At 43.1% G+C, this 561,270-nt stretch overlaps 3 protein-coding genes across 6 annotated transcripts; 1 reads left to right on the forward strand and 2 right to left on the reverse strand.

Moving 5' to 3' along the window:
- Positions 1-102,433: 102,433 nt before the first annotated feature.
- Positions 102,434-170,401, reverse strand: LOC142019748 (protein FAM169B-like). 3 transcript variants are annotated; one of them, XM_075006988.1, is made up of 11 exons: positions 170,322-170,339; positions 151,027-151,119; positions 150,670-150,744; positions 146,991-147,124; positions 144,595-144,694; positions 140,103-140,188; positions 134,413-134,587; positions 121,333-121,515; positions 116,077-116,205; positions 109,637-109,734; positions 107,632-108,531 (listed from the first exon to the last, which is right to left on the reverse strand). In XM_075006988.1, exons 4-11 carry the CDS (start codon positions 147,042-147,044, stop codon positions 108,304-108,306), a joined length of 1,053 nt encoding a protein of 350 aa, XP_074863089.1. In that variant the 5' UTR covers positions 147,045-147,124; positions 150,670-150,744; positions 151,027-151,119; positions 170,322-170,339; the 3' UTR covers positions 107,632-108,303. The 3 variants fall into 3 exon arrangements, with proteins under 3 accessions (XP_074863088.1, XP_074863089.1, XP_074863087.1); XM_075006987.1 differs by lacking the exons at positions 150,670-150,744; positions 151,027-151,119 and adding an exon at positions 102,434-102,498 and having other exon boundaries at positions 108,405-108,531; positions 170,322-170,401; XM_075006986.1 differs by lacking the exons at positions 150,670-150,744; positions 151,027-151,119 and having other exon boundaries at positions 170,322-170,401.
- PGPEP1L (pyroglutamyl-peptidase I like) lies at positions 152,612-200,556 on the forward strand. Of its 2 annotated transcripts, XM_075006991.1 has the most exons (6): positions 152,612-152,666; positions 173,611-173,770; positions 182,526-182,578; positions 195,153-195,269; positions 197,476-197,702; positions 198,551-200,556. In XM_075006991.1, exons 2-6 carry the CDS (start codon positions 173,674-173,676, stop codon positions 198,717-198,719), a joined length of 663 nt encoding a protein of 220 aa, XP_074863092.1. In that variant the 5' UTR covers positions 152,612-152,666; positions 173,611-173,673; the 3' UTR covers positions 198,720-200,556. The 2 variants fall into 2 exon arrangements, with proteins under 2 accessions (XP_074863092.1, XP_074863090.1); XM_075006989.1 differs by lacking the exon at positions 152,612-152,666 and having other exon boundaries at positions 173,474-173,770.
- A 2,982-nt stretch (positions 200,557-203,538) lies between these two features.
- Positions 203,539-478,245, reverse strand: IGF1R (insulin like growth factor 1 receptor). The gene is made up of 21 exons (XM_075006985.1): positions 478,029-478,245; positions 439,703-440,248; positions 277,007-277,319; positions 273,108-273,253; positions 271,425-271,569; positions 262,198-262,412; positions 259,238-259,364; positions 254,960-255,198; positions 252,614-252,781; positions 252,202-252,406; positions 246,625-246,911; positions 244,292-244,428; positions 242,956-243,115; positions 241,732-241,837; positions 240,436-240,506; positions 234,236-234,465; positions 233,759-233,869; positions 230,830-230,989; positions 228,682-228,811; positions 217,219-217,353; positions 203,539-207,618 (listed from the first exon to the last, which is right to left on the reverse strand). The coding sequence occupies exons 1-21, from the start codon at positions 478,111-478,113 to the stop codon at positions 207,252-207,254; spliced, it is 4,083 nt and encodes a 1,360-aa protein (XP_074863086.1). The 5' UTR covers positions 478,114-478,245; the 3' UTR covers positions 203,539-207,251.
- Between the last annotated feature and the right edge of the window lie 83,025 nt (positions 478,246-561,270).

A 561,270-nucleotide genomic window follows, 5' to 3' on the forward strand; every position in this document is an offset into this window, starting at 1 on the left:
AGGCTACAGACATGTGAAAAGGCCCTCAGGGTTCTCATGTCTGTATCTTACCCAAGCCCAGATGCAGTTTTTAAACATTTCACATCGAATGCACTAAAATTAACCAAACCTAACCGATCAGAAGCCCCTCTCTACCAACAGTGCTTGGCATCGCCATCACAAACTGGTTGGCAGACTGAGCATTTGAGAACCTGCTCATGCAGCCAGATCATCATCAGGTAACCTTGGATGGGCAGCAAGATGATACAACACTGGTCTCCAAAGCTTTCTGATGCCTAAGGAAACTGATGCCAATTTCTTGAAAATGAAATGTTTTGAGGAGACAGGTACAATGATATTGCCAGCTCCCAGGTTATATCTCGTCAGCAGGCCAGACTTCGAGGGTCCACAGCTTCAAAGCCACCCACCAAGTGGACAGCTCTGAACCACAACTGCATGCTTTTTCCTGAAAAATTTTGGAATTTGGTGGGGTGGGAGGAGTGCCTCCAAATCAGAACAAAACCAAAGTCCAGAATATCAGAATCTTTCACGAAACAGAATTACCTATCTGTGCTCAGCTTCAGTTCTGTCCCCAGCTCTTCCACTAGCCTGCTTGCTGACCTTGAGCAAGGTCACTTCCCCTTCTCCGTGTCAGTTTCCTCATCTGTAAAATGAGGATTATGATGCTGATCTCAGCGATAAAGCACTTTGAGATCTACTGATGGGGAAAAGATATATGAGAGCTAGGCATTCATGCTGATACCCACTCCCTGGATCATCACCTTGTCATGGTGAGTGGGCTTGTGTGTTCCAATGAACCAGAGACCGATGCCATATGGAGTCTCTTACTCCCGGCAGGGTCACACATAGCATTGAGGTCAAGGGGGAAGGTCCACACAAACAATCCTAAAAGGCAGAACAGGAGGAGGATAGGAAAGGTAATGCTACAAAGGCTGTGAAGGCAGATGAAGGCTGCAAAGGACAGGAGACTCCCAACACTGTGGATCCCATGCCATTGGACATGGGCCTTCTATCCACCCAGGAACATGAGGTGGCTGCAGTGCAACAGTCCCCCCATGTGCCTTCCTGTGCATTATGAGGATGATGATCACCCCCAGCCTACAGACAGGGAATGAGAAGCCCCAGAAAGGACAACTGTTAGAAAGCTTTTCTCTTCTCTCCAAACCAAAAGATGAAATTAAACCCGGGAAAAGGCTTCACATTGCAACCTCTATAAACTGTGCTTCATTTAGGTTCTTTTACTAATTCTTAATTTTATACAACTCACGGGTTAGCTGTCAGGGTTCTTGTCTGAAAACAAATCCCTTTTAAATGTTCTCTGAAACTTCTAATTCATTGTCAATATCAATAAAATATAACAATTCCATTGATGCTGGCAGCTGGACTATATGCCGTTCTTATTGCCAAAGACTTTACTATAGCCAGTACCTGAAACTCCATTGCAAATAATATCATCCGTAAGGAGGGAACTAATGAATCCGTCATTAGTCACAAGTTACATGTTTGGACCTGTTCCCTCCTTTAGCTTAGAGTGGAAGTTATTTTTGAATTTGTCTGAAGGTGAATGTAGTCCTACTAAAGGTACTTGGGCACATGGTTAACTTTAAAGAAAAGACTATAGGATGAGGTGAGCAAATTTTGGTGCATGGGCTGAATCCAGCCCACCAAGCCACCGGATCTGGCCCATGCTCCAGCACAAGCCTCAGCCAGGCTCCCTGCCTGCCCCACCTCCACCAGCTGCTCAGAGCAGCCAGCTACAGGGGCCATGTGCTTCTCTGAACACCGCAAGCCTGCGGGGAGGGGTTGGTCAGGGAGAGGCTTTGTGTGTTTCTTGCCCCAAGTATGATCTCACAGCTCTCTCCAGCCACAAACCAGCCAATGGGAGCTGCCTGTTTGCAGCACAAGCAGCACATGAAGTGCCCCTCCACCCTTCCCCATGCTTGCAGTGTTCAGAGCAGCACATGGCCCCTGCAGGCAGTTGCTCTGAGCAGCATGTGGGCACGTGGAAGGCAAGGAGTCAGGCTAAGGAACCTTCTTCATGAAACGTAATACAAAAGCTTTGAGCCAAATGTATATAGGCAGGAATAAAACCTTACAGAAAATTGTCCTCTTACCTAGTTCAGGGCTAATGCAGAATTTCATTCCATTGGGTTAAGAACTTCACAGGATGCTGCTTCTTTCTTTAGCATTTCTAAACCATTTTTGGTTACTTTCTCTTCTCTATCACTCACTGTAATTGCAAGCAGAGTTAAAAAACAGCATAAATTGTGAGTGACATTATACTTTAATCAACTGTTAGGCTTTTGCTTCCCCCAAAGCAATTATGGGTCAGGTAAGTATCCCTGTATGTGAGCAAAGGAAATTTTGCCTAAGTTTGGATGATAAATTAAATTTTTAAAAAATGATAAACTGTCATTTTGCCACTAAAGAGTTGCAGAAAGAAGTGCCTACTTCAGCAAGGAAAGCCAGGACATGCACCGGTAGCTCACACAATGGCTTTTCTAGACAAAATGAAGACATGAGCCAGTAGGGCATGATCTAATGTTGGCAATCTTGTAGGCCATGTTTCTCACTTATTGAGTTACCAATGCACAGAGCCGACTAAATGGAGCAGTGCATCAGACTGGATGGGATGCCATTGGTTGGAGAAGGAAGACTAAGCCCTGCTATTCAAAACCCACTTCCTTCCTGATTTATGAATCACAAATGTTGCTAGAGGAACCCTCTAAAGACATGATGCTCCTTTAATATGCATGTAAGTGGAATGGGGGGATCCAACAGAAGAAGAGTTAAGGAAATGGCTACTCAGAATACAATACATTTTTGTTTGGAACAAAGCTTTTAGAGACTCCAATACCTGTGGAAATGTCTAATGCTATTTCCATTTTATTCAGTGGACAGTGGATTGGACTTTTAATATGTGGTGAACCAGACAGACTCATCTTCAGCTTTTCTCCAGTGGTGATACACCAAGAATGAGTTTGGCTTACTATCATTCAGTTCTTTGAGAGTTAACTAAATATTGCAAAGAGAAGCCAGTGTTGATTACAGTTGAAACTCAGTGCTGAAAAGTGAAAGGTAATGCACACTGGAAGGAATAACAAACTACGCAGATATGCTGGGTCCTACATGAGGTTCAACCACTCCAGGAAAGAGACAGAGATGTCATTATGGAAAAACTTCTATGGAAAAAAAAATGAGTAGGGTCAAGGAAAGCCCACAAGCAAAACTCAGGTACCAACTAAAAAGACAGATATTACCTGGTCTGGCAACATCTAGAAGTTCATCCAACTAAGAGAAGTACAAAAATCTAGTCATTAGAACTCAGTCCAGAGAGTGATTTTGTGAAAAATATATTCCACTGATTGCTAGACACTTCACTTATTCATGATTACGTGAGACAGAAAAGGCTGGTATAGTTAAATACACCACCACACAATTTAGGCCCTGTTTATCAGCCACTTAATATTGTTATTGAAATCACATATTTTAGTGGTTAATTTGGACAATTGACTCCTATAATGTTTGCCACTGGCAGCCCCGTACAAAATATTAGAACTGGTTTAAAACCTGAAGGCTTTTCTGGAAATATTTTAAAATACTATTTTCCCTCTTTTTTTGCCAAAATTTCATTTCATCTGGAATTTTCTGACCAGCTTGGGACAGTAGATGTCAACATAGTTTAACAGTTGTAAGAGAATGATTAGGACTCACAGCTTAGTGGACAAAACCAAGATGCATGTACCTCCACCCCTTTTCTAAAGTTCCTGAGGATGGATCAAAGAAGAACTAGAAATGCGATTTTTCAGGCAATACTTTTTTTCAGCAAAAAAAAAAATGCAGATTCAGCTTGACAAAACATTTTGTCAAATTCAAGTCAAAACCACCATTTTGACATTTCAAAGCAAAAAGCTTCAGTGTCTCAGTTCAAAACAACTTTTCCTTCCAAAGTTTAGTTCAATTTATTTAAAAAAATAACATTAAATATATAGGTTTGGGTCAAACAAAATATTCCCTTCAATCGCAAACTTAATATTTGATACCTTTGTTCAGTTTTAAAAATATTTTGAATTACTGGGTTTCAGTTTGACATGAATGTATTTATTATTATTTTCCAGTTAAACCACCAAACCAAAACAATCAGTTACTCATGAAGCTCTGCTTAGCATTACTCCAAACCTGGCTTGGGGTGTGGTTTTAGTAGAGTATAAGGCTTTGAAACACTAAAACCTCTAGTGTTGACCATACTGTTTCTAATTCTTAAAGCAACATGGGGAAGTGGGTAAAGAGGAGCTGGGAAAAGTCAGCATCAGGGAAGACATTTTTAAAAGGTTCCTGTCATTAATAAAAAGGGGCTGGTCCATTATGCAAGATTCTACGCCTTCTACATTTTGTGGAAACTGCTGCAACACCATGGCGTCCCATCCAGAATTATTAACCCTGATCTGTTCAATGGACAAACCTTCCATATGCCAAGTTGTTCATAATGGGGTCTTGACAGAATCCTTCAGCATACTGTCAGGAGTGTGACAAGGGTGCCTGTTGTCACCTTTCCTGTTCTTGATCGCAACGGACTGGAGTATGACCAGGACAACAGATGGCCATCAATGGGGCATTCAGCAGACACTTTTCAAACAGCTAAAGGACATTGATTTTGCTGATGATGTTGCCCTCCTTTCACACCAATGTGAAAGCATAGAAGAAAAGGTCACAACATGAGACAAAACTGCCTCAGTGACTGGACTGAGCATTAAGAAGGGAAAGACTAAGATAGAGAGGATCAATCAGTCCAACAACACACAATCACACTGGGAGGGGATGACCTGGAAGATGGGGAGTCTTATGGGCAGAGACAGAGAAACAGATTAGGATATCAGTGCCAGGATAGGGAAAACAACAGCTATATTCAAAACTCTTGATCCCATATGGAATTCACAAATAATATCTGCAAAGACGAAACTGTGACTCTTCAGCACAAGTGTGAAGAGTATGTTTTTGTATGGATGTGAAACCTGGCATACTAAAAGGCTTCAAATCACAAGCTGACAGACACTCAAACAGATGCCTGAGGTACATCCTTTGCATCAAATGGCAAGAGTTGGTCACAAATGAGGAGCTTTGGAACAGAGCAGGCCAAGAACCACTTGACGGTTAAATCAAGAGAAGAAAGTGGAGATGGCTAGGCCACACTCAGAAAACCATCATCCAGCATAGCCCATCAAACACTCACATGGAACCAGCACTGAAAATGCAGAAATGGAAGATGTTGGACAATGTGGAGAAGATCTACCTAGACTGAAAGACAACAACTGGGGTACTCCTGGAGTCAGCTAGAAGTTTTGTCTCGAGAAAGAGTGAAGTGGAGACTTGAAGACGACCTAGACTCCACTTGGAGTACAAGAGTTTAAGTCAAGTAAGTCAAGTCACGTCTTCTAATAAATGGATTGGAGAAAAAGAATTCAGAGTTATTCAGAACTGAAATTGAGCATCAGATCCAGATTTGGAAAATGGTGCCTCTTTTGAACCAGAAGCCCAGACTGGAGTAGCTCCAAACTTTGACGAGGCTGAAATCTGATTCCAACTTTTGCAGCTTGAGACACTAATTATCAATGTAGTCTTCCATCCAAAACACTACAGACTTTTTTTTGTGAACATGAAAAATTCTGAATAGATCAGGATGCTGCCTACATTTGTCACAAATGGTGGTCTTGAATAGTCTGTCACATTGTTTTATACCATATCAAAGTACCTCGCTGTGATTTTGGTGAGAGACAGATGTGCTGGAGAAATCTAAAGGTCAGTGGTTACTAGCTACGGTTTATGCTAACAAAAATTTAAAACAAGAACAAGCAACTCATTCTGCTTTGATTAGATAAAGCATTGCTCAGACATCACATAAGCAGGTAGGACAGCAAAACTGAAGCACCTCCCCGCTTTGTCTTCATTAACTTGTACTTTGGGCTGCATAATCCCAGAGCTGTGCTGTGAAGAGGAATGTGCAAGCTTGAAAGGGCTCAGCTGGAACTGCAACCCACTTCTGCCATGAAATGGCTCAATTTGCTTTAAATAAAATAAACCCTTCCCTGCTGCAAGGACTGAGTGATCTGCCGTTTTCCCTGCCTCCAGGTTCATATAGCAAAGTTGGCACAATGATAGAACGCTTAGCAGGATTTGAGGACGTGTTGAATTCAAGTAGGTCTTCGTGCCTCATGCTGTAGACTGCCTTTTGGTTAGCACAAGAGGGTCCTAGAATATAGCCAGGGAAGACAGCAAAATGATAGAAAACTAATAATAAAACCCTTTACACATATGTCTGGGAGACAGTAGAGGGCCTACGAACCCAGAAATGTCTGCAGATTAGAGAGTGCTGCAAGTCACACACTTCAAATCAGAATCCGGATTTTGAAGACTCTCAACAATTTGGAAGTTCCAGAGTCAGTTCATTACAGAAATAGGGGGACAGCATCAAAACATTGAGCCAGACAGTGGTTCAGATTACAAAGCCACCTAAAGTTCAAAGATGCCAAGATTGTGTGTCTGTTTCTAGTATGGATTTCTGTGATGCAAAACACACAGATGCAAGATTTCAGAAGTGCAAGCAAGCGCAACATGTCAAGCAGTTCCTTTGTTACACTTAATTAGTAGCACCTGGTGAGTAAATCTTAGAGAATAATTGGTCTGATGAATTTCACCTCTTTTGTGTGTGTGTGTGAAGTGTCTATGAACACCCTGTGATTTTCTTAATTTATTTTAAAATTTTGCTGAATAATTTCCACAAATGATTATTGTACATGAGCCATTAGTTCTGAGTATTTGACATTCAGAATTTGAGCTGTGCTGGATGGTTTTATTAGGCTCATGGGTCATCTCTTTGACTGGATGAATGTAGCTTGTAGAATCAGGTTCCTGGGAATGACAATATTTCTCGTTTCTCCAAACTCTACAGCCAATAAGCTTATTCATTAGAAAATCCACAAGTACAGAAAACTTGTTTTACATTTCAAAATCATGTTTTCAGAAACATTTTTGAAGTGTCATGTTCATCCTGCCACAGTTCTTAGTTAAATACTTTGCAAGAAGAACATGTATGCATTGGCTCATATTCAACACCTCCTGATTTGGGGGTGCTCCAGGGGCTGAAATGCCCTCTTGCATAACTCAGAGAGCCCACAGGGCAGCTCTAATTAATGGCATTCTCCCTAGTGCTGCATATGACTGCTTACACCTCTCAAGTATCTCCTTTATGGTAGAGCTGGCCCAATGCATTTCCTGTGCCAGGGGAATTTCTTCTCCAACTCTTTGAAAGCTGTTTACAGCCTCTATGCACCCCTGGGGGAACAAATATGAACTGGAGCAGGCAACAATAAACCTTTCACTGATAAAAATCCCTTCCTGGAGTGTGGCTTTCTTGGTAAATATAAATACAAATAATACCCTTACAAAGTTCATCTTAAACTTTTTCCCTACATGTGACTACTCCTAAAGTTTCCCTGCAGGATTTCTCTGTTCCAGACTTTTGTTCTAAACCATCTTATACTCTTGTTGGACCTAACTGGCTCCACCTGCTTATAAGACTCATCAGTAATTGCTGTACATGCAGAGTTCAAGCACTTGCAGCGTAATCCAGCCAGAGAAGTCCACATCCCTAGGCAGGATCAATGAATCTGCAATCCTGTAAGAGTATAGACTCGGCCTTTTCAGCTTAGAAAAGAGAAGACTAAGGGGGGATATGAGAGAGGCCTACAGAATCATGACTGGGGTTGAGAAAATAAATAAGGAAAAATTATTTACTTGGTTCCATACACAAGAACTAAGGGTCAGCAAAAGAAATTAATAGGTAGCAGATTAAAAACGAATAGAAGGAACCTGCGGAACTCCTGGCCAGAGGATGATGTGAAGCTCAGGACTTTACCAGTCTTCAAAAAAAGTTAGATGAATTCATGGAGGATAGCTCCATCACTGGCTATTGGGCAGGAATGGTGCTTCTAGCCTCTCCTTGCCAGAGACTGGGAATGGATGACAGGGGAGGGATCACTTGATGATTACCTGTTCGGTTCATTCCTTTTGGACACCTGGCATTGGCCACAGTTGGAAGACAGGATACTGGGCTAGATGGACCTTTGGTCTAACCCAGTCTGGCCATTCTTATGTTCCTATGCACAGCAAAATAACTGCAAGGAAAGGAAGCTTTACTGTCCAGTGTCGGCCACTTCAGCCTGGATGAGATGAGTCTTTCATATCAACAGCTTCAGCATCTTGTTATAGCGCCTGGACTACAGCAGAAGGATTCTGGGGCACTTTGTGGGAATAAATGTGCTAGCACCTCAGCAGAAACAGGCCCATCCTTTTGAAAGGAAAATATGAGGCAAGCAGAGCCCAGGCTGGGAGCTGGATTCACACCTTTAATTCCATGCTGTTGAAAATGAAAACTAATGGGGAGCTCAGAGATTATAAATCCTCCCTAACTGTTTCATGAAATATTTTGAGCCAGTCTTGTTTAGTTAAATTGAAACTTGCCCACTCATCCTTGTGGGCAAACATCTTCCTTCCCCTGCCCTTCTTTCAATTTACTTTTAAAGGCATCACCTAAAGGGGGAGAGGCAGGAGGGGATCAAAGTCAAAACACTTGCTGAATTGAGAGAGGGACAAAGGGGTATCATCAGCAAGCCAGATTCACATTTATTGATGGGGGCAGGGGCAGGTAAGCCACACCCCCTGAACCAACCTACCCACTGTGCTCTCCCCACTCCCACCCCATCGCACCTGCATTGAGAAGGTGTTCACTCCATAAGGCAACACCTTGCCACTCTTTCTTGGTATTCCAAGCTCAGTGCCCTAGCCCCGGTCTTCCCTCTCTAGTACTGGCTGTACTGGCCTCCTTATGATATGATGCCAAGAATAGCTACTTTAGCCCTGAGCTGAATCTAGCCTGTTTGGTGGCCTGAGCGTTGGCCCAAGAACATAGAACTGAAGAATCATAATCAGCCCTTCTTCCTGTTCTAAGATGTTAGCTATGACATGTAAGTGATCTGTGCCTCAGTTTCCCCATCTGGACAGTTGGAATGATTTTACTTACCTTCCTGTCTAGGGCAGGGAAGTGGGGTTCTGAGATTACTTAATGTCTGTGTGATCATTCAAACATTAAAAGCATTAAGCTACAGAATTAAGAGCAAATAGTTTCACAACAGAAAAAGGGGGTGCTGTTAGATCTAACCACAGCTTTTCTTTATTGCACACCAATTTCAGTTGTCTGTTTATCCCTGTAAGGGGTTTTTTAGTATGTAAGCATACAACTGGCTGGGTAATTCAGAGAACAAATTATACCTGATCCCCATCGAGACAGAAGACATCCCTAGGAGGGATTTGGGTTACATAATCAATTCATACTGAGAGTATATACATGCAAAAATAATGCTGCTATGGAACCCTACAGCCATTACTAATATGAAGGCAAGCATTCGGTCTGCGTTATTTCTGAAATTTCTCAAGTTCTCCTGCGCTCCTGTGTTGAATTATTTAACACCAGCATGAAGAAGTGAGGTTGTGATTTAAAGTGGGGGGGGGGGAGAAACATTACCTGTAGCTGAGCAAATCAGATTTTGTTTCATACTCAATTGCTCACAAGGAAAGTTTATAACCCTGGATTGACCTTACCCAGAGCTGCAATTTTCCATCTCACCGGGTGACAAAACTAAGTTGAAACATACATCTGAATACACTGACAGCAGTTTGACCCAGGCTTTAGTTAAACTGATTTTTATATCTGAAGACAACAATCATTTTTTATGTCGTCAGTGGTAATGCAGGGGGACAACTGCGAGAGAAATGTCACAACATGGGGTGCTATGGACTGGAAAGAGCAGTGCCTGGATGGGGTCCTCAGGTTTCTGCTGTGCCCCTGGTAAAACAATCTAAGTGATTCTGGACCACTGCCACTAGTCGCCTTCTCTGCTGTAATGTGCAGGGAAATGTGTTTCAGCATTATGATCATGTCCCTGGCTCTGTTAACCGTACAGAGCAAAAACGTCACTCATTTTAAATGTAGTGGGTAGGAGACTGCATAATTCCTTTAATGATTAAGCATAAGTGAGCCATCCTCGGTTACCCAAAGCCAGTTTAAACCAGACTGGGCCCTTCCTGCTGCTGCTTGCCATTTGATGCCGCATACATTTTTGTTTTTTCTCTTTCCCTTTCTTTCTCTGTATTCTTTTTCCTGGCGTTCCAAGCCGTCCCACTGTAGTAATGGTAAACAGCTAGAATGCAACATGACTGGAACTGACAGCTACCATCCCGAACTGTTTACTCTTCAGTCCACACCAAGCCCTGGTTGCAATAATGCCTAATCATCCTCTTGTACTCAAGCACCCACCAGAGATCAGTTTGTTAAGCTTTTTGCACCTTAGATCAGAGCTGAGTGCCTGCAATGCGCCATTCAAGAGAGGAAGAACAACCAGACGATGGGGAGCTGCCCGTAGATAGTGGACAAGAACCAGTCATTAGGAATGTATTAGATCATTCAGGAAATAAATACTGTCAATCACTTGAAGAACACTTACTCCAGTTACACCGCAAACAGATGCACAGGGGGCATTTGCTTCTGCAAGACATTCATTAAGCCTGCAATGATACAGAGAAGATTGTCCAGGGACAGCAAACAACCTGATTTAAAATTTTTGACTATAGCTGAAAGACGTTTCTATAAAAATCTGGTCAAGTACTATGATGAAAGAAAACACATTTCAAATGGAGGAGAGATTTGGAAGGAACGGGAAACCGAAATTAGAATATATAGGCGGGTTTGAACCCTGACATTCAGATAGAATTGCACCTAAATTTACCCACAGCTCAGGAGTATTCAGGCCATTGGGCCTGGGGCCAGAATTAAGTCTGCAGTAGTGCTGGGTGAAATATTTTCACTGAAACTCTTTCTAGTGAAAAATACAGATTCAGAGATGCGAAAACACTGCATGAATTCATGCTGATGTCATTGAACTGTTTCTGTCAACAAAAATTCAGAATAAATCAAAATGTTTCAATTTGACCTTTTCTAAATGTTTCAGTGTTTCGGCTCAACATGAATTCTTGTTTCAAATTAGACTTTAAATTCCACTAAAAAATTTTAAAAACTTTTTTTAAAAAATTCCTTGAAATCTAAACAAACAAAACATCTGTTTCAGTCTGCTGGTTACTTTTGGATTTGCTCAAAATTTCCAAAAACTTCATTTTGGAACCCAAAATACGTTATTTTATTTTTCAGACTTGCTTGTGGGGCAGAGGACAGGCATGGAGATCTCTAGGCAAAGGGAAAGTTTCGGCAGGGCGGGGGAAAGTGGATGTAAAAAGGGAGCTCATCCTGCCCTTCCCCCACAATAGCCATTCCTGTTCCCCCTCCTCCAATCAGCCACAGCATCTCATGACGTGCTCCTCCCCATGCAGAGAAGCTCTTCTTCGGTAACTCCCTACCCACTCACTTCCTGGCCCTAACCCCCATAGCATCATAATGGGAGGCATGCATGTGTTTCAAACAATGCCCTCCACTCTGCCCCTGGCATCACTGGGAATGGAGCTTCTCCAGCTGCCAAATTGGGCATGCACTCAGGGTGGCTCAGCCAAAACTGGTGAGCTAGTAGATAACTTGGAGGGCTTAAGCCCCTCTGCAGCCTATACCTCTTGCTACAATCTCCAACAAAGCAAAAATTCATCCAGCCATCGCTTGAAACTCTGAGCTACATAAATATGTTATTGTTGTCTTTTGCATCTGTGTTCTGTGTAGTACCTAGAAACCCCCATCAAAGAATGGGACACTGACTTGATAGTCAATATTTACATCTTTGAGCCTTTCCAAAGGGGACGTGTACCGAAGCAGAGTGGATACTTTGCTGCATGCCTTCATCAGCGCTACCCAGAACACTAGTAAAAACAATACTTACTATAAGCAGAATCTAGTCACATTTCAGTTAAAATTACCCAGATAACAGCAATCCTGCTTCCCTTTCCTGGGCAAATACAAACGGTGGGTAAATATCAGATCCAGCTCTTCAGATCTGTCTCATCACTGACAAATCTCCAGCCCTTTGCCAAGCCTTTAGCCTGTGGATCTGGCTGGAAATGGAGACACAACAGCAGTAGGTTCCATTCTAAGTCCCCCATACGCTGCGTAGCTGTGTGGCTGCCCATTAAACTCTCGGCAGGGCTGCAGTGGGGAGAGATCTCTCTCTGAAGCCCTGAAGTTGCCAGGGATGGCAGAGAGGAGTCCCTCCCCACCAGCCCCGGCACAGAGTTGCCTCAGACAGAAGAGCAAAGCTCCTACCTGCTGGCCCCAGCATGGAGCACCCACATAAGATCCAGCCCCAAACCTTTAAACTCCCCTGCCAGCCCTGAGCATCCTCCTGCACCCCAAAGCCCTCATTCCTGGCCCCACACCAAAGCCTACAACCCAGCCCAGAGCCTCTATCCCTCTTGTACCAAACCCTCTGTCCCAGCCCTGAACCCCTCAACCTCAGCCACACCCTACAACACACACGCTCACTCAGAGCGCTCGCACTGTGGCACCCCCAACTCTCTGCCCCAGGCCTGAGCCCTCTCTCACACACAAACCCCCATGGCCACACTTGTGCCACATGAATTTCGTTACGTGCACCAATAGGAAGGCGACGTGTGTGTCGCACAGCACCCCCCACGTAAGAAAATTAAATCTGCTCCAGGTGGAAAAAGTTAGAGGGAAAACTAGTTCCATCCACTCAAGTGTCTCTCATGCTAAGGGCCATCGCTCACTGTAGCCCCAGAGTTCTCTGTGTTCCACACCAGCCAGTGGGGCTCCCCGCACTCTTGTGGTGGACATTATTTCACAAACTCTGTGTGGCTACTCCAAAGACATGACACACACAGACTCTTCCCCAGCCTGCAGCCGACACCAGACCTGACAGGAACGCCACATCTTAATTTATGCTGAATTCACCACATGACAGGGAAATTTTACTTTAAGCGAGCTCTCTGTCACTTACAGCCCTCCTGCCCAATGCCCAGATCCCTCCTGTCTTTCTCATTCCCATCGTCCCTCCTTCTAGCCCAATCTTTTTACCTCTTCTTCCTCTGCATCCACCCTATTGCCAGCCTACACCGCTGGCCATTTCCTCTGGGTAAGGGTTCATCTTTCTGCACCTTTGAGCCACCAGGTGGCACTAAAGCAACAGTCATTTGCTCCCACCAGTTCCATTTGGTGTCACCAGAACAAGACCTGTAGCTGCCCACACGTTGACCTCTTCACAGGCTTCTTGTACCCAGGCCTGCCCTTTAGATGCCCAGGCTTTGGATTCACACTTTTTGCTGCCTCCATTTCAGCCCTTTCATCCAGGCCTGACAGATCTCAGGACAAAGCCGGAAGAGGCTCGGCAAGTGCTGCTGGGGAATCCTGAGGACATGAAGGGGAGAACTTCTGCCATACATAACATAGAAGGCCCAGTTTAGAAAAGAAATAACCAGAGACATCAGCTGCTACCATGACGCAGTGCTGCAAGGAAGACTGTTTGCTACTTCGTGGTATGTTTGCGATTGCATAGTTTCCATTAGGGTTAAAGGCCTGATCTTGAATGCCTGGTGTATATTTTTATGGCACATACACTAAATTAAACCAATGGGCAGAAGATTAACATTAGTCTGCACAAGATTCCTGTTAACTAAAATAGTAAATAAGGGCACTTAGCACCTGGCACCATTGTTCCTTGTAAGCTGAGCTCTTGCGCTCTCACCCAGGAGAGATTCAATTGCTCCTCAGCTGATGGCCCACGGCTGCCCACTGGCGACAGTATGCATTTGTATTGATGGTGCACATTTGTACATGCCTCAAGGCACATAACAAAATTTATTCCATGCATGGATGGAAAAAATTAGAGGGAACATTGCCTTGGGTGGTCAGCCCTGGGATCATAGCTTGGCAGAGTTCTCTTAGCAGAGCTCCTCAGTTCTGGCTTAGCACAAAGGGGAAGAGAAGAGATTAGACCCATGGTGGGCGGCCTGCAAGCCTTGTTCCATGTGCACCCTGCACACCTGCCTTCTGCCCCTTTCCGCTACACCTGTCATGCACGGGGGGGGCTTTACACTTACCTACTGCCCCCACCCTCCCACTCCTTCTGGAACACCATGAATCAGCTGATTCACACACCATCCCCATGCCTCCCACTCCCTCTCAGACCTTGAACACCTGCAAATCAGCTGATTCATGGCGTTCAAGCTCTCGGGGGGAGGGGGGAAGACCAGGCCTGGGGCTGGGTTGTGCTTGGGAAAGAAAGCAGGAAAGAGACCAGGCAGGGATCTGATACTGCTAAGTAAGTGTAAATATTTCTTTTTATTATTTGACGTTGATGACAGGTCTATTAATTATGAATGATTAAAGCATTTCTACTTGGCTTGACATATTCAGCATGCCATGTATTAATGTATTTAATCTTATTCTTGGGGTCATAATTAGCTCACATGACTGATTTCAATCTAGCATTCCACTGAGATAAAGAAGGCACACTCTAGCCATGGGTGACCATCATTGGCTGAGGCCAAGGTGACTCCATTTTTATGTTCCTGGCACCAAACTGATCTCTGGCACAACTCAGAGAGGTGGCGAGGCTGCTGTAAATTATATCCTGCTCTGTTCCAAGGTAACGAGATCATTTTCCTAACTGGTAGTATTGATGGATCTTGCAATGAGACTAGAACTTGGGATTCAAGCATTTGTATTGTGATGTGGTGTGGTGAGATAATAAAAGAGCAGAGTGCAGCAGAGGCTACAATAGTTTCCACTTGAGAGGTGCATTGATGAATATCAATAGTGAATGATAGATACTATTCTTCCAGTGTGGATGTAAAGTGAAAGTAAAGCAGAAGTGCAATGTTCTCTGCTTCCTGTACGTTGATGCTACTAACAAAGCATTTCAGAGCAAATAATGGCCTCACTTAAATCTGCAAGCTCCCCTTGTCTACTAATCATGTTTGCAGCTATACCTATGTAACTCAATTGTCTCCTGATTATATCCTGTGATACACCTGCTCAGACTTCCTGAATGATAGCAAGGTTGCCCAGGACATGCGTGGAAAGCATCTCACTCACTATAAAACAAATAGTAAACCATAATAATGACAGCAGTGATAACTTAGAGCCTGAATCAGCCTGCAGATCAACCCATGCATGAAAAACAAGGAACCCAGATAGTCTTCAGATGGTACAAAGGCTTGCAAGGCTGTCAATTGCCTTTTTACTACATTTTAACAGTGAGTTATTAAGAAATAAGAATCATGGGGGTTCAACCATATTTACAGCCCTCTTTGAAATCAGAGCTGCACACCAAACTATTCCTTTGTATTTCTTATCCCTAGCACACCTGTCTTTTATTGATCTACAGCATGGATGGAAGGAAGCCGACATACTCACAGTGCAATCCCACAAGTGTAGCATGATGCTCCATCGGACCTTGACTACCTACCCATTGTCATGTACCCTGTATTTGTCACTTGCCAAATCAATCCCATGCTGTTCAGCACATTTAGGAAGCCAGACTAATAAATCATTTAAGTGCCTCTCACTTCCCCGATGGTAAGTGCAGTTCAATGCAGGTAATTATAAAAAAATTACTTTTGGAGCAAAAAAATCAAAACATGGGAATATCCATCTAATAGAAAAGCCCTGCAAAGAGATTTGGGAGTTCTAATAATTCTGAGGAGCAGGTGAAAGGTCTGAGTGCCTGACAGTGGATTTTCCTTCTGATTGACTGAATCGATCCTCTCCTTGCGTAACTGCTCTGGGCCCCATATCTAGTGATTTCAGACCTCAGATGCTGCACCATGGGGAAGCAGTGCACAGAGCCTACTTTTTTGCCTGTAATGTGTTTGCAGAAAAACAGAGTGCGTTACTGAGAGCATCAAGAGACAGAAACGTGCAGGGGTAAAAGCAGGGTTAGGTAGAAAGCAAAGTGAAAGACAGGCCTGGAAAAATTATTGGTTTCAAGTGGATGTGCAAAGGTCCCCAGCACCCTAACCCCCTCATACGCATTTTCTTTTTCACCTAGATTTTAACATAAAGATTTATTAATTCCACAAAAGAAAGACCATTAAAATGACCTGAAGCTCCATATCACTCAGGAAAGATGTATTCAGGCTGAAACAGGTGCAGAAAAGAGGCACTGGAGGATCCTATGAGAGCTTGACTTGTTTAGCTTCGACCAAATGAAGGCTAAAAGGAGATCTGATTGCTCTCTGAAGTTATAATAGGAGGGTGAACGATGAAGAGAAAGAAGAACAAAGAGGTAGAAATTGGCCATGAATATATACAGAGGCTGGTAATTAGAATGTTTCCAACCATCAGAGGATGGAGATCCTGGAACCAAGACCATCCTGAGGAATGTAAGTGTGGGCCCTGAGTCAATTCCTCTGCTGCCATGCCACAGGCCATGCCCTTCTCCAGCCCCACCTCTGCTCCACCCCCTCTCCAAAAAACCCTGCCATGGGCATTACAGTGCCTGGCACACAGCAGCAGAGGTCACTGCCCCCACCCCCACAACTCACCACACAGGTGGTGGGCGGGAGGCCGAGTAGCCCACTGCACTGCCCTCCTGACCCACTGTGTCCCACTCCTCTGTAGTGGCAGGAAGTGGGGTGCCAGGTCACTCTGCTTCCTTTCACCATGGAGAAATGGGACACAGTGTGCTAGGAGGGCAGCATGGCAGAGTCGAACAGGCTGCTAAGCTCCTACCACTCATGTGGTGAGTGGGCACAGTAACCCCTGTTGCTGCCACACCAGGCCCCACATACTCTCCCTGTCCTTCCTGTCCATAGGATGGTTGGGGCAGCCACCATGTGGCCCCTAAAAGCACGGGGCCTGGGGTGGCCACCCCACTTTATCTTATGGATGAGACAGCTCTGCCCAGAACAGCCTCACAGAACAAGAAATGGAGGCAAATCACCTCACCAGTTGTTATGAGGACTGTTGGTAAGTTTATGAACAGGTTCCAATGGACCAGATCGCCTGTGATAGCCGGGGACTGGACTCAGTGACTCAGGAGGCCCCATCCATTTCTATGACTACATCCACACTACCCAGGAGATCAACTTAGTCAGGATCGATCCCCCGAGTTTTGATTTCATGCACCTGGAGGGACACACAAAATCAAACTATCACAGATCAACAGTCGACCCCTGCACTCCTCATTCTCATGAAGAGTAAGGGAGGTCAACAGGAGAGTGTTTCTCATCAACCTCCCTCAATGAGGACAGCCAGGTAAGTCAAGCATAGATAAGTCAATTCCAGACACACAGTTGCAGAGCTGGAACTGCGTATCTACGATCGACTTTAATGTCTAGTGTGGACCTGGCCTCAGTCTCTCCCCATCTACTTGTAATCCACATCAACCTTCCCAAAACTCTTATTGCCCACATCCCAGTATCTAACTTGTTGTGTTACTGGAATTTATGCTACATCAGGGCTACGTCTACACGTGCAGCCAACATCGAAATAGTCTATTTCGATGAATAACGTCTACACGTCCTCCAGGGCCAGCAACGTCGATGTTCAACTTCGACGTTGCTTAGCCCAACATCGAAATAGGCGCAGCGAGGGAACGTCTACACGTCAAAGTAGCACACATCGAAATAGGGATGCCAGGCACAGCTGCAGACAGGGTCACAGGGCGGACTCAACAGCAAGCCGCTCCCTTAAAGGGCCCCTCCCAGACACAGTTGCACTAAACAACACAAGATACACAGAGCTGACAACTGGTTGCAGACCCTGTGCCTGCAGCATAGATCCCCAGCTGCCGCAGAAGCAGCCAGAAGCCCTGGGCTAAGGGCTGCTGCCCACGGTGACCATAGAGCCCCGCAGGGGCTGGAGAGAGAGCATCTCTCAACCCCCCAGCTGATGGCCGCCATGGAGGACCCAGCAATTTCGACGTTGCGGGACGCGGATCGTCTACACGGTCCCTACTTCGACGTTGAACGTCGAAGTAGGGCGCTATTCCTATCTCCTCATGAGGTTAGCGACTTCGACGTCTCGCCGCCTAACGTCGAAGTTAACTTCGAAATAGCGCCCGACGCGTGTAGACGCAACGGGCGCTATTTCGAAGTTGGTGCCGCTACTTCGAAGTAGCGTGCACGTGTAGACGCAGCTCAGAAGTGATACATCTCCCCATTGATGTCTGTGGAAGATGCACTTGCACAGGCCAAACTTTCTGCCATCCTCAGCTATAGCAGGCACTAAACATTATGAAACCCCCAGAGACGGAGGCTGACAGGATGCACTCTTCTTGTCCACTCTGGAATTCTGACCCCCTGGGCTAGCAAGGATCAAATGTAGAAGGAAGTGCACAGGGGCTACATGGCTGCAACTGCATCCCATACAGGACCAATCAAAGGGGGGACCAGGAGGGCCATTTGGCCTTTGCCTCAAGCTCAGAAAGGGCCTCAAATTTAGACACTTGCTATTTTTTTTATATTTGATAAGGTTCAAAACGTTTTTATGCATATCCCTCAATCACAGATGTGCGTTTGCACAGAAAGAGGCTAGAAAAGCATTTGTTAAATTAAAAAAAACACAAAGTATGTTTTACTCTTTTTTTGGTGCCTTGCTTTGTGTTTGTGTCCTCATTTTTTATTTTTATTTTGGCTAGAGGGGCTGAAAAGCTGGAAATGGCTGGGGCCTCTCTGTATTTCTCAGAAAGCCTGATCCTGTGGGCATAACAGAGGCAGAAAAACAAGGGTGTCCAGAAACTCAGCGTTAAACCACCAGTTCCTCATATATAAAGTGCACAAGGCCATTTGTTTGGTCTTTGCATGGGGAAACATCATTCTTTACCAAATACAGAGAAAAAGGGGCATAGTCCTTTCCCACTTCCTAACCAAGACGTATTCTCTTAATTACGCATGCGGATAACAATACAGACACCTCTCACTTAAACACATCTACCTAGTCAGTATTTAGAAATCATTCCATCATGAATAATGAGGCATATTTAGGCATGGTTTCCAAACACTCATCTTTGTCCTTTTCACAAGTATGCTGCCAAAAGTTACTTTATTTCATATGCTGATTGTTGCAAAACAAGGTTTATTTCCCAAATATTATTGAAACATAGCAATAAATCCTGAGATACTTGCATTTTACTCAATGTACTACTATTATAAAATTGACCCCTGTAACATAAGAACTAACTTGAGAATTCATCCAGAGACAAAATGCAGATCAAAGATCTGGAGAAGTCTGATTACTATTTTTCTTCATTAGCCAATCAAGCAGTAGTAGTTGGTGCAACTTGCTAAGTAGATCCCAAATTTTAGTTTCCAAAGCCTGCCTGTTTTCACGTGGAGACACTTCACCACTTGGCTTCCATAAGCATTCAGAATTTTTGTGCTTATCTGAACCAGACCTCTTACAATTTAGAAGACTGGCATCAATATCTTGACCCAGTGGCATCATTTTAAATTATCAGTGGTATTGATTTGTTTGTGCAAGCTTCTAGGTAAATAAAAGGACCTGTGTCTCATTGTAAAAAGCTTTGAGAGTAAAGAAGATATTGTTGAGTGAAAGTGTAAGTCAAACCAGATATGAGCACATTCCTAGGTAACCTTAGGTTGTAACATAAGGTACAGACAAAAAGGCCCAGTAATAAATCCACAGCTTGGAAAGATCTTAGGAAACTACATATATAGACAAAACAAAGAGGTATTTGAAGTAGTACATCTGTAGTAGTAGTAGGCATCCTTCAGTCTGCATAGACTATGGATCACGCCCTTTAAAGTTTCAATTGAGGACTTCATTTACAGCATCTATTGTGACTATGAAGACCCACACAAGAGTGACAGTCCTTGCTGCATCTCTTGTAGATGTAGTGGGTGTCTGGCAAGTCCTTATTGTGCTTTCTGTGCGCTCGCTTCTCCTCTGCTAGCTGTCTGATCTTCATCTCGCCCTTCTGAAGGCCCTTGTGTAACCCCTGCCTCCATCTGCTGCGGTCATCTGCTAGTTCTTCCCAGTTGTCCAGCTCGATGTCTACATCTCCGAGGTCTCTCTTGCAGACATCTTTTCAGCGCAGCTGGGGGCGTCCAGGAGGTCTTTTGCCAGAGGCTAGCTCACCATACAGGATGTCTTTTGGAATCCTTCCATCATTCATCCTGTGGACGTGGCCAAGCCAGCGGAGTCAACGCTGCCTGAGGAGGGTGTGCATGGTTGGGATTCCAGCTTGCTCGAGGACAGTGGTGTTGGTCACTCTGTCCTTCCATGATATTCCAAGGATGCGCCTGAGGCAGCGCAAGTGGAAGACGTTCAGCCTCTTTTCCTGGTGGGCATACAGGGTCCAAGTCTCGCTGCCATAAAGGAGGGTGCTGAGGATGCAGGCTCTGTAGACTTGCATTTTGGTGTGAGTGTACAGCTTGTTGTTATTCCACACTCTCTTGCTGAGTCTGGACAGAGTTGTGGCTGCTTTTCCAATCCTCCTATTTAGCTCAGTGTCCAACGACAGGGTGTCAGTGATGGTGGACCCGAGGTAAACGAACTCGTGGACGACCTCTAACGTATAGTTGTCAATGCTGATTGATGGGGATTCAGCAACATCCTGACCGAGTACGCTTGTCTTCTTTAGGCTGATGGTAAGCCCAAAGTCCTTGCACGCTTTGGAGAACTGATCCTGTAGTTTTTGAAGCTGGTCTTCTGTGTGAGACACTACAGCAGCATCGTCTGCGAACAGCGTGTCTCTGATGAGGACTTCTCGCACCTTAGACTTAGCTTTCAGCCTTGCAAGGTTAAACAGTTTCCCATCAGATCTTGTGTGCAGCAAGATGCCCTCTGTTGAAGATCCAAAGGCATGCTTCAGGAGGAGTGCGAAGAAGATCCCGAACAATGTCGGAGCAAGCACGCATCTGTGGGCCATTGGAATTGCAGTGGGATCTCACTGATGGCCAGCCAGAAAAACTACCTTATAGTGAGGAGTTCTCATGTCAGCCTAGTCATATTGTGCGTGGCAGAAGACAGAAAAAGAGAAGAGTGGGTGTACTGATGAAATTTCTGACTTAACTAGAAGCAGGAAATGCAATCTATCCCACAAAGGACCTTGCAATGAGTAGCTTTCAGCATACTTTTGTAGAGACAGGAGATTTTTCCTAACAGTCATTCCAGCTTTCGAGTAAGCAAACAAACAGAATCACTAAACCTTTGGCAAGCCACCCACAATGGTTTAGCATAAAGTTTTGAGCTTTCGTAAGTGCCTAAAAGTCTTCCATTTAGTTTCGCTAAAGTCATCAAATAAACCAGTGTGTCAGCTAGCTAACCCTGAACTCTCACTCCCTCTCTTCCTTTGACAGCAACTTCAATTTAATTAGACCCTTATCATGCTGAGACATCTCAAGGCACTTTATGAAAGATGTACAGTCATACCGTCTGCAGGGCCAAGGTAACAAATGAAACTAGGCAAGGTAAAACAAGAAAAGCCTCAGTTTAGATTTATAGAGCAAACGAGCAGCAAAGGACAAAAGGGACCATACCCTCTGCCAGTGCAAATCAAGGGCTGGCTTCAGTGAAGTTCTCTGATTTCTACCAGATAGGATTTGTCCCCGTAGCTTGAGATGACATTTTTCATTCGTATTTTCACTAGACAGACATTGAAATACACAGCCAAGGGAGGGATCTGAAAAAAGAGTTTTTATATCATTGTTTTGTAAGACATAGCTTCCTGTCCTCCATTTAAAACTCAGATCAGGAGACAGTCAGTAAGGGAAAGCTGGATGTGTGCAGTAGAAATAATGTAAAAGTCTTTTAATGACTTTTATTGAACGTCTCACTTGTGGGTCAAAAAGTAGCACAGATTAAGCCCCACAGCAGGAGATGGGATTGTACTCAGGACTACGTCATGTTAGTGGGGCTGTCATCAGAGGGATCGTCCTTTAGATGAGTATTAATCAGGGGTCCGGAAGACTTCTCTCATGACTGTTCAGGTGAATGTTAAAGGTCCCATGACACTCTTCAAGAAGTGCAAGGGATAACTCCACTGTATTTGCCAGCATTCCCCTACTCAATAAAACATGTCCAAGAACAAAATAGCTGCTGGGTTTCATGAACGCATCATTAAGAAGATGCACTTTCAGATAAATCCTGAAGGCCTTACTCAGCTTTTACTTATTCAAAACACCCAGGCTGGGTCTACATGAGCCCCTTCCTTTCGAAAGGGGCATGTTAATAAGCAGGTTTGAAAGATGCTAATGAGGTGCAGTAATGAATATGCAGTGCCTTGTTAGCATAATAGCAGCCATGGCAATTCGAAAGTGTGGCTTTTAGAATCGCATGCCACCCATGGAGACAGGACCTATCTGGTGCTAGGAAGAAGGGCTTTTGAAAACTGTGGGGGGTCTTTTCGGAAGGTCCCATCTCCATGGGCGGCGCACGATTCGAAAAACCGCACTTTCGAATCACTGTGGCTGCCATTATGCTAATGAGGTGCTGCATATTCATTACAGCGCCTTATTAGCATCTTTCCAACCTGCTCATTAACATGCCCCTTTTGAAAGGAAGGGGCACGTGTAGACACAGGGCCACTGAAGTCAAAAGGAAAGACCTTTCTTTACCAGAACCTGAGGATAACATCCCCATTTCAAAACACATCCCTATTTAGAACAGTGTTGAGAACATGTTTTTCATGACACACTGATAGCTATGGGAAGTACATTTAAGTAATGTAATGGGACTTAGGTGCAAAAATTGAAAGTTAAAAATGGTCAGAAGTGCTTTCCTAAACTGGAGCTTTCAGATACCTTTGGCAGTCAGAGAGCTAGATACACATTCTGTTTTATTTTTCAAACCCCACAGAGAAAAAGGAATTGAGAGCTCAGGTATCCTCCCCATTCACTACAATGAATCAAGTAAATTTGTTCTTGCATCCATGCTGGGTCCCAGATATGAAACCACAAAGTAGGTGAGCCAGTATTTTTTATTGGATCTATTTCTACTGGTGAAAGGTAAAATTATCCAGCTGCACAGACCAGGTTTGAGGAAGGAGAAGAGGAGCTCAGCGTGGTTCAAAAGCTTGTACTGTGCCCTGACAGAAGTTGGTCCAATAAAAGCTATTATCTCACCTGTTTCATTGTTCTCAAATAAATTATACATTTGAAAAACCTGACAGGAATGAGCGTGCAGCTTAGAACAGAGTTGACCAAGGGGAGATATGACAGAGATCTATAAAACCATAAGTGGTATGGAAAAAATAAAAAGAAAGTATTTACATAACACAAAAAGTAGATGTTACCCCATAAAATGAACAGACAGCAGGTTTAAAACAAAGGAAGGAAGTGCTCCTTTGCTAGGTGCACTGCCAATCCATGGAAATTGTTGCCATGGGATGTTCTGAAGGTGAAAAGTAAACTGGCTTCAAAAAAAGAGTTAGGTAAGTTCATGGAGGGTTGGTCCATCAATGGCTATTAGTCAAGATGCTCAGGGATGTAACTTGGTTCTCCAGGTGCTGCTCAACCTCTGACTGCCAGAAAGTGGGACTGGACAATGTGAGATGGGTCATTTGAAACTGTCCTGTTTTGTTCCTCCCCTCTGACACATCTGGCACAGGCTACAGTTGAAAGACAGGATACCAGGCTAAACGGACCATTGGCCTAACCAATTATGGCCATCCTTAAGGAGGATAGGGAAAGTGGTTTGAGCATTGGCCTACTAACCGCAGGGTTGTGAGCTCAATCCCTGAAAAGGTCATTTAGGAATCTGAGGCAAATAGATTAGAAAAAGGGATAGCGCTTGGTCCTCCCAAGAGAGCAGGGGATTGGCCATGATGACCTCCTGACATCCCTTGCAGCTGTATGAGAGGTGTGCATGTAAAGGAAATGAATTTAATTTGGTTTCTTGTGAGCCATGCAGAGGCAGATAGCACGGAGTACTGGGTAAGCTTCCAAGGCAAACAGCAACTAATACACTGTAAAAGGAACCTGTTTAGCTATATGTAATGCAAAGGACCTGCATTGTTGGTAGAAAGGATTGAACCTGTGACTGTGGGGGCTAAAGCCCTGTGCTCTACCACATGAGCTAAAGGCCAGCTGTAAGGTTAACAGCCCCAGGTTGTCAACAGAAGGGACTGAACCTGTGATCCTGTTGTCGCAGGTTCAATCCCTTCTGCCAACAAGCTGGGTCTGCTGGCATTACACATATATATTTGTTATAAATAAAATTGAAATCTACTATTTGTCCAAAATAAGTTGTATTTTTGCCTAACCTTCATTGTTCATAGGTCTACTTTGAAGACCAGATTTCTCACTCTGAAAAGCATTCACAGCTTCTGATGAGATGCAAAAGCTCTTAGTGTGGTGATGCACAGAAATTTAACTCATGAACACAATTTCACATTCTTTCTTTACTTCCATGTTGGATGATATCTTTTGTTGCCATGATGCAATACGTCCCTAAACCTAGCATGAATTTTAGATCAGAAAACTTTACTGACTTGTCAACTTTCAAAACTATTAATCAAGCCTTTTTGTAATATGTAGGATAAACATGGGGGGAGCCAAATTTGAAGGACTTGTCAAAATCCATAATAAATTATAAAGTGAACAGAAAGTGCCTTTGACAATAAGACAGATATTTTGTGCCATGTATCGTGAACTAAATGCTATAAACCAAATTGGAACTCCAAAATTCCTCACAGCATCTTATCCAGAGATCCTGGAGCAATTCACCACACCCTTCTGCACCTCATTTGCCTTCTCTGTAAAATGAAATTATTGACACTTCCCCACCACCTTTGTGATCTGTGAATGGAACGGTCTGAACAAATGCTAAGTATCACCACTGTTTTTATCCTCCACTGACTATTATGCCAACCATTAAAATTCTTTCTAGATTATTTGTATTAATGCAGCACATAAATGTACCAACTATGATTGGACCTCCAATGTGCTGAGCACCATACAGGCACATAACAACAGACACGAGCTTGCAAAACCCTAAGGTAGCTACAATCAAAACGGACAGTGGAGGCATTATTTTCTCCATTTTGTAGATAAGGAGCTGAAGACACTGGAAGTGTGTGGTAAAGCCAGGAACTGAAGTCTAAGCACTGTTACATTCCGATGCCCTAACCAGAACCCCTTCAAACCAAGATTAAAACAGACCCCTTGACATAATGGGAAAGTTTCACTGATCCCAGCAACAAGCAAAAGAAATAGGCTGGTTGAAAGTTCTCTGCTGAAGCTGTTTTTTGACAAAAAATTGGATTTTCCACTGGCAGCTCTCATGAAAACTACCTTCTTTCACCTGAACATTTCCAGAGTGCATTGAAAAAATAGTATTTTTCAGGAAAAAGCAAAGCACTTAGCTTCTTGACCAAAAATATTTAAAGTTTTGATCACTTAGGGAAGAGTGTGGCAGGGTGAGGCCAAGGGAGGAAATATGAGAGTCAAAGCAGGGCAGATTTGGAGCTGCCAATCAGACAGAGTGACAGCAGAAGAGGAAAAGGCTGCCCTAAATCAATTAGGGCCAGCTGATCCCACTCAAGGCTACCTTTATAGCCCCACCCCTTTCCCACACAGGGTAAGTGGGGAGTGTGAGAGGTGATTGAGGAGAGTGTAGGAGGTAAGGGAAGATGATTCAGAGGAACAGCAGAGACAGTAGAGGAGGAGAAGAGCCTCAGCAACAAGGGACTGGGCTGCCACGGGTCTGGTGAACCCTGAGACCCTACCAGAGACTGAGGAGAACTGGTCAGCCGGTGGAGCCAATCAAGGAAGGGGACTTGCTGCTCCTGCCACTTCTATCCGAGTTCCGCCCCCCCCCGACCACCCCTCTGCCCAGCAATGGTAACGGGGTTCCTATGGTGGGGCCAGTGGACTGAACAGGGGGCCTGGGGCTCAGGAACAAGACTGGCCCTGTCACCAGGGTCATAATTTTTCATGCAAAATTTCAATGCAAAGGCAGAAATTTCATTTGTCAAAATTTTCCACTGAAACAAGTCCCCAGTTTCTGACCAGGACTATCAAATATCAGATATCTAATGGGAAAACGAGCCCATCCCTGTAGGGTCAGTACAAGATTTTCACAATTCATTTCCCACAGCTTTGTCCACTCAAGTCTTAAATGAGCCAAGTGGTGGATCTTCCTAGCAAGAGATTACACCACATTCTAAAATCTCTGTTCAAAAAATGTCCTCAGCTTAATTTTATAGCTTTACTCTTTATAGTCCATCACTACATTTCCTGGTTTTTGTAAAATCTTTCTCATGGCAGTGACTCCTGGACAGGCCTTTTAACATTATGTTTATCATCTTTGTAACAACAGCATGATTTGAAGCTCCTGAATTCTGCTGGCCACTGGTTTACCATTTTAGTAGCTAAGTGACTATCTTGGCCCCAGTTCAGGCTATAAGCTTTATGTGGTCAAAGACTGGAGAAAGAAGTTGGGAGTCAAAAATGGGATTCAGAATAAAGTGAAAGTAGAGCTAGCCAAGATGGAACAAGGTTGGAGCAGACTGAGGAAAGGTCTGCACTAGACCTGAAAGTCAATCCTAGATACAACAAGAAGTCCTGTGGCACCTTATAGACTAACAGATATTTTAGAGCATAAGCTTTCGTGGGCAAAGACCCACTTCATCAGATGCATGAGTGGGGTGGGGGTTGGTTTCAGAGAGGTATTTAAAGAGCGGGGTCCCAGTAAAAGGGAGGGCCAGAGCTGACAAGGTCTATTCAGCCATGGTGGAAAAGGCCCGTTATCAGTAGTATGTATGAATAGAGGAAAAAACAAGTCAGATAAGACGGGGGATATGGCCCACTGTCAGTCTAATGTGGAGATGTTAACACCAAAGGCAGAAAATCTTCCTTTGTAAGGTGCAAGCCACTCCCACTCTCTGTTTAATCCTTGGTTAAGGGAGTTAAATTTGCAAATACATTGCAGCTCAGAGATTTCTCTCTCCATTTGATTTTTGAAATTTCTTTGTTTTAGGACTGCTACTTTTAAATCTGTTACTGAGTGTCCAGGGAGATTGAAGTGCTCTCCCACAGGCTTCTGTACATTACCATACCTAATGTCTGATTTAAGTCCATTTATTCTTTTACGTAGAGACTGTTCAGTTTGGCCAATGTAAATTATAGTGGGGCATTGCTGGCACATGATGGCATATATTATATTAGTAGATGTCCGGGTAAAGGAGCCCTGATGGTATGATTGATGTTAGGTCCTGTGATGATATCACTGGTGTAGATATGTGAGCAGAGTTGGCAGTGATGTTTGTTGCAGGGATTGGTTCCAGGCTTAGAGTCACTGGTTTGTGATGTGTAGTGGCTGGTGAGGATTTGTTGAAGGTAGGCAGGCTGTCTGTAGGCGAGGACAGGCCTGCCTCCCAAGGTCTGTGAGAGTGAAAGATCATTGTTCAGGATAGGCTGCAGATCACTGATGATGCGTTGGAGAGGCCTTAGGTGCGGGCTATATGTGATGGTCAGTGGTGTTCTCTTGTTTTCCTTGCGAGGCCTGTCTTGTAGCAGGTGGCTTCTGGGTACCCGTCTGGCTTTGTTGATCTGGTTCCTCACTTCCTTAGGTGGGTATTGTCGTTTGAGGAAAGCTCGGTAAAGATCTTGTAGACGTCTCTCTCTGTCTGATGGATCAGAGCAAATACAGCTGTACGTTAGTGCCTGGCTCTATACACAATGGATCGTGTAGTGTGCCCTGGATGGAAGCTGGAGGCATGTAGATAAGCATAGCAGTCTGTGGATTTTCAGTATAGGGTGGTATTTATGTGGCCATCACTTATCTGCACAGTAGTGTCCAGGAAGTGAAGAATCTCTTGTGTAACCACTCTTTAAATACCCCTCTGAAACCACCACCCTCCCACCCCCCAGTCATGCATCTGATGAAGCAGGTCTTTGCCCATGAAAGCTTATGCTCCAAAATATCTGTTAGTCTATAAGGTGCCACAGGACTTCTTGTTGTTCTCAAAGATACAGACTAACACGGCCACCTCTCTAATCCTAGATATGCAATTCCAGCTATGATAATTGCATAGCTGAAATTGATGTTCCTAGGATCAAGTTATCTAGCCATCATCACAGAGGGAGGTGAACAGGAAAACTCTCACATCACCCTCCCTTACTCCTTGCGTTAAGGAGGACTACAGAGGTTGACTGTCAACCCCTGCTAGTTCAATTTCGTGCATCCCCACTAGGTGCACAAAATTGAACCTGGAAGATCAACCACAACTGGGTCAATCTCATGGTTAGTATAGACATAATCTAAGGCCTGTGGAATCTGTCAGGCAAGGGAGAGCTCCAAGCCATGAAGTGACACTGGGTAGATCCAGCTGCGGTTTCTTCTTTAAGGCTTTTGTACTTGCTCTGAGAGTCACCAAATCAGATCCTGGCATGTGGAATGGCTTGAGTCTAGCCCAGGAATGGCTTGTCACTGTGTGTGACTTCATCAGGTTCTAGCTCAAGGATAATGCATCACCTCACAGTGAGTCGATATTAAAGGCAAATGGCTCATGGACAAAGTGTACTCATTTCCACCTTCATACAGTGAGTGTGAATGTGTTTAAAACTATACCAGACTGTGTCCATATGGCAGGTCTTACCACCAAATGCCAGACTGCTGGAGACAAGCAGGTTTAAGATGTGAAGTACCAAGTAGATTCACTGTAAGACTGTGAGCCCAAAGCAAGGTGAAGGTATAGTATATCAGCTGGTGAGCACTCTTCTGTTGGCATAGCTGTTCCACCACCACAAGTGGCAGGAGCAATTTCGGCAATGTGGCCAGCACTTAGGTCACTGTAACTTGCATTGCTCATAGGGGTGTCTTTTTCACACTCCTGAGTGACACAAGTTACAGCAACTTAAGCAGTACAGGTTGAACCTCTCTAGTCCGCCACCTTCGGGACCTGACTGGTGCTGACCCAGATAATTTGCTGCACCACTCGGGAGGTCAATTTTGTCAAGCATATTACCAACACTTCCACTGCTTACTGGGCTCTTAGAAGACATTTAGGGGTAAATTACAGCTAAATAACAGCACAGAACCCTGAGAGCCAGGACTGGTGGCACTAAACAAACTTTATGGGATCACCAGAAACTTAGCCACACCCATAATAAGTGGTCATCCAGCTAACTAAAATCATGGTGGACCACGGATGTTGCCAGAGCAGAGAATCCCAGACTAAAGAGGTTCAACCTGTAGTGTAGACCTGCCCTGATTAATCTCTTTCATTCAGCAAGTGAAGTTTATTACTGTATTGACTCCTTGACATATTTAGTCCCTATTACCACCCTTCATCAGTTAAGCAGGTCAAAGTACTCCAGGATAAAAGACTTCTTATGGAGTCCAGCACTGAGTCTAACATTCAGCTCCTACTAGTAAAGCTTAAGTGATTTAATTACCTCTAAAAATTTTGGAGAGCTTGGACCAGTTTTAATTTATTAACACTACCCAAGGCTGCTCCATTGTTTGCACAGTTTTGAAAATTCAACACTTGATTTTTTCCTTTTCAGTGTTCCAAGGTTCAACATTTAAATAGAGTTTGAATCATTTTTGGATGGTTTTGTGCATTTGTCAGCCCAAGGTCAGAGTTTGGATGAATGCCTTATTAGCTTAAGGGTTTCTAACAAGCAGCATTGAAGCTGGGGATTCCATTAGCAGCAGACAAGCCAGAGAATCCTTTAATAGTTAAGACATTACTTGAGATCAAATCATATTTGGTTGCCATGGAATGAACACTCCCACAGGAAAATTAAACTAGGGCACTTCATCCACATTCTGGGGATGCACTGGCAGCAAAAAATAACTTTGTGCCAGTCACAGGCTTTAGTCTTTTACAACATTTAGCATGCAGAGGGTTGGAACTGCGAGAAATGTTTGAAAAAGGATTTAAAAAAAAGTTTCACCGAGACTTCAAAACTTAGTAAGATTAGCCCAGCAACTAGTACAAGTAGGCTGCAGGTATTTGGTTATCAGGCCTATCATAAAAACGTAAGAAAACCCCTGTTGGGTCAGACCAAAGGTCCATCTAGCCCAGTATCTTGTCTTCCAAAAGTGGCCAATGCCAGGTCTTCCAGAGGAATGAAAAGAACAGGTAATCATCAAGTGATCCTGCCCCATCACCCATTCCCAGCTTCTGATGAACAGAAGCTTGGGGCATCATTTGTACCCATCCTAGCTAATAGCTATTGAGGGATGTATCCTCCATGAATTTATCTAGCTCTTTTTTGAACCCTGTTAAGATCCTGGTTTTCACAAAATCCTCTGGCAAGGAGTTCCTCCTGTTCTTGCAGGTAGGAACCACTTAGAAAGGGATAGATTCACTCCCTGGAGTGCAGTTTTAAAGAGTGTCATTTGTTTTAACAAATACTATTCTATTTGTCCACCTTGATTACTATTTTTGGTTTCTGTGCCTTAAACATTGAGTCTGTTCTGGTCTGGCTATGGTCTGAAGAAGTGGGTCTGTCCCACAAAAGCTCACCTAATAAATTATTTTGTTAGTCTTTCAAGTGCTACTAGACTGCTTTTTTGTTTTTTATCATGTAATGGTATTTCATCAGGACATCTCAGAGTCCACAGCCACCAAGCGGAAGGATCATACAAAGAGGATCCCTCTCCTCTTCCACCATGTAACCTCAAGGAAGGCCACTTGTAATATTTGGCAAAGTCACACACCATAGCAGAAATCACAAGATCCCAACATGGATTTCAGTAAACAAAGGAGGGATATTGAGTGCTCAGGAGAGAGAAGGGAGACATCCAACCTGGGCTGACAGAGGGAGAAAAGTCCAATAACTTGAATTGCATCTAGTTACTGTGGACTGGCTGGAAACTATGGCAAGCCCAACCCAAATTCCATTAGAAGAGATGAGGGATGGGCACTCATCAGACAATTAAAATGTGTAGCTGGAGGAGAAAAGAATGCAGAAATCCCATTAGTTCCACTTCACCCACCTCCTTCCAAAAAGTTCCCATTCACGCTCCACTTTCAGAAAGAGAATGCAACTGAAATAATGAGTAGGTGGACTTTTACGTAAAAATTGCAGAAATTGGGCATTTTCTCTACATAGGTACAGAAGACAGCAACCAAGGGTCAGGCTTACCCATGCTTCCATCACTGACTCTCTCCCTCTCTAACATATACTGTATTTTCATGTAAGAGAGCAGAGGGCTCATGGGACAAAGAATATTACTGTACATTGCTTATAGAGTCAAGTCAGGTTATCCAAGGCTTTCTATGGTTATTTAAAAAACAGGGACTGTACCAAGCCTGGAGCTAAACTCTGTTGAGGTCATGGGAGGATAACTTGTAGCCTCTATCACAACCATTCAGTGAACTTCAGACACAAGTCACATGAGCTGCAGAGATGTGTTAAATTATTCAAAATTTGTACAGGTTCCTGAACACAACAAAGGTTTGAGAATTCCAAATATAAATGTTGTAGGCACATTTTAATGGTGGGATAGGAGGAATGAGATTATTATTCACATAACTCCCATTCATGGCAACAGCAAGAAGATGCGTGCACCCAACTATGTATGTAGTCTTCCGTGAATGTGTGCCTTTGAGCAGACAGCTGTGTACTCCATGGAATAGTGACACAGCGGTATAGTATGTGAAGAGGAAAGCTATGGGAACAACACAGAGCACTATTAAGTATGGAGGAGTGGCACAGAACACAGGATTTTCATACTGACACCAAACTTGCAGTCCACAAAGCCTGCCTCAAGCTTCAGAACAAGGCAAAAAAAGAAATAACCATAATGCATCCAGCCACCTGCGGAGTGCCACACAGGAGATTCCCAGGGAAAATTCTTCAGTGATCAGTTTGAGAGACTAAGAAGCTAACAAACAAAGCGGAAACACTTCTGAAGTTCAGGAGTCTCTGCGGCAGGTTAGTTTAGCCCAGTATAGAAGAACGGGCTAAAATTTGGACCCAGACTCAAATTTCCCCAAGTATCGGAGAAAAGAGAAGGTTAAGGCATAGAGACTTTTGGCCCATGACTCTGTCCCTAGCCCCTGAAGTCATGTCTCATCTTCTGAAATTCTGTTTTCCTTTAAAAAAAGAATGATATCTCTACCCCTCATGGTTTTGAACAAATGATTAAAACATGGCATAATTGTAATCAAACTGTATTTTCTGCCAGTATCTGAAGAAAGATTGAAATAATAGTTATAAGAAGATTGATCTACCCCATCATCAGCATGAATCATTAATGCTGATAACCACTACTGTGGAAAGAGCTCTATTGCTGCTGCCCTACCTTGGAAGACTCTGTTGTCATCCTATCACAACTCAGATAGCATGGTGTGAGCAGGGGCCTACACACATAGAGATCTTCAGATGGGTGGGGCCTCCTTCTCCTGGCTAGACCCCAAACACCTAAAGACAGAGCGCCTGTCATGCACCTGTGCCCCCGCATTTATCAATTCCTTATGGAAGATATGGAAAAGAGGTGGAACAGATGTGGAGCAGGGCAGGAAGGTGTGGGGAGGGACATGGAGTAGCGTTGTGGGGGTCGAACACCCTCCCCAGCAAAATGAGAAGTTGGCACCTATGGGTGACCACCTTTTGTAATGAAAAAACCCAGAGAGATATAGGAGCCCTGGCTCCTGTTCCTCCTCTGGCAGCTGAGGTCCTGCCCCCGGCCAGGACAAATTTCAGAGCCAGGACATAGTAAAAGCCACCCATGGAGACTAAGCCACTGTGGAGAGCTCCAAACTTTCCACCTGCCCTGGGGGAAGCAGGGCAAGACTCCCACCACCACAAACAAGCTGGTGCCATTCCTGAGCCTTGGGTATGCATGCACAAGGCAGTGTTACATTTCAGGACCATCCCACCCAATTGGAAATGGGTGGTCACTCTACCTCAGCTGCAGGAGATCTAAATGAAAGTGTGCTTGAGTCCTGGATAACCTTATTCTGGCTCTGACTTGAGGCCCAGCGCTTGGCACAGGCCCACTTCCACTCATCTCAAACCTGACACTGCATGAATAAGGAGACCATATTTCCCTAGGCCAAATACAGGACACCGTGAGTAGAGGGAGCCCCCCAGCTGCAGGTGCCAAGCAAGTGCTGCTCCCCGGAACAGGGCTGCCAAACCATGGGGGAGCTCCCCTGTTGCAGAGGCAGCTGTCCTGTGGAAGTGGGGGTGCTTGCTGGGCACCGGGAATGTGGATGTTGCCCTGCAGGTGAGGCTCCTGGCTTCTCCCCACACCTCAGGGAGCTGGACTGCAAACCCACCAGTGAACCTCCTGGCTTCCCCAAATGGTGGGGAGCCATGAATGGGGTGGCAGCCCCACCAGTGTAGCTCCCGGCTTCCCCCACACTGCAGGGAGCCCCAGGGCGGCAGCCATGCCAGTGAGGCCCCCCAGCTCTCCCAAGCCACAGGAAGCCAGGAATGGGGCAGCATGAGGTTTATTCCTGCTTTCCCACCTGTGACTTTTGCCTGAGTAGCTCAAGTTGATGGATAGGGAAAGTTAACTAAGCTGGCACAATGATCGCAGAAGCTGTGCCTCAGGAGAGAGGCCTTCCTGCGCTTGCACTGTCCAGCCCAGTCACACGTAGCTTTGTGGTCCTCCAGTACAGCTCTAGCACATGAAGCATGAGCCATTCCTGTTAAATCAGAATCACTGGCTCGGGTTGATGTTTTGGCATGTTTTATTCTTCTTGGAGCTAAATCAGGATTTCAGCAGGCTTCAAGGAATGAGCAAGTGCTCTTAGATCACATAGGCCATCTTTAGCATGTTATCAATAATACCATTGGCAATCACTTCCAGCCAAGACTTAGCATGGTTTGTGATGGCACATAAACAGCTGGCACCATTGTCTGATACGACCAGTAGATCCAGGGATCTGAGACTTGGGGGTGAGGCGTGCTGCAAATTTGGTGTCACAGCTGGTGTCTGGCAGCTTCTAAGAAGTTTGATGCTCCTCAATGTGACACCCCTGGAATGCAATGTTCTTTTCAATAGGTTCTCCTCATAGAAAGGGGAGCCATGAATTTTGCATCCCCTCCTGGAGGGGGGTGAGGTAGTCCTGCAGCCAGTAATATAATCCCTCATTGGTGTTATGCTGTTTTCATTTTCTTTCAAGTGGATTTAACGTCCTGAGAAATAAAGAACCAAAGAACTGTCGAGTTGTCTGATTATTAGAAATCAGAAAGGACTGTAAGAGGCAGGATACAAGGACTCATGGGAAAAAATGGTGTCAGAAAAAGAGTTGCAGGAGTGTTGCCACCCACTAGGTTTTGCCTCCTGACGATAGAACATGCAAGTGTTGCATTCTGTGTTGGGGGAACCAACATTTTGGATGGTTGTTAGCCAAGGGCCAGGGCTGGCAACAGACTTCATGAGGCCCTGGGCAATGTGTTGTGGGGGAGTCAGCTCCAGGCTCCCCAGAAGAGACAAGGCCTTGGGTGGAAAGGCAGGGTTGGAGCAGTCAGCCCTCAGTGCTGCCCATAACACAATGCACCTCCATCAGCCAGCCCTCCCACCACCTGGATTGCACTGCACTGCACCACCTGGATTGGACTGGTGATTTAAAGGTCCTGGGGCTGTGCTGTGACTGTGTTTTAGATTACTGGGACCTTGGGCAACTACCCCACTTGTCCTTCCATCAGCAGCCCTGCTGGGGGAGGTGGCACGGGAGTAGTCCGCAAACTTTACAAAATACACAAAAGTTTGATTGTTTAGTCTCAGTTTATCTTCATATGTTCGAGAAATCCTGAAAGGTGCTTAGATGTCATGCTGATGAGCATCCCTTCTCTCCTTTAGTCTTTAATGCCTCACCTCCACTATCAGCACATACCACATTTTGCAAAACAATGTATTAAGTGAACACTAATTGCCTTGATTCCAATTGTTTCTGGGCCTGGAATTAACACAGACATATTTCCATTTATTAATTAGCAACTAAAAGAGTAACCACAGCTAGTTTGTTACACAAGTTTTAACCACAAAGCAAAAAACAATTAAAATCCAACTGACTCCACGCCCTCATTTATCACGTCCATCTGAAAATCTGCCCCGGATTTCACATCATTCACACTGCCGCTGGAGATCAGTTCCCAAAGTTTAGAAAGAAGAGATGAGCACAAGGTGTTACATTTGCCCTGCAGGTGTCCAGCTGAGCTGAAATCTGTTCCTGTCCATCTGCCCAGTGCTGTTTGCTATATATGACAGTCAAGGTTGAAAGATTAAGGATCAGTTTATCCTTTTTATGGTAGGTAATTCTGGTTGAGATCATCTGGAGTGAAAGTATCGAGGTTTTGGAAACCTATGCCATCAACACAAACCTATAAGCAAGACTCCCCCATCTCACCTTTCCCCCTACCAGGAGGCTTCATAAGGAGAACAGCAAAATAGCAAAACAATTCTGCAATTGGCCTTGTCATTCATGACTCAGAAGGAGTCTCGGATTGTGAGGTTAATTCTGCTTCAAGTGTCAAAGCAGCATTAGAATTAGTAATAGGTGAAGCCTAAAGGTTCAGAGGTGCGCTTCAGTTCATACAGGTATCAAAATGGTGGACTGTGTGGCTAACTTTTTGAGTGTCTTCTCTGCCACACGCCAGTTCTTCCCATCCCCATGGTACCACTCCCCTAATTAAATCCCAGCTCTTCCCACCTTTGGGTCTATGTTGGCAGTAGGTTTGTCCGTTGGCAGTAGGTTTGCCATAGCTCTCTCTGCTCCATCCAGCAACTCCTCCTGAGGAGCTACATCCTGCAGCTGGTGAAATTCCAGTTGAGAGGAAGTTACATGCCCCATTGTCTCATCTCAAGGTAGTTTGTTGACTGCAGACACAGCTCACTAGAAACAGCAGCTGAACCTGGTAACAGTAGCCACCAGACCCTTTCTTGAGCCCACTTCTGCTGCTCAACTTAAGCCTCGCACTGTTCTGTGGCGATTCTTTTGAATGAATCCCTGCATGCTATATGCACCTCAGAGGCAAGGTCAATCTGTCAAGGCTCTCCTTCAGATCAAGGGGACCTCCCAAATCCTGCCCTGATCAGAATATAGTGCAAAATAAGCCTCTTTATTTAGGTTTTCCCTCCATAATGAAATGCCATAAAACCCAACTTATGGCCCTTACCTGTTCCCCGTGACCTGAGTACCTGACAATTTTTATTCCACACAACATCCTGACAAAGCAGGGAAATATTATGGTCACCATTTTAAGTATGAAGAGCCAAAGCACAGCAAGGCTAAGTGGCTTGCTGAATTTTACACAGCAAGTGTATGATAACAGCAACAAAGTGAACTCAGGCCTCCCAAACTGCAGTCCCTTAGCCTCTGGCCTATCCTTCTTCTCGACGGACTGTGCTCTCCATAGAAGAGAATCCAAGGGCTACAAAACAAGTGCAAATGGAAGAGTTCAAGTTCCTGTGTGGACACAAGTCGTCATGAACCTTAGTTTTGCGAATAACGTTTTATGTTCTGTGACTAGAAGCCTCACTTCAGTAATTTTTGCCTGTTTTCCTCCTCTGGTTGAGGGGCATTCGACCACATTGAATTAAGGTCAAGCACAACATATGCAAGAGAAACTTCAGTTTGAGAAAAACCCAGTCCCTTCCAGGTGACTCACAAGGAGATGACCTTGCAGGTCACTTGGTATAGCTGCTATGGGCTACGAGGGACTTTATGTTAGCTCTAGTGACATGATAGTCTCTTTCTCCCATGTAACTCCTCTAAGTTAACAAGTATGCTGTCTTAGTACCTGGCCGTTTGTTAGCAGCCGCAATACTTGAAGCTTAGTCAATAGTCAGCCATGCTGTACAGGTTGCAGCTCCTAAAACCGGCAATCTTTGGTGCAGCAACATCTTCATCCAGCAGAACCAGAGATGCTCCTGGACCCAAAAGCCAGGGCAGGAGGGCAAGCCAAGTTGGCCTCCCAGCAGCTCTGCAGGAAGCAGCAGGGCTGGGGCCCACAGCAGTGTCTCCTGGCCACCCTGTAGGGTCTGGGGCCAGGGCCAGGGCCAGACTTCCAGCATTCTCAGGAAGCCACATGGGGCCAGGGTCAAAGCACTGGCATCCCCCAGTAGCTGCATGGGGCTGGGGCCAGAATGCTAGTGTCCCCTGGTAGCCATGTGGGGCTGGGGCTGGTGTACCGGTATTCCTCAGCAGCTGTGCAGGGCTGGGGAGCCAGCTGTGGTAGTAAGCCTTGGCTAGAGGGCCTGGGAGACGTGTCTGGAGGGCCAGCAGGGGTGGCTATAAACCAGGGCGCATTTACCTCTCCTGGTCTGGTAAAATCCCAAGGGTGCTGTACAAGGGAGGTGCAACCTGGATCAGATTACTGCTTGGAGAAGGTGGTTTCAAGAAAACATATATGCATCGTCTAATGAACTAAAGACCAAATTTTCAAAGCAGCCTCTAAATTTGCACAAGCAAAACTGCAAGTCCAAATATTTGTCAAGAAATTTTGCATGCCCAAATCATATTAAAAATTGCCCTAAACTTGAACAGAACCATAATATAGTAATTAATGCAGAAGTATGGATGAGCAGCAGCCCAACAAATCACAGCATCTCTATAGCTCTCTTTAGCTAATGATTAACAGACTGATGCTGCGAAGTCACAAAAGCACAACTCAGTTTTCTATAAGCACCTGCGTGTCTGAAGGTGCCAAACTCAGAATTTAAAGGTAGGAGCCAGATACAGAGATTGGTTAAGCAAGACAAACCTTCAAAGTATATTTAATGACATTTTTAAAAAGGGAACAGCCACAGTAAAACTAGGATTCTATTCCCATATTCTGTCCACATATATAACCTCTGGCTTTTTTACTTACTGCTTGAAAAGACAGTGCACGCCACGTTTACCTTAATCCGGTTATATTCATCCCCTTTGTACAATATTTATTCTAAAACCTCCATCTTAGAATAAACCGACTATGATGATTTTATTTCTCCCTGCTTTAGTTGTGATGCCTTTTCGAAACTTCACCAAACCCACTTTATTGTAACACAAAGACCCACTGCTCAAGCGAAAAGGATGGGGCTGGGGGTCATCCCTGACCCACTTTGTCAACAGTTGAAGGTGAAACAGAGCAATAGAGTAATAGCAACAAAACTGACATGCAAAGTTGTTGTGTACCGCTCCCCAAACAAACACGGGCAAATGAAGTATATTAAAGAGGAGGAAGGAATCATTGTCTATGCTAACACAACCACCTTTGCCATTATTTCTCTAACTAGCTCCATCCCTAGACTTACCAAATGGAATGCAATGCCAACTGAAAGTACGACGTAGCCTTTCAGTGATGTGAAACACATAAGCTCTAAGACATACAGTTTGGCTGGAGACTCCAGCTGGCACTGGTAGCATTATTGCACTGTGAAAAGCATGAAAGTCCTCAGATGCCCTGCTGATTGTGGAATCTGAGAAACGTTCCTGTACCATTTGACAGGCATTTACATCGGAAATTAACACAGGACCTTTCCACCCCCACTTCCCTAAAGCCTAATGAGAAATATATCCAGGTACTTTTGTCAAATTGCTAAAAACTCTGATGCCAAATCCATCAACTTTCACTTGAAGGTGATGGCAGCACACATAATGCCCATTAAGGGCAATGTTTGTCTTCCTAACTTTGCACATTTGTTGTCCCTTTTGCCATTTAATTGGTCTTGAAGGGTAAGGAGGGATAACACAGGAAACTGAACTCCCCGTTTAGGGCTCCTCACCTATTGAGCCTCATTTAAAGGCATGCTGCACTGTGCGTGGAGGCTGGATGGTTTGAACAACCAAAACCATTAATCCCCACTCACATTTGATTCTCTGGAAGATTTGGACCACTGCATACAGTGCAGTTAAACATGCATCTTGGGCAATTAAAAAGGTTACAGATTAATATTATTTGGTCAAAATTAAAAAAGCTTGTATGGAATTTCTGAGATAGGTACCTGGAGAATTGCTGCTTATCTGGGCACTGTAGCAAGAAACTGCTAATTATAACACCTACCTGGCTCTCCTTGAATTGGACCCTGGGGATCTGCTGTCTTGTCTATAGAAGCTGGCTAAAGTCTGTGGTTCTTAATCCACATCCATGGCCATAAATGAGAACAGAACCACAGACCATGAGGCATTTGAAAATTTGCTTAAGAAATAGTATGGTGTAGTTTAAAAGTGCAGGGTTTAGCTCCAAGCTGAAAACAATCTCTGTGTAGAGCACAGCCTTTTAAAGAAGTCTTTATACTTCAAGTTCAAAGTGCTGTGAAGTTGTCATTCATGAGCTGATCCATTTCAGTGGAGTCCGTTCAGGTAACAATGAATGCTGCATCCATTAAATAATAATGAAACTAGGTGCAGGTTTATCTCAATGGCTACGTCTACACTTGCCCCAAACTTCGAAATGGCCACGCAAATGGCCATTTCGAAGTTTACTAACGAAGCGCTGAAATGCATATTCAGCGCTTCATTAGCATGCGGGCGGCCACGGCACTTCGAAATTGACGCGCCTCGCTGCTGCGCGACTCGTACCGACAGGGCTCCTTTTTGAAAGGACCCCGCCTACTTCGAAGTCCCCTTATTCCTATGAGCTGATGGGAATAAGCTCTTGAGCTGATGGGAATAAGGGGACTTCGAAGTAGGCGGGGTCCTTTAGAAAAGGAGGCCCGTTGGGACAAGCCGCACGGCGTCGAGGCGCGTCAATTTTGAAGTGCCACGGCTGCCCGCATGCTAATGACGCGCTGAATATGCATTTCAGTGGTTCATTAGTAAACTTCGAAATGGCCATTTGCGTGGCCATTTCGAAGTTTGGGGCTAGTGTAGACACGGCCTTAGTTGCTGATCATAATCTTCTAAGTGACATGGGTGGACCAAACACAAAGCAAAGCTGGGAAGGTCTCTTACCTGTAGCACTTATAAAACACTACTCCCCATATCAAAGTGACCCTGAAGAAAAGTATTAGTCATGTAAATTCAGAACCCTGGAACAGTGGCCCACATCACGGATAACGTCAACACCACTTTGAATGCAACAGCTATTGTCCTAGCCTCAGAAGTTAAGCTCTTGTTCTATTGATAGAACCACATCCCAGTTCCATTCCTGCTCCCATGTTCAAGACTTTTCAGCAATTCTGAGTGATACAAAGTTAAAAATAATAATCTTAAACTTGTGTATGACACCCTTTCTAGGATAAAGATGGGCAAACTGAGGTACGAGTGACATGCCGCAGCAGCAGGGCCAAGAAGAGAATTCAGATCTTCTGAGTCCTTGGCCAGTATCCGCATCTCGTTGACTGGACCAAATTTATTTGGTGTGGTATGGTGCAACCACTGCCTCAGTCTTCTTTGTGACTGGATTTGTGATTCCCAGAAGCCACAGATGAACAATGCATTTTTTCAAATCTGAAATGATTGCAAAAATACCGTATTTTGTTGTCACAGTGTCCCAGATAAAAAAATCTCTTCGAAACATGTTTGTAGAGCCAGTAACACATTATTCACTCCTAAAAAACCCTTAACTTTACCCTCACTATTATTATTGGTATTGCTGTAGCTGTTAGGAGCTCCAGGCAGGGGGCAGTGTGCTAGATGCAGTACAAATACAGAACAAGAAGTTCTCTCCCATCCTCAGCCTCAGTTTCTTTACTGGGGTGACCAGACATTCCAATAGTATTGGGCCCATCCAGATATTAGGGGCTTTATCTTACATGCCCAACTAGGGTTGCCAACTTTCTACTTCGAACCAAATATCCTTGCCCCCACCCCTCCTTCAAGGCCCTGTCCAGGCCCCACTCCTTCTCCTAGCCCCTGCCCCTGCTCAGTCCATTCCCCAGGGTAGGATGGAGCAGGACAGGCTTGGGCAAGGTTGCTCACTGCTACTGACACCAGGCTCTCCACTAAGCCCCAAAGCTGCCCTGCACCCTTTGTCCCCCTGAAGCACACAGCCCCACAAAGTGCAGGTTCCTGGGGGTTGCCCAATCCATCCTGTGGGTGGGATGGTGCTGAAAATATAAGCCCAAAAATTCGCTGATCTGGGCCCATGTTTCTGAATATTGGTGGCGCACGGGCACCACGGGCCCGTATAGCTCGACACCTATGGATGAGGGCTCTGGCTGGGGAGCCAGACTCTGTGGGGTAGTTGGGGTACAAGAGGTTGCTCCTGGCTAGAACCGAAGGGATTCAGAGGGCAGGAGGGGGACATGGCTGGGACAGGAGGTGGGGCCCATGACAGAGTCAGGAGTGCAGGTTATGGGTGTTGTTTACCTAAAGCAGCTCCAGGAAGCAGCGACAAGACCTCCCCACCAGCTTCTACGTGGAGGCACTACGAGGCAATTCTATACACATCCCCATGTACATGCGCCGCCCCTGCTGCTGCCATTGGCCTCAGTTTCCAGCCAATGGGAGCTGCGGGGGGCAGTGCTATAGGCAGGGGGATCACACAGAGCCTTCGGCTGCACCCACATTTTTGAGCTCATGGGGGGACATGCTGCTGCTTCCAGGACCAGTGTGGTGTGGTGGCTAGTAGGGAGCAGAGCTGAGCAGGGCTGAGCAAAGACACCAGTATCCCCTTCCAACGGGGAGTTCTGGTGGAAAACCAGCTACCTGGTACTCTGTTAACACAACTGTCACCCTCCCTCCCACCTGAGAAAGCAACCTAATTTTTCACTCTTGCTACCTGGTCACCTTATTCTCTAACCACTTCAGCCCCCTTCCACCCTCCCTCCAATACCACCCAGAAAAGAAACATTTGCCCCATAGATTGTCAAGCCCATTACTCCCGCTCTCTCGCCTCACACTGAAGTGAGATTGAAATGGGCTGCTGCCACTCACTCTTGCAATAGGTGCATGAAAAGCAGAAGAGGGGAGGCCCACACCAAATCCAGCATTAGGCTCATGAAGTAGCAGTGGTGAGGGAGAGAATGGTGCACCCAGGAATACAAAAAGTAGTTTTTGTGCCAGGCCCATCAGTGTGGCAGGGTAATAAGGTCAATGAGAAAACAACTGGAAGGCACATTCCCCAGTAAACATGCGCTGAGTGAAAACGGCCCGACCTTATGTTGTAGAATCCAAACCCATTGAGTCAATTGCCAGAAAACATGACATGACCTTTCAGATTCAGTGAGCATCAGTTCCGAGAGCAGGCTGCCGTGCTCTTTTCCATTTCACTGCTGCCCCCTGAGGGCCTCAAGTCACCGGAAATAATAGCTCAGGCTCAAAATCTGCACTCCTTTAATGAAAAAAAAATACACATGGCATCCAGTTTGACCCGGGTGGCAGATTTTTTATATGCTTAGCTCCATTTTGTTCAACTTAACAACCTGGCTTTTCATACAGTGTGTTTTATTTTTTTTACTTTTCTTAAAAATCTTCCTAGAGATCACATTTTTCCCACTGAAAAAAAAATTTTGATCAAGATACGTCAAAACCAGAAGCATCCTGTATTTGTGAATGGGAAGCGGGGGAGGGGGGTGAGTTAATAACTAATCAGACTCTTAAACCAAGCAAAGCACCTTGATCAGGATTTCCACATATTTAATGTCCTTTCCTAGCCTGAAAAATACAGATGGGAACATTTTAGGCACTGATCTTGCAAACTCTCAAGACTCCTACCCAGTTGATTAGCCCTACCGTGTTCCATGTGGCCATTGCTATGACTAAATTTATGCATGTGCGTAAGTGACTGCAGGATTGGCCCTTAGATGTTACCCATAATTCACAATTTATTTTCTCTCCCGTTCTATTCCCTGTCCCCCTTTAAATCCTCTTTTAAAAATTCTCTCTCTCTTTTATTACCTCCGTAACATATTTATGGCTCTGATTTGTAGTCATTGTAGGCTGGATAGTGTCATGTGAGCAAAACGTTTATTTGGGGGTTGACCTGGAGGTTGACTTCTTTTACACTGTACAGATTTCCCCCGCCCTGGTCAAAAACTAAGAAGTGGAGGCAAGGAGCTGAGCAGTCTGGAAATGGTATTTATTTTGACTAGAGCTGTGCCAACCTGCAGTATACAAAACTGTTTGCCATCTGTGTTTATTGTGGAAGAACAGCAACAGCCAATGGCCAGTTAAATGCAGGTTAATTGCAGGCGTGTACTGAATTCCCTAGACAGCCAAGTACACAGTTAGCTCCCCTGGAGTAATCTGGTTCTGTTACATGGAGGAAATCAGAAAGAAAAAGAACAACAATACCAACTCACAGAAGAGTTGGATGCCTTAAGCATGGAGTGGGTATTTGCAGGGAACAATAGCAGTCTTTCACTGGCACTGCAGAGGTACAGTGAACATAAATTAATCAGATACAAGAGATGGGCAAAGTTCAGCTCATCTCTGGTGCAAGCCTATTGAAATCTATGGAGTTGTATGAGGGATATGTTTGACCCAATGATCTTTAAATGGCTGCATATTTGAAAGTGGCTTGTTGAAAAATTGTGCTTTTTTTTTTCTTTGTTTACAAAAGAAAGAAACATTACTCAATTTATGCCATCTTTCACTAACCCAAGCAGACATTTTCTCACAATATTGATGTATAGCATTTTATTTCTTCAAATCTGCACAAATATCAGGCCAAGATTTCCAAAAGCACCTTGGTATTTTGAGTGTCTCAATGCTCAGTGCTCGGTGAGACTTTAAGAAGAGCTGATTGTGGGCACATGGCCAGGACTTTCTGAAAACCCTGAGGAGTCTGCATGTGGGCACCCAAAGGGGAAGCACCCAAAGACTTTGCTCACTATAGATAAACCTTGGGTTCCTTCCTCACCTGCCCATCCTATCCCATTAGTTAAAGTGCACAAAATGGAGTACAGTAACCCCTCGATTTAACAGACTAATAGGTGGGAAAGGGGTGTCCATTTATGCAGAAAGTCCATTATATCTGAATGTTTATACTGTATGATGATGCATTGACCTTCCCAGCACATCACTCATTCGTGTCCTCTGCCCCCTCCCACCCTTCCCTTCCCTACTCCTGTCCCATTCTTCCCTTCACACCTCCATCTCCCTCTCCCTATTACCAGGATTGGAGCTGAATGCCAGCTTGGCTCCTTCCACCTCCTGCAGCTCTCAGGACTGCGGCTGCTCCAGTCCCCGGCTCTGAGCCCCCCACATGGAGGTAGAGGGTGGCTGCCCCCAGCCTGCCAGCAGGCAGCAGCTTCCAACACCATGGCTGCTGCTCAGCACCATCGCAGGCAGTGGTGGCTGGGTACCAACATGCTCCAAGCACATGGGGCTGGGGGAGGAGAGCTCCTGTGCTCTGCTGCAGTCCCCCCTCCCCCAGCTCCTCTGACCCCAGTGGCTTCACCAACCCCAGCTGTTCCAGCAGCTCTTCCAAACCCAGGGGCGTCCCTGGTGAGTCTCTGGCATTTATTTGGGGACAGGGGGCCTGGCAGACAGTGTCCGTTATTTCCAAAGTCTGTTATATCACAGCCCGTTAAATTGAGGGTTGACCGTACTGCCCATAAATATCCCCTCCACTGCTCTTCATCACCTCCCCCTCACCCCCGCCGCTGCATCCAAAACCTGTGATTTGTCTTGTACCAGGAAGGTGAACAAACTGGGACTCTGGCAGACCAAGCAGAGGAGGGGAGTAAGTTCCAAAATAGTTTCTTCTCAAACGACTGCCCATCTGGCATTCGGCTCAAGGGGGCTCGCCAGCAGCATCACGTGGGAAGACAGTTAGTCTCTCAGAGAAGCAAATCCCACAGCGTTTAGGGCAGGCACAGGCAACATAGGACGCGAGGGCCAAATCCAGCCCCACAAAGCTTTTAATCTGGCCCATGGAAGGTCCACAGAATTGCAGAGGAAGTGGAGTTTCAAGTGATGCCCCAGCCCACTCAGGAAGTTCTTTCAGCACCTATTGGCTGGAAATCAGCCAATAGGAGCTGAGAAACTGAGCTGTGCTGCCCCACACCCCCCAGCAAAATCTCTCAGTTCCTATTGGCTGGACACACAAAACTGACGACGGGGAGATGAGAAATTTTGCTAATGGTAGGGAAAATGCAGCACCACTTCTCAGCTCCCATTAGTAGGTTTCTGGACAATAGGAGCTGAGACATTTACTGGGGGTAGGAGCAGGAAGCCCTACCCCCAGCACAGAGAGCCACATGGAACAGCCTTTGAGCTGGGGCTGCTGGCAGTGACGGAGGCCTACCTGAGAGTGCTGCTGGCCAAGGGCTGCTTCTAGCCAGATTCTACTTCTGGCTCCACACCCCAACCCCTTCCCAGACCTCAAACTCCCCATGCCACTCCCCCAGCCCAGAATCTGCCCTTGCACCCATACCCCTTCCTGGACCCCCAATACCCTGCCCCAGGTCATAAACCCCTCCTTCATCCAAACTCCCGCTCAAACCTCCCACTGTCTCCTATGCCCCAGTTCTCAATCCCAAGCTCCCCTCTGCACCCCAACCTTCGTCCCAGACCCTGCACATGCTCTGTTAAAAAAAAGTGTGGTCCTTGATCACTCACCAAAATCTTGGTGTGCCCCCACCCATCAAAAATTACTGCCCCCCCCGCCCCCCCCGTTCAGAGCTTTAAAACAAACACAGACACACAGACTTACTAACTGAGAATTACACTGAGCTTTAGGCAGAGTGTCAGCTAAGGGTAGGGTGACCATATCTCCCTGTCCCAAATATGGAGTCCCAGGGAAGCCACAGCTTCTGGCAATCTCCTGGAGCCCCGGGGAAGTGGCAGCCGCCCACGCTCCCCCTGCTTCTCTGAGGCTGCAGGGGTGGGGCAAATATGGGACAATTAGTACCTTTAAAAAAAAATCAGGATGCCTTTTTGGCATCCCAGATACAGGACCATCCCACCCAATATGGGACAAATGGTCACCTTAGCTAAGGGCTACCAGTAAGCTGCAGTGCCTCAGGTCTACTTCATAGTAGAAGGATGATTCAGACCGCCATTAGACCACCTAGGGCATCCATTTTGTACAGGAAGAAGTATCTTACTGATGCCATGATGAAGATGCAGCTTACTCCTTCCTGCTACCTACCCATCTAACTCCACCAGACTAGCCCAGGGGTCAGCTAACCCCGGGACAGGTGCCAACAGTAGCACGCGAGCTGATTTTCATCAGTACCTGAGGTGGGAGCTCAGACACAACCATTCTTCCCCATGCATCTGGGAGCTTGCTGAAAGCCAGGCCACCTGTGGATTACCAAAAGACCAGCGAATGCTACCAACCAGCACCTAAACAGTACAGCTCTGTGTCTTATTTTATTGGGGAATGTTTGTCAGACGCCTTCGGACAGTGGCAATAAGTGGTTTCAGCAACCAAAGGCTTCCCATAAATAACGACTTTTTATACCTAAGCCACCTTTCTCCATTGGAGCATGGTGACACAGATTTTATTAACATTTCTGACGTATAAACCACTGGTCTTCAGTTTTGACCATGCTCCAGTTCCCTCCTTGGAGGTGTCTATGGGCAACCTAGTTTTCTGCTTACTGTTATGTCATTCTTGAGGTCTCTAATTAAGCCTTCTGTTTTTCAGATTCTTAATTACAATTTCATGCATGTTCAATGGACTGTTTTGCACAGTAGAGCTGGCTCAGGTTGCTGATTTCAGCAGATTTCTCCACATAATTTACCAGTCGAGGAAATATTTTTACACCCTCCTTGTTTGTAGAGGCAAACATGTTTGGTGATAGCCTTCTCCTTACCATAAACTACCTGTATCCCTTGCTATATTTTTACTTTCTGCTACGTATTGTATTTCCATTACACGGTAACAAATTGATTATACAGAGTATAATGCAAAAGACCCACCATGCTCTTGGGTTTTCCAGTGATGGAATCTACTGCAGAAACACAAGTTTAAAAATAAGGTTTTCTTCAGGGCAGGGGATTGACAGAACTGTAGGCTACACTGCTGCTTAAACTGCGATGTCAATGATCTGAGTATTTCACCCCAAGGCTGACACCAATTGGCTGAGTGCATAGGACACTCATTAACCTGATTAATTAAAATAGAGCTAGTCATCAACATATTTCCTATTGCCCTCTGCACACAGTGCCTCACAGAAGGCTGCAGAAACTCATCATTAATGCAGACAACTCCAAGCAGCAAGTTCCACAAGCACAGAGCAAGGTGCTAAAAGTCTGAGCTCTCACAGTGGATGACATTACAATATGCAAGGGACATTTAAGCAAGCTGATCCCCAGATGACTATGAAAAGTAGGCATGCTCAGCATGTGCAGAGTGAAAAGCAACCTTCAGTAGATGCCGGCCAGGCATATTGTGCTAGCAGTCCCCTTCAGCCGTCTTCCATCAGAAGTCAGCAAAAACTTATATAAGAACTGCAAAAAAAGACCCTGAGTTAAAGCATTTGGCTGAACACTGTGTCATATGGGGACAAGCTCATTAAAAATGCAAGACGATTTTCTCAAGGCAAAATGCAGACATGCACCGCCCCATGTAAAGCAAGAGCTTACTGAATTATAAGAACTGATTACAATTGGGATTTCAAGCTTAGTTATGCTGAACTGATGGAACTGTCCAAGAGCAGTTAACAACTGGAGTGAGAAGACAAGGCTCAAACAGACCACCACTGAGTCCAGTGGTGTAACTCCTGGCTGTGAGAGAAAAGCTATATTGGAATTGGGTCCTTTGAATCATAGAATATTAGAGCTGGAAGGGATGTCGAGTCCAGTCCCCTACCCTCATGGCAGGACAAAGCACTGTCTATATCATCCCCATTAGATATTTATCCAATCTGTCCTTAAATATCTCCATTGATGAAGATTCCAAAACCTCCCTAGGCAACTTATCTCAGTACTCAACCACCCTGAGACCCTAATGTCCAACTTAAACCTCCCTTGCTGCAATTTAAGTCCATTGCTTCTTGTCCTATGCTCAAGGCTAAGGAAAACAATGTTTCTCTCTCCCCCCTTGTAACACCCTGTTAGGTACAGTACTTGAAATCTGCTATCATGCCCCCTCTCAGCCTTCTCTTCTCCAAACTAAACAAACCCAGTTCTTTTAATCCTCTGTGTGGGTCATATTTTCTAGATCTTCAATCATTTTTGTTGCTCTTCTCTGGACCCTCTCTAATTTCTTCATATGTTTCCTAAAATGTGGTGCTCAGAACTGGACAAGTACTCCAGTTGAGGCCTAATCAGTGCAGAGTAGAGCAGAAGAATTATGTCTCATGTCTTCCTCACAACACTCTAGGAATCCACAGCGTTTTCTCCAACAAACAACCTTTAGGATGGTTATAGCTCCAGATGACCTCCTTCTAGTAACATGCCACACTATGTCCCACTCTCATTCACCTCACAAAATAATTAGATCTCCTCCCTCACAGACTAAAATACCTCCTGATTAGTTTTTAAAAACCTCATTAGACCTCATCCCCTACAAAAAGAGAGAGCTTGGTAGCCTTGGGTGCAACATCTTCAGGGCTCTGCACTCCAATTGACGACAGCATCCACGCCCACTGGCTGGGCCGTGCGGTCACCGTGCGACCTTGGGTCCCTCCCACTGCCCAGCATCCAATGGGCCAGCTCTGCCCATGTAGGTGGATGTAGTGAGAGAGAGAGCCCAGGAGTGTCAGCAGACAGATTAACAAAACATGGTTTACGTATTTTTTGATTCTTAAAGCTTGATTTCCCACTGTCCTGTATCTTCCATGGTCATTCACAGCTGTAGCAAAGTAAGCTTCAGGTCAGCACAGACCACTTCCAAATCCAAATGGTGGCACGTTACACCCACTCGGAACAGAGGTAAATGCTTACACAAGGTGCAGGGTGCTAGGGAAATCAGGTCCTGGAGACTTGGGTCTTCCCTTAGCCCTGCTGCACATATTGTAGCTTTGCTTGTAGTTTGTTTGAAAGCCCTTCTTTTGTTCCTCCTCCCCAAACTTCCCACAAGACTCACTTAAAATGGATCCTGATCCAACTGATGGTCTTTCATGACCAAAAAATAAAAAAATCAGAAAAAAAGTCTGGACATGAATTTGGCAAAATCAAGACACAACCCTCATGGTGGATCAGCTTGTGTATTGAGCAGCATGGCAGTGCTTTCTCAGTTTGACAGCAAAGCAAGAGTCCTTTCTTCTGGAGTTTCTTAAGAAACTTGACACCTAGCATGGAGGAAAGATTCAAGAGGTGGCTGTTTCTCCATACGGCTAAGACGGGGTAGAGAAAGGAACAGAAAGAAGGGAGGCAGGGGTAGATTAAGAATGGGTGGGGCCCTGGGACAACACAGTCATAAGTCCCCCCCATATTAATATACTAATATAACAATATTATTTATTCCTTTAAATCTTTTCATGCTTATTATTACTCATGATGCATAATAAATTTACACTTAATTTTAAAATAAATATGACATGACACATTTCTTTTGTCCCACTAAAATGAATTGTTTAAACAAAATGGAATTATGGAGCCTTGGAATCCCTCATGCCTGAGGGCCCTGGGGCAACTGCACTTTTAATCGTTACAATAATCCACCACTGGAGGGAGGCAGGAACTGGCCCAGAAAAGTAAATAATATGTATTAACTTCTCCAACCTGAAAACTTTTCGCTCACAAAACACACATACACAAACACACACACAGAGCCCTCAGGCATCTGTAATGTGCATAACTAGCACCTACTCAGCACAGCGCTGGAGACCTACCACATCCTGGCAGCTTGGCAAAGGTCATGTTTTCACATGAATGAAGCATACGTCAGCAATCTCACCAATGTGTTCAGTACCAGGATGTGCTTCCTTGTCATCAGTTGGCTCCCTCTTCCCAACTGACTGTTTTCTTTCCTTCCTCAGAATGTATAACATGACAGGGGAAACCTCATGCAGCATTGCTGACTGGAGTCCCCATTTTCCTTATGTCACAGTGGCTGAGAGGTTTTAGCTCTAGTGAATTCTGTGCTGGAAGAATTGAATGAAACATTGAAATTATTAGAATGCTTAGTTTAGAAAGGGCATCGAGTCAACAATCTCCCCTCAAAGATGGTCACTTATATGTCAGCCAGATATTGTCTCCTGAGTACAAACAGGCAAGGAAAACAAAGTGGTTGCCTTGGGCCACACACCTTCACGACCCTGCGCCCCAATTGAATATAGCTTCCACTGCCCACTGTGCTGCGTTGGGACCTGCCCATTGGCTGGGCCCCACTGGGCCAACTTTGAGTATAAGTCCACTGAATCTTCAACATAAGAGGAAGTGCAAGGAAAAGCTCCTGTTCCACCACCAAGTCTATTTATGGGTGCACACATAAATTATAGTGCCAAGAGTTATGTGGAGGCTTTGGCATGCTTTACCCTTCAGGCATTCAATTCACTAGGATTTATCTTCACATTCGGAAGTGAGTTCTCACAATCTCCAAGGGCAACAGCAGAGGACCTGGAGCTTTTCTAGGATTAGGAAAATTATCAAATAGTCCCTCCTGACTGTAGCACCCTGGCATTCAGTTTAGTTCAAAAGCTTGCTGGAGTTGTACTAATTTTTCATTTTTTACTATTTTTCAACTAATATCCCCAAGTGGTGAAACTGAGATGCACAGAAGTCGAGTGACCTGGCTAAGGCCACAGAAGGAGGTAGCAGACATAGGTCTATGAAATCTTGTCTGATGTGGAGAAAGTGAATAGGGACCAGTTATTAATTTGTTGTCATAACACAAGAACTAGGGGGTCACCAAATGAAATTAATAGGTAGCAGGTTTAAAATAAACAAAAGGAAGTATTTTGTCATGTAGTGCACAGTCAACCAGTGGAATGCCTTACCAGAGGAAGTTATGAAGACCAGGACTTTAACAGGGTTCAAAAAAAACTAGATAAATTAATGGAGGATAGGCCCCTCAATGGCTTTTAGCCAGGATGGGTAGGAATGATGTCCCTAACCTCTGTTTGTCAGAAGCTGGAAATGAGGGATCACTTTATGTTTATCTGTTCTGTTCATTCCCTCTAACACACCCAGCTTTGGCTACTGTCAGAAAACAGGATACTGGGCTAGATGGACCTTTGGTCTGTTCCCAATATGGCTGTTCTTATTTTCTTAGTAGCTGAGCTGCATATACAACCCAAACTTCCTGATTTCCAGTCTTGTGCTCTAAACACTAGATAATGTTTCCTTCCCTGCTTTCCATTCTTCATTGATTATCAATTTCTTGGATGCACATTACTAACTTGTGACTATAAGCTTTAATCTCATTCAAGTGGTACTACACTAAATTGAGCCACAAAAATTATCTAGAATGCATTCAGCACAGCTCATGTAGGAATGATTCACCTACTGTATTATTCACTAAAGTGAAACTACATTATCCTTATCTCAACTCTGTATGGTTCAGAGAGAGAGAGAGAGAGAGAGAGAGATTTTTAAAAGAAAGAACCAGATACACAATCTATTTCCATGTTTTTATTAAGTAGCATTGAACAAGCAAGGCAACACACATGCACAATTGAAGCTACCTGCTAGCTTATTTATTGTGGCCAAAAACTCTTTGTTTATCCTGACTTGAACTGGAAGGTCTTTGAGAAGCAGATATATGGAAAAAACCTGAAGCTCTTGCATCTTGCATACAAGCACACTGAAAAGACAAGATGCAGATGACAGAATGCGAGATGGCAGGGAAAGCTATCCTAACAATGGAAATCAGTTCTCTAGGCTCCTTTCATCTGAAAAGTAAAGCAGATTCCCACAGTGCACTAACAATTATCGGGAACCTGTCTATCAAGTGCTTCCTGGAGTCCTTCATGCAGTTAGAATAGAAATCAAATTTGGTTGCCCTGCTCAATAAAAGTGGGGGTTTAATCTGATTTTTAAAGCCAACTATTGCAATACCAAGGTCGCGCTAGGCCTGGAGCAAATGGAAGTAAAAGTCCATAGACCAGGCTGGAGAGAGGCTGTTCACAGTGGTCATGGATGGCAGAACACGGAACAATGGTCTCAAGCTGTGGTTGGAAAGGTCCAGGTTGAACATTAGGAAAAACTTTTTCACTAGGAGAGTAGTGAAGCACCGGAATGGTCTACCCAGGGAAGTAGTGGAGTCTCCATCCCTGGAGGTGTTTAAGTCTCGCCTCGACAAAGCCCTGGCGGGGCTGATCTGATGGGTTTGGTCCTGCTTAGAGCAGGGGGCTGGACTTGATGGCTTTTTTAGGTCTCTTCCAGCTCTACTGTTCTATGATTCTCTGATTCTGAGAGCACAGCAGAGGCAAAAACACAGACAGTTCCCTATTTGATTCCAAAAAGTCCTAGCTTTAAGAGTTAAGTCTGCAGATCACAACATAAGAGTTGGAAGATCAATAAGGTCTTTCAAACCCAGTCCATTAAATGTATTAGATATCAAGACCAACATTTTCAATTGTACTTTTATCAGCACCAAGTTGCAGTATAATGTCATTTATTCTATTATCTTGTCAACTGGTGGCTAAACTTGCATTCAGGTGGGAAGAGATGTCCATTGTATTGTATTTTGGACTTTGACGATGAAAGATAATTTCTGTACAAGAGCAAAAGCACTTCTGGATGGTTTTTAACACATCAGAAGTTTGGGTATCTGGCTTTTTTATCTAGCTTATTCATTCTCCAGGGCTACAGTTACATTGTGGTTTCTATTTTGGGGTACATTTGTGCAGCTAAGCACCACACTTGAAATAGCAGTGCTATTTTGAGGGTGCTATTTTGTTGCTGCTACCCCTCCCCATGTGAGGGGTAACAGAGCATTTGAAATAGGCACTTATTTTGAACCTCAGCGCCGTAAGTTATTTTGAGATGTGGCCACAGTGTAGCCCGAGCGCAAGAGTTTTGAATTGGGAAGGTGGCAGATTGTTTTGTTTTTCTTCTTTCCTTCATCAGATCTGTCACTTTCTTTTAGCTTTTTTTTTTTTTTTTTAACTGCGAGGAAAAGGGATGCGTGTAATGGGAATGAAAGTGGAAGAGGAGAGGAGGGGATCACAACTTTCACTCCACCCCACACACACTCTCCCTCCTACCTCCCTCTGAACTATATTGTGTGGGGAAATGGAACTGAAAGTGGAATTTTCCCCACTACTTTGAAATGAAATTTTATTTGACATTTCAAAGAATTTAATTTTTAAATACTTTTAATTCAAAAACAGTATTAAACTTTTAGCTCAAAAATGCCTTTTTTGTGAAGAGAATCGTTTTTGATTCAACACATACTGCGGCAAATGATCGATTTCCAATATGCAATTCTAGCTATGGCAATTGCTAAACTATAATCGATGTATTGAAAATTGACTTTGTAACTGCCTCGACTAAGGTATGTAGACAGGAGCGTTTTTCCCATCATCCTCCCTTACTCCTCACGATAGCGAGAAGTATAGAGATCAACTGCCGACCCTAGACAGATGGATTGCACATGTTTCTACCAGATGCACAAAATCGAACTTTGGAAGATTGACCCTGACCAGGGTAATCTTCACAGAAGTGTAGACAAGCCCTCAGACTTTCTGTTTGCAAGTGGGGAAGCATCGGCTGTCAGAGGTGCCTGGTGGTGTGTATGAGTTTCCCACGTAACTGGGTGGGGGGCTTGAGCCAGTTCTGTGTTGAATGGATGGAGAGGAACCCCTAGATATTGAACCCGGCCCTAACTGCTGCTGGCTACACCTGGCAGAAGGGTTACACAAACACAGAACAGAGACAATATCCCCAGAATGGCTTTCAGCCTGAAGACACAAACCAGGGAAAGAGACTTAGACACAATGTATGTGCAAAGCATACGGTGGAGCCCTGGCACAGATTTGTTACACGTATTGTAGTCCCTGGCTAGTGTGTGTGTTTTAATAACTGGGGTTATGGATAGGGAGGAAAGGAATAGGAAAAGGAAACAAGTACTAAGTAATTTACAGCATTAGCAAAACTAACGCAACTCAGCTTCCAAAGCTTTATGGGGACACCGAACAAGTGGGAAAGTGCTATGCCTCATCAAGTTATATGGCCTGCTGCTGTACCATCCACTGAGTCTAAATGATGACTCGCAGGCACCTTTTTCTGCAAATAAAATGTTGCTGCTGAGCGAGGCATCTTTCACTCTTTCATCTCATGAAAATCATCCTCTATTTTAATCCACTATTTCTGCTGATCCCTAGATAAAATTCGTCTTGATAGGCTGTATTGAAGCACACTGTTAATAATCAGAGGGGAAGGCCAAAAGCAGTAGTTTTGGAAGAAAAGTCTTCTCCCTTTCACCTATTCAATCTAAGGGAACCTGTCACCCGGAGATTTGCAGAGAACAAGACAACATTATCCCCAGGGAGTTAATTCACTGCTGTAAGTGTTCCAATGGCTTAGCACGAAAGCCAGAGGAAATGCAAATGGTTAGTCCCTGGCTTGCAATGCCCACTGTTGTGTATTTCCGCTAACTGCATCACCAATCCTGGAGGCAACGTTTTTGCTGACCAGAAAAAGTGAAACAAACCAACTCACTCACTCGTCTTAAAGAATGAACCTCACAAACTTTCCTAAATATCCAGAGTTCCTAAATGGTCTTTTAAAAAGAGAGACACCAGCAGTTTCAACTCCACCAGACGAAAAGGGACTGAGAGTTCCTGGATAACAGGCAGTCGTGTGAGTGCTTGTCTGAATTAGGGACTTCTGAGAAAACTGAGAGCGGCGCTGGCATGTCCATATGCACGACCTTTCATGGTGGGAATTAGATGAGCATTCTCCATCTCCCATCATGAGGGCTAATAGCAACTCTGCTACCCATTCCACATGGTCCCTTAATCAATCAGCACCACCTCCATCTTATCTGCTCTGATTTTCAAGAACTCGACATCACAAAAGCTAAAAAGCATTTGTATCATGCTGTGCTTTTTCTCTTCCTGCTATTGACTAAGCAGTGAATGCTCTTCTCACCTGCATTTCAGAGCAGAGGAGACCTGAACCTCTGATTGTCTTGAAGTCATTAAGTCATCGTTGCTGTCAAGCCATCCTCTAAGAACAACTCTGAGACCAGCGCTTGGCAGAGCACTGTGGGTATGTCTGGCTTCCCACTCCGAGAATGCTGCCCATGCATGGCAGAGTTATTTTCCTATATTGTTGGCATTGATACATGTACTGTGTATAATTGAAGGGCTGGCTCTTCATGAACCTTTTCTACTATATACCCAGGAGTCTGTTATTTTCAAATCAAGGCTTAATAAACCTTGTCTATTATTCTGTTCATCCCCTGCCATTAGTATGCTGATCTTCTGTGTACAGCAGCTCTTATTTACAACCGAGTCATGAATCAAACAACTTAAAAGCTGTTTTCTGGCTTATCCTTCAGCTCCCTGCTGACAATCTTGGCAAAAGAAGAAATTAGCCACTGTTACGGTGGTTGTTCCCAGCCGCCTTTCAGCAGCTACACTGAACACTGGACTGAGGGATGGGGTCTGTGAGTAATAAAATGTTTCCTCTTGGTCTAAGACAGGGTAGTAGTGGTCAGGAACTGTCCAGCTCATGGGACAGTTAGAGGAGAATTATTAGGTCATATGACAGCTCTTTCCAGCTTTTTTCAGATGTCTGAAGTGACTTTGACCTTAATTTTACGGAAGACCTTTTTGTCTATGAGTCGCTCTCTGAGCTATCCCGAGTGTCACATGGCTGTTTAAGTAGAAGGGATCATGAACATTTCTAGAGATAAGACAAAAGGGGTGGCCGGGGGGAAATCACATTTCTCCAAGCTCGAAGCACTGAAAAATTCTCAGGCCTGTGGTTCAGGCCAAACCTCGTCATGGAGGATCTAGATTTTCAGCCTGTTGATCAAACTCATTTTTACAAGCTTCACTCTGGGAGGCTTTCTATGGTTCAAGGCCTGCCTCTTGCCTTATGTAATATCCCAGCAGCTAACCCTACAGAGGCATTTCTGCTTCTACCTCTAGATCCAGAAGCAGAGGTACTGCAGATACAAGTCTTTCAGCATCATTACATAGCGGTGTAACCTAGATTAGCTTTGAAGCTGCTCTAACATCCAGAGGGAGCCAAACTGACTCCAGCTGCCCCAGAAATTGGGGAGGAAAGAGATGGCATGCAGTTGCCTTTGCTCTCCTTCATCAAGTTCTGTGCTGAGCAGAGCTGAGCAAGATCAAAAGACTGTCCCTGTATATGGAGCAGGGGGCAAAGTGTCCTTCGTTAGCATTGGTTTTCACTAATATGCTTTCTATTGCTAACACAGACGAAAAACCGATTACACTTTTGATATGACCAGTCTCTACAAGTTGTGGTTCTTGTATGGCACGTCCAAGACTGCACTGCTCAGTCCTCCTCTCTCCTCTGAATGATACAAGTGTCACAGTAATCATAAATGCCCTCTGCCATTCTGCCAAAAGGAGCAAGAGCACCACTCTGGCAGAAGGACCGAGCGTGGTCAATCGTCCTTCACCACAAAGGTTAACATTAGGAAACAAGAAAGCTGCAAGGCATTCCAAACAGTGTTTAAGATTCTGGTAGCTCTTTGGTGGCAGACAGCAAAGAGGGACTAAAACCACAAAGGAGCTAACCAAATAATTGAACAGATAAAAAGGCTAAAGACTTTTCTACCTTAGTCCCAGAAATTGTCACAGAAGCTTTAAGAATATGATATTAATGCTTGCAAAGGAGTTAGACATTTTCCTTCCTTGCTCTCTCCTGACAAAGTGATTGAAGTGTTAGCCTCATGCAACTGGAAGAGAAAGGAAGCACAGATGATATATAATTGCAATATTTTCTACAACAATGCCTGCCTGCTTTTTGTATACTGGCACATTAGTTAGTTTCTTCCAGAAAACTGAGAGGTACGGTTTGCAGCATGGGTGTAAATGAAGTAGACTGGAGTAGCAAGTTCAAAAGAAACAGGGAGGAAAAAATCCAAGATCTCAACTAAGAAGCTGTCTGGAAAAGTCAAAGTGAAGCTCTAAATACTGTAGGTGGGTGATGCACTAATGAATGGAAGGCTCATGTTGACAGCTTGGGCCGCTGTCCAAGCTAATTTGTTTCCAAGCCTTCAGTTTGCCAACTGAAGTGGCTGAGAAATAATAGGATCCCTCCAAAAATATTTCGAAGGAAACACAATGCCCATTATCACTGAAGGAAAAAGTAGCTGCACATTTCAGAGAGGAAAAAGAAATCTGAGAGCTGCCAATTTTGGCCAGTCCCAAACGACACAGAACAGGGCCGTTAAAATTCAGGACAAGAAAAGAACCAGAGCATTGTTAAAGAAATTCAAAACATAAACCATCATTAAATAAATCAATACGTGATAAGTGAAAGATGTTTCTTGCACAGAGAGATGATTTGATGGTTGAGTCTGCTACAGACTCAGCCTATGATAAGAGAAGGAGTTGGGGTGGAAATAGCACATGAAAAGCAAGTGAGATAACGAGAAGTAATGCACAAAAGGGGAACACAAATAAATAAAATGATGAACAGCTAATCGATCTCTCATTAACCTTCTAATATTGACAAAGCCATCAACTAAACTAATTCAGGTATTTCATACAATATTTAGGGATCTAAGTGTAGTCACCCCACCTCCACCCATTTATGCCTGTGAAACTTCACTGAAATCAAGGTAAACCAGAAAGCTCTTCTGGTTGTAACCGTGGACTGGGACCCAGGAAACTTGGGTCCAGGTTTCCATCTTCGCCACAGCCTGCCTTCCTCACCTTGAGTGAGTCACTTAGACCGAGGTCCACGATACCTTTGAGATTCTAACCAGGCCTTAGTCTCTCTCTGCTTGTTCCCCTCCTTTTTATTGTATGTGGTATTTCACTCTCCTAAACTTGTCTAGTTGTAAGCTCTTCAGGGCACTAATTGCCTCTCACTCAATTGATATAAATAGTATCTAGCACAATGGTATTTTGCTGCTGGGTCGGGGGCTCCAGGTGCTACTGTATTACAAATTAATAAGGGATAAAGAAATAAGGAATTGTCCAGCTCTAATGCAAGGCAGAAGTTTTGTCCTCAGGTTCTGAAGGATATTTTGGGTTACTGTCTTTATTTATGGACATGCACACATAAAAAGGCAGCTGTCATTTGTGGAGATGTTTCCTGGTTATAAAACCCTTCCCCAGCAGATAGCACTATGAGTTGTTTCAAAAGTAAATCCCAGTTTGCTTTTGTCAGTATCTTAACTAGCTTGGAGTCTTATTCAGGAAAATATTGGGTTCACAAGGCTATTGCCCCCTTGGGTTTCACTGTCATTTAGGAGCTGGGGTTGCTGCTTCCTCAGCCATGGCAAGCCAGCACTGAGCATGATTTCTCCTCCATCCCTTATAGTGACACATAATGATGGGGTCTACATGGCGCTCTGCCCAGTGCCGCTGCTGGCAGACCTATGCAAAATGAGCTTCTCAGGATTGAAAATGGCGTGCTATTTGCATACTCCCAAAGCTCATTACCATAGCCCTGCGAGAGTTCAGAGTCAACGGAAGAGGGTGCCAGCACTGCAGAGGTCGTATGGATGTGCCTCTGCTGGCTAAACCCTCCGCCCCCCCCGCCCCCCATCTCCAGTCCCTTAAACCTCAAACGTTTGAGGCAAAAGGGACTGGCAACAGAGGGGGGTTAAGCTGGTAGAGGCACCCCCCGCACAGCCTCTGCAGTGCCTTCACCCGCTTCTGCCAATGCAGAACTCTTGCAGGGCTATGGTAATGAGCTTTGGGAGTATCCTGAGAAGCTCATTTTGCATAGCTCTGCCTGCAGCGGCACTGGGCAGAGCGCCATGTAGACATAGCCAATGAGTACTACTATTCTACAAGCAATTTGCAGCGCTATTGTTGTATGCAGCAGAGGGTGCTACTGGGGCTCAATCCCAGCACTAAAGGGCCAACATACACAAGCAGCAAGACGCATTTTCCCAGATCTGCTGCTGCACAAGAGGAAACTGCCTACCCCCAAAAACTCTGGAACAGGATTTGGGGAGGATGCAAGAAATGGGCCACCTTGCCACCTTCAGAAGGTTGGGTTGGGGCATGGGACCAGCTATCCTCCCAGTACTAAGGTCCCTCTCAGAGACCTTAGGACACAGGCCACCTATTGACAGCCCCCAAGTCTGAAACAGCTACTAACCTGCAACTACGCACAAGACAAGAGAAATACTACCGCAGGAACCAATCCCCGCAACAAAACCCATTGCCAGCTCTGTACACACATCTACCCTAATGACACCATCACAGGACCTAATCACATCAGACATACCATCAAGGGCTCGTTCACCTGCACGTCTGCTGATGTGATATATGCCATCATGTGCCAGCAATGCCCCTCTGCCATGGACTTTGGACACACTGGACTGTCTCTATGCAAAAGAATAAATAGACACAGATCAGACTGAAAATGGTAACATACAAAAAAACTAGTAGGAGACCACTTTTCTCTCCCTGGACACGTTGGAAGAGATTTGAAAGTTGTAATCTTTGAGCAAAAACAGACTACAGAGCAGTGCAACTGCTGAGCTGGAATTCATATGCAATGGGTCTGAATAGGGACTGTGAATACCTAGCTCATTACAATAAATACTTTTTCATTGTAGGTATTCTCACTTTCTTACCAACTGTTGGAAGTGGGACACATCTACCCTTACTGAATTAGCCTCCTTAGCACTCATGTAACACTCCCCTCTCTATATGGATGTATAAATTTGCATCAAATTAAAATGAGAACCTTATATTAATGGGTTTTACACACTGCTTTTTTCTGGGGAAAAAAAAGGTGCCAGAACCCCCAGGCAGTCCCAAACTACCCCCAGGCTCAACCACCTGCAGCCGAAACTGCCCCCAGGCTTAACCCCTTCTCAGCCCGAAACCATCCCCAGGATTAAACCCTTACATCCCCATACTGCCCCCCGCCCCAACCCAGGACTCACTTACTTACCCAGGAGCTCTGCATGCTGCCAGCCACCATCTCCTCTTCACGGCAACAGCGTGGCTCTGCCCAGCCCTCCAGCTTCCCCCATGTACAGTGTGGCAGAGCAGCTCCCAGCACCCTACCATGTTGAAAGAGTAGGACTCAATTTATTTGGTTTAATGGCCAGATCCCCCCTCCCGGCTGTTAAACCAGTTAAAACAAGTCCTGCTCTTTCAACGCAGCAGGCAGGGAGCCAGAGGAGTGAGCAGCAGCAGCAGCAAGAGCCACAAATGGCTCCTTAAAGATCCACATGTGGTTTGGAGTCACCCAGCCAGCTTCTAAAATGGTGGTGCCAGGAAAAAAGGTGTTGTAAATTCACCCCAATGCATTCCACCAGAAAAAAAAGCCCTGGTTTTACAGATTCCTGCTGCCTAAATTTCTACTGACTAAAGAGTTGAGCAACAAATGTAATAGTTTCTATGTCTAATATTTTTATACACACACAACACAAACTTTACATATATGTATAAAAAGTATATTACTAGCCAACTTAAATGCTTGAGCATTGCCTCAAAGGCAATGCATTTGAATGGAGAGTTCAGTCCCCTAAGAAGTAGCCTTAATGACGTGTATGATTGCTTTCTGATCCCCTCTACGTGTTTGCATATCACTTGTCATCTTGGATTTTAAACTCCTCAGGACAGAGATTTTTTTTTAACAGTACCAACATAATTTTGCCCTAACTAAGATACTACTGAAGTAGAAATGTTTCTGGGAACACGAATTCCACAGGCTGCATCATACATGATATTCCATTACTTAAAAACTGAAAAGTACTTTAAGACATTGACGTGTCTGAAGAACCCTGATAAGGCAGGAGGTTGAGCTGATAGATGAGCATTAACCTGACTCATTTAAACAGCTTAATATTTGTGAATATTGACATAATTAGTGATTTCCTCAACAGATTTAAAGTCTACATTTGTCTTCACATTAATCCAGTTTCATGCCTAGAACAGAACAAGAACAACAGAATGTCTTTTGTAACCTTCTGATATCATTAATTATTGCTACATTGGGAGTTACTGCACGGAACAAACATGTTTTTAAATAGAAATCATTTGTCTCTCAGCAGGGAGACTCAACACTTTTATTTCCTTCAACTCAAAGCCATAGTCAAATAATCTCGTTTCACGGTGATCTTCCCTTGATGACCCTCAAGTCAATGATGAAATCCCATCTGTTTTGTCTGTGGATTGGTCCAATTTGCCACCTGTAGTGGGAGGTGTCTACTTCCCCTCCTAACTGTGGAGGAATGATTTTCAACATGTTACGGCCTTTTTTTCCCCTCAAGCTCTGGGCATTTGGTCAGGCTTCCTGGTGATTTTCTGCAATAGGAAATCCCCTAACTCATTTTAAAAAATAGATTAATTGACCGGTTCAGAAACAAGCTGCCCCAGGACCCAATAAACTTTACAAAGGGCACATTCCAATTACAACTGGGCTCAGCATGATCCTGATAAGTAAACCAGCATTCCCAGCATTAAGGATTTTTTTTCAGCTTTTCTCCCCTTTAACTTAACACTTTCCCATCAGTTCTGGATTGGCTAGCACTTGATGTTTTCCATTCCACTCCCCTTACCATTGATCCAATGGCTTAAATAAAGCTGACCAAAGCTCTACAACATTTTCCAACCCCTGGCTTGGCTCTGGCACAGGAGTTAGCCACACTGTCCCTTCTAGACACCCAGCCCAGGGTCATAAAATAGAAGCCAGATCTCAGGCTGGGAAAGTGAAACATCTGCTGGAGCAGTTTGCTGGCAGAGTGCAGCTGCAGGTCCCTTCACTAGGTGAGAGGGTCAGAGGGATGCCGGAGTCCTTGGGTAACAAGCATAATTGCAAAAGCAGAAGAAAATATAAGGCAAATATCAACCAAGGGGGACAAAGAGAAAAGCTTTTGGCTAGCACCAAGACTAACATTATTTATTATTTGTATTGCTCTAGGGCCCCGTTGTGGTATGCACTGTACGAACGCCTAACAAAGAGACTGTTGCAGCTCTACACCATTTGTGATATAAGAGTAAATATCCACTATGCCAAGGATCCTGTCTAGACCACTGTTCCAAGCACCGCACTGCATAGACCAGGGATAGGCAATAATTTCTGACGGGGGGACACTCCAATAATTTGGCAAGTGAGCAAGGGCCACACTCTTCCATGATATTAATAGAGAAGGTACAGGGTTGGGGATGGAGGTTGGGCATAGAAGAGAAGTTGGAGTAAGGGCCTGGGGTGCAGAAGCAGGCGTGGGATCAGGGAGGGAGTTTAGGTGGATGTGACCTGGAGCAGGAGTCTGATGTGCAGAAGTGGGTCCAGGGTCCAGGAGGGAGTATAGGTGTAGGAGAGGATTCCGACCTGAAGGATGGTGTAGAATGAGGTGCAGGGTCTGGGAGGGCTTGTGACCTGAAGAAAAGGCACAGGGGATTGGGGTGCAGGGTCTGGGAGGAGGTAGTGGGACAGAGGGGAGGGAGGAGCCAGGGTGCTAGAGGCAGGCTCTAGCTGAGAGACATTTACCTGGTTAGCTCCTGGCCAGCAGCCCAGCAGGTCCCTAGGGCAAGCTCCCTGCCTGCCCCACTCTCACACATGCTCACGTCCAGCTGAAGGGGCCAAGTGTGCTGCTCTGAGCACTGTGAGCCTAGGGAGGGGTACTTCATGCATGGTTTGTGCAGCAAACAGGCAGCTCCCATTAGCCAGAAACTGCAAAATTGTGCTGGAGGCAGGGGCAGCATGCACATCCTCCCCCGCCCCCCCGCCACCTCCAGGCTTGCAGCATTCAGAGAGCTGCAGTGTGTGGGGTGGGGCAGGTAGGGACACTGACTGAGGCTACTGCTGTGCCATGAGCCAGATCTGATGGCTTGGCAGGCCGGATCTGGCCCCCAGGCCATATTTTGCCCACCCTTGGTATACATCATTGCCTTGAAAGATTCTTACTGAATGTCGGAATGTGTTTCATAAATTAGGGTTTGCTTTTATGCCAGCCAAACTGTCATGGCATAACCTTACACATGCCTGTTCTTAGGCAGGCTTGTTTGTCTGAAAACGTTAAATGTGTGAATAAATACTTACACTAGGTTTAAGAAAGATTCCCTGCTGGCCATCATAGCAGTTGTGCAGACTAGTCAGCTGACTGGTCTATCAAGTGCATTTTCACACCCATCATGCAATTGCTGCAACTGTACAGGCACATGCCTTTGGAGGGAGTATATTCTTGATGACGTACACCTAGATCTACTTCCACCAAGACTTACGATGTTGTTTTGATACACGCATTACACCCAGCCTGCACTACATTTCTTAGAGGGACAGGGGACAAGAGTAGCTGTAATTATGGTTGTCCATCAAAGCGTACCTCTAAACAGCTTGGGCTTTGATGTTCCAAGAACTCATTTTTACCTGTGGCAAATGTCTTCAACAAACAGCAGAGCCTAATTTGTACTTTGCTTCCCTTGTCATTTTCTGAGTCATCTTGTTGGAATGCTGAGAGGTAAACGATTATTTTGTGGAAGGGAGGTTTCACCTTCATTTTGTTTCCATGTCAGGGCCGTTGAGAAGTTTGGCGTGACATTTAGTTTGAATAATAAAAGTTATCCCCCGCCCCCAGTTGCATTGTTTCTCAGTTTCAATACCACAGGTATATCCAAGGCACATTGCAGGTACCTGAGGCAAAATGAGATTCAAGGTTTTCAATACAAAGAGAATAGATGATCTACTGTTCCAAACACAGTCCTCTGTGCAAGCAGGGGCAGCTGTTACTGATGTCATCACACGCGCTATTGCTTACGCCTGTGCTGAACTGATCCCTAAAAGAGTAAGTTCTTCACCAGCAATGGGGGCTTAAGTCTGATGATGCATACACTGGTGTAAATCACTGGTGTCAATCAGAAGTAATGCCAAGGACAACATGCTTGCTACCCAAGCCTGGCATTTCAAAGGGGCCTGGAGGTCCAGCAGCCACCACTGCTACTTGGCCCCTTAGAAACGCCTCAGAGTGCTGTGTTGCCACTCCACGTGCAGCTTTGACGGGTCCTGCCTCTTCAAGTGGCAGAGATCGGGGCCCTCCACACCTCGCCCGGAGGCCCATGGAGGCTGTCAGTGCCACTGCTGAGAACACTACAAAATCCAAAATAAGAATCAGCCTTCTGACTGGGAAAGCAGACGAGCCCCGAAAACCAGCATGATACACGGTTGATAAAATATGCAGATTTACAGGTAATGAAAGGGTTTTTTTTTTCCATCAGATTCTTAATCAGGTGCCACCAAAAGGTACAAAAGTAACTGGGGTAAGATATGGATGAAGAGGAGAAGAATATCAGAACCCCACTCTTACAATAAGACAGACCTTACTCTATAGTTGTCAGCAAACTGCTCCACTCTTCTGGTTGCATGACATTTGCTAAAGCAAAAGTCTCTTCCTAACTCTCTGTAGTACTATACAGCGTACTGCCATGTCTGGTCTTCAAAAGGCCATATTTATCCCCTGGGAAATATAGTTGTATTCATATGACATTTTGTCACAAATTAATCTTAAATTGGAGTAATATTTTTGACACAATGCTGCAACTGGCACTAACGGCAGTCCAGGTGGTTAAATGAGCAATTTCCTGTTGCACACTAGACTTCCCCCTGGATAATACTGTGCTGTGGGAGGATTACCAATGTATGAGAAGGCCCACACAAAAATATTTGACATACAGGTTTCCTTGGTCTCCCAGTCCTACATTGTTCTCATTTGCATGATGATATTGTCCAGGGACCTGAACTGAGATCAGGATGCCATTGTGGAAAATGCTGTACAAACAATAACAGGACAACCCTGCTTCAAAAAGTTTATAAATTAAATGGACAAGACAGACAATTGATGCCTCAGGTCCTGTGATGTTACATTCAGTACCGGAACCTAGATAGATCATTTGGTCTATGTCGACAAACTAAATTTTCCTTCAGCATTATGGAACAAAAGCCATATTTTTTTTAAATTCAAGTACCAATGGACAAACCCAAGAGTGACTAAAGCAATTCCTACTCTTACTCCTTCCAGTTCTGCTGTGGAAGTTACATTCACTATGCACACTCATGATTGCCACACAAAGTAAGACAACACTATCTTTCCATGTGCACCATTTCCCAACCTATTTGCACCCATCATGTAATTTATGTTGTCATTTACATCTCTGGTGAATTTATACCGGGGTGAATTTAGCCTACTCTGTCCCTTTCATCCCTGCAGATTGCACAGATCTGATACTCTCCCGATGTAACTGGCAGTAGAGCCCAAGAAAAATGTTATTGGCCCCTGTCACATGAGCCTCAACTCTTCTTCATCATTTTTGTATGTCCTGATTGGTTTTGCTCTACTTTTACTTGTTTCAGTCACTACTACGCTTTTCTAATCTCTATCTGCTGACAATACTATATTCCCTTCCGAATCTAGAATTCAGGCTGCAACCCCAATCATCAGCTATAAGGTGACGTATGTATGCAAGACTGAAATGTGTAAGCCTCTGATCCGATTAATATCCCTCTTCTGGATGTGCAGTGTACCTGTGGTCCAGCCAATTGTGATCATTAAAGATCTCATGGCACTTTTTGCAAGAAGTGTGGGTATTATTAATTCGAGGATCCTGGCCAAATTCCAGTTTGGGTAATTACATTCTGCCTCACTAAATTCCCCCGTCATTTCAACTGGTGAACTTATATTCTTGACTTCCTCTTCTAACAACTGGGCCGTAGTGTTGCTGGTGCTGAATTGCCAACACATTACATCCCAGAGGTGGCTTTATTTCAGGAGTGGGAGCCTGTATGTATACATTCTATAAAATGTCTTGGGACCCATTAGACAGAGGTGCACAACATGTGACCTGCACAGCAATAAAACATGGTCCCAACCTCAATGTAAAAACTGCAGACCAAGAGCAATGCGGATCAGCTGCAGGATTTTATTTTCTGGCAAATGCAGCCAAGGTGAAATTTCTATTAATCTGTCAAGGAAGAATTAAATATTGCTGCTGCACCTAACCCCATACACTGGACAATTTGGTTTTGTGAGTGAAAATTTTATCCCCTGCTCAAGCAGGTGTTAGAATACACTAACTGTGAGCATGAAAGTATTAAAGGGAAACTACGTATGTACATCGGAGTGAATGTATGGCTATGTCTACATTGCGTGGAAGATCGACCAGGGCACGGTCGATCTTCTGCAGTTTGATTTCACATGCCTGGTAAGGATGCACGAAATTAAACTATCTGGGGTCAGCAGTCAACCCCTATACTCCTCAACATTGCAAGGAGTAAGAGAGATCAATGGGAGTTTCTACTTTCGACCTCCCTCTGTGAAGATGTCAAGTAAGTCAATTACAGGTAAGTTGATTCTAGCTATGCAATTGCCAAAGCTAGAATTGCTTATCTACAGTTGACTTTAATGTCTACTGTAGACCTGGCCTATGTCTTTAGAGTGCATAGTAACCAAGTGATCTGCTCAGAGGAAGCTGGATCTGAAAATCAGATATTTATATTTCTTTATACGTCTGACTGATTCTTCCATTGGACATCAACTGTTGCTCGCTTGTGTGTCAGGCAGAATCTCCTGGAAATGGATGGGTTTATACAAGTGCCTCTAACTATAACCCAACAAAAGAAGAAGAACTGAAAACACTGGAAAATACTGAGTGCTTTCCTTTTTGTGGAGCATAATTGTTTGACTAAATAATGAGTTAAATGTTCATTTACGCGGCTGAGAAGGCTGCTCCTCCTACACACTGAGGATTTTTGTCTAGAATAAGAAAATAGCTGGGAATGAAATGAGTCGGTTGACAAATCACAATAAAATTACATAATAATGGTGCTCAGCCTGGAGATGAAGCCATCTCTTTGCATCCACAGGCCTTATGCTTTTGGATCCTACAATGAATGGACAGACACCCACCACACTACTATAGCAGCTTTACTTGAGCCATGATCTGAGAGTTACTGGACTAAATAGCCTGAAACACTGTATCTGAATTTTCTCTCATTTACAGTAATAAGAAAGAAGATACACTGTAAAATGTGTTACTCGAGGCAATTATGGAGGAGTCTATTTAAGCTCAGTTGATTAGAACTGCTGGTTTTTGATTCAATAATGTTTGGGTCAAATCCCATTATCAGAATATTCCTCACAATCTCTAGGAATACCTTTTAAGGGAAAAGCCTTAAGCTTGTATTTTAGAAGTTATTACAAAAACATACAAAACAAGGAACCTGTTGCTTTGCTGCCACTTTATTACTCTCTTCTCTTTGCACCAACCATCACATAAACTGCAAAGTTGGACACAAGATATCAGCCTCCCGTTTATGTATCACTTCCTATCTCAAAGGCTCCTGCTGCATTTCGAGGTAGATGCCTCCAGCCATCACCTGACCATGAAGTGAGAAATATCCCTATGTCCAAATGAGGCTGCAAAAGGGCATTTATCTTTAGACAGACAGAACTCACAGAATTGCATCAAGACTCTGAGGCTAACCCCTCCATTGTTTAACACATCTAGTGCAAAAGGTATGCAAACGGAATGGAGCCTGGTAGGACAGACGTTTAAGCTACATCATATCTATCTATAACTATTTAGACTTTTGTCTAGTTAATGGCACAAAAATATGGAGTCTGCCACCGAGGAACATGAAAGAACCACCTAAATAGGAACAACAGGTTTCCATGCATGGGAGAGAAGCCCTGGAGTTCTCATTCCAGCAAAACCTCTGAACAGAGTCTACCATTAGAAACATAGAAGGAGCTGTACAAAACCTGTATATTCCTTTATGAGTCAGTGCCACAAAAATGCTTTTCCAGAGTAAGTTAATGATGGTTCAATGCCTCTCTCATTAATATCAATACATGCATTAAAATGTATCTTAATATTGGTTTAAGATAATTGTTTAAAAAGAAATCTAAATTCCCCTGTGCCCTGCTTTGGTAGCTTAAAGCTTGTGGGAGGTCAAAAAATATAGGTCAATGAAAATAATAGTGCAACAAGAAATTAATTGCCAAGAATGTTTAATATGACAGGGGACTACATAAAACCCTATTATATTTCTTCACTACTCTACTCAGTAGTCAGTACTATTGCTATATTCAAAGGCCAGGGCAATCTCCCAGGGTAAATTGCTACATTAGTTTGACATTTCTGGCTTCAATTAACCTTACATTTGAGCTATTTTAGGAGGATTTTTTTTTCCTTTTTAATTGTGATAAGGTTATGTTTTTCTATTAGAATTTCAACTGCTTATATATTCTGGCCCATTATAGATGTAGATCCCTATTTAAAAACATCGCAGGTAACAAAATTCAGTCCTGTGGCTTACCCAGTTGTAACCAAAAGGTATAGGGAGGACTTTGACAAGCATTTAGAAGGACTTACACCAACTTAGAAGATACTGAGCCAGACTGAGCTATTAGCTGAGACCCACATCTTGTTGAGCTGGTGTAAACTGGCACAGCTCATCTTAAGCTAACAGAGCTCAACTGAGGGCATGACTTCACTGTGTGGAAGATGGACCCAGTCAAGGTCAATCATTTGGGGTTCAATTTCATGCACCTAGTGGGGGTGCACAAAATCAAACTATTTTGAAAATCAACAGTTGGCCCCTGTACTCCTCAATCTTGTGGGGAGTAAGGGAGGTCTACAGGAGCGTTTCTCCCATCAACCTCCCTCAGTGAGGACAGCCAGATAAGTCAATTGTAGATACATCGATTCCAGCTATGTGATTGTCATACCTGGAATTACATATCTGCAATCAGCTTTAAGGTCTGGCCTGAGACTATGGCCCAGTTAGCTGTGTATAGGAATAGGATCTTTTGAGCCTATGCACATCAGCCCTGTGACGATGCAGGCCATATCTAGCCAAAAAAAGGTGACCAGGACCTGACTCCAGGCTGGCAGTCACACTGCATTTGGGAGGTTCTCCCAGACAAACAAGGGGTTGTGTCACTGCCTGTCCTGTAATCCTGATTGCCTTTAGACTCTGAGGTTAGGCTCAGGACTCTGACACCAACAGCTTACCCACAAGACAAAGATGTCTCACCCTGAGCTTCCACCAGCCCAGTTGCTCCTTGCAGGGCAACCCAACAACCCATCTAGTCCCAAGTCTCCCCAAAACCGTTTTCCCTTTAGGGCTCTCTTGAGAGGCCACAAACTTGGTAAGATGAAAGTCAGTGCATGCAGCAGCTTGTTGGCGCAGGTGGGGTACATACAGTGTTGCCAATCCTCCAAGAGTATCCTAGAGTTTCCAGGAATGAAAGATTAATTGTTAATTAACGGTTATGTCATGTGATGAAACCTCCCATTTGGTACACCCAACCAAAATCAGCAGTGCTAAATATATGTATTCCACCTTGACATGCAGCACTGAGTAGGTTTGTCATAAAAATAAAATCGATGAAGAACCTACACCTACATGATTTAAAGCAGCAATGAAAGAATTGCAAAAGGATTAGAATAAAACAAAAACTTCATTCTAGCAAACTATAGCTTCACCTGACATCCTTTCTTACTGATACCAAGTAGGAAGCATTCTCCAGCCTGTTTAGCAGGAGGGCTGATCTTTCACAGATACAAAGAGCTGGCTTCTTTGTTCTCTCAGGTGGTGGCGCCCACAAAGTCCTTCGGCCATTCCACATATCCCTAAAGTTTACTTTTGTCTTCAAAGTCAGGAAGTCCCCTATGGAGCTCAGCTTTCTGTGTCCACCAAGGAGCCATGTTAATTCTGCATTCTCCTGCTAATGATCTTCCTGCTATCTCTGAGGCAAATAAATACCTTATTGGCTCCAACACCGGCCATACCTAGCTCAGTTTGCAATCTGCCTTTTTTCTCTGTCTATAAAACACTGTTTTGCCTCCTTTGCCTGTTGACAGACTCCAAGACATAATATTGGAGAATAATTATAATTACTCATATATCATTGTTACGTACATTCTACAGTGAGAGTGACAACTAGGGTATCATTAGTTTTCAGATCACTTCTTATGTAACTCTTCTGCCACTAGCAGTTGACAATAAGGGACAGTTTCAGTATCTAGAGAGTTCTTTCAATAATACAACCAAACTGGCTTGAGTCCTCCCCCAGTCACTTGGGAAAATTTCAGACTATCCACTGGGTACCTTAAGAGGCAATTCTTCCCTTCTCTCAAGCACAGTCTGAGAAGAAAGCGTCTGTTGAATAACAGTAACCTAGCGTTATTCTAAAAAACATGTGCAGTAGCCCTAAACGGAGGATAAAACCCCTATCAGCAAGGCACCTTTCGCTGATAACTTTGCTTCAAGTTCTTGAGCCTATCACCCCAACTCATATTGTGCACCTTCCCCCCACTTCAACATCCCTCTCTGAGCACAGACCAAGAGTTCGTATGTATATCAGCATGAAGTCTCCCCAAATGTGCATGGGGTGGGGGGAGAAGGAGATGAGGCAATGCTACTACACTCCCTACTCCCACCAGCCATCCACCTTCTTGTGGTGGATTTGGCTCTAGGCAAAAAAACAGTGATTTCTGCTTTCAGTGATTTCATCCTTAAAATACAGTCCAGCCACAAGAAATTTCAGCATCCACTGAAGCAAAAAATAATAATAATGAAATAGATGCCTTAAGGAGCCTATTTTAGCTCCATTCTTAAAACGCTGGGGAGAAACCAGTTGAACCAGTCTTACAGCCAACATCTTGAGAGCATGTAGCCTGTTTAACCTCACAGAAGTCTGCCAGTGAAGCCCTGGTCCATCTGAGGTTCTTTAAAGTAACAGTTTCTTCCTCCTTTGAAACAGGTTAAGAACAGTCTGTCTTTTCTGTATTCCCACAATAATTACAATCATGGTGATCATATTTCACAATTCTTGCATTTAGTATTAACACAGTTTGTGACTCCACAACTACCAAGTTGACTACAATCACGAAAACACCACTCCACTGGTTGAATATTATTTAATAAACCTAGGGAAAGCAGGAGTGAACTGCATTTACAGTGACACACCCAGGGTCTCTTCCCACTTCCAACTAGCTGTAAGGGAAGTATCCCTTCAGATCCTGCTTGCTCTTACACAACACTTTTTATATCAATATCGTGACAGCCATGTGCAAGATGCGCAGAGCTGGTCAGATCAGTTGAGACTTATGGTTACATACCCCTTGCTATCGCACACTGGTATGCTTTTAGGGTCATACATGACAGCCGCAAGGTGAGGAGGATTTCTCTCCTATTAGAGATTACATCAACAATGCTCACAGGCCTTCTGACTAGAAGAAAACAGGACCAAGTCCTCCCCTGAGGACAGCAGGCAGGAACATGGCTCATCCAAACATCAGACCAACATGAACAGGTTGTATTCCTGAGTCACAGACACCCAAAGGGAAAGAAGCCTACCAATGGCATAAGCTCCAGTAAACCATGTCCACAACTGTTCAACTAAGCAGGTCAGTGTCAACCCAAAACCATGAGGAAGGCTTTATGATTTCATTCAGGAAAGTCATCTCCATGTCTGCTGAGCTGTATAACTTGTAGTGAACAGTGTTGTCAATGAAATGCATCTTCTTCCTGTTTGTAAGTTGCCCACAAGTAACCTGTGTGTTTCTCTAATATATCCATGGTTTGAGTTGACCTTATTCACCAAGCAATTTCTGAGAACAATTCTTAGTCAATTACTTGCAACAAGCTGCTCATGAGCAAGTACAAAACATTCAGAAATGGAAATTGAAGTTACCGTTACCTTTGCTGGGAAAGACACAAAATTGTATCCTTCTGTTCCCCTATTAACTGACAATAACTCATTTTAATCAAGTTCCTGGAACAAATGCTCACATTTATTAATTCATTTTCTATGAATATTTGCTAAAAATAAATAAATAAATAAATCTGCTTCCATAAACATTCCTGCCATCAAGCCTTTTCAGTAGAATATTCACTGAAAGCAAACACAGATTTATCTTCAATTTATTTATTTACTAATTTTAAAAGACAAATATTTGCAGTATTCACCCATCTCTAATATAAAGGGAATAAAATTACCGCAACATGAAGCAATAAAAAATGCAGTGTAAACACCAGGGGCCAAGACAGGGTTGGCAAGAAAATTACAATTTAGCTTATCCTGGATTTTCACTCCAGTTGGAATTCTGCAACAGCACTGAGTCCAAGTACAACCATTGCAGAAATCCAAGAGGGGTAACTTTTCCACACATAAAATCTCCACTGTACCATAGGGAAGGGTTGTACTCTCCTCTCCTCTCACTGAAGTCAGTGATCATTTCAGTGACTTCAATGAGAGCAAAATCGTGAAAATACTTATTAAGAACCAAAAAATCTATTAGCCCAAGTACTACTTTGACATACTAAAAATTCCCTGATGCATCAAATTTAAATCAATGGCAAAATGCCCAGTGTCTCCAGTGGGGCCTGGTTGTGGAAATGGATCCTTTGGATGGCAGTTGTATTTTTTATAAGTATACGAAGGAGTGATGAAACATACTGAGTCAGCAATTCATCCCTCTGTTTGAAGGAAATGGTTTTGGATGTCTATAGCAGGAATAGAAAATGTTATAGCAATGATTTTCAAAAAATTGGTTTTTAAAATTAGCTCATTTAACAAGTGGCCTGGTTGCAAAAGTGATGACCACTAAGCAGCACCCACTGAAATAAATGGGAGCCTTTGGGTGCTCAGCATTGTTTAAAATCAGGCTACTTTGTTCAGTGGCTTAAAAGAATTGTAGCTTTATGTTGTCATGTTTTAAGAAAAAAATCTTTAAGGTATTACTAACAAACAACAAAAATCACTATATGTGTGTCTTTCATCCCCATGCTGAGTTCCTGGTTGGTGCCTGATTGTAGAATCAAGTAATGTTTCTGAACAAGAGAAAACCCTGATGTTTGAAACTTAGGCTATGGCTACACTACAGCAAAAAGTTAACTTCAGTTATACAACTCCAGCTATGTGAATAATGTAGCTGGAGTTGAAGTGTATTATCTCAAATTACTGTGAGATCTACTCCATGGGGAGTTGATGCGAAAAATTCCCATCAACTTCCCTTACTCTTCTCATCTGGGGTAGAGTAACAGGGTCGATGGGAGAATGATCTGCAGTCAATGTGGCAGGTCTTCACTTGACCCACTAAATCAATCGCATTGATCAGGCTGTAGCCTAAATGTAGCCTTGGTGTCTATGCAAGTTTGACAAAGTGTCTTTGATGAGATGTGCAGACTTACAACAGAATGGAAGGAATTTCAGCTCAAGTTATTTATAGGAATGGACTCTTGCTCACTTGCTTGATCTCAAGTTTTGTAGGATTAAGGGAATGTCAAAGTGTGGTGCTTATTTTGAAGCTGCCCACATCTACACTGTCAATCTGCAATTTGAAGTCTGCACTTCAAAATTCATGCAGCTGCCATTATGCTAAGGAGGTGCTGACTATACATATTAGCACCTCATTAGCCTGCTCTGAATTGGCTCATTACCATGCCACCTCCAACAGGAAAGAACAAGTTTAGAAGCAGCCTAAACCACAGGATGAAAAAATTCAACTTCGGAACAGGTAAGTTGTTTTGGAAAAGCAGTCCCATAATTTAATTACAAAGCTGATTATATAAGGTGTGTTTGGCCTCACCAAACAAAGTATTTTAGACTGAAGATGCTCCTAGGGCCAAACCTAAAGGAAATCCTTCACTGTGCATAGCCCACTGTACACTCCAACTGACCTCTTATCATAAAGTATCATACCTACCAACACATGGATAAGTTTTGAGGGAAGTTAAATGACAGATTAACTTCAACATACTCTGTACACCTGTTCATCATGATCCTAGCCCAACAGCATCCTGACCATTAATGTAATCTTGCAGCTGTTTACATTGTATGCGCTTTTTTTCCCATCCACCTGGAGATTGCAGCATATCATTTATTTATCGAGCTGTCTAAAAATTACCTTTGGAAATATAAATGCTAATTTGACTGTAAAAAGATTGTGTCAATGCATAGCTTTAGATGTGGGGTTTTCTACATTAATGCAAAATAAACTGTTCTTTTTTTCAGTAGCTAAGGATCAAGGATTACCTTTCCCCTAATTAAATCTCTGAAATTTTTAATATCATCTTCCCTGCACAGGATTCAGAAACCAGGAAACACCTCTCTGAGCATTAATTGCCCACAATAATATAGCTGTCTGTCTGTATGATCTATGAAACCTTTGATGTTTAAATTGATACCAGTATACTGGAGAGAGCTTCTGCAGAACTGATTTCCTTGCCTTTATTTTAGCTCGGTTCATTCAGAGGGCAAAATATCGAAGCGTTCAGCTTTTGACCCTACTAGCAAATATTTAATGTATGAATTAAACTGGACAGGGCTTTGCCAGAAGCTCTCTTCATGTTTTATTTCTGAAGCTATTTTTACCAACATTTAATCGTTTAAATGCAAGGAGATAAAGACATCTCTGACAAACTGTGTTTATTGAGCTAAATGCCATCAAGGAAAGCCCTTTTATTTTTTTATAATGGATTCAGTGCCCTTTGTAGCTCTGGCTGTATTCTGAAAAGCAATGTTACAGTCTGAGAGGATGATACAGGAGCTAATATCACCACTAAATAAATGCCTACGTGGACAGAAACAAGAGGCAAATCAACAGAGACAGATGGGTAAGTCAAAAACGGCCTTTAATAGCCTCACAGGAAATAATACAGTGGTAAGCATCTACATTTGGTCTCCTGGCCTTTGTGTACATATTTACAAGGGACGATCTTGTGCAAACCAGCACCAGGCGAACAACAGCCAAGCACTTGCTTAAAGGTCAGACAAGCAGCAGCAAAGCAAAAATTAAAAGGGATGCACCTATTTTCACTCCCTTACTCACCTTCCCAGAGGAGATATTAATGAGGGAGTCAGCTGTCTTAAATATCTTGCAGGGTAATGAGGACCTGTAGGCAGGACAGCAGGAGGGGGCTAAGAGCAAAGAGTCAAGCAATGGAGGGAGCACAGATAGAAGGGAGAATAAGAGGAGTAGGCCACGGAGAGGCAAAAAGGGCATTTGGAGGTGGTGCAACCATGTAATTACCCAGTGGAAAAAAGCCAAAACTCAAAGGTCAGGGATAAATGCTGTTAGGAGGACAGCAGAAATGTATTACCAGCCCAATTCCTTGTCAACAATATACCCACAGAGGTCAGGATAAATTCTGCAGAGCAAGCTGCTGGATCCTCCAGAACCTTTTCCTCAGCTCTGCAAACTGCAGTATCTGCTCGTGTAATGGATCACAATGCTTAGTATACATTCCATGACACTCACTTCTTTTTGAAAGAGAAAGTAGGAGGAAAGGTGCTCATCACGTTGCTAAAAAGTGCTAGCCCAACACATGAACAATGGGCAGAAATATGCTAAGGGCACCTAGGCATCTCTAATGTTATTTCCAGATTATTTGCTAATATTTCATCTAAACACACATCCCGAACCAATCCTATTGGGTCCAAAGCCTCTGCCTCACACTGAGTATGCCAAGGTATGACCCAATGTGAATAACATAAGTAGATCGGGCTCATAGACCTAATAAGCAGTAACCTAGAGGTAAAACACTTTGTCACTCAGTGCCTTTTCCTCCATGGTTTAATAGACTGGTTGAGATTTCACAACTGTCCTTCAAGATTACCCAAAGGGATATGAACATCTCAAAGAGAATTAAAAATGCTAAAAGTCAACAAGGTTATCATTGGTGACCCAGAGCATCTGGGCTCAGCAGGATTGGGCAAAAATTAATCTGTGAGGTGCTAAGAGTCAGATTCACATATGAGTCCAACTCCATTGACTACATCCAGCCTAGTACATAAGCCTCAGTGAACTGGTCAGGTTCCTTCCAACCATACAGTTTATTAAAGACCTTGCACACAATTATTACTTACTATCAGTCCTTTTTCTGTGTGCCCATACTTGCCGGTAACAAGTACCAGCCCCCTAAGCTGCTCCAGCCATGGGATTGGCTGGTGGGGGAGAAGGTGGAGCTGGCTGAGTACTGACTCCTCTCTCTCTTTTTTTTTTTTTTTGAACAAAAAAGCACTGCTTACTATTATTACAATAATAGCTATTCAGAGTGTGCCAGGTGCCTCTCAATGCAAATGAAAGACAAGGTCTCTTCTTCAGGAATCGGAGGGGTAGCCACAAAGACAGTGAGAAGTCCTGTGTCTACTTAGTAGACTAACAGATTTTTGGAGTGTGGGTTTTTGTGGGCAAAGACCCATTTCATCTGATGCATGTAGTCTATGCATCTGATAAAGTGCGTCTTTGCCTACAAAAGCTTACAGTCCAAAAAAACCTGTTAGTCCATAAAGTGCCACAGGACTTCTAATTGTCTTCCTCAGGGAGTTTCCAAGCCAATGTCAAACATGACACAACAAGAAGGCCACAAGACAACAGGAGAAGGTAGAAAAGGAAAGACAGTCAATAAGATGATGAAACTCAGTGGTGATCAGTGAACAGAAGTCTTGATGAAAAGATGGTCTGGTTCCTGCCTAGTTAAAGACTTTTCAACAAGCAACTAAATAGACAAATGCTGTCCACCGTCAACTCTTTGCATACAGTGACAACCGCACTATTATCAAACCCAAGCTCTTGTCAGAAGTCTATTGCCAGGATCTAGTTATAAGAATCAGAGGTTGTGGGCACGGACCTGGGGGGGGAGGGGTAGGAAAAAAGCCATCCAGGTGTATGTAATTACTTGAGAAGATTTGTACTTGAGGTTTAAATGGAAATGGCTCCACAGTGGATGGTATTGCTATAAAACCATGTTTTATTTTAAAGGAAGGAGGAGATTGGTACGCCAAATCTGCACCCCATTTGAGAGGTTGCACAATCTAATGGCTAAAGTTCAGGATTAAGCATCAGGGCCCTTGGGCTTTAATGTTCTTGGCACTTCCTTTGGGTACACTTGGGCAAATCACTGAATCTCTCTCTGTGCCTCAGCTGCCTTTGTCTGTAAAGTGGGGCTAGAAATCTGTCTCTATGTCTCAGTGGCCTTGTGAGGCTTGACTAACATTTGCACAGCAGATTGGGATCCCTGGATGGAGGACTCTATAGAAGTGTTAAGTATCACTGCAGGATGAGGAAAGTGGGAAAAATTGTACCAACAGCTGGGGGTCTTCAGCCGTTTAATTTGGGCTTCCTAACATGGCAGCACTTGAGCCTTTGGGACCCGTTTAATTTAACTCCATTCTATAATGTACTGCCAAAGTCTCATCCAGCCTACAAGCCAGTCCCCTGGAGCAGCTGGTTCTGAACAATCTTACTCTATAACCACATCTTTTCATATACATTGCAAAGGTGAGCAATATTTATTGGTTCAACCAAGGCCAGTGGCTGGCATTAAGCAAATTTCAAGGGTCATTTAAAGTTAATTGAGTTTAATCATGTAGTGGTTTTATAATTAGCCACAGTGTTCCCACTCTTGTGCTGAGAAAATCACACTTCGAGTGGAAAAAAAAAAGTAAGGGAATTTACCTGCTGGTTTATGTTAGACGGAACAAACTACATGAGTGGCTGTGGATGGGGGAGGGCTAGAAAGGAGTGGGTTGTATGCTGGCTAACTGCACTAACTGTTTTAGAGCACTGAACTTCTACCTTCCAGTGCAGTGAACTAGAGTCCCAATAGGGACTTGCACTAAGAGTAAGATCAGCAATAAGTTTCTGAATTTTAGTCATGCTGACTTGGTGGTATTTCTCACAGGCAATGAGATGGCCGGTTACCCCTGAGGAAAGGAAACTTCGGAGTTTTTCCAAATCAGTGAAGCCAGGTGCACTTAGCTGATTAAAAAGTGAGCAAAGGCCAATGAATACATATATGTATCCCGACATACAGAACTTTCCTCATGCCAGAGGCTACAGTAGCCATGGGTTTACCATGGTAACTCCTGATAGCTAAAAGGATAGCAGGACCACTGCTTGGAACTTGATTCTGATACTTAGTTTAAAATAAAAAATCTCCCATGAAATAAATGGGATCCAGATAAAGTCAGGCAGATTCATACCATGTAGATGGAACCCCTTTGACTTCAACGTAGTTACACCAGAGAGGTAACTGTTAGTCTGCGTCTTCACAAAGCGAAAAAAGCAGTCCTGTGGCACCTTAAAGACGAACAATATTATTTATTAGGTGCTGAGCTTTCATGGGACAGGGCCACTTCTTCAGATCTGGATGATAACTGAGAGAAAAAGAACTGATAGAAAAAAAACTGATAGAAAAAAATTAGAAAAAAACCTTATGAATCAGCTAGATGGGGGGGAAGAATCGGAGGGGGTAGAGGGAGAAAAAAAAAACTTCTGCAGGTGACTATTAAGTTAAGCAGGATGCCTGCCATCGCTGTGAATATCAAAGGTGGGGAAATTGTCCTTGAGATCTTTGATCTGTCCATAGTGAGAGGTATCAAACTTGAAAATGAATTCAGATGTCTCCCTTTGTAATCTGGTGTTAAAATCTCTTTGTTTCTAAAACATACATCAGTAAATCATCAACAGTGCATCCGGCCAAGTTGAAATGCTCAGTTACCGGTTTATGCGTATTCAAATTCCTAATGTCTGTCTCTGTTGACAAAACATATTTTGTGTGTAGAGTCTTCACGGGTTTTGTTGACAAAACCACAGTTTTGTCTACAAAACCCTCTAGTGTAGACATAGCCATTGTGATGTGTGAGGAGTCTGTGCCCTTCCTCCTTCCTGCTCCATGTTACTAGAGAGACAAAGATGTTTCCAGCACAGACTACAACTAATATCAAACTCTCTATAAACCCTAAGAGAGGGCATGTACCCCCCATTGTTATGTGTACTTGAGCCATGGCACACACTGCTGTCACAGCTGAGAACTGTGAGGTGCCCCCACGCAGAACCCCTCAGCCTCATGACCTACAGCCATGAGTTTATCAGTGGAGAACACTCACTTCTGGAATTCTCTCGCACAATTGGGCTTACAGAGCCCCAGAGTCTGCTGACCTTGGGTTATGTATCTACTTAGACCTTCCTAATTTAACAGTTTAGGCTTCAGTCCCACAAAGACAAATAAAAACATAATTTTAAACACAACCAAAGCTGTATAAAAAACAATGAGATTATTCACATGTGCATGAGTCTTTGCAAGAATCGAGGGCTTAATTGGCAGAGCAGGAGCTCATGTGTTTTCACACTGTTCCCTGACTTGAAGTCTGACAATTCTTTGGCCACTTGTCACTATGATCCACACTGCGGCCATTCAAAGCTTCATGACTGCGGTGAGCCTCCAGCTGCAACACGACAGTTACAGGCCGTTTCATAGGAGAACCTCCTAAGAGTTAACAGTATAGGCTTATGAGACATAGGTGAGTTCCCGTTCCTTCCACTAGATGGGATGAGCATATATAGTCCATGTACACTAACCAGTGTAATCAAATATCTATAATACCTTGACAGCTAATTCTCTTAATAGTCCAAAGGGCGTTATCTCATTGAGCCTTCCCAAAGCTAGGGGCCTGGACTTGTGAAAGTTACTCTTAAATGACAAGTCCATGAATGTAGGCAGCCTTTGGATTTTTTTCACTGTTAAGCACAGCTGTATCTATTGTATTCTTGTCCTGTCCCGACAGTCATAAATAATACCAGCTCAATACATAATGATTACTTATTTATTATTTATTTGATGATTTATGTAGAGCCTATGGCCTTCACAACTATAATGATAACTACTCTAAAAGCAGATACAACATGAAAAAGAGCTACATAAATAATTAAAAGTATCCCTCCCTTTCTGAAAGAGTTGAGGAGCAGAATGTTTTTCTTTCTTCAGGTCTCCTCCAAGTGGAAGGGCAAAGTGACCGTGGTTAAATCTAGGTTTAGCAAGGGGATGCTGATAAATAAAATAAATCATCTTCATAATTACAGTAGCTGCAATGTAGGATTTTAAAGGGGGCATCTCAAAGAACTGGAAAGAGCACAGTTCAAAATACAGAGGGGGAACTGAGGCACAAAGAAGGGGGAGAAGCTTGCCCAAGACAACCTACAGAGAGGCGGGGGCCAAGTGGGGAATAACACCCAAGTTTCCTGAGCCCCAGGTCCAGTGATCTATCCATTAGGCAACACTGCCTCTCCTTGCTGTCCACTGTACAATACCCAGCCTGGAAAGAGTATATGTAGCTGGACTAGAAGTTCCCTCATGGCAGCAGTTGGGGGATGCAGACTGATTCTGGGTTTGCTTGCTTTTTGTTTGTTTGTTTGTCTCCTTTTAGGCTATGCCTACACAGCAGCATTATTTTGGAATAAGCTATTCCTGAAGAGCTGTTCTGGAACAACTTATTTCGAAATAATGCTGCTATACACAAAGGCCCTGTCTACCCATGCCCCTCCCTTTCGGAAGGGGCATGTTAATGAGGCACTTTGGAACAGGTTAATGAGGTGCTGACATGCATATTCAGTGTATTAGCATAACGGCAGCCAGTCACGCTTCAAAAGTGCTGCTTTTGAAATGCAGACTGGCTGTATAGATGCAGGCACTTCAAAATAAACCAAAGACTTTGAAATTCCCTTATTCCCAATTCGTTGTGGGAATCAGGGAATTCCAAAGTGTGGCGCTTATATTGAAGTGCCTGCGTCTATACAGCCAGTCTGCTTTTCGAAAGCAGCACTTTCAAAGTGCAAGTGGCCACCATTATGATAATGAGGCACTGAATATGCATATCAGCACCTCATTAACCTGTTCCAAAGTGCCTCCTTAACATGCCCCTTCCGAAAAGGAGGGGCATGTGTAGACATGGCAAAAGGCTATGTTTACTCTTGCATTTCTCTTTTGAAAAAGAAATGCACATGAGGGAAATTGAAAATGCAAATGAAGTGTTGATTTGCATATTTTGTGCTTCATTTGCATAATCTCTTTTCAGAAGAGATTCTTTTGAAAGAGAAAAAAGCAGAGTAGATGTGGTTCTTTTGAAAATAAACCCCATCTTCAAAAGAACCCTTCTTATTTTGTTTCAGGAAGACAGGTTCTTTTGAAGGTGATGGTTACTTTTGAAAGAGCCCCATGTACACTGCTTTTTTGCTTTTGAAAGAATCTCTTCCGAAAAGAGATTATGCAAATACAGCATGAGATATGTAAATCAGTACCTCATATGCATTTTTGATTTCCCCTGTTTGCATTCCTCTTTTGAAAGGGGAATGCAAGTGTAGACATAGCCAAAATGAGTATCAAAATAGTGCATCCACATGCAAAAGAGGTTTTTTAGATTAGAGCCCTTGGATGCACTGTGGCTTATTTCAAATTAACCCCTATTTCCTGTCTACTTTGGAATAGGCACCATTCCTCATATAATGAGATTTACCAATTTCTAAATAAGCTGGCTGCCATATCACAATTATTTTGAAATAGCAGCTGCTCACAAAGTTATTTCAGAATAGCAGCTGTAGGAGTGAGCACCCAGTAGGCCAGAGGGGACAGTATACATCCACAATTAGTTTTTCCCAAAATACGCAGCAAGCAGGCAAAGGATTGAGCCTCCATGACGTTCCCTCATGCCCCTCGTCTCCCAAAGAGCTGGTTGTCAGAGTTGTGCTCCATAACAATATGTGATGCATCAGGGGAGAGTTGTAGGAATGAGGTTTTTGCTGTCCAAGCAGAGAACCATCCTACATTAGTCATGGGCCTGTGTTCATCAGGTAGTTACCTGGCCCCGCTTTTGCTTTTGAGCTCCATGTACCAAAGTCAGCCCTTCCTGAAACCTGACTTTCTTTCTTCAGTCCTGTTCATCATTCTGCAAGCTAACGGAGTTGCTGAGGGTAGGGCCCCACCAAAAACACACACACAGACAGTTGGGTGCCAAAGCAGAGCAGATTCAGAGATGGGCTATCATTTGTCACCTCCTTCCCATTGCAAGTTAGGCTCCCACCAACTTCCCAGCTCCCTCATAGGCTCACCTTTCAACTGGCAGAAGAAATGGGGCTGGCCCTGCCCTCTCCTCATTTCTGAGTACACAGGGCTGAATCCCAATCTGAGTGAACTGGATTTGGGCCTGTGTGAGTAGAGCCCGGGGCCTGCCTATTAGTGATGTACTACCATCCCCTACTTCAGCAAAAAAAGGAGATTGGAGTCTGAAACCCGATCAAGGTCAGATTCCAGGAGAAATTTACTCCTTCCTGTTCACAGGCTGGTAACACATGCAACGGGAGACAAGCAAACCTAAATTTTATAGCTCATGTATCAGAGAGGTAGCCATGTTAGCCCGTAGCTTCGAGAACAACAAGTCTTGTGGCACCTTACAGACTAACATATTTTGGAGCATAAGCTTTCGTGGGCAAAGACCCGCTTCATCAGATGCATGAGTTGTGGGGCGGGGGCGTTCAGAGGGGTATTTAAAGAGTGGGGTCCCAGTAAGAGGGAGGGCCAGAGCTGAAAAGGTCTATTCAGCAAGGTGGAAATGGCCCAGTATCAACAGTACTTATCAAAAGAGTAAAAAACAAGTCAGATCAGACAGGGAGATGTGAGCCTTTGTCAGAGTCTAATGGGGAGATATTAACACCCCTCTGGCATTAGTACTGTTAAGTACTGATACTTATTGTTGACACTGAGCCATTTCTACCTTGCTGAATAGACCTTGTCAGCTCTGGCCCTCCCTCTTACTGGGACCTCACTCTTTAAATACCCTTCTGAACCAGCCCCCCCCCCCCCCCCCCACTCATGCAACTGATGAAACAGGTCTTTGCCCACTAAAGCTTATGTTCCAAAATATCTGTCCGTAAAGTGCCACAAGATTTCCTATATAGCTCATGGATTTCCTGAGACTGTCAGTTTCCTCTCTCTTCTTTCCATTTGCTATTCCTGGCGCTGCCCCCTTTTTTTTTTTTTTAAGCTTAAATCTTGGTGCATCTTTTAGTCACATACTGTAACTGCCTTTTCCTCTCAGCTTCATTTCACACCCTCTACCTTCTCCCTCTGCTCCTTCTCCCTTTCCAGATTTCCCCTCTTCCTTTCCCCTCACCACCAGTCCCTCTGTTCCCCTCTCCTGTCCAGTTCCCTCACACCTGGTCTCCACTCCTTGCTCCTGTCCCCCCATAGCTCCAACTTCCTATCTCAAGTTCCCAGCTGGCTCCTGAAGGTCTTCCCACCTCTCCCATTTAATTAGCAATTTTCCAAACCAATTTTGGCCTCTGCAACTAGACAAATACTTGGAAATTGTTGGAGTTACACTCAATATCAGTGGGTAATTGAGCACTTAAATAACTGATGTTTATGAGATACAAAAATCTCATGGCAAGAAGAGTGTGTCCCAGGATGTATTATGATTCAAACACAATAAAGACAGTGGGAAACATTTTCATATTTTGATTTTAAAAGCTGAAACAGATACAAACTTTCTAAAGGTAAAGCAGAAGCAGATTCCCCAGTGGCACTTAAAATCTCAGTCTCCAAATATTTCCATGTGCATATGAAGTGGAAAATAAATAAATCAAGACACCTAGATTAATTTAAAAAGAATAGCTGGGGCAGTGGGAAAAAAAAACCCTAAAGATGATCTGGACCATTCGTAAGACCCACAAAAACAAACAGAAGTGCTTCAGAATCAATACTGGTTGAAGGAATTACCGTACTGGACTGACACAAAGCAGATGATGACATCCAGTAAGCATTCTGACAGCTGCATTTCTGAATGGTCCACTTGTGAACACACGTTACAAGATTTTCACAGAAAAGCAATACTGAACACATGGTCTTTGGTGGGAATTTCTGAAGCATTCATATGAACTGCCATATCGGCTCAGACCCACCGTCCATCTAAATAAGTATCTTATCTGTGGTAGCAGTCAGTGTTGTTCTAACTCTTCTCCCTTTGATTTCAGTTGAAACAAACACAGACCACTGTTTGCACATTTGAAAATCTCACCCTATGTCGTCACGGCACTGGACAGACTCTGGAGATCTAGGTTCAGTTTCCAGTTCCATCCTGTGGCCTTGCACAATTCATTTAGCCTCCATCTGCTCAGTTTCACATCTGCAGAAATGCGGATAGAATCATATTCCTCTTCCCCACCCTTGGTTTATTTTTTAGGCTGTAAGATATTCAAGAAGGGACTGCCTCTTGCTATGGATTTGTAGAGTAGCTAGCACAACGAGCACCTAAAGAAGACAAAGACAAAGAAAAAACAGCCAGATTCTAGATTGTTAAACTCAATCAATCGGGAAGGATAAACCTACAAGTGAATCTAAGCATCCAAGCAAACCAGCCTGAATAATTTCAAAAATCCATTGAAATTTCAACTTTTAATTCATTTAAAAAAGGAAGAAAAAAACCCTCACATCAAAATCTGCAAGCAAGAATTAGTGGCAGAACATAACTGGGGAATGAGTCCCAAAAAACAATCAGTATGAGGAAGCCTGTTCAGAAATATACTGAGAACTCAAAAAGATGTGAAAAGATGTGAAATTGAACTGAAATACAAGCCTGTCTCTGCACTCATGCAAATGCAGACTAAATGGAACAACACACAGCTGAGGATAATTACAGGTGAGAGCAGGATTGGTGGTGGGAGGGTGTAGAGTGATAGACAAGGTGTGTGAAGGAGCAGCGCCCCCCTTGCTGAAGGGGGTTGGGCACAATGATTTCCTGTGGTAAACCAAAATCTGGCACCTGATTAAATATTAATAAGCTGTCAGGGTCAAAATCATTGGCTTTTCCAGACTCCTCCGGCTCCTCCTCCATTGAATCTCTGTGTAGCATTCAATTGGAAATATTCTTTCCTGTCTCCCCCATACCTTCGGACAGGTAGATCAAATATGGTCAGTGACACCCTCCCACCAGCATTTGTTAGCCAAATGTTATTTTTCTTTCTGCCACTGTAACTTGTACACATTCTTACTATTTTTAGTGATCGATATGACTAGCAGGGAAGAAAAAGAACAACTGGGAAAGTGCAGTGGGTTAGCAAGCCTCAGCCATGTTTTCTGTAGGTTAGTGTTATTGATTACTGACACCTAAGGGCCTGACATATAATCAATAGACCTGATGACCCACATATGTGACATGGCCTGTAGGGGCTTCAGAAACAAGAACGAAACATGGCAGCTCCAACTGAAGTTTTTCGTACAATTTTTTTTTTTTAAAGGTAAAGCCATTTCTACTCAAATGACTGTCGGGCTGCAAACTGGTATCAGAGGAGTTTGTTCATTTTTTCCTCCTGCAACTGAAGACCGGAGCATCAATAATAATTGTCAGTGAAAAACCTTGAGGGGGAAAAACTTGCTGTGCACCAGCATCGAGGAGCTGTGAAACCCAGGGGCCAGCCGCTCAACAGGAGACCTCAATCAGCCAAAGGAAAAAGATACGGAATTTGCAATTCTAATTAGAGAAAGCTGATAGCTGGATTTCACTAACTTACTATCAGTTGTCTGAGACAATGCTACTGATCTAACCCATTAGCCCAGGAAGTTGTAAAACTCTTTCAGGCTCTTTACTCAAGGCTTCAGCATTATTTGTTCCACACAAAATTAGTACAATATAGCCATCACCTCATCTCCTTAAGTTGGGGGTCTTCTGAAGATGGGTCCAGGAGCCAGGTCCACAGGGGCCAGCCTGCTTCCTGAACCTCTCCCCCATGGCCCAGCAACTCCCTGCTCCTGGCAGTGCTCTACCCCAAGGGAGCTCCTTACTGGCTTTTAGTATCACCTCTTCGGCCTCAGCTGAGAGATAGCTGATGATCCCTCATAGATGAGGCTAGGCCCAGCTTTCCTTAAAGGGTGAAGCAGCCCGTGACACCCCATTTTCTTGTGGTATGACAGCACAGAAGGAATCAATCCCTAAAATGGAAGATTGGTCTCAGCAAAGTGGAGTGGTCTTTCTCATGTGTCTGAGAAAGCCCTCCCTGTTAACTCACTGAACACAGAATTACTTCCTCTCCACAGTGTGTGAATTACCAATGTCTCAGGCTTCTCCCAAGAAAAAGCCTTGAGAACTCATTGCTTCAGCATCGTGAAGCTCCTGTACGTATTGATTATTAGGTAAGATTAACTGTTCTCAAGTGTGCTACTTCCCTGGAGATCAGCATCCTTTTTTTGCTTGCATCAGTGCCACCTTTCCTTCTTGCAGTTCACCCTCTTGTCTTTTCCCCAGGTTTCCCTCAGCTTTGTTAATATCTAGGTCTGAGGAATCTCAGCCTTGCATGGTTAGAAGTTGGCTCTTTCTTCTCTGATATTGCAGGTGGCCTTCGAGGCAAGACTAAACTCCAAGGTTCTCTCTCAATTTTCACACACTGTTTCATTTCCACTCCCATTTTTTCCAGTCTTCCTTAAAGGATGGAACCAATTGCCAATAATTGTTAATGCACTACAGAAGTTATTGATAGATAATTCACGGCCTTCAAGCTCTGGGAGGGAGGGGGAAGAACAGGGACAAAGCACAGATCAGTGGATTCATGGTGCTCCAAAAGTGCTGGGAGGGAGGGAGAACTGTAGGAAGTGCAGGGCTGTGGTGACCCAGTGCACGAGAGGCATGTAGTGGAGGGGACAGACAGGGACCCACAGGTTGCCCACCGCTGCTCTACGGGCTTTTGTTGTTCATTCTAAATCACAAAGAGCAAACCAGGCATTTAATGCGGAACCAAAGAATCACCAGAGATAGCAGATACCCCATGTCTAAGTACCTATTGTCCCCAAGTCCATGCAGCAATTCATTGTTGAATTATTATGCCCAATGCTAGGACCTAATCTTGAGATAGCAGTCAGCGGAAGACAACTCAGAGGCTGTTGACAAAGCTCTCCAAAGTCATGGTCTCAATCTAGCTTTTATGGAATGCTGGAAATATTTGAGTTCAAATAAAATCTAAAGTTATCAGGTCAGTGACGCATGCATTAGTCTATGTCTGTGTTTTCTAATTGGTGTTCCACAGAATCCCGAGGTTCCACGAATTGAAAGTAAGGGTTCCGCGGTCAAGTGTTGGAAACCTGGGGCTCTGGAGCTTAATCAGTTAATTGCAGCTCCAGACGCTGTCACTGCTGACTCCTCTGTGGTCCCCTGTGGCTTCCTGCCCTGTCATTACCGGAAGGGGAGTCAGATGGGTCCTGTGTCATCCTGCATCAGGCCCTCAGGACTAGAGTCGGAGGAGCAGAGGTAGGTTCATCTGCCATATTGGGTGAGGTACTGGACAGGTTTGGGGCTGAGAGGGGTTAAGCCTGGGGATAGGGTGGCAGGTTTGGGGCTGAGAGGGGTTAAGACTATGGATGGGGGCGGGGCAGATTGGAGCTGAGAGGAGTTAAAGAATTATTAGGTGTTCCACAAAATTCTTTAAAAGGGTTCCGTGGCCAAACACAATTGGGAAACACTGGTATACGTAAAGCACTGCAGTATGTGTTGTGGTGGAGTGAAAGCAGTTGAACATAGAGCTTGAAATTAAGCACAGACTTTCAAAAACCTGATCTGGTGACCCTTGAGTTATACCACAAGTGCCCATCGTAACTCCTGCATTGGTAGTTGAAGCACTTTTAGCACTTTTCAGAAGACAAGGGATGCTAAGTCCTTCTATGCTGCCAAAGATGAATCTGGTCACTTTGTCCATCAAAAAATTTCCCAGAACTTTTAACTGAGTACTGTTTACTTCCGCATTACTTGTCTAAAATTACTGTATAGTGCTTCTATGAGCTGTTGCACAGCTGCCGTTTCACCCCAAGAGATGGCTGCATTTTAATGATGGAGACAAATCCACTATTCTTGGCTTGTAAAGCCCTTGGAATCCTTAAGGATGCAACACATCAGACACACACGTACCTGTCAAAGGGCCACCTCGCTCCGACTGCCCTCCTGTGGCATGACAGTCATGCCTGCCCACTCCATTCAGTCTATGTCAGCCTCTCTTGTCTCAATGTCATCCCTTCTTGGGCTGGTTTATTACAACAACAAAGTCAAAATAGTCCACAGCCAAAATTCCAAATATTAATCCAGCTCTCACCCCACACAAGTAGACATTAAAACTCAGAATCCCCCATCCCTGGATACTTCACATACCATACACTCGGACCTTTGATCATTCTGTGACTGTCTGTCCTCTCCTGTCCTTGCACTAGGACAGCCACTGTAGCTCTTCCAGATGAAATGCAACCCTGCTCTCTGCTGGAAACTCTCTTACCAGGGGAATGTCCCTCACTCCCCTTCTCAGTCCAGCTCCTCCAGCCCAAGAGCAGTCAGCAGATAAGCTCTTTTACATTAAGTAAACTTCCTAACTGTCAGGGTGGTTGAGCACTGGAATAAATTGCTTAGGGTGGTTGCGGAATCTTCATCATTGGAGATATTTAAGAGTAGGTTGAACAGGCATCTGTTGGAGATGATCCAGATGGCAGCTGGCCCTGCCATGAGGGCAGGGAACTGTACTTGATGACCTCTTGAGATCCCTTCCAGTTCTAGTGTTCTATGATTCTACTTTCTGCTTACTTTCTCCATCAGTAGCTCCAGGTGCACAATGTGGGAGAAGGTAGAAGGGGAAGTAGGGCCCCCCTCTTTACTCCTGACAGGATGTCAGACATCCACTTGGGCCAAATTTAAAGGAGTGGTTGAGACTGTGTGTGCCAGGATGCAATGCCAACTGTTATCCTGGATGTCCCCATGATGACCAAGGCCCACCCATGCCAAATTTGACTGGCATTATGACCTGGCCCACAGAGTCACAGCCCTGCTCAAATTGGGATGTCCAGGCAGGAAACTTGGGCACCCTTCCTGGCAAAACTCTGGATGCATCATGGGGCAGCTCTCGCCTGCTCTGTTTCAACCAGTGTGCTCTGACCCACAGGGGCTTCCTTTCAGTTGGTCATTCCCTGAGCCTTCATAGTCCTCAGGTGCTGCCTGGCCTCTTAATTTGCCCAACAGAAGCATCTGCTCTGGCACATCAAAGCTGGACCTACTTCATTTACTGGGGCCAGCTGACCTGTGATAATATGATATAAAGATATATTTATTACACTCCCATGCCTGCATTCATACACACAACCTCCCTCCAATGTTTGGCTATTTTACCATCTGCCCTTACAGGCAAGTTTCTTGGGAAAGACCATTCCTTCCTAAATCAGTCCTGGGCTCTAAATGCAACAATTGCAAAACTCCCCCAGGACTACTAAGTGACGAGACAATGCCTTGTGCATTGTGGGTACTACCATAAACATTTTTTTTAAAAGAGCAATACTTTCAAGCATTGAGATATATCTTACCAGCACTGCTCAATTCAGAGATATCTAGCAATGCAAGTCTTCTGCACCAGGGCTGGCTTGCTGCTGTCATGTCGTTGGTGGAACAGCTGTTCTCCATTCCAGCTGGAGAAAATTCTGCATTATCTGTTTTCTGCTTCACCAAGTTTTGCCACTTGGGGCAGCACAAGCTGGATGAAGTAGTGGGGCATGGAATAATCTTCCTGCTATCTATTTAATGCCCCCAGGAACTTTCCTGCAGCCAGCGAAGCTATTAAAAATCACCATGGCACTTTCTATGAACAAGCACAGGGCCTGAACAGACAGTAGCTATTTATAGATGTCAGCCAGCATTTGTGGTATAGCACCCTTCTATGTTCTCTTCTGCTTTCCAGAATCACTGTACAAACTATTCCACTGCATAGGGCGGAGCTCTGGGACACCACCCTTAGTGCCAGGCAAAAATTTGGAGATACATAGCATATACCTGCAAGAGCAGGTAAGTTTGGACAGGTAGGTAGGTAGGTTCATTTTGTTCGGGTCACACAGCCAGCTGCCACCATATACCAAATTGTCATACAATTGCTGGCCCTAGATGTCAGCTTCATTATGAAATCCTTGTCTACCTACTGAACCTTATAGCGCCTCACACACCGTAGCACACCTCAGACCTTCTCATCACGTGATCAGTCGCCACCATTTGTAAAGCATTTCTTGCCATGCTGTTTATCCTTCCCCTCTCCCCAACAGGACCTGTCTTGAGGCAGCAGTGTGAAGGAAGAGGACATGCTAATGGTGAACCCTATGGAGAGCGCCAGTCAGAAATGCATCCATTATGTGAGGAACCAAACAGAAGGACAGAGCTGGCCAGAAAACTGTCCCAAATTAGGGTAAAAACCCAAATTTTCAAAAGTCAGGTCAGCCAAAACACTTAATTTGGATTTCAAGCCTTATTAAGTTTTGCTATAAATCAATTTTCTTTAAAAAAATCAAAACTTTTCATTCAGAAAATGTTAAAATTGGATGTTAGGACTTTTTTCAATTTTTTTTTCTTCTGAACACATAAATTTTCACTCACTGATGATATAATCAATGGGGAAAAAACACAGAGAAATCATAACTGAAGACAAATTAGTGATCTTCCTTCCAGGACCTGTGTGCTACCTTATTGATGCTGTAGAAGTTACACTGGATTCAGTCCATATTTCTGGATGCTACAATATTACCAGTCGAATGCTCATTTCATAGGCATGGTTGCAACAGTAGGCCATGAAGTTTGGTTGCCTGGGTTTGCAAACCTGGCTCCTCGTTCCAGTCATCAAAGCAGCTTCAGATTCAAAATGTAATTTCAAATTATTTTGCTTCTGGAATTTTTAATACACCATGTTAGTGAAAAATACTCTTGGAAGCTGAGGGGAAAATTTCATGGCCCCTTTTTCTAAGGTGAAGATTCATTAAGAGAAGGAACACAGGAGCAAAGTGCAATACTGCCATCTGCTGCTTAGGCAGCAAAATGCTGGTTTTTCATCTCGCACATTTAACTGCAGATGAGATCAATGTTTCAGGACAAGGAATCTTTTAATCATAATGAAAATGTGATCTTGACTGAGCTGAGGTCACATTACATTAATACAGTCTTCAAAGCTTTTTTAATAATACAATTAAGGATTGCTGCCACACCATTAAGAGAATTAAAGACGAAAATGCTTAAGGGGTATTGACCTATTCAGTATCAGTTTTAAAAATAACCTCAAAGCAGCATCGACTCCCCCCTACAGTTCTTAAACTCCCAGACACATAATTCTTAGATGTGTTGTTCTGCTTGTGCGAATGAATACTACAGTTTTACTAAAGATTCAAATAAGCCATCTGTGGGGATCTTCTTTGTAATTAGCTTCCCCTTTTCTCTTGTGAACTGGCAGTCAGGCTAGGACAACTTACACTTTAATAAGGAGACCGCAGCATTAATTAGGAAAATCCCATCACAATTTGCAAGCACAGGTGCTTACTTTCATTCTTATGCCTCACAGAAGCACAGTGGCCCAGTATTCTGCCACCCTGGATTTCCCTTATCCCAGTGTCTCATTCTTTTCCTTACTTGACTTAGGGCTTGTCTATGTTTAATGGGAGATTGACTGGTCATAGAATCATACAACACTAGAACCGGAAAGGACATTGAGAGGTCATTGAGTCCAGTCTCCTGCCCCCACAGCAGGACCAGGCACAGTCTAGACCATCCCTGATGTCTATCTAATCTGTTCTTAAAAGTCTCCAATGTGGAGATTCGACAACCTTCCTAGGTAATTTATACCAGTATTTAACCACCTTGGTTGATCTTCCAGAGTTCGATTTCACATGTCTGGTAAAGACATGTAAAATCTATCCCTCTGGGGTCAGCAGTTGGCCCACTGTACTTCTCTTCTTGTGAGGAATAAGGGAGGGAAATGCTCCTGTTGACCTCCCTCAATGAGGGCAGACCTTACAGTCAGCTACAGATATGTTGATTCTAGCTACACAATTGCCATAGCTAGAATTGCGTATCTGCAGTCAACCAGTAGATCAAGCCTTACTTGACTTAAACCCTTGCACTCTGGGTGGAGCATAGGTCATCTTATCCACAAGTCTCCTCCACTTCACTCTGTTTCAGGACAAAACTTCTAGCTGACCCTAGAAGTACCCCAGTTGCTGCCCTTCCATCTCAATAGATCATCTCCATGTTATCCAAGGGCTTCTGCTTTTGTGTTTTCTTTGTGTGTTCCATTTCAGACCTTGATGGACGTTCTGGACGATGGTTTTCTGAGAGTGTGACCTAGCCATCCCCATTCTCCTCTCTTGATTTGACTATTAAATGGTTCTTGGTCTGCTCTGTTCCAAAGCTCCTCATTTGTAACCAGGTCTTGCCATTTAACATGACAGGTGCTGAGGCATCTGTTTATGAATGTCTGTAGCTTGTGTTCTGAAGACTTTTTAGTGTGCCAGGTCTTGCATCCGTTCCTCAATCTACTCTCTATTTGAAGGTTTGCAGCCTGTTTGCAAATAACTGGAAATCTTAACGAACTTAAATAAATTCTGGGACATTTCTTGTTTTCAGCAGTCTTGCTCTCTCTGTTCAAGTGAGCCAGCCATTGATCCTAAATAGCATTCGTTAATGCAGGGGAGTGGACAGTCCAAAGTGGCACTAGGCCTTACTACACTCAACTTTCATCCCTTGAAAACCTGGGGTCATGCCAATTTTTCACCCCAAGAGTGAGGAGTGTGGTGGGTGCTCCTTGTCATCCTGCTGTCCCCCACCATCTCTATACAACATGGCCCCATTTACAGCTATATGCAGGAGGAGAAGATTTTCAGACCTGACATACATTGGAAAGGCTGGGGGTGTCACAGCATGACATCTATTTGTGGTGCAGCCAGTTTTACCCAGTGTAAGTCCCAACTAAAATCTTCTATTTTTAGGAGGACTGGCATTTTTCCCCATGAAGCTTTATACCAGACTTTTGATGCATTATTGTAGAGACTGGCAGCCCTGGAATCCAGGGTAAGTAATTTTGAATCGATGGCAGACATTGGCAGGGCTTCGTGTGGGAAAGCAGAGATGGCTCAGGCTCACGACTGCTCCTGGATTTGACTCTGAATGCAGTACAAGAAGGATGAAGCAGAAGCATGTGTGAGAAAGACAGTTGAAACCAAGGGACCATGAAAAATCTATACCAGCTATAAAAACAAGCCCCAGCTCATGTCCTCACCAAATCACCTTATTGTCCTGGGTTTGAAGCCATCTTTAGGAATATGGCAAAGTTGTTTGTTTTTTATCTGAGTCCACACATCAACTTCTCTGTGTCTCTACTCTGCTATTAAACACACGGAACAAGTGTTTGTTTTACAATGGCACTGTGGAGGCCCTGAGTCCCTGAACACTGGCTTCCTCTATGCATTTCCAGGAACAGTGCCTTTCTGCCTTGGCCAGGATAGGACTTCCAGGTTTCCCCTGGTGTCTAATAGCATGAGAACACGAGGTGAGAAATAAAGTCAGACATCTAGATTGTAAGTTCTTAGGGGCGGGCATTAACTTTTTTTCTTCTATGTTTGTTCCATGCCTAGTAAAATGGGGTCCCAGTCCATAATTACAGCCACTAAGTGCTAAATAAATTACAATTAAGTCCCCTTCAGGCCCCGCTGTGGAGAAAGAAGAGTGGGAAAAAGACTGGCCAAGTTTCCCCGTGGCTACTTCAGCACAAACCTGTGTACGGGCAAAATCATGGAAGCTCAAGAGAACATTGCATTCCTCATGCCTAATTGTTGGCCTTTCTTTGGTACAACCCCGTTTTCCCATATATCAACATTCTCCTCCTGGGCTGAAATATCACCCCATGACCCCCTGTTGGTAAACACAGACTAGGGGAGCCAGGAACCAGGAGGCAGCTGCATGGGTGGGATCCTGGCTCCCCACGCCCCAGAAAGTTAAGAAGGGGGCAGCAGCCACTGGTGCTCCTCCTGGCTTCCCCTAGGCACAGGGAGCCAGGAGCTCGATGGCAGCCACTCCTCCCTGCAAAAACAGGGCAATTAGCCCCATTTTGAAAAATAAATCGGGACACTTTCCTAGCATCCAAAATAGGGAGCTGTCCCAGCAGAAATGGGACGGACGGTCACCCTAACACAGAGCCTCACTTGGAAAGAGCAGCAGAATCCTACTGGAGGCCAAAAGCTCTTGCCTCCAATCTGCCTTCCACAGTCAGCATGGCAGCACTGTATAATGCAAACCATTAGATTTTCTCAAGAGTATTTCCTACCTGTAGGTACTAATGTCATTGATAACTTAACTGCTCAGGCAGGACATGCTAAATATCATCTTTTATAGCTGCTTCTGATGTCTACTGGGAGCAGGATTCCTTCCTGACCTTTTCTCTTGCTATTTTGATAGCTTTGTTCGATGTTTCTCAGAGCTGCTCCTCACCATTCTGTACACACAAAGGAGGTCAAACAAGCAGAAGTGGCTTGTGCCAAAGGCTTCAGCCTCCTCCAAGCAAAGCATGAAAATGAAGATATTTGTGCCTCTGGCATGCAGCAAAGAGAGACAATATAAGCCTTTCACTCCAATTGATTTACCCACCAGCCATCTAAGCAAGCTAGGATAAAAGAACCATTTCAGCCTGTATTACAGCAGATAGGCTCTGCAGGCAGCACCAGAGAAAGAGCTTTAACAGCAACTGAACCAGCCCCAGAATCTGAGAGGCAGAAGGGAAGTGGGGTTTGGAAGAGGGAGGCTATTTCGTATTGTGCAGTGTGGAGACAAGAGTTTGCTTTAGACTTCTCTGAGTTAAGATAGTCATAAGAAGAGACAACCCAGGAAAAAAAAATTAGATGTAGTAACTTAGAAAACTAGCCATTCTAAGGAATTGGTTGGAGGATGTATTTCTCCCCTCCTTCCCCCATAGCTCCATGCAGTGAGGTTTAAGACATCTGTAGTCTCCAAAAGCAGCAAATTCTGTTCGGTGGAGGTCAATCCAACTGACCAGAGGCTGTGTATGCTGATGAGGCGTGCTCAGTCTCTCCAGGTCACTGAACTTGAACATAGCATGACACAAAGGGATTGATCTATTAACTTTCAAATCAAAGGCCACTGGCAATATATTTGTTTACTGCAAAATATATGTACAATATCAAAAGTTATGATCGCATCACATACAACATTTCTCAGTCACGGTGATCCATTCAGCAGGACAAAAGAAGTTAAACTTTAGCAAGAGTAACGAGGAGGGGAGAAAAAAATCATTCTGGATGGAGATTATTGATCTCCTAACAATGATCCCTTTGTGCTAAACTAACACCAGAAGAGATGGTTTAAAAATAAGCTCAGAACACAAAAACTCAATAGAATAATCACAGTGGCAAAGGGTATGTCTACACTAGAAAATTAGGTCAAATTTGTTAAGGCCAATTTTTGTAGCACCCTGCGTTGTAAAGTCGAGGTTGCATGTCCACACTAGCACATGAAGTTGATGGACTGGGTCCCCCTTAACATCACCCACTTCAGTGTTGTCAGCAATGCACTGCAGGCAACTTTCTCACTGTTCATGCTGCCCTGTTTCATTGTAGGTTTTTGTCCCAGCATCAGCTGGAACAAGAAAGAACCGCAGGTGCTTCTGGTGTGGGGGGAGCAGGGCACCAGCAGCAGCCCACAGTGCACTTGTCTCCTCCCTCTCCCTTTGGAAAGCAATGGCAAAAAGTGTGTTTGTGCCCCTATTTTGTATCTGTGCAGACACCATTGCAAGGCTAGCAAGGACCTCTACCGCTTCAAGCTGTTGTGGCAAGTACTGTGAGTACCTCACCCATCAAGCAGTGGTACATGCAGAGCCTAAGCAGCCACCAGACTGAGTGCAGAGTGGTTGTAGAATGTGCATTTGGCCATTTGAAAGCTGGGTTCAGGAGCCTCCTGACTCAGAAACTCAGTGAAACCAACATTCCCCTTTGTGCTCCATGAGTTACGTGAGAGCAAGGGGGGAAATTTCATGCCAGGCTGGAGGGCTGAGGCATATCACTTGGCCAATAATTATGAGCAGCCAGACTCCCAGGCAATAAGCAGAGCACAGCGAGGGGCGCTGCAAATCAGGAGGCTTTGAAAAACGGTTTTATGAATGACCAGACAGCAACATGAGAGTCACGTCTGTTGCTGTTAAGGAGGTACACCCTGTAAGATGCGTGCTGGCCTGTAAATCCTGTCAGCACCCCCTGCCCATGCATTACAAGCAATAAAGACTGTTTTTGTGAGCTTTATCATTTTTATTCAGGAGACAGTAAAGGAATTTATGGCAGGGGCTCCAGGGGTGGCTAAGCAAAAGCAAGAGGCATTTTACCATCACAGGTGGGAAAACGTCGATGTTCTGCTCTCAGAAGCATTCCTGGGAGTAGAATGCAAGGCTGCCCTTGACTCCTCCCAGCCCAAATTCTGGGGTGCTCATGGAGGGAGGTGAGGGAACATGGTGAGGAGGGCATGTGATTCACCAGGGCCAGCAGTAGAGCTTCGTGCTCCTGTACTAGGCATCCCACGGGCGCAGTTTGCTGCACCATCAGCTTCAACAGCTCCTCCTGGGTCTGGACTTCCCACTGAGCGCTCTCCTTTCTTCCAGCATGGTTCTCCTTCATGCATTTAACTGTGCCCTGTCTGTGTGGGCAGCGTCCACGTACCTATGACGATACCTTCCTATGTTCACTTTCTCCTTCGGACCGGTGCCAGTCTAACAGCTGGAGAGAGGGTGAGCTAGGGTCAATAAGCCCACTGTTGCACACATTGTAACAAAACGTAAGTGAAGGACACACATTAAGGACATAAACTTACCTCATCTACAGCAAATGTAACAACACACAAAGCACTTTCATGAAAGAATCTCTGTTGTATACAATAGGGATGTATTCTGTGCAAGGACAAATTTTGGTTTTTAAGCATTCTCTGTACAGCAGGTACTTTTTGTTTCCATTCATGGTAAGCCACAGATTGGGGCATGCATTTAAGCCTGTGATTGCAAAAGCAGTTTCTTCAGCTGTGCATGCTGCAAGTGGATGGGGGGCGGGGGCTAGGGGCTGTGGCAGCGGAGGTTATCAGGTGCTTCTCCTCCCTGCTTTGCTGGAGCATTAAGCCTTTCTCCCCCCGTACCCCCCCGGGCCTGGAAAAAGGAAGGGAGGTGGAGGGGGGCAGGCATGGCAGAGCAGCTTGTGCCATCGGAGCTCCGTGTCTCTCGCAGTCAGAGTTTGCTTCTACTCCCAGCTCTGCTGGGACAGCGAAAGTTTCCCCTCTTCCAGGAGCCTGGGGAAGTGAGTGAAGGAGGGAGGTTTAGACATGGCACAGCAGCTTGCGCTATTATAGCTTAATGCTCCTTTCCCTGTTTCCTCTAGGTAGCAAAAAGAAATATTGCTGTTTTCTAATTTTGCCAGCACAGCTTCATCGCCCACTCCCCAGCAATGAGGTCCTGAATCTCCTGCACACTCTTGGATGCTGGCTGCTCATCTGCAATCGTAGGAATTCATGGCCAAATGTGTTGCTGAGGTGCGGTGTCTGCTCCACTCTCCACACTGGCCAAACAGAAATGAAATTCAAATTTTCCTGGGCTGTTTGCTGCACACCTGAAGAGAAGCAGAGCAGAAAGTGGTAGCCAGAGTGGTCACAGTGGGGCATTGTGGGACACATCCAGGAGGCCAAGAACATTTAGTTTCACAATGCTCCAACTGTACTATCCTAAGGTCAAATTTGGTGTTACTATTTGTGAAAAGCAAGAGTACAAAAGTCAGCCTTAGGAGCCCTTAAAGTCAACAGAACAGACCCTGTAATGAGGACTGATTGCTTAGCAAATTGACCCAAGTTTCCTAAATTTTACCTAATCTCTAGTGTACACTAAGCCTCAGGCAAACAGTGGTAAATAAACTGGCACTTCAGCATCAAGTGAGAAAACAGATGAAAACTAACAAAAGCGTTCATAATGCAATTGTAGTTTTGTCTTCAGTCCATTTAAAGTATGTTGCATAATTTAAAACATAAGGGAAAACAGGGCCATAACAAACAGAAAATTTTAGCCAGTATCATTCTTATATGAGCAGTTCACTGTCTGGTTTGCAGAAAATAGATTTTCTACTTGGAAATATTTATTCCTTCTCTAACCACAGCATTATGAATATGTAAATCTCAGCAGCGATCACGTTAGGAACAAAGCCTGAAACTCTTTTTCTTCCTCCATAGCAAAAGTCACCAAAAGACATGATTTAATGGCTTTATATTTTCATATTTAAAACCTTCCATTTTGGTTATTGAGCTAAATGATCTATCTGGTTTTCTTCTGGAACACACCTTACCAAGGAAATGGCTTAGCACCAATCGATCATAAATAAGGCAGACACTCTGTGCTGGGTACAACACTGCACCTTTTTATTGGGCAGGAGCATAAGCTAAAGGTGGAATGCTATTTTCTAGTCCAGATACAACTAATTCACCATGTGACATTGGGCATGCCATCTCTCCAAGTCAACTAACCCATATGAAGAATGAGAAAAAGCATTTGCTGATCTCATAGGAGCTCAGTCCATGCTTCTAAATCTGTAAGCTCCTTATGAGACCAATGCAGTAAGAGCACAAAGAGTGATTCACTTTGGCATGTGTGCCTTAAAGATTTGAAGATGGTCAGAGAGCAGTGAAATAAGTAACAGATGCATCCAGCAGAACAGTCAAATGACACAAAGGAGGTTTAGCTGCACAGTTACAAAGTGTTATCAAAAAGCCCATATGACCCATCTTTGCTTTCTAACACAGAGTTCAGATTTGCAGCATAGTCAGGTATTTAATATATTAAATAAAATGAAACAACATTATTTTCATGACTTCCAAGGCTAAGGTTGCAGAGAGCAGAAAAAGATCAGAAACAGCTGTAATTGCATTTGTGAACCATATTAGGCTACTGATCAGCTGAGAACTTTAGAGAAAGTAGACTTGAGGCTCCAATGTATATTTTGCACCTCTTAATGTCATCCATTGAGAGGCCCAGAGAAAAATGAAGGGAGCAGTAAAAAAAGCTTCAAGCCAAGCTTCCTTCCATAGGGCACAGTCCCACTATATTTTGTAGTCAAGCTGATGCAGCGATTTTACCATAGGTTCATAGACCCTGGAAGGCTAAGTCTGTTCCCTGTCAAAAGACAAACTTAACAGCTGTAACATAAACAGATTACTAAATACGGGAAAAGCCTCTTTTGTACCCTATTCATTCCTCCCGTTCCAGTAACGCTGCTAAAAAGGTAGGTAAAACAAAGTCTTACTTGCATTATTGTCATATGCAGGACAGGCTAGACGTTGATGAGTATTTAAGCTGTACAAGGGTGCCATCTTGTGGTAATATTATATAAAACACTGGTGCCAAACCAAATTTTAATATGTACTAACCATGACCATTCTGGCTATTGAAGCATGGGAAATGGTTTCATAGCTCAAATTTCCTGGCATCCGGTTCAAACTTTACACTGCACACTCATTATGGGAACAAGTGGAGACTGGTGTTATAAAAATGCTGTGGGTATCACTGCTTAGCTCATGCTATCCCTGACAGGATGGAGGACTGTGTCCTGGAAAGCAGTGACTCTGAAAAGGATGTGGGAATCCTGAACATGAGCTCATAAACAAGTGACCATCAAAGAGGAGTGGTATAGTCGTAGTCTATAGCATTAGCATGACCATTTCTGGAACATCTTGTCCATTGCTAGTGTTTACACTTTGAAAAGGGTATTGAGAAATGGCAAAGGGTTCTGAAAAGAGCTACAAGAGCGATTCGAAGCCTGGAAAATCTGCCTTCCATTGACAAGTCAAACAGGCTCCATTTATTTTGTTTATCAAAGAGAAAGTAAAAAGATAACTTGATCACAGGCTGTGAGTACCTACACTTGGAGAGCTTTCTGACAGGCTAAGGTTCGAATCTAGCCAAAAAGGCATCACAAGATCCATCACTGGAAGATGAGACTAGATCAATTCAAACTGGAAATAAGATGTGTGTTGTCAAAAATGATGGTAATTAACCTTTAGAGCAATTTACCATGCAATGTGGTGCATTCTCCATTACATTAGGTTTTAAATCAAGGCGGGATGTATTTCTAAAATACATGCTCTAGTTCATGGGTGAGCAAACTTTTTATGCCGTGCCTCCCTTTTTGACCTTGCAATTTGCGACCTCTGCCCCCCCACCAACCTGTGGGAGGACCACAGGAAGGGATGTGGATGGGAGCATGCGCTGGCCAGGGGCTCAGGCGCTGGGTAAGCAGCGGCTCCTCCCAGGGGCAGGGGAAGCGCAATGGGGTCAGGCCAGCTGCAGTTGCATGGGGGAAGGCTGAGTGCCATGCTGGGACACCTCCAGGCAGCCTGGCCCCTGCTGCTGGGAAGCAGCTGCCTCAGCTCAGCAGCAGGCCAGGTGCCACAGGTGTGCCCACCCCCTCTCCCAGACTGGCCCAACGTGATTGGCTCCCATCCCTCACCAGCTTCCACTGTGTCACCAGCCCTCTGACTCAGCAGCAGAGGGCTCACTACGCAGCAGAAGCTGCAGAAGAAGAGGAGGGGGCCAGTCGCTCTGCACCTGTCCCTTTACAAAGCGTCAGCGTGCCCCCCAGTTTGCGCACCCCTCGTAGTTCATCCACAAGTTATGGGCTCTATGCAGAAATCTGGCCTGTGTTATGCATGATTTCAGACTAGGTGATCATAGTGGTCTTCTTTGGCCTTAGAATCCATGACACTCCATTTGAGACCCTTGATTCTGCTGTCATCTGTCATGGGTTTCTAGATAGGTGACTCTACTAACGCATATTTCAGAGGTGAAGTATTTTATTTTTGGATGAATTTGTAATCCAACATTCATTAGGATTGGTAGGAGGCAAATCTTGCTTCTGAACTGTCAGCAGTCCCGCCGTCACACACAAAGCCCTTTCTCTCCTCTCTCCCATAAGCAGAAGCATTAATTGTGTTGTGATGATGGAGATGCGAATACCATTAGTGGGGTAATCCAGTGGCCAAGATGAAGGTTTGGATGCTTAAACCAAAATGCTTATTCAAACATCCAACCACTCCCAACGTATTCTCTCTACATGCCATTTTGGTCTTCCTCACACAAAATGTTTTATTCCCAAGTGAAAGGTAAGATTGGTGCTCCATGTTGTGGGAGGAAAATGCTGTTGGCTTAAAGGCATTGAGATGGAACTCCAGAGATGCAGGTTCTGGTTCTATCACAGAAGGCATGCGTGACTTCACATAGCCTCCCTGCCACAGTTCAATAACTGTGAAATAAAGATACTATTCCCCTACCTTACTGAACTGTTGTGAGGATAACGCCATTACTGCATAAGATGTGCTCAGATGCTGCAGTAATGAGAACCACACAAAACCTATAAACAGTGGGGCCAACAGACTTGCTGGGCCCCTGACCAAGTTGTGGGGGGTGCTCTGTACCCCAGATAGGGCAGAGCCTCAGGCAAAAGGGGCGTGGCTGGAGCTAGCTTTCCCCAGGCAGCCTCAGCAACACTGGGAGTGCACCAAACCTTCCCTAGGCAGCCCTCAATGCTGCCTGGTGTGTGGCTGCACGGGACTCCAGAGTTCTGGTCACTGCTGCTGTGGCAGTAGCAGCCGCCAAATGCTCCAACCCCTGTTGAATCACTGGGACCCAGAGCAATTGCCCTTTTCCCCTCTGAATCCTATCAATAGACTAGCATATAAATAAACAAAAATCAATTCAGTGCCACTAGTTGAGATTAGCAAAGTCTTTGCATTTGCGATTGACAACAGAGCTGAACAAATGGGTGCAAAAATGAAAGATTGGCACATTAACCAAATGCAGCACCTGTGTCTCCTATACAAAAACAGTTAAGGCTAGGCAAGAACCAGCTACAGGTCTGAGCATCTAAATGAATTGCTCAGAGAAGATCGGTAGTCAGACTGGGGCACTCTTTACATCAGATGTTCTAAAGAGTGTCCTTTTTATGGAAGCAACGAAGGGTCCTGTGGCACCTTCTAGACTAACAGAAAAGTTTTGAGCATGAGCTTTCGTGAGCACAGGCTCACTTCATCAGATGCTGGTCATGGAAATCTGATGCTGAAAGCTCATGCTCAAAACTTTTCTGTTAGTCTGTAATGTGCCACAGGACCCTTTGTTGCTGTTACAGACCCAGACTAACACGGCTATCCCTCCGATACTTTTATAGAAGGTTGTATATCTCTTGTAACGGATTTATTTTATTTTGCGTGTGTGTGTGAGAGAGAGAGAGAGAGAGACAGAGCGCGCACATGTATGATGTCAGGTGGGAAGAGAATGGGTAGCAGTCTACTTCCTTATACCCTTGAATGTCCACACTCTGAGTGTGTCCATGGTGCAGGGAACACAAAGGGTACAGATCCCGGCAGGGGGAAGAGGATGTAGCTGTGCACTGCAACTCCCACCCACCCATCCCCCTCCCAGCTGGGGGAAAGTCAGTGCAGTGACACTTCTCTGGAAGCTCGTCCTCACCACTGCCATAGGGACAAGGGCAAGGTTCCTGGGAGCAGAAGGATGCACAGAGCCATGTGTGTTCTCAGGAGTGGAGCACACCCCCATCCCTCTCTCATAGCCTCTCACCATTCATGGTCAGAAAAATTCATTAATCCAACATACCGTGTTTCTCAGGGTTGCTTGATCAAAGAGGTTCAAGTGTATAGCATTTGTCATTGAGACAAATGCCACCCACAGCCTGGCTGCTTTGGTTCTGCTAACCTAGAACACCCAATCTGTGATGCTCTATTGGGTGTAAACAATGGGCTGGTTTCCATCTTCTTTTATTTCCAATATTTGTGTTTGGTCTCCTTCATTGGATGGAAAGGGCAGGTGAGCCAAAAATATGAGCTCCTTAAATCATATGATCAGGAGGGGAATTGTTAACGGTAATTAGCTGGCCTTTTGTCTATGGCTAGAGAAACTACGTTGAGTTTGCTAGTTTTGGGGCAGTTGCTCATCTTTCAACCTACAGAGAACTCTGTCCCATCAGAGCTGAACCTTGGCTCATCTTTAGAAAATTCCCATTGTCTTGTTTCTCCTGAAAGGCGTGTTACCTGGAAAATAAGGGGCTCAATCAGCAAAAGCAGAGGAAGAAAATCCCTTCATGGTAGAAAAGAAACATCAAGGTACAACAGTTAGGAAACCAGTATGTGGATCATTGGGCACCAAAGAGAGAACTTAATGTTAAGCTGGATATACTGACAACTTCATGTTTCCTGTTTGACTACAAGAGCCCCTAGGTATGGAATTAATTTAATAACATTCTCTGTCCTTATTTCACGTGTACTATATTGTCCAACCCTTCTAGTCTAACTTGACAAGTTCAAACATAGCTTACCTGACTTTAATTAAATACCTTAAGTTGAAATATATAATTAAGATGAATCTTGGACTTTTCTCCCACTTGATGGTGCTGGAACAACTCTGATTTGTGACAATGAGATTTAGCCTATGTCTATACTACAAGGTAATATCAATTTTAAGTAATTGAGCCTGCTTTTTCCAAGTGCCTGTCTTCACTGTAAATTCCATTAGCTCGACTTATGGTGCACAAAAATCAACATAATATTGATATCATCGTATTGTAGTAACCTGACGGGTGTAGCATTCAGCTCAAATTTAAAATTCCAAATGAAGGGTAGTGAGGAAGTGCCATGCCTTTAAATCAAATTCATTAGCCACCAGACATGTCCTGTATGTGCCCCACTCAAATCTGGACTCTTCCATCTACACTGCTCTCAGGTGCGGAGGAAATTAGGCAGCAGGAAGACTGTTTCAATTGGGCTCCTGGAAGCCCATGGCTGTAGCATCATGAGAGGCTGAAAAATCATCTCTTTTTGTTCGCTGGTAGCATGGCTGTGGCGTCTGTGGTTCTGTGTATACTCCTGCTAGCTGCCTTTTTTTCCTCTGAGCTGCCTGGCACCAGCTGCTGCCCCATGCACCATGTGGCAGCGAGGCTGTGGGTGGGGGTCATGCTTGTCTGATAGGACAAGAAACTTCTTTTCAAATGTTTACATGTTGTCCTGCCCCCCACATCCTCTGCCTTCCCTCCCTGAGAGGTGCCACGCATTCTGGAACTTTCTTTCACCCACATCACGTGGCAGCTAGTCTGTGGGTGGGGGGGTTGTGCTTTGACAAGAAACTTCTTTTCAGCTGCTTACATTTTGTCCCGACCTTTACCTCTCCTGCCTTCCCTCCTGCTGGAGGCGTCACACACTCTGGAACATTCCTGCACCCAGCCACATCACATGGCTTGACCCTGAACCAATAAAAGGATGTGATGCACAAGGTGCCAGGCAGCTTGAGCGCAGTGAGCGTCTTGTAGCCGGCCAGGGGAAGTCTCCCTGGCCAGTCACAATTTTGGGGCAATAGAAGCAAACACTTTGTCACTAGCATGGTTGTCCTCTCAGAGGAAATTTTTGTATGGGTTTTATTCAAAGGACTAGGGGCTGGCTATAGCCAGGGCCCTTTTAGCCGCCCAGGGGACATCTCCCTCAGTGGTCAAGATTTTTGGGTGCTGGCTGTAGCCAGGGGTCTTTTAGTTGCCCCAAGCCATAACCCTTTCAATGAAGGCAATGCAGTAGCTATACAATCACCACGGTTCTCGAAGTAAGGCTTGCAGTGATGAACATTATTGTTCTGTGGGTCTTCTTGTCAAGTCAAAACCTGTATCCAAGCCTGGGCACACTGGTAATAGGGGCACATGGGCAATCTCCCTGTGCAGTCATGATTTTTGGGTGCTGGCTGCAGCAGGGTGTCTTTTAGTCACCCTGAGATGTAACTGTTTCAACGATTCATTGCTGTTTCAATGTAGTGACTGTGTCTACTTAAACAAATTCTTGTTCTGAGGGTCTTCTTTGCCAGGAGGTCTATATCCAGATGTAGTTGGTGGGTCCTGCCCTGGAGTGTTGGCCAGCTTCCAGGGCACAGAGTTAGCACTGCTGAACCTCCTTCACCTTCACCAGGACTTCCTCCATGCTGCAGCAGGGGGTGGCGACCAACTGGCATAGGCTTGGGCATTATGGAGTTTCACCTTGGGGACTTGGAGCAGATCCTCCTCACCCCACAGGGTCCCGGAGGGTCTGAACCTTTTGCCCAATCCAGAAGGGACCCACCTCTTGGTGCCCCAGGTTGGCTCCTGGGCCTTTGAGACAAAACTATTGATCTGAGGATCTTCTTTCCCAGGAGGTCTAAATCCAGATCCAAGCCTGCAAAGATCCAGTGCTTTTGCATCCCATTTTCAAAAATCTGTCGCTTGGGAAATCAGAAATCTTGTTGTCTAACCATTCCTAAGCACTTTACTACCCTCCTCCTCCCCTCAATTAGAAAAAGCACATTTCTTATACAAGAAAGCCAGACGCTGCCTGGAAAAAGGGACATTCGTTTAACATGGCAAGGGAATGAGAGATACGAAATGTAGGAAATGAAATGTGGGAAGACATCATCAGATACCCACATCAACTTTCGGGGCATTTTTTCCCATGCTGAACCAGTGATAATAGCCAGAATGCTATGGGGCTCAGGGAACTGTGGGATAGGTTCCCACAATGCGCTGCTGCAGCAGGAGATTTAAACTACTTGTGAGTGGCAGCAATAAGTTGATTTTGTGCGAAGCACATGGGAATGTGAAAATGCTCAAAATCAAATTGATAAAAAAACAGCATTAATAAATTGATTTTAATAAAATCAATTTTAGCCCGTAGTGTGGACGCAGCCTTAGAATACAGACTACCACATGGAAATATAGCTGCCAGAATGGACTAAAATGAAATATGGGATCAGCTGTCACAAAGATTACCTCTGCCTTTATTTTCTGTTATGCCTTGGGCCAGTTATCAGCAAATAACTGATACAATGTTTAATAAAAGATGCCAGACATACCCTTACCTAGGCAGAGTGAGACTAAAATGTCACAGACAAGCGCATTGTTTCCTAAACAAATCCCCATTTCTTACATTCATTGCATTATGTCACCCTATCCTCTACAGATTAGCCACGTATGCATGGTCAATCTTACTCTCTGAGATAGGTGAGCTTTGTCAGAGGTTGCTAATCGCTTCCGCACTGGAATTATGGCTGGTTCTGTGATCACCTCTCATGGCAAAATTAGCTTCATTACATATTACAGCACAAGTAGGTAACTCCCTTTTTTTGTACGAGATGCCTACAAAAGATGATTTCAATGATACTGAAGCACATTGTTGAACAGGGATCAATTTAAATACATGATTATGTGATATGTTAAACTAGAGTCTATGGGTGAAATCCACTCTTCCCTACACAAAACCAATGATGTGTTTTGTGTGGGGACCCAAGAAGGGTGTAAAAGGGAAAGAATTCACCCCAGTAATCTGTGGGCATGGTACTGTGCAGCTTCTCTATGAATCACTTTAAATGTCTGACCATAGGTGGGTTAACACCCAACGGGGCAGGGCCCTACCATCTCCCAGGAGATTGTGTGGCCCAATTCTCTGCATCTGGCTGGAGGGCCGGGCCATGGCCCAGTCCTTCCTGAAGGACCGTGCTACCATGCTGTGCCTCCAACCTTCCCACCGGGCTAGAGCATGAGCAGTCCTTCTCTAACCTATGTTACCCAACACCCATGTGTCCAATCTTTAATGCAGCTGTGACAGGGCCTTTCATATTCCTTCTGAGAATGCGCTTATGACAATGAATATGACATAGATGAAACATGCTTTATTTGAGACACCTCATATGAGATATCATTGGAAAGGTTATGATTTCCTACGTTCATCCTATTTGTATGCATGTATCATTTCTGTGCCTGAAATCAAGAATACTGACTGTAGATTATCAATGTGTTTATGCTGGAAAAAGCCCATCAGGTACAACAATGAAGAAGCCAGACACAGAGCTAATGGCCCATTAGTAAAAGACAATGAACTGTGTGACAACATGGTTTTCTTGTGAGCTGAAGAATAAACCTGTAAGAAATACTACTGGCTCTGCAATGACCTTTGACTATTTCACCTGTTGCTGTAATCCATCTTGGCTTCTGTACTTTTCCACAAGGTGGGTGGAAGAGGGGGAGAATCAGGTCTGGTAGACAAAGGATTCCCACCTTAGGCAAATCCTACTTAAGGGAAGGAAGTGACCTAATCTTGGTTATCAGTTCTCCCCTGGGACAGCATGCAAGATGGCTGCTGCTAATTCAGTGTGAACTGGTGAAAATGAACAGGGCCCAGGCTGGAAGAATGTCTGGTCTGTGAAAATGATTACTACAACTTTCAACATGAGATATTGCATGTTACTAATTTCTTTAGTGTATTAATCTTAGGATATGTCTGCACAGCAGCATTATCTCAAAATAAACTATTCCAGAAGAGATATTCTAGAATAATTTTTATTTAAGTAACATTGCTATGCACAAAATGAATTTCAAAATAGCCCTCAGCTATTTTGAAATACAGCGTTTAAGCACAATAGAGTCTATTTTGAAAAAGAGCCATTGGACACACCATGGCTTATGTCAAAATAGGCACTATTCCCTGTCTGCATGGCCCCTATTTCAAAATAGCTATTTTGAAAAAGGTGCTATTCCTTGTGGTACGAGGTTTACCTATTTCAAAATACTGGTTGCATGTGTTGACACTAGCAAAGTTATTTTGAAATAATGACTGTTATTTTGAAAAAACTTTGCAGTGTAAACATACCCCTAGTTTGCATGTTCTATTTTATGTTACTTAGTAACCTCCTTTGTTCTGTGTTCTCCCTTATGAGCGCTTTGTCCATGCTGAAGCAGGCTGGAGAGCTAGGATCAGCAAGAAAGAGATACAGGGAGCTCAGGCTGTCAAGGAAAGCAGGCTCAGTGGCATCTCAGCATGTCAGGTGACAATGCCAACAGGATCCCAATCCATCACAGCAACACCCTCTGTGGTGACATGGAACCTGGTGCATCCATTTGGTGCTGCAGTGGATGCTGGTTGTAAGGGTAGAATCAAGTTCTGCAATGATTCATGTGTTATAAATAAAGCATTCCTGATACATCAGTAAGTCAAGCTCAGATAGTACCACACTCACTTTACCTTGCAAGGTAAGGCCTGAAAGTTGAGAAAGGACTGTTTTTAACCACACTGTAACATGTGCAAGCTGGAGAGACACATTACCTTTGAATATATTTTATTTTACTGTAAAGCATTAGGGACACCATGGTCCTCACCAAATGCAATACATGAGATAAACAATCCATACAAAGGTCCTGCATCTGTGCCTCAAATTATATACACCACCTGATCTCAGTGTCTAAACATAAAGGCAATTTATGTCCTGTAGCTTTCTCTCTTTACCAAACTCCTGCATTAATGTAGGCCTTGGGGCTGGGGGTGGGGAGTGGGGAGAGATTGCCCTGCCCCTCCCGCATCCACTTTATTGCTTAAGGCAGATTTTTCTGCTGGAAAAGCTCAGCTGAAAGAATTTCCAGATCAATTGTTCTTTTTTGAAAAGGAGCTTACATAGCTATCATTCTGATACCAACCTGTACTACAGTACCTCCCTTGAATAATACAAGATGTTGTTTCTGTAGAAATATCTTCTTACATCAGCATCTACAAGTCACCTAATTACTTCTTTCTAGACAACTCACGTGGTCTATTAAAATCTTTTCAGAGGATAGAAATAACTAGATGTGACTACTAGTTAATTTCTTGGAAGGAAGCAAAAGGAAAGAACAGCTAGAACAGCAGTTTATTTTTTTTAGAAAGCACCCAAGATTCAGAGTATTTGCTTACCAAACAACTAATCTGGGGAAATCTCAGTGTGGTTAAGGATTATGATTATTTTAGTCTATTATTTTAGACTTCTATGACTGCACAGTGGATTCCGCTCCTAGAGTGAGGCAATTAAGGCACCATTCGGAGATGCTTAACATCCTGGTCTTCAAGTAGAACCACAGTGCTTGTTCTTTTCCTAGCTCCCTTACATTGCTGTGCATCTACTGTACCTGCTGTACTCAAGTCCTCCTCCTTAGGAACTTGCAGGAGTAATGTCCTTGCCTCTTCTGATGTGTCATCTTTATTATCTCTGGCTTCTTGTTCTACTTTCCTAATGTCCGGAATGCAGTCACCTCCCTGAAATGAGAACCAAAACACAAGGATCACCCTGACTGTATGAAAGGTACACAGATACAGTGTAGAAACAGTGATGTGATCCTAATCTGAGATGCCCTTAGAAACAACAGGGACCCCAAAACATACCGATTTTGTTGGTATACAGGAGATTCCTGATACAGGGCATAAAAATTCAGAACTGTCTGCATTAAGGGGAAAAAAAAAAACTTAGTTCAAGTAACTGTTGGGTAGCAACCTAAAGGAGGTGGAGAAAACACAATAACCATGGGTCCTAAATTGTAGTGTTTTGTTTCTGCTCCTTGCTTTATTAACTATTTGAAGAATTTTGTTATTTTGATTTGTTTCGTTGGGTATACTTTATTGTGTTTACAGAGAATTGGTCCATTCACGTTGCCAAGATCATTTTAGGCCATGATCCGGTAAGGGGCTGTGTTGTGGGCAGATTCCCAGTTTAAGTGAATAAAAATAAGGAGTTATAATTGCAAAGTGCCAAGTAACCACAATACAGGCATATTGAACGTAAGTATCTCTCTCCAGGTCAGCTCAGAAAGTGACCACAGACCTACTATTAGACTGGTGTGCGTTCCAACTCTGTTATAATCACGCTGTAACAAGTGCAAACTGGTGAGGCACCTTATCTGTCAATATATTTTCTTTTAGTGTAGAGCATTAGGGATTGGTGCTCACACACCTCAGTGAGTAGTAAAGCAAAAACTTTTCATCACCTAGCCCCCACATCAATTATGGATTAGCCATATACAGGCCTCCCACCCTTTCCCCCACCATCAGCGGGCCTATATATGGCTAATCTGTAAATGCTATGTGCAGCTATGTTGGGGGGCGGAGTGGCAGCACCATGGTCCAGGCAGTGCTGAGCTCTGAATGCTCTTGACCCCGACTCTTCCAGGGCACAGAGCCAGGTCCCCCTCCCACCTTGCTCCAGGGCCTGCAGCAGCTGTCGGCCCCACTGGCCATATATATCAAGAGCCCAGAGATAGACGAGCGTCCCTGGTTATTTGCGTCACTCCATAGGCTCCCAACCCACTACGCAGGGAAAACATGATTATGACAAAGTGTCTCATAAATGACATATTAATCACAGCACCTCGTTCATCTGAGCTGCCTCAAAGCATCTGGGTTCATCATCCTGAGCTACAGGACAGCTCCCCTCTTCCTCTGAAGCAGTCTGACGAGCTGTTTTTTCTGAGGACAAGAACATAATGAAAGAATTTTGGCAAATGTTCATAGTAAGAGTTGATCCAAGAAAAACCCCCATAAGATGCTGTCCTAATACAATTTCACTCACTCTCCCCTAATTTTGACAATTAACCTGGCCCAGTAAGAAAAAAGAACCTGCTACAATGGGTAACAATGCCACGAAAAATAAATGCTTAGGTTTGGTCTCAGGAAGAGTCCCACTTTTTGAATAGCTGCCTGCACCTGAAATATTTACAGGCCCATCCATCTGAAGGTGGTAAAACCCTGCATCTGGCATTTTCACACACAAAATTTTCTGTATGTAAATATTGCATCATCTACCTGCAAACAGATGAAACTGCTATGGCTGTTGAGGCAACCACAACCATTAGCACTCAGATTCTAGATCTGCAGTTCTTGTGAGGTATAATTACATCTGAGAAATGGCTTAATTATACTGTGCTTGACATTTCTGAGCTTCCACTATCTTGACATATAGGGTCCTCCTATGCAACAACAGCATGTGAGGTTAATTTTCTAGAGACTGTACAATTCCTTTCTGATTATTGCAGAAGAAATGCGGTGGTTGAGACTGAAGCATGGTGTCTAATATTTCCAGTGTCCAAGAAATTAGCTCTGATTGAATCTAGTTTCCTGACTATTAATTTGAGTAAAATGAGCGCAGAGAGACTAGAAAAATAAATTATTAAGCTGTCATTACTCCCAGATCATGTTAAAAATCGCAGAACATTCCTCCATTGTCATGTGAATGGTAAAACTAAAATGTCATTGTAAACGTTTCTAGCTTTAGGTTGAAAGTTTGTTCCACTAAATGGAATCCATTCCTCAGAGCGTTTACTCTTTCATAAGTGCCTTTTTAGACAATAGGCTTTTCATGACCCCCCTAATGCCTGGAAAGCAGCTATTTCACACTGAAATTAGTGTAAGAATAGTTTGCTTATCTTTTACCAAGTAGTACTTCTGTAGCCTTATTGGTCTCAGTATATTAGAGAGACAAGGTAAGGCAGGTTCTGTCTTTTATTGGACTCACTTCTTTTGGCGAGAGAGACAAGCCTTAGAGCTCACACAGAGCTCTTCATCAGGACCTTCACCAATAAAAGACAGTACTTTCCCACCTCATCTTTTCGTGTTCACTTTACATTTATAGGTCTTAATTACTCTAGAACTGCTCGTTTCAGAGCTGACTAGTTCAGCATGTAGGAGTAGTGTCCTCTGAGAGATGAGCACCTGGGCGGCTGCCCGGGAGAGAATTAGGTGTCATCCAGCTGATTAGCAAAGTACCCACAGCCATCCACAGTGGACAGTACGTGTTTCTATTGGGGGTGCACATAACAAAATTTATTCTGCCCATGGGAATGTTGCCTAGGAGCCTGGATGCATATTTAAATTATTTTCACATATGAAACAGCCTTCTTAGACAAGTGCTGCTGCTTCTCTGTTACCGCAACTATTTGATGTAAATTAACCTTGGCTGATTTTCTAAGAAAAATTAAGCCAAAAGTGAATATTTTACATTTCCATGTACTGATATACTGAAGAGCTTTCTTTTTATTGTTATTCATTGTGTGACAGACCGCTGGGGGCCTCATTAACTAGTAGCCACAGTCAGCAGTCATTGGCTAGCTGGGGCCCTGCACTCCCTATAAAAGGTTCCCCCTAGCTGGTTGCAGGGGGAAGGTTTTGGAAGGTGCACGCAAAAGCAAGAGCAAGAGCAAGAGCAAACACAGGGAAGCAGTGGGCGAAGTGGCCCGGGGTAGGTTCCTACACTGGGGCAGGGGAGAAGGCCCTGCCAGCAGCCACCTGACCTTGTAGGGACCCTGGGCCGGAGTCCAGGGTAGAGGGCGGGTCTGGACTCCCCCCACCCTTCCCCAGAAGGTTACTACATTAGAACAGGCACGGGCCTGCAATGGGACTGGCCCTGTCCTCCCCAGTTGGGACTTGCCTATGATGAGGATGGCTCACTAAGCGGAGACTCCGACCTCTGGAAAGGCCTGGGCAGGCAAGGGGTCTCCGTGAGTCTCTGCGGCACAACAGAGGAAGCTGCCAGGAAGCGCAGGAACCCACAGGGGCTGATAGGGGACTTTGCCACAATTGATAAAAATTCAACAAACATATTGAAATGAACATAACCATCTACAGATATATCTCCCTCACACATATCTACAGATATGTGAATACCCAAACCTATGCACCATTTCTGGTGTGCAGACTTGTGTAGTTCATCTGTGCTGCCACTAGATGCAGCTCCAGATGCTTGCAAAAAATACAGTTCTGATCTCAGATTTGTGGGAACCTTTTTGGAACACATATTGCTGTAAAAGCCCTACAATATTCTATGACAAGAATTTGTTCACAACACTCTGAAAAACAACTCTGTATGCAGCCAAAAAGTTACACTGTTATAGCTATTAAATAGCTTCCTTCTACCATGCATAGTGCTTTGTAAAGATGGCAGCAGGGTGGTTCAAATAGATCAGAACAGGACGGGGAGCTCTTTAATCTTGCTGGCTGTTGTCACATGTTCCAGCATTACTTGATGAGACTGAACTGCATTGCCTTGCGCTGGTGGGTCATAGAAAGGTGGAAAGGAACACCGAAGATATACATCGGAAACTCATTCATGTCCTCAAATAAGGCTATAGAGATCCAAGCAAACATCCATGTGCAGGTTAAATAAGGTCACACCTCAGGAGCTCCATTCTATTACATAACCTTCACTTCTCTTTTCTCCTGCAAAAGCATGATACTGGTAACACAAGCTCCAACTCCAGTCTCCTTTAGCAGGGATGGGGGTGGGATTTCCAGCTTTATAATAAATTAAAAACTGAACACTACAGCAGGAGTGGTGGAACGACTTGCCCACTGAGGTCTCACCTCTTTCCCCCAGTGTCCCACATTCTATTCACTCCCCTTCCTTCCACCTTATTGCTTTCTGGTTTTCCCTTCCCCCTCCTGTGTTGGGAGGGACTCACCTGTGGAGTTGCGGCTGGGAGCTGCAGGTGTCCAATACAGGTAAGAGGCAGCCCCAGCAGAGTAGGAACTGGTGTGGGTGCTGACCTCATGCCTTCCTGACTTTCCCACCCACATTAACAGGACATTGGGTGTATGTCTTCACAGCAGCCGTATTCCAAAATAGCTTATTTCTAATGACACTGCTACACACAAAAATGCATTTAATAATAGCACTTAGCTATTTCAAAATGCAGCATCTACACACTTAGGTTATGTCTAGACTACAGGGATTTGTTGGAAGAAGTTTGTGTCAGAAGATACCTTGCGACAAAACTTCAGTCAACAGATCATGTCCAGACCGCAGTGTGGATTGAAACCAGAGCAGACAGTGTTGCACAGTGTCCAGGAGGCATCTTCTGTCAACAGAATATCCAGACTGGCGTTTTATTGACAGATCTCTGTTGACAGCGGTGTTCTTCCTTGTGGCAAGTGGGCTGTGGCTGTCAACAGAATGCACTTGGCTATTTGGATGCTCCATGGGTTTTGTCAACACAATGGCCATTTTGTCGACAAAACCCTGTGGTCTAGACATACCCATACAGCCTATTTTGAAACAGAGCCATGGGACTCACTATGGTTTATTTCAAAATAGACTCTATTCCCTGTCTTAATGGCAGCTATTTTGAAATAGGTACTATTCCTCGTGAAATGAGGTTTACCCATTTCAAAATAAGTCAACCACTATTTCAAATTTATTTTGAAATAGTGGTTGAAATAGTGGTTGTGTCATGTAGGTGCTAAGTTAGTTATTTTGAAATAATGGCTGTTATTTTGAAGTAACTGCTATATAGACCTACACTGGGTTTGCATGTCCAGTCAACAGATCTGACCAGACACTGTCAAGTCCCCCTTTTCAACCAGATTTTTCCGATTAAAAACTGGACACCTGGCAACCCCACACGGGGAACCACCTGGTGAGGGAGGAGGACAGATCTTCTTGAAGAAAGATGGATAAGGTGCACATGAGCTGGGAGGAGCTGATGCTTTTCCTACTACCACCAGAAAGTAGGGTTAAATATAAAATCCTTCTGCTGCTATCTCACCAGCCAAGAGAGGGAGTGCTGGGGGATCAGCACTTCTTCCAAGCTCCATGAGAGTTGGGAAAGCTGTCCCTCTTCTCTTAGAATATACTCTGTCTCATTCTCCCCTCTACGTTAGCTACATGTTTATATTACAAACACCTTATTGTTTTCAGCACTCCATTTCTAAAATAGTTTGAAGTTCCTCTGAAGATCGTAAAGTTACAGCCAACTCAGCACATTTGTTTTGTAGGAAAGGGATTGCTGATATGATGATAAAATGCATAAATCATATTTTACTAACTATTTATCACCAAATTAACTTGCTTCTACCATTTTCCACTATGGTGATCATATTACAGCGCACAGACTATAGCAGAGGGACGCACAAATGTTTTATACTGCTTCTTTGCTCCCTCCACAAACAAAAGTGCCTAAGGCAGCTCTTGGTTCTTATTTGGATTTTTACTCACTTGCTTTTTAATGGAATATCATTTGAACAGCTTTGTAAAAAGCTTGTGAAGTCCAAAACAAAAAAAAGAAGAGAGGAAGTGATTCATCCTCCCATAACTCACTATCAGTCTGCTGACCTGAAACTAGCCTCACTTAGTTGCCATAAGCAAACAGAACTGTGAATGACTGATTCCTGGAAAAAGCAACACCAATTCTTGTTGGTTTAAACTTTAAATAAAAGAGGACCATGGAAGATCATGTACCTGTGGTGGTCTTACAGGACAAAATCCAGTAACACCAAAATCCTGGCCAAGCTCTCCTATGAGGTCTGGTGATGAGAAGAAATGCAATGGCTAGGATAGAGTCCCCAAGCCATCCTGCTCGTACAGGGCAAGGTACATCAGGGAAGGCATAAGGGAAATCTGCTCTGCACTCTCCGCTATTCCTCCAGAAAGGCAGAAGCCCTTCCTTAGTACCTGCTTCTGGCTGTAGCATAAGTGTACAGACAGACTATGGGCCTGCTGCACCCACAAGCCATCCAAGCAGATAACCTTAGTTAGGTCTGTGGAACATCAATTGGTGCATTATAGCAAAATCCTGCTATGATCTTGTAAAAAAAAAAAAAAAAAACCATCATGAGTGTTTCCCACTCTGTTGTTGCCTGGATGTGATTGCAGGGAGGGAAAGAGAAGAGGTTCTGGCAAAACAGGATTTTGCGCTTTATGAGGAACTCTGAATGCTATAACTCTGCAGCCCAAAGGAGTGGATGTCTATGTGCTCCAAGGATTGGATTAGTATAAAAGAGTGACGCTGACAGCAGATTTTAAGGAAGAAACGCTTACCGTCCTTAAGTCCTACAGGTTCCTTTTCTTATTATACAAACCAACCCACCTATATCTGTGATTCTAATATGACGCTCTGTGATCTAACTTCACTGAGCTAATTACTGCCTTGCGTAATGCAGTACATTGGGAGTTCCATCCTCTTATTCCAATTCCGCATTTTGTCAGTAGCCCTCAGAGTCTCTGTAGTTTGATTTTATTACCTCAGAATCTCCAGTTCTGGTTCTGTTCACTGGACATTTTGGTCCTCTCTTGTGGATCACCAAGTCCTGCACTGTAAGGTAAAGAACACAGATTCTGCTCCCCAACCCCCAGCGAACACAGAAGGAGGCAGAACCTTAAAGTGTGTGTCATGAAATGGCACAAAAATTATCTCTGAGTGGAGAATTCAGAACTCACACAGCCCTAGAAATGTTTTCTATTTGCCTTTAAATGCAACTGTGCATTTTTTTAACATACTAGAGCTAGGGATACCTACTTCAAGATCTAATCATCGACCCTTTGCACACAAACCATCCACCCAAATAGTTCAGAGGTACCTGTCATTTCTGAGTCAGACAAAACCACATACTTAGCAATTTCTTCACGTGCTGTAAATGAGAGGATGTTGCATTTTGTCATCATTCAGGAAACGTCTACGCTACTGGAAAATGTTGACCTAAGATAGGCAACTCCAGCTCTGAGACCAGCATAGCTGGAGTCAACATACCTTAGGTCAAATTTCTGTGGCATCCTCACAGCAGGAGGTCGATGGGAGAATCTCTCCCAGGGACTTCCCTTACTCCTTGCGACCAACCGGAGTACCAGGATAGACAGTGATGCCAAGAGCAGTCAATTTAATGAGTCCTTACTAGATCCATTAAATTGAATCCCACAAGATAGATCTCTGGAGCCGCAATCTCTGAGTAAGTGAAGACAAGCCCAAAGTAAGCTTAGCTTTCAACTGTGAAGTTTAAATAACCGAACATGACAAGAAGGAATCCGTACCATTTTTAACTCACTTTCTAAAAGGGTTGGTTCCAGCTGCATCTTTAACCAGATACTAACACGCTGGCTCCAGTCCCCTGGTGCTTCCACCTCCCACAGTCGATTCTGCTCCTCTGGGTGGATCTTCAAGAATTTCTGGCAAACTGAACAGGAAAACCAAGTGCACAGAGATTAGGTTTGGTGGAAGAGGATGAGAGAAATTGAAGCGCTAGTGAGTTGTCTGGTGGCACCAAACAGTAGTCCTCAGGATGTTATCTTAGGCTATGTCTACACTATAGAGTTATTCTGGGACAGCTACTGTTATTTCTAAATAACTTTGCTAGCATCTACACTATGCATGTGCTATTTCAAAATAAATTTGAAACAACGGGTGCGTTATTTTGTAATCAGTAACTCTCTTTCCAGGCAAAATAATGCCTATTTTGAAATAGATATTTCAAAAAGACACTATTATGACACGGAATAGTGCTATTTTGAAATAAGCCATAATGACACCCAATGGCACTATTTTGAAATAGCGCTGTGAGTGGAAACGTTATTTAGAAATAGCTGGGTGCTATTTCAAAATGCATTTTGCGTGTAGCTGTGATATTTCAAAATATCTTATTTCGCAATACCTCTGTAATGTAGCCGTAGCCTTAGAGACGTATTTTCTCTTGCAGGTGTTCTATTTGGGTATTTTCTCTCTCTTCCAACCATTCATTCTCTCTCTGTCTCTGCTGAGTCTTTTGCAGAGCACCAATTACCATGGGGTCTGAGTACCCATAGCTAGCTGGAAGAACCCAGTATGGTGAACATCTATTCAAGGCAACTGAAGTTTCTTAACCAACAATGGGAGGATATTAAGTACCTAACCAGAGCTACCCACAAAAAAAGATGCAGTCTGAATTAAGTCTCCAGCTCCTTTCTTGCCCTATTGTGCCTAAATAGTGCAGAAGCTTTTTTAAAACACTGGCTAACTGGTAACAGCATGGGGGTTTATAATGGGAATCCATGTTATCACATTCATAACCACATTGTATCTTCTCATTGACAATGGATAAAGAGTTTTTTCTCAATATGCCTTGCAAAAAGAGATTACTTTAAGAGGCAGAGGAAGGCAAGCATTTATTAATAGGCATGAAATACCTCCCTTTTGGAAATGCATTGCTTCGCAGAGTATTAACAAAACTTATCCCTCTCTGAAAAATTATCATCAAATCAGACCATTGCAAACAATAACTCATTCAACCAACAAAATTAGTGCTTGAACCTCACTTGTTATATATTGCATAGTGTGCGTCTACACTAGGAACTAACTTCGAAGTTAGGCACTTCTGCGAAGTAGCCTGCAGAGAGTCGACACACGTTTTCCCTTACTTCGAAGTTAACTTCAAAGTAGGAAGCCCAACTTTGAAGTCCTTACTCCATTCCCAGGAATGGAGTAGTGTCCTACTTCAAAGTTTAACTTTGAAGTAGGGTGTGTATAGACACTCACCTTCAAAGTCTGTAAGCAACTTTGAAGTTATTTTTGTAGCGTAAACACAGCCATATTATATCTGTTTGGTGTCAAGACTACAGGCTCTTATGGTCAGAGACCATGTCTCTAAAAGTATTCAGCACATAACTGGAGGCATACAAATAAATAGCAGTATCTACACCAGAATCACAGTGTGCATTAATTAGCAGGACATGTCTGGAAAGAAATTAATGATAGCTCTTTCCTGCTTAATGTGAGACTACATTCTGGTGAGCACTCAGCTGTCTTTCACTTCTTGTGGTGAGTACGAAAGCCTGAAACAGGAGGAACTGAGAGTGATAACAGATGTAGCTGAGGTAAAGGCAAAACTCTCCTGAGAAACCTTGGTCCTATTAGTATTCCAGCTGCATTCTGTAGACTCAGAACACACACACAATTTGCAAAAGTATGTCAATTTAGGGCTGTTTATTCATATCAAACCCAAACTTGTCTCCTTTGGACATTTTCCTCTCTGCTAGTTCAAGAGCAAAAGTATGGAAACCGCCAACAGAATTTAAGCTGTTAGCGTATCCCTTCAGGGGCAACAAAGTGTTGCATTTCTAACTGTTCATTAAATTCAACAGGGATTAAACTTCTGCCAACCACCTTTCCACCAGGTCCTAGTCATGTCTCTTGACTCAAGTTAAGTTTAAAGACAATAACATGCAATCTCTCCACTACACAGTCTGTCCCTGCACCCCCTACTTAGTTCATCATACTGTGGAGATTGGAAAGCTCATTTATCTTTAACTGGATTTCATAGTTTTAATTTTTATTTAGTCATGTCATTCTTGTCAGAAAACATCTGCCTCATAATAATAAGCACATTATTGTTATTAATTTTACTTCAGGAAAAAAGCCAAAGTGATTTCTTCAGCAAGAAGTTCCAGGAGCGGTAAGTACAGTGACAGCAAAATATTCAATACATGACTATATTGCTCCTTTTTTGACCTGTGCAGCACAGAGAGGGGCTATTATATAAGAAATGCGAGTGAGATCTGCTTACATTTAATGGAAGAGCGCACTTGTTTGCAGTCCTCATTGTAATGTAGCAGAGCTTCCACTTATTTCACTAAGGTCAGGATTTCACCGCTGGTATTTAATATTTATGTTTACACTGAGAGACAGAAATCCCAATCAGGATCAGGAACCAGTTGTGCTAGGCACTCTCAACCACAAGTAAAGACAGGTTCAGGGCTTGGATCATTAGTTCCAAACCTACCAGAGGTGAAAAACTAACTCTTACCACATACCACTAGTTTACAAACAAATCTCAAAATGCAGCATGACCAAATCATGACATCAGGAAACTGTTTTTTGTTGAATGAAGGAAAACAATGGTGCCTGTATTACTTCTTCCCATACTAAGAGGACACAGTGCTCTAGTCAGAACTGGGGGTGGAGGGAGAGATGAGAAAGTACAATGTGCATGGCTATCTATGATTTGTTGTGCATGGTGTCAGCATTTCAGACAGACAGAAGAGTGTACTTCAGAAAGGGGTGGTCATGTGCCTCTCTATCTTTATATGCATATGCGTTGAGGACCAGAGAGAAACTTGGGTAGATAAAATTTTTAGTGGCATTCAATAGGGATGATGGCAAAGCCATGAGTGGATAACACAGACATCCCAAACAAGTTGCAGTTAGAGTCCCACATCACACCCCATCAGGTATTTGATTTATGCCACATACTGTATTTAACAAAGAAGAATGTTATACATGTTTGAAACATTTTTAAAAATCATTTTATTATGAGGTCTCTTTTATGTAAATTTACACCTGAAACTCCAGGTGTCAGGCCCCCAATGGGAGGCAGTGGATGGGTGGATGAGCAAAGGGGGCAGCTGCCTCAAGGCCAAGCGATTTGAAAGGACTCAGGGCTCCCAGCTGCTGATGCTGCCACAGCACAAACAGCAGTGGCTGGAGCGCCTTTAAATCCCTGCCAGAGCTCTGGACAGTGCATGCCAAATAGCACTTAAAGGCTACGTCTACACGTGAAGCCAACATCGAAATAGGCTATTTCGATGAATAACGTCTACACGTCCTCCAGGGCTGGCAACGTCGACGTTCAACTTCGACGTTGCGCGGCACCACATCGAAATAGGCGCTGCGAGGGTATGTCTACACGCCAAAGTAGCACACATCGAAATAAGGGTGCCAGGCACAGCTCCAGACAGGGTCACAGGGCGGACTCAACAGCAAGCCGCTCCCTTAAAGGGCCCCTCCCAGACACAGTTGCACTAAACAACACAAGATACACAGAGCCGACAACTGGTTGCAGACCCTGTGCCTTCAGCATGGATCCCCAGCTGCCGCAGCAGCAGCCAGAAGCCCTGGGCTAAGGGCTGCTGCACACGGTGACCATAGAGCCCCGCAGGGGCTGGAGAGAGAGCATCTCTCAACCCCCCAGCTGATGGCCGCCATGGAGGACCCAGCAATTTCGACGTTGCAGGATGCAGATCGTCTACACGGTCCCTACTTCGACGTTGAACGTCGAAGTAGGGCACTATTCCGATCCCCTCATGAGGTTAGCGACTTTGACGTCTCGCTGCCTAACGTCGAAGTTAACTTCGAAATAGCGCCCGATGCGTGTAGCCGCGACGGGCGCTATTTCGAAGTTAGTGCCGCTACTTCGAAGTAGCGTGCACGTGTAGACACAGCTAAAGACTGCCTGAGGGAGGCTAGCCCCCAGCCTCGCCCCTTCTGCCCCATGGCCTGCCCCCCCCGCCCCTCCATACACATTGTCCAGGACACGACAAAGTCTGCCAGCCATCCTGCCAGGCATGCTAGAGTTACCACACAGCCAACAGTACAGGTCACTGAGTGAAAATAGTAACTCATTTTTAAAAAAATATTGTGGCTGTTCAAAAGCCACTCACAGATTTGGAATGTAAGTAGCAGCACTGTCAAGTTGAATTAGGGGTCAGAGTTCAGGTGCGATGCCAAATAAAGGCAATTTATCACAAAAATATCAGGTCCATAGATGAGGCATGTTTGTGCATATGGACTGCCACAAAATGTCTGCTTTTTCTTTCCTGTCAAACAGCAAGCAAATAATTTATTTTTTTGATTCCAAAGCCATTATTCCATTTCTTGGAGATAGCTATAAATAAAATTCACAGAAAGGTAGCTGTGTTAGTCTGTATCTTCACAAAATTAAAAAGCGGCCCTGTAGGACAGTTTCCCCATCTTTGATATTCGTAGTACCCTCAGGCAACTCACTTCATAGACACTTTCAATATGTAATTTTCTTCCCCTCTTTCCCTGCCCTACTTAGCTCCCCCTTCTTCTGCCCTATGTAGCTGGTTCATCAGTTTTGATTTAATTTTTTTCTATCTGTCTGTCCCACTACAGGTCATTTTCTAACAAATCATTTTGTTAGTCTTTAAGGTGCTATGGGACTGCTTTTTAGTTTTCTAAATAAAATTGTTAGTCTTTAAGGTTCTACAGAACTGCTTGGGGATTTTTTTGTTTGTTTGTTTTGTGAAGCTACAGACTAACACAGCTACCCCTCAGAATACTGTATGAGAATGTAAATACCAACCTACCATTCTAAATTTCAGTCACTCACGATCTTATAAAAACACCTGCATTTCCTTCCCACAGGAACCTCCATGTGTCCTCAGAAAGACCACACACCAAGGACAGTATATTTGTGTTCATGCCAATGTACTGAACTCTCCCTCTGCCAAGAAGTTTCTTTCATTGTTTCAATGAAAAGCATAAATTATGCAAGACCCTTTACCTCATGTTTCCACATCCGATGTTTTACCTTGGTACATGTCAGCAGAAATAGGGCAGCTGATCCCCAAGGCATGTTCGGTCACAAAAGACTGACAGAAATCATGCAGCATTTTCATCCCTAAGCCACACCTTCTGGACTTTCTCCGGACAAACACAGTATCCAGAACTGGGAGCAGGTAGCACTGGCTGGTGTTAACATCACAAAGGCTTCCTGGGAATACAAAGTTATAGAGCCCACTTTTACAACCAATATATTAAAAGATAAACCACAATCCAAGACCATAAACTGTAACAACTGTGGTGCAGGGAGAGGAGGCCTCTTTAACTATTTTACATAGACAGAAAGTGAATGTGATCCTCTGTAGGAAAGAAGTTTGAACTCAGACTAAGGAAGTCTTGGATAGAACCCTAAGGACTACTAGATTCAGGGAAAAATTTTAGACTCAGGTTTATTTTATGTCTCGTTGCCAGCAAAGACATACTCTAGTATAAAGATGGATTGAAGACAAACAAAGGTTAAACCTTTCTAGTCCGGAACTCTCTTGGCCAGCAACATCCATAATTTGGCATGATTTCAGTTAGCCAAATGACCACATATCATAGGTGTGACCAAGTTTCCTGTGGTACCATAAAGTTTGTTTACAGCCATAAGTCCTGGCTTTCAGTGTTCTGTGATGTTATTTAGCTGCAATTTACCCCTAAATATCTTCTAAGAGCCCAGTAAGCAGTGGAAGTGTTGGTAATTTGCTAGACCAGTGGTCTGCAACCTGTAGATACAGAGCCACATTCAGCCCTTTAAGGACTTCTTTGTGGCTCCCAATGCTAAAACTGCAAAGCAAAATACCCCTCCTGATTATTTTCAATAAACAGTGAACATCTAAAAGCCCAACAATGAACAACTCATATCTAAATAGTAAACAATATGTAATATCGAAACACTGGATAACTCCCCCTTTAATTTGTGCAGTGCATTGTGAGATATGTGTTTTCAGTGATTTTTTTCCTAGAAAAAAAGGTGCTGGAACTCAAGCCCCCAACCCCCCTAACCCCCACCTGGAGGCTTAAACCCCCAATCCAAAACCACCCACAGGCTTAAAAGGTGCGCAGCCCCAAAATGCGCCCAGGCTTAACTCCCATGCATGGCTCCAAACTGCTCCCACGCTTAACCCCCTGCATTGCCCCAAACCACCCACTCCGGCGGTAATTCCCCACGAAGACCCCAAACTGCCCCCTGGGCTTAACCCCCCATGCATCCCCAAAGAGCACTCCCTAAACTCAGGATTTCCCCACCCCCTCCAATACTGAATGCCCTCCCCTTCCCCAGAGCCAGGTACCCAAGTCCTCCCCAACTTCTCCCAAGTGAATTCTGTCAACTTACCAACATGCCACTGCATGGGCCGCGCCAACTAGAGCCACGCCAGGTTGCCGGAGCTGCACAAGCACCACACCAGGCTTCTAGAACCAGGCCAGGACAGCAGGAGCCACGCAGCTCCCAGGTGGACCCACAGGAGCCATGTTTGCAGGAGCCACACTGGGACTAAAGGAGCCGCTCCCAGCTGGAGCCATGCATGCATGCATGCATGGAGCTGGGGGGAGGGGCGCTCCATGTGTGTGTGGCTCTACTGTGCTGCATTTCGCCACTCTCTGCTGGCAGAGTGTGTATTGGACAAGCCACATGCGACTCAGAGCTGCCTGGCCGCCTTCCAAAATGGCGGCACCAGGAAAAAGGTGCTGGAACGCTATTCTGTGGTGCTCTGACAGGAGAAAAAGCCCTGTGTGTTTTGATTGTGTTGCTAACAAAGTCTTGATTTTGAAAAGGAAAAGGAAGCTTGCAGTATTCCTGCTGTGAAGGGCAATGCACATTTTAAGAAAGAAAACCGCAATTAAATGTGAAGCAAAATTGGCAAAATTAAAGTAGGTTTGGGAGTGAAAGTCAAGATGACAGTGGTACAAACACACACACAAAGCGTGAGGAAATAGAATACGTAAAAAGCTTCTGAGCATCCTGCAGTAAACATGTATCGCATTACAAATCATTATGCGTGTGCTGTACTTAAAATAAGGGTTACAAAACGTATGGTTTGATGAGATTTATTAAGGGCCATCTCATATTCATGTGTATTGCAGCTCTTGATTTATTGAATTTTTTACCGAATTTGAAAACATTGGTCTTCATGCTATTCTGGTTGCCAGCCCCTGTGCTAGACAATATTGGCGTCCTGTGGTTCAGAAAATTCTCTCATTTGGCACTGGTCAGGTCCCAAGGGCGCCAGACTAGAGAGGTTCTGCCTCTACTAATTAAGGACCTGTATGCTGTTGACACCAAAACAGTGACTCACAGCTAATATCCCACCTATGAGACCAAATCACTTCTCAGTAAAACTGTCAGAAAGTACCGGCACTTGCTCCAGTACTGTAAGTCTCTACTCTGGAGTTATCACCCAGATTAAACTCCCTCTGCAGTCAAAAAATGATATGGTTGAGTAGACATGCAGAGTCCAAAATTCCAATTTTTCATACCAGTTAACTAAGGACCTCACTCTGTAAGAATTACAAGGGTAACTCTTTGTATATTATGTATGTAAATTCAAAATGCCATAAAAAAAGAAACCCAAAAAGAATAAGAAAACATAAGCATTCAATCAGGAAATAATTTATCCTGAGATCAATCTGTTATCTAGCTACTTTGTAGGATACAAGCACTGCATATGTCTCCTTCTGATCAATTTGTGTTTAATCATTTATGAAATGGCCACTGCTGGTGTATTGGGCTCATACAGATAAAATGCAACTGGAAATCCATAGAACACTACAACCTAGAAAGCATTTAGTAGGTCTGCTTGACAACTTTCCATCAAACCTTTCTTCCTGCCAGCGCTAAGTTTTTTTTTTACCAAATGAACATTTTCACAACAGCATCCATCTGCTTTCTCTATTTTTTTTCAGAAAATTGATGTTTTTATTTCTGATAAAGTCAAACTATTGTGTTGAAAGACTGTGAAAACCACACATTTTCATCTCAATTTTGCATGAGAGGTGAAAAAAAAAATTTCTGACCTGCTTCACTTGTTAGGATCCTTTCAGGTCACACTCATCGTCAATTTGCTCTTGGCTACATGTTTACCAATGTAAAGTCTCAGAGGGACAGCCATGACAGTCTTTACATGTAAAAGCAACAGAGGAGTTCTGGACATGAAGTTGGTTTTACCCACAAAAGCTTATGCCCTAAGAAGTCTCTAAGGTGCCACAGGACTCCTTGTTGTTTTCACCAGTGTGACAGCAATCTTGTTTCAAATGTCTCAACGTGACTCTTCTCCCACTTCTCTTGGGAAGCTATTTCCACAGCAAATGAGAATAAAGTTTTGGGAGGCTCTACCTGATACTCAAATTAAGTTTCCCTTCTTTCCCTTTTCTTCTTGTCCTGTCCCACTTGTTCTCTCAAATAAAGTGCCTGCTTCTGCTGCTGTTGATTTCAACTAGAGTTTTACCACTAACTTCAGCAGAAGTAGGATCTGACCTTAATTCCTCTCCTTCCTCAGTCTCCAAAGTCAGCAAAACCCATATGAACGTGCTTAAATCACAATAAAGTCAGTGAGACTTGGGAATGCGCTTAACTCCTAAAATGCCTTATTGAATACAGCCTGTTTGTTTTGACGTTTACAAGTATTTGTAATATGTCCCTGGTCATTATGCTTTCTTCACAAGCCAATCCCCAACTTCCCTGAACGGTTTTGTTGCTGTTCTGTGAAGTTTGTTAAATTTGTTCCATTGAGTTAATCAACATCTTTCTGGGAACGAAGTCCCCAGAAATTAACACAATTATTCACATGCAGTTGTACATTAAATCAAACTGACCGCTAAAGGATGTGTAAACATCTCTTCTTCCTGCACTACCACAACCAGCCATAAATAATCCAGCAATGGATTAAAACCAAAAGACAACCAGTGATGTATATCTCAGATCACACCCTGAACAGTGGCAGTTTCAGCAAGACAAAAACTCACTTTAATGCTGCCATAGTGAGAGTTTTCTTTTTAAGGGTGAGCTTGCTCTCTGTAATGTACATGCATCCATGGGTCAACACTTCAGACTTACTCAGGTACACGTGATTATGTCAGCCCTGCACAGCAATCAGTAAATAAATGCCAGAAGAAGCAGTTGCAGAGGTACACAAAGCAGGGCCAGCAGCATTGTTAGGGACAGAGGGAGATGGGGTCCTGCTTGGGCAACGCCTCTTCTCTGGAGCTGGAACTGTGCAGGAGAGGGAGAAACATACACACAGAGAAACGTGGCATAAGGAAAAGCTGCAGAGGAACAACCCAGACACTCCAGCCAGTCAGCACTGCTGCAGAAGCATTCAGAGACTTTCTATAACTTTCTCTATCCTGTGAGGATCTGCTGTTTGCAGGGCCAGCCTGAAAGAAAATGGCACCTTGGGCAAACTTGCATTACAGTGCTACTGGCCCTTTTGGGCATGGTGCTCCTCCCTTTGCCCCAGGCACTGCCTTGGCTCCCCACCCTCCCTGCCCCCCTAGCCCCTGCACTGTGCCACCTTCACCCATAATCACTGCACCTCTCTCCTGCACCCCAACACCTGCATTGTGCCACCTTCACCTCTTTCCCAACTTTGCACTCCCCTCTTGTACTCCTACCCCAGTCATCCCTATTCTGCACACAGATGGGGAAAGCAACCTGGATGCACAACACATTACTGCTTTGTTGCCCCACTACATGAATGCAGCTCCACCCCCAGAACCCTGGGGGCCCTGTGGGGAGGGCAGTCAGGAATGGTGTTGGGGCTTCCTGCATCCAGGACACTTTCCCTGCCTGGGCTGTGTGAAGAGAGGGCAGGAAAGCAACAGCTGATGATCACAGGATAATAGAACTGAAAGGAACCTTGAGAGGGCAACAAGTCCAGTCCCCTGCACTCATGGCAGGACCAAGCACCAGACAGACTGGGGTGGGGAACCTGTGGCTCATAGCTTGCCTTAATCCAGTCCACAAGGCTGAGGGATGCCCTTCCCTGCAGGGGCATGAGCTTGTGCTCCAGCCAGATGCGGGTGAGGGGTGCTGGCTTGCACCCTTGTGGGAGACAGGGAACCCCAGGCCTCACAGGTCCAACCCAGAGAGGCCAGGGCTGGATCGAGCTTGCAGGTTCTGCCTCGCAGGTGGGAAGAAGCAGTTCCTATGCACTGCAGGGAACCACCACTCAAAGGGAGCAGTGGGGGATGGTTCCCTGCAGTGCACAGAGCTGTGTGGAGCCACAAGGCCCCTCCCTGAAGCTGTACCAGGTGGTCACTCCCACACACGCCCCATACCCACCCCCTGCTGCTGCACCCCCTCCAGACTCCACACCCCCACACCAGCCCTCTCCTGCACCCAAGCCCCCATCCCCTCTCACACCTGCACCCTCCCACTTCCCCAGACCTCTCATTCCTACACCAGCACATTCCTGCAGGACCCTACACCCCAGCCACATCCTGCACAGACATCCCACCCCTCTGGCTTCTCCTGCACCCTACCTCCCACCCAGACCCCACAACCTCCAGCCAGCTCCTGCATGCCATGTCCAGCTCAGACCTCACAGCTTCACTCTCAGCACACTCCTGCATCCTACCTCCTGCCCAGGCCCCACATCCCCACCTCAGCTCGCTTCCTGGCAGCTCCCTCCCATTCACTGAACCCCTCAGTTTTGGTCCAACCCCAGAATCTAGGAAGGCCCCATAATATCTCTAAGCCACAGTCCTCCTAGGCTCTAGGTTGGAACTTGAGGATGGCGAGGTGAACGTCTTTTTCTATGAGGCTTTTAGGGTTTTTTTAACTCATCACTTGGGTCAAAACAACACTCCTGTTAAGACATCCCAGAATATTTGCTTTTTTTGCAACAGTGTCACATGGCTGACGCATTTTTAACTCATAATTTGGGGTCTACTATGACCCCTAAGTCCCTTTCTGCAGTACTGCCTAGATAGTCATTTGCCATTTTGTATGTGTGAAATTAAGTGGAGTATTTTGACTTTGTCCTTATTGAATTTCATTCTATTTGTCTCATATGATTTCTCCATCTTGTCACGATAATTTAGAATTAAAATCCTACCCTCCAAAGCACTCGTTCCCCCTTCCAGATTGGTATAATCTGGCAACTTTATGAGTGTACGCTCCCTGCCATTAACTAAATTCTTGAAGAAGATATTGAACAGGAACAGTCCAAAACTGATCCCTGTAGAATCCTATGCATGCCATTCAACCATGACTGCTGTGAACCATTTATAAGTACTCTCTGAGAATGGCAAGCCAACCAGTTGTGTGGTGATGCACATCTGTATGCCCAGTCAGTACAGTGGGTGAACAGGTACACAGGTTGGGGAAAGAGAATACCCCAATATCAGACTCACCCCTGCACAGGAGGCAGGAGAAAGCTCCCAGTCAGGAGTGGCTGGGGGAGGGAGGCTCTGGGAAACAACAGGCACAGAAGGGACACGAACATCAGCGGCTGCACACCTGGGGCAAGAGGAAGCAGAAGAATTCCATGCTCCAGTGGAATCACCTGGCTTGGCTGGCTGGCTGGCTGGCTGGCTGTCCAGCTGCTGTAGCAGTGTAGGATCCGTTTCAGGGCCTTCAACCCTGATGCTGATTCTGAACAATTTACAGGAACTGTTTGACCTATTTCTGTGCTCTTAATTTTGTGTCACAGACAGACAGACATTGTAACATCTCAGGTTATCAAAAACAGACTAATCATAAAGCCACCCTCTCTCCCTTTACCTACCCTGGACCAAACACATGAGAAGAAGCCATCACCCAGAGACTTTGGGGTGAAGTGAATTTTGCCTCTGGAATCTATTTTCCTAACGGAGCAGGTTCCTAATACTCTGTTGACTCTGTTGGTGGCCTTGAGTAGAGCTTTCAGTGCGCTGCTGGCTTGGACCTTTTCCATTGCTCAACGATATAAAAAGGCTGAGTTTTGGGGTGAGGGAAGAGACAAAGGAAATTAGGGCATTAGCAGAGGAACTGGAAGTATTTATGCAGTCTGTCCTTTCAGAGCTTTTGATCTGTTTGGTTAGTTCATGAGTGCCAGATGACCAACTTGTGAGCCAGCACAATGGTAAACAGCAATTACAAGGGCAGGAAAGCAGACAGCCATTAACATTCTCAAACATCCACAAACCAGGAAAAACCCCACCCTGACCCCACATCTAAAGGACCCAAACAAAACAAAGTTGTATATACTGACTCCATCCCTGCTGAACGTGTCGGCTTTGCACATACAAGTTCAGACAGACCTTCTTCAGTGTTGATGCTTGTATAAAGGGTGGGAAATATTTCTGCTGAACAGAACCCAATGTCAACCCATTGTGTGATATGAAAAGGGGAGCAAAGTTTCTGGCTTCAATAAAATTAAATGAACACATGTCTTGGCTGGTATGTGTTCATTTAATTTTATTGAAGCCAAAACTTTCAAACTAGCTCAAAAATGCACATTAAAATATTATTATTAAAAGGTGGGGGAAGGAGGGGAAAAGGAACAATTATCGAAAACCAAACTTTTTGCTAGGTGTCAAGAAGGTTAACATTCCATTCTGATCTCATTTGATGTACCCCAACTGTATGTGATCAATGGATAATGTATACAGAAACCAACACTTTAGGGATTTAATTCAAGGGGAAAATACCTTAAACACCCTGGAACTGCAAGTCTAAAAAGGCTTGTGGGAAAAAAAAGTTTGAAATGGACTTCATCGTGTCAGGTGGGCAAGAACGTCTAGTGTGTGACTTACATTAAATAAAGCCTACCATTCTCTCTAAAGCAGTTCCGTAAAATACTACGACGACTAAGCACTTTTACCATTTCTAGAAATATTAACTAATCAGTCCTCATAACAGCCAATGAAGCTGCCATTAGGTCAATTTCCATAAAAGTAGAGCCCTACCAAATGCACAACCATGAAAGACACATCACAGACCATAAAATCTGGTGTTTTCTGTGTTTTTATCATATATTCTACACAAGGCCATCAAGTGGGGTGGGAAAGCAAAAGGGGTAGCTGCCCTAGGGCCCAGTGATTTAAAAGGGCCCAGGGCTCCCCCCTGCTATCACTACCACAACAGCAGCCAAAGTCCCAGACCCATTAAATCACTGCTGGAGCCCCACGCAGCATGGGACAGGCAGCTCTGAAGGGCTGGCTGGGGCAGGATAGCTCCCAGCTCCATCCCTTCCACCAAATCCCCATTCCTTCCGTCACAGATTTCGCAGGGAGAGATCAGTGTTTCTCACACTGGGGGTCCTGACCCAAAAGGAATCTGCATGGGGGCTGCAAGGTTATTTTAGGGGGAAAGGGAGTTGCAGTACTGCCATTCTTCCACACTGCCTTCCAGGTCAGGAGCCAGAGAGTGGAGGCTGTTGGCCCGGCACCCACCTCTGAATGCAGTGCCCCGCCAACAGCAGTACAGAAGGGTGGTAATATTACACCATGACATTCTTACTTCTGTGCTGCTGCTGGACACTGCTCTACAGCTGCCAACCTCTGAAGGCAGGGCTGCCACCAGAAGCAGCGAAAAGGAATCTGCAATCTCTCCTGCAATAACCTTACAAACCCTCCTTTGCCTCACAACTCCTTCTTAGGTCAGAACTCCTATATCAAGACTTCATTAACTTTTGGATTTCAGGAGGTGAAATAATAAAGTTTATGATCTTTTGAACTCTGACAACCACGAAATTGACTAAAATGGACTGTGAATCTATTAGGATCCTACTAATGGGAAAACTGGGGCAGAAAAGAACCCACATTGCCAATTTTATCTATTCTCAATGGTTTACAAAATACGGTTCCCAGAGCTCTTGCTGGAGTTCTTTGGGAAGCCAGTGAGAATACTATTGAGTCAACTCCATATTTCATATTTCAAAGCTCTCTCTCATCCACAATATTATATACAATTGATTGCATAGCTAAATTGCTAATGCTGCCCTCCTCAAACCTTACACCATGGGTGTCCGAAAAGAAGAATAAAGATACTTAGGATTATAAACTCTTTAGTTCAGGGACCATCTTTTTATTTTGCACTTGCAAATGGGATCCTTAATCCGTGACTGGGATTCCAAGGTGTTACCACAATACAAATAATAAATAACAACAACAAAAGCTAAAGGTAATTCTCTGCTTATTATTATTAACCCTATGACACTTTCCTTTCATAGTGTCCTAGAGCTTTCTGCAAAAATTCTTCTTCATGCTAAATAATAATAACATAATCATAAATTATATAACTACTTCATTAGCTGATTTGAAAGCACTTTACAAATGAAATCAGTACACTTAATCCTATTTTACATGTGGGGAAACTAAGGCATAGCAAAGTGATGTGACTTGCCCTGCCCAACATGACATAGAAAGATAGTGGCAGAGCTCAAGGGAGAATCTAGGTCTCCTGAAGCCCACTTGAATGCTCTATCTACTAGGCAATACTGCCTCCTCATAAATCTTTAATATTTTCCCAGTTATTTTGCACTCAAGCAAAGACAGTAAGGGCAATAATTACTAAGTCCAATCAAACTGACAAAATTTCATGGAATTATATGATCAAATATCAGGGCCAAACATTGTCATCATTAAACCATTTAAAAAAAAAAAAGGTGGAGGCTGGAGAACATTTCATGAAAGTCCTGAAAGAAAAATTACAAAGAAACAAAAACCAGTTCCCTGCACCAAAGCGGCTCCAAGGGAAGATGATTGCTTTGTCTCCTTTAAAATATTGCAGCTGTTACTCATTGCTGTCTGCAAAATAGGGTGTGCACGCAAACTAATGCACAGCAGTTTCAGTGACAGAATTTAGAGGACAGGTAAACAATTTTCTTTTCGCTATCTCTCTTTCCTTTTTTCTTTTCTTTTTTTTTTTAAAGTAGGGTTTAAACGGTTAAACTTTTTGTTAAACTGCCATCACAGAGAGCAGAAATTGAAAGTCATTGACACAAATACATTAGGGTGTTCGTCTTGGCACACAGCAAAGTGTGTCATGAACGTATATTACTGCCCTATTATATCCCATCAATTGCCAGAGGACCCAGTGATAAATGCCAAATGCCCCCTACTGAACAGAAACCAGCACATACTGTAGAGGTTAGGCTGGTGAGATGTGCATTTGTGAATATAGAAAGTCTCATGCTCATGAAAGATAATAGGTCTTGGAGAATAAAGTCTTGCATTTATCCATTCAACAGGTGCAGCATGGTCAGTATCAGGAGACATTTCCCCACATTGCCTTGACAATGTGTCTCAAACCTGACTTGAAGGAACTGTCTCTAGGAGCAACATAAGCGTGCAGTTTCTCTTCACCTCCTCAGGAGGTTGTCAAAAGAGATCCCAGTAACTGTGATGTGCATGCAGATCTGTAGAGAAAAAGACTACAACCAAACCCAGGCCACCTAGCAGTTGATGAACAGGAAGGAATTTTAGACTTCGCTAAACTTGAGTCACTGACTTCCATGTGAAAACGTGACTTGGACAAAACCAATGCTGGAAGCTAGCAGCAAAATCAGAGACTCATCCCATCTACCCATATACCCAGCCACACTGACCTGTGCTTTTGACAGTCCATGCCCTACAAAGGTAGCTCTGCCTTTTTTAGCTCCACTGAACCATGGTTTCTGAATTTGTCGTATTGTGTCTAATAGAAGGTTCACAGCTGAGACACACAGAAAGATGAATACAGAATGAGTAAGAAAGTCTAAATTACTTAGTGGAAGCCAACGAACAGTGGATAAGAGCCAAGTTGGAGAGAGTGGAAATGCAGTTGGAAAAACACCTCACAAGAGCCCAAAAACAAGTTGCCAGTTCTTCACGGGGCCAGGAGCTATGGAAGGAGAACTGGCATTATGGTATTTCTTATATCCAGAATACCTGATATATTAAGTACACTACTCAAGATAGCAACAGAAGAAACTACCTGGTCTTGCTTTGGGCATAATAAATCCAGAGTCCTGTCCCTTCCTAGGTGGCTCTGTAATAGAGTACCAGATCAACAAAAGTATGTTTAGTAAGTCACAGTCTCAGAACCTCAGACAAGAGTATTTTCACAATACACACAGCATGTGAGCTTTACATAATAAGCAAAGAAAGAAGTGAACAGCAGTTTCAAGCTTCCCCAAAGTACCTTGGAAAATTATTGTGGTAATTGACACCTGCTCATTAACTGTTGGGAATGGGCCACATCCACCCTTGAATTGACCTCATTAGCACTAGTTTTCTGCACAGTAATGGCTGAGGAATTTAGAGGACAGAAACATGACCTTCTTTGCATGTGTGTGTATGTATGTATATATATATATATATATATATATATATATATATACACACATACACACACACACCAAGATTCCAATTCATACATCAGACAATAAAGCTGCCACAGGACTCCCTGGCTGTTGTTGTTTTAAATTTTTTTTTCCTGAAGCAAACATGGCTACTCCTCTGAAACTTGTAGTAATTTATGACACAGACAAAACAAAACAAAACAAAAAAAACCCACACGCTGCTGCCCAGAGAGGCAAACACTGGAACCAAGAGCCAGATGTTGACAAGTCTGAACTTCAATCATTTGTATTTAATGTAAACCTAGTTTAAAATCAAACCAGTTTACCCAGAAACACATTCAGGATGTCTGATATTCCACCCACAACAGACTACTCTGAAAACTTATTTTACTGAAGCAGGAATCATTACAAACCAAATGCGTCTCTCCAAAAGCTTTGCTCCAAAACATTTAAAGACTTAAAAAGGAAATGTACAGTTGTAACTGAAGTGTTTGCAAATTATGAAACAACTCAACACAGGGTATTCATACACATATCCAGGATTCCTCAATCATCTATTGCCATGTGATTCATCACTGACACCATACAGGAGTGCCAATTACACCTGAATGTGGGGAAAAAGTTCAGCACTGCAGAGGGCAGAACTTCTCCTAATGCTCCAGCCCTTAGCGTATGTCTACACTTGGGAATAAAGTTGAATTTATTAAAATCAAATTCTTAAAACTAGGTTTTATAAAGTTGAAGTTGAGTGTCCACACTTGCTCACAATGTCGACTTAGTGCATCCCCATTAAATTACCTACGTTTGACTGTGGCAGCCATGCATTAAGTTTCTCACTGTACAGCATTTTTCCCCTGCCTTTGAATCATTTTTGTAGCTCTTTTTTCCTCATTCACAACAAGGGACTTAGGTTAAATAAAAGGAAAAATGTTCTCATTCTAAGGATAGTTAAGTTTTGGAACAGACTTCCAAGAGAGGCTGTCTAATCCCTGGCACTGCAGGTTTTATGATCAGAATAGACAAACACCAGTCAAGCACAGTCTGGACTTACTGGTCCAGCCTCAGAGCAGAGGGCTAGCCTCAATGACTTCTTGAAGTCCCTTCCAGCCCTATATTTCTCCAATTCTGTTTACAGCTTTCTTTTTTAGCATATGAACACCAGAACTAGCTAACGTAGTCTGTCCTCCCTACTGGGGATCTCCATCTCTTCAGGGAAGCTCTGATAGGCAACAGCCTCTCTCAGCACTGTAACAGAGTGAAGCCCCTTAAGGACTTGGACGGCCTGGGGTTAGCCAGCCCTGATTACTAAATAGGCACACCTGAGGATTGGATCAGTAATTCCTTAGAAAGGACAGCAAGTGGTTTCAGTGAAGGGTGAAACTCAGTAGATTTCAGGATGTAAGAAAACCCTGATATAAAGGGGTGTGACAAAGTCAGAAAGCTGAGGCTCCAGCCATTTAGGACTTGGTTGTGGTCTGCCAAAGCCAGAAACCTAGAAGGAAGGATGAATTGGAGGCTTCTGGAATTCAAATGGGTGACACTTTACAAGCAGTCCAGATCACACAGACAGCGTGACCTAGAATAGAATTTGGATCCATTGTGTTTCAATAGAAGGAATATGAGTAGCTTCCAAATTCAAAGAGGCTTAGTTCCTCTGATTCATTCTCTATAATAGTATTCAGGAGATTTCTACATAAGAATTTAAAAGGGGAACATAAAATTATTTACATGGAAGAGGGAAAAACCTACATTTTTGGCAATATGGGACTGATGGGCATGTTTCTTTGAAATAACCTTACCTTTCATTTTGACTGTGTAAAAGGCAACAGCATGTCCATTCCTCCAGAATATTTTGGCAGACTCATTGGCAGAATGAGATACAAAGAATGTATCATTAGCTGAACTCCTTTCTAACATTCCAAAAATAATGTAGTTGAGAACAAAGAGGACAATCCTTTCTCCAAATGTTTGGACCTTAGGGGGGAAAACAGACAAAAAAAAAGATGAAGAGACTTAAGGGATTTTGCCTTCCAAAGAAAGTTGTTTTTCTTTTTTGTTTTGTTTTTTTGTAAGAGGATGGTGAATGCATCCCACTCATTTGGGCCAAAAATGCCCTGTAAACAAGTGTAAATAATAGAAAGGAAGGTCTCGATGGGACCTCAAGAAGTCATCAAGTCCACCTCCTTGCTGAGGCAGTACCAAGTATATCTGCAGCATCTCTGACAGGTGTTTGTCTAAACTTGTTCTTAAAAATCTCCAATGATGGTGGTTCCACAACCTCCCTCGGAAACATATCCCATAGCTTAACTACCCTTTCCCCCATTACCTAACTAACACTCTCTTGCTTCAGACTAAGTCCATTTGTGGTCATGGAGAGTAACTGATCATTATGCTTCTCATAACAGCCCTTAACATATCTGAAGAGTGTTATTAGGTTCCCTCCTGCCTTCTTTTCTCAAACCTAAACATACCATAAGAAGAAATAATCATAGAATCTTAGACTCATAGAATTGGAAGGGATTTCAAGAGGTCATCAAGTCCAGTCTGTTGCCCTCATGGCAGGACCAAGGACCATCTATATCACCCACATTAGATATTTATCCAATCTGTTCTTCAATATCTCCAGTGATGGAGAGTCCACAAAACACCCTAGGCAATTTATTCCAGTACTTTACCACTCTGACAGTTAGGAAATTTTTCCTAATGTCCAATTGAAACCAACTTTGCTGCAATTTAATCACATTGCTTCTTGTCCTAAGATCAGAGGCTAAATAAAATAATTTTCTCCCTCTAACTTGTAACACCCTTTCAGGCACTTGAAAGCTGCTATCATGTCCCCTCTCAGCCTTCTCACTTCCAAATTCAACAAACTCAATTCTTTTAATCTTCTCTTATAGGTCATGTTTTCTAGGCATTTTAGTTGCTCTTCTCTGGACCCTCTCCAATTGCTCCATATCTTTCCTAAAACGTGGTGCCCAGAACTGAACACAGTTCTCCAGCTTAGGCCTAATGAGTGCCGAGCGGAGTGGAAGAATTACTTCTCATGTCTTGCTCACAACACTCTTGTTAATAAATCCCAGAATCATGTTTGCTTTTTTTGCAATATCGTCACACTGTTGACTCAAACTCAATTTGTGGTCCACCATGACCCATGGATCCCTTTCCGCAGTACTCATTCCTAGGGAGTCTCTTCCTATTTTGTATGTTTGAAACTGATTGTTCCTTCCTAAGTGGAGTACTTGCATTTGTCCTTATTGAACTTCATTCTATTTTCCTCAGACCATTTCTCCAGTTTGTTCAGATCATTTTGAATTTTGACCCTATCCTCCAAAGCACTTGTAACCCCTCCCAGCTTAGTATCATCTGCACACTTGATAAGCATACATTCAATGCCATTGTCTAAATCATTGGTGAAGATATTGAAAAGACCTGGCCCTAAAACTGACCCCTGTGAAACCCCACTTGTTATTTACTTCTCACGTGACTGTGAACCATTAATAACTATTCCCTGTGAACAATTATCCAACCAGTTATGCATCCACATGACAGTAGCCTCATCTAGTTTATCTAGGCCTCATCTCATTTTCCTAGTTTACTGATACGATCATGCAATACTATTTCGAATAACTTACTAAAATTCAGATATACCATATCCACCACTTCCCCTCTATCTACAAGGCTTGTTATCCTACCAAAGAAAGCTGTCAGATTGGTTTGACATGATTTGTTCTTGACAAATCCATGCTGTTACCTATCATCTTATTTTCTTCCAGATGTTTGCAGATGGATTCCTTAATTATTGGTTCCATCATCTTTCCTGCAACTGACGTTAAGCTGACTGGTCTGTCATTTCCTGCATTGTCCTTATTTCCATTTTCATGGATGGGCACTATATTTGCCCTTTCCCAGTCTTCTAGAATCTCTCTCGACTTCCATGATTTTTTCAAAGATGATAACTAGTGGCTTGGATACCATCTCTATCAGCTCCTTAAGCATTCTAGGATGCAATTCATCAGGCCTTGATGACTTAAAAACATCTAACTTTTCTAAGTAATTTCTAACTTTTTGCTTTTCTATTTTAATTTTTTGCCTACTTTATTTTCACTCACTGTCACTATGTTAGACATCCAGTCTCCACCAGCCTTCTTGAAAAAGACTGAAACACAGAAATCATCAAGTATGTCTGCCATTTCAACATTTTCTGTTATTATTTCTCCTCCTTCACTGAGCAATGGGCCTATCCAGTCCTTGGTCTTGCTCTTGCTTCTAATATACTTGTAGAATATTTTCATGTTTCCCATTATGTGTTGAGCTAGAATGAGCTTGTTTTCTGCTTTTGCCGTTCTCATTTTGCCCCTACATTCCTATTTATTTGTTTATATTCCTCTTTTGTACTTTGACCTAGTTTCCACTTTCTGTACAATTCTTTTTTTGATTTTTAGGTCATTCAAGATCTTCTGATTAAGCCAAGCTGGTCTCTTGCCACACTTCCTAGCTTTCCCATGCAGAGGAATGGTTTGCTCTTGCACCCTCAGTAATGACCCTTTGAAAAATTGCCTGCTGTTTTCAACTGTTTTTCCTCTTAATCTTGCTTTGCATGGGATCTTACTGACCATCTCTTCGGCTGTGGCCACACTACCCATCCCTTTTGGAAAGGTCATGTAAGTGACAGGTATCGGAACTGTTTAATGATGCACTGACATGAATATTCAGTGCTTCATTAGCATAATGGCGGCCAGTCGCACTTCAAAAGTGCTGCTTTCAAAATGCAGATTGGCTGTATAGACACAGACAGTTCAAAATAAACCCCAGACATCAAAATTCCCTTATTCCAAACTCATGAAGCAGTTCGGATCCCTATCATTTACATGTCCCTTCTGAAAAGGAGACATAGTGTGGCCACAGTCTTTAAATTTACTAAAGTCTGCCTTCCTGAAATCCACTGTCTTTATTTTGCTGTTCTTCCTTCTGCCAGTCCTTAGAATCATGAACTCTATCATTTCATGATCACTTTCACCCAAGCTGCCTGCCACTTTCAAATTCTCAATGAGATCCTCCCTGTTAACATCAAATCTAAAACAGCTTCCGTCCCTACCCCAGTAACTTTCTTCACCTTCTGAAATAAAAAAATGGTCTCCAATGCATTCCAGGAACTTATTGAATAATCTGTGCCTTGCTGTGTTCTCTTCCCAACAGATGTCTGGATAGTTGAAGTCTCCCATCACCACCAAATTCTGTACTTTGGATGATTTTGTTAGCTGTTTTAAAAAAGCTTCATCCACTTCTTCTTGGTTAGTTGGTCTGTAGTAGACCCCTACCAAAAAATCTTCCCTGCTTTTTACCCCTTTAACCTACCGAGAGACTCGTGCACTCTGAGCTGGAGCACCCTCACCCCATCTCACACTCCACCCTTCTGGCCCCGCCTGGAGCACACCCTCCCATATTCTGAGCCCCTGTTTTTTGTGCTCACTCCAGATCCTAGGAGTCCCCACAAAATCTAACAGCCCTGGTCTCTGGAAGAGTTAACTCAGCCCTAACAGCCCTCCTCCATGATTCACCTTCTTTATCCCCTTCTTCCTGTCTCGGCTCCCTCCTAAGTCCTGTCCCCCTCCCTTCATGGGACTCCTCTAAACCCATGATCCCCCATCTAACCACTGGCCTGGGCCCAGCTGCCCTTTACTCCAGAGACTTGCCTGTTTGTGGTGCCTGTGGGCTACCAACCTAAGTGCAACCTCCTAGCAGCTGTTCCCTCTGTTCCCTGCCCCAGGTCCTTGCCCTCTCTATCCCAATCCTACTACCTGCCAGTAATGTGTGTCGGAGGGAGAACTGAGACACAGCCTCCTCTGTCTTTCCCAGGCAGTGTGAGCAGAATGCACAGCAGTCATACAGCCTGGCTCTGCCCCTCCTCCACCTCCTCCCACACCTCCCATCATCTCTGGGGCTGCTGGTAACAGCACGTTTAAACAATCTGCTCAAAGAACCTACATACCTCCTGCAGATGGCTCCTTAAACAGACAGCCCTTGCTGCTTAAGGAGCTGTCTCTTTAAAATTCACATCCCTGATTTGCAACATACTGAACAATTGGCCTGTTTTTCACAAAAAAGTCAGGACTCTCTCCAGGGTGCTAAAAGAAGGAACAGTCCCTGCTAAAATGGGACAGATGGTCACCAAAACCAAAGGGTCAGAAGACTGCAGCCAATGGTCAATTAAGTAGTACTAATGTGTAGGGTTATTGCTAACGCAATATTTCAATTAGTCAGCGTTCTTCTTTACATGCTGCAGGAGGAAACTTTGAAATAAATGGTGAGAGAGAAACCAACAGATTAATCATGAATAGGACATGGAAAATTACTATTTATTCAAGAGGAGGGGGCGATGCTGCAGTAGAGGGATCAAGCTAAGGGTCTGTAACCTGTGACTCTGGAGACACATGCAGCTCTTTAAAGACTTCTTTGTGGTTCCCAATGCTATACAGTATGGTCTCAGAGTACATGACCCAGCTCCTACACGCCCGACCCCCGATTCTTACTGTATACAGTAAACCCTTGAGATATGCCGCAGTGCCGGGGGGAGGAGATCCCCCAGTCAAAGGGGAACAGTGTTGGCAGCCAGCTCTTTCCCTGAGTGCTGCCGGGGGTGGGGACAGCCCTCCAGCCTCTGTCACAGCTCCCTGGCTCCAGCCTCTGCCGCACACCCCGGCTCCAACCCCCAACCTATCGCTCAAGCCCCCAACTTACATGGCATTTCTGTAATGCCAAGTTCAAAGAAACCCTCTTGATTATTTTTGATAAATGGTGAACATCTAAAAGCACAATAATGAACAACTATCTAAATAGAAATGATATGTGATCTCGAAACATTAGATAACTCCCCTTTAATATGTGCAGTGCATTGTAGGATACGATACTGTATCTGAGTTTTGATCATGTTGCTAATAAAGTCTTTTGATTTGAAAAGGAAAAGGAAGCTTGCAGCATTCTGCTGTGAAGAACAATATACATTTTAAGAAAGAAATCTGAAATTGAATGTGAAGTAAAATTGACATAATTAAAGCAGGTCTGGGAGTCAAAGTCAGGAAGATAGTGGCACAAGCACATACGTAAAGTGTAAGAAAATAGAATATATAAAAAGTTTGTGAATGTCCTGCAGTAAACACGTGTCACATTACAAATCATTGTCTGTGTGCTGTCCTTAAAATAGGGGTTACAAAAAGTATGGTTTGACATTATCTATTGAGGACCGTCTCATAGTCCCACATATTGCAGCTCTTGAATTACAGATTTTTTTACCAAATTGGAAAAAAAATGGCTCTTCTTCCTATTGTGATTGCTGGCCCCTGGGCCAGGCCTATTTCAGAAGGTTTATATATATTATATAACTTTTGTTTGTGCTTTATATTATGTAATGTGAAGAAAGACAAATCAAAACACAGAACACTATATGGTCATCACAGCTAGAAGACTTCACAATAAAGGCAACTGCCTGTACCTGTATAAGTCCTTCCCTAGAGGAATTAGCAGTTTTCACTATATCTTCAATGGGCCACCAGGTCTGGTTAAGGTAAACTGCCAAAACTAAAAGAAGAAACAGGGACACATCAACGCAAAATAGTTGCTCCAAAGACCACTAACAAATTCACTGGCAAGGAAAAGAAGGAGAAGAAGAACAAGAACAAGAACAAGATCAGAATTAAGATCAACATTTAGAAAGCTAATTGACTGAAGTTAGCTACCTACATGAAAGGGACCTGATTTTGCAGAAGCAAACTGCAGGTTTCAAGTCCCAAAGCTATCACCATTACCAGTGGATCATCGTTTCCCACTCTAAACCATCCCACCAGGAACAAGCACCATCCACACAGCCAAGGACAAATTTACAAACAAGAGAAAAGGCTTTAAGGTGAGTGTCCGCATTTACCTGTTTAGCCCCAGGTTATACAAATGTTTCTAATGTGCATAGGTTAGTTTCTCCTTTTGCTTCAAATTTCAATAATTCACGGTGAGCATTAGGTCCAGGATTATTGCTTAGCTAACATATATGTTGAATAAATTTTAAAGGTACATGCCAAAATGTGTTACACTTTGTGCACTGATCTTAACAACAAACAGCTGCACATGCCTGTTTATACTACCAGAGTCTATTAATTAAATATTATGCACTTATGGGCAGGGGGGTTTCATGTATTTTCTGTGATAGATTCAGTCAGTTCATTTGATCCCTTTACCCTGCTTTTCAGTGCAAGCAGCCACTGCTCTATTACATAGCCATGAATCATGGAGTTATCAAAGAAAGCAGTCAGACAAAGGGATGCAAAGGGCCAAACACCCTCTTCACAGGGGGCTGTATGTGGTTAATTCCAAGATGGATTTGGCACAAAACCTGCATCACCACCCTCACCCTTCACACATAATATGCACAGTCTGATGATCAGAAAAGTTTGGAAAAACTTTGATGAAAATAGGGAGATACACAAATACATTCTGAAGAACTACTTGACTTTTATGGAACATTTACTGTGCTATTCAAGAACTTAAAGGAATGGGGAGATTCATGAGTTGACATAGCAACCGTCACATCATATTACTTCAGCTAATCTGTCTACACAGGCACCTTCCTTAAAAAAATACTTCCCCAAATTCCACGACAGTCCAGTAATAAGGGTGCCAATACCCAAAATAATAGGGCATCTGGGGTTTCCAGGTTTGATTTTGGGGAGTAATAGAACAATCCAGGGCAGGGCTTAGATGGCGTGTCTGAGCAAATAAGGTCCCGAGTAGAAGCAGGTAGTTCCTTAAGTAGATGGTGTAGTTTCTTTGGGAATTCCAAAGTTGAATTCCAGTTACGTAGACTCCCTCCACAAACACTATGCCACCAACACTCCTGGCTATCTCCAAGATACCACTGACTTCCTGAGGAAATTACAAAACATCAGAAAACTTCCTGACAACACCATCCTTGCCACCATGGATGTAGAGGCTCTCTACACTAATATTCCACATGAAGATGGACAACAAGCAATCAGGAATATCATCCCTGCTGTTACCACAGCTAATCTGGTGTCTGACCTCCGTAAATTTGTTCTCACCCACAATTATTTCCGATTTGGGGACAACTTATACCTCCAGTATGGCCCCACAATATGCTAATATATTTACAGCTGACTTGGAACAATGATTCCTCAGCTCTCATCCCCTATTACTCCTCCTTTACTTACGATACATCGATGACATCTTTATCATTTGGACCCATGGTAAAGACACTCTAGAAGAATTCCACAGACTTTAACAATCTGCAACCCTACCATCAACATATGCCTTGACCATGCCACACGAGAGATACATTTCCTGAACACTACAGTACAAATCACTGATGGTCTGATCAATACCACTCTCCACCAGAAACCCATTGACCGCTAAACTTACCTACATGCTTCCATCCTGCACACACAACACAATCCATCATTTACAGTCAAGCCCCGAGATACAATCATACCTGCTCTGATTCTACTGACAGAAACTGCAAACTACATGATCTCTACCAAATATTCATTAATCTGAATTACCCACCGGGAGAAGTAAAAAAACAAATTGACAGGGCCAGATGAATACCCAAAAACCAACTACTCCAAGATAGACCCAAAAAAGCCAATAACAGAACACCACTTGTCTTTACCTACAGCCCGCAACTCAAACCACTGCAACACATCATTAAAGACCTACAACCTATCTTAAATCATAATGTCATACTCCTAGGTGACAGGTCTGTTCTTTCCTATAGACAACTTCCCAACCTCATGAGGATTCTCTCTAGCAACCACAGGCTATACCACAATAATACTAATCCTGGAACTTTTCCTTGCAACAAACCCCTTTGCCAACTTTGTCCACATATCTATTCTGGAGATACACTCACTGGACCTAACCACATTAATTACAGAATCACAGACACATTCTCCTGTTCCTTAACTAACATCATGTTTGCCATCATGTGCCAACAATGCCCACACACCGTTTATACAGGACTGACTGCAAACACTCTTCGACAAAGAATAAATGGACATAGAACAGACATCAAAAAACTCCAAAACTCCTGTCAGCCAGCACTTTACTAGAGTGGGCCATTTTGTTAAAAATCTGAAAGTTTGTGTTCTACCGAAAAAGGACTTTAACAATCATCTACAGAGAGAATGCTCAGAACTCAAATTCATATGCAAATTCGACATATTAACACGTGGTTTGAACAGGGACAGCAATTACCTGATCCATTATAAGGATTCTTTTACATACTTTGATGTTTTATCTAACTCTTAAATCCCCCCCCTGCCCCCCCCCACACCGCTGTCCTTCTGCTCTTCTGATCTTGCCAACCTTGATAACAATTTTTCCTATTTGTCAACCTTGATAACAATTTTTGGACCTCTGTGCTTTTATATGTTGAGTCGGTTCTGTTAAGGCTATCTGAAGAAGTGAGTCTGTCCCACAGAAGCTCATCACCTAATAAATTATTTTGTTAGTCTTTAAAGTGCTACATGACTGCTTTTTTGTTTTGACAAAATACAGACTAACACAGCTATCTCTCTGCCACTATTCTACATCAAAGACAGTGATACTAGCAATGGGGACCTCATAACTACAAAGAATAAATTCTCTGTAACCAAACTACATTTCCCACTACAATTAAATTTTCCAGAGATTATTTGCAACTATCCTATGATAAGTGTTCAGTGGCACGTGGCAGTTACTAGAAATCATGCTCACTGAACAATAAATATTTCCAGCACAGACAGCCCATGAAGTATTTAGAAATATACACAACATTGTATACTTGTTCATTTAGGATTGTAAAGATATTGATCACCCATACCATGCTCTAGAAGCCCTAGCCTACGCACTTTAGAAACACTGACCACACAGTTTATTGACTGATGGAGTTAAACAGAAATAAATCAAGATGTGTGCAGGAACATACACACATTGTAGAGCAGTAATCACTGATGGATGGATAAAAAACCCTAAAACATAATCGTAATCCAAATCTCTAGGATGTGGTGACAACCTAGCCAATGGCCTGTGAAGTAGAAATGCCAGTAAGCACACATTTCTTCAATTAATAACTGCAGTGTGTCCAATTCCATTTAAGAACACCACATGGCTGTAACAAGAAAAACCTCTAGCATTACTAGTAGTAAGCAGTCCTGTAGCACCTTAAAGAATAACAATTGTATTTATTAAGTAACGAGCTTTCATAAAACCCTTGGAAGCTCATTACCTAATAAATAAAATTGTTAGCCTTTAAGGTGTTACAGAACTGCTTGTTTTTTGTGAAGCTACAGACTAACACGGCTACCTGTCTGAGACTAATTACCAGTAGTAAACAGAGCGTTAGCTGGCAAAGAGTATAAAGCAAACAGATCTGCCAATAAAATTAGTTTAATTCAACTCCTGAATGCATGTCTATATTTACTTCTCACAAGATAGTCCCTGAACATGGGGCAATTAAACCAAGAATTGAGGAGGTAATCATCACAGAGGAAAAACACAAAACACAACCTATCATAACATATTAGCATCTTTTGCGCTCTTATAATGCCTATCTCTCAAGAATCTCAAAGTTCAATGCAAACATTAATTAAGTTTCACAACATCCCTATGAGGTAGTAAAGTGTGATAATCTCCATGGTACAAATGCAGAGATAAGACGAGGGATTTACCTAAACTTAGCCTTCTCATCAGTAGCAGAACTAGGAAAAGAACCCAAAAGGCCTGACTGCCAGTCCCCAACTCTAGCCACTAAATTGCCTCCACGCATTGTCTTTTAAGACACTTTCTTTGCATATGAGCTGTATGTATTCATATTCAAAACACAGCATAGAATTAGAGTACTGTCATTCTAGAAATTTGTTTACATCCACAGGGCATCATTAAAGTAAAACAGCAAGTACAATTATTCCATTTTCAAAACATATTGACATTAATCTAACCTCTTTCTTTATCCTGTGGAGATGTTAATACCAACATTTTATATTTCGGGTCTTCTCGGTAGACAGGAAGGAAACATACACTAGAATCTTCAACTCTAACCTAAAAAAACAGACGTTTAGCTGTTTTATGCCATACAGCTAGTAAAAAGCACATACTGTAGGTCTTACTACACGTAAGCAAGGTGGACTATTTAGGGAAACAACTTGCACCTGGAAACAATGTTCACCAATTCATCAATGTCGGAACACTAGGAACAAGTATGTTTGTTCCTCTATTGAGCTACTGAGGAAATGTAACTCTGCACAGTGCCCGTGACTATCCTGAGAAATCTTGGTATCTTCTGTTGATTCGATCTCTTTCTTTGCTTGCTGCAAGTACATCATCGCAGATATCACAGCGACATCTGCCAGCACTTCCTGAAATGAAAGCCAGGTGCTGTTTTCATCACAAATCCTACCAACATCACTTTGATTTGTGAGTTAATTTTGTGTTCCTGAAAGTGAGAAACAAGCAGCACTAGTGTGACTCTGGCATAGCTTGACTAGCTTTCCCTGCATTGAACTCTGCCAATGCACTTCCACCCTCGCCTGCAATAATCCTCTTGAGCAAAGAATGCCAACCATGACATGGTGTACAGTGGTTTCAGTAAATGGGATGATAATCTGATATGCATTAAAGAGCAAGGTGGCCCATTGGTCCCATAATCTGAGACAGGTTTTAACCTAGGTCTATAGAACCAAAAAGCTCAGGGACTTGTCAAACTAGCTAGGGAATAGGCCTCATCCCTAAATTTTTAGGTGTACATTACCCCAGAGTAGGACTAATAGAAGTCGTTAGCTCCTGTACCTACCTTCTTCTTGGAGAGAGATTAAGTTCAGTTTATTTTTGATATACAAAATATCAGAGGTCATTGAAGCATTTATTACAGTTTATAGGACATAAAGAAACAGCTAGAAAATTCTTACTATGTATGCCCTTTGTTAATTGTATTGTTCCACATGTGCAGATTAGACAACAAAATTAAACATAAATGAAATCTGAAGTGATATTCAATCTCTCACTACTTGCCCCAAAACCAAGATCCTTCAGCCTTGAAGCCCAAATGTCATGCTTCAGCTCTAGCTATTATGTAGATGCAGCACTGCTTAGTGTTCTAAGGTCCCTACTCCCCGAACAGAACACCAGATGGGCTGGTAGCACGGCATCCTTGCATGACCGGTTGAGCTAAGAACAAAATAAGAGTCTTAACACTGCAGGTCTTTTTATATAACCTTACGGACAGTTATGACCTTTGTCCACTAGAGGGCATTAAAAGAATACTGTAAGAGAATCACCCCTACTTCTCAGACGGTATGAAAGTTATCCCACCCACATGAACTGGGTTTTTCTAGAAATTACTCCAAAATATTTTCAAAAACTGTTTAGAAGCCACCATGTTCCACATAAGCTATTGTTCCAGCTAAGTGGTATTGCTTCAGCACTGTGCAATGACATTAACACAGCTGGTCCTACAGAAACTTTCATTGGTAGAAATGAGCCAACATACTGAAAGTTTCACACAATGATTGAAGTTAAAAATGAAAAAGACCTATCTAATCATGTCCTGCCTATCTCTCACCCAATGCTGGATTGGTCCCTGCTGCTTTATCACGAAAGAGTTTTTATTCAATCTGCCAAGTATTTCTAATCAGAGCTCACATGAAAGCGCACATTATAAAACATCATTGTGTTTATTGCTGACTTATAATAGAAAGAAAAAAATTTCAACAAAAGTGAGAAAGTTCATAACTTTATTTAAACTTGACTCACCAGCACAAGAGGGCCAAAAGCTGTAGATTTTGGATCCAGTCCAAGGCCAGGTCCACACAAGACCTTCAAGTTGATCGTAGATATGCAATTCCAGCTAGAGCAATTGCATAGCTGGAATCATCTCATTTATGGTCGACGTACCTGGCCATCCTCACTGAGGAAGGTCAACAGGAGAAACTCTCCCCTTGACCTCTCTTACTGTCCACGAGATTGAGGAGTACAGGGGTTGAATGTCAATCAAATCCCAGAAAATTGACCCTGACCAGGTCGATCTACAAGGTATTGTAGATATACTTGTAGACAGCCTCCAAATTCAGTTTTGGTTCAATTCCAAGGTAGAGTCCAAACACAAAAATTTGATTTGAACTTCAAATTTTGGTGGTTTCCAGATATAGCGTTTTGGTTTAAGTTTACCTCTAATCACGAACAGCAAAATACTTACAATCTGATTGAATCTGAAACTTTAAGTAACTTTTATCCTTTCACACTAACCTAGTTATATTCAAACAGATTCTGGCCACCAGCACTTAAAACTGCCTTTCACCAATATCCAAATACACTTTCTACCCGGGAAACGTAACATTACCTTCTCTCCGCAAGGACTGGAAAAAAACTCAGGAGAAGATGAAGCTTGCTGCATAAGCTTTTGGTAGTAGGTTTCAGCTGCTTCTTGGAGAACCTCGGGATTCCCTGCTAAAATATCTACTGGATAAAGATGTCCTATGGATAAAACAAGTCACAAGATCATTTATTTGTTAATGAAAGTAGCAACTGACATTACAAAACCCTGAACTTGAAAAAGGTTCTGAGTGGGTGGACCATTATTCACCCCATCCATTTATAGAACCATGGCCTAAAATAGTAACAGAGAGATTAATTACTTAATTAGTCTTTAAAGTACTACATGACTGCTTTTTTGTTTTGATATGGCCTAAAATAGTAAGAGAGTAAAACTGCATGGTTATTTAAGCTCATTTTTGCAGAACACAACCATGGCAGTATCAGCTCACATTTGTAGACTTTCAGCTCAACAGACAATTCAGCATCCTGTTCAGGTTGCAGTGGAAGAGCATAGATTAAAGTGATTTTCTTAAAAATGCATCCCCAGTTGTTAATATTTACTCAAAAACCTCCCCAATGCTCTTACAAGTCAGTCCGTGATCTGCTGTGTACAATATCACCCTATCACTTTTCATAGTAATGTTTACAGGTCATATTCAAAATACTTTGGGATCCTGTTGATCAGAAGTTATCTTCCTGTTCACATACTGATGTGCAGCTAAAAGTGACCCATTTGCAATTGCAGAGCCCTGGAACCTTGTACCCTTCTCAATATTACAGCGGACATGCCTCATGCATCTGCACGGACCCATGGATTCCCCTGAGATATGGATTGGTTGGTTCAGTCCTGCCTTAAGAGCAGCCACTGGAATCCAAGCAACACAAACATGTAGCAAAGCAAATCATGGGGGGAATCACTCCCAGAATAAGCTTAAATGCCACAACAAAGAAAACGGGCTGGGTTTGACCAAAGATCCATCTAATCTAGCATCTTTCTTCCAACAGTGGCCAATGCCAATGAACTTAGGATGAACATCCATCCCATTTTAGCCAGGACCGTCCCATTTTTAGCTCCCTGGAGAGTGTCCCAACTTTAAAAAACAAAAAAAGAGGCTAATTGTCTCATACGTTGCAAAGCAGGGACCTGAATTTTTAAGAGACAGCTCCTTAAGCAGCAGGGGCTGTCTGTTTAAAGAGCTATCTGCAGGAGGTATGTAGGCTCTTTAAGCAGATTGTTTAAACATACTGTTACCAACAGCTTTTGAGGTGATGGTGGGGAGGGGGAGAGGGAAGAGGGGCAAAGCCAGGCTGTATGGCTGCTGTGCACTCTGCTCACGCTGCCTGGGAAAGACTGTGTCTCAGAGAGTTCTGCCCCCAACACACATTGCTAGCAGGTAGTAGGATTGGGATAGAGAGGACAGGGACCTGGGCCAGGGAATAGAGGGAACAGCAGCTAAGAGGTTGCACTTAGGTTGGTAGCCCACAGGCACACAAATAGGCAAGGCTCTAGAATAAAGGGCAGCTGGGCCCAGGCCAGGAGTTAGATGGGGGATCATGGGTTTGGAGGAGTCCCATGAAGGGCGGGGGACAGGACTCAGGAGGAAGCAGAGATAGGAAGAAGGGGATAAAGAAGGTGAATCATGGAGGAGGGCTGGTAGGGCTGAATTAACTCTTCCAGAGACCAGGGCTGTTAGATTTTGTGGGGACTCCTAGGATCTGGAGTGAGCACAAAAAACAGGGGTTCAGAATATGGGAGGGTTTGCTCTAGGTGGGGCCAGAAGGGTAGGGTGTGAGATGAGGTGAGGGTGCTCCAGCTCAGAGTGCATGCTCTGAGTTAGAGCCAGGGACAAACAGTTTGGGGTGCAGCGGGAGGGAGCTCCAGGCTGGGGCCCATGGGTTTGGAGTGTGGGAGGGGTCCCAGCCTGGCCCACTGACGAAGGGGTGACGATAAAGGGGTGAGTGCTCAGAACCCAAAGCAATTTAAATGGCCTGGAAGCCTCAGTCCCTTTTAAATTGCTCAGACAGGTGTAGCAGCTAACCTTCCCCTGTCCCTATGACCCCTCCAGTCTTTCTGCCTGTGCTTTCCCTCAAAGACCAGAGCCACAGCTCCCACACCCTCTGACAGGATGCGGAAAAAAGGTGAGGTGATGGGAGAAATAGGGTGGGCTAGGGATTTTGGCTGCCCACTTTGCACAGGTGTTAATGGTGTAGAATGGAAAGAATTCTTTTTACAACATAACTTTTTAGGAGCTTTGTAGCGATCTGAAACTGATCAATTTTTTTTTCAAATATCCTGTGTTACTTAATTATTTGGTGCATGGTAAATTAAAAATTGGAATAACTTTATCATAGATCCTGTTAATTTGACTTCTCAATTAGAGTTGGTTTTTAATATATGTGATTTCCATCAGGTTTTAGCATTTGTTTGGGGAAGGGTATTTGAACCTTTAGGATGCAGCCCTTATCTTAATCGGGCCTTGCCCTGGGAAATGAAAGTGCTAGCTAGGCCAGGACGGCAGAGGCGTGGAGAATCTCAGAGAGGTAGCCATGTTAGTCTAGATCTTCACAAAACAAAAAAGCACTCCTGTAGCATCTTAAAGACTAACAATATCATTTCTTAGTTTATGAGCTTTTGTGGGACAACCCACTGGTTGGAAGAGGTGGCCCACAGGCAGCAACTAGGAAACAAACAGGCACCATGTGGCCTGGACCTCTCTGGAGTGGAGAGGGGCAGCTGGGCCTAGTGGTTAGATAGGAGTTCAAGTCACTGTTTGGGAGAGAGAAACCCATGATGAGGGATTTCAGCACGAGATGGTGGGAGGCAGCATCAGGGCAGGGGGTGAGGATTTCCAAGCCTTTCAGTGCTGTACCTGTCATGGGGACTTACAAGTTACAAGCTCTGAAAATCCTGTGTACAGAGTGGGGTATGAAAATGTAGGTCTGTTGTATGTAGACTGGTGGCAGGTTGAAATGTTTGGCAATGGGCTTGGCATAGAGTGCATGGATATTTGAAGGTATGCTGTGGCATACTGAATACCTTGAGGAATTGAAAGGTATTAGGTATGGAATAGTATATTGTTTTTCTATTGTATATCCATGGACTCCAGTGAAATTAAATGGGTGGGACAGGGGGCTAATTTGCCTCACAGATTTTGTTCTCTTTTTATATTGCTGCAACATATCAAACGGCTTACATTGGTCCAGCATACAGCCCCATGGCTCCTCCCCACTTCCAGCCTCCTATCATGACTCCTGCCCTCCTGCATACACACAGCCCTGCTTTCCAGCAGCTCAGTCACATACCCCTTCTTCCCCCAGCCTCTTGCACCTCCCTCTCTCTCTCTCATGCTACCAGCCCACACTCTGCAGGACAGCAAGATTAGGACAAGGCAGGCACTTTTATATAGTATAACCGCTCAATTGTAGGTATATATTTTTAATTTTTACCTACTGTTGTTAAAACAATGCAGCATATCTTTGAAATGGGGCCTCAGTCAACAATGTTATTTTGAATGTTTGTACTGCATAGTTATCCTGGATTGCCATTGAACTCACTTAACTCCAGGCAATTTAGCAGGTGTCCCATATTTCACATAGGGAAACATGGTCACCCCCTAACGAACAGATCAGGAACTCACCAAACCTTGCCCATCTTGGCTAGTATCCCCCATGAATTTATCTAGTTCTTTTTTTAACCTTATTACCTTTTGGCCTTTACAACATCCTCTGGTAAGGAGTTCCAAAGGTTGACGCGGCACTATATGGCCTCAGGTCCCCTTCTGCAAACATGAGGATAATCCTGTCATACCAGGAGGCAATAAAATAACACCCTGATGGGGATTATAGAAGTAAAAATAATGTTTTCCCTACAAAAATGAGAACACTGGATCTGATGTCCAGGATCAAACCACTAGTCCAAGTGGAGTCTCCTGACTCTGGCAGTGTTCAATTCCCAATTCCTTAAAAAGAATGTAAGAAACCAAAACCCATCATTCATCACTGTTCATTGCTATTCATGGGGGTTAAAACTCACTCCTAGCACTTGCAACTGATCAGCTTACATCCTGAATTTTGATAGCAGCACTGTGTAGTCAGAATGCTGAACAGTAAATCTGTAAACGTGGATATGCAAATGTTTTTTGCCATGCTTGTATCTGAGAAAATGAGAAAAAAAGAAGCATTGCAACATTGTCAAATCAATTCATATTGTGAAATCCTAACCAGCACTTTGCAGAAAGACAGCTTGCTATAGTGGACTCCCCCACATGTAACTTAGCAAAAACAATCCATATAAGGGAAACAGGACATGTCGTATGTTAAAAACAAAATGCAGGATTATTATTAAAATGCTCTGGTAAGTTATTTTTAAATACAGGAACATCCCGTATGGTTGTTTTCATTTTTTTTTTTAAATCTGTACATAAGGATTTAATTTTCCTGGATGTATGCTCAAACATACAGCAAAATATTGAGACTTCTGAAATATGCAACCGATGAGCACAGCACTCACAATGTTATATCCTACTATTTAAGGAATAAACATAATGTTGCCAGAGAAAACACACAGTACCTTTAAGTCACACTAGATTTTCCAGTACCTAATAGGTCTGTACTGTAAGTTAAAAGTGATCGATTCGGAGAGTTATGTCATCAAACAAAGATGTTAATGAAACGAGCCAAAAATTGAAGCCTCAAGTACAAATGCAGGTCCACATCTTATCTGTACAGCTATCTAGACTGAAGGAATCACTTTTTTCTCCTCAAATAAATGAATTTTTTTCAGTTAGTTTTTTCAACTCCCTCTTTGTTTTAGTTTGCGATTTTCAAAGGCACCAAGGGGAATCAGGAACACATGTTCCTTTGAAAGTCAACAAGACTTGTGCTCCTAACTCACTTAGGCACTTCTGAGAATCTCACTTTTAAAAGACCCAAAGTCTAGCTGCCAAATGCACATAAAGGGGAAGCCATCAGGTTAGTCTGGGTTTTCATTTTTACCGCTGTGCACCTCAATCTTTCCCTGTGCATATGGGGGAGGGGAAGGAATCACACTTCTCCTCTATAAAGTATTTTCAAATGTACAAATGTGAAAGAGCTGCATAAGTCCTAAGTAGGAGGAACACTATGCATTGTATTCACAGCAAATAATTACTGCTGGCTAAAGTAAGAGGAAGTGATAAAGATTTTAGAACATTTAATCGCCAGTTTCGGAAGAGTTTAGCTTTTCTGCTTTCCTTTTAAAGCAATGTTTTCCTGTGGATGCCTTGGGCTGGAGGCCCCTTTCAGCAGCTCACAACACCAAGATCTTTAATTTCCAAGGGCAGCTTTATAAAACCAATTTAAATTACAGGATTTCATTACAGAGTTTGATCCTATGCAGCAGCAACAACAAAAGAGCACATTGTACCAGCCAAAACTGAGTGTTTTTCAAACGCACGACGCACACAAAGGGTTACCAGGCAAAGGGGAAAAAGAGAGTCATAAAAAGGGGGCCTCTCGCTGCAGCCACAGAGGAGGTACCATATAACCATAAGGAGAGTAAATTTAGAATGGGAGGCCTACTGCATTAGAGGGATTCCAGACATTCCAGCCTTAGCAATGCTGCAGATCTGAAAGGGGCTGCCATCTTAAATAGCCAAAGCTGGTAAACAAGGTCATGACATCACATAGATTCTACAGCAACAGTATCAACAACAGCTTACAGGTAGGTATCAGCCTGGAGCTTTTACGTGGCAACTGTACTTTAAAAAAAAGGGGTGGGCAAGCGGATAGATAGATAATCTTTTCATTACAGATATATAAAGCTACTTTGGCATTCAGATTTCTGTTTTGAGCATGCAGCGTTACTTTGGAAACTCAGACTAAGCTACATTTTAAACTAAAAATAAAAAAGTGGTAATTTCATTTTGTTGCATATTTTGTTCTCATAAAAAATTCTGAGCCAGCTCCTCAACTGGTGTAAATCAGTGTATCTCGACTTCCATTGATGAAGAGTCACTGATTCACACCAGGTGAGGATTTGATCATTAAAATGAAGAGTAATAGTTAGAAACAACTATAAAGCAAGCAGGCGCTGCATAAGGTTCTCACATACCTCTGTGGCAATGCTCCTTAAAACCTGACATGCAGGTTTGTTAGTCCTGCCTGGAATCCCACATAGTTCTGCCAAATAACCCCAACTACCCTGTTTCAGTCTTGAACCCCAAATGCTCCTCAGTTCTTTCCTGTAGCACCTCCCCTCTCAAAACACACCCCTACTCTTCCAGCCCTAGCTTTTTCCAGAATAGAAATAGTTAACTCTCTTCACCTGGCATCTAAGACAGGTCATATAACATAGGATTCTAGATTAGAAATAACATGCCTAAGATCTATTTTTAAAGACATATTTGTACGCTCTTGTAGGATGGAAGATTATTTTCCATCTTGAACTAAAACTGTGATATTGTATACATTAGACAGCAAACTTTTCACTACAAAACCAGAAGAATTTCCCTATACCTTTTGAAGTAAGCAACAAATAGTTTTCCATAGGTAAAATAATTTATTCTTAGCTCAACAAAAAACACATGGTGCACCCTCTTATATGTGAAATTCCACAAATAAAACTGTATGTTATAATACTGAAGGTAAACCAAACCCTCCAAATCAACACAAATATTTTCAATATTCAGTCTAACTTGCACAATTTGAAAGAAAGTGATGGTAACATTTTGCAGATTAATCCTGTTTCCTACCACAGATAATTTAAATAGTAATTTTATATTATTTATAATCTCATTACATAAAGATAATGTTTCAGAATCATTGAACGGCCACTACTCTTTTCAAGAGCTCTTTAATTACTCAAGTTTATTCAGTTTACTGGATCTCATGTTTTTATACACTAATTTTGTTAATTTGTCACTACATACTGAGAAAATTACAGATTAATTCTGTCAATTAGCTGGATCTTTTTATTACAAAAATTCAAGTGTTTTAAAACTGGTGCTTGTTTAATTTAAAAGTTAGTAAATACTGTCAATGTCAGCCTTTTCAGCTTGACCATTAATCCAATATATCCTCTTATAACTATCATGCAAAATAGACCTGCTTATCTTCAGTTACAGCAATCTATTATTTTATCCATAAAAGCTACATCGATGTGATTTCCTTATACAAGTTGGTTACCGAACGGTTTCAGCTTCAGACCTATCGAAGAAGTAATTAAGTTACTTAAATATTGATCTCACATCAGGAAGGCTTTATTTGTCAAACAAATTATTTCCAGGATTATGGTGGTTCGATGTAGCAGTATTGCAGAAGCCTGGTTGCTCCAGTACCATTACAAAGCAAAACACAACAGTCTTAGTATAAATAAAGCATTAAAAGTCAGAGTGTACTGTACTAAGTAATTAATCATGTCCCCTATGATTGCTATTACTTATTCTGCAAACAGGTTGTAGAAACTATACTCTATTAGATTATTCAGAACTGCACAATTAAAAAGTGCTCTTAGAATATGTTTACATATGTGTGTGTGTGTGTGTGTGTGTGTGTGTGTGTAGATATATGGAGATGGAGGGGGGAGGGAGGGAGAGGGAGAGAGAGAGAGAGAGACTATAAATACATTTACACTATTGAGCATAAGAAATATCAACATGCACGTGAACCTAGGCACCCCTCCTACATACACATATCTTTCATTTTACTCATAAATGAACATGAAAGAGAGAAGCATAAACATGTGAATCCTAACTCTCAGAAATAAAAAGTAAACAAAAAGAAGTCACAATGTATTATTTTAAAAAATTTATGATTTAAGCCATTATTATTTTGGGGGACCCGAACTAATTTTTAAACACTTGGAATACAGTAGAACCTCAGAATTATGAACACCAGAAGTTGTTAACTGAGCAGTCAAGCACACAACTCATTTTGAACAGAAGTATGTGACCAGTAGCAGAGGCAAATAAAAAAAGGACATACAGTACTGTGTTAAATGTAAATGACTTAAAAAGGAAAGTTTTCTTTTTTTAAAGATTTGATAAACTAAGGTAACTGTGTGCTTATTTCATTTAAATGAAAATAGTTAAAAGCAGCATTTTTCTTAAGTAAATTTTCAAAGCTGTATAACACTCACATTCAGTTGCAAACTTCTGAAAGAACAACCATAATGTTTTCTTCGAAGTTACAAACAACTTCCCTCCATTCCTGAGGTGCTCATAAATCTGAAGTTCTACTGTATTGCATTAAAAAAAAGAAAAATTCTTATTTTGTGCTGATCCTACTAACAGTCATCAGCGTGAGATATATGCAGAAATCCACAATATGCAGGAGATTTAAGTTTTCCTGTCAGTATCAATATATTTCCCATCACTATATCCAAGTCTTGGGTATAATAGCATTTTACACTTATTTTTAACTTTCCAGCTTCACTCCCTTTTCTCATAAATGAAACATTTGTACTAATATCGGTAATTGTCAAATAGGCACATAAATTTAGGTGAATGAACATAAAAAACATTATGTATATCCTATTAATAGTTAGGCAGGAATAGTCCTGTGATTAGACTGATTAGAGCAGGGAACCGGGAATCAGGACATTGGGGTTCTATTCCTGACACTGTCTGCATGTGTGATCTCAGCAAATTGTTTATATTCCTATTGCCTCTTGTTTAAATGCATGGAATACCTACCTCATTACAAGCTTAATCTGTTACTGTCTATAGCAGTGCTCCTCAACTGGTGTGCAGCATAGTGGCGCTTACTGTACTGTCAAATGTTGAGAAAAAAAATTTAAAATTAATTGAATAAATCCGGAGTGATGAACCTGTGGCTCTTTGAGCCATTAAATGCAGCTCCTCCTCAGAGCTGCGCACCAGGTGTGCTGTCCACCGCTCTGTTCACGTGCCTCACCACTTGGTGGGAGAAGCACGTGGTGGCAGCAGCAGCGGCGGCGGTGTCTCTGGGGCAGTGACAGCTCTGGTGAGTTGCCAGCATTGAGTTAGAGTAGGGGGACGGGGAGGCTGGGGGTGCCTGGCTCTGGGGAATGAGGGGGGATTGGGTTAGAGTGCGGAGCTGGGGGTGTCTAGTTCTGGAGGAAGGGAGGGGGATTAGGTTAGAGTCGGGAGCTGGAGGTGCTTGGCTATGGGGGAAGGGATTGGGTTATATATATTGGGCATGCCATGAAATTATAACGAGTGCTGAAGTGTGCTATGAGGTCATAAAGGCTGCTGAGCACTGGTCTATAGAACACTTGCAGATCTTTGGATGAAAGATCAGTCTGGGAGTAATTCTGCAATTTTACTACAACTCCAAATGCAACAATTGCAGAAATCCCCCAGGGCTAACAGATTCTACTGATAAATCCACAGGAATGGTACAATATACCTATGTAATATAAAGATGCCTCTTCCCTGACCCTCCATAGATACCAGTGCTATATGCAGTGTTGTTGTAGCCACTGACTTGTCTCTCTCTAATATCCACACTGTGGCTGCAGCAATGTGACCATTTCTAGGTTCTAGAGAGAGCTCTTCTAAACGATGCACAGGCGACTACTATGCTTTGCTGTTAACTTCTCACAGGAGCAGAAGCACTGTGTTTAAACAGCAGCACTCAGTACCAAGTCTTATTCATTACTTTAATTGAGCTTGAATAGTTCTAAGCATGTGGTTATCATTAGACTACCATATTTGTTTAACCTTTCAAAGGAAGGAAGAGGTCTTTGGCATGTTACGGGGAGTACATGCAGAACCTGACTCTTATATCCTGAATTTAACTGAGCAAGTACATGTCAAAAAAACAAGTTCTAGTGTAAGTGGAGCCTCCAGTAACAATGCGTGGTGGCAATAGAGCTGGTGGAGAAATACTGTGGTGTAATATCTGTCCAACATGGCACGGCAGTCCTTAACCACACGCTGTACATCATTAACAGGAACAGTGTTCTTTCACACTGCATTACTTTTCACCCATTTGTCACAGGATAACCTGGGAACTCACAGAAAAAAATGTTTATTGGTTTTAAAGGATTTTGATGTAATATCATCCCTGGACTATTTTCCATTAGCACTCTGACAATGAAGAGTCCTCCAGAAGAGCAAACAAAATGCGAGTTTCTGTCTAAAAGGTACAGCTCTGTGAAAGTCTGGATGTGAAAGTGAAAGTCCTCTGGCAGTCAATAATTCGAATACAATTCCTGATTTAAGTGGCAGGACAGTTTAAACAGATGAGTTCTGTTTAAGCAACAGTCCACATTCAATATATTGGTAAGAGTGAGCGCATTCAAGCTTCAGGATTTTGCGACTCGACAGCCTTAAACAGTTAAACTCAGCCGAGATGCCAATGGACAGAGGCAAAGAACGAATACACCTGATCCCACAAGGCGTTTTCTCATCCATTTCAGTGACATGCAAGTCCACTCAGTACCTCAGAGATTTTGTTTCTGAACGTCATGCACTTTGTCTTTCCTACAATTTAGGAGAGAGATCAAAAATTTGTGAAATAGAATTAAGCGTTAAATCAATTTTAATTCAAACTGTGTTTTCCTCCTTTGAAAGAAAAACGCCATCTACAACAACATATTTACTACTGAATTTCATAGTATTGCAAAATTTAAAAATTCAGCTCTTTCTTTGTACTCAGGGTATAAAATGATTAGATTAAGACAGCAGCTTATTCTGTCTCAAATAACTTGCACTGTCTCCACCCCTCCTGTAGGTTCTACCACAAAGATTCCAGCTGAGTCTGTTTTTCTTCAAACTTTTCTTTGAAGCACTGCAACATTTAAAAAGAAAAACATGAAAACCACGCCCAACTTGCTGCACAGACAATAGAAATCCATCCACATAAGCATGCTAACTGCTGTCCTAGTATACAAAACACAACATCTGGACTGACAAGCTTTGTATAAAGTTCCTATCTCAAGTAATTGAAAAAGGCTGAGATATTATGCCTCGAAAAGCAGGATTTATATATAAAGAAATGTTGACACAATCTTAAACTATGGAAATGCTACCAGGTACAGCTGTAGTGTAGCAGCCAAAAAAAAAAAGTGACTGAACATTTCACTATACAACAACAAGGAGTCCTGTAGCACCTTAAAGACTAGTGGATTTATTAAGGCATAAGCTTTCGTGGGTAAAACCCACTTCATCAGATGGACTGGAGTGGAAATACAAAGGCAGGTATATATGTAAGAAAATTATTGCAAATGAAAGAGTTACTATCCATTGTAAATTAGGTTGATCAGTGAGGGACATTCAATGTAGCTGATGAGGAGATGTGAATGCCTATAGAGGAGAAGTTGCTGCTACAGAGCAGTAACCAATGAAGATCTTTATTGACTTCTAATAGGTATAGTTTTGAATTTGCAAATAAGCTCCAATTCAGCTCTTTCTCCTTGTAATCAACTTTTGAAGGTTTTTGTAGAAGGATGGCTACTTTTAAATCCTTTACTGAATGTCCAGGGACATGAAAGTGTTTAAAAGAGTAGCAAATTTTGTGGATGAGGGGTTAGCAGTAGACATGGTTTAACTAGACTTTAGTAAAGTATCTGATAGAGTCTTGCATGATCTTATCAATAAACAAGGGAAATACAACATAGATGAGACTGCTATAAGACAGGTGGATAACTGTTCTCAGAGCTGCACTTACACGGCCCCTTCCTTTCGGAAGGAGCATACAAATGTGGCTGATGGGAAATGCAAATGAGGTGCGGACTTAAAAACCTTGTGTCTCATTTGCATATTCCCATCTGATCTGCCTTCCGGAAGAGTCATTTCCAGAAGCCAAAGCAGCCGTGTGGGCAGGGTTCCTTCAAAAGGAAACCTCCCTTTAGAAAGCACCCTTCTCTCTAATTTTTGTCAGGAGTAAGGGCGCTTTCAAAAGGGGGTGTTTCCTTTTGAAGGTAGTCCATCCACACAGCTGCTTTTGCTTCCGGAAATAGCTCTTCTGGACATCAGATCATGAAGAAATATGCAAATGAGGTGTGAGATATTTAAATCTGTGCCTCATTTGCATTTCCAATCAGCCAGATTTGAATGCCCCTTCCAAAAGAAGAGGTCGTGTAGGTGCAGCTCTGAGAATATAGTTATCCACCCGCCTTATAATAGTCCCATCTATGTTGTATTTCCCTAGTTTATTGATAAGGTCATGCAAGACTCTACCACATACTTTACTAAAGTCTAGTTAAAACATGTCTACTGCTAACCCCTTATCCACAAAATTTGCTACTCTTATAAACACTTTAACGTCCCTGGACATTCAGTAAAGGATTGAAAAGTAGCCATCCTTCTACAAAAACCTTCAAAAGTTGATTACAAGAAGAAACAGCTGAATTGGAGCTCATTTGCAAATTCAAAACTATACACATTAGGACTCAATTATACCCATTAGGACTCCATACAGACCCACCTAGAGAGCAGTTATCAATGGTTCACAGTCATTCAGGAAGGGCATAACAAAAAGTAGGGTTCTGGAGTGATCTGTTTTGGAATTGGTTCTGTTTAATACCTTCTTAATGACAATGATATAGAGAGTATGTTTATCTAATTTGTGAATGATACCAAGCTGGGAGGGAGTGCAAGTGCTTTGGAGAAAAGGGTTATAATGCAAAATGATCTGGACAAACTGGAGACATAGTCTGAGGTAAATACGATGAGGTTCAATAAGGATAAATGCAAAGTATTCCATTTTAGGAAAGAACAATGCGTTTCACAGATACAAAATGGAAAATGACTGACTAGGAAGGAATACTGCAGAAAGGGGTCTAGGAGTCATAGCGGACCACAAACTAAATATTAGTCAACAGTGTGACACTCTTGCAAAAAAAAAAAAAAAAAGTGCCGGGGGAGCCAAATAATCTGGGATGCATTAATAAGGGTGTCATTAGCAAGGCACGAGAAGTATTTCTTCTGCCCTACTGTGTGCTAACTAGGTCTCAACTGGACTACTGAGACCAGTTCTGGCCACATTTCAAGAAAGATGTGGAGAATTGGACAAGGTCCAGAGAAGAGCAACAAAAATGATTAAAAGTCTAGAAAACATGACCTGTGAGGAATAATTGAACAAAATAGGTTTGTTTAGCTTGGAAAAATGAAGACTGGAAGGGGACATAATGGCTTTCAAGTACCTAAAAAGTTGTAACAAGGAGGAAGGAGAAAAATTATTCTCGTTAACTTCTGGGGTCAGACAATAAGAAATAGGCTTAAATTACAGCAAGGGAGATTTAGGTTGAATATAAGGAAAAACTTCCTAACTGTCAGGGCCGTTAAACACTGGAATAAATTGCCTAGAGAGGTTGTGGAATCTACATCACTGGAGATATTTAAGAACAGGTTAAACAAACATTTTGCAGGGATGATCTGGATGGTGCTTGGTCCTGCGGTGAGCTCAGGGAACTAGTTTCGATGACCTCTCAAGATCCCTTCCAGTTCTAGTATTCTGTGATTCTATATACCCATATACAAGCATGGTAAGAACTGGGTCCTTAATATCCACTCCTTCCCAGAGCCTGGGAATGTGCAGAAAATTTTCTGGGCTGCACTCCACACTCATTCTACTGAAGTAAAGGGTGTCACTCCCATTATACAGCAGTGCTACTGATGTCTGATCCACAGAGTCCTTTAACATCACAGACAGAGAAAATAGATGGAAGAAAGAGAGGAGGTTGAATGACAAAAGCCACAAGTCCCTACGCCTGAACAAAGGCCACCAGCCAGAAATATTTTCCTAAAATCCCATATTTTAAAGCCACAGAGCATATAAAATTATTACAGTGCCACCCTTTCCTGCTTGCTAGCTCAGACTGGGGCTAGAAGTTAACATTACAGTCAATGAAGTTCCTCATTACTTAAAAAGTGCCATGAAATAATACAGGTGAGAAAGGTAATGAGCTGGATTTTCACTGATACCAAGCAATCTCCACTCCCCACTATTTTCAGCTGGAACGGTGGATACTTGGCACCTCTGAAAAATCAGGCTTAACACATCCTTGGTTCACAGAACTTAGTCTAATGCCTCAATCCTGGAAGGTACCGAGTTCCTTGTAGGAGGTGCTGAACACCTCCTCTTCCAAATTACTTGCAAGGATCAATCTTCAGACTAGAACAGCAACGAAGGGTCCTGTGGCACCTTATAGACTAACAGAAAAGTTTTGAGCATGAGCTTTCATGAGCACAGACTCACGTCATCAGATGCTGGTCTTGGAAATCTGCGGGGCCAGGTATAAATAAGCCAGAGCAAGGCTGGGGATAACAAGGTTAGCTCAGTCAGCAAGGGTGAGGCTTACTACCAGCAGTTGATCTGGAGGTGTGAACACCCAGGGAGGGGAAGCTGCTTCTGTATTTAGCCAGCCATTCACAGTCTTTGTTTAAGCCTGAGCTGAGGGCACCGAATTTGCAGATGAATTGTAGCTCAGAAATTTCTCTTTGGAGTCTGGTCCTGAAATTTCTTTGCAGTAGGATAGCTACTTTTAAGTCTGCTACTGTGTGGCCTGGGAGATTGAAGTGCTCTCCTACGGGTTTTTGTATATTGCCATTTCTGATATCTGATTTGTGTGCTTCAGACTAGAGTTTCTTTCAAAATCATAATGCATTTAATTTAAGTGAGAGCAGGAAGGAAAAGAAACATTCTTCCCCAAATGTTTTTCCATGCCTTACACAGACACTCACTCCAGGCAAACATTCTGATACTGCACAAAACAAAAAAGGAGTCATGTAGCAGTTTAAAAACTAAGAAAATAATTCACTAGGTGTTGAGCTTTCCTGGGGCTGACCACTTCTTCAGATCTGGAAATGGAGCTATTTCCAGATCTGAAAAAGTGGATTGTGACAATACAGACTAACACGGCTACCTCTCTGTGACTATTCTGATACTATTCTGATACTGCTAATTTTATTACGTGAAAGTGAATACCTGTACTACGTAGCACAGCTCTCTGAGCCTGTCCTGAATTTTTTGCTTCAATAAAGCTGCATGTAGTAGAAGGCATACATCTCTGTTGTTATTCTGTGGTTTTGTGTCAGCTTATCTACGTCTTTGACACTACTCCAAATCCGTTTAAAGGGGCTTGTGGGAATGGTTTAGCTCTGGTCTCTGTTCACTTGATATCAAATATAAGGTTCTTTAAATTTGACTTCCAGACTCATCTAAAAGGACCACTGCTAGTGGTTAAAATGCAAAACGTTTTGATTGTAGTTTTTTGACAAACAGCCAAAGATCTGACATGAGGGAAAAAACACATCAATATAGTTATGACCAGAATGGAAAAAAAACAAGGAAAAACACATGGCTTGATTTCAGAGCAGAAAATTGACTTAGGCTTTGCATAAATGACAGCATACCTCCAAGCTTGCTGATCTACAGTCTGCCTTGAAAAAGAGAAAATACAGTCTAAAAGCAGAGCCTATTAAAAGGCATAATGTTTCTAAACAGCATCTGTTATGTACTAATAAGCATTACTTAAAGGACACAAGCCTTAAATTGCTACCAAACGTGCACTTAGCTGAAAATGCTGCAAGGCAATCTTTACAAAAAAGATCACATGACACCAAAGGAATCTGTATGATACAAAAGGGAATTTTTATTTACAGTAATTTGGTTTGACAATGTAACATAGCAAAAAAACGAGGCATTCTCTGAGATTTTGTGAATCTGTTTGTGGAACTTCAGAGGAATGAATTACACGTAAGAATTACATCAGTGGGACTGTTTGCCATCTGCTGTCAGTAATACTGCAAAGATTAGCCACCAGATTTCAGTTTCAAAGGTTAAAAAATGCAACATTTTTAAGCATCTATTGACCTTGAATATGCGTGACTTTGCGTTGCATTGCATTGCACAGAAAAAGCTCAGAAATCTCTTAGTTTTGACACTGGTACCTGATGTGGAAAATTCATACTGACCTAGGCCCGCCAACGTGGGGAGGGGGGCAGAAGGGGACAATTGCCACTTGGTTTGGCATTTCAAAGGGGCCGGGAGTGCCAGCTTTCAGAGATTTAGGAAGTAGGGTTTTTTTGGACTATAGTAATTAAAATTTTAAAAATGTATTTTAGATCAAGATGGGCTAAAGCAGAATACTCAGATTGTGCATCTAAATATCTATGCAAGGATTTTTGAGATATGTGACTTTAAATATTTCACTGGTTTGTGGATGAAGTTCGTAAAGCTAATTTTAAACTCAGGTCCTGTAAACATAGTATATACAACTGTTTTTCTCAGTACATTCAGGGTTGATGTGCCTGTTAAATAGCTACATTACCCAGTTAATGGCTCTTTCACAGGTTCTATGTTATTTCAATTGTTCTGACAAACTGGAAGCCTTTTCACTTTTAATAGTAATAGAAAGGTGGTCATGTTAATCTGCACTCCAACAAAGATGCAGAAATGTAGCACTTTAAAGACAGACCCACATCATTAGATCATTCTCATTTCCAATACAGACTGACATTTTTAAGTAGAGGATCAAAAAAAAAAAACAAAAAACCCTGCAATAAAAATTGACAAATCAAATAGGATTGAAGAAGGGGGGTGAAGGGTGGGGAGATGTTACTTGTCCTGCCTGAGATAGTTAGGAGCATCAAGGGAAGAGAAGCAGTCCTTGTAACATGTGAGGTAATTGATGTCTCTGTTCATACCACATTTTAATGTGTCGAATTTGAATACGAACTCCAACTCACAAATTTCTCACGCTTATCTGTTTTTAAATTCTTTATGCTCTATGACACAAATTCTCAGGTCTTTAACAGAATGGCCAACTTCATTGCAGCGTTCACTGACCGGCTTACGTGTATTGAGTTTCTTGACGTCTGCTCTGTGTCCATTTATTCCTTGGCAAAGGTTTTGCCCAGTCTGTCCAATCTACATAGTGGCAGGGCATTGTGGGCACATAATAGCATATATAATGTTGCTGGAAGTGCATAAGGCAAAGTGTTTGTAAGACCTTTTCAGTTTGGTAGTGAACTATTAGTTTTCTTAGTCTCCATGTTTCAACTGTCTGATTGTTTGACAGATTCCTTGTAGCTTCTGAGACTTGTGTACCTTGCAGATATATTTGCAAAATTAAATGAAGTGAATCTGTCCCTGCAAGGAAAGAATGTGACCATTTTTACTACTATGGAGAAAAATTCATGATTTTCAAGACAACTGGAATTTTGGACCTCATCTGTAGAAGAAAAGAACTTTGACTGCTTTCCTATACTTATAGACTTTTTTTGATTGAAATGAATTCTAAAACAGTCGATGAGGATATTTGCAGTGCCACTGCACAACACCTACATGACTTGCGCTTTACTTTCCTTGAATATTTCTCTCTGACAAACAACGATAATGCTTGTATTCAAAATCAGTTTGCAATTACAGTCAAGCCAGTCGGCTCAGTAGCATAATATTATGAGCCTGAATTATTTGATTTCAGAATCTCAAACAAAACAGAACGGCTAAATGTAGTGCCTTGCATGTTGATTAGTAACAGAGAGGTAGCCATGTTATGAAACAAATTTTACCAAACTTCTACTACATAAATTTTGGAGCAATCTAATTACAGCATACCCAAATGTGGTGAAACATATAGCTTGAGTGCTCCTTCCCTTTGCTACAACGTACCTATGTGAAACTGGATTTTTGCATTATATTGCAATGAAAACAAAATACAGGAACAGACTTGATGCTGCACCTGATATGAAGATCCAACTCTCTAGCATTGTTCCTAATATTAAGTAGATTTGTGATCAAAAGATGCAAAAACACACTTCACATTAAGAAAAACTGTCAAATTTTACTTATTTTATTTTTCTGTAAAAATAACAATTTACAAAAACACAACATTTAAATATATTTTCCATAACTAAAGTGTTTTGCATTTCTTTTTCATTAAAATATTTTTTAAGCTTTAAGGAAGGAAAGAATTTTTTGAACATTGTCCTTTCTATTTTTATACAAAAGAGCAACACTAACCACCCTTCTTTCAATTGCCATATTGATGTTTTGCTTTGGATTTGTTGGTAATTTTTAATTTTCATATGTAATTATAAGAAGGACATTAGTTGTTCATTCAGAAGATTTTCTCTTTTTATTTTTTGTACTTTGTAAAATAAAAGGCATCTAAAAAACCAAACTCTTTGAAATCAACTTTTGAGCATTACATGTGGAAATTTTTCAGTGTGAAATCCTCCTCCCTCTTACCCCTGACCAGCAAGTATGTGTTCCATCAATATATTCCAAGCCCAAAAGTGTTCCAAGACAAAAGTAGTTTGGGAAATACTGTTTTAAGCTAAAAGTTGTGCAATCAAAGAAATAAAGTGGAACTGTGACAATAGCTAGAAACACTAAAACACTGTTTCAGAAAGGAGAAGGGGGAGCGGGATAGGGCAATATAAAATGAAGGGTGAGCGAATGTTTACAAAACCTGCTTGGTACCAAAAGGTTTCTCTGGAGTAGCAACATCAAGTTGCATTCATCCGGAAATATTTCATTTAAAAGCATCAGCAGAATAGTGAGTCATTCTAAAAAGCCAAAATCATTATTACACATTTGACTTTCGTAAGTGGCTGATGGGAGAAAAAAATAGGGCAATCTGACTTCAGCACATTTAGCCATAAGCAGCTAGAAGAACTAATGATCACCATCATTTTACTGAAGGGGCTGAAGTAGGTGCTTTAGATAAATGGCAGCAACTTAAAATGTGTTTCAGAAGATAAATTCACTTTCGCTTCATTTACCTGTTAGCTTGACAAATTAAGAAAGCGCAGTGCAAAGACAGCGCATGAGAGAAAGCAGTGCAAAAGTTAACCGAGGTGATGCAATCAGCTCTTATCCAAAAGACTGCATGAACAGAGATACTTGAAAAAGCTCCTAGTCAAATATAAACCACAAGCACTACTCTCTTAGAGATCAATGACTGAGCACACAAAAGCCCACCTGTCTCAAAGTCAGAGCCATTACTAAGCATCAAATGCTAAACTGACTAATGTTTCGGTTACAGCTATAGATCTAAATTAGCATCTATTTTAGAACAAAATAAACTTATTGTGCATCCTGGTGTGATTTTTTTTCCCCATTCTGTCAGTCTCTGCTAGGGAGATACACTCTTCCTGCTGCACAAAAGCAGTCAAGTAGCACTTTAAAGACTAACAAAATAATTTATTAGGTGAGCTTTCGTGGGACAGACCCACTTCTTCAGACCATAGTCATATGGTCTGAAGAAGTGGGTCTGTCCCACGAAAGCTCACCTAATAAATTATTTTGTTAGTCTTTGAAGTGCTACTTGACTGCTTTTTTGTTTTCATAGTATATAGACTAGCACGCCTTTTTCTCTGTTACTAATCTTTCTGCTAGAGTACTAGGAATATTTCTAAGTAATTTTTGCACATTTTTTTCAAATTTCCAAATATGCAAGTATTTCTGGTTTTTTTTTTCAGTTATTTGTCATTTCGTCCTCCAGCGATTAACAACTCAGCAGCAATATGGAGGAAAGACTCCTATCTATCTCCATTCCATAGCTTACTAACTGAGCTAGCTACTCTCTTGGGCCAAAAGACAAAAACATAGTTACTAGTCTGCACTCCATTACTTTTGTTTCCTTTACTTCCTCTTAAGACAAAAGCAAACTTTGGATTGGAGGCTTACAGCACTGCCTTTAGCATGAAACTCAAGCTTTGGATTTATGACTCAAAAATATTTGTTTTATACACTGTGTTCTGTTCCTCTTTACTGTTTCTTGTGTGTTCACTTACTAAGCCATAGTATCACAACTATATTAACTGATAACACTCAACTAGTAAAGGAACAGGTGTGTGAGAAGTGGTATCATTTTAACAGCATCATTTTTCTGATGTAACTCCTTTGTAATCCAAATCCCATCCAATAAAGGGGAGACTACTCATTTACTTCCAAGGGTTTTGGATCAGGCTATACGACCGGAAATACGACCACTTTGGGGCCTGGAAAAGGTCTCATGGGAACATTACAATAAAAGCCAAGGACACCCAGAGTCAGATTGTGCCTGCAAAGCAATTAAGTGAAATATCCCAAGCACATGTGCTACTGCGTGTTTCGTTAATGTACAGAAAACATGAAGTCAGGTCTTTAAATCTAGTTAGATGTTGCCAATCAAGGGGTCTACACTGAAACACACACACACTACTGAAAGACAGGATCTTGAATAAGCAGCAGGACGGGTGCAATAATTTATGCAGCGAGAAGCAGGCTGCTGCATAAGCAGCTGGTTAGCATGTTGCTGAGAACTAATGTTAGTCCTTCTGCTAACTGAGCCCAGAGTGGATTGTGATAGACAGAAACAAAGCACGAGTAGAGGGATTTGTTGAGGCTGGCGTGTAGAAGTTTAACATTGTTTCAGGGCCAGCCTAGTAGTATCATTAAAGCTCAGTCTAAGAGCCTGCCTGATAACAGAACAAGGGACCGCAGCGCCAGGGGGACAAGCTGAGGGGAAGTCTTGAGGCAACAGGTAAAGGGAGAGGGGAGCAGGGGTTGGGCGCCGGGAAAGAACTGCCATGCAGGGGACAGTGCCAGGGCTTGGAGGGCAGAAATGTGCAGGGGAGGAAGAAGGGCAGGACCACGCCAGGGGGGCCAGTGCAGTGCCAGAGCTGGAAGAAGAAGGCAGTCCTAATGAAGTAGGAAGGAGATGCAATGTCATGCGGAGGGGACAGTGCCACAGCTGAAGAAAGGGAGCAATGCCATGCAGGGAGGAAAGGCAGTGCCAGAGCTGGGGAAAGGGAGGCTGTAGCAGAGTGGGGGACAGTGCCAGAGCTGGGGGAAATGACCCATGCGTGGCAAGGTGCACAGGACAACAGAAAGCAAGATAGTGATGTGCAGGGGAGGCAGAGCCATTTGGGAGGGGGCAGCACCAGGGCTGGTGGAGGTGCTCTCCGGGGGAACAGGTGTGCAGGAATTGAGACAGTGATGTGGAGCCAGGCAAAGGGAGCACTACCAGGGCTAGGGGACAGTACAAAAAGCTGAAGGAGGTGGGCAGAGCCAGAGCTGGGGAAGAAGGGACAGAAGAGGGGCAGTGTCAGAGCGGGTGGGCAGGCCCAAGCAAGGGTGAAGGGGGCAGTACAAAAGCAGAGGGAAGGGAAACAGAACGGCTAGGGGGACAGTACCAGAGCTGGGGGAGCAGTGCGATTTGGGAGGAAGCACCAGAGCAGGAGGAGAAGCAGTGCCAGGGCTGGCAAGAGCAGTGTCAGGGAGAAGTGACAGTGCCAGAGCTGGGGAAAGCAGTGTGATGCAGGAGGCAGTGCTAGAGCAGGGGGGAAAAGGGGCAGTACCAGAGTTGCAGGGAAGCAGTGCAATTTGGGGGGCAGTACCAGAGCTGGGGGAGCAGAAGCAGTGCCAGGGCTGGGGGGAGCCATATGATTTGGGGGGCGGTGGGAGAATGGGATGAGGAGAAACTGTGATTTGGAGGGCAATGGCAGTACCAGGACTGGTGGGGAGCAGTGTGATTTGGGGCAATAGCAGAGCACAGGGAGGAGGAGCAGTGTTGATTTTGGGGGGGAGAGCAGTGGCAGAGCAGGGGGAGTCAGGGCAGTGCCAGAGCTGGGGGGAGCAGTGCAATTTGGGGGGCAGTGGCAGAGCAGGGGGAGGCGGGGCAGTGCCAGGGCTGGGGGGAGCAATAGCAGAGCGAGGGGAGGCAGGGCACTGTCAGGGCTGGGGGGAGCAGTGCGAACTCGGGGGGCAGTGGCAGAGCAGGGGGAGGCGGGGCAGTGCCAGGGCTGAGGGGAGCAGTGGCAGAGCGGGAGGGGGCGGGGCAGTGCCAGGGCTGGGGGGAGCAGTGGCAGAGCGGGGGGAGGCGGGGCAGTGCCAGGGTTGAGGGGAGCAGTGGCAGAGCGGGGGGAGGCGGGACAGTCTCAGGGCTGGGGGAGCAGTGACAGAGTGGGGGGAGGCGGGTCAGTGCCAGGGCTGAGGGGAGCAGTGGCAGAGCGGGAGGGGGCGGGGCAGTGCCAGGGCTGGGGGGAGCAGTGGCAGAGCGGGGGGAGGCGGGGCAGTGCCAGGGCTGAGGGGAGCAGTGGCAGAGCGGGAGGGGGCGGGGCAGTGCCAGGGCTGGGGGGAGCAGTGGCAGAGCGGGGGGGGCAGGGCAGTGCCAGGGCTGAGGGGAGCAGTGGCAGAGCGGGGGGAGGCGGGGCAGTGCCAGGGCTGGGGGGAGCAGTGGCAGAGCGGGGGGAGGCGGGGCAGTCTCAGGGCTGAGGGGAGCAGTGGCAGAGCGGGAGGGGGCGGGGCAGTGCCAGGGCTGAGGGGAGCAGTGGCAGAGCGGGAGGAGGCGGGGCAGTCTCAGGGCTGAGGGGAGCAGTGGCAGAGCGGGGGGGGGCGGGGCAGTGCCAGGGCTGGGGGGAGCAGTGGCAGTGCCAGGGCTGGGGGGAGCAGTGCCAGGGCTGGGGGAGGCGGGGCAGTGCCAGAGCGGGGGGGGGCGGGGCAGTGCCAGGGCTGGGGGGAGCAGTGCCAGAGCGGGGGGGGGCGGGGCAGTGCCAGGGCTGGGGGGAGCAGTGGCAGAGCGGGGGGAGGCGGGGCAGTGCCAGGGCTGGGGGGAGCAGTGGCAGAGCGGGAGGGGGCGGGGCAGTGCCAGGGCTGAGGGGGCAGTGGCAGAGCGGGAGGGGGCGGGGCAGTGCCAGGGCTGGGGGGAGCAGTGGCAGAGCGGGGGGAGGCGGGGCAGTGCCAGGGCTGGGGGGAGCAGTGGCAGAGCGGGAGGGGGCGGGGCAGTGCCAGGGCTGGGGGGAGCAGTGGCAGAGCGGGAGGGGGCGGGGCAGTGCCAGGGCTGGGGGGGAGCAGTGGCAGAGCGGGGGGGGGCGGGGCAGTGCCAGGGCTGGGGGGGAGCAGTGGCAGAGCGGGGGGGGGCGGGGCAGTGCCAGGGCTGAGGGGAGCAGTGGCAGAGCGGGGGGGGGCGGGGCAGTGCCAGGGCTGGGGGGAGCAGTGGCAGAGCGGGGGGGGGGCGGGGCAGTGCCAGGGCTGGGGGGAGCTGTGGCAGAGCGGGGGGGGGGCGGGGCAGTGCCAGGGCTTGGGGGAGCAGTGGCAGAGCGGGGGGGGGGCGGGGCAGTGCCAGGGCTGAGGGGAGCAGTGGCAGAGCGGGGGGGGGGGGCGGGGCAGTGCCAGGGCTGGGGGGAGCAGTGGCAGAGCGGGGGGGGGGCGGGGCAGTGCCAGGGCTTGGGGGAGCAGTGGCAGAGCGGGGGGGGGCGGGGCAGTGCCAGGGCTGAGGGGAGCAGTGGCAGAGCGGGGGGGGGGCGGGGCAGTGTGATTTGGGGGCAGCGCACAGCGGGGAGGGCGGCAGGCCGAGGCTGGCGTGACGGGGGCAGTATAAAGCGGAGGGAGGCGGGCTGGGTGCAGCGCGGCTCCGGGGACGGGCGGCCGACCCTGTCTCTCTCTCTCTCCTTCTTACCGACCGCGGCTCTTCCTGTTCCCTGAGCCTCCATCACTTCCTCCGAGCCGGTTCTCCGCCCCCTCGGGGCGGGCCCTGGACAGCACCGCCCCAGCGCAGCGCCCGAGCCGGCCTTGTCTCCTGCCGCTTCCCCCTTTGCGCTGCCTGGCGGCCCCACGGCCTCAGGCGGGGTCCGGGCTGCGCTGGCGCCAGGGCAGAGCGTGGGCCCTGCGGCAGAAGGGGGCCCGCCGCGTGCCGAACCCAGGGGTCAGAGAGAAACTACCCGCAGAAATGCCTCTCCGGGGGGAGTCTGCTCGGCCCACCCCCCTCTGCGCTGTGGCACAAGGCCCCGCCGAGCCCCGGGGCAGCTGCCGGGAAGGTGACTCGGAAGCAAAGCCAGGCTGCACCTGGACAAGGAGCGACAGGGACGCACCGGGCCTCAGGTGGCACCGCCTGCGCTCTGGCAGGAGCCGGGGTTGTTATTTATAATTGAAGATGTACATCTCCTAGAGCTAGAAGGGGCCTGGGGAGCCCCTCTAGTCCAGTCCCCTGCCCTCGTGGCAGCACCAAGCACCACCCTGACATCTGTTTGCCCCAATCCCTAAACGGCCTCCTCAAGGATTGAACTCACAACCCCAGGTTGAGCAGGCCCTTAAATGGGGATCCACAGAGACTTCATTCAACCAGCCAGAAGTGACAGGCAACCCCAGCCCGCCGACCTCCCAGCCACAGAGACCACACCCCAAACCTGGGTTTGGGGGTGCTTTTACCACTGCTGGAGAGTGCAAGCCCCAGCCCCACCCCTTCAGCAAGCTTTCTCCCTTGTCCCCCTACCCTGTCATAGGGCTGTGCCCCAGCTCACACTTCCTAGCTGTCTTTGGGGGCTGCTGCTGAGCCTTCCCAGGCAGCCAGGAAGCGTAGGCAGTACTGGAACGGCAGTTTCTTCCCTTGCCTCCTGTACCCATGGCTAATGACTTTTACACTATACAGATGTCATGGGGGGAAAACAACATTTCGCCTGTTAGAGATCCTGAATCAAATGTGTGTTTTTTGGGGAGGGCAGTGGGGATATAAGCACTTATTTCAGAGGGGTTGCAGTGTTGCCTCATGTTGCATTCAGAGCAGGAAAGCTGGAGAACAGTGGCTGTTTGGCAAAGTGGCCAGCTCTGAAGACTACAGCATAGAAGTGAGGGTTACACTATCCTACCCTCTCATCCTTACTCCTGCCCTGCTGCTGGCAGTGGCTCTACCTTCAGAACTGACATCTCAACCAGCAGCAACTGCTTTCCAGCTGCCTAGACCTGAAGGCAACCCCTGCACTACCGGCAGCACCAAAAGTAAGGAGAGTAGCACTGCAACAGCCACCCAGCTTTGTGCTCCCCCCAACTCTTTTTTGGGTGAGATCCCTCATAATTACACCACCATGAAATTTCAGATTTAAATATCTGAAATGAAATTTATTATTTTTAAAATCCCATGTCTGAGAAATTGACCAAAATGGATGGTGAATTTTGTAGAGCCCTAATTAAAGACACCATATTTGATGTTCACTGTAATATAGTAACACAAACAGAAAGAGTCATGACTAATACCACATATGTCTAGAAACAAAAGCTATCTGCTATAATGATCATTTCTGATATTTACATGGCAAAACATTTTTAAACTTGGTATAACTTCCTAAATAGTCATTGGGACTGCCCAGCCACGCTCTTGACAAAAAGACCAACTGGAAGCACAGCAGGCAGAACTGCCTAGTGTCCCAGAAACCCTGCTGGTTAACAGAGGGCCCCCCCCCAGAACATCTACACTGTCGACAGAGACATTATACTTCATGAGGAGTGGGATAAGACTCTTGACAAAAGTGCTGCATTCTGTCGATTTACTGTCGACAGAATGCCTTGGGAATCTGGATGCTCCCTGGGTTTTTTAGACAAAAAGCCAGTTTTGTTGACAAAACCCTCTAGTGTAGACATAGCCTTAGATGATACCTCACAATAGTTGATTCAGAAACACACTTGGAGTCTTGCATCTGCTTCCCCTTCTGTAGCATGACACTTCCCACTCTTGTACATGGGTATGATACAAAACAACTCCAATACAGGATTCAAACAAAAATGGCAATGCACACAACTATGGAAGTTGTATAAGAATATCTGAAAGTAAACAAGCACAACCAACTACAGACTTGTCTACACAACACTTATTTTGCTTATCCACTATTGCCAACACTGGTTCCACCTCACCAGTACCATCAGTTGTGAGACTGCTAATACAGAGAAGCCACTGACACTGTTAAGCACCATATCATATAAATATGCTCTGAGACGGGTTGGATGACATAACTCTTAAAATACTGGTATGATGCCTGGACCCCATCTATGTGGGCTTCTCACTGTCATTGTTGGGAGAGCTGAACTAGTGGAACCCACAGTGGGAAGTTCTCATAAAAATTTCCTAGCGTAAAGACAATGAAGTGGGAGGGTTTAGAAAACCAAATGTGAGCACTAAAGAGGAAAACCCTAGATCGTACTCAGATTGTTCGATGGGTGTTTTCCCCTTTCTGTGGGGTTTGCTGTGCAAAAGGGTCGGATCAAAAGTTTTGGGCTAGATTCCCAAGGGGACTTAAATACCATGCATATAACAGGAGGAAACAGTCGTGGTGGAATGCCCACCTTCTTGTACCCTATAGCCCCATGAAGGTACTTATCTGGGATATGGGTTCAAATCCCTAACATAAGAACTGGCAGTCTTTTAGTTTTAAAATATGTAAGAAACTCAAACACTCTGATGTCAAGCATGGTATCAAAATCAAGGTAGATTAGCTAGATAGCCAGATAATTACGTTGATACTATAGTGAGAAGAGGATAACTAAAAATATATATGGGTTTTTGCAAACAAAAATATACAATGAGAACGAAAATGTAAATGGAGTGGAAATAGATATGTAGTTGTAGTTAGTCACTCGCTAATTAAAGGGAGAAACGCTCAGTAGATTACAACTGTGCTATAAATAACTTGTCACAAGTATACAGACACAACAACTTAGTCCAATTAGTTTGTACATGAGCTTTTTTCCAATTTAAAACATAGCTGAACATTTTGTAAAAAGTTGTTCAGCCTCTTCTTTGTTCCTTAACCACCATTTTATAGGAGAAAAGAGAAAGCAAACTCCTGGTAGCACTGGTCAGACCTCTCTCAATCAGACATCATAATTTACACTTTGAAGAGTTATATGATTGCCAAATCATCTGCTACATGAATTCACACTTGTCTCAGTCTGACCAAGTCTTTTTCACTGTCCAATAGGAACCAGCATGATTCAAAATAGATTAAAAAAAAGGTTGTTCCAAAACAAGCTGATTACTACAGATGCAAGACTTTTTATACTGTTGTTTAGACCTGAAGGACGATTTCACATTCTGGAGCTGTTTCATGGGTGCAAATTCCAACACGGTGGTTGTGACTGGTAAGTATGGTTTTTGTTTTTGTTTTTTTTTTTTGGTTTAAATTGCTTCCTCTTTTAGCCAGACACGGAATGCACACATGCCTGATCTTTGTCATAGACAGTTCCCTGGAGGGGAATACAGTAGCAACTGGTCATAGTAACAGTTCCAAATGGAAAATAACTCTCTGCTGTGCCATCCTAAGAAAATCACATACAGAGCTCCCCAATTATTGCCATCTAGTTTGGCTCGCTCCCTCTCTCTTTTTTAAAGACATCTTTATTGATGTCCGTTCCTGCCCAACTTATTTAGACATAGGAAGTATAAATTTAATGGTAGATGGAGCTGACCCAAAAGCAGCATTTCTCAACCTTTTTTTTTAAATATAAAGTACCCCTTTTAAAAGAATGTACGTATGTGTGTGTATATATTATATATAAGTACCCCCAGTACTTACAATTTTCAGACAATTTTTTTTCTACCATTGCAACACATTTGTTTAAACAACTTAATCCTAACTGGTTTGTTGGAAGAAATTGATTATAGGCCAGGTAACCAAAATAGCAGGAAGAGTAACTTTTTCCAATTCAGTAAACTCAATTATTCAACAACTGCAATGCATGTGAATACAAGATGGTGCTTATCAATAATGTCAAACAGTACTATTTTAAGAACAGCATATGCACAATCATTTGTGATGTGATATATGTTTACTGAAGGATGTACACAAACTTTTTACATAGTCTGTATCTTCACACTTTATCTGCGTGTTTGTACCACTGTCTTCCTGACTTTCACTCCTCATCCTTCTCTTTCTTTGGAGGATAACATTTCAAGGTCACTTATCGTTTATTATTTAGATATGAGTTGTTCATTTTTGGGCTTTTGGACATTCACTGTTTATTAAATATAATCAGGAGGGGTTTTTTTTGTTTTTGTTTTTGTTTTTTTTTTAAAACTTTGCAATTATAGTGTTGGGAGCCACAAAAAAAGTCCTTAAGGAGCCGCATGCAGCTCCAGAGCTGCAGGTTACAGACCCCTGCTATAGGCAAACTTTCCATCATACTTATGATTGTGCAAAAAGAATAAATAAAAGAAATTAGATTAACATAAAGACAGACCAAATTTTTATTCATAAAAAAGGTTGGGAAACACTGAGTTAATATACCCTCTGGAAGAGTTCTGAGTACCCCTCGGGGTACACATACCACTGGTTGAGAACCTCTGCTCTGAAGCAATGAAACTAGTTGCACCATGATGCTGCATAATCAAGGTCCAGAATTAGAATAACACGTTGCAAATTTCAGGGTCTCACTTTCATGGCAAGGTAAGGGAAAAATCACAAAAGAAATAGCAGTTTTGTCACTGATTAGCTAGACCATTAAAATTCAATATACTAAATGAACATACGTGAACTTGAGTGTCAGGAGACCAGATTTAAAGATAAGGTAATGTTGTAGGTAATGCTGAATCACAACTTCAGGCTGATGGGCTGTGATGGAGTGGGGGGAGTGCATGTGTGAGTCAGGCTGTATGTCTGAGGCAAGCAGCAGCTCCCAGTGGCTAAGGATGACCCTGGGGCTACAACTGGCAGGTGACACCTCTGCCTGAACAAAGAGCAGGGAGGAGCTGAGGGGGGTTTTTGAATCGGGGGCGGCAGTTGAAGGGTAGGAAAAGGGAGAGCTGGAAGGCAGCCAGCCTGAGGACGGGGAAGCTACACCCCAGAGGGGCACCCCTCGGGGTCTTCTCCCCAGGACAGGTTGGAAGGACTGTCTCTGGCTGCTATGCTGTTGCTTCTGTGAGAAACTGGACATCTGTTGCCTAATAAACCTGCTGTTGTACCTGCTGAGTGAGAGTCACTCCTGCCAGCGGACGGGGTGCAGTGCAGGGGGACCCCTGAACCCCATCACACGGGCTAGAGAGGTTTTTGAGCTTTAAAAGGTTAAAACTCTTAAGGAATGCTGCTGCCTACTGTAGCTCTGGACATTTGAGTTGCTAGATAATTTTCCACTATAGGGCATCTGAGGACATAGTGATGAGGCTGAAGCTACATCAACATGTTTGAATGATGAGCAATTTATTACCTTTTCCCCTTACATAGTCATTTAACGTACAGACTCCACTTGTTCAAATAACTTTAGAACAAGATGACTGTTAGGTGCACAGGTGCACCTTAGCAGGATCATAGATCATTATCACAGAGTACCTCAATCATGTTTTCACCTGCTTGTAATATAAACTTGCTGCCACAGCTTGCAGTTTCATCATCAACTGTCTCGTAATATTTCAGCCAATTTGATTTCTATGTTGGCTTAACTCCTTCAGAACAGCAGTGGTTCCCAGCCTTTTGAGTAACACAGCATACTCCAATGAAGCAAATAATTCCACAGCACACCCTCTTTTTTCAGCTGAATCAATTGCTCATAGACCTCACAATAACTTATGTTTACTGTGGTTACAGTCTTACTAGAGAGGTTTGCAACATAGTGGGTACAAATGGCTAAAGAAGGATCAAATGCATTAATGTAGGAGTAGCCAACCCAGGGCTCTTGAGCTGCATGCCATTCTTTGCTTAATTAAATGCGGCTTCTGCTTGGAGCCATGTGCCCGGACTGCTCACCACTGGTCTGCACATGTGGCCCTGCTCATGGAGGAAGAAGCTATGGTGGTGGCTCCAGCGAGACCCAGACATTGGGCTAAAGGAGGGGGAGTGGTGGACTGCAGGGAGTGCCTGGCTCTGGAGAGGAGAGGGATTGGGTTAGAATGGGGAGAGGTAGGGTGGATGCACTGGCTTGGAGTGGGGGTGCTTGGCTGTGTGGGAGGAGGAGGACACTGGGTTACAGCAGAGAGATGCCTGGCTCTGGGGGAGGGTTGGAGGATTGGGGTAGAGCAGGGGGGCTGGTGGTGCATGGATCTGGGAGAGGGGGAGGGCCATGTATTATGTATTTATTTTTATCTAGATAGATAGATAATATGTGGCACTTTGCACTCTATCAACAGTTATTTTGGCTCTTGGCTCCTAACTCAGCCATGTCAAATTCACGGCCAGGGGGCCGTATATGGACCAACAGGTTTATTTGGCAGCCTGCAACTACATGTTAATAAAACATCTAAGTTCAGCCTGCCCAGTCACACCGCCTATTGGGCACACAGGAGCAGCAGGTGTGGGACAAACACCAGTCCTGTCTCCTTGGGCTGTCCATGTCTGGCGCATGCATATTAAAACCCCAGGGAGCCAAGGGGGTTTTAATACACATTTTCTGGACACAGACAGCCTGAGAAGCTGGGATTGGTGTTTGACTTGCCCCCTGCTGCTCCTGCATGCCAGAGAAGGCTGCGTGACTGCTCTAAGGAGATGGATGATGAAACCCAGGTTGGCCAAGGCAGAGAGGGGAGCCTGGGGCAGCGGCAGGTAGGGAGCCATGGAGGGTGGAGCAAGGTGCAGAGGAGCACAAGGAAGAGTTATATGTGGAGAGGATATGGGAGCGGTGCAGTGAAAGCCTCATTAGGCCTGGGGGTAGTGCTTTGGGGTAGCAGAACAAGCCTCAAGAGGCTTGTGGGTAGTGCAGTGGGGGCTGCTCTTCAGTGGGGGGAATACAAGCCCCAAAGAGTCTGAAAGTGGGGGGGAAACAGAGTTTGATGTGGAATTGTAGCATAAACCCCTGAATGTCTGAGAAGGAAATGCAGAGAAACTGGGGGAGCAGGAAGTGCAGTGTAAACTGGAGGGGAAGGGGTTTAAGAGGAGGAGGAACTGGTGGAACTGAAAGGAAATCTGTTTTTCAAACTTTGGATATTTGCCACAGAAGCTGTGAGATCCTGACTTGGTCTCTCTCCCCACCACCCTTTCCCCTACTTGGAGCAACCCAGTCCCACCCAGCTCCCCTTTCCTCTCTCCCTGCTTCCTCTATGCAGGAAAACGATGTTGGATTGTGATGTCTTCTAAGGTCCACTGAAAGGGGGTGAGAGAAAGGGGAATTTCTAACCTCTGTATAGGGAAAGAGGCTGCTCTTGGGGCAGGGGAGGGGTTTCATTGTGTTATACCCACTCTGTACAAACCTGAGAGGACAATACATAAAATCAGCGAAAGCTGGTCACAATGATTGAAAAAGCAAACCCTGAACAATGGAAATATTCCGACTTAAGTACACCTTTAGCAACATAACAGGGGCATTCCACCAGTGAGCTGGTGAACAGTTTCTCTCAGTCCTCATCTTCATTCTCTGAGTCTGTACAGCTCCATTCCCATCAGATACCGCTTCTTTAAATTAACTCTCGCTATTATTCCCTCCAGCCACAAATTTCAAAGCCCATTCATTTATTCATGTTGGAAACTCATGACTTACCTGCATGGTAGGTTATCCTCATTTTTAGAGATGATGAAACTGGCAGCACAGAGAGTACAAAGGTAGCCATACAACACAGGTGTCCTGACACCTGGCTTTGCATGTTCTCAGCAAAACCATCTGTCTCTTTTTTCTTCAAGATGTTTTGGCTTTTCTCCCTTGTCTGCTTTTATCATCAGTGGTTTCTCTCTCTTTCATCCTTCACTCCTAGGTATCTCTTTGCTCAAACTTTCTGAACTATTAATAAAATTATAAAACAATAAAATTCATAATACATATTAAATTCTCAATTAAAAGTATTGAAAATACTGAAAATAAATTATAAAATATACTTAAACATTATCTATACTAATAAATAATTACAGGTTTCCAATAGAAGTACACTTTTTGGTGCCCCTGAAAACTATCAGTTTTCATTTGTGCAGCCCTCTGTAGGCTTTGAATTTGACATGCCTGCTACAATTTGTTGGCCACCCCTGCATTAATGTATCAAATCCACCACAGAATACACCTTCTTAGACAGCCCAGACATTTTCAAAATCAGTGCAATGCTAGGGATGTTGAGTAATTGAGTAACCAGTGAAAGCAGGCTCCCCATTGGCATTTAAACTGTGTCCCAGCTCTAACAGGCCACAGCCAGGAGCGGGGGTGGGCTCTCTGCCAGCTCATACAGGCTGCAAAGTAGCATTTCGGCTGCATCCCACTGTGAACAGTGTCCTGTGGGGTCTGCATTTCCCATCACAATGGCGCTGCAAAGAGCCACCGCAGGGGAGAGTGGGGCTGATGAGCACTGCACCAGCTGGGACTCAGGCAGCCTTGCTGCTTGAACTCCAGCTGGTGCGGGTCATCAATTGCCCCACACCCCCATGGCTCTGCAAAGAGCCACAGTGAGGGGAAATTGACAGAATGTCACAGCACACTTGGACAGTTCTCATGGCACACTGGTTGAAAACCAGTGCAGTAAAGTAATCCCTCAATTTACACGGAGGCTGTGTCCTGGGCAACCTCCACATAAACTGAATTTTGCATGAATTGGGAGGGGTTGGGGAGATCCCCAGAATTCCCTTGGTTGGGGGAATGCACAGCTGGGGGAAGTGGGGAGGGGCAGCCATGTGGCCCCTGGCTTCTCCCAGCTGGGGAGTACACAGCTACTTTTGCTGCAGTATCTCCCAGCTGGGAGAAACCATGTCGCAAATAGCTGTGTGCCTGCCAGACTCCCCAGCTGGGAGAGCCAGGAAGTTTCAATTTGCACTTAACTCACGTTAATGCGAGTTAAGCGCAAATCGAAATCGCGCTTTGAGGGTTTACTGTACAGTAAGGCCTTCTTACAGGGATTTCTTTTCATAAAACAGCTTTATCGTAAGCAATACATATTTCTGACTACAGCTTTAATTACGTATTGCATTGTGAGTCAGTTTGGAATGTACACTTTACTACAAAGTTTCACTCTGATTTAACTCCACTGAAAATAAAGTGACACAAACATGTCACAATTTATATTTTCTTTTTAGCAAGAAAGAGAGTGCTTTATTTCCCTGCGCACATAATAGTGAAACCTGTGAAAAAATTGCCACAAGTTATCACTGAGACCAAAAAGCTTAGTAGACTTTTTAAACAATCATATATTAGTAGGACTGAAAGAAAAAAGAAAAACAAATACAGTCTTCCCCCGCCTTATGACGGTAATGCGTTCCTGAAAAACCCCTCTTTGGGCGAATTCTCCTAAGTCAAATACATACCATTAATTTCAATCTGAAAAAATTTTATGCGTTCCTGAGCCCCAAAATTGACACCCATTTATGCTAAAACACCACCAAATCCTATTAAAATGAACACAATTACTTCAATAATTAACATTAATTATCATAACACAACCTAACAAGGCACTTTCCCTTCATTAATTATTCTATAATATGGCTGTTTACCTGCTTCTGGGGGGCTGTCCCAGGTGCAGAGACAGGGCTGCGAGGGGAATGGAAATCAAAGAGTGCCTGGGAGGGGGGCGCAAAGCCAGGTAGCTTCCCATGGTTGCAGAAGTGGGGCCAATGCAAGGGGGTGAGCAGGGCAGAGCAGGGCACAGGGAGGCAGCCCGCCCTGAGTGCAACTTAGGTTAAGCGGGGAGGGGGCAGTGCCAGGGGCTGGCCATGCAGGAAGCTAGGCAGGCACAGGAGGCCCCTGGCTGGTGAGGGGTGATGCCTTGCTCGCACAGGGCTCTGCGGTGGAGAGGCCCCACCGGTGGCAGCTGAGGCGGCAGCAGCAGGCAAGCCAGATGCTAAATGGGATGGAACGCCGCGGGGGGCAAGCAGCGCCCAAGGCACAGCTGTGCAGGGCAGGCAGCAGCGGCCCCATAGCCGCTTGCGGGGGGGGTGAGTGGCAGCGGTGGGGCTGGGATGGGCTGCGCGCCCAGCACCCATGTCTCGCAGAGCAGCATGATCTACTGCTGGGACTTGGACAAGTCTACCTCCCCACACCGCACCGCTGCCCCCCTGCACGGCCTCTTCATCAAGACCGATGCGGCCGACTCCATCCCCTCGGTGCTTGCCTACCAGAGCTGCCAGTCTCCGCCTGGCCCCCGACCATGCTGCCAAGAGTGCTGGGAGCCTGCATCTGCTGTCCAGGCCAGGCGGGCTGGGCCAGGCCACGCTGCTGCTGCAGCAGTGAGGGGGAGACCCAGACCAGCCACAGTAGTGTCAAGGTAAAGGTGGGAGTGGGCCAAGATGCCAGGGCGGCGGCTCTGCGGATGGGTGCTGTCCCCTCCTCTCCTGGCTCTGGAGGTGGGCGCCTGCTGTGGCCGGCCGGGGGCTCCGGGAAACCACCGCCAGGTGCTGCAGAGAGATGCGCCAGGTGGGCAGCAGCTGCGGGCAGCCGTTGCCTAGAGCCGCGGCCTTTCTCCCGCTGCAAGGCAGCGGCGTCCTGCTGATGCGCGCAAAATCCAAATCAGTCCTCGTAAATGTGAAGAAATGCCTCATAAGCCGAAGTAGGGGTATTAAATGAAACTCCTTGTAAAGTCGAATTCTTGTAACCCAAATGGGTGTATCTCGGAGTATGACTGCATAAGCAATTTAAGGCAGGTGTAAAATGCAAGAGCCTGAAAAATATTTGAGCTTTTTAAGAGTATCATTGCAGCCTTTATACTATCGCTAAGGCTGTATATTTTCCATAGAAATACTTTTTTATGGACCAAAATGTCAAAATATATGTACTCCTGTAGATAATTTATTGTTGATACTTTTCTCATTGGGGTTTATTTTAAAAAATGATGCACTTTAAAAGATAGGGATTAAAATAACTTTACAGGCTCATCTGTATTAGTTGTTCTGACGTGATTTAGGATGAAAATGCAGAGAATGGAGTGAGTAGAGCTAGTACAGTAGTGGTGAATTTTCCAAATAAATGCTTTTCCTGATAAAATGTCTTTTCAACCAATATGAAGAGTAAAATTTTTCCAAATACAAAAATATTATCAAACAAGAAAGTGAATTAAAAAAAACTAAACTGTCCATTTATCTCAAAGGGCAGTTCCCTTCATTTTCTCTCACTCCATCTTTTGCAAATGGATGGAAAAAATTAGAGGCACTATGGAACCCTACCAGTACCTAGTAAATCAGTGTCAAGTGATTCAAAATACTCTAGTTTTTATAGGAAAAGGAAAAAAGATAAGCCAGAGAAAGTGTGAGGAGGTTTTGCCCACCAAAACAAAACACATTTTCCCAAAACATTTGAAAGAAAATCAAGCATTTTTATTTCTTTCAAAAATGAGCAGGAAATATAACTTTTTTCAATAAGCCCTAGAGATTCTGTCGTACATAGAACAGAAGACATTTTAATTTCAACACCTTTTCCTATAAAAACTACAGTATTTTGAATCACTTGACACTGATTTACTAGATACTGGTAGAGCTCCATAGTTCCTCTAATTTTTTCCATCCATTTGTGGAATAAATTTTTTTTTATGCACTGGAGGCATGTGCAGATGTGCCCCACCAGGAGAAATACATGCTGCCATCTACTGCCACCAGCTATGGGTGCTCCACTAGTCGGCTGGGCAGCATTTGAATCTCCTTTGGGCTAACCGAGCGCACAACTTACAGGGAACACTCGTAGGGCAGAGTCTCCCATCCTATTGTGTACGTTGTCGTATTGGCTCCAGCAAACATTCTGACTATAAGAACAGCAGCTACCTGAGAAAAATTACTTAGTAAGCACTGCAGGATCAGGCCCTAAGTAGACACACGTTTGTTCTTTGTAAAAAGAGAAACAATAGAATTCCCTTACATATTATAAAGGCTGCATCGATCCAGTTGACTCAGTCCACAACAAAGACTATCAAGGTCAAAAAGAACAAGCACATGAGTGTATATAGGTCAGGCATATAATCCAGCTCATGTCAACAGACACTCAAGCACAGTTTAAGAGCACTTGTTTTTGGTTTCAGGCTTTGGTCCCTTCCGACAACACCTTGTTAACTCAAGCTGGGAAGCAGTGAAGGTAGGAACTAAAGATATTTTCCCTGCGGGAAACAAGAATGGAATTCGAGTTTAACTTTCATTGTCAAACCATAGCCCAAAAGCTTTAATTGGCTTTATTGCCCTGATTGACTCCAGCAAACTCCTGCTAGTTCCTGATTAACCTCTATTAGTTTACCTGGGAACAGGGACCTATCTAATCAGAGGCTAATATATGTCCCTTGAACTCGTCTCCTGTAGTCCTCTGGCTTGACTGTCACAATACACAACCAGCTTAATTATAGAAATTGTAGAATAATCACCTTACTACAACAATCCCTAATAGGCTGTGGAGGATCCCCATCACCTACCATCCTGTTGGATATGAGCAAAGATTGTGCATTGTTCCTTAGTTCCCAGTGTGCCTCTGTGGCTCAGCTTTGCCTTTCCCACCTTCAGTTGTTACCCACCTCCACAGTTAATATTGAAAACCAAGATTATTCAGATATGGGTTTTCCCATTGTGGAACTCTAGGCATAGCAAAAAAAATCCCCAAATTCCACCTTGCGTGACAGCCAAAGATGAGGAGCTTTGGAAATTCCCTTTTGTTCCCCAGCCACATGGGAGATCTCAGCACGTGTCTAGGAGCCCCAGATTTGATCAGTTCATCAGTCTTCTGAAGGTGTTAAAAAGGATTAGACCAGTTAATACTTGGAAGAATCTGTATTTCCTGGTAAACACTAATAAATTATTTTGTTAGTCTTTAAAGTGCTACAGGACTGCTTTTTTGTTGTCCTCAAATAAGTTCAGGTAAATTTCTGATGATATTTCAGAGGCATAACTTAAAAGGCTCATGTGGTGGTAAAACAAGCCAAATTCAGGCAGGAGCCAGTGGTGCAAGTAAACAAAATATCTTACCAGTATGGGATGTGAAGGCCTTCAGCTAAGGGGGCCATGTGACCACCTCATGTGGTGACCCCCCCCCATGATTCCACCCTATCCCCAGCCTGGGGCCCTCATGCTCTTCCTCTTCATTCCCCATCCCATATTACTTGGGAGGAGAAGGCAATGTGGGCAATATGGCAGCCAGAGGAATTGCTTGCAGTTCTGTTGCTTTCCCCACTCCCCCTCCAAGCAGAGATAGGAGCAGAACTCCCAACCCTTGCCCCTTCGTGAGATACCATGCCTGTGTACAGGGCTCATAGATGAGGGGAAAAGCTGGGAGGTCTGCTCCTTTCCTTGCTGAGAGGGGCTGCAGGGAAAGGAATAAAACCACCAGTATCTCTGCATGCTCCCAGTCCCACCCTTTGCATCTCCCCAGACCCTGTACACAGAGACTTAGTAGCTCCATGGCATTGCTGGGGATGGCCAGCAGGGAGTCTTCCAAACACACTACACTGGCCCACTTGGACCGCTGGCAGGAGCTTACCTCACTACTTCTAATCTGATTTAGGGCTGTTGCACTATTAAGACATAAGAAGAGGCTGAACTTGACAAATTTCAGTGGCAGATGTGTGTCTAGAGCCACAGATTGAGGAGCCATTCGCCATTATCTTTGAAAACTTATGGCAATCAGATGGCGGGAGAAGTGGGGGGTGGGGACAGGGCGGTGAGAGGTTCCAGATGATTGGAAAAAGGCAAATGTAGTGCCCGTCTTTAACAAAGGGACAAAGGAGAATCTGAGGAACTGCAGACTGGTCAGCATCACCTCAGTCCCTGGAAAAATCATGGAGGGGCCCCTCAAGGAATACATTTTGATGTGCTTGGAAGAGAGGAAGGTGATCAGGACTAGTCAATATGGCTTCACCAACCTGATTGCTTTCTATGACAAGATAAATAGCTCTGTGAATATGGGAAGGCAGTGGATGCAATATACCTTGACTTCCACAAGGATTTTGATACGGTCTCTCACAGTATTCTTGCGTTCTAGTTAAAGTAGTATGGAATAGATAAATGGATTCTAAAGGTGGATTGAAAGCGGGATAGTTTGTCGCGCTCAGTAAGTAGCAATCAATGGCTCGATACCAGTAGGTAGTCAGTATCAAATGGAGCTCCCCAAGGGTCGGTTCTGGGGCTGTTTTTTTTCCCAACGCCTTTATTAATGACCTGGATGATGGGATGGATTGCACCCTCAGCAAGATTGCAGATGACACTAAGCTAAGGGGAAAGGTAAATATTTGGCAGTTAGGGATGGGGTTCAAAGTCACCTAAACAAAGTGAAGAATTAGGACAAAAGAATTCTGATGAGGTTCAGCAAGGACAAGTGCAGAGTCCTGTATATGGCATGGAAGAGTCCCAAGCACTGCTACAGGCTGGGAACCAGCTGACAAAGCATCAGTTGTACAGACCAGGGCCTGGGGATTACAGTGGATGAGAAACAATGAGTCAAGAGTACGTCCCTGTAGCCAAGGAGGCTAATAGCATATTGGGGTGCATTAGTAGGAGCATTGCCAGCAGATCTAGGGAAGTAATTATTCCCCTTTATCCAGCATTGTAGGGGACAACAGCTGGGGTACTGTGTCCAGTTCTGGGCCTTCCATGACAGAAGAGATGAGGATACACTGGACAGAGTACAGCGGAGGGCAACAAAAATAATTAGGGGGCTGGAAGCATGACTTATGAGGAGAGGCTGAGGGATTTGGGCTTATTTTGTCTACAGAATAAGAGAGGAATGAGGGGGGGATTTGATAGTGGCCTGAAGTGGGGGTTCCAAAGAAGATGGAGGAAGACCGTTCTCAGTGGTGACAAAACGAGGAACAATGGTCTTAAATTGCAGTGCTGAAGGTCTAGGTTTTATATTCAGATAAAGTATTTCATTAGGAGAGTGGTGAAGCACTGGAATGGGTTACTTAGGGACGTGGTGCAATTTCCATCCCTAGAGATTTTTAAATCCTGACTTGACAAAGCCCTGGCTGGGATAATTTAGTTGAGATTGGTCCTGGTTTTATCAGGGGGTTGGACTCGATGACCTCCTAAGGTATTTTTCAGCTCTATGATTCTTCAGTAGCTCTCTTAAAAATGTTAAAGGCTGCCAGATGTATTTCTGAATAGCAGGAGCAGTTACAGTTCTGCTGAATGTGTGTATGCCTAATCTCTCTTCAGTAAAATTTCCAGCAATTTGTGGGTGGTTAAATGGCTGCTGCAGGTTTCAACACACAATCTGACCCCAATCTCCATTTCTCTCCTTGGGTATTGATTTGTACAATTAATCTAAGAGAAAGTCTTTCACACAGCCTGTATCAATGTGCATTACTGAGTCACAAGGACTGACAGGATTGGGGGAAAAAAATGAAAATGAGATTTAGTGTGAGATAGACGATGGATGAAGGATGGATGAAGTAGAGAGATTGAGGGGGAATGATAGGTTCCAGATGATAACAGACAGTGCTATTTTTGGGGGGGCGGGGGCGGGGCTGGGGAGATAAGTCAGTTCTCAGCTGGCTTCACACCCCTCTCCCCAGCCAATCCCGTGGCTGGGGCCGCTGAGGTGCGCACACCCAGTATCCACATGTACCGACACAAACAAAGCACTGCTAATAGAAATGTTGAAAGATACAGAGAAAAATGGTGAAAATGCAGACTGAGAGCAGGGCTGAGAGGGGCCAAGGGAAAGATGGACAGAGGTGGAGGGTCAGGATCTGTTAGGCTGTCTGAAAGATGTCCATAAAAACAAGAAGAAAGATACAAAATGCACCAAGAAATACTTGAGGAGCCAATAGCAAAACAGCAGAAGTAAGATGTTAGTGCACCATAATACTTGGTGATGATCGAGTGTCCATGACTACAAGATTACATCCTTTATGCAAGTGCTAATGATAGCTATTGAAGATCTGACTTTAATTAAATTGAAATGCAATAAAGCCAACATTGTTGAGATAATCTCTGTTGGCAGGTTTTCCTCAGGATCAAGCTAGAAATCAATTCATCTAGGAATACAGTTGTCTTCAATGACTGTGTACAAGAGAGGGCAGTGACTAGAGACGCAGATCAGCACTGGAGAGGGACCTTAGCTTTTGGAAGAAGAAATCCATTAAGCACTCAGTGAAGCATTGCAGAGTAGGTAATCCAATCCCTGTAGGCTGCTAAAAGCAGAACAAACACTTACGTTGTACTTTCAGTCCACCAACCATATCAGGAGGCCTGTAAGTTATTCCAACCCTGGTTTGACGTTTGCCCCAAACCACAAATATTTATCACCTGACAATGTGCTTGCTCACCATCACCTGATTGCCATTGGTCCTCATTTTAGACACAGTGTCATCTTATCCTAGTTGAAAATAAAATACAGCCTTTATCCACAAGCAGAACAGCCTAAGGCCAGAACGCGCTGATAAAACAAGTTTTTGACACATCATGTCATGTGCCTTCTGTGCTAGGAAATTATGTAATGACAGCTAAAGCCTTCTATAATTAAAAATACCTAAGTCTCAGTATACAGAGACCAAATCCTCTTCCCTCAGCTCCGAATACCCTGTATGCATGATTAGTTTCTGCTTGTACTGAAGATATTGCCGAGGTTTCTCATTCTGTTGTGATGAGGAAGCAAAATTCAGATGACGGAGCAAACTATGCAGGAAAGCAGTCTGAAACTTTGATAGGCCACTAGGTTGTTCTGCCTGGCCTACACTCAAATAACAATCTGGAGCCAAATCCCACTGGCCTTGCCCAGACCGAGGCCTTGTTCTGATGAGGCCTGGGGTCTTCAGGAGGCCTACACACACAAGTGGAAGTCTTCACAATTTGGCATATAAATTTGGTTGGTTTCAGCTCCTGCTTCTCCTTCCACAATCCTTCACATTGCTTATGGGGCCCTCTCTAACCCCATCACCACCAAGGACTGACATTACATGCACTTTCCTGCTAGTCATGCAGAACTGGGCAAAATCCTGCTCTCTATTTACACTGAAAACCTGTTGAAAACATTGGGAATTTGACTGGAATAAGGCAGGATTTGGCCCTCATTGTGGAACTTAGCAGCAGCGATCCTCTGGTGACTGAAGTTCTAAGTGGCCCAAGGCAATCCTGTCAAACCAGAGGACCAGCCATTAACACCCCTGGGTTCAATATCAACAAGAACTGTGTAGTGGGGGAGGTCTAGTAGCAGTTTTGGCCTATGTCTACAGTGTCACAAAAAGTGGACTTAAAAGATATGCAGTGCTGGCTACGTGAACAACATAGCTGGAGTTGACATACCTTAGGTTTAGTCATCACAGGATCTACACAACGTGGGGCATTGATGGGAGAGTTACTCTATTCTTCTTGTCCTGGGCAGATTAACAGGGTCAAGGGGAATGCAGTCTGTGGTCAGTTTGGTGGGTTTTCACTACACCCACTAACAACTGCTGGGGGATCCATCCCATAGTGTTGATCTCCACTGTAGCGTAGATGTACAGTTACTGTCCACATCCATACAGTCTGGCTGCCTATCCAGAATTAGCTGTATCTCCCATAAGCACTGCCTCCCCATGAGGGCTTGTGTAAAAAGCCTAAATAACGTGACAGTCCCAGAAGGGTTGTTAGGGTTCAGATGGTGCCACTTGACACCCATTTGTAGATCAGAGGTTAGGCTCAATCCCTGGTTCCCACAGTAGTATGGCAGTGATCACAAAACTAGAAGGAATAGTTGCAGTTTTGTCCTCTATGCTTTTCAACTTGGAACATTATAGGCAGATTCCTCTCAGTGTAGAAGCAAAGAAGTTTCTCTCGGACCAAATTTTCCTCTTAAGGTCCTGCTTCGTTAAGAATGTCCAGCTGCCAGGCTCTCCCCCTTAGGCTGGCAGCTTCAGACCTCTCTCCTCAGGCAGTATCAGATACTTTGCTCCCCCACATATGATACATACCTCACAGAACTGGCAGTAACCTCAAGAAGTCATTAAGTCTTGATATGGCTGGGATATACTGCCCCATCTCAGCCTCATGGATCCATTGGGAGTAGTCTTTCCTTCTGGTATTTCAAAGCTCTAGTCAGGCATACCAGTGCAGGGAGGATCACTTGGCCGACAGTGCCTGTCTATTTTTGGTTACTGTGCTGAATTTCTCTTTTTGCCATCCTGAGGTGCCAGAACACAAGAATGACAGCCACTTTAGATCCACGACTGCTACCAGGCCCTGAACTCATTCATACAGTCCTGGAAATACACATTGTGATGGGATGGACCAGACCTTTGGAGGTCCCCTGCTCTTACCACACCCCACCTTAGGAAAGAATCAGTGAAGAAAAGTCTTCCAGTCTAGAAAGGCTGTAAAGAAATAGTCCATTCACACACCAGTCAACACAGTTAAAAGTTGCTGCAGGGCTTGAGCTACTCATTTCCAGGCTGGGGACCAGAGGAGTAAAGAGGAGTGCTCATTGCTTGCTACTGGACCTCAAGTTAGAACCAGAAAGTGAGTTCTGGTAGCATTGCCATTCAGTGAGGGAGAACAGGAGTTGAGAATATCAGCCCTGAGGTAAGGATGAAGAGGAAAGGGCTGTATGGGAACCAGCCAGGGATTGCAGCAGTAGCTATTAAAGAAAGCAGCATGTGATTGCTCTTTGGAAGGTCCCTGGAGTTGTGACCTGGAGTAATCAGCAAGCCAGGTACCTCCACCACCTTCTGGGGAAGCAACATAAGCCCCAAGGGGATAAGACTCAGTACTAAAGGTCTGAGAAAGGGTCTAGAATTTGAACAGGACACCAGAGAATTGCTGAGGACAAAGTTACTAGGGAGAAAGCACTAAGGAGGGCAATATCTATACAAGGGTCAGGATGGTCTTTAAAAGGTAGCCCAGAAAGGCTTGAGGACTGAGTCCAGAAACAGGACTAAAGATATTAAGAGCACACAGACATGACCTTTTACCCTGGAAGTGATTCATTCATCGGTTGAGCCATGGAAGATGTGTCTAACTAGAGGGACAGCCAAGAGGGGGACTAGGACCAGAGAGAGGGGGCAGGCTTGCACTCAGCTATCTGGAGGAACTCACAAGAGGTGAATACATGCTCTCACAGACATACAAAAGTATTTTGCTTTCCTTGTTGGTAAAACAATCAATTTGATTGCCTATTTTATTATACAAATACAGAAAGTGCATGCAGAATACATGCCAAGGTTCACACTAACATGAGCTCACATCTCAGCCTGAGAAGATTCACATGAAAGACATCCATCAACATTATTGGGAGTTGCATCCATATAGATGTCCCAGGCATGAGAAAATACACCACTTTAGTAGGTAGGGAAAAGGACAACTCAAAAGGAAGTGAAGATGTAAGTGATTCTGTTTTTACTAAACACACTGTCTGGCACAGTTGACTAGCATGAGCATGACTGAGCTTTCCTTTTAGAACCCTGCCTTTGTAAAGTCTTTCGTGGTTTTTATAACTCCAGTCACCTGAAATATCCTCTTCAAATATGCATGAAAGTGTAGCAACAACTTTCAATTCTTAAAACGTGGAACATAATTCTCACTGTGGAAAAGCAACATACAGGATGTATTCACCCCAGAGCAGCTAGCCAATTTGATTTTGTGCTTATATAGAGACAAGGTGAGTGAGAGACTCTCTTTTATTAGACCAGACCTGAAAAGCGACTCACAGAAAGCTCATCAAGCTTGTCTCTTTCATCAACTGAAGTTGTCCGATAAAAGATTACCTCACTCAACGTGTCTGTCTAATATCCTGGGACCAGCATAACTACAGCACCATTGCAAACAGTCAGTGATTATGATAGGTTGGCTACTCAGTGCCATTCACAGTTCCCTCAGAATCACAAATGCCTTACATTATTTACTTCAGACCCACCCCGTTCTCTCCGCCTGACCCTGTTTTCAAGTCTCCTCAAAATAAGGTCAGGTGTTTGCCATGTGGCAAAAGCCACTTAAGCAAAGCAGGACAATGCACTATCAACTTCCAGCTAGATAACAGAACTCAAACACAGTGAGCAGTCCTGTAGCACCTTAAAGACAAACAATTTTATTTATTAGGTAATGAGCCTTTGTGGTTAAGACACACTTGGTAAAACAACATCATTAGTCTCTGATAGCTATATTAAAGAGGAACCGGTCAAATACTTCCAGGAGCCAGTTTCCTCAGAAGAAGCAAAGACAAATCTCAGGCTCTGGTCTTTACTCTGCAATTTTAGGAAATTTGTCACTTAACAACAGGAGTGCTGTTTTGTCTGTCTCAGAGTGTTCTTATGGAACTTAATTAATCCTTTTAGAGGGCTTTGGAAACTTTCGGTGAATAGATAGAGAATTGCAAGCTGTTAAAGCAGTTTTAAAGATTCCTTTATTTGTAAATCATTCTGAGAAGAAAGGATATCTGCACCCCTTTAAAGACATCTTTTTACATTTATTTACATGTTTGGGAAAGATATATTTTAATTCCTTTTTATTATCCCCAACAGAACAGTGTTAGGACCATTAATAACCATAGCACGTGCAAAAATGCCAACATGATTGTGCTTAATTTGCAAGAACATTTATTTTAAAATGTGTGTGAAATCATGGTAATTACAGTTGTATATTTATCTAGGTATTTTTACCCCCTTTTGACCTGAGCAATATTTTGAGTCTTGCAGGTTCTTTCTATTAGGAAAAGCTGACAATGGTGTCCTGTTTTCTTAAACACAGTGACTACGTCTACACTAAGTAAAAACTTTGAAATGGCCATGCTAATGGCTAGATTGAAGAATACTAATGAGGCACTGAAATGCATATTCAGTGCCTCATTAGCAGGCTAGCAGCCACAGCACTTCAAAAGTGCCACCGTTCGCTCCTGCGCGGCTCATCTACATCAGGATCCTTTTTGAAAGTACCCCACCATCATCCAAATCCCCTTATCCATATGAGCTCATTAACCAGTTAGGGGCTGAAGGGAGATATTAGATCAACTCATAGGAATAAGGGGATTTCGATGTTGGCAGGGTCCTTTCGAGAAGGACCCCAGTGTAGACGAGCCGTGTGGGAGGGAACTGTGGAATGCCACCAGTATGCTAATGAGGTGCTGAATATGCATTTCAGCACCTCATTAGTATTCTTCAATCTGGCCATTAGCATGGCCATTTTGAAGTTTTTACTAAGTGTAGACATAGCCAGTAGGACTCACCCTTGAGGCAGGTTTTTGTTTATGGTTCCAAGTCTCTTTCTAGCCAGCCCTCTGCCCAAAAATCTCCTTTCAGCCCCTACCAGTTAACCTTAACTGGTAAGCCTCAGCTGTTTAGGGTGAAGTTTGCCAGTTAAATTTAACAGTCCTATAGCAAAGAAGGGAGTGGTCAGGAACCAGGAGCCTGGGGAAGCCTTCAGTGCTGAATTGCTACTAGTCAAGGAAAAATCAAGTTGGCATTGGAAACTGGGGCCATTGCTATGCAAGTGAGTAGAACCATTAATTGTCTTCTGCTGTGCACAAGTAAGACTTTCTGCAACGTGCAGTTCTTTGTGGACAGATTTGCACCTCTGGAGATCCCAAGCTTGGTGTGATGATTGAGGGTATGCATCTCCTATTTTGGCACCTGCCCAGGTTGCATAGACATCATCAACAGAAAGGGCTATTTTTGTACAGTTATGCAAGCAGATCACCGTGCTACTATGGGCTGGTCCACAGCTGAGCTCGCACAGCTTCCACTTACCATAGGCCCATAAAATCCAACACCTGTTATCCCCTCCTGGCAGGATTATGTGGTTCACTGTCCTGTGTAGTGGCACTTAGACCACTTAAAGAGAGAAAGACTGAGTCTGCTCTGCAATTTTAGCTGAGAGCCATCTGGTTTTGAGCTCAAAGTGTAGAGCAAGGGTCAGCAACCTTTCCAAGGTGGAGTGCCAAAATATGACCTTTTGACCTCTATGTATGGTCTGAGTGCCAGTGATACTTTTTACAGTCATTAATTATCCTATTTACAACAGCTTCATTAATAAATTAAGATGCAGCGCTTTACCATTTAGGTGATGGTTGGTAGCAGTAGCTGGTCTTTTGTTAATCCATAGGTGGCACGACTTTGAGCAAGCTCCCAGCTGCGTGGGGGAGGAGGGGCAGGGCTTAGCTTTCACCTTGCATGATGATGAAAATGGGCTCACATGCTACTCTGGGCAACTGTGCTGACCCGTTACTGACCCCTGCTATAGCAGCTTTAAGTTCCAAAGATCCTGGGTTTGAGTCTGCCTGTTAGCAGGTACACCAGCATGGTTGGTTGGAGGGTTGTACACTAAAAAGAAGAACTGTAATGCATGCTGGAGAGCTAGGAACAGATCCTAAAAACAGGAAGAGGGTCTGAAAAGGGGTATCTGTGTGTGCACATGCATGCCGTGGCTTCTCCATGACTCAAGAGCTGTGTTACAAGTGAAACCAAAGCAGTCAATGTGGCATTCTGGGATGGCTACTGGAGGACTATTAGGGTTGATACAGGTCATGCAGTATCTACACTAGCACTGCACTAACCTCCATAGGTTGACCATGGCTGTTTAAGGAGGCAGTTTTGCTGCATTGCCATGACAGGGCACACACATCATCTAGAGAAATTTTAGCACAGATACATACACAGTTAGGTTGACATAAGTCACGTTGCCTCTGTCTAAATCTATAGCGTAAATCAGCCTAAATGATAATAAAGCACTTAAATTTGGGATCTAATGGATATTCTTGCTTTCTGTCCTGGATACTGTCCTCAGCACTTTGCTGCTAACCAGAGTTCCTCCTGATCAACTATGGGCCAGATTTAATCCTGGGTATCTCACCAGTCATGTAAACTTCACAATACCAGGAATCAATCTGGCCTAGTCTGTTATAATTCAAACTAAGAGTTCAGGAGGTGAATGACAAAGCACCTCTAACATTTATTTTTGGACCTCTCATCTTACAGAGAAGTTGCTATCAGTCACGTTACCAAAGCCTTGCGGTTAAGAGAGGAAAAAATCTTATTAAATATTCAAATTAAATCCGTGTTAGAAAATAAAATGCTAATCACAAATTGGCATGAGTTTTACTTTTTTGGAAGCCGAGACACAGCACTGCATTCTTAAGCAGGATGAGGCAATGGCCTCTCAAAGACTGTCAGTGCCCAGAGGAAAAAAGGCTGGCAGTGTTCTCTAAATGTGTTTACTTCCCTACAGGCATTGTTTCCTTGCTCATGTCAGATAGTTGATTGAGCACAGCTAATCAATGTTTCCGCTAACAAGAAAATTGGAACAGTTTATTTAGGAAGCCAGTGTTCAAGGGCAAATTTCCCAGTCCACACAGTATAGATCTGGGCCCCATCCATGTGAACACTCCTAGTGAGAAACAGGTCTGCTTTCCTTTAAAGGCACACAGGGTTGTTCTCCCTCTGTGCCCCTTCCCCAATAAAAATCTAGTTTCCCACCGGACCCTTCCCGAACACAGACCTTATTCCTCTGCAGAGGCCTGTTTCCCACAGGAGACCCACCTCACAGGCTTACCAGCCGTTGTCCTGCTCCTTCACCCATAAGCCCTACACTTTTGGCCAGAAATTCTCTGATTCATCCATTAACCATTGGAACAACTTACCAACAATCAGGGTGGAATCTCCAACAGTGGAAATTTTTAAATCAAAATTGGATATTTTTCTAATACACACACTCCTGCTTCCAATGGGAATTAATTCAGGGAAGTCCTAGGACCTGCAGAGTACAAGTGGTCAGACTATAATTAGAATGGTCCCTTCTGCCTTTATAACCTATGAATCCTTACAGATCTTTTAGATGCCTCTTTCAATGACTGTTCCCCATTCTGTCTTCTGAGAGTGGCTGGCTGGCCCCACCCCCAGTATGAGTTTTTAGGCAGTGCCTTGATTTTTCCCACCCCAAACCAGAAACCAAATTCTTCAAGGTAAGGGTGGGGGGTCAGCTCAGTTATAGGCAAAACTTGAGAATGCCAGCCCCCAAAATGGCATTCCCCTATGTTGAGGAATACTGTACAGCAGCTAGACAGATGTTCCCCAGTACAGGTCGTCTTTGTCCGCTACCGCTTTGACTTTTTTGCACTGTTAGAATCAACAAGCCTGAAAGAATTAAACAACTATAGCCACCGCTAACAGCCTATTTGATTACAACTCTCTGCTGTTAATACAAAAAGAAACTGTATAGAAAACTGGGATAACTCCCCAGGGCTTGTGAACAGCACAGCAATTCCTCTTTGTCCAAAATACCCTAGAAAACAACATAAAGAAGAGTGCTCTCTTGGCAGAAGTTGGATAAGATACCCTCTTGGGAATTTTGCGTGACTTGGCAAGAGCACAAGTTTAGTTCTCAAGTCCTTTTAAGGGACAGTGTTGGTTACATCAAGGGTTATCAAATATTCTTCATAAGATGGACATCTTGAGATATATTGTCAGCTGGATAACTTCCCTCCCATTAATGATTGTATGGACCTTCTCCCTTCCCCAGTAATCAAACATCTCTTTGGCAAAAAAAACCTGCAAAAGTGACATGAGAAAAAGATGTAATACACTGTAGCCTCTTTTAATGTGATTTAGCTTGTGGAAACAAGCAGTGCTAACAAGACCATCTCTATGGACTCTTTAGGAACCACTGGGGTAGATAAGTTGCACTGTGATATACCCGCAGAGTTGGACAAAAGTGTGATTTACACTCAAATGCTTTAATAAACCTGCCTTGCTTCTTGCTATGTACAGGAGATGTCCAAGATTGGCCTTGGTGAAAACATACATCTACAAATCATGCAACTGCCAGTGGCTTATGGAAAAGCAAAGGAGCTGGTCCGCAAGATATGGGAGACCATTCAACCACTAGTGAGTGATTATATAGGTTGTTTGTTTGTTTTTGGCTTAAATTAAAATTGAACCAAATATTACTGTCTGTTCAGCTTGTTCATGACATATAACCAGGAAAAAAACAGGACAGAAAAATAGGGTGTAACACCCGAGCATATAGCAAGAGATAGAATAAATGAAACCCATTGGAGTGTTAAAACCCTCCCTCTCTTCAACATATGTAATATCTTTCAAGCACCTGAAGTGATAGTGAGCAATGGAATATAATTTTGTCCCTCTGAGATTAGCAAAACGGACATTCAGGACTTCGAAGTTCAACGTTGTGGGGATGTTTTCATAATACAAATCACCAAGAATGTGAGTGCCAGTGATTCTCTTTAGTTTCATTCTGTGAACCACTTCATCAGAGATAAAGCCCTTTCACTCTCACTTTTTTCTCTCAAACTTCCAGTGATAGAAACAGTATGAAAACTATTCTGTGAACTATCACCAAAGAGTTCCTGAGACACTGTTGATCTACGCTACTGGAAATAGTTATGCTGGCAACCAGTGTTTCCTCTAATTTGTTCCATTTAGATGCAGAATAAATTTTATGTGCACATAAATGTGTGGATGTGCACCACCAGTACAAACATGCTGCCAGCTGTGGACGCTCTGCAAATCAGCTGGGTGACAACTGAATCTCTTGTAGATGGTTATCCAAGTGTCCAGCATCAGGGAGCACTACTGGAGAGCAGGGTCTTTCCCCAAATAAGTCATTCAGTTGCTGAATGGCTCCTGCAAGCTCTTAACAAAGATCAGATGGAGAGGGGAGAGCAATTAGATCACAACCCAAAAGCAACCCTTAGCCAAAACACAAATAGATGCAATGCCTGTTTATTAGAATGAGCTGCAGGATGCATAGCTCAATGTGTGAACACAATCAGTGTAGCACTGGGCAAAGAATAAAAGAGGCACAGAGCTGAATTCTACACCACAAACTAAATTAAGCTCAAAAAACCCAAACACTGAAAAAACATGTGTAGCTGGGAATGCGCATCTGAAAAAACATGGGTGTGGGAGGAATATTTCTCTTCTGTAGCTAGTTTAGATGGAGTGGTGGAGGTACAGTTACAGAACTTATTTGGTTCCTTCACAAATGACAGGTGCAGAGAGCCCTTTAGGTGCTGAACAAACATCTTTTACAGTATATCATCTTCTAGGGTCTTAGATTATTTTAATCATCATGGCATTTGAGCATGTACCCCTGTAAGACAGGATCACTGCTATTACTACATATTGGTGTAAGAAATCCATCACGTTAAACATTTGAGACATGTAAAGGAACAGCTGTTGTTCAAGAAGTAAATGCACAATTTTAGGCAACTGTTTAATTTGATTTTTATGGGCTCCCCATAAAAACCCATCCTCTTATAAAAAGAAATACATAATCATACAATGTCAGCCTATGTTTTGTGGAATAAATTTCAATCAGATATATATGTATGCTTAGAAAATAGGACATGGCTGCATTTTAGGGTATGACATGGACGGATAAAGTTATAATTTTGTTATAGTTACGAAATGTGTATTTTACCACACAAAGGAATGTTCCTCTCAGTAGGCAAATGCTTTAAATCAGCAGCACCATTATTTAGTGGGATATTTCTCTGTGAACCAGTTTCACCTAATGAGAATTAGGAACAAAAGTTCTGCCTAATAGTGATGCATTTTATGCTTAACTAGGCATAAAACATTGATAACTAGGTACAAACATTGATAAATACAAATTTGGAGCCAAATCTTGCAATCCTTGTGCAGCCAAACCTTCCATTGAATGGCATTTAGAGCTTTCTTACATACCCCAAAAGACAAAACTGAAGTATACAAAGTCTCTCTTATTCCAGCGTTTTCATTCATTACAGCATTTTAAAATGAGACTTTAAAGAAAAGATCTCTTTTGTTTAACTGGGTTAAGTACTTGTGTTTGGAATAAGAAGCTAACTTTGATGGGTTGATTATCTAGATGCCGCATATACCCCTGTGCTGATGCCCTTTTCTGACTAGGGAAAACAACGCCTAATTATGTTGTGTAACTTTTCTGTAAAGAGGAGCTATAAGTAAGACACTCCACCTCAGAGCTGGTATTTCACAAACTGTTTGGCATTACTGCATTGGATAATTTTAAAAACAAGTTGTCATTTTCTCTTCCTGTTATTCACTCTGGTGTGGGTGCAAAGAACAGCTTGTTGTTCACATTGGACTTGCTTCATCCTCCAAAGCAATCATCCTTGAACAGTGTGGGAAGAACAAAGGCTACAAAGAGATGGATGTTTGCGGGTTTTGCCCAGAAGGTGGCTGTTGTCTCTTAGATGGCCCAGAAAGGATCGAGTCTACAATTAATATGAAAACTCTCCAGAAACACATTTCAGTGGAAGGGATTGATGTTGTCTTTTCAAGAGATGCAGGAAGGTAAACACATTACCAGTGGGAGAGGTAATTAAAGCAGCTCATTTGACCTTCAAGAATCATTAGAAGGACGTGCTCCTCCACCAATACAAATATCTGTCTAAAGTTAACAGTCACAGAAAAGAACATGAGGGACTGAATATGTAGGCTGAAGATTGCCACTGAAATTAAAGCAGACAGAAATGTTTCCTTGAATTTGTAAATTCCAGTAGAACTTATTTTTAAAACAAAATGACAGTGACCAAAATTTTTACCATTGTACAAGAGATTCTACTAGCTTCCGATTTGGATTCCTTCTTTCATTGTCCATATGAAGTGAAAGAAGTAGAAAAGGTGAATGAGCAGCCTCATGAAAAAACAAATTCATTTAAAACTTTCTAAGAAAAACTCATCTGTGGCAGCTAACAGGTTTTTTAACTTGTCTTTAAAACACCACTCTCCTGCCCCAGGATACTTGAAGGTCAAAATGACCTAAAATTTATTTTTGGAGTGTTTGGGTCTTGGATCTAAGAAAAAGGAAGACGATAAGATATTTGCTGAATGTATTTTTTAAAAAAGTGGTACTTTTATTTAGAGGGATGGAAAGTGTGGCTCTTGAGGATGGATGTATGGGTACAATTGCCAATGTAATTCAGCTTATGTGATCTCACAAAACAATGTATGTATGTATGTATTTTGTTTTTTCTGCTAAGTGGGTATTCTGTGAAATCAAACAAAAATTCATGCAATGTTTCTCAAACTGTTCCATTTTTCTAATACAAAGCACTAACTATATCTGGCTTAACATCTTAACTGTGTTTAATGAAACTGAAGTTTAGCTCTTCTTAATTCAGCTTTTTTTAATGTTGCAGGTACATCTGTGATTATACCTATTATACCTCTCTGTATTATGGTAATGGAAGAGCAGTTTTTATCCATGTGCCGCCTTTATCCAAATTGGTAACAGCAGACTTTCTAGGAAAAGCACTACAAATAATTATCTTAGAGATGTTAAAGCAATTTGGGGAAACGATAGAATAAAAAGGCTGGTTTATAGAAGATGCTCAGCTCTCTCAGAACATAATGAAATTTATTTACTTTCCTCTGAGGGAACCCTTAAGATTTTATTAAAAAAATATTACATAGCATTGGGAAGGGGGAATATCAAGTATGTTGTAAAATCCTACCATAACTATCAAATTTTTCATTACATAAGGAACTTGAAAGTAAAACAAAATACAAAAAAGTAAGAAATGTAAACAAATTTTAAGGAGAACACCAAAGACTGGTAATTTATCTTGCTAACAGCAACATAATGTTTGAGTTAGGGTACGAGGAACATTATCAAGAAAGTGGTATTAAAAACATAATCCTGCCCAATGCCTAAAAGACTTGTTAAAAATACGTTAAATGAAAGTGCTTTTAAATGCACTCAGTTTTTTCCTGTTGTTGGATCTACAAGTAGGCTTTGTGCAGCTTACATAAAAAAATGAAGTGAGGTACATGATTATGACCATACAAAATTAGAACTTCATGTACATGCAAGGGAGATTCCCCATCCCTGTCAGCAGAATGGATCAGCCATATGAAACATGCATATGAAAAGTTCTTATTTTTGCATGAAAATTACACTCAGTGCGCTCCCATTCTTGTGGGCCTTTAAATTACACTCCACCACCCCGCCTCACATCAAAAAATTTCCCTTTTATGTACCAAACTACTGTTCCCTCCTCAAAAAAACAGCTTTTCAGTGGTGACCTTTACACTTGCTTTCAGGATACATTAGGCGGAACAACCTTTTCAGTGTGTTTTTAGGGAGAGAACTCTCATTTTGCCCGAAAGGAGATAGTATCACTTCCTGCTGGAGTTGTGTGCCTGTGCATCGAAAGCAGACTGTAAACTTCTTCTTCTGAATTAGGGATTACAACTCTAATGGACTTTCACAATTTCCTAACAGTAATTCAGTTGAGATGGACTTTAATCTCTCTCTCTCTCTCTCTCTCTCTCACACACACCCCACCCCCCCACATTCTAGGTGTCTAGCCTGTCTGTGCAAAAGGCAATCCTTGTCTAGACCATCGACTGTGGGGGCCAGAAAGGGGATGCTTTCCCCTAGGTCTGTCATTTCAGAAGGGCTCAGAGCTCCACCCGTGTCTGCTGATATTTTGTTAGTGGTAGGGACTGCAGCTCTGGATCCCTTTGAATGGCTGTGGCAGTGCTGCTCTGGCTGTTCACAGCTGTGAGGGGTAGGGTGTGGTAGGAAAGCCCAGCACCACAATCCAGCTGGCCCTCGGAGCTGACTGCTGTTGGGCTCCCTTACTTCAAAGTTAACTTCGAAGTTAAATTTAATCCATCCAGCAATAACAAAAACTCGGGGGTAGAGAGGGGAGGAGGAATACCAGCTACAAGAGAGGTGGATCTCCTACTTTACCGGGACTATAATTTCTTTGCCCCAGTTGGGTTAGTGAATAAAAATCAGAAGTCAGACAAATTGCATACAGAATTTTTATTTAACTTAAATCATGTAGTACTGTAACTACTAGAAAAAAGCAGAGTAAGAGAAACTAAAGGAGCCTTAGCTTCAGCCATTCAAAATAGACAAAAGTTTTTTTTCCATAATGTAAAGAATCCAGAGTATATCGCAATAACAGGAATAAATTCTTACAACAGAATATACAAAAACATTTTGATTTTTTTTTATCATCTACTGATTCATTTTAATATAAACACAGGAATTTATTTAGGAATAATTTATACACAGCAAGTCTTTTTAATGTAATAAATTGGCCATGTTACTACTGTTTTAATTTTTTTTAAAAAAGCTTTTTTAAACAAGAAAACTTGGTAAATGTATTTGCAAATGCATCAGTTCCATAGCGCTTTCTAGTTTTGTTTTGTCCCAGAGGTAGACAAACTCTGGCCAATCCTTTCAACTCAAACCTCACTGGTTTAGAAAACAGAAGGATGATTCTCAAAGACATCTAAACCATCCATAACTTTCAAAAGATAGGAAAAGGGAAATGTTCAGTCTAATTTTGAAAAAAATAGGATCCTTGGTATTCTTATTTAAATAAAAATAAATAGGGACCGTTCTTTGTTTATCTCAGCAAAGCTCTAATGACATTCAGTATCTACATAAACTGTATAGGCTGCATAAAATCATTGTATTTGAACTGATAAATCTGTAAACATAGATTTTTTTTAAAATCAATGATAACTATGAAAACTGCCTTTCATCATGATGTCCATTATGCAGTCACATTCTCCTGGCAACAATGAGAAAGGATGATACTGAACAACAATAAAAACTGCTTAAGCAGCAATACCTATTCTGTTTCCATAACCAATGAGGTTCTTTCAATCCATTAAGTTGACTGCACTATACAGTAAAGTGAAATGACCAGTTAAGATGATCCCACCCGAACCAGAGGGTTCTGGAAGACCAGGATACTGAAGATACAGAACGTTTTTCCAACCTCTTCGTTTACTCATCCACTGTACACTGGGACAGAAACCTTGGGGTGGGAAAATGGATGAAGCTGGACAAGTTCATGATCCTTTTTTGGCATATTGTAAAGCTAGCTAGTAAACTAGTACCATCCAAAAAACAAACAAAACCACACACACCTGATCATTTACACATTCACACAGGAACATAGGAAAGTGCCTTTAAATTATTTTATAGGCATTTATAAACTACAAACATTTTACAAAGTTTTATTCTCTGTGTTATTTTATGTACTTACAAAATGCAATGAAACATTTAATTAGTTCTTGTAAACCAGATCTTTGTCAACTGACTACCCGTAATCTACTGGACTTAAAAGCCCTAATGAAAATGCTAATGGATTATTAATCAACATAATGCATACAAAAAAAGAACATGCGCACATGCACACATACTATTGTTAGTCATATGGTACTTGAAAAACAGACTGACCAGGAGCTAATGCATGCAATTCAGATTGACTAATGACCTCGGTAACCCTTCTGTTAACAAATTTATCTCCACAGCTGGAACATTAAGAGCTTTATTTACAAGTACCAAATGATTAAAATTATGATACCTGATCCTTGATGCTATCCCACAGACCAGGCTCTGGAACGATCATAAACTTCTACTAAACCCCATGTCTTTGTGAATATGCACTTCCATCCTTTGTTCTCTTCTCTCTACACTACCATTCTCAATTCCAGCTGACACAGTTGTAGTTCTTAAATGAACAAAAATTCATTTAAATGCCTTTACTCAGAACAACCAGTCTTCTGAATCAAGGCACCTACTGACCCGTCCTGACTACCCACAGTTCTGTATCTTCAGCACCTCTGGCAATTAATCTACTTGTCATCCTTTGTTTGTAAGTATTGTTTGCATCAACTACTTCAGAGTGGAGCTGCAATATCTGGTTTCACTGGTTGATAAGGAGTGGATCTCTTGCACTTCCCCCATTGTTGCTTAGCCCAGTGATTAAATACACTGTTGACAAAACAAAGTAACAGGAAAAAAAAGTGTTGTACTTCTGGAATGAAAAGGGTTTTTTAAATATATGAATACCAACAACAGGAGTGTCATTCATTTAGTTTTGTATTTTACTCAACAACCTCAGCACTTCCCAGAGGACTTAATAGCAGTTCCATCTGGTCACCAGTCATGCTGGGCAAACTGGGCTTTTTACGGACACCAACAGGAGCATCAGTGCAAATAAATCTAAAGTCATACATCACTTAGAACCAGCTTTGAGAATGGAGGCATCACACCGAGAAAGAGGCTTGATGGAACATCAAGTTTTTCGTCATACTCGGCTTCTGTGTCTAGTCTATTACCCCAACAAAAAGAACCTTATTTAATACCAAGCATGTGATACTTAATACAAGTCGCCTTCCTTTGCAACCAAACCACCTTCTGTACCATTAAAAGATTTAACAGCAGTGACAAAGTAGACAAGAATGACCCAAATACTTAAATCTAAGCTTTTTGCTCCCCTAGTGATGCCCATTTCTTACTGATATCTTGGTATCATTTGTCAGAATACTTGTTTTGCGATGTAAAGGAGGAGGGGCTTTTGTGGTTTTAAATCATGCTCAGAAATGGGATTACTACAGTTTCACTCAAACACAGCTGAAGTTCTAAATTCTCTATACCAGCAAGTCAGTGGTCTTCTAGGAAAAGACAACATTACAAGCCATTTTATGCCAATATTAAGCCATTAATTCTCCATTGTTCACATGCACAAACAACATTATTTACTGTCAAAGGGAGGTCTGCATGAAAAGCCCATACGGATAAAGCTATTCAGAATGCACAAAAAACAACCAAATGCTATAGAAACCAATATGGAATTAGGCTAGAATTGTGAGCGAAGAATACAATGGTATTGTTAAGGTGGTTTGGTCCAAGAGAGCTGACTGTAATCACATGCATACTTTGTTTAGTCACATGACTGCCTTTCATTTAAGTGCTGTTGCAATGTTTATAATGATGGGTACCACATTGTTAGTGTTTTCTCCTAATGTTTTCAACCACCTACATAACAATTTAAAAAAAACAACCATTAACTTGGACAGTTTTAACAAAACCCTCATAGCCAGCTGAAAGATCTGAGGATCTCCAGTTGTGGAAATCAGTATGTGCGAGGGAGAAGAGCAGTCTCTACACCAAAAGGTCACAGTCAAATAAGGGAAACTGGAGGGTGGGTGGGGGGAGAACCCACAACAACTCTGAACTGTTTTTTTTCCTAATGTTTGGGAGAAATACTCCCACCAAAGAAAAACTACTGTACTTAACCACAGGACTGTGTATTCAAGAGGCCATGTACATGTGAAAGTAGCCAAGTGCCACATTATTCAGATACCACAACTAACACCTGCATGAACAGCTGGCAGAATCAGAGGAAGAGAAACATTACACATCATGTTTAGGGCAGACTGGTGTTATGTTAGTATTCTACATTTGTAAACCAGATAAGCACTGTCAGAGGGAACTCACAATTTGACGGCTGGTCCAGAGTGACAAAGTATGCATAGAGAGGAGGATGGGAGGGACTGGATTTCTACTGGCACATCTGCATTCCCCATTTAATGTTAAGAAGAAATCAAGGCTCTCGCCAAACAGAAGAAGCAAGTGTAAAAAGTTCAAGTTGTAAACGCAGTGTAGTGTTATCTTCAGGTAGCCTGTGACAGTTTTGTCCTGTTTGATTTGGTCAAGAAATTAATGCTACTGCTGTATGCTCCACTTCATTTTTAGGTATTGAGTCAGTCAAATGTCCTTTTGGTTCCTGTGGCATCTGAGAAAAAAACTGGTTTCCATAATGAATTTGCTCAATAACATTCATGCAATACCCCATATAGCACTTAGCTATGTCCCAACTCAGCTGAACATACAGCATTTGGCTAACCTATGACTACAATGACAGGGGACTTCACAGCTTCTGGGGCTCCTTAAAGAATGGTGGTCTTCTGCCAAACAGTTCTCAGGTGCATTTCTTCCCTTCCCCCAGAAATAAATCTCAAAAATGATACTAAAGGGCAAACTGCTATAAAATCACACAAAATCAACCCTCTAAAGTGACCTTTTGGGAAAAATAGCAACTGCTTTTCTCCAAAACCTAGAGTATGTGGTTTGTAGTATGAACAAGAGGTTACCAGTATCAACGGAATTTCTGTCGGCTGCTGAGAAATGCGAGATGTACTTTTTATATATATATATATATATATATATATATATATATATATATATATATATATATATATACATACACACATATAAAAAATAAGAGTGAGGTAGATAAATGTTTGAAAAAAAATCAAAAACTGTCCCCCGTCATACTTGAAAACCCTTATCTCAGTATTTAAATTTATTATGGGGCATCTCTACAGTGATTTAAACTGATATCACAAAAATAAATAAAAAAATCCTACATAGAATACCTTCTTAATTAACTTTTTTTTGTCTTTTCATTAAAGGGAACAATTACTATGGGACAGAGGCAAGAGAAGATAGTGGGTTCTAAAACTACACAAGCAAAAAGCACTACAAACATTTTTTTCTTAAATCTCCAGTCACAACGAGCAATCCGTATATTTTTATTCTTTGTTCTTACTCAAAAAAAAATTTAACATATCCATCCCAGAACAACCTCTTGACTGCCATTCTTTGGTTGGATCAGTGCTGACCAAGAGGGGTAGATGCTAGAACTTAAGATGAGCAACTGTTATGGCTCCTTTATAGACTTGCATCATGTCCCCACACCTCTCCCTCCATATACCCTGCCTTCTCCCCACTACCTTCATAAGGCTTCCTTGGCTGAACAAGCAAATTACTATTTCTCTTTTGTGCTGAAGTTTGGTCTATGGTTTGAGCAACAAGCTTGTACTTTTTACAGGTTTCCAAAGCTGCCGCATTTAACTGTTTGCTAATAAATCTGGTGGCCCCGCTCACTGAAGAGCCCTCTGTTCCTCCCTGCCTGATCTCAAGAGCATGCCATGATCATGGCAAAACGGGGAAGGTTTTGAACCAGGTGCAGTCCAAAATGTGGCCTTTCAACATCTTCTAATGAGAAAGCCTAGCAGCTGGGGGGCTGCTAGATCAGAGCCTTTCCTGGCTGAACACAAAAATGCCTGACACTGACAGCTCAACCAACTTAGACTCAACATAGCTGTTGTTCATGGGATGGAAGGGTTAAAATATTCATTTTAAAAAATAGAGACCCAAAAGCCTGGTGTCTACTGTTGTTGTACCCAACAATTAAAAAAATATATATATGTGTGTGTGTCACAACCAAAACAAGAGGCAAGGGAAAGTGGGGGTCTGACTCTTGTACAACAATGAATATGAACACTGAACAAGAATGTACTCAATATGTAACCTTTTTTTCTGACCTGAGTTTGTATGGTGCCTTGCACTGTAACAGACTCGAATGCTGCATGGGCACAGGTCAGCAAGAGGGAGAGGAGGACAGGGTTAAAACCACCACAACACAGTACCACTAGAGGGCTACTGGTTGCATACCCCTTCTCCCCCAGCCCCTCAAGAGCCTTGTTACCCACACAGCCAATATGTTGTAAAACAGCTAATGGGGGGGGGGGGGGAATGGAGGAAATGTAATTATAAAAAGGCATTACCAGTTCATGGCAAATCATGTTACAGGGATCAGTTACTAGGAAGAAGGAAGTAAAAGTTACACACTATAGTACAAAGCATAAGAAAATTGTTGGGGGGGGGGGGCGGGAAGGGAAGGAGGGCAGACCTGAAGGTTGTCATAGATTAAATCCACAAAGATAAAGAACAAAAAAAATAGCAGCTTTTTTCTGTATAGACATATAGATGAGTATCTGAACCGTAAAAAAGTTATAAAAGTGACACAAAAGACAATGTGTATGCAAATGATCCATGGTCTAACATAGAACTGCAAGACCCTTTGAGAAGTCTGAATAACAGAGAAAAGGTCAACAAAGCGTCATATGCTTGAATCCGTTACCGCTTTTTGTGTTCTCCAATTTGTTTTGACGTGTGTTTTCCGGCTAGCCTGAGGAGGAGGGTAGGCTGCAACGATGGAGGTCCTTTCCGGTTCACTTCAGGCTGGTTTGCTGTTTTTGGCGTGCAGTCGACTTTTTGCACGAAACATATATAAGTGTACGAGTGTGTGTGATATTCAGCTCACCACTGCCAGTTTTGTCCAGAATTCTTGGTGGGGGGAGGGTGGACGGAGGCAGGGCTGTTTCTAAACCCCACCCTCCTTTTCCTCTCCATCATGAGAAAACATATCCCGTTTTGTCCAGTTTAAAAAACGATCTAGACAATCAGATTTTTGTAAAATACCAGTGTATGATTGAATGGAGTGTATTGGTCAGTATCTCTTAAATAGAGCAGTTGATTAGTGTGCTCCTTCCAAGCCTACAAAAACAAACAATGCCCCTCCCTGCCAAAAACCAAAACCACTACACCCCCCCGCCCCCTCCCAAAAAAAAGTTCAGGATTTTTTTTTGGCAAAATTTGGCAGCGTTGAAAATGGTAACAACCTTGGACGAATGATGGCCCTTTTTAAATTCTTTTACATGTTCCTAAAAAGGTTAGGAGTAACATTAAAAATCCAGTCTTTTTTAATTCTGTATTTATAAAGACCTACAGTGTTAAGCAGGTGCTTGCAAAGGCTAATAGGAGCCACCTGGCCTGCAATTTCTTTGATCTGATAAAAGTGCTGTACGGTTGAACTTGCACACAGATATGTTTCCCATTATGAAGCAGAAAGAGAGAGAGAGAGAGAGAGAGAGAGAGAAAGAAAGAGAAGAAAGACATCAGCTCTCAAGTTTTCTGTTGCTATTAAGTGTTAACAGAGTTTTAAAAGGCTGACTGTGTGCCCCACTGAACGGAGTCCTTTACTGAAAGAAACATCTGCTTGCATATTGAACAAAGAAAAAAACTAATGTGTTTACTGAAAAGAGGATTCTCCGGTGTGCAGCTATGGCAGTTCTGAAGATCCACTGAGGTACAGTAGGCTTTTGAATATATTTTCTTCTTTCTTTCTTTCTTTCTTTCCCCAACACGTGTGTTTGTACGACTCTGGGTTTTAAGGATCAGCAGGCCGAAGACTGGGGTAAAGGCAAGGCCCGTTCGTTCTTGCGTCCCCCGTTCATGTGCGCGTACGGCTGTCTCTCCTCAAAGCTGGCCCGCAGGACCACTACACCTGGGCCGTTCTCAGCTTTGTGTCCTGAGTGCTTGTCAGTGGGTTGGAGGGTGGAGGAGGGATCTAAAGGAATGCTCTCCATGTTTTCAGTCTCCAGATCGAGTTCCTCAGTGTCTGGAGGCTTGTTCTCCTCACTGAAGAAGAAGGAGACCTCTTTAAATGCTGGATCCAGCTCATCCTTAATGCTACCAATTATTTCCAGGAACGAAGGCCTCATCTTGGGGTTGTACTGCCAACACATCCGCATCAACTCAAACCTGGAATGAAAAATAAAAATACAAAACATGTTTATACAATCTGATACATACACAAATTTTGCCATTGCACAGGTCCCACTGCTTACTTGCATTGAGCAAAAAGTTAATACTATGAAATAAAATACTAAGTACAAGTCCCCTTAAAACATAAATACCCTTGGGGGAGTTAGAACCTGCTCCCTCCAGCTCCCACAGTTAAGACCAGAAGACAGTTATTTGTCTAATCTGGCCTCCTGAATGCCACTGACAGTTCACCCAGTAATTCCTGCACAGAACCCAAAGCGTTAGGATTGAAATTAGAGCATATATTTTAGAGAAACAAACATTCGATCTTGATTAAAGGATGAATGAGAAAGAAACTACCTAAAATGGACACACACAGTAAGCAGAGGTAGCTCTTTACGGCTTTCTCTGCAAGCTGGTTTCACAAACATGCACTCATTTTTCCAGTAATGATTTGAATTGTCTCCAATTTTTCAATTTTTTTGTACATTATGGACACCAGAACTGTACACTATTTTAGTAGCACTTTCATCAGTACCATATGTCACCTCTCTACCTCCACTCAACATTCTCCTCTTTCATTCAAAGACGATTAGTCCTCTTTTCCACATCACACGCAGCTCATGTTCAGTCAGTTAACTCTAACTAGTTAGTACTTTTCAAGGTCAATGCTTTCCCATATACAGTTCCCAGTCTTGTAAGTCTAGCCTTAAAAGAATGAAAGAAAGAAATCATACCATGTCAAACTTCCAGAAAGTAAAAAAGTGAGATAGGTTGCATATCTCTGGTCTGACAGCCTTAGGAGCTGACTGGTCCTGAACAAGGGAGTTTGCTGGACCCGGGGAGGTCAGGCATCTGGGCTGTAGTCAGTGGGGGCGGGGAGAGACTAGCTTCGCCACTGGGCTCCCCCTCAGTGGCCCTGCAGGCTCCTCTACCCTCAGCTCCACCCCTGCCAATGGGACTCTGTGGTCCAGCGACTCTGGTCTAGCAACATCTGTGGTCCTGCCGGACCAGAGTGTCCTGGATCACAGAGGTACTACCTGTAACAGTATTTTCTCATCACCCTAAATACCTTGTACACATTGGAATGTTGTGGCCCAGATTTTTTTAAGAGTCTCAGTTGATTTATATTATTAGCTGGCAATGCAATACTATTTTACAGATCACCTGTTTGAATACAGCAGTGGTTGTATCAGCCAGGACAGCATCCCACTGGCAAAACAAGACCACAAGAAGAGACAGTAACTGATGCAAAATGTTGCTTTCACTATGCATGACATTGCACGGTTGAATATTTCTCCCTGCTCTGTCTGCACTTTGAATACAACCCAAGTCAGTATCTCACCCCCTCAGGTGCAGGGATGCCTGTTGTTCCTATATACAAGCAGGTTAACAGTAGGAGAAAAGGAAAATAAATACACAAACTTGACATTAATAGACATGGCAAAAAAAGTCAGAAAAAACACGCAACTAGTCAAAGTTTAACTTCTACTATGCTGACATGAAGACTGCAGTTGGAATCAAATCTGAGTCTTTCAATCACGGCTGGACAGAGCATTAGAACACATCCTAGAAAATACACAGCAGAAAACAATTCCTAGAGCAGCTCCCAGAAAGGTGATCTGATAAACCATAAGATTTTTCCTTCTTTACAACAGTTGTCTTATGGACAAGGTATTAGATTGGGACTCTGGGTTCAGTTCTGACCAAGCTCTACTAGACTTGCCACCAGCCTCCCGCTGCAGACTTCATACCGCTTCAGGGCCAGCAGCCCCACAGGGAGACACTACAACCCCCTCCCTGCCCCCAGATCCCAGAGCTCTCAGCCCCCAACTCGCTCATGCCCTTGGTGGGAGGGGGGAAGGAGGGAGAGCCCTCCTGCCGCTTCCTATTTTCAGCAAGCAGCAAAGACAGCTTGCCCAGCTCTGTGCTGATGGACAGAGGGGAACAGAGCTGGCACAATGAGTGGTGGAGTCCTGCATGCAGCTGTAGGAGCAAGAAGGGTTAAGGGAGCCACTCAGTGTGCATGTTCACTTTGCAACCCTTCAGTCTTTATTAGTATATCTGTCATCCCTTTGTAGGTTTCTAGCTTAGTCTGTTACATTTTGAAATGTAGGAGGCAAAGCCTGTAGCCTGTACTAAGAAATGGAGGATATGGCCCTTTGTGATGATTCTTTGTTTTTAAAGTTGTTAACATGTTGGAAAATTAGTTTAGCAGCTGTCAAAATTAGTGCCACACCGGAAAGTAATAAAAATAAAATACAGAAGAAAGTTGACACCTCATAATAATATCCTGGGTAAAGGGGACAACATTCAATATGTGTTTTTTGCCTGATGCATCAGGTGCAGTAGGCATGAGTAAGGTATTTACGTTAAAGAGACACATGCTGTTCTGGCTCCAAAACCATACAATCTTGTACATCTGTGTGGTGTGGCAGGCAGAAAGGAGTGGACGTGTGCCTGTCATTTAGAAATCCATTGGCTGAAGATGACCATTCCTGGTGAACGGGACCTGCACGAAGCAGTGTCTCGGCTCATGCCACTCCCTGTTTGAATTACGCAGGCTGGGGCTGCTAACTGCAGAGATGGAAACAGGGGCCTGATGTAAAGAGTGTGCTCACCCCTGATTTAGAAAAGCCCCTAGATTTGATGAAATTATGCCAGGATGTTCTCCCTCCTCAGAGCAGCCCAGAATTGGAACAGTACAAAGGTGACTTGAAGCCCCTTTAATCCCCTGTACCTCAATAACACCAATTAACTCCCTGGAAGGGTTTTCAACATCCAAATTACTTTAAACTGTTTACTCTATTTTTTGCTATGTATTCTGCAGGCAAGGAAAACAGGCTCACTGGTTTCACTTTCTAGTTCTCATGCCCTCGTCACCAGGATTTTCTGCAATGTATTACCCTCACAGTCATGGGCATGCCCATCCAAAACAGAACAAAGCCAACACCCAATATATCTGCTTCTAGTCAGCAAGGAAGACAGAATTATTATTACTTCTTGTAGGAGGCACTGATAATATGGAGACAGGAAACAGATAAGATAGATAGTATGCTGCCATGTTTGGGTTGCAAATTGCTTGGGGGAACATTTAAATCCAAACAAATCTCTTCCCTGAAATGCTTCTTTTACTACACATGCACTTCTATTAATATTAGCTTGGGTACAACTTGATATCAGTAAGAATAAAAATCAACTATCTGATCTTATCCCTTTAACATGCAAAAACTAAAAGTAAACTAGCAAAACAATCTGTAGCACAGAAAAAAAAATTACCTGAACAGCTGGTCCCTGCATCCCAAATACACGTGTACACATATTAAAATGTTTATTAAAAAATTTATACTTAGATTTCAATCAACCTACAAAAATGCGTCCTCCCTTCTCACTTCCCCCCACAATGAGAAAGAAGAGAAAATCTATTACATATATTATATATAAAATCCATTTATGTTACTTCACTGCTGTTTCCTCTCCAGCTGACAGCCATGTCCCTGAATAGAAACATCAGCTAAGGCCAAGAACACTAGATATTCACTGGCTCATAGCCTTGCAGTTTAGAGGCAACACTAAGGATATACCACAAGCAGTGGAGTAATGCATGTGACATCAGCACAAAACAAGAACATGTGATTTTTCTTTTAAGCTATTCCAGAATCAAAAACCTTAAAGTACTTCCCATAAAAGAAAGGGGCTTTTCCACTCTGTAGGACTGGAGACTTTGTTTACAGTATCTCCACAAGAAAACTTTCCAGCAGACAACAGGAAGAATTTAAAGGATGGTACAAATCTAATTTTATTCTAAATATGCATGTTTCTGAAGGATGGCAAGTCAGGTCTGGGAAGCGATAGCAATTGCTAAGCAGTGGACTATTCAGTGTCTTGGAAATGAATTTTCTACTTTCTGCTTACACAGAAATGCAGCAAAGTCATTGTGCTTTCTGCACTTGGGCATTAAATAGATAAACTCCTCGAAAAGTTGCATTCCTTTTTAGTATTTTGAGAGGCTAATAGAGACAATAATAAATGAACTCAATGTATATTTGCAACGTGCATCAAACTTGATTCCTTATTACTGGGTCTGACAACAGTTAGGAAATTAGGAGGACAAGCAAGGGCTGTAACAATCCTGCTGCCCACTACATCCTCTATGACCTCTTATTAGTCTGACATGGAAGATGCTGGCTTTAAAATGAGCTATAACCACAGACAAAGCAAAAAATAAGAGATGTTTAAACTGGCTGTTAATCAAAGCTACATACAATCTTGCTTCCAACACAGAATTCTCCCTCCTGCTTCAAAAAGCTCACTTTTAAAATCCCAATGGGAACACACAATCTACGGACTTAAGCAGTAATAAAACTCGATGTACAGCCGAAATCTGATGCACAGTATGCGGCTGTTTCAACTGTAGTATATAAGATTCTATTTACGTGTCAAGAGGAGAAAAAAGCAGCAATGCATCTCTTAGGTGATTACTACTGTTTAACACCCATGCCGGTTAAATGTGCACATTATGCAAAATATTCCTGCACCCTCATACACAAACAACAAAATGTCCCTTCTTAGGCACTTAGATCCTTCTCAAATACCTTCCGCTCCTCTGAGTGCCTGTGCAACTGCCTAACACCACCCATCAAAGTCTGCCTTTGAAAGAGCACAAGGGTTAAAACCCCACTGCAAAACAAAATGTCATATTCTTTCGTCCTGATCCATCCAGAAGTAAATGACTCTGGTGCTAGAGGTTAGCATTGCACAGCTATATACAAGCATAACAGCCACCAAAGCCTCGTGTTGCTCTGCGTGTTCCTGTGAGGGGGTAGCAGCAAGAGAAGACCCAAGAAAAATTAATGCATTTGACAACAGCCCTGAGCATTTCAGTAACACACTGTACACATGAGCATTTAATGTAGCACTTTACCCCCTCCAACTTTTTGGGGGAACCTTCGTGCTCCAATTTACGCCACAGGGTCAGAATTAAGGCTGCTTCCTCAGACATCAGCCACTTTTATTTTTAGCTGCGTTCAAGACAAACAACTTTGGAGGAAGCTGCTCCATGGCTCTTGGGGTACGCGTCATGGTGTAGTTATACCACCTGATCGCCAGCTCCCCTTCCAGCCTTACCATACACACTACTGCTGAACACGAGCAGCACACTGACTTTTCTGCAGCAGGATGACTTAGCACCTTCCTGGGCATCTTGAACAGAATATTAAAATACCTTCAATCTACAGCCAGACGACATTAAAGGCTGATGCACCGCTGTGGTGGAGGCACTCTACAATTCCCAGGGGGACTGATGTGCCAGGGAACATAATGCTTTGAAAGAAAAACCTTACGGTCTTAAAGATCAAAGCCATAGAGAAAAAACAATACAGCACCTAACTCCTGCCACCAAAACAGAAATCCCTGCAACTGGTATGGGTCTTCACAGATCGCTTGCCAGAAATTGCCTACTGAAAACATAAGATATGCATTGAGACTGGCACAGATTTCCAGGAACATCTCTGCTCTAGTGCAACCCACAGAGATGCACTTTCAAGGGATTTTCTTCTTCCGGGCACACCCACAGATAACCACAAACAGGATATACAGGGCAGGGTAAAATGGGAGGAGACAAATCTCTGGATACTGACTGCTCCTCTGTACGTGCCCCTGGTGATACAGAAGGAAAGCTTATTAACTAGACTGACTGTGATCAGGCACGTTGAGAGAAATTTGGCTCACCATACATGAAATTCACTGGAACTGCACCCATTCCCGTGTCACTCTATTTACACAGATGTTATAAAAATCACAGAATTCTAAAACTGAAAGGGACCTCAGGAGGTCATGAAGTCCAGTCCTTTGTCCTCATGGCAGGACCAAGCACCATGTTTATCATGCCTGTTAGATACCTATCCAACCTCTTCTTAAATATCTCCATTTATAACATTAAGGGGAGGTCTACAACTGCATAGCTAGAACTGATGTACGGAAATCGACTTATTTGACTGTCTTCACTAAGGAAGATCAACAGGAGCATTTCTTTACCAGATGTGTGAAACTGAACTCCAGAAGATTGACCCTGACTGGGTGGATCTTCATGGAAATGTAGACAAGCCCTAAGGCAGCCCCTGGCATCAGGGTGGATGTACCATTGTCCTCTCTTTTCTCCCCATTCATCAGCCCAGGCTGTGGTCACTGGGACATTGCTGGTGATGCTACTTTACTGCAGTGTGGGGAATGGGGGACATGTCCAGAAATGGCTCAGCCAAGAATTGTCAGCACCAAAGAGAGCAAATGTCTCTGTGGGTGGGTGGGGGTAGGGTACATCTCAAGTGCTTTCATTTGGATTCAAGGGTCTGTTGAACGTAAAAACAAGACAAGCTGCAAGGGAGGGAGGGAGGGGCAAGTCACTGCAGTTGCTAAATGTGGAAGCACTTTCAATGTTCTGCATTTCAGAAAATGACGAGGCACTTTACACACAATCCCATCTACGAGGCATCACTCACCCATCCTTCCTGCCAGTGGAAGGGAGGGGGGGAGAACTGGCATATTGACGCTACTTCCCTCTCCCCCTGGAGAAGGAGGTGTCAGCGGAGATGGGGGACCTCGGGGAGCAGAACAGATTTCCCCAACACACCTAGCCATGACCCTGAAACAGTTCAGGAGAGGAGATTCAAACTCAGAAGCCACCTCTGTCGGGAGTATTCAGATTCAGAGTCCGGTGTAACCTGTGATAGATTCAGGAACTAGCTCCTGAAATTTTGAAGTGGATTCCTAATTGCCCACATTTGGGGTGTTAACTCTGGAGCTGTGGCGGGCAACCTGTGGGCCCTTGGCGCAGGGTGGGGCCCTCGGGGCTGGGTGGGGCCCTCAAGACATTTTTGTTTACTGTTGCCATTATGCAGGATTGACAGATCCTGCTGGTTTCTCTTGGCATGGTTTTTTTTTTTCTCCTAGCGGTATTACTTAAGTGACAGGCACATACAGCCAGGGCACCGGAAGTGAGGTGCGCGCTGACTGCGCACAACGAGTGAGCTGTGCATTTCCTTTGCATCCAATCAAAGTGCTGCTATGGGCCAATCAGCAGACCCCTATGGTACCCAAGCGCAGACCCTATCTTGGGAGACTGTCTTGGTTACAACAATCTTGCGGCCCACTGAGGTGATGGAGGGCCACCCACGTGGCCCACTCACTAGCCTGGGTTGTCCATCGCTGCTTCACTTGAGCCAGCAAATGACTGCCTCCCCTCCTCTCTCTCTGGTCACCATGAATTAGCCCTGCACTGCAGTACACTGACTCAGAAGCTAATTTTACTGCATAGTATGTAAATCCTCCCCTTCTTCAAGCTCGTGACCCTGAAAGTGGATACATGCAGCCAGGGATATCCCTGGGGGTGAGGGGCAGAAGGGATGAATACGTCAGCTCTGGGACCACTGTGCCAGCTAGTGCAATGGCTTGCGAGCCTCCCTCCCCCACCACCACGTGAAACACCCGGTGTGGTTGCCCCAATTCTCCCTGTCTAGAGACAGCCCTGCACAAGCAAAGCACTGACTGCAGGGGTGAAACTGGCAGATGGTCTTGGTATATTTAAGCCTGCCTCCTCATGCTGGGAGGTTGAGGGAACACACCTAGGGGCAGAAGCAGTGTTCCCTGCTAAGCTGAGCACTTGGGCAGCCACCCAGGAGAAATTCAGGTGCTGTCCAGCTGAGGAGCAGAATGCTCAGAGTGGCCACTGCCTGTGTTTCTAGTGGTGGTGAACATCTGCACAGGCCTTGCTGCACATAAAATTTATTCTGGCCATCGATGGAGAAAATTAGACAGAATAGCAGTTAGAACTGATGGCCTCTTATGGTACCTTCCAACCCTTCTGTGATTTTTATCCATATGTCAGATTAACGAGGAATTTCTAAAGCTAAATGCCTTGCCAAGTTCATTCCCATTGAACAACTTGCCTTCCGAGTGCTGTCTGAAACAAGATCACCTTACCCAGTCCCTCCAAGTGCCTTGTTCCTAATGTTTAACTCTCGTAATATCAAACATTAACTTCAAAGCCCCTGATTGCTAGAAATTCTCCACAGAATCACAGAAGGGAGAGGGGAGCGTCACATGGCAGTCAGACCTCCTCCTCCCACCGCCCACCGCCTGCCCACCTCCTCCAACAAAACCCCGGCTGTCATCTGAAACCAAAGCAAGTCCTCCAGCCAGAGGCTCTTTTCCGAAGAATCCCAAGCAGCTGAGGCCCTTAAGTGATTGCATCCCTTCTGTGGGCCTCCAACAAATTTCAATAACTCAAGACACGGCATTTCCTTCCAGAAAGCTAGTTTGGGAAGCATATCAAAGTAGTAAAAGTCTGAACAACTGAAACTACTGTACACAAAACCCTGCAGAAGTATTTTAACAATGTAATGTGAAGGGCTGAAGCCTGTTATAGCTGTAGACGATCTGCTGCAATTATTAAATGCTGGTAATAGGAATGAGTAAAGCTGTTTGGCAATTTCTCGCTCTTTACGCTTACAGGAAAGGGAGGAGAAAACACTGACCTCAATGCAATGAGGGCTATCAACTGTGGTAATGGGTCCAGCGCTTCTCTGGGCAGAAAAGAATTACTGCATTATTTTAGCTGCATGCTGAATTAGAAAGCTTGGATTCCCAAGGGTTAAGTCAAAATTTATTTCAGCTGTCCCAAACTCTCGCTGTTCTCTTTTGATCTCCAACAGCATAATTTTAAATCTAACAGAAAAGTTGAAGACTACTCTGATCAACTCCCCAAACAGAAATATTTCTTGCACACAATCTATATTTCCTTGGCAAAGAAAACAAAGAGTTTTAGCAGCTTAACTTAAGTTTAGTTAATGTGGGATTCTTGCTACTAGTAAAGTTGTTTTAAAGCACGTTTGGTTCACAGAGACAGTTCAAGTCGAATCTAGCACTGCTACAGCATTTTAACAACCCTGCATATTAACTTTTTATTTGCTTATTTGGATTTAGATGAGCGAAGAGAGAGGAGAAGAGAAGTTATATAGAAGGGACATGTTAAAAATACTTTGTTCAAAACAGATGTAGCACTGCAACATCATGAGACAGTGGAGGTGGTCAAAATGATGTTGCTCTCAGGAGCTCCCGCCCAGACCCCACATCGCCTCCAGCCCGCTGCCCCAGCAGCTGTCTGCTATACACTGAACCCCTAGTTTTTGGCTCCACATCAGAGCCTAAGGAGGCCCTGCAAAGTTGACTAGCCTCAGTCTAGGGCCACATTAGAGGGTTTTTTTTTTTTAAGCCTCTTAATTTTGCAGCCCGACTGATTTTTCTGTGGGTCAATGGCCCCCAACCCAAAAAAAGTTCCCTAACCCCACACAACCTCAATTACTTAAAAACAGTGCCATCATCTCACCAGCATATGGACATGTCTCCCAACTGCCAACAGACTCAAATCCATATTTATTTTATTTAACAATATTGTTAAAACATTATCTATATGTTGATGTTCCACTGTAGCAATAGCTAGATTTACCTCGGTAATTTAGCATTGAGAGTTAAAGACGACACCAGACAGAGGAGCACACCACAATCAAGCTCCAAGTGAAAAAGATGGCAGGCGATACTTACAACATATCAGGACAGTTGTCCGGCTTCTCCAACAAGCCTCCCTCCATCACAAAGCGGAGAACTTGTTCATTGGACATGCCTTGGTATGGCTGCTCTGCTAACGTTGCAATTTCCCAAAGGACAACCCCAAAGGACCTGGAAAACAATTACGAATTGAGAAACGTTAAGGAAACAAGCTAAGAGTTTGGGTTCGAATATGGTGTGATGTTTTCCCCATCAACCTGACTGCTCACAGTATTGGTAATAGGGTGAGAAAATATTTATTGCAAAGTCAACCACTATAAGTCTGAGCTGGTGATAGCCAAGAGTTATGGATGTTAGATAATGACTTGGTAATCCAAAGTTAATAAGTTTGGTGGGCTCCATAGATGTTTCATGTCACAAAAGCCATCACTGTTTTTGACTCTGAGGGTTTATCTACACACGCAGGGTTGGTTTTTTTCCTCCTTGAAAATACTTTTCCCCGCTCCAAAACATGGGGACCATGAAGGAAGAGTCAAGATAAAAGGTCTTTCCCCTGGCAACAACAACTCTAGCTCTGCAAATTACTTTCATCAACTCCCGACCCCCTTTAAGGTCGAAAATGAATGCATGTGAACAAAGCACAGCTATTATCAGTTATGTGTATGCTCCTTTTGCACTGTTGTGGCTGTGAACTATGGCTGTGAATGAGAATGCTCCGTTTCGCAATGCTGTGGCCATGTGAATGTGACTTTTTGACTTTACTTATTTTGACCTTGGGACATAGAAAAAGTGTTGTCAAAAAAACATGTAGTGTGGACACAACCCAGCTGACAACACAGTAACTTTCTCAGTAGGAGTGTTATGTGAGGAAATGGCAAGGAGAATGAACCCCACCCACAACTCCCCAGGAGCATTCTCCAAGTTCAGGAGTGAGGAGCATCAGTTTTAAAATCTTAGGCCCCTCCTTGCTTCCCAACAAAAGCTCTCACTAGTTACCTCATTCCTCAGCATTTAAAAATAGAAAAGCGAATTATCAAAATAAACCCCAGCCTCCTCAAATCTTCCAGAAACACATTTACAGTTTGCCATTTCACCTAACAACTTATAAATCTTGAGAGCAGACCATTTGCACTTTTCACATTTGGCTTCTAAAAACAGCCTCTAAGAGATCCTGATGTCACAATGTATTACCAGAAAGGCAGAAAAAAGCAGTCTCAGTATTGTCATTTTTTTAAAGTAAGGCAAACACCCCCAAAACTGCTGAGCAATGTTGCTTACATGAAACAGCTTCAAAACCTTGAACCCAGAAAACGTGCATCAAGTGCTTTTTCCGATATAAAAAGGTCTTTAATTTATAGCATCTGGTCTGCACTATACATTATTTAAAACAGGCTGCAATGGCTGTTTTACCCACAAACATAGCAAACAACAAGACACTTAGAAGCTCGTGATAATGGTAAGCTTGGCTTCAATATTTGTGAGGTGTGGCTTCACCTATTTCGAATTGAAGCGTTTTGGATAGACGTAATTGAATGGTAGGGTCTGAAATACACTCTGTCTATTGGAATGCATTGTATACAGGAGCACACTGTATTATTCCCCATATTCAACCATTCCCTCCTGTCGTGACTTGCACACCAGCAAAGGAAGGTTTAGAAAAATTTTTCAATTGTTCTACATCAGACATTGAATAATCCTAGAGGAAGTATTTCAGAAAGGCCACAGAACCATAGGACTGGATGTGTCCTCATGAGGTCATCGAGCCCAGCCCCCTGCACTCAGAGCAGAACTAAGTATTAGGAGCGGGGACCCTATGGGTCTGGATCCGGCCTGTGACTTGCCTGGATCGGGCACCCAAGACTCACAACTTCCCTCCCCAGCATCCAGCCCGTGTAGGGTAGGAGATCTAGAGCTGCAAGTCTTGCAGGCCAGAGACAAGCAAGCCAGGTTTGGATCCAGCCCAGGGACTCTGCCTGGTGGGAAAGGTTGGAGAGAAGGAAGCAGCTCCACCTGCGCCTGCTGCCGCTCTCTCCCCCCTGGCTGGGGGAACAGCAGTGCCCAGAACGTGGAGAAGCGCTGCCTGGAGAGGCGTCTCTCCCTGCCTGCCCGCCCCCACCCCCCCCGGCCCCACCAGCTCTGCTTGGCCAGAATTGCTGCCAAACAGAGCAGCAGGAGGGAGGTGGTGCCACCTGGGTGTGACAGGGGACACAGAGTCATGTCTGCCCCGGAAAGCTGCACCAGGTAAGCTCCTTTCCATCATCCAGACCCTGTATCACCAGCCTGCTCCTGCAACCCCCTCCCACTCAGCCACCCACCCCAAGCCTGTTCCTGCATCCCCCTCCTACCCAGGCCAACAGTCCCCCCTGCCCCGCTCCTGCACTTCCCTCCCACTCAGATAGCTCACCCTCAGCCTGCTCTAACATTCTCCTTCCTGTCCGGACATCACATCCCAAGCCTGCTTCCCACAGCCCCCTCCTACACTGAACCCCTCACTTTGGCCCCACCACAGAGCCCAGGGAGGCCCACAAAATCTACTAGCCGTGGCCCCTGTGGGCACTGCAGCTGGTCTGCAAGAAAAATGAGGGGAGGGACCCAAAAAAGGTTTTGTGCCCCCAATCTAGTCCACCCCGACCATCTAATTTGCTCTTAAAAATCTCCAGTGATGGAGATTCAACGGCTTCCCTTGGCAATTTATTTCAGTGCTTAAGTACCCTGACAGTTTGGAAGTTTTTCTTAAACCGTTCTTACTATGATTTAACCCAATGTCTTCTCATCCTATCCTCAGAGGTTAAAGAGACCAGACTTTTCCTCCATCCTCCTTATGACAATAATTTACACACTTGAAATCTGTCATGTGCCTTCTACAGTGAGTTACAGAAAAGTACATGAAGTTAGCTCCCAGAAATTCTTTCCAAAGAAGCAAAGCACACGTCTATTTCTCCATGCTTGTGGAACAAGAAGGGATACCCAATATATGCCCAATCACACGAGCAACATGCCTGAATACGTGTGACCTCTGAAGCTCTTTTAAGTGCCGTATGGTAACACGCAAATGAAAAGAAAAGTTACTCACCGTAGTAACGGTGGTTCTTCGAGATGTGTCCCCGTGGGTGCTCCACAATAGGTGTCAGGCTTGCCCGGCGCCGCAGATCGGATCTTCCAAGCAGTTTCTGCCGGACCGCGCATGCGCCAGCGCACGCCGCTACCTTGCGCGCTCCTGGCCATGTGCGCGATCCGGTCCCCGCCAGTTCCTCGACCAACCGCCTCGGGTGCCCCTGCAAAACACTAACAGAGATCCGAAGCGGGGAGGATGGGCGGGTAGTGGAGCACCCACGGGGACACATCTCGAAGAACCACCGTTACTATGGTGAGTAACTTTTCTTTCTTCTTCGAGTGTCCCCGTGGGTGCTCCACAATAGGTGACTACCCAGCAGTAACCCAAGATAGGAGGTGGGTAATCGGATTATGTGCAGCTTGTCCCCGAGAGGACCGCTGCAGAGAGACAGGTATCCTCTTGGAATACCCTGTGAAGGGCGCAATGTTTGGCGAAGGTGTCGTAGGATGACCAGGTCGCCGCTCTGCAAATGTCTTTTAACGCAACGCCCTTGAAAAAGGTTGTTGATGCCGCCACCGCCCTAGTGGAATGAGCCCTGGGAGTGGCCGATAAAGGAGCCTTTTTGAGCTCGTAGCACATTTTTATGCAGGATACAATGTGCTGTGAGATTCTCTGCGAGGAGAGACCTTCTCCTTTCGATTTGGGAGCGAGGGAGACTAGGAGTCTATCCGTTTTCCGGAAGGACGTGGTCCTGTCTACGTAGAAGGCTAGCGCCCTCCTCACGTCCAGGAGGTGTAGGCGCGCCTCTTCGTTGGAGTTATGAGGCTTTGGATAAAACGAGGGTAGAACAATAGGTTCGTTAATGTGAAACTCGGAAGAAACTTTGGGAACAAAGGCTGGATGCAGCCGTATGGTTACCGCCTCCTTGGAAAAACACAGTGCAGGGTGGCGTTGCCATGACTGCCGCGAGCTCGCTCACCCTACAAGCTGACGTAATTGCAAGAAGAACGGTCGTCTGTACTGTAAGAAGGCGGAGGGGAACCGTGGCCAAGGGCTCGAACAGTGGTCCCATTAGCGTGGTAAGCACCAGGTCCAAGTTCCACGAAGGTGGAATCGGTTTCCGAGGGGGGTATAGGTTTACCAACCCTTTGAGTAACCTGGTAACCATAGGGTGGGCGAACACCGTGTGCCCTTCCTCCTCATGTCTGAACGCCTAGATGGCGGCAAGGTGGACCTTCAATGAGGATAGCGAGAGTCCTCCTCTCTTGAGGTCCAGTAAATACTCTAGTATTGTAGGTATAGGCACCGAAAGGGGGGCCAGCTGTTTGGTAGAACACCAAGCCGTGAAGCGAGTCCATTTTTGCTTGTAGGTCTTCCTGGTGGAAGTCCTCCTGCTACTTTCTAGGACCTGCTGTACTTCCACTGTGCAAGTGCTCTCTAGGGAGCTGAGCCATGGATTAACCACGCTTGCAGTCGCAGGCCTTGGGGGTGCGGGTGCACTACGGACCCCTGGGCTAGCGTGAGCAGATCCGGCGCCACCGGAAGAGGCATCGGTGGACGGTCCGACATGCGCAGGAGTAGGGGGAACCAGTGTTGTCGATCCCACGTTGGGACTATCAGGATCATCCGGGCCCTTTCCCTCCTGGCTTTCTGCAAGACTTTGTGGATCAGCACTGTGGGAGGAAACGCATAAAGCAGGGGGCCCCTCCACGGGATCGCGAACGCGTCCCCCAGGGACCCCCATCCCAGTCCTGCCCTGGAGCAGAATCGTGGGCACTTCTTGTTGTGCTGAGTGGCAAACAGATCTATTTGGGGAAAACCCCATGCGTGGAAATATCGGCCGTAGCAGATCGGGACGGATCTGCCACTCGTGTGTGAGTGCAAAACGCCTGCTCAGCTGGTCTGCCTTCACATTGTGCGCACCCGGCAAGTATGAGGCTTTCAAGATTATATTGTTGGCGATGCACCAGTTCCATAAGCGGATTGCTTCCACGCATAAGGCACGGGATCGAGCTCCTCCTTGCCTGTTTATATAAAACATGGTGGAGGTATTGTCTGTACTGATCCCGACGACTTTGCCTTGTATGTGGTCTCGAAAGTGTCTGCAGGCGTTGAACACTGCTCTGAGCTCCAGTATATTTATGTGTAGTGACTGTTCCGCGGGTGACCACAGTCCTTGAGTCACCTCTTCGCCCATGTGCGCTCCCCACCCTATGAGGGAGGCATCTGTAGTGAGAAAAACCGATATTTGCGGCTGGTGGAAGGGTACCCCTGTTAGCAGGTTCCTGGGGTTTACCCACCATTGCAGGGATTTGCGCACCCCGGCTGTGGGCGACACCACCCTGTGAACGGTGTGTACTGCCGGTTTGTATACACTCGCCAGCCAGTGCTGCATGCTGCGCATGTGTAACCTGGAGTTCTGTACTACGAACGTCGCCGCTGCCATGTGGCCCAGCAGCTGCAAGCACGTCAAGACCGGCACCGTAGGGCTGAAGGTGATGACCTGCACGAGGGAACCGATGGCCCGAAAGCGAGCCTCTGGTAGATATACTCTCGCTGTAACCGAGTTTATACGAGCCCCTATGAACTGTATGTCCTGTGTGGGGTGTATTTTTGATTTTGCCAGATTGATAACCAGGCCGAGTGAAGAGAACGTGTTTGCTGTGACGCGTATCATGCGCAGAACCTCCCGCTTCGAGGCCCCTTTGAGCAGGCAGTCGTCCAGATACGGGAAAATAAATACCCCGTCTGTGCAGGTAGGCTGACACCACTGCCAAGGTCTTGGTGAAGACTCTGGGGGCCGAGGAGAGGCCAAACGGTAGGACCTTGTACTGCAAGTGTTCGTTGCCTACCATGAACCGGAGGAATCGCCGGTGAGCCGGATGGATAGTTATGTGGAAGTACGCGTCTTGTAAATCGAGGGCTGCGAACCAGTCTCCATTGTCCAGTGCTGTAAGGATGGAGGCGATTGTGGTCAAACTTGTGACCTTTGGCCCCGCCCCGAGGACGCACGGCTCTGTTGTGAATGTCGCCTGGGAGTTCTGTACTGCTGGTGCTGTTGATGTCGCCCTTGCTCGTAACCCCTGTGGTACTGGGGGCGCTGTTGCTGGTACTGGTACCGTCTTTGTTGAGGGTAGTACCTTTTCTTTGTGTATGGAGGGGTGTAAATCCCCAGGGTCCTGAGTGTGGCTCTTGAATTTTTACTGGAATGAAGGACCGAGTTAGTTGATTCAGCAAACAGCTTCTGCGAGTCGAAGGGATGATCAACTATCTTCGCCTGCAGATCCCTTGGTATACCCGAAGTCTGGAGCCAGGACTCCCTTCGCATCACCACTGCCATTGCTGTGGAACGTGCTGCTGTGTCCGCAACGTCCAGGGCGATCTGAACTCCCGTCCTCGAGGCCGCATAGCCTTCTTGCACTATGGCCTTGAGCACCGGCTTTTTGTCCTCTGGAAGCGAGTCCATGAGGGAGGTTAACCTGGAATAGTTGACAAAATTATGGTTCGCTAAGTGCGCTGCGTAATTTGCCATTCGCAACATTAGAGTGGAGGAGGAGTAGACCTTTCTGCTGAACAGCTCTAGCTTCTTGGCATCTTTGTCTGTTCCCCCTGTCCTGAATTGAGATGTCTTTGGTCTTTGTTGTGACGACTCCACCACCAAGGAATTTGGCTGTGGGTGGCTGAACAGGAACTCCATGCCCTTCGCTGGCACGAAGTATTTCTTATCCGCTCTGTTTTGGACAGGCGGAATAGTCGCAGGGGTCTGCCATATTGTAGTGGCGGACTCTAAGATCGCTTCATCAAGCGGTATTGCTACTCTGGAGGAGGCCGGAGGTCTCAAATTTTTGAGGAGCTTATGGTGTTTCTCTTGCACCTATGCTGTCTGGATGCCTTGCGTGAAGGCCACCCCCTTAAACAGCTCTTGAAACTGTTTGAGATCATCCGGAGGATGGACGTCCCCCGGGGCCGTAGCCTCGTCCGGGGAGGAGAGCGAGGAACCGCTGGGGTACGTCTCTCTGGACCCTTCCGGTTCCTGCTGGTGATGGTGCACCCTCTCGCTAGAGGTTTGCGAGGGAAAATCTCGGGGTTCCATAACCAGTCCCCCCTGAGATGCTTGAGTCTCTGTCCCCGGTCGCAATTGCCCTCGGGGGTACGAGATCGTCTGTGGGGATCTTCCCCTAGTAGATTGCCGATGGTGTCTATGCCCCGCGTGGTAGGGGCGACCATGGCAGTATAGGCACTGTTCTTGGGAAGGTGACCTAGACCACTCCCTTGGTGCATACCCTCTGCGTCTGGGGGAGGGAGATCGTCGAGACACTGGAGAGAGCGATTTTGCATAATAGTCCAGCGGTTCAAACCCCAGGAAGGGTGAAGGTGGCCCCAGCCAGGGTGAGGCTGGTTGCAAAAATGGAGAAGGGGGCTCCGGGTAGGCTAGGGGGGGACCCCTGCCTTCTGGTTGGAGTCTGCAACATAAGCGGAGGGCTGTGAGAAAGCAACTCCACAGCCCTGTCCGGAGAGGGGCTGCAATGCCTCCTCTTGTGTGCAGCCTTCCCCCTCCCTGGAGGAGGTAACTCCGCCCCCTGACGCACAGGGGATCCCGGCCCCGTCCGCACCGTGCTAGGCACGCTCGAAGGCGGTGCCGCACGTGCGGCGTCCTTCGGTGCCTGCAGGCTGCGTGCCTGCATGCTCTGCACCGCCGGTTCCCCGGGGGTCGGTGCCGCTGCCTGCGGTGCCGCCGGTACCGGCGCTTGTTTAGCCGCCGCCCTGCCTGCGGTGCGGGGCGGCTGGCTGATTATCGGAGGCTGAGCCGCTTCCACGTGGCTCTCCGTGCCGCCGCCAATCAGCTGTTGCTGCAGCTGGGGGCTGCTCGCTCCTCCCGTCCCGCTCGCTGTTGCTGCCGGCAGGGATCAGGCTGGGGAGGCTTTCCTCCGTTTTTGCGCTGATGGGGTGAGGGAGGCAGCTTTCCTTTTATGGGCCCCGGAGGGTCCCTCCTGCTGCGGCCGCTCCGGCACGTCTGGCTGGAGGGCCTTATGAAAAGCAGTTTTAAGCCGCTGCCCTGCCTGCAGTGCGGGGCGGCTGGCTGATTATCGGAGGCTGAGCCGCTTCCACGTGGCTCTCCGTGCCGCTGCCGATCAGCTGTTGCTGCGGCTGGGGGCTGCTCGCTCCTCCCGTCCCGCTCACTGTTGCTGCCGGCAGGGATCGGGCTGGGGAGGCTTTCCTCCGTTTTTGCGCTGATGGGGTGAGGGAGGCAGCTTTCCTTTTATGGGCCCCGGAGGGTCCCTCCTGGCCTCCGGCGCTTGTTACTGGGACTGGATTGAAGCTGTCCCGCTTGTAGTTTGTTGTTTTGTTTTGTTTTGTTTTGTTTTTTTGAAAAAGAACAACCGGCTAACTTGCAGTAGCCTAAGTACTTGAAAAACTTTAAAGAAAAACAGTTAAAGTCATTGAATATGCTACTTGGCCTTAGCCTAGTTCGGATTCCGTCTGCAGCCGACGGCGGTTAAGAGGAACTGGCGGGGACCGGATTGCGCACATGGCCAGGAGTGCGCAAGGGAGCGGCGCGCACCGGCGCATGCGCGGTCCGGCAGAAACTGCTTGGAAGATCCGATCTGCGGCGCCGGGCAAGCCCGACACCTATTGTGGAGCACCCACGGGGACACTCGAAGAAGAAATTTCTCTTTTTACAAGCAGAAGTCTTTTGCCAAAGAAACCATCTGTTTTAGGTGTGTGTTTTCCAGTTTGTATTTGGTGATTTGCTTTTTCCCCCGCTCCTTTCGCAGTCGCTGCTAAGGTACCAGTTTTGGGATTACATGGTTGTGCCACCGTCAAAGCGCAGTAACATTGGATTGAATAATGGATTACATAGTTCTATGCGGATGTGTATTCCCCCTTTGCTCCTTGCAATGTTACCCTGTGTAGAGTATCACACACTTGTTTTATGTCACTGATGTTTAAATGGCAGAAGTAGCTGTATTTTAAGTACAAGTTGGACCTCTGTAGTCTGGCACCCTCGGGACCTGATGGGTGCTGGATGAGAGGGAGAATTTGCTGGACCACAGGAGGCCAATATCGTCTACCAGCATTACGAATGCTTCCACTGTTTACTGGGCTCTTAGACGATGCTTAGGCGTAAATTACAGCTAAGCAACATCACAGAACACTGAGAGCCAGGACTAGTGGCTGTAAACAAACTTTATGGGAACACGGAAACCTGGCCACGCCCAAAAGTGGTCATCCAGCTAACTAAAATCTTTCTGGATTATGGGTGTTGCCAGGCAAGAGAGTGCCAGATTAGAGAGGCTCAACCTGTATGCCTCAACCACCACTGAGTATCAGCAAGTTGTTTTGGTATTAAGGTGCTTGAAAGCTCATAAAACTTTCAGAATTCTAAAGACACTGGTATGTGTCAAACAACACACCTCAGAGAAACCAACGTTTGTGTGTACTGGAGCACTAGTGTAGTTCAGCTCACAGGCACCCACTTGCTCTCTAGCTGTGTATGCCTGCGTGCACTCAACCCTGTACACCTCAAAGCCCCTACTCCTGCTCAACCCCACTATTTCAGGCCCCTGCTCCCACTCCACCCCCCTTTTCCCAAATCCCCAGCCCATCTCCATCCCTGCCATCCCAAGGCCCTGCCCCTCCTCCTCCATCCTCCCCTGTCCCTACTCCCCCCCCCCCCCCGAGCACTGCAAAACAGCTGTTCGCTGGCGAGCAGGAGGCACCGGACTGGAGGCAGAGGAGCTGCTCTGTTCTTCAGTGTAGACTAGTTCATATCATACATCTCACAGAACTGGAAGGGACCTCGAGAGGCCATTGAGTTAAGTCTCCTGCATTCACAGCATGACCTAGCACCATCCCTAACAGATTTTTTTTTTTTTAAACCTAACCTGCCCCAGACCCTTGAAAGGCCCCCCCAAGGGCCGAACTCACAACCCTGGTTAACAAGGCCAATGCTTTAACTAGTGAGCTGTCTTCCCCCTGCCCCCATTCAATTCAAGATGGTTGTGCGTGCTGAGGTTATTCAGATGGTATATTACACTGAAGTGCTTTCTTCTGTGAGACCTTCACTGGTCCCAAAATATGTTGGCAGGGAGGGAGGGGAGGGGGAAATGAATAAGAGTACGACTGCTTGCAATGCATTCCTTTGTCATGTTAACTGAATGTCACCCTCTATCCTGGGGGGGCTGTTTTCAGTGGTGCTGTTTGTGTACCTAAATTATAATGGAAGGTGCTGTAGGAATGCAACTATCACTGCATGTACAGTAACATCACGTGGCTAAAATGGAAAATTTAAGTTCCACAATGGCTGCTTTTCCATACAGTAGAGGATTCAGCCAGATTCAGTATTTCTGATACACAATTTCATAAGCTGACAAAGAAATTACAAACTATGCCACAAAAACCGTTGCTTTTCTTCAATTTTGAAATTTTCACTCATAGTTGAGGCTGTGAGGAACTACCAACCACCAACGGCAAAATAGCCACACTGCCTAAAAATCATAATCTTAAATAATTTTTCAACTGACTTCCAGACATTTGAAGGCAATCAACTGCCCATTCAGTAACCCACCAGCAGCAGTAAAGGCGCTTGCTAGGAAGACAGAGAAACCAAGGCAGACTTAAAAGGGTAGGTTTGCCTGTTCACATGGATCTTTTGCGAAGCCCTCCATTTACTTTCAGAGGCTGGATACCTATCCTCAAAGGTTTGAGGAGAAAGAAAAAAAAGCTTTTTCCAGAGGGTCCCCCCTCCCGAAAGGCATGTTTTGATATTTCCTGCACCGCCCTATTAACAACTTCATCGGAATGCCTATTATACAATATTTTCTTTAAAAGATTTTTTTTTAAGTATCAAAGAGAAAGTGTGCAAAACTGGGAGGTGGAGGTGGGAAACAATACAAAAAATAAAAGCCAATGCATTCTAGTTCTCTGTACTTCTTATGGAAGAAAACAGTTACATACACAGTAGAATTTTGTAAGCATCAGGTCGAAGGTATGAATCTGTGTATATTTGACCCCTTTCAATGCTTTTCTCAGAGGAAGAGGGCTGGAATGGCCAGCTGCTTTTCTGGATAAGTGTCACCAACAGGCCACAGATTTTTGCCACAAATGGTTGACACCTTATCCCTAAAAGAAGCACAAATCCTCTCCAAACTCTGATTTTAAACTTCCATCTCAAGCAGACACCTTTAGCCCCCAAAGGATGCTAATGGGAACCATGCATGCACCTGAGAATGGCATATGGCATATAAAGGATTTCTGACGAACAATCTGCAATAAAGTTGAGTGACTTACACTTCAGTAAAAGAGGAAAAACAAAAGCAGAGCCTTTGAAGACTTAGCAGATATTAGATATTCAGTTTTTAGCCATTAAAAAAAAAAAACACAACCACTGACAGAGGGCAAAAGAGTATCTAAACTGGTTTTAAAATCCCCCGTTTTGTTACCAGACGTCCGAATGCGTTGTGAAGACTCCATCCTTCAGTGACTCTGGGGACATCCAGCGCACAGGGAGTAAACCTTTCCCTCCCTTCCGATAGTAATCCGTCTCGTAGATATCTCTGGTCATGCCAAAATCTGAAAAGCGGGGAATAAAACGCATGTGTTCACATGATAGAGTAATTAACAGGTCCCAATGAACCTGCCCAACCAAAAATCCCTGTTTCAGCACTAAGTATTTCTGATTAAACAGCAATATGTTTTATTTTTATTTAGAAACATATTGAGCGTGCACGTGCAGGCTCGCACCCACTCCCCCACCCCTGGTCTTGCAGGGCTTGTTATTACTCTCACTGAAACCAATGGGAACCTTCCTGCTGACTTACCTGGTCACAGAACTGCATCAGTTCTCACCTAGTACAGAGATACTTGGGCCAGGGCCTTCAGTTTATTGCATTCGGCATTTTCACTTCAGTTAAAAATCAGCAAAATTATTTTTTTCAATAGCTCACACCACGAACTCAGCTACACAATGACAGGCTAAGCTCCTAGTGCTCTGAACTCTGATTCTTTTCCTCTAAAAATCTAAGAAGAAACATGTGCCTTTTACCACAATGCTTTGCTGTGGTACCTTATACCTCAAGATTTCAAATGGATTTAATTTTTGGAGGGAAATCCACCCCGCTTCTCTCCACCAAGTGAACTCCATTTCCTTTAATATCTTTCGTGTTAGATATCATGAAAGGTTATACTGCTCCTTCCCAGAAAGCACAAGTTGGTAAGGGTTGAATTTGGACCACATTCCTGACAACGAACACTCAGATGGACTTAACTATAAGCATGTTTAAGTGTTTGCACAACTCAGGCCTAACGCTGTCTTGTGCTCAACTGTGCCAAACACCGTTCCAGACAATATTTTGTTGTTTAGTAGTAGTAGGCATCCTTCAGTCTGCATGGACTATGGATCACGCCCTTTAAAGTTTCAATTGAGGACTTCATTTACAGCGTCTATTGTGACTATGAAGACCCACACGAGAGTGACAGTCCTTGCTGCATCTCTTGCAGATGTGGTGGGTGTCTGGCAAGTTCTTATTGTGCTTTTTGTGCACTCGCTTCTCCTCTGCTAGCTGTCTGATCTTCATCTCGCCCTTCTGAAGGCCCTTGTGTAACCCCTGCCTCCATCTGCTGCGGTCATCTGCTAGTTCTTCCCAGTTGTCCAGCTCGATGTCTACCTCTCTGAGGTCTCTCTTGCAGACATTTTGTAGCGCAACTGGGGGCATCCAGGAGGTCTTTTGTCAGAGGCTAGCTCACCATACAGGATGTAAGCTGTACATTATTAATCACCACATCCAAAAGGTTGGGCTCTTGGATAAACATATTTAACCCAATATATTTAGGAAACACACACACATGGTGCTTTTTTTTTTTGTGTTGGTAACCTGCCGGTACTGAGTATTGGCATTTCAGCAGCCCTAGCTGCAGGAACCCTGTCCAGGTGGCAAGGGATCCCACCAGCCCATGACAGGGACAAAGAGCCCTGCCAGCAGCCCCAGCTGTGGGAACCTCAACAGGGAGGAAGATGGAAGGGACGGGAAGGGACAGGACAGGGAGCCAGCTGAGTACCAGCTCTCTCTCTCTATCTTTGTTTTTTTAAAGTGAAGCAAGGACTGTATATTTTGGCTTGTGAGTTAATCCAGAATCAAATGATTTGATGGTCACTGAGCTATTACCACTAAACAGCAGCTCTCGCCCACTGAAATTGCAAGGCTAAGGTGCAATTCACTTTGCCAACATAAACTCAAAACCTCTGGGCTTAAATCAGAGCTACATGCACCCCAGGAAAGTGAGAATTTCTCATCCCTGAGCCACTCCCCTACTGCTACAGCAGTCTTGAGCTGGGAAGAGCGACTGCTGCTCCTTCGTGCCCCCTTGCACAGTCACAATGGACACAAAGGAAGTTGTTTCAATTCAAGGCAGAGCGTTCCTTAGACCTGAAACTACAGTGAGTCTTGAGAGAGAACATATTCACCCCACCAGAATTAAATACTCTGCTTACTACCAACGTAAGGAAACGCAGGTGTCCTTTTTCAATGCTGACTGCAGGATTATACGCCCATTTCCTGTGAGTTTAAGGAGGAAGAGGAAAGAAAACATACCTCCAATTTTCACAGTGAAGTCTTCAGCAACCATGCAATTCCTTGCAGCAAGATCCCTGTGCACAAATTTATTGGCATTGAGGTACGCCATGCCATCCGCGATCTCTCCTGCCATCTGAATCATCTTCTTCAGAGTTGGAGGTGCCTGGCCTGGGTTATTCTGAGCAAGATTAAGTAGGCAGAAATGTTAGGTAGGGGAAGAAATTGTTTCAACTTCAGAAACTGCAACCTGCTTTTCTTAATCAGATCATCTGAAGTCAGTCTGACAAAACACCAGGACCAGTCTGAACAAAAACTTATGATTACAAAGACCAGAGCATCTGGTTAGTGGGAAAATCATGTCTTTTCTCCCCACCCACATAATACTTGATTACAAACAGAAGCCTCAGTCAGCTCCAGGATAGCATCACGTTCTCTTTTGGAGAACATGAACAAGTTTTGCTATTAAAGTTTTCTTTTTTCCTAAAAGTTTGATGGAATCACTGTCTTCCCTTCCTTAAGAATTTTATATGGAATGTGCTACTATCAGCATAACCGAAGTTGATGTTAAACGATACAGTTAAATTATTTCTCCTACCACCCAGTGATGTGATGCCTCCTGAATTACTTATATACTCTTGTGAAAAGGAGAGAAAGAAAAAAAACTCTTCAGATAACTTTCATGAAACAGATCCAGTCAGGATCATCAACTAAAGGCACGTGCAACCATAGCAATTTGCTGTGCTGGAAGACAACATCTGACATGGCTGCATCTACCTCAGCACACCACACTGACTTAACATCTGCGGGTGCAAATCTGACCATGACTTATACCTCCAGCTACAAGATCAGCAGTGCTGCATAATGGGTTGAGCAGTAAGATCTCCTGAGCAGATCAATTCACTAAACTTTCACCGGAAGGTGAGGGAGGGAAGTGTCAAAGAGGTTATAATATTTTTCTACCGTTGGCGGTGTTTGGGTTTATGACATTTGTTCATCACTTTCAAAAATGCGTCACATGCTTAGGGAATCTTTCCACTCCTTCTCCAGAAACCTTTCCAAGTTCCCCAAATCCCAAAGGCAATGGAGCTCACAACTACAGACTCATAGGAATGGAGCTAAGGAAACCTGGGGAGATTCATCCGCCTGAAGGTCTGCAATCATTACACCCTATTGCCAGCAAGGAGCATGTAAGCTGGGACCCTTTGGAGAAGGTCCATAACTGTGTGCTGAAATCAACGATACAAGAACTTGTAGCATTCAGTCAGGAGCCAATCCACTGTATCTATCCAGAACAAGGATGTATGTATGAGAAGCACTGTCAGATACGAATCTTTAATAAATTTCACACAGTGCTTTACATGCCAAGGTTGAGCAGAAAGACAACCAGCTCTCAACTTTACATATTTTATAAACCACTTTCCAAGGAGGGGAGCCACAGGTCAGCAGGTGGAAGAGTAAAACAGACTAAGCAGCACTCCTTTTGGCAATTCTCTGGTTTAAAATGCACTGTTTCATGTCACCAAAATCAACTGAATTCTGTTACCTTTGCTCTCGGTAAGCTCCTCAACATAGCCAGTGACCTGCACACCTTTAGGAAAAAAAACCCTTGGCCTCCATGCTGAGATGTTAGCCCAGTCCTTGTATAGTCCATATTCCCATTAAACAGTGAGGGGGATAGAACAGCAGTGGTGCTCGTTTTACATGTAATTTTCATTCATACAAGCCAGGGGCTTACTCTCCATTGCTGTGAACTATTTAAATCACAAATGCTACATTGTGAAACTGAGAGCCATAGAAGAGCATTGTGCATATTTTATACATGCCCAACCGTAATTTCAGAAGGAAGTGACCTATAACATGCTTTCTAACTTTTAAGAGCCTGTAATGTACGTGAGTGATGTTATCTATTAAACTGACAGGTTTGAATATTAAACATGAAACATATGACTAAATATCAGTGTTTATTGCAAAATGATCATTCACAATTTATTTCAGAAACAAAGAGGTTGCACATAGGGCTTCAGCCAAGAGGAATTACCCTACTTGTGTGTTTTTTACACGATTACACTGTTTGCACCTTTATCAGAAGTCAAATTAGGTTAAAAAAAGATTAAATTCAAACCTGGAAAATAGGCACTGAGTTACTGCACACATTATTCCACTGTCCCTGTGAAAAAAACACTTTTGACGTAGGGACCAGCAGATCACACAACAGCTGGTGCTTTATTAACAAATCTCGAAGAGGGGGGAAAAAAACAATCGCCAAAAACAAAGACAAATTTCATTCTGTGTATGTATTTAACTCCTTAAACATACAGGACAGACACAGGTGCGTGAATGAGAAAGGGTAAGAACTCTCAGAAGGTTCTGTGGAGCCCTGGGTATGAATGTCCCTGAAAGGGTATCAATGAAGTGACAAAGCTCATGGCTCAGTAACTGGTCTCCAACTATACCTAGGAATGATGGTGAGCTCCTAACAGAGCACGTAAATTATGCACAATGTTTAGTTCATAGATCAGAAAGATAATTCAAAGAATAGAAGAAATTACATGACACAATGAAGATGCCTATTGGCTTTTACACGACGAGAAGTGAACTCGAGCTAGGTAATAGGTAACAAATAAATTTTGAGAAATAAATAATTGAACCAAGACAGGACACAGCCTTTAAAAGAAAGGGGATGGAGAAAATAAGATCTGACTAAAAAGAGACATACAAAGTGGTCTGCTGAAACCTGCTAACCTATGCACCAGAAAGCTGGGGGTACTGCATACTGATGCCCAGACCAGCGAGTTTCGGCACCCGTGATGAAGGAAGGTTTTCATCAGAAGCTGCTAACAAGGACAGCTGCTCCAAACGAGGCATGAAACTGACAAAGTCAAATTTGGTGCACTGAATTCAGAACCTCTTGCAAGTGGAAGGGAAAAAACCCAATCCCCATGCTCACCTCTGTGTCTGGCCGCAGAGACCTCAGATAACTCTTGAGATCCCCACGTGTCATGAGCTCCATGATCACCAGTGTTGGTTGGCCTTGTGAGACAACGCCAAGCAGTCGTACCTGGAAGGGGAAAGCTCAGATTTTACCCATCAGACATGGCTAATTATTTCTGGGGAAATTAACAACCCATTAGAAGCCCTGTGATTGACTAGGCATGACTCCAGTCGGGAACCAGCACTCACAAATCTTGGGAAGAGTTTGGAAAAGAGTTGGAGCCAAGCTCTGTGGCAGCAGCCCTCCCTAAGAATGCACTATCATGACACATGTCGTGGGAGCCACATGATGACCAAGCATTTTTCTTTAGCCTGATGCTTTAGGAGGTCTTGATTCTTGGTATCACAGAGTCTGTCAAGCCAGGCAATTGAAACCCTCATGCCAGTAACTACAGTTATGTGAAGGGAAACTGTTCCATTTCGAGCAACTCACCACATGATGACAATTGAACTCCTTCATGACGGAAGCCTCATTTAAGAATTCTATCCGTTCACGCATGCTTGCAGACTCATTGACAGTTTTGATGGCCACCCTAGTTTCTGGCTCGTCCTTCACCACGCCTTTAGCTATTCCCTCATAAACCATTCCGAAGGAGCCCTGCCCAAGCTCCCGGCACATAGTAATCTTCTCACGGGGCACTTCCCATTCGTCCGGAACGTACACTAGAGTCAGAGAGAACAGCCAATGACAGTCCACAGATACATATCCATGTAAATGGAAAGAAGACAAGAGAAAAAACTCTCAGGCTGCGTCTACACGTGCACGCTACTTCGAAGTAGCGGCAGTAACTTCGAAATAGCGCCTGTCACGTCTACACGTGTTGGGCGCTATTTCGAAGTTGAAATCGACGTTAGGCGGCGAGACGTCGAAGTCGCTAACCCCATGAGCGGATGGGAATAGCGCCCTACTTCGACGTTCAACATCGAAGTAGGGACGTGTAGACGATCCGCGTCCTGCAACATCGAAATAGGGGGGTCCTCCATGGCGGCCATCAGCTGGGGGGTTGAGAGATACTCTCTCTCCAGCCCTTGCGGGGCTCTGTGGTCACCGTGGGCAGCAGCCCTTAGCCCAGGGCTTCTGGCTGCTGCTGCTGCAGCTGGGGGTCCGTGCTGCATATACAGGGTCTGCAACTAGTTGTTGGCTCTGTGCATCTTGCACTGTTTAATGAAAGTGTGTCTGGGAGGGGCCCTTTAAGGGAGCGACTTGCTGTTGAGTCCGCCCCGTGACCCTGTCTGCAGCTGTGCCTGGCTCCCTTATTTCGATGTGTGCTACTTTGGCGTGTAGACGTTCCCTCGCTGTGCCTATTTCGATGTTGGGCTGAGCAACGTCGAAGTTGAACATCGACGTTGCCAGCCCTGGAGGGCGTGTAGACGTTATTCATCGAAATAGCCTATTTCGATGTCGCAACATCGAAATAAGCTATTTCGAAGTTGGGTGCACGTGTAGACGTAGCCTCAATGAGTTATGAGTAGCAAAAAGCCCAATGCATGAGAACATCAGCATCAACCTACCTAGGCAACTGTTTCCACAGTCTTTCCCTGTCTACCTACCTTATGTTTTTTCCTCCCTCTCTGCACAGATCCCAGCCTTCCCCATTAAAGGAAGAGCTACAATCCCAAACAATGTCAGTACAATGTGTTGCCAAAACGACTAGCAAGCTAGTCTGCCTCAGATGACCTTTATCAGAGGTTCTCAACTTCATGCCAGTTTCAATTCCATCTAGGGTTGCAATTACTTGATTGCTACCAGCCTAAGGCATACACAAATCTTAAAGGATGGTGACTGTGGCAGAGACAAGGAAGCATAATTATGGCACTTGGATAATGGAAAACAACTACGGAAGAGCTATGTTCAAACTCAGTATCAAACAGGAGTTGCAAAACCAACGCGGGTGCATGGAAGCACGGTTCATAGTAGGTTCTCCTAGCAGCCCTTGCCTTCAGATTCCTCCAGGCAGCAAACACCACGCATGTTAACACTGCATCCCAGGATGCATCCTCCAGGGACTGATTTTATAACCAGAGGGGAATGGACTCTAGTGTCTAAAAGGCTGCACGCATCACTTGTGATCACTTACACCCAAAGCCTCCTGCTTGCATAAAAACAGGACTTAGCAAGGAGTGACCAGGGTTCCCTCTCATTTATGTCCAGGTAAGGAATGACTTTCATTACATGCACCAATATGGAGATGTATCATGTAACAAAAGCCATTCTACACATGTACAGCATGTGGCAGGGGTGAGACTAAAGGGTTGGGCTGCAGGCGAAGCCTCCAGGGCAGAAGGTTGGAGCACAGGAGGCTGAGAGCTCCTGCTGAAGGTACTGGCTTGGGGGTGGGGATGAGGGGTTTGGGGCATAGGAGGGCGTTTAGGGCTGGGGTGGTGGCCCTGGCATGGGACTAAGGATGAAGGACTTGGGTGCAGGCTGCCCCAGGAGGAGAGGGACTACCTCCAACCCTCACTCACTGCAGCAACTTAGAACCAGGTGAGCGGTGAGTCTCTGCTCGGGCTGCCACTGCTTCAGGGCTTGGAGAGGCATCTTTTCCAACTGCAGCCCTGAGCAGAGCTTAATATGCGGCCAGCAGAATTTCTGTGCAGCTTAGTGGGAACTTCGGTAGGGTCCCTTTGATCAGAGCACACAGGAGACCTCACACGGGAAGGAGTTACTGCTACAGGCAATTGCCATCCTGTTCCTACCACTGCCTATCAATCAGAGAGGAAGGGTGCAGAACAGCCACCAGCTCCAGCTTGGTGCCCTCACTAAATGCTATCTGCCCTGGAACTACAATGGTGCTACCGTAACAAGCAGCAGAGAGGGGAGGTAGTTGCCTCTCTCTCAGACCTGTTAGTTTTTGAGAACTTTCAGTTTTTCTAGACAGACTAAAGCCAACTGTCTGGCTTGACCTTGAAGCAGGGAGCTAATATCTCAAGCAGATGCCTTTGAAGTCCTGCTCTCCTCCTCCCCTGCTAAAGAGAACTTTGTAAATGTTTAATCTGCACAGCACGAGCGAACACACATTACTTGGGTTGCAGGAAATCTGTCTAGATATTTTTTAACAGATAATTTCTGAGTCACTGGATAATCATTAAAGGCTTTCCTATCTGTGCAATACCCATGCAGGTGCTAAGAACAATGGTCTAGCCCCACTCACCCGAGGACTTATTGGAAGTGGAATCCTTAGCTGAGATCTGCTACAAATTTATTTTGTAATGTGCAATAAAAATCTGAGTAAGGCCTTTCACAGTCACATCATATACCACCTCCAAAGCGCTTTCATTTTCTATTCTTTACTTGCTGATGATTCTGAGTTCAGAAGTGCCTATGCACTCGTTACCCCAAATTAACGCTCCAGAAAGCTATAAACGTTAATCATCCAACCGTCAACTTAAGCCTCACGAGTCCTTTGACAGTATGCAACCTCATCAGTATTTCCCTATAAGGGATTTTTCAGGCTATTCCAAAGTATGGGGAAACACCAGGAAGTTTTCACAATCGTTTTCTCAGCTGAACAAGCTCATCTTCCCTCCCTAAATGTGAAATCAATCAGCCAGCAGGAAATCCAGTTCTTGCAGGAGGGTGTGCCCAAAACGCTGGTCAGCCGTAATAGCCTAGAGCTTCAGAAATCCTTCAGACTCCCCTCCCCAGCCCAACTAGGCACCTTTAACTTTGATGGGGTTTATGGGGGTGAGGACTGCACGACTTACAGCTGCAAACACTTCCCCTGAAGCAAACAGAACTTAAATCTGAAGCAAAACTGCCAAATTCATTCTAAAAGTCAGGAACAGCTGCCACTACGACGCCCCTTTGTCTAGGCTGGGGTGGGCAAATTCAGCCCCGGGGACCATATCCAGCCCGCCAAGCATTACTCTCTATCCCACCTAACCAATGAGCCGAGCAGGGATGCGTTCAGCTTCCCTTCCCCTCACTTTGTTCCATCTGCAATCGAGCTGCCGCTGGCATTCTCCTGCTAGCTGTGCAGAGGGGCGGGTGGAGAAGAGAAAGTAGTGCTGAAGTCAGGGTGTTCCCCTGCCCCTTTCCCCCCATCTCCGCAGAGCAGGGATCTGGGGAGGGCGACACAGCTGAGCTGCTCCAGTGTGAAGCACAGATGCTAAGTGACTCAGGAGCTCACAGCAGGGGAAGGGGGAGATGACAGCAGGACAGATGTCTCAAAGCAGTGGTGTCCAACACTAATTCAAGGATCGCCACACTTGCCCTTCCACATTCGCCACCACCCCCGCCTGCTCCAACTCAATGCCCTCACCACTCCCCCAGAGCCAGGCACCCCCAGGTCCCCTCTGCTCTAACTTTATGCCCTTCCCACTCCCCCAGAGCCAGGCAGCCCAGCACTCCTCCCCTGGCCCTACCGAATACGCCAGCAACTCACTGGAACCACTAGAGCAGGGGCCGCACGCTGGTCCCACCAAGCGGTGGGGCATGTGTGTGGAGTGGGCGGAGGGCACTCCACACATCTGCTCTGAGGAGCTGCATTTAAAGGCTCCAAGAGCCACATCAGGCTCCCCAGCCCAGAATCGCCACACTGCAACATCACGTTCACCACATGTGGCGAGTGGCAAATGTACTAGACACCGTGGCCTTAAAGAGACCAGAGGGCTACTTCTCTCAGAAACTTACTCAGCGCACACGCACGTTGTTGGCACTGTCACAAACAGTCTGTGCCACACACACACACAATCTGCGTGACCAAGTCCGTCTCACACACAAAGCATTTCTTTCACACACACTCTCTCACCAGCCCCCAGCCCCAACCCTTCTGTCCAAGGCTCTGCCCTGGGGGGTGCCCAGAGCTGACCCATGACCAGTACCACAATTTGTGGAGTGGCTTCTCTGCAAAAATTATTGCCCACTCCTGGTCTAACCTCTCCCTACACATAACAGGGGAGATTCTCCGCCCCCTGCCTGCAACCCTTATACACTACACAGAAGGGCAGAGTGGCATTAAAGAGGCCCTGAGAGCCCAGTACTGTAGTTGACTTCGGCCAGGGCTGTATCTCACTGTATGCTGGCACAGTGCTTAGCACAACAGGCCCTGACTTCACTTGGAGTTGTAGGTGCCACCTGAACACAAACATAGAGCTATGTCTCCCACCCCCCACAAGGTGAGTATTTGCAAACAAGTATATAAAATCAGTTGAAACTAGCACTAAAGAATTGTTTATTCAGCTTCTTCGTACTATAGGATACGAACACAAAGGGATATAGATTACAGTAAGGTCTCAGAGTACGCGAGGGTTCCTTTCCACACACCTTCGCATAACCTGGATTTCGCGTAAGTGGCTGTCTGGCTTCTTCTCCAGCAGAACACATGTTCTGCAGCCGGGGTAGCAGCTGAAAGGTAACTCCTGGGGTGGGGGGGGTGGGGTGGGCAGTTGGGGAGTGTTAAGCCTGGTGGTGGGTTGGAGCCCATGGGAGGTGGATGGGGGGGTTAAGGCTGGGGTGGATTAGGGCTACAAGGGGGAGAGGGATGGAGTTAAGCTGGAGCTGTGTGTGGGATGGTGAGTCAGAGCCCTTCTCAGGCAGTGAGCCAGGACACGGCTGGAGGTTGAACAGGAGCCAGAGCCAGGCACGGGTGGTGAGACAGCAGGGGGGTGAACGGGGGGTGCGGGGGTTGAACTGGAGCTGCGCGTGGGGGATTTAAACCAGGTCGGGAGTATGGAAACGGGGCCGCACGAGAGGGGTTTAAATTGGAGCAGCGTGTGGGGGATTTAAACCGAGTAGAGGGAGAACCGGAGCCACATGCAAGGGGTGGTGAGCCAGAGCCACGCATGGATGGTGAGCTGGCAGGGGGTGCTGAACGGGGACCAGGGAGGTTGACTGGGAGTCACGCCTGAGGGGTAGTGAGCTAGGGCCAGAGGCAGGGGCGGGGGGTGAGCAGGAGCTATGGGCGGGGGGTTAGCGGAGCTCGGGGGCAGCTGAGCCCAGGCCGTGCAGAGCCAATGGGGTTGAGCCAGGTCAGGCGGGAGAAAGTTAAGCAACTGGAAATCGCACCACAGGATTTACAAAAGGAATCAGGGTTAGCTGAGTAAGAGTGGGGTCGCGCACTCTGAGACCTTATGTATGTGAAAACCTGCTTGTTTCACAAAATTTCCACCTGTGGAGTACCTGGTGGCTCGCAGCATGGTCTGCCTACATCTTCAAATGTAGAAAGTCTTTTGGCTGCCTTATTGTTCTACAAATTAGAAGGGCCTACAGTTGAAAAAGGGGGTAATAATTCGTTTTAGTATTTAGTATTTCAGCACACCAGAAGCTTGTACAGCCCACCATCAAGGACAAGTTTTTGTGCACTTTTTAAATTTTCTTTCAGTGAAAACTACTGAACTAGTTGCAAAGACTGGACTGATGGTCGAAAATCCAAAAGTGAAAGTCCTCTGTCTGGTTTGACTGACGGAGCTGAGCAAATTGCATGACATAAAACTTAACAAAAATATTGTTTCAGTATATTAACTGTGATGGCATTAAACATTTCCACTGACAGGCTATCAGAAGGTGAAGCAAACTGAGTTTTAGGATGACTGTCCTATTACACATTTGCATCTTTCAACACAGAGCTTGACCTGAGCTCTCACAACAGACTATTACAGCAAAAAGCATTCGAAGCTTAAAACCACACTTACCATCAGAAGCACTGAAGTACTCAGGGTTCACAGAAGCATAAAGCACTCCATTGCCTAGCCTGTCACTGTTCCTGTTAAAAGACAAATTAGTTTTTTCCTCATCCTTAAACCACAACTCATTTCAATCCACATCTTCCAGGGCTTACCAGCTGTTTGCTCCACCACAGGTCCTGTTGCTTCTTACATGTGGAAGGGTTTAAGGACAAGATGAGAGGGGAACTGACTTAGCTGACCTAACAGAGTTCTTATTCTGCCAGCATGTGCCAACACTGGCCACACCACCACCTGAGAAAATGGCCTGAACTAGACTTCATGGGAGAACCTCCCACTTGCACATCTGCACAACATCTGCCCCAAAGAGGAATGAATAGGACACATTTTAATAGGCTAAGGTCTCAAGTTTCTTCGGACCACGTGCTTTAATATAAAGATTAGACGGGTTTGGGATAGTTTTGATTTTAGGAAACTTGCTACGTGCATCCAATCCAGTACTGGCAAATGAATAAATGATCAGCTAGGCTCTGCAACGGTGACCTAATGTTACATATCCTTGGCTGGAGCAGAGCAGCAAGGATGAATTGGGAGGGTTTGTACAAGACAGAGGTTGATTGAGACAGGGTGTCAATCAGCCAACCTACAAAACCAGAGTAACCAGTGCCAGTCAAAACTGTGTATCTGATACAGATACAGGTATCCACTAAATGCTATGTGTAAAGGGCATTTAAACAACAGTGAATAGGAGCATTTCCAGCAAGTATATCTGTCATAGGGAAAAAGAACTAATGTAAATCTCTACATGCCAAAAACTTGCAAAGCTCACTGAAAATTTGGTGCAAATCCTAAAATTTCCTGTTTCCCTTAGATAAAGTTGAGGAACTGTGAAGAGGCTACTGAGACACAAAATACCAAACACATTCATGTGGATTGACTACAATCAGTCCAGCAAATAAGGGGTTGTAGTTTCCAAAGTGATTCATATGGTTGGCCAAACCTCTGGTCTATAAGGTTCTAATTTTTCTCTCATTTGTCCCAGTGGAGATACACTCCCAAAAGATTCTCCGGCTTCTTCCCTGCAGCTTGGCAAGGTAGTCACAAGCCTCTTCTCAACTCCCTCAGCATTCAGATGTTCACTAGTTACTCAAAACCCTCTCTCCCTATAAAAGAAAATTTGCTTTATAATATCCTGTATGATCCCCTGAACACCACTTTGGTTTCAAATTCAAACCTTCGCAGTGTTCAAAAGGAACATTTCCTTTCCTGGTTTAGTCTCCCTCAAGAGTGCATGCAAAATCTTACCTCTTTTTGTTAAAGACGTACAGCATTATTAGTAACCCTCCAACGATCAGCAGTACTACAATGGGGAGCACAATTATCAAGTGCAGGAAATTCCCATAGTCTGCCGCTGAAATAGACAAGAAAGCAAAATTCTTAGGTTGCTACAGAATTTACCTTAACACATGAAATTTCAGTCTACACAATATATTGGCATACTGCAAAATCAGAGTGACATTCTTGTGTCTGAAGAAGTTTCTCCGTCTCAATTAGACTCCCTAACAATAAATTACTACAGAACCAGACATCTGTGAATGACAACAGCATTAATATTGTAAAACAGCAACATTCTATTTGATGGAATTTTGGTTTGACTAGGTGTGTTTAAAGTTTGGTGTTGATCTTTGAACAAAAAACATATACTTATCCTTTTAAATTTTCTATACCTATATAAATAAAGGAAGCATGCAAATAAACATTTGATTGCTCTAATTTCAGCTGAATATTCTATCAAAATGTTTTTGATTTTTTTTAATTACATATGGAAAGAGAGACCACATGGGTGCTATGCCTGAATATATCTAAAAAATGTACCTGCTTTGCAAATAGACAAAATATAGGACATGCAGATGTAGAAATAGTCAGGATGTCTACTGTAGCCATAAAAGCACTGTGGAACTTGTGTATGGCATTCATTACTTATTTTATTTGTACAATTCCATCATTTCTGTACCAATACCCCCCCTTGTATCAACAAACTGATCTTCTATCAAAATCTCTTAGTAGGGGAAAACAACAGGTAAAAATAACATTTTAACAAGCCTCCATGCACATAAATTTGGCTTCTTGTATTACATTAATGCATACAGTATTCCATATTATCACAAGTTCTAGATTCCAATTCATAATACTGCTGCATTCCTAGCAATACATTTTCACCAAGGTTAGTATTCCACATGAACATTTGATATTAATGTATTTCTCTCAACACACACGTACATGTGAACACACACACACACACACACACACACACACACCCCTCAAAAGATACTTTTCATTTGCAGGCTTTTTCCAATGAAGAAAATACAAGAGCTCTCCAAGAAATATGCTCAGCTAAGGATGTACATAGAGAACTTAGAAAAGAGGCGCAAAGTCCCAACCATGCATGCAAACAAGAAGAATAAGTGAGATGACAAGGAGTAAGCTAAGAACCATATATGGTTTGACAATCTATAAAACTCCTCTTACCTTTGGGCTGTACATAGAAAGATACTGGTTCAGTCCATGATCCATTTCCAGCCAGAGAGGTGGCCTGAACTCTGGCAGAATAGTTCCCAGGATTTAAATGAGTTAGTTTGGCTCCCCCAAACTTCCTGTACTCCTGTCTAGAAACACATTCCCGTTTCTCCTGAAAGAAGAAGAACAGCTTGTACTACATGTAAATATTTTTATACTTGTAATTGTCAGGAACCCAAAAAGGTCACATTCTGCTGGGTTTTTCACTGCATTCATGATTTAACCTTGTTTCTTCTACTAAAATCAGAACAGTTCTCCTTCTGTGCATTTTAAAGATATTTGGAATCCAACAAGGGAAGAATTGTAACATATTGGCTAGAAACAGAGACAGAGTCAGGATTCCTTGTTTCTATTTCAAGTGCCTTTGCAGCATGGTGGACAAGTCACTTAAATCTTCACCTGCCTGTAAACTGAGCGTAATACTTAGAATTTGTCTCATAAATAAGTTGGCAAGGCTTAATAGCTACAAATGCTCGGATAAAAGCTGCTGCTAAATGCCCTATTAAAATAAAGGAAAACTTGTGGCAATACAGTGACAAATCTGTTTATTTGGATTTAGCAAACAGCTAACAGCTACATTGATATTTGCAGTTCTTTATATTCTTCCTCAAAGAGAATATCATCATTACTGACTACTATGTTATATTTATACTCTTCAGCATTAAAGTCTTTTCATCAGTATATCAAAGTCTAAATAAAAAGAAAGACAACTTTATTTCATGCTTAAAGGGGGAAATCTGGGCAACCCTTGGAGGAACACAACATTTAGCTGTGTTTTAAGTTTTAAATCCTACAGGTACTTTTTATTTTCTTTAAAGTGAACGATCTTATCAACAAAGCATCTCTTAGGCACATGGCTCTCAAAGCACTCTATGAACCTTATACATCAAAAACCACCCTCTCACTTAGAAAGTGTTTCCTCACCTATAATGAAATCCTGTAATTTTTAACCAATGCATCCCAGTGTTTAATAATTCAGGAGAGTAATTCAGCTTGGACACTGGAGGGTAACACTGAGTTTTGTGAAAAGTAACACATATGCTTTGATAACCACAAATGCCCAGCACCTGAGCTTTCAGTCTCTGAGACTCTTCTATCATGCAGGTTAAGGACGAACACTATTTACAACCAGGGTTCTATCTCAGTGGGACTTCCATCCAAGCACTGACAACCTGACCCCTTTCTACTTTGCTGGGGCTGACCAGGGCAAAGGCAGGAAGGACAAATTATGTTAGCGCCAACAGACTCTCCCCATGCACCAACATACATCTGTTTGGTCAAGCCTCACCTCACCCTGCTGTCCGTATTTGATTTCATACATCAGTATCAATCCATTCGGGTTTACAGGTTCCGCCCACTTTAGATAGACAGCATTATCGTCTTTGCTTTCCCATGTTACTGTACCTGGAATGTTATCTGCTCCTTCTAAAAAACAGCAACAACAAAAATTAATATAGTGCCAACAGCGTTGCAGCCTGAACTTTTGAGACAATGGCTGAGCCAAGTGATGTAAAAGTTATTAAAAGCCAAAGTTTCCAACTATTCTATGGGAGCCACAACAGCACAACAAATATTGCTCAAATCCCTGGAGAGGAAGGGGTAAGCACTTGAAGACTTGCAGGGGAGATTAATATTGCCTGACCAATACTGCTATAATGCACAGGCATAAAATATCAGGACACAGCAAGTGATCCAGTACAAGCTACTGGCTGGAAAACATAGCACACTAGAACCTCCGCAATCTGTGTGTCCCTGGTCTGGGAACACCTATGGGTTCAGACCCTGACGGGCAGGAAGAAGAAACAGCTTTGCACCTTGCTGCGCCCCGCACCCGAGCTGGGGGAACAGAAGCACAGTAATGTATGTCCACAAAAGCTTTTCCCCTACCACTGCTAAAGGGGTGAGGGAGAGAGGGAGGAAGGGGGGGCGCAGTGCCTGAAGAAGTGGGGTGTGTGGTCATGTGCCCTCCCCTCAAAGCAGGCACCATATAGGAACCCCCTCCCCATTGAGCCCAGACTCCACAGCACCCTCCATGGTCCAGAAATGTCTGGAATCTAGCATACCCTGTTTCCCAGGGTTGCTGGATTAAAGAGGCTCAAGTGTATACTACTGAATGGTTCTTTCTCCAGACCTCCACCATTCTAGAAGGCCCAGAATAGCAGCAGCAGATGTTGCATTTCCATTGAGCTACTTCCAGAGGCTGGTCAGAAAAAAAGAGACAAGTTGGCGAATCATGGAGGCCCAAACTGGTTTCACTAGCGGTCTGGATTGTACAGACAGTACCTGCAGCGTGTCCAGTCACAGTTTGAGGCAAGACATCTGTGCTTTTTGCATTATCCCTAGTACTTTTGGTTTTGGGAAAACATTCATAGTTCCCTGGCCAGAACTGCTGAATAACGGTTCACTCTGGAAGCACATGCACTAGATTCAAAAATCTACATGATCACAAAGGCTTTCAATTCTGAGAATCCCAGGCTAAGAATCTGGGAAAGTTTGTTTCCTTCCCCCTGATGTCACCAATTTCCCTACTTACTTGAAATAAACAATATCTCTGTACTGTACAAACAATGGCTGGCTCTGCAATATGATAGCATTTCCTACCAGAAACAAAGCAAAACTATTACCATTGTGCATTAAAGAGAAACCAGACATCTGCTGGAGTTATGACTGTATATGGGTTTATGCTGAGATCAGGTCCGCTTTTCCCAGTAGATAAGCAAGTCGTATAAACTCAAGCCTTACTATAGGGATTACAAACAGCTGTGAGAGAATCCAGCATTCTGTATTTGGGACAGGCCAGTTGGTCCATGAGTGGTCAGAAAAGGTGACATAATCCTGTTTCCATTCCCAGATTAGAAGAGTGAACTAGCATTCTGTTGCGAAGGAAACATTTTGCTTTCATGGCAAACACTCGCAATTAATCATCACACACATGTAAACAGTCAAAAGTGCCTCATACACCAGGGTGCCTGAGGAGGGGAGGAAACCACTTCCACTCCTTCCCTGTACTGATACCCTGGGAGCTCTAAAGAGGATGAAGAGAGACTGTTCTCAGTGGCGACAGATGCCAGAAGAAGGAGCAGTGGTCTGAAGTTACAGAGGGGGAGATGTAGGTTGGATATTAGGGAAAACTGTCACCAGGAGATTGGAGAAGCACTGGAATGCATTACCGAGACAGGTGGTGGAATCTCCATCCCTTGAGGTTTTTAAGTCCTGGTTTGACATAGTCATGACTGGGATGATTTAGTTGGGGTTGATGCTGCTTTAGCAGGGGGCTGGACAAGATGACCTCCTGAGACCCCTTCCAGCCCTAGAATTTCATGATTCTGTTGACCTCTTTCTAGAGTTGGCCGACAATGGAGATTGTCTGCCTTCCTCTGCTACACTGAACAGTGCCATAAACTGGAAGGACTCTGGAGTTCATGGTCTGACACAATCTATGAAACTTTCACACTTACAAAATTATACTTTTTTTTGGGGGGGGGGGGGGGGAGGGTAGAGTCCTGGCAAACCCATAGTTTTATATTTGGCTTTTCTAGCTGTCTCCCCCTCAAAGTGCCTAAGATACATATTACCTCACAGAAAATGAAATGTAGAAGTTTAAAACTCTGGAGACCGTACCTGCAGGCATTGTTCTTGCAAAAACAAAGTTGGAAGCACTGCAGCCAAGTGTCTCCGCTTCATGGTTGCAGCTGTGAATATCAATACGGTAAAGAGTAAAAGGCTGGAGGTGGGAGATGAGCGTCCTCTCCCGACCCTCCACTTTGCTCTCATAAAATGGATATTCCATCTCACTCTCCTCCACATCAGACACATTGGCAAAGTGATCTGGCACAGTTGCATTCCTGCTCCGACTGGCTACAGTGGTGTTTGCAATTCGGAACACGTCCCTGCGCCTACGGTCCGGTCTGCAGAGAACAAAGGACAATACATGGAAACGTCACATTCCTGTATGAAATTTCTCAAATGATCATCAGGGAAGGCAAGAGAAAACAGTAAATCAGGAAATACAAATCTAGTCATTTTAAGAGATGACAGAATACACAAATATTCTTGATCTCAATCTACTTTATGTCCAGCACATCCCATTTCATACTGCTTTGGAAACAGACCCAAGCGACCTGAGGCCCAAGTTCTGCCCAAGATAAGAATCCACAACTACTGTGCAAGCCCCACTGAGGTCAAGGTCTTGAGGGGCAAAAATGGGCCACTGACTCCATATTTGAACGATGGTGATGCTGATGCCTGCTACAGAGCCTCAAAATAAAATCAGATGGTAGAGGTTAAAAAGCCCCTCCACCCTCTACCAACCCCAATCTGAAAGCCTATTGGGTATGAAATGTAGAACTCTGAGGTGCAATGTTTAATTTTCTGGTTATAACAAAATTATAGTACAGGTTGAACCTCTGACACAGAATTCTCTTGTCTGGCAACATCCATAACCAGTATGACCTTAGTTAGCTGGATGACCACTTATCCTGGGTGTGGCCAAGTTTCCCGTGGCTCCACAAAGTTTGTTTACAGACACCAGTCCTGGCTCTCAGTGTTCTGGGCTGTCATTTAGCTCTAATTTACCCCAATGTCTTCTAAAAGATTTGTGACAAACGGGAATGAGACAGAAAATAAAAATCAACCATGTTGTCAGGCATTAATGCAAGAATGCATGTTGGTGACCTCGAAGACAGCATGCCCTTACCAACCACCAACTTTCCAGGATGTGTCAAGATTTCCTCTTTGACAGTATCTGAAAAATTAAAAGCAGGGACCTACATGTACTTTCAAAAAGAGAATAAAAAGACAGAATATGTGGGTGAAAAAAATAGTCCCGTTAGGGAAAGAGAAAGATCCACATAATAACCACCAGGAAAACACAACTAAAATACCAAGAGATTTGACATCAATGACTTTGTGTCAAGCAGCTGCCATCTTTGCTGGAACACTCACATGGAGTTAAAAATTAGTACCCAAGAAAGTAATCAGTCAAAAATAAAGGAAGGTCCTGGAGGGACAGACATAAATCCATCTGTTCGGTGACACAGAAAAGAGGGGATAACAAACAATGAGAAAATAAAATCAACAGGGGACGGGGGATGAAGAAAAAAAAAGATCTTTAAAAGAAATGACTATGTCCATGAAAAAAATCTAATTACTTTTCTCAGGGTGTGTCTACACTACAGTCATTATAATAGCACAGCTACTACAGCTGTCGTGCATAATGCCATAGCTTATATAGGTGCTTCCTAAATCAACAAAAAGGGTTTTTCCATTGATATAGGTAATCCACCTCTCCAAGATGAAGGAGGCAGCTAGGTTACTGGAAAAGTTCTTCTGTTAATATGACCATGGCCCACGTATGTTGATATGGGTGTGAAATTTCTCACAGTCCTGATCACAGTAGCTCTGCTAATTTAATATTTAAACATAGACTAGGTCTCTGCCTATGTGCTAATTTCAAAGTTACAGCAACTCAGATGCTGAGTATTACTTGGTTACCACTAAAGAACAAAAGAAAAGCGGTGGAGTAATTGTTCTTCCACTGCTGTAAAAGCAGCTCCAACAGCAATAAAGAAAATTGTCTTGTCGCAGCCCTACCCTTCCTGCTGCAATGCTGTACACCAGACCCTTCAGAAATCACAGACAGACCAGGACAGGATGATGTAACAACACATGTGTGATGTTTTTTAAGCAGCCTGAAAACCTGATGGTCAGATTCTTTTATTTATGTGCTCCGATTCCTTCATAACATCCCAAAGACAGGCAAAACCCAGGTAGAAAGCTAGAAACATAATACACTTCTAATGAGGCTTGTGTTGACACATGAATTAACTTCCCCCTCAGGGGAGAAAAGGAAAAAAAGTAAGACATCTGCAAGTAAGAATTTGCTTGGATTTGTCCTATGAAGAAATCTCACCAGGTCATAATCTCACATTTCCCTGACATTCATATTTCTCAAAAGTCACTTAAACTCAGCTATTTACAAATCTTGTATCATATCTGATCCTGCTGTTAAATCACTGAAAAGAAAAATATACCATTATGAAAGCAAACGGGGGAAGTGGGGGGACAGGGATTGTAAAAATGTTCAAGACGTTCTTTCTGAATTGCTCCCATTTAAGTTTTAAAACAGCGTAAATCGATAGTCTGTAACAGATTGCTAGTCATTTTTCCTGCCTCTGTTCATGGTCTACATCTCTCTTTTTTAAAATCAGTCTGAGAAAATTTACCAACAGAAAAAATTAACATCATGTTTCAAATGGCTGAAATCTTTGGTTAAATGGAAAAATACTTTTCCTCTATAAGCCAATGTCTCTTCAGGCAATTTACAGTGCTGCATGTGGTTTCCAAACCTGTGGTATAAAGTCCAAATTTGTTTACATCATAAAGTGTTGCTCGGGATTAATACTACCACTGACGGGTGAGTTCAGGATCTGCTCTGTTAACTCATCAGTACATGCAAAATCGGAGTCAATCAACCGCAGAGCTCAGGACAGCTAGACACCTCTGCTGAGAAGCAGTATTATTTATTATTTGTACCGTGTTAGTGCACAGAGGTCTCAGACATGGTCATCAACCCACTGCAATAACTGCTATACAAATTCTGAGACGAACACTGCCCTTTTCCCATAGACCTTATACCAAAGACACTCAGACTGAGGCTTGTCTACACTGCCACTTTGTTGCTGTGTGTGTGAAAGAGCTCCAGTCTGAACACAGCAATTTACAGCACTGTAAAGTGCCACTGTAAACAGGCTCCCAGCACTGTCAGCTGCTCCCCTCCCGGAGGTGGCTTACCTAGATCACTGGGAGAGCTCTCTCCCAATGCTGGTGCCCTGACCACACCCCAGTGCTTTCAGCTTGGCAGTGTAGACAAACCCTGAGGCTCAGCAGCAGCAAGAAACTCCTTACTGGGTCTCCTGTAGCTCTTTGCAGCATATGATATTAGAACATTGTGTGATTTAACTATTAACCATCAGGATGTTTTTATTGTTATTCAACACACACAGAATACTTGGTCAGTCATTTTACTGTGAGATTATACACACAGGAGGAGAGGAGAAAAATTAAACATTGAATTCACACTACTGTGGAGCTTCTGAATAACGTTGATTGGTGATTTCGCTCCTGACATGCACAGGTCTGAGTTTCATGGCTTTATACTGTCTAACAGGGTCTTAAATAAGCTCTATACCAAGTTAAGTTTGTACTTAATTCTTCATGACTCAGTTTTATTCTGTTATAACCACCATACCTTAACACTCTCCTAAGCCCCATTTAACACCAACTCCACCTTACTCATCAGCAGCTAAGAGAAAATAAAACTATAAGCACAATCTAAAGCTGACTGCTTATACAGCAGTGTTAGAGCTACAAACAGCATGCTGGCCCCACAATGCTCCAATTATCTTCAGTAAAAATAGCTTACAAAAGAGGTAAATTAGAAACAATCACCACAACCACTGATGAATTCAGTAATACCTGCTCCATGATGCCATATAAAATGGAGCTAAATAGCTGTGTTTCAATTTAACATGTAAGCAGCAGCCTTTATCCTGATAAAGTGTGTGTACATTTAATTTGTGGTTACAAAGCCCAGGACACCAAAACATTCTCATTAATTAGTGCAGAGACATGAATTAGAAAAGACAACTGTTTCAAATTCTGCAAGGCCTCAGTATTTCTTTAATTTCTATACATCTGCAAGACGAGCTACCTATGCATTTAAAAGGCCATGAATAGATGAAACGTATTTGAAGCCAATTCTCAGTTTGTGGGTAGATTATCCTTGAAATCCTTACAGGTGACAAACTATTATATAATCTTAAAACCAAGGATGGGGCACCTAAAACATGTAGAGATTTATTTTAGGCATGATCTTAATGGGCAAAAACTAAAGTCGTTGTTTGCCCACAGAACCTTATGTGCAAATAAGTTGGTTAGAACAGGTCTATGAGAGACCTTAAAGTGGAACATAGATATGCAATTCCTGCAACAGCAATTTTGTAGCTGAAATCAACGCATCTACGATCGACTTATTTGGCTTTCCTCACTAAGGGAGGTCGACGAGAGAAACTCTCCAGTTGACCTCCCTTACTCCTTGTGATATTGAGGAGTACAGGGGTTGACTGTCGACCAGATAGCTCTATTTCACGCATCTCCACTAGATGTGCAAAATCATACCCAAAAAGATCAACCCTGACCAAGTTGATCTCTCGGGTATTGTAGATTTACCCTAAGTCTTTAAGGTGGCACAGGACTCTCTACTGTTTTTGTGGATACAGACTTACACATCTACCCCTTGGATACTTTAGAACATCCAGTTTCCAGAACAAAAAACTTCCACCCTCAGGATTTATTTATTTATTTATTTTTTAAAACTACCTCCCTTTACCATCCATCAAGAGCCAGCGTAGACTCTGCTGTTTGTTTTGTGGACAGAGCTGGCTCCCCCAATATCCCACAATGCCTGTTTTGATTGTTCTGCTCAGTGTTTTTATTATTATTATTATTATTATTATTATTGTCTGCCGCCCTGGAGGCACTCTCCCCTTTCAAAGCTCTGGTAAGTATCTGACAGCTGAGTGAGCTGCTCCTTTTAGGTAACAAAGAACAAACAATTGGAATGTATCTGTTCTGCCCTGCACTAGGAACAGAGCAACAGGCAGACTGCTGCTGTAGAAGGAGGGGGACAGGCTGCTGTGTGCTTCAACATCCCTCAGCACAGAGAGCTCACAGAGCTACTCATGATGCTGTTCCCAGTAGCTGAGGCAGCCGTGGGAGAACTTGGAGGGAATCCCAAGATGTGCAGGAATCAGCTCTGCCTTCCCATAACATTGCACTGTGGGATAGCTACCCAGAGTGCATCAGTCCCACTGTCCATAACGGTGCCTCCAATGTGAATATGATCTGTCAGAAGGATCAAATGAGAATACGCTCTGGTGACTTTTGTCAACTTTTGGGTGTCCCCGGTTCTGTCAACAAAGCTTGGTAGTATAGACATAGCTTCAAATAGGGAAAAACAGGTAAAAATCAGTAGAAGTACTGAAGTAGAAACTGTCCCTCTCCTTAGGTGAAGTAGTGCTTATGTGATTAAGGCTCCATGCAAAAAAATGCTTTCAAGTATAAATACCAACAGCCCCAGGAAAGGATATCACCATTAGTTCCCACCTACAAAGACATGAAAGATCCAACTTCTATTACCTGGGCACAAAGATTGAGTTGTGGAGAAAGTTTTCAAAGACCTTGCGGTACTCTGCCTCCTCCTTCTCAGCTTGCTTCTCTGCCTCTGTCTTGGGACAAGCACAGCAGGCTCCTTTCTCTCCTCCACTCCCCTCTGCTTTGGTGGGTTCAGTAGCTTCCTCTGTATCAATGGTCCCATCAGCGTATCTCCGAATTGGGACTTTATCTTTAAAGAGACAAGACATTGAGGTTTTCCCCTTACCACCAGTGAGTACTTTAATCAATGTTCACCTTTCCCCATACACTGGCTGTTATTCACAGAAACATCAGAGACTAGGTAGCTGCTGCTGCATGTTCCATGAATCTGAATAATGAGTACTGACAGCTATGAAGCTCAGGCATTTTAACAAGTAACTGCTTTCAGCTCCCTTACCTTTGGAGCAGTAGTTATGTCGGTAAAGATAACTGTCCTGAGGCTGCTGCTGCCACCGTACAATATAGTAGGACAGGTTGCCATTCGGGAGAGAGGGTGGATTCCATTTCACTATTAGCTGAGAGGAAGCATTAGATGCTGAAATAACATCCAACGGGATAGATGGCACTGCGGGGGGGGGAAAAAAAAAATTGGAATTTATTTATTTATTTATTTTTGTTACACAACAACTCACATTGCACTGTAAAAAGCTGAGAAACAAAGTCTCAATTAACTGGTTTGTCTATCACTTAGAAGAAACAGCTTGTCCCATCGCAAGGGAACAATGAAGGCTGCCGAGTCCCTTGGCTGGCAGATGTGAATGTTTTAAAAGCCGTCCCCTTGCAGTGATCTGATGTCTAAGGGCCAAGTTTTGAAATCTTTAAACCAACAAGTGCCCACTACTTTCCAAAGGGATCCTCCTTGAATAGTGAGCAAGAGCTTGGCCTGAAATCTGTAACCATGCCCTGGGGAAACAGTATTTTCATTTCCTTACTCCATGCAATTCAGAGAGGCTCGGTTAAGGAACTAGTCCTGTATCTTATGTCTTTGTTGCTGCTCTCTAAATAAAAGCAATTGTTTATGCAAGGAAAATCAAGAATGCCAGAAACTTGGAAATTACTAATGGTAGTTTGTGGAGAAATTTAGGATGGTGGAGTAAAAAACCCACAGTTACAAACCCTGCATCAAATCCGTGTGACAAATTTTCAGACAAAGTAACAATCAAAAACATAAGGACATTTCTTGAGAAGTCAGATGAGAGTGAGGTTCTAACCGGACTTCTCAACTCAAAATACAATGAATATTATACAGAGTTTATATAATCTTGGACAGGCAAATACCATTGGGCATATTTTTTTAAAAAAATATTTCTCTTCTTACTTGACTCACTTCCGGAAAATAGATACCTCTTATATTTTTGCAATTATACTGCATGAACAGTGATGGCTGCTCTCAACTAACAGTTATGCAGTATGTATTGGGGAGGGGGGGGAAGACCCCAGTATACATAGGGTGCCTTTTCTCCTGAATTCAAGCAAACAAATAGTTGAGTTGGGTCACTCAGCATTAGCAGACTTGTTGAATTTAAGCCTGAAAAATATATCAATGTTTCACGTTTTTCTCACCCTAACACACTTTAAGGGACACATGGTCAAAGAAGCATCTTATTGGTATTGCAAGGGCCCCTTGGAGAAATGCAGCCCCATCGTCCTGAGTCTCTCCCCCCTCTCTAATGCAAGGTCTCCAATGCTTGCTCGAAGGCAAAATGATATTGAAATGCACTAGAAAAACAGCAGCTTTAAAATTTAAAAAAGACACATCTGATTGTGTTAGAAGTATTTGACACACAACTCATATTAAAATATTAAGACGTTCAAGTCTCAATTAACTGCTCTGTATATTACTTGGAGAAACAGTTCATCTCACTGCAAGGGAATGAGGAACACTTCTGACTCCCCTTGGCTAATATTGACCTGATGTATTCAACAACTCTCCTTACTTTCTAAGGGCAAAGTTTTAAAAGCTGTCAGTCTTTTAAAATGCATGCAGGGTTCCACAAATGTGGAGCTGATCTTTAAGATATAACAATTAGAAAAACAGCCAAGATAAACAAACAGTTTTTTCAAGGTGAAGAAGGTGACCTGATGTTCAATGTCTTCCAAAATTAAAACATTTAAAAACAATTGCTGGTAGAGCTCAAAATTATGGTCCATTCAAAAAGCAGCAGACACAAAAGCAAAAGGCAGCTTTCATCTATTACCTATGTAGTTTTTTGTACCATGCACCTCACTGTAACATCTCGTAACTGAGCTTCCTCCATCTCTCATTTTAGAAATGACCATATCAAGCTTTTTTTTTTAAATTCACCTTTGCTGTCAGACTCTTTAAAAGCCCCATCTATGGTGGATATTTTTTGTAGTCAAAAAAAACAATGCAACGTGTGTTCGCTTGGTGGTGTGTTGTAGCAGTCAGTATTATGATTTGAAGGCAAGTACATAACTCTGCAAAACACACAACTTACTCTCCATTGCCATATAGCTGACAGACCTTTGCCTGACCTCACTGCAATGTTTTCTGGAAGGAATACCTTAACCGAGATTGCCATGTACTTGAAGTGCACTCTAATAGATTTCCTAAGTATTAAGCAAGTTTAAAGTTGTTCATGGTTTCCTATGCACTTAATTTCCCCCTACCCCCAATAGTCCAGAGCTATTAAAACACGTGCAGCTTTAAAGATCCATTTTACCTATGAGTAAAAACCAAGCCCGTGATACCTTTCCAGTAACATGCATCACACAGCCTTACCTGCAGCATTGGTGCGAATATAGACTATTTCGCTCTTTGCTCCATGGATGTGGTGATTCTCCATCATTGTCAGAGTTACAGCCTTGACATAAATGGCATATTGTGTCCAAGGTTTCAGTCCCTGCAGTAAAATCCCAGGGTTGTTCTCTTTGTTGGGAGGCAGATCAACGTCCACCATGTTCCAGCTATTAGAACCACAAGCATCTTGCCCATCATACTCTGTCACATTCTTGAATGGTCTGAAACATTAAAAGAAAATGGCACAGGTTGTACTTTTACTTCGTCTTAAAAATACTCAAACTTACATGGGGAAATTTCACCTCAACCCCTGTCCCATAAAACTAATAAAAAACATTTATTTGCTTTTTATACAAGAACAAAAAGGAATCCTGGACCCTAGCTCTGTCTTCATTTCCAATTGCTATAAAACTAGGAGTTCAGATTTAGCTGCAAGGTTTAGCCACTGTAGTTACTGAGAAGTCAGGAAACCGAGGCTCATAGGTATTCATGGCTTATTTTCCCTTCCTGCAAAAGGAAAGCTGTTACATAATTTATCAGTGTGAACAAACATATTTAATTCAGCCACTTCCTGCCACAGGAGAGACAATGTGTAACTGTTATCAGCAGAGAGAAGCAGATCAGCAGCCCATACGCCAATAAGCACTGAAGAGAACAAACCTGCTGGGGTATTTATTTAGAGAGCTTGGTAAGGACACCTAGCATTAAACAATGGGTAAACAAATAATACAAATAATCCCTGCCCCGTACAAAGTTCTTATTTCTCATATCAATGTATTAAAATTTCTCATTATATCAATGTAAGAATAAAGCAATAAAAATTGCTGGCTTGCTATTGTCTTACGGTAGGAGTGATGTACCCTAACAACCAATCACATTCACATGTAAATACAAAGATAACTCTATATACCAAGTATAAATGTACAGCTCTGTAACCAAACGTTTCTATTTAAACAAGACTTTTTCCAAGGACTTGTTCTCTGTCACCCTATCTTACTTCCAGAAGCAGACTGTGAAATGTTTCTGACTTTATATTCAGTTTATATGGACACAAATTAAACACAGTCCATTCAGAATAACAAGTGAGAGGGGTTTAATGTCCATCTCAAGAACCCAGATTTTGCTACATTTGGGCTGTGTCTACACTACCACCACCTTCCTTCGAAGGAAGGATGGTAATTAGGGTGTTGGGAGTTTACTAAAAAGTGCTGCTGTGCATAGGCAGCACTTCATTAAGCAAATTCTCTCCCCATGGCAACTTCAAAGTACTGGCATGCATCAAACCGCGGCTCACCTGCCAGTGCTTCAAAGATTTGAGGAGTAAGTGGACATTGAAGTTGCCCCGGCACTGCGAAGTACCGGCAGCTGCATCGTGGCTAGACGTGTGCTGGTACTTTGAAGTTTAAAGCTTTGAAGTTGCCTCAGGGGGGAATTTGCTTAATGAAGTGCTGCCTATGCACGGCAGCACTTCATTCGTAAACTCCCAATACCCTAATTACCATCCTGCCTTTGAAGGAAGGTGGTAGTGTAGACAAGCCCTGGGACTACCAGCTCCGAAGCCTACGGGCAGCTTTAGTTCTTGATGGTTAGACAAACTACCATACCAACCTGTAATTTGTACATCTGATTACAGGTTTAACCTCTGTAGTCTGGCACCCTTGGGACCTGGCCAGAGTTGAATGTGAGAATTTGCTGGATCATGGGAGGTCAATATGGTCTAGCACGGTGTTTCCCAAATGGTGTTCCATGAAACCCCAGGGCTCCCCCACAAAGTGAAAATGAGGGTTCTGCGAGAAAATTCCATTATATTTTATGATTAAGAAAATAATTCAACATTTATGAATTTTACTAAAAACAATTGTCATTTGTTTTTGCCGTAAGCGTCCCTGTATGATGCTAGCTTAGCCAGAGAGTGGGGACGATGATGTCACTCACTACTCAGCACTGCATGAGCAGTCAATCAGTGGTGCAACTGACTGTTATATAAACCACTGTAAAGCCCCGTAATCACTCTCGGGGATCATGACTCATGTGGGTGACGTAATACGAATATAGCATAGTTGTGCAGTTTCTTGTATTTAAAAATTTAACCATGACAAATATAAATTGACTAGGATTGGGTCCGCAATTTGCAGCTCTGTAAGGAGTCATTTGCAGCTCCAGATGCTGACTCCACTAATTTCTCTGCAGTTCCCTGCCCTACAGCTGCTACTGAAGCAGCAGAACTAAATTTAATTGCTTTAATGGCTGGCAGGAGGGATCCCGCCATTAAACCAACTGAATTTCGTTGAATTATTTCGGTGGCGGCAGGGCACGGAGCTGCAAAGAGCCATGCATGAAATAGGGGTGGAGCAAGGAGAGCCAATGGCTATCCAGAAGGGGAGCCAGATGGGTCCTGCCATGTCCTTGCCTTTCATTGGCTACAACAGGCCTCTCGCATTTCCACAGGGCGTTTAATGAAATTGGGCCCTTGGGACTAGCGTCAGAGGAGCAGTGATGGCTAATGTAGGTTCATCCACCATGCTGGGTGAGGTAACAGGAGGAGCTAACTCAGGTGGAGTTTGTTCAGGTCGGATTAGTCACTGGGGATGGGTGGGGGAAGTTTGGGGCTTACCATTTGTTTATTATCCATACTTATTTGTGGTCTACTTTCTTTCAGCTCCATGAAAAGACTGTTTTTAGGAGTTCTGCATAATTCCTTCAAGTTTAAAGGGTTCTGTGGCCAAATAAAACTGGGAAACACTGATCTGGGAGCATTACCAACACTTCCACTGCTTACTGGGCTTTTAGAAGACACCTCAGGGTAAATTACAGCTAAATAACAGCACAGAACAGTGAGAGCCAGGGACTGGTGGCTGTAAACAAACTTTATGGGATTGTAGGAAACTTGGCTACAGCCACATAAGTGATCATCCAGCTAACTAAAATTATGCTGGACCACAGATGTTGCCAGACAACATTGTGCCAGACTGGGAAAGTTCAACCTGTAATTTTAAATTGGATCATGGCATACAAAAAAGTATTACTTGTATTTAATGTCTATTCAGCATGGACGTTATCAAAACAGAAGGCATACCATGTTCAGACTTATTGTGCTGGGGAATAAACTTGTTTAAACAATATGGTGCTGTTATGAGGATGCCTGCTCCATTTGCTCACAACTCACCTCCAGGATATTAAAGCAAACTACCTGCTCACTGTGCTCTCTCTTTTCAAAGCAGATTCTCAATGCAGCTGACTGATTTAATAAGTTTCTCATTGCAAGTGTTTCTTGCTCACTCTAATTTTTACTTCTACAGAGACTGTGGAACAGCTCTGGACAGTAGAGAGAAAACCTTGTCTGAGATTAGAGACAAAGGACACAGGAAAGGACTACAAAAAGCTATAGTTAGTCCTTTCATGGGCAGTTGATGTACCAAGAATTGCTAGTTGGTATGGATGCTGGCAACCGCCCCTCTTTAGAAAAGCTGCTTAGTGGAAGATGAAATGAGAACACAGGTCAGAAAAATACTGCAATGTGGAGAAGAAAGAGAAATGGCACCTGGACACCATTTGGATCCAAACATTTCCTGAAGCACAGTGGAATAGAAAGATCATTTGGATTCAGACAGGCCCATCTCCAATTCAAAGGTGTGGGTATGTGTGCATGTGGCAGGCGTAACAACGGGTCTATTGGGATCCTAACAAAATCAGTTCACCTCTACATCTTACCCCTATCTCTCATCAGCAACCACTGCAGCAGACTGTCCAGCATAGAGACTCTAAATAACCCAGAACCCAATTAATTACAAGACTTCAAATTCTATCTCCAATTGATGCTGCTGCCCAGTCCATGTCATGGCTGGGAGAAGAAACAGCTAATTACATTCTTTGGCGATTTCAATAACTAGAAAAAACACCCAGAAATCAGACATGCATTTCATATCACTTGGGTGGTTTGTTTTGGTTTCTTTTTAAATATGAAAATATTTTCCTGAATTTGGGGGGGGGAGGAAGAGAGGGGGAGGACGACTAGATAACAGGTACTGAACACCTCTATGCTAGCACCCACTTTAGTATAACATAGTATCCAAACAGAAATGTGCAAGGAAGGAGCAGTGGAGAACCAAGTGAGTACGCTACACAGAATAAGAATTGCTCCAGGGACTTTGCTGACTCACTTTATTCAGCCAATAAACACAACGGTTAAGAGAGAAACCCTACCCAGTGTGCCTCTTATTTCCTGAATGACATCAGCAGCCTTTGAACACGCATACTCACGCCTCTTTGTAGTAAACAGTGAAGCTAATAAGATCTCTGTAATCTGGAGGGCGATACCGATCCCAGGTGAGCTTAATCCGGTTCTTCAGGGTGGTGTTGGAAACAAAATTCAGAATGTGGCTTTCGCCTAAAGCATAAATAAATGACAGTAAATAATCGTGGCAAAATGTGTTCATTTCTCATCATTATTGGGTTTTGTCACCTCTCTTAAAACTACCTGCCTCAGCATTATTTAGTTTACGGGCCTCCTTGACAGCACTCATCACCACTGCACTGCAGGAAACTACACTCATGGCTATGTACGTTCTATTTATTCTAAAGCACTTAGAGAGGGTTCAGTAACTGTAGGTTACATGGAAACACTTAAAATATTCTCATTTTATTAAATAAATTTAAGCGTGTGTTTTGAATACTGGCAAAAAGTGCTCAGGAGTCTCTGTGAATAGAAGACTGTTTAACTAGTATGGTTAACTCTACTAGCTTCTTTCATCTATTCAGCACTGAATTTAAGTGAACACTCTCTGGGCTAAAGGAGAGATCAGCCTCTATGGCCCATGTCATCTCTGGCAACTGAAATAGTGTTTCTTTGCACTTCTATTCATTAATCACTGGACTGAGAACTATTAAACTCATTTCATACACAGCAGAGCCATCTGATGGCAGCAGCTTCCAGTCACTACACTCCACTGGGCTGGACTGGAGCCAGAAACTTAGTCCAGAAACAAAACAGTGTTTTAAAAATGTTCATTCTTGGACCAAGAACTTGTGTGCTAAATGTCAACTGTAAGTGAGTTTTAACATCTTAGAATGATCTGAAAAATAAAGAGGTTTTCACCCCTATGTACGCTGGCACTAATGGTGCTGCTATCTTTTCAAAGGCAATTTAGCTTTTGTTAATTCTCTCCTGTTTTCCCTTTTGTGAGTCAGAAAGCTTTTTGTAATAGTTTTAAGGAACAGGCAGTGGCTGGCACTGGCCTCATGGTAGTAAAGACTAGCTGTGCATCTGTAACTCCTCCAGAACTGTCAGCACTCAGTCTATTGAATGTAAGCACACTCCTTCCTTTGCACAACAAGGATCACCATCTGCATTTATGCATCATGCCTGAAGAGACATTCAGCTGTGTATGTGTCCTAGTTTTGTAAACACCGTCCAGCACAAGGGGGTTTTACTTATAAACATGATATGCTTTAATTTACTCATTTCCAAGAACACCACAAACAACCTAACAGACAAAGCATGTCATCAGCTGTGGGGGCCTTGGGGCAAAGCCAGGCCTGTAAGCCCTCTTCTCCTTGAAATCCCTAAAGGACAGATGGACTTAAATTGATTTGTAAATCAAAGTGCCTGATCCAAACACCACTGAAACCAACAGGAGCCTTCCTGTTGATCTGAAAACGGTTTTGAATCTTGTCCTTCGTGAATATGCTTCTACAGAGTGACCCCCACACCCTCCCAGAGTCCATAACAATGTTTCCTCTTTTTTCTATCCCTGTGCAGAACAAATTTTGTTACGTGCACCAAGGTGTGTGTGGATGGCTGTGGACGCTCTGCTGATCAGCTGGGTGGCACCTGAATCTCACCTGAACACTCAGCTCACAGGAAACACTGGTCCCCAGTCTGCTGGTTACAGTTTACAAAGGCATTTTAACTCTGAATATTGTGGAACTAACCGGAAATATTTCTCTCGAGTTATTTGCTGCTAGACATAGAATAAATCCATTCGGATTTGTTTCCGATGATACCTAGCATCTGACAAGCAGCAGTGCACACCAGCAGAAGCTACACAGGAGGAAAATAAAGCCACCTGTTTGCACTAAACAAATAGGCTATGTCTATACATGCCCCGCCCTTTCTGAAGGTGCATGTAAATGAAGTGGGCTGAAAATGCTACTGAGGTGCTGATATAAATATTCAGCACCTCATTTGCATAACAGCCACCACCCATATCATCAAAATTGCTGCTTTCAAATGGCAAACTAGCCCTGTAGATGGGGTCCATTCGAAAGGGAACCCTGATTTTGAAAGCACCCTTCTTCCCCCAAAAAATTGGGCCACACAGCTAGTCTGCAATTCAAAAGCAGCATTTTCGACACTCCAGGTGGCCACTGTTATGCAGATGAGGTGCTGGCTATTCATATCAGCCCCTCATTAGCATTTTCAACCAGCTTCATTTAAATGCCCCGTCCGAAAAGGGAGGGGCATGTGTAGACGTACCCATACTGAAACAAAGTTGTACAATCTCCTCAGTATCAGATATTCCCATCTCCTTAATATTTATGATATTATGAATACGTCTTGTAAAGGAAGTGGTTGAAGCTCAAACACTGGAGATACTTAAAAACAGATTATACCACAAATAAGGGGGAAAAAAGATTTACATTGCGAAATATTGTGGTGTGGCGAAGAGACGGAATTGAATATTCTCAGACTCTTTTGTAATGGGGACATTTTAAATTGTGTTTCCATAGCTACCACAATCACTGTCAAAACTGCTATGAGGAAAACAATGCACTTTCTTCATCAATATAATTTATCAGCTGGAAATAGTCACCAGCACACCGTCGTCCCTGGACAAAGGTGGGGGGGCCCCTCTTCATGCCATTAAAGGGGAAGGGCCAAGGGCACAAAGTGCAGGGTCGAGGGCATTCAGCTTTCAGCCCCACCCCGACTGTGGCACTGCCCCTCCCCCGCCCTCCCACAGCTGCATGCAGCAATGCTACCATGGGAATTAAAAGGGCCCCGCGCTCCAGCCACCACCACTGCTACTTTGAAACTCAAGAGGGGTCTCTCCACATGTGACCAGTCAGTTCTGCAGAATACCAGTACACCACAGTTTGGGAAGTGCTGAATTTAAACGGACATCACATTCTCTATTTTTCAGTCAGATTGTCTGTCCTTACTTTTAAAGCTTGCATTAGGCCTCACACCTATTTAATTCATTCTCTGATCTTTAACTTACAGGAGGCTCTCTCCCCATTGTTCCTTGGATTTATATCTCCTTTGCTCTGCCGTCCCTTGGTTCCTGACACTTCCTCCATGCGGTAAATCTCAGACACACAGAGTTTGGGATTAAAGGCAAAGTACATCTTCCCCTCTTTGATCGTCAGGTTGTGGTGGTTCCAGTCCCACAGCTGTTGCAGGTTCTGGTTGTCGAGCACATAGAAAGAATAATTCCTACAAAGAGATTTTAAAAGCCAAGTTAGTTTTACCATCAGTTCCTGGGTAGTTCCTGTCCAAAGGAGCTGAACACAAGGACAACTCCTTTTTAAAATGAAATATCCTCCTACTGACATGAGCTGATAGTACCTGCTCTGCCTCTCAGCCTCCAAAGAGCAAAGCAAATGCTGCTGCCCTCTTGGAGGTGAGCGTCCCTGAATTTTTCCAAAGGTGAGAGGGGAAATGGCTGCAACGGGGGATTCCCAAATTGCGCCTTCGTGTTGACTTCCCTTACTCCAGCATGGAGTCGACAACGCAGCTTGTATGGAAGATGTTATACAAACACACCAGTACAGCATCCCAGTCCTAGACATACAACATTCAGTATATGTCCCTTTGAAAGAGATCTCCATGAAGTATCTTCTATGTTAACGGCTAATGAGATTTGACAGCCTTGCATATTGGATAGCCAAAAACACGTGCTGTACTTTAGGTCATCAAGATAAGATGGAAAGGTAGAGCATGCTGCATCCTTTCTTGTGTTACTGAATTGTGTTACAGGAGCTGGATGAAATGTTTTCTTTGCCTCAAAGACAGTGTTTTGTAATTTATCTGTTGGTCCAATAGAAAGTATCACATATGCTTTACCGAGCACTGTGCCTTTTGTACATTGCTGCCTGGTAATAAATGACCACGATTACGTGATTCCTGCTGTAAGTACAGCACAAACCTTTGCTGCACAATATGGCAACCTGCTGCCGCCACTCTATAATATACAATGGGTGTTTATTGGCTCAGAACACAGTGGAGTTACATATGCACCTTAAAGCTGATGAATGCCAATGCAAATTACTTATGTAAATTCCACACTGGGATGAAATGGTAATAGATGCAGACAAGACCATCTTCAAGTGTCCATAGCAGAAAAGAACCTACAGAAATGTTTTCCTTTTGAGGCTGGAGAAGGAAGGGACTGGGGAGGGAATTAAAGGCATATCTAAATTATTATTGTAGTATTAGGGAAATCTGCACCTGTTTTAACTATGCTGATGCAAAGCTCTAATACAAAGGCACTGCCCCATGTGATCTGTGCATGCCTTATTTTGCATGGGTGTGTCCCTCTCAATAGAGAATCTGTTTTTGTTTTTTTGCATTTTCTCCACACTCTGAACAACACTAACGAGTTTCTGCACAATAGTTACAGACTAACTATTTGACTGCAAGTCAACATGATCATTTATACTCTTCCCCCGCCCCCCCCCCCGCCCCGCCCTGCCCCCCCGCCCAGTATTGTTGGCTCCTGTGGTATGAAACAAGGGTATCTTAGGCTAACTACTCAGTGACTCTGCCAATACAATGGAATAGTTTGTTTATTGGGGCTGCAAGCTCTTCAGAACAGGACTGCAGTCCTCTCACTTGTGTGTTCTTAAGGCACTTACAGAGCAACACAAAAACAAGAACAGTCTGCTCCTCCTACATTCAAGTGTTCTCAGGTACACTGTACTTATTTCTAACAAAACAAACACACCTGGCACTGCTTTGGGTTGAGCAAAGTGAGTACACCTGCTTTTTGTTGATTGCTATGGTTGAAGATGGCACATACATGTGGATTAAACTCAAACTAAATATATTTTTGCTAAAAGAGAGGGTTTTTTTTACACCAAGCATTAACCAAATCTGCACTTGGAGTTCACCATGTGTACTGAGAGATAGTGGATGGTTCAGACACTTACCTCCCTGCAGTCAATGAGCAAAAACTATGCAAGTAACTCCCTCAGTACCTTTAATGACATGGAACAGGCATTCTTAACACCCATGTGAGTAAATAATAGCAAAAAAGACCCTAAAGGAGGACTCAGACGCAGCCAACGCAATAAAAGGTTTTCAAGGTTATTACAACAGGTTTTAATGTAGTAAGTTTAATTTAATGCTTCCTAGCCTGTCACTGACTCAGCAGCATCACCTGTTTGTAAAACCAGAGTTAAGTGTCTCAGACAGAGATCCATGTTAGTCTACAGCATCACAAAAAACAAGCAGTTCTGCAGCACCTTGAAGATGAACAAAAAAATTATTTATTAAGTAATGATCTTTCATGAGTAAGACCCACTTCTTCAGATTTAGAGCTAAATGTGGCATTTCTTATTTTAAAGAAGCATGGCTAAGTTTTCAAGACAATCAAGTGCCTGTACACTAAGCCAAGCACTCTCATTGGTACCTTAGGTTTTTGTGAACAAGTCAAGAAAGAGTGGGAATTTACTTTGGATAGTACATTAACACCATCTGAGTAACACATTATGGCAAACAAGTTCTATGGGCGTATATGTATGCTCCAAGTATAAATTAATGGAGTTACTCTACCACCACCTGAGGCACCAGTGAAACCACATTTGGAGTACTACGTGCCATTCCAATCATAAGCTAGGTAAACACCGCAGAAATGGAAAAGATGCTGCATAGGGTAAAAAACACGTTCGGGGTTATGGAGATACAACTTATAAGTAACTTTCAGATCAGACTTTGGCCTTTACAACTGTGTGTGTAGGGGGTGGGAGGGAGACGAATGAGAATGCCAAAAGAAGATAGCATGGAAAAAATAAAAGACTCTCAAAAGGAAAATAAACTTCTGCAAATCAGCTATTGAGAAAGAATGTAAGTGAAAGGAAGGGGGCTGTGGCCTGAAGGACAGAAGTCCAAACCTGTGAACCTTCAAGGCCCAGTTTTTGTGTCAGGACTCAAAGTACTTGAATGGAAGCACCCACACAGCAGTGTCATCACACAGCCGATGTACCACCTCAAATCACAGGACACACTGGTAACTGAGCAACTACTGGCTCAGTTTTTACAACACCCCAAACATTTTACACTTTTATGGAGCTCCTGCAGCCACAATGGGACTTGCACAGCACTAGATACACATGCAGTGAAATGTATAATGATCCCCAGAACAAAAATGCTGCAGCAAATTTGCTGATTATTATTGGAAATCTCTGGCCTTCATTTTTAGGGTGACCTGGAAGGAAAGGAGAAAGGCACAGTTCATTCTGGTAAAGGCAAGAACCCACAGCAGCCTATTGCTAAGGACTCGTCTAGGGGAAGAGCGACCCATTCAGGGTAATCAAACTATTTGGGGTAGACAGCTGATGCCTATACTCAAGAGAAGTACTGGAGGTCGACAGGAGAAATTCTCCAGCCACGTAAGTCGATTGCAGATCAGTTGATTCTAGCTATGCAACTGCAGTAGCTAGAATTGTGTATCTGCAATTACCTTACCTGCCTAGCACAGACCAAGCCTAAGAGAGGACAATGTACAAGCCAGAATGACCAGGAAAGGGAAGTGAGCTCCATTACATAGGAATAGGGATGGCAGACAAAGGGCCCAGGCAGTGAGTTTGAGCAGCAGTCAGGAGCTGACTGCAGAAGACAGACAAGGCAACAAAATCTGATGGGCACACAAAAGAGAGGTTCCTAGAGAAGAAGGTACTGCAACTACCAGGGCTAGGATAGATGGAAAACTCTTTAGTCTGCTAATCACAGTCAACGAGTAAGAGGAGGAAACAAGGCACAGGAGAAGCTTCACAGACCTCACACAGAGTGGGCCAATTACTTTACCCCTTGCAAAAAAAGAGTTGCTTGTAAACATTAGCATGAGAGCTGAGTGACTCCTAGAGCACTGTTTTACTTTAAAACAAATAAGAGCATTTTTGAAACATGAACAGTCTTTTAAAGTGACCCGAGAAAGCAAGACTGAGCACGGGGCACATCTCTCTGCATCCATACAACGGACTGGACACATTTGGACCTGCGTCCCTGACTAGGAGTTTTAGGCGCCTCCTACAAATTGGGGCATATCAAAGGAATGATCACAATACAGACACTTTTAACCCACTTTACCAATCATTCAAATTTAAAACAAACTCTCCCTTTATTTTAAAATATTTCCTCTAAGAAGCCACAGCACAATAAAGCTTGTGAAATTAGAACATAACCAATATTAAAGCGATTCTGGTACATTCATCTTTATTTCTACAGTGCCTGCCTGAGGGGACTTTAATACAGAAAAATGGGGTTTATAATGAAAGCATCAACAGATCCTTCAATATGCAGCATGACTGAGTTTGTGTACTGTAGATGGGCTAGAAGTAATTATTTGACAAACAACTGAGTTTCTGTTGAGAAACGCATGAGGGAAGAAATGACACATAGGGCTTTATTGTGTTTAATTGAAAGTGTGGGTGAGGATGCAATGGGCCATGACACCACTGTTCCCAGGGTGCAGTCTCTGGAGTCTTCTGCTCTCCCCTAACTGGCAGGGGAAATGGAGCATTTGAACCCATATGTAAATTCAACCTGTCACATCCCACTGCACAAGTTCTCTACCTCCCTTTTGAAGGGCCATTTATTGGTAGAAGTCTCTGAGAAAGTGTCAGAGTCTTCATAATGCCCCTTTAAATAAAAAGGAACAGTAGACACAATCCCTCTAGAAGCCATCATTTTTTTCTCTGCCACAGTTTCACCATGGACCTGTAAACAGTAGTGTGTTCTAGAGATACCACTTCTCCCATAACAAGAAGCCCTGTTGCACATTACAGACTAACAGATTTTGGAGCTTTCGTGGGCAAAGACAAATATCTCTTAGTTTATAAGGTGCCACAGGACTTCTTGTTTTTGAAGATACAGACTAACTTGGCTACCTCTCCGATACTCTTCTTCCATGGCATTAATGTATTTGGTTGCAGGGCAACAGGCCAGTGGTAAATGCAACTTTCACCTTTAGATGACCATGCCAGTTCAGCTAATCAAAAATAGGTTGACCTATTCTTAGGCTGCTTGTCAGTCTACGAAGAAAGGAATTGAGAGGGTCTCAGTCTCCATTTCTAAGTTGACAAGTCCACAAAGCACATACTACCATTCACAACTGGCCCCCTGGATTGCAGGTTTAGGGGGAAAAAAATTAGCGCCAACAACAAGAGACTGCACTGTGTCTCCCCATACCTACAAAGATAAACTGGACTGGTAGAAGGCAACAAGAAGTCCTGCGGCATCTCATAGACTAGCAGATTTTTTGGAACATAAGCTTTTGTTGGCAAAGACCCACTTCATCAGAGGCATGCATCTGACAAAGTGGGTCTTTGCCCATGAATGCTTAAGCTCCAATAGAATTTATTAGTCTAAAAAGGTGCCACACGACTTCTCGTCATTTTTTGCAGATAGACGAACACAGCTACCTCTCTGATACTGGTAGATGGAAGACACAGTGTGGCTCCCAGTAAGCATGCCAGGGACCAGGCTCCCTCTGAACTCAGCACATGTTCCTGGTAAGCCCATTCCCTACCACTAAGACAAGGTAGACCAATTTATGTAGTTGTCTTGCAGCTCAAAGCTAAAGGTTTAGGATTCAAACTCCCCCAAGGGAGGCACAGTAGGGGCGGTGTTATGGCTGCCCACAGAATTGATTTATACCTTCAAAATGAAACACAAAACTATCTTAACTGGCAAAGTCAAGCACTGAAAAGTTAGGAAATGATATTCTGTTGCCTGGGGAGCCTTCATTTGGCTCCCTTGGACATAAATAGTATCACACAGCCTTTAATGAAACGATCACACACAATTTTGTCCATTGGACCATGTCTCATTCAGAGCACATGCTTGATGATGCTAAAGGGATGAATCAGAGATGGGTCACAGAGATCATCTATAACACTTTTTCTTCTCTTGTTGCAAAATCTGTAGGGTGAATACCTACTGTTGTTTCAAGGTACAGCAAGTGTATGCCTACCTATAGCTAAATGAGGCAGCAGGAGGAGAGAATGGGAATGGGATACTGAAGTCAGGCACATTTAACTGCAGGAGGACAAAAATGGAGGGAGAAAAAGAAAAAGAAAAAAAAAAGATGGGTGTGAAAGTTGCAAGGTGAAAATCAGGTGACCAAATGGAGGCACTGAACAGGGCATTCCCAGATGTTATCCACTGCTCCTCAAGAGGCATCTAAAGAAGCAGTGGACACTGCCCAGAAACACTGCAAGAAGCATAAGTGAACAAGAAACAGAAATAGTCCTTGCTGTTGTACAGTTCCCCACATTCACCAAATCCACCTTCTTTAATTTTGGCATGACGGGTATCAGCTCCAGAAGGAAGATGAAGAGGTCCTGTGACTCTGCTGGGCTATGCCAATACCAAGAAGTGCAGGGAAAAGTGCACCCAGAACTTCAGTAAGAGGTTCTGGGAGAGCCATAAGAGAGACTGTAACCTGGTGCATTTTATCTTAATGCGTACCAGGTCTCCCTCTCACTGCAAAAGAGACGGGGTTGTACACACCTGTGCTGCTAGCTCCCTGATGGAACTGCCAACCAATACTCCCAGAAGGCCAGGAGACAAGAGTGGAATACAGACTATCCCACCAGCATTCCTTGTCCTCCTTTGCTGGTAACAGGCCCATGCACCTTGTGCAGGGATTGTCACAACGGCAAGGAAGTGGATGGTATGAAGCATAAGCACATGCAGACCTTTCCTGAGCATGGCTCAGAGGTGAACTTGGATGGCATTCAACTGTGTTAGGCTGCATGACATGGGTGGCCTAGGAGGTTCATACACAGGGGCACAACAGGTAGTTCTGGAGGACCAGGGATAAGAGGCAAACAGGGTGCACTAGGCCACAGGCCCCACCTCTGAAAGGTGTGCAGTAAACGTGGCTTAGGACAAAAGGGTGACCTGGAGAACTTGGTTCTAACAGTGCGCCAGCCTGCTCATTTCTACGTGACACTAAGCAACAAATTCACACTGCTAATTTAGACAGGCGGTCGCTAACCATGTATTCTTCAATTTCGAAATTCTGATATCAAATTCTGCCACTTTTTTTTCCCTTGTGGCAAATCTGCTTCCCCAGTTGTTATATTGGAATAATGTTTGAATCATGTAGAAGAGGAAAAACACTGTTTATGAGACACTCAGAAGCTAGGGCAATGGGAACCCTTAGCGGGAAAAAAAGATGAGGCAATGAGTAATTGCAAACTTTGTATGGCAAGGAGGAAAAATGGCAGGGTTTACAAATGGAATGACAACAATAAAAATTTGAACAGCTGCCTTTTTTGACAGCACCACCCACAGAATGAGGGAGGGTCCTATGGGGAAAAGAGGTTGTGGTTGTGTAATTAAAGACAGGATTATAATGCATTGTACCTCAGTGCAATGGGGCCAATTTAAGGTTGCAGAAGCAAACATGAAAGCAGAGAAGCAATTCAAGAGCTTCCCTTTGCAACCTTAACATTCTTTAAATATAGTTTTTTCTATGCATTACAGCAGAGCTGGTAGCAGCTGCTACAGGTATGGTGACCTCGCAGTTCCCATTTTAAGACCCTGTTTCTAGTTGTTTAGAATGTTGCCCAACTAGCTAATGGACTGAACTTTTCATGTGGAGTGTTTATCTTCGTCTGAACATTTTGAAAATTTATCTTGCAGATTGTGATGGTGCCCAAAACATTTAAGTACTTTCCAAACAGAGAAGACTGTAAGACTGTAGATTGTTGTTGACCCAAGAAGCACGCAACTACAGTGATTCTTTACCACAGATCCATTTTGCTTTCCCCATGCACCCCTATTTTATCTTTTTCTAAGTTTCACTGATTTTCCATTGTGGAATCAAGCAGACAGAATTAATAAAACCTGATTCATAACACTGCTGCTTCTTACCTATCAGTTAAGCTTGCTGACACATGAGATTCCATCAACATAATTATTACTGAATTTACTAAAAGAAAGTAAAAACAAATTTATAATTGGAGTATCTGCCGCAGGACGCCACATCATAAGTAGCTGAAAGAGCCTTGTTCTAGGCAAAGTGACAAGACTCTTGGATTTGCAATTAGAAACATGTTTTTTTCCAAAGAGCCAATGTTCTTATTGAAAAAGACAGTGTGCTTTTCAAGCACTGAATGAAGAGCTGCCCTCTAACTTGCTCGGTCACATGGTGGAATTTTAAGAATTTAAGACTGACCAAAAAGTAGCCTGAGAAAGAGAGGGAGGTTGTGAAGAATCTCTTCTGCTGTAACTTTACCCTGTCAGGGCAGATCAATCAGAGACATGCAACCTCTCTCATGACCTTCCCACCACCTTTTCCTAAATGATTTTCCAAAATACTTATTTCACTGGATCTTTCATTAACGAGGAAGAATTGTTCTTCTCCAGGGTGTTGTTTTGAACTGGAAAGTTATTTCATTTGAGGAGAGAAAGGAAACACAGAAATATCACAAAGGAACATCATCCCACGTAATCATCTCAAAAATGAGATTTTGCAGGAGCTAAACCTACCTTTGCTCCTTCAGCCCCCTACCTTCAGAGGTGGTATTTCAGACAACGGTTACGTGACACTATTAAAAAACATATTACGCCAAATATTCTAGAATTAGGACAAATGCAAAATATTTACCTGTGACCACTTCAGTGGATCAAGATGTATTCAGAGGCTTGTATTTTATTCTGTTTATCTCTCTCTAAATAAGGAGACCTTAGTTCCATGTTAGTATTTTGAGAATAAATCACTTATGTGCAGTTTCCTGCTACACAAGCTAGTTTCAGCCTCACTCCTTAATGTTGCAGTTGGTGACCTCTCATCTTCTTCCAAATGACAATCCATAGACCCCTCCCGTTAAGAATAGAACACTAATGAATTGCAATGCCAAAAGAGCAGTGACTTCTGTAGGTGTTCATTTCCAAATGCACTAGAGCATTAAAAAAAAGAACGTCTGATAGAACAGAAAATGATGCTTACAAATGTACCTCTCGCTACCAGAGTAAGCAGTTAGCAGGATTACCATAAACAGATTTTTAAAATCTTCACCCAACGACTTGCATGCTAAAGGATCAAATGAAGGACTGTACAATGGTTTGCAAATGGAGACAAATACTCTATTAGCTGAGATGAAGACTGTATCAAAATCACTACCAAAAGTATTCACGTTAAGATTTTTTCCCATGGTTTTCTGTTAAATCAGAGCCACTTCTATAAATAACAGTTCATTGTGTTTGAACACTTACCCATCCAACTGTTCCTCTCCCAAAATATATCGCAGATTTTTCAAGAAAGACAGGGAGACTAGTGCATGAGAATGGCGGATCTTCACATACCCAGTTACTGTTTCTATTAAACCCATAAAGTTCTCCAGCTCAGAAGCAATATTGTCTACATTAAAGGAAAGGAAATTCTAGTTAATACAACTTTAACTCAGCATTTTGCTCCATACAGGGTTAGCATAGCAGAATAAGTTATTACATTCACCACTTTTGCAAACAAAAATATAATTTCACCTTGCGGTAAACAGCACATACCATTACTTACCTATGCGGCAGACAGATCAAGAACAGAACGGGACACTCAGAACTACACTTATAACTCTCTTTTTGAATGAATAGTCCATACCAGGGCCAGTACCAAATTCTGAGCTTTCAACAGCCAGCCTTTTGGCAAGGCTGGAAAGATTTATTTGTGGTTGTAAATTTAGGCATCTGTGAAACTGCAACTGCTTTTAGTCTTGGTGACAGAGGTAAAGCTCATTAATTAGATCAGGCTGAAATGAACAACTGAGGAGTACAGCATCATTCTTGAACAGGAAAGATACGGCAAAGCACAGGACTTTTACTGGGCATTTAATATTACTGTCATTATAACCACACCATTGAAGCAGCCATTGCTCCTAGAATGCTAAAACCATGACGGTAAAAATCCTAACAACTTCATGGAATGAAGCTGGCTCAGAGGCAAGGTTTTCTCCAGCTTGGGTAATAGTTACATAGTAGTTGCGTATGAGGCACTCTCCAAAATGGGCAAGGACCTTGCAAGCTAGGTGTGCGCACTCTGTGTAGGATCCTAGAACTGAATGAAGTTGTATGCGCACAAGGTACAGCCTGGAGATCACAGGGCCAGTTATCACTGGAAAGAAGTTGGGAGGTGGTAGATCAGAAATAGTCTTAAGTTCTTCAAGATGGTATCTAAGTATTAAATTAGACCTAATGAATACAATCTGTTACTCCAAAGAGTAGGTGAGCTGAATGGGTTAACATCAATGAAAGTTCCTTCCGACCATCTCCCTCCACGAGTTAAGATCCTACTTCAACATGCAAAAAACACATAATTAAAACAATCCACATACAGCTGTTTCCAACCCACTGGGTTATTAGGAGCAAACCTGGTATTCATCGGCAATTCAATCCATCTAGCACAGGCACAAAAATGCAAGGCACTCCACCCCACATACTCCTTTGAATGCACAGGGAGGTATATTTCAAACAACCAAGTTCACAGTAGTTTTTCAAGACGAGCGTCCCCTGGAATTTTCCCAGCTGATGAATCACTACTCTGACAAATCGTATCCAGAGTTCATTTATGTTAGGACACGCACCAGATATAACCAACACAGTAATGCTGAGTGTTGGACACAGCAGCATTAGAATTTAAACATGGGTTTTCACAGTCTCACGCACAGGGAGGAAACCTTTGCCACTGGCTAAATACCTGGTCTCCAGACATGCTGGAGAGTGCCGCCACATCAAGGGTTCCAGCAGAAATCCTTAAGGCAGCTGGAGTGCCATTAAAAAAAGCGAAAACAATCTTCGCGAGGACACTGTTTAAAGTTTTGTTTTCATTATTATTGATAGACTCAGAGAGAAAACAGAAATAAAAGGACCTCATAGAAGACTCCACTCAGGAGTAACATTACTTACTCCCACGGCGGATGTTAATAAGCAGATTCCCCTTGAGGACGGTGCATCCCTGCAACATTTGTGCTGATGTGACAGAATCAATGGTCTTTGTTTTCTCTTCCTCACAGATTTTTGGGCAAGGCCCTTCGCAGGGGCTGCAGAACATGCTGTGGGAAGGAAGGGAGACCAGAAATAAACAAAAACACATGACTCTCAATCCACAACAGACTGCCGCTGCATTGTTTGGAAAGCAAGTAACTTCTCTATCTGCAATCTAATGAAATACAAATCCCTCAAACTGGGAGGAAAGTTGCCATTTTCCAGAAGAGGCCCAGCAGAAAAGTGACTCTCTCAGGCACATAGGACTACATGAGTTCCATGAGCAGAAGTGACCCTCATAACTTAAGTGCTCTAAGGAAAATGATTATTTGAGAAATCTCCTCATGAGCTTGTTGTCCTAATAAAACAATGTAAGGAATAACTTGGATTATAAAGGCAGTATACCGAAAGATTGGAAAAGTTGAAGTAAGGTACGACTGAGCACAACAAAAACGTTTTTCTCACCACCCTACCAGCTTCATAGAATATGCTATTCCTGAATCATTTCCTGTCCTAATCTGGTGTGTAGTGCTAATGTCTTTAAACCCCAAGGCTACCTGTTAAACTACTTCCATATCTCACTATCCTGGTAGCTGCAATGGATTCCTCCCCCTGCTTCTGCATGCACAGTATGTAAATCAGGTTATGAAATGCTGTGGGATCCCTCTGGATCAACTGCATTCTATGCTGCATCCCTACACTTACTATCGTGTACTCAGTGTTCCCTTCATTGTTTTTCCATGGGCAGAATAAATTTTGCTATGTGCACCACCAAAAGTAACACATGCTGCTGCTTGTGGGCACCGCGGCTGCTCTGCTTTTCAGCAGGGTAGCACCTCAATCTGTCCTGGGCGGCCACCCAAGCACTCAGCTTACAGGGAACCCTGTGTACAACTGAAGAAGAAATTATCAAGAGCACAGAACAAGTCACTGCCCTCACTCAGACATCAGTGGCCCTCTAGGAATTGGTCGACAGAACATCTTTGGTTCCAGCACTAGTCTGAAGTTTTCACAGGAGCCTGAAGTGGTAAACCTTCAACACCTGAATCCTTGAGGTATCTTTGAAAAACCCCAGCCTCAGGGCAAGTTTACACCAAAGGAGAAAGTCAACCTTTCATATGAAACTCCGGCTATAAGAATACCATAGTTGGAGTCAACATACCATAGGTCAACTCCACCACTGTCCTCATAGTGGAAGGTCAACAGGAAAAACTCTGCCATCAACTTCCCATACTCCCTGCAACTGTGATGAATATTGAGGTTGACAGGGATGCCCTTAATCAAACCCTGGAAGATCAATCACTGGAGAGTCCATCTTCCCGTAAGTACAGATGTGCTCTTAGCATGTATGTGTGCGCGCTAAAGAGACAGGTACAATTCCATGACAACCACCTAATCCAGCCTTGACCCGCTGAAATAGTTCAGTACTAAAACTAAGGCAAGGGGCCAGAATGCGAACAGTTACATGAAATTTCCCTCAGTCCTCCTCACTGAAGTTTTAAGCTGAAGCCTAGCAAAACATGAAACGAGGAGAGCTCTATGTTAAACGCTGTCTGCATACAACCTCAATATGCACTGATGGGACACCATCACTGTGACACTAAGGGATTCATCTTCCTTACAGGTCAAATACAACCCTATCATTCCTTGATTTATTTCACCACTTTTTCATTTTGCCTTTGTATTAGTGAAATATTTTTAGCCTGTATTCAACAGTACATTTTTCTAGGCGAGGGAAACAACCAAGGAAAAGAAAACCCCAGCTGTGAAAAAGATGGCCACTTGAGAGCCCACTGGTAAAAATGAACTTGCTATTTGTTAACTAAAGGATAACAACTCTTCTTCAGCTTGGAAAAACACGGGCACAGCTATAATAGAGGAAAGGAGCTTCCATTTCTTAGTCACAAGTTCCTATTTTTCAAATGCTACAGCATCATGCGCCTAAGAGCTGAAGACAGGCAAAAGGCATTCCACTATGTGCACAAAGAATGCTAAGAAACAGTTGCAAATGTGGTGTTTAGTTAACAGCAGCTCTGGGAAACTGGGGGACAAAATATTCCCTGGCCTTGAGTTATGCCTTTCAGCCTTTGCTGCTGAGCATAAGAATACAAAAGATAAGCTGTGGCTATACTGTTTTCTGAGAGTGTTTTCAAAGAGCTACTAATAGCAGCTTCAGCCAAAACAGCAGGGACACGTTTCTCAGGTGAACATCTTGGCTTCAAGCTAGCAAAGAGCAAAGCTATTTGCATCACAATGTGAACTGGAAATATTCCTAGGAAGACACATACTTGGATGATACTCTTTCATTCTCTCTCGCTTTATGCAGTGAATGGTGAATATTTCCCAATCTCCAACCTAACTAACTTGCACAAATAAAGATAAAACTATGGTACAGTCTGTTCATAGGGAGATATTTTTCTATGCAGTCCTACAGCTGAGAATTCCTAAACACTGCTAGGAAATAACAGTTATTAGTGCCATTGCTTTAGAGGGTAGGCAACTAAGATTGCTGCCTTGACCACTGGCAAAAGGAGCAAACCAAAACATAGCTCTCACTCCAAGTACTTTCAATTCCAGGAACATGACTGACAAAATCACAGTAATATTCCTGTAAGCAGCAGTTCCCTACAACAGCTAATACTGAACAGAGCCCTACCAAACTCATGATCATGAAAAACACATCATGGGCCATGAAATCAGATCTTCCCCATGAAATCTAGCTATTGGAGGGGAGGGGAAAGGGCAGGAATGGGGAGTGATGGAATTTCCTCTCCCCTTGCATGGTCATGTTTGTGGGGGGAGGGGAAGGAAGAGAAAGAGATGAGATCAAATGTGTCTCCAGGTGCCTCTCCCAGCTAGGAAAGCAGTGCAGGCACAGCACTTCCTGAAGCTAGAGATATCTGCATACAGAGGTGGCTCTGATCTACCCTGTGCGAGGGGGCTCCTAGCTGCTAGCTCTCACCAGGCTGGGGAGGGACATGACTACGTTTTCCCCTGCACAGCTGCTCTCAGGGGCAGCAGAGATCAGCTCTGATGGCAGTGCAAAAGGGAAGGTATCAATGCTGCAACCTTCGTTTCAGAGCTTTGCAATCCCCAGTGATTTCCCTTTTGGGTAGGGGACCCCCTCTCCCATTACTCCATCATAAAATTGCACATGTAAACAACTGAAAACGTGAAACTGACTAATTATAAAACCTTCTGGCCATGAAATTAACCGACATCAGCTGTGAATTCAGCAGAGTCCTAGACATAAAATAGCACAGCAGCTAATAGCATTATCACTCTGACTGAGGTAGCACTGACATTTGCTAGGGTGAACCAGAAATTGTACAAACCTAGACACTCCAACATGACTGTACATAACAGACCTAGAGGGGAGTCAGAATGCTAGTATTTGTCAGTAAACAGCCAATTAACATCAGAAACAAAACTACTTTATAATTGGCTCTGTGCGGCCATGTCCTCAGAGCAGTTGTGTGCTTCCATTGATTACTGGCATTTTCCCCCGTCTCCCCACTTTATTCCATTGCTTTTTCACTGTGCTACTGTCTCACTTCAAGGCCACATCCTCATGGTGTTGACTAGACTATGTCCACTGATAGCAGCAGCAGATGAAGATGCTCAGCACCACTTGGGATGAGGCCCTTTGACAGTTAAGGCCATGGAATTAGGGGATGATCTTTCTGAAATCACACGTGGAACGCTACAAACAATAACGCAAGCATGTGTCGCTCCCAGATCCACGTCCTTCACACTCAATACTACCATTTGCATCACAACATTTTGCCAGAATATAGACAAAAGGCGCCGGGCTGGCTTACCTTTGGCTCCCATTGCGTATGAATCCAGAAGGGCACTCTGCCATGCACTCGTCATTGTGGATCACAAACTTCTCATACTCGCTGATCTCTGGTGCAGGGACTTTAGAACAGAAATCTCTAGTGACGCAGCGCCAGCCCTCAAACTTGTAGGTGTTGGGTGGGCAGGTGGGTACGCAGATGCCTTCATAGTAGTAATTGCGGCAGGCCACACAAGCTGTGTTGTTGTCTGGAGCGGTGCAGCTCCCCAAGCACTCAGGATGGCAACATTCATTTTGGTCTGTGCAAGCCCGCTTGCCACAAGCACTGGGACACACTACAAAGACAAAGCAAGAGAAGAATAAATTATTCATCAAGCTTTAAAGTAACCAGGTGAACATACTGTGAACTCATCTGCCCTTGGATCCAGATCCACCCTTGACAACTTTGACACCTGTGAGTCTAGCAAACTAAATTCCATTTTCTCAGAATTTTCAAGTAACCTGAAGGGATATCTCTCAGATTTAAATTAAAATATGAGCCAGTAAAGTAATGACGAAAACTCCTGAAAGACATGACAACATCAGGATAACAGAAGCAACTGAGGACTGGAACCCATTTGATAGCCCTGATATTATGGTTACATTTTTGAGTGCTGATTTATTGTCTTGGAGAGGGTTTTTTGTCTTTCCAATTTGTATTTCAAATTGGTCTTTTATAGGCAACAAAACAAGCTCCCTTTGAACGACTTAATTACATTCATACAATAATGCATTGCTATACTGCAGCACACATGGTTAGGTTGACCCCACTGTAGCATCCTCATGTTGCTTACGTATACAAAACTGGATTTAATAAAGTACACATGCTACACAACAAATGCAGTGGAATCATAGGCTTACTATTTTACCCCTAAACAAAGTACACTTCCACCCTATCCACAAATATCTGACTTGTAGGACATAAATTTGTTTAAAAAAAGTGTATTTATTTAAAAACCAAATAAGGTGTAGGTGTGGGCACAGGGTATGGAAAAAAATGAATGGAAAGCAGGATCTTCAAGAGACAGTTTTACCATTGTAACATCAAAAGAAGGAGCAGCATTTATATTTATGTAACAACAACATTTTGATTACAATGTTTTATGGCCTTTTAGCCATGCTAGCTATATGCCAGAGGCTCTGTAAATAAACACAGATAGGAAATCTGGTTTTCATTAGGTAACTGTATTCCACTTTCTAACTTAACTAAAACACAGTATCAGTAACAGCAGCATAAGAAAAAAATTTCAGTAGTAGAACTACAGCAAAGCCCAAGCAAATCAACACCAAGAAACTTGAACCAAAACTCCATGACCAGAAAGCGTACAACCAGAAACACAGGTAACTTTGCAAGTGAAGAAGGATGCACCATACCCCCAATGATCGATATGGAGAAATTCCCAAAACAATACACCAGATTTTTCTCCACCCTGTGCATTTCTCTTTTTACCTCAAATCTGCTGCACATTCTGCCACAGTTTATTTAGAAAAAGAAAACTGCATTGAACCAGAACAGTTGAGAACTGAGTGTCCTGCATGCAATATGGTCTGTAAAAACAGACTTTTTTTTTTTTGGAGCATAAGCTTTCATGGGTAAAGAACTGCTTTGTCAGATTCATGCATTTTTTTTTTTAACAGATGCAGCAGATACAGACTAGCATGGCTACTCCGCTGAATATGGTCTGTGAAACCAACTGCAGATTTTCAGTGTAAAAATAAAGCTGTTTCACCATATTGAAACATGTCTGAATCCAAGAGGTGATCTCAATCTTTCATTGAATATACTTTGAGATAAGAGGCCATGTTTTCCTACATGTTTTTACAGAACCTACCACAAGAGAGCCCCAGTCACAACTGGATCTGCTGGGCAAAGCCATAGTATAAACAAACAAGAAAAAATAAAATTTTGTTTTCCAGTCCCTCCCATACTTCTGCATGAGTTGGTCACTGTACACCAAGTCTCGGTTATGAACGAGAATGTTTTGCCAGCTTTAATGCACAGTTCTACTCTGAAAAGTTTATTTGTAATAGTGGCATTGGGGGATCCCACGCTGATTCTCATAATAGTCTCTGCATCAAATACACTCAAGTTTGCAGTCCCTCCACTCTCCTCCTGAATTGCTAGATCTAAATATTTAGCCTATGACCCAACTACCAAGCTGACTTCTAGTACGTGAATTATCAACAATCATAATGATTCTTCAGCACCTTCTATCCCCCTTATTATTCCTGTAAACTCAATGCCCAAGTCATAATTAGCATAAGAAAGCTGACCATGTATCTCAGTGGAAGGTGGTCCTTACGGTGGTATTCCAATTTGGCTTAAATTATGCTGAGATTTTGCATGTGCAATATTTCTGACTCCAGACCAAAATATATCCGACAATAAATCACTTTTAAAAGAAAGGGAAGCAATGGAGATCATTATTAATAAACACCACAATAACTTTTTCATATACCCAAATATTTAATTTCTGCAGGAAAGATACATAAAATAATTACCCTCAGACTAAAAACAAGAAATGAAAACAACTACTTCTGATGTACACTGTATCTCAGCAATGAGCAACCAATCATAGGCTCAAACTTCAGTGGGCCAGAGCAACTCATGCCCCTACAAACTGTGGATCTCTTATCTGCACTCCTCCCCCAGTTGCCTTTTGCACCCCAGGACACCAGAGCTCTGCACTTGTCACACCTCCCCCTGCCTCCTAGCACTTCAAGAGAGCCACGAATCCATTAATTTGTGCTTGGCCACCCTTCTGCCCCTGCCTCCCAGGAGTGGAACACAGTGAATCAGCTGTTTGCAACATTCCAGTTCCAGGAGGAAGGGGACAAGCACAAACTGGCAGATCCACAGTGCTCTTAAAATGCTAGGAAGCAGAGAAGGAAGTGAGGGGCTCTGGTGAGCAAGAGACATGTGGGGGAAGGACATCCACAGCATCCACATGGAATCCTAGTAGACCACAGGTTGCCCACCACTACTGCAGAATGAAGGATAGACAGTAGAACTTTAGCATTACAAATCCCAAGGGAATGGAGGTTGCTCAAAATTCAAACATTCATAACTCAACAAAATTTTACCGTTGTCCTTTGCAAAATTTACAACTGAACACTGACTTAAAACCCGTTTGAAATTTTACCACGCAGAAGTAAAATGCTCGTTTCTTTTTTTTTTTTGGTAGTAGTAGCGGTTGAACACAGCACTTGTACAGTAGTTCCTCCAACCCCCATCTTTGCTGCTGCCTGATCGCACAGCGCCAATGAGGTGCATGGTTAACAGGTTAGTTTGTAACTGATCTTTATAACTGAGTTTCTACTCTAAGTGAACATGGACAAAGGTCTCAGGTTTCTTGAGTGGTATCAATGCAACAGGATGAGTATATTCAATGCTAGCCTTGTTAGAGACTACTGTAAACTTGTGCCTCAATTTAATGTATATAAATATTAAGAGTGCACAAGATTATTCAGAGTTCTTTAAAACCCTTAGCCATGTGGTTCATCAGCAGACGATTGCTGTTCTGCATGGGTGCCAAAGCTAAGATTTAGCGTGTTAAATAGATTTTCAGTTCACAAAGCAGCTAAGAAAAAAAATGCCTCCATGACCAAAGTTCATCACTAGATTTATCAAAGCAGAGCCACATGATTTTTGTTCTTAATTGGGCATTTACAAAACACAAATGCTGATGCATAAACAGTGCAGATAAATATAGCATAAAGAGGTCTAGATTATTTCACTCCAGGGGAATATCCTTTCAATTTCTCTACCATTCATGGACAAACAAGCATTGGGGAACAGAACTTTCACCCGCAACTGACAGTTTACATTTCAAACCTTACCAATGAAGGAGACAGCTGATCCACGCAAAACCGCACACATTTATATGACAAGGATGCAAAAAGTAACACGTGTAAATAAATGTGTGGTATTTTATTTTTAACCCGACAGTGGTCAACATGACTGGCATGGAAGGTACGAGAACGGACAGAAAAGTGTTAATTAAAACTGGAATTTTTTTTTTTTTTTTAAGACTAATATGTTAGATTGACAAAGCTACATCTCCATAACCAAGAAAATGACTTCGGCTAAAAGTCAACTCAAACTGACAAAAATAATTGCACTGATTAGGAAAAACAAAATACAATGATGGGGGAAAGAAGGAAAGGGATATACTATGCAATATAAACTCACAAGAATCTAAAGACATGGGGGAAAAAATCCATGCCTGCAGGATGAAGGACAATAAGAGTGTTTATTTTTTTAAAAATATTGGACAAACTGTAACAATGGTGTAAGACCACTAATATCTGGAGACAGCAAAATTGTTGACGATGCATAAAACACAGAAGTATTTCACTTGTTTTTGTATTTGGGGAAAAAATACAGAAGGAAATATTTTTTTCAAATGAGGATGAAGTACTTTTCAATCCATTAGTAACTAAGGAGGATTTAAACATCTGCCACAAATTAACACTAGTAAATCAGCAGTCTCAAGACTGTTAAATTCAGCGCACAAGATTACGAAAAGAGTTGGCTGAGGAGATATCTGACAAGCTGATGCTAGCTTGTAATAAATATTAGAACACCAGGGAAATGAAAAACAATGGGAAAAGGGCAGATGTTATGCCAATATATAAAAAGACAACCGCAAGGCTGGTTGAAATGAATAGCCTGAAACCAGTGATAGGCAAAATAATGTAAAAGCTGATACAGAGTTCAATTGATAAAGAATTGAAGAATACAAGTCAATATGATTTTATGGAAGCAAGGCTTGGCCAAACAAACCAACTTGACCTCATTCCTTGAGATCACTAATTGGTAAACGTTACAGTATACATGTAATACTGCGTGGCCAAACCACGGCTCTTGAGCCCATGTGGCTCTTTTGCAATGAAATACCTGTGTGCTGCGTGTGCTTACTGCTCCTCTGCGCATACATCCCTCCCTGGCGCTTGGAGGGAGAAGTGCTTGGTGGCAGTGGCCACTCCTGGTGTAACATATTCATAAAAATTTGGGGTGTTCCCTGTAAGGTGAGTGCTCGTATGGCCACCCAGAAAAAATTTAAGTGCTGCTCAGATGATTAACAGAGCGCTCACAGCTGGCAGATTGTATTTCTATTGGTGGTACACATCTTCACATGCCTCTGTGCACATAATAAAATTAATTCCACACACAGAGGGAAAAATTAAAGGGAACACTGGCAACAGTAGACAAATAAATGAACATGAACGCCAAGCATGGTGCTAAGGCAAAACAAGTTAGTGGCAGCGCTGATGTAGCAACAATGGTGATGAGTAGAAAGAGGTGATTTTATTTCTGTATATAGCACTGGAGAGGGACTGAGAGCAAACAATACTGATTACAGCTTTGGTGGCCAAATTTTAAAAGGAGAGGTAGAAAAATTTAAAAGGGTTCAGAGACTATAAAATATTATCTGAAGTCTGGAGAAAATGACTCAGGCAGCACTCAATCTCTGCTGATCTTATCAAAAAAGATGATGGAGAGATGATTTGATTACAGTGTATAACTGCCTTGAGGGGGAAGGAAAACACCAGGCATTAAACAGTTCTTTAATCTAGCAGAGAAAGACATAATATGAACTACTGATCTGGAAGCTACAGCCAGACAAAATCAGATTAGGAATATAAAGCACTAATTTTTAACAATGATTAACCCCTGAAACAAACTACCAAGGGAAGTGGTGGATTCTCTGTGTCTTAATGTCTTCTGATCAAAACTGGATGACTTTCTGAGAGACAGGCTGTAGCCAAACGCAAGTTACTAAGCAAAATGCAGAGGTAACTGGGTGAAATTTAATGGTCTGTGGTATACAAGAGGTCAGGCTAAACGTTCTGAAGTTCCCTTCAGGCCTCTGAAGTGTTGCATTAATTTCTTTTCAGCTACTTAATTGGGGTCCCTAGTGTCCAAATTCCTCCAATAGATTTTACTTTGTTTTATATCATACTACGTATTAACAGCCACCCACCCTGCTCCTTCAACTCTGAAAAACATTCTGCAACTAATGCACCCACGATGTGAATGGCTAAGCAGCCAGCACGCTTCCCAAACTTGGAAAGCTTTGGAAGGCAGCACCAATCTATACCCCAAAAAAGCCACTCCATACACAGCTTTGATGTAAGACAAACCAGAAATAATCACAGAAATTGTTTGCTTCTCCGAATGCACCGGTCTGCAACCAAAATAGCAAAAAGAGCCATTTTTTCAATTTCGGTTACAAAATCAACACGTCAAGAGCCACAATGCTCATGAATGCGAGACAGTCCTTAATAGTCAAACTGCACTTTTTGCCACCCCTATTTTAACAACAGTGCACACGCTTGTATCAGTTAGAAAGTTGTTACCCCCACCTCCAGGGTTTACCTGCCTCAAAACCCAAATCTGCCCCCCTTCCCCAAATTTTATCCCTCCATCCTGCAAACCTGTTCCTCCATCCCTTCATCCCCGCCAATTTACCTGTCTCAGATACTCTGTGCACTGGCCACCTCCCCCAGCTGCGGAGGTGCAAGGCAGCAGCCCAGACCCGGTGCCCACCCTGCCTCCCTTGCAGCACAGGCAGATGGTGCAGTCCGGGCAGTGGCAGTGCTAGCGCTGGGTGCTGCGGGTGGACATTTCCAAGTTGGTGGCAGCGGTGGCAGCACGGAAGCAGACACCTCTCTTTCTCCCTTTGGCTGCAACTCCCAGCTGCGGCTGGAGCAGAGCCACTCACGCTCTCCCTGGCTGCTACCATTGACCACAGCGCTCAGAGCAGGCTGCAGCAGCCAGAGGAAGATGAAGCCCTGCCAGCCAGGGAGCAGAGGAAGAGGCACTGGCCATGACCAGGGGTGAGCCAGCTGATTTCTTCCCCCATCTCCCTGGCCTGGTCGGGGGGCACCTGCCTACAGCTCCTGGAGGTGGCTGCTGGGTAGTGCAGTGCTGGGGAACCTGGGTTCCTGCTCTGCTCCTCCACTGCTGCTCCCCCACCTCCTGTTTCTTAGGGCTCCCTGCTGCTTCTGACTCCACATGCGGCTCTGAAGGCTGCTGCCCCTTAAACAAAAAAACCCTAAATTCCATTTTAACTGCAGACATTGTTTAAATGGCAGCAGCAGCGCTTGGAGCCGCAAGTGACTCCTTCAAGAGCTGCTCGCGTCTCCACAGCTGCAGATTGCCAAGCCCTGTCCTCATGTTTCCCTTTTCCTCAAAGGAATCTAATTCCAAGTTAACAAAATACATCAGGTCTTCTAAAATACTTGCTAAATATTCTAATCACTGTGTGTGCAACATGCAATTGACACCATTTCATTTAAAGGGGCTTGTTCAGTGAATAACTTACATGTACACCTATTGCCAGGTTGTTTTTAATAGAGTCATCTGGATTGGAGTAAGACTTGCTGGAGCCTGGGGCCAAAGCCTAAACCACGCTGCCCAGGTCCAGTAGTGAGGTCCTTGGCCTTCAGCTTTGGCCCCCGCTGCCCAAAGTGCTCAGGCTTGGGCCCCCTCCCCATACTAGGCAGTCGGGCTCAGATTTCAGTCGCCCAACCCCCCCAGGTCATTTTTGTTGTCAGATGGGGGTTGCGATGCAATGAAATTTGAGAACCTCTGTTTTACACACAAAAAAAAAAAAAAAAAAAAAAGTTATAAAACATTCTGGGCTGAGGACGTCCCACTCCCAATCAAAAACTGCCTGAAAAACAAACAGATAAAGCAAGATGAATGAAAGACTGGGAAACTCTCCTGACATTCATCTTAGCACACTACCCTGGGAAAAAAAAATAAGGCAGCTTCTTCTTGGACTGTTTAGCTTTTCTTTTTTAAAAGCAGCCGTGAGTTCTCTGACATCCAATATCTCAAGCTTCTCTTGAAGTGTTCCCGAAGCTAAAGGCTCTCAGAGATCACTTAGATTTCTGACATCATGGTTGTTTTACAGTTTGGACAGAATAAGTGTTCTTATCATTTCCAAGACGCCATGACTTCAGCACTGCTGAAACAGAGCAATCGGCTGAATAAACAGTCAGTCACAGGGAGTGAAAACGCAGCAAGTGGAGGAAGACTGCCTGGCAAATGCATGCACTAGCCTCTGCCAAGGCTGGCATCATGCCAGCTGCAAGCGGGACAGCAAAAGGTTGCCAAGCGTAGGATAAGTAATTTTTTTTTTTTTTTTAAGAAGGAGTCTCTCCTAGTAAAATAATATTCATTCCTTCCTCTCCTCCCCATTTAAAAAAATCCAAGTATTGTTGCATAAAGAACAAGAATGTAATTTTGAACAAGAACGTTTTATCCCAAGCAATCCTTGTAAAAATTGGTTGTCAAAATTTATCTATCAATACAGGCGAGTAGTTTTTGAATGTTAATTCCTTTAAATGACAGGGATTTTTTTAAACAGCATTAACTCTACAGAGTTTCAAAGACAATCTATTGTCTTTTAAATGAAGCATGGAGTGCACACAGGAGATATTCTTGCCTTTCACTTTGTAATGGGAGTTGTCAGAGACGACATCTAGAAGAGGGGCGAGCAAACTTTTTACATCAGAACCCACTTTTCCTCCCTCCAATTGGCAGCTCCCCCCACCCCAGGCTGTTTAATGTAATCCAAGCCAATGGAGATTTCAGTTATGCTTGTCTGGGGGGGAAAAAAGAAAAAAAAACACAATATTTTCAGCATGTGTAAGAAAATACGTATAATGTAAAAACTTTGTTAATCAGTATATAAATGTGAATACACAAGAGTAACCTATTTAAACATTTTAAATAAGCTGGATGAGCTTGAGATCCAGCAGCTGATCATGCTACACCCCACCAATGAAATTTCATGTCCCCCTGAGGGGCCCTGCCCCCCACTTTGCATTCCCCGAACCAGAAAACCCACTTCCAGCTATTCGCAATAAGCACTGAATCTCAAATTAAGCACGTAAATAATCAGGCATATTCATATACACACAACAATATATTCCAACATAAAAACACTGGTAATGGCCTCTCCAGAAGAGGCAATACTTTTGTTTTAAATAGCTGTGCAAGATCATCATCTAGCTACAGCACCAAAAGTGAACACTTTTTGCCTTGTAATTTTTTGCTTCTTTTCCGAAGTAACTAAACCAGACACTAGTCTCAGGTAAAATCCACAGAAAGGGAATTGTCACAAAACCAGGCACCCATATGCTGAACAGTTTCCTTTCCTGTAAGACAGACACAATGTGACACTTTCTGAAATTACCTGCCAATGTCTATTTAAAGGTTTGACTCTTGAAACTATGGTGTCACTATGAATTATGAATGAATTATCCTCCTTCCTCAATCACCAGTTTGCATACTACCATTTGTACTCTAAAACATTTGGAAAGGTCCACACGAACTCGAGGCCAAATAAAAAGATGAGGGCTTTCAGTCTACTGACTGTGAATTATATTTGACCAAACTTCATTTCACTAAGAGTCATTATGTTTACCTGTTTATGTCTCAGCTGTTACCAGCCTGATTTTATCCTACAAACCTTTCTAAGGACTGCCAACCTATTCCAAATTTGTTCCAGGCAGCACCTTCTTCTTCCCACACCCGTTCCATTTCAGTATAAATACATACCTGCTTCAAACAAAAAAACAAACAAACAAAAAACAGTCCAGTAGCACTTTAAAGACTTATAAAATAATTTATTAGGTGGTGAGCTTTGGGTCTATCACACAAAAGCTCACCACCTAATACATTATTTTGTTAGTCTTTAAAGTGCTACTGGACTGCTTTTTTGTTTTGATAGTATCTAGACTAACACTGCTATCTGTTACTCTTCATACATGCTTTGGTGCAAAGTTGTTTTGTCAGAGTTGTGTTGTGCCCTGTAACTTGAATAAAACATGCCTATGTATGGAATCTTCAAGAATCCACACAAATGATCACCTTGTGTGCAGAAGCAATCTGAAATAGTCACAGATTTCCTTTGACAGCAATATTATAAAAATACAATGGTCAATAATGGCATATATGCTGGAAAGTCAAACACCTTCTCTCCCTTTATGGTCATGTTAAAAATTCTTTGGGCTGCCCTGTGGCCTAGTGTCAGTACTCTGATTCACTTACAGATTCCAACCTCTCCCCCCATAGAAAGGAAGTCAAAGAGGAACTGGATGTAGAGTAAAAGAGAAAAATGTCCAGGGTCGCTCAACAGTACGATTTTTTTCTTTAGAAGGCCCTAGCTCTCCCTTTGACCACAACTATGGCACAGCCATGAATTGACGCCAATGGGAAAACACGTGCATTACCTGGAATTGCATTCCTTAGCATAAAGGCGATGTTGGAACACCTGTAGTGATACATGCACCACCCTATACAGCATCACCCATGTCACAGTTATCCTAAATGCTAACGTTTCCCTGTGCCCACCAAGGGCACTTCTGGGCCACAGGGCACAAATCCATGGGACTACTGCCCCTCCCCTGAGACCAGGGACACAAGCCCCTCCTCCCAAGCCCACAGAAATTCCAAGTGACCCCCCCCGCCACACCATCTTCCAGAAGAGCCTTCGGCCAGCCTAGCCATGTCCCCCCCAACATCTGCTGGGATGAGTCCCAGGACAGCCACACTATACCTCCCCCCTCTGCTACAGACCCAGTCTGTCTGCTTTGGGGAAAGCCACGCCACAGCAGGGCCTCTTGATTTGAAGATGCTTTTCGTGTGCCTTGTGCAGGTGCCAGGGCCCAGTAACCCTGCCCCTTCAATCAAAAGGAGCTTTTCTACAGAGCTACAGCACCACTGACTAGGGCTGTCTGGCCCTTTTAAATGGCCAGCCCCTGTCAGCAGGCCTGCATCTTCCCTTTCCCTCCTCAGAGAAATTTTTTGTAACACAATAACTTCAAAGGGGTGCAGTCATCAGATATTCATGCCTTTGAGTAATCGAATGCACTGGCCATGGCTCATAACCGCACCAAAGTACAAATGGCTCACTAAAACAATATCCTTCAGCTTGCCTAAAAATAAAGGACAGCTAGCTCTGTTGTTTTTTTTTAAATAAAGAAGCCACCAAGATTCTCTCAATTAAACACAGATTTCGACTAGTGGAATGAATGTGATGACTCTCTGTTTGCATGCTTTTCTAGCCGACGCTATAGTTCCTCACCACAAACCCACATCAAGCCTGCTACATGGGGAAAGCATCCAGCTTCCAAGCTACACTACAAAATGGCATGTGCCTGTTAAACCCATTTTATTCTGTCTGAGTGACCAGCGTGTTCAGGCACACTAGCTGCCATCATAAACCTACTGACCCTGGGGAATTCTGCCTTCAGAGTTGTCTCCAAGTTCCGGGAGCAGTAGGGCAACTCAGCTCCTATTTACAAATTGAAACAAACTGAAATGTAAGTGATGGAAACAGCTGTTACAGGGCCCTCAGAAGAAACCAGTTTGTAGCAGAGTTGCTCAATCTCCCCCCATATATGCTACATCTAATGACCTCACTGGTACAAACCAGACTTCTTAATGAAAACAGGCAGCATGTATGGCACTCTCTTTTAAAGGAACTGATAACGTTGCACTGTAAGGCTCACACAGTCACAGCTCCTGCTGGCTTTTGGGATGAGGAGGGGGGGAGAGAAATAGTTTACTTTGTGCTTCCCATGCCAGGACAAATCAGTACCTAAACAAAACAAACCCATCGCATGTACACAAACACACAGTGGGCTTCTCCACAATTCTGCCCTATCTACAACACAGGGAAGCAAGTTAGTTGCAAATGTTTTGTTGACTACTACACCACTCCATAAATGCTTCCTCTACAAGGAAGGACTGAAATTTCCTACTGAAAAGGTGGGCCAAGACAATAACTAAAACAACCGCATGGGTGAAAACACTGCTCTGTACAAAGGGGAAATAATACACTTAACTGCATGGGAAAGCTGCTCATAATTCCATTATTTAAAATCTGCAAACCCTAAAGAAACACATCTGACACTGAAGAAACGACTCAGAAAAATGTGGACTCAGAATGGGGGGGCTCATTCCCAGACACGCTGTATATATGCCCCAACATAACAAACTGGGGGGGGAAGACTCCTGTAAAACAGCTCTAAACTGAACGACATAAGCTGAGGGGTTAATGAGGGGGAAAAAAAAAGATATCATCCAGTCTAGTGGGACACAAGTTGCAAGCAATACTTGTTAGTGAGGTTCTGCTTTTCTGAAGTAAAATTTGTCTGACTTTCTTTCAAAAGCTGCAGGTGGCAAGAGGCACACTACTTCATGAATATATAGCAAGTGAACAGAATATCAATCAGTCACCAGCTGGCAAAATCCCAGCTGGAGGAAGGGTACCACTTACATTCCAGATTTATTTTGCAGGAGGAAGTGGGCTTTGATAACATTATCAAACTGGCCTAAATTATGTCATTCTTTTGATGATAGGAAGAAAACACCCCCACAAATGTAGAGAAAAGGTCACCAATTCTGAAATATTCTCTGCTGCTTTCATTTCAGGGTATTCACTGCACTCTTGAACAGAAGCAAGATACGCTAATGGACCTAATCTTCATGAAACTAAGCGACAGAAATGAAGTTTGATACAGTTTAGAAAGTGACAGATTTCCCCTGGGGGGAAAACCAGGAATAAAGCCAACTACTGCATGAATGAAAGAACTTTCAGTAAAACTACCAGTGTATGTACACCATGAGGGTATACACATTAAAGATTTTTATTGTCATGCAACTGTAATAGTCACATTGATAACGAATGTGGAAGGCAGTCCTGTTCATTTGCTGGGTAAAGATGAGTAAGGACAATAGAGAATACCAGAAAATATTGGTACCAAATTGTTTTAAATCCCACTGAAACAGCAACTTTTTAATCAGGTCACTGGTTTTACTACAGGTCAAACCCCTGTAAACCCAGGGCCTGTGGGACCTTGCTGTTGCTGGACAACAGCAAGTCAGTATTGTCTAGAAGCATTACCACCATTTTCACTGCTTTCTGGGTTCTCACAAGACATTTATGAGTAAATTACAGATGAACAGCAGCACAGAACACAGAGCCTGGACTGGTGACTGAAAATAAACTTTATGGAATCACAGGAAACTTGGCCACATCCATGATAAGTGATCATCCACCTAACTAAAAATCATGCCAGATTACCAATGTTTCTGGACAAGAGTGTTCCAGATTAGAGGGGTTCAACCTGTTGAGGAATGACTGGATAAATACAGGCTTCATATCTCAGAACTATCACATAAGTTGTCTTCAAAATGACATGCAAGTTGTGAGAGAGAGCAAGAATATCAGAAAGAGTACATGTTTGTTTTCCTAAATTTAATTATAAATTCCTACAGGTCTATAAAGGACAGAGAAATATTTTTCAGCTATAAATCATCCACGTGATCCACAAGTAATTGATGTAAAAACTCACATTAGTTTGCATAGCACTTAAGGAAAAAAGAATACACCGAGTGACATGGACATGTATAGAAGATATTTTCCCTTGACTGAAAAAAGTGGGAAGAAAAGTGACCTTATCCGACAGGAAATTTAAGGCTGGATTTTTGATATTCATAGAGAAGAACGTGACCGCGGTGATACTGGGTCAGCCTGCTGATCCATTTAACCCAGCATCCCATCTTCTGGCAGTGGCCAGTGACAGATGTTTCAGAGGGAATGAACAGAACCGATCAATTTTCAAACAATACATCCCCTTGTTATCCAGGCCCAGCTTCTGGCAGTCACAGGAAGATAGTGCTATTCCTTGAAGGAGTTTGGGATAATTCTGTTCCGAATCTTGCTTCCATTAGAAATACAAACAAAGAAGAAAACCAACCCCTGCTCACAAACCAGGTCCATCCCTAGTGGGGTGTGGGGCCCATCCCATCCATCCCACCTCTTCCTGCCACCTTCCTCCAAGCCCCCACCCTATCTTAATTCTGCGCCTTCCCCCATGCTCCCCTCCGTTTTTTCCCACCCCTCCCCCCAGCAGCGCTACCTGGAGGATTAGCAGGGGTGTCTGTCAGGAGAAGAGACAAGGGCAATTCCCATACCTGTGTTCACAAAGTACAGAGCGAACAGCTTCAAAGGTGTAAAGCAAAACTGACATACTTTCTTATGGCAGGGAACACAGACGTTGCCAGTGAGAGCAATACATGCCGCAATTCACAAGCGTTTCAGAGAGACTAAACAGTGAATACATTCTTAGAAGACTAATACCTAATTTGAAGAAAATTAACATAACATGTGAGCTGATTTGGTTTCCAGATACAAATTTGTTGGTTCTTAGCTAACACATATGGCCCAGGCCTGAGCTGGCACTGCATTTACCATGGTAAATCATGGAAGACTAGAAACGCTAGGCAGGATATGTGGTAAGGATCCAAGGTTGGCCACCACTTGACACAACTTAACCACAACATAACATTGCCTCAATCAGGCTGTATTTAGATAGCTGTATCTGTAGAAATAGCTCCTCTATAGAGGCTAAAAGCACTGCGTATCTTCTGCAATGCTGACTACATAAGTAAAAATAATGCAGAATAACGCCACCCTTTTCTATTGTCACCACCCAGAGCATGCAAATGTGTACGATATAGTCACACTAAAAGAATACACGTAATCATCATATGCATGCACATGCCTACACAAAAACCCCTTGGGGATAGACTGTATTTTACTACATAGTCTCACAAGTATATGCTTTTGACAAAATGAGAAAGGGGATTATTCTAATGTGATTCTAAAACCACATAATAGTTTTCGGCTTCCTAAATCTCTTCCTGTATTGAGAATTTGCCCTTAGATTAGGGAGAGTAACACAGAATTTTTGATGGCAAATGAAGGCTAATTGAGGTGTATCTACCCTGCAGTACAACTAAGAGCAATGCTGACTTGCTGCAGAGGTGGTGTTTAGAAAAGAAAAGAAGGGACTTTTATTTTGAAAGTTGGTACTTGCATTAAGAAAATACATTTTCCTCTTTGTTTTCAATCTAGAGCTTTATGACTCTTTTCCCCTTCCAGTACCTTTTTGGTAATATCAAGTCACGCTGACATGAATGTATAAAAATACAGACCCTTATACCATCCACAGCAGATACTTACATGGATGGTCTCAAAAAAGAATATTCTTTTCACATACTAAAAAAAATTATACAGAGTTATTTTAAATTGAGAACTGTTTGTATATTCCTTATAAGTTTATAAAACTCTCACTGTCCTTCCATGACTAACGAAAGTGGAATTGAGAGAGTAGTCTATATTTATAACTTGTCTGGTTGCTCATGCTTATGGCCCTATTTCCACTCTCTGTTACTGTACACAGAGCTATGTGAGGTATTGTGGGTTCCCAAACTTCACTGATTTCCTAACAAGGCAGGCCTGTGTCCCGGAGGAACAAACTGGGGGCTGTTTCGTCCAAGTGGAGTTCAAATTCAGAGGGAGAGGCCCTGAATTTTGTGGTTTTGGCAGCTCCTCTTAAAACTGGTATTAGAGACCATTTCTGGGCAATTACATGCCTAACTGGTGTTGGACTGTGTATCAATGCTACTGATACATCATCCACAGTAGAGACACATTTACAACCCAACACTGTACCGCTGTTGCTACACACTTCACCTTTTCATATTTATTTTAGCAGAGCAGTTTCATTGCTTCACCAAGCAGACTTCTCAGTGAGTGAACTTTAACAAATACCAAAGCGCTGGATAAAAGCAAAAGTCACTTTACAAGATTATGAAAGATTCACAGGTCTTTCGAAACAGCACAGAACCGACAGGGCCCTCATCAGCAGAGCATCTGGGCTCCTCACAGTTTTATGAATTTTTAATTCTCAACATACGCCTGTAAGGTAAGGAAGTATTACTCTCATTTTACAGATGAAAAACTAAGCCGGTAGATTAAGTGACTTGCCCAAAGTCACACAGGAAGCCTGTGGCTGAGCTGAGAATCACATACCAAGTCCCATCACACTGTTCAAAATATTAGCCCAGTGGTTCTCACTCTGTTTTTTTGGGGGGACCTCTATAAAATTTCAAATGGCAGTTCAGACCTGCTTGGCAATCTCTTGCCTGTATATATAGTTGAATTCTGGTTGGTCAGTTTTGAGTGCTAAATCTTTCCCAGACAGCTTAGACAATCCACAGACCACTGAGTTAGAACCACTGCATTAAACCACTTGCCTACTAGCTGAAAGCTAATGGAATTGAATAATTATCACTACTGTAGTAATTCCTTCTTCCTCACTCCAAGGGAAACTCTGTGCCACTTCCTGAATGCAGAATTAAATTTCCCCCTCCCCTCAGAATAATGGATTCTGATTGGGATGAAAGAAAGCTGAAATTACTTATTTTGCTCATCAAGGGATGATGTAGTGCTGAATAAAACTTATACAGTTATTTTAAATTCAGTACTATGTACACAGAAGGGAAGAGCGCACCTTCCCACCGGCTGGTGCAGCCACCAATGGAAAGGGAGTCCTAGATGAGGGGGGAGAGAATTTGGGGGACGGAAGGGGTGATTGATGGATGGGCACAGCTGGGACTGCATCACAGGCGCTAGTGGGAGAATGGAGTGGTGGTGCAGGGACACATGAAGACAGACGGGGCAGCTACTCCTGGCTGAATTGGAAGTGGGTGCAGACATACACAAGGAGAGGGAAAGATGTGCCTGACTGAATAAGAGCGAGTAGGGGTTAGACAGGGTCTGCAATGGAGGCTTCCCAACTCCCCCACAACACATTCCCCTGCCGAAAAAATCCTTTTCCATACTTCTCCCACCCACACCAAGCAGCCCTCCCGGGCAACTCCCAGGCTCCTTCTCAGCTCCTACTTCCCTCTACCTCAGCTCTCCCAGCACTCACCTACCCTGAGCCTTTGCTCCACATGAGGGGTGTAGAAAATGTGTTTCTGGTTTGTAGGTTAAATGCATTACCCAAATTGTATGTTAATATGCCTGGTAACGAATCTATTCCTTACCAGGCACATTAACATTTGTCTAAAACCAGTTGTTGAATCTTTTTGTCTGTATTATTACAAACATTCTGAGGAACTTTGAGATAAAATCAAATAATTGAAAGTGCCATGATTCTGTAACATTGTGACAAGAAAAACCATGCAGAACTTTCAAATATTGTGGGCAGAACATTCAGGCAGAGAATTTCCTCAGTAGTTGGTTTTTTTATTGTTTGTTTGTTTTTGTTTTTAAATTGCTGGCGCACTTGTATATGCAGAGAAACAAACAAAGATTCCAATATTGCTGCTTCTATCCACAAGTGACATTATATAACTCTTTACAATGGTTTAATCTTACAGTGGGATCCTACTGCAGACACTAAAATGAAATAAAATATCATCACTTATACCAAGGAGTAGCATTTCCCTTCTGCTGCAGTGACAAAACGAGCTGTTTACCAGGTTTCCAAGGCCAATATAAAGTCACAGCTTGGCTGTGCTGTCACATTGCGATGCAATGCAATCCAGTGACCACCACCCCAACACCAAATGGAAAACAAGGAGAGGAAGCTTAGCCAACCTTTTGCTTTTTCTAAACCGCAGTCTGGCACTCCTGCCTTGGCATAAGGACTAAGGCAATTTCCACAAAAAGCCCACAATGTAAAACAGTCCATTTGCATTCCAGTTCAAACTATTTTATTTAGGAGTCAACAAGTTTTACATATGAGGATGTTAAGTTTTTGGATGCTTAAAACAAAGAGTTTGAGTGCCCCTACCCAGTAACAGAAATGATGATGATAAAGAAAGAAGGATGTTAAAACAAGGAACACACTGTCTACACAAAACATGGACGAAGTTTCCATTCAGTAAATGCAAAATCTTCCTTTTGATGCCTTACGCCAAAGTCATTAACCATCTATGCTGAGCGTTTTAGAACTCTGTTCTAAAAATAAAATAAAAAATTGTAATAGAGGTGGGTTTGGATACTATGCAAAAGCAACTGCTGTCTTTAAAGTTCAGCAAAGCATACTAAAGCAGCACATTTGGTTTGTTTGTGTTTTACATGGAACAAGTACCAACAAGTGACAGAAACTACCTCATATTTTGCAAACAATTTTAACATCCTGAAACAAAGGGCGAGGACTGAAGTCATCATTTGTTAATTGCCACCATGATCATGCTCTGTAAATGCAATTCTCATCATGAAGATGCAAAAGGAAAACACCCAGCTCGTTTCTTTACATTTTACAATTAGGGTTACTGCTCCCCATATGCAGTCAGACTGCTGATTTTCTAAGTACACAGAAGCAGGATGTTTTACCATTTTTTCCAGTGTGTGCATTTGTGTTTTTAAAAGTGTGTTTTATTCAACAGCCATAAAACTGTCAAGGTAACAAGCATCTATCATGAGTCACATGCTCATAAGAAAAAATCACTCCTTTCCACAGTAAAGTTACTGGCTTAATTCTGCCTTCCATCGCTTCGGAAATGTTTGTATACAAGACCACCTTTTTAAAAGCTATTAAGGAAGCCCCTCTTCCCAATTTAACATGGAGAAAACCATAATAAAATTATCCCAGGTGACAAGAGTGCTATTCGCTTAGAGAGAACTAATAAAATATGTTCAAAAGTATTTTTCCTTCTACCCAAACAAGGAAGCAACTCTTTAAAAAGTTCCTTTGGGGGGTGGGGGGACAACGATGACAACCTCATGCTTCTGTCAGGGTTCCCTCTAATTTTTTCCATCCATGGACAGAATAAATTTTGTTATGTGCACTAAGGGAAGTGCAGGTGTGTGCCATCATAGAAACACATTGCTGGCTCTGAGTACTCTAGTAATCAGCTGGGTGGCACCTGAATCTCTGCTCTGGGGCCACCCAAGCACTCATCCTACAGGAAACACTGTTCACTAAATAATATGCAGAGCTTTTTTTGTGCTGCTACTTGCTGGTACTGAGCACTGGCACCTTGGAAGCTCCTGCTGTGGGATCCCTGTCTGTGGGTGTGGGTGTGCGTGTGGAGGGTGGGGAGGAATGACCCTCCAGCCGCAGCTGCAGGAACCCTGGTGAGGGGGATAGGAAATCAAGGAGCCAGCTGAGAACCAGCTCTCCCCCCGCCCTCCACTTTTTTTTTTTAAACAAAAAAGCACTTAAATGTTTGAACGATCTGTATTATAAAACTCCATGTTCTGCAATGCTTGTCCATACAAGCTCTCAATTTGACCTACACACTGCAAGGATTTTAATTTTTTTTTTTTAAAATCAACATTTTGGTAAACAGTTCACGGGTTTGGTGCAGGGAAAGGGTATCAGGGATGGGAGAAGAAGCAATACTCATCTTTTAGTTAAACTACACAGAAAGAGATCACCAAATCAGCCCAAGATGCATGCAAAAGATTTGCACACATGGTTTTGCTTGCCCTAGTTAATTCCTAAACCTACAAGAAACCAACAAGCAGCTACAAGGAGGAAACAGACAAGAAATGCAAATCTCATGCATTATCATTTTAGTCTCAATCTTAGGGCGGTAAATATTGTGAGAATTCAAATCCCTCCCAATCATGATTCACATTCAGCCAACAGATTAGATTGCAAATGCCCTTGGTTACCAGCGGTCAAGCTGTTAAAGGCATACTCCTCAATCTATGTAGTGCTCTTCCTACTAAAATATTCCGCCTCTTACATTCTCTGTTCATACGCTCACAGAATATATTCAGTATGCAAACCGGGTTAATACTTTCTACATAGTAAGAAATAAAGCAGATCCAAACTAAGCTGAGTCTAAACACTATATATTCTTGGCTATTAGAGATCTAGCAGTATTATTATCTTATGTATAGTTCTGGAGAGGAACAGGAAAATATACAGGTGAGACCTTTGTAAGAGAGCACCCGTCACCTTGATCCATGGGTCCATCTGTCTGGGGAAAAAAAAGTTAGGTGATTTGGTTACAGAAGCAGGTTCCTCTAGTACAGGCCTCACTAAGGCACAAGACAGTGTAATACCATTACACTGCACAAGAGATCTGGGGAGTTATTCTATTCTCACCATCAAATTACTACTTCACTTTCCAAGGCTCCTAACAAAGGTAAGATGCTCCTTGGTAACAAATTGAACCACGCGTTCCTACATTGACAGATACACCACACAGGCCGCATAATTAAACTGAATTAGTTCAAAAAACCAACTTAAAGCAGGACAAATTCCTTGGCTGGACAAATCCATTGGGGGGGTGGGTGGGGAGAGAAATCACACCACTGCCTAAGTATAAACATGCATGTAAACCAGGGCTGAACTCTAGTAGAAGAATAATGAAGAGAAATTGGTTGAATACTTTGGAGAGGCTCTTTGCTAGCAGAACCTCAAAGGGGGTGGGAGGGTGTCAGGAAAAGAAAAAGTCAATATTCCACGACCATCCCCCCTTTGGAAAAACAATACACACCCAAAGCTAAAAGCATTAAACTGGAGGGGAATAAGACAGCTGATTTTGCCTGTAGTCAAATATAGCAAAGTATCATTTAAATTGCAAATTACATAGCAACAGATTTCTGAACAAAGTTCAAGGGCTCTCTTTTTAAGCAGTTTGTTTTTATAAATTAGAGATGATATTTCAGGGGAGATGGGGTAATAGCTGCTATCCTCAACACATACTCAGCCTCAAATATCACCCAGATTACTTGGATCCATTTCACCTACCCACCAGAGAAAAGTGGACTTATTTAATGACCACCAACACCACCCAAAAAGAGACAAAATAACCTCAGCTTTTCTGAGAAGGTCCCCAGAAAAGTGGGGTGCACTGTTGTCTCCTCAGTGCAGAAGAATTAACTGTTCCAGAAGGATCTCAGAAGTGGATAATTGCTTCATCCTTCTATTCTTGTTCCCCACCAGCTCAACCCACTCCCCTCCTCCCCCTGCAAAAGGGAAACTTTTAACCCACTGACAGTTTTACTGTGAAGCTCCTTCAAAAAAAAAAATCTTTTAAACTAATGTTTCCTCCTTCAAAACTTCTGTTCCTTTCTGTCAGCATTTTAAGAACATGCTCTTGCTTGTATCAGTTGCTTACTATGACTCCTCCAAATTAAGCTTCATAGAGACTTAATGATGGGAAAATATACACTCTGTATTTACGCAATGTCTTTTAATCAGCAGTTCTCGAAACGCTTTGTACAGCTCTAAATCCAAACAACCGGCAATTTTTATGCCCAGTTTGAAATGGGGGAAAGGAAGGGAACTGAAGAGAGGATCTGTTACCCAAGGTTACCTGGAATCAGCAACAGAGCTGAGAACATAAGAGCTGAATTGTCTTGAAATTTAATCCCATTACCTGACATTCCTGCTTCTAAAATACATTCACTTGGGAAGAGTTCTGTGCCCTTGGTTCCAGTGCCATTGGCAGAAGCCTGGATGATTTGTCACTCTCTCAGACTCAGGGGCGGTGCCAGAGGTGTCAGTTTTCACTGCGACATCAGGCTTGCCCTGCACTAAGGCAGACAACAACCTGGTCTGCGAAAGCATGGATTTCTTAGTGGGAACAGCCACTGAAGAAGCAGCCCTGCATTTAAATTTGGGCTGCTCTGGTCCCTTCGGGTCTTGTCAGGAGAGGGTTGAAGGGCCTTATCAAACACCATCTTGAGGTGCAGCTCACGGTCACACTGTGCCCTAGCCATTAGTTTAGAGCAACGCTGGTACTTCTGAGAGATATGACCCTCTCCCAGGCAAGGAATGGACTCGAAGTGACCATTCGAGGCAGGCATGGCTTCGTGGCACCGTTCACATTTCTTAAAATCTTGTGAACTAGGCATGGTCAGTTGTATAAGTCAAACATTGAAGAGTGACTTAAATATAACTGTGGGCAACAGAGAACAACTTCTAACGGTAACAGATTTTTTTCTGGGGGGGGAAAAACAATGAAGAACTGAAAAAACAACTAGAACTATGGAGAAAAATAGAAGTTTTCTAAGTCTCATGACTTCAACGTGGAAAGGCAGTTAGCTCCGTCTACAGCATGGGGTAGTTGAGAAGGAACTGGCTTGAGCCAGTCTGCACATGTGATCAACAGAGCATGACTGGAGAGATGCAGCAGCAGTGCATGCACAGACTGGCTGGAAACAGCTGGAAGGGTCCCTGATCTGTGGCAATGGGATGAGCCCAGTACCTACAGTGGAGAATCCACAGGGACATCACTCGAAGAACTTCTTCAGCATCCCCAAGACAGGGATATATTGCCAATAGAGCCCTACAAAACAGTGGATATCCCCTTTTTATCTGCAGGTATCCATATCGGCAGATATCAATGCAGATATCTGTGACCCATTTTAGTGGATACAGATGCAGATACAAATATTAACCCTTCCCCAATGGTGTAAAAGACAGAGATGGAAAGATCAGGAAGACAAGAGAGTGCTCAGACTGTGTGAAATCCAGACCCAGAAGGAAAAGTTACAGCTGAGGAGGCAGCAAACAAAACTCCTCAGGTGCCTGGTACAGGAGCACTGAGCCTGGCAACAGCCTATGATGAACCACATGCTTCACTCACCATGTTCCCTAATCTCCTCCCATCAGCACCTCAGAAGGCACAGAGAGGGGAAGAGTTACACAGCAGAGATGTGGCAGAACTGGGAAAAAGAACTCTCACCTCTGGAGATTCAGAGGAAGGTCTCCCTTTCTCCCATGGGACAAGAAAAAGGACAAACTGGTTTTAAAATTGGTGCTTAGAAGGGCCAAGAAAAAGGACAAATTGGTTTTAAAATTGGTGCTTACAAAAAGAGCAGGTCACAACAGGACCAAATACTTTTGAAGAGGAGAAAACACTTTAAAAAGCAGCAGAGGCTCCTGGTGTAATGGGTAAGAAACTGAAAAGGGTCAACACAAGAAACACCCCGCAGTGACAGCTCAAGACTGAGTTTCTTTTAAACGTAGTAATTGAAAATAGGATCACCTACCACTTAACATGCTAAGGTTCAAAATTCACCTCCTCCCTCTCTCCCCATTCTCCAGACCCCGCACTGGCTCCTCATTCCACCCCTCACATCGAGTTCAAACTCTCTCTCATTTTCAGGACTCTCCTTTTCATGATACTACCTTGTACCAGTTCTACCTCTTTCCCCATCCCTTAATTCCTGCCTTCCCCCATCCTCATCCCAGGATCTTCTACTGGCTTGGATTTTATCCCTCCTGCAACTTCAAACCCTTCCTTCCCAGGAAGCTTCAAAATAAAGCTCTTCTAAATTATTTCCTGTAAACCGGGAGAGGAAGGTTGGGGGAGGGGGGAATTAAGGAATTAATGTGAGTATTCAGTCTTTTTAAAGTCCCACAATCTCTCAGTGCAAATCTTCACTGTTTGCTCTCCTTCCTCTACCTCATGCCCTCCATTAGCTCAATGTTCCCCAAACTTTTTGTGCCTCCCTTTAACCCACTGTGCCCCAACCTCCACCCTTGGAAACAGCAGTCAGGAGCAGGGCTGTGAGGTGAACAGGAGCAGGAGTTGGGAGCCCAGGCCATGGTTTGGGGTTGGGACTTGCGCTGCACTGCAGCCGGGGCCGGAGCTGGAGCCGTGGTTCGTGCTGGAGCCGGGGCTGAGCGCACAGCTGGTAGTGAAGCTGTGTCTAGAGTCAGTGGAGGAGGATGGGGCGGGGCAGGGCAGAGCAAGGCTGGGTGACACTTCCTCTTCCTCCTGTCCCCTCCTTCCCCCCCGCCCCCAAGTACTCCTCCATGTCCCCCGAGATGGGCGCACACCAGAGTCTGAGGATCACTGCTTTGGCTATACAATATAGTGTCCATTTACACAGCAACAATTGAGGACAGGGAGTGATTTTTTCTCCTGTTTTTGTGAAATGCCCAGAACAATTTGGGCAATTCATTCATATGATTTTTTTTATATATGACAGTAAGAACAAAGCATTGTTAAAACAATATTAAGAGCAGTCTGGATAAACAGCATAGATGAAAAATTCCAACAAGCTCTTCATTTGCTTCTTTACTTTTAGGTTGTGGTTAATTTGATAAAATAGCACTACTGACATTCAGCAACAGCTTCCAAAAAAACAACCCTCAAAATAGATTCCAATGGCTGAAGCAGCAATGAAGACAAAAGCAGTAAGCAAAAATTATGTCGCAGAAAGTAGGATCTCATGACCCTCTTACTGAGGAAACAGAGTAGGGGTTCTCATGGATGGCAATGCATTTAAATTTACAATGCGCACACAAGTAAATCAGCAGGCTCAACACAAGAGAATCTAGTAGTGATTTAACCTGAAACAAAATCCTTTCAGAATGTAATTGTTCAAATAAAAGGTAAATAGAGTGATAGAGCGAACTACCTGCCAGCCAGTGCAGTGGACTTCACTGGTTATAGTGTGAGAAACCGAACAGCAGATTTTCTATTAAAAGTCAGTCATCTTAATGTCTATTTGTTAAGTATCAAAAATGTGCAGAACGAATCACCTGAAATGCAAACTACCTACACTGTTCTTATCTGCATCAAAAAAAATTCGCTATCACACACAGAGCTAACACTGCTGACACTAACACTGCTATTTCATCCTGAACTGAAAATAACATGCTTTTTAATCAGCTCTATTCTGGGCCAAAACACGTAATGGTGCCCTCCCCCCCTGCCGGGTTTTACAGTATGAACAACACACAGAATGTGTTTAAGTTTAAAACCAAATGGAAAAACTTCAAAACGGAAATATAAGTGATACACTGTTACAGTCGCCCTTCACTCCTAAAGGCTAATAACATCAACTGATGGAAACTGACAGAAGTTCCAAAGGGATAATGTTGCTGCTTTCATACTCCTGGGCACTGCGCACTGAAGGTCTGAGAGACCACATGACAGTTGTTTATGAGTCTGGAGTGAAGTCACATGACATCTCCTCCTCCTCCTCCCCCCTTCCTACACACAGGATCATTGCCTAACCAACACAAACAGCACTGACCTGCTTACCACCTACAGGATAGGAGAGAGACTGTCTTGGCACATACTTCAGGGATTTTGAGAGACCAAACTGATATGTAGGGTACCAGATATTAACAGAAATCTCATTAAAATTCTGCACACAAACTACATTCTATTAAACATGTATAATTATAATTTTAAAAGGAAGCTTAGTCTGGCATTTTAAAACATGACCATCAATTTGGGATTTAATTTGTTTACACCTAAAATAGTAAGTATAATATGTTTTTGCCTATCCAAAATCACTCATTAAGATAAAGCAGACATACAGCCAATATGTTTTGAAAATTACATGTACATGCAGTTAAACAAGTAAGACCCAGATGATATCGTCAGCACTATTCCTTTTGTACAGATTTCCCTTTATAAAAATCCATAAAGGGCCACTGCAAGCTATTGAATTGCACTGTCCATCAATCCCGTACATCCGTAAACTCACCTATGAATGGGAAAGCTGCTATATTTATTGTAGCCTCATCCATCTTATGTTATCATATTAGGTTGCAAACTTTTTGGGATAGTTGACGTGACTTCCTGTGGGCCTGTACAAATCTTAATGTGTGGCGACATTAATTGGACACAACTACAGTTACAGGTAAAGTGACTTGATTTCTTAACACATTGGTTCTTTGCATGGAAACTTTAGAAACACACAAAATGCATGGAACAACTAGCAAGGTTATGAATAGCTCTACACTACAGACATCATACCAACATGTTGTTGCTGTGCCTGCATAAATCAGGAGTGCAGACACAGTCTAAACTGACAGACAGGTATTACATCAGCATGGGAACACCACCTCCACAAACAAAGGTAGCTGACAGAAGCATTCCTCCATCAAAGGAGCTGTGTCTACATGAGCATGAGGTCAACACAGCTACATCGGTGAGGGATATAGTTTTTTTTGACCAATGAAGATAAGCCAATATAATTTTGAAGTATATGTAACCCAGTTCTTAACAGGGTTAGTTCTAACCCCTTCTTTTCACATTTCTGTCAGTGAACTTACATATCCGTGCTTGTGTGTTATCATAGCTTAGTGTTTTTCTCCACAAGCGATAAAGTTAGTGTCCATAATATGAGCTCTCACACCAGTGCACATGTGGTAAAGCAGTAAGCGAAGAATAAAAATGTTCTGTTTCTGTTACAGACAAAGGAAAGGGTGTTGAATTAAACAACAGCAGAGGTCCAATTGTAAATCGTACTGAGCCAAGGGATTTTTACCACACGGGGCAGACACTTGATCTCAGCCATTTAGTGTATTTAAGAAAAAGGTGATGTAATGGATTTCTATTCAGAGTGCTCTAAATGAAAATCTGAGACACTCATTGAACACAGTTCTGATCTGTGAAAATAATTAAATTACAGTTATTGCTGGTTTTGGTCTCTGTTTTAATCAATATTCTGCAAAACAGAACAAACCCCTGAAGTATTCCATGCAAAGATAAATGCTTTTAGACTTTCACCTTCATAATTCATTCAACAGATACTCTGTTAACAATTTCAAAAGGTTACCCTCTAGCCAACATTTTTGTTCCATATTCATAACATTCTTGATAAGGGCATAGCAGCAAGCCATATAAACAACCTTGAACTGTCTGAAACACAGGAGGCAACCATAACAGAAGAATTCAATGGTTTTCTCTGTGTTTTCAACTATGCTACTGTCACAGGCATTTATCACAGTGCTTTCTTAATCCATCTGATTTTTGCCCCCTTATTTATTGTCAACACTGATCTTAGATGTCTAGTCGGAACAAAAAGATCCATTAGTTTGCCTCTGACATCCACAACAGCATATTCCTGTTACAACATGTTTGGTAGAAGCAAGCCTTGGGGAGAAGACACCGGGGTGGGGAGGCAAGAGTAGGGGGGCACGAAAAAGGTGCAGATCTGCAGTCATCTCAAGAAATGCTGCACTCAGGACAAAGGCAGGGTTCAGAAAATTGGTGGTTGGCTATTTTTTCTAACACTTGCCTATATTGAAACACAGCTGTTTAAGTTTAACGATCTCTGAGAACTTTTTTTAGTTAGCAATATGCTGTGTACCATTAGCAAGCATTCTAAATCATATTGTAGCAAGTTCATTTCCAGATTGGGAATGGATTTGACGTATGAGGGATTTTTTAAATATAACTGTGTGCATGTGCATGCATTCATAATATAAGCAACAGAAAACTAATCTAAGGCCAGGTCTACACTACCAGAGAAAGAGACGCAATTCCAGTTACAAGAATAACGTAGATGGAGTCAACATACCTCAGGTCAAATTTCTGTGGTTCCCCCACACTGGGAAATCTATGGGGGAAAGTTTGCCATCAACTCCTCATGACTCAGTGGAGCACCTAGGTTGATGGGGGCACCATCAATGGTCGACTTAGCAGTTCCTTATTAAATCCCTTAAATCAAACCCCAGGAGATGGATCTCCAGAAGGTTGGTCTCCAGTTAAGTTTAACAAGCCCTAAAACTCCTACTTTTATTGGCAGCAAGATGTGCATTTCCAGCAGCTCAAACAACTGACCTAGCTGCTGACATGCATCTAACAAAGTGGGTCTTTGCCCATGAAAACTTATGCTCCAAAAAATCTCTTAGTCTATAAGGTGCCACAAGATTTCATTGTTCTAGCTGCTGTAGTAGCTCGTGGAAAGAAAGTTTAAAAAAAATAACGAAGGCATTTTCAAATGATAAAGATGACAAAAACCAGAGCTGCAACAGATATTGTAATAGAAATGTGACAAATCCTCAGTCCTCACATGTCATGACCAGTTTTATCTTTGGTTTATTCCCTGCACTGAATGCAAACTATTAACCAGATACCACCAAACCACCTGTTTCCTGGCCCTGTCATTTGTTATGAAGCATTTTTGTTGCAGTCAGTGGATGTCAAATAAATAGACATTACAGCAAGTTGAGATCTGATCCTCTTTAAAATTAATAGCAATAAACACATCTAACTACGTAACAAACTGACGCTGACTTAAAATCTCTTATTAACGGTCTGAGCAGCCCATCCAGGAATCTAGGCATTCTAGCTATACTAAGGAACGCAAATACACAAGACTCATTCCTGCACTGCTCCCCCTGCCTCTTTTGTGCTAGAAAGCCAGAAAGCGACCGAGACGGAAGAGAATCCAGAGCCTAGGAAGACTGACTTTTGTTTCCTTTAGGTCGGCTCAGCTTCTCTATTGGGATTTGAGAACAAGCCTGGAGTTTTAGGGTAGTTACTCCTTCATAATGTGATGAAAAGGAGAGTGTGTGTGTTTCTTTTAAATGCAGGTAACATTCTGGATCTTTGTTAAGAGAGTATCTCTACAGAAGGGAGTATTTATATTTCCAAAATGAGAAGAGTCAGTTAATCTAACCTGAACTCTTAATTCTGGTTTCCAAAACCACAATCTGTTCCCTAAGAGAGAGGGACTGGAATCCTATTTGCAAACACTGCACCACAGAAAAAGGATCATGTATGTTTCCAGAGTGCAATGCCTTCAGCAGGCTATAGCAAATGGCTGAAGAGAAAATCCAGGCACTACGTAAGAGACTACGAAATTTGGCAGGGAAATAAATGTTTAGGTATATTTTCATACCAATGTAGGAAGAATGTACGATAGACTCAACTTTGCTGAGGAGGAGAAATGCTTATTTTTTAAAGTCTAAAGTTTTAAAAATCTGGTTTTCTTTACTAAAACCTTTATTTGTTAATGTGAACATCCCAATGGTGTTTTCTTAAGACAAAATGAAGCATACTAGCACATGAAAATGAGAAGGTGAAACTCACTATAAAAGGCAAGTCAGTCTATTAAATGTGGAGAAAATTAAAAACCAAACATGAATAATGAAAAATAAATTACATACCTATATTGTTAAATTGGTAGAAATGAGTACTACAAGTAAGGATTAAATTTTTTTTACAGTAATGTTTTTTTAAAAGGAAAAGAAGCTATTCTTTTCTCTATACTCTGCCCCACTTCCATAAGCAGTGTGTCTCCTTCCACAACCAATACACAACTATCTCAAGCTTCATCCAATATATACTCTGCACAACACATGACAATTACAATCACAGAACTAGAATGGACATCTAGAGTCATCAAGTCCAGTCCCCTGCACTTGTGGCAAGAGTAAGCACCATCTATTATCCATCACAGGTGCTTGTCTAATGAGGTCTTAATCTCCAGTGATGGAGATTCCACAACCTTCCCAGGCAAGTGCTTACTCCAGGTACTTAACCACCGCAACAGGAAGCTCTTTCTAATGTCCAACCTAAACCTCCCTCTCCACAATTTAAGCCCATGACTTCTCGTCCCATCCTCAAAGGCTAAGGAGAATAATTTTTCCTCCCTCCACTCTATAACAACCTTTTAGGTACTTGAAAGCTGCTATCAAATCCCCTCTCAGTCTTCTCTTTTCCAGACTAAACAAACCTGGTTCATATTTTCTAGGCCTTTAATAATTTTTGTTCCTCCTCTCCAGATCTCTAATTTGTTCACACTGCTCCCGAAATATGGCCCTCACAACTAGATGCTATACTACAGTTGATGTCTCATCAGCGTGGAGTAGAGTGGAAGCATCCCAGAATGAGGCTTGCATTTTTGGCAACACGATCACACTGTTAACTCATATTTAGCTTGTGGTCCACTATGACCCCTAGATCCCATTCCACAACACTCTTAGGCAGTCATTTCCCATTTTGCATGTGTGTAATCCTCCTCCTACACGGACAAGTACTCTGCATTTGTCCTTACCGAACTTCATTCTGTTTACCTCAGACCATTCTTCCAGTTTGTCCACATCATTTTGAATTTTAATCCTATCCTCCCCATCCAGCTTGGTATCATCTACCAACTTTATACGCATACTCTCTATGCCCTTATCTAAATCATGATGAGCATACTGAGCAGAACCGATCATTTAGCTCGTACAACATTAAGCTTTTCATCTTAGCTATACACCTAACTACATGACTGACTTTTTTTTTTAAAAAAAAAGCAATGAATGCGTTAAAAAAGCACTATAGGAGGGGTTATTTATTGCTAGGTCACCTGGCCTATCAATCTCTTCCCCAGGTGTTTTAAGAAAATTTCAAAAACACAGTACATAATCATTCCAAGGTGTAAACCACAAAATATCTCTTTGGCCCCTTCTTTCTAAAGTATTCTCTGTTTTGCTTCTTGTCACTTCACTGGCTTCAGAATCCAGCCAGTACAATTCACTTCTGACATAGAAAGTATTTCAGAATCATTAGTAAGCTGGCAGTCTGCACTATTCAAAGTATCCTTCTGCACTTTAATCCAGAAAATTAGCTAAACACATCTTATATCTGGTTCCAAAAGTAAGTGCGTTTGTGACAAGGTCTTTTTTGTTGCACTCTTTCCAACCAGAATATTTTGTTCTTTAAATACAATTTTGCTGCATTATCATTTACATGAAATGTTATTCCAGAAAAATAAGAGGTACAATGAAGAAGCCACAGTGACAAGTGAATGAGGGGAGCAAATACCAAGGCATGGTTTTACTAAATGACATTTTGTTTCTGTTTGCCTATCAAAAGGCCAATCATATGCTCATGGCTGGAACTTAGAAAGATCCCTATATTGGTAGTTACATCGTATCTGTAAATTTTTTCTGCCATTCCAAAGGACAGCATTATTTACATGTATACAAGGGATTTCAAGTAACTCTGGCTTTCGCTGCTTTTTTTCCTTCAGACAAAAGCATACCCTATGGTTCGGGAACAATGAAGTCTTCTTCAGTTAGTATTTTGAAAAACCTAACAAAACAGCACCAAAGCCTTACTGAATTTGTCTAAGCAACATACTTACATAACATTGGGGGTGGGGAGAGGTGGGCAAAATAAGGCCAATTACAACGAGAGATAGGTGCATTGTAAAAAAGATTAGCAATTCCAACTACTATTTCTATTTCACATAACGTAAAATAGCAGCAATTATAGTTTTCCCATAACTAACTTAAATTAGTTTCCTAGGTGTTTTTTGTTCCCAAAGCCTTTGGTACGTTATATGCCTTTGCTTTATCACAAAAGTGTCATTGGACTTGGATTTTCTCATCCAAACATTTTGCCTTATTCCTAATTCATAGCTGTCTGAATTGATCAGGGACATATTTGAAGAGCTGGAACAACTGACTTATGTCAGTGGCTTGCTCAGAAGCTGCTAAGGGATCCATAGTGATTGCTCCTAAATCACTGCACCAGCAAGCATGTCAGCTCAGCAAATCATCTCATCTGCCAAGTACACCGATCTCATCCAGTCCTTAAATCAAAATCGGACACATACAACGGCCAGACAGATCATCAGAAAAATACAGGTGGATTACAGAGCCATGCCCTACAGCAGTCTCTCAAACTTTTTGAAACCATGTAACACCGAATAATATTTTTATGTGGAACACCTATGAAAATTTTTGCCCAAAAAAAAAAAATCAGAACCTAAATAATCAAAACAAAATAAACAGCAACATGCACAGCAAAAACAAAATGAAGCAATTTAATCAGGTATCATAGCAATCAAGTAGTAATACTGTATCTGGATTAAATAACAGAAAAATATGAATCATCAGTGTATATTTCCAAATGCTCATGGCACATAGTTCGTGGAACACAGTTTAAGAAACACTGCCCTATAGCATTAATCACCAAATGCTCAAATTGTTTGCTTTTAATTACAAAGCTGACCTACTGATCAGTGACTCTTCACCTATAACAAAAGGAAGCGTATTTGTAAATTAACCAACCTGGCATGAAAATAAATATATCCATGCACAGAATTAGGGATCAACAGCAGCAGAAAAAGCATCATCTAAAAATATTTCTATCTGTGCAATGCACAATGTCACACCGGCTTTGCTTCCTACTTGGAGAGTTTTGCTGCAAACACACAAGCCTCCAATACTGCAGGGATTCCATTCCCTGTAAAACTCCACTCCATGTGTTCCAGGCAGCCTTGTCACAAATAATTCATGTCCACTACTTCTCTATCACACAGAATACAAGCACTTTGTGCTACTGGAAATGAGAAACCTGATTCGGGTCACTGCAAAAGGTAGAAAAATACTTATTTTCAACACAAAGTTGCCCTCATTTTCTCCCAGTGCTCCCCAGTCTCAAACCTATCACTTACAGGAGAAGAACTAAAGGCTTTGTCTCTAAAGGAAATAACATAAAATAACGCTTTCCCCTCCCACAGAGAGAAAAGCATTATGCACGTCAGAAGCCATGCCTGTCCCACCTCCTTTATTAATATCAAATTAGAACCATCATTTTCAAATGCTCCCCTTGTTTGAAAAATGTGAGATGAACAGATGATGGCACATACAAACTGTGTGCAATCGCCCGAGCCCTAGCAAAGCTGCACAAAGGACAACAAAAACAAGACCCTCCTTAACCTCCACCCAGTTCTTTGCCTTTAAGGAAAACCAATTACCCTGGTGTGCTTCCTTAAAGGGCAATTATGACAGCTCCGATATTAGCGAGGGCAAATCAGGTTTAAAAAAAAAAAATGCAGTGTTGTGAAAAATATGATTAAACATTCCATGTTACAGAAAGGGTTTCAACTGGTTAGTATTCTTAAAATTAAATGCTAGCACAGAACTCTTGATTTAACGGAGGGTACATTGCCTGCCTCCTTCCCCCGCCCCCTGACAGTTTTATCTATTTAACAGGATATCCCATCCTGTTTACAGGAAAGGATTACATCTCTACAGCCTGGTTAACAGTGGTGTTCCTCATACTACTACTGCATCTTTCTGGGATGCCCATTTGACTGACAAGCCCGTTAGCCAGTCATATAGCAAAACCAAGTGTAAAGGTGGAATTTAAAAAAGAACCAATAGGGTGACACGAAGGGAGGTTTCAGATGATTGGCATGTTATTCCGAGTAGAAAGTAGTAAACAACCTCTATGTTGGCTGAAGAATGAGGTAAATCCAAAAGTGGCATGTCCCTTTACTGTGCTCTGGGTGGGGCTTTGCAAGACAAACACAATGAGAAGCTTTCACAGCTGTGTAAAAAGAACAAAACAAATATAGCCCAAAATACACCTATATTTTTTAAAAATGCTGCTTATATAGCAAAGGTCTAAAAATACCAAAACCAGATAAAACCCTTCTAGTGGAACATAAGTCACTGTAAACAAAGCCATTTTGCAGCAGCTTTAAATTTTCTAGATTGAAAACATTTTCTGTCTTCTATGCATTTCAGTTTCTATTAAATCAGGATTTCCCCCTCATGCCCCACCTTCCTTTTTCAATGGATATTTGGGGGGGGAGGTGTTTCCACATCAATGTAAAAAGAGAGAAATGTTTGTCATGAATGGGAAGAAATTTAAGTGTACAGAAATCATCCAGTAACAAAGGGAAGTTTTATAGTAACAGAGATAACTGTGGTAGTCTGTATTCTAACAAAACAAAAACAGCAGTGATGTAGCACTTTAAAGACTAACAAAATGATTTATTAGGTGATGAGCTTTTGTGGGACAGACTCAATTCTTCAGATCTATAAAAGTTCCAGTCCAGACTCAGATACATAGTACAGAGGTCCAAAAAAAATTGCAATAAAAACTGATAAAGCAAATACATGAATTATAGATCTGAAGAAGTGGGTCGGTCCCACAAGAGCTCATCACCTAATAAATCACTTTGTTAGTCTTCAAAGGGGAAGTTTTGGTATTTATAGCTTGATAAATATGGCCAAAGAATGCAGGGAAAATTAGCTGACAATAATAGAGGATTAATTGTTGTTTAAAATAATGTTTCTGTTCAAATTATGTTGATGGTTGTGTAATGCCACATGAGCTGAGACACAAAAAATGTGGTGCTTATATTAAGATCTAGGGCAATACCAACCAGGATGGAAGCATTAGTTTTTCCTGCTTTCTAGAGAATAAATTACTGCTGAAGATGTTTACACAGTGTAGCTTCAGAGTCTCAAAGATTGCTTTCAGGAGGCCCTGTCCTGGATCTAAGGGCATGCAAGCAGAGACTGTGAGGGGAGACAACTAGGCAGGATATACTAAAACAGCAGCTCAATTTCATCTTCTCCTGTGTTTCAAATTCAGGTGACTATTTTTGGCAAGTACCAAGCTGTGTGTTTTTGCTGTAACTAGCTAGCTTTGAAAGCATTCAGACTATTCTAGGTACTATGGACTCCAGATTAAGTTTTAAAAGCGATTCATGCTACATGATAAATGTAAAAATGAGAAAGAAGGCAGCTACCCGGATCCACAGGGGAAATTCTGAAAAGCAAACCGGTGGATAAGAATCTCACTGGCCTCTTTGCTATTGTTAAGTTCCTTGGATCAGGTGGAAAAAAAGGGTTCCACCACTACACAATGAACAAACACTGGCTACTTCCAAATCAAAGGGTATGTTTAACATAGAAAATCCAATAGCATCACGTTTCAGCCCTGCGATTAATAATTCAAAGCCTTTTTCAGTACACAATAGCACTTAATTTTTGTCAAATTTGTATGTAATTTTAATTTTTATCACGAGACTTAAACACCAGATTACAAAGGGAAACATCTGAGCTGGAATTTATTCTCAAATTCAACACTCTGTGACTTGGTCTTAATAGAGATTGTCTTTGAAATGTGTAAGGTAAAGGCTGCTTCCCCATCTTTGATATTCATAGTGATCTCAGGCAAGTCACTTAATAGACACTTGCAGTAAGTAATTTTCTTCCTCCACTTCCCCATCCTTCATTTCCCCAGTTTATTTCTCAGTTTTCATTTCATTTTTTGTTTTCTATACCCCTGTTATATATTTGTCATGCCAGTTCACTTTCAGCACACCCTACGAAAGCTCATCGCCTAATTATTTTGTTAGTCTTTAAAGTGGTACATGACTGCATTTTTGTTCTGTCAGGATACAGACTAACACGGCTACCTCTCTGTGGCATTGTATCACAGTTGGAGTAACTTTACTATCACCAGTGTCAGTAAGCATCATACAAAATGAATTAACAAGTTCTAAGAACAAAAAGCAAATTTAAACTGAGCATGCCTGCAGTATCCTCTATACGCACCCACTCACACAAAAACCTGAGTAAACGAGTAGGCTCTATTCCATGCTTGAAGGTTTTGACAGACACATGAAGAAAATTAACTCCAGTTGATGCCCCACTCTATATGTCCATGAGAGGCAAGAGATGGAGACTGTTGGGAACAGGGCAGCACATGAAAAATGCACTCGCTCGCTCGCTCTGCCCTCGCCTAGGAGCACGCAGCACACAGAATACACAGCCCCTGCGAGGGTCACCTGGAGAGAGGTGCAGGGAACGGCGCAAACCCCATCCCCAGTGCTCCAGGTGCAGGGCCTAGGGCAACTAGCCTATTACACGCCTCCCTCATCCCCAGCCTTTCCCACCCTACCCCTGTTCTTTGCCTCCTCCTCCCAGTAATGCTGCCCAGGAGATCGAGGGCCAGGCTTAGCAGCAGCAGGGGTCCCCTCCCTCCTCAAACTCACCACTCAGGCAGTGGGAGCTAGAGCAGCCCAGCAGCCAGCTCCACACTGCCCTGCTTCTCCGTGACCATGGAAACTGGAGCACTCCGCTTCCCGCTGCCATTGAGAACCCCAGTGCAGCAGGCTGGGAGAGAGTGGTGGGGACTTGGATGCAAAAATCCTATGATTCTGTGATTCTGGTGGAGTGGAGCACAGCAGGTTGACAGGCCACTCCAGATCCTGTAGGGAGGGGCTGAGGGGAAAGTTACCCCTGATGGCCAGATACAGCAATTTAGTGGGCTGTATTTTGGCCATCCCTACCTTAATGGCAGGACTGTCCCATATGGAAGACAAAACTTCAACGTCAGGATACCAACTAGTGATGTTTCTGTTTAAACAACAAATAAGGTCCCTCCACAAAAAACACCTCAAAAAGGTGCTGGGTAAAAATAAAAACAAAACTTCCTGAAGACAACATGGCTTTTCAGCTGGCATATCCTTCCAAACACAATTTCAACCCTCACCTGGCGCCTAGGACACTGGCCTTCCATGAAGCCAAAGGCCATTAGTTGTCTCATCCTCCACTAACAGAAACTGTGAGAGCAGCGCAGCTGCATTTTGAGGCAGAATCCTTCTTAAAGTCCATCCTTTGGGGAGACTGACACAAGAATGCTGGGAAATTCTATCAAACACTTTAAACACCTCTACAGAGACAGAACAGTAATATTACACGGGGTAGTACGAGCGGTGGGGTGGCAGGGGGTGCAGGGCACTTTTGAGAGCTGCATATCTTATGCTAAGCACTGTGCCCCTTCCCTGGCTCCCCACCTATTCAGGGAATGGCACTCACTTTTTTCAGCTAGCCAAATGCACTGCCATGTCTCTTACTGTAGCAAGGACTAAAACTATCAAGGAGAGACTACATTCAAACCAAAAGAAAAAAAAAAGAGTGCCTCATATTGCACTATTTACCTACCTATTGCAGGTAACTTGCAAAGTCATGAAAGTAACAGGAGAGTGGTTTCATTCTATTATTACACTTCTTTATAACGTCAAAGGAAGGTCTGAAAGGTGTTCTGCTTTTTAAAAAGGTTTTCTGGTTTGTTTTTCATTAAGAATGACATCATCAGATCTTTCCTGGTTTTTCTGGAGGCCTATCTAGGGGTCCATGGTCGAGCACTGGGATTAATTAAAAGAACAGAAATCCTGACTCTCCTCCCAAATGTTTCAGTCACAGGAGGGCACTGCTGGGTTGGGGAGTGGGAGCAAGCTGATCTCCAAAGATCACACAGAGAACCCAATCCAAACAGAGAGTGGAGTGGGGCATCCTAGACAGTTTTTAAACTGCATTTCTCCTCCTCCATTACAGTGACCACAAAGGAGAGTCTCTGCCCAGCTAAGAGCTGCAGGGAAGAAAAAACATCCAGTGCATCTCTTCCCATGACTAGCAATCTTCACAAAGGATGGCCCTAAAAGAGAATTTAGAAGGTGGTGCTGTTTTTTCAAATGCAGCCACTATGTGCAGGAGGCTGGGTGGAGCCCACCTGCAGCTGCTAAAAGCAGAACAGAATTGACGGTAGACAAGAAGGTGGCAACTCCCAACTTACCCTGAATGACAGGTTTGGTTCTGCTGCTCAGCAAGCTGCAACAAGCGAAGCAGCACCACAAGGGACCTATGCACCTTTTCCTTGAAGAGAAGAGAATCAGTTTCCAAGGTATGAAAGAAAAAAAAAGCCATGAAACTACCCCCTCAAAAATAAGGCTCAAAACATTTGGGAGCTTTTGGTCTGCTTGGTAACCTTGAGCAAAACCATTTCCATCCTCTGTTTCCCACCTACAATACACTGATATTTACAGATGGGCTACGTCTACGCAAATGGCCATTTCGAAGTTTACTAATGAAGCGCTGAAATGCATATTCAGTGCTTCATTAGCATGCGGGTGGCCGCAGCGCTTCGAAATTGAGACAGCTCGCCGCCGCGCGGATCGTCCCGATGGGGCTCCTTTTCGAAAGGACCCCGCCTACTTCGAAGTCCTCTTATTCCTGTGAGCAGTTAGGAATAAGGGGACTTCGAAGTAGGTGGGATCAGCCGCGTCAATTTCGAAGCTCCGCAGCTGCCCGCATGCTAATGAAGCGCTGAATATGCACTTCAGCGCTTCATTAGTAAACTTCAAAATGGCCATTTACATGGCCATTTTGAAGTTTGGGGCTAGTGTAGACATGGCCATGAAAAGACTCGGTAAGAGCCAGGATTTATTACTATACATCAAAGTAACAAATAAGGTATATTGCTGAGGATCTACAAAAGAAATCACCTCTTGTGTCACACAAGCTGAGAGGTACCGGCCATAGCACTGAGAACAAAGCAACGAATGGTACACACTAAATAGGCTGGGTACTTCTATTTATCCCTCTTTTGTAATTACTCAAACAAGTGTGCAGTCCAGGAAAAGGAAATACATTAAGTAAACATTTTTAATTCCAGTGCAGCAATAGCATCATTAAGGAAAGGAGCTTAGGAGGCTGGAACATTTATCCGGATGAGAGCACACAGGACTTACATTAAATATTTTTAAAAGTTTAGAAGATCAGGACTCTAGAGATTTGCAGCCTATCTCCACTAACACCTGATGTTAGCCACTCTACACCCCTCTTTCTTTGACTCCAAGCAGAGGCTAGTTCAAACACTGATATTTTGGCCACTACAATATATTCAGTATTTTGAAAATACAATTTACTACCAATCCCACTGGAAGCAATTATTGTACATCTATTGTACAAATCTCCTATTGGCTTCAGTGCAAATACCAGCAGGACGTGGCCCAATAGCTATGAAGATGCTATTGTTTAATTCACTTTGAATTCCTCCCACAGCAGACGTAAACTAACAAAACTGCCAAGTCTCATGTAGGAAAAACCATCCCATGCAATACAAAATCGTGAGTGCAAAATGGATGATATGGTAACTGCACCCATTTAAAATGGGAGCCATGCGGCCTGGAATCACCAAGATGCCTATGCATGTTATTGCTGCCACATCGGTAACTAATGCAACAATACAGAGTACACAAACAGATGGTCTCCTAAAACTCATTCACCAAAGTGAGGACTTCATATGCAGTGGTAAAAGATATAGACACTTCTGTAAGCAGTTCCAAAAAGTCACCTGATACCCCTCGCTGAAAGGAAGGAGTACGCACCACACACAGAGAAATCAGTTTATCAGCTGTGTAAAAACAGGTATGCTGGTAGGTAACAGAGGCAGACTGACCGATCTCCAGGATTTGGGTGGGGAACAGGAGCAAAACTACCAGCTTGTACTGCATTGTTGACATTATACTGCTGTCACTGGTTAACATGATCCTAGTTTAAACCGAAGTGTTTCACACAGTTTGCATTCTGAAGAAACTGTATTTACAGCATGTTCTGGTAAAGGACATCCTGTTCTGTATTCCTGTGAGAAAAACATTGTGGGGATGGGGTTTTGTTTGGTTTAAGCACAAGTCTGTTTGATGCAACTTTAAGTCTGAAATTTAAATCCCTAGAGAACCTAAGAAATTTCAAGTATGTTGCCCATGAAATTTATCCATCCTCTTGCCCTCAGTCTTTTGCATTAAATGGGTTACAACAAGTTGTATACCTACATATTCATACGGGTTAAAAGGTAACACTAGCTAGTAATAAAAACAGGCACAGGATGGTAAAGTGACTGAGAATCACAATTTTGAGTTTTACAACTTTAACGCAAAGTTTAAAGCACTGAAAGGACATGCTTTTTTAAAGTTTCAATTAAAAGGCAAAAGTAAGCAACATGCTAGTGAATTTCTTCGAACGTATCTCTTGAAGATTTGCAGTGATGCTGTTATGAATCTAAATGAAACAAAAATACAAACATTTGGACATCACTGAAATAACTCTGCATTTTCACTAGGCTGATATACAGATGTGCGTGCATTTAACACGCACACGAAGGGAACCACACAAAATCAAAATGAAAATGAACATTTTGCATATGCTTTGTACCCATAAATATGACTGATTTATTCCTTAAAGAAAACTACAGTGTACAGAAAACAACCAATTATTGCATATTATTTTTCCTCCATTTTCATTTGAAGGGCTATCAGAAATTCCTTGCTGGAAATTGTTTATTTACTCTATTTAAAAGCACCTTTAAAAATCAACACACCAAAGAGAGTAAAAATTGTTTCCTCAGTGTTGATTTTGTAAGGAGCAACAACATATCTACACTTGACATTTAAAATGGAAAAAGTCCCCTTTTTGGCAAAAAGCTATGAGCGCATCCACACTTGTCAATAACTTCTTGCAGTGAAACTCAGAAGTCTCACCTTTTCACCAAAAACAAAAAAAAAATTAACCACCTCCATGAGAGGTGTATAGCTTACCCATGATGCTTTCGCGCTGAAGTGCAAGTAAGGGTATGTTGTTCTTGTATTCAGAGCTTTTAGCCACTGTGCCTAGGTGACAACTTTAGCCAGCACCTCTGCCGTTGTGACATTAGGTAAACAGATGTCCTCCCACACCCACCAATGCCATAAGAACTGTGAAACCCACTTTCCTATTTTCTTGGCTAGTGATCACTTATCTGGCTGAGTGTGCACCTTCTCCTTGGAGCAGACGATCCCCTGCTTGCACCCATGCTCAACTGCTAGAGCTGACCAGTGCGTGGGGAGAGGGGGCTCTGTAAAGAGGCTAGGATGCCCTAAAACCACCCTCTGTTTTCCAGGACAGCTACACTTTGGGATCACCACACTCACGGCACAGATCTCACTGTGGTACAAGTGCTGCACATGTAAAACACTGATGCCGACAACTGTGAGTGAGTACCCAGACCAGGACTTTTCTTACCCTGGTTCCAGAGCACTGCGGAGACGGATATCGCAAAAACTCTGCTAGGGTAGCCATAGCACTAGATTTCACCATTTCCCTCATCTAATCAGGCTGCCCTGTTTTATATTTTAAACAGCAAAGGATGTATAGAGCATTAGGAAAATAAATGTGATTGTAAAAATCACAACTCCCAGCTACTAAGGTATGTGATGTAGCCCAAACTACTTTTTTTAAAGTGCGACTAATGTCAAATGGATTTTGCCTCCTGTAACTTGAAAAGGAAATAAAGGTTTGTTTCTTCAAACTTAGCAAAAAGCAATTATCTTCTACGCTGAAAAAACAAGCACAAGAAATTCAAAGCAAAATGAATTATAAATGACAAAACACAGTACGTGAAACACAAAAGAGCCATATCCTTAGGTAGTATAAACTGGTGTGACTCCATGGAAATCAATGCGTGGGGATCTGACCAAACAACTGTAACTCCCAGAAACAAAGACAGTTAACCTTTAAGAATCACTGAGAAATTCAATTGTTATTTATTCTTGTAGTAACTAAAATCATGTCCAATATCCACATTTGTTACTATCTAAACACTTAAACGCGACTCTAATTACATGAAAGAATGACTCTAACGATGCTACAAGTGAACAAACTTGTATACAAGTTGAGGTCTTTAAGTATGACATATAGAATTTAGTATTCAGTGTAATGGAGGCTGTGTCTCCCCTGCAATAAAGTAAATTTCACTACAGGAAGTTAGATGGACCATGGATAGGCACACTGCATGTTGTTCATCTCACCCACCATCTGTTAAAAACTGCAGATACTGTCTATACTATAAGGTCCTAGAGAAGGATAATTAATGCACACAAAGGTAAGTTTTAACTGCAGGATAGCTTATTTTAGTAGTGAAGACAAATCCAGAGACTCAAAAGCTTGAGTTCAATGCCATGAACATCTATTTTGAAAGCTGGAAGTCCCAGTTCTTGTCAGAGTCAACACTTTTATCGTAGTTAATTTCCCAGATGCATACATTCAGATGCTTGAAACAAATCCTATACACAGGTTTCTCCCACTCTACAGTAAAGTTCAAATCAGTGCTCTTAATTTCCAATCACCACAAAAGGAGTGCTAGTTAAATTAAAGCATGATTCTTTTACCCGAATGGTACAGCCATCATAAAGACTGAAGATCTAATTTCTACACTACTAGAAGAATCTTCTCTTGTTACTAAATTATTTATGTGTAGACATATAGTGGTCTTAAAGGTGAGAGATTATCGATTTTATGTACAGATTACTCCAAATGAGAGAGCAGATGAGTACTGGCTGTTGCATTCAAATGAGTGCTCATTTCTACCTAAGCAAAGGTGCTGGAATGATTAGAATACCAAGGCAAAATTCTGGCACCAGCAAGAAGTTAAAATACTTTATCTTGTTGCTTTAGAGCTTCTGAGCCTGGGTGTCTTAACATTTACAATTTAAAACAAAAATTGCTTTGACAATGTCCTCATATCCCTTTAATGTCGGTTAGTTATCAAATATAAACAATTACCAAAACAGTAAAGTAAACACTTTATTCTTCCCCTTTGTCTTACAAAAGTAGTTATTATGGAGGGAAAAGGACACCAGTCAAGACCAGTATTTGGCTTGTCTATCTCCATACCAGCCACCTTTTAAAAAATACACAACACTTTATGTATGTACAGTTTCCTGATGTCATCTGGGGCAAAATATCTAGGTAACAGAGAAAAGATTTCTGAATAAAATATCCTGAAATAAGGCAACCATCTTAACTACATACCAACCAACTAAACCAGTATAGGTACTCTGAACGTCAAGTTCAGGAGTTTTATTTCTCATTTCAATACTTTGTTATTTTGTACTAACAAGTACTGAATAAACTAGAGGTTCTCAATCTTCATTGCACTCTGACCTCCTAACAAGTCACTACACCACCCCAGAAACAGGAACTGAAAACTGGGCCTACGTTCCTGAGTCCTGTGCCCCTGTGGTGTGGGGCAAAGCTGAAAAATCAAGGGCTCGAGTTCCCAGTGGCAGACCTGTAACTGAAGCTCTCTGGCTCTGGGGAGAAGGGTTGGGCTTTGGCCATCAAATTTAATTCCAGCCTTAGAGACCTCGTTAGAGCAGAGTCACAACACACTTTGGGGTCCTTACCCACAGTTGGCGAACCACTGGAAAAACCCAAATGTGACATCTTTGAAGATCACCTATTTCAAAAATAACTGACTATCTTAAAAGATGCAAGAGGCAACCTCACACACTAGGTGCAACTGGAAGCTTTTTTGAATCTCGCCAGCTCAACAGCCAGAGGAACAACAAGTTTCTAATCAAGACAAACCCTTCTGAAGATCTTTCCAATACAAAATTTGCATTTCCCTGCCAAAGGCACTCACTAATTAACACGTCCCATTCCCGCTGCCATGCCACCCCAGCTGTAAACATGACCAAAACCTTAACACAGCCATGGCTTCAAATGATTGCTTCACGTAAACACTTTGAAATTGCCTCCCATGTACTGAATCACCTTCAAAAAGCATTACTTAGCCACATTAGTACTTCTATAATAAGGACTCCTACCCGGAGTTTAGTAAACCAGTTTAACAGCAGAAAGTATCTCCATGAAGGTTATGATAGCCTCTCCAATCCAACATCTCTACTCAGAATGAACTTCTTTGTTAGAGCAGTCAAGTGACATTATAGCATCCTTGAGCTGAATCAGAATATTCAGTGCCCAAGTACAACGTGCCCTGTGCTAATTTTCCACAATCTTCAAGCTACTTGCAAAACAGGATGGATTTATGTTACAGAAAAATTTCACAGAATACTTTCTTGATCCTTCAAACATTAGAGCTTGAATTCTTCTGGAAGTCCCTATCCCACACATTTAAGCAATTTCAGTATTTTCCTTTACACCAAGAAAACATCTCATGCTCTACGTATTTTAATAAATTGTACCACCAAATCCTGGTTCCCAGGTTTTTAACTGAGCTTTAGTCAATACTACTGTTTGTTCATGTTTGAAAAATGTTTTTATTTACTATGGATAAAAAGAATTATCTAAATGAAACAAACAAAGAGTGAAATTGCTTTTGATTAATGTTTAACCAAAGACAAACAGACCCATCCCTGCAAAAAAATGGGAAAGAAACAGAAAGCCCTTTTCACAGGAATTCTTCAGTGTTAGCTTTGCCTAGTTCTAGATAACGATAATGGGTCTTTCCTTTCCTGCTATTATGACAATACAGTACTGTTGACAGAGCACTTAACTATAGCCAGAGTTAATTTCCTCTGGGAACCACTATTTTAAAACACGATTATTTACTTTAAAATAAAGATTCCACCGTGGAAGAAAAGGAACAAGCATTTTAAATCTTAACAGCCCAGAAAAAATTAGAAGCATCAATAAAAGACTTACCTTTCCCCTATTAAGATAGGTACCTCTATAATATCAGTATGAAGGGGAAGCAAATATCTTTTACATCCATGGCATCCAATATGTTCCCCGATTGCCACATGTGGTGAATGGAGAAGCATACTGTGGTAAATGCAGCTCGGTGGGCTGGTGTGGCAGCTCAGGGGCTACAGTGGCAGCAGCTTGGGAGCTGCACCATGAGGCTCTCAGGACTATGCAGCTCTGGTGGTGCAGTTTGGGGCTGGGTGGCTCCAGCAGCGTGGCTTGTGGGGCTGCGTGGCTCTGGAAGCAGCTCGGGTGAGTCACAAGGGATAGGGCTCCTGGCTGGCAGGGGGGTGGCGCCCATCGGGTGCCTTAGTTTTGGACACCGTTTTAAATATTGTTGATTCCCCTTTACTGACAATCGCTCTCTTCCGGTAAGTTGTTACAACATTACAAATAGTTGCATGTGGATGCTACATTTACAGTTCATACAAAAGAAACAACCGAAAGAAAAGCACAACTCAATTTCATGTTGGTAAAAGATGTCACGTCATCTACCATGAGATACAAGTTGGGGAGACTCTAGACACCCAAAGCAAACAGTTAACATTAGACATTGATGAAGCACAACAAAAAAATCTAAGACATGAAAAACCAGAATGCTACTATAGGTTGAACTTCACTCATCCAGCACCCTCAGGACCTGACCACTGCTGGACGAGAATTTGCCAGACAACAAGTGGTCAATATTTTCTAGCACATTACCAACATTTCTACTACTTACTGGGCTCTTAGAAGACGCTTAAGGGCAAATTACAGCTAAGTAACAGCACAGAACACTGAGAGCCAGGACTGATGGCTGGAAGGAAACCTCACCAAAACCATGATATGTAGTCATCCAGCTAACTACAACCATGCCGCAACAGGGAGTCTGCTGGATGAGAGAGTTCCACATTAGAGTGGTTCATCCCTTACTTCTCCATATCTAATATGCATGCTCCCTTTTAACGGTAGTTCTGAATAAAATCTCAATTGCAGTTTTGCTGGGCAGACATTTTGTGCATCGCCCAGCTGCTACCCTGATGGGCTGATAACAGGTCACCACAGGGCACAGGAAGTGCAAATGTGAACCAATATTAAAGATAGTGTGAAGAATCTAGGATCACTACATACGTGAAGAGGTGTTTAAGACACTAATGGGCAAACCAACTGCTTTACTACCTCAAAAGCTGAGCTCTGTATAATGCTTGATGTGAGACACAAACAAGGGAGGGACGGGAAGGGGGGCAAGGCAGGGAGGAAGGGAAGAGCCTTTCAACCTTTTCTAAGAGAGAAAGGAGAAATTTAATTTGCGTGACCCTACAAGAGGAGAACTGAGCTTCTGCAAAATTTCTCACACGCTCTCCGCCAAGCGCAAATGTGGAGTAATTTTTATGACAATTAAAACCCCCCTCAATAACAAAGGTATGTAAAGGAAGGATCAAAACAATTTTTCATTACCTCTCTGTTAACATATTGCTGTCAAGAAGGCTGTGATTTAAAAAAAAGTCAGACTATTTTAAATCATTATTGTCCTGAAAGGCACACAAACAGGCCCTAAAAACAAGGATCGTTGTCTCCTGTTGCCAGAAGAAATAGCATTTCCTGAGGCCTGTTTCTGCCCTCAACTGACTGTTTTGATTCTGGCTCTAGAAAAATAACTCTTTATCCCATAAGGCGGGGGGGGGGAGCACCCCACAAACATTCTGTTTAAACTTGTATGACATCATCCTTTCATAACTGCAACTAAAGTTCACTGTCCTTCAGGTAAAGCAAGCACCTCTAACTGTCCAAGTTCAGCTCAATAAAGGAAGATTGTTGCACAAAGTTCATTTTTGTATATATTCCTCTTACTCCCTCTTCAAGTCCTACAACTGGAATTTCAGCCAACCAAGCCCTATTTGCTTCCCAAGGCTTCTCTTTATCTACACAATAGATTCTTCCCTTTCCCCTCCCTACACCCACAGTAAAATTAATGGGGAAGGTTTCCTCTGATTACAGAGTGAAGGAAAATGTTTAAAGACAGAAGGCAAAAAGACCTCTATGTGCACCACAGAATTCAGAGCCTCTTTTGTACACAAGAATTTCTGCTTGGTTTCCCAAGCTGCTTTGCCCTTCCTATGCAAGAGAAGAGATCAGCAGGAAGGTATGTGCTCTGGCATGCATGGCATTTCCTAAGAAGGTCATTTTAGGCACTACACTGGGGCACTTCCTATTTAAGAAGTCTGACCTACTCCTCTGGATATTAAGGGGGGAGGGGGAAAGGGGAGACCAAGGCCCTCTTATTCAGGCACTAAATGGCCTAAAAGTGAGAGCACACACCTTGTGAAAAAGGGCATTTTCAGGCACACACTCTTCTGAGCACCAAATCAGCTCAAATTAATAAAGCCAAAGGATGTGTGTTTTCCTGTGTGGAAAATTATATTTCCACTTCTGAGACAGGAGAGTAGTTTTAGTGTTATTTACATGCATAGCTCATCCTTCCCTTTCAAGGAACAAAAATTCTACAGCAATAACCATGAACTACTAGTCCAATGTTAGAAGCTGGACATTTGGCCTCTATACCATTCCACTCACTTGTGAAACAGCCCAACCCACCAACTATTTGCTAAACAAAATGAAAATGCTGCTTTACAAAAAAATAAATAAATTTCAAGAATTCTCTCTTGAGCTGCCAAATCTCAATCTATCCCTCGCATGACTCCATCATTGCAAGCAGTGTAACATCTGTTGGCTGAGGGATGAACAAGAACAGGAATTCCATGATATTTTGTTTCTCTGAAACAACTGCAAACACAGCTAAAACAAACTCACATCTGCACTGTCCTCAGCACATGCCTGGTTTATAACCTTTCAATACAGGGTCCGGAATTGGTCCCTTTGGTAAGTCTACGGCAACTAGATGGAAACTACTTTTTGTTTCACAGTAAAATCAGAAATCCATGCTTGCTAATCAAGTCTTACCTTTACCTTTATGGTAAAGGTTTGTGCTTTTGAAATCACTATTCCTATTAAAACTGCCCTAGTTCGTATAAGGAACTGGAAAAAAATAAGAACAGACATACTGGATCAAACCAATGGCTCATGTAGCCCAGAATCCTGTCATCTGACAGTGGCTCCTGTGGGAGTGACCAGAACAGGGCAATTTATGGAGCACTTCCTTAAATTTATGTTAACCTGTGGTCTATTAATTTCATTGGGCACCACTGTTACTTGGATTATGAGAAGGGGTAAGTAACACATCTTTATTCACTTTCTCCACACCAGTCATGATTTGGTAGACCTTTCTCATATCCCAGCCCCTCTTTCTCACATTGAACTGTCCCAGTCTTGTAACGGAGGCTATACTATTAACCTTCACCTTTTTTGTTGCCCTCCTGTGTAACTTTTCCAATCCTAAATATTTTGTTTTTAATAGTAGGGCATCCACAACTGCCTACAGTATTCAAGATGTTTGGAGTACTGTGGATTTATATAGTGGCATTAAGATATTTTCTGTCTTATTAGCTCTCTTTTTCCTAAAGGACCACTTAGCTTTTTTGACTGCTTCTGCATACTGAGCAGATGTTTTCAAAGAACTACCCAGAACGACTCCAAGATCTCTTTCTTGAGTGGAAACAGCTTATTTACATCACAGCATTTTGTATGTACGGTTGGGATTACGTTTGCCAATGTATGTTACTTTGCATTTATCAACTCTGAATTTCATTTGCTGTTTTCTTGCCCGGTCACCCAGTTTGAGAGATTCCTTTTTAACTCTTCAGTCTGCTTTGACTTTTGTATCATCTGCGAACTGTCACGTCACTGTTCACCCATTTTCCAGATCATTTATGAATGTGTTGAACAGCACTCCTCCTCAGTACAAATCCTTCAAGATCCTGCAATTTACCTCTCTCCACTGAGAAATGCACCATTTATTCCTACAACACTTATTTCCTATCTTTTAACCAGGAACCAATCCATGAGAGGACCCTTTCATTTACCCCATGACTCCTTACTTCGCTTAAGAGCCTCTGGTGGGATATCTTGTCAAAGGCCTTCTGAAAGGGCATTTACACTACATCCATTGGTCCCTTTATCCATATACTCGCTGACCCATTTAAAGAAGTAGATGAGATTGGTGAGGCATGATGTCCCCTTTAAAGGTATGTTGAGTCTTCCCCAATATATTCCTATCTATGTCCGATAATTCTTCACTGTAATTCAAACAAAATTTCCCTGGCTGAAGTTATGCTTGGTGCCCAGCAACTGCCAGGATTCTCTCTGCAACCTTTATTAAAATAAAAAAAGAAAATAGGTGTTCTATTAGCTATCCTCCAGTCATCTGGTACAGAGGCTAATTTAAGCCATTAGGGTACATACCACATTTGTTAGTTCTGCAATTTCATATCAGAGTTCGTTCAGAACCCTTGCGTGAATCCCATCTGTTCCCCGTGACTTAATTTATCAATTGGTTCCAAATCCTCCTCTGACATTTCAGTCTGGAACAGTTCCCCAGTTTTGTCATCTCAGAAGTTCAGGTGTAGGAATCTGACTTATCTTCTGCAGGGAAGACTGGCACAAAGAACGTATTCAGGTTTTCTTCAACACTCCTGTATTCCTCGGCTGCTTCTTTATCACCTCAACCACCTACCAGACAAGTCAGTCTCCCTGTGTCTCACTTAAAGCTATCAGAAGATTGCGGTCACCTTGTATGCAATTACAGCCAGCAAGATTTAGGTAACCAAGTTAGAGCTAAGTAAATATATTCATGTGTATGTGATTCCTTCATCTCAGAAAAGCGCTAGAGCTTTACTAATTGTGTTTGTAGAGACTTTGCTTCCCCACTAGGCATGCTAAATCAAACTCTGGAAAAATTGACCACCAGCACATCAATCTTCCCGTAAGTGCAGACAAACCCAAAATGCCATACGATCTTCAGGAATTCTGGCCAATCAGAACAAGGAGGAGGACCATACCTGGGAGAGGAGGGAAGAAAATCTGCTCTGGAGAGCATTTCTCTGCTGCTGTTCCCCTAGCTGAGGAAGGGAGCGACAGCAGCAAAACATGAAGGTTAAGTGCCCCTCTCCATCACCCAGACCCCCTCACCTTACCTCCCACAGAAATCCCCCAGTCCCAGCCCACTACTGCATCCCTCCCTCCCACCTGCTCCCTGGCCTGGGGGAAGCCCTGAACCTCAGTGCCTCCCTTCTCAACCTCCATGCTCATGGTGTTGGAGCATGAGAGGAGTGTCTCAGCCAGAGGCCGCATCAATGAGGGCCTTTAAAGTTTCCTTTTTTTGGCTTATTTATTTTGTGTGCCTCACCCCCACTCCCGATGGATTTTTCTGTGGGTCAGTGGCCCCCAACCTCAAAAAAGTTCCCCACCCCTGCTGTAAGTAGTCTAGGCCTCCATTATATGACTCACCTAAGGATACCACGATGCCCTCTGGGCACCCAATTTCAATACTGGATTCACGCTATTCTCAGATTAAACTATTCAAGTGATTCCATTATGCAGCACGTAAGATTCTAGCTTTGTATCTGGAGAGCAGTCAAACTTCAGTCTAGGATACCCAGTAGCAATCAGAGCTTCAATTATTATGAGAGAAAGGTCTTTTATGCTTTTCCTGGATAACAAATGCAATTCGTCTCCATAGGTAGTTGTAAGATTTAGATAGAAACAACGCCACCATCTTATCTTGTCATACAGCTTTAGGACAACAGCAAACCTAGTGCTGCCACCTCCTGCTCTCTCTAGCCAGTATTATCTCCAGCAACTTTTAGACACGAATTAGACACTCTCAGCTACAGAATTCTGCTAAAAAAGGTACAAGAACGAACATGTCAGGTTTAACTCAGGTGCATTCCCAGTGCAGGGATTAGTTTTTAAACATGCAGGAAAGGCGGTTGTGTTTAAAAGAACAGAAACCCCAAGTATCGGAGGGGTAGTCGTGTTAGTCTGAATCTGTAACAGCAACGAAGGGTCCTGTGGCACCTTATAGACTAACAGAAAAGTTTTGAGCATGAGCTTTCGTGAGCACAGACTCACTTCTTCAGATGCTGGTTTGCATCTGCACCAGCATCTGATGAAGTGAGTCTGTGCTCACGAAAGCTCATGCTCAAAACTTTTCTGTTAGTCTATAAGGTGCCACAGGACCCTTCGTTGCTGTTAGAAACCCCAAGGTAGTTTAAGCCTCACCTTAAAGAAGGCTGCTAATATTTCTCTCGTTCACACTCTCTCTCGAGTTTCTGTTTAAAGACAACTATTTTGCTTATAGTTAACTAAACGTACAGCCAGCTGAGCTGTCTTACAGTGCTTCCCAGGAATTCAGAGGCCATCTTCAGGCTTCCCCAGTTTGCTCCTTGGTAAAAGACAGACACCTAGGGCTCAAACGTGAGAGGCTCTGCCTACCCTAGGCACCTTACAACAGTATGACTGTGCTACCACAGAGAGCTCTCCTGACAAAACTAAAGCACCCCCAACGAGGAGCAGCAGCAGGCGCAGCAATAGACAAGTATGTCCCGCCAACAAAATATTGTTCATAACAGCACTTTTTGTCATTAAAATACTTGCCACTGGGGGGCAGTGGTCCATACCCAGAGCAACAATTGCCATGTAGACGTAGGTTTAGAGCTTCACCACATTAGAAAGGACCACATTACGGTTGGCAGATCTAAAATTAGCCTTACAAGCTTTGTTGACTTTTGTAGGTGTGAACAACCTGCAGTTGCCCCTACCACTTACATTAGTATAACCTGCATCACTGAGGAATATGAAGAACCCCACTTCCCAAGCCACATCTATTACATAGAGCTAAATGCTGGTGTGGACAGAGCTGGGTCAACCGGAGAGCGTCTCTCACCAGTGCTCACTGGGGGCAGGGGTGGATTCATTACATCAACATGAGAGTGCTCTCTCATTGGTTTCAAGCAGCTACATTGTGCTGCTGCAAGCTCTCTGGTGTAGCCATAGAGGGTATATTCAATCCCACTAAAATATGACCATTTGCTTTACTGCCTGTCTCTCAGTTACCTTACAGAGACTGGGCACCTGCTTTACTGCAGACCCCTCATTTTAAGAATGGAAGGGGATGATTTCCTGTATCAATACAATGAAAAATAAAAATTAAACAGGCTAAAGTGAAATTCTGGAATGGTGAATTGATCGTCTTTTACAGATCAAAACCGTGGAACACTTCCCGAAAAACCCAATCTGTTTGCTTATAAATGAGACTGACAAGACCTTTCCCCATCTGTTTTCTGCACTGTTTCAAATATATGCAACTTTTTGTGTAAGCAAAATGTGCAGACATGTAGCTTACCTATAGATCTGAAAATACGTAATAAAAAATAGGTGATGTTTTACAGCAGGGGAACTAAAGCATGAGAAGGCGAAGTGACTTGCATGAGGTGCCACAGAAAGTCACTGGCAGTCAAGAGCATAATCCAATTCTCCTACTCTCAAGCCTGTTCCCTGAGACAGAGGTGCACCCTGCCTTTCCCCCACTCTCCAAAAAAGGCTCTAAGCCTGCTAATGGCACCATCTTGATGTAAAAGAACATGACGCATTCTGCCAGCCAAGTTGTATGGTAGCTTGAGTTCACCAGATTCTATTCCTATTTTAATAGTTATTTCAGGACCAGCAGAAAACCAGGAAATACCAGCTCGCATCACAATATGCATACAAGCCCACAATTTACTGTCACCTGATGACAGTGGAACATAAGAAGTTTAATGACTTAAGACAAAAACAAACACCAGTAATCGACTGGGAAATGAAGAAAACCACCCCTGTCCGAAGTGGGTCAGAATTTAGACAGGTCAATCAAGATTCAATCCCTAACGCTCAAGGTTGAATGACATAGCCATGGCAGGATTCTAAGCTTTATGCTTCATCCAAAACCAGAGTGAATCAGGGGATACAGGAGGTTTTTTTGGGAAGGAGGGTTCGGGGGTGTTTACAGGAAGCGAGGTTTTTGTCAAAGCTGCTGGAAGACTCTCTGTGTTGGAAGAATGAGTGTAAGAAAAAATTATACCATGGTGCAATACTTAGAAGTGGACGGATTTGTGTTAAAACTTCACAAAAACATAATTCCCTGATTATATTTTGTGATCAAGCACTGATTTTAGACAAATTCACATACCTCCTCTCAAAACCTCACCACTAATAACCACTTTAATGGATGTGTGTTATCATATAATCCTTAATATCTTGGAAAGTAGTGATGCATCTCATAGACAAAATGAAAAGCACCAATCTCTAATAAGGTGTTGATTCATGGGGATGCTAACAAAGGATATGTCTGCACACTGACAAGGGGCTGAGCCAGGGTAGACAGACTTCTCATTTTTTGTAGGATCTGAGTTTCTCTGTTAGATCACCTCCTCAGGAGAACTATACTAAATCTTGCTTTTAAAGCACCCTCCTTGCATACCTCCACGAAAAGCAACGCTGAGGACAGACAAAACCCTCCTAAACCACATGTATCCTGCTCTCTGACTTCTAGCCTTTGGTTATAATTTTAAGTGGTCTGCTTCAGTAACTATGATTCCACACTTAGGTTCATTTAAGGACCCTAACTGTTTGTTTTGGCTGCAACTAGCAACCATGTTTATGAAAAACAGGTTACACTTCTGGCACCAAATTGTTTTTCAAAAACCTCAGCCTTTGAAACAGTGCCTTTTTAAAATGTTTTTCCACCTTGAGGTTCCGCATCTTCTCTTCAGAGGGGCAATTCATTGCTGCTTCTTACTCTACAACCATTGCAGGTCTTCGTGTTCCTATCAACAACCTATTTTTCACAGCAGTTTATAATGTGACCTAGAAGATTGTGTAGGCTGACAATTGTCATACAGAAGATCTCAGCAAGTGAATGGGTTTGTAAAAGAAATATTTGTTTTTATATAAATTCAAGACGACCTGCTTATCTATTTATGTGTTCCAAACCTGCAAGTGGTGAAGTTAAAAAAAGAACAGTTTGCTCTTACAACTCACTATTGACTTTATGCGTCTTTTTTCACTCGGATAATAATCCCCAGTGTTTCTCACAGAGCCCCCATCCACCGCCCCAACAACTATCTACATATCTCACGATGGCTGGTATACTTCTTGCTGAACACCGCGTCCAGTCAAAACCAGCCTTCAATGGCTGGTGGGACGGCAGACGACAACTCTCTTCACAAGTATTGAGCACAGTGCCTGGATAGCAGCATGTGCAGTTCTCAATGGATTTCGAAACAAGAGACCCTGTCCAAGAATAAGCATTGGGCCTTTATTTACAACAGTGCAAATTTTGTGTACAGCTAATTCAAAACCTGAGCTGTCTGCTTCTGGTATTGAGATAGGAGGACAAAAACCTTAACATTTACTGATTCACCTGAAAGTTCCCTGCATCCTCAATAGTTCTCAGCACAAAGTTGTTGTTTTTTTTAACTGGATAGTATTCACCATCTTTTACAGAGAGAGTTAGAGACTGGAACTTGTTTCAGGAGCGGATGAAGAAACCATATTGTGAAGACACATTCAAGGAAGGCCAACCTCCAATTTTGCAGTGTTGACCTCAGCACCAGGGAACTCTTAGCCCATCACAAGACTTACTGGTGGCAGCACTAACATCTTCAACTGACAAATTCTGACAGCTTGCAGTCAATGAGGGATGAAACTAAAGGAGCAGGTGTCTGTCTATAAGGATATTCAACAGTGGCATTTGCAGGCAGAGTTGCAGATCAACAGTCTTCAGTCTTGTCTTCTATGTCAGACTGCTGTGTGCGTGAATTTTAGCTAGTCACTATAATGGGCGTCTGTGAGCAACACATTGCTCAATGACTATAACTGTGGATTGAATTCTGCTGCTGAAACTCTGCAGAAACAGTTCTCACGTTCATTATATTGTTTCACAGAGAATCTCACAGGATCACCTATCGTAAAATTAAAATGATGCATTTGAGGATAAAAACCGTCTGCGAATAATTTGTAAGCATGATAAATGGAATTTACTATGTATTGTGTACCTTGGAAGATTTGCCAAGGTAGTTAAAGCACTGCTAACACAGTTTAGTCTTGATTCCAATTTAACCAGGCTGTGCAAATTACTAGATTCAAATTATAGCTATACAGCTATCCAGATACTCACACATGGCAGCAAACTTGAGAATACTTCATGAAACAAGGAAGGAATTTATTAATTTTGTCGGTAAGTCACACTTTTCGGACAATGTTACCAACTCACGTATCCCCCTTTTAAGGAAGAATCTTCCTAGCTTCAAGTCTTCAGAAAACTGGTACACAGAGAGGTAAGTGCTTGATCTACTAAGAAAAAGAAACTACTACTCTAAGCAAAATCCAGGACACAATTCTACCACTCTAAGAAATTTTATTTTTTAAAAAATGAAACATGTTTTCATTATATGATTAAGTATTACAAACAATTATGAAAGAGAGTGTTGACTTCAGAATGTTAGTAATTTGAAGCGGTGGGGGGGGGGGGGGGGAAACCAGGTTCTTCATGATAATCCCAAATAACAGATGCTTACAATTTGCTGATTTTAACTGTAATGCTATTGAGATATCCTCTATATTGACAGGCCTTGGTAACTTCCTTTTGCCTTTTTTCTCTCTTTTCTTTTTTAAAGTATAATTCACTATAAGATTTAAATCAAGCAGCAGCATTCAGTTTCACCAAGTATTTATGTGTTTACAATAGGGCAGTTGTCATCTCTGGTCCATTGGAAATGGTTTGGACTCTGGCATATTCACACTCAGGAAGATATTTCTACCAGGGAGCTCAGGCCAATAAAGCTGCCCTCTTAAGGTCATAAATGGTACATGTTAAGAGGCAAAAGCCATAGAATGCTCCAAAACACTATGGAGTCCTCAAGAGCTAGCATCTCTTGGGGTCAAATAATAGTTTTTAGATTCTACATAGCAAAACAAGTGCTAAATAAAAAAAATTTTTTAAATGAAGTAATCACACAATCACTCACAGAGCAAACACCCTTCAGTAGCTTGCAAAATATGCACTTAAAATAAACTCCCTGTTAACCATCTGTTTTGAAGAATACAGTTTTAAGTATCTATTTGCATAACACCTGGAGAACAGAAAGAGAAAGTTCTTTTCTGGAAATAGCAGCTCTTGCCAAAGTAAAGCAAAACAGTCACGCTGTCAAATATAGTACTGTGTGCCACTGCACAACATGGGACTATACCTGGGAACCTTCCAACAGGTGGCAAACACGGGACCGAACTGTGGACAATAGGATCAGCATATGTACTGTTTATACACTACTCACTGTTTCCAAGTGCGAGCTGAAGCAAACAGAATTTAACCAGAGACCATGGGGCCCTTCCAGAGAACAGTTATGCCCTAAGGTAAGTCAGCGTTTAGGACACAGAAAACAATTTGAGCAATCTTATTGCACTCGGCCAATTCATCAAGTCAGCTGTATCACTCGTCTGTGGAAATGTCTGCAAGAAGTGTCACTGCAGCTATATGTCAAAGAGAGAGAGAGTACTAAAACCACAGCACAGAAAATGGGGACAGCCAAAACACACTGCAAGCCATTTGGGCTTCTCTGTCCCAGAGCAATTAGTGAGGACTATCCAGAAACAAAGTCCAGCTTCAGAATACAGCTTCGACTGAGTTCCTAGCAGTTACAACAAGAGCCTATGCAACATGTTAAAAAGGGACTGATAAAAATGTACAAGGTGGCTCAAACTTCTGTTACACTGCAGGCCAACATTTCCCAACTTGAGTGCCTAAATATTGGCATGTAGGCACCCAAATAAAAAGGGTCCAATTTTTTAAGTGAGCTAAATCCCACCACTTCACCACACTCATTGTCCTTAAACTTCTTAGTGATCATTTCCCCGTTAATTCTAAGTCAGTGGTTCCCAACCTGGGGGTTCCAAGAAAAAATAAAATAAAAATTATCATAGAAAATAAGCTGCAAATAAATTGCAGAGTTAAAAATCAATTATTTTTAAATTAAATATGTTCCAATAATTTTATTCATTGCTGTCCAAAAAGCTATGTTGTGATTTACTTTTTCATTTAATGAAGTGTACGTGGCAGCTAAAATTGGCTTTGGTAAGGATCCATGAATGTTTTTTGGGGGGCAGGGTGATTGTAGGTCCACAGATGGCTTTTGGGGGTGGTGCTTGGGAGTCTGCACTAGTTAAAAGGTTGGGAACCACTATGTTAATTGTAACGGAAGAGGTGGTGCAAATTCTTAAGATATTCCTTTTGCCAGATCAGTCTCTACTGAGCAATTTCAACAACATATGTTGGTGCTCATTTTACCACAGGACAATCTATAGTCAAAGGAGTAACTATAAAAATTACACAAGGCCATGTAACAAATTGGCATTAGGAAAATCAGCATTAGTAACAGTTCAGAAGTGCTGATGCAGGAACTAAAATAATCCCAGACCTACGGTCTTAATGTAGATTGTCAGCGTTCTTGTCATATTCTCTGATTCATAGTGTTCACGCAAACAACAAAGCAACATAAAACTGTTTTAATAAGCCTTAACGGGTTTGCATCACAGACCTGTATTAAGGTTTTGGCAGTTTTTCTTTACAGACAAACCACTTGCTATAGAAGTTTACTGTTTGGCATTTTGCCAATACCACCATGGCGTAAATGGATTTGCCAATGTGAAATACAATAGAAAAGTCATGATGCACACTACCAAGTTACCCTAATCAGGAAACACAAAATGTGAATTTTAGTAGATTACTTCTCATAAATCCTAGCAAGTACTCTTCACCATTTATCACCACATTCACATTTCCCTATGTTAAGGAAATATACTCAAGACCCCACACAACCTTCGGGTAATACCAGACAGAAAGCTGTGCTAGTCTATATACTATCAAAACAAAAAGGCAGTCCAGTAGCACTTTAAAAATTAACAAAATAATTTATTAGGTGATGAGTTTTCATGGGACAGACCCACTCCTTCAGATCATAGTCATACCAGCACAGGCTCAAGATTTAAGTCACAGAGAACCAAAAATAGTAATCAAGGTTGACAAATCAGAAAAATATTACCAAAGGTGAGCAAATCAGAGAGTAGAGGGGCAGAAGCGGCATGGGGCAGGGAGGGGTGTCAAGAATTAGATTACACCATGTATGCAAAAGAGCCCCTAAAATGACCTAGAAAATTCACATCCTGGTTCAAACCGTGTGTTAAATGAGTCGAATTTGAATATAAAAGAGTTCAGCAGCCTCTCTTTCCAATCTGTTGTGAAAATTCCTCTTCAGTAAGACGCAAACCTTCAAGTCATTAACGGAATGGCACACTCCATTAAAGTGCTGACTGACTGGTCTGTGAATCAGGAGAGTTTTTATGTCTGTTTTATGCCCATTAATTCTTTGTCTCAGAGACTTTGAAGTCTGTCCAACATACAAAGCATCTGGGCATTGTTGGCACCTGACGGCATATATGATGTTAGCTGAAGAACAGGAGACTGCCTGTGATTCTGTGAATAACCTGGTTAGGTCCAGTGATGGTATCTCCAGAATAGATATGTGGATAAAGCTGGCAATGGGCTTTGTTGCAAGGGAGAGTTCCAGGATTGGTGTTCCTGTGGTATAGACTGTGATTGTGGGTGAGAATCCTCATAAGGTTGGGAGGTTGTCTGTAGGAGAAAACAGGACTGTCACCTAGGGCCTTCTGGAGTGTGGCATCCTGATTAAGGATAGGTTGTAGGTCTTTAATAATGTGTTGCAGTGGTTTGAGTTGGGGGGCTGTACGTAATGACCAGTGGTGTTCTATTCTTGGCTTTTTTGGACCTATCTTGGAGTAGCTGGTCTCTGGGTATTCATCTGGACCTGTCCATTTGTTTTTGTATTTTTCCTGGTGAGTAATCCAGGTTTATGAATATTTGGTAAAGATCTTGTAGTTTTCGGTCTCTGTCAGTAGGATCACAGCAAATGAGATTGTACCTAAGGGGCTGACTGTAAACAATGGATCTAGTTACTTGTACAAGATGGAAGCTAGAAGCGTGTCAGTAAGTATAGCCATCAGTGGGTTTCCGGTAGAGTGAGGTACCAATCAGGTCATCCTTGATTTGTACTATAGTGTCCAGGAAATGTCTCTCTCGCGTGGAGTAGTCAAGGCATAAAGTTGATGGTGGGGTACAGATTGTTAAAGTCTCCATGGAATTCTTTTAGAGTCTCTATACCATGGGTCCAAATCATAAAGATGTCATCTATGTATCGTAAGTAGAGGAGGGTAATAGGGGACGAGAGCTGAGGAATCATTGTTCCAGGTCCGCCATAAATATATTAGCATATTGTGGGGCCATGTGGGTGCCCATAGCAGTTCCACTATCTGGAGGTATAAACTGTCCCCAGATCAGACAATTTGAGAACAAAGTGGGTGAGAACAAAACTACAGAGGTCAGACACCCGACCGGCTGTGGTGACATCAGGGATGGTAGTCCTGATTGCTTGTAATCCGTCTTCATGTGGAGCATGAGCTTTCGTGAGTTAACTCACTTCTTCAGATGCTTTTCCGATGTTTTGTAATTTCCTCAGGAAATCAGTGGCATCTCGGAGATAGCTGGGAGTGTTGGTGGCATAGGGTTTGAGGAGGGAGTCCACATAAGTGGATAGTCCGGTGGTAAGGGTGCCAATTCCCAAAATAATAGGGTGGGGTTTCCAGGTTTGTGGATTTTGGGAAGTAAATACAATAATCCAGGCTGGGGCTTAGATGGTGTGTCTGAGTTAATAAGGTTCCAAGTAGCAGCAGGGAGTTCCTTAAGTAGTAGTTTTAATTTCTTTTGGAATTCCAAAGTGAGATCAGTAGAGAGAGGTCTGTAAAATTTGGTGTTGGAGAGTTGTCTGACTGCCTCCTGTTCATAGTGGGACTTACTCATAATGACCTTCAGGTAACTGACAATGTATCACATCAGTTTGGTAGCTTTGTGCCTGTCAGGAAAACAGGCTAATACTCAAGTGTTAACAGTGCTTTTTATTATTAAACTCTTGTTGGTCACAAAATCATTTTTCTTCCAATATCGGAGGGGTAGCCGTGTTCATCTGTGTTTGCAAAAACAACAAGAAGTCCTGTGGTACCTTAGAGAGTAACAGATATTTTGGAGCACAAGATGTACATTGCATCTGACAAAGTGGGTCTTTGCCCACAAAAGCTTATACTCCAAAATATGTTAGTCCCTAAAATGCCACAGGACTTGATTGTTTTTTTCTTCCAATATGCACTAGAAGCCAAGTGAAGGCTCAATAAGTAATACCCGTATGTGACTTCAGCACTCTTTGTTTTTACTTTAAACACCTCTCAAAACAATCTTTGCTATAATTAAGTGGGAAGATACACAGTACAGTCAAAAGTGACCTTGCGTACCCTTAAACTAATCTAGTCTTGAGGTTTGCAGAACACCTCGAAAAATTAATTTTCAACTCAAAACATAAGATGTCTAGTTTTCAGCTCTTCCCCTAAAAATCTGTAACTTGTGCGGGTTCTGGGCCATTGGGGCAGGAAGGCTGGGAATCTCAGTGGGGGGATGCAGAAGTAGGGTTGGGACACGGGTGGGAGAGTGGTGCAGGCGCGGGGTTAGAGTTTGGCGGGAGGGACTGCAGGAGTGGAGGGAGAGAGAGATGCAGGAGCAAGCTGGCAGTGCAGGCTGTGGGCAATGGGGGTGGGGGGGCGGGAGGGTGTAGGAGAGATTCTTACCTGTGCAGCACACCTGGAATGCACAATGCCCTGGAACAACACACTGCCACTCCCAGGCACCACCTTCTGCTTCTCTAACTGACTGCAACTGCAGCCGATCAGACTGGCAGGGAAAAGCCTCTCTCGGCAGCCCTGTGCCGACTTTTCACCAGCTGGAGACAAGGACAGCAGCGCAGAGAACCTGGACTCACTTCTGGCCCCCCATCAAGCAGAGCCCATGGGCCAGATCTCACCCCACCAAAAGCTGGGGAAGGGAGCCACAAACCTTGGGGGCCAGATCGAGGCAAGCCATGGTCCAAACCCGTAGTCTGCAGGTTTCCCCACCCTGCTTTAAAGCTAATGACTGAGTTCTGGTGGATCTCTCCTTTTCACTTCCCATCACCTCATACACTGTGCAATCATTTAACTTTTATTCTCATTTTGAACAAACACATTTTGAAATCTGTGTTTCTTATTACACCCCCACACACCCCCACACACCGAGCACGTAACACCTACAACTCTCTCTCAAGCTGCAGCATTGCATGTTTTCTCTCTTTGGATGTTTTAAACATTAACACACCCTGTCAGCTGAAAAATAAGGCATTACTTTTGCCTTTGGCACAGTAGCTGACACACAATCAAGAGGTAGTAAAGAGTTTACAATAACATGCACTTTCTCAAACATTTGTATATAAAATTGTCAATGATAAATTTTAAAAACTATCAATTTACTACTCAAATATTAAGTTTTCCAAGAGCACAGTTCATGGTTAAGAATTGTGTTTTCCCCTGTATTGTTTGCTGCTACGTGTTTAGGGAGCTCCATGGATTTCCAAATACCTGGCTGCAAAAACATTGTGCAGGGTGCCTCCTGATTTATAGCTCCAGTGTGGCTTCTTCATACAGTTAGCTTTAGATGTTCCAAATGTTTTAAAAACCGTGAGTCCTTCAGAAATGAATTATAGTTGCTCTATCTTTCACTGAGCCTCACATAAAGAACTTTTTAACTTTCAAGAAAATAATTACAGAACTTTAAATCATTTTTATATTGCATTATGGAAACAAAAACCTTTGAGACACAACATGGATGACTCCTATAGCTACCAACTGAATATTTGTTTGTTTGCAGCAAGCCAAATTCATGCTCCAACTGCTACATGTCAACAGTGCCATGGCCTTTCAGCCTGTGACTTTGGGTTGGTTTTTAATTTTTTTTCTTTTTCCATTTTAAGTAAACTAACAATTTCTATACAACCTTTGAACAAATAAAAAATTGACAGTTTTCTCTTCAGGAATTTCAGAATGTAAAACTCATTACATTAAATTGAAAATAACCAAGCCTATTTTGTACTGAACTTTTTGTCTGGTTGTCAACCACTAAAATGTGATCTCTCTGCTCTTTGTGACAAAGTCCACTGAAGCCAATCTAACACTTTCAGTCGTCTGGATTGAAGCATTTTCTCCCTCTCTCTCAAAAGGTGGTATGGTCTAAAACTCAGAGCGCTAGAAATTTCTTCTTCCTCTCAGACACCCAATTGAGGACAAAGGAGATTAAACAGTTTAAATTAATCAGTCAAAATCCTTGAAACTGGGCTAAAACTACAAGGAATCATCTTTCCTTGAATATAGTCAGATGCTTCACTGTGACAGAGGCAATTCTGTGGACCACCCTGTGTCCTCAACTATACCAATAAATTAACTTACTTTCTGTATGAGAATGCATTTTCCCCACTTATTGATCAGATTTATCTTTCTGATTCTTAATCTGGATATCGGGTGGGGGGGGGGCCTCCACAAACTCTTCTTCAGTGAAGGACAATTTGTGTTTTTTTCTAACTCCTGAAGACAGAAAGCAAATGAGCTATGCCCTCAAGCCATTGTTGTAGAGGGCCTTTACTCCTGAGAGCTTTTCCTTTATCTCCTAGTACAACTACAGAAAAACTCACTTACCTGTCACTACAACAAAGCGATGAAACGTCTCGTTAAAAAAATGAAATGGTACACCATTAAGGGAAAAGCTTTGACAACACTATGGCTCATTTGTCACTCCCTTAAAAACCATTCTGGATATGTACCTTCTTTCTTCCCAGAGTCAGTCATGCCACCTCAGACTACGCTTCCACCAGAATATCTTTGTTTAAACCTCCTCAGATAATTCAGTATACAATAGTATATAATTTAACCCTGTCTAAAATACACCTTTAACACCTTCGTTTTGGACATCAGCAAGAATCCCTTAAATCTGCTGGTCTGACATGTCATTTCATTTAATCCATCAACAGAAAAAAAGTGCCATTCAGCCTTCAGTGGGTTTAACTGCTACTACAATCATCCAGGTTAGATGCACAATTTAAATATCATCAACTGAGAAGAGACGACAGAAAGGGTGATGATAAACATCTGAGAGGGAATCTGCACGCAGTCGCTACCAGTCAGAACATTCGCTAAACAAGAATTCTTTCCAGAACCACCAGTGCAAAACAAATCTCAAATTAAGAATTTAATTTATCCAATGGAGATAAATAAATAAGAAAATAAAAGGTTTGATACTTATATATGTCATAAGGGAAATGGGTATACAGACTGACACCCCACGCAGAGCATAGAATTGTACAGAGCGTGCTGCTGACAAATCTTTTACCCTGCTCTTATTATGTTTGAAAAGTAACATTCACAAGTAGCTTCAAAGGCTGCCTGCCACATGATTTTTTTCAAATGTGCTCCAAGAGGTTAACAGAAAAATGCATCATCACTTTTTCAATGTGCATCAAACTCTCAAACTTCAAGAAGTCTAATCCCTAGCAGCTCCCAGCTGATTAGTAGCAAGAGAGGGACAATGTACTCCACTACTCTTGTTCTGTAGGCATATGAAGCGGCTGCCAGGCATGTGACATCAACTCTGCTGATTGGCTGGCAGTGACATCATTTTATTATTCATCTTTGTGCTTACATTTCAGATTCCCCCTTTCAGGGACCTCCAGACCTCACACAGCTTAGCCAAGGCAGTTCAGATGAGCAGGGAAGCATGTCTCAAGCAGTAACATCACAGATGTGAGAACCACCTTCTCAAACTTGCAAGTTTTATTAAACCAGGGAATGCGTACAATGGAAGGACCCTATTTTCCCTTTATAAAGGTGTTTTTGAGCTGGAATAGGAGGATACTGCTAGCAAGGTAAACCTGAAAAAAAGGTCAGTGCTTTGCTGCAACTCTGCTAAACTTAACATAAAAATGCAGAAAGCTTATTTTAAAAAAAAGAAAAAAAAGACTGGAAAATGGAAACCATATGCAATGAGACAACGGCTGTGTCTACACGTGCCCCAAACTTCGAAATGGCCATGCAAATGGCCATTTCGAAGTTTACTAATGAAGCGCTGAAATGCATATTCAGCGCTTCATTAGCATGCGGGCGGCAGCCACGCTTCGAAATTGACGCTCCTTGCCGCCGCGCGGCGCGTCCAGGCGGGGCTCCTTTTCGAAAGGACGCCGCCTACTTCGAAGTCCCCTTATTCCCATGGGAATAAGGGGACTTCGAAGTAGGCAGCATCCTTTCGAAAAGGAGCCCCGCCTGGACGCGCCGCGCGGCGGCAAGGAGCGTCAATTTCGAAGCGTGGCTGCCGCCCGCATGCTAATGAAGCGCTGAATATGCATTTCAGCGCTTCATTAGTAAACTTCGAAATGGCCATTTGCATGGCCATTTCGAAGTTTGGGGCACGTGTAGACACAGCCAATGAGACTCAGTTAACAAAACTCACATACACGAATAAGTATACATGCACTTATACAGATACCAAATACAACACACATATAGAAGTGCACTACCAGGGCAAATTCCTTCAATAAATACTTCATTCCAAGTAACTGAATCCTCTGTGCTTTTGCTAACAATATGAACAGAGCTAACATGATCTTACTTCCTCTGTTTTTCCTCTTAATAACCACATGGCTGGTTACTGTTCTAACCCAACTGTTTTGCTTTATTCTAAGTATATAAATGATACACAAAAGAACATTTTTGTTAGTTTCCTCAGCAATTTCCTAACAAAGTACATACAGAGGTAGTTCAACATTCCCCCAATCACACTGGAAAAATAATCACCTTATATTCCAGCATGTATTTATAGGCAAAGAAAATAGCTGAACATTTATGCTCTATTGAAAACAACTGCTTCTCTCCCCACTTCACATATCTTCTACATGCTATTATTTTATTTAGCACTCATATGCATACCAAAATATATATGAGAGAATTGTGGGCAGGGAAAGCGTGACTGTATGTGTGTGAGAGAAACATTCATGTATAAAAAATACAGACCAATAGGAGAGAAGACCAACAGCTCAAATAGGCACAAAATATGAACCCATGCCCAGCAGGAACTCTCTTAATAAAACTCTAGCACTGCATCACAGGGAACTTGTCTCCTGCAGACATAGTACTCACTATCCTTTAAGATATCCAACTGCCGATACCTAGGGTAAAAAATCTCAGAATGTTGTGTGAATGATTCAAACATAAAACCAATTAAGCAAATACAATCTGTGCACATAAAACCAGTTCCTGTAATTACACAATGGATTATCAGCACACATCACTGCACAACGCACTGAAAAATGTAACTCACGTAAGCCATCCAATCCATACAAGAACTATGGAATAGTTAAGGATGATCATCCCAGCAGTCTTACATGCCCTCTCCTTCTCCATTTCCATGTAGAGAGAGAGCCTGGCTTGTTGTTATGCAAATATACAACTTGCAGACACACAGTGGTGTTATCTCAGTGTATGCTAGAAACAACGTCTGTGAAATGCACAAAAGTACATAAAAGGATAAGTCCTATAAGCCACAGCAAACCCAAGCCAATTATAAACTTAGCAGTCACCCAACTTCATATAATAACTGTCCATTTGAAAGGTGTGACAGCATTTTAGGGTCTTCAATACTAAAGGACCAAGAGCATTAAAACCTCTTTGACAGACTAGAGCACAACAGTTGTTCAACATCACAGCTCCAATGATACCTTGCTCTTACTTTCTAGCCCCAGGCTTTCTGCACATTTCACCAAAGTCGGTAATAGGACTATTGTCTTTTTTTAAATATGGGAAAATTGTATGACATTGTGTTTAAGTGACAAAATCAACAAAATGAGGGGAGGGCCCCGGGTTGGGCATCAAATTTCATAAGGGTGGGCACAGCATGATCAGCTACTGGGTCTCAGGCTCATCCATCTAGTTAAAAATGTTGAAGTATGTTACTGTTTTTATGTCTGTGTATTCATTCACATATATATTCCAAATAATAGAGGTTTTAAATTCAACATATTTTCTTACATGTGCTGAAAGGGTTTTTTTTTCCCCCCATATAAACAGAAATTTCCACTGGTTTGGATTACATCAGACAGACTGGGGGTCCCCTGCTAACTGTAGGGATGAAAAGTGGGGCCCAACATAAAACAACATTTGCTGACGCCTTCACCAGACCAACAATTCGCACAGGAACAGCTAGTGAAACTATCAAAAACAAAATCTAAGTGTGGTGTTATTTTGGTTAGTTTGTGTGGTTTGGGACATGCTAGCTAACAATGGACATTCTCTGCCAAACATGCGCTGTGTAACTAAAGTTTCCCCACTGTTATGCAAGAAATTGATTTAGAAAGCAGAGCTTACTCTCCTCAGTACAAGTTACTAGTGTACACCCCACATATGACCAGCAGAACAGACCCCCACGTTTAAACAGTTTAGTCTCCTACATCCAGGACAAAAGGGATGCATGAAGTGGGGGGAGGAACATGAAATTTTGTAGGGGCAGGGTGGGGCGCAGCACACTCAGCTGCTGGGTCTCAGGCTCATCTCTGTCACTAAAATACATTACTGTTTAAGTATATACCAGTTCTGCATACTTATTTTCTTACACATGCTGAAAAGGTGGGGGGGTTTCGTTTGTTTGGTTTTTCCCCATATGAACACATCCAAAATTTCCATTGGTTTCGATTACATTAGACAGGTTGGGGGGAAGTGGGCTGCTGCTAATTTTAGGGAAGAAAAGTGGGGCCCGACATAAAAAGTTTGCTCACCACCAAGGCCAAGCCACCTGCTGAAAATATACACACTCTCCTCCATTATCACAAAGGGTGGTGCACATCTTTATATAATGGTACCTAACTTTCTGCTCTTCTGATCTCAACAGCCAGGACTGGCTTTCTTAAACAGGGCATTAAGTGTTACCTCTTCTATCACCTCAGGCATACTCATCAGCATCACATTAGCATATTATAGTAAGTCTGAAGCAAAAGGTGTAATCCTACCCCTACACTTAAACTGTTCCTCATTTATCTGTGCATCTGCTTGACGTTATTCACCTCTACCACGCTACCACAAGTGACATCAACAGCATCCATCAATGCTACAGCGTATGCCTCTCACTACCACTAACACCTCAACATGCACGGCAGTGTTGCTCTGGATGCAATCAAACTCTGCCTCCCAAACAGCCACGTGAACTGCATCAACTCTGAGGAGGATTTTGCTCACGTCTCCTTCCAGCGATTCAGGACATCAGAGCTACAACCTATTCTCTCTGGAGTCAGAGGTAGAGCAAGCAGTTTTCAGCACCACCCACCATGGTTTCCAAAAAGAAACCCCTAACTTGCCTTGGCTCTGCAGGCCCAATGAGCACAAGTCTTAAGAAGTATTTCCAAAACCGCCACAAACACTCCACATCTGCCATGAAGACACAGGGGCCCTACAGGTTTGCCTGTCCTCAGGCCTCTTTTTTTTTTTTTTTGCAGCTCAACTTCCACTCCCAAATTGCCCTTACTTAATGACAAAACTAGCCCTTTCTACCACAGCCGTCTGAAATGTACCCTATCCAACTCGTTAGCATCTCAAGGAGTAGGCAGCAGAGGCAAACCAGGTCAAGACACATACCACTGAAAATCCCAATGAGTTCCTGCAGAGACAACTGCCATTCCCTTACCCAGAATCACTCTCGCAGACTAGAGATAAATAGTCTGAAAGGGGACACCCTGTTAGCCTGCAGCTTCACACACACACAGTCCTGTAGCATCTTAAAGACTAACAATTTTATTTATTTATTAAGTAACGAGTTTCCTACTTCAGGAAATCTGATGAAATGGGTCTTACCCACAAAATCTCGTTACTTAATAAATAAAATTGTTAGTCTTTAAGTTGCCACAGGACTGCTTGTGGTTTTTGGTTTGTTTCTTTTTGGTTTTGGGGGGCTTTATTTTTTTTGTTTGTTTATTTTGTTTCTTTTTTTGGGGGGGTGACAGAGTAGAGGCGTCATCTGCCTTGGAGACCTCCCCAGATTCACTTGCTAAAAGTGGCCTAAGGGGCTATTTCGTGGGAGCAGTGGATTACAACTATACAGGGGAAAAAACCTATCACTAAACTAGTGAACTACCTTGAATGGTTGAGAACAATCCTTTGAACATTTCCACAGTAATGCAAGCTACTGTAACCTGCAGGCAGCACAGGAATAGACTTTATACCCAAAGACTTATAAAGGGGAAGCTGGATTAAGAGCTAAAATTTTTAAAAGCTAACACTAGCTAAAACTAATGCATTATACAGATCTTGCAGAACTGGACCACACCAGATCCCAGCTCATGAAGCTAATGGTGACATGGGATGTTTAACAAATAGTTTTCATTTCATGAACATTAATGCAACACAAGTTAAGGTGAGAGAGTGCGCGGCCAAGAGCAAGGGGTAGGGGAGGAGCACTGGGTTCCCTGCATCAACAAAAATCAAGTGCTTACAAAACGTAAGAGGTAAGGTAAAATCCAGCTTCCCCATACCCCTTCTCACCTCCTACAAAAACATCAAATATTTTCTTCCATAAATAATTGCCATCGGATGCTGTAGTTTTTTCCCAACAAACAATAGGCAGACTGTGTGATGTTCTGCCATAGGCACTGCCCTAGGGGAGGGGGAGGTGCCTGGGATTGGGGGACATAAAGACTTGCTTTCAAAGCTTGGGGCCTCTCACTACTTGTGCTGGGCATTTTTCCCCCTCTCCAGTGACTCAGTTTTCCCCCACCATCTCTTCTGGCTGTAACTTTAAAGCAGCAGGGTGTGGGGAAGATTTAAATTATAGCCTTTGTTGCAGACCTCACACAGTTCTCAATTTAATTCCATCAGCAGAAGTTGGACCTTGCTCAAAAATGAGTCAGGGGAGGGGGAGTTAATTTTAAATTCATGAATCGGGATTACAATATCTATCTTTTTTCTCTCTCATATCTTCATCTTATGTTCTGAATTAAATAATTACCCTCAGAATTAGTACAATGTCTGAGCAAATTTATCCTCCCCCCACCCCACCACTCCTTTTGAAAGGCAAAACCTCTTTCAAGACAAATCACCATAGGCTACAAAATTGTTCCTCTTACCAAAGGATTTAAAGAACGATTTAAAAAACCCCTTCATTCTCCATACATAAAGTGTTTTGAAATAATCCCTCATCTGAGTTGGAAAATTAGAAAGCTGTAATTGGCTCCTATTCATTTATCTTCTACCATCTCAGGAATCCAAAAACAACCTGTATGAGCAACATCAAAAGACATAATAGTGTTCACCAGCAACTAAAACAGCCATTAAAGGCATTCCATTGCTGACATCCTATCAGAGACTACTTCCAGCCAAAACACTGCTCTATTCATCTTGGGGCCAAAAGGTAAAACATCTCCTCCACCAAGGCCTCTCACCTGTTAACAACGGCTTGTAAATTGCTTAAAAACAACTGTGTTAAGAGAACATTATGGCTGCAGTAGTAAACACCCAAGCCATATAATGACCAAGTTAAGTAACTTTGACTCTGTCCAGTACTGAGGCAAATATTTAAAAGTTTTTAAATACATTATGAACCACTACCTCAGACACACCAGGGTGTCACACAGTATTTGTCTATGATTTAACATGCACAGTTCACATAGTATTATGTACTCTAACCTAAATGTAATTCATGCAAGCCATCTGTGTAAAAGATATACAGAAAAAACTGACCTTACACAACAGCTTAAAAACAGCCAGAGTACCAGCAAAAGCACGCTAATTTAACCCACCCCAATCAGCTTTGTGATTAATTGCATCTTTCTCCAGAAACCACCAAAGCTGACTGCAATGTGCATGAGTGTGAAAATAAATTAGCCCAAACTGCCTCTTCCTCTGAATTGCAGAGGCTAAGGGAAACACCTCCACAATGATTAAAAAGAAAACATCTGAGATAGTTTCTCTTAGAGAATGCCTAAATTGATAAAGATACTGAAGACCACAGTGATGCTGGAAAAAAATGCCATGAGGCATTTATATTTAAGGTCCTAGGAAACAATGCAGGATTTTTTTTTTCCTTGGTGGTCACTCAACAACAACTAGGATGTCTTCCTGTCAACCCTCTTGTTTGTGAGGTTTGCTCACATCTGATCAGCCTGATTCTGTAGCCTCAGACCTTATCGCAGAGGAGGCAACTCCTAGTAGCTGTTGGAGGGGTATAGTGCAGTTTTTGCCACTCTTTTCTTCTTCTCTGCCTCTCCTCATCTGAGCTGTGGCAGAACCTCTTCAATTGTGTGACCCCCCTCACAGATTGCTGCTCTCCATTGGGGAGAGTCTTGGGCAAGGCTCTCCCAAGTGTCAACAGCGATGCAGCATTTTTTCATGCGTGCCTTCAACATGTCCTTATATTGCTTCGTCTGGCACACAATGATCCTCCATCCTTCCATCAACTCTGAAAAACAATCTCGTTTGGGAGGCGCTGATCAGACATCTGGAGCATGTAACCAGTCCAATGGAGTTGTTGGTAAACAATAATGGCTTCAATGCCAGTCCTGTCTAACTGTTCCAGGAGGCTAGTGTTTGTCCGCCTATGCCCCCAAGAGATATTTAGTATTCTCCTAAGGCAGCGTTGATGATAGTGTTCAACTGCCTTCAAATGATGCTTGTATGCTCTCCAGATTTCACATGCGTACAGAAGCCTTGGAACAATGACTGCGTGATACACAAGAGGCTTTGTCTGGGCACTGATGCCCTGGCTTTCAAAAGACCCTATGTCTCAGGCAGGAGAAGGCAGAACTTGCACAGCTCAGATTATGCTGGAGTACGGCATCCATATTTCCAACGACTGTATCGATGTACATGCACAATGCAAAACACCTATGGCATTGTTATTACCCGATAGAAATGAATAATATTATATATAATAGTATAATATAATGCCCTCAAAGCACTTTTGGCTTTAAAAATGTCTGCTTTTCTAAGGAAAAAAATTCTTCTATGAGAAATTACTCCGACATTACCAGCATGCTTCAATGTGGAACACCTGATGAGCTTGAAGCATCTTCCTTTCCTAAAATCTTAGGACTTGCACATCTTTTTCTTTGCAAAAAAGACAGCAAAGGAGGGCATTTTCTCCTGTGGGATCTGTAACTCAATCACTGGGATACATAAATGCACTGGTCAGAGATGCATTTCTCATGGCTTAATGCTCAATTTGAATTTAATGTTATCAGTGCTAAAAGTGCACACAGACCACTCACTATCTGGATCCTGAACCCTAATCAATTTTCACCAGAAAATTTTAACAAGTCTTCTCCATGAAACCTATTTTCCTAACAAATTCCAACTTTCTACCCTTTCAAAGTTTCTAGGGTAGAACAACATTTAAAAAAAATCTCAACTTCTTATTTTATAAATAAAGAGGAACTGGATAAACAGCAAGTCAGTTACCCATACATTTGGGATACCGAAAATACAAATGCCCAGCATTGTTAAGTGCCCATCAATATAGTACTTAAGCAATTTCCATATATGTTCTTCATGTACCCAGCTCTGGATCCAACCTAAGGTCAGCCCCACTGGACAGGCCAAAGGTCCATCAAGCCCAGTATCAGGTCTCCAACACTGGCCAATGCCAGGTGTCCCAGATGCAATGGAGCAGACTAGCCAATCATCAATTGATGATTATCACCTGTCACCCAGACCCAGGTTCTGGCAAAAAAGATGCTAGGATACCATCCTGGATAACAGTCATGGAGGGACAATATCCTCCATAAATTTACCTTTTAAAACAACCACCACCACCACCCTGTTAGTGTCTTGGTCTTCACAATATCGTCCGGCAAAAAGTTTCAAAGGCTGACAGAGTGGTGTGAAAAAAATACTCCTATTTCTTTTTAACCTGCTGCCTATTAATTTAGTGACCCCTAGTTCTTCTGTTTGAGGACTAATCAACGTTCCTTATTTACTTTCTCCACATAAGTCAGCAGACAGAGCTCTACTCTTTTCTCTTACCTGAATGCAGAGGGTTCAGCTTCGGGCTGTTTGTCTCTTCTCCCATTCCCACCTCCCCTTTTCCCCCCATTCATCTGTCAGTCAGTCAGTCAGTCTACTTACAGTAAAAAATCTTTATGAAGAGCTCTTAAGGCTGTCAAATTCACAATTTCTCTGAATTGTTTCAGCAGTTCATTCCCCAATCAAATAGCCAGGAATCACTATATTCTGTTACAGATTACACCCTAGCCTTTGCAAATTGCACATTTCTAGAGAAGCAAATTTGGTCTTCAGAGAATCCTGAGCAGGATCACTGACTTACTAAGAGCTTTGTAGATTAGGATCTAGAGCCTTGAACAGGCAACAGAAACAACATGGAAGCCAAAGGACTGAACCTTAAGAATGACATCTCTATGGCAAATAAAAAGTGGCCCTGTAGCACTTTAAAGAGTAAAGAATTGTTTAGGTCATTAGCATTTGTGGGTAAGACCAACATCTTCAGATTAGTTCATGACCTAATAAATGTGTTAATCTTTAAAATGGTACAGGACTGCTTGGTCTTTGTGAAGCTACAGACTAACATGGCTATCTCTGAGACCACATCTATGGCAGGACATGCTATTGTAACCAAAGATGGCCATGTTACACACAAGAGATAACCGTTGCTGTCAGATATAATGAATTATAATAATTCAGACTGGAAGTGACAAATGTATGAATCACTGTTCCCAGCTATAAGACCAGGGCAAAATTTTCTTGACGTAGCACATTTCCTGTAGATGCTATCTAGTATCTAAGATTAGTAATGAGACAGCTATTAAAACATTAAGTGTGCATCTACACTAGGAACTAACTTTGAAGTTTAGGGACTACATCAAAGAAGCAAGCAGAGAGTCTACACACATTTTTCCTTACTTCAAAGTTAACTTCAAAGAACAGAGACCAACTTTGAAGTCCTTACTCCATTCCTAGGAATGAAGTAGTATCCTACTTCGAAATTTAACTTTGCAGTAGGGCATGTGTAGACACTTAACTGCGAAGTTGCTTACTTCGAAATTATTTTTGTAGTGTAGACATAGCCTAAGAGTCACAAATATAGTAAGACTGCACTTGCTTTATATACTAGTGGATTCACTATGATATACAAAGATCTCAATTGTGTGCGTTAAGTCATTATTAAACAATAAGACTTACTGCTGTAAATAATCCTATACAATGTGCCTTCACAGGTAATGGAAGTATTACAAGAACAGAATAGAAATTAGCTTCACACAGCACTTCTATGCTTCCAGATATCTCTAAACAGTTTTATCAAAGTACTGGACAAATTCCCCAAAGCCCCTTAGAACACTGGGCTTTCTGAATGATCAAGAACTTTCAACATGCATTGGTATGACCTTATCACAGAAATAATATGCAAATGAACTGGAAACTACCATGTTTTGGTCAGAACTCCCTAAAAATCTGCCACTCCCACACTGCTATATTCATGAGCACTCTTAGGGCAAGAGAAATTTAAGGCCAGATATTTACCCTTGAGGGATGTAAAGTTAAGATCATACTGGAGCTTTTGTGTACTTTCTACAGAGACTGCAAATGTAAACACTGTGTACTCTAGTAACAGAGAGGGAGCCTTGCTAGTCTACATACACTATCAAAACAAAAAGCAGTCAAGTAGCACTTTAAAGACTAGCAAAATAATTTATTAGGTAAGCTTTCGTGGGACAGACCCACTTCTTCAGACCATGGTCTGAAGACTTCAAGACCATGGTCTGAAGAAGGGGGTCCGTCCCACGAAAGCTCACCTAATTATTTTGCTAATCTTTAAAGTGCTACTTGACTGCTTTTTTTGTTTTGTTTTGTTTTGTTTTGACTGGGTACTCTAGGCAGCATCGGACATAAGTTTATTCTATTTGAGTTTTTGGCCAGGAATCCGGGCTAAACTCCTGTTCAGATGAGACAACTCTGAATGTCATCCAGTAAATACCAGATAGGACTTCTGTTGAGTACTGAAGCTACAGAAGGTCACCAGTAATAGCGTAACGTTGCCTAAGCACTGCAATATTAGAACCGGACAGAGATCCAAGTCCCAGTTTGAGGCTTGAACAAAAAGGAGCTTCTGTGGTAACTTGAAGCAGACCTCAATACTTCCACTAATAGTTGGATTAATTGATTCTTCATCTTCCAACTTTTCCTATGGTGTTTTAACATAATTTTCATTAGGAATGCATTTATCAAAAAGCACCACACAAAGGGTCAAATGACAGTTAATTCCTCTGTACGTTATTCCAATACTTGTAAACGCTGCAAGTAAAACCACTTTGTTTGGCTGTGTGTGCTATTCCATTCTACCTATTTTCAGTATAATGACTCAAACAACCACATGTAAACTCATGAAAGCAAGATCTCTTGATGTTCCCAACCCAATTACTAAAGCTAAAAGACTCAGGTTAGATTCTTAACATATGCCATGCTTACCAATAAATTAGCTGCTTTTCTTTTAATTTTTATGTCCGATATGCATATTCGTCTAAACTTTGGAGGGGTTACAATTCCTTGCATAGGCATGAAGGGTGGAATCACCCTGTGTTTAAATGCTTCCTTTCAGATTGCAGGAGGGACTGGGAGGTGAATTTCAGCATTACCACTTTTTTCTCTGAAACACCCCTTTAAGTTTGATTAATTAAGCACTGATTTGTTGGCATGCTCCAGTTCTTGAGATCTTTTGCAATGAAGTAACTCTTTGCCAGGTCAAGATATTTCTCATCGTTTTCTGTTAAGTACAGTACCTTACAGTTGAATTCTACGATCTGATAACTTTTTCTTCATGGTGTTGACATTCCAACTGTTCATTTTTATTAGCTTCCTTCCAGCTTACTTAAAGGTTTCCAATCCCAAGATATGATATTTAGAAAGAAAACACTTAGTATCACGTAATGTGGATTAATTAAATTTGTAAACCTGCTTTTTAAACCCAGTTACTATTTCTCACAATAATGATTTAAGGCGCAAGCGCAGCAAATCTAGGCAAGCTACATATTAGGCAAGCTTGACAACCTAAGTTTTCAGATCACTTATCGTTTATGCCCAAATATATTCCCAGCTGAAAAAAGGGTAAAAAAGCCGTATTCATTATCTTTATAATAAAATCACGGTAAAATTCAGTAGCTTCTGCTAAAACAGCTCCTAATGGCATCCCACCCATCATTTAGGTAGGCCAAACACACTGGCTTCCCACTCACAGAAAAGCTGCTACAAAGAAACAGAAAATTTGTCATAATCAGAGCACAATGTACTCAACTAACATATAATCACCTTCATTTTGAGGATGCAGAGAAAACAGAAAATCCTTAATGATAAAAAGTGTGGAGGGGAGTACACTGCAGTTCATACATGGGCATGCACGCACACACACTTCAAATTAATACACTGCAGGGTCCCCAGGGTGAGAACCCTCGCTCAGAACTCTTGGCTCCTGCAGGTCCTTGAAAAATGTACCTGACAGAGTTCACCAAAACACTGAATATTTCAATGATGCGCAAAATAATAATCTCCATACATAAACCACTGGAATTGCCATTCTCTTGGGAGAGATGGTCACAGCTAGGGTCAGGGTAAATGTGTGTGGTTCTGCAGCAGGCCTTGCTTCTTGCCACATCACCATTTTCGATATACCCATCAAGCATTCCAAGAGTTTAATTTAAACAGGCAGACACCACATGAGACAAATCGCTTGTTCATTGTCTTCAGTCCACCCTCTCTAGGGCACCTGGCACTGGCCACTGTCAGCAGACAGGCCACTGGGCCAGATGGACCTTTGGTCTGACCCAGTATGGCCATTCTTGCGTTCTCATGATCACAATTGTTTGAGGAGGTGGGACCAAGCAGCTCCCAGTGTTTTCTGCAAATTTTTTCATCTTTCTGTATCTCTGTGGGCTAAGCGTCACTGGCAAATCAAATCACACTTGCCCTATAGCAAAGATGGTATTACAAGAAAGAGCCTTACCGAAATTAAAAAAGGTATACAAAGAAGGCTGCCCAGAAACAGATTGTCCATAAGAGTTAATATATTACCCTAAAGCTAGCTTTTCTCCTTCACTATTTTCAAGAAGAAAACTCTAAGAAGATTTGCAGAGTAAAAGATACAGACCACCAGGAAGATAACAGATGGTGGTGGAGGGGAAAAAAGCACATAGTACTTCATCCAGTACATTCGGTACTAAACAGCAGTTTGAAAAAAAAGGACTTCTGTGTTCACATTGCTTGGTTTCCAACTGATGAACATTCAGGCCCGCAAGAGATCATTCCTTAAAACTTCGAATGCCTTCTATTCATGTGCCTTCATTAGAACATCCACGGCCATATTACCTCATCACTGGTGTCAATGTACTTACCGTCTTATAGGACAGAAAGCTTCTCGTATACGCAGTGAGGAGGATATCTTCTAGACACCACAGCCTTAACGTGGCCTTGGGGAAATAAGTCACTGACATGAGACCAGGAAATAAAGGCTGAAGAGCTGCATCAGGGTGTTACATACAACACTCTATGCTTCCCTCCCTTTCTCCTCCCACACTTGTCCCAAAGATGCATCCACAACCGATATCTGCCGTATTTGTGTGTGTATCCTCTTCCGGATGAAGCTGCAAAATCCCTCCTGCTCCAAACGGTATGCTTTTCCGTTTCCTAGAATGTGCATCCATTTGGAAACCAAACATCTGGGAAACATGCAGCCTTCTGAGAGCACTTCCCCCAAACCAAAACTCTCTAACAGGTAGGGCCGTGCGAAGTCTGACCTGCTAGCTGCTCCTGCCTGCTACCCGGTTGGTTATTGCACTGGGAAAGAATCAGGTTTATCCCAAAATTTGCATGTAAAAGGTAATGGAATGGGTTTAAAAATCAGTTGAAGACCCCAAAAATCAGTAAATGTACGAACATCCAGATGCAGGTCTTTTCATTTAGTGCGTTGCCTTTCTCATAAAAGAGCAGATGATAGATATTCTTTATGAACTTTTCCAGGAAGAATATTTTGTGGCACTAACATCAGTGCAGCTCCACTGGTGGGAGCACTAGCGTAGATCAGATGCTGATATTTTCAGTCAGTGAAGGGCTAAACAAGAGTGGTAAATGGGAGCCAATCTACCCAAGTGTTCCTACAAGCTGGTAGTGCTAGTGGTGGAACAACAGCCCAACAAACTGTTGCAGCGCAGGGAATGCAACTCCTGTACTAAGGTAGAAGGGCCAGCACTATCACAACTGCAGAACATACACAAGACCCTGGCCTTGGGCAGCTACATGCTTTTCATAGTTGAACTCTAAAATGGAAGCAATGCCAGGGGGGAAAAAAAAAATCCCAATATAAAGAACCCAGGAGACAGACAATTGACACTACTTGTTTTGGCAAGAACTTCCCCATTTTAAGATATTGTTCAGGAAGATTGTTTGAAGGCTACACATCACGAAGGCTTTAGTACAGAGGAGGCCTATAATCCAGGGTTGTCAAAGCCCTTCAAGTATTTCCCTTCTTAGCACAATTGAGAGCCTGGGAAGTCCCTCCACACCACCCACAACCCATTTATAAAGGGTTTATTCCAACTTGGACCTAAATCATACTGATCCAAATATTAAAAAGGTTGAATTTTTCCTTTTAATGTTCACATTAGAATATGGTCAGACCCACCAGAGGTATTTATTCGGGGGGACGGCGGGGAGTGGGGAAGATGGAATAACCAAACAGTGTTTTTCTTCTTCAGGTAATATCATTAGCAAAAGTGAGAAGTTAATTACTGTTTGGAGCCTGGAGTTTTGGTTTTTTGAATAAAAGGAACCAAAAAGGGAATTTCCCTTCATTTCAGTTCGGTTTCATTAAATAGCTTGCCCCCTCAAGAACATGTCTGAAACAGCAGAGCCATGGAAACAATCCCTCCCTTCCCTTCCCAAGTATTGGTGCCTCAAGCACAGCTGGATAATCCCGAAGGGTGGAGAGAGAAGTTTTATTAGCAGACAGCTCAGCCTCTGAGGGCAACCACTGAACACTGCCTGGAGCTAAACCTCCCAATGTACTGGTTGGTTAATTCACATGTAAAGCTTAGAGTCAACTTATTTAACCTCCACAATGAGAGCTACCCAATAAGCTGTACAAACACTTTTTTTGGGGGGGGGTGTGGGGGTTGAGTTACTTACTGTTCCATTGAGATCTCTAAGATTGCCCATTACATATCTCTGCACATGTGCAAAAACCAACAGCTAAGTACAAAACAAAACAGAAGTAAATCATTTTGTTAGTCTTTAAGGTGCTACATTTCTGCTGTTTTGTTGGAGCACAAACTCACGGCTACCTCTCTACTACTAGCTAACAAAACAAAAAGCAGTCAAGTAGCACTTTAAAGACTAGCAAAATGGTTTATTAGGTGAGCTTTCGTGGGACAGACCCACTTCTTCAGACCATAGCCAGACCAGAACAGACTCAATATTTAAGGCACAGAGAACCAAAAACAGTAAGCAAGGACGACAAATCAGAAAGAGATAATCAAGGTGAGCAAATCAGAGAGTGGAGGGTGGGGGGGGGGGGGGTGAAGGTCAAGAATTTGATTGAGCCAAGTATGCAGCCAAGCCCCTATAGTGACTCAGAAAGTTCCCATCACGATTTAAACCATGTGTTAATGTGCCGAATTTGAATATAAAAGCCAGCTCAGATGTTTCTCTTTCCAAAACAGAGCAATAATTCCTTTTCTGTAACACACATACCTTTAGGTCATTGACAGAATGCCCCATTCCATTAAAATGTTGACTAACTGGTTTGTGGATCCGGAGTGTTTTGATGTCTGTTTTGTGCCCATTGACCCTTTGTCTGAGGGAGTTAGAAGTCTGTCCAATATACAAAGCACCTGGGCATTGTTGGCACATGATGGCATATATGATGTTAGTAGAGGAGCATGAGAAAGTGCCCGTGATTCTGTGAGTAACCTGGTTAAGTCCAGTGATGGTATTTGAAGAGCAGATATGTGGACAAAGCTGGCAGCGGGCTTTGTTGCAGGGAAAGGTTCCAGGACTAGTATTCCTGGGGTATAGACTGTGGCTGTTAGTGAGGATCCTCATGAGGACAACCTCCCAACCTCATTAGAGAACTGCAGAGAACTTTATTTACCAACAGTAGTAGTATTGTCCACTGTAAACTTACACTGTATTTGCTGTATTTATTTGTATTTACTTTCACTATACTGTACTTATGGAAAATGTAACTAAAATGTACTTATGGTTAAAATGCCAGTTATTTGAGAGTCCTGAATAATAGAATGCCAACATTAGTTTACTCTACCTTGAGCTTCACCCAGAAATCTAGGAAATGCACTAAAACATTCAGTGCAACACCTAAAGGAGCTGATGCCCAGGCACACATCACTTCGGGTCACAGTAAGATTCTCCATTCTGCATTTATACGGGAAGAATTTATCTGAGACTCCCATAGTAGACACAGATACTAAATCTGTGAAACTATGCTGTGAAGTCAAAGGTTTGCCCTGCTCTAAATGATGCTCAAAAGTAGAGAGGGCGTCAGTTTACTTTAAGCATCTATCTCAAAACGCTACGGCTGAGTATGAACATTATAGTGCCTAATTTCCTGCAAACAAAACTGGAGACCAACTATTTATCCTCAATGAATAAAAACATCAGTGCAATCTGCAGAGTATTTGTTAGCAACCTGATGTCTCTTTCCAGGCCCTATTACCCAACCTTTCGTATCCCACCGTTTCTCAGCTAATTTACTGCAATACTTTACTACACCATCTAGGAGTTATGTCTAAATTAGCAGGAGAGCCTCTCACTCGCACACTGTAAGGAGAGCAGGGATCCATGATAGGGAACTAGACCATTTATTTTTATACTGTTAGAAATTATTAGGTTTTTAACCTTTGTGTATGTGATTAGTTTAGTTTATTCATTAACTGCAATTGAGAATGGTTAAAATAAGAAGTTAATTCCAGAACACTGAAGAAGGAAGCAAAACAAGATAATGTCCAACCGCAAAATCTGGTGCATCTACAAGTGGTTCTCAACCTATTTACCATCATGGGCCACATGTGCAACTATGAATTACGTCAAGTATTGGAGGGGTAGCTGCGTTAGTCTGGATCTGTAACAGCAACGAAGGTTCCTGTGGCACCTTACAGACTAACAGAAAAGTTTTGAGCATGAACTTTCGTGAGCACAGACTCACTTCATCAGATGCTGGACCAGCATCTGATGAAGTGAGTCTGTGCTCACGAAAGCTCATGCTCAAAACTTTTCTGTTAGTCTATAAGGTGCCACAGGAACCTTCGTTGCTATGAATTATGTGGGACTCATACACTCAATATACCATCTGTACAGACCAGATGATGTCACATGGTCCATAGTTGTGTGCTAGTTGGCTCATGGTTGAGAACCACTGACAACACCAATTCTCTTATTACACACTTCTTAAAAAATTCTAGAAAAAAAGTACAAAAAAAAAAAAGATTTTGTCAGGTTCCTCCCCCCACCCCCCGAAACAGCTTAGAAAACTCATTCTCAGCAGTAGAAAATGAAGACTTCACCTGTCCAGCCAAATTCTCATGCAATTTTTTCTCTGTCCAAAGCAGATTGTCATAAATGTCTGGGACTTATTCATCATTTGACTCCACAATCCACTCAGTCTGGAATTTAATTCCAGAGAGCATATGTCCATGGAGTAAAATAAATGTTTCTAGGCTTGATAAAATGCCATTTTATTCTGAAACAATTTATACAGGAAACCAGACACCCAAGTTAATTCACTTGCATTAAATCAAACTCTCTTACAACACACATGAATCACTAAATCTAAGTGAAAAGCCCTTCCCTATTGCTTATCCACATATCCAGTACCTCACACTCTAATCCTCCGGGGTTAGATTCAAGCCATGTTCAAGAGCTTCCACCAAATCTTAACCATCTGCTAACTGAAGACTTACCAGATGTCTCCTCCTAACTGGTCTTTCTGATTTTTAGGGTCCAGGTACTACTACAAGGTAATGATGATCGTGCCGTACCTGCAGCACTCAATATTCTCCCCATTGGCCACATATGGCAAACAGGGAAGCACACTGTGGCTAACGCGGCTTGGCGGGCTGGTGCTATGGCTCATGCAGCGGCTCCTCCAGCGCCACAAAGCTGGCTCAGGAGTCACGCACTGGCGCGGCAGCACCTTGGGAACCATACAGCTGGCTTAAGAACTCAGATTTGGGCAGCTCCGGCAGCAGCTTTGGTAGGTCAGCAGGGGCAAGGGGGCAGGGAGCTCGGCTAAGGGGGCAGTAAGGTGCCTGGCTCTGGAAAGGGGGACATGTGGTGATCGGATGTCTTGCTTTTGGACACCACTGTGCTATACTATCCATTCAGAGTGGTGTCATTCTAATACAAAACCTCCCAGAAAACCTCACTCCCAACCCCTGTCCAAGTGACAAGATTGACATGCTTCATTCAGCCTTGTTTCAACAATCTCAATCACAGTATGATACCACTGACCTCTAGGTCAACTAAAAGAGGAAATGTTAGTATTTTTTCCACACACACACTCTCTCTCTCTCTCTCTCTCTCTCATATTCTGCATCAGGAACCATTAGCTGGCAAGTTTATGGCTGTTTTTCCATCTCTCAGAAAGGTGACTGAAGGACAGTACTCATGTCTACATCAGGAATATTTTCCTCCATATGCTTTTTCCACACTACATTTTCCATTTCTCGTTGGCTCTTCTTCACATACACTCTTTTAAACAGCACAGATGGACAACGATGCTCCACAATGAGACATTCCAAGAGATGGGAGAAAACAGTACAAAATATGCTACAGCAGACAAGGACTGCAACATGCACTCCTACATCCAGACATTTCTTGACTTGAAAAACAGGTGTCTGGGTAGTGTTCAAACACAGACATAAACCATTTTAATTTTTGATCAGTTATTCTGCACGTCCTTATGTAAAAAAGGGGATGCTGCACTGGCTTTAAAGAACTTATTGTTAGTAATTAGGTTTCTAGTCCTATGCAGTCATCACTGTTAGAGCTCAAACCAGCAGCTTTAACTGGGCTGTCCATCTCTTTGTGTGTTTGTTTTGATAGAGGCTCAATTATGCTCAGGACAATAGCCCATCTCTTCATTTTGCTGTGAATAGGAAGCGAGGGTGCCATTGTCACAGGGATTCAATTCAGTTACAACAACAAAGGGGCCTGAAGTGCCACAAATAATGGGCTGCCTAAACTAGCTGGAAAAAGCGAAGGATGGGACTCTTGGGGAGTCACCATTCTCCTTCCCTCCACCCACCCCAAGTCCCAGAGCCAGAGGGAGGCTTGTTTTAACAAAATCCCATCAGAGGCTCCTGATGCAATGCAAATTTAATGCGCAGAGAACATTACTGTTAATGCGGAAGGTGGCCTGGAGAGGAGCATGTGAAGTTTGCCATTTTTGCTCAACTGTGTAACTTAGAGAGAAAGTCAGAGCAATTGAAAGAACAGGAGTTGTGTCAGGTCTCCTCTCTCCCTTACTGCACACATTTTAAGGGAGAGGGTGGGAGCAAAACGAGGCCATAGCAACTGCCCTCAGAAGCAAGCACAGCATGCTGTTTGGTTTGAAAAATAAAGAACGTGATAACGCTTTCAAATAAAGCATCAATTATGCTCAGATTACGACCAGTGAATGAAACCTTGTACCAGACTGTTATTGTAACAGAAATCCCCTCCTCCCCTTTCTGGTGCCTCATTCATAAATGGCTGCTCAGGAACTCAGCTACAGAAACAAGGCACACAGAGTGTGCGGTGGTGGGTGGGTGGTTTTTTTTTAAGCGGCAGAGGGATTGGGGGAATCAGGATGAAATGCCCCCCATGCTTTATTCCTTTGCCACAGTCCTTTCCTCCTCTACACCGCCTCTGTTGAATGTATTGCTCAACCTCCTGGTGCTTCAGAAAAAAACTGTCTTTTGCAAGCTTGTTTACCAAGGCAGGGGGTTAACGCTGACACCCAGCAATCTGAGGTGCCTGCATGTCATTTGAGAGGAATTCTGCAAGGCTGGGTTTCACCCACTACCTCCCAAGTCTGCCTGATTTTTCACAAATTGTCATTGTCCTTCCTTTGGTGTCACGCATTTGTGGGTTAGAGGTGCAGAAAAATAATATCAGATTTAAAGAACAGCAAGAGCCTCAAATTATGATGGCTTGAGAGCAATATAATTAGTTTGCTCCCCCTAACCTGTCACAGACATTGCCATTTAGGTCAACCTGTTGGTATATATATTTTGTTGTTTATTTCAACTTTCCTTCAGAAGGCGTTGTATGACTTCTAAACACACAGAACAAAGCTCAAACGTGCTATGACAGTATTTGTACTAACATGTCACGGCTACAGCCCTGCATTTTGTTTGTAGTTATAAATGGAAACTCTCTTTTCCAAAATCTGCTATTTAAAGACAGAGTGTGTGTGGGTCAGGTAAAAAAAGGCTATATGAAATGATCCCACTGCGCTATTAGTTTCATATCTACAAGTCACATTGAAGTTAATCTGGGAAAATCAGAATTTACCTTAGAAACTTTTAATCTACAAAAATTTAAAACTAACTATGCAAATTAAATCATGAGCCAATGGCTGATCAACAGACAAGAGATACTTCATTATAAACCAAAAACTATCAGAATTATAACTTGATTCCCAACATTATAAAAATTACTCAAACTTTTAACTGTACCTCCCACCTTCGAACAAGCGGATAGCAAGTTGCTTTAAAAACAAAAACAAAACAAAAAAACCCACAAAACCTGTAATCCCTTCTGAAACCATTACACTACTTTTAATAAATTTCTCTCCCTACCTCCTTAGCTACTTTCAGTAGCTGGAGTAACTTGGAATTTTAAGCCTAGATTACAGCATCACTGTCTTATCTTGCTATCGTTATAAAAAAATCTCTAACAATTACGAACCTGTAGATAAGGAAGGTCATATGACACTTTTAAGAACACAGTCAAAAGCCATCCTCTTTTTCTGAGCACATCTGGGTTAGGTCATTAAAGAAAGAATCTAATCATCATTATACTAACAGAGAGTAAGCCGTGCTAGTCTATACACTATCAAAACAAAAAGCAGTCAAGTAGCACTTTAAAAACTAGCAAAATAGTTTATTAGGTGAGCTTTCATGGGACAGACCCACTTCTTCAGACCATAGCCAGACCAGAACAGACTCAATATTTAAGGCACAGAGAACCAAAAACAGTAAGCAAGGAGGACAAATCAGAAAAAGATAATCAAGGTGAGCAAATCAGAGAGTGGAGGGGTGGGGGGGGAAGATCAAGAATTAGATTGAGTCAAGTATGCAGACAAGCCCCTATAGTGACTCAGGAAGTTCCCATCATGATTTTATACTAGTGGAGTGATCATCTGGATACACTGCTAAAAGCCCAGTTGTGTCTTTGTAATGGAAATACTTGTTTCTCACCTCCACAGAATGCAGCTTTCAAACTAACACACAACATTAATAACCAAGAGGTACTTTATGGGCAGTGTTTCATTCAAGTCATATTTTAGAATATCGCTACTATGAAGCTGTCTATGTAACATCACCACTCTTTCCAGAATAAGCAGAGTATATAGCTATAGAGCCATCATTATATGACTATTCACCGGCAAGAGATGCATTTTTTTAAATCCCAGTTACACACCCTTTCTTGCATCTCACCAACTTCTCCATTCAGTTGTCAAAGGCAGGCAGTGGAATTGTTTATATACTAACAGACAGAAGGCTGGTTTCTCATTATACCTGTTGGACTCTACATCATAGAATCATAGAATAGTAGGACTGGAAGGGATCTCGAGAGGCCATCGAGTCCAGCCCCCTGCCCTCATGGCAGGACCAAGCACTTTCTAGACCATCCTTGAAAGCCATCTATCTAAGCTCTTCTTAAATATCTCTAGTGATGGAGATTCTACCACCTTCCTTGGCAATTCGTTCCAGTGTTTGATCACCCTGACAGTTAGGAACTTTTTCCTAATGTCCAACCTGAACCTCCCCTGCAATTTCAGTCCATTGCCTCTTGTTCTATCCTCAGAGGCAAGGAAGAGCAAGTTCCCTCCCTCTGCCTTATGACACCCTTTTAGATACCTGAAAACTGCTATCATGTCCCCCCTCAATCTTCTCTTTTCCAAACTAAACACGCCCAATTCTCTCAGCCTTCCTTCATAGGTCATGTTCTCTAGACCTTTGATCATTCTCGTTGCTCTCCTCTGGACCCTCTCCAATTTCTCCACATCCTTCCTGAACTGCGGTGCCCAGAACTGGACACGATACTCCAGCTGAGGCCTAACCAGCGCAGAGTAGAGCGGGAGAATGGACTTCTCGTGTTTTGTTCACAACACATCTGTTTATGCATCCTAGAATCATGTTTGCTTTTTTTGCAACAGCATCACACTGTTGACATATTTAAGTTGTGGTCCACTATAACCTCCAGATCCCTTTCTGCTGTACTCATTCCTAGGCAGTCCTTTCCCATTCTGTATGTGTGACACTGATTGTTCCTTCCTAAGTGGAGCACTTTGCATTTGTCCTTGTTCAACTTCATCCTGTTTACCTCAGCCCATTTCTCCAGTTTATCCAGATCCTTTTGAATTATGACCCTATCCTCCAAAGAAGTTGCAACCCCTCCCAGCCTGGTATCATCTGCAAACTTAATAAGTGTACTTTCTATGTCAATATCTAAATCGTTAATGAAGATATTGAACAGAACCGGTCCTAAAACAGACCCCTGTGGAACCCCAGTAGTTATACTTTTCCAGCAGGATTGAAAGCCATTAATAACTACTCTCTGGGTATGGTTGTTCACCCACGTTATAGCAGCCCCATCTAAGCTGTATTTGAGTAGTTTATTGGTAAGTATATTATGTGAGACCGTGTCAAATGCTTTACTGAAGTCTAGGTATATCACATCCACCGCTTCTCCCTTATCCACAAGGCTCGTTAGTGTATCAAAGAAAGCTATTAGATTGGTTTGACATGATCTGTTTTTAACAAAACCATGCTGGCTGTTCCCTATCACCTTACCACCTTCCAATTGCTTGCAGATGATTTCTTTAATGACCTGCTCCATTATCTTTCCTGGCACAGAAGTTAAGCTGACTGGCCTGTAGTTTCCCGGGTTATTCTTGCTCCCCTTTTTATAAATGGGTACTATATTTGCCCTTTTCTAGTCTTCTGGAATCTCTCCCGTCTCCCATGATTTTCCAAAAATGATTGCTAAAGGCTCAGATACCTCTTCTATCAGCTCCTTGAGGATTCTAGGATGCATTTCATCAGGCCCTGGTGATTTGCAGGCATCTAAATTCTTCTAAGTAAATTTTAATTTGTTCTTTTCATATTTCAACTTCTAAACCTACCCCTTTTTGACTAGCATTCTCTATGTCAGGCATTCCTTCAGATTTCTCAGTGAAGACCGAAACAAAGAAATCATTAAACATCTCTGCCATTTCCAAATTCCCTGGTACTGTTTCTCCCTTGTCACTGACCAATGGCCCTACCCTCTCCTTGGTCTTCCTCTTGTTACCAATGTATTTGTAAAAAGCCTTCTTGTTTCCCTTTATGCTTGTAGCTAGCTTGAGCTCATTTTGTGCCTTAGCCTTTCTAATCTTGCTCCTGCACGCTCGTGCTGTTTGCCTATATTCATCCTTTGTAATTTGTCCTAGTTTCCATTTCTTATACGATTCCTTTTTTAGTCTGAGATCATGCAAGATCTCCTGGTTAAGCCAAGGCAGTCTTTTGCCATGTCTTCTATCTTTTCTACACAGCAGAATAGCTTGCTTTTGGGCCTTTAATAATGTCCCTTTGAAAAACTGCCAACTCTCCTCAGCCGTTTTTCCCCTCAGTTTAGCTTCCCATGGGACCTTACCTACCAGCTGTCTGAGTTTACTAAAATCTGCCTTCAGACACGAAGGGCAGCATTAAACATCAAAAGGTGGCTGGCTAGCAGATTCACTGCCAGAGAGCCAGTGCTAGCTGTTGCAAACTTGCAGTGTGACCATCAACAAAAATCACAACATCCCCACCCCATCCTACCTTTTGAAAAGCGGATGTATACTACCTGATTGAAAGAGGTGATTGCAACTAAAATGCCTTACCGTCCAAGGATTTTCAGAGTACTATATGAGCACGAGCCATCTAAACAAGTTCATAAGAACAGTCATTAGTCCACCTTAACATCATCTAAGATGATGATCAAACACCTGTAGTACATTTGTGAGAAAGGTTATTTGTGTTCATCATCACCATCTGACAAATTCTTTAATACATGTACCCAAGGGAACAACATGATCACTTAAGCATGGAAGAGCTGGGTTTCTAAGTTCAGCAGCTTCTCTCTAATCCAGACTCCATGTTTCTTGGGACAAATTTTCATTGGCAGCTTACAACTCAACACCACCCATACTGAGCACGCCTTGCTTTCATTCATATGTAGGTTTCATATTCCTAAAGTTTTACACTAAGCAGCACATTTGCTCAACTGGAATTTTTGATCATGAAGACTGGCAACACATCTGGTCAGAAAAAGTGACTGGGGGTGGGGTTTGAGACGGATGGATAGACACTTGATTCTATTTTTCATCTTTCCATCAATATTTTCTCATCCACATGAATTAACAAAAACAGTGAGGGGAAGCACAAAAGAAACTTACTGAAGCAGGAATTATATATATAGAATCAAGGCATAGGCAGCGACTGTAGGTGCTCTGGGACTAGAGCACCCACAGGAAAGAAATACTGGGTATTCAACACCCACTGACAGCTCCATAGATCAGTGCCTCACCTTTCCTCCCAGCACATCCCAACCCTCATGATCAGGTGTTCAGTAGCCTATAGGGAGCAATGGAGGTTAGGGACAGGAAGAGGTGGGGTGAAAGTGGGAGGGTGGCCTGTGACAGTGTGGGGTGGGGTAGGGTAGGGGCTGAGGCGCAGAAGGAGTAATGAACCCCCCTAGGACTCCAAGTAAGGAGGTACTTATGGATCTAGATCAGGTGTAGTCAACAGGCAGATCCATCGGCCGAATGCAGACCACGAGATGTTTCTAAAAGGATCCTGAAATCTTCAGTTACTCATCACTACTTTTTTCATCACTATCTCCTCAACTCTGGACTTCAATGATACCTTGAGCAAGAAATTTGAACATTTGACCCCCAAAAAAACAACCCCTAACCCTAATCTAGGTATTACCATCTTAATCCTGTACATTTCAAAGCACTTAAGGAACAGTGAATCAAAGGGGAGTACAGTCAAGGGGAATAGCCACATACAGCTAAACCAGCCCCAATATGTTGCTTTGAGGAAAAAGGGAGATGTGCATTGCTTCAAATGTACTTATCTACTTGCTTTCTTCCCCCACTCCATATACTACCTGTTTACTTTGCGAGAAACAAGAGTGATCTGCTTAGACTGAATTTTCTGCTTAAGAGAAACACTCAACAGTTAAACTGTCTGACTGCACAAAGCAGCATGCCTCAAAAGCCAAGCTTTTGTTGACAGAGTATACAACATAAAAACTTGAAAGAATAAAAATCTTATCACTATTTTTCAACAAACAGATAAAGCAGTGTCACTCTTTACACTCAAAACAATTATTTTTATTGGGAATAAAAACCAGTCTGAGCTGCCTTTCTTGTACTTCAGAGTACAGGGATTGCACATTGTTTTGTTTTAAAGGCAACAATGTCCGCTAAACCTTTGGTTATCTTTATATGGCCCTGTGTTTTAAATGAAGTCTGCAGTAAGTTTAATAACTTAAGATCAACCAAGCAAGCCATTTCTTTTCCGACTCTTGAATTGATGCCCTAAAATTAATTCCTGGTCTGAGGGATTGTAGTAGAAGGAAGGATAAAATTAGTCTCTGGAAAGCAAGCCCAGTGATAAATACTGCATTTCATAAATGTAATACTTGGTTCAACTTACAAGGAACTTAGATCACTAAAACTATTAGACAAAAATTAGAATTAGAAAAGAACAGAATTAGGCCTTGCTGTAGTATGTCCTGCTCCTAACTATCCAAGAAGGGATCATATGCACAAACAAATGCATTAATAATTTAGCCTCGCTGCTAATTACACATGCGTTTTTTCTCTATGTTCTGAGATCAGCACTGACAGGCATGGTTCTATGATAGCCACACCAGTGAATTATGTAATTTAATTGTACTCCAGATTGCACAGAAACTCATGTTTCTCAGGAAAGATTGCCTGAACACAGGAAGCCTTTTCTTAGAAGTAGGACCAAAGCAATCTGAGGGTGGACATAAAAATAACCCTCTCACTGTGAACTAGTGACTTTACAAGATGGTGGAGGATTCACCTTCTGCACAGAACAGTTGTCCATCCACTACTGTCCCTGAGCTGTTGAGAAGAGTCTATCTTGCTCTTTCCTGAAATGCTAAATCAGGAATTTTTAGAAAGCTCCTAGACAATATTTTCCATTAGGTGTTCAGCGCCGGAGACTCCCATTGAAACCAAAGACAGCAGCAGATGTTTAGCAACTTTGAAGCACGACCCTTTATTTAATTACCACAAGAATTACCACACAGCTACCTGAAAAGTACCTTCTATTCCCAACATATTTCACACTTTAATTTTCATTTTTAAGTGACATTCTGTGAAGTCTACTTTAGTTCTATGGGGGAGAGGAGGAAAGAATAATTTGCGTCTGACTATAAAACCCATACATTTGTCTTAATGTTTTTCAGTTCAAAAAGTCTATTATTGTAGTCTGAAAACAGGCTTTTTGCCAACGGACAGCAAGTTTCACTTCACTTCCTCCTAGTTAACACTGATTAAAAATACCTTGCAACTTTGTCATGACCAAGATCTCATACCTTACCAGCAGGATGCAATAATATGAATATGAATAGGCATAACTCAAAGATACTTTAAACAAAATGCATCAGCTGACATTTTAAGTTGTAATCTGCTGAATGTGTATTGTCAGTTTTGTGCATGTATCACTCTTGTACGTGAAGCGAGAAATATAAAGCATGAATCTTTCTAAATGGGCTAATGAGGGCCATTATACTTGGGAAACCTAATGGCTCAATACTCTAACCAACAACCTGTATAAATGGGGAAGGAGAGGGCCCAAGCTAGGAGGCTGCGTAGCTTGTGAAAGAAATTAGAACCATGTTTAGGGTAAGAAAGAATTTGCACATAAATTTCTTACCACCTTCGGCTTATCTGTGTGTTTTGTTTATTTTGGCTTCGCAACTCACTTTGATCTGTCTCTTTTCACTTCCAATTACTTAAATCCTGTGTTTTATACTGAATAAAAACTAGCTTGTTTATTATAAATCCCAGCGTATGAGCTTTCTTTCTGGAAAATTCTGATACTGAATAAGGGGTATTTACTTGGCGTTTTGGTCCCTTTTGAGGCGTGTGCTCCTAGATGATAACAAGACCCCCCGTAGCTGAGCCCTCCCTGAGCTGGGCTGGTTCAACATCTGTGTTGCTCTTCTGAGAAGTTATCCCAACTCTGTGCCTTGGCTGGGGGGAGACCAGTGTTTCTGGCCCAGCAGGAAAGGGTGATGTGGTACCCCAGAACACCATCATAGTGGCATGATGAGCACATCAGGTGACAGTCCCCAAAAGGACCCCTGTGATTGAACCCATGACAACTACATCTTACACATCCCTAAGTCTTTCTTGCCAGCACAACTGCATTTCAGTCACAACTAATGCAACAGATATACCATTCTGAAAAAAAAAAATGTAGAAAGTCAACAATGAAACAGTATATATGGCTTGGGGGGGTGTTTTCCATAGTACTAAGTTTAGACAGCCTTAACAAGTCCTCTTCCATTTAGACAACCATATAAATTACTGGCTGAAGACCACAGATCAGCTTTGAGGCAAAGGGTTGATTGCTGACTCAAAAAGTGCATCATAATTTTTGTTTGTAAATACTGAACAATGAAGGAAATACGTGACTTCTACCTTAATGTTCTCTGCCAAAGTAGCAACACCTATTAGCGTAAAATGGCCTGTATTCAGAGGACTAAACTACATCTAGAGGGAACTGTCGTATCATTTTACAGAATCACCAAAAAACAGCTAGTAAAATCAACTATTATACACAAGCCAGAAGAGAGCCTTTAAATGGCAGTTGAAGTCATAATGATATATAGAAACAGGTTCTTATAACACAGAAGCAACCTCAGTTTAACTGTTGCATACAGAAAATCAGAATTTTGTTTCTTGTTTCTCACACCCTCATTAAGGGCTGTACAAACTACAGAGTTTTAAGGTGGAGAAAAGGCCAAACCTTGAAAGCAAATTATCTGAGCCTGAGACAAGGGAAATGAAGGACAGGATATGGATTGCTAGACCCAGGTGGTAGGGAAAGAACTAAAAAATGTTCCAAGTCACTAATGTTCAAGAACTATGTACTATCCTAATATGGACTTCAGAAATATTACACTTAAGTTTTAATTTTTACAGCGAATAGAAAATTAGTACTGCATCGCCTGCTCAGACACCTCTCATTTATTACACACACAGGCACGTATCAGAGAGGTAGCCATGTTAGTCTGTGTCTTCAACAACAACAAGATGTCCTCCGGCACATTATAGACTAACCAATATTTTGGAGCATAAGCTTTCGTGCGAAAAGACGCACTTCGTCAGACAAAGCTGGTCTTTGCCCATGAAAACTTATGCTCCAAAATGTCTGTTAGCCTATGAGGTGCCACAGGACTTCTTGTTATATTCAGACCTATTACCCATTAAGCTACAAAACACCAATCAATTAAAACCATGCTCACTCATCTGTTCTCTGTACAGTGAACAAAATATTCTCATGGTGAACTTACACAGGAAGAGATGCATCAAACAGTAAATCTCATGTTGGAGCTACATTTATCAATAGGTAACTGCAATTACCTCAAGCCTCCTTTCTGAAAGGCTTGCCTCGTCATCTTCCTCCGCACTTACTAAGATTTGCATGAGGATGATAATTTTGTTTAGGTTTCACAGTGTTTTGCTGACAGCATTTTGTAGATGTCTAAACATACTTTAAAACACAAAGCTGAAGCCTTGAAGTTTTCATATCAGTCAAGGCACAGTTTTCATAATAAACAAAACATTAGTTAAAGCCCCTCCCTTTGCTGCGCCAACAAACAGTGTGATAAATTAGCAAGACACAATTTTCTATGACTTATTGCACTAACCTTTCCCCCAATCAATCTGATTTGCCCCCCCCTCATGTTGCCTACTACTGTTATATATCATCACAGTACAGGTAACTCAGATCAAAAGCTTTCATCTGTCAAATGAAAAGGATTCAGGATTTGCCAGTAACTGGATGGCATTTATCAGTCTTGCTTACCCATCCCACTTCATACAGATGTGGAGTAAGAGAGCACATCCACAAACAAGTACAAATATTTATATGCAAGAAGGAGCTTGCAAAAATGCCACTGAACTAAGTTTGGTTCTCGGTGAGCAACTCATTTTTCCTGGGATCTGGTGCAGTAACTGACTTCAGTGGGCCTATTCATAGCCTTGAAGTTAAGCATGTGCTGAAATGAGCACAGATTTATATATACTGTATTAAAGCACCTTTACTTACAGGAATGTTTTAAATTTTAACTGGACGATTGTGGTAGGAATGAGGCTTCAACCCTAACACTTGTACAGTTAGATTTCTGAATGTAAGGTACTCTCTAGAGATGCCCCTTTTAAGAACATTACATTCCCTGCCAACGTCAGAGTAATTCTAGTTATATGGAGATGCCCAGCAAAGTTTCCTTTTCTTCTGTGCCCCCACACAGAATGCCCTCATTATCTGCCCTAAGCAATTATTCTTCTCATTATACCAATGTGGAGTGTGTGTACATTTAACATATGCACATTTCTGCAGAACCTCCAAAATGTTCATGTGTCTACACAGCCACGTGGGTGTGACTTCCTCCTCTTCTCTATCCCTACTATTTCCACACACGCCCCCACCATTTTGTTACCCCAACTTGCTGGGTCATGTCTGCTATTAAACTGCTGCTCCACAGGACAGAGATCCTGTTTTTCTATTTGGTCCAGGGAGTGCCAAGCAAACTTCTGGTTATCATGCAAACAAGACAGAATCCTAGTTTTGCCCCATCCTGTCAACTCCAGCAAGGATAATTACGTCCCGGGGGCAGGGGGAATTTACTTGCTCTGAAGAACTAAGCTTACCTGGGGTCCTTCCCTTTCATTCCTAATAGCCTCCCCTGTCCCCCACACCAACAAAAGGCCTGTTTAGATCTACAACAGCAACTCTCTCTACAACCAATAGGGCTGGCTTCACAGGTTCCTCTTCCAGCCAGTGGGTGGGGGGGAGGGAGAGAGAAAGAGAGCGAGCGGGAGAGCACACAACATATGCTGTCCTCACCCCTGCTCATCAGAACCAGCTCAAAGCGCACACATTCATGGCCAGAGCCCGGAACAACTCCCCCTCCAAAAGACAGCAAAAAACCAAGAACTGCTAACCCCACGGTTAATGCGCCTTTCAAGTATTTTAGACAGGCAGGGTTTCTATTTCCCAAACATCTTTGAACAGAGCCCTCTGTCTCCCTCCTCTTCCCAAACACAGGCAGTGGAAACAGAAGACGGCCTCCTCCCCTCTTGTGAGGTACCTCACTAACATGCTCGCTGAGGCTAGGTTACAACACCCAGAGCAGCTTAAACAGATGCAGGGCCTCATCAAGGCGGGAGAAAAGAGGCACCAAGTTACCCTCTTTAGTCTCCACTTTTAAAAGCATATACACACTGTGCCTCTTCATCGCTTGGCTGGCTACAAACACAGCCTTATTTTGGGGGGAGGGGAGGCCGGTCACCTCTGTTGCGTAACTACAAAGAAACCACTTTGCTGTAAATCACACCCTGGAATTAAAAAGAAATGCATCAATTATTTTTTAAGTCCAGGGCACGCAAACATTCTGTGTATTCTTTTACAAGTGCGTAACACCCTCACTCAGAGACGCAGTGTGAGAGACATTCTTCATCCATTAATCATCGAGAGCAGAACGTGCACCTTTGGCTTTCAAGCTGCAACGAGTGCTCTACTTACGTCATAACAAAAACGCTAATTCTGAGATGTTATTGCCTCCATTTTATCAATGTTAGCTAACAAATAGCCTAAACAGATAGCCCTTGAAGGGGGAAAAAAACAAGAATGGGGAGGGAGGAAGCCAAAGGCTGTACAACAAACAGAGCCTAACAAAGCCTCTTTACTTAAGAATGTCACAAACTACTGTAAATAACATAATTAATTTATTTTAAAGAAACTAGAGTTGATCACCACCTACAGCAATTTCCAGAAGTTAAAGCTTTTTCTAACTATAAGACAGCAATGGGGAAATGGATGTCACAGGCTGGGTAACCTCAAGCAACTTAAGCGTCAGGAATAGGCTACGGAGGCCTGCCTGCCCCTCCTTCCAGTCCTGTGGATTAACCATCATGTCTGCAAGGACAGTGGACATGACAAGAACATTTAAGAGTGGTTGGGAAACAGCAGAATCCTCAACTGTGGAAGAGAAGTTTCAAGGGCACGCACAATATTTCCACATAGCTCTTTGTAATCTGGCTCCTCAAACTGTAAAGATTTTCGGACCCACAGTATCAAAATCTCCCCTTGACAAATGTTCTCTGCTCTTAGAATTCTATGGAACCATGTCAGACCTACAGTCTGGTCCACCTGATCTTTAAACACAAGGTGTGTGTGATATGTAACATGTTTTCTGCTTAAAATAGTGGAGAGATTCTAATTTTAATGCATGTTACAGGCCAGTAAGTCCATACAGAACAGTGTCCACTCATAACAGGTACTTCTCCTCTACCTGCCAACTCCTAGAAAGAGGGCAAAATTCACTGCAAACAATGATTTCCCTAGGAAACACCCTAAAGCTTCCAAGAAAATAGTCTAGGAAGCAATGAAAAAGTTCTCAGGCAAATTTATTAGCTCACAAGTCAGGGAGGTTAAGCAATGGAATAAACCGCACAGAGTGGCTGTAGAATCTCCATCAATGGAGACATTTAACAATAGGTTAAATATCCAACAGGGATGATGTAGATGGTCTTGGTCCTACCATGAGCACAGGGGACTGGACTTAATGACCTCTCAGGGACTTTTCCAGACCTAGTATTCTATGTTTGTAATTGCTCATTAGCTGGGAGAGAATGGAAATGGAGGGGAGGGGCAAGGCCCAGATGGACCTACACCAGAACCCCCTTTCCCTCCTAGAAGCAGGAGAGAACTCAGGTCCCATCTGAGAGTCGCTGTACCACTTCGAGATGCTTAAAGGGAAAGTTCTGGTCTGGCTCAGCCAGAGAAGCCTTTTCAGCAGCCTCAACACAAATGTACAAAACAAAAAGCAAAACAAACGTTAACAAGAGAGAAACAACCTTGGGCAGTCTGTTACCACAGCACTCGATGTTACCTGTCACAATACTACGTCGAAGCTTTGCAGACAGGAAATGCAGTTTACTAAGCAGATGGCATCTGTAAATTCTCCTACCACTGCAACTGAAATCAAGCACATTGCTTAGGTTCTTGTGTGCCTAATTTGTTACCTGTGGGGTTTGTCTGCTGCTCCACAGAGCTCCAGCACCAGAAAAAATAGAAAATTCAGATGAGGTTTGTGATCAAAGTCATCGGGTATACTTTAAATCCCCTAAACTGTCAGCTCCCACTGTCACTCTAACAAATCATGTTCAAATAGTACCTGGACACCTTCTGCAAAAGCTGTGCAGCCATTCACACAACAAGAAAAAGCTCTTTGCCACCAAACGGGTAAACCAACCACTAAAAACAATGTCACACACCCCCTAAAAGGAACTGGATGACTATTCAGATTGGGATAAGTGACATGAGGTATTATCCAAGCAGAGAGACAGCAGGAAGAACCAACTAAGAACAGAACTTTTAAAACCTGAGAATCTGTTGAAGCAAAAAAAAATTCATAAGCACCTTTATTCAACATTAAGAGTGACCCATCTCCGCATGATTTGGTATTGTCCACTTTCATACACCAGTGTTTCTCAACCAGCGGTATGAGTACTCTTGGTTCACCAAGGTCTTCCACAGGGTACATCAACTCATCTAGCTATCTGCCTAACTTTACAACAGGCTACATAAAAACACTAATAAAATCAGTATGATCTAAAAGTTCATTCGGAAAATGACTTGTTTCTACTGATTCGTATGCTTCACGCTGAAAAGTAAATACTCTGTTTCTATTCCAATTCATTTATTTGATAAGATGATGATAGGAAGTCAGAAAGTTTTCAGTAGTAGTCTTCGGGTGATATTTTTGCCCACCCCCCCCCCTTTTTTTTTTTTTTTTTTTTATTAAAGTAAGTAGTTTTTTTTAAGTGAGGTGTAACTTGGTGGTATGCAAAACAAATCTGACTCCTGTAAAGGGTACAGTAACCTGGAAAGGGTCGAGTGGCACTTGTTTCAAGACCTCAGATTACCTTGGGAACATGTTTCTCAACGAGTGGTATGGGACTCAGAAGTCTGGGGATACTCTTCTCCCCCCCTCCCCCCGTCAAAAAAGGGGTACTTTTTAAGTAAAGTTCAGAAACACTGCACTAGCAAACTATTACAGCTAGTGAGAACTGAGTCAGGCTTTTCATTTTCAACAGACTTCTTACACGGCTACATACAAAACCAAGCCCTAAACACAAGCGTGACATCTGCTTAGCAAACATCCTCCGACAAACTACATCCTGTCCGTTCTCCCCAAGTTAATTTAGGGGATGTGGGTTATGGGAGAGGATTCACCTCAGATTAAGTTTACTTTCACCTACAGAAGTGACATTTTAGAGAAACTTGGAGACTCAGTGATTCACATCATATGCGGGTGGTTTTAAAAGCTCTTTAAAAAATAAAGAGTAATTATAAATGCACAGGAGCTGATGAAACAAGGATGTTGACTACAACTCCACAGAGCTCATCATGCAAAAGGAACAACTAATGGCTGTTCAGAGAACATACACTCTTCTTTCATTCCCCTTTTCAAAGGCTGAAGTGAAATCATCACAATAACAAACCCAATGTGAGTCAAGAGCTTGTTTAAGAGAGGTGTAAGTAGCCATAATTGAACTAAAAGTCTTGGCCTGATAAAGACTACAAGAGCAGCCAAATCCTTAAGTTTTCAAGTGAACAGCCATTATGAATGGCTGATTTTTATAAAGACCTTGGGAAGAGCTCTGTAGAGCTCAAAAGCTTGTCTTTTTCACTAACAGAAGTTAGACCAATAAAGGATATTACCTCACCCATTCTTAAATCAGAGAAAGAAAAAAGTGTTAACTGCAGCAACATTTAATTCTACTTCAGGTTTTCATTAACCCAGGTAATAACAAAATAGGACTCAATACATTGCTTGCTGCCGATTGGTTTACTATTTTGGCAGTCACCTTTAACTACCAACTAAAATATCTAGGTAGAGGATGGACCTGTGCGCTCCCAAAAATGGTTAATGTTTTGTATTCAACAGAGTTTAATTCTGATAGCATGAAATAATGCTACAGATAGTAAAAAACACAGTGCAAATACTATTAGTCAAACAAATTACTGGCCTTAACTTAAGAGGTAACTGGCTAAAATTTAATGGTCTGAGATACAGGTGATCACATTAGATGGACTAATTATTTCTTGTGACCTTAGACTTTATGAATAAGAAAAACTGAAGTTATTTCAGCTGACATGCCTGCCGTTTTAAATCCTATCTCCAGCTCTGCACAGTGGTGTAATCTAAGTGCAAGAATGAGAGTGAATTAAACGGCATTAACACAATTCAGATATAAAATAAAACACGGACATTGCACGTTGTCACAAAATAAATGGTTGCTGTGCATGTTTTTTTACTGATAGAAATCAGCAAGAACTCGGCAATTGGCATAAAACCCTTGTGAAACAAAGCAGAAAAGCTTTCCGCTCATCATCTCCCCACCCCTGTATCAGAGGACTGTTGTATCCCACAAGGTGAAAAACCCTAATTCTAGATATCCACTCAAATTCTGTGAACAGCAGCCATGACACTCCTGAAGTTTCCCGCACCCATGTTAAAAGCCAGTGAGCAAAATCAAGGCAGCACTTGTGTTGCGGCATCCAGTCCACTCCATTTCATCTTCTAAATTAATGCGCGCACACACCCCCAAAACCCTGCAGTTACAACTGCTGAAATTGGAAAAAGGTGGTGAAGATCAGATTGTTTAACACAGATACATATTCTAGTAAGCACACTTCAACTGTCCTCTGTCAGTAAAAATATCTGACACACACTGAATTTATTCAGCAACTCATTTAGTAGAGAGAGGATGTGAAAAAAAACCAGCTCAGTAACCCAGAATTCTCAGTACATGGTGCTGCAGTAACCAGTCATATGTCTATTACAGCTTGTGCTTCCATTATTTTTTCACGATGATTCATTAAAATCCATAAAAAGTTTCTCTCCAGAAATGAGTGTCATTCCCCTGCCACCCAATTCCTGCAGTCTGAAGCTTTTCCTCCAGCAGACCACATATTCCATGATTGCTGTATCCATCATCTCACCAAAGCTCTAATACTTCAGGTACATGGGGGGCTCCCTGAAAGCACCCTGTGTACACTAAAGAAAAAACACTCCACAGTGGAAATTCCTTAATCACCCTCCAGGTTCTCACATATTGCCAAGTTAAAACAGTCATCACCACTAGAGCAAACACTTGGGCAAAGAATAGCTTGAGCAAAGAATGGGAAATCAGTCAAGAATCTGGGTTCTACTTCAAAACTCTGCCAACAGCTGTGTGACCTTAAACAAATCACTTAACCTATCCGAGCCTTTGTATTACATACTGGATTCCACAAAGCCTGAACTCTTAAGATCCTCACTTGACGCACACAGTATTTTGACAAAAATAAGCATGTTTTTACAGTGTGATAAAATAAGCTATTAAATGTTAGCTAAAATTTTCAGTATATTACAAATGTTTTTTCCCTTTCACACTAAGTGCTCAGTCTTCCTAAGATTCAAATATACAAAGGACATCAAAATGAAGTACTTAATTGTTGTATGGAACTCTTTTCTAATGAGAACAGCTGTTTATAATTCAATTCTTTGGGTGTAACTTGTAGGAGATCATTACAACGAGAAGCTGAAATACATTGTGGTCTTTTCACTGCTTATGCTTCCAGATGGCCTTTCACCGAGACTAGACAATAAAAATACACTGGGTCAATTTCACTTTACAATTGTGATTTTCTAGCAGGAGAGTCAGGCGACATCTACACTACGAGACAGATTCAAATTTGAGGCAGTTGGCTCAATTGTACCAAGTGGCTGTCTCCACTGTAAATCCCATTATCTTGATTTATGAAGCACGAATATCAACATCATATCATCATCAGAACTGGGTGAATGTAGCGTCAAGTTTGAATTTAACAGCTCGAATGAAGGCTAGTGGGGAAGCACCATGTCTTTGAACTGAATTCATTAGTCTCCAGAGGCAGACTGATGCTGTTGAACCTGGCTACAGCAAGTGCCTAGCGGGGAGAGTGACAGCACTGCTGCACCTGGCTTCTGGCTCCTCACCACTCAGGAGAGTCAGGAAACTGATCAGCGCAGCATGTGGCTCCCAGCTCCTGAGAGCCAGGCACAGCAGGGCCAGGGGGAAGGCTCCCACAATGCACTGCTTCAACAGTGTGTTTGGCCACTCTAGTGTGGCAGCACTAACTCAACTTTGTGTGGATTTTTTGAGTATCCCGACTTCCCCACAATCAAGTGTATAAAACCCAGTGTTATAAAACCAAATTTATCCAGTAGTGTAGACGTAGCCTATGTAAACAAGACATTTTTAGCGTAGAAAAACTCAAGTCATTCCATTCATGGGGGGGAAGGGTATGCTACCACCAGTGTTCTGGGATGAGGGAAGGCATACGGGTTTTTTTGAACCTCACACATGCCTGGCAGAAATGCAACACCAAAGCAAGCAGTATTTTTTTTCCCACAAAAAATATACACTATTTGAAAAGTAGAGGTTTCAGTAAGGGAAAATTTTATAAATTAAACATGGGAAAATATTCAGCACAGGCCTCCTCCCAGTTACACTCTATTTTTTCCCCCTAATTTGGGTTGATAAAAGTGAAAAAAGGGAATTAGCTATTTCAGTACCACCAAATTATGCAAATTAGAACAAAATTAAATGCACTTAACTCGATTACAGGGCTAACAGTCAAAGAATCAGAATTAACAAAACGTGAAATTCAACACGACTTTTTGTTTTGTTTCACTTTTGTGCAAGCATCTCATTCATTTCAAGATGTTTTCACCCCTCAACTGCAGAAAATACTGGAATCCTACAAATAAGAGAGGTTGAATACCTACTTGTGACCATCTATGGAAGGTAAAGATTGCATTTTACTTCTCCTAGGTTCATCTGATGTTTCAGACATGGCCCTTTTTTTAATATGCATGGCAGAACATAGTGCAGTTTTTTTTTCAGGAGCAGCTTTGCTACCTGGAAATAGAAAATAATCCAGGAGTGACTCTATCTATAGCACACACCAGGTGCAAATTTTAATCCCAAATCCTTCTCCCCTTTGTTATCGCCAAATCAACACCAACTACCTTAAGAAACTGCACAACTGCCTAAAAAGACCTCCCTACAGCATTTACACAACAGCCATAAAGGATGCTGTAATGACACCTCCACTTTCCCTCTCTCTTCATAGCTAATTTTGATCTCAAGAAGCAATGCCTTTTGTTTATTCAGGAGTTAAGCTGAGTGATCCAAAAACTAGATATATGCCAGTTTTTTGTTTTTTTTTTTAACTCCTCTCTTTGAAATCAGGAAGCCACCTGTATCACCCTAAGAAGAGATCCATGTCCTTGGAAGCATTTTTTAAAAAAAATATTTTAGTACTGCTAGCAACAAATGTTGATGGAAGCCTGAAGACAACAGGTTTTTTTACTCGTATCAGGTTACCAACTTTGTAATTGGGCCCACAAGACACAAAAGTTCCTTGCTCTTCCACCACCACCCAGCTCCCCATGCTCAACAGTTTTCCCCCAAACCTAAATACGAGGTAGAAAAACGTACTTATTTGCAAAGTTAATTGCCCGGCTCTACCACTGTATACAGGATAAGTGGTTCCATCTTCCCAGGCTCTGCTCACAAAATATAACTTTCACAAACACAAAGGATCAAATTTGCACAAGAAACTGAAGAAATTCGAGACCAGGGCTCTGTACTCCTCAAAGTATGTGCTGAAAAGCAAAAGTATAAACCTAGCAAAACACACTATTGATTTTGGCTACTCTTAAATGAGTATTCTCACCATGTATCATTTTAATTCTAGTGTCAAAGCTTGGTTCAAAGAGATTTCTTGTAAGATCTACAGTATAGAATATTTTCCTTCTCTGCACTTAAGTGGTGCAAGAGAAATGAGATACATAGTGGAGAACACAATCTTGTTTATGGGAGGTTTTGTTGTGAAGCAAGTTCAGTAGCTAAGTATTATTGACTAGCAATGGATTGTCGTTCCTCCTGCATTTCAACAGTAGTCTGATTTCCAGTATTGATTACAAAGGAGTTGTAAAGTGACACATTAGCTCTGCATCTCAAATTCTCACACTCCCATCAGGATGCAATTTAAACTTAAAGCTTCAGAAAGCTTAGGTTCCCCCTCCCCAAAGTTGCCTTTTGACGACAAAACAATAAGCTTGTACACTCTCCAATGTGAACTCTGTCAGAAAAAAATGTTCAGTTTCTGTGACAAAAACTCTTCCACCCATCAGATTATTTTTTTTCTTTTCCCCTCCCTTTGTTTTGTCCGGGCAACTGGCTTCTGCAAGCACCCCTCAAAGCATGCCTTGATTGCTCTGTTCAGTGTTTTGATCTTTTGCTACCCTGCAGGCATGCACCCTTCCCCTTTCAAATCTCCCGTCTTACCCTGCACTAAGAATTCACCATGGGGCCAACTGAAGCTGTAGGGGGCTGGGGCGTTATTGACACACCCCTGTAGTAGTAGTAGGCATCCTTCAGTCTGCATAGACTATGGATCGCGCCCTTTAAAGTTTCAATTTAAGACTTCATTTACAGCGTCTATTGTGACTGTCAAGACCCACACGAGAGTGACAGTCCTTGCTGCATCTCTTGTAGATGTAGTGGGTGTTTGGCAAGTCCTTACTGTGCTTTCTGTGCGCTCGCTTCTCCTCTGCTAGCTGTCTGATCTTCATCTCGCCCTTCTGAAGGCCCTTGTGTAACCCCTGCCTCCATCTACCGCGGTCATCTGCTAGTTCTTCCCAGTTGTCCAGCTCGATGTCTACCTCTCCAAGGTCTCTCTTGCAGACATCTTTGTAACGCAACTGGGGGCGTCCGGGGGGTCTTTTGCCAGAGGCTAGCTCACCATACAGGATGTCTTTTGGAATCCTTCCATCGTTCATCCTGTGGACGTGGCCAAACCAGCGGAGCCGACGCTGCCTGAGGAGGGTGTGCATGGTTGGGATTCCAGCTTGCTTGAGGATGGTGGTGTTGGTAACTCTGTCCTTCCATGATATTCCAAGGATGCACCTGAGGCAGCGCAAGTGGAAGACGTTCAGCCTCTTTTCCTGGCGGGCATACAGGGTCCAAGTTTCACTGCCATAAAGGAGGGTGCTGAGGATGCAGGCTCTGTAGACTTGCATTTTGGTGTAAGTGTACAGCTTGTTGTTATTCCACACTCTCTTGCTGAGTCTGGACAGAGTTGTGGTCGCTTTTCCGATCCTCCTATTTAGCTCAGTGTCCAATGACAGGGTGTCAGTGATGGTGGACCCGAGGTAAACGAACTCGTGGACAACCTCTAATGTATAGTTGTCAATGCTGATTGATGGGGATTCAGCAACATCTTGACCAAGTACATTTGTCTTCTTTAGGCTGATGGTAAGCCCAAAGTCCTTGCATGCTTTGGAGAACCGATCCAGCAGTTTTTGAAGCTGGTCTTCTGTGTGAGACACTACAGCAGCATCGTCTGCGAACAGCATGTCTCTGATGAGGACTTCTCGCACCTTAGTCTTAGCTCTCAGCCGTGCAAGGTTAAACAGTTTCCCATCAGATCTTGTGTGCAGCAAGATGCCCTCTGTTGAAGATCCAAAGGCATGCTTCAGGAGGAGTGCGAAGAAGATCCCGAACAGTGTCGGAGGAAGCACGCATCCTTGTTTGACGCCGCTCCTGATTCTGAAAGCATCCGATAATGCGCCATCATATTGGATGGTTCCTCTAATGTTTTCGTGGAACAACTGGATCATCTTGAGTAACCGTGGAGGACAGCCTATCTTGTGGAGCAGTTTGAACAGACCATCCCTGCTGACCAAGTCAAAAGCCTTGGTCAAGTCGATGAAGGCTATGTAGAGTGGCTTCCTCTGCTCCCTGCACTTCTCCTGCAGCTGCCTTAGAGAGAAGACCATGTCAACGGTAGACCTCTCTGCACGGAATCCACACTGCGATTTGGGGTACACCCTCTCAGCAATCTTCTGGAGTCTGCCAAGGATGACACGAGCGAACAGTTTACCAGTGACGCTTAGGAGGGAGATTCCACGGTAGTTGTTGCAGTCGCTTCTGTCTCCTTTGTTCTTATACAATGTTACAATGCTAGCGTCACGCATATCCTGTGGAACCTCACCCTCTTTCCAGCACAGGCACAGCAGCTCATGAAGGGGTTCCAGGAGTGTGTCCGTGGCACATTTGATTACCTCTGGTGGTATACCATCCTGATGGTATATACACCCCTGCGCTGCTTTGATATTCCTCAGCAGGGAGAGCTCACAGAGCTATGGTGTGGCTCCCAGTAGCTGAAAAGGCTGTGAGATCTCAGAGGGAATGAATCCCAAAATGTGCAGCGATCAGGTCCGACTTTCCACAAGATTGCACTCTGGGATAATGCCCACAGTGCGTTGCTCACACCATCAATGATGGTGGGCCCAATGAGGACATGGATCTGTGCGAAGAGAAAGCAAGCATGAACAACCCTTTGGTGATTTTCTTTTGTCCACTTTTGGATGTTGACAGAAGTTTTGTTGGCAAAGCTTGGTAGCCGAGAGACACTCGAAAAGTAAACCAGAGAGAACGCAGACAAGAGCATACACAACAATGTCTATATACTCCATGCCACACTAAATTAAAACTTGACCCGCAATAGATATACCTTGGGATAGTAAAAAAAAAGTATTAATGGTTGAAAAAATTGGGTAGAAGTTGAAATATTTGACCTTGTTTAGTAAGCTGTCATAATATAACTACTTTCATTCCAACAGATCCTAAAATATTTTGTGAACTAAATGCATATATTATTGAACTACTACCACAAACTTCAGAATGGAAAGGTACACAATCTGCCTGACTCTCAGCATGTAGCAAAAGTGGAGAAAAGTGCCATTAAGCAAAACACTAACTGTTTTTAAAAATTCTGTGGCACTTCATAGCCATACTGGACAGGTCCATCAATCACTTTTCCCAAAAAGGCTTCTCTCCTTCACCAATAGCAGCTAGATCAACGCACCCTGTTACCTCACCCACCTCAGCTCTTTAAAAGCCTGGGATCAAGGTGACTGTAGCAATTCTGCAATAAACAAATATTGTGATCTAGATGGATATACAAAAAAATTAAGTGGTCCCACTTTTAACAACTATCGTCAATCTCCAGGAAAAAAAAAAAAAGCATGCTGCTGCCATGTATCAGACTATATGGATCCTATCATAAAAATGAAGGAGACGAACAAGTTGCCCAGCATGGAAAAAAATGTAGGAAGAGCTAATGAAACAAGCTGGGAACTTCAAGCCCGTCTGCTAAACCTTTTATTGTTGTTTTGGGTTTTTGTTTGTTTGTATGTTTTTAAGATCTTAACAACTCAGAGTCTCTTCACCAGCATTTTCCTTAGTTTCCATACTGATTTAGTACCTAGCAGTAGTAGCAGGTTTCCAAAAAGCTGCCACTGCTTTTAACCTGATATCCAAGAGGACATTCCACTGCAGACATTACCCTGCCTTAGCCAAACCCCCTGCACTTTGGCAGGATTATTCTATATACTTATTTCTAAGAGAGTGGTGACAAGTCTCTTAACAGGAACATTTATTCAGATAAACACATCTTTTTTTAAGTCTTTGAAAAATACGTTAAGCAACATTCACCTCTTGGACAAGATTTTGTATATCACTTCAGGCTAAATCAAGAATTGCCTCTCCTATTGTGGATTACAGGATTAGCTGCTCCAAGAAGAAATCACTGACAATGCCAAGAAAAAAGAAATCTCTGCATCTGTTCCTAAGGTAGCATGTACCCAGGTATGAGGATAGTGGAAATCCCCCATTATTCTTGAGTATGCTTTTTTCTTTTTCAAGCCTGTAGTCTCCAAGACCATTTCACACAATAAGCATTATCCTTGTCAGTAATATATCACTACTTCTATATTTCATACAATGCACAGTCAGTCAATCTATGGAACTTCTTGCCAGAGGACACTGTGAAGGCTCAGACTGTAACTGGGTTAATAAAAAACTAGGTTGAAGTTCATTAGCCTGTTGGGTAATGTGGCCCAAACCACTCTACATCTCCCAGCTATAACATGGGGGTGACAATACTAACCTTCTTTGTAAAGCACTTCCAAGCTCTGTTAATGAAGAGGCATTATAAATACTAAACTTATAGAAAAAGTGTGAAAATATCTTGACAAGTTTCAGTCCACACTCAATCTATACACTCAGTCACCACCAACATAGCAGACTATTAGCATAACAGTTTGATAATGAAAGTTCTCCCCTGGTTTTTAATTTAAATTTTCCTTCCTACAATTTACAGCTATTCCTAGCTTGGATATCAGCCCCACATCAGCTACAGTTCAGGTACTTGAGAATTTAAGAACAAAATTTCAGGAAATCCTGGACTTCTAGAAGGATTAACCCCTCCCCATGCAGGGGAACAACATCAAGGATTTGACTTCACAGCTAAATCTAAAACTATTTTTATTCCACCCCTATTGTGTTCAAGCACCGCAGCACAAAGAGCACGTAAGAAATATCAGAGGGGTAACCAAGTTAGTTTGTAAGCAGACCACCAAATTTCTAAGACCTCAAATACCTGGAGTAGAAGAAGAAGTTTCAGCCTTAATTGTTAACTCCCTAACAATCAAAATGGGTCTTTAATTTTTATCTGTGTGTTACTTTCTAGTGCTCTGTTTGTTCTGGTTAACAGATTTTTATAAAACCACACACACACAGCGGTTATAGGATCTTGTCATTGTACTGAGAAATAAGCTCAGTACAGATATGTTCGCTTATTGACAATGGTGCTGATTTTAATAACCTTTAAGAAAATATTAAGAGCATTTTCTCATTAAAAAAAGGTAATTTTTAGTCCTTCCTAATAAGCAAGCAGGAGAACCCCATAATCACGCCAAAGGTGGCAACTAAAACCCGAGATGCACAGCAATTTTCCTCACGTTATGAGCTTCAAACATGGAGATGCACCACAATGTCAATTTAAATGCCAAAGTCTTTTACGGCAGAAATGGTCCACACTGAGAACAGGCTTTTGTTTTTCACCATTCCAAATTTGTTGGCAGATCACATGTGTCTGGTCAAACAGGGCCTTCACAAAGGACCAAGTATTTAATTGGACTTGAAAAATTTCAGTGACTTCCCAGAAGGACTCTAGAACCCCCATGAATTCATTTCATTCTCTGACAACTCCCAATCTTCACGGCAGACGACAACTTGATTTTCCTCTCCACTAAAGCACTGCTGGTTCAGGGGGTTTCACTGAAAAATGGAAAATGTACAACCTACACAGTCCCTCACATAAAACAGTCAAACATTTTTGCTCTGGAAGGCAATTGTCTTCCCAGCCATAAAGTTAAGGCTGGCCTTGCTCTCTACGTAAAACACTGCTCTCCTTAGCTTGTAGCATATGCTATTTTTCACCCACAGAAGAGTTTACACCTATCCCTCAACTTACAAACTTTGGATTTATGAATTTTTGCTACAACACAATGTAAATGTAAACCTATTTTTCAATTTATGAACACATTTTCACTACAAAGAACCACTAACCTTTGTCCAAGCATCCACCTATTAAGTAACTAATGCAAAGGAATACAGGATTATGCAGTGCAAGGCTGATTCATTTCCCTCAGCCAGCCAGCTCTTTCCTGCTGGTTTGCACGCTTCATTGTGTTCATGTCAACTTGACTGTGATATTAATCTTCAAATATCTTTGTTACTTGTGATCATCATGGGTCCTAGATGTGAGAATGCTGTCAATAAGGCCAGGAAACCAAGGAAAGTAATATCCATGGATACCAAACTTGAAGACATATGCTTGGCTGCCAAGTTCATTGCACCAACAGTGCGTACGATCTTCATGAAGAAAGAAAAGATTAAAAAATGGCAAAAACATATGTTGGTGGAGCTAAAAGTTGCATCGAACAACAAAGGCTAGGGTGCAATAATGGGTAAACATGAAAGACTTTTAATACATTGGATCAACAGCCATAATGAACGCAACATGCCTTTGAGCTTCCTAACCACAAAGGAGAAAGCCCTGCTTTTGTTTGAGGACCTGAAGAAGCAAGACATGGAAGAGATGTCTCCCTCAAAATTTCCACCAAAAAGGAACATGAGTTGATCCTCCTTCAAGGCCTTGAAACCTTTTTTTTTTTTTTGGGGGGGGGGGGGGGGATTGTTTTTTGGTGGTATGGCCTTCTAATCCAAAGGCATGGGTATGAAAGCAGGTTTTGATGATTATGTAACAAGCTACCTTTTCATTCATCTCTAAATATTGTGCTGAAAATAATCTGGATAGTAAATGTCAGCTGATCCTTGATAATGCTCCCAGTCACCTATCAATGTTGAAGGCTACAGGGATACCATTTGAGTGGGTTTTTTTGTTTTGGTTGGTTGGGTTTTTGCCCTCAAATACCATTTCCGTCCTTCACCCAGTGGAGCAAGGCATCATTGCTACGTTTAAAGCTTACAATCTGCAACTGGTGATTAAGTATCTCGTATCTGCATCAGATGGAGAAGACAAACCAACAATCAAGCAGTTGTGGTAGAACTACAATGTCAAGATGGCTATGGAAAATACTGCAGGTGCATGGAATAAAATTATTGAAGAGTATGCTGAACGGTGTTTGACAAAAACTACTGCCGAAAGATGCTCATGATTTCTGTGGTTTTGAGGGTGAAATAAAAGACATTCAAATTCTATCGTGCAACTAGCAACTCAAGCAAGATTCAGTCAGGTAAACACAGATGATGTTCAAGACCTGTTACTTTCACACTGTGAATAATTCACTAATGAAGAATTAATTCAGCTGGATGCAGACAGTTCATCAGAAAAGAGGCAGAAGAATATTTGGACGAACCACAAAAAAACACTGGACACTAGAACACACAAAATTCTTCAGGGTATTGGAAGCAGCTACACCAATGCTCGATGGTGACAAGAACCCAAACCTTAGAACAGAGTTCAGCACGCAAGTGACAAATTGACAGAGCTGATTGATGCTATCAGGAGTTGTACAACAGGAAAAAGGGGGCTGCAGTCCAAACTTCAATTTACCCTTTTTTCAACCTTGCTCCTCGTCACCTCCTTCTAAACGCTCATCACAGTCAGCTGATCCTCAACCTCAAAAGCTGAAGATAAAACCTATTTAAGGAAGTTGAAGTCACTACAGAGCTGTTTCCAATATTGAGGCAGATGATCCTATGGAACTCACATCAACATCACTTTCTTTACCACTATCGAAGAACTGACTAGTGGTAATAAGTGTCATTAAAAACCAATAAAATAGCACTGTTCTCATTTTTATGATTATATAGTATTGTAACATATCTGGGAAAAATATTGGGTGGCTTTCTTGGGAGCCAGGAACCAGTCAGAAATTTTTACATTGAAATTAATGGGAATTTCATTTTTGATTTACAATTTTTCACCTTACAAACAGTTTTAATGGAATGAATTAAATTCATAAATCAAGGGAAGCATTGGTCTGCTAAACCCAGAGTTGTGAGTTCAATCCTGGAGGAGGCCATTTAGGGGCCTGGGCCAAATAGGTTAAAAAAAAAAAAAAATCTGTCTGGGGTAGTGTTTGGCCCTGCCAAGACGGCAGGGGACTGGACTAGATGACCTCCCAAGGTCCCTTCCAGTTCTATGAGATATATATATGTGTGTGTGTGTGTGTGTGTGTGTGTGTGTGTGTGTGTGTGTGTGTGTGCGTGTGTGCGTGCGTGCGCGCACGCACGCGTGTATTGTGTAGCTACAAAAAGGGAGTTAAGCAATTTCAAAATGAAATTTGCTCTAGGTCTCACTGAACGTCAGTGAGCGCTTAGGTGTCTGAGTCTTAAATAAATTTTGAAGATGGGACTTCGATGATTTTAACTTCGCCCAAGCTTTGTACAGGAACAGGCACTCTCTGCCCTCCTCCCTTCCCCCAAGTACCCTAGGTACATGGGACAACACAACAGAAAAGGGAAACAAAGAAAACTCAAGACTGGAGGAAGGATTCCCCAAGAAGTCAGAGTTGATAACCCACAAAACTCTCCTCTATCAAGTGGTTTTTTAAATAAAATAAACCACCAATAGCTATTTCTGTAAAACTGCAAGCTTTGAAGAGGTAGAGGAGAAGAGTTCATCTCACACATCTTGCTTCGCAAGTTCAGAGGTAACCATTAAAATCAGACCAATTTTCCTTTGAAAATTAACCACTGCCACTACATCATTTGAATGGAAACAATTTTCCTGTTGGATGGCATGTATCTCAAAGGTACTTCAATGACATGCACTACCATCTCTGTAAGAACTCTGCACATCAGCTGAATTTTCAATTTTTTCCTCGCTCAAATGCAACTACAGTAAAACCCTCGAGATATGCGCATGTCTCGGGTTAATGTGACTACCGCTCCTGACAGAGCGGGAAACCACTTCCTGTCAGGGTTGGCAGCTGAGAGTCAGGGGAAACAGATTGCAAAGTAAAACTAAAGTTAAATGACTCTCATAAGTGAAGGGAAAAAAAAACACAGCAGTTTATCTGAAATTAAAGTTTGCGATTTCTTAGCTTCCATCCCTGTACTTACACCACTAGACCACATTGTGTCTACAAACATCGTTTGCTGTAGCTACACCTGCTTTCACATATTTTTACATTTTCCATCTTACAGTTTGTTGAACTTGCCTTTGAACAATTCTTCTGCCATACAGGTCAGTTAATAACAACAGCAGCCAATGATTCTGATGAATTTGTTTTTATAAAAAAATCTCTTTATTCTTACAGTTGAGCCCAAGACTTCTCCAATTGACAGATACAGAGAAGACTATAATATGTATCAATTAATTAACTTTTCCTGTGATTTCTTCCACTTCACAGAAAAGACACACCCCAGTCAGTAACAAAGAAACAAAAGCATTGTATAATTAGAGGCCTTACCAAGCAATGAAAAGCCAATCACACAGTAGAAAAAGGTATCATTTGAAAGCAGAGTGTTAAATATGTAAGTCGAATATCTATTTCTAACACAGGAGCAGTAGCAACAGATATACACAGTGTCAAGTGTTCCTGACAATGCGGTTCTTCAGCACTACTGCACATATATGTATAAAATACCCGGAGAACTTGGAATGGAAACTTCCTCAAGTCTCTTCAGAAAATATTAGAACAAGTTATTTAATAAAACAACACATCTTTCAGAACACATTCCAGAGAGTCCAGAAATACATGTCTCGCTACAAAATTATTATTTCCATAAGCAGATTTTTATTGGACAGTAACAAGGTAGATCAGTGGCTCCCAAACTATGTCCCGACGGAACACTGGTATTCCATGACTATTGCAAAGTGTTCCACCAGTAAAACTGATTAATGATGGTCTCTTCCCCATTCTCAGGGAAAAATAAGTTTTGGGATGCATCTTGCTCAATTTTACAGTTTTGCTCACTGCGGGCTTAGACCTACTGTAAACCATGGCTCAACCCCTCCAGCCCTGTCTTAAACCTACCCCCTCACCCCAGCCCTGCACACCCGTGGCTCAATGCCCCTGTCCCAGCTCAGACCTTCCAGCCTTGCACACTCGCAGTTCAAACCGCCCCCGCCCCCCGCCCCACACTCAGCCCTAGCTCAAACCTCCCTGCCCCACGCACCTGAGGTTCAACCCCTCCAGCCTGGGTCAACATCCCCTGCCCCCACGCAGCCCCAGCTTAACTCCACCTCTCACTCCCTCCAGCGGCCAGAACACACTTGTCCATCATATTAAATTTATCAATTAAGTATGCTGATTTTAATTTCTGTTTTATCTGTCATCTCTGCTATATTTGTTTTGTTAACGTCGGGTTTCATTATTATTTGTTGAGTTGCATTTACCATACAATAATTATAATTAATATTACGAAATATTATCCACTACTAATGTTCCTCATAGTCAGTATGATGTAAAAAAGACGAAGTGTTCCGCAGAAATCACCGCGACGTCCAAGTATCCCAAGACCAGAAAGTTTGGGAACCACTGAAGTAAATGAGATCCTGATATAATTCACAACCAGCCTATTCTCTTTAGTCTGCAAATACTTAGCACTTAGCAGGAGACTCTTCTTCATAGGCATATAGCCCCATTTTCAAGAAGCAAGTAAGGACAAAAAAAGTGAAGGAACATGCCAAAATACACACAGTTTAAGGGCAGACCGGATCATTCATCTGTGCTCTTGCGTATCATGGGCATTAACCCCTTGTAGGACCCACACACACTAAACCTCACAGTCAAAATGATACAAGGGCATTACAGCCAACGGGAAACGAGACTATGAGAACAGGAAGGACTGAGGTGCACTAGTATTTGGGCCCCCCCCTCCAGTGGTGGGGGAATAATTAAGTGTGGTATACCTAGGTAATCCTGACAAATGACCCGCACCCACATGGTACAGAAGAGAGTGAGAATACCATGTGATCATTGCTATTCTGAGCTGGGGAAAATTCCTTGAGAACGTACGTAAGGTGACCAGTTAGAACTTAGTTAGAACTTAGTTAGACCAGTTAGAACAGTTAGAATTTGCATGTATGCAAATACCAGCCAGCCAAGCACCTGAGAATTATCCTGGGGCCCTGATCTGCCCAGACTATATGCACCTCCAGCCACGTCAACCCCTGACGTTTCAGAGGAAGGTGAGAAAAATTATCGTCCAAAAACACACAGGCGAAGAGGTGTGGCAATCCATTCCTGAGCCTTGCCAACGGGAAACTAAACCCTGAAGCTTCCACTTTAGAGACACAGCTCATGTGACTAGTCCTGCACTCTAACTTCCCCTCTGGGGAAAGTCCAGCAAAGCATGAACTCAGTTAAGCGGGAAGATTAGCATCAATCCAACACACCTAAGTGTGGTGAGGCAGAGAAAAACAGACAGGTCAGCAGTGAAAATACACAAAATAGTCTCAAACCGGCATAATTTTCCTGCTGAAACATGGAGACATATACATAACTCAAAGAACTGAAAGGGACCTTGAGAGGTCATTGAGTCCAGTCCCCTACCATCACACCAAGACCTATCACCATCCCTGACAGAATGGGCTTTGTTTGTTTTAAATCTAAACTGCCCTGGACCCTTTAAAGGCCCCCTTAAGGGCTGAACTCAACTCTACACTTGCAAGGCCAATGCTCTGACCACTGAGCTTCCTTCCCTCTAGCTCCCCCACCCCCATACTCACTACTGATTAAACTCCTATCACTTATATAGCAGAAGCCCCTACTCCCAGCCTTCCCGCACTATCACCAGTCAGCGTTTATTTATGTAAAGACTGGCCCACAACAATAAAGAAAGGGGCGTGCATGCGTGCAACGTGAGATTTCCACGATCTTTAATCACAGTTCAGAATGAGAACTATTGATCAAGAATGAAAAGATACTATCTAAAACTGTTCGAAACAGTTATTTGCAGAAGCCACTAGGCAAAATTTAAAATGGTTTTCAAGCCAAACTTTTGACACACATTGCAAAAGATAGATCTTACTAATATTTTACCGTGCTTCAACTTGCAATGAAAGTCCAGGAAAACAACCAAATAAAAAAAAAAAAAGAGAGCGAGCAAGAAGAAAAAAAGGAGACATGGCCAGCACTGCTGCGCTTCTACAGCACAGTCAACTTATCTTTTTTATCCACTACCAGATGACAGGATGCCAGCCTCCGAAGCAGTGCGTGTCTAAAAATGCGAAGTCTGCTACCAAACGAATCTGGCCTCTTATGTTAACCGGAAGGGCACTTAATTAACCAGAAATATAATATAAACAACAGTTAAAAAGAGTAACTTTAGTTACAGATCATGTCTGTCCATCATCTTGAATCACTTAGCTCCATAAATTAGTAGAGAATTTTTTGGGTGGGTGGGGGAACACCACTAAAAATGTATATATTTGTAATTGGAAAGAACAATGCAAGTGTTTCTCTGGTTCAATCACATTAACACATAAAGGCATTATTAAACAGGAGCAACACGTGGAAGTATTTATGGACTTTTGCGCATTTAATCTTTTTCTTTCTAAACATCTAAAATAAGCATGCACAGACACATGCAATGCAGTATGTTACGCCTGGAAACAAGTGTTATTTGTAGAAAGAAACGTGACAAACACCTCACCAGGAGTGTCTCTTAGGGATGTACAAATTAGTCCCAACACAGCCTATTAAGTGTGAAGAATCTCTGGGAAACACACTGCATTCCCATTTAGGGATACAGGCATATAAGGCGGCTACCAATTCTTGCTTCACAGATGACATTTTAATCCTTTTGTGCTTTGGGCAAAACAGAGAACTGCCAAGGTAAGTACTGTTCTTTAATAATCTTCAATGAGAGGTGTACGTGGGGGAGTTGTCTTGAAGCTCTTGCCCAGAAAGAGGAGTTCTTAAAAGCCATATAAACATAAAATATTACCACAGGAAGCTACTCACTCATGCATGCAAGTAAAGCAGCTGTGCAGAAGTCAGTGGGCCAAAGAAACCTCCAGGTATGCTAGGAAGGAATTGTAGAACAAGACACCAGAAATACAGTCTGACGACCTCATGTTGCTACTTTTTGAATTTGCAGAAAGAAGGTGGTATTTCATACATGAAAAGCTTTCATGTTGTAGATGTGCGCTCATTTTCATCCCCATATCTCCCTGCTCAACTGACACCCCTCCCCAAAATAAGACAGAAGACTCCATAACAGAGGAAAAGACAAACCTTGGTTAAAAGGCTAACGTAGGGGTCAGCAATCACCGGCACCAGGTACCAGGAGCTGATTTTCACTGGCACTCAAGGCAAATGCTCAACCCCATCTCTCCTCCCCCATGCTGCCAGGAGCTTGCTCAAAGCCAGGCTGCCTGTGATTAACAAAACACCAGCTAATGCTACCAGCCACCACCTACGCAGTAAAGCTCTGCATCTTAATTTATTGATGAAGCTGTTGTAAGTAGGACTATTAGCGACTTGAAAAAGCATCACGGTCACTCAGACTGGACAGAGATGAAAAGGTCAAATTTCGGCACTCCATCTCAAACATTCCTGAGCCCTGGTCCAGTGTTTACCACTTTTATGGGCAAGCCTACTTTTTTTTTTTTCTTAAAACTAAACACAGCAAATGCTTTGGGCAACAGTGAACATTTTGCTTGTGTAATTTACTATCCAAGCTAAAATTTAGTTAAACACCAGAAGAAGGGAAGGGTGGTGTTTGCAGGAGTTCTGAGTAGCAGACTCTCTCCCCCACCACCCCACTTTGATTCTATAAAAACACACCAAAAGGTGTTGCTGGACATATGCGGCTTTTTATTCTGTTTCATTCAGGTATTGCTAGGACAGGTATCAACTCTTCGTTGATATGTGGGGCTGTAACAATCCCTTTCGCAAGTGCCATAGCAGCATGGGTGCTCAGCACCTCTTGGGACACCGTGAAGCAGTCAACTCTAATTTACACCATTTCTTCTATGAAAGGGCTCTTTCGCTTATTATTTTTTTTTAAACCTCAACAAAATACACTTAAGTAACATTTCAATCAATTCACTCGTTCTATAATCTTACTCCAAGTCCATCTTTTGGAGCTCCTCACGAATCCTTCCCCCCCAAAAAAAAAAGCCAGATTTTTCTCTTGCCTGTTGAATCTTGGTACAAGCAACTTCAGGCTGATTACTGTGGTTAAATGTTTGACCCTGCCAGGAGTGGGATCTGCAGTAAACAAAATCATAGTTTCTCAAGTGGAGCAGAATCCACAAACAAGCATCACACACTGGCAACAGTTTTTCCTCTTGGGAGTTTTTGCAGGAGAAGGGAAGGAAGTCAAGCTGCGGCAAGTCTGTGTATTATTGTGAAATGGATTATTTACAAAACAGAAGTTAAAGCACATAATGATACCAAGGGAACAGACAGCCTGGTTATCGGTTCTGTTCCCGAGGGCTGCGTATATGTTCTTCATTCTGTTCAACACTGCACACCACCCTCCCAGCCACCCGGAAAAAAAAAATCAAATGTAATCAAATTTTAAACAAAGTAACCACTAATGCATTTCCACGAAGTAACACTGACTATCTGGAGAAAGTTCCCATAAAAAACACTGAGTTTCTCAGAAGATGAAAGATGAGTTGTTTCATTTTTGTATGTATACAAACTGTCAAGTGCTACAAGTTCACTGGTAAATAATGTGCATTATTTATTACCGATAACAGGAGGAAATCTGTAGCACTTATAAAGACCATTATGATGTCATTTAAAAGATTTCATGTTCAGTTTTCAAGGCAACTTGGGCACAGAGCCACAGCTACAGTAATTATTATATTTATCACTATGTAAACTAACCTTAATGCTTCATTAAGGGAGAAAAATGATATGCTAAGCTCCTTGCAGCAGCTGACAGCCTTGCACAGCTAGATGTGCACTCCCAATTTGCAGCTTGTTTCTGTAGCCACTACAGTGCTCAGGTAGATGTGGTTTTTGGGAAGAAGATACAGTTACTAACTTCCCGAAAAAGCCAGAATTCCTGTGGCACCTTATAAACTAACAGATAATTCAGAGCATAAGCTTTCGTGTGCAAAGACTCACTTTACCAGATGCACTCACTGATGAAGTGGATCTTTGCCCACGAAAGCTTATGCTCCAAATTATCTGTCAGTCTATAAGGTGCCACAGGACTTCTTGCTGTTTTTGAAGATACAGACTAACTCAGCTACCTCTCTGGTACTTAATTTCCTGAAACTACTGTTCCTGGAGAAGTGTTGCTCGTGTCCACTCCATGCTAGAGATGTACACACTACTGCCAGATATTTTTCACTTCTTGGTATCTGTTGGTCCGTAGAATTGGGGGCGCCAGATGACCAAACGTGCCAAGTAGCCCCGCTCCACTGGCCCCACTGCAGCCACGCCATGCCGGTTATCTGGCTGCTGGACAACCAAGCTTCTACTATACAATACAGACTTCATGGGGAAGACCAGTGTTTCTCAAACTGGGGGTCCTGATCCGAAAGGGAACTGGAGGGGGGGGGCTGCAAGAATATTTTAAGGGGGTTGCAATATTGCCACCCACACTTGTGTTGCCTTCAGATCTACACAGCTGGAGAATAGTGGCTGCCGAATGCAGGCCCAGCTCTGCAGTGCACAAGTAAGGGTTGCCGTACTGCAAACCACCACCTTCTGCCCACAACTATGTAACCCCTTCACCACTCTTTTTTGTTTGTGTGGGGTGGGGGGAGAAATCAAGACTAAGTCAAAACACTGGTGACAACCACTATGTTTATTATTAGTAGCCAACAAGTATACAGTAGAACCTCAGAGTTCGAACACCTACAGAATGGAGGATGTTCGTTAAAGTTTACAGCAGAACATGGACTTAATACAAAACTTTGAAACTTTACTATGCAGAAGAAAAATATACTTCATTTTAATTTAAATGAAACAAGCACAGAAACGGTTTCATTATTTTGACCATTTTTTTAAAACTTCCCTTTTAACAGTCTCATGTTCCTAAGTCTGACGTTCTACTGTATATTGTATTTTTAGTTAGTCCATGCAAAATTTACATGAATGAGTTTAATTTACTAAACAATACTGAAAGGTAAGGACTGGACATACTGGGTATCAGGTAACTGGCTTCTAAAGGTTGAGACGCTCAGGTAAACATGTAGCAATGTGAGAAAAAAAACAAAAAGGAGACCTTTTGGGAGCTTCTGGGCTGTCAAAATTCCTGCTTTCAATCAACCTTGATCGCTTCTAAATTCCAAGAGGCAGTAAAGAAGCAAAGGGCTGACAAGCACCTCAACCCACCCCACCCTTAAGGAAAAAAAGTTGCACAGTAAGCACTTACAAGTTAAGTAGGGAACATTATCTCCTCTATCAGAAGAAGAAATGGACAACTATCAGAGAATGGAAGGTTAGTGGAAACTACTACATAGGCTGTTGAAATTGGGAACTATAATGGAAAACAGAGAACATCCATCCAGATGAGTCTGTTTTGTTTTCGGTGAGAGAGCAGAGATGGATTTTTTTTAAGGAAAAGACAGTAATGGAAAAAGTTAAAGTAACAGGCTTTCAAAACCCAACAAATAAGCTCACAAGCAAACTTTGTCCACTCTGTTTTTTGTATGCAAGCTGTACCTTACTGCTCTACCAGATACAGAAGTACCCTCAACCAGCCTTGGCTAATACTTATCTATTCAGACTCTCAAACACAACCTTCCTGTTCTTCATACCCAAAACATGAACATTATTTCATTGTCAGATAATTTTGGCTATTTACAGAGCAACCTACATACTCAGCTCTTTATATACGCAGGATGAACTGCACAAGGGTCAATGTCCATCTCCTCGTACTGGTTCTTTGCAAATGCACATCTGTTATTAAAAGGGAGGCAACTACAGTATTTCGAAGAGGTCAGTGAAAAATGTTAATATTAGCCCATTGCTTCCACAAACTGTGGCCTGAGTTCTCTCTTACTCTTGGGTACCCATCTCAGAGGATTACCTATATCAGTCTATAGCTTCACAAACAAGCAGTCCTGTAGCACCTCGAGTCTAAGTGTCTATTCCAATCATCTGAGGAAGTGGGTCTTGCCCATGAAAGCCTATGGCCAAATAAATTTGTTCATCTCTAAGGTGCTACAGGCCTGCTTGTCTTACGTGACAAGTTTGCAGTGATCTGGCTCAAGGCAGGAACAGCAGAGCACTGCTTCTCCAAGTCAATGGGCAGAAACAGCCATATGGTGAGTTCGGAAAGTGTACCAACCCAGCCCACTGAAGAAATGGCCAAATGCAACCTGCATCTCCTGGAGCAGGTATCAGGCTTCCAGGAAAGAGTTCAAAAGGGAGAGGGCCACTCAGCTGCTGACTGGCTGGGAGGGACAGCAGGCTTTGAGCACCCACTGTGGGAGAGAGTTATGGCTGGGGCTAGGAACAGGGGGAATATGCGTGCTTATCAGCACTTCCTCCGGGGCCAGGAACAGGGGGAAGAACCGTGGTTATCAGCACTTCCTTGAGCGAAGTGGAAAGCTGAAATTTCTGTGAGTTTCTTTTGGACTGCTGAGTATCTCAGAAAAGGATTGGCCTAGCCAGAGGACTAAATAAATCACCTCAACCTAAGAAAAAACAAGGAGTCCGGTGGCAGCTTTAAACTAACGTGTTAGGGAATAAGCTTTTGTGAGATCAACCATCTGAGGGATCTTCTTGTATCTCACAAAAGCTTATGCCCTAATAAAAGTGTTAGTCTTCAAGGCACCGCCAAAATCTTGCTTTTTGCTGAAACTAATATGGCTACCACCTCTCTGAAACTCTCAACCTGAGAAGTGCTGGAAACAGGGCTGGTCAGTTTAAGACCCACCCAGAGAAAAATGAAGGTGGAGCCACTGCTGTACATACCCATGCCATATCCACAGACAGGATGCCTATACACTCTTGTTATGCAGGTCATTAGCAAGCATCCTGAGATCCTTACTTTCACAGAGCTCTACAATCAAAGGACTTTTGCTTTTTTGAGGGGTGGGTGGGGGTGTTTGCATTATTTTTGTTTTCTTTCACATTTCATTGAAGGAATGGAAACTTATAGAATCACAGCAGCCAGTCCTAATTTCTAACTCATCTGACCAAACAGACAAAGGCAATTTGCCAAACTGGTGTTACAATAATACTGGAAAGAAGCAGGAAAGAAAAGCTAAGAAACAAGGCCAGAGCTAAATTAACTGGCTCTCAACACATACTGACAGAGCAATGTGTTGTACAGACACCCACTGCTGCTGGCTGCATTAAAGGGATAAATTTTAACTCAGTACAACAAACTGCTGCCATAAAGCTAATGCTAATCCATTTGGGAAAAAAGATCTATGAGGGGTTTCTTGGAATCACCATGCATCACACAGAGTGTGATTCAGCAATGAGGATGACACTCCATTTCCACACAAATATGATACTTCTACAATGATGATACCTGCTAAACAGATGACTACTTTGCTTAATAGATGAACATTTTACAGTTGTGTAATATGACTACTTGTTTCATTTTTCTGCTATACACAATTGTTATTGACTTTCCCATCATGATGTCTCATCTGAGGGCTGCTTGTTATAGTTACGATTCATGATCCTCACGCCATTTAGTGCTAAAGAGACCCGCACAAGGAAGAAGGGGTGTATGGCACTAACTGATGATTAGCAAAGAAATCCAGGCTAAGCTGATTTGGGGTATTTGTTTAAAGGAACAGAGGCAAGTTCTCCTAAGCATTCTAAGGTGAGACACAAGTGAGTGAGGTAATATTTTCTACTACACCAACTTCTGTGTATGAGAAATCCAACAAGAGTATTTCCATAGAATCTCATCTAGAATGTAACAAAGCTCTGCACAATTATGCCCATAGATTGCCACTATGAGTTGGTCCACAATACAGGTTATACCGGCATAACTTGTGTTGTTGGCAGCAGTGAATAAGCTAGCTCCTGAGCAACGTACACTACACCTAAGTGCCAGACATGAAAGCAATGCAAAATGCATGCCAGAAAGAAACGTTACCTCCACCCTGCGAGTACATACACCTGAGGTACGCTGAAAACAAAGGGGTCTTCAAACTGATCAGTTAGGTGAGCAGGAAATGGATACAGAGCTGCTGGTAAAAGGTTGATTTATTTTTAAAAACAACATTTTTGAGGCAGGGCACATATTTGTGTCTTGGGTTAGAATGCCGCTGTCCAGGTAAACTGGAGTAATAAGTTATTGTGTCTGACCAACATTTACCTCTGTCTCTCCCTCCCTCTGCCACCCTCATTTATTAACGACAGTAAACTGTTTCCTATCCAACAACACCAGGACCAAGAGGTTGCCAGATATACAAACATGCTGGCTAATGGCTATTTTTGGTTCTCTGGGACTTAAATATTGAGTCTGCTCTGGTATGGTCTGAAGAAGCGGGTCTATCCCATGAAAGCTCACCTTAATAAATTCTAACAAAAACCTAATAAATTCTTTTGTTAGTCTTTAAAGTGATACTGGACTGCTTTTTTGTTTTTATGCTGGCTAATGCAGAGCTGCTATGGAAGCACAGCAGGTGGGACTCAGGAGAGGCAAAGCCATGGGATCCCCAAACAGGGCCAGGAAGAAACCAGCTGGGGCTGAGGCCAGGAAGAGCCGACTGAGGTTCAAGGAAATCCTGGCAGCTCCAGGAAGCTGTATGAGACTGGGGAATCTTTGGAAGTGATGGGGCCAGGGGAAAGTGGCATGTCTGTGCCAGTTATACCAGAGTTCCAGTTGAATAAAGTTCAGATAAAAGCCAGTTTTGTACTAGAGGGTAAGTATCACAGCCTCAAGAAAGCCTCTACCAAAGCACTGCAGGAAAACCCAGCTTGGATATTCTTGACAGAGAACACTTCAACTGCATTGTGTTCCTGAAGTAAAAAATGTCACAGTGACCTGAGTTTATCATATCTCTGGTGCAAAACCCACATGTACTAAAAATACATTTACAACTCCCACTGTTGGGCAGACTATGACTGTCCCCTCTGTGTCTGGCTGCTAATCACGAGACAGCTTTATTGACACATACACAAGACGAGAACGGATTCCTCTAACCCACACCAACACCATGTTGCAGACAAGCAGGCAGGGGTCTCAACTGTTCTCTCTGTTCTAAAATCTCAACACCCCAGAAATGTCTTCCCATTAACCACCACCTTCTCCTCTCCCGGGGGGGCCCAAGAGGTCAGAATAGTCTATGCAGATACTTACCTGCTATGGCTGGAAGTAGGAGCCAATCTACTGGCTAAACAGCTCTGTGTGTCGCATAGCACATTTTTCTGGATGAGACTCTTGGGAAAGGCCATAGGCCCTATATCTACAACTCCAAAGTCAACAGTGACTGTCCACCAGCATGTAGAACAGAAGGGTGCAATATGACCCAACAAAGAACAGAACAGGAAAGAGGAACTTTCAGCCCAGTACATCTTGGAGGAAAGGAAAGGAAGCCTGGAGCCAGTGCTCTGGCACCCCCTTTGCAACCCTATCCAGCTAAGTAGCACTTTAAAGACTAGCAAAATGGTTTATTAGGTGAGCTTTCGTGGGACAGACCCACTTCTTCAGACCACAGCCAGACCAGAACAGACTCAATATTTAAGGCACAGAGAACCAACAACAGTAAGCAAGGAGGACAAACCAGAAAAAGATAATCAAGGTGAGCAAATCAGAGAGTGGCGGGGTGGGGGGAAGGTCAAGAATTAGATTGAGCCAAGTATGCAGACAAGTATGCAGCATACTTGGCTCAATCTAATTCTTGACCTTCACCCCCACCCCTCCACACTCTGATTTGCTCACCTTGATTATCTCTTTCTGATTTGTCCTCCTTGCTTACTGTTTTTGGTTCTCTGTGCCTTAAATATTGAGTCTGTTCTGGTCTGGCTGTGGTCTGAAGAAGTGGGTCTGTCCCACGAAAGCTCACCTAATAAACCATTTTGCTAGTCTTTAAAGTGCTACTTGACTGCTTTTTGTTTTGATATTGTATAGACTAGCACGGCTTCCTCTTTGTTACTATCCAGCTAAGTCACTTTCAAGCTGCCTTGCCCAGCCAGGCCTCTTGCTCCTCCTCCAGTCTTTGCTCTGCTTTGGAGGGGAAAGGTGTCACCTTGTTGCATCACCCTTCTGGGGCTTAGGCTACAAAGGGCATCCAGTGCTTAAACGCAGACAGGTGGGCAGCCTCACCTGCCCCAAGGCCCTCAGCAAGTCACACACTCACTTCCCATCACCATCTAGGCACCACTGCAATACCTAGTGACACTGAATCACACAGTGTAAGCATAAGACAATAAGACTCATGCAACGTAACAACACAACATGAATAAAATCACTTTGTCATTAATGCAACAATGTTACAATCGTAGACTTCCCTTTCTCTGACAAAAGCCTGCTGCCCCTATCGTTTAAAAAATAAACATGTGGTAACAGAAAAGGTACAAATAAAAATAAAACTGGCCAATCTGTTGCTTCAAGGAATTAAAGATCAATTTTTAATTAAGAGATTATGTCGTGTCACGAAACCTCCAGGAATACATCCAACAGTAAGGGCCAGCACAAAACCAGGAGCTCAGGATGTCAAAAAAGGGACTTTTTGCAGCTAAATTAAAAGCCCAGTTTAGTCAAATTAAAACAAGTGGAGAGTCTTACCACACAGATGTAAGAGATGGCTGTTAAAGGGGGACTTCAGATTCTCGAGAGACTGTGGGTGTGGAGGGGGATCACACAAGTCTGCAAGTACTCAGTGCATCAGGAACATAATTAAGGAATAATTACCTCCTTAACATTTGTGAAGAAAATAAATGCTGCGCACAGGAACTTGTAAAGCATGTACAGGAATGAAGCTCATCAGAAAAAACACAACACTATGGTAGCACTGACAAATATGTAGGCCAAACACTGATGTAAATGATTACCACAGAAATACAAGCAAACAACAAAAACAAAAAACAAACAAAAAACATTCAAAAGAACTTTATCTATGAGCTGGAGGAAGAAACCTACAGTTGACTAATAACTTTTTATCATCTTAGACATATTTGAGGCTAACTAAGAAATATAGTCTCAGAAGGGTAGCCATGTTGGTCTGTAGCTTCACAAATAAGAAGCTGTGAAGCAACCTGAAGACTAACGAAATTTATTTATTGGTTAATGAACTTTTGTGGGTTAAGACCCACTTCCTCAGATTATTAACAGTGAAGAAATATTTAAATATACATTCTTTCCATCACAGCAATCCAAAAATGGCTTGAATTCTTATTTATATAAAATATTATTTATTCTTATCCAAGAAGAAGAAAGGAAGAGGTAGGCTTTTTGGAAACTGCCACTAAAGTCTGCCAGACTTAAGAAAATCAGTGCTTTTAACAATCAATGACCTTACTGTATGGTCAACACCCACCTTCTGCCAACAACAGGGATACTTCTTGGCTACAACAGAGGAATGGGACAACGTTATTCCAAGGAAAACAAGAATGATAGGAATGGAAGGAACCTTATGAAGTCATTAAACCCTGTGTCCATATAATGCAGATGTAACTTTTCTAACAGAAGAGAGACAGTTCTCTCAACAAATTAAAGCCTTAATTATATGTAGAGAGCAGACAATCTGACAAGAGACTGGGCATGTGAAATTTCTCTTTTCCCTTACCTTCCTGTAAACATTCTATCCCAGCACAGAGTTGTCTGTAAAAAGATCTCTCTCACATTTCCCACAAAGTGGTACGAGTGAGTCTCAGTCCCATATCACAGGGGATTTCCACACCTAAGGGCTGCCAAGAAATCCCTCTTATCCATAGACAGTTTTGCCCTAGGCGCTATCCACTTAAGAGTTCCTGATTATAGCTCTTATCCTGGAATGCAGATTGAAATGATCTCCAAGATAACCAGGACCCAAGCCCACTGACTTCTCTGAAGATTACAACTAGGAACTTGAACTCAATCTAACAGTTTATAGGAAGCAGGATTATCATGTGGGTTTATAATAGCACACAGGGCCTTTCATTTCTAGGTCACTAGTTCAAATCTGACCCCAGATGGTAGCAGCTGGACATCACCATCTGACATCTGTTCTGTAGACTACAAAAAATGGATTTAAGATTGAAACTCACTGCCACTGTTTTAAAAAAAAATACCAACTTAACTGGCCAAACCTTACACCACAAAGAACACCGAATGGCCCCTGCGTCAGTCTCAGAAATTTGTAGAACAGAGTGGGTCAGACACTGTATGACCTTTCCAAACAAGAGAGAAGGCCCCAAAAGCTCAGGATTCAAACACAGGCATGTCAGGCGTCAACAGGCTGGGGTTAACCAATATGAACTACACCGTTTGAAATACAGAAAGACATCTAGGAAGTAGGGCCTCTGCCTTCCACACCCCAGTTTCGGTTGCTGAGAGTCACTGAACCAAGCTGTAAACCCTGTGTGTAATGGAACTACTTCTAGCCAGGGCATGAAGCAGTTCTCCTCACACCCCTAGTTCTGGCTCCCGTAACCTGCCCCGCAGTGATCAGGAAGCGAACCGCATCTTGAGGACAGTGTCAGTGTCTCTTCACTACACACTCCTCTAAGTGGAAGAGACATGGGTCGGAAGGTAACACGCAAAAACCACAATCAGATCTGGCACTGGGCATGAGCAGACTAAACAATTGGTTAGGACCCAGAGCAGCTCAGAGGCCAGGCTACATATTCCTGTTTGGTTCCCCCAAAGAGCAAGCACTCGCAGTCCCCAAAATGGAGATCCCAATGACACGTAAGAACTAGAACTAGTGACCACCTCGCACTGCATGTAAGGTGGCCAGCTACTCATTCCTTACGAAACAAAAAAAAGGAGTATCTCTTGAGAAACCTCTTCACATTCAGACAGTTTTGGTATTTACTGTAATACCCAATTTCCACAGGCTTCTCAGAGCCCAGCCTCTTCACACGAAGCAAACATTCGGACTCATTTTCTATGCTCTGAACATGCAGAACACTGCTGGTACGGCATAAATAGAAAACAACTGATTGACCCGTATGTAGCTAGGGACTTGGAACTTTCTCAACTAGACAGGTTCTTTTTCTGAGAGGTACAAAAAATACAACACATGAAAACCTCATTGAATCAGACCATAGTTAACTCTGCAGACTCTAAAACAAAGACAAGTCTGGATTTAAGACCCAGTCTTTTTAAGGTTGGAGAACTCTAAGACTGAGTTTACCAACTTTAAAGAATTGCCACTCTTGTTAACAGCTACCTTGAACCATACATAATGAAGGTGCAGACAGACCTTCCCCAGTTAGAGATGGAACTGCATAGAAATCAGGCAATAAGAAAGTAGAGAGTGATCGGGTGCAAAATTATTTCTCTCCACTTGCTGGATGTTAACGGTCAATCCAACAGATCCAAATTATACTTATTTTCTGCAAAATTCTCCAATTCTTAAGGCCAGGTGACATCCTAAGGTTTAGGGCAGTGTTTCCCAAACTTAATACATTCATGTACCCCTTTTGGGACTTTGGCCTTATCAGCGTACACCCTCCCCTCCACCCCGTGTCTGCCCCCCCCCCCCCGTGCTTATCTCCTGATTTTTAGTAAAAAAAAAAAAAAAACACATCTGCCACATATCCTTTGATATCCTAACAGAGATAGCCGTGCTAGTCTATATACTATCAGAACAAAAAAGCACTCCAGTAGCACTTTAAAGACTAACAAAATAATGTATTAGGTGATAAGCTTTCGTGGGATAGACCCATGAAAGCTCATCACTTAATTATTTTGTTAGTCTTCAAAATGCCACTGAAATACCTTTAAAATCCTGTCACATACCACACATACCACCACTTTGGGAAACACTGTTTTATGGAATAGAAGACAAAAAGAAAAGCACCTGGGGTGACAGGAGAGCATGGACAGACAACCAACGTGGCAAATCCAATCAGGCAGCTTTCCAATCTCACCTAATAAATTATTTTGTTAGTCTTTAAAGTGCTACTTTACTGCTTTTTTGTTATGACCCATTAAGCTCAGTAAGCAGTCATTTTATATTTGTAAAAGGCATGGTGTTCTGTCCCCAGCTGATAAGGTCTCAACAAAGGCATTCCACCTTTTCCAATAACAATCTGCCAAATACCAGAGAAGAATACCCCAGACAGCCCCCTGAGACTGTTCCCTGAAATTCAAAATTATGCTGCCTGTTAGAAAGCCATGTCTTTGATAAGCTGGAAGATCCTTCCACCACTTCACTACAATGATCAGGATGGAGGACAAGGAATCCAGTTGATTTATATAGCTAACACTGCATGGTATTAAAAACATCCAGGTAGAAAATGTGACTCAATAGTGAATTAGTATTAGAGAGGCACAATTTGTGATAATTACCCCCAAAATAGTGGGTGAAAGAACCTGCAAGAACAACTACACTTGTCCTGTACAATATCCTAACAATCTTTGTGATCTTGCCAATTTTCCCCCTATTTTGCTTTTCTCACCTGTCTGCTGTTGTGTTAAAACCCCACAAATTCAGGGAGAACCACATGTGGCTGGGCAGGGGAAACAGTGAAACTCACTATATTCAGGAAAGCAAATGATATCTAACAAAAGTAAACAGATGTGCAAAACATTATTTTTCATTTTCTCTATTTTATTAAATCCTCCCAATTAACTGTAACGATAGCAGCCAAAGAAGGGCATGTTTTAAGTTGTGGGTGCTCCTTTAAACTCACAGCCTATATTAAAATTAAAGGTTTAGGACTAGGGAACCAGTCTGAAGTAGATTGTTGGCTCTTGCCCTACACTTCACACAAGTACTGTATTTAGGCAGTCTTTCTTAAACCTAGTCAGTTTACAGAACTCCACAAAATGATTTAACAGTGACCTGAGATATTAAACATTATTAAAGATCGCTTTTTCAAACTCTTGGCTTTGAAAAGCTTTTTGGCCTGAAAACAGTCTCATTTGAGCTCTGCTGGACAGGATGTTCTCATAATACGTTACACAAACGTCTAAATGGGGGCTTCCCAGTTTACTGAACAAGGCACTCTCATTCTTGCCCTATAAAATGAAAACCTCTCAGCGAAGGGAGGAGGGCTTTCCTATATCTGTCCCTTTACCCACAATTAGAAAACAGTGCAAGCCTGGTATATTCTCCTGTCTCCCTGCCAAGCCTACTCTGTATGGGATATCCCAGAAATCACAGGTCTGACAGACGCTCTATTACCTGGAAAGCAGTCCAGTAGCACTTTAAAGACTAACAAAATAATTTATTAGGTGATGAGCTTTCACGGGACAGACCCACTTCTTCAGATCAATTAGATCTGAATCAGATTAATTAGTTGATCTGAAGAAGTGGGTCTTTCCCATGAACACTCATCATCTAATAAATTTTTGTTAGTCTTTGAAGTGCTACTGGACTGCTTTTTGTTTTGATAGTATATAGATTCGCATGGCTCTCTCTCTGTTTCTGTTACCTGGAGTGTAGCTCACTGAAATAAAGCTAACGTACCCTGGCTTCCAGGTGTGCCAAGACTCATCATAGTCATTCAGTTTTATAATCCTTAAAATGGTCAACGATGATGAGTGTGTTCCGGGAAGTGTTGAAATGGGGTCACAGTGCAGGAGGAAAACAAAGGAGGATGTAGCTCCAGACTCCCAGCCCTAAACCAATCTACCAATGTAACAGAACAAAACAGGTCAGACATCCCAGTCTCCCCAAAGGATACTGCCCCCAGCTTTTAAACCGAGACAGCTTACAGAATAGCCTGTGTGCGCTAGCATATGGGTACCTTCTTCATACATCTCTCATCAAAATCTATACAACTTTATCAGCTTCATTAACTTCTCTGCTGTACAGTGGACCCTCACTTTGCGTGTACTTGTCTTAAACATTTTTATATTCACGTGAGTCGAGTCCAAGGGGATCCTGCTTTATTGTTCCCGGCCTCTCTGTTCATCCCCGCGCTGCCAGCCTGCTCAGTGGCTCCTTAGAAGGCAGCTCCTGCCTTGCAGATGCCTGGCATTGCAAAGCCGGGGGGCAGTGCATGGACCATTCCAGTTTGTTAATCCTTCACTCCATGGTATCAGTGAACATGTTCCTTTGCTATTCCCAGCCCAAATACCAGGTCATCAATAATGTCACAGCTAAGTTCCTCACTCTGTTACCTCAATGTGGTTTTACAAATAAGCACAGCTGCTTGTCACCAATGCACAACAGCTAAAATGGTAAAAGATGTTGTCCATAACGCACATTAGAGGAAAAACGTAAGAGAGTGAACAAAGGATCAACCACCAAACCCAATAATCTAAATTCATACTTAAAGGACATCACATTAAAGTCAATTTTAGAATTCCTGTTATTGTCATAAAGCTGTAGGGAACCGAGCGAGTTTATTCACACAAAAGAGACCAAACTGTCCCCTTCAGAGCTCTTACAGCCTCTTAGGTAAACTGCTACTTCAGGACTCCCACAAACACATACCATGGAATTCTGAAAGGCATCTTTATTCTATTAACTATGGACAGCACTTGAATGCAAGTAAGTATTGGGGTAATGTGCTTTCACAATTACACCAGTCTTGCTTCTATAAAAAGACATGCTAGCATTACGCGAGCAAACACACATGCTCAAAGTTCCAGTCACTGATAGTTTCCTCAAAAAGCCTGAGTTTGATCTTGAGAAATGAATTCTAAAGGCTCATGAAATATGTGATCTCTTTTTGGGCACTCCCAAAAGTAGGTGGAGAACAACAGATGCTAGTTTAGTGCCTCCAAAGAGAGAGACATTTTCCTTCATATCTGCTCCTGATAAATCTGCAAAATCAGGACTTAAGCTAACAAGCCTGTAACTTTGTATATGTAGGCAACCCTACTGAATTCACTGTGCAAGTGTCAGCTGAATTAACAATCTATTTCTAATCAAGTGTTTATTCATATTCATGATTTGTGGTCTTAGATGCATATGATTTCTCTGTCTCAGCTCCACTTATGGATGCCATGTGTGTAGAGAACAGATTATGTAACAAATTTGCGTATTGCCTTATAAGAAAATTAAGTAGGGCTCCAAAGAGATCTTTCACAGTACCTTGGTCTGGCGGTTGAAGTTGGCCTACATGGAGTCTTATCCGTATTCTCAGATTTAACACCAATCGGTGTGGTCAATAAAAAAAAAAAGCAACTGAATGCGTACAGCTGCTACAGCATGCATGTCTGTGATTATGCCACAACACTGAACAGAAAGAAGGAATTTATTTTGTGGTGGGTGTGGCAAAGCTGAAGGGGGAAAATGTGACACTACACTGAATAGTAACAGAGAGATAGCCGTGCTAGTCTACATACTACCAAAACAAAAGAGCAGTCCAGTAGCACTTTAAAGACTAACAAAATAACTTATTAGGCGATGAGCTTTCGTGGGACAGACCCACGTCTTCAGATCATAGCCGTGGCTATGGTGGTCTGTGGTCTGTCCCACGAAAGCTCATCGCCTAGTAAGTTATTTTGTTAAAGTGTTACTGGACTGACTTTTTATTTTGACTCTACATTGTTTTTTAATAGCTCACCCACTAAAAAATGTACTCTTTCCTGCATTTTTTGTGCAATTAGAAAGAAAATTTTAGGAAGAAGAATTTTAGCACATACTGTAGTTAGGTGAATCCAGTAACAAACGTGTGTGCTTTACAACTTAAGTTGCGTGATATTTTAACTCATAAGACATGTTCTCGGAAAACTTCAATTTTTTTCTAACCAAAAACTGCCAGATTAAGTAAATCCAATTCCTAAAATATTTTACTCTTTTTTCATAGGGTTAAAGTTTAACTAGTTTCTGGAGTTTTTGCATAAGCTAACACTCACACTTATTTTTAGAAAAAAAATCGTGGAAGCATTTGTATGGTTTCCACCATTTTAAACTGTTAGCTATATAAATTCATGGGAGATTCGAAGCTATTCTCTGAAAGCAGAGTTTTGACATGAGCCCATGTGCAACTATCCTCTCTGATCTCAATTATAATTTTTTTCTGTGATGTAGGTACTATTTTTTTTTCTTTCAAGGCTATAATTATTCTCAGTCTAATTTCTATATTCAGAACAGCACTGTAGAACAGGGCTCAACAAATACTTAATAGACAGACTGATCAGAGCAATACTCTTCTGTTCATAAAGTGCTTTTCCACTCAAAAGATCCCAATCAGGTTTATGAAATTTATTTCCACCCTTCTCACCCAATTCTGTGGTGAAACACAGCAACTGTTCAACAGTGATAAACAATTCAGGCCAGGAAGGGAAAGCAAATACTGTATTAAACTGAATATGCAGCAGTGTTTACATAGGAAAATTACATACTTTACCAGAATTTACGTACAGTTTGTACTTCCTGATTTTACGTTCACTAAATCCCAAGTCTTTTTTTGCTAATGGTCAAGACATCAATTTTTATAGCTTAGTGAAAAGAGCTGCTAATAGCATGCTGCCACCATAATATGCTGGAGCACTGACAACTGATGGAAGACTGAATTTTAATCAGAAACCATTTCCTCCAACATTTAAGTTTCCTTTGGAGTTTTCCCCTCCAGCACCGACTAGGCCAGTTCCTGCAAGGTGTGATAAGATCAACAGCTCAAAGCAACATGCCTGAATACCAGAAGCACCAATTTGCCTATGGCATAAGTAAAATGTTAGTCACTTTACTTGACTGCCTCACATCTCAGAGTGTAAGCCTTGCGACACTATGCAAATTTCTACAAGGCAATTTGTTTTTGGAGACAGAAGAGGCATTTGGTAGTTTTACACAAAACTTAAGTGTTGCCCAAAGCAGAAAATGTTCAGTGTTAGGTGTTGCTCAGATGAATTTTGTGTTACATAATTTAGGTACGGAAAACCAGTTATAAAAACAGAGCAGGTGGTTAGGCGCTTTTCCCTCTATTAACACCATTGCATTAATTATGCTTGAAAACAGGACAAACCTATGAAAAGAATACCTCCACTGGTTTGGACTAAGAACCACTTCTCAAGCTGATAAGAACATAAGAATGGCCATACTGGGTCAGACCAAAGGTCCATCGAGCCCAGTATCCTGTCTGCCAACAGTGGCCAGTGCCAGGTGCCCCAGAGGAGGTGAACCGATGACAATGATCAGGCGATTTGTCTCCTGCCATCTGTCTCCAGCCTTTGACTAAAGGCTAGGGGCACCATACTTTACCCTTGGCTAATAGCCATTTATGGACCTAACCTCCAAAAATTTATCAAGCTCTTTTTTAAACTCTGTTAGAGTGCTGGCCTTCACAGCCTCCTCCGGCAAGGAGTTCCACAGGTTGACTGTGCGCTGTGTGAAGAAAAATTTTCTTTTATTAGTTTTGAACCTACTACCCATTAATTTCATTTGGTGTCCTCTATTTTTTGTATTATGGGAACAAGTAAATAACTTTTCAACATTCACTTTCTCCACACCATTCATGATTTTATATACCTCTATCGTATCGTCCCTCAATCTCCTCTTTTCTAGACTGAAAAGTCCCAGTCTCTCTAGCCTCTCCTCATATGGGACCCTTTCCAAACCCTTAATCATTTTAGTTGCCCTTTTCTGAACTTCTTCTAATGCCAGTATATCTTTTTTGAGGTGAGGAAACCACATATGCACGCAGTACTCAAAATGTGGGCGTACCATAGTTTTATATAGGGAAGTATGATATTCTTCATCGTATTCTCTATCCCTTTTTTAATAATTCCTAACATCCTATTTGCTTTACTGACTGTCGCTGCACACTGTGTGGATGTTTTCAGAGAACTATCCACTATAACTCCAAGATCCCTTTCCTGATCTGTCGTAGCTAAATTTGCCCCCATCATATTGTATGTATAATTGGGGTTATTTTTCCCCAATGTGAATTACCTTACACTTACCCACTGATGACTAATACCTAGCTCTGCTTCAACAATCAATCCAGAAATATAAACATTTTAATGGTACTTTCAAAGTGAATGGGGGTAAATTCTCCCACAGCCAAATTTCACTCAACACCACACAAAAAGAAGAGCCATTAGAGACCAGCCACACCTTCAGATCCTGCACAACATAGTCCCAGCATAAGGAGAATCAGTCACCGGTAACCAGACAATTCAGCACATTTGGGTTACTCAACATGGAAGTGTCAAACAATACATATTACCCCTTCCTTGATAGATGCACCACATCTACACATCTGATGAATAGTAACAAAAAGGAAGCCGTACTAGTCTATACACTATCAAAACAAAAAGCAGTCAAGTAGCACTTTAAAGACTAGCAAAATGGTTTATTAGGTGAGCTTTTGTGGGACAGACCCACTTCTTCAGACCATAGCCAGACCAGAACAGACTCAATATTTAAGGCACAGAGAACCAAAAACAGTAAGCAAGGACGACAAATCAGAAAAAGATAATCAAGGTGAGCAAATCAGAGAGTGGAGGGGTGGGGGGGGGAGGTCAAAATTAGATTGAGCCAAGTATGCAGCCAAGCCCCTATAGTGACTCAGAAAGTTCCCATCACGATTTAAACCATGTGTTAATGTGCCGAATTTGAATATAAAAGCCAGCTCGGCCATTTCTCTTTCCAAAACGGTGCGATAATTCCTTTTCAGTAACGCACATACCTTTAGGTCATTGACAGAATGCCCCATTCCATTAAAATGTTGACTAACTGGTTTGCGGATCTGGAGTGTTTTGATGTCTTTTGTGCCCATTGACCCTTCATATAGGCCATCATGTGCCAACAATGCTCATATGCTTTGTATATTGGGCAGACTTCTAACTCCCTTAGACAAAGGGTCAATGGACCCTTCGTTGCTGTTACACATCTACACATGCAGTTGATTGATAAACTCCTGTCTTTGACAGGTGCTCAAAAAAAACAAGTGACAAAGTTTTGCTACAGCAAGTGAGAGCATGAATGGTGCTTTGCACAGGAATGCTCTTCTGCTGACCAAGTGACAGCCCCTCTCAGTGGGTGGAGTAGTCTGTCACCATAAATGCTGATGAACTGCGTTCACACATGCTGACTTTGAGCAACAAAGCAGCGGTGACACAGCCTTGTCACTAAAAGCTGTGTGTAGATGTACCCTTAGATCTGGTTGCTTCCCAGGCAAGCAGCTGTACAAAACTGCTTTTGCTTTCCTGTTTATTTGGGTTTGTTTACACTGCAATGAGGAGAATTCTGCTGAAGACATAGATTGTTTTCATAGTGTAAGTCCACCTTTCTCTGTGAGTAAATCTAAAGATGAGGCACAAACGGGTAATACCACAGGCAAAAGCAATGGTTCTTGCCACCATGAAAACTCAGAAATGGAGACAGAGGAAGGACTGATTAGTGAGAGCCATCCACCTCCTGCACAAGAGGGACCTATATAAACAAGGCATTACAAATTATGACATAGGTCTCCGGAAATAATTTTGTTTCTGCAGAAGTAACCTGAGTCAATGTTGTCCTGTCAGTGCTGGGCGTACGCAACATTCCCTGCAGGATTGATCTGAAATGCATAAGCTTCTTTAGAATCACAAGCTTACTGCACCCTTTTTTCATCTAGTTTCAACAAGTGAAATGCTTACTATAGATTAACTTTGGCCAATTACTAGGACAGGTGAGCAAATGAGTACAGAAAACAAAAACCTGCCAGTTCCTCTGTGGAAAAGGAAAGATTACTTTGTCTCAAAATCAACGGTCACTGAAACTTCAAGAAAGAACAAAAACCAACAACTCTCAAAAAGAACATCTGCATGGTATCAGACCACAGCTTATGGTTAAACCATTAGTGGATGCTCCTCCCAGTTACCACAAAGCTAAGTGTGTAACCTTCAACAAGTGATTTAACGATTATGTGCCTCAGTTTCCCATTATACAGATTAAGATTTATAGTATTCTACATAATAAAGTAACCATCTATGAAATTCAAGTTTTGAAAACCTTAAGTCATCCTATCCAATAAAGGACTGTACCCTACAATGCATTTATTGATGTTAACTACCTAGTTTTAAATGCACCAAGCATTTCAGTTCTCTCTTTTTTGTCAGGGAGATTACTCCATAGCTAAAAGCGTCTCAAAAAAAAAAAAATCAGGAAAACGTTTAGGTATTCTGCCTAAAGGCACTCATCTGTTTTGTTTCACTTCAAATTATCTCCCTTTCCAGTTGCTGTCTTCAATGCTTCTAACGCACAAAGTATTAGTCTCAGCAGCCACGCACACGCACAAATGCACAAAAAAATCTCCAACTCTTCCATGTCTTATACCAAGGCACTCAAACTTACCATCAGCCAGCTATTCTCTATCTCTCAGTACCAAGAGAGTGTCCCAGTTGGAAGACCTCTGCTGTTCACCAGTGATCAAAAGGTTTGATTTATTATGCCAGGGTTGGCCAAACTGTGGCTCAGCAGCTGCAGGCAGCTATTTCACCATTCAAATGCAGCTCACAGAGCGCTCTCCCCCTCACCACCACCACATACTAGAGTGGGTTGGGGTGCTCGGGGCCTCTGCTTTGCAATGGTGCGGCGGAGCATGGGCTTCTGATGCTGGGGCTCAGTGCTTCAGCAGGATCAGGGCTGAAACCCAGAGTCTCAGCAGGCACCTCCCCAAGATGTTGAAGCCCTGATTCCTAGCAAGCGCGCCCAGGCCCACCAATGGAGGTGGCTAAGGAAGCAATTGCATGAGGGCCCATTTGAACTACTGCAGCAGCACTGCTCTGCCACTCCACACAGCACTAATGGTGGACTCCTCTAGTCCCCACCCCCTTCTGCCCTTGACCCCTCCCCACTTTGCCACAAGGCCCATGGTGGCTGTCAGCATCACTGAGTATGGCTGGCCTCATGAACTTCTAAACACACTTAAATGCAACTCAGCAACCTTCCCCATCCTGGTATGATGCCAAAAGAGCCGGTAGCTCTTCTAGACTCTAGAGAATAACCATTCTGCCTTAGAGAATCTCTTCATTGGGACTTCACAACTTCCTTGTCACCTCAGCTCCCCAATTACACATTAAGCACCTCCTCTCTCTAGATGCAAAGATCCACATTGCTGAGTGGAAAAAGTTAAACTCAGTGATGGTTCTTGCTCCCCTTATTGAAAATGTAAACAGATATGGCATTAAGAAAGTTAATACTGAGCCATACACAATAATTAACTGCAGTACCTAATGTACCAGACCTGCTGATGTCATTTAAAATCAATTAATGTCTTTCCTGGGCCATCTGTCTGAAGTGGCATCTCTGGTCATCCATAATGTAACCGTCACAGATAGCGAGTCAGGCACTGCAAGACTAAGGCCGGACTAACAACATGTTCAACTCTGGAGGAGGAGAAACTCTGAATTATGCAAACCAGTCAGAGCAGAATGCAGTGCTAACTAGCTCAGCTCCCTCTTACCTTCTGTCAATATAAAACCTGGTTAGCTGCAGGAAATACATTCTCTCCTATGCGACTGCCTGGCTGGTGCACTCGGTTCACAGGCATCTTTGCCCAGTCATGGTTATTTAACAGGAGAGTTATGACTTCTAGGCCACTCTGCATAATACCTTGGGAATCCAAATCAAGCCTCTTCTTTAAAAGTGGGAAATTTCAGGTACAATTTCAAATCTGATGACATTTTAACACATCTATTCCATTTAGGAAGGTGGAGGTAGGGAAGAGATGCACATGCATGTCCAAGAGAAACCTGAGGGCAGTTCACTTCTCTCTCCTGCCCCACAGAAAACAAACCCTCATATTTTTTTAAAAAGATTTTTTATTCTACCTTGCAGAATGTTCTATATCAAGTTCACTTTGCTTGTGTGACGGCAGTTTTATACTAATGCCATCAAACAAGTCAGTTTCCAATTCATAATCAATTCATGAATGAATTCTAAAACCCCCAGAGGCTTCCCTTATTATCAGCCTTTTAGGACTGTCAGAGTTCAGTTTCTACAATGTTTCATTCATGCTGCCACAACTGATAATATTAACTGCTCTTGCTGAGATGCATTAAAAAAATCTGGCTTCCCAGAGCAAATGTAATTAGTTTACATTAGTTACTTCACCAGCAGCAGTGATGGAGTAATGCAAAATAACAGGATATGGATTTGTGTAATCAGAATATTATCTAAATGGAGTACTTTCCTTCCTTCATGCCAAACTCTGTGCACCCTGGGGCCTGTCTTCCTGTATCTATCTGCTCATCCACCTGAAACAATAGGAAAAACCAATATATTCTTTCATCCTTCTCTTCTTCCTGCCTCTGAACCAATAAACCATCTCAAAAGTGGGGATGTGGGTGGGTCCCTGAAGGAAAAATTTGTGTTCTCTTAAAGGACCTAACCTAACAACAGAGATTTAAATCTCCTTTTCTTCCTATGCAATATTTGCTCTCCAAGCCATACAGACTAAGGAATACCAGCTACCTCTCTATACTGGTATATTTCCCATAGGAACAGCACCAGATGAATGATCTTAGCACAGTAAAGTACCATCTCAAGTCATCAGCCTGCAACATTAAGGCATCATAGGGATGTATATTACAATAAACTCTTTCAGATCCAGCAGCCCCTGGACCGGGAGGTTGCTGGATAATCAAATACTCTGGATAATAGAGTAGCAATGCATAACACGAAAGAAAAACCAAGATTAGATATTAAAAGACAAATGTAGGCAGAGTACTTAATTTTCCAACAATAGTATTGTACACTGTAAACTTACACTATTTTCTGCATTTGCATTTACTTTCACTATACTGTACTTACAGAAAAGTTAACTAAAATTTACTTATGGTTACAATGCTGGCTATTTGATAATTCCAGATACAGTGCCAGATATGGAAGAGTTTACTGTAAAATAAATATACAAGTAAATCTGAAATTCAGGTCACTTTTCTCTATGTTCATGAGTACCTCACACATGAACTTTTTCAGCCCCACAATACTTGTTGTTAAGTGGGAGAAACAAGCCTATTCTACAGAGAATAGAGGAAGAAGAGGAAGATTGATTACAGCCAACTTAATCTTCTTATTGCCTGTGAAGAAGTCAAATTAGAATTTGGGGATTGAAAACTTTAACGGGAGAAATTTTCCCACATACAGAGTGTCACCACAACCTTCTCTCTACCATAAGAGCATAAAAACTGCCATATTGGGTCAGGCCAAAGGTCCATCTAGCCCAGTATCCTGTCTGCTGATGCCAGGTGCCCCAGAGGAGGTGAACCGAAGACAATGATCAAGCGATTTGTCTCCCGCCATTCATCTCCTACCTTCGACAAAAGGCTAGGCACCATACCTTACCCTTGCTAATAGTCATCTATAGACCTAACCTCCAAACATTTATTGAGCTCTTTTTTAAACTGTCAGAGTCCTGGCCTTCACAGGGGACTGCTACACTGATTGAAGGGTTTACCCTTCAGTCAGCTGAAACATCTACTCTGATTGGAAATACATGAGCAGGAAGAACACAAGGGGAAAGAGAAGACAACTTAAGGTGGCTTATTCCAGTCTGTAGGAAGCAGTGGAGGGTCTTATACCCTGCTGGCAGGTTGGAGCAGAGGACCCATTAACAGGCAGCCCCCACACAAAATTTAATTATGCAGGGCGATAGGGAGTGAGCAACTCAGAAGAGGAACATTTCTGAAAACTGCTCCTCACTGAATCATAACCTTCCAACACTTTGACAGCAGACCAAAAATATTTAGACACAGGTTATAGGATCTGTATCAGGTTCTACTATTAGCATACTTTGGGGAACATACAATTAGAGTTCAATGAGGCCCAAATCAATAATTCATTAGCTGTTTTTAAAAAAAGCATCCACTACTATAACTTAAGACTCGTGCTTCACAGCTTTAAACTGGTACATTACAGCCAGTCCCATCTGCACGAGAGAGTGTCAAATGAAGTAATATCAGGTTTAAGTGGCTGGATTCACAGAAGACATCAGCAGCTCCACTATAGAACAGGCAAGGCTAGAGTTATTCTTACAGTATGAAAGCAAGTCCTGTTTTGAGTGGGTATGACTAAACCCAGTTCAGATCCCATCACGTGGAAGCTGGACAGATAAACTGTCAAGCAATGTGCAATTTTTTTGTTGTCTTCAAAAACAACTTTAAAGCAATTAAATTATTCACACAAATTTGGCTCAGGTTGGTTTCTTTTTGCACTATCCCCCAATGTCTACACTTAGAGGTGAACAAAGAAAACATTCTGGCCTAAAAAGTAAGTCATGATTTCCAGTATCTAACTCTACAATTTTCACAGGTCTGCAGCACACCAAAAAATTAGAAGCCTTTATGGTCTCTCAAAGATCAGCACCTAAAAAACGGAGCTTTTTTTTTTTTTGGTAAACCAGAATTTACATTAAGGAAAAGCTGAGCCTACAGCCCATGGCAAATACATACCTCGTTGTCATCATGCCGAAAGCCATAACATGAGGCTCCTACTGTGATATCAGATGACAATAGCCAAATGGCTTGAGGGAATGCAAAGCTTTTTTGGCAACTACATAAGGAAAACCACTGCACGTCAAAGTTAATAGCAAAAGAGGTTTCAAACCTAAGTAGTCGTGCAATTCATCTTCATTTAATTCAACTTTCATGCCTAAGCTTTACGTCAGACCATTGCCACAGACATTGAGCAATGTTATAAAGTATTTCAGATAAACTGTTCATTTCACCACTGCTGGCCAAGCATGTGGCTGGGTACCATTTTACAATACATTTATTAGTAAAGGAACGCCCTTTGTGTAGTATCACCTAGTGTTCATTACTCTGTGTTAGAGGACCGGATACTCTACAATTTCTAGGGACAACAGACAGTGACATGAACTACCATTGCTTTGACAGCTTAGATTCAATCAAGTAAACAGACATTACACATTATGTCTCAGTCTCAGCTTTATTTTAAGTAAAGTGAGGTTGTTCGTGTACCACTCAAGTTCAGTTGGCTAGCAAATATCTTGTTGCTTGTGAAGAAGTGATACCTCCTCCATGTAGCAGCAGAGATTAATTTTAGGGGAGTTTCTTCCATTGCCATTTTACTCAACTAGTGGTCACTTGCTGCAAGCACTCCACAGCTTGCACAGTGTTAATACCTCCCCATTAGACTCTGACAACGGCTCATATCCCCCTGTCTGATCTGACTTGCTTTTTCCTCTTTTGATAGGTACTTTTGATACCGGGCCATTTCCACCTTGCTGAACAGCCCTTGTCAGCTCTGGCCCTCCCCCTTTCACTGGGACCCCACTCTTTAAACATCCCTCTGAAACCACCCCACACTGATGCATCTGATGAAGCGGGTCTTTGCCCGCAAAAGCTTATGCTCCAAAATATCGGTTAGTCTATAAGGTGCCACAGGACTACTTGTTCTCAAAGCTACAAACTAACATGGCTACCTCTCTGATACTAAAAACCTGAATGACATTTAAAAATTATTCAACACTTCACCAGCGCTCCCAGTAAACTAAGCCCTTGCACAGGCACCTAAGAAAATCAAATGCCACCCAGCTAACTACCAAAACACCTGCAGCATACATTTCTATTGGTGATACTCATTCATACCAGACTTGGTGTGCATAAAATTTATTCCACACATGGACAGAAAAAAATTAGAAAGAACCTCGTCCCTCATCCACTCTGGGTGAATCTGAAAATACAGAACATGCACCAGTTGCAAATAAACCAAATGGCTGAATGATGTACGCATTCTACAATGCATGTTATAAAACAGACCATCTGTTCCAGTGACTCATACATATTTTTCTATATGATTGCTATACTTTTGCATGTTACATTAAAAATAGTGAAAAATAAAACATGTCAGTACCGGCTTTCCAAAGGAAATGGAGGCAGAACACAAACTTGGGAAATGCCTGAGAAATAAGAACAGAGAGGGAGCCGTGCTAGTCTATATACTATCAAAACAAAGAAGCAGTGAAGGAGCACTTTGAAGACAAACAAAATAATTAGGTGAGCTTTCATGGGGCAGACCCACTTCTTCAGACCACAGCCAGACCAGAACAGACTCAATATTTAAGGCAATATTTAATGACTTCTGAGTTTGCGTCTTATTGAAGAAGAATTTTCAGTCTGCTTTAGAAAGAGAAACCGCTGAACTCTCTTTCATATTCAAATTCAAAACATTAACACATGGTTTGAACCGGGATGCAAATTTTCTGGGACATTATAGGGGCTCTCTGGCATACTTGACAATCTAATTCTTGACTCCCCACCCCCACTGCTCTCTGATTTGCTCACCTTGATAATTTTTCTGATTTGTCAACTTTTATTACTGTTCTTGGTTCTCTATGCCTTAAATATCGAGTCTGTTCTGGTATGCCTATGGTCTGAAGAAGTGGGTCTGTCCCACGAAAGCTCACCTAATAAATTATTTTATTTGTCTTTAAGTGCTACTTGACTGCTTTTTTGTTCTGAGAAATAAGGTTTGCCACAGAAAAGCCACTCTAGCTTATCTAAAGCTACGTTAAAATTATGTTCCCGCAGGCAATTAAATGCAACTTGTCCCAGGACTCACAGAGAGGTGACTGTCAGACACTACAGATTCACAATCACTTGTACAGGTTGAACCTCTCTAATCCAGAACACTTATCTGGCAAAATCCATAATCCAGCATGATTTTAGTTAGCCCAAAGACCACTTCTGAGTATGGCCAAGTTTCCCATGATCCCAAAAAGTTTATTTACAGCCATCAGTTCTGGCTCTCAGTGTTCTGTGCTAATATTTAAGTGTAATTTGCCCCTAAATGTCTTCGAAGCCAAGAAAGTGTTGGTAACATGATAGACAATATTGACTTCCCATGGTCTGGCAAATTCTCTCATCCAGCACCTGTCAGGTCCTAGGGTGTCAGACAAGAGAGGTTCAGCAGTGGTCTTCAGAATGCTGGATAAACTCGAGTGCATGGTCCTTGTCTAACCAGTTCGTTACTTAGCTTTGGGTTACCCCACTAACGGTCACTTCTGCACAGGAAGAACCAAGAGACACCTTATGAATATCATATTTGGCACATATTACACATAGTATTTTACACCCTTAAAAACTGAAAGAGGTAAGCAAGAACAAGCATCCTTATTTTACTAAGGTGAAACAATATACACCGAGCACTAGTGCCAAAATCAGACTAAAGCTTCATCCACACAACACAGCTAAACCGCGTGGCTAAAAGCGAATAGAGTAAATGCTATTTGAAAAATTCCACCAAAGGAGCCATGTTTGCTTTATACTAGCACTTAGTGCAACAGAAGACTACGATGGCTTCGTCATGTGAGAAGAATGAGTGATGAATGTCTTCCTAAAGAAATCCTCTTCAGTGAACAGTCATGTGGGTTGAGAACAAGAGGAAGAACAAAGCTAAGATTCAAGGATACATGCAAAAACTCAACATTGATCCAAAATCCCAGGAATCTACATCATCAGATCGAAATACCTGAACACAATTGCCAAGACAGGGCACATCTTCCCTCAATAGTATATGTGCAAGCCATGCAAAAGAACTTCATCTTAAAGGAAAAACTCTCCGACTCAAGAATTCGGAAATGTGGTTATTGCAATCAACTGGGCAAATCCAACACTGGACAGATAAGCCATGAGAGAAGCTGCAGACTCAAACACTGCCCACAGACCCTCACCACCACTGCTAACCACTGCCATTTCATCATACTGCAGCAAAGGTTTTATTTTTCATTCTGTCTGTTTTCTTTTTGGTCAGTAGGGATTTTAAGTACCTGCAAATGACAAATGCTTTATTGCTCAATTGCCAATGTACACAAAGCCTAGGGCTACGTCTACACCAGAGACCTTACCCCGGTACGACTGCACTGATACAGCTATGTAACTGCTCTATGCTGTCCACATAATTAAACCATCTCAAACAAGCAACAGCAGCTACGTTGTCAGGAAACCATTTCCTGATGACATACCGCTGTCCACACTGGCACTTCTCTCACTTGCGACCGAACTAGGCCAGAGTGTTTTTCTGCACCCATGAGAGAGACAAGTTTGTAGACAAAGGTGCTTTTGTTTGTAAACAAAAGATGTAGCTTAAATCTCAATCCACATTTCTGTGCCTGAATGAGAAACTCAATACATTCTCTTTGCTCACTCTACAGAGATGTCCCTCATTTCTGAAGTGAAGAATATGGTACTAGTCCAATAAGAAACTTAGCGAGGAAAAAAAAATCACCCACCTCCAGATGTATATGGCCAGAATATCACATCTCCTATTCTACACATGCCACAGAGATCCACACACTGAGATTCATTGTCGAAATAAAGCCATAATCTATTACCATATTCTAGACCCCCAAAAAATTCCAGCTGCTAACCAAAGGCAGCAGGTCACCAGAAGGCACTCCACCCTGTATGCTGGCTCCCCACAGTACACAAGAGTACAGTTCTAAGTCTCTGACCTGTATTTGAACCCTGAAAGATTTATGACCCTTAGCTCCCATGACAGCTACATTCTACCAGAACAACGAAGTTGTCAGACATCGGGAAAAGCTTGAAGGTGCAGGACACACCACCTGTACAAGAGGGAGCTGGACCTAGACAATGAAACTCACCTTCACAAGCAACAAGAAGTCCTGTGGGCACCTTATAGACTAACATTATAGTCTATAATGTGCCACAGGACTTACGGACTAACTTGGCTTCCCTCCCCCGCCCCAGTATTTCCCAAGCAATAAGAATGATCTAAGACTCTCTCATTTCCCAACTAATAGTTCTGATGAAGTGAGTTTTACCCACGATGGCTCATGACCTAATAAATTTGTTAGTGTCAAAGTTGCCACTGGACTGCTTGTTTTTGAAGTTACTCAACAAGAGGGCTACACCTCTTGGACTAAATACCAGACACATTTCTTCACCTATTAGATACATCTACCTCACTCTCAAAATCCAAACAAAAGCCCTATAACTCATCAAGTTATTTCTTCTGCAGTCTGGGGAGTACGAGAGAAAGAGATGGTTATTCTTATATTTAAATACCTGGGAAGGACTGAGATACTGTGCTACTGAGGAAGGTAGATGATTCTATAGGTGCTACACTATAACAAGATCCTGAGCTCCTTCTGACACAAGTAGACATTTAAATAGCAAAACCCAGTAGCTCAAAGGGAGCAATTATCAAAACAGCTTCCTACATGTTCCTAATCGTTTCCTGTGAGGGCAGGTATATCACTGAAGACAGCAACGTGGGTGCTGCTCTTTAACGACCCTGGGTCTCCCAGTCAATCACAGCAGAGACTTAAATTAAAAAAAAAACCAACCACTCTGGAGCCTCATCCAGGATGACATAAAGGAGAAAGGACTTACTTATAACTATGCTATCTCTGCCCCCAGGAAAGCTGTTTGCCATTCCAACTGCTCCCTCACACACATCCCTGACCAATGCAGGTTTGCTAAACTGCCCATTTTAACAAGGGCTCCAATTCTGCTGACCTTACTCACAAAGCCACACTGAAGGGAATTGTTCTGAACTGCTCCAGAGCCTTCGCCACTGCTGGTGTGCTTGCCAAAGGGAGGCAGGCAGCATGTAAGAGACAAGACTCGAGTCAATTTCAACATTAGGACTGTGTCAAAGAGCAGGGATGGGGTGAATCAAATTTATCAAGTGCCTTCTAGGCAGACATGAACCTGAAAGATGGAACCATGATTTAGGGCCAGCATCTTGCAAAACTCATACTCCTCCTCCTCGCAGCTGGAGGGATAGGAGCAAGGCTCAAGGAGCCTTCCCAAACATGCTGGAAGAAGACTGCCTCCATTTTGCTTCAGTCTTTAAACAGGTGTCTCATAAGTTCTCTAAACCTTGCTTATGGCATCTATGCTTAAGCCAGGGGTCAGTAACCTGCAGCAATTTGAGGAGTCCTTCGCAGCTCTGGACACTGCTGACTCCTCTCAACACCGCTGAAATAATAGAACTCAGTTTAATTGAGTTAACAGCCACAGGGAGGTGGGAGGGATTTGGCCGTAAACCCATTACTCTGAGTTCCATTATTTCAGCCACAGCAGGGCAGGGAGCCACCCCTGCTGCAGATGGGGGAAGTGCTAAGCCTGCAGGAAAGCTGGGGGAAAGGGGCGGCCGAGTCTGCCCCTGCTAGAACAGCACAGGCCCGCTGAGGAGGCAGTGATCACAGGGGAGCTCATTGGCTGAGGCATGCTAAGCCTGGAGCGTGGGGGGTTCAGGGCCAAGAGGGATTAAGCCTGGAGACGGCGGGGGGCACATAAAGCTTGGGGACGGGGGACAGATTTGGGGGCTGAGACAGGTAAAGCCTGAGGGCGGTAGAGCCTGGGAATGGAGGGGGGCACATGGAGGGTTGATGTGATCATTGCTCCTTCCTGCTTAAGAGCCTATCCCCACGTGCAGCATTTTCCTTGTGCTCCATTTGCTCTCCAATCCAGGGGTGAAAGGAACTTCAACTTTCTAACTGGTACTAATCGTTGTGTACACGGTTCTTAAAATAAGGGGGGGGTGACAAAAAGTACAGTTGAATTTTATTTCTTAAGGAATGTCCTGTATTCACCTGTATTGTGGCTCCTGAAGTATTGATTTTGTAACTGAATTTGAAAAAAAAAAATGGCTCTTCTCACTATTTTGGTTGCAGACCCCTGGCTCAAACCAACATAGCAGACATAGTTCCCAGCATCACGAGAGCTCAGAAGACTAAATTATGAGTAGGATGCTACAAAATGGCAGGGGCTACTATCCAGGCCCTTACTCATGGTGCACGTTGAATGCAGGACACTGGCAAACAGATGCAGCTGACTAATCCATTAGTGAAGAATCTGAAGCCAACATTTCTGATGCTCCAATGAACTGTTTGCTGACACGCACTTCCAGTCAACAAACAGCGTCTCTTGAAGGGGTTAGGTAAAGTTTCACACCACTTATGGAAACTAGTGTTATTAAGTGTTCTCGAACCATATTCTTCCCTGGGCCTTTTTCTGTTCTCTCTCTCTCTCTCTCTCTCTCTCTCTCTCACACACACACACACACACACACACACACACACACCCAGGTAGATTTGCCACACACTAACACAGAGTGAATACAGAGAAACTTAACCCAGGAATCAGACCTGCCTGAAAAAAAGGCTGCAGGGACAACATTACCAAGAGCTCAAAACACAATGAAGAAGGCTGAAACTGCTCTTTAATTCTGAGCCACTGCACAGGCACTACTGTTCACAGCAGGCACTGCGCCATATAGATTCAGGCAACCTTGCACTCAAATGGAAACAGAGAACTATATCCTGAGACCTGGCTTCTCCACAACCTTCACTGGCCCTGCAGGCAGCATGCCAGGATACTCTGTGCCAAATGTTTCCACTGCATTTCCCATCTGCTGACAATACCTATTTGTTAAGGCACAAGAGGGAGGGGGAAAACCTGCCCTTCAAAAAAGATTTAGAGAGGACCAATTTTCTACAAGGACAATTATCTATTTCCAAACATAGTATGTTAAGTGCAGCCAGGAACCCTTCACGCACACCAGCAGGGTCCACACGGACCAACAAGTTAGCGATCTTCAGTAATCACGTCCCAGTAGACAAGCTCTCATGATAACAACTGACTCAGTGTCCCCTCTAAGCTGAGTGCTTGGGCAGCCACCCAGCTGATCAGCAGAGCACCCACAGCTGGCAACAGCCAGCAGCATGTTTCTATTGGTGGTGCACATCTGTACATGCCTCGGTGCACACAAAATTTATTCAGCCCATAAAAAGAGAAAAAAAAATAGAGGGAACACTGCTGGCACTCCATGTTCACTTGCCCCTATTCTGCCACCCAGTCTTTCCCCAGCTCTGAGAAGAACTGGATTTTCTCCTCTACAAACAGGATCTTCCCTAACAACAAGCAGTCCTGTGGCACCTTAGAGACAAATATACTGGGCATGAACAGAAGTATCATTTCAGCAGACAGCACAGCCTGTGTCTGGTTATGAGTCAACTCCCCCATACCTCCCATTAATGGGTGGGGTAGAAAGCTTGTAACTGGTCACTTTCAACCCAGCCAAGGGGCAAGCTACCCCATAGTCAAAGATACCATCAGTACCATCTCTGATACCAGAGATTAACTCCTCAGGAAACAATATGCAGTGCATATGAGATGAGAGGGCATTAACACTGATTTTTGAAAGGTGAAAGGGGGCAGGGGCAGAACGAGGCCTGATTGAACAGCCAGCTTTAGTTTGGAAAAAAATGCTGCCAGATTTTCTTCTAACTCTACAAACCCAGGCAGACAATCTTCAGAGCATCTTCAAGTTACATCAAACTTCCAACTTCCTGAAGATTCAAAGAGCGTGGCAGCTATGGTAGATTTCTAGAGTACTTCAGAAATGAGGCAAATGTACTAACACTACTGCTGCACACACTGTTTATCACCTAGGCACTATAAAGCTACCAGAACCACGACTCAGAAACAGCTCTTCAGATTAACATGGCAACTGCCTTGAAGTAATTTGAAAAAAGCCAAGAAAAAAAAATTCCTTTCAAAACTTTGTGACTGCCACAAAAACAATTTCAAACCACAAGGCAAGGAACTGATTTTTCTTGTACCTCTCACCACACCCCTACCCTGACCTATTTGAACTATACTTAAAAGCTCAATCTGAGTTCTCAGTGATACATAACTTCCATTTTAGTGAAACAATCCATCTGCTCCATGTGACTCAGAGCCTGCTTTAAGAATGCAATACTGTTTAGACCAACGGTTGCACCGCACAAAGTGTTTTGTTCACATGCATTCCTTTGGGATGACAGAGCCTATCCACGGGCCCGTAACGGTTGGGGCCTGTGGTTTTTTTCCCCCCCTCATCCGCTCAATGCTGCAGTGACTAAGCTGACAAAAATTCCTAGCCAATTATAAACCCACTTAAAGAGACAGGCAATCCCCCTGCAAGCTTCTCTTGCCATCCTATTCAAGTTTGTATACAGAGAGCATCTCTTACATCTGCACTTCAATATAAAGGGTGTTTTTGCACACTAACACTTGAATGTGATTATTAAGATCCATCACTTCCCAAAACCATAACTTTTAGCCATTTTAAAGTTTAGGTCTGGTCTCCCAACAAGTGGTAGGGTGGAGAGAAGAGGCAGTTTCTGACCTTAATTACACCTATGAAAACTGAACTAAGGCCCAAGTGGAATGAAAATTAGAGAAATCTTGGAGACTGAGAGTGTAATAACTCTAATAGCATTTAATAAAAAGGGAAACATCTTAAGTCTACCCTTGAAAGACTCAATTGTATATTCTGCACTCAGAAAAAACTGGAAAAGTCATTTGGTTTGAAATACAAGATGAAGATTTGTTCAGCTTTGTGAGAAGATGACAATGCCAGCTGAGCCACCTGGAAAGCCTGCTGAATTTAAGTGATGACAAAGCAAACTACTAAGAAGTCTCCTGAACCACAGATTTTTATAAAGGGTCAAAAACCCGTATTATTTCAAGTTTTAAAGCACACAAGCATATTGATTTAAGGATCATAAAACCATGTTACTGGAGGCACCACAATTACTTTGTCAATCATTGGTTGGAGGCAGCAAACAACTTTGGGGTGGTAATCGTAAGCGCTCTCTGTGCCCAATAAGAAGAAAATGAAGAAAAAGGAAAGATGACCACAAGCCACCTCATATACTTGTAACCTCGAAGTGGGCAAACTATTTGCTGTTTAATTTTTACAGCCCCTTCGATATAACTTGTAATTTTTTCCAAAACTTTGAAACTAAATGGGAAGTGGGAAAATATTTTACTTTTGCACTGGGCTCTGGATTTGCTTCCATACAAGATGTAACCTCAACAATCTGCCCTAAATGACGATTATCTGACAATCTAGTCATTACAAGTTAATTTTAAGAGGCTAGGTCTACAGGGCTGTGGAAGATCAGCCCACTCAGGGTTGATCTTACAAAGTTTTGTTACGCCATCCTTCTCTTGCCATCCTATTCAAGTTTGTCTACGCAGAACATCTCTTACATCTGCACTTCAATATAAAATGCAAAATGGTGCATTCTGGGGTCAAAGTCGAACCCAGAATTCCTCACAAGCAGCAAGGATTAAGGTCGATCAGTGGGAAAAACACTCCCATTGACCGGCCTCTGCGTAAACAGACATTAAAGTCAACTGCTGATAAGTCAATTTTAGCTATGCAATTGGTGTAGCTAAACTCGCATATCAGCAGTTAACTGCTATGTCTAGTACAGACATAGCTAGAGATTTAACAAGAAGGACTTGTCACTTCTAGTTGGCAGGAAGTCTAAACAAAGGTGGTTTTATTACTGGTCAACAAGACTACATGGAAAACAATAAATGAAAATGCACAAAGTCAAGGACAACTCATGCCTAAATACCTTGGGACGGTGTTGGGGGAAGAGTGAAACGAAGGAAGTAATTCCAGTTATTCAAGTGCCAGACACATCACAACTTAAATTTATCAAAATTTGCTTTTTTGTTATTTTGAGAGTCACCAATGTTTCTAAGAGAATCACGGAAAATTCTAAGCCAGAGCTGTGCCTCTGCTGTTCCTGCGACATTTGCAAAACACAACTTTCCTGTGGTTTTACATTTGACATTTTCCTGACATTTTCCCTGTAAACCCCTTGGCCATTCCCTCAATCCCAGTTCTTTTGCAAATTTACCATAAAATTAAAGACTGTACACTGTATGTTGCCAGCTTTGTGGTGCAATATTCAATGTTATTATCACACACTTTTCTGATATGTCAGTGAAGCCTGAAGTCCATGTTAGGCAGATTAAATATCTATATACTTCAGTATATGACCTTCAGCTAATTCCACAGATTTAATATTACACCGAGCTACACAAGAGGTAAGAAACCTCTCTGAACACTTGAAGTATCCTCCCCAAGCTCTTCTATCATGCAAGTAAGCTCTCAAGAACATGAACTTGACAAGTACAAGTAAAACCAAGTGTTAATTTTTTTGGAAAATAACCCAGGCTACTCAATCTCACATTATGAAGTACACTTCTGAAGGACCAGTCACTTAAATCTCTCTGGGAGCACGTTGGGAGTGTTATGAAATATATTTTTTTTTTTTAAAGAAAAAAGAGATTTATTGGAAGCCTTCCTATTTGTGTGGTGTATTCTTTGGTTTATTTTACTCCTCAGCAATCCTTTTATATTACCCAGTGAAAAGAAACACAGATTTTGTTGTCCTTTCATCAGCAAACACCATGAGAATATGCACTAGGAATTAACATATACACAATTATAAAACTGGTCATGAACAAGTACCACAAAAACGTGTGGTTTCCAATTATATTTTTATAGTAGCTTCTTGGAAATAGGGGGCATGTTTTGATGTGGAGGAGACAGTAAATTTGTGTTCCAGTGGTACTAAATTTTTTTATTTCTATATATATAAAAAATAAAAATTTTCTGAGGTAAAACGCCTGAAATAATGAAGCACAGACGTAATATTGATCTGGAGGCTCCTGCTGTGGAACGGTTAGCCCACTGGGACCAGGCTTCTATCACAGTGTGTTCTTTTTCACTGCATGTACAACCTGCTTTCACGTAAAGCCAGGAAAATCCTATTTACACTTTCCAGCCATAGCATGTTTGTTGCAAGGTAAATTAACTGTAGAGCTGTCAATTCCAATTCTTCCTAATCAGAGCCATAATTTTTATAACTCTCCAGACACAAGAGTCTATAGCTCTTTGAGAGGTCAATGTATTTTGTGGTAATGTTTATAATCTGCATTACACTACTTGCACGCAAGGCAGGGTTTATGCATTACTGTACTATACTCTGTATTATAGTAATCTAGTCTCCAAAATATGGGGGGGGCCCCCCACTGGCTTGGGAGAAAAGGGTTTAAAACAGAGGATACTAAAAGCAACTAAATTACGAGAACTTTTGCATTACATTTCCTTGCTCTCTCACCTGATAGCTAAGTGGCCTTGGAGAAGTCACTTAACCTCTTGGTGCCTCAGTGTCTGAGAACGCACACTTACTTACCTCTTAGGGCAGGTCTACACTAGAAAAAAAAATTCAACCTAATATGCACAATTCCACATACAAAAATTACATAGCTGGAGTCAACCTACCTTAGGCTGAATTTCCAGCATGGCCTTACTGCAGGGGGTCATGGGTCCAACTCTCTCTTTCCTTACTCCTCTCAACTGAGAGGAATCACTGCAATCCTTGAGGGCACCCAAGGTGCACTAAATCACACCCCAGAAGCAGTCAATCTTTCCTTTAACATAGACTTATCTTAGCGTGGGACAGGGCTACTCAAACTGCCTATATAGCACATCCTTTGCAGAGTTTTCATTAAAAAGTAACAGAATAAACCTAATATCTTCGATGCAATAGATTAATTTCTTAGCTCTGGTACCTTCATTTTACAGTTTTTATCTGTTATTTCAACAAAAGGGTCAATGGTCCAAATTAAAAATGCATTTCTACTAAACTGCGTACCTTCGTCACACATTAATCTCTACTGAAAAGCCCTAATAATTATCCCAACAACCAGAAATTTCATAGCATGAAACTCCAGCAAAGTAACAGTTCTCTCTCATATAGTGCAATTACCCCTGTGCCAAAACAAACCAGCTGAGAAGGACCTCACGCTGCCCACTGCTCGATAGGTAATACAAACAACCTTTCTAGGAAGTTACAATATGCCAAATACTCTTATCAAGTTATGGCATATTGTTACAGCAAAGGATGACAGTAAATACAAGTTTAATTTTACCCATTTTCTCAGACTGTAAATCACCACTACCGTAATTAACTACAGATTGGTCTGAACAGTTCGGTAGCCATTCCAACCTACTAATTAAACACGCTCTTACAGCCTTACAATAAAAATTCTGAGAAACCTCTGGCTGAAGACCGTGCTTTTGGGAAGGGAGGGAAAGTCCTGAAATTCATTCAGAACCATTTAATCGACAACTTCTAATGCAATGCTTCAACATGCAGCTCCTTTTGGTTCATATTTTGCAAGCCTTTCCCCATTTGCTCAAAGAGGGACCTTGTTGCCGGGAAACACCAAGTGGGCCTTTTTGCAATTTTATTCTCTTACCCTCCTCCTGCTCATTTCATAAGAGCCTGTATCATGAGAGAAAGTCAGCATACCAATCAAAGTCAGGTCCTCTGTAAAGGGAGGTTATTTCCAGGTTCAGGAAACAGTCCTAATAATGCAGGATTGAATGTACGCGTGCTATAGTAACAAATTGATTCACATGGGATTTTCTTACTAAAAATCAGAATGTTCTAAACATGTTTTGCTGTTGCTGACATGACTGGTTTCTACTGCCTTTCAAGGTTCTTAAAAGAAAAGCTATGCAATTGCTATTTATAATCAATCCATATCACTGGATGCCAATGTCAAACCAGACCTGCCCTCTGTTCAGACATTCAATATTTCTGAAGGACAAAGAACACACACTGAATATTCCTTGGAGAGAGGAGAGGCAGGAGGCGACACTGGGGAGCCAGGCCCCTGGTTCACTCCACCTACCCCACTAATTCTATAGAGCTGGCTCCTCAGGTAATGTCAACTGGTGCCATCCCCTTGAACGCCAAGTTGTTTTGATGAACACTAGCTGACTACCAGGCCTTTCAAGAGTATTTAAGTCTTCTGTGCACTGTGCAAACCAAAGCAGATTCCAAGCCTTTTCAAAAACACATCATGTTCTTTGCTCCATGTGTTCGGTGATTTTAGTCATTATTACCTGCAGACTGTTTCTATCACGTGCTACCTGCATCCTTCTCACCTGCCTCCATTTAACACCATCAGGCTGATTTTTTTAAAAAAAGGCCATTTTCATTTTAATACATTTTGTCCTCAGTAACCATATGTTTAACCATCAGCCTCACAGACCTCAACTGTAGTTTCTTCACTTTCAACACCTTTGAATGTCAGAATTCAATTGGGCAGGAAGTTTTCCTTGTTCACCTTAGGAAGTATTGTACATACGCCATACATAAAACACTCTTTTTAAATCAAGTAAGTCTTCTACAATACGTAGGTAGTCAGTCGTGTCCGACGATGACATCTTGAGCTTGCACAGGTTCATCGGTTGTGGAGTCGCATGCGGCTGAGGATCCAAGCTTTGAACAGCATGGGAGTTCATAGTAGCGGCAAGGGAATTGTCCTGGCTCTGTTGGTGCGGCTGCTGCTGTTGCTTTCTAATTTTGGAGACCGCATATGTCCTTGTGAAGTCAGTATACTACACTGCTTATGCATACGGTTAAGTTAGCTTCAAGGTCTCATTTACTTTAACAGATGGGTTGCAATGTCATTTGCAGAGGCAGGGCTCCTTCATTTTATCATGTGAAACAGTACATCCCTCTCACTTACCTACCATAATTCACTCTCTTACAAAAAGTGTTTGGTTTGTAAATCTATCCTTTAAATCACCATCTGTACCCAATGACTGGAAGATAGCTAACACAATGCCAAAATTTAAAAAGGACTCTAGAGGCGATCCTGGCAATTACAGACTAGTAAGTCTAACATCCATACCAGGCCAATTAGTTGAAACAGTAGTAAAGAATAAAATTGTCAGACACATAGAAGACCATTATTTGTTAGGCGAAAGTCAACATGGTTTCTGTAAAGGGAAATCATCTATTAGAGTTCTTCGAAGGGGTCAACAAACATGTAGCTAAGGGGAATCCAGTGGACATAGTGTATGTGGATTTCCAGAAAGCCTCTGACAAAGTCCCTCACCAAAGGCTCTTACATAAATTAAATGTACATAAATTAAGTTGTCATGGGATAAAAGAGAAGATCCTTTCATGGACTGAGAAATGGTTAAAAGACAGGAAACAGGGTAGGAATAAATGGTAAATTTTCAGAATGGGCCAGGGTAAATAGCGGTGCTCAGCAAGGGTCAGTCCTAGGACCAGTCCTATTTAACATTCATAAACAATTAGGACAAAGGGGTAAATTGTGAGGTGGCAAAGTTTGCAGACAATACTAAATTGACCAAGACAGTTGAGACCAAAGCAGACTGTGAAGAACTTCAAAAAGATCTCACAAAACTAAGTGGTGGGGCAACAAAATGGCCAACTGAGTTTAATGTGGATAAATGTAAAGTAATGCACACTGGAAAAAATAATCCCAACTACACATACAATAAGATGGGGGCTAATTTATCTGCAACTAATAAAGAGAGATCTTGGAGTCATCACGGATATTTCTCTCAAAATATTCATGCAGGGTGCAGCAGCAGTCAAAAAAAGCAAACAGGATGTTAGGAATCATTTAAAAAAAAAGGACCAAGAATAAGACAGAGAATATCTTATTGCCTTTATATGAAACTATGGTACACTCATATCTTGAACGCTGCATACCGATGAGGTCTCCTCATCTTAAAGATGATATACTGGCACTAGAAAAGGCTCAGCAAAGGGCAACTAAAATGATCAGGAGTTTGGAACATGTCTCGTATGAACAGAGATTAAAGAGACTAGGACTTTTCATTTTAGAAAAGAGGAGACAGGGGACATATGACACCGGTATATAAAATTATTAGAGGCGTGGAGAAAGTGAATAAGGAGAAGTTATGTGCTCTGAGCATATGAGAACTGGGGGACACCAAATCAAGTTAATGGGCAGCAGGTTTAAAACAAGTAAAAGGAAGTAGTTCTTCACACAGCTCACAGTCAACCGGTGCAACTCCCTGCCACAGGACGTTGTGAAGGCAAGGACTATAATAGGGTTTTAAAAGAGCTACATAAATTCATGGAGGTTAGGTCCATTAATGGCTATCAGCCAGGATGTGTAAGGAATGGTGTCCCTAGCCTCTGCTGGTCAGTCTGGAGATGGATAGCAGGGCAGAGATCAGTTCACTGCCCCTAGGGCACCAGGTGGCATCAGCCACCATCGGCAGACAGGATACCGGGCTGGATGGACCTTTGGTCTAACCCAGTATGGCCATTCTTATGTATTCCGTAACAGTCTAGACACTGAGCGGTCATGTCCTCCCATCCCACTTAGTCAGCACACAGGATGGCTCACAGCTAAGCCATTTCCCTTTAAGGACAATTCCTTCTATGCTAGAAAAAGAGCTCAAGTATAAATTGTTGGGGACAACTACACATGAACTTTCCCAGCCACACCAAAATCCTGTTTTATGGATGATGGTGGGTCTAAAATTGTGTTGTTGAGTCTTAATAGTGGACAACTCCCACGTATCGGTGGGCTAAATTCCCCCCAAATAGGCACGTGCACAACTCCCATTGGTTTCAATGGGAATTTCTCATACTTAAGAGGGCAGAATTTGCCAGAAGTTGGCAAGCGGGTGTCTCCCTGAATAGAGTTCTGCAAATACTACAGAAATAGTGTACAGGTGGAACCTCTCTAACCCAGCGACCTCACAACCCGACCATTGCCAGAGAACATTTGCCAGACCACAGGAGGTCAACGCTGTCTAGCAGTATTACTGACACATTTACTGCTTGCTGGGCTCTAAGACAACAATTAGGAGTAAACTACAGCTAAGCAACAGCACAGAACACTGAGAGCCAGGAGTCGTAGCTGTAAAAAAAAAAACTTTATGGGACCATGGGAAGCTTGGCCACACCCATGATAAATGGTCATCCATCTGACTAAAATCCAGCCGGATTATGGAAGTTCCCAAATCAGAGAGTTCTAGACTAAAAAGGTTTAACTTCAGTTAAATACATAACCTTGCAACTGAAAGGCACATCATTCACAGCCTCACTTAAAAAGGGTCTGCCACTGCAAGCCAAGACATACAACGCCTCAACTGGTCTCTTATGATTTTGCTACTTCCTTCCCATTGCATGGGGCTGTAAACAATGAAACTGGGAAACTTTCTCAACAGAAAATACCTTAAACATACTTGTTAAGGTCACCTCTACACTAATGGGAAGATCAACCCTGCCACAGTCAATCTTCTGGAGATCGATTTGGCGAACCTAGTAGGGATGTGCTAAATTGAATTTACACGGTCCCTGTGTCGGCATCAAAACTCCTGACCTGCTCAGTCCCCACGTCACCACCACACACACAGTACTACAGGAAGTCGACAGGAGAACCTCCCTTAGTGGAGGTGGCATACAAGCCTTGACTTAAGGTACATTACCTCTAGATACGTAATTAACATAGCTAGAATTGCGTACCTTAATTCCCCCTCCCCCTGTATTGCAGACCTGCCCCTCAATTTCTTCAACAAACCTCATGCAGGGAGGAGTGACCTTCCAAGCTGCTTTTAAAAGCTGCATATCTTCAGTTTATGCAAATATATAGAAGCTTAGCAGTTGAGACCACACAGGTCCGTGCAAGCTCCTCAACTAGAGAAACAAAGCCCAAGCACAAGGATTTTTTAAAAAACCTTAAACTGGTGCGACTTGAAACAGATTTGAGAGAGAACAGATTAATTCAGAATGCTGGATTCTTGGGTAGATATACCACTAACAGGATTATTCAGGAAAACTGGAATTTCAGAATTCATGAATCTCCAAGATCCAATATTTCTTGAGATTAACAGCACACTAGAATAGCAACCTGATGCAGATTCCATATAATTAAGGTGCGTATAAAAACAGTTGTTACCTAAGCTCACCTCAAGGTATGTTAATTTGAACTGACAGACATCAAAAAGGAGAACATAGTTGTCCTCCCCAAAGAAGAAGAAGAAAAAAAAAGCCATGCATGCAGATTTGCGCACTGAATTGTTTTCACAGTGTTGGAGTACAAAGCGTTCTGATAATTTCTGCTATAATATCAAAGGCCTTGGTGACAAGGTGCACAGCTGCTCCCAAAATGTCTCATCTCACATCGCTGTAAAATGCCCATATATTAGCCTGGATCCTTCAGAAGAGGAAACCCCTTTGGGGACATAAATGGAAACGAGCAAACAGAATACAGCCTTGAATTTTACTATTACCAGTCCTACGTTGCCATTTCTCTTCAAGATGGCCTTCTGCTTAAAAGGCACAAGACTGAGGCTTCGTCTACACTAGATGGTGGACTGACAGTGCAGCGATCAATCCACCAGTGGGTGATCATTGCATCCACTTAGACGCAATAAATCAACCTCCAAGTGCTCTCCCATCAACTCCAGTACTCCACCAGGATGAAAATAGCAAGTCAATGAGAGAGCAGCCCCCACTGACTTCATCATATGAAAGGCAACGTGGTATGTCAACTTCAGCGACACTATTCATGCAACTGACGGGGGGCGAGAGGTGTAGTGTGGAGTAGGCCTCACTTGGGAGAAGAGATCCTACCACTGTGGTGCCCAATATGCTCCCTATTGCCCACATGTGGCGAACAGGGCACTGGGGTGTGGTGAAATGCAGCTCGACAGAACCACATACATGGCGTGCCCCTCCGCCTGCTCTGCACACATGCCCTGTCACTTGGCATGGCACGACACATGCATGGTGACGACAGTGGAGGTGGCCCACGGAGCAGTTCCCCCAGTGTGGCTCCACCCAGGAGCCGTGCTGCTCCTTCTGTCCTGGTGAAGCCAGGCTGCTCCTACGGTTCCTCCTACAGCCCTGGCGGCTCCAGCGAGCCCCCAGAATATACAGTTAGAGGGAGGGCTGGGGAAAGAGCTGGGGGCACCTCTCTCTGGGGGAGGGGCATTCATTTGGGGTTGTGGCAAGTGTGCAAGGACCATAATCATAAGTGCAGCAATCCTTGAATTATTATTGGACTCCACTGCCCTACAGGACTGATGTGTGAGCTAGGCCAAGTCACTAAAAACTGCAGTCCCTATTCTCGGTGTACAACTGGGCTGACACTTTGCCTACTGCTCAGGGCGCCATGGGGATAAGGTGATCAATGCTGAATGGATGCTGAGAGCCAACAATGAAAGACACTATGAAACAGAAATGCATGATCACCAGCGGCCTGCTCGAAAGTTATCAGCTCTCATTTTACCTGGAAACAAAATGTTCCTATCATTGGAAGAAGGCTGAAAGACTCCACTGTGCCCCCCTTCCATACCCTCTCTGCTGTGAAGATATAGGCAGAAAACTACAGCTTTCTCCCTTCTCCCATTGACCACGTATTGCATGCTTCCCACTGCTCTTCTGAGCCTTGAAGGCACAGACATCTAATTCTTTAAGTGCTCATCTGCACTGGCAAGTTACTGCACTGAAAAACTCTCTCAGTGGTGCGCTTTACCAGGGCCAGCCATTCTTTTACTGAATGGTTTAATGAAGCAAGCATAGCAGTTAGTTTCTTTAGCACTTGGAATTATCTCAAATTAAGCAAGATCGGCTGCATTAGAAAAGCAGTGTCTCCTGACAATGCCTGCTTTCCTGAGATTCCCTAAAGCAGAGGATACCGGCAGGAGCCAAGCTCTCAATCCAGAGGCCTTTTAATACCTTATCCACCTTGATAAATGGTGACAAAATACCATGACGTGGCAGGGAGCAAGGAGTCATTTCAAACGGTGGTACAAAGGCAAGCTTTGTCCTGGCTGATTCATACGTCAACCCATATACTCACTGCTGTCGACAGTGATTATGCAAAGAAAAAAAAAAACTTTAGAACAAAGAACATGCTCATAAGACACTGCCCCAAGTGCTTTTGCGTCTGCACTTTGGAAGAAGCAATCAGGTGAGGATGCCAACAGCCTCCACAGACTCACCTTCAGCCAATTTCTTCCAAAGAGCCCAATATTAAAGAAATAATATTCCTTCAGACACAAGAAATGTTATCTTTGAGGAGCCCATGCTTCACTATAAAAGGCGTTTTGCGCTGCTGGAGAGAAAAAAACACTTAGACCTAGGGCAGGCAAGAAGAGCCTTTTTTTTAATCAATTTCATTTACAAAAAAACAATATTTCAAGAGCTGCAGTGCACGGGAATATGAGACAGTCCTTAATAAATAACATCAAACCATATTTTTTGTAACCCCTATTAAGAACAGCGCATACACAATGATTGGTACCAGTTAGAAAGTTGAAGTTCCTTTCACCCCTGGATTGGAGAGCAAATGGAACACAAGGAAAATGCTGCACATGGGGATAGGCTCTTAAGCAGGAAGGAGCAATGATCGCATCAACCCTCCACATGCCCTCCTCCATTCCCAGGCTATACCCGCCTTGGCCCACAAACTCACTCCCCCAACTCCAGGCTTTACCCGCCTCCACACTCAAATCTGCCCCCCCCATCCCCAAGCTTTACCTCCTGATCCCACAAACCCCAGGCTTAACCCCCTCCCCCACCCATCCCCAGGCTTAACCCCTCTTCGCACCATTCAGCTCAGACTAAAACCAGGCGGACAGACAGATCTGTAGGCCCAACGCTGTTACAGTGGGCAATAAAGGGAATGAGCTAAGGTAGCGCTTCATCAGGACAGTTCACAGTAGGAGTATGCACTAGATAGAGCAGCCAGAGGCTACAGAACAAGGAAGTCAGAGAAGTTTTACACTGAAGCTTTGAAAAAGCTGGACCTTTTCTGCAGCTTACATGTCATTATCAAAAGGCCAATGTTACTCTGCCCCTTTAAAACACAGAGCTGTGATCCAGTCTCCCCCCAACTTTGTTTCCATGCAAGCTATATCAAAGGAAGCACAGGCCTATTCCTTTGTGTGGGAGCAAAAAAGAAGGGGAAACAGAAACTGACTTCTGCTCAATGACAAAATTAAACAGAAGCCAGCCTGCTGAAAGAACTAAATGTTCCCACACCACATTTACCCATTGATTTGATATCCTTTAACGGAAGTTCTAAATAAGGACAGAAGCACTTGCTACACACACACACACACACACACACACACACACACACTACTATGCAGCCGGAATCAACATGAAATAAAAGGGCAAGTGATTAAATTAAGGCAAAACTATGTGCAGCATCCCAAAGGCCCAATTTTGCACCATTATGGCATGCAATGGGAATGCCACTGTCATCTTCATCTACAAAAATAAACAAAAAGATTACAAACTCAACAAACAATGCTATAGACCCCATACTTCCTTTGGGAGGAAACTGCAGGTTAAAGACAGAAAGATACTTCAGCTCCCAGGCCCAGCTTTTGAACAGTATTTAGTGCTCTCCACACAGCACTGCAATGCTAAGTAACACATGAGCCTCAGTTCCATTTTTAAGTGCCTAAGTCATCTTTGAGCTATCACTTTTGAAAATGAGTATCAGGCTCCTAAATCACTTAGGCTTTGCAGCACTGAGCAGAGAAACCCAAGTATCTTTAAAAACCTAGACCCTGAGTATCAAGTCTTTTTTACACTCTTGCGTAATCCTGCACAGATCTCTCTCCAGATTAGAAGTTCATTGCTTGTGTGTTCAAACAACAAAGTAGGATAAACAGGAAGCTCCCTTTTAAACAATTGAACAGACATACTTCCTCTCTTGTCCCCCAGAAAGGGCACTGGTTCTCTTCTTTCTAGATGGAGAGTTGGCAAATTTAGGGCCCTGTTCTGTTCCTTGAAGCCCCTACCTTGTTACAATTAAACACAGTAAGATGTTAAACATTTCTTGCTCTATTAATTGCTAGTAGACTTACCTGGTGTTGCTCAGGTCCTTAACACATATAAAGTTTTGTTTTTCTTAATTGAAATCCTTGTTCTGGAGTGGGGTGGGGGATGAGGGAGTCAGTATGCAGACTGCCTTGGGGAGAGAGGACAACCCCAGCCCTCTTTCCTTGGGATAAAATGAGAAGCACCTGTCTGTGGCTACTGCAGTTCCAGTGGGCACAGCTGGGGGAGGGGTGCCTGCCCCCCCAGCTGGGGGATAGACAAACACACAGACAAACACGCTGACTCTCTGAAGTATACAGTAGCTCGCTGTCCATTTCCCCACCCCTGGCAGTGCAATGGAGTTGCAGATGTCGTGGTACCCATCTGTGGCCCACTGGCGCCCAACTGTACTCATTCTGTAGTTGTGCTGTCACTCCTACCATGCTCCTCCATTTCCTTTTTATGAGAAAACATCAAAGTCCAGGCATGTCCTGGCATAGCCCAACCAACCCTTGATCTTGCTTTAAGTTACGTGAAGAGGAAGCTACCTACTAAATTTGGTGGTCCTGGTTCTTAGCGTTTAGGAGGAGTCCTTGAACAGACACAACAATTATAAAATATATAGTAGAACAGAACTTGCGTTCATATACTTAGCTGTGGCATTTCCTCTTCTCTTCTCCATCCTAGGCTAGCCTTGCTTTTCCCAGTTCATATCAGGTCCCAAGCTTCACAAATTAATCTTAAGACTCCCTGGAATAATTCTCCACCAGTTTGCTCTCTTTGAGCCTTTATGGCACAGGGGAAATGACAGTGACAACATGGCTCCATGTTTTTCAGCATATCTACCGCCAATAGGGATTCAGAATCGGATTTGCTAACTTCAGGGAAAATAAGAAACAGCCTTTCGTGCCATTTCATCCTCCAGTTTGCACTGAGGAGCTAGCACAGGCAAAAGGGGAGTAAAACTAAAGAGGAGGAGCAGAGGGTCTCAAACAGCAGATAAATGTTGGTACATGAAAAGGCAACTTGATTTAAAAACCTCAAGGAAGGACTGCTTCCCTCAAAGCACAATCAAACTGTAGGATGTGTTGCCACAGGATGTGTAAAAGCCCAAAGCATAGATGAGTTAAAGAAGAACTGGAAGGTCTTAGACAATACATCCACCAATGGCTATCAGCCAGATATTGTCAGGGATGAAACCACATGTTCCGAGTGTCCCTAAACCTCAGACTGCCAGAAGCTGGGACTAAATGTCAGAGGATGGATCATCAGAAATTGCTGTAACTTGAAACATGGAAACATATCTCAGAGCTGGGAGGGACCTTGAGAGCTCGTTGTGTCCAGTCCCCTGCACTGGCAGCAGGGCCTATTCACCATCCCTGACAGTTTCTGTTTTTATCTGACTTGCCCCAGCCCTTGAAAGGCCCCCTCAAGGACTGAATTCACAAGCCAGGATTTACAAGACCAATGCTCTCACCACTGAGGTATCCCTTCCTCCCCCACCCCCGACCCTGTGTTATTCATTTCCTCTAAAGTATCTGGCACTAGCCACTGTCAGAGAACAGGACACTGGATCGATAGACCCTCCGTCTGACCCAGAATGGACTTGCTTATGTCCATAATTACTTGAACTCAAGTCAAGGCTGCAGGTAAAATTTGTAGACTTCTCCTCCTAGTTATTATTGATTGTAATTAAGTTCTAAAGATAGGACTGGGCTCAGCCTTCTGAAGTTTACACGATAAACTCAAAGCCTACAGAGGAAAAACGGTGTTTTGAGTAAACTCAGAGCTTGTTTGCTTTATTTGTAAAGTGCAAAGAGACCAAGTCTGGTCAGTTGCTTTTTGTCAATACCTGCTATCAGACGAGTTAAACAGTTCCATAGCAGATAACAAGACTGCAGAGGCACAAGTACAACTTCACTGCCAGCCAGCATTTCAATTCCCTCCATGACTAGTCAAAACTTGGGACAATATTACAAACACAGATTGATTAGCAGGGGGAAAAAAAAAAATCTTTAACACTTGGCGGAAGATCAGTGTGGGAGAAGGAGGTCCCTCTAATATTTTTCAATCCACATGCAGAATAAATTTTTATGTGCACCACCAATAAACACATGCTGCCCACAGTGGGTGGCTGGGGGCTCTTGGCTAATCAGCTTGGCAGCACCTGAATCTCTCCTGGGCAGTCACCCAAGCCCTCAGCTTTCACAGGGAACATGAGGGTGGGGCAAATAACACCACAGATTTCATCCTGTCGGTAGCCTGAATCCTGAAGACACTTACAGGTAGGCATAACTTTACTCACAGAAGCAGTCCCATAGAAATCACAATGGGGCCTCTTGTACAAGTCAAGTGAGGCGTACCCTTAACGGTAGGTCTATATTGCTGCTCAAAGTGAGGCAGGTCAGCCAGACTTGAGCAAGCAAGGCCAAGAACACGCCCCAGTAAGTGTGTGGACACTGGCAAGGCTACTGGATGTTTAGGCTAGCCACCCATGCTCAAACCCACCCTGCAGCATTCCCTATTAGTTGTGTACTTGTGAGGACACAGCAAAAATTCTGCTGTTGCCCAGATGATTATCAGAGTGCCCACAGCTAGCTGTGGTGGTCCACATTCGCACACATGACTCAGTGCACATTTAAAAAAATATTCTGTACATGGATGGGAAATATTAGAGGGAATATTGCTACCCTGCCCCAAGCTCACTAGCTTGCACTCATCTGCCCTGTGGAGGCAATAAACACAAGCCATTTTTAGCACTGTAGCATGAGCCCTGCCAAAACAAGTCTCTCTAGGCTCATAGCCAGCTGTGGTGTAGACATGCACCATGTGTTTACAGGATAGCACTTTTGTTAACCTCCTCTCCCTCTAGAGGCCTCGCACAAATATCCTTGGAGGCTTGAAACAGTTTAAAATGGAACTTTTCTTTGTCCACTATTCTCTACAGCTGACCATCTCCCATCCCCCTCAAAAAGAAAGAAATTCTCCGAGCTCAGATTCTCTCATCTTTTCACTCCAAATGGAATGCATTCCATACACACATTCACCTGCAAGGGTAACAGAGTCCCAAGACTGCTGAAAACAATGTCTGCAGTTAGTCTATTTTACCATTATGCCACCAGCAGAAGTGTGAAAAGGTGTGGGAGGGAAGGTTCCAAAGTCATTCAAAAGAATGTCAGGTTGTAAAGAACCTGAAGTGACCTCCCATTGTTGCTGTCTTTTCCTGGCATGCAACAAGAATATTTCTCATATACCTGGACTTCTCCATGACTAATTTTTAACCATAAACTATGTACCCAACTATTTAAAAGTAGATAATTACATAAAAATCAGTGAAACAGCCAGTTGAAAACATACCAAAGCAAGAACTTCTAAGGACAATGCACAGTCAACCTGTGGAATTGGGCATGTTTTAGGCTTGGTGTTACTAAAGATTTTAAGCAGCACAACTAGTAACCTGTCAACGTCACTACTGTGATGCTGCAAATATGTAATCCCTCCATAGCACAAGATTTCCAATTTGCAGTTTATCTGGAAATGATTCTGTCCATTTAGAGCTACAGGGAAAAAGATGCAACTTAAGCTCTCTGGGAAGGGGGAAGTTATTTAAGATGAGGCTTTGTTTTAAATGTTTGTTTGCTTAAACATTACAGACCAAATATCTTTAAAGGTAATTATGCTAAATATCAACAGAACTGTACCAGTCATCTTTGACAACCAATGAACCCTGCAATAATTAAAAAAATTAAAAGTAGCTTTTTAAAACAGGCATTTAAGAGGTTTTCCAACAGTCTCATCAAAAGCATTTTTGAAACAGGAATAATTATTCCATATTATTTAAACAAAAAGCAGTCAAGTAGCACTTTAAAGACTAGCAAAATGGTTTATTAAGTGAGCTTTCGTGGGACAGAGTGGGTCTGTCCCACGAAAGCTCACTTAATAAACCATCTGGCTAGTCTTTAAAGTGCTACTTGACTGCTTTTTGTTTTGATAGTGTACAGACTAGCACAGCTTCCTCTTTGTTACTATTCAACATATTATTTAAAATTAGAGAAAATTTCAGATGGTCACAATAAGTCTTACTAAAGATCTTGAGCGGTGAAACTGATATATGACTCTGGAGGCTATCAAAATGGAAATTTTGATGGAAAACTTAAGACTCTGTCCAAAGCCCACAGAAACCAAGTGGGCTGCTTTGGTCAAAAAAAGCACAAGTACCTTCCCACAGCTACCACCTGCAAACTGAACACTATAAGCAATGAACATTCAGACTGATTTGTTACAAAAGGTTTTCTTTAAGCAGTGTTTGAAGAATGAAGAAACACTACAGCTTCACGGCTGATTGAGGTAGTTGTCCTGCCCAGGCCAGCTGCTGCAAAGAAGCTATTCTTACCTCCAGTTCTGCTGAGCCACTTATCAGTCTGGAATCACGCTTTTTCTCTTTCAGAAATGAAAAATTAAATGGAAAGGTGAAGAGTTGGCCAGAAAATTATACCAACTATTACTGAAGGCACTAACTTTAGTGGAACCCACCACCCATGGACTCCTTGTAAAGAACACCTAACCCTAAAATAAAGGTGACAGGCAAAGGCAGAATTAAGCTACTTCAGAAAACGGTGCTATTTATTTTAGGAAGAAGAACCCAAAAAAGCTGCATATGAATTTGGCGGTCTATTTCAACACTTACTTTTCTGACAGTGGTTGGTGGTCCAGCAGCGATAGTTATACTCATTGTTAATGGAGGTCTTCTCACACAAGGGTTTCTCTTCCATCGTCCCTGGACACAAGTCCCCACACTCTTTTGGAGGTTTATTCCCAACTATGTAGTTGTTGGACACTGCATCTAGGATCAGAGACCAGTCCACTGTAGAGAGGTAACACAAGTCAGAATTTTTCTCGATGCGGATGGCCCCTCGGGTGATATTTCTCAGATTGTAAAGCCCGATTTCTTTGAGGTTAGTCATCTCAAAGATAACCAGTGCATAGTTGTAGAAAAGGTTTCTCCCGCGAATGACCGTGAGGTTGGGAAACAGATCACTGAGGCTCTCTAAGCCTGCCACGCGGAACAGCAGCAAGTAGTCGGTGATAACTGTAAGCTTTGGGAAGCGGAAGCTGCGGTAGTCCTCTGCCTTGGAGATCAGCAGAATCTGGAGGAAACCTTCAATGACCGTGCAGTTCTCTAAGCGCTTCAGCTCATGGATATCATTGCGAATGTCGACATTTGGCCCACAAACTGAAAACACAAGAGGGGAAAGAAACAAAAACAAAATAAGAAATCCTTAGTACCTCATGCACAAGCTATTAAACTTTAAAACAAAATTAAAGACAAACAAAATTGGAACAGGTCCACCTGAATATTTTGGCTGCCATAAAATTTTAACTCCACAATCAAGCAGGAATTTTAAAACAAGAACAAGCACATAACTTGGGCCTATTTTTGAATATGCCACTTTCCCTTTATGGCATATTACTGATCAATGTTAATGGTACATGCAAAAGAAAAGCACTAGAAGCATGTATGTTCTTCACTAAATACAAAAGTAATGCTCTCTTATTGCTGCTGCGAGTCTGAATTTTGCCATAGAATAAGACCAGGATGCACAATGCTCCAATTAATTCATCAAAACAGGCAAGTGCTTTAAAGGTGATCTTTTCCAGTTGCAATGGGCTAGGATTTCACTCCCATGGCTCCTGATGAGCTTAACGAGACAACTTCACCAAAAAGCAAAAAAGTCCCCAACTTTTAGGTAACTATGGGTATCTCTACACTTGCACTTGACCAAAAGTTCTATTGGCCATGATGCATAAAAACAAAAAATATCATGACAAAATTTTGCTGCAGCAAGTGAAAATGTGAATGCTACTTTGTGCAGCAGCATTCTCCTGACAAAGCAAAACCACCTCGTGGGGAGCAAGGGGGAAGAAGGGGAAGAATATTTGTCAGCACAAGAGCGTTCATACATGCTGACACTTAGTGACAGGACTGTGTAGGCACAGCCTCGTGACTAAACGCTGAGCAGCGCAGACATACCCTCATTTCAAGCTGATTAAAAAAAATCTAAAGCAGTGGAGAACACAACATATTTGGCTTCAATGCTTTAAATCCACAAACACCAAAATCTACTCTATTTTCCCAGGTTCTCAAGCCAACTTGGCCCCTACACCAGAACGTGGGAGCTTACAAAAGATCAGTAACATTACAAATATACAGAATGCTACTCAGCACTTCCTGTTCTGCAAGCATTAGGAAAATAAAGCGTTCTGACTTGTTTCTAATTCATGGAGTTCCTGTTTGCATGCACTTCAGTGAACCAAGTTCCACTAATTCTGGCACAAATCCACAGTGGAGTTCCTGAAGCCCTAAGAAACACAGGATAAACAGACTTATTTACAACAATACTTATTAGAGTCATAATGAGGAATTCCCCTTGAAATTACTAGATTGAATACAACACACTCATGAAGTCAACTGTCAATAAGAGATGAAAATTCAATATATGGGGAAATAGGTTCCTAAACAATTTAAGTTGCCTGACTTCACATCTGGACAGAAAATGCATATGAAAAGAAGCTTAACAGAAAAAACCCTCTGTTACGTCAATGCCACAATAATCAGTCAAAACAGCCTGGAACATCCTTTCTTGAAAGAGTCTATTAATAAATGCAATTAACTACACAAGCAATTCTGTGTAAATATAAAACAAAGATGCATGTTCTTCTCTAGGGAACAAGAAAGTACCTAAAAACCACAACAGCACAAGGATAAGAGACCAAGAGCTACTGTTCTTCAGCTCGCTGACAGACAACACTGATCTTTGAGGTATTTGGTGGAAGAAACGAAAAAAAGGATGCCTTAATACAGGCAATCCAAAAATAAGGTACTAGGTGCAAATGGAAAAAGAGTATATAAAATGGCAGTCTGTTTTAAGCAAGTGCACCCAGGGATCTAGTCTGAGCGACAGGCTATTTCTTAGGTTTTATGCATCTAAACTTAATCACTTTACCACCAACTTTCTCTGAGTTTGGCTAAACACAGGCACAGGAGCCCGCAACTTGAATTCTAATCCCAGTGAAAACAACACAGAACTTCATAAATTGCTTTAGGAACAGAAAGCTGTCCTGCTGTCCACAACAAGTTAAGACTATTACTGCAAGTTAACAAAGGATTTGAAATGTCAACATGCTTAAACCATAGCTACCTTAATACCCAACAAGCACTTAAAAGTAGTTAACATCCCAAAGGATCAGCTGGCGTTACCACACACATTACAGAAAAGAGGAAAAAAATATTTTTTACTCTTTTGGGGAGCACAGGACAATAGCAAGACAGGATAGTCGGTACAGAAATGGATGCTTTCTGGGCAAAACACCACCTACAGTCACTTCTGTTCTACATGCACACACAAATCGATTGTCAACTGAAGGATGCAACGATTTTGAAGTAAATTACCACACTGGAGCCATATATGAGTAAGAAAACTTGTTCTATGAGCCCAAAAAAAAAGTATCGAGTGTGCTACGAAAAACCCTTAGACTTGTGGAGAAGCACCAGGAGAAAGGCACTTTCTTACACACTAGTGTCTGAATGGAGCAAAATTACTATCCTGCCTAGAGCCAATGCCATGGTATTAGCTGGCAGGAGAAAATGATGGGGATGAGGAGGAGCAAAGATTAATGAGTCTGGCTTTGACCACATTCAGGAGCCAAGCTACAAAAGCTACAGAAATCCAATCCATACAACCAGTGATAAAAGCCGTGAAGGGCAAGGCGAAATCTGTCAGAGGAACTCTAGAATGTCTGAGCATACGAATGAATCAAGGTTTTTAACACTCGAATGTCTTTCAGGATTTGGATGAGCAGACTGACTGGCACCTACAACTGCCAGCTTCGAAAGGTCTCTCCAAGCAAACACTGAAGTCATGTGAAAAGGCACAACTGCAATTGAAGCAATAAAACTTGATTTGGGTATGATCCAGTCTTAGAACCTGAATTTCCCCATTCGGGAACAGGGAAGATGTGAGAGAAACTGACTCTCTATCCTGCTATTACTGATTTTTATCATATATTTCAGTGATCATGCTATTGCGCTTGCAGGTCACTCACTTTTCTACAATTCCTTCTCCTCCACCACCAACCCTCCCTCAGCTTCATTTTTAATCTAGCCCCCTTTTTTCCTTTCACACCCATTGCAGTGTCAAAACTGCTGTTCATCCTCGTCTCCGGCTGGTGAAGACTCTACTCTACCTGGTGAAAAGTCACTGAGTCTGAAAAACATCTACAGGAGAACCGGAACTCCATTCCTCTCTTCCAGAAGTAATGAGGGAAAACTGCAATGCAGTACAACTGATCAAATAGCATGGTCTTACAATGCCATTTACAACCCTTCATTTTAAAATACATGGAAATAAAAAAGATGCAATAGGCCTGCTCCAAGAGCACCTGCTCTGACAACATGGGAATACTCTTATACAGCAAACACAGGCTATCCCTCTTCTTGAAAGATAAAGAGAAAAAGAGAGGAAGGTAGAAATGCAGTTTTTCCAACTAAATTAGTTTTTGTCTCCACCTGCTGGGAGGAAAAAGTACCTTATAGTGCTTTTATAGTACAGGAAAGGGAGTGCACTTAATTTGCACTGTGATTAAACTTTAGAAAACTTGACTGCTCCCAGACCTTTTGGTAAAGAAATAAAATTTACACTTAGGTTGACATTTTGAAGGCCAAGGTCCAGAGTGATGGGGTTTAACAAACATCTGAGTTATAAGAGAAATGACAGCAACTCTTATAAAGCCTAACAAGAACTGCATGAGCATGTTTGTTCCAAGACCAGGCTGAAAAAGTCATTATTTTTAGTTGTATGTTCGTCCCTGCTTGAAAAGCTACTTTAGATACCTAACACTAACAACAAACTAATTTGGCTCAGTTATGAAACGCCATTTTCCTAATAAGAAAAATGCTCAAGTAAAGTGGGATCCAAGGTTACAACAACTGATTACATGTGTCTGCCATTCATATTTTGTGATTTAAAACTGGCTTTTTTAGGTTTATCCAATAAATTATGGTTTGTAAAATTAAATGTAGACAATACAAAACCACAGAGCAAATTGTTTCAGATTACACCTGGCAAATTCTACCTTTCCTAGGGAAAAGTCTCCAAGTTCATGGGGGGGCGGAAAAAAAAAGAGACCACTTTATTTAAGTTTAGTTACTGTTTTGCCTCCCTCCCTCATTTCTTTTAGAAGTTCACATTGGTCATGAAAGTCATTTACTCCAATGCATCATCTTTTCTTCACTTTTGCTCATGGTCCTGAAAGGGATTATATGAAAAACAAATTAATCTGAGATGAAAGCCTACTACAGTTTCAATTTGGCCATGCTGTGTTGTCTTTGGATCATATTTAGGGACTGTGTGTTTAAATTTACAACAGAAACTGGTCTCTCAAAAGGGAGAAGAAACACTCCACAATGTCCTTTACAAAAATTTACATGCAACATATAGATGCACTCACTGGCAGATATTTTTAATTTGCCTACAGAAACATATTTCACTTTATACCCTTACAGTTAAAGGTTTTTCAAGCAACCAACCCAGTGTCCTGCTGTTACATTTAAAATGTAGCTATTCTTTTCAATAGACTAGTATAAAAACAATTACTGATAAGGTGACAACTTTTCCTCCAAATGCTTCCAACTACCCAAACATGTCTCTTCTGTTGCTCTAATTCCTCATGTTTATTCTCAGACGTCATTTCTGAGAAGACACATTTTAAATTCAGTAGTTAGGGTGATTAACCATGGGAACAACCTACCAAAAAGTTTTTCCATGTCTTGATTTCTCCAGATCAAGACTGGATGCCTTTTGGAAGATACGCTTTAGCTAAACTCACATTATTGGGCTCAACAGAGTTAACTAAGTGTAATGTAATATAGCCTCTGACAGAGGCAACGTCCAACTAAACAAACAATCCGTTCTGGCCAAACTAATATATGCATAAAATTGATAAAATCCATTTGGTTTTGTATGATATTCAAGCATGAAAATAAGGGATTTTTTTTGTCCATTTCTGCCTTTTTCTGAGATGAAGGAAGCAAGAATTGTGCAAGCATTTCTGCCTATCTACAGTACACTCATCCCTCGGTATAGGAGCACAATTGGTTCCCAGCTTTCTGCTCGTAGGTGAAAACTCATAAGAGCGACACTAAATTACACGTAAAAGTCTCTGATTAGTTCCTTGGGCTCCTAACTCAGGGAAGGAGTGCCAGCAAATGGAGCTGCTTTTGAAAGGTGAGTGAACCTTGTGTTCAGGAGAGTTAAAAGCTGTGATCAGTTGGGGGCTGTGAGCGGGAGCGAGGGTTAAAATCTGGTGGCAGGTCGTGGGGGGTTTCAGGCTGCTGTGGTTTGGGGCTGGAGGAGGGGTGGGTGGTCAGGACCCAGGGCTGCAGGGGTCAGGCAGCGGTGGGGCGGGGGGAGGGTGCACAGTCTGGCTGTGGGCCGGTAAGGGCATCTGGCTACTGTGGTTTGGGGCCACAGGGCTGGCAGGGATCAGGCTGCGGGGGTTACAGGTGGGGGGGACTAAGACCACAGGAGATGCAGGTGGCAGGGGCAGCAGACTGCAGGGCTGCGGAGGGGGGGGAAGAGTCTGGCCACAAGGGGTACAGGCAGCCACAGGAGGTAGAGGCAGCAGAGGTGTCGGGCTTCAGGGCCACAGGTGACCGTGGGGCACGGCTGCAGGGCCCACAGGGGGGTCAGGCTGCAGGGCTGCCAGGGGTATAGGTGGCAGGGAGTTCAGGCTGTAGGGCCAGTAAGGGTGTCTGGCTGCCGCGGTTTAGGGCTGAGGGTGTGGGGTCAAGTGGCAGGGGGTCTGGCTGCGGGGCCAGCAGGGGCATCAGGCTGCCGTGGTTTGGAACCATGAGGCCAGCGGGGGGGTGGGGGGTCAGACTGCAGCAGGTTGGGGCTGCTGGGCTGGCAGCGGGGGAGGGGATCAGACTAAGGAGGCTGGAGCCGCGAGGAAGGGGTAAGGCTCACATGAGGCACTGCAGCCGCTTGCTGCCATTCCTCCAGCTCAGCGAAGGGCAGGGGCAGCGGCAGCGCTGCCTGGAGGTTGTTACCCTGCCACTCTGACTGGCCAGAATTCTGGCCAATCAGAGCAGTGGAGGGAGGGCAAAGAGCCATGTGCATCCGGGGTGCGGCACAGGCAAGTGCTCGTCACCCCCCCATCACCCATACCCTCTTGCCCAGACAGCTCCTGCACCCTGCTCCCACCACCCCAACTCTCCACCCTCACTCTACTCTGTCACCCTCCGTCCCAGACCAGTCACCACAGTCCTGTCCCCTCCCCTCAAACATTCCCCCCACCCAGACCCCACACCCCCAGCCTGCTCCTGTACCTCCCTGATGCCCAGAACCCCCACCCACAGCCCACTCCTGCACCCCAGTCCAGCCTAGACTGCCCACTTCCAGCCTGGTCCTGCATCATCCCTCCCACCCAGAACACCCAATTCCCAGCCTGCTCCTACACACTCCTGCCCATATCCCACACCCCAAGCCCACTTCCTGGCACCCTCCTCCCACACTGAACCCCTCATTTTGGCCCCACCCCAGAGCCTAGAGGAGCCCACAAGACATACCCGCCCTGGCCCCCATAGTCTCTTGGGCTGTTGTACAAGGGGAGCATCTCTTTCTTTTGTTTTTCAGCTGGGACCACATCAGAGAGTTTTTATACTGATTTATCTATGGGTCAGTGGCCCTCAACCCACAAAAGGTGCCCTGCCCCTCTCAGAACATCTGTGGGGTTAAAAAAAATAAAAATCTAATCATATTGCCAGCACCCATCTTTCTTAATATTAAGCACCTGTTTATAGAAATAAAACAAACCTGTAAACCCATGAACAAACCTGTTCATAAAATTAAAAAAAAAAAAAAAAGCACCTGTTTATCTTCGATACAAAAACTACCTAAAAAAGAACACAGTTACAATCTCCAAATAGCCTATATTGTGAAACACCTGTTTAAAAATATTTTTAGCAAGCCATAGAGTCTGAACATTCCACAGTGGCTGTTTTGTGAAGTGAGTTTTTGTCTTACTTTTGGATCATTTCTTGCATTCTGTGAAACAAGAGACTTTGAAATCCTATTATAATCCCTCTTCATACACATCTGCCAAACAAACAGTTATTGAAGTCAATAAACCAATTATGGCTTAATGGCTTTCCCTCTTAGCGAAGGGCAAAAAGTGACACACAGCAAGAGAAAAGCAAAAGCCTCCATGCACAATAACCATCCCCAAGGGCCAAATCAACATGAACCTTGCCTTTCAGTACATGGGTGAGTCTCCATTGCCACTACATTTCTGGTAACCAATTGACTCATGCCTAAGAGTTTGAGGACATGGCCCATACTTCAAAACACATTCACCATTTTTATGCAAAAAATTACTACCTCGAAGCAACCTGACAGTTTGCTGTTGTCTCACTTTTACCTCCAAGTTTTGTGTTTCTTTCAATTATTACATTTACAAAGTGTTTAACGGCACAATGTTTTTCAAAACACACAACTCTTTGCATTGTGAATCCCATCTGTCATTGGCTTTAGCTTTAATTTTTATAAAATCAAAAGATGTGCTTGCTACACAGAAAACCGTCTAAGTGTTCGCCCAGCAGATACTAATCGCGTCTGCAGCTTTTTATGAGGTAACCCTGTGCTTCTCCTGTCACGTCTGCTGAATGGAAAAAGAGGCTCTTCAAGGTGGCAGAGCCCTCAGTACCAAGTTCGTTGATAAAACTGGAGGCCTGCTTGTACCCAAAAGGCTCCATGATGAACACGCTCTTTCTAGCCACGTCGCTGGGTACCACTTCGTGCCGGAGAACGGACTAGATCACCTCCTGAGGGCCCTCCTTGTCCTACAGGTCTATAATTTTATTAAAACCGAATCGGAGCACAGATGCTCAATTACATCCAGTGAACTATGTGGTCATCTGGAAATCAACTTCCCGTTCATAGTCTCCTGTTTTGTGTACCTCTGGGCCAATGCACAGGGAGGTAAAACACATCTCATTCTCAGAGGCCCAGTGATTCCTCCAATCTTCACCTTTTTCTTGTCTCTTGCCAAGGCCTGGCATTAAATCAGTGTTGCACTCTTCTTAGAGAGGACTCCAACTGCCTGATAAAACCGTCTCATTTTGGCCAGGTCAGATCAGGGAGTCTCCCCAGTGTACTTACCATACAATTTTAAGAGGTCCTTTGGACAGGATGCCAGAAAAGTGGTAGGCATTGAAGACAGAATAATATCCAAGCCTCATAAGGTTTATCTGCCTGGGAGTCAATGTTGTCACCATTCCTTGAGGATAAAGAAAAGAAAACCAAAGTCCATTTGTTGAATTTAAAGGGAGACAACCTAACCACCGAACCACCACTGCCAAAACCAAGTGTTGCTGTGCCAGGCATGGACATTCCTAAAACCATTCCCTGCAGATAGGTGAGAAGAGTCATATGTCATTATTGTTAATCCCAGTCAGCTAGCAGTGATGGTTTTGAATATGGTGGTGTTGCTCTCCTTCCAAACTGCACTAATTAAAAGGATTAGATAAGATCATCCATCAATGAGGTCAATACAGCTCCATAAAGTCTTGCATCCATCTGGGAGACCAGCACCAATTTGTAAACAGCATTTTGTTTTGTTGTTTATTCTCTCTGAAGCCATTTCTCTTATCACCTTTTCATCTTAAATTCATGGGAGATCCTTATTAAAGCATTTGGTCTAGAGCAATATATTTGCTCTCCACCCATGTCTGCGCACTTCAGATCCACAGCATGCATAATGTCATTCATTTCCAGAGTGCCCAACCCTCTTTCATAGCAACCAAGGAAATGCTTACTATGTGTGATCAATTCAGAGCTGCCCGGCCAGTCTGCAAGAAGGACAGCGATATCTCGAGATAACCATCCCTAGCAAGCTGTTAGGAGACAAATGTCTAAAATTTTGCTTCTGTCTCCAGTCAAACTGCATAATGGCTTTTAGCTAACAGAAAACACACATAAAAGAACTCACAGAATTAAAAAGGAACACATCCCAGAGAAGAATTAGCTGTTGCAGGGAGCCAAACTGAGGATACATTTACCTTAGAGACACGACAAAAACAACAAGAAATCCTGTGGCACCTTACAGACTAACATATTTAGGAGCATAAACTCTCATGTGCAAAGACCCGCTTTGTCAGATGCAGTGTAGTGGAGATTCCAGAGGCAGGTCTAATTATACGGGATCATGAAAAGGAGGGAGTCCCAAACAAGAGAAAGGCCAGAGCTGATGAGGTCAATTCAGTCAGGGAGGATGTGGCCCACTTCCAGCAGCTAATGTGGAGGTGTAAATACCAAGAGAGGAGAAATTGCTTTTGTAATTGACCAGCCACTCCCAGTCTGTGTTCAATCCTGGATTGATGCTATCAAATTTGCAAATGAATTGCAGCTCTGCAGTCTCTCTTTGGAGTCTGTTTTTGATGGTTTTTTTGTTGCAGGATGGCTGATTTTAAATCTCCTACTGAGCGTCCAGAGAGGTTCAAGTGTTCTCCAACAGGTTTTTGTATGTCACTGGTCCTGATATTTGATTTGTGTCCATTTATTCTTTTATGTACAGACTGTCCAGTTTAGCTGATGTATACGGCAGAGGGGCACTGCTGACACAGGATGGCATATATTACATTAGTAGATGTGCAGGGGAATGAGCCCCTGATGGTGTGGTTGATTGGGTTAGGTCCTGTGATGGTGTCGCTGGTATAGATATGTGGTCAGAGTTGGTACCGAGGTTTGTTGCAGGGACTGGCTCCTGAGTTAGCATTACTGTTGTGTGGTCTATAGCTGCTGGTATGCATTTGTTTCAGCCCAGTGGGCTGTCTAGGCGAGGACAAGCATTCCTCTCAAAGTCTGCGAGACTGCGGGATCGTTCTCCAGGGTGAGTTGTAGATCACTGATGAGCTGGAGAGGTTTTAGTGGGGGGGCTCCATGTGATGGCCAATGGTGTTCTCTTGTCGTCTTGTATTGGTGGCTCCTCGGTACATGTTTGGCTCTGTCAATCTGTTTCTCCACTTCCTTAGGTGGCGTCGGAGTTTTAGGAAAGCTTGGTAAAGGTTTTGTGTTTGTCTTGGTCTGAGGGACTGAAGCAAATGCTCAGTGCATGGCTGTATACAGTGGATCCTGTGGTGTGCCCTGGATAGAAGCTTGATGCATGTAGGTAAGCATAGTGATCCATGGGTTTCTAATATATGATGGTGTTTGTGTGATCACCACTTATTTGCACAGTAGCGTCCAGGATGCGGATCTCTTGTGTGAACTCGTCCAGGCTGAGGTTGATGGTGGGGTGGAAACTGTTGAAATCACAGTGGAACTCTTCAAGAGTCCCATCCTTTCCATGGGTCCAGATGATGATGTTATCATTGATGTACACCTTATGGAGATAGACCTATCTCACAGAATTGGAAGGGACCTTCAGAGGTCAGCAAGTCCAGTCCCCTGCACTCACAGCAGGACCTATCACCATCCCCGACAGTTTTTTTTTTTTAAATCCATTTACCCCCAGATCCCTAAACAGCCCCCTCAAGAACTGAATTCACAACTCTGTGTTTCGCAGGCCATTGCACAAACCACTGAGCTATCCATCCCCCCAATAATATTATGGAGATATACCTCTCTCACAGAGCTGGAAGGGACCTCAAGAGATTGTTGAGTCCAATCCTCTACACACTCAACCCTGGGTTTAGCAGGCCAACGCTCAAACCTATCAAATCCCTCCACTGTAGCACAAGTAGAGGAAGTGTGCTAGGGGACAAGAGCGGAACAAGCATTGTACTAGCCATAAACATGTGGGCATGCTGTGGGTGTCATGAAGGTGCCCACAGAGGTGCCACTGATTTGAAGTGGAACTATCATGGCCGTGTCACTAGAGTACCACTGCGTAGACACTTCCAACGTCCATAGGAGGGGTTTTTCTCATTATGTGGCAGCTACGTCAAAGGAAGAATTCTTCTGTCAATCAATTGCATCTACGTAAGAGGTTAAGTTGATCTAATCACGGAACTTAAGGAGCAATTTTTTCCTGACCAAAACAGCTAGGTCAATTTAATTTTTGAGACATGGGACTCCACTGGAGGAGCATGAAGAAGCAGTGTTGATTTTATTAAGGCTCTCTGGTCACTGTATATTACTCATCACAAACTCCAAAACACAACAATTTTAAGTTCCTGAACTCAACTGGAGCTGTATGGTAAGTGTAGACGACACAGGACACGGCTACTCCACAGTACTTTTGTGTACAACTGGAGAAGTGCAGAATTCCACCCCATCAAAGGTAAAGGCTCAAAGCTCAACTGAGGGAATACAGAGTTTGGACACGCACAGAAGGGCAGCTCTCTCTGGAGACATGATACCTCTTAAAACCATCAAGCAGCTACCTGCATTGTTGTATCACCCACTGCAGACATCCCAACCGGCAACTGAACTATCACTTTTTAATACAGGATTCTTCCACACAGTATATCATCAAAACAAAAAAACACTCCAGTAGCACTTTAAAGACTAACAAAATAATTCATTAGGTGATGAGGTTTTGTGAGACAAACCCACTTCTTCAGATCATAGGCATACCAGAACAGACTCATTATTTAAGGCACAGTGAACCAAAAATAGTAATCAAGGTTGACAAATCAGAAAAATATTATCAAGGTGAGCAAATCAGAGAGCAGAGGGGCGGGGGGGTGGGGGGAGTAAAGAATTAGATTAAGCCAAGTATGCAACAGAGCTCCTACAAAATTACCATCCCGGTTCAAACCACGTGGTAATGTGTCAAATTTGAATATAAAATAGAGTTCATCAGCCTCTCTTTCCAAACTGCTGTGAGAATTCCTCTTCAGTAAGATGCAAACTTTCAGACCATTAACAGAATGGCCCAGTCCATTAAAATGCTGGCTGACAGGTTTGTGAATCGGGAGTGTTTTTATGTCTGGTTTATGCCCATTAATTCTTGGTCTAAGAGTTTGATGTCTGTCCAATATACAAAGCATCTGGGCATTGTTGGCACACGACAGCATATATGTTGTTAGCTGAGGAACATGAGAATGTGCCTGTGATTCTGTGAACAACCTGGTTAGGTCCAGTGATGGTACCTACAGAATAGATATGTGGATAAAGCTGGCAGCGGGCTTTGTTGCAAGGAAAAGTTCCAGGACTGGTGTTCCTGCAGTATAGACTGTGGTTGTTGGTAAGAATCCTCATAAGGTTGGGAGGTTGTCTGTAGGAAAGAACAGGTCTGTCACCCAGGGCCTTCTGGAGTGTGGCATCCTGATCATGGATAGGCTGTAGGTCTTTAATAATGCGTTGCAGTGGTTTGAGTTGGGGGCTGTAGGTAATGACGAGTGGTGTTCTGTTCTTGGCTTTTTTGGGCTTACATTGGGGTGGCTGGTCTCTGGGATTCATCTGGCCTGGACGATTTGTTTTTATTTCTCCTGGCAGGTAATTCAGGTTTATGAATATTTAGTAAAGATCTTGTAGTTTTCGGTCTATTTGCTCACCTTGATAATATTTTTCTGATTTGTCAACCTTGATTACTATTTTTGGTTCTCTGTGCTTTAAATATGGAGTCTGTTCTAGTATGGCTATGATCTCAAGAAGTGGGTCTGTCCCACAAAAACTCATCACCTGATAAATTATTTTGTTAGTCTTTAAAGTGCTACTGGACTGCTTTGTTTTGATAATAATTTAGACTAGCATGGCTCTCTCTCTGTTACAGTATATTTTGTTTGCCTTGCTAAGAAAAATACTGTAAACTTCAACTTATTTCTATTATAATTTACACAACCTACTTGCAGGGCCCCTACTACGAATAGGAGCTGCAAAGGAAAGCCTAAACTTACCTGGAGAGCTAGGAAAGGGTTAAGCTAACTTGCCTCTAAGGGCGACACCCCCTATTATGTGCCCCACAATCTTCATGTGAATATGAGGTAGGAAAGTACAGTATTTTTACAGCTGAGGGTAAGAGACTACCTAACCTGTACAAGGTTTGCCAACCTTGATAATTTTTCTGATTTGTCAACCCCAATTTCTTGGACCTCTGTGCTTTGTATATTGAGTCTGTTCTAGAAAGGCTATGATCTGAAGAAGTGGGTCTGTCCCACAAAAGCTCATCATCTAACAAATTATTTTATTACTCTTTAAAGTGCTACTTGACTGCTGTTTTGTTTTGAAAGTCATGAAGTAAGTCTGTAGCTGGGCAGGCAAGAGAACTTGGGTCTCATGAGTCTCAAGCCAGTACAATAACCACGGGACTATCCTCACTCGTCTGTAGAACTGACCCCAACTTCAGTTTATAAACATTTATTCTGGATTTACTACTCTAATCGCTGAGGGGTGGGAAGGGGGAAGACCAGCATTCTCAGTCTGGAAAACACTCAATCACTTCCCACCTTTGTTAAAGTTGGCTGTTAGGTTTGATTTTTTTTTTTTTTATATAAATACTCCAGGGGAACAGCTGAATCCAAACAAAAAGCCAGTTTTCATGTGAATGTAAATAATGTAAGCATCCCTGTTTATATTTAGGGGATTGTCTTCCACTTAAGCCAATTACCAGGGAGCAAAGCTAAAACCAATGATCATCTTTTAAATGACTTTAGAGATAGATACTATGGCAGAAACTAAGGTCTCCCTTCTAGAAAATACTGTATGACATTTATTTGGTTTATTACACTCCTTTTTAGTACTACCACATATAATCCTTCCTCTGCTCTAGTAGTAGAGGGGAGCATAATGAAAAGGACCATCCACAGAGTTGAAGCAAACAGGATTCCCATCCTCTGAGCACTTCCTAATGAATGACACTCTCTCTACATCATCTATAAGCCCAACTCTACATATTTTGTTTTAGCCCTACAGCCCTTCTCTGCACTTCTTACAAAAAGTCTAGCAGAGTGAGGACAGGGGGCACAGGGGCTAGAAATCACGCTTAACACTTAAAGCCTCAGCAAAATGGACTATCACACTACTCTGACCCAGGTCACATGGCCTCTGCATAACCCCTTAAACTGATTTGACTTTATTGCTGTGAATCACTGTAATTGCAATTGAGTACTGCATTCAGGATCAACCAAATATTTTGCTTGGCATTGCTGGCTTACTGTATATCTCCCCTTCATTCAACCTCCTCCCACCTCACCCTTAATTTATGGGCAGTTCTTTTTCAGGTGACCTACCTCTGTCTGTCCTTTCGGGTACATGGGGGAACTACAAAAAGGCACTAGTACACAATCCACATTTGAGTGGTTTAGCCCATTCTCCTCATTGCAAAGTTGGTGAGTTACCAGCTCAAGTGAAAGCAACATCTATGGCTAAGTCTGTGCCCATGGAGGGGGCTCAGCTAGTTTGGGATTAAAGCACCTAATTTCGGTGAGTGTGCAAGTAGTAGGAGGGGGCCCTAAGCAACATCAAATAAGAGCCCAGGTTAACTCTACAGTTCAGACATAACTTGTGCTGCATCACTGCTGAAGTTAACTGAACCAGATCATAGGGCGCAGAATCCCAACATAAGAAAAGTCTGTGCAAGAAAGTAAATAGAAGCTTAACTCCTGGGTGGGGAGGTTAAATCCAATTCTCGTTTTTCAGGGAAAAATGAAAAAGTTTCAGCCTTTGTTTTGTTTTTAACTCACAGCATCACTCCCCTGACAGCAACAGGAACAAAAGACAAAAAAGCCACTCTATGGAAGACAGTACACAAGCGAGGAGGTGACATATTATGATCAGTAACTATGAGAGCAAAACATTTTTAACTGTGATAATGATGTTTAAGATCTGTGCTAGTAGTTGCAGTCTAACGCTCGCTAAAACAACAAGTGTAAGGCTGAAAATTGCTAGCTGTTTATAACAGAATTTGTGTTTCAAAATTTGTGATGACAACAGAGCTTAACAGAAATTGTCTCTCTGGGGGACCTCTACCTTAAAGGCTGTGTACACGATTTTTTTAAACAGGTGTCTACACATTCAAGTGACTCAGCAACTGGATGACAGCAAGCTATACGATGTACAATTAAGGAGCAAAAGTAAAGCAGCTAGCTCTTGCAGGATGAAAATCAGCGTGTAGTTGGGCTCAGCAGGCCACATTTTTTTGGTCAGTGTACTATGGCTTTACCTGCCTCAGAGTCTGCAACTGCCAACCAGACCAAGCCACTATGGCTTTATTAGAAAAAACAACCTGCACAGTACACCTTATACAATTGCACTGAACTTCCAATGGTCAGAAAGAACTTAACCAATCAATCGGAAATTCTATTTACCCAGTACTCTATAAATAGGGCTCCTTTTCACAGCCATGAAAAACATATCACAGACCATGAAATCTGATCTCCTCCAGTGAAATCTGGTCTTGTGTGCTTTTCTTCTATATGGACATTTTTGGGGAAGGAGCCAGGGGGAACCAGCATTTCTCAAAATGGGGGTCCTGACCCAAAAAGCAGTTACAGTGGAGTTGCAACATTGTTTGGGGGGTGGGGGGAAGACAGTTTCCACCAGTACTGCCACCTTTATTTCTGCACTGCCTTCAGAGCTGGGCAGCTGGAGAGCAGCGGCTGTTAGCCTAACACCCAGCTTTGAAGGCAGAGTCCTGCTAGCAGCAACGCAGAAGTACGGGTGGCAAGACAAAAATCTAGGGTTCCAGTGTCATTAATCTTAACACACAGGATGTGACCATTTCCCTCTCTGTCCCTCACCTAAAGAAACAGAGATTGTTTTTCCCTGACCATCTATGGCAATGTTTGGGTAAAATAAACTCACCTAAGTCTTTGTCTAAAATCCCATAAGCATGGTTCAGCACCAGCACTGGGACCACCACTGGGAAAGAGCTCTCCTAATATTGCAGGTGAGCCACACCGGGGGGGGGGGACGGGGGGGGGGGACGACAGCGGAGGCGGTGAGTGTTTGTTCTAACAGAAACAGGCAGGGGTCTGCAACCTGCAGCTCTTTAAGGACTTGTTTGTGGCTCCCAACACTATCATTGGAAAGTTTTTTAAAATAATCAATTTTTGATAAACACTGAACACCTAAAAGCCCAAAAAAGAAGAACTCATAACTAAATAGCCAACTATATGTGATCTCAAAAGGGTCCTCCGGAGAAAGAAGGTTAGGAAGTATAAGTCAGGAAGAGAGTGGTACAAGCACACACGTAAAGTGTGAGGAAATAGAATACGTAAGAAGTTTGTGAACATCCTGCATCAACACATACTGCATTACAAATCATTATACACACTGTTCTTAAAATATGGATTACAAAAAGTATGGTTTGACATTATTTATTAATGACAGTCTTGTATTCATGTGCACGGAGGCTCTTGAATGATTTAATTTTTACAAAATTGCAAAAAAAGGGTTCTTCTTGCTATTTTGGTTGCTGACCCCTAGCCATGGAAGTGTAGTTGCCAGTCTCTAGAGCATGCTTAAACCCGGGGCGGGCGGGGGGGGGGGGGAGAAAGAGGGTTTTCACGTACCTGAGAGATAAAGTTACAGTAAAGTAGCAGTGTAACAAGCCCTCAAGCTTCCATTAGCCCCAAAGTAGACTGAAAAAGAAGTTATGCAAAGTAACTACAAAAGGAAAATAAGTTCTAATTCCAGATCAAGTTAACACTGGAAAGCCCTTTTAACATTTCAAACACCTTTCATGTCTCAGGAGCAGGTCATACTGTTGCCTGTTCTCCCACACAGGATAATCCTGTCAACTGGAAAGGTGTTTAACTTATTAAACAGTGTCTACATTAAGAGATAAAGGGGCTTTCCAAACATGTTTAACTTGACTGAGCTAATCAGATTGAAAGCAAAGTACCTTTCTCCTCACGGGGAGGGTAGGTAGGTAGAAGAGAGAATGTGACCAATCATATAGGCCAAAGGTAATCAACAGGTGAACTGCAGACCAAATCTGGACTGCTAGACGCTCTTGAATGGACTGCAAAATATATTTTTATCTAATTATTACTGTTATTGCAGTATGAAAAATATTTTGCTGAGGTCTGGATCATGACTACACCTTGACCAAGAAACTAGAGAATCATACCAAACAATATGGTATGGTGCAAATTTAAGCCAATCAAGCCACACTAATGTAACTGCCCAGGTAATCCCTGTTTTTGAACTGTACATACATACATAAGCAAGCAAGCTTGTGTCACTCTGGAAGGGTTTTAAATGAGGCCAAAAAAAGATGCTTATAAAGATACCATATAGGGAGTTATACCTGCATAATTATTTCATTATAACTAGTAAATCCCTCCTGTATAGACCAGCCCTTGTTGACTAACCAGTTAGGATGAAGTAGACTACCAAAGGCATAACCTACACAGATACAAAGCAGCAGACCACAAGCACCTTTGGCACACAGCACTCCCTTTTTCCAAACATGAGGAAAAGCAAACAAACATCCTGGAGTTTCATCAACTACAAAAAAACAACCCTGGGCTTTACTATCCACAAGAGAGCTTTCAATCAGCACCTTAGGATTCTCCGTGTAGATCTCTACAAATCATTTTAAATTATTACATTCCACAGTTTTTTCCCCCTTAATTTAGGATTTGAAGGAAAAACTGTATGAAGACTAGGACATGTTCCTGATCTAAGCAGTAAAATGGTCTTCCCTAAGTCACATAAGTAAACTCGGCTTCCTCATTTTTTTGTGTAAGATCTTTGGTTCCCTGAACTGTCTTCTACACTGTTTATATCCTGCTTAACACAGCCTCAGACCCCTGATACAGCCTCTAAACAGTAACAAAACACAGAATGAATAGGTGCACATTTGCATATCTGATTAGGGAACAGATTATTTTATTATTCCACAAAACATGTATGATCTCTATCATCTGGCAGCTGCGAATCTGCCATTAAAAGCCTGTCAGAATATTTTGATAGTCAAGAATCAATCTACTACACGTTCAAATTGATGTGAGAAGGGCAGTGTGAAAGAGCAACAAGCACAGTCCCTTCTGCGACCAGAGCTGATCTCTGAAGAAAGCGCCATGTAAAATGCTATGACAGGTGCCTGCTCAACAGACTGCTGGGGGAGACTTTGGGCTCAATGAGTCAAGACAAGTGTAGTTGTGATATACCATCAGCTCAGAAGGACATCTGAGGAGGCTACAGCCACCCAAGCTGCACAGTCAAGCTTCCCAGATCATCTGGAAGATTCCCACCTTCCAGCAACCTCTCCCAATCTCTCAGCACCAGCTTCTGTCTCCCACGTTGACTAGGAAAACAGGGGAATCCTTCTAGGCCACAGATCCTGGAGGACTGCAGCGAAGAAAAGACCGCATTAAGAACCTACCCTTGTGTCCTTGCACTGTTCCAGCTACTCCAATTAACAGAGGCCGAGAACAACAGAAACATATGGGAAGCATTTTCACAAACAACTGCTAGCAGTATTGATGAGGGGAAAGAACACCATTGCATCACTTGGTAACTGCCCAAATTTCAGGCATTTAACTGGGGGAGGAGGGAACAGTCAGCATAATACAATCATACTTCTGTACACCAAATCAAAATTATCTGAGGTGCAGAGGCTTCCCAAAGACAAATCATCTAGAAGCTTTCACAGCAAATCTTACCATTGTCAAACACTAAACTGGGAAGACAAGCTCTAAACAGAGCTTGAAGAACAGGTAACCTAGAATTAACTACTATCCAGAGCACTACCTAACAAAATGCTGAGGATGCAACTTTTTTCAAGCATCAATGACATGCCTGAGATTACAAAAACAGTGACAACAGGTTCTGCCTCAGAAAAGCTTACAAAAGAAAAAGACGGAAACCAAAATGCCCTTAGGGAAATCTTTAGTAGTTTTGTTCCTGATATCTGGTGTGTTGTGGTGATGGTGGGTTTTGTTGACGGTTTTTCTGTTTGATTTTTAACAAGAGGGCAACAGCATTTGACCAGCATGGTTTGTCATTTGGGGACTTGTGAAAGTAAGTTTCCAGGAAGGATTTGAAGGTGGGTAGCTGGTGCACTTGAAAATGATGAGCACGCCAAAACCAGAATGAAAGTAGGCACGAATGAAGGACAACGGTATGAGGGTAAAGGAAATGGCAAAGCACGTTTCCTTCAAAGGGAAGTAAGGTTGAAACATGAGAATGGAGTTGCAGGCACAGATGTAGCAGTATAGAATCCTGAAAGGAAAAATGAAAAGCATTAATTTGACACAAAAAAAAATATAAAAGGAAAAGTTCATTTACCGGATGGCCACCAATGATAGGATTTTGATTCCCTCCTCTATGTCAGGTATTCCCAACCTATGGGATTTGCTAAAGGTCACCAGCTGGGTGGCTCCGAGCCGCATGTGGCTCTTAAAGGAGCCATCTGCAGCTCCCACTGCTGGCATCGCTCACTCATCCGGCTCCAAGCCCCTGCCCTGACACACTGAAATTGAAATCAGTTTAATTGGTTTAACAGCCAGCAGTGGGGATCCGGCTGTTAAACCAAGTAAATTGACTCCCATTTCAGTGCAGCATGGCAGGGAACTGCCCACACAGCAGGTGAGGGAGGAGAGTAGGAGGGCTGGGGGAAGCCACATGGAGGAGGCAGCAGCCCAGAGAAGGAGCAGCAGCACTCATGTAAGATAGGGGGGGCACTCTGGGGGTTCAAGGGTTTAAGCCTAGGCATAGGAGGGAATCAAGATTTATTTTAAAAAAAAAAAAACCACACACATTTCCTTGGGGAGAACTGCCCCCACACCCTGCCCCTGGTTTTGAATTTCCTTGGCTCACCAAGTCTTACTGAACTGTCAAATGGCTTGTCATCTCAAAAAAGTTAGGAACTGCTGCTCAATTTGATACAAGCAGAAAAATATTTTCCTCAAAGTATGTTGCATTCTTCAAATTGCCACATCAGAAACATCAAAACAATTGGAAAGTATAATATACAGAGCCTCCTGTTCAAAATATCCAAAGAGTTGTAAAAGAAACAGTTCAGAACAGATTTATATGCCACCCCATCTACTCAAGTTCCTGGCACTTCTCACAAGAAAGCAAAACGACAATTCAAGACGATGGAAAGAGTTTTAGTTCACACAATAATTCAAAACATCATCTTAACAGTTCCCTTGAAAGCCCTTAACAAATGCCTACACTTCCAACATCTATTCCCCTAAGTCTCAACCTAGAGCAACAGGAAGTACAGCTTCTCACTTCAATGGATGCTTTTAAATAAGGTTAAAAAAAAAAAAAAGTCCGTCAGCATTAGACCTATTACAAATCCTCAAAGACCTGCAGATCCAGGAAGTGGGGGTTGGGGAAGGATCTGACCCTCCAATAGCCAGCCTGAACATCCTGCCTACTTTATTCAGCGTACTGAAAGGGCCAGGAATTTCAGAAATGCTAGGCATTTTGCATTATTTTCTGAAACAACCAAGCAGGGGGATACGCTGTAATTAACCCTTACATGCCAAGAGGATATACACTCAATTCCCTTCTAAACATACAAGAATTTTTCATTCTGTTATATATTGGTAACACCCATGGCCCATGCTAACAGAAGGCACTAGCAGGATAATTTTTGAAAGGAAGAAAATATGGGACTGCAAGTTTTCCATGGATATACAAAACATTTCAAAACACACCATTCCTTGAACATTTTTCCCTCAATTGACACCGAAGAGCAAAACACAGCTAAAATAGTGTACAAAGAACATTTTACTGGTTATGAAAGACACTCATGACTAAGGAATTTATGAAAGCACCAACTGAGACAATGAAATGAAAAGTCCATCAAACTAATGGGAAACTTTCTGTGCTGTGGTTTTTAAAATAAATAAATAAATAAATTTATACATGTGACTGCTTTAACAAAGCATGCTGTGATTTCAACGGAGCAGTGTGGGTCTCGAAAGAGTGTCAAGTTACCCACTTGAAGTTCCATACATCTGTTATGGATGCCGCAAGAGTCAGCTTGGAGAACTATAACAGCAAAATGACAGTAAATATCTTCCTTGATGACCATTCGCTACACCACCCTACGTCCAGCTCTGTCTTTTTTTGACATGTTATCACTGTAGTCATCTTCAATGCAAACAGCAAATTAGCACTGGCTATGTCACCATGCTCCCCATAAACTGTGTGCTTGTGCAGTCACTCAGGAGGCATTCAAATGTTGCCCAGCTGACGAGCAAAATGCTTACCACTAGACACTGTTTCCATTGGTGGTACATATTCACACATTTGTTGGTGCACATAAAAAATTATTCTGCAAATGGATGGAAAAAATCTACACCTGGATAGAAAGTAGTAGAGGTAACATTGGTCATGGATACTACCAGCATAACAATGAAAAACTCTTGAATATTCAAAAAGGAACACAGTGCATGAATATTTTGGTGATTAAGGCAATCATTTGTTTATCATCACCAAAAAAACCCTCTTTTTTAAGAGGCTACTTCCTGATTAAAAGACTGAAGGAGTCACACTCTTGCATTCCAGGTCATTTAAAGCACGCAGCTTCTGCTTTTTTCCCCCAACGAGGTTCACCTCCCTCTTGATTTGCAAGATCTCTTCCCAAAACCACCCTGTTCTCCCACCTATGATCTCATGCTAGCCCCTGGCTTTATAGCAGCTACCTCCTGATGGTGATAAAGGAGAATCAAGTCCTTGTGAGAGACCATGTGGTCTTCTGGATTGAACTTCGAAGCTTGAGTTTTGTCTCTGACTTCCATTGACTTCAAGTGAGACAACCACCTGAGCAATAACTTGACATTTCTGCACCTCCTCCCCACCTGTGAAATGGAGTTAATAGTGGGTTGTGATCTAAAGATTAAAATCACTTTAACACCTTAATGATTTATCACCACGAACGTGGAAGTATTTTGGTTTTTAGAACCCTTGTTGTTCAAATATTTTGGTTATGGAGTGGTAATATGCAATATTAGACTTTGTCTATATGCTAAATACTATGGCTATTTAAAGACGATCTACATAAACCTGTAAGGGAAGCAAGCGGATTGAGGGGAAACGTTGTGCTGAATTTGCTTTGGAATATATAAAGGTATGGTGAAGATTTTTAAGAAGAGCATGTTGATTAAGTTCACTCCCCCGTAGATTCACGACAAGATGCTAATAACCTGCATACAAACTGTCTGAACAGCAAGGTTCCACAGGACAACCTGGACATGTCTTGTGCCCTTTCTGTCCCATAATTATCTCCTGCACCCCTTGAACAAGATCCAGAATTTATTTCTCTCTCTCTCACACACACACACACACGAGACAAAAAATGCTCCAGGGGACCACTCCCTTGTAGAACCAGTGAGGATGCTACAATGCCAGGGGAGGTCTGTGTTTGGGAAGCAGTGAAACAAACTTTTACTGAAGGTAAAGGCAATCACAATTTCTTCCAAAGTATTTGTGAGGGATTTTAAAAATAAAATTTCACTAAATAAATCAACAACCCACACTAGTTTTAAAAACACCAAACCAGCAAAACACTCTGTTCATTGTGGCCCAAGAGTCATTAGCAGCACCAAACTCCTTTGAAAACATTTACTTCAACCTTCCATTATGCCCTCTTTTACTAAGCCCCAAAGTCCTCAGACTCTGCTTTCATGCCCTAGGTGTAGTGGAATTAACAGGAAGTGAGTCACTACAGGTTTAACCTCTTTCATTCAGCACCTTGGGACCTGACAAATGCTGAATGTGAGAATTTGCCATACCATGGGAGGTCAATACTGTCTATCAGCATTACCAACGCTTCCACTGCTTATTGGGCTCTTAGAAAACATTTAGGAGTTAATTACAGAACACAAAACACAGAGCCAAGACTGGTAGCTGTAAACAAACTTCATGGGACCACAGGAAACTTGGCAACATCCATCTATTTAAAATCATGCCGGATTACAGATTTTGTGGTATGAGAGAATTCCAGACTAGAGAGCTTCAACCTGTATTATGTTGGTAAATAACAACAATTCAACTCCAATCACCATAATATCCAACAGTAAAGAGCAACAAATCAGTGCGACAAGGTCAGATATCAAACTGTAAGTTTGATTTGTACACAAGTAATAGTCACTTGCCCACTGTTCTAAATTTGCAGAACTGGCACATACTTAAGCACCCTAAAAGGAAGGCGCAGTTTTACAATTGTCCATTCTTCCCTGAAAACCAAGTGGTTAAAATTCAATTTATTAGCTTTACAGAAAACCACAGCCTTATCATCTACCATCTGTCTCAGTGATTTTTTTTTTTTTTATAATGCCTACACCTGAAGCTCTCAGTTCTCCTCCAGTAAATCCAATACACGCTCCAAGGCCCCAAGCGATTCATAGAATTTTCTGCCCCTTCGTATGAAAAGGCTGAACAGGTTATTATGTTTTCTTCCTCCTCTTGTCTTCTCCAAGCCAAAAAGGGAGAAGACAAATTTCCATGAAATATAGACTATCATATGCCACTGCAAACTACAAAATATCACACTGGTAAAGTAATACTGAGGCTTATAAACTCTGAAGGGCAGCATGATTACACTAACTCAAATAGGTTCTGTCACTAGGGCACCATGGAGCATGTAGAGGAAAAGGCCATTATGAACAATAGGGGAACTGGTAGTGCCCATAATGAATTATATATGAAACTGGTAATCCCATCTACACTTAACGTTGGCTAATATTTTCCATTCTTAGACCCTGCCTTCAGTTGCTTTTAACTCCAAAATTTAACCATCCAGGCTGAAGTTTTCCCTAACATAACAGCAGAAAAAATTTGCCCCCCATGATGGTACCCCAGCAGTGCAGAGAAGAAAGGGTTATGGTTAGCTCACTCAACTGTGCAGCAAGGTGCATAGCCATTTTCTGCATTGCAGGCAGTTACAAAAATTAAACAAAAAACTTGTTTCAAATCAACCCTAGAAATTTCAGTGAATCAAAAAAATGTGACAATTAATTCTTGGTCAAATCAAGCAGCTGTGCTTATTAAAATAAAAGCAAAGGAAAGGTGACACTGAATTAAAGAAGGGTCCTGTGGCACCTTATAGACTAACAGAAGTTTTGAGCATGAGCTTTCGTGAGCACAGACTCACTTCATCAGATGCATATTCAGCCACTTTGTTAATTCAAGTATCGGAGGGGTAGCCGTGTTAGTCTGGATCTTTAACAGCAATGAAGGGTCCTGTGGCACCTTACAGACTAAGAGAAAAGTTCTGAGCATGAGCTTTCGCGAGCACAGACTCACTTCATCACATGCATCTGATGAAGTGAGTCTATGCTCGCGAAAGCTCATGCTCAGAACTTTTCTCTTAGTCTGTAAGGTGCCACAGGACCCATCATTGCTGTTACAGATCCAGACTAACACGACTACCCCTCCGACACTTGAATTAACAAAATGGCTGAATATCAAAAACGTGGTGGTGTCTCCTTTATGGTGGTTAGAGCATTACCAAGGTTCAGTTGCCCCCTACCTCTGCCTGACAAAAACAACACACCACACAGATCTCACCTTGAATCTTCCACATGGCACAAACCTGACTCACTGCCCAGGACAACTGGAGGCAGGTCCTTCATTCTCTCCTGTTGAAGCTAATCCTTTACATATGAAGTACCTGAATAATCATTGGGCTGGATTAGAGGTCAGCTACCCCAGCACAGGTGCCGACTTTCACTGGCACACAAGGAGCTTGCTCAGAGTCATGCTGCCTATGGTTTAACACTAGACCAGCAAATGCTACCAACCACCACCTAAACAGTAAAGCCCTGCCTCTTTATTTGTTAATGAAGCTGTTGTAAGTAGAACTAGTAGCAATTTTAAAAAGTATCACCATCACTCAGACCGTACATAGAGTTCAAAAGGTCAAAATTCAGCCTTCTGCCTTGGAAAGGTGGCCAACCTGTGGACTAGAGGGAGACAGTGAGGACGAGTCTATAGTCCACTACCTTGGGCACTCCGGAGAGGGGGAACTCTCTCCCACATTGCAGATGAGAGCCCTCACCACCAGCCTAAAGATCACAAGGCTGGCACCACTACCAACTTTTCTTCCAGCCACTCTATGAATGGCAACTATTTCCCAAAAAAAAAAAAAAAAAAAAAAAAAAAAAAAAACTTCTCAGCAAACTCCTGTCAAAATTGCCAACAGCTTTGGGTCAGCCAAAAATTGCATTTTTTGGTGAAAAACTATTTGTCCAAAAATAAAAAGGTCACTCACCACTACAGTAATACCATGCAAAACTCCATCCTATCCCACCAAGTTCCCATGTGTTACTGGGCAAATTACTTACACCAAACTTTTCATCAGCAGTCACTAACCACACATTACTCATTTGCTGAGTTCCCAACTTGAGACCTGCAAGCTCTTACTTGCCAAAGTTCTGAGCTGTCTCAGCCACAAGCACATTAATGGAAGCTGTGCTCCAAAGATATAAAGTGCTTAGGGTGACTGTTTCAGCCAAGGCAGTCCTTTTGGTAAGCCCTGTCCTGGCTCTCCTGATGTTTTGGGCAAAACTGGGCATGCGTCTCCTTTGCTGTTGCCAGCTGATCACAATGGTTGGGGAACAACTGACTTGAAGTCAACAATGGTGAATGCCACAGAAAGCCCAAGAAGACAATTCTTTGTTCAAGCTTTAGGTGTTGTGCAATAAACAAGGCCTCTGGCCACACAATCAATGATGAGCATAAAAAAAAGTTGAGGAGTTATACATTCTGAAGAGCCATGATTTTTGCGCAAAAAGCGAGACAGAGATCCTACTGCAAAGAAACAACATGTGGTGATGTAATTAAAGACTATCCATAGTACGTAAGCACAGGGAGACCGCATTAAGGTTGCACGAGTGACCTTAATTCTAGCATTTCCTAACTTGTGTGCTTGACTTGGCAACTTTACCATTCTTTTAGGGTAGGGTTGGGTTTTTTTTAAAGAGAATTATACACACTGCCTCTCAGTCAGTTAGCACCCAAGACTCCCTAACACCAAGGGTCAGTTTTGTTAGGAACAAATTTGTGCACTCATCTTGGAATGCCTGGTAATACCTTGTTTCACTTGAGAAAAAAATAGTTTTTCCCCAGTTGAAAAGAAGTCAAATGATTTAGACACATTTTATAAACACGTACGAAATTAAGTCACTTAAGATGCTCATAAAGTTATAAATTCTTTCTGTTTTTACAAATTGGGAGTTACAAGGCGAATACATGCAAGAAAATAAATTTCTTCCCAGGCAATGCATGCTGTCAGCTGCTGAAGCATGATATTCCACCACCCCTAATTTAGTATGCACAACTATCAATACTGATGGATCACAAAATTGTCCAGTCCCCTCTTTTCTAAATCTAGCTACAATATTTAACATGAGACTTTTCCATCCCATTAGCGGACAGATGGAGGCTAACACGTTGATGAGGACATCATCTTGCTATGTTGTTTTATTTGCTGTTCAAAAAAAAAACCTGAACAATAATCCCCCAATTTATAACTGTGCATGCAATGTTAAAATAGGATTAAATCCAGAGAGAGAAAACTAATGTGAACACAACTTTGCACCACTGCAGCCAAACATTCCAAGTCTCTCTTGCACACATTGCCATGTGCTATGGACAATTTGAAAATATTGTCACTGATGCTGAATAAATGACCACCACCACCAACTCAGATAATGCCGGCCCACCCTCTGAAATAAGTAATTATATTGTTTGGAAGATTTTCTTGTTTTTTCAGTGTTGGAATCATTTTTTTGTCTGGTTAACAAATCCAGTCTTCAACCTACTTGGAATTTCTAAAGCACTGTCAATAATATGCAAAGCCATTCAAACCAGTTTGAAAATTGTTAGTAGCTACAGATGCTCTTACCAGACTGCTCCTTAGGAGGTATGCATTTAATCTAACTCCACAACGGTTATCTAAAATGAAATGGGCAGGAAGTTATCCAAAAACAGCCTTTCAGCAATGCAGCAAAGGTTCATTTTCAGTCATGATGCTTTCTGGTTTGTGATTTTTTTAAACATATTGTTTACAGAGATGAAAGAATTAAGAATAGTGATTGCATCTGTTACCATCACAATTTAACCACAGTCCATGTATTTATATAGCGGAACTTCCAAAATAACATTGCATCTGTTAAGATGACAGTATTTTTCCACAGGAGCTTTGCTGTGTTGTAGAGCAAGTCTGACATTGTTGCTTTTGAAGTGGTGATTGAGACCCACCCCAAATTCCTTTACAGTCTTCCTCGAATGTATTGAATTGTAAAGCTGTTGCTCGGTTAGCATGGCTTGGAAACAACAAAATGCTAACACATCTGATCAGTGGGCAGTTAGCACTAGACCTCTTCCACTGAGAACGCAACACATTTATTTAAAAAATGAGCTACAAGGAAAAAAAATTTGATCTTGAGACATGCAAACTAAAAGCCAGCTCTCTCCTGCATAGTTTTACATCAGATGCTTATATAGCCCCTTCTTCAATTCAAACACTGCATTTCTCCGGGTGTCAGGGCTGCTCTCTGCAGTTCTGTTGCAGCAGCATGATCGCTCACTAATGAATCCTTTTTAGAAAATATTTATGACCATCCCTAACAGAACACTTAGTCTACAAAAACAAGCTGTGAAGGTGGACACAACCTCAGATTTTACCATCGATTCTAGCACTTAACACCCAAAAACATGGACATGGAGGAGGGGAGGGAGAGAGCTACATTCCCACTAATCTTTCCTATTCATTGGCAGATATTTTCCATCCAGGTGCAGAGTAAGATTTTCTGTGTGCATTAAGGTACACATCTGCACATGCCATTTGTAAAAAAAAGAAATCCCTATGTCTAGGTGCTCTGCTAATAAAAGCTGGCATTTCTCCATGGCTTACATGGAACACATGAAGGGGGTATCTTACACGCCTCCTTTTTAAGGAACAGTGTGGATATGGAGGCTTATACATGTATCAAGCCATCCATGCCAAGGTGAAAACTCTTAACAGCATTTTGCTAGCACATAAAAAACAGACAATAAAACAGGACAGAACCAAGTGAGTTTTTTTTTTCATCCAGCTTCTGTCCAAAAGCTTAGGTCACTCCCAGATTTATAAACCCCAACTGGCTCAAAATCCCGCCCCGCCTGGTCCTCAAACAGACCTAGGCCAAGCCTGAGTTTTGAAAAACTATACAACCAGAGTAATTCCTCCCAATTTTGGCATTTCGCTAGGGAAGTTCATGCACCAATAACCTCCACCCTGGGTCCAGCCCATGGAAGGACTACAGGGAAAGATGGCCAACACATTAATAGACTATTCCCTTCTGCTGTGATCTCCAAGAAATCACCTAAAGATAGGCCCTAAACTCTAGCTAGCAGGGATAAGACTGGCAGTCTTTGCCTTCGGCATTTTCCTCTGTGCTGGTTTACAGGGCTTCCCTCTGTTCCAGCTCAGTACTTCACAAGAGGGGGGAGAAAGAAGAAGAAATACACAGCCACACTTTGCTAACAGCAAATGACATCTGTCTCTGACACTGCTGGGAGACTCCCCCTAGTTTCTCCTGGGAGACCAAACAGTCACAGGGAAGCAATAAAATAATAATAATAGCTGTGTCAGATACAAATTCTCAAGCACCAGAAGCTGATGGGGAGTTAGTGCCACCCCTGGAGGGGGGTGGGGAGGGCAGCAGGGTTACTACAAACTAACAGGCTGTTTCCGCCTGCTCAAAACAGGGAACAAGTGGAGTACAGCCAAAAATCCTCCTGGTAGAGAAGAGAGATAATCACCAAAATTCTGCAAGACTCCCATCTGCTGGAAAGGAGAACTACACTTGTGCATCTGAGAGGGTAGAAGGGCATGGAAGAATTTCCTGCTCCTAAAGCAGGTTTCTGCTAATAAAGTTAACACAAATCTTCTGCTAAAACACTACAAGTCAGAAAATCTCTCTCTGCAGCGGCCTTTTGGAAATGGACTGAATCCTACTGGAAACTTATGACATTCGTATACATTAGGCAATGACAGTGTGTTTAACTATAGGTCAACGCTTGGAGAAAAACAACAGGGACTTGCGGAGATGGATACACTCAGTGATCAACAAACGAAACGGAATATTCCACTGATCTGACAACAGGTATTTCCAATGTGATTGCACTCAGCTGAGTGCTTCACTGTGGCCCACCGCTGTTCTCTGATCACCTGGGGGCTACACATATTTACTTCTGATACCAGCACTCACTTCTCCTTCAAAATGCTTCATAGAGATTTTAAGGCCAGAAGGCAAGGGATCACCAGATCATCTAGTCTGACAGATGCTCCTAAAATGTTAAGAGTGCTTTCTCCCCTGCACACAGCAAGCTGTGGACATGAGCTGAAAGAAGGGGTAAACTTATTAGTAGGAAGGCACAGTTTCAAAAATTCGAGACAGCAAAAGCCAATGAAAAAGATCAAGCCGAGTCCCATTAAACAGATGCAAGATAACCAGTGTTATCTTAACAGCATAACGGAGGTGATACTGGAATTCTTATGAGGCTCATGTCCCTAGATCATGTTTGGAATGGCCAAGTTTCTTCCATGAGTAGGGATTCTCAACTGCAATCACATGACCCCCACACCACATCCTTCTGGTATCTAGAAGGCTCTCCCATTCCCATAATACTGCTTGGCAAATTTCGTGTTCAAGGATTGCTACCCCACACCATTTCAGTGGGTTCTTACTCATAACTTCAGCACCTGACTAGGGTCATAGCTTTGCCAGAGTGATACGGATTTGACTGGTACCAGGTTCATCACTGTCAGCTGGTTTCTCAACAGCTAAAATGAAACAGATTAGAATGGCCTTAACCTCCAAATATCCCTGATCAATAACAAGGTGCCCATCCAACACTGGAAAAACAGAACTGAATCAGATCGTGTTTGGGAAAGTTGTTTTTGCAACCACAAGTGCCAGAAACAAGCCCTCCGCCTTATTTTTCTCTTTTAAATCAAAAGTTTAAATTCAGTAGACACACCCAACACATGTTCTTACACTCACTAACAAGGAGACTCCTTAAGCTCTGTACCAGGGTACATCCAGTTTCAGCAGGGTCTACAGGTCAACTGATGTGGTACCTACCCTACTAGTAGGGAAACATTTACCAAGATGATGTTATCACAAAACACAGCAACACAAGTAAGAAACCCACACAACTGAAGTAATCTGAAGGTACCTTCACAATATCGTATGACAACACAGAGCTATTAAGATATCCTTCTGCTTCTTCACACTGTTGTATGTACAATATGCTGCCTTGACACACGTAATTAATGTTTTCCAGTATGGTTTGGGTATGACTAATTTTAATTATGGGTTGAACCTGAGCCCATTACGCTGACACTTCGTGCAATTCACCATTTACAAGAAAAGTGTCAAAATAAAACAAATCTTGCATTTAAAAATGAAAACACACTTCGTACTCTAATTCAAATTTACATGCTCACCAGTTACAGCTGGTATATTGCAACAGCATCTCAAACTAAAACAATACTGAGAAAAAGGCTTTTTCTTTGCTCTAATTTATGGATGTTCTCCCTTCCTATAAAGTCATTTGTTTTAAAACCATCATGTATATGTAATACATTATGAATAATTAAAAAGTAATTTGTATAAATGTAGCTTATAAACTTAATGGCAGGTACACAACATCTGATTCAAACAGACTGCTTTGATCAAGTTTAAATATCTAGGGATAAAGGGATAACAAGACTATTTCAGATCATGTTCTGTACATTTCCAGCACCTTACCTTCAAAAATCCTCACTTGTTTCTTAAAACACTGGTCTAAGCTTCAACACAAAAAGACCTCCAGTTGTACAAACCTCCCTTTAATAACTTAAATAAGTTCAATAATGAAAGATGTGGTTGGATTAAAAAAAAAAATCAGTGCACCAATTAAAAAAAAAAAAAAAAAACAGCACAGTCGCACAAGTTTACCTCCAGAAGTAGAGGAGCCCTTGTGTGGTCTATATGTCCCAACAGTTGGACACTGTTTTCCCCCCCTGCTTTTCAAATAAGAGTATAGTATCTTAAGAATTTTTAAAAAACATAAATAAGAGAGAGCCCTCTGATCAGAAATGGGATTCACACTTTTAAGCAAACAGAGCTATCTTTATAGCATGTAATAGCATCAGTAACAGGTTTGCAGATAACACTTTCCCTGACCCATCACAGAGCTATTTCAATAAAAATATTCACTTTGCCAGCATCATGTGAGAGATGAACTCATCCAAAGCCAAAGTGTCTTTACAAACTATTACCAACATTAACTCCTGTACCATAAAAAAACAGATAAGCCGCAAAGACAACATTTTTAGTAGTACTTATTTCATCTGCAGTTACTATATGGAAATATGGTAACAGCTTATATTAATGGTCTGATGAAAAGGAACATCCCCCCTATTTTGTAAGAGAGATGCTCTGTTATTCAAAGAAGGCTAAACAAACTTGTCAGCAAATAAAAATATAAACCTGTTTACACCTCTAATTAACGAAATACAGTGTATTAAAATTTGTAGTAAGACTATACCATGGCTCCTACAAGGATATGCTAGCAGCACTTTCAAGACTTATTTATTCCTGTAAATTTGTAAGATATTAAACACGCTGAAAGACAGGAAGTTATCAATAAAACTAGGCAGAAAGTCACTGAGACACAAGAATACATACCAACATACTTAATGTCCAGGAAAACAAGAGAGGCACAGTCAGTTAATAGGGAATAGTTTAATATTTTTTGGGGCGGGGGGGCAGGGAAAAGCAAGTGACTATTTAGATTATGTCTTAACACAGTTTTGCCAAAAGCAAACTGATTTTTTGAACACATATCTATAAAACAGAGCATGTATTTTGTCAATTTTTGCTTTCAGCATACTAATGAATTTTGCACAGTCCTGCACTCTAAAAGTTGTTTGTACCTTGAAGTTTAAGAAATTCATCAGTTACTTTACTAACAGATCTAGAGAAACCACTTAGATTAAGTATTTGTGAAGAGTCATTAAAATCACATGTAAAAGACTACACAAAAATCTAAGACACCCTACCAGTACCAGCTTTTGGTAAAAAATTTATCTCCCTAATAAATCAACAAGTTACCAAATTCTCCTTTCAAAACTGTCAGAGAACATTAGCAGCCCTGCCTTGTACACCTTTTTATCCTGTTTCTGACTCGAGGAGTTGCTCAAGTTATGGTCCATTTGCAGAGCACATAAACATTCATATTATATGCCTATATTATTATTCATTTGCCTGTCTTCAAAAAGTCTGTTCCAGACACTTCTGGATATACAAAATACAACACTTGATCATGAAACATGTCCCCATTTTGACCTCAGATAGCACCTGCTGTGATTTGGTTGAGAAAACAATATCAAAGCAACAAAGAGGAAGCCGTGCTAGTCTGTACACTATCAAAACAAAAAGCAGTCAAGTAGCACTTTAAAGACTAGCAAAATGGTTTATCAGGTGAGCTTTCGTGGGACAGACCCACTTCTTCAGACCATAGCCAGACCAGAACAGACTCATTCTGGTCTGGCTATGGTCTGAAGAAGTAGGTCTGTCCCATGAAAGCTCACCTAATAAACCATTTTGCTAGTCTTTAAAGTGCTACTTGACTGCTTTTTGTTTTACTATTAAAGCAAGTTAGCTAAAAAACCACAAGTGTGCCTCTCCTATAACTGCTGTTTCTAGATATCTGCTTTTGTGCATTGAAGGGTTTTGGGAACTTGCGTTTTTTCAAATTTATTTTATAGCTCATACAAACCAATCCAACCAACCAACTAGAGAAAAAGAACACTAAGGCAACCTAAGAAAACTATACATGTCAAAAACATTAGAACAACTTCTACCCTTCAAAATCACCATTGCATTCCAAGTGTTGTTTCAAATAGGAGTTGCAGCAGAAAGTCATACTGTCTAAGGAACTTTAGAAGAGGTCCAATCTTTGATCAACGGACTTGCCATCAGCTGAAGTCACACATATTTGCAATCAACTTTAACCCTTACTCAAACCACTGGAGATACAGCTTATTACAATACAACACACGTCTTTTTTTTTAATTTAGGGACACGCAGTCATCAGTTGTTACAATACTTAGTTATAATTGCCACTGCTGATATTTACATTAAGTCAGCTGCTATGAGGCAGGATTATCAAGTGTTTCCAAATAGAAGAGATGTATACTAAAATTAAAAGATAAGATTATTTATTAAAGTCAAAGCAAAGCTGGAGGTATGGCTTCAAAGGTTTGCAGTGTTTCCTCAGTTTAGGTGACATCATAACACTACAGGAGAGAAAGTTAACATCTTATTGATGAAATTCAACATTTTGGGACAAGGCACAGAAGGAATATGTGCAAACTAACTTCTAATTTTTACTTCACAAATTAATTACATATTTTTCCAGGGATATTTGTGTTTTACTCAATTTAGTCTGTAAATTACCCTGATGCATACATCACACATGACCATCTAAACAGGTTAAAACAACAAAAAAGCAGTTCTGTAGCACTATGAAGATGAACAAAATGAGTTATTAGGTGATGAGCTTTCATGGGACAGACACACTTCTTCAGATCAGAAGTTCTAGAACTGAAGAAGTGGGTCTGTCCCATGAAAGCTCATCACCTAATAAATCGTTGTTAGTCTTTAAAGTGCTACAGGACTGCTTTTTTGTTTTATGAATATACAGACTAACAGATGTGTCTTTTTGTGACTATTCATCGGGTTAAAAGAAGGTTTTCGTGAACTATCGTGAAGCAATCAAAGAGTGTAAAAAAGAAAAGCTTGCTTTTATACAGTACTTATGTCTGATAAAACTTCATCCAGAAGGGATGTTACTATGCAGTCTTTTCTGTTAAAAAATTATATAAACTATCCATTAAAAATCTTCTCTCAACTCACAAAATGAAAACTTGCAATGATCACCAGTAAAATAGGAATTTACTGAACAATGAAAAACCAGTTCAATAAGTAACACTAATGTAGTTTTAAGAGCACTACAACAATTGTAAGCCAGTAAATTCTTTCTGAAAATACTGCTTAGTATTTTAACCACCAAATGAAAGAGACTTTATTTTATTAGGCAGGAGAAAAAGGAGTATATTATTAAACGTAAATTTAGTAGAACCCTAAAAATGTTTTTGGAACAATTTAACTCCTCCCAAAGTACAGTGATCTAAACTAGCTATTTAACAGTGTAATGAAACTTAAAACCAGCAGGTTTTTCTTCTTTTGAAAACTTTAAATTTATATGGTTTATGTGAACGAACTGAGTGTGCAGACAAAGGCAAAAGCAAATGATCAGACATACATTTTAGTCATTCGATCATTAGTTTCAACAAGGCAGACTGAAAGTTATTAGAATTATATGGTAACCTTTCATTTGGATGTTAGAGGAATAATGTGGATTCTATAAACAACAAAACTTTTTTTTTTGTTTGTTTGACTGAAGTTGAAACCAGTTGATTTTATTCTTTACTCTTTCAGCCTTTTTCCTCAACCCTCTTCTAACAATATCTGTTATCTGTCAGTTAAACTGTTTAGTTGGACTTCCTTTATTTCACAAGAAGAAAAAGATTTCTCTCTCCTGGAATTCAGGTGCTACATTAAAATAGGGTCCTATGCATCCTCATTCCTTAACAGTACCTATGTTCTGTTCTTTTAATGCTTTCTGCTTTACATTAACTAACTCTCCACCATTTCCTAAGTCTTCCAGCTAATGATTCATATAACCCTTCATCCTGACTCGTTTTTAAATGATTTAACATGTGACTTTACACTTGCCGTTGGTGTTAGCATGGATTAGCACCCAGTTTTTTCACAAGGGATTCTACCCATAATAATGTATCAATAACCTCTAAAGTATTCCTTCTCTCTTATTTCCAGGATACCTGATTAACATTAATTTGTTTAATATGGAAACATTTCATATTCAGTACCTGAACAGTCCAAAGAATTATGCAACTCCCTCAACTACATATTCTTATCACCAAATATATTAGGAAATATTGATCATTGTGCTGCATGTGTACAGCAAGTATGTTCAATAAGGATTTTTCACTATGAATCCTGAAATATGGATACAAAATGCCAGCATACACTATTGCTAATAAATATTTGAAGCATAAAATGTAGGCTGTACATATGGGGTAATGCTCAAAGCTAAAGATAAACAGATTCAAGGACAAAAGTATGAATCCAAAGTAGCATTACACCATATTAATGGTATTTTTGTTCTGAGGATTTTATTTTTAAGGTACCCCTTTCAGGTTTTTTTTTCCTTCCATTAGTATCTAAGGTAAGGAAACTTAAGCCAATATTCAATATGCTCAATATTGGGGATATTACACACACACACAGCAACCAAGGGTCCTGTGGCACCTTATAGACTAAGAAAAGTTTTGATCATGAGCTTTCGTGAGCACAGACTGTTGGTCGGAAGAAGTGGGTCTGTCCCATGAAAGCTCACCTAATAAAACTTTTCTCTTAGTCTATAAAGTGCCACAGGACCCTTCGTTGCTGCTACAGATCCAGACTAACATGGCTACCCCTCTGATACTTGACAACACACACACAGGCATTCAGAGTTGAGGGCACATCTTAAACTGGCTTCAGCACCTGGCCATCTCACATGCCACCTGAATTACCACACCTACATGCAAAGCTCATCTCAGGAATGGATTGCTTTGCTCTTGACAATACATTGGTAATACTGTGAACATCTATTCTGTGCATGTTGCTCACTGGAATTTTTCTTTTTAAAGTACTTGGATTTAAAGATGTGTGTGTCATTATGTCTCATCTCTTACTAACTTAAGTAAGAAAGATTTTTTTGTTTCTGTTCTAAGTCCTCTGTATTCCTATTTAGGAATGCCTTGCATGTTTGACCAGAAATGGAAGTGCTTTTTAGCTATTACATTGTATATGAAAAGCAAATAAAAATAAGATTAATTTTCCTTCCCCCTATTGTGAGGGAAGAGAAAAGAAAACAAAGTGATACAGAACATCTGTCTGGGGGGTCATTCTTCCCTTAACAGTAAAGCTCCTTCAGTTATAACTTGTGAAAACAAAAACTATTAACCTGCAAACAACAAAGTCAAAGTAATTAAAAGCCATATTCAGCTAAGACAAGCCTCTCATCTTATTTTGTCATACTGAAATGCCTGTATCCTCCTCAATAGCACATATTTCATGTAAGATGTTATTAACTGAGCCATTTTAGCTAGATGGCCCAAACAAGAACATTTCAAAAGACTGAAAAACATTTAAATGTATTGCTATTGCTTCTGTTTAAGAGAATGCTTCTGCCCTCCGTCTTACACAAAGATGTTCTGTAACAGAAATAATTTAAGAACATTGGTACAGAGCATTCTTAAACTGATTAAGTTTTTTATCTTCCCATCTTTCATTGTTTACACTGATTCTTTCAGCCACCAACACACACCACCACCACCACCACCTAAACAAGCAAGCTCTGAGGTTTTTGTTCCAATCCTAAGGAGTTATCTCCTGAGAGCAGTTCCGGGAAAAGATCTGATTTATCCAAGAAAGAAAACTCTCACAGCATTACCATGTTAAAAGCCAAGCCGTGCCCTGACTTTGTTTTAAAGAGTTAATTGGCATTCGCTGTCTAACGAAATACATTACTCAACAAGCCTTACAGATTCCATCTAGCCTCCCTTGCCCAAAACATTTCTACCACTGGTTTAATGGTTAAATAACTTCTTTGGATGTATCAGCAATGTAAAACTACCGCTTAAAGGTTTGCCTGTAGGTTTGGGGTTTCTCCCCTGTAAGTTTTAGGAACTCTTCCCCCGCACGTGACTCGCTGAAATGCACGCTCCCCTTCGCACACCTTTGGAGAAGTAAACATTCATTTTCGCGACAATCGGTAGGTAGAGAGATGTTTAAAAGTTCACCCATTCAGCTAATGGAAACGGATCTAGCGTTAAGGAAACCTCCTGTCTGCACTAAGGGTGAAGACAGAGGGAGATCGAGCACACCGTGAAAATGGTTGAAATAAAAAGGCCCTTTTAATACCGCCCCCCATCTCGCCACCCCAGCGGAAAAACCTGGGGGCAAAATTGATCCCAACTGTTAGGGGCCACCAATCCAACCTAAACTAACAGAACAGACCGGTCATTGCCATCTACTGCCTTCCGGCTCCCCCATCCCCACCCCTCCCCCCGCAACCAAAGGGGGCAGGCACCGTTACACCAGCAGAGCTTCGACGCGCACACAAACAAAGTCGGGGCTTCGGCGAAGCGCCGAACAACCCGGCCAGCCCCTGCGAGTCCGACCAGCCCAACAACAGCCCGAAGCCACCCCGGCCCTCGCTGTGCACTTCACCCTCTGCAGAGCGCAGGCCACCAGCCCCGGCGCACCACGTTTTCCGCAGCGCCGAGGAAAACAACTCGTGCTCGGAGCGACGGCAGCTCTTCACCGCTAGGTACAAACACAGCCTCTAACGCACGGGCTGCTCCTTCCCATCCCCACGGCGTGGGTCCGGCCGGCCCAAGCCTCCGCCCGCGGCTATAACGCAATGGTCTTCCCAGGCGGACGAGAGTCCTTGCACGCCCGTGCACGGCCGGGGAGGGAAAGCCACGCTCGGCCAGGCAAACACCCACCATCTGCTCTTTCCAGACCGTCGGGCCATGAGCGGCTCCTCACGCCCGGTTTTACAAAGGCGCGGAATTATTACAGCCGCTGCTCCCCTCGGTGGTCGCTGCCTCGGGAGTTTAAAAGCTGGGGAGGCTTTAAGAAATCAAACACAGGTGGCCAGAGCGGCGGGGAGAAGCAGCAAGGGGAACGGCGACTCTCCCGCAAGAGGAGAGCGCCGGAACTCGGGTTAGACTGAAGCCAGCCACGCCGGGGGGTGGGCGGGGAAGAGCCGCCTGGGCTCCGGGTATTCAATGTGCTTAAGGGGCAGATTCAGTCAGTGCAAAAACACGGCAACGCGAAAGTCACCGCACTGCAAAACAAGCCGCCCCCCCCCATGCAGGCGCGGACACACGCACACCCCGCGTTCCCCGAAACGCAAGCCACTCACTTTCTCCATTTGCCGGCCACAGACACAGCGTGGCGAAGAGAAGCAGAAACAAGGTCAGGGACCCTCCTCCGGCGCCAGACTTCATTCCTTTTTCTTTCAATTACGGACAAAATCCCAATTTCCCAAAAAAAAAAAAAAGAACAAAAAAAAAAAAGCAACACAAAAGTCCCCAACTCTCCCCCTCTGCTCACGCACCAGCACGGGGGGCGGGGGGAGGGGAAACAGCCCCACTCCGCCCACGCGCAGCAAAGGCACCCTTGGGGTTTGGGAATCCCACGGCTTGTGTTCCCCGAGCGGAGCTTCTTCCAGAGAAGCCACCCACGGGCACCAGCTGCCCGGCCGGGCTGGGGCTCCCCACGCAGGGCTCCCCCTCAGCGCTGGCGGCGGGGATACAATGGGAGCGGGAGCAGCCAACACGCAGCACAGCGGGGCTGGCAGTCGGTATCTTCAGCCTCCATTTTCAAAGCCCACAAAGACGCAGCAAACACAACCGGGTGGGCTGGGGATGGGGGGGGGGCGTCCAAAGCGATCCGAGGGGAAGCGGGGAGAACGCTTCCGAAAGGCGCGGCTAGTCCCCTGCACGGCGCTCCGAAGGGCTCCCCCTTCCAGCGCCCCCCGTAACAAACGCGGTCAGTCCCGGGGGCGGCAAGCCCCTGCGAGGGCGGGAGCAAAATGAATGAGAGGCCTTGCCCCGACTCTCTCCGCCGCGCGGCCGCCTCCCGACCAGTCCCTCTCCGAAGCGGCGGCTCAGCACTTCCCCTCCTCCTCCGGCGGCTGCTCTCCAGCTCGCATCCCGGCTAGCTGCCGCCGCTTCTCCATGGCACAACCATCCGACCCCGAGTGAGGCTGGGGCGTGCGCGCTGCGAACCTTCCCCCTTCTCGTCCAACCCCAGGCCGGGGGAGGGGGGAGGCTGGTGCTGGGAAAGGAGAGGGTGGGGGGTCCGGTTTGCTGAAGGTCAAAGCCCAGGAGCTGGTTGCAAAGGGTCCGGTAATGCCTCCCGGGGCGGGGAGGAGCTGGAAGGGGAGGCCCGGCTGCGGTGGGTTTAATGCGGTGGCTGCTGTGCGCGGCGGGGCTTGCACCGCGCTGCTGCTGCTGCTGCTGCTCGCTCCCTTGCACGGTGCGGAGTTAAGGCTGGTAAACAAGAGGCGCCCGCCGCCGCCGCTGCTGCTGCACTGGCACTGGAGGGGGGGGCAGTTGCGCGCGCACGCGCTCCGGGCTCCCCGCGCGCAGCGGCGGGGGAAGAGGGAGGGAGACCGGAGCAGGCGCGAGGCAAAAGGAGGAGCGCGGGATCGCCGGCGCCGTCCGGAACGGAGGCAGAGCCGCGCGCCGCCCCTGCCAGCGCCCCCCTTCCTCTCCCGGGCTGCCCGCGCGCTGGTTGCTGTAGCCCGGCCCTAGTGCACGGAGCTGCGCGCGCCTACCCCCGCCAGGTCTGCCCCCTGCTAAGAGTGCACGTAAGGCTGCAACCCTCCCCGGCCCTGTGCAGCCCGAGGTCGCGCCGGGAGGAATCGCATCGGGCCTGACATGCACTAGTGCGAGGTGTTTATTTTTCAGACGTCGTGCGCTGGAGTCTGATTTTTTTTTCTGGGGGGCGGAGGCGAGGTTGGAGGGAAGTCCTCCTGGTGGCGAGGAAAACCTTCCGTACGTGAACAGAGTGTGTAAAGCGATGCATTGATGTCTTTGTGTCTGCCAGGCCTCCCAGCAGCCCTGCAGGCTGGCTCCTGCGTCCCACAGCAATACCTAGCTTCACACGCGCCGCATGCAGACGGCCGAGAGTGTGTCTCCGCAGGTCCGCCTGGGCGAGGGAGATTCGTAACTCAAGGGAGATTGCAAAAAACAAAGGATTATTTCATTAAAAGAAGGAAACTACTTAAAAGCTGGTCCTGAATTAAGGCGTCCATCTCCCATGCAGGACACCCCGTGGATTCTTACTCCTCTTCTGCCCTTTCCCTTGCTCTCCTGCCATACCAGCTGAGTGCCTGGTCTCTTATTGGCACACAAAATGCTGGTAAAATTGAAAATAATGCATTGTAAATGCAAAGACTTTCCCCGGTTTCTGGATGGATCTCTCAAAAACTTCCTTTTCCTTGCATCTGTTGCAAATAAAATGTGTGTGCAGATTTTTCATTTAAGCTACTAAAAAGTCAACGTAAAAACAGAAAGGTTAGAGTCTGACTGCTTTATTATTTATTACAGGCATATACAGTAATCTCTTTCATATCCAACAGCCCTGGGGATGGGGAGATTACCAGATAAGTCAAATATTCTGGATAATAGAGAGGTATACCTAGCAATGCATAACACTAAATAAAAACACTGTGAGATATTAAGAAACAAAAATGTATGCAGAGTATTTTATTTACCAACAGTAATATTGTACACTCTAAACTTACACTGTATTTGCTGTATGTATTTCTATCTACTTCCACTATACCATACTTACAGAAAACGTAAAAATGTACTCATGGTTAAAATGCTGGTCATCTGAGAGTTCTGGATGATAGAATGCCAGATATCAAAGGGTTTACTGTACGATTAGGTGTTGCGCACATTCTAGTTGATAGCTTCCAATAGCTTCCTTTCAGGGGAAGGGGAGAAGAAAAGAGAAGGGTTGGAGAAGCAACAGTTCAAGTTGTTGGGCTCACCCGAGACAAGAAACAAAGGAAGAATGTGTCCCCAAAACAATAAGCCGCAATCATTGCAATTTCAATACAATTAAACTATTTTAACAAGTTGACTAGTCCAAATATTGTTTCTATCACTGTTCTCTAATTAGATTTAGAACTACATTTTATGACATTGGCTCTACATCGATAATATTTAATGGATAATCTCCTTTAGCTCCATTATTGTTTCTGCTGCTTTAGCATAAAAGCATGATGGTGCTATCCCCATTGTTACAATGACATTCCTAGATGCCATACTGTTTGGCATGCCAATATTTTATGTAATAACAGATTTCTTGCAATAATTTGACATAAAATGTGGCAAAAGTATAAAACGGCTGAAACCTCTGACATCTTTGAGCATTAAATGTAATCTCATCCCATAAAACTACGTTAAGAAAAAGTTATATGTTCCCGAATTAACACAAATATTAGCGTTAAGGCTGGACATTTAACCTTATCTATGCCCCTTTGTATGTATGTTTTATTATATAAAATCTTTATGCCATTTTCTATAACTTTAGATACAGACAGTCTTCTTGTGTTCTGGTTTTGCTCTTGTATATTTGAACTATTTTCAATAATAGTTATAATAGTCCAGTTTTTTGACTTCAGCAGAGAGACTTGGATATCCATATCCCTTAGGCAAATTTCAAAATCTTCACCTTACACTCTTCAGTCACTGAAGTGAATGAGAGCTTTGCCACTGAGTTCCATAGCAGTAGGGCAGACACTCTTTATGATAAGATCTCTTCTGTCTAAGGTCTTTGTAATGTGATGTCTTCATGTTTTTATGGAATTATGTTTTTGAATATGAATATGCATAACTCAAATATTCTTTATGCAAAACATGGCAAGTAACCTATCCATCAAAAGTCTGTAATCCCCTGAATGTGTATATACTATGTGTGTGCATGTATCATTCTTGTATATGAAATTAGAAATATGAAGAGTAAGCCTGGTTATTAATTCTAGGTCTTCTAGTGCAGTGTTTCCCAAATTTATTTGGCCACAGAACCCTTTTAAGCTGGAAAGAAGTTTGCGGAACCCCATTCCCAGGCTTTACCCACCTCAGCCCCCAAATGCCCCCCATCCCTAGGTTTAACTCCTCTCAGCCCCAAAACTACCTCCCATCTTCAGGATTAAATCACCTCAGCCCCAAACCAGCCCCTGGGACCAACCCAGCCGTGGCACTGGTGGGGGGGCGTACAACAGGTGGCCACGTGCATCCAATAGAAGGAAGGCTGGCATGGAGGTGTTCCACTGGCAGGGGTGAGCTGAGCCACACCCACTGGCGGGGTATGGTCTCTTGAGTAGTGGGGCGAGTGAGGGGCTCTCTGTGGCTCCCTGTCCTGCCACCACTGAAATAATGGAACTAAATTCACTTGGTTTAACAACCAGATCCCTCCCGACGCCATGACAGTCATTAAAGCAATTAAATTTCCTTTTCTTTCAGCGGTGGCAGGGTAGGGAGCCGCAGAGGAATTTTCTCACAGAACCCTGATTTTCACTTTGCAGAACACCATTTGGGAAACACTTCTAGTGAATGCTGCTAGTAGTACTTTAAGGAACTTAATGGCCCAATATTCAGGACAATGATCTGTAAATGGTTTTGTTTTCCAAGAAGCCCAAACTGTGGTTCATCCTATAAAGACACATGACTATGCCACCTGGTGCTGGAATCCATCTTGCATTCTGTACTTTTCCAGAAGGGTGGTGAGAACTGAACAGAAGATTCCCACTGTAGGAAAATTTTATTTAAGGTATGGGAAGCAACAACTAATGGGTCTTTAGCTGGCTTTTGGAACTGCCTCCTCCTCCTCACTCTAGGGCCGCATCTACATTAGCTCCCCTTTCGGAAGAGGCATGGTAATCAGGGATTTCGGTAGATGCTAATGAGGGGCTGCCATCAATATGCAGCGTCTCATTAGCATAATGGCAGCCGTGCACGTTTCAAAAGTGCTGCTTTCAAAACACACGCTGCCCATGTAGATGGGCCTTTTGAAAGGACACCCTGATTTTGAAAGCCCCTTCTTCTCATTTGGTTTTGGGAAGAAGGGGCTTTCGAAATCCAGGGGGGTCCTTTCGAAAGGCCTCTGTCTACTCGGATGGTGTGCATATCGAAAGCAGCTCTTTTGAAACGCATGCGGCTGCCATTATGATAATGAGGCACTGTATATTCATGGCAGAGCCTCATTAGCATCTGCCGAAATTCCTCATTACCATGTCTCTTCCGAAAGGAGGAGGCTAGTGTGGACGTGGCCTTTGAGAATGTACAAGGACACATGGAGAAGAAAACTGCAGGGAGAGGGATGGAAGGCATTGGTGGGCCGCACTGAGGGAAAAACATCAGATCTGACTTGAAGAATTTTACTTGAAATAAGGACTTGGGGGAGGAGTTACATTTTGTAATAATTTCTCTTAGTGTCAAGTATCAGAGGGGTAGCTGTGTTAGTCTGGATCTGTAGCAGCAACGAAGGGTCCTGTGTCACCTTATAGACTAACAGAAAAGTTTAGAGCATGAGCTTTCATGAGTTAACTCACTTCTTCAGATCTGTGTGTTATGATTAGCTGGCATGTTTTGTTTACTTTTGCTCAGTAAATGACTTTGATCTGTCTGTTTTTACTTTCAGTCACTTAAGTCCTAATTTTTTATACTTAATAAAAACACTTTTGTTTATCAAACCCAGTGTAAATAATTGTTACCTTGGGATGGGGTAAGGGAGGCCGTGCATCTCCTTCTTTCAGTGATAAAGAGAGCAAACTCTATGCACTTTGTCTGTGTACAACTGTGATGCAGAGTAAGTATCTATTTGGTGTTTTGGTCCTATTTGGGGTTGTGTTCCTGGGTGCTGACAAGTCCCAGAGCTGAGGTGTTATCGTTGTCTGTGTTGGTCTGCTCGGAGACTGTTACCCCAACTCTGTGACTTTGCTGAAGGAGAGCAGAGCAGGACAGGATGTGAGGTATATCCCAGAAAGCAGATGGGTGGGCTAAGTGATGTAATCAGCACATCAGGTGACAGGCTCAAGGGGATCTCTGTGATCCCACCCGTCACAGTCTATTTTAATATGTAGTCGGCATCCATGAATTATACATTTTTCTCCAAACAGTAGCACAGCTCTCCATCTGGGAAATTCAGGAGATAAGCCAGTTAACTGTGAAACTATCATAGCTGCCTGCACACATGCAGCAGACTTTTTTAGGTGCAATTCAAGGATAAGGCAGCTCACCTTGAAACTAACTCAGTTATCAGCTTATCAGCATATGCATATACTCTTCTATCAAATACTTAGTATTGCTCTGTGTAGTCATGGCTAATGTGCAGAACCATGTGTTGAACAATACCGTGCACTATTCATCTATGATGGCACACACAGTTCAGGACGCAGTTCTTCAACTGGGGTATTTAAGATTATGGTATATACTGGCTACGTCTACCCGTGAAGCCTACATCGAAATAGGCTATTTCGATGAATAACGTCTACACGTCCTCCAGGGCTGCCAACGTCGATGTTCAACATCGACGTTGCGCAGCACCACATCGAAATAGGTGCAGCGAGGGAACGTCTACACGCCACAGTAGCACACATCGAAATAAGGGTGCCAGGCACAGCTGCAGACAGGGTCACAGGGCAGACTCAACAGCCAGCCGCTCCCTTAAAGGGCCCCTCCCAGACACACTTGCACTAAACAGCACAAGATACACAGAGCCGACAACGAGTTGCAGACCCTGTGCATGCAGCATGAATCCCCCGCTGCAACAGCAGCAGCCAGAAGCCCTGGGCTAAGGGCTGCTGCACACGGTGACCATAGAGCCCCACATGGGCTGGAGAGACAGCGTCTCTCAACCCCCCAGCTGATGGCTGCCATGGAGGACCCCACAATTTCGACGTTGCGGGACGCGGATCGTCTACACGGTCCCTACTTCGACGTTGAACGTCGAAGTAGGGCGCTATTCCGATCCCCTCATGAGGTTAGCGACTTTGACATCTCGCCGCCTAACGTCGAAGTTAACTTCGAAATAGCGCCTGACGCGTGTAGCCGCGACGGGCGCTATTTCGAAGTTAGTGCCGCTACTTCAAAGTAGCGTGCACGTGTAGACACAGCTACTATGTGTTTAAGAAGGACCAAGTGATCGTGTGATTGAAGACTGTATTGAAATTACACACAGATATAAAGGGATGGTTATGTATCCAACACTCATTATTCATTTTTATTTATGGTATTACCATGGTACCTAGTAGTCCCAATGCTGGACCAGGACACCATTGTGCTAGGTGATGTACAAATACAGAACAGTAAAGTCAGCTACTGCCCCAAACAGTTTACAGTCTCAGAAATATTAACTCTGTCATGTCCTGACTCTTGACACTCCCAAATCCTATAAAAAGAAAAAAAAGAAAAAAAAAACACAAAGAAGCTCTTCACTCTGCAAGACCTCACACCTCTGCTGCCTTGCAAGAAATTGTATGTAATACAATTGTAGCCATGTTAGTCCCAGAATACTAGACAGATGAGCTGGGTGATGTCATACCCTTTATTGCACCAAGAGAGACATGAAAAAGCTTTATCTTGAAACTTAGCCATAATAAAGCCAATTTACATTGGAACATTCAAAGGCATTTCTCCACAATCAGGCCTATTTCCTGGTCAAATGCTAATGTTCTGCTTCCTACTCAAGAAGAGATGATAGACAGAGGAGGAAAAGTAGACTTTACTGACTGTGTATCAAACTCTGCCATTCTGACCCATGCTGAGTGACACTTCACCCTGTAAAGTCACCCTGTACCTTCTGCTTGTACTCAAAGTTTATTATTAAAAAAAACTAGTACACAAGAAAAACCTAATGGACAAGCAAAATTCAGCCCCAAAGATCAACATTTCAGAAATGGATGAGCAATTGAAAACAGGCAGTTGGAATGGAAAATGTTATACAACCTTAATTATAGTAGTCTCCACTGTTCCTTCTACAATACATCAAGTATTGGCTCAGAAAAGGACTTCCTGGTATAGTTTGTTTTATCCTATGTGCGCATTTGCAGTTATTGTCTAGACTTGATTCTGTCTAATTTTGCTTCCATTTTTCTTCCCAACTCTGTTCATTTTGTTACCTTGCACCTTCACTCACATCTATTTGATTTGTCACGTGGCACTTCTGACACCTGGCACACTCCAGTGTGACACCTGGACTGCAAATTCTCTGATACTGGGATAGTCTTTGTTATATTGTCTCCACAATTACTAGTCTGCTGTTTCCAGATCTTTGATTCTGGTTGCTAGTTATTAGCATAATTGTAAAAACAATTCATAGTAAATAGGCATACACAGAGATATACAAAGCTCCTAGGCCAGGGATGGGCAAAATCAGCCCTGCCGGCTTGCCAAGCATTTCTCTCCAGCCCACCAGGCTGATTAACAGAGTGTGCATACTTACAGCCAGCAGCATGTGTTCAGCTTCCCTTCCCACCACCTTGTTCTGTCTGCAGCCCAGCTGCTCCTAGGATTCTCCTGCTAGCTGTGCAGAGGAGGAAAGGGTAGTGGTACCCCATCTCTGCAGAGCAAGGACTGGGAAGAGGGAGACACAGCAGAGCTCCTCCAGTCTGAAGTATGGATGGTAAGTAACTCAGGAGTGCAGAGCAGGGGTCAGCAGGGCAGCGGGGATGGGAGAGACAACAGAGCAGGACAGATTTCCCTTAAAGAGACAGAGGTTGACTTCTCTCAGAAATTTACCTAGCGGCAGCCAGCACACACATTCTGTGTCACTGTCACACACACCCAGTCTTCACCACACACGCACAGTCGCTGTCACATACACACTGCAGCACACACTCAGTGTCACAAAGTCTGACTTTCACACATGAAGGGCTTGTCTGCACTAGCTCCCTACTTCGAAGGGAGCATAGTAAGTAAGGTCTCAGGAGATTATTAATGAAGCGCTGTGGTTCATTTGCAGCACTTCATTAAGCTAATTCTCCCCTGCGGCAACTTCCAAGTGTTAAACTTGGAAGCTCCGGCTCGTGTGTAGCCGCAGCTCACCTGTGGGTACTTTGAAGTGCCTGGGCAACTTCGAAGTCCCTTTACTCCACAAAAAGTAAGTTAAGGGACCTCAAATAGGAGTAAAGGGACTTCAAAGTTGCCCAGCCACTTTGAAGTACCAGCAGCTGAGCCACAGCTACATGCAAGCCGGCGCTTCGAAGCTTAACACTTCAGAGTTGTTTCAGGGGAGAATTAGTTTAATGAAGTGCTGCATGTGCAGCACAGCACTTCATTAATAATCTCCTGAGACCTTACTTACCATGCTCCCTTCCACGTTGGGAGCTAGTGGAGCCCAAAGTGTTTCTCTTTGACACTCACATTCTCTTTCTCTCTCTCTCTCTAGCTCTCCAGCCCCTACCCTTTTGCCCAAGGTCCTGCCCTTTCCAGGGGGCCCAGAGCCAGCCTGCAATCAATACCAAAATTCATGGAGTGGCCCCTCTGCAAAAATAATTGCCCACCTCTGCCCTAGGGCCATACACCATTTTCCCAGTCATCTTTGTAATAGAAAGTCTATCATATCATTTCTGATGGTGGGAGAAATCTCTGTCTTTATGCACTTTGGATATTGGGGTAGAACATTACTCTCAGTTTCATTTTCTTCTGTATGATGTTGGTTGTACAGTCCCTCCTTCCTGTGTGTACAATGAGTTTTACACCTTCCTTCTTTACGCTTCTGGTTTATCAACCCTGAGATAGACTGACCAAGGCACACCTAACACCCACAAAATCAGATCTGATATTCAAGTATGTGCTGCAAAATACCATCAACCTGTTTGTATCCTTGTTAAAATGCCATTCAGGTGGAAAAATCAAGGGACTGTGAAGGTAGGGCTGAAACAGGACAATTAAAATAGTCACAGCCCATGGAGTTTCACCACATAAATCTTACCCATGGTACATATGTACCCTAACACTCCGCCATCGCTTTAATTTTAACAGCAACCTTGCCATTGCTTTCTGAGGCCATTAACGAAGGGAGAGATGCTCAGTTATTTTCAGTGCCTGTGTTCTAGTTCTCCACACAGGGACTCTCTAGACTTTATTTTGGGTTCTGCAGTGCTTTCAGGGCACAGTGACCTCTTTAGTAGACTCTAGCTAGTACCCTTTCTAAGTATGAACACTTTAAATTGCTAGCATAGGAGAACAATGAGATTTATTTCTTCCCTTTCCTCCTAGTCCCTTCAGAATTTATCAGCTTCTCGGGGCATTGGGACAGAGCCTGTCAGCAGTGTAATATTTAGCCATACCAGCCTGAGGTGCTCTCACTTGCGTGTCTCACTTCAGTGCAGGCACATACATAGACAAAACACCCATAACCCCTAACACTCCTGCACACTTAGCAGACATAGGCAGGACACACTACTGCTAAGGTGAGGTTCAACATCCATTTTAAGCTCTTTTTTTGCAGTTGCTCAGAAATGATCGGTGTGACATTTTTCAGACTCCCTCACAGGCAAAGGGTATAGCAAGTGTGAGTGAAACCAGTTCAGCTGTGCAGGAGTTACATGAGTGAGAAATCCATCCGGTGTGCGAGCATGTGTGGGTGCAATCATGTTCCATGTACATGTAACACAGAAAAAAACATGTTGTACAAAAAAAAAAAGAAGAAGAAGAAAGGAAAAAACTGTTATTGGGATTGGAAAATCAAGAACTCGAAACTTAGGACATGCCAGAAACATGGCTGACTGTGCAGCCTTACCTCTGATGATTGGCTGCTGTACGTTACTTATCAGCTATGGTTGATGTGTTCTAGTACCTTCTGGTTGCCAGGACCCAACACCCAGGACCAGGACAGAAGCAACACAAAAGAGACTAGATCACTGTACACTTTCCAAGGGAAGCCTCATGTGGCCATTTAAGTGGGGTTTAGGCTGTCCTGAACCACTGGACTAGCACAAAGCTACTAAGGCCCAGTTCCTCAGAGGTATACAGGGGCCTTATTCCCTTTGAAATCAGTGTGAGTTAGAGGCCTAAATACTTTTGAGGATCTGCCCTAGATCAGAGATAAAAATCTGGCCCCTGAAGATCTCCGCACTGGGCTGTGGGAAGAAACTCCACTCTCACGTATATCAATGTAAATTCGGATTAATGCCACCGACGTGGACCCACTGCAGTATCTGCCATTTGAAGTCTGTGGAGTTACTGGAAATCACACCAATGCTCCCCATATCCTGCCTGCCTCACCCAGATCTTACAACCAAGTTCAGCAGAATAACAGGCGTGATCTGTGTGTGTGTATGTTTGTGTGTGTCTGTCACAAAATTGAAAACCCTCCACGTACCAGGTAAAAATATCATTTGATATCAGCAAGAAGAGATGCTATTGGCAAGACTCGTAGCTCCAGAGCTGCCCAACAGCAAAGCATGAGGCATGGATGTGTGTGAGGAACAAACAATGGAACGGGCAGGGGAGGAGCAGAGAGGTGGGAAAGAGGGGGCTGGAGCTGGACCTAGAGCTGGAGCTGGAGCTGGGGATAGGCTACGGATGGGGCCTGGAGTAGGAGATGGTTGAGCACCCCCTGGTCTCCCACCTGAATGAGACGTTGGCACCTAGGCCTGTGGACACATTTTGAGTTTTCCTCCAAGAAACTAATCACAAAGGCTGCAGGCCAATGGAAGAAGAACAAAAGTGACTTTAAGCCATCTTTGTGCTTCCTGGATTCTGGGCCAGCGGGGGCCTGAGGCAAAGAGACTTCCTTAAGCACTCAGTGCTAGAAAGCCAACTCCTCCCCTCTTCTCTCCTCCAGCAAACCCCCTACACCAGGAACTGCAAAAGAGGGTCTCCTTTGGCTCCTTATGGTGTCATTCTTCCTTGACAATCTGAGATGCCTTGACAGCCTGTCTACATCATCCGAGTGGCATACAGGAGCTGGGATAAGTTACAGAGGTGTTTCCAAGCACTGGCAGACAGAAGCAGACAGGTCACACCCACAGGGCATCTGAGGATGGGAAATCCTCTGGATGACTGCTCCAGTGCTTTGCCTGCCAATACAAAAGAAATGCATTTCCACTTCTGGTCTTAACTTGCCCACGTAAGGTGGCTCAAATGGATGCCCTGGGACATACAATACAAATAGTAACAAGCCTCTGTAAAAGGAGAGAAGGGGACATAGTAGTGGGGGTAGCCTTCATACCCTCCACCCTCCAAACATGAAATAGTCCATTCAATGGGCAATTTAAGGGCCAAGCACTTAAGTGGGAATAACTATAAAACCGATGGTTCAATACTACTTCTACTATTAATATTAATACAACAGCTTTTATAATCCTAGTTACAGACCTCAGCTATCATATCCATAGCAACTGCTGCAAGTGGTACATGGCATATATTTAGAGATCCTCTGCACCTGTCTAAAATAGATGCTGCTAAATTATGTCAGTGTACCTTTTGGCATTTTTTAAAGGCCCCCCCGATGCACAGTGTATTCACACCTGACTTGTGCAGTGCTGTGCAACAAGAATGTGGCTTTTGTACCAAGCACCCATTGTCTCTTGTTGACCTTCCCTTTCATGTTTTTGATTGTGGCACATTTGTCAAAAAAAGAAAACTCCAAGGTGAATCTGTACTCGGAAGGGACAAGGTGAGTGATAGGTGCATGAAAACAGGTGCAGTTTGTTTAGGGCAACCATTGTCTTCTCGGCTGCAGGGTCGTTGCTGTCCAAATGTGGGTAACATGAATGCATTGAATTAATAAACTGTTGCACGTACCTAGAACTGTATCCTGCTCCCAGTGAAGACTACAGCAAAGCAGGTGTATTTTAAATTCAGGGTGCATTTAGAAGCAGCTTATAAGTGGTTAGTAAATGGCAGAGATCTGCTTTAACACTCAATAGTTGTAGATTGTGATAGAATCCAACGGGTCAATAGGCTGCTCATAACCATTTCTAACATCACTTTTGAGATGCTTATTAATAACATATACTTATTCTGCATGTCTGCAACATGCTTATAGCAGTAATTAATCTTCTATTATTAAACATAATTAACTCTTTATAAACTATGTACAAATCAGTCTTAATATAAAGCTGGCCAGAGATTCCCATTGACTTTAATGGGAGAAGGCACAGACGTTCAGCTTGCATAAATGGAGAAAAGGGCTTGTTGTATTCGGCTGTTAGTGTTCTTATCTTGTACATCCTAACCAAACACCAGTCTCACTGATCATCAGCCTTACATTGAGACCAGTTTTGATCTCATTCAGGTCAATGTTATAAAGATACACAGCAATCATATCCAAGTTCTGCAGTCATAAATAATGAAATAAGAAAATCACAACTTATTATATTGTGTTTTATAGCAATTTTCAGCCAGGGATTTTCTCAAAGTGTTTTTTTATTCAAACTATTAAGCCTCACAACACTATTGTGATGGAAATAAATATTATAATCCCATTTTGCACACAGGAAGACTGAGGCAGAGCACTCAAGTGGCTCAAAGATAGCAAGTGAAGCAGAAGTAGCACTACTGTAGTGGTAGAATGGAACCTCAGAGGATTTTATTTGCTTGTCTAACAATGGGTATCAAAATAAGAAAGTAATTTTTTCAAACTTCTCTAAAAATTATATACATATGTGAACCCCTCAGGCCTGGTCGGATATACTTTTAAAATGATATTCACAATACTTTAAAGCAATTGGAATGTATTTCCAGTTGGTGTAGGAATGTGCAAATATTAGGACATTCTAAAGGCTGTATTGGAAAGAATCTGCAAACTTTATAGGTGTTGACATTAGTTTTCTCCCCAGCTTATTATGCATGTGTGTGTATGTATGTACTGTATTACTGCATCTTTGAAAAATGGATTACTCATACAGGTTTAATGGCAGCCAAAAGAATATTGATCTAAACATGGAAGAGACAGAAAGAAGACTGGTAATCACACATGGGTTGGAAAATCAATTTAAGGCCAGTGAGAAAAGAACATGATTAAAGGTCTGCGGAATTTTGTTAAATCCATAATTCGGACCATTGGAGAGCAGCTGTAGAAGCTAAACCGTTGTTCCGATATTATGCAAATGGGGAAGAAGTCCTTTGATTCCACTTGCAGGGAAGCTTTGCCTTTGTGCTTCAGAATGATACAATTCTCCACTCACTTTTTTTTGTGTCAACCCACATGTCCAAGGGAGCATTTGGTGTGTAGGGGCAGCCAGGGAGGGTTATTATGTTATATGTTGACTTGAAAACTAATTTATTCTCACTGCTGGACTCCCAGCAATTTGTTCTGTGGTGTTGCCCAAATGATCCAGCAATATGAAAGTCTCTCTTTTTCAAAAAGTCAGATGGGCTTGAATCATCATGCTGAACCCAAATACCTCTGCACTTTACATCACATGAAATGTTAGAATCTGGGTCCAAAATCATTGTTGCTTGAGTCAACCCAAATTGAGTGTGGAGTTTTGTTTTTGTTGTGCGTGAGTGGTTGTGCACTGTATGGCTACGTCTACACGTGAAGCCTACATCGAAGTAGCCTATTTCGATGTGGCGACATCAAAATAGGCTATTTCGATGAATAACGTCTACACGTCCTCCAGGGCTGGCAACATCGATGTTCAACATCGACGTTGCGCAGCACCACATCAAAATAGGCGCTGCGAGGGAACGTCTACACGCCACAGTAGCACACATCGAAATAAGGGTGCCAGGCACAGCTGCAGACAGGGTCACAGGGCGGACTCAACAGCCAGCCGCTCCCTTAAAGGGCCCCTCCCAGACACACTTGCACTAAACAGCACAAGATACACAGAGCCGACAACGAGTTGCAGACCCTGTGCATGCAGCATGAATCCCCCGCTGCAGCAGCAGCAGCCAGAAGCCCTGGGCTAAGGGCTGCTGCACACGGTGACCATAGAGCCCCGCACGGGCTGGAGAGACAGCGTCTCTCAACCCCCCAGCTGATGGCTGCCATGGAGGACCCCACAATTTCGACGTTGCGGGACGCGGATCGTCTACACGGTCCCTACTTCGACGTTGAACGTCGAAGTAGGGCGCTATTCCGATCCGCTCATGAGGTTAGCGACTTCGACGTCTCGCCGCCTAACGTTGAAGTTAACTTCGAAATAGCGCCCGACGTGTGTAGCCGCGACGGGTGCTATTTCGAAGTTAGTGCCGCTACTTCGAAGTAGCGTGCACGTGTAGACACAGCTTATGAGAGCCCACCCTCATTTTTCTCTGATTGCAGCCTCATTTATTACTGCAGGCCTAAATTCCTGACAAGCTATTTGTACACTAGTTACAAACATCTTGCCAGGAATAGAGGCGATATTTCATTGTGTGAACAAGGGACTCCAGAGGAAAGAAAAGACTCTTCAGAATGGGACCATGGACCTCAACTGTTTGAATCCCCCTAATTACTGGGAAGTTATAACCCTGACTGAGAAAGCCTCTCTCACTTGTTTACGTATTCTGTGTTTTCTAGTTAATCACTGGACATTCAACCCATGAGAATCAGTTTAGATCACTGAAGCATCATCTGTCTTCCTTATATGCTTCATTCTACTCATCAGGACATGGGACAGATAAAATCAATCCAACATGGGAATCCACAGCATAAATAGCTGGTATGCAAAACAGACCACCCTTCTTGGTGACTTCAACTTCTATCCCCTGTTTCTACAATTCATCCAATATTTTGAAAAATTCAAATATTTGGCCAATTATTTTGGATAAATCAACAAAAGCATTTCTCCTAATATCCATTCATGTGTGAGTTAGGATTAGATAGAGTTTGTGCTTCTCAATTTTTTCAGGGGGACGTAGTTTCTCATTTGTCTTGGAGGTCTCATGTTGAATGTACTGATCTTTCTGACCTTGCTGACAACAGGTCTCTATTCCTACAAAATAGGTCACAAGAAACCTTGGAAACAGAATCTTCACGTTATCTGCATAGAGAGTTATGTGCAGTTCTAGAGTCACCAGGTACAACTCCTATTGACCTCAGTGTGAATTCGGACAGTTTATGCTGGAGCATAATTTGGGTCCACAGAATCTGCAAAACTTTCCTATTCCTTCTCTTCAGTGGATTCAGGGAACACATCACAACAGGGTGAAATTCTCTGAAATCCTTAAAATATACAGCAATGCATCTCTCTTTTCAAGAGACTTGAAAAATACACAAGGCTGGCAAAGATGCTTAATGCCGTTGTAACCTAAGTGGGAATACCAAAACAGTTCCTGTTATAACACTATTTGCTCCTGCTTAAAGAGATAATATTCACCTAAAAAACAGTCATCTAAACATTTTTTCTAGGTGTGAACTGAAAGGCTCCCTTGACACTCACTAATCAGTGTGGCAAGAAGTGAATTTAACAATCACAAAATTACTTCTGATGCAATTAGCTCTGCCAAAGTCTCTCCTGTAGATTGAAGTGGGTGATTTTTCCTGGAGAACTGCTCCATCTAAAAACTCCCGAAGTGCATTAGATAAGGTTATATCTAATAAAGACCCCAATACAGGAGCTTATGAACATCCCTTTTTATGATAGTCCTTAAGTATATGATCAAGTCCCACTAACCTTAAGCTTATGCTCAAGTGCTCTCTAAATAGGAGCGCTTTCCTGGACTAAGGCCTAAATGTCATCTCAGTATTTGCCTTGTACATTGTGTTTGCTGTAGACAGCGTTAGATAACAACATCTATTTATCTGAAGGCAAATTTAAATTCAGATGAGAGTGCAAGGCTCTGGTTCAAATTTGACCAATTTATGTTCCCAAGAGATTTCCACCATCTTGTGTCCAATTCTCATCACAACAGCTGTCCAATTCTGATTACACTGATGGCTGGCTGGTGCATGGTGGGGATGACTGGCAACTTCTTTTGCCTTCTAATATAGACCCACCAAGACAGACAGATCTCACTACTGTTCAAGGGATAAAAATCAGTTGTCTTAAAAAAAAAAGTGATGCAGAAACTCTGGGTCTTCTAGTGTGACATGGCTTATTTGTTCAGGTCTCAGAATGTAAACTGGGTGTGCTCAAACTGGGGGTTATAATCCCTCACGGGGTCACGAGGTTATTGCATGGGACGTTGCGAGCTGTCAGTTTCCACGCCCATGTCCTGCTTCACGTCCAGCATTTATAACAATGTTAATTATAAAAAAAGTTCTTAATTAGTAAGGGGATTGTATTCAGAGGTTTGATGGGTGAAAGGAATCACCAATATGAAAGCTGAAGAATGCACTGGAACAAACTCTCAGGAGCAGGAGTTATCTCTTTGGCCCTTTTTACAGGACACGTCTCCAAAACTTCAGAAAACATTAATAACAGATTAACACCTTCTCTGGTATAAATGCACACTACTGTATTGAACTCCAAGAAGCTATGACAGTTCACATCAGGCAAGGTGCAGCTCAACATGGATGATGGGGGCGGTTCTCAAAATGCACCTCAAATGATTTTGAAGAACAGATCCTATCAACTTTCAAAGGAAAGTGTGCTTCTAAGGCTTGGTCCACACTAGACCTTACAGTTGACTGCAGATATGCAATTCTAGCTATAGCAGTTGCACAGCTAGAATTGATGTATCTGCAGTCAACAGTAAGGTCTGTCCTTACTGAGGGATGTCAACAAGAGCATTTTTCTCATCAACCCCCCCTTAGTCCTCGCAACAGTGTGATGGTGGATCCCAGACCCATTGATTTCACGCATTTTTATCAGATGCGTGAAAATGACCTCCAGTCAACCTTCTGTTAGGTGTAGGCATACCCTCCATTTTTTAGGTGCTTTGGAAAATTCTGTCCAATTTCAGATATATATGATTCCATATGCAGATGTCTGTTTAGGCTTCACTAAAAATACACCAATAAAAGAGTTATTGATAAGTGTTTGTGATAAGTATTGATAAGAATTACATATAAGTGTTTTCCCCATACTCACCTACAGGAGCTGTCAGAAGCTTGGACTGGGTGCCAGGGGATGGATCACTTGGTGATTACCTATCGGAGGGGTAGCCGTGTTAGTCTGGATCTGTAACAGCAGCGAAGGGTCCTGTGGCACCTTATAGACTAACAGAAAAGTTTTGAGCATGAGCTATCGTGAGCACAGACTCACTTCATCAGATGATTCATCATCGTGAGCATCTGATGAAGTGAGTCTGTGCTCACGAAAGCTCATGCTCAAAACTTTTCTGTTAGTCTATAAGGTGCCACAGGACCCTTTGTTGTGGTTGATGATTACCTGTTGTGTTCATTCCCTCTGGGGCACCTGGCTTTGGCCATTGTCAGAAAACAGGATTTAGGGTTAGATGGGCCTTTGGTCTGACCCAGTCAGGCCAGTCTTATGTTCTCTACTTGTTTTTGAAGGACTACTGAGCAAGGAGCATTGCTACTGTAATTCATTCCTTATTTGTGGACAATAAATATGTATAGCCCGTGAATGTATGATCAACAGTAGCATTTACAAAATGCTGAACCAGGCCAGGAAACTTGGATCCTTGTAATAAATGGCTACACATACATGGATTAATGCAAATGAAGTCTGTGATATACCAGTTTTCTTCCTTCTTAAAAACTGAGAACTTTTCATTTTCTTCTGGAGAAGACTCTGCTCTTGGTTTTCCAGTGCCTTTAAACAGCTTTCATTCTGTACAATTATTCTAATTTCACAGTTATGTGCACAGCATAAGAACTTGAATAGAATAGAAAGTAATACCTATTTTTTCCCCTCCTAGAAATGTTCTTTTCCTTCCACAATGTAATTGATACGCAGATAATGTTAGTGTTCCCATTCCTATGTTAAAATTAACGCCAGACTACTGTTGTTTTTTATAGGAATTAATTGTATAGCAATCTTATGACAAATTATTTTAGTTTCAGAAATCTTCTAGATAAACTTACATAGATTTGTCACTACAAACCCATGAAAACTCTCATTCATACTGATTAGGAGATTTATATTAGTACCCCAAATAATCTGATAGGAGCTAGTTTATTTTAAATAAAAAGGCTCTATTTAATTACATTAATCTGTTAAATTAAATTTTCAATTCTAAATTACTTTTAATATTGTTTATCACTTATGTCTACATTTTTACTCTCACTACAGACTGATTCTTTCTTACAGATATGAACTAGGCTTCAGGTTTTACCCTTGAATTCTAAATATCATTTGGATTTGGATGATTAAGAAAGAAATAATAATATGAAGGTGGCTGAAGGTGAAGGTGGGATATATTGACAAACCGAGAATTTCAAAATACATTCACCAGCAAAAAGCAGGATCTAGTGGAATCAGGACCTTTGGGAACATTAGGAAACTTTATAATTACAGTTGGAAGCCTCTGGATTGGTGTTTTTGAGAATGGCATTTGGTTTACTTTCTCAAATGCTGTACAAGGTCCAATGGCCAGATATGTAGTGGCTTAGTCATAGGTGGTACAGAAGCTCATAATTTCTCAGGCTTTGCCCAGCAGATAATATCTTCATCTACTGCTCATACAATGTTCTATACATATCTAACAAATTGGTTTGGCATGGTTAGTTCTTCTTAAACCCGTGCTGCTTAATGCTTATTTCACAGTACTCCAGAGGATGACCCTCTGCTGGTAGAAATTGTCACCACTTCCTTGAAGTCGATTGTATTTTACTGGGATCAGCCAACTTTGAAGGAGCTATGACAATCTTCCCCAATGTATTTTATTTTAAAATAACGTGTTCTGTTGACTTACTAGGAACTGAAGTTGGTCTTATCAATCAGCAAGTGCCAGAATCAGTCTTTTTTTTATGCCTTGATGCTTTTATAAAATATGCTTTTTTCTCTAGCCTTCAGTAGCTTTCCAGGTCATCCATGATTTTTTTGTTAAACATTATTTGTCTAGATCCTGTGAAAGGCACATTTGTATTTTTCTAAATCATTTTCAAACATGATGGGTCTTTGACCAAATGCATCCCTCCTGCATGAGACAGTCTTACTGGAGATTCAGACCATTCATCCGATATGATAAAAACCACAACATAAAGCTTACTTAGTTTATGTTTGAGGACTCACAGCTCTTCACAGTGAAGAAGTAGGGGCACATATTTTAATAACTTGAATAATAAGATCCAAGGGCAAATATGTTCCCAGCAGCATTCAGGAACCCAGAAGGGGAAGAAAAACAAAACAAAACAAAACTAAAAACCCTCACACAGATAACAAAAAAATACACAACTTTGGAGCCCTGAACCAAAGTTATTTTCACAATAACTCTTCTGCACCGCCTGGTGCCTTATGCAATGGTAGCTTTCTTCACTCCCCCTTAATTCTATTCCTCACTGAAATTGAGATTTGTAATTCAACCCTATAAACCTTTAATTAATTTGCAGGAATCCAACGAGACGCTATCCTATAACCTCCGCTGATCTGAGTTATACCCAGGCAGACCCACTCTGAAATACCAGCAAGCTTTTCACATCATTACCCTTTCAGATGAGTTATAAAACCTGGGTCCAGTGGCTTAAGGTCAGTATAAGTTCTGGGCTTCTTTTTAGAGAAGGAGGTTTTATAAATCTGGTGTCCCAGGTAAATTCGACCTGGATGATGACATTCCTTGTCCCTAAAGATCCTTGCCATTTCAAAAATCAGAGATTTTCCTTTTCTCATCTATTGTTGATGTGCACTGATTAAAGGCTGCTGTCTTTCACTGCAGAGGCAGCTGCATTACAATGAAGGTTGACGTGATGCCTGCATGGTACAGATATTTTACAAATACCATGTGGCGCAAACAGGATTACATTAATGTTAATATTACAGCAGACTCTCAAATACCCAAACTGCCACTTGCAGAAATTCCCATGGTAAATTACCACAGTCTCTACCATTAGTTAACACCTTTTCCATTGATTCCTCATTATGCAGGTTCCCGGTGATTGGAATACATGTGGCATCCCTTAAGCTGTTTAGGTCATAGGAATTGTGTGTGATTTGAATGAAAGTTTAGCAGCATTAGAGAGACAAAGGTAATATCTGTTATTGGACCAACTTGTGCTGGTGAAGGTGAGAAGATTTTGAGCTAAGGAGAGCTCTTCCTCAGCTCTGTATAATGCAAAAACTCTCTTTCACCAATAGAAGTTGGTGCAGTGAAAGATATTACCTCACCCACTTTGTTGCTCTACTATCTAGGGATCGACTAGGCGATAACAATAATGCCAACAACAGATTGGCAGATAAGTAACATAACATTTTCCTTCAGAATACATAAAAATCCAAGCTAGGTAAGGAATACTTTATGTGCAAAGTAGATCGTTTAGGCTACATCTACACATTAGTGTTATTTCGAAATAATCCATTCTGGAATAGCTATTCCAAAATACCTTATTTTGAAATAACATAGCTAGCCCCTTTTGGAAGGGGCATGGTAATGAGGGATTTCAGCAGATGCTAATGAGGCATTGCCATGAATATGCAGCACCTCATTAGCATAATGGCAGCTGCGTATGATTCAAAAGTACCACTTTCGAAATGCACGCTGCCTGTGTAAATGGGGGCCTTTCAAAAGGACCCCGATTTTGAAAGCACCTTCTTCAGTGTCTCATTAGCATCTTTCAAAATTCTGCATTAATGTGCCCCCTCCAAAATGAGGGGGCTAGTGTAGATACGGCCCTACACACAAGGGCCACATCTACACTATAGTGATCTTTTGAAAGAAGTTCTTCTGGAAGAGCTCTTCCAAAAACACTTCCTTTGAAAGTGTGTGTCCACACACAAAAGCGTGGATCGAAAGATTGCTCCACTCTTTTGATAGAATGGCCACACAGCCTTCACTCTTTCTAAAGAATGGGCCAGGGATTGAAAAATCCCGCACCATGAGGACCAGGGATTGAAAAAAGGGCCCCCGGAGTGTCTACACACATTTTTTTTCCCAAAAGAATCTTTCAGAAAGAAGCATTCTTCCTCACCTGGAGAGGAAGAAGGCCACCAGAAAAAGTGCTGTGTTCTTCTGATTTCAGATTAAAAGAGCACATTTTGTGTGTGGATGCTCTGAGTGTTCTTTTGAAAGAGGGCCTGCTTTTCCAAAAGAACTTGCTAGTGTATACATGGCCAAGATACATTTCCAACTGGCGCCCAGTTATTTTGAAATAGTATATCTGGACACACAGAGCCTATTTTGAAATAGTGCCATTGGACACCGTCATGGCTTATTCTGAAATAGCACTATTCCATGTCTTAACAGCGCCTATTTCAAAATAGCTATTTCACAATAGACATTATTCCTCCTGCAATGAGGTTTACAAAATTCGAAATAAGATGCCTGCTATTTCAAATTTATTTATAACAGCTGTTATATCAAAATAACTTTGTGAGCATCTACACTATGCACATACTATTTCAAAATAAATTTGAAATAGTATGTGCATAGTGTAGATGCTCACAAAGTTATTTTGATATAATGGCTGTTATTTCAGAATAACTTTGCTGTGTAGATGTAGCCTTAAAGACTGGGGAAAAATTCTCCTGTCCTTAGTTTAGCCAATGTTAGAACCAAGCCTCAAATACACACTTGAGGTGGCAGTTTGCCATTAGATTCAATGGAAAAAAGACAGAGCTATATTTCACCAATATAACACATGTATAATATGTTAACAATAGGAGCTTTATCACATAAAGAGAAAAGCTACGGGATGAATTCCCACTCTGATGTGAGTAGGACTTGAACATCAACAACTAAATCCATGAAGAGCTTCTTCCCAATGATTCTGCCTTACATTTGTGACATGCCCTGTAGGAAATAATTAAATAATAGACCCATCAATAGTTCAGAATTGTATTTTATGTAACAGGATGCTACCATTCAGAAATTCAGAACCCGGATTCTTCTTGAGTCTGAATGCTGTATGGAAGTCATCTCAATATAGCATCCACACTAAACTGAAGTTATATCAGAGCTGTGTCATATCAACATTATTGTATGGATCAGAATGCTGGCAGATGACAGAGTATGACCTTGGTAATTTGTCGACCTTTCACACCAGAAGCCTTTGGAAGATTCTCCATATTTTTTGGCCAAGAACAATTTCAAATCAGGACCTGCTTGCGTGGTGCAAGCAAGATGACGTGGTCACCATCATTACAAAAGATGCTGGAGATGGATTGGGCATGTGCTCAGGAAAGATGGAAGCTCCATCACAAAGACTTCTGTGCACAGGACTCCTGAAGGGAAGTGTAAATGTGAACGACACAAGACAACATGGCACCTGACTGTTGAAGTAGAAATGAAGAGCACGAACCACACTTGGGGCACTAGTGAGAGGATGGACAGTGACAGGCAGAAGTGGAGGACCTTTGTTGCTGCCCTACATGACAGCAGGTGTAAAGGACAATGACAATGATGTATCTCGGTTGATTTTAGGGGCATTACTCTTGACTTATACCACTGTAAACATCAGGAGAATCAGGAGCATTCACACTAAACTATGCCACCATTAGCACAAGAGTGCAGCTGCGAGCCAGAGATTTGAAAAAGACTTTGTAGATAGCTTCATTGAGATGCTCCAATTAAAACAGTGCAATCTCTGGTGGGCTCAGCTCTGCTTCTGAGTTTAGGGTATCAGTACACTTGACCAGAATTTTCAGTGAATGGGATGGAATTGTGAGCAACCATTACTAGAAATAATTTCTTTAAAATCAGGTGGAATGCTTGTTTTCTTGTGAATTTGTCAAACCAGGAGGTTGCTTTGCTGATCAGTAGAGCAGATCTCGATGGGCCAGGTAACATGGAAGTTGTTCCTGCAAAATCTACTGCTCAGTACTCTTATGACAATAGAAATATCATTCAGTCTTCTGGAAACAAAATAGGTTGTCATATGTTTGTGTCTGGTATATCCATAAGGATAGAGTAATCCAGGGATTGGCACAGTGGAAACTTGGGCAAATCACTCATCTTCTGCCCATTGTCTTTCTTTCCTATTTAGACTGCAAGCTCTTTGGAGCAGAGGGCAACTCTTATTCTGTGTTTGCACAGCGCCAAGGGCCTTGGGCTCCAGGCACTACTATAATATAACAGCACTGTGCATGTGGGTGTGATGTTATTTCACTCCTTTTACTTACCTGAAGCAGACAGCATGTTGAACAGAGTTGCTATGAATATTTCTGCAGCTTTCCAAAAGGTTTAAATAACAAAAAACTTGTGCTTTGCTTCCCTTTTCTGTGACCTTTCATTGGCATAATTTATAAGGTTATTCTTTAATACCTCAAAGCACATAATTAGGACCGAGAGTCTGAATTCGTCGCAGAACCAGAATGCCCAATGACTTCCCTGGGAATTTTTCCCAAGTCTAGGTGTTAATGGCACCTGCAAAAAAGTAAGAGAGCTTCATGCTGGGTGAAGGAGCATGTGTATACAAAGTATTTGGAGTGCACATTTAAAGGAGAAAAGAAAGTTTTCTTATTCCTCACACAGAGGAATATACTTTTGCAACAGATTTCAATAGACATTTTGTCCTACATAGAAGTACAGGATGAGACCCAGCTACAGGAAATGAGGGATATTTGTCATCACAGTACAGTCATATATTTTATTCATTAGTGGTTGACTTGATGTAATAATTAATTAATCATTCAATGCATTTAGATTCTGTGTTCTTTTATTTAATATGCCTATGCTATTTGCTTTAGTGTAACAATTTCAAGTGAATTACATTTAACGTGGTTTAATATGGATTTTTTAAAAAAAGTTACAAAAGAACACTGTTTAAAGGTAGATATATGAACAATCTGGGGGATTTATGAGATTTTTGCAAAGTCTCTTTCCTCATTTATGAAACACGCATTCCCAAAGTTCTGAGTGCTAATTACACAGCGACAAAAGTGTTTGGAACTTACCTTAAAATAATATTAAACAATGAAACTCAACAAAAATATGCTGCTGCTAATCATCTTTATTAAAATTACTGGACGATGTGTAATTCAGACAACATGAGAGCTTATTCTGCCTCCATTTTTCTGTGTTCTCAATAATGACAATAGAAATGTTACTGCATAGATTTAAATGAATAACAAAGTATTTAAAAATAATTAAAAATCAGAATGCAAATTAATCAAAGCAGGTTTGAATAAATAGACCTGATTCTGATCTCACATGATAGGAAGCTGTTCATTTGCAATTTAGTAAATTCCAAAAGTTAGTTGTCTTTTGTAACTGGATACATGAATAGATTCAGATACTGCAGTTTCTCATGAGTGAGTCCTCTGGCCAAGTTTCTGTGGCTTTAGCAATAATATTTTTAAACAGTTTTCTCTTCATTGTGGCCATGTGAAAGATCCACACAAACAACAAAGGGAAATTGTCTGTTCAGTGGAAACAGTGAATCTGACTATAGCATATTCAAGAGCTATTATATGCACAAAGTAAACAAGTTGAAAAGTCTGTTTCAGTTTTTCAATCTCTTTCAGTTGCAATAAACATAGGTATTACTATTATAAAAAAATCAGACAGAAGGGTAATGTTTCAATAGAAAGTGTCACTTTTAAACAAGCAAAACTATTAATTTTGGGCAGAATTATTTTTGATTCACCTCAGTGATTAAAAGATCAGAATCTGACTCATCTGTGTGAGACTGTGTGAGACAGTTTCCTTTGTTTCTTTGATCTTCAGACAGCAAAATCAATATTCTCTATTTGCCCAGCTTTCAATGATTCCTTTACATTTGAGTTTTGAGGAGCTGATAGCTAGGAACTTTGTATCATGTGAACCACATACAGGCAGCTGAAAAGAACTGACTCATAGAGGTAGAATTGTGTATTTTAGAGGAATTGTTACATTTATTAACACTTTACTATTTTCAAAGGAGTTTTTACTCTTGCATGGGTGATAAACTTCCCTAGTTAGGGACATTTATTTTGGAAGAAATCAATGTATCCTGTAAGTTTTTGATCACAGGGTCACTAAGTCATTTGTCTGCAAAACAAAAACAAAAACAAAACAAAAAAAACACAACAGAGGTCTCCAGCTTTGCTTAATTTGAGAGGCAGCTAGATAATGCCTCAACTTGATCATGCGCATTCCTTTTGGAAGGACCACCCACATCTGATACGTGAGTTAAAGGCATGGAAATACTTGTTCCTGTAGCTTGAGTGTGTCTGTCTTGAACAGGGAGCTAGAGGAGCTAATCAAAATTTTCCAGCACTGAAAAAATAAAAGCCAAACAATAAAGCCTCACGTTTCCGTAGTGGCTGAGTCCCTGCAAACGTTATTATTTCTCCGTGGCAGGGATATAGTACAAGGTCAGCCTGTCCCAATTATTGTATTTACTGATCAACAAGGAGAAGAAACCAGAGATGTGTCTCTCACAGCCTCCTACTGTGTACATCCGTACTTGCTGTATAGAGCCTATATACTTTAGCTGAGAGCTAAAGGTCCTGATCCGACCAAAATGAAATTCCTTCCCATGTTTTAGAGGTGCGCATATTTTGCTCATGACATATAGACTATCTCAGAGCTCAGTAAAAAACTTGGGGTGGATTTCGTTTAAAAAACCCTGGATCTTGATTGAAAACCCCCATTCATCTAGAGCAGAGAGGGGGAAAAAAACAGCTACAATGCCTGCAGGCAGCCTATGCTAAGCTATAAATAGCCACTGTTTATTCTACACCAATTTACTACATTATAACATAGAGTCCCGAAACAGCTTTTTTGTGTATGTATATGTTATTATATATTTGCTATATACTTTAATGATATTGTAGCATACATTATTCCATTTGTTTTGCTTTGCTAAATACCATTCTCATCTGAGAAAATCATTCAAGCTTGTGTTCTAAGCTACAAGGAAATGGAAGCAGTGTTCTCCTAACAAAGGAGTATGCTAATTTTAATGCTAAATATAGCAATATGCTTAAAACAAAAGGGAAAGACTTTTGCTTTAGCATTTTCAAATCTTTTCTCCCAAGAGATCCAATGTAAATAAGGTAGAAATTTTTAATGTTATTTTGCACTGGAGGATATTGAGAGGAGCTTCGAAATATGCACCTCCTTGAAAAATTCATGGTAAACATGAATTCCAGTAAGAAACTGTAAATTTCACTGAATGCTTTTCACACACCAAACTGGTGTTCCAGTCAGTTAAGCAAATGGCTACAATTATCAACTACAACCCCTTTGGAAGGAAGTATCATCCTAGTGGGTGCTTTAAATTTAACCAATAAAAAAGGGACCTGAGCCTAAAAAAACTAAAATATTTCATACCTTAATTTCTTGCTTGTGAGAACTGGTTTTACAGGGCAGTTGTATCAGGGCTTGCTTTAAGCTGCCACTTGCTGCAGTCAATGGAAATTTTGCACATGAGCGTGACTTGGCCCTTGATGTTTCAAGTGCTCTCAGAACCTGAACTGGGCGTGCCTGAGGCTGGACCACTGCACCCTTGACCATAAACAGTAGGTGGACTGTACATAGCTATTCTGTTTTAATATGATTGTTATTGGAAAATAGGTTAATAAAATTTATACTGTGAATTATACCACTGAGGGCTTGTTAGGAAATGCTTCATAAAATGGACTGAACACAGAGACCCTCAGTTTCTGCTCCTTCCATGGAGACAGCGGCTGCAAGGAGGGAGGCCACAGAGGGTGAGAGAGAAAAGGCTTTAAACCACCTTTGCACTCCTGTGTGCTGGGTGTTGCAGGAGTTAGTCTGGCCCTGGTGTAAGCTGGAGTAACCCAGTGGATGACATAACTTTTGCTCTGGTTCTTGTGGCCTACCTATGGCTCAGGGAAGCAGGGAATAGCCTTTGCACGAAGTGTTCTGGCCCCGATCTGGCCCCAGTTCCAGGGGAACTCTGCGTGAGAGAGGTATTTTCAGGGGCTACGTCATGCAGCCAGATACACATAAAGAGACTGTAGTGTAGGACTACGAATCAGGCTCAGAGTATCTTGCCCAAAGGACCCGCAAGATCTGGCTACAACCATGGCATCAACTCCCACAGCCATTCACCTAGCAACTCCCAGTGCTACTAGTGATTTTGGAGCTGCACCCATTGCAAATCTTGGGTCCCATGTTTGCCAGTACAGACGAAACCTTTTTGTTGCAGAGCTGCGGGACAAAAAAGAGACTCAACAGCTAGGCTCACCTGAATGGCTGTGTACTTGGTCCTGAGAACAGTGAGGGCCATGTGACTTTAGGCTGATTGGTTTCCCCAAACTGTTAGCAGGTTTGGGAGGAGATAGAGTGCTGACGACAGGACAAAGAGAAGAAGGGTCAGAGGTGGATCTGGTGTTCTAGCTACAGGACTGGGTACAGTGATGTTTTAGCTGAGAATTTTTTGTAAGTCCCTGCTTGTATGCAGCCTTGTTGTTGATTTTGACATCTCTGATCACTGTAAATAGGTCCCCTGTTAGTATGACAAATAAATTAGCCTGGGAAATAGCATGAGTCAAGAAAGCTCTGCCCACACAGAGCTCACTGCATGATCTAGCCTACACTTACATGCTTTGCAGAGCTGGGGCAAAAGCCCAATGCTCTAACCCTAAGGCTACACTGCCTTGGAGCACATACTTGCTTCATGTCATCATGAGAGCTTGTAAAGCCTTTACATAAATGCTTAAAAATAAGCAACTGGAAGTGTATAAAGAATGAGTGTGTTCTGGGCAGATTAAGAACAGGTAGGGGCAGGGCTGGGACAACACAGTCACAAGGAGCCCCCCAATATATTACAATATGAATGTAACGTCATTATTTAAGCTTTAAAATCTCTTCATACTTATTATTACTCATGATGCATAGTAAAATTACATTTCAATTATTTTGTTGAAATAAGAATGATGTGACACATTTCTTTGGTTCCATTAAAGCAAATTGTTTAAACAAAATGGAGTTATGGAGCCTGCGGGCCCTTCACGCCTGCGGGCCCTGGTGAAACTGCCCCTTTCGCCCTTATGTTAACCCACCACTGACTGTACTAGCACAACAAGAAAGTGGCGTGGCATTGAGCTCAGCCCTTAACTTACTGTGCCTGCTTCATTTCAGGGATCCATTATACATTACTTTTTGCTTGCTGCACAAGAATAGTTTACCATATTTTGCTTCTCTGCATTGCTTCCAGATAGATGTAATCAGTTAGAATCCATACTGTCTTATAGCCTATATCTTCCCTCTATCTACAGTCATTTTTCTATGATGACAACAGGATGGGAGGTGGCTTTCTAAGACGCGAGCACTACCACAATGAAATTTGAAATCAGCATTTTTGTGTGAGTGGCCACCTCACTTTTTAAGTCTCTTTTCTGACATCAGCATCAATATGGGCTGACATCAAGAGGCACGCTGGCACCTTTTGGAGTGGAGGGGCTGCTGTGTAGTGTAAAAGAAACCAAGAAAAGTGTGTATCTCTGGTGCCAAAGGCCGCAGCAAATCTTTCTCCCACAACAGTAGTTGTCTTGGTAGAATAGGATGCTGAGAAACTTAAAGGTAAAGTATTGAAACAACAAACTTCAGGCATAAGGTAGCAACCTCCACCACTGCAACTACATCTGAGTGCCTGAAATCCATTTGTGGCAATCTCCTCTTGCCCCTTCCTCAAAAGAAATTGTCCCCTCTCATTAAGTCATAGTGAACTCTGGTCAGTTACAAGGTTATCCAGATGCCCTCATGTTTGGCTCTGGAGAGAACAGCAAATTCTGGGTGCATTCTCTTACTCCTCTTTAAAATGTCATGGATAAACAATAATCTGGGCATCTTTTCTCACATATTGGAAGGATAACAGTGATATCGTGATCTCAGTAAGCACTATAAACCCCGCAGTGCACCACAAAGTCTATACAGACAATAAGTAACAGAACATGTAATGTCTTTTCAATACGCGGAAGTAACTAGCTCGGGGTCAGCAACCAAAATAGCGAGAAGAGCCATTTTTTCCAAATGGGTAAAAAACTCAGTAATTCAAGAGCCGCAATGCATGTGAACATGAGACAGTTCTTAACAAATAAGGTCAAACCATATTTTTTGTAACCCTTATTTTAAGACCAGCGCACACAATTATTTGTAATGCGATAGATGTTTCCTGCAGGACATTCACAAACTTTTTACATATTCTACTTCCTCATACTTTATGTGTATGTTTATACCACCATCTTCCTGACTTTCACTCCCAAACCTTCTCTCTCTCTGGAGGACACTAGGGGGAGTTATTCAACATTTCAGGATCACATATCATTTGCTATTTAGATATAAGTTGTTAATTTTGGGGCTTTTAGACATTCACCTTTTATCGAGATTATCAGGAGGCTTTTTTTTTTTTTACTTTGCAATTATAGCGTTGGGAGCCACAAAGAAGTCCTTGAAGAGCCACATGCGGCTCCAGAGCCACAGGGTGTAGACTTCTGAACTAGCCTGTGGACAGAGCAGCCACACTGCGTGTAATGGAGCTTTGTGCAGTGCCTTACTTTAGCGAGGGCTGTCATATCTGAGTCTTTATGGGTGGAGCTGAATGCTATGGCACCAGTTTCCCCTCCTGGAATGGCCTAGGTCCTTTTTGGACCACTGAGATCTCTTAATTTGCACTTGCTTTACACACCTTCCTCTTCAGGAACGGTATTTTTCCCAGGATTCTACTTACAGAGGAGGATTGGCCAATACTCCATTCAGAGCTCAACGGTGCTGCTCCTTAATTGATGGGCATGATACCAGCAGAGAGCTAGCCTGAGTAAGCAGAATGAACCCCATATCTTGCAAATGGTAGCACATAGCAGTATGTGCCGTTATTAGAACTGCTTTGTCTTGTTTATAACAGTAGAGAACAGTAGAGGAGTCACACATTTTAAGTTTGATTAGAATGGGGATTCATGAAAATCTGCATATCTGAATGTTTGAACGAAGAACCTCCTGAAGAGCTGGGAATGTCACCTATACACAGAAAGCATATGGGAAGCCATGTTACCATAATGGTAGCAGCCTAAATTAAAACATATGAGGCAAATCTTAGCCCCAGTGAAGACAAAGTGAATTTCGCCACTGACTCTATGAAGCCAGGATTTCACTCAATTTTTAAAAAGAGAAGTTTAACGAAAGTGACTATTTAAAGACTGTGAAATTTCACACCCAGCTGTGCTTCACCAAAAATGCCTAAATATTCAAATAAGCTCTTTCTTTCTTTCTTAACGTAATGGTACAGAACCCTCCCGAGATCTCGTGCAAAAGCTCCTTGAAATGGTATTTCTTTGTTTCTTGAATATGAGTTTCTATTCTGGAGACATAAATGGTTTCATTACAACGTTTTGTAGGTTTCTAAGTTTCATCTGTCAATATTCAGCATTTTGTAGGTCTTAAAAGACTGCAATTCCTGTCTAATTTAAAATATAAATAATTGATTTAACTAACCAGACAAGCACAAAGCTATAAATAAAATTTCATTAGAGGATTAAAAATAAAACAAAATAATGGATATATTCTTTTTATAACATAATACTAATTGATCTCTATCTTGCAAGAGAATATAACTTCATTTATTTATAAATTCAATGTTACAATCCTTAAAAGCATCACAAAATGCTAATCAACATAAGCAATTGACAAGGATGTCTAACATGCAATTTACATCTTCTGCTATGTAGTTCTTCAGATGTTTATTGGATTATTTAGATTATATCATTTATTTCCTGTTTTCAAAAAATTATTTTAAATTTACTAAATAAAACTAAATAGAGAAACTTGTTTGCATTTCTTAAATTAAATATTTGTCATATTTTGGCATCATATTATCAAGAAATATGTCATTTAATCAATAGTTATTGATATCCAAAAGGAAATTGTGTGAAGGAAAGAAAACTTCTAGACAAATAAAATGTGAAAAATGTTCAAAGAAAAAATTCAATATTGCATTTAGAAGAACAATTTTGCCTTTGTGCAATGGAAATTATTTTTTCTGATTGTCTATACATTTTATGAAGAAGCATAAAACAATGCCAATCAGTTCCTTGGTATTCAGTAAAGTCCTTCTGTTTTCAAATAAAGCTATTTTCATAACTGAACCATTGTTTTTAAAATATCTAAAATGAATATATTTCTCAGTAAACTGCATTGCTTCCATAGTTTCAGTCAAACAGTGGATTTGTAGTTCTCTTTATTACCCAGAAAAGAAAAGTATCTTTAAATGCTAGGTGTTTTTATTGTGAAAGTCCACTAAAACTGAACAAAATAACTTAATTTCACTGACAGTTTTGTTCAAAGCAGCTGGAAGTCTGTAAATTCCTTACATAGGCAGAAGTTTCCATCAGCCATAATGGGAGTTTTACCTGAATAAAAACAGGCTGGATTCCCATCTCAGTTATGCAAGTATAAATATATTCTGTATAGTTTCAGAATTTCTAACTGGGATAAGACATGTCACATTTTCAATCTCCATAGATGCATATGGTATGTTTCCAAAATGTATTGTCATACCTCCTTACCTACCAAGAAGAGGAGTTTACTTCTCAATTTTGGAAATTCACTATCTCACCATTCACTTAGTAAGATATTTTTAGCCCGGGATTTGGATTCATAACTCAAACTGTAGATCCTAGATTGTAATTTGCAGGAAAAAATATATTTGCTATCTGCTCCTAGTTAAATCTGTGCAACTGCAGTGATTTTAGTGAGGATATGTAAACCAAAATCTGGACAATGCAGTAGTATCCACCAGCAGAGTTTATAACATGAAAGGCAAACATAGCTTTTATAAATATGCATTTTTCATTTTAATTCAATTGGTCGACAGCTAATACATATTCATGGTTCATATGAACCTTTTGAGAGCTCTAGAGCTGACCTTATAACTGAATCTCTGGTGCTCCACAAAGAGTCCCTGCTGGTAAATCCAATACTGGCTAAACCTCTCTAGTTTGGCCTGCCTCCTGACAAATGAGAGAATTTGCCCGACCATGGGAAGTCAGTATTGTCCAGCAGCAGTACCAACACTTCCACTGTTAACTGGGCTCTTAGAAGACATTTCAGAGTAAATTACAGATGAATAACAACACAGAACACTGAGACCCAGGACGGATGGGTGTAAACAAACTTTATTGAACCACAGAAAACTTGGCCACACCTATGATAAGTGGTCGTCTGGCTAACTAAAATCATGCCATATTACAGGTGTTGCTGGACGAGAGAGTGCTGGAATAGAGAGGTTCCACCTGTATTTGCACCCAGGCTATACTTTATGTATATTTGGTACAGTACTATTTCTTCCTTTACAAATTGACTTATTTAAGTGAGAAATCTTTATCCAGGTAAGCAGCCACCTCATTTGGGACCAAATTCTGCAGAATTGATTGACAATTAATAGTTTTATTATTTGCACTGTAGGATCCCCAGTGATGGACTAGTTCTCCATTGTGTTAGAAGCTCTACACACAAAGAACAGAAAGGTGGTTCCTGGTTCAGAAAGCAATCTAAATCATTCACACCGAATTCACATGATTTTCAGTAAGGTGCTTGCAGGACTGGATCCTCTTTGCTGCCACATTCACTTCAGAATCTGAGATGGAAAAACTACTGGTTCAGATCAAATCAAAGCCAAAACAAATTTTTGCTCAAAAACCAACTCAATTTTTTTAAAGACTCAAAAATGTTCAGACCAAATAAAAATGATTTCCAAATACTTTCAGTTGGGGCAATTATATTTCTTTTATGAAAACCTAAAAACAGGGTGAAAATAATTTTCTTCCACCTTTTTCATGAGGAGAGAAAGAATTTTTGTGTTCACAAGTGACTTCTGACTCACATTGGTCTAACCAGGAGCAGAATCACTGCCAAACAGTAAGAAAAGACGATCTCGAGAGTTTTCCTGACAAATATTGTTTTTCTCAGAGATGTGGATCATTCAAATAATGACCAGAGAAGCATCAGGACTTTTGGTTTATCCAAACCGCTGAGTCTTTTGCAGTCGTTTAACCCAGCAACTGCTCAATAAACACTTTGAGTTATATCAGTTGTGCTCATTCACGTTTCATAGGCTATTATAAACACAGCAGAAAATTAGATGAGATCCTATTTCAAGTCAAATATTTGCATGAGATAATTTCTGTATATAACAGAAAAAAGGGAACTGAGTTTTCTCAAGCCTAATTTAGATGCTGCATCCAAAATATCATCTCACAAGAAGCATTGGAAGATTCAGACTTTTGCTTTGCAAATGGTCTACATATTTTAAATTCTATATGAAGGCATCTGGACTCTGCCCTTAGTAACCACTAGTGCTGATTTAATCACAAATATTTAAGCTTTCATATTCCATATATCACAGGTGTTGTTCACTGAATAATAGATTTCTTTCCCCTCCCTCATATTAACTCCTGTATATTGTTGTGACACATGTGGAAAGATCATTCTTTCTTGCTCATAAAATTCACAACTGTCCTGCAGAAGAAAAAAAAGCCCATTCCCCCTTCTGACCCCTGCGCGCCTGTGTTTTTGCAATTCTGTTCCAATTCTGTGATCGTTTCACTTCCAGGGTGGGACTCCATTGTTTGGAATGTAGGAGCACGCTAGCACAGCATGTGACCCAGTTCATTAATAAAAGAAAAAAAAACAGAGAAAGGCAAAAAGCATCCTCATTTGGAATGGCATCCTGGTAGTTAAACAGCAAGTGCACAAAGTAGCAACCACAACCAAGAATAAGGCATTTTTCATACATACTGCATTGTAAAATGTGTGACTCCTGTGACTGCATGCAGAGCCCGCAGGAGAAAAGAGAAAGAGCAAACATCTGCTGAGCAGCAAAGATGTGAAATCCAGCACTTGCCAGTTACACTGATGGAGTCGCAAGCTGAGACATTGCTGTCTGTCCGTCTGCAGCCGCCAAGTATGCACTCAATAATAAGTCCCAGATTCCATTAATTATAACGAAGGCTGGCTGAAACATAACAAAGTTTCAGCCAAGGGTAAAGAGGAAAACAACACTAACGCACAGAGGATTAATAGAGCTACAAAAGTATCATTATAATTTGATAGTGATAAGGGGTTCAGCAGAGACTGGGGCTGTATTTTGCTAAGAGCTATACACACACAGTAATGGAGAGTCCCCACCCTAAAGAACTTCAACTGAAATATTCTCCCCGCTTTACAAACAGGGAATTGAGGCACAAATCAATTGCATGCAACTTTCCTGACATCACACAGAAAGTATGTGGTGAAGCTAGAAATTACAGCCAGATTGCCAAGTCAAAGTCCAGGGCCTTAACCACGGGGCCATCTTTCTACTTCAAATCCGAGCCTGCATTTCCTGCCCTCCTACTGACCCCAGTAAGTTTTCCAGGTGCACAAGGAATGGAACTTCCATAATTACGGAAAATGACATTCTATATAGCCTTAAAATGCTTTGCTTCCATTTTGCCAGATAAGTCTCCATGTGCTGACTGGAGCAAGGAAGTCTTTCTTCTCAGTTAAATCAGTTAATTTCGGATTATTTAAGATTTCTGCTAATGGGCTATAGCCCTGTTTTCTAATGCAATCTCACTTATTTGTCATTGGCTCAAGTCAATGAGAAAAGTGTAGCATGTCAAGGGATAAAATGATTCTGATTTGTGTTTCTTCATGAGACATGGGATATGAGAGGGACAAACCCTTTTCTGTGGATCCTGAAAGCTTTTCTCTTTCACCTACAGAAATTGGTGCAATAAAAGTTATTACCTCAATTACACTGTGGGACTAATATGGCTACAAAAACACTACAAAAATTTAGATATGATACTTTATTTTTAAATTGCCTTTTAGGAAACTTAGTCTTGCTGGTGGAATATAGTTATTAGTCCAGCAAATACAATTAGTTATGCTATTAACCCACAGTGCCACTACCTGATAGTGAAATAAATATGAGCTGTAATGGAATATTCAATACATTGTTTTGCAGATATAGCTTATTAAAGAACACCTTATGTAATCCATCTGCTTCTACAAAATAAGTAGATATAAGATGGGGTCTGCTTTGGCACCTGTTGAAGTTAGTGGGGTAGCTTTGTGGACTTCACTGGAAACAGGACTGGACCCATACTGACAAATAAGCTGTGCCCTCTTTTAGAAAAGAAAGTGAATGAGAGCTACTGATCAAACATTGTGCCACTGTGCAAACTCCCGCCCGCTCCCTCCAGCTTCAAAAGGAGTTCAAGCCCACAGCCCAAATTATGCTGCTACATGCAATGTTAAATGACTGGAGGTGTAATGAGGGGAAGTTAAAAATGGAAATGTTAATGGAAGAACCTCTGTCAAAATCCTGCAGGTTTGGGTTTTCCTGAATCAGGACCTATTACCCGTTGGGTCACGGGCAGAAAGGGAAAGAGTGAGATGTAAGTTGGTGGTTTTGCATGGTTAGGGTGTAAAGACCAGGACGCCTTTTCCCTCACACATGATGAGTATAACACCCTATACCTTACAGGTAATTTCCCTCAGGTCAACAAGAGCAGACAGTCTGGAATTGGACCTACAACTGTACCTGGTGACGTGGTACAGGCGGCACTCAGGCACTGCTGCTAATGGATCAGATCCAGGTAAATCAGTTTGTCACACTAGTTGAAATGTTTTCAGGTTCTCTCTGTGATTCTTGATTCAAGGGTGCAAACATGGACATGGGCTGCCACCACAGAGGACAACGCCTCAGAGTTCACGTTCAGGGCTTTTATATCCTCTGGAATCTGGGTACAATAGTGATCACAGCCAACAGCCCCAGCATCGCTACAGTACAACAAGGCAGGTACAAATACACATCAAGGGGCGTGAATGTAGAAGTATTAGGGTACATAGACAGGACCCATCATGCCATATATGTAGGGGAGAGTCTCATTATATCTTATTTTTCATAAAACTGCAGTTCCTGGAGGCATGTAGTTACATGAGAATCTGTGCTTCACCTCTGCTTCAAAAAAGCCTCCAACAGGTAATTCTCTAGCCCACCTGGGTGTTATGAAAACAAGGCAAATCCCAAAGACTCAAACAGCAGAAGGCAAATAAAACAAACACTGAATTTACCATTTTAAGACAAACTCATGATTTTTTCAGGAACCTGACTCATAATTTTTTAATACTTACAGCAGGCAACTTTCTGTACACCTCAGGGAAGGTGTTCCTGCAAGAGGGCCATCTTTCCTGATACTAAAAGGTGAGGACTCACATGAGTTCAAGGCTTTTCACTAGTGTAAGTTGTGGCAGCTACCAGGAACAGAAAATTATTCTGGCCAGGCAGGGGTAGGCAAACCCCATTGGAGTGGGCTGTATTGTGATCCAGACAGGTAAATGGAAAAAACAAGTCCATCCCTTCAGGGGTCAGAAACAACAGGGCTTCCCTCAGCCATAGGGTAACAGAAAGGAATGAGGCACATCTTACTTCATCCGATTTAGAGCAGAAGCCCAAAGTGGGACTAAAACCAGCCAAGTTTTAGACAGGAGCCACTTTTCATCAACTAGCTCCCTTTTTCTCCCTAGAAACCCTCTCCTGGTATGGAGGGAGTTCCCAGCATGCATAGCTCTCTCCTTGTGGGCAAAGGGGGGAAAGAATTAATTGACCACAGCTGTGGGGGTGGTGGGTGCATGGTAACTAGTAGAAACAAGCCTTGGCCCAGTCTCTTCCACCCAAGGCCCCACCGTTTCTGTCCCCACCAGTGTCCAGCCCGCATTGTGGCCACTGGATCCTGCCCTGTACTCCCTCCCATTATGGTCCCAAGCCAAGGCTAGTGCCTCTCCCTGAGCGCCAGGCACCCTCGCAATCCCAGCTTCCCCTGGACCTCCAGCCAGCCCCAGCTTGCCCCTGGAGCAGCTGGGCACCCCCAGCTCAGCCCCAGCCCTGCTTCAGATCCTGGAGCAGCTGTGAAGCCCTCTGCACAGCCCTGGCCTCTGCACCATATCCAGCCAGCTGGCTCATGGTGGGGCCACACTGGCCTTTTTGGGAAGGCAACGCCTTCCCTTGCCTGTATTGCTTGCTGCTCATGCACAGCTGGTCCAGTCTTGCTAAACCACTCCTTCCAAATCCCTGTACACAGGCAGTGGCCTCTTCATTCCTCTCACTAGAAGACTAACTCCTTCCCTGCCAAACCTGAAGCAGATTCAGTACATCCCTTCCCATTAGTCTCTGGGATGAATCAGGTGATTAACTGCTGAGTGACAATAAAAGGTTCACACTCTGGCCCATCTGGGTTATTTAAGAACTGGAGCACTGAGCCCAAAGTTGTCTTTGTTCTTATTTATTTGTGTTATGAGACCACTTAGGAACATTAATGATGGACCAACTCCCCATTGGGCTCAGCCCCATGCAAACACAGAACAAAAAGAGAGTCTCTGCCCCAAAGAGCTTCCAGTCTAAATACTTTTAAATGAAACAAAAGTTCAGATCAGGAGATTTTAAAATTATCTGAAAACCAAAAACATTTTATGCAAGGGCATTTCACCCAGAAGCAGTCTAAAGATTTTTAAATTGAATGATGAGATTTCTTTCTCCTTTTAGTCATTGAAAACTGTTGGGACTACGGAGACAATACAGAATCATGAATGAAGATGAAGGCTTTTGTATTTTTCATCCCTATCAAACCTTAAAAAGAGATGACAAATTTGAAAATGTAATACTTTTTGAACAACTAAATTTAGCTCAGTTTCAGATAGGTCTGTCCCTTTATTACAGTTAGTGTTGCCATGGCAATGTGATACAATTATTTATCACCATGACAATCTGCTGTAGTTTTTTTTTTTTAAACACATTCTATTTTCATTTGTATTGTCTTTTCTGCCAAGGAGGTAGACACCAGTTTGGTGTGCTGAGAGAAATCATACTCTGTTGTATGTGATGGGAGGGTTCAAATGAATGGGTTCAGGGAAATCTCATTGTGACCAAATCCTCCCATTTGGTCAGTGATGTATGTTCCAGTTATACCTCATGAGAAAATCGGAACCATTTTCTTTTTTAATCTCTTTTTCCTTCTGGAGCACATTGAATTCAATAATCTCTAAGGTTTTTAACAACAACTGTGAAGTGTTGTTATCTGCATGATAGAGGGAAGATTAGGCCAGGGTACATTGAATGATTTATACAAGTATTTCCCCCCATCCCGTCACTCCTAGGCTGTAGTCATTATGCCATGGCTCTTCTGCACACTGTGAGAACAACAGCACTGAAGGCATTTGTAGGATCCTTTGTCAGGACCATTATAATTATTTCTCTTCACATTCAAAAGTGCTGTGTGTCTTGATAGCTGGGTGCCCCAGGCCAGGGTCACAAGGACATTTCTGCCCATAGTTTGAGCCAGGAGGAAAAGGGCTAGAGCAATGGGTGGGAAACCTGCAGCCCATGGACCCATGGCCCGACCCCGCATGCACTTTCCTGCTCCTCCCTCTCCCTCCCAGCACTTTCAGAGCGTACATATCACCTGATTCATGCACCTTCCCTTCACCTCCCCCTCCCTCACTGAAGTGGAATGCCATGGATCAGCTGTTTGTGGCCACTCCAGCTCTGAGAGGGATTGGGAGGAGCGGGGACTGAACACAAATCAGGCAATTCGCAGTGCTCCACAAGTGCTGGGAGGGAGGTAGGGGAAGGAGCAGGGAAATGGGGGGCTCTGGTGCTCCAGTGTGAGAGAGGTATGTGGTACAGGGGAGGCGCAGGGCCGCAGGTGGAACCCCAGCAGGTCATGGGCTGCTGAAGTCCACTGAGGTGAAGGTGGACCACTCTTGGGCTCACTTGCTGTTCATAGTTGCCCATCGCAGGGCCAAAGGCTGCCTTTTACACCCGCCCTTCCATTCTTTAATGATACTGCCACACACCAGATGGAAAAATTGCATGGGTGAAATCCGTGACATCAACAGCACTTTTTCTATTTACTTCTATGGGGCCAGGCTTTCACCCTCTGCATCTTAGTCACCTCATAACTGGGATGAACTGACCGCAGTGACGCAAATGTACAGCTCTTGGGAGAGCTGTGTTTGGTGTATTCTGCCCCAAGCTTTTTCAGACTGTGTCCTCTTTCCTCATGGGAAATTATTATTGTTGTCTTTAGCACTACAATATGAGCAGCAGGCCCATTGCAACAGCCTAGGATAAAAGAGAGGCAGGTATTGCTGGTAAAGGACTTGTTACTTAATTAGTCTACAGGCTGGGGGTTATGTGACAGACCTCCAACCTAGTCTGCCTCCCTACCTGTCTTTGTCAGCATTTCTAAAGCAGCTGTGGTTTCAGAACATGGGCTAAGCCAAAGCCTACCTGGCATATCATGTGCAAGGTATCCTGCAGCCATATGCCACAGATACATTGTGCAGTTGCAGGTCATGCGACAGAGCATGTCAGGAGCATATCTGTTTATCTATAAGAGGGACAGAAGAAAATAGAGAATGATTATTCCTAAACACGTCACCCATATAATAAAGCATAGGTCACATAAATATCCGCAGAACACACGGGGTGGGAATGAAATTGTTCAAATGTGTTAGCACCATGTATGTGAAGCACTGGAGCAGAGAAGGAGGATGGAAGATGTGACACTGATGTAGGGTCACCTAACAGCAAGTGTGAAAAATTGGCATGGATGTGGAGGGTAATAGGTGCCTATCTAAGACAAAGCCCCATATATTGGGATTGTTCCTATAAAATTGGGATTTCTGGTCACCTTACATTGATGTATCAAAATAATCCTCAGCTAGACTCAAAAGGAAATATGATTAACAAATCCTAAAGAGGACTGGAAAAGAGCTCCCTTTGTGGCATTCTGGCTAATGAAAAGACTTTTTCATAATACTGCAATCAACTTCATGGGTCCGCTGGAGCAGTCTAATTGGGCTACAAATGCATTCAATTTATTGACAATTATGTAATTCACCACCCAGACATAGTTCCTTACCAAGAATGTAGTTCAAGGATCACATCTTTTTCTAGGGGTAATCATATTCCAATGATACAATTAACTATAAAGAAACCTGTTTTGTTTTTGTTTTTCATTTCAGATCATGAGCAGGCTCTTTACAGATGAGACTAATCAAGAATAAACCAGGTTCCCTCATGAATGTAATAAAGATGAGGCAGAGGCAGTTTGTGGTATTGTGGAAATCCAGAATATTGCTCCTTTTAATCCTCGGGCCTAGATGTCAGTGATTCTTGTAGATGGAGCTTAAACACTACAGTACTTTATAAATACAGACAGGCTAAAGAAACATGTGGTTCATTTGTGCCTAGGAATGTACCCCAGCTTCTTATAAATGGTCCATCCTATTTGATCTGTACTACAGGTAAGTTCCGAAGAGTTTTTTTGTATATAAGTGAAAGGACATCTGGATAAAATATTTCATACTACACAGATGTGGAAAATGCTAGGTTACACATTGAAACGCTATCTATAGGCAGCTTGGATTGAGAGAGGCTCATGCCATTACTTTAACATTCGTTTTTAAGAAGAGAGAAAACGGTTATTTTTCCTAACAACTCTCCGGCCTTTTAAAACTCTCAAGCTCTGGACTGGAGATATGTACTTAGCTGTACACACACAATGGCAACAATAACTTGTAAGATTTGTAAGAAAAGAAAGATTTGTAAGATTTGGTGGAAGGAAAAAAAAGTCTCTCAAGTTCAGGAGTCGGCTACCAACATAGCAAGAAGAGCCATTTTTTCCAAATCTGGAAAAAATTCAATTCAAAAGCTGCAATGCACGTGAATATGAGACAGTCCTTAATAAATAACATCAAATCATGTTTATGTATCCCCTATTTTAAGAACAGCGTGCACACTATGATTTGTAATGAGATACATGTTTACTTCAGGACGTTCACAAACTTCTTACACATTCTCCTTCCTCACACTTTATAGTAACAGATAGGGAGCCACGCTAGTCTATACACTATCAAAACAAAAAGCAGTCAAGTAGCACTTAAAAGTAGCACTTAAAAGTGCTACTTGACTGCTTTTTGTTCTCACACTTTATGTGTGTGTTTGTACCACTGTCTTCCTGACTTTCACTCTGGATCCTTCTCTCTCTTCGGAGGATAGTAAGAGGAGTTATCCAATGTTTCAAGATCACATATAATTTCCTATTTAGATATGAGGTGGTTTTGGGCTTTGAGACATTCACTGTTTGTCAAAAATAATCAGGACTTTTTTTGTTTTTAAACTTTGTAATTATAGCATCAGGAACCACAAAGAAATCCTTAAAGAGCTGTATGCGGCTCCAGAGCCACAGGTTGCAGACCACTGCTCAAGTCAATAGAAGATTATACACAGAGACAGGTTTAACGTAGGACCAAGAACCATTTTGTTGGACTTTCATCCAGTTCTCAGAGCTGAGCCAAACACAAATAATTTGGAGGCTTAAAATGTTTTTTATATATTGAAAAATTATTAGATATAGTACTTTTAAAATTATAAATCAACATAAATGTCATGCCCCATGACAGCTTCCCATACACCCCCAGGTCAGCGTAGTCTAACCATCCCGGAAAACAGCTACTGCTTAGACTTTGATTCTATTTCCCTTACTCAGGCTGAGTGGTATGTTACATTGCAGACTAATACAGCATTGTGTGAAAGAATGCCAAAGATGTGGCTGTGACATGGCCTGCATGGCCCAACAGGGCACTGTTCATGCAGTTGTAGGGTCATTGATGGCCAGTTGGCCCCTCTTGTGGGTCCAATGCAGTGGTACATTAGCCCTTTAGCTAAAACACACTAGAGTACCATACCGCCCAGGGTATTAAAGTCTCAAAATAAATAAATGCTCTGAATTCAAAGCCAAGGTCATCTGAGTGGCAGGCCCCCACTCAGGGCTTGTCTTCATGCAGACAGGCCTCTCAGTCAGTCATCTGATGAAGCAGGTCTTTGCCCACGAAAGCTTATGCTCCAAAATATCTGTTAGTCTATAAGGTGCCACAGGACTTCTCGTTTTTAAGGCTGCAAAGACAGCCTACTCTACTGAAGTCCTGAGACATTCTTTGCAGTGATGGATGCACCAGATGCAAGGAGCGAGGGTTAGTTTTAGCACCAGTCTGAGAGGCTGCAGCAAACCTGATGATGTTTCCAAATTGTAAATCATGTCAAGGAGCAACCTGGGAAATGGAAAGCTCCATATTATTGTGCAGGGGATAAAACCCTTTAAAATGCTAATTAATAGGGAGAAGATCCATCTTATGCATTGACCACAGAGGTCTCCAGTGACTGTGGGAGGAAAAGGAGGGCAGCACAGTATTTTACTTGTAATGCACTTTTTTATTTCACCTTGGAGATCAGCTCATTAATGGAGCTGGCACATGGACAATGAGACTGCTTCCCTGCAGTAGCGCCTGTCTGCAAGGTGCTTAAGCTCAGACCGAAGCCATAGAAAACATCCTGGGCAATGTTCCTCCTAATTTTCCCAGCCATGGCCAAAATAAATTTTGTTATATACACCAAGGCATTTGCAGATGTGCACCACCAATAAAAACAAATGCTATCAGCTGTAGGAGGCTGTGGGTGCTCTGCTAACCATCTGGGTGGCATTTGAATCTCTTCTGGGTGGCCGCCCAAGGGCTCAGCTTCCAAGGAACACTGGTCCTGGGTGAATGTGTTAAAGAATATCCCATTGACTGGCAGAAATTATGGGCCAACAGGGAATGGACGATCTAAACTGATCAGAAAATAGTTCAATGAGGAAGAGATGTATTTGGGCCCACTAAGGGGGCAGAATGAGCACAAGGGGGCAGAGAGAGGTATTGTATGTGTTCCGTATTAGCTGCTTTTCCTGTTATATACACCCTCCTCTGCCTTTCTCGCAGGTAACTCACATGCCTTCCATTTGACACCAGCTCCTCTTCTTGCCCCCTCATTTTGGATTCTTACTTTTATCCCAAACAGGTGACGATTACCATTTACTTCCATAGAAACCCAGCTAGCCTAACCTGGTACATCTTGGGCATGATCTCCCAGTGCCTGCACCATTTACACTAGAGCAAAATGGGGATAAAATGCTATCAGCTCAGAATGGTTATGTCTCATGCTTTCACCGGTGCAAATGATTGCACAAGGCACAGGGCACTAGAGAATCAAGTTCCCAGTGTGTAACCAACACCACTGTTTACGTTGCTGCTGAGGTAGATATGTCACTCTCTAGATATAAAGTGCCTGTCACCCTGCAGCCTAAGTGTGACCAACTTTACTTGCACTGGATCTGGCTGTGACTCCATGTCTGCACCTGAGCATGATTTCAAGTGGTGGAACTGGGGAGAGCTTTGGCTGGGAACCAGCTCTGCTCTTCACAGGTAGAAAAGTTCTCCCATTGCCCTGTAGGAAAACAGGGAAAAGTGGCACAGACCCAGCATGTGCCAGACATCACCACTCATCCATCTGCTTTGTAGAGAACTCCCTCCCACTCTAGTTTTTGCTCTCTGTCGGGTCGAAGCCTACAAGGAATGCCTTGGAACTCAGCTGTGACAGGATCACACAAGGTCTCTGTTGTCCTTTCCTGAACGCATCCTGAGATACAGTTGGCATGGTGGTAACAGCAGTCACCTTCCACCACTGAACCACAGCTCAGATTTCTGCCCAGAGCCCCTTTCGCAAGTGAATTCTGGAGGGCTCAGCCTATATCTCACCATATGGATTTTCCTACCCTAGGCCTGTGTGCTGAGCTCCTCCATTCTTCTCCCCTTCCAAAGAGCTGCAGGTCCCACAGCTACACAGGGTGGGGACCCACAGCATGAGTCCCCCCAACCATCGCTCAGGTCTGGTCACTACCACATTGCCTCTCATGCCATCTCTAAAGTGCTGGGGCTCCTGGAGTTAAGACTGCCAACTTCCCAGTCGCGCAGAACAAAACACCCTTGCCATGCTCTTGTCCTGAGGCCCTGCTCCTTTTCCAAGACCCTGCCCCCCACTCACTTCATCCCCCCAAACTGCTGCTCACAGTTCTCCAGCCTCAGTCACTTGGTCTTGGGTACCAGAGGGGGCGAAGGCTCTGGGGTCGGGCTAGAAATGAAGAGTTCAAGGTGTGGGAAGGGACTCTGGATTGGGGCAGGGGATTGGTGTGCAGGCTGGGGGGGGGGCTTGTGATGAGGGGGTTGCGATGCAGGAGGAGGCTCCGGGCTGGCACTGAGGGGTTCAGAACATGGGAGCTGGTCCTGGGCTGAGGCAGGGGGTTGGGATGGAGGCGGTATGGGCCTTGGGCTGGGGATGTGGGCTCCAGGGTGAGGCCTCAGTGTGTGGGGGGGCTCTGGGATGGGGCAGAGGTTTGGGGTGCAGGGTGTGTGCGGTATGAGGGCTCCATTAGGAAGACTGGGTGTGGCCATGTGGGAGAGGGCTCAGGGTTGGAGCAAAGGTGGGAGGGAGTGTGAGCCATGGGAGGAGATGTAGGCTCCAGGAGAGAGTTTGGGTGTGGGAGGGGGCTCCAGACAGCACTTACTTGGGGTGCTCCCTGGAAGCAGCAGCATGTCCCTCTGCTCCTCGGCGTAGGAATCTGTGCGCAGTGGTCTGCGGGCGCTACCCCCACTGCTCCCCTTGGCCAAAGGAAGCTGCAATGCTGGCACTACAGCCCCCTGAGCACCGCTTTCAGGAGCTAGGGAGGGAGCTTGCCAGCCCAGCCAATTGCACTTTTGGTGGCCTGGTCAGTGGTGCTGATAGGAGCCTCCAGGGTCTCCTTTTGCAGAGCTGTTCTGTCCATAGGATGGTTTGAGGCGGCTGCCCTAGGCCCTGCGATTTGGAGGCGGGGCGCCATGGGCCGCGTCTACACGTGCCGGCTACTTCGAAGTAGCCGCGCCAACTTCAAAATAGCGCCCATCATGGCTACACGTGTTGGGCGCTATTTCGAAGTTGACATCGACGTAAGGCGGCGAGACGTCGAAGTCGCTATCCCCCTCAGGAGATGGGAATAGCGCCCTACTTTGATGTTCAACGTCAAAGTAGGGAACGTGTAGCCGTTGCGCGTCCCGCAACATCGAAATAGCGGGGTCTGCCATGGCGGCCATCAGCTGAAGGGTTGAGAGATGCTCTCTCCAGCCCCTGAGCTCGATGGTCGCCACGTGCAACAGCCCCTTAAAGCTCCCCGCCCCCTGCCTTCCTGTGCAGGAAGCTGACAGAGTGTGCAGGCGGCAGCACAGCCACACGGCCAGCCTGCAAGCTCCTCTGCAGCCACAACAACCCCCCAGCGCTGCGATGGCCGCCCCCCAACCCCATAAGCGCCCCCAGGGCACCCCCCCACAAGGGGAGCCAGGGCTCCCAGACCAGCAGCCAGGCTGGGAAGCAGCAGTGGGGCCTCTCCTGGATGGAGGCTGAGCTTCGGGACCTGCTGGGGCTCTGGAGCGAGGAGGAGGTGCTCCAGGTAATGGGGAGCAAGAGGCAGAATGCGGATGCGTTCGCTCGGCTGGCTGAGCGCCTGGCTGCCCAGGGTCACCCTGCCCGCACTCCTGACCTCCTCAGGAGTAAGGTGAAGGAGCTGTGGCAGGGTTACGCCCGGGCCTGGGATGCGGCCAGCCGATCTGGGGCCGCCCCCGTCACTTGCCCCTTTTACAGGGAGCTCAGGGCCATCCTGGGCCCCTGGCACACCTCCTCCCCTCCGGCCACTCTTGATACCTCAGCTGACAAGCCCCAGCAGGCCCCGGAGGCGGAGTCCGCCCCGGAGGTAAGCCCCGCACCCCAGGGGCCCCCCCAGGAGCCCACCCCTGGGGCACCGGAGGAGGAGGAAGAGGAGGGGGAGTCCTCCTCCAGTGATGCAGGGCTCTGGATTGTGCTGCCATCACGGAGCTCCAGCAGGGCGTCCGCCCACTGGGTGTCTCCTGACCGTGGGAGTGGACCATCAGGTATGTACCCCCCCCAGTGCACACCCCCGGGGTTGAGGGGTGGGGGTAACAGATATGACCAGGGCCCTTCCCATGCCCAGATGACCATGTCCCCAAGGACAGCAGTGGCATGTCCCTCAGAAGAGTGCATCAGCCCCTGCCCCCCCAGCACGACAGTGCCATGCCCCATCCCTGGGGATGGGGTGAGCAGAACCTAGGGTCCCCTAGGGGGAGGGGCGGGACACCCATCAGCAGCAGCAGCAGCATCTCCCAGGGACGGGGATGGGGAACCAGCAGCAGAGGGGTGGGGGGACAAGGGCCACGGCTCAGGGCCCACATTAACGGCTGTCTCCACTCTTCTTCCCCCCCTGTGTTCCACAGCTGCACCATCGGAAGGACCGGAGAGTGCTGGTGAGGTGTCAGTGGTCCCAGAGAGCCCACTGGGGCCATCACTCCAGGCCAGCCCCTCGGTGGAGCCCATCGACCGGCCCCAGGGCGGGGACGACGGCAGAGCCAGCACCACCCCCGGACGGCAACAGACCCCCAGCTGCTGGCCATCCTTCGTCGGCAGCTGGAGGTCTCCGAGCAGCGTCTGCGGGTGGAGGAGCAGCGCCTCCAGCTCCAAGAGCGGGCGCTGGCCTGGCGCCAGGAGGCATGGGGGGCCTTTATGAGCACCTTTGAGCACATAGCAGACTACCTGGCCCCCTATGCCATGCCAGCCGCCGCTCTGCCCGCCCTGCCCGCTCCACCCACCGCTCCACCCGCTGCTCCACCCGCTGCTCCACCCGCCACCGAGGGCCCATCTGCCGAGGGGGACGTGGGGCCAGCTGACACCTGCTGGCCTTTTCTCCCGGTCCGCCCGGTCCCCAGCCAGCCCCGGCGTGGGCTGTGGCCGAGGCTCGGGTTGCGGCCGCCCACCCCCAGCACTGGACATTAGGGGGTGTGGGGCCCAGGACGTGGCCCCCGCCCCCTTGTATATATCCCCCTCACCTATGTTTTGTAAATAGTTTGTATTAGACCCCTGTTCTGTTATGTTATGATGATACCTGCCCCCCCATGTAAATAGTTCTCCCCTTCCTTGTCGTCCCCTTTTTTTCCTTTCATTTTATAATACGTATATATATAATATTTATTTTGGCTGTACATAGTTATAATATCAGAAGAAGAGTTCAAGATATATATTCTGGTTTGACGAAAAACATGTCTGTTTTTATTTACAAGAAAAGTGGGGGGGGGATGTGCTCTTGGGTGCTCTGTGGTGTGGGCGTAGGGGCAGGGAGTGTTGTGGAGGATGGGGGGGATGCAATGGGGGCGGGGCTGCCAGCGTTAACCCTGCGGACTCGTCGAACTGGGCCCGCAGGGCCTCCCGGACCCGGGTCCCTTCGGGGTCCACCTGGCGACTGGGGGCAGCGGGTGGCTGCACATCGGCCGTGCCAGCCTCCACAGCCCAGCCCTGAAAGAATGCCTCCCCCTTCCTCTCGACGAGGTTGTGGAGGGCGCTGCACGCGCCCACAATCTGGGGGATGTTGGTGGGGCCCGCATCAAGGCGGGTGAGGAGACACCTCCAGCGCCCTTTGAGGCGGCCAAATGTGCGCTCCACCACCTGGCGTGCGTTGTTCAGGCGCATGTTGAAGCGCTCCTGGCTGGCTGACAGGTGGCCCGTGTAAGGGTGCATGAGCCAGGGCTGGAGGGGGTATGCCGCGTCTGCGATGACACAGAGGGGCATGGTGGTGTCCCGCACAGGGATCTCCTGCTGGGGGATGTAGGTCCCCGCCTCCAGCCAGCGGCACAGGCCCGAGTTCCGGAATACCCGGGCGTCGTGGGTGCTGCCAGGCCAGCCCACATATATGTCCAGGAAGCGGCTCTGGCTGTCCACCAAGGCCTGGAGGACTACTGAGTGGTAGCCCTTCCTGTTTAGGTAGCATCCTCCACTGTGCTCTGGGGCGCAGCTGGGGATGTGGGTCCCATCCAGAGCCCCGAAGCAACTGGGGAAGCCCAGGGTGGCAAAGCCCGCGATGGCGGCATCTGGGGCCCCAAGCCTCACGAGCCTGTGGAGGAGCAGGGCGTTGATGGCGCGGACAACCTGCAGGGGAAGCACATGGGAGAGCACCAGTGAGGGGTGTGCAGGGTGTGTGTGGCCCTCCCCTGCCAGGGCCCCCCTCCCCTCCCGTGCGAGGGCTGCCTCCCCCTCCCCCCGTGGGTCCTCTTACCTCCATGAGGACAGCCCCGACGGTGGCCTTGCCGACGCCAAACTGCTGCCCCACGGCTCGGTAGCTGTCTGGAGTGGCCAGCTTCCAGACAGCGATGCCGACCCATTTCTCCACACTGAGGGCACGCCGCATGAAGGTGTCCTGGTGCCTCAGTGTGGGGGTGAGCCACTGGCATAGCTCCAGAAATGTCTGCCGGCTCATACGAAAGTTCCTGAGCCAGCGGTCGTCGTCCCACTCTCCGAGCACCAGCCGCTCCCACCAGTTGGTGCTCGTGGGGTAGCTCCACAGCCGGCGGCGTATGAGGCGGGGTGGGGGCGGAGTGCTGCAGGGTTGGGGGTTGAGTCCTCCTTCCCTGCGGGCAGCTCCTCCTCTGTAGCTAGGATGTGATCAGCTGCCTCCTGCATGGCATTGAGCAGGGCGAGCACTGCTCCTACAGGGGTGGCTGTGTGGACCTCTGGCTGCTGCTGCTGCTGCTGCTGGGGGTCCAAGACTGCATCGCTCGAGGTGTGCGTGCCTATGGCTCTGCAGACTGCGTGCTGTGCAGGCTGCGTGTGTCTGGGAGGGGCCCTTTAAGGGAGCAGCTAGCTGTTGCCCCGGAAGCGCTAGTCCGCCCTGTGACCCTGTCTGCAGCTGTTCCTGGCACCCTTATTTCGATGTGTGCTACTTTGGTGTGTAGACGCTCCCTCGCAGCGCCTACTTTGATGTGGTGCTGCCCAACGTCGACGTTGAACGTCAACGGCACCAGCCCTGGAGGAAGTGTAGACGTTATTCATCGAAATAAGCTATTTCAATGTAGCATACACGTGTAGACGTAGCCATGGTGGCCACATCAAGTGTCAGGGGATCTCAGGGGATCACTGTGGGGGGGGCTAATGTGGGACAGCAGCAGTGGTCACACCCCATTTACCACAGTGGCAGCAGCCAGACCAACCTGGCAGCTGCTCCACTCTGCTGCACCTCACAGCGCAGCAGCGGGAAGAGGAGTGTCTGGCTTCCCAACACCGAGGTGAGGTGGGCACAGAGGTCTGGGCGAGGGTGGTGGAGCAAAGCAGGCTGCTGGGCCACTCCAGCTCCTGCGACCACAGTCTGGGGGGTGACCAGAGCTGTCCTGTCCATAGGGTAAACTGAGGTGGCTGCCCCAGGCCTTGTGCTTTTGGGGGCCTCACAGCAGCTGCCCCAGCTGGCCTACGGACAGGAGGGGGGAGAATTACCTGGGGCCGGAGTCATGCACAGTGGCGGCTGCAACAACAGCAGGGGGTCGCCATCGCCCCAGCACTCACCACGCAGGGGACCGGGAGGGCAGTGGCATGGAGCAGGCTGCCACTCCCTCTGCCTGCGTGGTGAGGGTGGCAGGGGAGGCAACCTCCTGCTGTGGCTGCTATCGCTGCTGTGCGGAGAGCCTGGACCCACTCCCCCAGCCCTGTTGCTGGGAGAGGGGGAAAGGGGGCAGAGCAAGGCAGGGTGGAGCAAGGGAGGGCATAAGGGAAGGGGTGCCCCAGGCCTTGTGCCTGAGGCACTAGTGGGGTGTAGCCCCAGGCCCTGCCCCACATCATGATGGCCCTGCTGCTGCCCCGTCGGGCCTCCCAGTAATCCCTCAGCTCAAATTGCTTGCAGGAGGGTACAAAGGGACAGAGCAGGGTCAGAGCTGGGACAGGCCTTGGGGGAAGAGGAGGAGAGGGGGCAGGGTGGGGCCAGGGCTGGCAAGGGGCAGGGGGTTGCCCTGGGCCACATACCTGGGGTCGGGCAGCAGGGGTTGCCCCAGGCCCTGCACCCCCACCCAGGGATGGCCCTGACTTTTTGACTGGTCTGTCCCGGCGAAAACCGAACACCTGGCAGCCCTACCTGGAGTTCAGGTTCCACATGGCCTGATTCTGCTTTAGTCTAAACCAGGGTAAGTCAAATATGACTTCACTGACGTGAATGGTCTTGCACCAGGTGTTAGAGAGAATCAGGTACAAGGATTCTGTCTAAACCCACACTGGATTCAAATTAAATAAAAATTAACACAACAGTTGGCTGGTGCTGTGCATAGGGCTGGCACAAGCAGTTGCTGTATTCTGCCCTGGGGGGACTGTTTTTGGCGGTTGCACAGTGGCTGACCTGCCCAGTGTCTGTAAAGTGCTTTTTCATCCCTTGATGAAAAGTGCTGTGTAAATGTAACACTCATTCATTCATACAAAGGCCCATCCATCATTCCCAAGTGTACAGTCTGCAGTTTGGGTATTTTGTGTGGTTAAGGGGAACCACACCATGTTTAAAACCATCTCAAAGTCCCTGTTGACTTTCTTTTTCATTCTTTTTCAGGGCTGTGTTTAGACTGTGATTTCTAATCTCCTTGACTAAGATTGTTTTAAAAAGCAGCTGTGTCTAGCAATGCTTCATGCATTTCAGCCATAACAAACTCGTGAAGCTAAACACGGGGGGTGGGGAATAGGGTGATGTTCATGTCAACATAATTTTAAGCTTGTACAGGACTGATTTATTTTCACAATTTTGAAGAATATTCCCATCTGACATAAACAAATGTGGCAGGAGGGACTGAAACCTACATAAACAAATGAAAGGGGTACAGATTAATCAGATAATTGCAATAAACTCACAGAGCATCTGTAAATGCAGCTTCTGTTTTTAAACACTTTGAACTAACTATCTGATCATGAAACAAGCTGTCAGGTGAATAGAAATCACACACACACTGCAGGGAAATCTAATGATTACCAGGTCAGTTAAATGAACAAACCAATTAAATTAATTTGTCTGCCGTGTGCCAATTTATGTCAGTGAGATAATAGAATGAAACCCTCCAAACAAACACCTGTTAGGGAAACAATGCACAGACACAGAGACAGTGTGCACCGAAGGATTAAGCTGTCTTTCTGCACACTTACAACAGGAACTATTAGCAGGGAAGGTTAAGGAGGCTGATCTTGCACAGCATGGGTGCTGCACCTACAAGTGATGAGCGGGGCAATGAATTTAAGAAGAGTGCTACTATGTGGACACACAGTCGCTCACTTAGGATGGACAGCCAGATCATGGTCCTCTACTTCACTGCCAACATTCACATCTCCTGAAATGGCTCTTCCTAGTATAATTGTAGGATAATACAATTCCTCTGGGAGCCCCAGTCAGGAACCAGGATCTCACTGTGCTAGGTGCTGTACAAATAGAACAGAAAGACAACCTTTGCTGCAAAGCAGTTCCAACAATATACAAGATTCCAATCTGTATATAAGAGAACAGGAAACTGATGAGACACAGACAGATGGAGGAGTTGAAAAATGGGATGAAGTGATCTGCATGATCTTAGAACACCTGCAGCTTAACCACTGTCAAGTTTTGAAGGCCTTGAGCCTGAGGAGAGGTTCAAGTGAGGCTTTGAAGGAGAATGGATTTGCTTTGTAGATCTTTACCGGCAGTTTCTGCCATGCACGTTCTCCCAGTATGTGTTTGGAAGACTGCGTTAGTTGTCTTCTTGCCCTGGTCCCAGTGGACAACCCCCATTAGCACAGTTTGAAAAACACTATCTGCTTCCCTCCAAAAACACTGAATGGAACAAAATTTTTTTCATTTTGTTGGAAATTTCTTTGGTTTCCATTTTAAATTAAACTGAAATGTCACTTGGCTGGGAGATTTCAAATCCTGGGTAGCTTCCCTCTTCCATCCCCCTGTGGAAGAGAGGAAAAAGGTAAGAGAAAGGGAGGGAGGAAAGGGAGCAAACATGACAAGGTAATAGTCATTTTGGATTTTCATTGAGAAGCTGGACTATTTGTGAGAAAATTTTAATTTTCTGCAAAAAATATTGGTTTTCTCCAGAAAATTATTTTTGGTCAGATGACAAATAGTTGCTCATCTGTAGTCAGAAGGCACACATGGGGAAGGTGCTGGGTGAGGGAAAAAGGGTGCTAATATACCCCTCCTTCCACACACCCCCTTTCAACCAACCCTGCAACAGATGTGGAGGTTTTATCATGGAACGACTGGACACTCTGCTACAGGGTGATGGCAAAGACCCCTATACCTGGAGTCAAGGCACAGAGTCACTCCTGCAACACTTCCAGTATGTCCCTGTAGCAAGGGGAGCACAGAGGTTCTGGGGAAAAGGGCCCCTGCATTGGTGCTATTCACTGGGAGAAGAGGGCTTCTGTCTACCCTTCAACGCTTTCTGCTCCTGCAGAAGGCCCAGTGGAGTCAATTATTTTTACTGCTGTAGTAACTGGAGGCCCCAAATGGGCCTGGGACCCCATTACACTCTGTGCTGTCCAAACATAAATACCTAGCGAGAGTCAGATTCTGCCTCAAAGACCTTACAATCTGACCAGATACAAACAAAGCCACCAGGGAGAACAGAGGGCAGCAACTTTCCTGAGATGACACTGCAGGTCAGCGGTAGAGCCAGAGGCCCGAGTCTGAGGCCAATATCCTAACTAGCAGTCCATGCTATCTCTTCAGCCATGAATCAGGGCAATCCCATGGTGGGAAACCTTAGGATGTAGAACTGCAAAACAGTCCTTTACAGGGGGCAGTTCAGAAAGTCTGTGATTCGACCCCCATGTAGTGCTGCGAATGCAAATCCAAATGCTTTATATGAATTAAATTCTAAGCAGTTACAAAACAGACCCCTGCGTTGCTATCCCCCTCCCGCAAGTAAGTCTTCCTTCTGCACTTTCCATTCATCCTGGAGGATGCACTTTGTTCCCCATCTCTAATGTCAACCATCAGTTTTGTCCAGTAGGCGTGAAATAAGAAGAGAGTGAGTAAAAAAGACACAGCAAGAGAGGTTACTAATGCACAGTTTGTGTTATTCCAGCAGCAGACGTGGGGAAAGGTTTCTATGAGAACTAAACACACATTTTATCATGTGCTAATTTGGCTCAGCTCAAGTGTTTCGCTGCAGAGTGCTCGCTGACGGACTGCTGTCTTGTTGGCTAAGGGGGAACCTGTCTGGTACAGAAGGCTTCTGCAGTGCTTTCCCAGGAGATCACAGTATAAATTTACTGATGTTTATATAACAGATGTCCTTCAACTAGGATTATCGGATACATACTGAATTTACTGGGGGTCTACTGATTTTCACACATGGCTCATCATATGACTGTCTACTAAGTTTACAAGAGTGATTTCACAGTAATGTCATATGCACTTAAACAGACTTGTAGTTATCTCTCAATGACATCTGAGAAGACTAACTGTTTAGCGCTAGTAAATAACAGCATCAACAATAACGAGGAATAGTAAATGATCATTGCATCTTGGGTGTCCGATGTCAGCCCAGATTCAGGTGTTGCTGTGTGTCAGACAAACAAGCCGCAGGAATGTCTCTCCAGCTGTGTCACCTTAGGATCGGAAAAGGTGAGGGGAAGAAAAGCCCTCTTGAGGCGACAAGGTGTCAGAAGAAGTTTTTGGGTCCCATCTGGGAGTGATACAGAAGTGCATTGTCTCCTAGCCTCCTCCCCAGGAATTAGAAGATTGGATGGTTTTAAGAACAGGTTAGATAAACACCTGTCAGGTAAGCTTGGTCCTGCCTCAGCACATGCAACTGGATTCGATGACCTCTTAAGGTCTCTTCCAGCCGTATATTTAGATGATTCTAGGATGGAAAGTTAGATTCATTACCCTGTGAATCGATGTTCAAAACAGCTGATGTGCAGAAGTGGGTCCTGTGTCATGCTCTGTGTCATCCAGAGGTCTGCAACCTGTGGCTCTGGAGCCTCATGCAGCTCTTCAAGTACTTCCTTGTGGCTCCTGATGCTATAATTGCAAAGTTAACAAAAAATCCCTCCTAATTATTTTCGATAAACAGTGAGCATCTAAAACCCCAGCAGTGAAAAACTCTAAACAGATAAATACCTAAAGAGCAAACAACATGTGATCTTGAAACATTGGATAACTCCCCTTTAATATGTGCAGTGCATTGTGGGATTTGATATTGTATCAGCATTTTGATCGTGTTGCTAATAAAATCTTATTCACATGCTTCGCGGTTCTTGAATTATTGACTTTTTAAACAAATTAGAAAAAAAATGGCTCTTCTTGCTATTTTGGTTGCTGACCCCTGCCATAGGCTATCCACTTCCAACCCACACAGTTTGTTTGATAAGCTGAATGTGTATTTTTCTTCTGGTCTAATCCCAGGATGGCCTTGGGACAGAGTTGTATACATTCAGTCCCCCCACATAACAATGGATCTGTACCCTTCCTGCAGCAGGCTTTTAGCATAATGCCTTGCTTGGTCTGATGAATATTCTCATATCTTGGTCTTATATTTCTGTGACTTGAAAATATGTGGAGCTCTGAAACTCACAACTTCTCCTGCTCTACTACGTGGTAGTTGAATGGAGGATATTGGGGAAGGGCTGACCAAAGAGTAATGACCTTGGTGCCTTAGGGGTAGAGCGAACCGCCTCTGGGAGGCAACGTTTCTCTGCCCATCTGGGAAGGGCATCTTTTCTTGGTTTGACAGTAACAAAGGTAGGAATCTCTTTTGGATGATACTAGGTGTGTCCATCAAAAAGTGAAACGTGTAATAACTGCATAAATATGGGCATTTTTACAGCAGTTTGATGCACAAAGGCAGTGAGAGAGCGTACTGTGACTACAAACTACAATCAAGAGCCATTGCTTCTTGGATCTAACGTGTGATAATACAGAGCCTGCTGGAGAGTGAAATGGAATATTGAAAAGTACTGATTTTAAAAGTGACTCGAGAAGATGGAATCATATTCCCAGACAGGACTGACAATCACCTTCAACCTCTCCCAGAGCTGAAATTACCTGACTCAGCCTTGACTGATTAGCCCTGGAGGTATTCAGAGCTGTGGGGGCCCCCTCACCAGAAAAACAATATATAGTGAGGATAGGTTTGCATTCAGAGCACATGTGATCAAGGGATCAAAGGCAACAACTTTCTCAGTCCACAGTGTGGCAACCATGACAGGCTCAGTGAGAAACATGGAAGAACTTGATGGAAGATTTGACCATATTGGACTTTTTAAAGGAGATCTAGAACAGATAAAATGAAAAGCCACTGCTGGATCAAGCAGCACACAAAACTCCTTGCCAGAGAGGCCTTTTAAGAGATTAGCTGCAGATTTATGCGAATTGAGAGGACCTCATTACCTGTTAGTAATGGACTATTTTTCAAGTGTGCAGCAATAATGTACTTCAAAGATATGCCATGTTGCTGTCTTTTAGAGAAACTGAAGTGCACTTTTGCTCATTTTGGTATTGCAGACAATTACTGATGGACAATGGATCACAATTCACTGTAGCACAATTTAAGTTATTTAAAATGAAATATGATTCTGATCATATTACTAGCATCCCACATTACCCAGAAGCAGATGGAGAGGCTGAGAGTGGTCCAGCGATCCAAGAAAATCCTACAACAGGAATATCCATTCCATGCTCTTCTGTTTTATAGATCAACAAAAATAGCAGTGGCTGGATATAGTCTGGCTCAGTTCCTGATGGGATGTTCTGACTTTGGAAAAGACTCCATCTCCAGAGTGGCCAGACATGACGCGAGTAGCCAAATCAGATTAGAAAAGGCAAAAAAAGAGCTTACAGATACTTTTACAGCAGATGTCAATCAAAGACTGGTCAGGTCTTGAACCTGGTGATCATGTTTGTGTCAAATTGGGTGGAGAAAAAGGATGGACAGCTCCAGCTTGTGTAGGGAAAAAAAAGAAAGAATTTAGCACCCAGATCAAGTGTAATTGAGACCAACAGTGGAGAGTTTAATAGAAAGCACGAACAATTTGTTTCTCAGAATGAACACTCAACAGAGCAAACTCTACAGATGGCAGATGCAGAGCAAGAAGACAATTCAAAAATTCCAAACTAACCCTAGCCAGTTGTTGCAACCCGTGTCTCCTATAAGCTGAACATTTGGGCTGCCACCCAGAAGAGATTTAGGTGCTGCCCATCTTATTAGCAGTCCCTAGCTACCCAGAGTGGGCAGCATGTGTTTCTATTGGTGGTGCCCATCTGCACATGCCTTGGTACAAATAACAAAATTTATTCCACCCATGGATAGAAAAAAATTAGAGGGCACATTGGTTGCAGCTAATGGACAGCCAGATGATCTAGTTATTTACACATTCAAGTCATGTAGCTAGAAAACAAGTACAACTCAGAGACGCCTAAAAGACTAAACTTCAAAGATGGCACAATAATGTAAATTTTGTAATGAGTAGGAAAGTGGAGCTTAAAGAGGGAGAGGTAATGGAATGCTAAACTGCGATACAATGTTCAGCTTCCAGCTAGCGCTGTGTGTAATGGACCTTATTTAAGCTAACCTCAACCACACCTAGCAGTTCACTAAAGTGTCTCAACATAAACACACCTCTGGTGTATCCCCCATAGAAGAAGCTCTGTAGCCCAGGCATACCTGATACAGAAGCCTCACTTGCTCATAGGAGCCCTCCTGCAACCTACTGCACACAAGGTGTACATGCCCCTCCCCATTCCTCTGCCTAGAGTTGAGTGTGCGGGCCCGAGTGTGACAGTGAAATAGTGCCACCCTTTGAGCAGCTATGGAACTGCACTGCCTGAGTGCGAATACCAGGAGGCACTGTGCCTCCAGGGAGCTGGCCAGTGGAGACACAGGGCACCAGCGGCAGAAGGGGTACATATCCACTCTCCTCTACAACTGGCCTGTTCTACCATTGTGCTGCTTCCCCCTGGCATTCCTTTTGCATGGCTTTCACTTAGGATGAGGCAGTCCCAGTGCTTAGAGCAGCACTTGGACTGCAATTATATCCAACTCTGTGCCAGATGTATAAAGACCATGCACACCCACTCCAGGCCCACCACAAACCAGCCCTGAGGCCTGGTCTACACTAGGGAACAAAGTTGATCCCAGATACATAATCCCAGCTGCGCTATTAGCATAGCTAGAATCGACATATCAGAATCAACTTTCTGCCTTGTGCAGATCGGGGTCTTCAGGCTTACGCCGGCATCCCCTACTCCATGTGATAGCATAGAGTACCAGGATCAAAGGCTGAGCCCAGAGAAATTGATTTAGTTGCATCTTCACACACACAGCAAAATCGAACTCTGGAAGATCCATCTTGGTGTGGCAATTTTTCCATAAGTACAGACATACCCTGAGAGGACAAGAAGCTCAGCTTGTGATTCAGATCTCACTCGCAGCAGTTTTCATTTTCCTGACTCCAGAGCATTTGCCCCTGATTTACACACAGCAGGATTTGACCCTCAGTGAGTGATTTTAAATCACTTTGGCCTAAATTCCATCCTGGTCTACATTCACCGAAACTGATGTGTCACTCCAGATTTGCACCATTGTAACAGAGAGCAGAATCTTCTCCTAGCCACCCTAAATCTCACAATGCCACTTGCACAAAGTTGCTACTCACAGTAAAACTGCTCTTTAAATGTTGCTCTTTAGCCAGTAATCACACTGACTGTAGCAACATCATCAATTTAGTCTGGCTGTGAGCTCCCATTTATAAACATTTGATCACAACTGGCCTGAATCCTACCTCTATAGCTTTTTAAACATTCATAAGTGACCCTCCTTCTCAGAGAATTTGGTCTCCCACAGTATAATCCCCAACCAGCGACCTTTTTTCTTTCAGATAATCCTTGTCATGCAGAACTTCTTGTTGGGAGAGGTCAACCTGCATGGCTTCAGGTGGCCTGCCAAGGAATGAGTCGTGTATAATTTAGGGCAAGGACCTACAAGCCCAAAGGAGCCCAGAACAGGTGTTTTGATTCTGCTGCTTGCAAAGTGTGGGACAGTGGAGGAGATACTGCAATTTTCACTTGCAAAATTAAATCCCACAATTTTCAGCAGCGCTGGGATATTTCACACCAATTCTTGTTTTCATTTACCTGGCAGACCAGCTCAGGAGCTGACTGTACTGGGAACTGTGCAGAACAGTCAGACTTCACCAGGCTGTACATTTCCACTGCAATGTGCAGCCTTTAACCTAATCCTCACAACACCTCTGCATGGCTATGATCCCCTCACGACTGAGGGAGGCGAAGGAATTTGCTGGAGGCCACATACAGGGAATCAGTGGTGGAGCTGAGATTAGAATTCAGGAGTTCTTGCCACCTACACTTGGGTTTATTCCTCTAAGATGTGGGGCCTCTACAAGGGATAGAGGTAAATACCACAAAAACGTTCAGATTTGGTGAGACTTCCCTCCTCAGTGCTTTCACTTTGCAAAGCACCTGACTGGGAATCTGGAGACTTGGGTGTCTGATTTTGTCATTGAGCTGTCATTCATTCCAGCTTCCACTATATCTGAGTGCCTCAGTTCAGGCAGCCAAAGCCAGAGACTGCTTTTGAAAACATGAACCTTAACTCGCCTGGGCCTATATCCAAAGCTGTACGATCAGGGTAATGACAAGACTGTTTGACTTAATTTGTTAAAGTCTACAAAGCATTCTGAGAAACTCAAATTAACAATGTTTTAGAAGTATAAAATATTGTAATAAATACATACTACCTTAATATTCTAATAATATACAATATATATGTTGCTTCCCTGTATTTGTGTATATATGTGTATGTGTGTTGTTTGCTGCACTCCATCTCTGAGACGGCTGCATTTCCATGCTGCTGCTATGTAGAGACGTGTAGCCTGCTCTTCTTGTTTATTCAATAAGCCCTGCAAATGAGACTGGGAGGGAAGTGGGATTCTGCACAAAAACATCTGTCTGCAAATAGTGCTGATGCCTTGGCTGAGTCCAGTTGGAAATTGAGTCTGAGGTGATGATACACTCAAAGTCTGATAGCAAATCAGTGGCTGGGCTGAGAAGAGAACCCAGGAAACTTCTGGGAACAAAAACCCTGCTCTAAACACTAGATGAATTCTTCTGCATTACTAATAGCTATAAATGTTTCCAAATTGGTTTGGGATTTTTCTTTTTAAAGGGAAAACATGTAACATTTCCACCTGCTACAGCACATTCTTTAAACAACATAAATGGGATGGCTACTGGTCATTTTTCTCCAGGGAACCATAGTCAGAGATCTGAAGCAAGTAGGTCACTGCAAAATGATGGCTGCAGTCCAGAGCCTTCCCCCAGTGAAGTGTGGGAACTTTGCAGGAGTTAATTCCCGCAGTCTGTGTGACAATATTACTTAGCTGAATTATACCTTTGACCATCTCCATTTTCATCACTGGAACCTCAAATATGCTGAGGCGCAGACTGCCCTGGATTGGAAAGTCTGACATTCACCCTCTTATCACAGCCTGTGGGCTGTTTCCTGTGGAATAATTAATACACCTTCTTAAATGAACATTAAAGCCAGACCACCAGGGGCTTTAGTACACCGAAAGAGGCCTCTTCATTTGTTGACATGTAAAATGTTGCTTATCTGAAACATACTATGCACCGCCTGTAGCGGTCCTGCCCCAGATATGCTGTCTGCTGTTTGGTGGGTAAATGGCATTCCGTCTGGTCACTCCATCTGGTTGAGCCGAGCTTGGTCAGGCTGTTTGGCTGTGGTGCACCACAGTGGGAATGGTTCACGATTTTCACAGCATGCCTGGGCCTGGCCTGGCCCGGTTCTGCACAGACTCACGAGGGGTATGATACAAGGACAGGAAAGCACTGAAGACCATGGGAGTTTTGCCACCCACTTCAGTTACAGTGACCACCCATCCCAAATTGGGCAGGACAGTCCTGAAATGCAGAGCTCAAGTCCTGGTTCTGAGCTGAATGACTCCAGGATGCCATCAGTTCCAGTTCCATGTGGGGCCACTCACACCTGCTCAGGTTGTTTTTCAAGTGTGCGGGGGCGAGGGGCTAAGGTGGGCTTTTGCCATCCCCCATCAGGCCCCATCCCTACTTTGCCTCTTCCCCCTGAGGGCCTGAGGTTGGGAAAATCAGCCTGGGGCTATGGAGGGTTTGGTGCTCCCCACAGTGGCCTGAGTTCCCTGGGTGGCTCTGACTATGACCCAGCTCTGGCTTCTGGCCTGTCCAGGGGAAGAGGAGAAGCAGGGGGCAGGACTCCTGCAGATGTCCCACTTTTGCCTGTTGAATAGGTGGTCTCCCTAACTTCCACGGTATCAGGATTGGCAGGATCTACAGGATCAGGCTGTTGTCAGGGCGTCTACAGACTGTGAGGTAGAAGGTTCCTGACTGTTGCCAGCTGACTGGCTGGCCCTTCTTAGGTGGGAAGAAGACAAGATATGACCTGTGGGGCTGGAAGGGGAGAGTCTATAGGCAGAGGGGAGTGGAATCTGCCTGAGGCATCCCAAAGCTGTAGCAGATCCAGAGTGTTGGTGAAAATATATTTATCCTTAGCCCACATCATGGAACAGCAGAAGGCTAATAGTGCAGAAGTGGGAAAAATCCTGTCCCTTGGGGACAAGGGGAGCTCCTCTGTGTGTTTGACAACACGTTCCTTAGCTGTGATTTCAGAGATAACTCCTCCTAAAGCAGGCCCTTCTGTGTCCATTATGGACTGATAGGGATAGATAAGTGCCCAAGGCTAAGCTTTGGGCAGCTTCAGCACCAGCATCTCAGAAAAGGAAAGGGAAGAAGCAATTTGCAGCTGAGTAATGTTGTCACACAAAGCTTTGCCTCAGGCACTTTCTTATCTCTCCTGGACCTTTCTTGAGGTGAAGGGGAAAACCTGCTGACAGGGGGTCCGCTCACTCCGCCATACCCGTGTGTTAAAACTGTTTGCAATAGAGTTTTCTTCAGGAAACATTCAGGTTTTTTAAGTTCTTAAATGCAATCAATAAATGCTTCCCAGGAACAAGGCACATATGAAGTCCAGATAAAACAGTTTTAAAAGAACTAAGCAGCAAGCAGACAGGTAGGTTACATCACAAGAAGTCAGATGCTCGGCATACCGTCAAGTTGTGGACAGGACTATTCAAAGAGACCTAAAAGAATCAACTTTCTTTGAAATTCAGTGGGAGGCAGCTCCTTGTTTGGCTCCTTGGGGGTCTTTGAAGATCTCACGTTTTCATCTTCCTAGAAGGGCAACAAATCTAAGTGTGATCAATCATTGGATGAAACTGTAGCTTATTTTACTGGTACTGTAAGTGTCCAAGAGACTGATAAACATGTGTGCGCCTCTAAGCACCTCTAAACTCTCTGGTGTTTCTCAATTAGACATACGTGTACTCTTGGGGGTCCACCGAGGTCTTCTACCAGATACATCAACTCATCTAGATATTTGCCTAGTTTTGCAACAGGCTACATAAGAACACTTGCAAAGTCAGTACAATCTAAAAGTTCATTCAGAGAATGACTTGTTTCTCCTGCTTCGTATGTCTTTCGCTGAAATGGAAGAACAATATTTCTATTCCAATTCATTTATTTGATAATAAGACAGTAGAAAGTCAGCAAGTTTTCGTTCGTAGTCCTCTGTGATATCTTTGCATCTTTTAGTAAATAAGCAGTTTTTAAGATGAGTGTAATTGGGGGTTTGTAAAACAAATGTGACTCCTGATAAGGGAACAGTAATCTGGAAAAGGTTGAGTGGCACTTGTTTCAAGACCTCAGATTACTTTAGTACCATGTTTCTCAACCAGTGGTATGCATACCCTTAAGGATATGCAAGAGAAGTCTGGGGGTACTTATAATGTTATTTTAAAAAGGTTGAGAAACACTGATATAGGAGATAGAAAGTTTAGGGTCAGGCTGCAAACTTCCCCAGGATTCAAGAGACAATATTTTGATTTGGCCATGTTACAGAGATAAGAACCAGTTGGGAAGTTTGGCTATGTTTGGATGTGTTCAAAGTTCAGGATGTTTGTCTCCAGGTCCAACCACAGACAAATAGATAGGATCAACTGTACTTGGCTTTGGGCTCTGCTGCATCAGTGAGATAAGCACACTTGGTCTGATCCTCTTCTCACTCAAGTAACTCCACTGACTTGAGGGGAGTTTTTCCTCAGACACAGTGCTGGGAGAGAAAGCAGGATCAGACCTTTGCTCTAAGAAGCCCTTGTTCCAGGACGTTTATCCTCCTTGTCTGACAAGCACTTTGACGGTGAGGAAGGAACTCAGATTGACAGGCTCTTCCTCCCTAACTACAAGAGCGTTTTCAATTGTCCTTTATTTTTATTTAACTCGTGGGGCCCCTTTTTGTTTTGCTCTCTGACTGCCATTCCATATCCCCAGGTCACTAATGCAAAGAGTGTTTAAAAACAAAAATCACATGTCAAGTGGGTTTCCGTTGGTCTTGAATCTGGTATCAGCTTTCATTGTGTAAGACTTAATTATTAATTGAATAAAGAGGGGAGGGGAAGAGAAGAGTTAAGAGGGAAATCTGGAGAGAGTAAAGATACGTATCATTAAATAAAAAATGCGACCACCCATGATTACAAATGTTGTAGTCCTCCTTTTAACAAGCACGCACTGTACTTTCATTAACCGGGGCTTGCTTGAATAGCAGACTGTCTCCCCAAGTTCACAGTGATTTTCTAAAAAGCCTTCCCTAATGAAAACGGCAAGGCCACCTACCATGAACTTTTCTCTGTGACTTTATTCTTCAGCAGTGCTCAAGTGTAAATAAGCTTGTTTACCCACATCAGAATGGCAAAGATAATGAAGCCTTATTTGTCTCTCCACAATGACAAAGTAATTTGCGTGCTGCTGAACTGGAGAAAGGGAGGGAGAAAGAGAATGCAGTTCTGGTTTCTTAGTTTTAATGTAGCCAAAGTTACCCCAAGTCAGAAATGTCACTTGTTTTTGAATGCATGCTATTACTTGGTATAGAACAATTTTGTGTCCCTGATTGGTGTGGTGCCATGAAATAGATTGTGGAGGATGAATTATAAAAGTGCATTGCAAAAAAGCGAAACAACAAAATCCTGATTGATAATAGTAATCAAAGACTTTTCCAAGAAGTCAAACTAAACTAACAGGAGAGGGAGAAAAGTAACAGAGAGGAAGCCGTGCTAGTCTATACACTATCAAAACAAAAAGCAGTCAAGTAGCACTTTAAAGACTAGCAAAATAGTTTATTAGGTGAGCTTTCGTGGGACAGACCCACTGGGTCTGTCCCACGAAAGCTCACCTAATAAACTATTTTGCTAGTCTTTAAAGTGCTACTTGACTGCTTTTTGTTTTTTTAGGAGAGGGAGAGAGTGACTGACAAAGGTCACTAAGTAAGTAAGTCGATTGCACATCTGCAATTTTAGCTACGGCAAGAAGACCAAGACTTTAACAGGGTTCAAAAAAGAACTAGGTACATTCATGGAAGTTACATCCATCAGTGGATACTAGCCAGGATAGCTAGGAATGGTGTCCCCAGCTTCTGTTTGTCTGAGGTTAGAAAGGGATGTCAGGAGAGGGATTGTTTTCGTGATTACGTGTTCTGTTCACTCCCTCTGGGGCATCAGGCATTGACCTCTGTTGGAAGACAGGACACTGGGCTAGATGGACCTGTGGCCCGACCAAGTATAGCTGTACTTATGACTTATCTTTAATCAACTTACCTAGTTAACCTCACTAAGGAAGGTCAATCGGAGAATTTCTCCCGTCAACCTCCCTTACTCCTTATGATAGCGAGGAGTACAGGGGTCAACTACTGATCCCTGATAGGTTGATTTTGTGCATCTCCACCAGGTGTGTGAAACTGAACCCTGGAAGATCGACCCTGAGCGGGTTGGTCTTCCAGGTAATGTAGACGTAGCCTAAATGAGAAAGAAATGGACTCATCCTGAGGGACCCAAAAGTCAGTGAAGAAATTGCACAGTACAGCATACCTTTGTGTTTGTTTAGCCTCTTCCAAAGGAATTTGTATCCTGTAACATTCTGATTCCTGTGCAGGAGAGAGAATTTGAGAGAAATGGAGTATGGGAGGAATTTGAAAAAGGGAAGTAAATAGGTGAGGTGGAAGGATACAATAGGGTTGAGGAGAAGACAGCTCTTGTACTGTGCCTGGTGAGATTGCTCAAGGGGATTCCCAGGGATGTATAACAGAAGGGAGCGGAGGGATGAGGCCTGTAAAATGAGTTGATGTACAACCAGGATGAAAACAAAAAGCAGTCAAGTAGCACTTTAAAGACTAGCAAAATGGTTTATTAGGTGAGCTTTCGTGGGACAGACCCACTTCTTCAGACCACAGCCAGACCAGAACAGACTCAATATTTAAGGCATAGAGAACCAAAAACAGTAAGCAAGGAGGGCAAATCAGAAAAAGATAATCAAGTTGAGCAAATCAGAGAGTGGAGGGGTGGGGGGGAAGGTCAAGAATTAGACTGAGCCAAGTATGCAGACAAGCCCCTATAACAGCAACGAAGGGTCCTGTGGCACTTTATAGACTAACAGAAAAGTTTTGAGCATGAGCTCCCTTGAGCACAGACTCACTTCATCAGATGCTGGTCTTGGAAATCTGCAGGGCCAGGTATAAATAAGCCAGATCAAGGGTGGGGATAACAAGGTTAGCTCAGTCAGCAAGGGTGAGGCTTACTACCAGCAGTTGATCTGGAAGTGTGAACACCAAGGGAGGGGAAGCTGCTTCTGTATTTAGCCAGCCGTTCGCAGTCTTTGTTTAAGCCTGAGCTGAGGGTGTTGAATTTGCAGATGAATTGTAGCTCAGAAATTTCTCTTTGGAGTCTGGTCCTGAAATTTCTTTGCGGTAGGATAGCTACTTTTAAGTCTGCTACTGTGTGGCCTGGGAGACTGAAGTGCTCTCCTACGGGTTTTTGTATATTGCCATTTCTGATATCTGATTTGTGTGCATTTATTCTGTTACGTAGAGACTGTCCAGTTTGTCTGATGTATATAGCAGAGGGGCATTGCTGGCACATGATAGCATAAATTATATTGGTAGATGTGCAGCTGAATGAACCCACGATGGTGTGGCTGATCTGGTTAGGTCCTGTAATGGTGTTGCTGGTGTAGATATGTGGGCAGAGCTGGCAACGAGGTTTGTTGCACGGATGGGTCCCTGAGTTAGAGTGACTGTGGTGCGGTGTATAGTTGCTGGTTAGGTTAATTCTAATGGAATGGGGCATTCTGTCAATGACCTAAAGGTATGTATGTTACTGAAAAGGAATTATCACACCGTTTTGGAAAGAGAAACATCTGAGCTGGCTTTTATATTCAAATTCAGCACATTAACACATGGTTTAAATCGTGATGGGAACTTTCTGAGTCACTATAGGGGCTTGTCTGCATACTTGGCTCAATCTAATTCTTGATCTTCCCCCCCACCCCTCCACTCTCTGATTTGTTCACCTTGATTATCCTTTTCTGATTTGTCCTCCTTGCTTACTGTTTTTGGTTCTCTGTGCCTTAAATATTGAGTCTGTTCTGGTCTGGCTATGGTCTGAAGAAGTGGGTCTGTCCCACGAAAGCTCACCTAATAAACCATTTTGCTAGTCTTTAAAGTGCTACTTGACTGCTTTTTGTTTTGATAGTGTACAGACTAGCACGGCTTCCTCTTTGCTACTATTCAACCAGGATGAAGTGTAAAAACAGATCTCAGAGGGATAGCTGGGTTAGTTTGCAGCTGGATTTTACCCACAAAAGCTCATCATGACCTAATATGTTTATTAGTCTCTAAGGCTGTGTCTAGATTGCCAAGAACTGTCAGCAAAAGATACGCAAATTGCGCACCGCATTTGCATTTCTCTTGTTGACAGTTCTATGGGGAGAGGCTTTCCAACATTTGGCCTGTCCACACAGGGCTAAATGTCGGGAAAACCCCCTCTGCTGAGACATCCTTCTTCCTCATGGAACGAGGTGTACAGGGATGTTGGCAGAATGCTCCCAACGTGGGAGAATTCTGCCAAGAGACCTCCAATCTCCCAACAGAAGCCTGAAGTCTAGACATAGCCTAAGGTGCCACAGGACTGCAGCTAATAAAAATGCCAGCTCTGAACAAAGGAGCCAGCCTGAATGTAAGAGGAACCCTGGAAGCAGCTGCAGATTCTTTCTCCCAAGGGGGTGGACGCAAAGGCAGTAAAGTCCCCATTATATCTCCATGGAGTAGCCACTGTGGGATGCTGCACAGACTCACATGCAGATGGAAGAGGGTGGGAATGGAAGCACATTTCACACTTTCGGGAGCATCTATTGAGCACTACAGCCATATGCAGATGCCAGTTGGCTTAGTTGTCTTGACAGAAATAGATAGCTCAGTAAGGTTCGAAAGTGTGGGACACATATACCTAATAGAGATATAGGGATTCCTCGGACCTTAGGATGTTGCTTGAGGGAGCAAAACATACCTGAATCCTACAAAAGCATGTGTGTGTTTTAAGCTGAAGAGATACATGATCTTGGCTACACCAGTGCTCTGTGTAGCACATCTGGATTTATGCCAATTAAACTGGGAGAAGAATTTGGACCCACAGGGTCCAATTCTCATTTGAGCTGCTGTGCGTGAGGCATAGAGGAGACCAGACTCCCAATCAATGCAAACGGCATAACTGTGTTGAACTCAGTAGAGTTGCACCTTTTGATTCTAGTGCTGAATTTGTCCCAGCAGATCTAGGTCTGCTCTGAAAAGAGTTGGTAGTAACAACTGTTTGGAAATGCAACATGCTTGTTCATTCCTGATCCAGCACGGAAATAGAAGGGTTTGGTTTCCAGCACTATGCTCCTTGTGCATTTGTGTATTGATTTTACATGCAGCACATCTGCACCTGGGCACTGATTTTTGCATGTACACATCCTTCCTCAGGTGTATACACGGCTAGATGCAGGTCTGCTGAGGAGTGGGGCAGGGAGGACAAAGCGAAAAGTAGCCCTGGGGCCCGGTGATTCAAAAGAAGTGGCAGGAGTCCCAGTGTAGCGCCATGTGGTGCACTCTCTGTGGTCCTGGGGGCTGGCTGCCCTGCCCCATCCCTTCTGCCAAGGCCCCGACCCTTCTGGGAGAACGGAGCTGCCTACCCCTTACACTCACCTTGCCCAGGGGCTGCAGAGGCTGTCAGATCCCCTGGCTAGATGTACAGCCAGAGCCAGCCCAGCCATAGGAAGAGGTGGGTGGCCGCCCCAGGCCCTGGGCTTTAGGGGGTCCTGCTGAGGCTGTCCCAGCCACCTCATGCCCCAGCCATCCCCTGGATGGGTCAGGGGAGGATTACCCTGGGGCAGGGTGCAGCAGCAACGATGGGCAATGGCCAGGGGGGTCGCCTCCCCTCAGCACCCCCTTGCACTTGCCACCCTGGCGGTGCCAGTGGCAGCCTGCTTTGCCCTGCTCTGCAGCGTGGCACCCTCCTGACTCGCTCAGCCCCACTTCACCATGGCAAGGGGAAGCAGCCTGCATGCCCCACCACCTGCAGAGAGGTGGGGCCCAGTGGGGCAGGAGGGCATGGCAGGGTGAAGTACAGCAGGCTGCCGCTCGCACTGCATGGTGAGTGCTGGGGGAGGTGAGGGGAGGCCACTCCTTGATGCTGCTGGGCTGCTGTCACCATCCGATGCCAGACCCTGCCCCAGGTAGTTCCTGGGGCAGATGGTCAGGAACGGGGTAAGGAGGCAGGTTGGGGGCAGAGTGGAAGAGGGGCGCGACCCGTGGGCACGAGAGGAGTAGGTTGCTCTGGGCCCTGCTACTCCCTCAGGATGGCCCTGTGTAAGTCTGTACTGGCATAAGCATGAGCAAAATAAAAATCAAAGCATTCAAACATGCTGGTGTATTTGGACTTTGGGGTTAACAGTGAGGACTGCGGCTTTAGCGATGACACTTGTTCAATTCACCCTCCTGTGCTCAGTGCTTCAAAGACTCAAGGAAGTCTAAGTCATTATTACCCATGTGCTGCTGGATGTACACTCCAGCGTGGGTCAGGGTGTAGTGCCATCCTTCGCTCTGAATCCTCTGGATTTTGTGAGAATAAATCAGACTCTCGAGTTTGTCTGAACACACTCTTTGTTTAGTGCTTGTTTCTGAAGTGATGATCAAACTTCCCTCCGGTGTCAAGCTGACTTTCTGGAGTCTCAAATGCATTCACAAGGTAACTCTGAAATCCCATTACTTTCCATCGGGCACCACAAGCAAAAGAAGCTACAAATACCGTGCAAAAAGGAAGCACTTAATCAGAAATAATAACACTCTGCCCTTTTCTAGCATCTTCTTCCAGGACCTCGGTGCTTTCCAAACATTAGTGTACAAAGCCACACAATAACCTTGGGCAGTAGAGGAAAATCCAATGTGGAATGCAGTGGCTGTTTTAAATGTCGTAACTATTCCAAACAAGCTAGAAGTCTCTTTGAAGTTGTTTCCATGGGGACTGAGCAGCCGTCCTTCTGGCTAACCGTGACAGACATCGCATTAGCCTAGCCCAAGATATTGGGAAAGGTACTAGAATGTAGAACCTGCCCCGAAGCAGAAGACACCAGGAAATGGGAGATACAGGGCTCATTTGAGGACAAGTCTATGTGCTGAGGCAGGGGTGTCCAACAGGAATTCAAAGATCCCCACCCTTGTGGTTGTCATTTTTCCATATTCGCCACATCCCCCACCTCCCTGCTCTAAATAAAAGCCCTCCACCTCCCCTAGAGCCAGGCTCCCCTACAGCCAGGCACCCCCTGTCTTCCTACTCTAACTCAATGCCCTCCCCCAGAGCCAGGCACCCCCAGTTCCCCTGTTCTAATTCAATGCTGGCGACTCACCAGAGCTGCCGGAGCTGCTACTGGAGCCACCGCTGCTGCCACCACCAGGGCCGCCACCACATGCTTCTCCCACCAAGTAGCGGGGAGTGTACATGGAGTGGGCGGACAGCATTCCTTGCACTCAGCTCTCAGGAGGAGCTGTATTCAAGGGCTTCAAGAGTCACATGCAACTCAAGAGCCATGGGTTGGCCACCCCGATATTCGCCACAACGCAGTGTCCTATTCGTCACACGTTTCAAATAGTGAACATATTGGACACTGAGGTGAGGAATGCATTTATACAACAGTTTGGTTTCATTCTGAGACCAGCAGGTTTCACCTGGTTTCCTTGAATTTTTCCCAATTCATGTGAACCAGAAAACCAGAAACAGAGCTAAGGAGCTGTGAATGCATTCTGATTGTTTAGCTTTATGACGTCTTTGTGAATCAAAACCCACCATCCTGCATGCACAGACAGGAACACGGCGCAGCTGTTACTACCTGCCTTTCCCCTCTCCTCTGAAACAGCACATCGTTCCTAGGTACTCACTCAGTTGCAAGGACTCAGTGCTAAAAGCATCACTAACCAAATCCCTGGCACCATTCTATCCACTCCCTCTGGGACCCCCATCCCAGTCCTAACCATTTCTAACCCTACAAAGCAGAGAAGAATGAGTTTGACTTACAACACAAGAAAACATGGGAAATGTCTGCAGTAGACTTCTGTGTTACATAACCAAGGAGGACTATCTTCTTACGCCATTAGCGCAGCTGCATTTATGTTAAAAAATCCTAATGCCTGCATGGCACTGCCCCCACCTGTCCAGCTGTCTGGCTCTCTAGCCAAAGACATGTGATTTTCAAGCAGGCACATCACTTGTAGGTAAGGATTAGAGCTCTTTTTCTTTGCTGGTGCAGCATCTTGTGCAGCTGCGTAGGACTGCAGTCTGCATCAGCTAAGCTGGCTGATCTCCAAGCTCCGGAGAAGGAGAAGTAGGCTCAGCCAGTCAGGAGAGATCCAGAAAAACAATTGAGTGGTTGCACGTTGACTTCAAATGTGACAAACCATGACACCTGCGCTCACACACAAACCCACCATCATTTCAGGGGCAATAATAAGGCAAAGTTGACGATCTCTTTTATGATGACTTTAATACTGGAGCCACTGGTTCCAGGTCATCAAACTGCATACTAGGATGTGAACGCTGAAAACTAGGAAGGCAAAATTATGGTCAATTTGTTACTTTCCCTGAGAAGCAAAATCTTAGGGCCCATGCGTATGGGACAATCCGCAAGTTCTTTATTCCCAATTGGGTTGACTCTGTTAACATTAGTGAAAATCTGTTGAAAATGACAAACCCAGTTTTGCACCATAACAAGGCCCATCTTTCAATTACTGACTGAGGTCTCGCCATGATGAAAAATGGGGCATCTGCATTCCCAGGAGTGAACCTAAAGCACGTCATGTGAACTGAATGAGATCGATCAAAGCAGCATAATACAATTTAATTATTATAGATTGTTGAATTATTTGTAGTTTGGTATCTATTGCAATTAATAAAACAATGACTAAAAAGTAGCTGTGTAGAAGATGTTCCCATGGTTAATTTTCCACTGAAGTTTTCTAGCAACATAAATGTCTTATATCCCTAATTCAGGTAAGCATCTCTATTCAGTTCTTCAGTATTAACATTAATGAGCTAATGCAGCATAGAGTACAACAGAATACATGCCAAGGTGCATTAAATGTATTCCTTTCTCATCCCTTGAAGACCTGGACTTCACATAGGATTGTGGTCTTCTATCACATACCCAACAGCAAACATAAGAAAACACAGATCTACTCAATGTATTCAGTCAGCAAATTGGACTGAAAATAAACCATAACAGGTCAGATATCATGACCTTTAAATATTGCTTTACCACCACCAGTATGGATAGAAGGTCATGTTCTCGCCAACATAGAAATATGCACATATTTGGACAGCACCATCAGCCAGGATGGTGGAACAAGCCAGGACATCCAGAACAAAAATACACAATGTCAGGAACACCATAAAGAGCTTAACTACATTCTGGAAATCATCAAGGACACCACCAAAATCAGTGAGGATTTATCAGAGCTGTGTACTTTCAACTTTAGAGCACAGAAGGCTGGAGAATGACTTGTCCAAACTGTCCATTCCATACAAGCTGCTTCAGAAAAATCCAATGCTTCCTTAGGCCCAGAACAATCTCACACCAAGATCTGTTGACACAAGGCACTCAAGAGGACATGAGCACCAACCATCCTTACCAGGAGGTGTTGGAAATGGATTGGCCAAACGGTTTGGATGGAAACTGGTTACTCTACTAGAATAGCAACAAAAGGGATGCCTGCATTCAAGTGAAAATGAGGCTGCCCAAAAGCAGCAGGGTGAAGATCTGTGGAAACCAAGTTGAGAAACGTGGTGCACAGCTAGGAAACCATTGAAAGACTTGCCAGAAACAAGGAGGAATGGAGGAGGTTCATTGCTGCCCTAAGAGCCAAAGGCCTAATGGGAACATCATGATGATGATACCTATTCAGGGAAGCACACACAAAGTTAAGCATAAACTTAAATACTGTTCTGAATCAGGGACTTTGTATTCAAATAAAAGAGTTATTATGACTGATTAAATTCACTTATTTCAATTCATTAACAAAACCGTGTTGAAGGCAGAGAGGAAAGAACATATATTCTTGCCTTTGGAGGTGCTGTTGCTCGGGCTTTGTACAATGAGTGAAAATACTCTTACCTCCTCATCCTCTAAACACTCACGACAGTCACCGCTCTTTAAAAGTTGGCAATAATCGCAGGGCTTGGAAAATTCATTTCTTTCCAAAGGAAGAAACTTGACACACATCTTCCCTGTGAAAAGGATGGGTGTGCTCCCAGTAAGCAGATGGAATAATACAGGTGATTGTGTGGCTGGAAAGACCATCCTGAGGAATGAACGAACAGGTCATAAAGCCACTTTAGTCACTCATTTGGCTATGCCAGGCTGGTTCTATTGCTAGTGGCATGGAATAGGTCCCTCTTTGAATCCCTCCTTAGTCTACCCTCGTAGCTGCATAATTCCATTAACTGACTATGCCCCTTTTTGAGATGGTCAGGGTCTGTTAGTTCATCAATTCTGCTGAAATTTTCCTTCTTCCACCCTCATCCCTAAGTAATGGATGGTAAACTTGATCCTGGCCAAAAGATCCCATGGACAGAGGCAAACAAAACATGAAGCCAGAGGACAGGCCCTTTCCTTAGCAGTTCACACTACAGAGAACTAGGGATTAATAGGGAAGAAAACCAAACTCTGAAATTATGGCAATGTCTCCAGGGGTGGTGGGTCTGTAGAATTTTTGGTGCTGTCCAGACTGGGTCCAAGTCTTTCCCCTGGCACCTGCCTAAGGCTCTGGGGTGGATTTTGGGTGAGGGTCTGGGATACAGTTTTAGAACAGGGCTGGGGTGCTTTGGTGCAGGCTCTGGGCTGGGGTGGGGTATAGAAGGGTGTGAAGGTTCTGGGAGGGAGTTTGGGGGCAGCAGCTGGTGTGGGGAAGCGGGAGGAGTGCGTAAGGGGTACGGAATGCAGCACTTGCCTGAGGCGGCTCCTGAAAGTGATCTGCACCCCAGTCTGGCAGCAGCTCCTAGGCAGGGGAGGGGGAGGCTCCACCCACAGCTGCCCACAGGCACTGCCCACTCAGCTCCGATTGGCCACAGGGGTGCTCAGGGCGTGGGCCGTGTGCTCAGACACATGCCTCCCTCCCGGGGGGACGGGAATGTGCTGTAAGCCACGCGCAGAGCGAGAGAGAGCAGGGAATTGCTTTTGTGCCACTTGCTGCCAATGGTGGCAGGAGGGGCCCAGGGGTGATAGACAGAGCTAAGGAACAGACCCCTCTCTGAACTGGGGTGGGGCCAGGCTCCCTGCCCAGAATATTCCTGGGGCTCAGACACCACGGGCCTATACAACTTGCCGGCCCTGCAAGTCTCTGACTGTCTTAAAGTATTTGTAACCATATTAAAAGTCAAGCCCTGATGGCTGAGTTTCTTGGGCCACATGCTTTAAGCATTGTTTTTAAGACTCAGTCTCCCAGCTGTGAGAATGTGATGAGCAGCAATTTGGGTGTGTTTCTCTTTCCCTACCTCAGGTCCCTTGTTTACTCCCTCCGTGTACTAAACCAGTGTCGTTCTCCTGAGCTCTTAACAGCCACTGCCACCTATTGCGTCAAACCAGAGCTGCCTGACTGTGGAGGCTTCCTGCAGTAAATGACTTGGCTGTGCTGTCTTTGACAGAGTGCCATGAACAGAGGGCAGCAAACGCTGTGCCTTGCTCCTGGCTCTAGCCAGCAGATGCTCCCACTGTTGGGATGGAGGGACCCTGTGTGTACGTCGGGGGGCGATGTTGTCTCATTAGGCCGCTGACTGCTGGCACCTTATTTCATTTATGTATTTCATTTCATTTACCTTATTGCCCCAGGTAATATCAGGAGCAGCTACTCTTTGTACCAACTACATGATACTTGGGAGCAGCTACATGTTTAGGGAAGAACATCAGATCTCACAGACCTAATGAGGAGGGTCCATCAGCTTTAGCCACGAGGGAACAAAGCGCGGCTGTCAACTCCCCGGGTCGGGCAGGGCAGCTTGACATGGAGGCGGCTGCATTCCAGGGATTGCGTTCCGTCCCCAGCACTGCACCGGTTTCCCAGTTGTAAGGTGACAATATTTCCCAAAGAGAAAAGAGGACACCCCCAGCCACTTGCCCAAGGCCCCCGTCCCTCCCATGGAGGGTTGTTGCCAGTGGCTGAAACTCCACCCCTCACAAGGCTGTTGCCTGTCACTGGAACTGGGCCCACCCAGGAGACTGTCACCTGTTGCTGGAATGCTGCCCCTCCCCCCACAGGCATGCTGCCACCCCTCCCCGCAGCAATGCCACCCCCTTGTGAGGAGCTGGCACCTTCACCTGCCCTGCGGCATCACCCCCCACTCTTCTGACAAAAGTGGTGCTTTTGTTCCTCTTGCTCTTGCCAGCTATCAAATCCAGAAGAGCAAACAGGACAAATTCCTCCTCTGGGGGGAAAGAAAAAACTAGTCAGGATGGCTGGGACAGGGCTTAAAAAGGGTACTGTTCCAGCCCAAACGGGACATACGGTCATCCTACTATGTTGGTCCAGACCAAGGATTAGGAACCTGCAGGGTGAATAAAGAGCAGGCTTAAGCCATACTCATTTTTAAGACACTGGCCCAATAAAGGCTGCTTGGATCAAGACAGAACATTGCAAGCTAGGACCTGTCTCACCCAGCTAGCAGGCAGGACCTGAACCTGACAAGGGACTCCTGTGAGAAGAAAAGCTCCATGCCCTATCCTGATTCCCCAGACCTGAGTACTTCTCTGTGAAACTTCCTACTGGCTCCTCACCTCATGTCCTCCTGGTGCATAGTGCATTCATTAGTACTGGACTGGATTTATGCACTGACTTTTTAGAATATCTGACTTTATTCCCTGCTTGGAAAGGGCAATCTTTTAGATGGTGTCTTTGGCCAGGACAGATGCAACTGTAAACCACATCACAGAACAAGTAGGACAGAATCTGTAGCACAATTTAAGTCATGTTAATGCATGTCTCTGGAACAAAATCACAATCACAATCCCACTAATCCAGGAAAACACCACCTCCTGCTAACAACTACTGTGTTTAAACATGGTTACAACTGTCAGGATTCTAAACAAATACAGAAAGAACCTCCCAATACCTGTATTTATGAAAGACAGCCTTTAACGGGCCCCTTAATCTTTATGGCCCTTAGCAACCACGAATAAGAAAAAAAAAATCTAATAGTAGAAAGCTAAATAAAAACCTCTAGCAACATTCTGAAAACCCACATGAAAGACTTTGTGACTACAAACACCCATCTGTACTGAACCTGGGACAGCAGTGTGAAATTTTACATACCACAGTGGAACATTCCACCTTGCAATCACTCTCCTTTGTTTTTAAAAGCTGCTGCCAGAGAAACCAAGATGTTGAAGTACATGTAACAAGTGCTTTATACAACTGGGAATTGTGACTGTAGCCATAGTCAATGATAACTTCATAATAGCCTTTTAGTGGCAATAACCCTTATTTGCACACAAATTTCACTGCTAGCATTTGAGCTAAGATATAAAATAAAAGGGATGGACAATGTTTATAATAAATTATAAATGCTGCTTTCATATAAGATCATTTTTAAAAGCTGCAAACTCATGTTAAAATCATTAATTCTGTTGAAGTGGATGCAAGTAAACTCCTTACCTATGTTGCTAACAATATCTTAGATTATTAAAAATTAGTGGTCTTTTTAAAATCTAATTTACACTTTACCTTTTATTCTATTTGATTACACTTTGTATTTGGTGGTGATGGAGGACTTCAGCTATCCAGATATATGTTGGGAAACTAACACAGCAACACACAGACTACCCAGTAAGTTCTTAGACTGCATTGGAGACAACTTTTTATTTCAGAAGGTTGAAAAACCTACCGGGGGGAAGTTGTCCTAGATTTGATTTTAACAAATAGGGAGGAACTGACTGAGAATCTGAAAGTAAAAGATGGCTTGGGTGAAAGTGATCATGAAATCATAGAGTTCACAATTTTAAGGAAGGGTAGAAGGGAGAACAGCAACATAGAGAAAATGGATTTCAGGAAGGCGGATTTTGGTAAACTCAGACAGCTGGTAGGTAGGGTCCCATGGGAAGCAAGACTTAGGGGAAAAACAATGAAGGAGAGTTGGCAGTTTTTCAAACGGACATTATTAAGGGCCCAAAAGCAAGCTATTGCTCTGCGTAGGAAAGATAGAAAATATGGCAAAAGACTGCCTTGGCTTAACCAGGGTATCTTGTGTGACTTCAAAATAAAAGAGGAATCATATAAAAAATGGAAACGAGGACAAATTATGAAGGATGAATATAGGCAAACAACACAGGAATGCAGGGGTAAAATTAGAAAGGCACAGGCACAACATGAGTTCAAATTAGCTTTGGGCACAAAGGGAAACAAGAAGACTTTTTATAAATCCATTAAAAGCAAGAGGAAGACCAAGGATAGGGTAGGCCCACTGCTCAGTGAGGAGGGAGAAACAGTAACAGGAAACTTGGAAATGGCAGAGATGCTTAATGACTTCTTTGTTTCGGTCTTCACTGTGAAGTCTGAAGAAGGAATGCCTAACATATGCCATTTCTATACAGGCCAGTGGCATGCTAATACATGTAACGAAAGATGCTAATGAGGCGTGGATGCAAATTCCCCACACCTCATTAGCATAATGTCACATGATTTGGAGTCCAGAAGACCATTCTTCCAGACTCCAAAACGCTGTGTAGAAGCGCGGCCCCTGCTTCCCAAAAATTTTTGGGAAGAAAGGGCCTCCGGAAGAAGGACTTCCTTCCAGAAGCCCCCCCGGGTCTGCACTTCTACACGGCATTTTGGAGTCCGGAAAAACGGTCTTCTGGACTCCAAATCATGTGATGTTATGCTAATGAGGCATGGGGAATGCTAGTGGGAAAGGGGTAGGTTTAGAAGATAAAAAAAAAAACAAGTTAAAAATCACTTAGGAAAGTTAGATGTCTGCAAGTCACCAGGGCCTGATGAAATGCATCCTCGAATACTCAAGGACCTGATGGAGGAGGTATCTGAGCCATTAGCTATCATCTTTGGAAAATCATGGGAGACAGGAGAGATTCCAGAAGACTGGAAAAAAGGCAAATATAGTGCCCATCTATAAAAAGGGGAATAAGAACAACGCAGGAAACTACAGACAGGTCAGTTTAACTTTTGTGCCAGGAAAGATAATGGAACAAGTAATTAAGGAAATTATCTGCAAACACTTGGAAGGTGGTAAGCTGCCAGGGAACAGCCAGCATGGATTTACAAAGAACAAATCATGTCAAACCAATCTGATAGCTTTCTTTGATAGGATAACAAGCCTTGTGGATAAGGGAGAAGTGATAGATGTGGTATACCTAGATTTTAGGAAGGCATTTGATATGGTCTCGCATGATATTCTTATCAATAAACTAGGCAAATACAACTTAGATGGGGCTACTATAAGGTGGGTGCAAAATTGGCTGGATAACCATACTCAGAGAGTAGTTATTAATGGTTCTCAATCCTGCTGGAAAGGTATGACAAGTGGGGTTCCGCAGGGATCTGTATTGGGACCAGTTTTGTTCAATATCTTCATCAATGATTTTGATATTGGCACAGACAGTACGCTTATTAAGTTTGCAGAAGATACCAAGCTAGGAGGGGTTGTAACTGCTCTGGAGGATAGGGTCAAAATTCAAAATGATCTGGACAAATTGGAGAAATGGTCTGAAATAAACAGGATGAAGTTTAATAAAGACAAATGCAAAGTGCTCCACTTAGGAAAGAACAATCAGTTGCACACACACAGAATTGGAAGTGACTGTCTTGGAAGGAGTATGGCAGAAAGGGATCTAGGGTTTATAGTGGACCACAAGTTAAATATGAGTCAACAGTGTGATGCTGTTGCAAAAAAAGCAAACATGATTTTGGGATGCATTAACAGGTGTGTTGTGAACCAGACATGAGAAGTCATTCTTCTGCTCTACTCTGCACTGGTTTGGCCTCAGTTGGAGTATTGTGTCCAGTTCTGGGCACCGCATTTCAAGAAAGATGGGGAGAAATTGGAAAGGGTCCAGAAAAGAGCAACAAGAATGATCAAAGGTCTAGAGAACATGACCTATGAAGAAAGGTTGAAAGAATTGGGCTAGTTTAGTTTGGAAAAAAAAGATTAAGGGAGGACATGATAGCAGTTTTCAAGTATCTAAAAGGGTGTCATAAGGAGGAGGGAGAAAACTTGTTCTTCTCAGTCTCTGAGGACAGAATAAGAAGCAATGGTCTTAAACTGCAACAAGGGAGGTTTAGGTTGGACATCAGGAAAAAGTTCCTAACTGTCACAGGGGTCAAGCACCAGAATAAATTGCCTACGTAGGTTGTGGAATCTCATATCTGGACATATTTAAGAACAGGTTAGATAAATGTCTATCAGGGATGGTCTAGACAGTACTTGGTCCTGCCATGAGGCCAGGGGGCTAGATTCAATGACCTCTCAAGGTCCCTTCCAGTCCTAGCATTCTATGATTCTGTGTTCAGCTTGGACAGAAGAAAAATGGTGAGTTTTCGATTCTGTTTCTAGCCAATTTAACTAGAAAATCCTCAAGCAATAGAGCAATGGTAAGTACTATTTTCTTTCCTTCATCTTCTAGAAAGGAAAAAAATAACTTTAAGTATGTCACTTATTTTCTTTTCTTTTACAATAATCAAAATTTTGGCCTTTAAACTATCTGATATTGTCCTTTCAATGCTGAAGCAACATTGATATTAACAGGGAAGGTGGTGTGTATTGTACATTAAGTAATTACATTTGGGTTTTCTTTAAAAAATTATCTTCTATTTGACCACAAAGTTCCAGGACATTAGAGAATCCAATGACAGTATAACCAGCTTCCAAACAGCTCAGAAACTACTCTTTCCTGAAGCCACAGTTCTGCATAGCCCTGACTCTGGGCAAATTAAACTAAGAGAAAAGCAGAATAAAATATAAGTTGCAACAATATTTTGACACTTCCTAGCATTTCTAGATAATCTGGCCACATCAGCTCAAAGCAGACTCCAGTTTATCCCACATGCATTCACAGTGCACTAATTAACTCTCAGTTACTGAATTAACACATTCTGGATTCAATGGCACTTACTGTAAGAGTATGGGTTTCTATTCTGGAGACTAAATTCCAATTTAAGGGAATTAAAATCTATATGTAAAAATAATTCCTTCCGTTTGAATTCGATATTATATTTCTTCTTCTCTTCTTCCCCAAACTGTTATGCATTAAAGCAGCAGCTATGTTCCACGCTAGAAGATGGCGAATTTCAATAGGGCATGAAGTGCCCTTATGTCCTTCCCAGAGCTGTTCAATTTATATTTGGAAAGAGGGCTTTTTAGGGTTTTGGGTGAAAGACCCCCTGGGAATCATCTAATGAGAGTCAGCAAACAACAGTATTTATCCAAGAAGCTTGGGGAGTCCCTACTTTCTGGTTAGTGAATGTCTTGTTCTGTGGAAAGTTACACACTTGTAAAATTAAAAACCCTGTAACCATTTTTTCCTTCAAATCTTCATAAAGCTCGATGAGTTGCTAGACACAGAGTACTGGTATATAAAAAGGATAAATACTGTGTTTCTGGTTAGTCACTTGCACCACACATTTCAAGGCTATATTACTGATCTTTTCCCTCCTCCCTTCAAGCCTGCTTCAACTTAAATTCAACCAGAGTAGTGGAGGGTAAGATTGTTACGCTAGAGAATAAATGGATTTTGTTTTAGTCTCATATAAAGACAACCATAGGAAGGAACAGATACATTTTTATTTTATTTGCATTTTTATTTTATTTTATTATGTTAACAACCCCACTTCCAAATACAAATTGCTTATAACATGCTTAAACTTCGCAGAATTCCATTTTTAAAAAAATTACATTTAGATAGGTAATATGGATGTTTATTTTTAAACATTTTCTCCCCAAATGTTATTTACTTACATTTTCACAGTTGCACAAAATCCTGGGGTTTAATCTTAAAAAATTATTTAAGTTTTCACAGCTGCATGAAATTGTGGAAGGGTCAGACAATAATTTTTAGAAGATTGTAGCTGCTGTGATTCAAAAAGTGCAAGCTTAATAACCATAAATACACAAATGGTCACCAACATACAGCATGTTGGTGACCATTTGTGTATTAATGTTTATTAAGGAAATAGCCTTATATCAAAATCCAAGTTTTGGAGCAGTTTTTTGTATTGTTTTGATTTGTTTTTGTCTAATATTTTTTTCAACAGTTTATGGCTGTATGACAGCAAAACTGGAATTTACCAACATTTACAAAAAAAAATGATTCTTTCCAAAGATGAATACGTATGTGAAGTAACACATAATCATAATTTTTGCAGTGTATTAATCTCAGATCCCTTTTATAACAAGTAGCAGAAACCTGAACTCTGTCTTGTCTAAAAACCAAAAAAGCAGTCCCGTAGAACTTTAAAGACTAACAAAATGATTTATTAGGTGCTGAGCTTTTGTGGGACAGACCCACTCACTTCTTCAGATCTAGAAATTCTGTCTTGTCCAGTTTAGCGTCTCAAACTTGCCCGAGGCTTGCACTCAGAAAATGTTTATGTAAAGCCCTCAAAGAAATACTCTCCTGAGTAAAATGCACCATCTGGAGGTGGAAAGAGGACTTGCAAATATCTATTTAAATGGAGGAAAAGTTATATTGGGGGAAACAATAAAGTGCTCATGGAGAAAACTAAATGAAATCTCAAATGGGGAAGAAATAACCTTAAGCACAACTTTAGGCTTTGGTTCTGTAGAACAACCATTTTATACTGCTTTGTTTAAAAAGAGGATTTTTCTGTATCATGACATAGGAGATCCATGTATCCTAGAGTCCTCTTTAAGAGAAAGTAGCGATAATCATCTACGAAACTATCTGTTTAATCTCGTGGTTATAACACAGAGAAAGCCGTTCTCTCAAACCACTGCAATGCATTATTAAAGACCTACAACTTATCCTTAATCAAGATGCCACACTCCACAAGGCCCTAGGTGACAGGCCTGTTCTCTCCTACAGACAACCTCTCAATCTTACGAGGATTCTCACCAACAGCCACAGTCTATACCGCAGGAACACCAGTCCTGGGACTTTTCCTTGCAACAAAGCCCACTGCCAACTTTGTCCACATATCTATTCTGGGGATACCATCCCTGGACCAAACCAGGTTAGTCAGAGAATCACGGGCATGTTCTCATGTTCCTCAACTACCATCATATATGCCATCATGTGCCAACAATGCCCAGATGCTTTGTATATTGGACACACTTCAAACTCTCTTACATAAAGAGTTAATGGGCACAAAACAAACATAAAAACACTCCTGATCCACAAACCGGTCAGCCAACATATTAATGGAGTGGGCTATTCTGTTAATGACTTAAGAGTTTGTGCCTTACTGAACAGGAATTTTCACTCTACTGTAGAAAGAGAGGCTGCTGAACTCTCTTTTATATTCAAATTCGACACATCAACTTTGAACAGGTATGCGAGTTTGCTGGGTCATTATAGGGGCTCTTTTGCATACTTGGCTTAATCTAATTCTCGACTCCCCTGCACCACCTCTCTACTCTCTGCTTTGCTCACCTTGATAATTTTTTTTTTCTGATTTGTCAACCTTGATTACTATTGTTGGTTCTCTATGCCTTAAACATTGAGTCTGTTCTGGTCTGGCTATGGTCTGAAGAAGTGGGTCTGTCCCACGAAAGCTCACCTAATAAATTATTTTGATAGTCTTTAAAGTGCTACTTTACTGCTTTCTTGTGGTTATAGTGCATGTAAGAAAAAACACAAATATCCCCTGCAGGAAGACAATTTCGTCTAGAGAGGAAAGAGGATGTGGTGCTGTAGGCAGCAGTCTGAGTTAAGTTACTTGCAGTTGTGTTACAAACTCTGCTGCAGGTTTGATTTATGCCCCTGAACCGGTCACTCTGGCTAAGTCTACACTACAGCGATCTGTTGACAGAAGTTACCGTTGGAAGATATCTTCCAACAAAACTTCTGTTGACAGATTGTGGACACACGTGAAAGTTAATTGCTCTGTTGATCTGTGCTGTTGACAGAGAGCAGCTGGACCGCTGGACCGCTCTCTCGACAGAACAGCCAACCGGAAGCACAAAAGAAAGAGCTGCCCAGTGACCTGTCGACAGAGAGCCCCCCTGGAGCATCCACGTTCCATTTCATCAGCAGATTCTGTTGAAAAATGCGTTCTGTCTCGTGGGGGAGAGGCAGAAGTCTGTCGACAAAAGTGCTGAGTTTTGTCAATAGTATGTTGACAATGCATTTTTAGCATGGATGCTCCATGCCTGCATCTATACTATAGAGTTTTGTTGACAAAAGTGAAATTTTATCCACAAAATTCATGGAGCTTCTACACCTAAAATGCATTCTCTTGAGAATCAGTTAACAGAATGCAGTGGTTTTCCTGGGAGAGTTCCATCCCTCCTGTATGAGGCATAACACCTCTGTCGACAGAATCTGTTGACAAAAAAATAGCATAGATGCTCGAAGGGGCTCTGTTTGCTGAGCTTCCAGGCCGCTGCTGGGTTGAGAGAGGGTGGGCCAGTCTGGCTGCTCTCTGTCAACAGAGCCGATTGCTCTTTCCAGCTGCTTTTATGTGTAAATGCAATCTGTCAACAAAGACCTTTTCTGACAGTAACTTATCGACTGATCGTTGTAGTGTAGACGCAGCCCATGAGTTTTGTCAGCATAACCAGGGTTTTGTTGACGAAACTTTGATGTAGATGTAGCTTCAGGCTAAACGTTTTAAAAGGGGTCCCTGATTTTGGGACCTTCACATTTAGGTGTCCGGCCTGTTACCTGCTGTGCAGAGGTGCTGAGCAGCCACAACTTCAGCCAAAGTCAATGGGAGAGCGGGCCTCAGCATCCCTGAAAATGGTCATCTACATAAAATGGAAACACTCATAATGAAGAGGCCACTCTGAAACTGTGGCCTTGATCTTCTTGTTTCATTACAGTGGGAATGCTGGAGGAGGCTGATGTTTGCAAAGTGCGGGGAGATCAACTCCCCTCACTGGAATCAGGGGCTAAAACCCCTTTCTGCAGTTGCACACTCCCTAGAAGGAAAGCCTTGCAGCCAAGTAGAATCGACACCCACCCCCCGGACATAGGAAAAAAGTTGTCTCCCGGGCTCTAAGCCACCTGTCCCACCTCGTACAGCAAGGAATTGTACTTGTCAGTGCAGCCTGGGGCCCCACTTTCTCGCGGGGGCGGGAAGGAGGGCAGTTACAAACACAGGGGAAAAAGCCGCGGCGCGGAGCCAGACGTGGGCGTGCCGCTTGTGAGCTGCAGGCCACTTACAAACCCAAACAAGTGGGACGCGGATCTGTGCTCTCCCCCCACTGCCGCCGCGCCAAGGGAAGCCGATCGGGGACTGCAGACGGCCGGGCTGCAAGGGACAGGCCTCCACGCAGCTGCCAGCAGGGAGAAAAGGAAAAGCAAA

This window comes from Carettochelys insculpta, chromosome 12, assembly GCF_033958435.1.
Source record: "Carettochelys insculpta isolate YL-2023 chromosome 12, ASM3395843v1, whole genome shotgun sequence".
Taxonomy (NCBI): domain Eukaryota; kingdom Metazoa; phylum Chordata; order Testudines; family Carettochelyidae; genus Carettochelys; species Carettochelys insculpta.

Excerpts from the sequence above, each read along its gene's own strand:
- LOC142019748 (XM_075006986.1), bottom strand. The coding sequence starts at position 170,355 with ATGGAGGCTCAGGGAACAGGAAGAGCCGCGGTCG. Across the intron at positions 134,588-140,102 it reads CTAGGGAAGGACTTATACAG|GTCCAAACATTTGGAGAAAG; the intron begins GTACAGGCAGTT and ends TTCCCCCCTAAG. Across the intron at positions 109,735-116,076 it reads GGAACCAACCCTTTTAGAAA|AAAAAACAGCTCGTCAGACT; the intron begins GTGAGTTAAAAA and ends TCTTGTCCTCAG.
- IGF1R (XM_075006985.1), bottom strand. The coding sequence starts at position 478,113 with ATGAAGTCTGGCGCCGGAGGAGGGTCCCTGACCTTGTTTCTGCTTCTC. Across the intron at positions 246,912-252,201 it reads AACTCAATCTTTGTGCCCAG|ACCGGACCGTAGGCGCAGGG; the intron begins GTAATAGAAGTT and ends TGTTCTCTGCAG. Across the intron at positions 244,429-246,624 it reads TGCAAGAACAATGCCTGCAG|AAGGAGCAGATAACATTCCA; the intron begins GTACGGTCTCCA and ends GCTGTTTTTTAG.
- PGPEP1L (XM_075006991.1), top strand. The coding sequence starts at position 173,674 with ATGCAAGACTTTTTATACTGTTGTTTAGACCTGAAGGACGATTTCACA. Across the intron at positions 173,771-182,525 it reads CAACACGGTGGTTGTGACTG|GCTTTGGTCCCTTCCGACAA; the intron begins GTAAGTATGGTT and ends TTTTGGTTTCAG. Across the intron at positions 182,579-195,152 it reads CAAGCTGGGAAGCAGTGAAG|GAGATGTCCAAGATTGGCCT; the intron begins GTAGGAACTAAA and ends TGCTATGTACAG.